The sequence below is a fragment of the Mustela putorius genome, unplaced genomic scaffold (assembly GCF_011764305.1).
Source record: "Mustela putorius furo isolate JIRA1106 unplaced genomic scaffold, ASM1176430v1.1 tig00003869_pilon_pilon_pilon, whole genome shotgun sequence".
In the NCBI taxonomy this organism is placed as follows: domain Eukaryota; kingdom Metazoa; phylum Chordata; class Mammalia; order Carnivora; family Mustelidae; genus Mustela; species Mustela putorius.
The window spans coordinates 4,334,918-4,831,491 of record NW_025422021.1 but is presented as its reverse complement, the minus strand read 5'-3'; the positions used below and the strand labels follow the sequence as shown (position 1 = coordinate 4,831,491).

Genomic DNA, 496,574 nt, shown 5'->3' with positions numbered 1-496,574 from the left:
TGCAGACCCTTTCACAGTTCACCCCTTGTCTTAGTTCTGGCTGCTATAACATAATCCCATGGACTGGGTGGCTTAAATAACAGAAACTTCTTTCTCACAATGCTGAAGGCTAGAAGTCCCAGATCAAAGTCTGACAGGGGGGGTTTCTGTTGAGAGCTCTCTTCCTGGCTTACAGACGGTCTCCTTTCACTGTGATCTCACATGACAGACAGAGTTCTGGTCTCCCTCACCTTACAAGGACACCAATCCTATTATATTAGGGTCCTACCCTTAGTACCTCCTTCTTCCAAGTACAGTCATACAGGGGATTGGGACTTCAACATATGAATTTTGAAGGCCACGATTCTGTCCCTCAAAATCTACCTCTTCAAAACAAACAACTAGCCAGCACTAGTGGTGCTTCAAGAAACTTCATGTGAAGGTTGTAAAGAAAGGAGAAACTAGCAAAAGTCTGAAGAAGTAAGCTGGAGACTAATCAAGAGACCCTGTGTAGTGTGTGTGTGCCAAGGCTTTCCAGAATGCAAGGGAGCCCCTGAGAGGGAGAGACACGAACAGACTTGGGTTCCCAAGAGCTCCCTCTGCCTGCAGCCTGCGAGAGTATTGGAAGGAGCATCCTGGAGGGAAGGCTACGTGAGTTAGAAGGCTCTGGTCCTGGGCAAATAAAAGGCTGGAAGCCTGAAAAGTTGTGTAGAGATGAGAAATGTTCAGGGTATAAAATGAAAGAAATCGGTGCCCAATTTGATTTGAGGGAAAGAGGAAAGAAAATGAAGGCATCTAGATATCTCCCAAGTTTCTGACTTGGGTGAATGAACTATTCAGATTTTCAAGGAAGTAGAAACAGTTCCAAGACTCCCCTGGCAAGGTCTACTGAACTCGCCAATAGTAATCAGTTCCTCTCCTGTCTTTGACTCCCTTAACTCTTCTACCATTTTTCTCCTGGTAAAAATGCAGTTGGTGGCAAGGTAGAGCACGTGCAGAGTGAAGAGAAAGGGATTCTGTGAGTTTGAGCGATGGACCTGTTGCTTTTGGCCACCCAGTAGTTGGCCAACTTCTTCCTAGCAGAGAACCCTTATTTCCCTTTGGGTATAAGCCCTTCCCTGTGCTCTGGGATGTCTTGGTGGGTCTCTTCATTAGGGTTCCTCTCACAAGTGAGCTCCTTGCCAATCAAATGAGGTTTTGTTTGGGTCACTTGATCCAAGGATAACCAGTCACAGTCACCAGATATGGTGAACAGCTTGAAGGTGGCCCAAAAATGTTCTGGGGGCACTGAGGTGGCTCAGTGGGTTAAGCATCTGACTCTTGATTTCAGTTCAAGTCATGGTCTCAGGGTCATGAGATGGAGACCCGTTTTGGGCTCTGTGCTCAGCGGGGAGTCTGCTTGAGATTCTCTCTCCCTCTCTCTTTGCCTCTCCCCCCTCTGGAATAAATCAATAAATTTAAAAAGTATTCTGAAGAAATTACTATGTTCTTATGGGTTGTTACCTTGATCCCAAGACCTTCCCTTTTTCCTGCCCTTTCTAAGACTAAACTAATCACCTTCTTCTGTTTTGTGAGCTACCCTGTATCCTTTCAGCAAGTTCCTTTTTTAAAACTTAAACATACTTTGTTTCTGTTGCTTACAACTAAGGAACCCTAGCTGAAGCCCAGAGGGTAGCAGGAAAGGCCCTATACAACTTTCTCTGTTCACTCTACCTGTGTTGCTAAAGGAGACCTGAGACCACTCCTGCTGCCCCATTATGACCATCTCAGGCTCTGTGCAGGCCCCTCTGCCCATCTGTGGTAGGGAGTTTGGAATGTACACTGCATTCTAAGCCATTTCCTCTCCACTGCGGTCTTAACTGACAGCCCTTATGGGAATTGCTTCAGCTGTCCTGTCCAGCTGTCAAACCGTAAGGAGGAGGGAGTCATAAACCAGGGGACAGTGGAAGACCATCCACAGACCTCTCCCAGTGAGAACATGGAAAGGACATCAGAGGCTCTGACCACTAAAGAGAAAGTAAAATGGAGAGCCATAAAGAGAGGGGCCGACAGATGGAGGTGGCCCCAGGTGAGCTTTGCCAAAGCGACATTAGCTTTCTCCACGTTTTTTTTTAAAGTTACTGTTTTGCAGGTTCTGCTGCCAGAACTTTCTGAAATGCGAGGCCTGGGTGCCAGGGCAAGCTGGAAAGCCAGACAGTGTGGGCTGTGTGTGCCAGAAGATCGCAAACACAGGCACTAATAGCAGCTTGCCTGATATCTCAGTGCCTTTTTTTCCTGCCAAATTGATGTGGCCATCAAGGTAATCTTCCAGGCTTCGTGGCCCAGGTGGTGTACCCAGAAAGGCAGACCCAGCCGGGATCCCTGAGATTGGCCTGGGGCAATGGTTTGGGGGCTCTAATGAGTGGCCTTCCTTGTCACATTCAGGCAGGTCTGAACCACCTGGGAACTCAGCTCTCAGTGTCTCTAGCAGCCAGGAGTGATTGCAGAACATCTGTTGGTAGTGGGATCGGGACTCACTTCTGTCTCTGTAAGCCTTTGAGCTTCCTTTAACAAAAAGCCCTCCTACTTCCCTCCCCATCCACAGCCCGCCAGATGTTTGTGTTCTGTTTCTGCAAAGAAATATTAAAGGCAGCAATAACAATAGCATTCGAATTGCCCAGAACAGGCACCTGCTACCTATCCCATATGCATACCTGGTCTAAAAATCAGGCAACTGACAGCCGTAAATGTCAATCGATTTTATCATAAATTGACCAAGTACTGTGTTCCAAACATTATCCTAGGTGCCATCAGGAAGGCCCTTGAGGAACTTTGTTGCCTTTCTAGAAGGGCCAAAGACGAGATTATAGATAACTGACCTCAAGGTCTAAAACTCAGCTCGGGTTCAGCTCAGAACACAGAAGTCGTGGTGCGGAAGGGCCAATTCTAAATTCTCTGCACTTGGTAGTGAGATGTCCAGTTAATGCTGTTAGAGTATTGCCTGTGCCACTCTTTGGCACTTATTACACACCTCCTCGCATGGTCAGTTCCCCTTGTAAGTGTGTGGGTATCTCGCTGTTTACAAGGGAGGGCAAGGAGAGACTCACCTTTGATCTCATATCTTAAAAAGTGCACCATGGTTAATAGACTGGCTGGCTCGGGCAACTTCAAAGTTCAAGGCATGGCTGGTCAGTTGTCACATCATCTAACATGTGGGCTTATCCATCCCCTGTGGTTTTAGCCAGTACTGCTTAAGCATGTCTGCACAAGACAAAAACCATATGAAACCCCAACTAGTCTTGTGTTTTATACAGAGAGGAACCAAACATATCCCCAGTTGGAGTACGAACAGTGTATCTTCTCTTTACTTGATACACTTAGGTTGTAAGAGGGATTTTTAGCAGTGGTGAGAGATTTGGTTAACCAAGGTTAGTGGTCCTATCATAAAGATGAAGACCAAGCTGTGAAAATGGACGTTAGCATGGCAGTCTACCCCTCAGAACCACTAGGCTTTGTGTAGCTTAATTCTTACAACTGCTCTATGAAGGAGGTGATGTCCTCCTCCCTCTACTGTTTGTGAAGCTGAGACTCAAAGAAATCAAGGAGGCTCATCAGCTGTAGGTCTACTGAGTGAAGGAATCAGGATCCAAATGCCTGTGCGTCTCTTTCCTTCAGGGAGAAAAGTCGAGCTGTTCTACACTCCCAATACCACAGATCTCATTGCGGGGGGGGGGGTGGTGGTGGTGGTGAGAGCCTTCCAGATAAATACGAGTTCTCCTCTCCCATCAGGACTTTGAGTTGGTGAAGATCTTTGTTCCTGTGTGGCATGGGGTAGTAGAGAATGGGCATATTGGAATGGGTGGTGCAAAAGGTTAGGGTTAGGGTTGGGGTTAGGGTTAGGGTTAGGTTAACCCTAGGTTAGGTTAACCCCAACCTTAACCCTAACCCTAACCTACCCCTAAGGTCTGTCCCTGCTGGGAACAAATCTGTGAACCTAGCTGCTTGGCCAGCAGGATGTCAAGATAGGGACTGTGTAGGGAGCCAGGGAGGAGTCGGGAGCTCGCCTTTGAGAAGGGCAATGTTAAGGAGACCATGAAGTCAGCCTTGGTTGGGCTTCCCACTCTGAGGTCCCAGAGGCCAGTTAAGAGACCAGCTGGGTGCACGGTTAGCTCTTCCTTCGGCCCCTTCCCCACCCTACTGTGGAGCTCAGCGCAAGGACTGAAGCAGAGCTCCAGCTCAGAAATGTGGTCAGACTCCATTCCTCCACACTAACTGCCTAGGAATGAAAGTGATCTTTGTTCCAGTAGCCCAAAAGTTGTTTGCTGAAGTGATTAATAGGAATCTGATGTAAGGGCTTTAGAATATCTGTAGTTGATATGCACAGGACTGAATAAATAGCATATGAATCTTTTTCCTTAATTAAAGTCACCTGGCCTGAACACTGTTCGAAAAAAATGTTTCAGGTCTCAGTGAGAGTGTACGTATAGAATTATCCTATAACTCAGCCTCGTTTCAATTAAATTAGTGAGATTTTTAGAGGTCTGTGCTTAGGTTGTCAATGAAAAAACAAACCTGCTTCTTCTCTTCCCAGGCCATTGGTTTGGGATTTCTGGATGACGTAGTCGCGTGGAGGTCAGTGCCCACATGCTCCTACTTGACTGACAGGGCTCAAAAACCATAACGTGGGACTAACTGGGAAATAAGAGCAAAGTCTGTGTATATTTTAGCTTTATGATCATTTCAGGACCATATCAAAGCATACAGTGTATGTCATTCATTTATTTATTCATTCAAAAGTCATTTATTATTTCATTTAAAACCACTTAATAATAAATAGTTTCTATTAGAAATGTATGTATTGTGTTGGTATACCACAGTACAAAAGTGCATTCATAATATGAACTCCTTACTGTTTTTTTTTTAAAAGGATATACATTTTCTAAATAAGTTTATACTGATGTGGAAACATTTCTGGAAGGATACTTCAGAAATTGTCAACAGTATCCCTCTGGCGAGGGAGTGGGATGGGACAGGTAGCTGTTCAGAAAGGAGACATTTATGTTTTATACATTTTACATTTTATATCCTCTCATATATTTACATTTTATACTTTCCTGTCCTCTCTGAGTTTAGTTAAATATCCTTTCATCTCTAGTGCCTGATACCACTTGTCTCAGTAAAATTGTCACTGGTTTATATGATGAAATTTACAATGATATGGAGCAATTTTTTTTTTTCTAAGAGAGAGAAAGAGAGGGGCAGGGAAGGGCAAAGGGAGAGAGAGAAAGAGAATCTCAAGCAAATTGCACACTCATCATGGAGCTCTACATGGGGCTCAACCCTACAACCCCGAGATCATGAGGGGAGATGAAGTCAACAGTCAGACGCTTCATCGACTGAGCCACCCAGATGCCCAGAAATGGAGCAATTTTTAGTTGCGTTCTACAAATATCACTATGAATTCTGGATCCCATATTAGAGGAACATATTTGCACATCAATATATTAGCTGGACCAGGCAGGTCAGATATGCTTATGATATGTGAACAAAACAAAATAATGCAGGGGGCACCTGGGTGGCTGTGTTGATTAAGCAACTGCCTTTGGCTCAGATCATGGTCCTGGAATCCCAGGATCGAGTCTCAGAATCAAGTCCTGCATCAGGCTCCCCTCTCAGCAGAGAGTCTGCTTCTCTCTCTGAGCCTCTCCCCTCTCATGCTCTCCCTCTCTCATTCTTTCTCTCTCTAAAGTAAATAAATAAACCCTTTAAAAAACAAAAACAAAGCAGGGACATGACACATGAGAGTAGCTTGGTTTCCCTTATCAGTGACAAAGAGCCTTTAAAAACTCTACATCCTAGACTACTAGTGGTGCTGGAAACTTTTTTTCTTTTCTGGATAGTCTTTGCTAGCTGTCTTCCTAGCTAGACAGATGTGGGGTCCTGAGCTTTTTCATTCTCTCCATTCTTTACTCGTCCTGAAACAATGAAGACCCATAGGACAGGTGGGGGCATGCAGGGTTGCTCAAGTTCAGTGCAGTGGGCACTTCCCTTAGTTTTGTTTAAGAATTTGTATCAGGCTTGGAGAGCCTGGGTGCCCTTGGTTTCAGCTCCAGTCATGATCTGAGGGTCCCGGGATTGAGCCCCATGCTCAGTGGGGAGTCTGCTTATCCCTCTCCTTCTGCTCCTCCCCCTCACTTGTGAGCTCTCTTGCTCTCATTATTAAATAAATAAATAAATAATTTAAGGAAGGGTTGCATCAGGCTTTATCCTTGAGAATCTCGGCACAGAAGAAGCCGATCATTTTCAGAAGAGGACCTACAACGTCGGTCTTCTTCCCGTGGTCTTCACCATGCCTCATGCCCAGAGGCTCTTTCCCTTCTCCCCAAAGTAAAATGTGTGTCCAGCCAAGACAAGTATGGGGTTGGATAGGAGTTCAGCAACTGTAAGACACCTGCAAAAGCACAAGGACACACTCCTCGAGAGCTGTCATTATTTGCTGGGCCCTATGGAAACAGGCAGAGGTGGTGTGGGCTCAAGAGCAGGACATTTGAATCCAAACTCTACCAGTTATGAGACCTTGGGTAGCTTATTTACTTACGTTCTCTGAGTCTTAGTTTCTTCGTCTGCAAAATGGGAATTAAAATACCTGCCTTGCAAGGTTATTGTGATGATTTGCAGTAATTAATCCAGTATGATATGATGTATCAGTCATCCATCAAACAGTACCTGTTTATTATGCATTAAACAGTGCGCTAGGCACCAAGAGAGATTTCAAATATTAATAAAACATGGCCCTTGCCCTGCAGGGATTCACGTCTAGAAGGGGAGATGAAAAATTTAACAAATACATTAAATCGGGGTGATAAATGCAATAATAAAATACATACCAAGCTCACTTGTGTTACAAAAATAAGAGAGAAATTCAGAATTTAGAAACAGGTGATTTACTGTAACAAGTAATGTTTTGATAAGAAAGATGATTTCTTTACCGAGAATTGCTGATTATTTATTTATTTATTTATTTATGTGACAACTCAGATGCTTCATATGAGCAGAAATTAAGAGAGAGTCCCCGTCCCTTTTCTCATTCCCATTGCTTCTGCCTTGGTTCAAGTTAGCATTTCCCATAGGTGTAACCTGCAGTCTCCTAACTGACCTTTTTACCTCTAGATTTTCCCAGCACCAATCCAATTTTTGTTAATTGCTTGGTGACACTGATAACAATCTCTCATACCCATGTTTTGTCCATTTACAAACTCTTTTCATAAACGTTGTCTCAAGTGATCTTCACTACAACCAAATGAAGTGTGGGGAGGACAGAAGTGATTATCCTTATTTTAAAGGAAAATGAGGGCCTTAGAGGTCAAGTGACTTGTTCCAGGTCATTCAGACTTAGACTCATCCCCTTCTGGGTGAAAATCTAGTACCTTCCTCTCCATGTCTGTTTGACCAAGGCAGTGGGCTGTTAAACCATTTTATGGCTTCTTGTTCCTTAGCATAGTTGACAACTTTGTTAGTTGTTAGAGCTCAGGAGAAGCATCTGTTTGATCAGAGACTTTTGATGCTCTCAGCCACTCTTGCCAAATGCAAGATTAATTAGAGAGTGTAACTAAAGTCCTCTCCTGTTCCAGAGGCCTCTTGGGTCAAGCCCTGTGGTTGCATGGGGGGATTTTCCGAGCCAGAGGGAGGTTCTGGGTGAAGCACCTGGCTCACGGGATTTTTCCTTGCTCACGCTCTGAGAAGGCAGCCTGTGAGGGGCAAGTCTGGGGTCCAGAATACAAGTGTCTGCCAGGAACAGCTCTGGTCCAGGAGGGCTGCTGAGCGGTGTCCCGATTCCTTCTTGTCCTGGTGTTAGACTAATTGTCTTCTGAGTAGCACTTGCTTCTGCTTCATTAATCTCATTTATTGCCTCATATGTTCATTCATGCATTTATCCATTCATTGAACATATATGTAGCCTACCATATAGGCATTGGCGATGCAAGTAAGAATAAGATGTGGTCCTTGCTGCTTCTTTCTTTCTGTCTTCAGACCTGAACTGGACGTATTAGTCCTGTACCTGCTTCACCGATCCCCACCCTTGTCCTCCAAGGAAATACCATCCTCACACCCTTCCTGCCAAGGTGGCCAAATGTGGTACCATCAGCTTCACTGATCCAAGAGGCAAGTTATCATTTAAAAATCCCAGGGAAGGAGTCTAGTTAGTCCCAGTTGGATTCTCTGTCCACGTTTAAGAAATAAGTATACGAGTTAATATGATTAGGCCAAACTGGGCACATGTTCCCACGCTTGTGGCCAGTGGAGCCGAACTCTTTCCAGAAGACAGGAGAAGAGCGCTGAGGAGGTAAATATTTGAAAGATAAAAACAGCGGACCCCTATGACTTTCCATGGCATGGGGTTAGCTGACATTGCTGCATATCCCCCGCCGTGTGGTCCCCCCGCCCCACCCCGCCGTCCTGAGGGAGCAGAGTCCTTCAGTCAGCCTTGAAACACTTCGCCTTGAAACCATTCTCCTGGTCTGGTATGTGACCCAGTTATTTCATACCCGTACATCTCCTGAGCTTTGTCTTCGCTTAGGGCAGCTTTGGACCTCCTCCTCAGAACCAGTTACCCCCATAAGGAATCTGACATTAATCCATGCAGGTGGGATTAATACATGCAAAGGAATCGGAAGGCACAGCAAGATGGTGGGTTTCTAACAGGGATGTTTCTAATTAATCATCCTCATGTCTCAGATGGGGAGAGGGCAAAGAGCCACTGAGGGCACGTCAGCGCAGGCTTGCTACATGGCTTCCAGTTAACGGCTGGTGCTGTTTTGTGAGAAGCCTGCACCTGGGATTCCACCTCCTTGTCAGTGAGTGTGCAGCTGGGTGGAGCGTTTCTGGGTGTGCAAGTTCACGGGGTCATAACTGAGAACCTCTGTGGCCCTCTGCCACTCATGCAGGCTGCTGTCCAGGGAGTGGGTCTCTGTGAGAGTTTGCGTTTGGGCCTCACGGTTTTGCTGGAGCACACATTTGTGTCTACACGGTTTTGCTGGAGCACACATTTGTGTCTACGCGAGCCAAAAACTGACCGCATTCAGTCCGATCCAGGCAGATGTGGAAGCAGGTGTGGAGAAATCTGCCTTATGAGCCAGAGTTCTCCCTTGTCATCGAGCTGCGTGAGGGCCAGGGATGATGGTGGGCTGAGGAGAGTCAGCCGGCTCAGAGCTGTTAGCTAACTGAGTGAAGCTGAAGCAAACGGCTAGGGACCCTTTAGCTCTTTTCATCTGATCTTGAGAGAAATTCCTTTACCAAGCTCCTGGCTGAGTAGAAGTGAGGTCAACACTCCAGATCAGGGAGTGTTAAATGGAACTGGCCCCATTTAAACGGGATGTTTCTTCTTTCCAGGCTACATTCTCTTTTCAGGACTACATCTGCCCCCCCCCCCCCCCCCCCGCCCCAACTGCTAGGTACCACCAGGTGGGCCTAGATGTCTTTCGTTATAGAGAGAACCATATTGCTGACATGTTTGTCAGGAAGTGCTGAGCTTTTAACCCCATACTGACAAATGATTGTAGCTTTTCCCATTTTGCAACTCCACGGCTGTGTACAAGTACTTTACTTGAACTCCACTTCTTCAGAGTACCTTAGCTCTAAGTTCTAGATAGCCAGCTCTTGCCAGATTCTATCCACGTCATTTATAAAATACTCCAAGTCAGTCATCAGACATGGACCTTTGCTCAGCCTTTGTTATAATCAGACATCCGGTTCTCTTTAGCTACTCAAGTTTGACCAAGATCTTGTCTTTTCATTCCCTATACCTTTCCTTTTTCATTTGCATTAATTTCTAGACTTTTAGCTTCAAATATCTGTTTGATAATTGGCCTATGATTGTAATATTGTTCAAAATATTTTCTGCTTATCTGTGGGACAGAATTATACATCCTCACCCTATTGATGTGAGACCTGGTCATATGACTTTCTTTGGCGAATGAAGTATTACCAGAGTGACACATGCTGCTTCTGAGCAGAAGGTCACAAAGGCTTGTGTGCAGCTTCACCATGTTGTCTTTCCCTTTTCAGGGGGAAACTGAAAACCAGTGTTGCTATCACTGGATAGATCCCTGGAGATTATTATTTTTAAATATCCCATCCAATATTTTATACAGGGGGATAAGCTCTCAAGACCTAATCTAGTCCTGGTTCCTATTTTTCTCCCCCTGCACCCCACAGCATCCCAAAAGCTCCTAATCTAGACGCCATCCTGAAATGATAAGCTAATTGTGGGAAGGGGAAGGAGGGAGGCAAGAAGCGGAGGTGTTAGTAAAGATGTGGCTCCAGAGGCCCGAGCCAGAAGTGAGAGCAGCTGATTACATTACAGTATGTGAGGGTTGGGGGGAGGGGGTCCCAAGTGCTGCGTCAGGCAGCCCTCTTGCGCCAGCCCAGCAGTAAAATCTGGTTAAAGGGGGAGCAGAGAACTTTGACAGTGCCTGGAGATTTCCCCAAGGCAGATGTTTTTGCTTCTTGGCATCTATTCCTGGAGGGGAAAACAAAGAGATGGACTTGCTGTCATTTGGAATGACTCGGTCCCTGTGGTGAAATTGGCCAGCCAAGACTGGTAATATATTGAGGTGGCTTCCTAGTTTGGTTTGCTTCCTGGAAGTTGAAAGCCTCATTTCTCTGAGCATGTTTCTCTCTTATTACTGTGCTTTCCAGTGCCCCAGTCTTCGGCTTTATCCAGCACAGAACACTTTGGGTATAGGCCCCAAAGAGGACTCCTAAGAGCGTGTATAAGGACTTCAGGTCCTGAAAAGGATACGTTTCTCTTCCCATCACCTCTATTCCCACATATTCATATGACATGAATTTGAAATGCCCTATTCATAGATAGACTACACGCTGTTTCAAGCCATCCCAACAATGGGTAAAATGCATTTAAGCTGTCTCTCTCAGTGCAGAAGACAGAGCCTTGCTAAGCCACACTGCAATTAGCTTTGTATGTTTCTTGTCACAACCACAGTCTGCCCACAGTGAGACCAAGATGAAATGCCATTCCTGCTGACTTTGTGACTCTGTGTGAGTATGTGTGTTTAGGCACTTATTTAAAATACAACCACAGGCCAATGTGCCTTTATCGAAGCACATGGAGATCATTACTGCACACTTGCATTTTGGGTTGGAAGGAAGTACAGCAGTTAACCACCTGAAATCTCAACAGTAAAAGAACACCATAAAGTTCTACAACTGTGGAACAAAAGATTACAAAATGTAGGTTCCGTTAAAAAATTAGGAAGTAGTTTACGTTACAATCTTGAGCACTTTTGTCACAGTAATTAGTAGAGCTTATTACATGCGACTAGAATATTCCATTTCTACAAAGAAATGGGGCAAAGAATTAGAAAAATTTCAGTTGTTGTATTTTTGATCCCAACCCCATGTATTCAGACAAAGCAAACAGAATTTCTCACAAGCTCTCAGTATGTAAAAACAATGCACTTGTATTACTAATATTTTAGATTTGTGTTGTTAGTCTTTTGCCAACAGCAAAGGTGACCACCATTAAGCATTCTTTCCGAACAGTTTTCCTCTTGATTAGGTGCTCTACCAGACTCATTTTCTTGGAGAAAATCCCATTCAGGTCCTGGAAAGGTTTAAAACACCTTAAACTTTCATTCTCAATTCAGTTCTCTGGGAAGTAGGTTGAGATCCCGAAGTCCTGAATGAAGCCACGTGCTTTGGGAGACGGCTTGGGTTGGCTTAAATTAAAGCTTGCTCTCTGGAGGGCCATAGACACCGCAAACAAAGCTTTCTCTGCTGTGTTCCGCTACTGTATTCAATGCACTGAGTAACTCTTAATGTTCCTAGGGTTTCCTAAATGGCCTAGAAATAAAGCTAACAGAAGAGGGCAATATATTTCAGTTAACTAACTTTAACAGTATACCCAAAGTTATTTCTTTTCAAACAGCTCATGAAAGGCCTTGGTCAGAATTGGTGGCATTAGAAATACTTGAACATTAATCCATCTGCTGTCCTTTAGGTCTCCAGACTGTAAGCACATTAAGAATGAAACACCACCCTGGATGCTGTAATCTTTATAGGTCTGTATTTCTTTTCCAAAAAGTAAAAAGAACAAAGTCACCACTCTCAGAACAACTGGAGGAAAACTCAGTAAAAACTCAACACTTTTTCAATGAGAAATACTTGATGTCATATATTTTGTTTAATAAAGACTGAGTTGGTTGTACACTAAGCCAATTTAAGAATGTGATCTGTAACTCACCGTCTTAATTACATGGAGAAAAAGGGAATGGGTTCATTAATGTTGTGAAAAGGAACAGTGACCTACCTGCCAAGTGGCAAGGTGGAAATAATTAATCTGGTCAATTAAAAAGAAACAGATAATTTAAAATGCAAAGCCTTCCAGGTGGTGCACTGAATTCTGCTATCTGGAATTGCAGATTCTTACTGTCAGTCTTGGTTTTCTCAGTACACATTCCTTGTACTTTTCTTTGTCTTTCCTCCATGGCTCAAATCTAATAGAAAAATCGTTCTGTGCTATAAATCATGATGTGCTTCTTTATGTCTTATGTCCTAAAATATTTATTTATTCTAACATGTACTCTAGAAATGCTCCAGGGGATTAACAAGTCCCTAGAACCATCTCCAGGATTCCATTTTCCCTTTGTTGAGGGTCTGTTATGTCTTACTTTCCCTCTGAAATCGTTTGGCCTTTTTCTGGGGTTTTAATAATGTTTTGAAAGTGCTAGAGCCTGAGCCACACTGTCTGGGTTATCTAATCCCATTTATGATCCTATAACCTTGAAGCTTGCCATGGCCTGGCTGTCAGCACCAGGTTCTAAATACATAGGGTAGTGCGTTTGCTCCATGGAACCGGAAATTAGTCCAACAGTTACTTTTCTACAAACGTTCATAATTCCTCTTGACATTTACAAGCAAGTAGTAGTTCTTATACGTAGAGTCATCTCAACACACCTCAGCCTGCAGCGAGTGGCTACCTGCAGCAAAGCGCAGGGGCAGGTGCAGAGAGGCAGGCACTCTGCTCCCTGGCGTCCCCAGGTCACCCGGTGTGCCCCCGCCTCGCCCCGTGGCTGCGGGAGACGGCGGCGGCGGCGGCGGCGGCGGGGCGGGGGGGGGGGCGCGAGTGTGTGGGGGAGACCCTCTTCTTAGCTTAATCCCTTTCAGCTGGTCCAAGCTCAGTCCCCGGACAAATATTAATATCATATTCATTTGAACCAAGGCAAAGCTTTATAAAAGCATCAAACAGTTCAAGGGAAGGCTGTTTTTACGGGGAGAGTCTGCCTGTAAATTTCTGGTTGCTAAGGAGGAAAAAAAAAATCTCATCTAAAAAACCCAAATGCTGCCGCGGTGAAGTGCGACTTGAAAGTCTCTATTTCCTAGGTGTTAGACTTGGCAAGTTGGAAATAGCGAGGGAGGCGAAAAGAGCTTTTCCTTGATGTGCTCAAACAAAGCAGTACACATTGTCAGCTCCGCAGGAGGCGCGCGGCGGCCATATGTGCGTCGCCCGGCGAAATGGAATAAACAGCTGCTGCCAGGAATCCAATTCCTGGCAAGGAAGCAAACCCAAGTCCTCCTGTTTCCAAAATAAAAATCACCAGAGGGATTCCCCTTCCTGCAGTTCCAGCCAGTAGTTTTATAAAAGCATAAAACATCGCTGTATTGTGGTTTATAATAATCCCTTACATTTGTAGAGCATTTTACAGTTTACAAAGCGCTTTACATACATTATCTCATTTGAGCCTCATAATAGCCCTGGAGAGTACAAAGCACAGATATCCTGAGTCACTTTTCACAGATGGCAAAAGGAAGGCTCAGAGTGCGATGAGGTGGTGAACTGGGTGCCACAGCCCAGGTCTCCTCCTGCCTAGTCCAGGCTGGCCCAGCAGAGACCTGGGGTTCTGCCAAGGCGTGGTGGTGTCTCAGGGATCCAGCGAAGGGACCCTATCTTGTGCTGCTGAACTGAAAATGCAACTTCACTTTGCTTTATTTCTTTGGTACAACCATCCATTCACTCTGCCAAAGGACTTCTCTCCCACTTTATGAAGCAGCAAGGGAGGCAAGTAGGTTGCAAGGGAACAAAGAGAAGAGAAAAGCACCCCTGCACACTGAATGTGAATTTGGTATGCCCTTGATGGCAGCCAAAAGCCACCACTTCATTTTAAGCATATACTGCAGAGATTAGCCAAGGTCATTCTGAGCATCAGAACTGAAGGGAGGAAAAATACATGGATATTGTTCAATTGTTCTCAGACACTGCCACCTCCGTACAATCCTTTGCAGAAAAACAGGCTTTTCTCCTGGAACTGCCCGTCTTCTGCTCACTGTGAAAGCAGATTTACTAAAGGATCTACAGGACTTTTTATATAGGAATCTCTCGAAACTTAGATGGTGGGGTGCTGGTGCAAGATAATCCTGTCCTATAGGATAGAGGACATGGTGGGTGCATGGCAGATGGACTGTTATGGGCTACTTTCCTTCCAAAATAGAGAACTGCTTTCCGGTAGAGACTCGGAGACTTTGTTTCCTGGTCAGGTCTCACTGGGCCTACTACCATCCCTTGGAATTGTGTGTTCGTTGGTTCTAGCTGCAGAATTTGGCTTTAAAACATTGCTGCTGAAACTAAAATGCCAGGCTTTTGGCTTGCCAAGTGTGTGAGCTTGAGCAAGTTTACTTAAGCTTTCTGCCACACCAGAGCTATGCCTTCCCTGAAAATGTGGGACTTCTAATAAAACCTGCTTCACAGGGTTATTGTAAGAATTGAATGATTGTTATTATAGAGTGCTTAGAGCAGAGCCTGGTGTGAGGTGGATGTTCTCTCAGATTCTGTTAAATCTAGGAAGGCTGTACTTTGGACAGCAGCAGACCAGTTCCAACTGACCCCTTCCTGCTCCCTGAAGAGGTCCCCGTTACAGAGAGTGGTTGGTGACATCCCTCCTTCCTGGGTCGACTTTGACCCAGACGTACCTTCCCAACATCCCTCATGGAGATGCATAAACCAAGAGGCACTTTGCCTTGTTGATCGTTCATCAGGAAAGCAATCAGGATTTGCAACAACACAACACATTTTGGCTGACAGTATTTACATTGCTGGTGTCAAAGCAAAAATTGCATGGACCAAAATTAAACATCCAAGGAGGACTTCATTCAAGGCTGCTGCACTAGGGAAGAGAGCCCAGAACTCAGTCTGAACTCAACTGCACTGCAACAAAGTGTGGTAGACTTTTCAAGCACTGGGGTTGAGAGAATGATCATAGCCCTTCTGTGTTTGCTAACTGACTTGACCTAAGGAAAAATAAGGTTTTGTATCTTTACAAGTATTCATTTTACAGCTTAGAACAAGGTACCACCAGAAGTCAGGCTTTTACTCTCCAGGAACTGGGAAATGGGGAGGGGGCTGCTATCTCCTTTGATGATTACATTTCCAAAGGCTTGTCAAGCTGAGGGAAATAGTAAGGCCCTCTTTGTCATCAGTGTTTTAGAAATTGGATGGTGATTTGATGCCAAATGCCCCTCCCACAGAATTCCTTTTGAAGGTGAACAGAAACAGTACAGCTTCCCTATTAGGCCTTGATAGTGGGGCAGTTTCTTTTGGTTTCCCGGGTATCCAGTCTCTTCTCCTTCAGAAGGCACTGATGGAAGATGTGTTTCCTCCTCTCTCCCACTTTCTCCCTCATCCCCCTTCTCCTGGAGGCAGTAAACTCCCCTTTTTTTGTGCACAAGGGTGTTTTGTTTCCTTTCTGCTCTGCCCTCAGTTGGGGTGGGGGTGGGGTGGGGAAGATTGCTGGGATGTTAAAGGAGCTATCTTACCCCCAGGGCCATCCCCATCCTCCTCAGGCCTTCTGTATGTGGTGAGGTGGGAAGGTTGCCAGTTCTTGACATAGATTTTTGGAATCCAGAGTTATCGTTAAATCCTTGTATTTTAGCCACTTGAAGGAACAACTTTAGGCCTGAAAGCAGACTCTGACCTGCAGAAGACCGAGATCATGTTAAGGGTCAATAGAAGTCTGAGCAAGATTCAGTAGCACACTGGGCTTCTTTGTTGTTCGCCACATCCAGGACAGTTTCAGGACAACTTGGACGCTCAGAGGAGCGGGAGTTTACACTAATCTTTTCCCCAGGCAAAAAGGACTCAACTGCTTTTCTTGTTGGTTCTAAGAAGGTAGTGTATTCGTAGAGCACCCACATATAAAGAGTACTGAGCCTCTGGACATTTGGGAGAAGAGACAAAAGGCACTCTGGATGGTATCTGACAAGATGCAGGCTCTGACTTGGAGTGTTTGAGAGTGAGAAGATGAATCCTCGTGGAAAAGGCCCACAGGCTGCAAATGGAACATTTAGGAAGATACAGGCTCTCAAAGTGCAGGAGGCCATGATTAAGCATGTCAGAAATGTTGCAGCAAGGGAAGAAAAGTATGTAGTAATATGAACAACCTCATAAAAATGCCCAGCCAAAAACAGCTATGCCAGTTTTGAGGCCCAAGTGCAAAATGAAAATGCAGGTAGGTCCTTTGTTCATAAATTATTGAGAATTTTAAAAAACAGTGACAGCAGAGGATTAAACCTAGCATGGGGACCCTTCTGTGTGCAGAGCCTTGTGTGACCATACAACCACCCCTGAATTTGGCCCCGTGTCTCCATGAGCATGAATCCAAATGTGATTGCTTTAATCGGGTGAATCATCAGAACTTTCCTGCATTCATTTTACATAGCAATCAGAGAAAGAACTTGGCTTTCTCCACAGAGCAGTGACGCCAAAGGGGGAAACATGTGGGGTGGACCTCCCTAGGGTCCAGTCTGAACAAGGGTGTCTTCAGTCTGTGGTGGAGACTAGTTTTCCTGTTCCTCTTCCTTTCTTTCAGAGAAAGGAGTGCGGGTGGGGGGGGGGGTCCCTATTTCAGGTTATCTCCCAGGATCTGTGCCTGGTCTGGAGCTGCCTTGGTTCTATGAAAAGTTTCCCCTTACACATGATTTCTTTCCCACCTCCCTTCTTCCTAGCAAACACATAGCTCTTTAAAAGATTCTGGGGAAAAAAAAAAAAAATTCTTTTTTTTGGGCAAGTTCTGTGGGCTTTTATTAGATCTACACTGTAATTCCAAACTGTGATTACATGATGTCTGGCTTTCCCTGAACTCAAATTTAATATCCTGAAAAATGGGAAGCTTTATTGCAGGAGTGGGGGACCTGGGAGTGAGGGCTTGAGGGCCTGCTGATTGCTTTCATTCCACCTTCTAAAATCTCTAGCTGGCTGTACCTGATATTTGTTAACCTCGACTTTGCCTTTTAGATGGACTTTTTCATCCTCTTGAATTAGGTTTATTACCCGATGGTGGTAAATAAATATTTTTAAAAGACAAATCATTCATAGTTCTACAGCCTTGATACTCCAGCTTGTTTTCACTTTTCTACATCCTCTTATTGTCTGGATTATATTTTTGATTGTTGTGTTCACAGTGGAGTTTTAACTTTTTGTTCTGCAGTTGCGTTTTAATTCCTTTTATACTCATAAAGGTAAACCACATTTATAAACTTAATGAAGATGAATGAACAATAAAGCAAACAAGAAGCCTTAGAATTGCCTGCAAATGGAAACCAAAGCAATAATCATTTAAAAGCAGAGAGCCTAATAAAATAGAGCTGAAGTGATCCTGGCTGTTGTTCCCTGGTTCTGTGCCTTTATTTTACAGAAAAGGAAACTGAGACCCAAAGGTTAAATGAGCTGCCACACAGCTCCTGGGGCAGTCGGGACTAAGCAGGCTGCAAATGACTGCTTTGCTTTGTTGTTTTTTTTTTTTTTTTATATACCCTGAATAGTTCTGTTTCCACACTGGTATCTTTCTATGGGAAATAAGTGCTTTGAGTGTGTCTGTCCTTCATTTGTGATATGAGGGAGTTGGAACAGATGCTCTTAAAAATTCTTCCAACTCAGAACTTTGAATTCAACTCAAAATGAACAGAACTGGACCCCTGCCTAGTCAGCCTGGAACTACTACTACAAACATATGAAAAATGTGGTAACAATTAGAACATTCACTGTTTTAGCTAGATGTGTTGTATAGCAGCTCACCAGATCTGTATGAAAACTCAAGACTGGATCTGAGATTGAAGTGTGCCAGCACATCCCAGACTTCTCCACAAGCCGGCGGTCTCCTTTTAAAATTACTAATTCAGAGAAAAGCCACAAGGTCTTAGGCAAACAAATGGAGGGGCGATCCTCTTTGAGTGGAGTAACCTCCCTTCTGCCTTTCAAAGCACTGTTAACGCAGAGCGAGGCCCCCTCTACTGGTGGGATTCATCCCCCACCAAAAAGTTGGAACTTGCTAGGTTTGTGGGAAATGGGGGAAAAAAGTCATAGGATCAGAACAGATTAGAATTGGAAGGAAATGTAAATACCTAAATGTCAGCTTTTAGAGATCTAGAACGTTTAAACTTTTTTGGTCAAAAATTTGTTAGCCAACATTCTTTTTTTTTTTTCTTTAAATATTTTATTTATTTATTTGATAGAGATCTCAAGTAGCCAGAGAGGCAGACAGAGAGAAGGGGGAAAAGCAGGCTTCCACGCTGAGCAGAGAGCCCGATTCGGGGCTCGATTCCAGGATGTTGGGATCATGACCTGAGCCGAAGGCAGAGGCTTTAACCCACTGAGCCACCCAGGCGCCCCTTGTTAGGCAACATTCAACTGAGGAAATTTTCACAGTAGCTGGCGAAAATCTCTCTATTTAAGAGTGAAGTTAGCGTTCGGAAAATAGAAGCCCTTCACAAATACTTACTGAATCAATTATAGGTAAAAATCCCATCTTTGCTCGGTGAAGAGTAGAGTTCTTCCACACTCTCCCATGGAGTTCTGTGCTCCATTTGTCTAAACTAAGATTTCTTAAACTCTTCAGATACCACTGATGTGCTTCTTGCTACACCTAAGTACTTACTGTGTCTTATTATTTCATATTTTTCTTTCAGTCAAGCCCCCCTCCCCTTTTTTTTATTTTAGCCTCATCTCATGCACTAGAATTCATGAATTTTCAGGTTTGATGTGTTTTGTGTGTGTGTGTGTGTGTGTGTGTGTGTGTATACAAACAAAATAAATATATGCTATTAAAAAATGTTCTCTGTGCTAACTAAATTCTTCTTATTTAATTATCACATGTGTTTATCATGCTTTAAGAAATACGGAGGTAAATATACTTCATGTTTAAGTCATGTAGATATAGTAGTCAGAATTTCATCTTTCCATCAAAGGCAAGTTTTTCATTGTCTTTCTCCGCCTGTCCTCTCCCTCATGCCTTACCTTCTGTCATGAATCTTCCTTCATTCCCCTTTCCATTCTCTCAAAGTCCTTTGGTTCAATACTCATACTTCCTTTTCCCCATGAGGTGAGGAAAACTTTCCCTCTCTATCGCCCATTGGAGACCGTGCTTCATTTGATACTGAACTCCAGAAAAACCATATTGAAACAAACTGGTAATTGACAGAAGGAATAAAAGGGCCTTTGTATTCATGTCTTTTTCTAGGAATTGGGACTTGAGGAATATTGAAAAGTGATGTTGTTTCTATTTCATCCTTAGAGTCAGCCTTCTCTGAGGAAATGGCACATAAACACAGAAAGCCCAATCCATAAAAACACATTTAATAAATTATTCCTTGAGGAATATAATGGGGAGTCTGTTTTTGTCCAGGCACAGTGAAAGCTGGAATACCCATAGGGGAGGATGGGGTTGAGAAAAAGGCTGATCTTCATGAAATCTTTTCCCTTATTAAACATTCCTGTGTTATTAATTCAAGCTTTGTTTCTTTAGCAATAAAGGCGACCATTATGCATTTGTTGCTGGTTGAACACACTCAGTCCTCAGCTGGTTTTAGCTTGGTACAATTGTGAAGCCCAGTTATTCACAGTAGATTATTTGTGTTGAAGCCTATCCTTGGAAGATCTCAGTTTTGAAAACTCTTGTCATTATAATTTATTTTCTTTGCTTTAACTTAGTATATCATTTCTGTTCACTTTAATGAAAAGTAAATAAATAACCTTTTGACACAAAATTTATACTTTTTAAAACTTTAGGCCTAAAGAGTTCAGAAAGAGTTGCTTTGAATGCCAGCCATTTTATAAGAAGTTCACTACAGAAAATTATATAGAACACTCTTCTTCCAAAGGAAAGAATTTCAGTGACCGAATTTTCATTTTGGTTACATTTGCAAAGTAGTTTCAGAATCATATGGAAAATTTATACAAAATAGCTTATGAGAATCCACGTAAATGAAAACTAAAGTTACAGCAATGTAATTCTATATACCTTCTTATTCTGGGAAAATTTAGGCATTATTCAATCCTAATAACAATTGATCCTGAAAACATTAATTCAAGACTCCAGAACCCACAGGGAGGAATGGGTGCTCTGCATTTACTGTGGCTCCCCAAAAAGGTCCTTTCTGATGGCAAACAGATGGAAACCCCATAGAGAGGCAGATTTCTGCTGTAGCTATCACAGGGCTGCACCATGCCTTTGAAATGACATCAGCCAGAAAACCAGTGACTAGAGTTTCAGGTTTCATTGAAGGATTTTGCTTTGCTTTATGTAGGTCCAAAGATGGCCGGAGAAGGCAATAAATTCTGTCTGAGAACCTCTCCTGGTAGATGTTTAAAGAGATTATATGAGTAAATCAACTGTCCCAATCCCCCCATGTTATAAGGACCATCCGGTTTGAATTTGAATTTTCTTCATCTTTCTTCTAGAGAACTGATGTAAGCCAACAACTCAGAATAAGTTGGGCCTGGTACGAGGAATGCTGTGCTGTGGGGATTATCAAAAACTAAAGTATTTATTTTTTATGAAGCTTTTCCTATAACCAGGTTTATGACTGGAAAGGACCAAGGCTGGAAAACGTGGATTAGCATTTCTCACTGGTAAAAAGATTAGGTTACCTCACTTTAACACTTAGGTTTACTATATGTGATTAAATGCTGCCATTGTTTTCATTTTCATTTTTATTCTATTATTATTGAGCTTTCACTGAATCAACCTTATAAGAATGTGGAGGAAATTCTAAAATATGAGTCATGGTATGCACTGGTGTTTATCTTGTAGTTCTGCCAAAAAACAGAGAGCAAGCCTTGGACTTAGGGCAGCTTTTCTGAGTAGAGCAATTTGAATCTGCATTTACTTCTACCTAAGTGAATGCTCTCCCAAGAATAGCATTATCAATCTCATGAGTAGCTGCTACAATTTTCAAAAGACTGCATGAACATTTAATACAAATGAAGGCAAGTTTTTAGGCAATGTCTTTACAAAGGTCCACTAACTTTGTCCTGTTCTCATTTAATTACTGCGTATATTTACCATGCTTTTAGAAATACTGAGGTAAATATACTTCATGTTTAAGTCATGTAATTATAGTAGTCAGAATTTCATCTTTCCATCAAAGGCAAGTTTTTTATTGTCTTTCTTCGCCTGTCCTCTCCCTCATGCCTTACCATCTGTCATGAATCTTCCCATGGTATCCAAGGATTGATGCTGGGTCTCAAGGAAGACTGGGTGACTATAGAGTTGGCACCATGCATAAAAATCCATCACCTCCTGGATAACACTCAAAATTGTGTGACCTAAGTATGGTGAATGTAGGTGGGGTGCTTTTAGGTACAAGTAACAAAAAAATCTGGCTCAGGCAAGTTTAAACAATAAGATAATTTATTTTATCCATTCTATAGGAGACTCAGAGGTAGGTCAGGTTCTAAGGAAGGTAATATAGTGGCTCAAAGATATAATCAATGACTCCAGTTCTCTACCCCCCTCCCTCCGCCCACTTCAAACTTAGGTTAGTTTCTGTTATGGTTATAGGATGGTGGCTGTGGATTCAGATCAACGACGCCCAGAGGAGGAGAATACTTTTTTTTATCTTTTTTTTTTTTTTTTTTTTAAAGAAATGCTTTCTCAACAGCCCTTCAAGAGACTTCTCATGCTTTAGTAGGGATTGGACCACATCTTTATCCTGAAATTAATCATGGAAAAGGAGGATTATAAAAATAGATTTAGACCAGTGATTTTCAATCTTGGCATTTTGAAAGTTGAGAAAAATACTGATACTGGGGTCCCACCTCCTGAGTTCCTGGGATGCAGCCTGGAGAATGAAGAGTTCTAAAATTTCCCCAGGTGATTCTGCGGCAAAGCATTTGAGAACCATAAATTTAGACCAAATATCTGGAGGGTGGGGACGGAGTAGAGGTAGAAAATGGATATTGGATTATAAATTGCTATAGGGGCGCCTGGGTGGCTCAGTGCATTAAGCCTCTGCCTTCGGCTCAGGGTCCTGGAATCGAGTCCCACATCGGGCTCTCTGCTCAGCGGGGAGCCTCCTTCCTCCTCTCTCTCTGCCTGCCTCTCTGCCTACTCATGATCTCTCTCTGTCAAATAAATAAATGGAATCTTTAAAAATAAATAAATAAACAAATGAATTGCCATAGCCACTAAATATTATTGTATTTTCAATGTAAATTCTAAAAGATGTATGTGCATATATAAATGCACACATGGGATTAGAGTCAGATTTGGAGGAATCTACGTTTATAAGGAGACCAGATGAATGTGGTCCATATTAGGAAGACAAATTTGGATGCATCCAAAGCCAATCAAAACCATTTATGAGCATGGTTATGATAATAGCTATATAGAGTGACTTTTGACTTTAGCAAATTGTAATAAATTAAGAAGTGATAACAGTAAGTGATACTTCTGAGTCTTTGAAGAAAAAAAGCATGAAATACTCTTAAATTCTGAAAACCATCTTTTAAATTTCCACTGTCAAATAGCTTCTAGATAACTTCAGTATTTTCCACATTCCTTCTAGGAAAGCCAAAGATTTCTTAAGAATTCTTGAATGCATGATACTAAGTTAAAAAAAAAAATTCAGGGTGCTTGGGTGATGCAGTAAGTTAGGCTTCTGACTCTTGGTTTCAGCTCAGGTCTTGATCTCAGTGTCATGAGATCAAGCCCCAGTCAGGTTCCAGGCTAAGGGTGGAATCTGTTGAAGTTTCACTCTCCCTCTCCTTCTGCCCCATTCCTGCCTCATGAGCTCATTCAAGTAATAAATAAATCTTAAAAAAAAAAAAAGATTTCACTATAACGTGGATGGATCTAGAGAGTATAATGCTAAGTGAAATAAATCAGAGAAAGATAAATATTATATAATTTCACTCATATGTGGAAGTTAAGAAACAAAACAAATGAACAAAGAAAAAAAAAAAGAAATGAAAAGAAACAAACCCAGACTCTTAAATACAGAGAACAAATGGATGGTTCCAGAGGGAAGGAGGATGGGGGATGGGTGAATAGATGAAGGGGGAGTAAGTGTCCATTTGCTGTGATGAGCATTGAGTAATGTATGGAATTGTCGAACCACCATATCATACACCTGAAACTAATGTAACACTCTATTACTTACATTGGAATAAAAGAAAAGTAAAAACAAAAAAGGTTTCACTAGTCTAAAAGCTATATACAAATACCTCAGACTGAATGCCTTAAAAAAATTCAGATGCCCTTTTCCCAATTATCTGTTTTTTACCATTTTTTTGGGCTGGATGTCCAGGCCATTTTATTCTCATATAGACTGTGCCCTGCCCCAGGTCACCCCCATGGTGGCCAGCACACAGCATTCACGTGCCCACTGTTACCGTTGTTCATAGAGAACAGTGGTTCTCCACCTTGGCTACACATTAGAACCATCTGGGGGGGACTTTGTTTAAAGACTGATTCCTCCCTGCTACTGCCATCCGCATGAGTTGAAGCCAAATCTTCAGAGGTTAAGGCCTACGCATCTGAATTTTGGAAAGTTTACTGGCTGGTTTTAATATAGAGTGAGGACGGAGGGATATTAGTTCAAAGGGGGAAAAGGAGGTAGAAAACAGGGACATAATCTGTTCTCTTGTTCTTAGCTTGTTTTAATTTTTCCTCCCCCAAACCCAAGCTAATCCGAGTAAGCAATCTTGTGAGAAAGTGTAAGTAAGCCCTTAAGGTCTTGGTTCAAATGGGACTTTCGAGCAAAGGTAAAGCTTTATGGAGCCTCAGAAGTCTCTGGTAACACTCTGTAAATACCTGTGGAAGCAGCTGGCCCTCTACTGTGCTTTCTGAATAAGTGCCTCATATGTAGTAGCCCTTTGCACTTGAGGTGCAGAGAAGCCTCTGACAGCTGTTTTTACTGTGGTGGGTGGCTAGAGACTGCAATGGAGAGAAGAAAATCACTAACTTGAAGAAGGATCATAAAGTGATTTTTTTTTTTTACGACCCGATAAGCAGCAGGTGGGTCAATAATCTTTGTGCCCAACCCAGATTGTGCCACAGCTAAATTTGTGCCTGCTACAAACAACACACGGTGCCCGCTCGAGTCCCCTCTGGCATACTTGGAAACTAGAATATAATTTAGGCCGGCGTGGGAATGTGTTTGCTGAGTGTACTTTAGGAAAAGCTTATTATACCACCAATGAAACAATCAGCAGCAACAGAAGTAGTGTACAAAAAAAAAAAAAAAAAGTCATAGCTCTGGAAAAAGAAATACTTAGTGTTGATAGTGTGTCAGAATAATTTGGAAACCAAACCAAACCAAACCAAACCCTAAAATGGTGGTAGAGTAGAAAGACCACTGGATCGGAGTCAGTAGCCCTAGATTCCGATCCTGGCTTTGCCACTGTTTGATTCTGTGATTTGGGCAAATCATAGTATTCTCTATGAGCCTCCATCTTAGGATTTAAGAGATGTGCTAGTCCAAGCCCTGGGCTCCCTGTTGTGGATGCATTCCACATTTTTATCATAAACTCAATCTGTAATTTAAAAAATCTATTAAGTCAGATCTACAAATGTCACAGAAGAATCCATTTATGATTCTCCATTTTAGATTCCTCATGATTATTTCTAGAATAATTTTACAGTTTTGCCAACCACTTCATTATCGATCTTCCATCCCCTGTCAGAAAACTGGTCTCCTTAGTTTCTGAAAAGGACTAGTAACTACTTGCAACATCCTGGTCTAATCATGCATAGCTCACCTTTGTTCTTTGGCACATTGCCAAAAAACTTTAAATGTAATGAGTCAGTGTTAGAATAAAAGACCAGTACACAAAAATCCTGTATTAACTATAGAAAAAGTTTTACCTTTCTAGTAGACACACGAAATGTGGGTATGTGACATTGCCTTTGTAATAGGATATTTTTTAGAAAACTGTTATGATTCAATTCCTGAAGCTAGCTTTTGCTTTACAGTGTTAGGGTGCGATCATCTCTTGCTCTAAATACAGTATTTCCTGGCTCACGAATGGACTAAGCCTTTTATTACCCAGACTGTATATTCTTCTTTTCATATCCAAAGTGCATAAACTCCAGGGCATGGCTTTGTCAAATTTGGAGTAACTCAGACCAAGATGTTGAGTTTTCACAGAATAGCCTCTGACCTTATGCAGCAGAGACAGAAACACTAACCAGCCAGTAGGACCGTGGTGGATCTTGATAAGCTCTTCAAGACTCTGTGGACACTTTGTGGACTAGCTTTTACAGCCGTTGCCATGAGTACTGGTAAAACCTTTAGTAATATGTCTTTTATCTCAAGCATTTGCCTCTGTACTAAAATAACTGGAAACATAATAAATGCTTTTTCATGCACCTTATTAAGGTCTTGTTTGCACAATAGTTTCAGCCATTTGTTATTTTGAACTGAGAGATCCAGTCCTTGATAATGATGTGTTTAATTTCACAAATGCGCAAATTTCACTTTCAAATAAGGACTTGGACTCAGTTTACATGTCCACCTGATAATATTTATAATCAAGTTATCAACAGATCCTTTTTAAACTAGCAAACGCTTATCTTTCACTCTAGAAATGTATACAGAACTCTCTATTTTCTGAACATTTTTTCCTGTGAGGGCAATTCCTTTTCTAATATAGACACATTATAATGTTGTAGACAGGATTTCAATATGTGATAGGTCAAACTTGGCCCAAATCCAAGGGCACTGATTTTATTAAACAATCAAAAGAACCCTGGTTTCTTGTGGACTCAAGTGTAAAGCAATCACCTTGTAAAGACTCACTCTCCCATCTCCCCAAGAGAACTATTAAAACAAGACCACACTATACCTATGACTAATGAATTAATTACCTCTGGCTAATGCCTGGCTCTATTTTTCAATATAAAATGATTATGGCTACAGAAAAGTAAGGTTTCTCTAGAGCTAAAAGTATATTTAATTCCTAGTATCACAGAACATTAAAAAATACTGTACTCTTTAAAATTTCATTCACTGTTTTTCTATTGAGGTCAAAGAGAAAAAGATAAAGATTATATACAAATATATAAATATACAAATAAAGCTCACTGCATTCTGCAAATTATATAGATGCAGTGCTTTGGGTTAAGTCCTCTTAAAATCTTCTCTGGCTTTACCAATTTGAGAGTCACTTTTTATTGGTAAGTGTTATCTCAATTTGCAACAATGCATGGTTAAATGGTTTCTACAATCACTGTGATAATCACAGTGCTACTTACCTGACACTTATTGCTAAAAGGTTGGTATGCATCTTTTATACCTGCTTGTGGTTTCAACTGCCAGCTGTCAGAGAAATGTCCCTATAATTGACAAAATGGAGAACATAAAAGATAAAAAGAGAAAGAAAAGGAGGGCAGTAAGGCAGATAGATTTTTCATTTCTTATCTTGTGATACATTCTGTAGCAGTAAACACTTCTATCTCTTAAATAGACCCTTTGAAGGCAGAAAAAGAAAACGCTCGAGAAAGCTTTATAAACTGGAGATTGTCTTTCTGCTCATTGTGGCTTTGTCCTTTTGGAAAGCCTGCATGACCTCTCCTCCTTGTATTAAATAAAACAAGGGTGCAAGAACTGATGATTCGATTTGGTGAGTTAGTTACGGGAGTAGTTCTGGCATCTGTTACTTCCACTCTGTTATCCATTACTTCTGTTCTGTTAATGGCAGCAGACATTTGATTAACTACTGAGACTTGGACACAAAGGGGATCCAAGGTGGGTCGTGAAGTAAATCACATAGCTACATCTCTGCTTCATCTTCACCTCACCTGTTCCTCTGTTTCCAGACTTCTGGCAGATTGGCAGCTGGAGGCCTTCACCTTGGATAGGAGGAGCTCTAATTATTTTAAGAATAATTGACTTAAAAATGCATATTATAATATCCTGTTAATAGAAATCCTGGAGTATATGTCATTTACGTATCACTTGTGGTATAACATTTTTTTGGAAGAATTAAAAGCAAATCTTCCCCGCCAAATAGATAAATGAGTGGATAAAACTAAAAGGGTGAGTGAAATAATTTTTAAATATTTACAAAATTCTTAATTTATGCACAACCCAGAACTGAGAACAAGGACTGGCCTTTTATACCTTCATAGAGTCATAAGAAAAAGCTCCAAGTAGAAAAAGGCAAAAATCTATTTCTTAGTAGTAATCAGTCACAAAAAGTGACAACAGACTTCTACCGTAAGGCCAAATACCAGGAAATATTCATTTGAAATGTAATTATATATATTGTTTCCTGACTGACTTGTTTAAATAGACAGGTCACAAAGGCAGTCAGCTTTCTTCTGTATGGTTGTGTGGAATCAGACGTTACATCTAGAAGTAATTGTAAAAAGCATCTAGTAGTTCAAATGATGTGGCACCTCAAGGGGTAAATGAATTTCTGAAGGTAAAAACTTGACTGTGGGCGGTCTGGAGCTCATCTTAGTCTTTTCATTGTCAGTCCAGTGCTTAACTTTTCCCTATGCTGAACACATTAGAAAGCTTTTACATTTGATTATTTGTCACTGTTCACAAGGAGGCACAATCAATCCTGGAAAATAAAAAAATGGAAAACTAGGGGAAGTATTGTATAAATTTAAGATCAACCAGTCAATCAAATTATGGAAGGAACATTAAACCACAGACCAAACCTCATAAACCTGAAAAGAATCCAAAAAAGAATTCTCATTCATTTAGTACTTTTAATCTACAAGAGCTTAGGCCCAGGTCCAAACTTAATTCAGTTGAGACCCAAAGTACACAGGACTAAAAAAAAATGGAGTGGAGGTATGTAGTTAAGGTCAGAATTGGTCTTATTGGACCACAAAGTGTATCCCAGGATGGCACAACAGAAGGGTCTTGATTGCTGATGGAAGAAATGTCCAGCCATGGTCTAGCAATCATTTACATAGCGGTCACCAGAAGAATGCAAACAAACCCATTCTAACAGTTCTTGGACTCAAGTCTCATCCTTTTCTACAGCCTAAAATTAGGATATAAACTGTGGAGTTAATTTGGTTACGCAAAAACATCGCTCTAGCAATTGTTGCTTGATGGCAAACCTGGTGACTTCTGGCACAGAGAATACCAAAGTGAGCTATACTGAGGGATCCTTACTCGATTAAATAGAAAGATTCCTCAAGCAGAATATTTGTTGTTATAATTTAAGTGTACAAAGCTCGATATGTAACATGTGAAGACGTTGCCAAAGATAAATACAGGTAGAGGACCAAATAAAAATAACAGGGCCATTTTAAAAATAAATGCCATTATCAGTCATTACTACATATTCCATCCTCGCCGCCCAGCAGCTGCACGGCCTCGGTGTAGCCGGAGTCGCGGATGAGGCGGTACACGAGACCGCGGTGAACTCCCCATCGGGGATGTGCGCGCCGCTGAGCCCAGCCATCACCGCCGCCGCGGTGGTGCGTGCTGGTTACCACGGCAACGAGCCCGCCGGAAGCCGAACACAGCAAATATTTCTGTACGTTGGTAGTTAATTCCAGTAGAAGGAACTGGCTGGGATAGGAAAGGAGTCACGCTACTAAGTACACTAGTGTTTCCTGTATTTCCTAATCAAATGGGAAGTATTCTCCAATATACGGCATATAAACTCAAAGATTCCTTCAGATTTTCTTCCAAATATGGGACCATCACTATCAACTACATAAATGGTACAGACTAAAAGAGACATAGATACCGTATTTTAGTATTCCTAATCAGCCAAACTGTCTGACAGCATTTCAACATCCAAAGATGTCATGCTATCGAGGAATTATTCAGAGCATAATGCATCTAGATACCTGTGTAGCTAGTTTGTTCCTCTTCGAAGGGGGAAATACTGCATTATTAGCAGGAGCAGGATCCCTATCATTCATGGAGCGGTGAATGGTCCAACCAACGAAATTGCTGTTATTATAGGTTGAAAACTTTCTAAATCAGAACTTCCATATGGTTCAAACTAATACTTTTTTTTTTTCTAAGCCAGGTAGAATGGGGAATTTACATTTAGAAGGAGAGAATAGGTAAGCGGTGGGGGAAACAAATAATGAAGCTCTAGCAGCTTATACAAAACTAAATGCCTGAACAGAATAAATAGGGTCACAGTGAGAAGCTTAAAATACTATTGATAGGGTTTTGTATATGAAACAGGCATTATTTATCTACTAGTTTCAGAATTCACTGACATATCACTCCATCTGTAGTGTGAGTAGGAGAATATGTTGGGGTCATGGAAATAGTGTAGAATTTTTTTTTTTTTTTCAAGAGGCTACAACATGGAAACAAACTCCAGCATGAATGTGTCCTAAATTTAAGTACAGTTCTAAACCTACCTACTGTTAATCATTGTTAAAAGATCAAATCCATAAATAGAAGGATCATGTTTACCTTCACATATTCAAATGGAGCAAAAGAAAACCATGGAAATTTGTCAACAGTTTATTGTATCCACACCATAGCATCCTAATTTTGTTATGGCACAAAATTTCCCATGAATCCTGCAAACTAAAAACAGCAACAATATCTAGAACACAAGGAATTTTTGCTCAAGCATTACAACCATACTGCAACACTCAGCACAAACGCTATAATCTTTCCAAAATGTCTGCATTACAAATTAATATAATTATAAGGGTAAATTGTTGTAGAACATGAAATTTTTGCAATCAATAATTATTAGTCATTCCCATATAGTTGATAATGCCTGCTCTCTGCAAGATGTAATCTTATGATGGAGGGTTTCTTCAGGATAAAGCAAAGAATGAAATACAAATGAGAACATGGGCATTAAGAATATTGACACAACTTCCTCTTTCACTTTTGAACTTTTTCATTAATCCTTCTAGGGTACAAGTTCTTTTATTATATATCTTTTTGTGAGGTTTCTCAAGAGTTACATCTAAACTATTTCAATTATAAACTGTACAAGGCTCAATATGTAACAAATGTAAAGATGTCAAAGTATGGATACAAACAAAATAGAGGACCAAATGTAAGTAAAAGAGCCATTTTGATAAATGACATTATCAGACATTACTACATATTCCACCCTATAATCTCATAAATCAAAGCTTTTAACTGTCTGGATTCATATGTGACTGTATTCTTTCCACTATGCATTCTTTCTTCTTCCAGGGGTTGTTCAATAACGGCAGGTATGTTCCTGCCATAAAGTTCACAGTGTTCCAGAAACTGGACACATTCTTGAATAACACTGTCACGAAGCACAATCATGTGTTTTGACATGTTTTCTAACAAGGAGAGGAAGCATCTTTTAGCATAATACCAGGTATCAGTTCCCAGTTTCTTATGATAAGGTTCCAGGCTTTTGATAACCCGAGAAATACCAAAGTCGTAATTTCCTTTGGCACAGTAGAGCGTCCCTATCACCAAATTCACAATGCAGAGGTGGTAGATTTTCTTATCTGGGTCATCATAGGACAGCTGCTCTTCCTCCTTCTCGATCTTCCTCATCAACTCCTCGGCTTCTTCATTCTGACTTGTCATAATGTATGAAACACACAGGTTAGCCAGCACAATAGCACTGACATTCAGGATGTTGTCATAGTGCTTCTTGACGATGGGTTCATAGAAACCGATAGCTTCTTTGTATTTGTTTTCCTGCATGAACAGGACATGAGCCACGTTCAGCTTCCACACATCATGGTCATTACAGAATTCCACAGACTTGCGGAAGATCTTTTCCACCATTGCATAATTCTCAAGGTTCCAGTAGATCTTTGCCTGGGCCATCAACACGGGAATGTACTTCTCCAGAGTGTCATCGTACTCATTCACTGCCTTTTTGACAGCTTCATCATCTCTATTGTGTCTTGCTTCCTGTACTTGTTTGGTGAGTCTCCGGAGCTGTTCAGTCAGCATCCCTGCCAGCCCGTCCAGCTTAATGAAAGCCTCTTCTGGGGCTGTCTGGCAAGTGATCATGGCGTCCAGGAAGTCATAGAGATAGGGTGTGAGCAGCCTGTAGGTCAAATGGGCATTCTCCGCCAGGACATCAGCTGCCAGGTCAAAATACTCGTACTTACAGTAGAGCAGCAGCAGGTTGCCAAAGGTCTCCGGGGGGAAGGGGTTCTGCTGGAGCAAAAACTGCAGCTTTTCAAACCCCTCGGTAGGCCTGGCATCCATGTTCATGAGCGCCTGGTTGTGCAGGGTCACGGGGTCTAACTCTTCTTCTGCCCTAGGTGGCATGTCCGTGAGGGTTTCCTGGGCCACCTCGAAGTTTCGTAGTTGGTACTCGATGGCGGCCTTGAGGTTGAAGGCTTCCACCAGGGCAGTCTGGTGAAGGACTAACGTGTTGCCAACACTTCGCACGTCGATGCCCTCCGTGGTCATGCCCACACCTAACTCTGGGTGCTGGCGGATACCGTGTTCAATAATGTCGGCAATGTGCTTCAGAGCCGAGGCGTAGTGCCGGCTGCTGTAATAGGCCAAAGCCAGGTTGTAGGAGAGGTCAGGCCGGTAGCCCGAAGCCTGCAGGGCCGCGAGGAACTTGGCGCACGCGGCTTCGTACTGTCCCTCCTTGTAGAGCAAACAACCCAGGTTGACCTGGCCGTCCAGTTCGTTCTCGCCCCCACTGTCGTCGCCCCCTTCCCCACTCAGCAGCTGCTCCACCAGGCTCTTGGCCCCGGGCAGGTCGCCCTCGCTGTACTTGATGGCAGCCTGCAGGCGGAGGACCCGGCCGTGGTAGGCGGGGTTGTCCAGCAGGAGGAAGGCCACCCGCGTGGCCTCTGGGTAGAGACAGGCCTTGTACAGGGCCTGGGCCTGGTACAGGCGGTACTGCTCCAGCTCGGGGTGCAGCTGGCCCAGCTGCTCATAGCACTCGGCGGCCAGCGCGAACTCCTGCAGGCGGTAGTAGCAGTAGCCCAGCAGCGACAGGCCGGCGCGGCTCCTCGGGCTCCGCTGGAGCTCGCCGCCCAGCAGCTGCACGGCCTCGGCGTAGCGGGAGTCGCGGATGAGGCGGTACACGACCGCGGTGAACTCCCCATCGGGGATGTGCGCGCCGCTGAGCCCGGCCATAACCGCCGCCGCGGTGGTGCGTGCTGGTTTCCACGGCAACGAGCCCGCCGGAAACGGAAGGCTGCTTGTTGAGATTACTTTGTAACGGAATAAAAAGTAATAAATGAAGTAAGTTTTTCCATTATTAAACCTGTCCTCGAAGACTTGTTCAGTTTTCACAAAACTGAACAAAAGCGGCCGGGTGGCTCAAGAGAGGAAAACTTCACTTCCCGGCATGCACCACTCTAATCGTGACGTAGCCGGAACGTGGCCGCACTGCATGCTGGGTGCGTAGTCTCGCGGGACCAACTCACAGGAAGGGGAGACGAGGTTTCTGTACTCTTCCCCGTAGAGTTTAGAAAATCGCTGTCTGCGGGTTCTATGCCTTGGCTGTCTGCCACTAAGGGAGGAAGGGTTATGGTCTGAAATCCTTTGCTTTTTAAGCCATTTTTAGTGTGCAGTGCATTCGAACGGTATCGGTTCGAGTTCTGTATGTAGATTAGCGGGCGGACTGTCTCCTTGGAATTGCCCTGTAATTAGAGTAGGTTCTTTCTTATGAATGCCTCGAGAGCATGCTTTCAAAAGTCTTTATCTTTGTTGTTTTCACAGTAGGAAATGGTTTTGTGTTTGGTATTTTTAGATTCAAGTGTCTCCAATCCCCTTATTTTTGAGAAACAATTATTACAGAGCAGATGGCTGCGTTTAAACGTGGCTGCATCTCCTGCCCTAGTCCTTTGGCTTTCATTACAAAAAGAAACCATTCCTCCTTGATCTACCTAAATCACCACTGGTCTTCTATCATTTGCGTTGGTCTGTCTAGTCCCTAAGATAAACGGTGTCGAAATAAAAGCGTGCGTTTGCTGTTTGATTAAAGACTTAAGTGCAAGTCCTTTATCTTCCTCCTTTATAGTTTTGCTGCCCAAGCACCTTATCTGTATGTAAATTTGAGACCCGACATCAACCATCTTGTATTATTAGGCCGCTTATGTACATTTTTTCTGACCTTAATAACCACTCCATATTCTGTGTATTACAGATAAAGAATCTGTGTACTGGAAAGATTTAAGTTATTTGCTTAAGACCACACAGGTAGGGCGCCTGGGTGGCTCAGTGGGTTAAAGCCTCTGCTTTCCACTCAGGTCATGATCCCAGGGTCCTGGGATTGAGCCCCACATCGGGCTCTCTGCTCAGCGGGGAGCCTGCTTCCTCCTCTCTCTGCCTGTTTCTCTGCCTACTTGTGATCTCTCTCTGTCAAATAAATAAATAAAATCTTGGGGAAAAAAAAAAAAAAGACCACACAGGTAGGTAGTTAGCAGCTGTACCATGATATCCAACATCTAGTTTCAGTAGGGAATAGTAACTGATAAATAACTCATTCTGTATATCCCATACAGATGAGTTTGTATGAACCCAGTGTTTGTGGCCAGTTTGTAGAATGGAAGATTAGTGTTATTTTCCTCTATTCAGCCAACTTGGTGTGGGCAGTAGAAATTTGAACTTCCAGATCTGAATGGCAGCTGTGAGCAGATGTTAGGACTTAATTAGTGGGTGGGGTGGTATAGCTTCTAGTCACCTGGTCTATCTAGGAGGAGACTTCCCCCCGTGTGTGATTGTTCATATGAGAAAACAGCTGAATTTTGTACTTACTCAGTCTTTTTTCTTGCTGAGAAATTGACAGAGCTGTGAAGTTCTGATGGATCAGAAAAGGAACTTACCACTGCATGAATACCAAGAGAGGAACAAACCACACATTTCAAAGGATTGAGTGGGGTTTCTTGCACACCTAAAATAACCCAAGAAAACAGGCAGGGAGAACTATTAGAACTCTACTCAGAGACTTCTTTCAACCTAACCTCTGGGTTGCACCCTTTTAGGGCCTTCAACTCAGCAGGTATGTGAGTTGGTAGAAGCTGATTAGTGCTGCCTGATAATTGAGGTGTAGAAGGATCTTCACCTTTATAGCTGCCTGACTACATTTGTCTCTTGGAAACTCAGGCTCAATATTTTAAAATCCTTTTGTGTGAACTGTTACTTTGGGTGAGTTACTATTAAATCAAGGTAGGACAACAGAACATAGAAATGGGAAACTATCTTTTTATCTTCAGTCTGTCAGTCTTTCTTTCAGAATTGTATTTGTATTATGTAAAGCATTCATCTTCGAATGGCTTCTTGGAAATGGATGAAAAATAGAAGGACTATCTGCTGTCTCTCAAATTTCCCTGATCCCTTCAGGCATCAGTTGGGGTCCCCTCTTTGTGTTGGTACCTGTCTGTGGGTGAGGCAGCTGATGAGGGCAGGAGGGCTCCTGTAACAAACACAGGAGCCCGCGTTCGGGCTGCTCTGTGTCTTTCCGGTTATTTCATGTGCTGCTGCTCCCAAGGCCTGGCTTGAAAAAAGCACAGGACATTCGGTTTAGACAGATGGAGGGCAGGGTCATTTTCAAAATGAAATGAGTGCACAAATCACACTGTGAAATTGGCACGACCATCACTGCTGCTGTGATAGACTGACTTTTATTTAGTCTCTGATAGGCAGTTGGGGAATAGATTAGGTTTTTTGGTGGGGGGAGAGTGAAAGAAGGCCCATTAATTAATGATAGAAATTCTGGAAAGCAATAAATGGGATGGAATATTATAAAATGCCATAAAGGCTCATTTTGTTTCCAACAGAATCTTGAAAACTAGAGCATGTATCAAAAATTAAATGTATCGTACCATTCCTAACGATAAGAAAGCATTTGGTGGTTGCAGTAAAATGATTTAGTGCTTTACTGAAAGAAACTAGGCGTTGAGAAAATGGTGTTGGACTTGATGGCTTTTGCTGCATAAGGGAGGATGCATGTTCACCACGTAGAAAATTTCCATTCAGGCAAAATGTGAAGGAGCTAAAAACATGATGTTTAGTTCTTCATATGCTTATGTTTCTGCCTGCAAAACTGAGATGATCAAATCCTGTTCTATATATATGTGTAATCTAGTCAGCATTGTGAAACAGTTGGAAGGTGTGATTTTGTATTTATCTTGCAGTGATCCTTTCCCATAGGTAAAGTGGTCATTTCTGAATATCACAACTACCACAGCTGTGGGCAGACATCTTCCTTGACAATGGAAGACCTTCTGCAAAACCATTTGCCAGTTGTTCTTTCTTTATCCCTCTCATTGCAGGCCATTTTCTTCATGGTGTCCAGTTTTAGGAGCTGTTACCTTGCTTCCTCTCATCAATAAGCAGGGAAAAAGAAGAAATCAGTGCCAAATTGGCAACATAATTGACTTTTAGGAGCATCCGTTTAATCTTTTAACACTATTGGAAAGGTCGTATACCAGATCAACACATGGGGACATTTATGCTCAGATACTAAGCCATTGAACCTCATTATGAACTCTCTTTTTGCTGGTAGTTTCAGCTTTCTTAATATTTTAATTAGATTTCCTTCTTAGATATACCTTGGGTGTTTTGTTTTGTTTTTAATCAAGTAGCTTACATTTGGGTGCTTACAGTGTTATTATGTAAATTACGTTATGGGGGAATACAATTGCATTCTGGTTTATAAATAGAATTAGTAGAGAAGGCACAACTGTGGATCCTGACCTTTAAAGAAAGCAGTCAACCATCCAGAGAAAGAGCTACTCTAAGCCTCGTGTTTATGCAGTACCTTCTGTACCAGGACCAGGTCCTGCTTTGCCTGACTCCCTCATGAATCCTCACAGCATCCTATGAATTAGGTGACTCTTCTCATTGGCCCCATGGAAAATCATGGGCAAAGTGCAAAAAGGAGCCTGTGGTGGCTGCAGCCCGCTCGCAGGACCTGGCGATTGCTTCAGTGTGCCGGGAGGAGCCACACTGCCCCTCTTCCCTCGCTCTCCGGGCGCCTCCTCTCCAGTCATTTGAATTGGCTTTGGATCATTTGCTGCAGTTTGTTCTAATAGAACAGGCACAATGGTGTAAGAATTTTAAAGTTTAAGCACCGGAGCCGTTGTGTAATTGTATGGCGTCAGTGTGGCTGGCAGCCCCGCGTTGATGTGATCCCCTTGTGTAATTGCCCATGCAAATTCGAGCAATCTGTAACGAACACAGGAGCCCGCGTTCGGGCTGCAGATTTTTCTCCCTCCAGAAAATCGTCAATAATTTGAAGAACCTTTTGTCATCTTTAAAATGCTCCATGAACAGGACAGTCTCAGTATCCCTCTCATATGGGCAAACATCACAGATCCAGACAAGGTCAATGCGTTGAATTGACAGTCAGAGTTTAAATTGTCGCTGTTCGGATGCATGCTTGCCTCTTTCAGCCTTTAAATCACCCTTCTTGAGAGAGAAAGATTATTCCAGAGGCTTCATTAAACTTTAAGGATTTTATTAAAAACAGATATATTTAGGTCTCTTAAAGCAGACTGTCTCAAACTCATGAACTGGTTGCTTGGGAAATGGCCATGCCAGTCTGCAAGGTCGTGTTCTTACAGTGCAACATCAGCCCGGCAAATGTGCACAAAGGGAGTGACTCCAGACAACTCAGCTGAAGACGTATTTCCCTTCTTTTGTGTAGAATAATAATAATAAGGAAGCAAATCTGGAGGGGATCCTTTTTAGATTATTGTATATCAAAATAAAATGGCAAAAATAGTTTTTTCCCATGGAAATGAGACTTAACAAAACCTAGTCTCTTATTTCCATAGAACGCTGTTTCTTTAATCTCTCTCCCCACCCTTTTTCTCTCTCTCTCCTTTCTTAATTCTTCTAAAGATGATTTGACCTAAATCTAAAGAAAACAAATGGAGATTCTAACACACATGTCCACACACACGACGTGAACACAAAGATAGATGATAGCTTCAAACAGCACATTTTTGGATACAGTGAATACTTCATTTACTTAATAAACATATTTCTGTACCAGTGTATACCTTGGGCAACATTGGTATAGATACGCCCCGCAGATAAACAGCTGATCTTTAGCCCTATTGAGAGATGTGCCAAATATGCAAGAGCGTTCAGAATTAAATTAGAGAAGATGTAACCCCAGATTTTTAGCTGAGGAAAAGAGAGTACACAAACGGTGTGAGCAGGACCCTAGGCAGTGCTGAGCCGTGTGCGGCTCATCAGAGTCCCCGGACACGCTTCATTTTGTTTCCGCCATCTCTGTCTGGGATTCTGACTGCTCACTTAGGCAATTCAGGCCTTCTTGTAGCCAGGCTCCACCTTTACATTTCCTGCCGCTTTTGAGTTTGGGGAGTTCTTGACAGCAAGCGGCAGAACAACTGTTTCAGAGACTGTTAACGTTGAAGCAGGTAATGAAACCTCCGTGCGCCAGCATGGCCCAAGTTTTTAGGGGCCAAATTAGGTTTTGTTCTGTTTAATGAATCTTCTTTGAGATTTTTTTTCTTTTTCCAGCCCAGACATTTTTGTTTAGATTTAAATCTTCCCCAGTATGTTTAGATTTCTGTCCTGCTCGAAGGAGGTTGTTTCACACTATTTCTGGGGCCAAGACTATATTTTATCTTTCTGCAATTCATTAGGAGTCCGCAGGAGAAATGGATTTTAAAATAATTGTACCGCAAAGTAAATTGAGCAGACTCTGTTTAATGACCTAAGGTAAGTGGATAAAGTATGATAAATCTCGATACATGATAAAAGCAACTGAATTCCTGTAGCGTTAATATTAGATAGTACTATGATGCTAACAAAATTTTAAAGATTATTTCTAACCCAACCCAGTGTGTATACAAATATAAAATACCTGGAACTGTAGAGACCTCTCAGATCTTAGAAATAAGAAACACAGGCAATTTTAATTTCATCCGACTCATTTAATAAATTGACTTCTAAATTAAAGTGACTGCCATTTATAGGACATCTAGATATGAGATAATCTAAAATTGTCCTCTACGATGTAAAAGGGTATATTTTTAAAGAAATTGTACCGATATCCATATCATTCAGGATCACTGCAGGCAGGCTCTGATGTATCTGTGGGAAGGGTATTTTATATCTATCCCATGGATGTAACTTTTTATTTTGTCTTTAGAAGATGACCTCTCTAGGTTTGTTCCTATTTTATTTGAGACGAGTAAGTAAGACCATTATGTGGAAAACATTTTAAAAGATACAGCTTGGTCTTCTGGTATAGAAATGAATTGAGTAAGAGCCAGTGCTTTTATTTTGCAGGTGGGAAACCCAGGACCTGAAGAGTCCCAAGAGAACAGGTCCAGTTGGTGACCAAGGGGATGGGGGTCCCTATCAGCTCAGCTTTGCCTGGTGCCCTTTTGAGTTTGCACACTGTTCCCCCTGGCTACTATCACAAGCTACATGATAGGCTGAGCATGTATTATGTACACTTTGACTAATAAGAAAATAAATAGCATGTCTAAAAAAATACATCAGGCAGAGAAAGTAGGATGAAGTCATCACAACCATTAATGGCCAAGAGGCTAAAGGAAGTGAACATCATCTGGTCAGTTGACGGTTTTATAAGAAGGCTCACATTTCAAATGCCTTCTTCCAGTAGGAAATAAACACTGATAATACAGTCTGAGAGAATTTCTGTGTTTTGCAGAAAAGCAGAGTATATAGATAACCACACATACCTCACAGTCTTGGAAAATTATGCATTATTTAGAAAAGGGATTAAAAATATCTCCAACTTGCAAGTGTTCAACCTCTCACCCCGGGGGGTTGCACAGGGAGGGTGCTGCTGTCCTTTTCCACTGCTTCATGGTCTCTGAGGAACAGACCGATGGCATTAGTCAGCAGTTCCCGAATTTTGACCCACAATAGGAAAGATACCTCGAGACAGGAAAAATAGATGGAGGCAATTACAAACAGCTACTTGATTGATGGTTGACATTGTCAGGGCTCCAGTGTATGGCAGATTGCGATGGTGTTGAACTCCCCTTGCTACCAGTGGCTGTTGCTATTGGCAACCGTGCAGTGAAGCCAATAAAAAGGCAAGAAAATGAGAGGAAAGCTCAACCTTCGTGGAAGCCGTAGGGTTTGTGCTATAAATTATGTTCCCCTTAGCAATATGTAGCATCAACGTTTGGGTCGGCCACAGTACCCCCAGCCGCCTGCAGTCTCCGTCGGACCCTGGGTCTAGTTTTATCATAAAGCACATGCTTTAAAATTTTGTTCTAGATAGACTGGCATCCGTCTGTCGGGGCTCTTTATTTATTTATTGCTGGGGATGATAACAGATGTGGGTTTGTCTCTGCCTCACGTGGACTGATTTTCAATTCCCGTTTGTGATATAAACACGATGTGGCAATAGCTGAAAACACCTGGAGTGCTTCTGAGCTGCAGCCTGCAGCTGCCTGGACCAGGGTCTGTCCCCAACTCCGCCCCCCGCTTTGTTCCTCACCTGAAGGAGGCGAGACAGCATGGCAGAAGCTATTTTCCTTTATAGCAGAGTGATTCAGAAAACTGGCTTAATAAAATCCATAAATCTGAACAACGTCCTCTTACCTGCTCTGCAGAGGCAATTTCCCCTGCACTCATTTTCTCCCCCGGTTCCCCCAGCCTTCCCTGCAGAGGCAGCTGTGAAGGCGAGCTAGGAACCTTATTGTTTAGGCTCCCACTCCCTCCTTCTGTCTTTGGCCAAACCCCCCTCCAGTGTCTCTCTTTTCTAAGCAATTGATGGCAGGATTCTGCATCCTCATTTGGGTGGGGGGTGGTTCGAAGCGCCATTTTTCTTTGTTTGGATTGACGTTTACTTTGCCTTTGGCGGTCCTCTTACCAGCTGCCTCGGCATCTTTTCTTGTTTGGGTGTCTTTTGTTTCTCATCCTCATCTTTGTTGCCCCCCCCCTTTGCCTGCTTTATAATTTTCTGTTACTTTAATTCTTGCCATAAAGAATCTTACGTTGGGGCCCCTGGGTGGCTCAGTGGGTTAAGCCTCTGCCTTTGGCTCAGGTCGTGATCTTGGGGTCCTGGAATTGAGCCCCGCATCCAGCTCTCTGCTTGGCAGGGAGCCTGCTTCCCCCTCTCTCTGCCTGCCTCTCTGCTTACTTGTGATCTCTCTCTGTCAAATAAATAAATAAAATCTTAAAAAAAAAAAAAAAAGAATCCTGTCTTCCCCATTGATACATGCTCTTCTCTCCCATTTTGATACCTTCATTTACCCATTCTTTAAACATTGCCGGAATATCTGTTGTGTTCTCTGGGGGAAACCATGCTCTTTGAGGAACACAGCCCCTTTTTCTTTAATTCTTGAGGAGTCAAGTTAGTAACTGATATTGACTAGCAACAACAAGAACAAAAATGGTGAACTTAGGATTTTCCAGAGCTGGAACGGACTTCAAGGTACATCTAGGCCAGGGATCTTCCAACTCCTCAGAGCTCCTTTATGGACCACATCATGTGTAATCAAAAATAAGAGAATTTACAGGGGTTCTGGATCCCCCCAACCTGGCTTCAAACAGAGAATTTCAGCTATTAAATGTTTTATATCTTGGGCATTCCTTGTAAGATTTATTTGCACAAAGAGTTCTGAGGTTAAAATATGTCTGAGAATCCTTTCCTAATGTAATCTCATTTGACAAATGAAACAGGCTGGGAGAAGTTAGGTGACTTGTCAACAGTCACCCAATCAATCCTGCCAAAGCCAGGGTAGGAAGTCTAGCTTCTAGTCCAGTGTTCTTTGGATGAATCAAACTCCGCCCCCTGCTTTGTTCCTCATCTGAAGGAGGCATGGCAGAAGCTATTTTCAATGTCTATAGCAGAAGCTATTACCTCAATGTCTCGGGTAAAATGGGGAGCAAAGGAGTTTTGTAGTCATTGCATTGATTTAATATTGTTTATTTTAATTATAAACTTAGTTTCCTAGACAATATGTATTTGTCTTCAGGCCAGACTGTTATCTCTTCACTTTTCAAGCATTATTTCTTACATTTAAGGAAAAATAAAAAATCGGGGACCACTGCATTTGGCTTTAGGTTGGTTTTGGTGGGAACCTTACATGGTATACAAAAATTTATCCCTAAGAGAACTCAGGGTAGTCACTGATCATTCTCCGTGTTTCTATGTCCATAAAATGTCTCTGCTATTGGGAATAGTTCCCAAGTACTCATGTGTTTCTTGTGGTAAATCCAGCTACGGACTTCCTTTCATCCCTCCTTTAATTAAAGTCTATTACCCCTTTCCTTCTGGGAGAAGGCTTGGTCTACAACGAAGGTTTAATTTTAAAAAACTGAAAAAGGTGACCGCAATCCCAATGCAGTGTTATGAATGTTGTATAAACACCAGTGACACAAACACATCTGTTGTCTCCCTACTATGGGCCTTTTTAAGGGGAAAACTAGAAATGATTGTTTTTTTTTAAAGAATACTATAGTTTATCTCTTAAGGAGGCAATTATAGAGTTTATCTCTTAGGCAATTCTAAAGGCTCTGATCCAACATTAAGAAGCTTTAGGATAAAAATAAGATACCGCTACAGAATACAAAGTGGGATTCTGGGGACAAAAGAGGGCTCAGGAGGGGATGCAAAGGCAGGCCTTGCTTAGCCTGTAACCAATGAAGGGTGAGCTAGGAAGTGAAGCAGCGCTAAGGGTGTCCGCACTGCTCCGGGCTCCCTGGGTTGGGAAGGACCACGGCTGGCTGTGCTCAGGTCCTGGCTCCTCTGCCCAGCGGCCCTGTCTCAGGCTCAGCCCCTGGATGCTCGCAGGGAAAGCTGAGGCCCCTGGGCGGCTCTCCCTCCCCACCTGCTGCTCCATTCCTCCTATTGTGCTAACAGCACTTCAAGGTAAAAGCCCAGGCATGCTTCCCCACGCAAACTGAGACTCTGTCCACAGGAGCTAAAAGCAACAAAGGGATGCTGTGGACTGGACAAAGCCGGCCCGTCAGGACACAGTCATTTTGCCATGGCAGCGAAGCTGGATGGTTAGTTTCTGTCTTCCTCTGCGGCCAGCATGAGGCTGGAGGAGGAGGGAGAGGCAGCAGACGCCAGCAGCCTTTTCTGGTGCAGCTCTTCCCACTTTCTTCTGTTCGCGGCCACGGAATCCAGCATCGGCTTCAGTTTCACATTGACCTTCACCAACGCCTGAAATAAAACAAAAAACAGGTAGAGGAGAAGAACCCGAGTCACTGACATGATTTTCCAGCTTTCATTGTTGAGGACAATGGAAACTGGCTGTAAGAAATGAGAGGTGATAATTATTTTGGTAAACAAGAGCTATTTACAAGAAGCAAATATGCATGTGACACCATTGTGTCACATTAATAGAACCCAGACAAGGCAAGGCACAAAATATCCAGCTCACACATTACTAATATGTCTATTGTTGTCTGCCACGGAGACCTCCAGATCTCAATAGACCACGAACTTCAGTTTTGACCAAGATATACCTTCCATTTGCTTCACCACGGATGGTTCTGGGTGGACTCACCTGAATAAGAAAGGCCAGGTAACATCCTGAAAGAAGAAAAGGTGCTCATTTTTCACGCTGAGGATCTGGGAGCTGCGCTAAATGTACAGATGTTGATGCGCACATGGAGATGGATGCGCACATGGAGATGGATGCGCAAGAAGGGAGACAGGAATGGGGAGGTGAGGGCCGGGTGCCGCAGAGGGGAGGAGGGACAAGGACACAGGCTGAGGCTGGAGGCCAACCCAGGATTCAGGATCCTACTTGCAGGAGACTATCCTAAATATATTCTCCTTTACTCAATTTTGTTATTAAAGAAAAAAAAAACAAAACAACAAGGGTCCCCTACTCCCTAATGGTCTAACCTTCCAACTTTACAAAACATGGATGGCCTCTGTCATGGAACAAAGCAATGAATAAAACAAGGATCGAGGAGGAGCTGTGGGGGTGTTAGCCCATGGCAAGGGAGTGTTCCTGTCCAATGCTTTGGGTCTTCATGTTGAGGCCACAGATGATCCCCTCGCTCCATGGAGACACCTTGCAGGTGTGTCCCCTCTGTCCCAGGGGAAACAAAGCCACTGCAATGTCAGCAAATCTCCAGAACAGCCTTCTTCAAGCAGGATGTGTGGTTAGGGGGTGGTCACAGTAAAGCCTCCCAAAGGAGGAAAGACTAGCCCTTCGTGTAGGGGGTGTCCCTCCCTACCACGACTGCAAATCAACAATTAGATCTGATCTATCTCCTCAGATAGCCCTTACTCCAGGATAGGAGTTAAATGCAACTGGATGTTAGTTAAGTGACTGTTGAAAAGCCCAGAAGTAACCAGGGATCCTACTGAGCCGTGAGCCCTCCAACCTGGCTAAAATGGGGTCCCTTCACACGGATGTCTCTCTCTCTCTCTCTTTTTTTTTCCCACATGGATGTCTCTTAAACGGAGCATATTCTCTCTCTTGAAAGCAGTCTTTATCACACCAGCCACCATTCAATTCTAAATTAGATTTATAAGCTATTCCATATGAAAATAAAACATAGCGACGTAATAACTCAGGTAGTGATCAAAATCCCCTTTATTTTTGTGAGAAAAATGCAGGTTATTGCTTTCTGCTCGATGCACAGTGTTTTATTTGGACAATAGCGTGGGGGTAACAACGAATGCCATGGTTTTATTTAGTATAGTTTGGCACTGGCTCCTCTTCACTCTGATCAAGCCTTTTAATTAAACTGACTAGTATAATTCCTATGGAAATTAGTGTTTATGTTATTTTCCTGCTACAAAAGCATTTCTCTAGAACTTATTTTTTTTTAATCCCAGGAGCACAAATTGGAATTTTTTTCTGCCTGAAATGTAATTAAAAACTCATTTGATTACTATATTTCTGGCTCTGTTTTACTTATTAAATTCCTGTAATCAGTTTTCTTTTATGAAGCTGCTGGGAAATGATCTCAAAAACAACACATTTTTCTCTTCCTTGGCAGGTTCCCGAGCATTTACTAAATTACATTCATAGCACCTGCCCATGATTCGAATTACTCCACCAATTTATTCCTTAAACCATTTAAGTTTATTTGGCTTAGCCCCAAATGGAGATTTCTTTCCTTTATCTAGCTCTTTGTTCTCTCTCTTGCTACCTTTGCGGTGAATAAAAAAAAAAAAATTTCCAGGGTTGGGGGGAGCAGAACATATTTCTCGGAAGTCCTTCTCTTTCAGTCTCTTCAATTAAACACGGAATTGTCATAGTAGAATATCGTTTTCCCCTGGCAGGTGCTGGTCTAGGCTAAGGTAGCAAAAGTCCCATCCTGTGCCATCAGTAAGGGTATTGCTCCTACTTTTCAGAAAGACTTGGATAGTCCTAAAATCTTCTCTTCAGTGAGTGATGCCTGATGAGTTCTGTGCAAGTGCTACTTGTTTGCAAGTCCTGTCTGACTTGTCCTTCACTTCACAAGAGAGAGGGGACAATTAACACCTGTCTAGTCGCTCTCCATATAGATGCAAAGGGACTCTAAAGGTTAGATACTTGGCGCGATCCGCCCAGGGATGCTGAATCTCCTCCGTGACTCTCAGTGTTTACATATGCCGAGAGACGGTGAACTCACTACCTTCCAGGGGGTTCTGATTTTAGCCTATTCCTTAGACTGAACTGAAATTTGTATCCTTGTAACTTCTACCTAATGGCCATTTGAGCTGGAATCTGCTTGAGCACCATAGGACTGATGACTCATGTGCTACTCCAAGTGTAAGTCGGGGTTGAGACTGACCTAAAACCCCAACTTTGGATGTTCTGCTTACTGTCCCTTGGGGCAACTGTCTGGCTCATGCAGGGGTTCCCAAGCTTATGCCAGCTCCCCCTGGCCCACCGCAGATAGCACCTTGGATCCTTGCCCACTACGGGCCATAGTCCTGGGCATCCAGTCATTCCAGTGGCTGAGGGACGCACTTGTTTCCTGATTCCATTCACTCTGTTGTTGAGTCCCCTTGTGACCAGTCAGGTACAGTTTATTATATTTTATTTATGCTTTGAATAAGTAATACATTCCCACAGTCCAATGTATATAAAAGGTAAAAAAGGTACAATGTAAAATCTCCCTTCATCTCTGCCTCAGACACTTAGTTTCTTTCCCTAAAGGCAATCAAAGTTATCAATTTCTTGGGTATCCTGCAAGAAATCTTTTCTGCATATGTAAGCACATATAGAAAATATATACACATAAAGAATATGTGTATGACATGTATATGCATACATACAATACATTATATGTGTGTGTGTGTTCAATTAAGTTGATTTCCCTTACCATTTTGGAGGTTTCTCTCAGAGATGGAGGGAAATCAAAACTTTGTGGAACAACATTACTATGATGCTTGAGTGAGCCCAAATGTACTGTGTAGAAATTAGCACTTGGACTGTACAGAAAGGAGAGAGACCGAATTCTAATTTTCTATTGCTACAACGCTGAGAGTTTCTTCTGCAGAGCTTAATCTGCTGTGAATCCCATCTATTCTCATTTTCCTCTGAAAAAACATAATTTTCACTTCTAGAAGTTTGATTTGTTTTTTTTTTTATATCTTCCATCACTCTGCTTATCATGCTTGATCTTTTCTCCACCCCTCTGCACATATAAAACATAATAAATGTCTTAATGTCCTTCACTATCGATTCCATGATCTGTATCATTTCTGAGTCTGTATTGATTGATTTTTTTTTCTCATTATTATGGGCCAAGTTTTCTTGCTTCTTTGCATGCCTGGTAATTCTTGACTGGATATCAGCCATTGTGAATTTTATGCTGTTGTGTACTGGATTTTTATTTAATCTATTTTATTATTTTTGCATTTCTTTAAACATTTTTCGGTTTTGTTCTGGAATGTGGTTAGGTGACTTGGAAATAATTTGGTCCTTTTGAGGCTTGCTTTTAAGCTTTGCTAGGTTGGTCCAGAGCAGCCTTTAGGCTGGGTTAATCTGGGGCCACTACTGAGACAATAGCCTTCTGAGAACTGTACCTGGTACCTCATACATTTCCAGGGTTTTCTCTTACATTCTGGCTGATGGGAGCATCGACTGCTCCCCAGCCTGTGCGAGCTCTGAGCCTTGTTCTACTTGTTCCATTTGCTGTTTCTTTCTCCCCCTCAGCCTTAGCACCCTCCCCACACGCACGTGATGAAGAGCACTCAAGACAGCTCTGCAGATCTCTGGAGCTCTCTGCCTCTCCCTCTCTCTCTCTCTGATAGATTCTCTGGTCCTCTTCCCTGGGAACTCCAACCTCCTTGGCCTCCCCAGATTATGGGCTCTGCCTCCCCAGCTCAGTAAGAGGGCAGGGCTCTGCCTCAGTTTCCCTCCCTGTGCTGCAGCCTGGAAGCTGTCTCCAGCAGTGAGCGAAGACAATGGCAGGCCTCATTTCATTCGTTCCCCTCTCTCAGGAATCACAGTATTGTACTGCATGCTGCCTGTGTCCACTGTCTGTAAACTGTTGTTTCATGTTTTTCCTCTGTCACTCTCTCATGGCCAGCAGAGAAAGTCCCTTACCCGTGGTTTTGAACAGCTCTGTTTTGGGGGCTATCCTGTGAGCTCCTACGGAGAGTGGAAATAGGGCCTGTCATCTTCGTGTCAGTAGCTCCTACTGCAGCGGCCCTGGGGAACAAGAGCCCTTCCTCTCCTCTGCCCCCAGAGCAGTGGCAGGAAGAAGGGGTGAGGCTAAGACAGCTGCCGGTGGCTGAGAGTGGGGTCAGGATGCTCTGACCTGCTGCAGAATGCTGCTGTAAAAACAATCCCAGAATGACCCTCCTGGGAAATGAATATAGTATTCTCTCCTATTACCATTATTCCTGAGACCATGTTTTTTAAAATCAGCTCACCAAGCTGCTAGGATTCAGATTCTGGCCCTGCTTTCTCTCTGCCATCATTGTCCACATCGGCTGTCATCTGACCTGGTGTGTGCTTATTAGCTGACCGCAGTCACTTCTTAGAACTCAACTGCTCCATAGATGGGGCAGACGTGGGACAAAGGGATAAACAAAGAGAAAGCCACATTCTTAGAAAGACTCATTACTCCTCTACTCTGTTGTTGGAAGGGGGCGTAAAGGTGCACAAGCAAATTAAAACCACATTCATCTTTGAACTTGGAAATGTCCAACTCTGTCATTAATATCTTTTCAAAACTATGAGGGAGTTGGGGCGCCTGGGTGGCTAAGTTGTTAAGTGTCTGCCTTCAGCTCAGGTCATGATCCCAGGGTCCTGGGATTGAGCTCTGCATCTGGCCCCCTGCTCAGCAGAAAGCCTGCTTCTCCCTCACCCACTCCCCCTGCTTGTGTTCCCTCTCTCGCTGTGTGCCTCTCTGTCAAATAAATAAAATCTTGAAAAAACAGAACAAACAAACAAACAAACAGCAAACAACACTTTGAGGGAGTTATCTGAGCTGGCTATTCATTTATTTTTTTAAAAGGCCAAAGAGACAAGATGGTTTTCACTTCCTATGGTTGAATTATATAATTCCAGAGTGCTGGCAATAAGATTTAGTATTTTCTGTCTTCCCTCATTCCCACCTTACCCAAGAGAAATAATCAGAAACTAAGAGGTACAATACATGGTGGAAAAGAATGTATTTAAAGTATTTCTTGGGGTGCCTGAGTGGCTCAGGGTTAAGTGTCTGCCTCTCAATCAGGTCTTGATCCCAGGACCCGGGGATCGAGTCCCGTGTCAGGCTCCTTGTTCAGCGGGGAGTCTGCTTCTCCCTCTCCCTCTGCCCCTCCCCCTGCTTGTGTTCTCTTGCTCTCTCTTTCAAACAAATAGATTTTAAAAAAATAAAGTATTTTTAATATCAATTTTTTGATAAAATATAAAATTAGACTTGAAGCCCATCTCAACTGTTTGAGGCAATATCCCTGTTATGAAGATATGATCACTTTACTACCAGGATTAATTACTTTCTGAATGAAAAATGTCAAAAAGACCATTTGAGGGGTTGGTACCTTGAAATGGAAAATCACTGATGATGTGACCAGCTGGTGGTCATCTCTGCGCAGACCTTCACTGGGAGGGGCAGGAGTGCATGCAAGCGGTGGCAGGCCCTGAGATTCTTTTGGGTTCACATGACTGGCCAGAGCATCTCTGAGGAACAAAGGCGGCTTCTCCTGAGGGTATGCGCCTTCAGAAAGAAGGGGCCAATTGGGGAAGGAAATCCAAACTTTTACATTGTTGAACTGCTACGTTTCTTGGTTCCCAGAGATTCAAGCTAACATAGTCCTGAATTTTCCATGCCACACGGCAGCAGTGCAGTTGGCTAAGGAGCATATTTGGCTCGCCAGCCTTCCACTTTTCTGCGAAGTCCAGAGATAGTGAACTGCTTGTCCAGAACTGAGCTCATCACCGTCCTCCAAACTCCAAACCTCCTCTTCAGTTTACTCTCTTGGGGAACTGAACATTATCACCTCTATCCAACCGTTGAGCCCAGAAATCTATGAGCCATCCGTGACATCTCCCTCTGCCCCCTGCCCCCCAACAATCAAACTTATCACCAGGTCCTGTTAATCCTGCTTCCAAGGTGTCTTTGCATGTCAGTCCCTTGCCATGTCTCCAACCCTGGTTTAGATGACCATCAGATGCTCAACTGCTCTAACCTGTTCCTCTCATACCAAGATGCCTGCCTTCCCCTCCCCCCATCCAATTAGCCATCCACATTGTAGCCACAGATTCCAGCCTGCACTTCTCTACCCTGAGCCTTTCAGTGGCTCCCATTTGATATAAATGTGCTGGAAGACTCCACCGGAAAAGGAGAATCGTGGTATTAAAAGAGAATGGAATTCAGAAACAAAACAGATAGGGAATAAAACCCAAAGGAAAACTTGAGTTATAGTACAAAAGCAGAATTTTGAAATGCCCAAATAATCCCATCAAGTTTTCTAGAAAACCTGAAATCCACATCTTTCTATGCATCTTTCTAGAATTTTCCTAAGTAAAAAGAAAGAAAGAAAGAGAAAAGCCGAACTCCACATGGTGTGTTTGGCAGGGGAGTTGCTGAAGTGTTAGTTACTACATGTGAGAACAGATGGAGCTGGCTGTGGGGTCCAGATGGGAGGCAGCAAACAGATTCCTCCTCAACCTCACTCCTTCTCTCCCCAGTTCAACGGCCTTTGAAACTCAAGGTTGTGTAAAAATTAATTTGCATTAAATTGCTTAAGATAATGTATTAACTATCATAGGGGGCTTCCAGCAGTTTTTAAAACTTGCTTCGAAAAACAAATAATCAAACCCTAATGGTGAACACAGAAGCAAGCCAAGACTTCTGTGAATAAATGTTTTTAAACATTCACATTAAAGATACCAGTTTTTAAATAAATCTTTAGTGTGTAATTTGCTCAAGTCAGAAAGTTAATAATAATCGTTTATATATGTTACACATATAACTAGGCCAGGGACTGTGTACTCTTGGGTTCTCCCCAGGCTAGACTGCAGTGGAGATCAAAGGGCTCTAGCCTTATGACTTCTGCCCCATTTGGGGACAGAGTCATTTACTCTGCCAGGACTCTGGTATTTCTAACAGAGATTGCTAGTTGCCTTCCCAATCAATATGCATTAGGAATGGTCAGCGAGCTATAAGCAGAATTCATGAGGAAGAGTTTCTGAGAAAACTCTTAAATGGGGGTTTATTCAGCTGGAAGTTATATCCTTTTGCTCTTGGTCCTATCTCCTTATTGGTGCTGGATTATTAACATGATGGCTGGAGCTTTAGTGGCTACTTTGTGACTATGAGGCAACTTTGAGTATGGGAGCCATGTGCTAAGGAAAGATAAACAGGGACTGGGTCTCTGATGGCTATGAAACTACCATATCATAGCAGTCTAGAATGGACTTCTACGGACTATTTTGAAGCAGAGAGAAAAAGAAATCTATTTTGTTTAAGCTATTGTGATTTCAGAAAAAGAAATCTATTTTGTTTAAGCTATTGTGATTTCAGCTGTGTGCAATTCCTAATTGAGAGAACTGATGTCATGTTATAGGTCTCTGTTTTCTGTCGAACTATGCAGATGTCAAAGAATTCTAGTTGATCCCTTGCACTAGGGAATTATGAGTTAACTTTTTATGATAGTGGGTTATAAATGAACTGTAAGAGACAGCAGAGGCTCTACACTGTCCCTTTACTGTTCCTCTGATAATAGAATCCATTCCATGTGTTTTGAGTAGGCACAGTAACTCAGGCCTGACCAACAAGAGTGCCCCAGTGATTGGTGTAGGAATGGGGCTGTGGCTCAAGGTAAGGCATTCAGAGCTCTCTCTAGGTTTTACCTGGAACTGCCAGAAATGAGGTTTTTCTTTTCATCTTTCTTTTGGTGTGGTAATACCTATAACAAACATGTGACCTTAGAGCGGCCAGCACATGTGAGGAAAGCCTGATTGAGAATGATGCCAAAAGATATGTAGGAGGTGAGAAAAGGGGACATATGTTATGGTATCCTTTGAACCCCCTGGCTCTAACTCTGCCACCCAGCCAGCTGTGCCTCTCAGCTCACCAGTTTCCTGAGCCAATCAATTCCCATTTCAGCTCAGACTAATTTGAGTGAGTTTCTGAGCTCCAAATAATCTTTTGCTGTCACTATTTTCCTCTTGTCACTCCCAGAATTACTCAAGATTGAACCCCTACCACTGGACTTTGAACTGGTGGCTGACCTAAGGAAGTCTCAGCTTCCTCAGCACACAAAGTTGCTGCTGACACTCACTGGGCTGTGCTCTTTACCAAGTTAGTGAGGGTCAGAGATCAGGTAGCAGTTCTTTCCCTTCTCCTTGAATCCCAGGAGCCTGCCAGTTTCTTTAAAAGGCTGCTCATTCTTCGCCTGCCACGTTATGGGGACTCAGAAAATGCTAACAGTGTATGCCAACTCCCTCTGGTGGCCAAGTGAGCAGCCCTGTGGAATTTCAGCTTCCCAAGGGAATCGGGACTCATCATTTTCCCTGTGGGCCAGGTGAGCTCTGACAAAAAGGACAAACTGCAACTGGCTGTTATTTTCTCCTTAGTGGGAGTTCGTTATTACTCCCTGTTTGCCGTATTGGGTGAGAAGCTCTCTCCATTTGAGAAAATTAGTTTTCTATACATGTGATATCTACTCTCTAGATCTGTTACTCGGAAGCTGGAACAGCTTGGCTGGGTCCAAATTTTGCAAATGCTAAAAGACATTGTCAGATCTTTCTGAAAAGTTTTAGTGACATTTGAGATCTTAAAATCTAAATAATGTGAAGCAGTTACCCGAACAGCAGTAAAGATGATAAAGCCACAGAGGTAATGCTTATTAAGAGGGCACGGTGAGCTCATTAGATTCCAATGTGAGAGTGATTCAGATCTATAATGAGAATCCTAAGGGCATAGTCTGGTCCAGCTATAACACTGATGTTTGTAGCATCGATGTCTAATATCCTGAAAGCTAATTACAGTACTAGTAATAATTTAGATCCTTTCCTTTCCAAGGTGTGAAGCAGGTGCTCCAGAGCTCGATAGCGGATCTTCTCTCTCTCTTTTCTTTCCACTTGCAGTCCCTTCCTGACCTCTCAGGTTACGTGTTTTGCTTACTTTATTTATACGCTCGAGGGATTCCTCTGTGGAAAATGATATTTACAAATGACATTAACGTTCTGAGTTAATGAGGCAGGAATTTTAGTCTCTCCTAGGATTAACAGCATTGTTATTTCCATCATATAGGGCAAGAGTCCTAAACTCAAATGTCTCCAGGGACAAGGCCAGTAGAGTTAATGCATGAAATAGGCTGCACGAGACAGCTGGGAGTCGTGGGGCCTCCGGGAAACTGGACAGTTCCCAGTGTTAAAAACTGCGTTCAACTGAATGAAACATGTCTGGAGGCTGAGTCAGTGTCAGTTCTGTGGGCTGCCATGTGCCTGCCGTGACAGACGGGAAAACCTATCTTGCCAAAATGAACTCATTGCTGAGGACTGAATGTGTCCCATGTTCCAGGCTCCATTTGAGGATCTCTCCGTATGTGAGCTGATTAAACCCCACAACAGTGTGGGGAGACTGGTAGTATTGACCCCATTTTGACAGATGAGGATCCTTAGATTGGGGGAAATTAAGTCAAAGGCACCAGTGTGAACATGGTTAAAAACAGAGTAGCTGCAAAGTCAGTCATGGCCTGCCTGAGTACAGAGCCCGTGGTGTCTTCCCATGAAGGGTTCTCACTGGGATGCTGGGAATGACAGGTGTCTGTCTCACTGAACTGCAGTGTCAGGAGAGAGGGGCGACTCTTTTGTTCTGGGGCCTGGGACACTGTTTCAGGACAAACCCACGGGATGGAGACAGCCTCCCTGAGTAATGAAGAAACACCATCTCCCAAACATTAGGCGTAGACAGTGACTCTTTTATCTGTGACTCATCTACTCTCTCCTGCCCCAGGAAATAAAACAAGGGTTTTAAGTAGTAAATAACAGGCAGGCCCAAAGACAGCTTGTGTAAATGGGAGCAAGGAGAACCGTCTCTTCTGTTATAATGAGCCCCTCTAGGATACTGTCCTAGGTTATCCTGTTGGTTGGGTTTTTAGAGCGTATTGGTAGCTAATCAATCATGTTCACGGTGTAGGCAACATCTGACTTGGAAGGAACGGCTGCTGACCCAGAAGCCACAGCCTTTGATGAATGGGGCTTTGTAGCAGGGGTGGTTGGAGCATGTAACTAAAGCTCAGCCACACCGCTCCGTGCACCAGGATGTTTTCCGGTAAAACTCCACCATCTGAGATTTTATAGAAATACATAGACTTGGTTATTTTGGCCAAGTTCAATGTGCAAGAAGGACAATTTAAACATTTTCAGTTTGTTGAGATACATTTTGTGTGGATTTCTATACATTTTGTGTGGATTTCTCAAGTACCTTGAGTCCTAGGCTTCCCCGAACAGAACAGATAGAGTGCCTACAGATACGGAGCTGCAATTCCATGCCTTTGGCGAGAATGGTGTTCTGAGGAAGGTGCTATGGGGCTTTCAATACAGAATTCTAGAATACTCCATGAGCATTTTGATCGTCAATTTTTTTTAGCTTATATTTGAGCATTTCAAAGAAGTCCAAGTACTAATTATTGGTACTGATGAACTTTATAGTGGGCACCATGCAGATGACTAGGAAACAGTTCTTGTGAGGCTTTACAGGTGTCCCCATGCTCAGTACCACACAGGCTGAGGAAAGACTGCTCAAGGCCCATGCACCCCAATGTCCCACATCTACAGAATCCCAGAGCCAGAGCATCCATGAGAAATGCAAGATCCTTGGGACAAAAATCTTTTAGTCCTTTGGTGGTCTCTCTCTGTATGGAAGGAGAACATTCTTTTTCTTCATTTTATAAGATAATGAAGAAAGTGAGAGTTTGGAGAGAGAGACTAGGGAGAGAAGAAAAGGAATATTTTGCACACCACTGGGTCTTCATTAGCTGACCTTCTCTTTGTCCAAAGAAAGAGGCCAAGCTGGTCATTTTAAGATCTGGTCCAGGGCATGTTATCGTGGCTCTTCTTTAATTACATTGCTAACTTTCCCAAAAGCTATGATACAGAAGTTTGTGTGTGGGGGGACAGTAGGACCACAACACTGGGTATTTATTTTATTACATTACTGAAGTACAGTTTAAGGATGGGAACTTCAGAATGTTATGAATAGAAACTTCCTAATGGGCAACGATTTTCTATCTTTCAACTTTGGAATCATTTAAAAGTAAATAAGTGGGGCACCTGGGTGGCTCAGTGGGTTAAGCCTCTGCCTTCCGCTGGGGTCATGGTCTCAGGGTCCTGGGATCTCACCCTGCATCGGGCTTTCTGTTTAGCAGGGAGCCTGCTTCCCTGTCTCTCTCCTGCCTCTGCCTACTTGTGATCTCTCTGTGTCAAATAAATAAGAAAGAAATAAATCTTTTAAAAAAGTAAGTAAGTAGCCCAATAAAATGACAAACTATAACTAAATTCTAAAACTACATGGAAAGATAAACAAGCATTCTTAGAAAAAAAGGGTGAAACTAGGGTTATCATTCAAACATATTATAAAAGACATTAATTAAGATAGTATGACAAGGTGGACAGATTGATAGAACAGAAGAGAAAGACAAAAAATAGAGTTAAATGTAAAGAAAGTTAGCATATGATGGAAGTGAGTTTTTAAATCCTAAGGAAAAACACCAGTCAAAAGCTGATGGGAAAACTGAGGAGCCATCTGAAAACCTAGTTGGATTCTGACCTCATATGTCACATCCAACAAAATAAAGTACAGCCAGATGAATCAGAGGTACAAATGTAAAGAAAAAAAAAACATAAAATACTAAAAGATGTTCTGACAAAAACTCGTCATTATCTTTTTGCAATGGGAGAATCATTCTATGTATGATATGGAATCCAAAAGCCACAAAAGAAAACAGTCCTGAATTTGACTACCTAAAATCGATATATTTCTCTACAGCATAAACAAAGGAGAAAGGTAAATGACAACCTGGGGAAAATATCTGCCACTTTTGCTCAGAGAAAGGTCTATTTCCTTAATATATAGTGAGCTCCTACAAATCAAAAAGAAAAGACCACCAGCCGAATAGAAAAAAATGGCAAAAATATGAAGAGTTTACAGAAAAAATACTAGTTGCTCCTGACAAGTCTATCCTAAAAATATGATTAGACTCATTTACGATATGGAAAATGCAAATGAAAACCAAGAGATAGGCTTTACACTATCTTATCAGCACAATTCAAGAAGTTTGATAATGTAGTTTGTTAGTAAGGATGTGGAAAGAGGAGTCCCTCACATATTCCTGGTGAGAATATAAATTGGTTCATACCCCACAGAAGGAGAGTTGGCAATACCTATCAAGACGTCAAATGCTTGTGTGCCAAATGGCTAGTAAATTCCTCTTCTGAGTATTTATCTTTCAAATAAAGTGTGAAGAGTATGCATTTACAAGGATACTTATTGGGCAATGTTTACAGTAGCAAACTATGAGAAATGACATCGGTGTTCTTAAGTAATCAATTAATTATCGGTTAAATATTTTATTCTTTATCTTTAAAATCTAATACCCTGTGGCCATCAAAAAGATGGCAGCAGCTGTTGTCTGGGCAGCAAACAGGAAAATCTCAAAAATATATTAAGGGTGAAAAAGCATGGTCTGGGCAGGATATATTAGGTGCCTGGGTGGCTCAGTTGGTTAAGTGTCTGCCTTTAGTCATAATCCCTGGGTCCTAGAATCAAGCCCCACATTGGGCTCACCACTCAGCGGGAAGCCTGCTTCTCCCTCTCTCTCTGCTGTTCCCCTTCCTTGTGTTCTCTCTCTCTCTCACTCAAATAAATAAATAAATAAATACTCTTAAAAAAAATAAAAACAAACAGTGTATAAGCAGTGTGTGTAAAAACAATGGAAAAACCCACTGTATTTATGCTTTCTAAAGATCTCCTTTAGATGCATACACGAGAAGGTCTTTAAAGGTGGTGGCCCCCAAGGGAGGTGACTGGGGGACTGGAGTGTGAGGAAGGGTCACTTTTCTCTAATACATTCATGCCTTTTGAATTCTGTTCACTGGATGTGTATAAAGTATTTAACAGTAAAATATTTTATTAAAAATTTATCATGAACTGATAAAGGAACTAACAATCTTCAGTCATGTGTGAGACTTATTAAATAACACATCGTCTACCTGATGGTTAATAGTGAAAGAAGGCTTACAGATACAAGGATAAAGAAAAGAAATGCTTAGCTCATGAAGATCAAAAGAATTTACTATTTCACCGCCATAACTCAAAAATTATTTCAGGATGTTCAAGTACACGGCGATACTGTTATGTATATGTTATGCGACGATATCATAACCCCCTCCCCCAGGCCATTCTCCCCCCACATCACAAATAAGGGCCCACTACCTCATTGATCCTAAACGTTTCCTCTGAGAAGCGATCAATGTCCCCTGCCTGGCCATTAAATAGATTTTGAAAAACTCTTCAATCCGTATCAGTCTCATATCCTTATTTAGTTCCTCAAATTTGCCCTCAGCTGGGAATTGGGCAGGCAACTGTGATTCTGTTGTGTTCACCACTCATTTGAAGGGTCCCATCCATCATCATTTCTAGGCCTTTTCTGATGCAATGTAGCTTGTTCTTTGTCTTTCTTAAAAACTGAATGGCTATTAAATTATCCATTTATCTTCCTTCAGATTTTCTGTTCAGTTTCTCAGGCCCTCTCAGGGCTGTCTTTTCTACCTTGTTTGCTGACTTTTCATTCCATTTCCCCTGTTCTCCGAGGCATCTCGGTTCACCATGCTGTCCTTCAAAACAAACTCCCTGGTTCAGTCAGCTTTCTGCTTGCTGGAAATCTGCCTCACTACGCGTGTAGACTTCCTTTTCAAAATCTGTCCCTTCAGGATAGCTTTGAACACTCTGAGATAACACGTTTCAGACTTTCCCCATAGATAGCAGGGTGTTTGGGGACAAACCATCACTGAAGGTCGAAAGTCTTGGGCTGTAAACCAGCTCTGCCACTATTAAGTCGGGTCACAAGTGACCTTTCAAGTTTCCGCTTTCCCAACCTACGGATTATTTGCAAGCTCCCTTCTAGTCAAGAATCTTCATATCACAACAGCATGTCGTCTTCGTGTACAGTGACCCATTGAGGATGTGAAGTTTGTGGCACATTAAGGCCTACACACACACTCTCTTTCTCTCTCTCTCTCGGGGGCAGCAGGAGTCCAGATTTGGAAGCAGAAAGAATCTAAGCTCACTTAATAGCTGTGTCTTCTTGGGCAAGATACAGAAACTCTCCAACCTCAGCTTTCACATATGGAAAAGGGGGATGATAGTAGTATTTGGCTTGCTACCCCTAAGTGGATTGAATCTGATAATGCATGGAAGGTCAGACTGGTGCGTAGCATGTAGTACATGCTCAGGAATGTTATTAGAGACTCATAACATCTTAGTAAGCTAGGCAGTTTGGCTGTTATTCCAATTTACAACACCGGCCACTTAGAGGTCATATTAATGATAGTAACAATAATAATGACTCACATGTACGGAGGGCATTAACCTATCATGTTTATTCTTCCCAAAGTATTTCCACTCGCCTCCTCTCCCTCGGTTCAGACTCTTGGAAAGGTTGGTATTAACTGTCATCAATTCCCTTTGTTCCAAGAAGAGAGTCCCTTTGTAAGACCAAAGACCTTTAAAATGTAGCAGAGTGGAGATACTTTCCGTCCAACCTAGAGGCCTGTGGTGATCACCATACAAAATCCAAGGAGGGGCGCCTGGGTGGTTCAGTTGGTTAAGCATCTGCCTTTGGCTCAGGTCCTGATCCCAGGGTCCTGGGATCGAGCTCCCGTTAGGCTCCCTGCTCAAGGAGGAGTCTGCACCTGTCTCTCTCTCTGCCCCTCCCTCTGCTTATGCTCTGTGAAATAAATAACATCTTTAAAAGAAAGATGTTGGAGGATAGCAAGCTTTAGATTTTATAAGTGTGGAGATTTTATAAGTGAAAGAGGATACTTATAAAAACACTCAGCTGCTACTGGCCTGTCATAGGTCTCATTTCTGTTTCCCTCTGCCCCTTCCTCTGTGGGTATTTGTTGTCCTCTTTCTCCTTTCCTACTTAGTTTTTGGCCTTTCAGACCATCTGTAGCACTAAGATTATGGAGGACATAGGAAAGCGAGGACTTGGAGAATTACTCTTCCTTTTCCGTTATTTTATGGTTCTGTAGTTTATTCTTCCCTTTGCTTGTAGGAGGCAACGGCTGGTAGGCTGAAACTCCCCCTAATCAACCGGGGTGATTGTGAACAGCTAGTATAACCTCCCTACTTTCTCAGCCGTGAAATAAAGACAGAAATGCTAACGCCCGCCACAGGGCAACTTGGGAATGGTGGCTTATTTCAGGGCACGCAGAAAGCACACGCCGCAGAGGGGACACAGGGGCTTCCCAGCAGCGCGGCGACAACCCACTCTTTTCCCGTCTCTGCTCCCGTCCTTGCTGGCTGTGTTGCCAAGGCCGTCCTGTGGGGTCTCCCCGCAGCTGAGGAACAGCCTGCATGAGGGCGGAGGGCGGTGGCACCGCTAGTGCCGCGCATTGCTGCTGAGCCACAGATGCGATGAATGCAAATCAGTGTAATGTGCTAATGAAGGAAAATGCAGAGGGGCCCTGAGGCTCTGTCTCTACCTCCAGGGAGCAAAACCGAGCTTTTACCTGGAGCCTGTCGTCGGAGTGGATTCCTCAAGGAAGAGTAGGGTTTGCTGGGGGAGAAGAGGGAGAGGTAGTGCGGGCAGCGAGAGCTGTGTGAGCAAAGGCATGGTGTGCGTGTGTGCACACGCATGTGTCACACCAGTGGACTGGCAGTTTGGGAAATGGCTGGTGGCCAGTTACTTCAAGAGCAGAGGGGATGGAGGAAGGAGGGAGAGAAAGTGAGCAGAGGAAGGTCAGACGTGCCAGCTTTGACTTTTCCCTTCAAGCACGGGGAGGGAGGTTGGGTCTGAAGGACCCACGATCAAATTTGCTTTAGGAGGATAACTCCCCAGTTGATTTGCGGATGGGACTGAGGGCATGAAGCTGGAGAGGGCCTGCTGAGGGTGCCAGGGTCTGAGTGGGGAAAGAGGACCCAGAGGAAGAAGAAAAGTCATGATGTGGCAATGAGAAAATAATCACCAGCACCTGGTCTTGTTTTATAACGTATTTCTGGTCTTACCGATGATACCAGGTTTTTTGAAGTTGTCTTTTTTTGTGTTTACTGTATACTCTGAATTCCTTCTTCCCTTCGCGTCTTTTGATTTGCTTCCACTCCTTCATACTGGAGGCTCTCCCGAAACAGCCAGTGGTCCTTCTCTGTTTGCATAATTCAAGGACAAGGCACGAAAAGACAGGCTGTGTGACTGGTGGGACAAGAAGGGCAGAAGCTGTGGGGGGCTGTGTGCGCGCTGACCCCTGAGCTTCATTCAAAGGGTGACCTTTGGGGAGCTGACTCCCACTGAAAGCGTCCCAAGTGCAAGTATGTGCAGATCCTTTCTCTGAGGCCACCGTTTCTCTCAAGAAGAATCCCACTCTTCTGCTCCTGGGCTTTCTGGCTGTTGGCATCCTGGGTGAGGGGTAGGAGGGCAACTGGGGGCCTAGGCAGTCATTCCACAGACTTCTAATTTCAGTCATGAATTCTCTGGATGAGTGCTCTGTGGGAAGAGCTTTCTGGTCTCCTGGCTGGCAGCGGGGACAGAGGTGGTTTACCTTGGCTATGTGTGTACTGAGGTTCCACTCACCCGCTTCTAACCTTTCTGTTTATTTCCAGGCTTATGCCATCACCTCATTGTTGTGGATCAAATTGTGCCCACCCCTCCCCTAAAGATATGCTGAAGTCCTCACCGCTGCTACCTGGGGATGTGACCTTATTTGGAAACTGGGTCGTCGCAGATGTAATCAGGTTAAGATGAAGTCATATTGGATTGGACAAGCCCTAAATCCAATGGCTGGTGTCCTTATAGGAAAGGCCATATGACGATACAGGACACAGACATGGGAGAAGAATGTCACATGAAGAGAGAGGCAGGAATTGGAGTGATACATCCAGAAGCCAAGTAATACCAAGGATTTCTGGTAACCACCAAAAGCTAAGAGAAAGGCATGGAACACTTTCTCTCTCAGAACCTCCAGAAGGAACCAACCCTGCCACGCCTCGATTTGGGGCTTCCAACCTCAAGATCTGTGAGAGAATAGATTTCTGTTGTTGTAAGCCACCCAGTTTGTTGTACTTCTTAGCCCTGGAAAATTAATACACCCCCTCTTGGTGTACTGGGCCCCTACGAGTCTTAAGCCTCTCAGGAGCGCCTTCTGAATGACAGATCAGCTCACTTGCATCTGCAGACCTTCTGGGATGTTATTTCCATGCCAACTTTTAGTATTGGAGGAGATCTTATGTCCTCTCACATTCTGTTGTCCTTGAGAGTTTTTTTTTTTTTAAAGAAATACAACTTCATTATTTTGAATCACGCTTAATAGTTTTAAATAAGTCAATAAAGTACTGAACAAAGGTGTTCATTTCAGAATTACCCCTTTTAGCAAAAAGAAAAAAGAAAGTAGGTAATGACTGAATAAATTATGACAAGTCAACTGACTGGAATACCAGGCAGCTGTTTCAAAGGATAACATGAAAATTGGCTTAGGAACATGGGTACGTGTTAGAACGTTATGTTAAATGACCAAAACAGAATACACTAGTGTCTCTGGGTAAATTCATGTTTCCATGTGGACAATAGCATAAAGGAAGAAGAGAATGTGAGGTCCTCCTGATAGCCTGCTCTTAATGATTCAAGTATTCTGGAAAGTGATATGTTTTCTCCACCATGTTCCTTATTTCCTTGTTAGCAGAGTCCTTAACATCCTTACTTATACTAACAGTCTGTTCAAGGGAATCTAGGGTTTTTTTTTTTATATCATGTTCCTCAAAAATTTTTCACCTTCTTTTCAATACCCAAGAAAGTTTAAACCTTTTAAAAAATTCCTTTATTATTATATTAATGGAATTCTCAGAAGGATGAGGAGATAACTAGTGAGGCCAGTCTTCCCTCTTCTATTGGCAATGTCAACCTGCTTTGCAAGGGAAAGTCTTAGGTCAAGAACAGCTTAACATAACATGTTCCTTGAGAGAATTTTCTATAGTAACCAGCTAAATAGAATCCATGAAACCATTTGGTCTTCGAGGAATTCCTCTCCCTGGAATCCCTGCTCTGGTCCCTGTATCCTCCCCTCTGAAGGATTCAGAGTTTCATTCTGCAAATGGGAAGTTCACAAAGATAGAGTGCTACTGGCCAGAACTGAATCAGCTTTTACTTCCTCAGGGCAGTATAGTGAGAAGCAGCAGAAGAAGACAGAAAGGACTTGGATTCGAATTTCCGGCTCTATTCTGTATTAACTGCTTCACTAGAATTAAGTCCATTAACTTCTGTAGCTTTCACTTTTCTCATATGTTAAACTTAGACCATTAGACATTATAAGATCCAGGATGAAGTATTTTCTTCTTCACAGTTAGGGTCAAATTAAACTGTATCTCTAAAAGTACCTTGTAAACGTAGTCAGTGTTCAACAAATATTTGCTTTCTGAAAAAAATGTGCATTAGTATACCCCATGTCTGTCAGGACTCTACTACTGAATATCTTCTTTTCCAAGCGTTCAGTCTGGTAGAAGTCTTCAACTTCGTTTTAGACCCTGGCTAACAAGTCAACCGTTGGGCTGCCTTATTGTTTGGTCTGTGAGGTGGAAAGCCTTGCTCTCTCTGGCCACATGGCCATCTAGCCTCTGCTTGCTAGATGAGCCAATGTGCCTTGAGTGATTTATTTCATATTTTTATGGCTGCAGCTCAGATAATTAAATATAAGAGCTGTGATGGCCGGTCATCCAGATAGTGCCTCCTTGAATTCTCTTAGGAAACATTTCGAGTAGTACAGAAGATTCTGTTTGGCAATAGCATAATAAGAATGCTTTATGTTTATCTCATGCCTCACTTCCCACGAGCTCAAGCCATGCTGACCTTCCAAATGCACATTAAATTGCAGAAATTTCGGAGAGGCACTTACAGTGCAAAAAACAATCTTTAAAAGAGGCCTTGATTCATTCCTGGTGGAAAAATGCAATTTTCTTCTCTCTCTCTCTCTCTCTCCTGCCTTCCCACTCTCCCCTCTCTCTTTTCCTCTTTTCCTGAAGAGACTCAAAGAAGAGAGAACCATGAAAAAGAGGTAAATCAGCTTTTAAAATATGTTTTCTAGAGGTGCTGGGAAGCAATGTAAGACAAAATTCCAGGCTTTGTATGGACTTGAGGTAAATCATTTTTAACTTCTTGATTCTCAAGCAGAAACCCTTTCAAATGAGTTATTTATGCTGATCAGCCAGATAAGGAGAAGTAGATCTTATCTTAAATTCTACCTTCAGAAGCCTTATGAGGTTATATATTATCTTTTTTTTTAGACTAGATTACAGCATTTTAATATGGATTCATCATGGCAGTTTTGAACTCACAAGATGCACATGAATAGGAATAGATTAAGTGCTACTGTATAAAGAACAGTGTTTTTTAGATTTGCATGAAATGAAACAAATCAGGTCCATTTTATTTACAAGAAAATGTACACGGAACTGGTTGCTTTATCAAGCCAAACTCATTTTTGGAGGCGGAAAATTCTCTCTAAAATCAAACATCCTGGCACATCAGATATTCAGGAAGAACTCTGAGATGTAGCCAAGGGTGTGAGATGCCATCACCTGTCACATACCATGCTTGATGCAGGCAGCGACGTGAACTTGAATGCTGTTCTGTTAGTAAGCCCTGTCCAGCACTTCCCTCTTCGCAGCACATGATTATCTGACACTTGTAGTAGTGGTAACTGTTAAGAAATGTGGAATCTGAAAAGCCTTCTAAGTCAAAGAAAGATTACATTTTAATTGTAACAAACTTAGCATGTTTTATGGTATTATGATTTGATTATAATTTGAATATAATTCAATATATGTTGAAATCACATGTGTATAATGCATGACATAAATTCTTGAGATCCATATATATATCCATATCTATATGCTAGCTCTCTCAATGTGAATATTAAAATAACTACAAGACTATATTTTCTGCCAATGCTGGATAAAAGAAAATCTCATGTATTTCCTAGCTGAAAAAATCAAAACCCGGAAAAATTCACGGCTATAAACTGGCCTTTTTATATGAGAATTAAGGGCCAATTCAACCATGATGAGAACTAAACCACTTTCTAAAAAGATATCATAGGCCATATACTTCGGATTATGGGCAGGAATAGAACAGTGCGCACTCTGACGAAAGGTTTTATATATTTATAGATGATAATTTAACATGGTGTTATAAACCCTACTCTGCACATTCCGCTGCTTATACTTAATTCTGCACCCATCATGCATTCCTCTGTTTCTTCATTCATTTGTTCCACAAACGTTCATGGAGCAGTGCTGGGCCCTGTGCTGGGTACTGGGAACATGATGGTCCCCAGAAACCAGTCTACTGGGGAAGGCAGCCAGACATTCACAGTATGGAGCGTTCCAAGTAGAAAGGAGAGGGAGGGAAGCACAGCAAAGGCCAGGGAAGAAGAGGGCTGGGAGTCCTGTGCTTTGGGACAAAGGGCGTCTGGCTGAGGAAGTGGGTGAGCCACCACCAGATGAGGCCAAGAGGCCGGGGGCCTCAGGAAGGTGCCCCAAAACACCAAAGCAAGAAATCCAGGAGGGATCTTACAGATGGTAACCTCAACCGAGGTTTTTAAGCAGAGGGAGCCGTGATCCAGTTTTTTCAAAGAAAGCTTACTGCCCAAAGTTTGGAGGACAGGCCATCGTGGAAGGGCCTAGAAACTGCCTAAGACGGACACTTCCAAAGGTTCACATTTCTCTGCCATTTGTATTTGACGGATAGGACCTGGAAAATTGTGAAGCAAACGGGTTTTACTCTCAGCACTCAGATTTAGGTATAAAATATGTGACAAGGACAATATTTTGAAAATCTTAAACCCATGTGTTTTTGTTCTGCTTGATTCGTCATGCCCGTGGCCTCCCACCCATTAACGCAGTAGGCGCCCCTCCTGCAGGCACATGGCAGTTCCTGTCAGAAACGGCAAACTGTCAGCGTTTGGCATTGAGAGACTATAATCCTGAATGCCAGCTTTGTGTGGTGCGAGGGGGGAGGGTCTATATCCCAGAATTCTCCTTGACCTATGAAGAACCAAATCTGGCTATGTCAGATCACCCAGTCTGACCACAAAGTTCTAGTGCAGACAGCACAGGGGAGATCATATAAGGGTAGCTCCCATCAGACAAGAAAAAAAGAAGTTAAAAAACTTTCCATGCTGGGGAGGGGGAGCAGTAGGGGGAAAGCAGCAATGCAGGGAGAGGAGGAGGAGCGGGAAAGAGAGAAGAGAAAGAGGGAATGGAGAGAGACAGAAAGGGGGGCGGTGGTGAGAAAGAGAAAATGAGAAGTGAGTGTCTTGGCTCTCTGTACCTTGGGGGACAAAGCCTGGTGGGGGGGCAGTCAAGGGAGGGCTTGTTTCTTGACTCTCAGAGCCTAATTCAGGAAAATGACAGGATTTTCCTAGAACAAGCAGGCACTGCCCTCAGACAACTTATTAGAAAGGACAGAGGAAGTTGTGTGGACCGCGGAGTGAGGAGAAAGTAGCTGGGAGCTCGTGGGTGGTCCACAGGAGCTGAGCACTTGAAGAGCGAAGCAGCTGACTAGATCTGACTAGATCTGACTAGAGGAAGCTGGTGGGAGCTTACCGGGAGACGCTAGCAGCCACAGCCAGTGGCCGGGGCCTGCACCAAGTGCAGGTCACACGCTCGGTCACGTGGAGGCCAGCAAGGCATCATGCGAAGCCCTGACTGGCCACTTCTCAGAGCCCCGTTAGACCTAAAAAGCAGCATGTGTGCTTGGGTCCCTCTCCCGGATGCTCATGGAGGGCTCACAAGGAGAGGGGAGCCCTCCTGGCTCCAGATGGCAGCAGGGAAGAAGAAATAGCTTTGGTTTGGAATTATTCACATTTTGGTTTTAACCAGAAAAAATTGTGATATTTTAGTTGTCAAGTTTAAGTACCAGTCCCTGACTGCCTCCCCTCCCCAAATTACCAGGAAAAGTGGAGCCAAATGGATAAATTATAGAGAATGTAGGAAGTTATTTCTCTCTCTCTCTCATTCTTTTGAGTTAGACACAATGTCATTCCTTGTAAAGACTAGCAAGAAATTAGCTCCAACTATCTCTTCCTCTCATCCACAAGAATACTAAATATTGTAGAGAAAATATTTATAGAAAACTGTTTTGGGTGGTGTCCTCTTTTTTTTTTTTAAAGTGTCTGATGAAATAATTCCTCCCTGTATCCACATTCTATTCCTTATAGGTTTTTCTTTTTAAAAGGTAGATTTTTTTTTTTTTAAGATTTTATTTATTTATTTGACAGAGATCACAAGTAGCCAGAGAGGCAGGCGGGGAGGGGGGTGGGGAGCAGGCTCCCTGCTGAGCAGAGAGCTGATGCCAGTCTCTATTCCAGGACCCTGGGATCATGACCTGAGCCGAAGGCAGAGGCTTTAACCCACTGAGCCACCCAGGCGCCCCTCCCTATAGGTTTTTAGGAGGAAGAGTGACTAGTTATATTAGTCACTATAGAATATAATTAGTTATATTCTAACTGGTCACTCCGTAGCTCATTACTTATTCTTTTTTAAAAAATTAGAAGGCATGAGCCATCTGGGGAATTTTAAATTGTTTTTAAAGAACTTTTTAAAAAGTCCAGAAAAATCATCCTAGCACTTTATAGCCTCTTTTCCAATTTATCAATTCTAATTCCCATTCTTTACAATTTTAGTTATATTTTAAAGATTCTTTCCTTCCTTCTTTCAGAGAGCTTATTAATAATTATATCAGGTGAATGTATTTTTCAAAACAGCAATTACAACTGGAGGCAGAAAAAAGTCAAAAGCTACTGTAATCAGAACATTAGAAGCTCTGCCTGTTGCAGGAACCCCATGGCATTTTTATAAAGAGGCAATACTCTCGCAGAATCTTCCTTCCTCTGATGGAGACAGGGAATTATTCTGGCTAGATCCTGTCCGGGTCAAGCCCTTCGGCATTGTCTGTGAAAAAAAGCCAAATCAAGAACCTGTTTGGGATGCGCTGAAAATACGATTACGTTCATAATAAAAATTAAATCCCTCAACCCTTAACAACAGAAGATTTATAACACCTCTGTGCATCATTGAGATTCTAGGTACACTGAGGTTTGATTAAGTCGCGAATGAAAACAAAGGGCAGAGAGGTTGCTTGCTGTTGCAAAGAGAAGCTCAGTGTGATGTTGCCACATCAGGTTTTCTGTTTACCCCTAAGGCTGGTGCAGCAATGACTTCAAAGTTTGATGGTGTCTTTTTTTTTCTTTTTCTTCTTTCTTCCTTTCTATTTTTTCTCCCTCCAAAGATGTTGAGCAGCAGGCTAATGGATCCCCAGCAGGATGCAAAGACAGCAGAAAGCACGGGAATCAGATGTCAATGTGTTCCTTCAAGATACCCTGCTAGGACAGAGCTAACTAACCAGGCTTTAGTCTGCTCTTGGGGCACACGCTCTGATGCTTCCCTGCCCACTCTCGACTTCCTATATGCTTCCTGATTAAAATGCTGTCACAGATAAATCATGACTTCTGCCTGTGAGGACCATTTTCCATTTTCTTTAAAGAAAAGTTTGGAGCCATAAGATTAAAAAGATGAGCAAGTTCTGGAGAATTATATACTCACATGTAAATATATGTGTACAAGTGTGTCGTATCTCCCAACTCCATAACTAGTCACAGATCTGGGTGTGTTCTCTGCATGCTTCTTCCCTATGCACTGCTTTGTTGATATACTTTTTTATATATTTTCTCTCAGTCACTTCCAGTCAATCACTAGATTACTTAGGTCACTTCCTAATGAATAGATTTTAGGAGAACTGGAGGAGTTAGCCTGGTTTTCCTTCACCATAGGAACCAATTGGCTGGAAACTGAAGCTGTCTCAGAGATGAGTTTTAATTTTAAATGCAGCGGGTGTCCAAAATGTAGTTTGTGGGAGTTCCCACCTAGGCACACAAATGAGTAGCCCTTCAGGCGCCTGGGAATAGTGATAATCTACCCCCAGCTCAGAGGGACATAACTCAGCAAACTGAAATGAACGAGGAAACTGCTTGATCTATTTTCATAACTGACAAACACAACCTTTTCAAAACCACGAAGTGAAACCAATTTACTCAGTGAAAGCCAATGAAGTTCAAAAAGCAACTTATGGAATTGGAAAAGATATTTGCAAATGTCTTATCAGATAAATGGCTAGTGCCCCCAAATCTATAAAGAACTTATCAAACTCAACACCCAAGAAACTAAAGACATGAACAGATATTTCTCCAAAGAAGACATACACATGGGCAACAGACACAAGAAAAGATGCTCAACATCACTTGGCATCAGGGAAATACAAATCAAAACCACAATGCGATACCACCTCACACCAATCAGAATGGCTGAAATTAACCAGTCAGGAAATGACAGGTGTTGGCGAGGATGCCGAGAAAGGGGAACCTTCCTGCACTGTTGGTGGGAATGCAAGCTTGTGTAGCTGCTCTGGAAAACAGCATGGAGGTTCTTCAAGACGTTGAAAATAGAGCTACCATATGACCCAGCAATTATACTACTAGGTATTTACCCCATAGATAGAGATGTAGTAACCTTCGGACACACTGCACCCCAATATCCATGGCAGCAAAGTCCACAATAGCCAAACTATCAAAAGAACCAAAATGTCCATCAACATTGACAGATGAATGGATAGAGAAGATATGGTACACAAACACACACACACATCCACACATACATACACTGGAATATTACTAAGCCATCAGAAAGAATGAAATCTTGCCATTTGCAACAATGTGGATGGGAACTAGAGGGCATTAGCTAAGGGAAGAAAGTCAGCCAGAGAAAGGCAAACACCAAATGATCTTACTCATATGTGGAATTTAAGAAACAAAACAGGAAGGGAAGGAAAAATAAAATAAGATGAAAACAGAGAGGGAGGCAACCACAGAGACCCTTAACTCCAGGAAACAGATGGAGTTGTTGCTGGAGGGGACGGGGAACTGGGAGACGGGCATCCTTGTTGTAATGAGTACTGGGTAGTGCATGCAACTGATAAATCATTAAATTCTACCTCTGCAACTAATAATACACTATATGTTAATTCCATTGAATTTAAATAAAAAATTAAAAGAAAAAAAACTGTCCTAAAACCATATTTGTACCTACTGCTTAGTTGCCTCTCCACCCACTTCCAAATTTGGTCCGTATTTTGCCATTCAGTCCCCCGCCCCGCCCGTGCTTCGGCTAGCTTCCACCCTCCCTAGAGGGCATCTCCACACTGCTCCCCCGCAGCACAGGCATTCGTTCCAGCTCTCTCCACAAATATCTGTTTGCCTAGGATGCCACATGAGGCTTCTTGCCACCCAGACTGCTCCACCTTGAGGTCAGGGCCCTGGCCATGAAAAGGAAAGTTCTTTGTCTCCTATGTACTATTCTGTATTCTTTTGTCCTGTGCCCAGCCTGACCTAGCAAGGCCACCCTGGATTCCTGTGCTCTACGATTCAGATCAGGTCATTTCAGATCAGTCTCTTTTGGGGATGCCTACCACCTGCATACTTTCCCATGCGTTTTCTATCCTCTCAGGCTCTTCATTATTACATATTCATGGTCAAGACCTCAAATTGGCCTGTCAGCAACAAGAGTTCCTGCAGACATTTGCCTCAACGACTAATGTCACATCAATGACGTTCCTTGCTTGGTGAATTGTCTCGTCAAGGTTTTGTATCTTTGTACTGATGGTGATTCCTGCCCACTGACACACTCCATTTCATTTCAGGAGCTCTTGACAGTTAATGTCAGCTTACCCACTTAAATAACATACAACGTCTCAACCCCCCAACTGCATGAAATGGGGCAAAATAGGGACTGTAGGAGAGGGTACTTAACACTGCTTGACAAAGTTTCAGCTTGAGGGCCTTTCTTGAAATATTGGTTTCAAAGACTTATTCACAGAAGTTATAATTTACAAATAAAATGTTTTTATTTTTTTACTTACTAATTTATTTATTACTATTTCTTAAATATTTTTAAATTTATTTTAGAGAGTGAGCGAGGGGAAGAGAGGGAACAGAGGAAGAGGGAGAAAGAGATCTTAAGCAGAATCCCCACTGAGCACAGAGCCCAATGTGGGACTTAATCTCACAACCCTGACATCATGATCTGAGCCAAAATCAAGAGCCGGATGCTCAACTGACTGAGCCACCCAGGTGCCCCTCTCTGTTATTTTTAAAAATAAGTGATGATAATACATTAAAAAATGAACATGATTTTCATGCTTTGTTAACTAAGAAGATATCGCAGCAGAAATGAACATGAACTTTTACAAACTTTTCCAAAGAGCTCCTCCACATTCCTCTTCACAATGCCAAGATTCTCTCATCTAGTTTAATAAGAAAAGATTGTGGAAGAAATATCCAGCAGAGGTGGAATGGGTGGTCGAAAGGCTACTACATCAAAACCAAGGCCACAGATGGGTGAGACACAACTTTAGCTTGGTGGGAGTGTCACTTAAAGTGTCTGTAACTTAAGTTTCTGTGGATAAAAATAGCAGACGTATCTAACCTCACAGAAAAGTAGTAAAGTGAAACAGGTGAGGAAAATCAGGAATGAAAGATAATCTGATGTGGTAATGTTACTCCCTAAGTTCTGGGAAGTGCTGTTTCCAGTTTAAATTCAAGCAGCTTCCTTTTTAACCTAAAGATTTCAAAGTATTTGAGAGGAAGTATAAAATAAGCCCAAATGATTGTGAATCAGTACCCAAACAATGAAATTAGCATGGAAAAGCACATGAGAATGCTTTCCAGAATTTACTATAACTAATCACATAGGAAGGATGTGTGGACTTTGGGTCCATTCCAAAGTAGCTTTGCAAACTAATACTCAAAATTCATCAGTCATGCAATTACAAGTCTTCATCCTCCTAAACGTTACCCACAGAAAAATGAATTTATTCATGGTAAGAATTCATCCCATTTATTGCATAACTGTGCACAGGAAATGGAATAAATTACAAATAGTTCTACAAGGATAGTCAAGGTGAATTTGGCAAAGCAAGATATATCTAACCCAACAGCTGTGGGCTTTATACCTAGGGCCCCAGCATCACAGAGATCCAGGAGGAGTAAGGATGGGAGGAGTGGACAGGAAGAAAAGAGAATTAAAATTAAAGAGAATTAAAATACAGTAAACATCATTCCATTTTTTCGCCCAGTTGTTCCTTATTAAACAGAAGAACATTATGTGCCATTTAAAACTAAAATAATCGATTTCATTTATTTTTTTAAATTAAAAAAATATTTTATTTATTTGACAGAGAGAGAGGTCACAAGCAGGCAGAGAGGCAGGCAGAGAGAGAGATGGGGAAGCAGACTCCCCGCTGCGTAGAGAACCGGATGTGGGATTCGATCCTAGGACCCTGGGATCATGACCTGATCAGATCATGACCTGAGCTGAAGGCAGAGGCTTAACCCACTGAGCCACCTAGGCGCCCCTAAAATAATCTATTTTAGATTATATTAAAACCTTGTCTCATTTTTATGCTATCATGTATTTAATGGCTAACATAAAACAAAGAAATGAATTTATTTTTGGTGTTTATAGTCACTAAAAAGTTACATTTCCATCTTCAAGACAGTATTCTAGATTTTTTTTTTCTTTTTTAGCGTAATGTGACAGGGCTCAGCAGCTCCTAAAAGTACTAAAAACGAAGTAGCAGATAAGCCTGAAACTTAATGGTTGTGAGGTCCTTAAAAAACAATACTGTGTTTTTAATGGAGTTGCACAGGGTGAGAAACTCCAGCGGTTTTACATTCCCTGCGTGTGCTTCTCAGTCTGAAGTTGGAAAAGCAGCTCAGTCTGATTGAGCCGGGTAGGGGGTAAAGAACTCGCCAGGTTTTACACATGAAAGCAAACGCTTAGTAGTAGAATTAAAAGCCAATGTACACTGAACTGTTGGTGTTAACCGAAGCCAACCCTGATCTGTACTCAAAATGTGAAGCGTGCACATTCAAAGCCGGTGACACTCGTCTCCTTGCCAGGAGCAGGGGCCTGAGACCCAGACAGCAGAGCAGGAAGGCACAGCGCACCTTGTTCAGAATGTAGTGCTCAGCCTTTGTCACACGCAACTCAGGGAGGCAGACTTTGAAGATAGAAGGTTCTCTGAAAACTCTGTGGCCCAGACCATGGGGCCAGGCCAGAAAACCACGTTTCATGGTTTCCTGGAGCTCTTGTGTCTCATGTGATATTCACAGAAGTAAGAGAAAAAATTGTAAAAAAAAAAAAAAAAAAAAAAAAAAGAAAAAGAAAAAGGAAAAGGAAAAGACTTCCATAGTCAGATGTTAGAGAAATGTGGAATGAATCAAGGTTAAATGTGTTTCTTTCCTAAAGGACACTCTGAGCCTTCAGGTTCCCTAGTTGTGGGGCCTGAGGGCTCTCTTTGAAGAGATATGTATTAGGCTGTGGCTCTGGGTCCTTGTGTTCCCTGGAACAGAGCTTGGGAAATACTGAGATAAAACATGAGGGCCTCAAGGCCCATGGACACTATGTCCTAGAAGGAGAACCCAGGCTTCTGGCCTCCTGGCACCAGCTTTTCCTAGGAGACAGTTAAAACCTGAGAAGAGACAGACCACAGCCAGATTTCTTAGCAATGCCCATATCCTGGAGGTTCTCGGAAGGCTCAACCTTTGTGGAGTACATATGCCCTTCTCTCCCGGCTCAGTTGGGACACATGGGCCCTCCCAGATCCTGATTACCTGATACAAAGGCATACAGATGCTATCAATCCACTCCAACTGCAGTCGGGGCAGTTCATCTTTCCGGTTCCGATCAAAAATCGCCTAGAATGGGGGAAGAGAAGCTTGCTTTATTACATTGGAGTAGTTTACAGGTGCTTTGTCAAACACTTTGCCACAATGATCTAATTTTTACCAACTGAACACTTCACAAATCACAATCAGTCTTTACATGTACTTTTTTTTTCCTTTATCTATGATGAGAAAAAAAGTATTTTCACCTCTTTTTATGAGATTTGTAAGCGAATTTATTTGAACTTTATAGCACACAACTCCTTGGGGCCAAAATCTGCCTTCAGATATAGGTAATGGCCACTAAATCAAGTATTCAGGTCACTGGGAATTGGGTACAAGTCAAGGGGAAAGGCATAGGTTTTATTGCCACAAAAGTAATGCAGGCTTTATTTTTATAGTGAAAGAAGGTGGGATGGATTAGAAAAGATCCTTAAAGCAGCTTGATTTTAAATAGAAACTATTTGTGTTAATATTTCAGGGTGGGGTTTTGGTTGGACAACTCTATGTGTTTCTCAACAAGGTTCTGTCATTAATAAAATCCTGAGCGTTTATCTATCATGGGATGGAGGATGTGGTAGTTATCCATTCTCACCTCCTTCCCAGCCTTTAAACTTCATGATATGATAATGTTTGGAAAATTTAAGTATATTTTTCAAGAAAAAGAAGTAACATATGTCTGTTGGGCAGACATGAAAAGGGAACCGATCAACTGGAATTGGGGCTCACGTGGGTTTTTGAACAAACAACTGCTAGTTCTACTCCATCAAGCATGTCCCTCTGTCTGCTCTCCACGAGTAAGGCCAGTCTCTAAGAAGCGACATTTCCCTGCATTACTATCTTTTTTAAAAGATTTTTTATTAACATATAATGTATTATTTGCCCCAGGGGTACAGGTCTGTGAATCGTCAGGTTTACACAGTTCACATCACTCACCATAGCACATACCCTCCCCAATGTCCATAACCCAATGCATTACTGTCTTAAAGTAGGTTAGGTCGTTCCTCTATAGAGATAACATGTGGCATCTACATCATTTTTGGCGTTTACATAGGTCACGAGGGCAGATCCAAGGCATTCCCTTGGTCTGGAGATGTTGAAAAAGCCAGCATCCTTCAGACTTATGAATGAGGGTGGGAGTGGGTAGAACAGAAATCACAAGCTGCCGAGGCTCACAGGAAGACAAAAGGGCGATGCCGAGGAAAATATCTCTGAATCGGGGAGGAGGTCACTGACTCCCACAGGCTCTGCTCGTCCTTGTCTTGCAATGTGAAATGTGAAATACCAGGAAAGGGGACCAGGATTTGGAGAAGACTGACGTGTGCCAGGGGAAGGAAGGAATGGATCTTGTGAGTTGCAGTAGTCTTTGTCTGAAATGTTCCTTTAAAAATACTATTCTGTTACTTAATCTTGAGCTCTCAGAGTTGTCTGAGCTTTTCTTATTTACTTAAAATACTATTTCTGGTGCACAGAACTATTTTGGGGGAGGTTCAGTTCACAATTGGTTGTACAACCATTACTACAGTCAATTTTAGAACATTTTTAATCACTCCAGCAAGAAATCCCATATCAATTAGCAGTCACTCCTCATTGTCCCCCAAATTCCTAGCCTTAGGTGACCATGAGTCTATTTTTTGTTTATATTTTCTGCACACTCATATAAATGGAATCGAATGATCCGTGGTCTTCTGTGACTGGCTTTCGCAGAGCATTTTGTGCTCAAGTTTCCTTCTTGCAGCACTCAGCAGCTCTACATCCCTCTTTCTGGCCAAATGATATGCCACTGTATAGTTATACCCCATTTTATTTATCCGATCCTCAGCTGATATGCGGTTGGGTCGTCTGTACTTTTGTGGCTCCGGTGAGTAAGACTGCTGGGAACATTCATGTACAAGTTTCCACGTAGATGTACGCTTCCATTTCTCCCGGGGATAGACCTAGAGGCAGAACTGCTGGGCCACATGCCCAGTCTAACGTTTCATGTTTCCTGGAATTGCCACACTGTTTTCCAAAGCAGCAGTACCATTTTACATGCCCACCAGAAGTGTACAAAGTTCTAATTTCTCCACATCGTCCTCAGTGCTGGGTGTTGTCTGTCTTTTGAATTAAAGCTGGTCCCCACGTGCCTGGGTGACTCAGTGGGTTAAGCCTCTGCCTTTGGCTCAGATCATGATCTCAGGGTCCTGGGATCGAGTCCTCCCTCGGGTTCTCTGCTCAGCAGGGAGCCTGCTTCCCCCTCTCTCTCTGCCTCTCTGCCTACTTGTGATCTCTCTCTCTCTCTCTCTGTCTAATACATAAATAAATCTTAAAAAAACGAACAAAAAAACCCTAAAAACCTGGTCCCAGTTAAGTGGTATCTACTGCAGTTTTGGTTTGCATTTCCCTGATGATGACTGATGTTGAGCATCTTTTCATGTGCTCATGGCCCATCTGTATATATTTTTGAAGAAATATGTATTCAGATCCTTTGCCCTTTTTAAACATTGGGTGGTCTTTCTAGGAGTTGTTCGTAATTCTCTATATATTCTAGATGTCAGGTCCGTATCAGATATGATTTGCAAATAATTTCTCCCATCCTGTAGGCTGTCTTTTCATTTTCTTGAGAGTGTGCTTTCAGATGCAGTGTTACATTTTAATGAAGTCCAATTATCTATTTTATTTTTCTTGTGCTTTTGGTGTCAGACCTAACACATCACTGTCAGATCCAATCCAGAAGATTTACACTCTGTCTCCTTCTGAGTTTTCTGTAGTTTTAGCTCTTACGTTTAGGTCTATGATTCACTTTGAGGTGATTCTGGGGTTCAGTGAGAGGCGTCTGACTTGACTCATCTGCAGTGGATATCCTACTGTCCCTGCACTATTTGAAAAGGCTATTCCTCCCCTCCCCCCACATTGAATTGTCTTAGCATCCTTTTGGAGATCATACTGTAAGAGTTGATTTCCAGACCAGTCACTTTTCAATAAATGTTTTTGAGTGGAGGAAGAATGAGATAACATATTGTCCTGTGCTTTCCTTTTACAGCATTTTGCATCTTGTAGTTGATTATGAGTGATTATTAATTTACTTTTAAAGATTTTATTTATTTATTTATGCATTTGACAGAGAGAGCATGTGGGAGAGAGCAAGCACAAGTCAGGGAGGGGAAGGCAGAAGGAGAGAGAGAAGCAGGCTCCCCGCTGAGCAGGGAGCAGATGTAGGGCTTGATCCAGGACCCTGGGATCATGACCTAAGTCGAATGCAGACGCATAACCACCTGACCCCCCCAGGTGCCCCGAGTGATTATTTACTCAATATCTCTATTTCCCATCCGTTGATAAGCTTTGGGGAAGAGCGGAAGATGGAGCCTTGCTCATGGCTGGATACACAGTGCCCAGCTTCAAGCTGGTTACCTGGAGGTGCTCAAGCATGTTTTATTAATGGACTCACTGCTTCCACTATTAACCCTTTGGTTACTTTAATGACCTTTAGGACCGTGACACCTAATGGGGTCTCCCAGACAATTTTCTTCCTAAATATCAAATACTAACAGACACAGCTGGTGTCACCTCTGGGTGCATGCATTTCCAAACATCTCTGGAAAAGGGCTAATGAGAAATAGCCCTGCCATAGCAGCCCAGAGACTGTCAACACAATGTTAAGTAGGCTTTTGTGAGGAGAGAGTAGCATTTAGTGCTATGCTTCCACTGCAAAATTCATTTACGTCTTCGGAGAAAGCCTTACCTGAGCCTCCAGACAAAGGCTCCTTAGTGCTGCGTCACTGCGCCTGCCAGCTCACCAATGCTGGCAACTGACTCAGCTTTTTTTTCATTTAATTAAATGACCTGTGGTATTGCTGCATTATAAACCCTTCAGAGGATGCCTGTGAAACAGTTCTTTTTAAGTGGAGGAAAGATTTAATTTGAAAGATAGGTATGTAGCTGAGAGAAATAGGGGTTGTATGAGGTTTTACACATTAATGATGTATCCCAATCTAGTGTCTTTATTTTTATAACCAAATCTGGTGATACCACCAAAAAAGAGGAAAGGGAGGTTTTGGAAACAGTATCAATAGATGTCGCTTTGGAAACTAAAATACTGGGTGAGGGTTCTAACCAATGTAGTCTTCCGACCTTTCATAAGTAAGCAACCGATTGGGAGTAGTCAACATTTGTAAGGCTCTGAGGTTTGACTTTAAGCAGGTGACATTGTTTAACTAGAAGCTAGTTCTGGTGCCTTTCCTTGAAAACTTGAAGATCTTATAAATAACTCGAAATGTTCAAAAGTCAGTTGGCTTGAAACCTCAGAAACAGACACTCTTGACAAGGGACACGTTCCTTGAGCTGCACTCAATCTACTGAGTTGGGCTGGCTTTCCAACACTTTGCGTCATTCCTTGAGTTGTTGGGTGATATGTTTTTAACTAACCCTTCATTATGAATAAAGAGGCCACCCCCTCATTGTGGGTGGTGATGGAAGCATTTAGGTCTTTTGTCTTATTTGAGTAAAAACACCATCATCCTGAGCCTACAAGTAAGCTTTTTCAAATAATAATCGAATGGATGATTCCATTGAAAATGGCATTTTAGTCAACAGACCTGAGAGGTCCCCAAGTGAAACTTTTCATTTTGCAAACAAAGAAAAGAAAGAGACTTGAAATGATTTGGGTTTGGGATTTTGGAATGTCTGAAATTGGAAAATAAAATCCAGAACATCCGTTATCACTATGGCTGTCCAGTCTTGCTGCCCGAGGCTGGACAGCTTGCCTTTGACTTTTGTCTATATTCTTAATCCGAAGTGGCTACTGACCGCATATGAAATGCCAGGACTGGGCTTTGAGCTCCTCAAATGTCACTCTGTGCCTCCTCCTTCATGCCTACTTGGCCCACTGTGGGAGCTCAGGAAAAACTTAAGTAGCTCACCACTCTTAATCAGAAACCTGGGAATAAGAGTGTTTAGAACTCAGTTTAATTAAAGTTTTAAACTTTCAGGAGTGTTTCCTTAAATCCAATTTCAGTCCTTCCCACTTTCAAGTTGTGATTTGGAGTTACTTTTGAAAATGTTGTTCCAAAGGGTAAATGTGTCATGTTAGAAGGATGAACTTACTGAAGGAGTGAGTTTGAGCTCTGCTCTCTCCCGATCTCCTTGTTCAAAGAACTCACTGGTTACAAGTTCAGCCACCTGAAACACATAAATATTTAATTTATGGTTATGTGTGATATAACATAAAACTCAGAAGTAATTTCTGCCCTCTGTGTATGATGATGATCTTCAACTCAGAAAATCATTTAAAAAGCTTTTAAAGAAATACATTAACATTTTCTGGTTCAAGGTATTACAGACTTTAATCAATGAAACTGATTTCCTTCTAATCAGAAGAACTTGTACAAGGCATTTTGAGATGCATGCTAGTAGACGATCTCGGAGGGTACAGATTGTATATTCAGGATGAGGCACTGGGTTGCCACCTTCAAAGGAGGAAATGTTCCGACTGCAGAAAAATGAAACAAATAATGCCTAATAATATTTTTTGTTTTTATAATATGATATACTTGTAATAATAATTTAGCCAACTTTTTGTTGTTTCTACATAGATTCTTCACTTTGTTGCATATATTTATCTTAGCTTAGTTTCATTTGCCACCCCCAGACTCTTTACTGCCTTACTACTGATAATTGCATGCACTCTGGAGAAAGATAACCCCAGGACCACCTCTGCTTCTTACTGGAGCAATCAGCCAAGGGCAGGACTAATGCCAGAGTGACTGTTCAACCCAGGTTTTTCTGCAGTGTGTCATGATGCAGTTTGAAAAATGTTGTTCTGGTCTTCAGACTGTCTTAATCTAGGTACATAAGTGTTCATTGATGGTAGGTTCCAGTTGGTACAAACACAATGGAATTGGTGGTTCTACCCTGAATGGGTAGATTTTTCCAAAGTAAGGACTTCTATTTTTCCACTTTTCACCAGTTAGCCTGGTTGATCTGACGTTGCTCATTGATCACTGTTAAGCTAAAGAGAAGCTTCTCCAAGCCCCGTGCTTCCAATGATCATTTATGGAAAGCATAATGATACGTCAGGTAAGTGTTCAACAAGTATTTTCAACAACACTATAGAGTGCATCTTGGAAATCTCTGAGATGAACTAGCTGGATTTAGAAAATTTGAAAGAGCAGGGGAAAAAAAAAAATCCTAGAAAACTCGATGGCAAGAAGATTTGGATCCCCAGACTAGTTTTTCCTCTATTCCAGGCTCTTACAAAGATGATGTTTTAAGGTCTGGAAAAGACTAAAATGGGTTTTAGTTCAGTCAAGTGGATAGGATCAAGATAATTTACCTAACTGTATATCTCAAGAGATTCTGCCAACCATAAATCATAACCATTGAGAAAGCATAAAAACAGGGGTTCCCTGGGTGGCTCAGTCATTAAGTGTGCCTTTGCCTTTGGCTGAGGTCATGATCCCAGGGTCCCAGGATCGAGCCCTGCATGGGGCTCCCTGCTCACTGGGAAGCCTGCTTCTTCCTCTCCCATTCCCCCTGCTTGTGTTCCCTCTCTCTCTGTCAAATAAATAAATAAAATCTTTAAAAAAACAAAACAAACCATAAAAACATCTCTTTCCGTCTCTGTCTCTCTGTATCTCTCTCTCACACACTCCCCACAAACCCCTGCCCTGAGATTAGCAAGTATGTAGCTCATTTATAAAGAAATAGAAAATCTAGTCAGTTCAGATTTTAAACATTTCTAATAAGGAATATGGGTACCTTCTGAAAATTCAATAGCATAAAACTAGTAGAGCTGGCTCAGTTTTTCTAGGGCCCTATTCCCTTCTCTGTCTCTAGTCTCTGCCACTACCTTTCCCATTAGCACTCTAGACCTCTCGCTCTGTCTCCGGCCTTCCTGAAAGAAGAAATAGTCCCCTAAGGGCCTGGCCTCATTTATTCAGCTCCCAGAACACTACCTCAGATTGCTCTGAGGTGGGTCTTTTGCACTAAAGAATACAAATGTATGTGCACATCAGATCACCCCAAGGTAGGAGTCCTGCATAGGTCCATAGCCTCTGGAAAGCAAAGAAATTAAAACAAAATCCTGTCCTCGATCTTTCTAAAGTGGTCCTGGCTATCTTCCCTGTGCTTTTTAACGGCTCAACTTGTACCACTGTTTCATTTGTACTTAAAAACCCAATCAGGAACATTAAGTAGCTCCTGATTGAATTTTTTATTAAAGAAGGAAATTGAGATGCTAATCAGACCTTGGGGGATCACTGGGGAAACCCACATGTGTGTGAGGAAGGAGGGTTGGAATAGACACCAGTTTAAAAAAAAGAAAACAAAACACTTTGCAAGGAAATGTTAAAAAAATCAACATCTTGGAAATTAGAAATATATCTATATTTTTAAAAGAAGTTTCCATTGTTTTTGTTCAAATATTTCGTAAAATCATAGAAGTGAGTATGTTTTTGAAAACACTTTAACCTACTCGATTTGGAGACAAACACAAATGAGATCTCTAGTTTAGAGTTGTAACAAGATTTCTGATGGAGATGTCTGGAAAAACATGGTTTTGTGTTTTATTTCCCTGAACTCTTGGGTCTCTGCTCTTATCAGCAGAACTTCGCATCCTAAAAATAAAATATTATTTACGTCAGTGACCAAGAAGACCACCTTCAAGTAGCCAAGGAAGGCTTGGTATTATACCAAGGGAGGCTTGGTATTTTAGACCAAGCCTCCCAGGTTGGTCTAAAATACCAATGCAGAAACTCTTTTTCCTTCTAAGGACTTTCTCCTGCCTTTTTCCTGCTCCCAAGTGGGCTACTGCTCCTTTAGTTGCTGACATGCATTTCGCTGGGGTTTCTGAGAGGCCTGGCATACCGTACCTCATTCCACTCTGCTGCTTCGTTCCTTCCCGGTCCCCTAAACTTCCTCCCACTCTGCACTCCTCCGCTTCCCTCCATCCCAGTCACAGTGGCCACCCCCGCTATTACACTTTTCCCCAGTACCTGGAAGATACCTACTTCTTCTCTGTTCCCCAACTTTTACTGTAGGGGAGCCATCGCACACCGGGGCAGCGGAAAGTGGGCAACGATGTAGAAATAAGCTACGCAGCCGTGCAAATTCTTCCCACTTAGTCTGCTTTACATAACTTCAGATGTGTCACAGTAAGATAAAAGCCGAGGCTCGGCTGGAGGAGAACTGTTTCTTGGAGGAGACCTTTGTAGGAAAACCTCCCCATCTAAACTGGACTGTGACAGGAGCAAAGAAATGAGCTTTTCTTGGAGTTAAGCAACTGAGATTTGAGACCATACATGTCACTGCAGCATAGCCTACCCTAGTTTTGACTAACACAGCAATCAGCATGGAAATGAGGTGCTGCTGTTAAAACAAAAAGACAGTAAGAAGGAAGAAAAAGAAGAAGACCCTATGTGGCATCAGCGTGGGGTTCAGGTGTCGGACAGTGAAGAAGCATTGTCGGAGGCTGTGAGGGTGATGGCACACGTTCCACAGCGGCAACAGATTTTGTACAATTCTCACTGAAGTAAAGCAAATAATGTATCTAATGAATTCACAGCCTTAGGGAAAGAGAATGGGGAACGAATGTTAGTAGCATGTGATGATTGCTCTTGACTATGTTTTGCTAAGTATTATAAGAAGTGGGCTCAGAAAAGGATGGGCAGGTTTATCTTCAGGAATGAAAAGAAGAGAGAGAGTCACAAATTCAGAGTCTTCATCTTCAGGGATGAAAGATAAAGCTGCTTTTTAATCCCAAACTGTAAAAATAAAAATTAAGGTATGTTTTCAACGACAAAGGCTGATCAAGACTCAGCCTTGTGGGTAGAGCATGTGACTCTTGATCTTGGGATTCTGAGTTCAAGCCTCATGCTGGGTGTAGGGATGACTTAAAAATAAAATCTTAAAGCAAGCAAGCAAACAAACAACTCAGCCTTGAAACAAAAATCAAAGGTACGGTCAGTACAGTCATACTTAAGAACTCTGAATGAATCAGGTGGTGCAGAGGATATCCCTTCAGTTGTACAAACTGGCCCAAAGAAGTGATTTTACTACATGATTCTCTTACTGGCACTTGTTAGGCCCTGACTGCTAGGAATTGGGTCATGGAGGAGAAAGAAAGAAGTACATACGTTATTTTTCTTTGTTCTTGCAAACAAGGAAGCAAAGAGAGCAGATCTAAGAAGTCTGTCTAGAATAGAACTGTGGATGTGGTTATTGGCAAATGGAAATGACTAGAAACAAAGACAAGAAACTGACTAAATGGTCAAGAGAGTTTGATGCCATAACCCCCATAAGAGAGTGACTTCTTAAAACCTAAAACAGGCCTTGGGTCCTCAACTTTCTTTGGGTGGGAAACAGGTTGGAAAACTGCCTGACCTTTGGAGATAGCCAAGGAGGTCAACGGAAAAGGATAGTTTCCTGGGATAGATCTAGAGGTCATGAATTATGATGGTTGGGGAGCATCTCGCAGAGAACCAGAGCCTACTGCAGAATGGACAGCCTCACAATGACTGCCCAGTGGGATTTTGGAATTACTATGGCCCCCTAACTGTCAAATGTTGGCCATCTCTTTCCTTTCTGAATGGGAGTATTCTAATGAGTATTTCATTGTTTGGGTGTATGTCAGATGCTGTGTTTGGGGTGTGTGTAGGACTTTAAATCCAGACCTGATATAGAGACTGGGATGATCTCCCAGAGATCCTGGCCTTTAAGCTTGATACCATGACTAGTGGGACATTTGGGTCATTTCCCTTGGGAAAGGCTGAGTATATTTTGCCTGCAGGAAGAGAGAGAATCACACTTTTGGTGATTAAAAGGGCAAACTGTGGTAGTCACATATTCATTAACTATTTCTGGCTTTCTACATTCTGGGCATAGAAAAGGATCATACTTCCTGGTTGAGTAGGGGCTTCTGACAAGTTTTGATGAATTTCTTGCCAGTGCATGGCAGTCTAGGGCCTCTGTTGGACTGATCCAGACGGTAACTGCTCTTTCCGCCCCAGTCCAAAATGAGGAATAGGACCAGCTGACCCTGGAAGCACACGTTCATGAGTAGTGCGTTGTTTTAAGCCACTGAGGCTGAGGGATAACAGCTTATTTTGCTGACACACTGGCATCATTTAAAAATGCTGATTGACATATCTGGTGTGAGACAGTGTAAGGCTCTGTCAAGAATGACGGCTTTGGAGCCTAATCTGCTAGGATTTGAATACCTAGCCATACTGCTCACTAGCTATGTCACCTCCAGCTATCCTTTCTAGGCTTCACTTTTCCTATTTGTGAAATAGGGGTATTAACTGTATTAGTTTTTCTGAGTTGCCAGGAATGAGCACAAACTTGGTGGCTTGAAACAACAAGAACTGGGATGCCTGGGTGGTTCAGTTGATTAAGTGTCTGCTTTGGGCTCAGGCCATGATGCCAGGTTCCTGGGATTGAGCTCCATGTTGGGCTCCCTGCTCAGGGGGCAGTCTGCTTCTCCCTCTCACTCTCCTGCTCCCCCTGCTTGTGCTTTCTCTGTCTCTCTGTCAAATAATAGATAAAATATCTTTTTTTTTTTTTTAAGATTATTTATTTATTTATTTGACAGGCAGAGATTACAAGTAGGCAGAGAGGCAGGCAGAGAGAGAGGAGGAAGCAGGCTCCCTGCTGAGCAGAGAGCCTGATGCGGGGTTCGGTCCCAGCACCCTGGGATCATGACCTGAGCCGAAGGCAGAGGCTTTAACCCACTGAGCCACCTAGGCGCCCCATAATAGATAAAATCTTAAAAAAAAAAAAAACCAGCAAAACAAAACAGGAATCTATTCTCTCCTAGTTCTGGAGATCAGTAGCTCAACATCAGTTCACTAGACAGAAATCAAGGTGTTGCCAGGGCCATCTTTGCTTGGGAACCTCTAGGGGAAAATCTGTTCTCTGTCCTTGCCATGTTCTTGTGGCTGTCACATTTCCTTTACCTGTGGCCACATCGCTCCTCTCTCTGCCTTGTCTTCACATCCCCTTCTCCTCTTCTGAATGTGTAATCTCCCTGCATCCGGGCCCAGCTGGATAATCCAGGATAATGACAATGATAACGATTGTCATTGAAGTCTTTAACTTCAGCACATCTGCAAAGACCCCTTTTCCTTCTAAGGCAATGTTTACAGGTTCTAGAAATGAGAATCTGCTATCTTTGGGTTGTTATTCAGCCTACTGGAGTAACTGTACCTAAATCAAAGGCGGGGAGGAGGGGTTTTGAAATTAGATAATTGGGTATTAGACATTCAGTCAATAAATATTAGTTATTTCTTGTTATACGAAATCTATTTTATTTTCCTTAAAATGTTGAGACTTAAGATACCAAGTCACTATTTTAGACGCCACACAGTAGGTGCCTCATAAAATTAAAAGATATTAATCTCTAAATACGATCAGGAACCAAGGATCTTAAACTGTGTGGTTACTGGCTTGAAAACTATTCTTGATCTAAACTGAAACGTTTGGCAGTGAAACCACATAGGTAGTAAAGGTATGATTTTTTTTGGTACAAATTAAATGTGGATTATTCACTTTGGCCAACGTGATATGATCTCTAAATAGTCTTTAAAAAGAAAAATAAAATTTCCTTTTGACCTCCTTGGTTTCTTTTTTCTCTCTCTTTTCTTAAGATGAGAAAAAGGCAGACCTTGTGCTAAAACATGATTACCTATTTTAAAATGCTACTTTTGAAACTCTTGCCTTAGGGCATGGTCAATGCATTATCTGGATTTAGAATGTTAAAAAAATCTTAGAGAATCAGGCACATTAACACTCAGTGGAAGCACGTTAGAGAACGACCGTGCAATAAAGTATGTCTGGCCCGAGCCTCCTGCTATTTTTTACACCATGTTAATACTGATGCAAATTGACTAGGGCTTCAGTGCCCAGGAGTTGGGGCTCTGGGAATATTGCCCCCACCACCACCCCCAGTCCCTCCTTTGCCAGGCCCTGCCATTAATCACCACTTGCCTGTCTTGAGATCTCCCACGGTTTGGTCACGGCTCCAAGGTCACAGGCTGTCATTAACATTGATCTGAAAAACAGAACCAAACAAAACAGCCTGAATAATCTTTTGTTGCATTCCTAAACAAACCCGTCCTAGATACATAAATAAATAAAACGGGACCAATCCAACGCTTGCACACGTCTTTCCCTCAACAAGGGGAGCACTGTTTACAGTCCCCATGTTTAGCATCTCCATCATGCGGCCACTGCTTAGGACAAAGCTCACACACAGCCTAGGCTTCCCTTTTGTTATGTCTGTGGCGGCGGATCAAGGGAGGAAAAGCACTGCTTGCTCTATACCTGAGCTAAGCAAGCGCTACTTTAAAAAATCCTTAATGGACAACACGTCTTATTTTTAACTAGTGGCAAGGGAATCAGCATATAATACCAGATACATAGCTGACAAATCTTCACCAACTTATGGCTGATTGATGGGAATGGACGGAAACCTATATATAGCAAAGAGGTAAGGCACCCGCCACCATAGGAGCCCGTTCATTTCCACCTGCTCTGCGAGCTGAGATTTACTGGGAGAGCCACACTGTTTCACTCCAGTTTATTACCTGGCTGCAACCATGTTTTATAAGCCTTATGAAAAAGAAACATATTCCGCTGCAGCTTTCATTCATTCGAGCAGCTAAGAAAGCACGGGAAGATCTGAACCAGACCTTTGAGGGGCAGAATTCTACTGGCTTTAACTAGAATTCACCCTGAACCACGGATATAGAAACACAGTGAACAATTTAAATTGTGGGTAGCTCTGGTGCTTATCATCTGATGTGGTGGGGAGGTGGGAAAAACAAGGCGCACCCTTTGTCCGAAACTTGCTTTCTTTGTACTGAAGCCAGCAGTACATGATGAAAAGCGATGAAGGATTGGAGGCAAGAGACCACATCTCGGTCGGCTCCTTTTGGAAGAAAGGGGTGTGTTGTTAGAGGTCAGGGGACTGTCCTGATGCCGGGTGTTAACATTTCATAACCCGCCAGACTCGAATGCCTTGGAAACATGTCTGCCTCCCAGATGGCAGAGCGCGATGGTAGTGGGGTTTGTGTAACTTCCCCCAGGAAACCACTCCAGGGAACCTGGCAGAGTGGCAGGTAACAATGGGTCATTCAAAGCACCACCAGACACACTGGCCTCAGCAGCCCCCTCCAGGAGTTGGGCAGCATCTAACCCCAAGCCCCCCTGTGCTAAGCACTGCGAGGAGCAATGCAGAGGTGCACTCTTCAGATTTGAGCTCCCGTGACAAGCACTCTGCTTGTGCCATACTAAGCACCGACCCACTAACTACTAACTAAATGAATCTTTGGAACCCTCAGAGGAAGGGACCATTATTCCCATTTTCCAGAGAGGTAAATGGAAGCACGGAGAGATTAAGTAACTTTCCCAAAGTGAGTAAGGATTCAGGATTCTGTGTTTAAGACAAAGCTTAAGACAGACCCCATCTTGCTACATTCAGGTGCTTCTCCTTTTAGGTTCTGCTGGTATCAGAGGGAGACAAGACTGTAGGTAATGCACTGAACTTTGCAGTTTCTCTCCCAGACAGGAGAGAATCTCTATGAGGTTGCCTACTGATACCATTAACTTGGACAAGACTTAGCTTCCATCTGCTTGATAATTCAAGGCTTACTTCTCAAATTCATATCACCATTAATCAGCCAATCAACAAGTGTATTGAGCATCTGTCTAGGTGCTTAGGTAGTGATCATTCTAATAAGGACCATTAATACAGCAAGCACTACAGAGTAAGTTACGGAGTCTCTAGATGAGGTAGGGATACTATTACTTTACAAAGTAAATAGTGTTTTGCATTCCTTGATCAGACAGGTTAGAAAGTTTGCCAGAGGTTACATAGTGAGGGTGTATCAAAGCTGGAGTCGGAATCCACAGGGTCTGACTGAAGGGTCTCTCTTTCCCTACAGTGGAGCAGGAAGTCCATTCTGAGAATGAAGACAGAAAAAGGCTGTGGGGAAGGATGGGGTGGGGGAGTTTGAAACCTTTATCCAACTGGCACAGGGGAGTCTGTTAAGGTTGGGGGCTCAGAGACAACCTAGTTAGACCTTACTGGCAGAACTTTAGGTGGTGGGTGGGGTAAGAGTTTGTAGAAACCAAGAAGGGAAGCAGGGAGACCAATTGGACAGTATCAGTTGATAAGGGTCTAAAACAAGGAAGCGCAGGAGAATGCAAAGGCAAGGAGAAGGCTGAGAGATTCCAAAGGAAGAACCAAAGAGGGTGAATGAGTAGTTACTTTCTTATTATTTCAGAAGTTATTCTTTTAGATCAAGCCTCTAGAAAAATTGTAAGGTCTTTTCTAGAGTCAGAGAGGAGGGAGGAAGAAGTTACTCTTGAGGTCCCCATAATTCTAGTCCAGTCTGTGGTGTGGGGGTGGGGTGGGTGTAGGCTGGAATGAATGGTCAGGAGCATGGAGGGCACAGCCAGCTCTGTGGTGGGGGTGGGGAGTTGGCATGGTAGAGGGGATGGGGGTTGGTGGGGGTGGGGGGGGAGGGCTTGCACCTGGAGTTTCTGATGCTTTTATCGCACTTCTCCTTCATATGCCATGTCATTTCAACAACAATCTCGTGTTAGCCGTTATTTTCTTGATTGGTTCTCCAGTTTTAAAACAATGAGCAATGAAAATGAATCCACATGTAAAAAACAGATTCATAGTAAAACAGTTCACGCATGAACTGAATTTGGCGCTCACCAAACAAAAAAGCGCACTTTGCGCTTTGCTCTCTGTGTCATGGTTTTTAATTTCTTTAAAACACATATAATGGTCCTAACGGGCAACACCAAGTGACAGAAGTGAAGTAAGTCAAGCTGTGCTTCTTCGTCCTCGCCGCTACCGTTCCATGATTGTTTCTTCCGGACACACTGTCTGAAAGCAGGAATGTGACGCTCCGTAGGGCCCAAGACCCCAACTAGCCGCGGAGCCCGCGCCCAAGGCTCGGAAGCCTGAGGAACTTAGCCGGGAGTGTGCTCGGCGCCCACGCGTGTCAGCGGCTGACGGGCCCCCGCGCACTCTTGCAGTGAACCTACAGGGGTCACACGCGTCCAACTAAAGGATAAGTAATCCTGTGCTCATCTGAAGCTTTATATCAATTATGTCGATACTCAACAGAAATCGCAGCAATTGTTTAGGACTTCTACCAACGCAAGATTTTTCTCGGGCGGGGGGAGGGGGAACATAACTCATCGTTGACATTGTTTAGACTGCAGGCACGTGGTGATGATCAAAAGCAGGCACACTCTTTGTTGGTTTTATTGCTATTTTCAAGTTCTCTAAGAGGGTGGTCCCTGGAGCCCGCCCCCCCCCGCCCCTCCGTGCACTGTGGTCAGAGTCTAACCATGAAATGGGGGAGGGAAGTCAAAGGGGGGGGGGCGCAGTAGAGAGCTCCTGGAGCACCTCTCTTTTACACAGTCTCCTTCAAAATTAGATTTTTCTTCCATGTGGGGTTCCCTGTCAAAAGAACATTTGAAAAACTATGCAGAAAACACCTGGGTGGAGATGTGGAATGAGTGCTGGCATTTTAAGAGTTGTGCTTAGAAGAGAGGCCAGGCTGGAGAGAGGGGGCAGGAGTCCGTGAGAAAAGGTGGTAGTTAAAGCCAGCAGGAGGCTGAAGATCAAGAGAGGAATCTTGAAAATAGGTCCTGGGAGGTCCTTACATCTGGGGGGGTTGCGGAGTGGAGAGGGGAAGGGCTGAAGAAGGCTGAAGAGGAGAAGCAAGCATCAAAAGAGAGTAGAAAATCTGGAAGCGCAAGGCTCAGCAGACTCCAAGGCCCCGGAGAGCTTCAAAACAGAAAAGCCAAAGCAATTAGGGGCTGTGATGAGATCGGGAAGAGTACAAGGGCCCTAGCATTTGATCCTTGGGAGGTGAGAAAAGGTGGTAGTTAAAGCCAGCAGGAGGCTGAAGATCAAGAGAGGAATCTTGAAAATAGGTCCTGGGCAGAAGTCCCATTTCCTAGACTGAACGGCTAGCTACTCTGTGGTCAATCCGTACTTCCTATCTGTGCAATAGGAAAAGCTGATGAGGTATGGACATGGAAGAACTTCCAAGGCATATGGTTGAGCGAACAAGCCAGTTCTGATTGATATATTAATGCATAACTTATGTTAAAACAGACAAGTCCATACTCAACAGCATTTTTCCTTAGACTATATACATATATAAATGCTTTGGAAGTGTTTGGGAACGATAGAAGTTGATAACAGAGTGTATATCTGTGTGTAGGTATGGGAATGGGGAGTGAAGTTCCAGGGAGGTCTGGGGGCTCCTCTGTCATGTTTTCATTTATTATAGAAAAATATATTCCTATAATTACTTGTGAAACTAAAAATTATTTGAAAAGAAACACTGCCTTGCAAGAAGTTAGGAGGCATGTGAGTCAAGTGTGGGACTGAAGGTTAAGAAGGGGAATATGACTGGACCTTGAGAAGAGGGCAGATTTTAGCGATGATTATTTTTTGCCTGAGGAGATAGGAGCATATTTTTATGCCTGGAATGGCCACGAGGGGGAAAAAACCAGATTTTAAAAATGCCAAAGGAACATAATCGGTAGGGTAAGTTCAGGGGTGGGGGAGGTGGAGAAACAGAGTTAGGACACCTGGGAAGGGCTAGTTTTGAAGCGAGGAAGGGTCCCCTCCCACCCTGGACAGGAAGAAGAAAAAGGCCCGAGAAGATCCCCGAGAGAAATACTGCCGCAGGAGGGGAGACACAGAGGGCCTCTGGTGAGAAGTCCTCAGGAAAGAGTAAAGAGAGGTCAGGGGCAGAGGAAAGGGCAGAGGGAGGGCAGGCAGCCCTGGGTTTGGAAGCTGGAGGTGGTGGTGGGGGTTGCGGGGTACAGGATTTGGGGAGGCTTGCATAGAAGCTATGGGCCGGTCATGACAGGGATCCTGCTCTGGGTGATTCTAGAAGTCACCTGGCTGTGGAACAGACACAGTGCGCGTCTGTCCAGGCCTCACAGGCTTTCCCAGGAATACTCAGCAGCTTTGGAACGGGACTAAGACAGCAGAAGGTCTGGGGGTGAGTGAGGTAGGGGGTGGGTGAGAGAAAGAGGAATAGAGCCTAGCCAGTGGCATGGCTCCAGTCAGGGTGTTCAGATGTGCCACGTAAGTGCAGTGGTCTGTCTTCTCTAAACAACTAGGAAGAAGTCCGGTGAAAAGTCTAGAACAGACTCCTTATTTCTGCCACCCAAATCGCTGCAATTGGTTTTCTATCTACAATGCCTGTTGTCTCTAAAAAAACTTCCCAAAGTTAATTCTCTACTTTATTTTGGCTAACACTGTTTTCTAAAGTTCAAAAATCCACTCTCTCCTCAACATACACCCCACCCCCACCCTCGCTCCCCCAGGAAAAAGAGGAAGTCACAACTTGCTGAAACTGAACCAATTTGAACACCCTTTCCTAATTCTGAAGGCAAATTTATGGAGAGGGAGCAAAAATATTAATGGATTAGAAGACGAAAAGACGAGCCATCTATCTTTTCTCTAATTATTCAACTACTCTCTGAATGTTTTGTATGTAAGCCAAGATTTGTTACTTTAAGAAAATCACACGTGTGCCCTTAGCCCTGTCGGAAATGCATGGCTAAATCTTCAAATAATGAAGAAACACATAAACAAGAGCTGCTTCTTACCGAAATATATCACGATGGTTTTTGATGTTCCAATCATAGTCTCCTTTACTGACAAGTTCAAAGAATTCAGTCCTCCTCCTGCACAAAATCAAATGAAGGAAGAAAGAAAAAAAAATCTGGAATGAAATTTCTCAGTCTGCGGGGCAACATAAACACATTTATGGGAAAATATAAGGTCACCTGGACCAAGTAACTTAATATTTGAAATCATGAGGCTAAAGCACTATCAAAATAAATCACTTTTTAAAAAATGTTGAGGCTTCAAGAAAAAGCCACAATCATTTCTGAATGTATTTACAGCAGAGGAGATTATCAAGCCATAAAACAGAAAACAATGTGTTCCCGCATTTAGGATTACTGGTTGTGAAGCACTTGTGATGGGCACTGCAAGTCAGAGGCGGGAGGCAAGGACAAATAAAAAGCTGGAACGATTTTGGAATGTTCTTTTATCGTTCAACAGATAACTGAGCTGCATGAGGATTTGAGATAAGATAAACTCCCCGGTAGTAAATTCAGGGCAAATACTTTTTCTGGGTTAGAAAATAAGGATTTCAGGGGCACCTGGGTGGCTCAGTGGGTTCAAGCCTCTGCCTTCGGCTCAGGTCATGGTCCCAGGGTCTTGGGATCGAGCCCCGCATCGGGCTCTCTGCTCAGCAGGGAGCCTGCTTCCCTTCCTCTCTCTCTGCCTGCCTCTCTGCCTACTTGTGATCTCTGCCTGTCAAATAAATAAATAAAATCTTAAAAAAAAAAAAAAAAAAGAAAAGAAAGAAGGATTTCAGCATTTCAGTGCTTAACCACATGGTCTGTGGAGTCAGAAATAACCCTTTGAAGAGTGGCTCAGTCACAGCACTCAAAGGTGCTGTGCAACTTTTGGAAGTTACTTAAACCCTCTGAGCCTCCGTTGCCAAATCTCTAACATGGGGATCATATTTGCTAACTCACGCAGTTATAGCGGTTATTGTGAGAATTAAATACAAAGCACTTGGTGTAGTGTCTGTGCCTAGAGATATCAGGTACCCCAGGTGGCGACGATATGCCCACGGTGTCCTGGGCAGCACAGAGGAAGGCACTGAGCTTAGCTTTGAGGGTCCTGGAACATCATGGAAGTCTTTCTGAAAGAGCTTTGCCCATCATCATTATCCTTGTCATCATATGCACCTGATGTCATTTCAGTCCTCTGAGTTATTCTAAGTAATCAGGAGAAGGCAAACTCCATGAGGGCAAGGGCCTGGCCCCTTTTTCTTCACTCTTGGATCCCCTGAGTCTACAACAGTGCCTGATGTGTAGGAATAGCTCAATAAATATTTGTCACAGTGATCAATGAATGAGAATGATTACCTCAGAAACCTATTTTTTTTGCTTTCTTTTATTTTTATTTTTAATAAACATATAATGTATTTTTATCCCCAGGGGTACAGGTCTGTGAATCGCCAGGTTTATGCACTTCACAGCACTCACCATAGCACATACCCTCCCCAATGTCCATAACCCCACCCCCCAACCTATTCATTTTTAACAATAACTCTCCAGCCACTGGTTTCACCTCAATTCTCATGGTACTGGAGTATTCACAGTTGCCATTGGAGAGATCGTAATAAGAAAACAACATAAAATCTATCGGAACAAAGCTCCCTTAGATTCTGGAAAACTAGATTCCCACGAGACCAAGAGGACAACAAAACAAGTTGTGGGAAGTTTAAGAACATCATTCCCATCTGATGTCTGAGCACCCCCCCACCCACCTTCCACTGATATTGTTATATCTGCTGAGAGTATTTTCAATATATGAGATGTAATATCCCTGATGTAAAATGGACCATATTACCTTGGTGGTTAACTCAATCCAGAAAAGAATGTTTTAAAAAATGCAAATCTGTGATAGGGCAACTGAACAGAACCTTAAATATAGACTTCCCAACTATGGAAACTTTAATAGCTAGAGTTGCTGGTGTCAAAGTCTTAAATCAACGGGACCCAAAATTGGCCATAGGCTTCCCACTGCGTTAAAACAAAACTAGATTCCACTGCATTGGGACAAAAGGGATTACCCACTGTCCCTATGGGATGGTGAATTGAGAAGGGGTGGGAAGAATCTGTAGGGCACAGAAAAATGTAACATACTAATTTAATTTTTCCTCCAGTGACAAAATTGTCTATTTCTTGATATTTATTCTGATGTCCAAAGGTTTGACTATGAGTTCCGAAGGCAACAGGACTTTCTGAACACCATAGCTTTGTCAAGTTTAGTCACTGGTGAAACCATGTATATCATACACGTGGCAACATGCTTGTTCACACAAATAGCCAAATAGATATTTTAAAGTTTGAACCAAAGTGCATTTTAAATTTTTTTAAGTTCCTGAAAATTAACCATGTTGAAAGATCAGGAGATGGGCTTAATCATTTTCATAAGGCTGCAAAAAGGATTTGGAAGTAATGATATGCAAAGGTCACACCACAAATTTTTTATGCATGCTTAATATGTTTTAAAAGGTATACACATTATATATCAGACATAGAGAACGCATCTGCCGCTTCATCATCCAGCCTAGAGATAAAGCTTTACCTACCCTTTCGAGGTCCTGAGCAGCTCTGCTCTCTTGCTTCTGCCTCCCTCCCTCCCACCACCAGATGTCCATTTCCTAAGTTTTGTAGAAATCATCTTCGTACAGAGCCTTCTAATTTTATAGGAAATTTATGCAAACTATTGCTCTGCATATTTTGAGACTTTATAAATGCTGTCCTTGTAGTGTATGTATATGTTAACAACTTGGTTTTCTTGCTCAGCATTTGTAAGATTCACCCACAGTGTTATGTATAGTTCTATGTGGTTATTCCGTGTATTACTATACACTGTTTATTTACTCACTTTCCTGACGAAGGTTTAGATTATTTCCAGTTGTTTTGCTATTATGTATTACATAGAATGCTGCTATGAACATCTTGGTGTATGTCTCCTTTTGAATTTGTGTGCATTTTCTCTCTCTGCCTGTCTCCATGCATGCGCACGTGCGCACACACACACAGGCATATGCCTACGTACTGTTGCTGGGTCATAGAGTGGCTTGTTTTCTATGTTTGTGTTTTCATTATAATTATAGACTGTTAGAGGCATATGGTACCTTTGAGAAACATCTACTGTTTCTCTCATTTCGAAGGTGAGGAAACTCAAGGTGAAGGTAGGTGAGGTGATTTTTCCAGGTCCCATGGCAGTTATGGGCTTATCTAGGGAGATTCTAAGCACCCAGCCTCCCGGTTCTGGCCTCTGACATCATCTTTGTAAACCGTGAGTGGGTGGATCCTCGGGCCAGAGAGCCCAGCGTGTTGAGAGGATATGGACAGCAGTGGCCCACAGCCCTCATGAGATGTAATGGCTTTGCAGGCACATGCTCCACGGGCGTGTCAGATGCCAAGTCCCGCGGTGGGCACCAGACAGGTGTTTCCGGCGTCAAGAAAGGGATGCTCACACAAAAGCAGCAAATGGCCCGGGCCAAGCTGGTCGTTCACGGCTCCAGGGGGCGTAATTCTGAGCTCCTCCTTAGTGATGATCATTACAAAGCAACAGTGGGATAGCCACTGTGATGATGAGAAATGCATTCGCCGGCACAGCTGCTCCTTTTAGCATCTATATGTGTATGTGTATGTAGATTATATTGACTCAACAGCACGAGCATAGGTGAAACTGTTAGACATGGGGCACTTTTAAAAACACAGGACTCCTAAAAGGAACATCTACAAAACTACGAAGTTACCTAATACTCCCTAGATCGAAGCTCTTCCGTCATGAGGAACTGTATCATTAACTTCCCAAGCAGATCGCTGGGAACCTTGGTTTTCAAGGACAATGGCAAATATCTCGGCTAGTGAAAAGCAACTTACTGGAAAATCTCATTTATAATCAGATATGTTTTTATTAGGCTTTTATCCCGCTCTCCTGACATATGCTCCATTTAGAAAAATAGCAGTCTTTAAAAAAGCATCATTTGAACAGAACTGCTAAAATTACCCTCAAAAATAATTCTAAAGATTGGTTACCGGTCACCCGTCACCACACTAAAAATCTTTCCGGTTTGTAATCTATCTTGCACAGATACCTTTTATTTGTAAAGTGAGAAATCACCATTTCTGTGTTTATTTTAATCAAACCATTTGGGGGGGGTAAATTTATATATCTATACATGCATATATGTGCACATATTCTTTATCTTTCTGTTCATCTCGCTGCTCCGAATCTACTAAAAGTCCATGAACGTTAGGAAGGATTTACTGCCAAATTGACAAATTGTCATTGTGATCGTCTGCAATGTCAGCCCCAGAATTATCAGGTAGCAGTGAAAGGAGTGTGTGTGTGCTGTGTGTGGGGGGGGGTTGGGGGGAGAGGGGGAAGAGATCTGTTCTTTTGGTATTCTTACAGCTTATTCACGAGGCAAATGACAGGTTTGCAGTTGATTGCTAAATGTAGACTCTGGAGAGATTTATGGAATTTGGGCACCAAAGCACTGAGAGGAATAGAAAATTAATATGCAGATGTTAACTCTAGTAATTATGACTAAAGGAAAAAGTTATATATTCAATTTTGAAAGTGAATTGTCTCCCATCTTTAGACTAGCACTGATAAGAACGTGAATGAAGTTACTTGTCGGAAGCTGGATTTTTGCTGATATGAATAAAATGGTGAAATGCAGGAAATGGAAAGGTTAGAATGCCTGAATGTTGAGAATGGCCAAAGATTAGACAACACAGGGCCTAAGAGTCCTTCAGTCCAAGCACAATCACCAGACCAAGAGATGGTACAAGGAACTGCTAGATGGCACATGCCCGCGTGGCTCCTGCATTTACTTTGGCCATAGCGCTCCTCACACTCTGGTAATTGCTAGTTTTCTCTCATCCCCATGTGTGTAGAGCCCCTGAGGTAAGAGATATGTCTTATCTGCCTGTGCATCCCTAGAAACTAACAAAGTGCCTAGAGAAGTGTATAAAGAAGGCACCAATAAATGCTAGTGGATGAATTTCTCATGTTTTATTCAGTTGCCATATCACGTGGGTGGGGACATGGGGATGAATACATGTGAAAGTGCTTTGAAATACACCAAAATGGGGCAAAAGATTTCTTCCGTCCACCTGCCGTGAGGCCTGTTCTAACTGTAGAATAATTTCAGCAGGTTAATTCATTAGGGTCTATTAAAATATAGGAATGGGTTAAGCCTTGTAAGTCATCATACCTTACTCTGCATTGATTATCTTTCTTCTTTCCAATATGGTGGCTAAGTTGAGTGCCAGTAGCAGCGGAAGTTGAAAACAGTAAGAAGAGCGGGCTCTTAATAAACATTTGTTGAGTGATGAATGAGTGAATAGTCTTGCCTGAATAGCAACAGAAGCATTTGTTGAGTTCCTGTTGTATTTAAAAAAATAAATTGTTCTAGATAGTAATCTAATTTTTAAAGGATGGTCAAACTATAACTCCTTTAATAATCTAAGATAATTTAGCACATTTTTCTGTCATTATCAGATGTTTTTGAAAAATGCTACTTCTTGCCTCTCCTTGGAAAGACAAAGACAAAGATACCATTATACTGGGCATTTTCCATAATTGCTGATGAATGTTTGTAGAGCACAAAGGGAAATGGAAAATTTCAGTTTGAAGATCCATTTGATTAATTTAGAGAGCCAGTTGGAAAAGCATTGAGCATCCAAATGGATTTGTAAAATCTGAAGTGTTGGATAATTCTCAGTTTCTTATAGTGGTCTGAGGCAATGAGGCATGGAGATGTGAGCACGGACAATGCAATAACTTTGGGTAAATTACGCTAAGTCCATGGATGTATCCTGATCTGTTAAGATGGGGATAATAATATCTACCTTGGAGGCTGGTACGAGAATTCAATATCAAAAAGCTAATATTTTGAGAACTCATTACATCAGGCTGTGTGTCAGGTTTTGGGCCTCCAAGAGAGAGATGTCTGCACTCACAGGGCCACCATGATGGTGGTGATACAGGAAGCTGATGTAACGCCAGGAAGGCGCTAGGCGCAGGGAAGGCGCCTGCTGGATGCTGGGTGAGAGATAGAGTGGCATGTGATCACAGCCTTTGGGCATGGATGCTAAATGGCTATTGTCGACTGTATAAAAGCTAAAGAATTGCCAACTTCTGTTGCCCCAGCTTAGCTCAAGTGTAGACGAAGAGCCTCTGATTGCCCTCTCAGCCCCACCAGACAGGCTCCTGAGCAGTTCTAACCTGGGGCCTCCACCTCCCCGCCCTCCTGATGGAGGTTATTTGAATTGCGACCTGCTGGCTGCCTACCTAGTGTGCTTGCAACTGGCCTCAGGTGTGGGCAGACTCAAGTGACTCCTGCCCCTAATGCCTGAGTGTTCCCAGGCTTGGCTTCAGTTCCAATAGTTGTAGAACTGCAGAGAGAATGCCACCGTCATTAAGAACAGTTTGGGATCCAACTTCCTGGTTCAGATCTCACTCTTATCAATTAACATTGTGAGCAGTTTACTGGGTAATCTCGAACATCAGTTTCCATCATGTGTATTATGAGGTCAAAATAGTGTCTGTGCTCACAAGGACTGCTCTAAATATTAAATGGGATAATGTGTATATGAAGCTCCTAAATCAGCACTCAGGAAATACTAGTTGTTGTTTTTATTAATAATCATCTCTGTTGACTTCATGCAGACAAAAGAATAGGGTATTTGTGACTTCCCTTTGAAGTTTTAACGCTTATAATTTTGGACCTCTTCTTCTGCCTACCCACACTCCAACAAGCAGCATCCTTTACAGGGTAATTTCTATTAAGTTTTCTGACTGAGTGATTTTTTTTCCTTATAAGGTACTTTCAGTGGTCAAAGCTATCAAATTCAAATGATTTAAATTTACATTATTTAGATTTTTGAAATCTTAATTATTTAAACTATCAAATAATCTTTCTAATAGGTAATCTCCTTTGGCCACCACAAAGACCTTAGGGGATGGTTACCGGTATTATGCCTGTCTCCATGCTGCTGACAAGAACCCAAGGCAAAGAGAGATTAAGTGAGTGACTCCCTCAAAGTCACATGGCTGGTTACCGATAGGGTACATCTAAGTCCTGCTTGAGATGCTGAAATTACTATTTAATTATCAAAGCCTTATTCACTGCAGGGACTCAGAAACAGGCACAGAAATCAATTTCAGAAGATCACTGAGCAGAAACTGGAAAATGTTTTCAGTGAGTTGGAAAATCAGACTAAAGAATTGGGTTGTGAAGCCTAGAAATTCACACCAAGGTTTTTTTTAATCGTTTGTTTTATTTTTGTTTTTTAAACCTGTGAATTCGGCTTTCATCTATCACTTGTGGTATAGAATCCCCAAAATGCCCAAAGCCATTAGAAATTAAATTTACACGTTTCTGTGGTTGTTTTTTTAAAGGGGTTCCATATTTATAGGAATCTTATTTTCCTCTTTTGGCACGTGGCAGTAGAACTCTCCTGTGGAATGAATCATAAACACTCCAAAAGATGCAAAAGAGCTTCCTCCTGCCTGCACCGGTCCTCTCTACAGTGCTTTCCCTTTCCTAGGGGAGGAAGGCAGTGAGCTTCCTTTTTGGTTGACCTCAAGAGTATCAGGACTTTTTTTTTTTTTTTTTAAGTAGGCTCCATGCCTAGAGTGGAGCCCAATGTGGGGCTTCAACTCACAACCCTGAGATCAAGACCTGACCTGGGATCATGAGTTGGAGGCTTAATGGACTAAGCCACCAGAGCGCCCCTTGACTTTCAATTTGAGTAGCCAGGGCAGAAGAACCAGAGATAATTCAGACCCTTAGAGAGTAGTTGTGTCAGGCCACCCACACCCTCCTGGTCCACCTTTCTTCAGATATTGCTGCACGGAGCTCCTGTCCAAGCTACGTGGTGCCTCACTTAATTCCTGCTGGTGGGGGGCTGGGGGGTGGGGAAGCTGCTCTGACTTTCTGTGTGGGATGGGGACTGCTGGAGGAGTCTCCAGCCCTTGGATGTGTATGTCCCGGAAGTCCCAAGTCCTGGGAGTTCACACCCATGGAACAACCTTGGCTAGTGGAGAATGGAGGTGAGTGGGTAATTTTGAGGTGCAGCATCTGAGGCTTTTCAGGCAATCCCTGCAGGGTCAAGCACAGTTGACCACAGTGATGACCAGCTAGGAGATGTGTCCTTATAATAGCTTTCCTACCTCCTGTTTCTGATGTCACTTCCAAAGATATGCTAAATGCACGCAAGCCCTTGTCTCCAGTTCTGCTTTGGGAGAGGGGAAACCCATGCTGGTTTTCAAAGTAAACTGATTGATATACATCTGGGAAGGTCAGTGTCCCATATAACGTATCCCCAACTCAAATGACAACAATTTCTTTTTTTTTTTTTTTTTTTTTTTTTTTTTTTTTTTTTTTTAAAGATTTTATTTATTTATTTTGACAGAGAGAGATCACAAGTAGACAGAGAGGCAGGCAGAGAGAGAGGAGGAAGCAGGCTCCCTGCTGAGCAGAGAGCCCGATGCGGGGCTCGATCCCAGGACCCTGAGATCATGACCCGAGCCGAAGGCAGCGGCTTAACCCACTGAGCCACCCAGGCGCCCCGACAACAATTTCTTGATTCTTCCATGAGAGAAGGAACACCATGATTGCAGAAAAAGCCCTGAGAAAGCAGGTGTGGATTTCAGGTTAGCTACTAATTAGTTATAAGACCCAAGCCACACCATTTAACCTTTTGGAGCTCAGTACCTGATCTACAAAATAAAAGAGATGAATTGGATTACATCACATGTAACATCCCTTCCATTTCCACAATTGTATATTTGTGAATAAAAGCATCTGGGTGACAGTTTGCAGTGGCTGCGGATCCCCTCATTAACCCTAGGGATTGTTTTGGCTAAAAATATGGCAACACTTTAATGCAACTTTCGACAAGCAAGTGAATCAGCCTCCTGAAGGTCTAGATTAGGGAAAGAGCAGCTATTTGGTACCTCAAAAGACAATAACGCTGACAAAAAGAGAACAAGCTGGCTTCTTTGGGAGTCAGCAAACAGCAGGGTCTGCAGCATTAAGATAAGAACAGAGTAATGAGAAAAGGAGTTGCAACCAACTTCCTTGGCTGAGTCCCAGCGGTCACTCAGTGATTCGACACATCCCTAACAGGCCTTGATAAATGGACTCCAACTGGGGAGATTTTTTTTTTCCTCCTTAGAAGTTACTTGGAAACTTGGCTTGGGAAAATGCTTCGACTTTGAGCAAAAATAACACAAAATCCTGCAAGTGTCAGAGATAGGAAGTAAAAACGTTGAAGGGATATAGGCCTCCATGAATCCCAAATCAAGGAACATCATTCCAGAAAACAATGGAAGATTGGGACAGCTAAGTTAATCGTGAGGGTCACAAAATACACGAAATAAATGGGCTATAAAGCAACGAGATTGCAGGTGCTGCTAGGCATTTACAAGACATAAAAGACAGATGACATAGGTATTATTATCTCCATTTTACAATGAAGAAAAGAGGCTCAGAGAGGTGACTAATTTGTCTGATGACACACAGCCAAGTGATGGCAGAGCTGGAAGTTTTGTTTAATTATGTATATTTCTTTTTGCTAAATCTGACATCCCTGTGTATATGATCTATGAACTCTTAGCTTCTGGGTGACTGGGCTATGGGTTTTCAATCCAGAGATTTGTTCCATTTCAATTCATTCCCTCTTCTGAGCTCTGTATCTCCTTCCCACATTGTATTTTCCTCAGTCCAGAGTCTGTTCTTTCATTTCTCCAGGGAGTAAATCTCTAGCTATCTCCAGGGGTAGAGAAAGGGAAGATACTGGCTACTTTGGGGGAAGTCCTTGTGGGTTCTGAGCATTGTATAAACTGGCTTGCTATCAATTTCCTTGTTTTACTTAAGCTTTGAGAGTCACATCCCCTTTCCATGGCACGTTTTCTCTCTGGGCTCCAAAAAGGTCTTACAGAGCAAATCATCTTGCTTCTCAGAGCTGTTTTCCACTAGGTTCTGCTTTTTCACTTCTACTCTTTTAGGTCAGTTACCATTTGTTGGTCAGCCTTCCATTTTCCACTAATGTATTGACATCTCTTCTCAGTTGTGGTATGTTCTCTTTCTTTCTCCTTGCAGATTTATGCCTTTATTTTTTTTTTTTTAATTTATTTGGTGTCCTTTCAGTGGAGTTTCAGGAGAGAGAAGATATAAACACCTGGGCTCCATCTACCAGATTTAACTAGAATGCCAGAATGCAATTTAAATCCAGACCAGCATACCTTTAAAGCCTTTCTCCTGCCACAATACCATATACTAAGTCATTCAGCAGAATCCAACAATAAATACTTATGATTGTGTACTCTAATATCCAACCTTCCTTTATTTAATAATAGGGCTCCTACCTTTTTTACCAGGGCATACGGCTACCCAGAATGGTAGCTTCCTTTCCCAAACTTCCTTCAACCTAGGTATAGCTGAATGACTAAATTCTGACCAAGAAATGTGAGTGGAAGAGTTATGCAGAGCTTCCAGAAAACTTCCTTAAAAGATAGCTTGCATCACCTTTTGGCCCCTTTCCCCGTCTCTTCTTTCTGCAGGTGCAATGTAGACATGATGGGTGGAGCTTGAGCAGCTCTTTTGGACTAAGGTGGAAACCACGTGCTGAAGGCAGCAGCTCAGAAACATAAAAGGAGCACTGGGGCCCCCGTGACTTAGTGTACTACTCTACCAACACCAGATTGCAGATCTTCAGATTTCTTTTATGTGACAGAGACGTAAGCCACTGCTATTTTGGGGTTTCTTTCCCTTACAATTGAATCTAATTCAAACTGACACAATCCCAAAGTGCAGTAAGATTTTAAAGAGCGTGAAACAGGGCTTTCTAAAAAAGGTGATGGAGGAGATCAGCCTTCAAGGAATGTTTGGGGGGGGTGGGGGGGAGTGGTGCGGGAGAGGATCTCATGCAGAAACAGTGTGATTAGGGCACAGGGGCACCTCTGAGATGTTTTCAAAGGGCATTATGTAGACCAGTCTGGTCGGAGTAGACAAATGAGGTAGGAGAGAAGTGAAAGATAAGGAGGAGAAAAGGTTGGGGCCGATTGTGGAAGGCCTTGAAACTTGAAAAAAAGTTTCGAGGTTGCTTTAAAAGCAATGAAGGCACTGAAAGTTTTTGAGAAGGAAGTTGGAGATACAGGATTAGAATGTGAGGGAGGCTTAGACTGAAGAATTCCAGAGCCTTCTATGTACCTATACAGGGTTATGTGGAGATGAGGCTGAGGAACAAATCTGAGTAGAGAGAGAAGAACATGGGTTCAATAACTTATTTGTGGGAACAAGGTGAAAAGATACCTACAAAGAACCCAGAAAAGGAGGACGAAAAGGAGCTGGATGTTGGGGAAGAAAAGAGGGTAGAAATCGACAGTAAGAAGCCCGTAAACCTTCAGAGGTCTCAATGAAGCTAGACAATATCAGAAATGAGTAATAGACATTGGATTTGAAGACAAGGACGTCTCTGGTGACCTCTGACCGAACAATTCCGGTTGAATGTGAAGGGGCACATGGTCTACTGAGTGTAAATAGGTGTTAGGAAAATAAAGGTACTAACGTGTTCCATTCATCTTAAAAGGTAGTCAGTAAAAGAAAGGCAAATCGAAAAGCAATTAAAGATCTCCATGGGGAGGGGGCACCTGGGTGGCTCAGTGGGTTAAAACCTCTGCCTTCAGCTCAGGTCATGATCTCAGAGTCCTAGGATCGAGCCCTGCATTGGGCTCTCTGCTCAGTGGGGGAGCCTGCTTCCTCCTCTCTCTCTCTCTGCCTGCCTCTCTGCCTACTTGTGATCTCTGTCAAATAAATAAATAAAAATCTTTAAAAAAAAAAAAAAAAAGATCTCCATGGGATCCAGTGAAAGAATTCGTTAAGGAAGGGAAATGGGTCTTTAAGAGGAAACTGCATATTAGTGGAGGAAGAGACTTCCAGGCTGTCAAAAGAGGTGGTACAGGACGGAGCAGGTCTCAGAGGAAATAAGAGCGATGAAATTTCCACCTCAGATGGAGGCTTGAACTTTGGAAAAAATGGGGACCTCTCTTCTGAGAAAGAGAACTAGAGGAGAGGCAAGAAAGAAAGTCTTGGATTTCAAGTCAGCCTTTCAGCAACAAATGTTTCATGAGCCTCACCAGAGCCATTATGGATCTGACCAGAAATAATGGTCCAAAACAGCAATCTTAAGACAGTCTCTAAAATGAAAATGAAAATGGCCACCACTTAGCTTCAGAGTCAAAAAATCTCCCACAAAGCTCATAAAATAGAAGAAAGCTGTAAATTTCACAATGGTAGCTCTGATTTTCTTGTCTTACAGATTCCACCTTAATGAAGTTCATTTAGATGAGAGGAAAACAACAACAAAAATTTAGCTCATTTACACATTTATACCAGTGTTGGAGTAACAGGCAACCTCCAACATGGACCTGAAAATTAATTACAGGGTGAAATTTTAGATATCCATTTGTCAAATAGATCAAATGCCAATACCTACTCAAAGTACAGCGTGAGGTCCGTTGCTAATATTGACTGCTTCAAAAGCTGCATAAGGTCACTATATTCCTTGGAGGACAAATTAGCAAAGATGTTGTGACCCTGTAATGAGAAAGTAAAAGGTCACGAAAGACAACATTAGATCTGAAGATGTTGATTACATATGTTTCCTATATTAAAAAAAAATTATGGGCACATGATAAAGCCATTTAAAACAATTTAATGACATTTTGTGCAAATACAAACAGATTCTCGGGAAGACAGAGCAAAGTCAGAAAGTACAATCTTTTTTGAGGGCCACGAGGGGGCACTTTATTATCCTTTATTAGACTTTATTAGTCCTAAATAGGAAACTCTGAAAATGTTTAAACTTACTGTGGTCAGGTTTGTCCCAACTACTCCATCTGACTGCCACTTCCTGTAGAATTTACTGAGTGTAAAAGTTGACAAAATATTTGGGAATCTTTCTGACCCTAAAATGAACACTAGTTTCACTTATAAAGACTTAAGTTGGCATTTTAGGAGCACCTGCTATGGCAACAAATGACTTCAAGGACGAAGAATAAAAACCCTTAGACCAGCGGTTCTCAGCTGAGGGTGATTTCGGCAATGGGGACTTCTGGCAATGGTTAGAGACACTTGATTGTCACACTGGTTGGGTGTGTTGTTGGTGGGTAAAAGCCCGGGATGCTGCTTAGTGTCTCACAATGCACAGGAGAGCCCCCACAGAAAAGATTTACCTAGTCCAGCATGGCAACACGGCTGAGTCTGAGAAACCCTGCATGAAATTGTGACGATACATCCCAATGTAGTGTGTGGTAGTTTGAGCTCAGTACGTCATCCCTGAGGGGCTAGAATGTATATGGTAGGTTCTTGGCATAGTTCTTGGGACTGGTAAGAGGACTCTGATCTAGGAAAACTTGCACCTGTATCTCCACACCTTTGCAAAGCACATTTCTTTTCATCAAAATGTATTTGAGCTGCATGAAGACAGTTCTGCCATGTTTTTATAAAGTGAAAAAAAATCCTTGCGTAGAGTGACCGACAATTCACTTACTTTGCTTTGAAAGTCAGGGAATTTTTCATTGATCAGGTTTTCCTAGCATAAATTAAGAACTCATAAACAGGAGGCCTGGGAACTGGAGGAGCTTTAAACCCGGTGTTTGAGAGCCACAAGATGCTGAAGAAGGAAGGGGCAGAATGACTGCCTGAGAATAAACTGTTCTCTACCAGGAGGTAAATTAATTCTTTTAGGGAACCAGAATATCAATTAGCAAATTAGTTTTTACCAGGCACCAGATGATAATCACCTTCCCTGAGTTAATTTATCTTATTGGGTGAACTCTCCGCTCCTCAAAGACTAGAGTATATTGGTTCCACTTGGGACCAGGTCCAATATTAATAATAATTTTTTTTTTTTTTAAAGATTTTATTTATTTATTCGACAGAGAGACATCACGAGTAGGGAGAGAGGCAGGCAGAGAGAGAGAGGAGGAAGCAGGCTCCCTGCCGAGCAGAGAGCCCGATGTGGGGCTCGATCCCAGGACTCTGGGATCATGACCTGAGCTGAAGGCAGAGGCTTTAACCCTCTGAGCCACCCAGGCGCCCCGTAATAATAATTTTCAAATGAACTCTTCCAGACCCTTAATTCAGCCATTAGGAAGAAGACAAATAACTAAACGTAGGCCATGTCATAATTCTGCCCAGGATTTCTTGCCTGAGCTTTGCCCCATGGATCAATCATGGGGTGGTGTGCTGGGGGCCTGGGAGAAAATGGGTGGAAACTATGGAAAAATCGTCAACCAGGATCCAGACCTGTGCATCTAGCATTTCCTGGTGAGAGAGATATAACCTTTAAGAGCAAGTTACAGTAAAAAATATGTGGCGCTCAGGAGAGACTTGGTCTAAATTCAAGGATCTTGATCATTTTGTGAGAGAGCAAGCTTTACCAATTTTAAAGCACATGTCGTAAAGGACAAATTTACAGCTAATAGTGATAAAGCTAGCCAGATAAGCTTTAATAAAAAAAATAGCTAATTTATAATCAGAGTATTGTTTGTATGTAAATTGACCTTCTACGGTGCCTCGAGGGTTAGTTTCTGAAAGAGATTTGTCTCCCTGAAATACTGCTTCTACTCCCTGTTTAGGGGGGAGTGGTATTGATGAAAAGTAAGCCCAAATGTGGAAGGAGAAAGGTCTGGAGCAACTTTCCGCCAGCCTCTGCCTCGTTTGAAAAGCAGGGTCATAATGATATCTACATGTTTGCCTTTCTGAGGAGCAGGACAGAAGGGGAAGTAGGGGAAGCGCCAGGCCATGACCCCCACACACACCCTGTCGCTCAGGGGCGCGGTTCCGTTATTATTGTTCTTCATAGGGAACCCTGGAGTGAGGGCCAGCCAATGTGTTTTGTTTGTCTGAAGGCAAATTCTCAGTTAGTGGGGTTTGTTTTTCCCAGGAAACAAACAAATGACCTTCTGAGAGACCCCAACACCCTGTTTATAGTGCCTGTTGCTACGAAGTGGGGGCAGTTTTTGGGGTCAGAAGCACAGAATAGACAGTCTGCACCCAAGCTCCTCCTTACCCTCCTGCCAGCCATCTTCCACAGCGCTCAGCTAAAACACGGCTTACTTAGGAAAATTCCAGAGCTGCAGATGCTGGGATGCTGGTTTCTGTCAAAGTTGCTGAGAGCCTAACCTTTGATGTTTCATTCCCAACTGAAAATACATCTCCCCCAGCGGGTTTGCCCTTCCCCAGCCGCACTGGGTTCCGGAGTGCTGACTCTCCTTTATGGGGTCGAAGAAGGCTTTCGTGATATTGCAAAAGACATGCTTTCTCAAGATAGGCTGGAGGAAAAAACCCCTCCATATTTAATGATGCTATTCCAGCGAAGCAGGGCCTTAATGATGATAATAATAATAATTAATGGCACAGCTAGAGAACTGACAAATAATGGGGAACAGATGATCCCTTCTTGGCCTAAAAAAAAAAAGTCTGTACGCCTGCAGAAAATTAAACAGATCCTTTCCTGGCAATTTAAAACTCAGATGCCTCAGCCAGAGTCAGTTAGTGGTTTTTCTTTTTCTCCGTGGAGAGCTAAAAGTACAAAAATCCAACTATTTCCAACTCCTGCATTGCCACATGAAACAAAGTAAGGCATATGGCCTTGGCCCAGGGTCTCAAGTTTAGCTGCAATTCTCACTTTCAGACTGCTCCCACCAGCAATTTTGGGTTCTTTTATCTTTTATAGCCTTCTCAATTGTGCTAATAAAGTGTAATTTTCTCACCCTGTTTCTACTTCTACCGTCTTTTCAAATGGCTTTGGATTTTGCAAAACGGTAACGTTGGGCCACTCACTACTGGGATCGAGTCACTCTGTTAGTGGGCTTCTGTCCTCCTTCAGCAAGGCAAGCCTGTGCCCTGGTGACGAGCTAGATAAGCAGTCCCCTCTGCTGAGTGAGTCTGAGAAGTCTTCTTACTGGTACTGAGACCCAAATGAATCCACTCAGGAAGAATTTGAATAAGGTTCTTGGTCAGGCATCTGAAAGAATTTTTTAAAGCCACCAAGAAAAACAATCATTTGGCCTAGAAAAGCGTGCTCCTCTTCTCCATATCTACCTGTGATGCTACAAAGAAAAGAAGAGGTAGCAAACATCATTTTATTGGTTTACTGTCAAGGGGGGAAGCAGAATATTGGGTGTGTACCTCACTCTGAAGGATCATCACAGCGTGGTTAAAATGGTGGTGCTCCAAGGTAGCGGAAGTTCCATAGAGTTGGGCCAGGGCAGAGCCGCTCCTGAAAGAGGTCAGAAGGGTGAGTGATCCGGGCCCTCCATCTGCCATTGATTTTCCCACACCAGTACTTTGGATCAAACTGCTTTTCCTGCTTTGGCTCAGGAACATGAGCATCTACATTCTCAGGAAAACTGTGTAGTTCACTTATCCATGAAGGAAATATTTTGAAAAACTTCTGTGTGCTAGGCTAGAGCCTGTGGATGATACAGCAATAAATGAGACTGAGTCCATGTTGGGGAGACATTTACAGACTAGTAAGGAACAGGACATGTGGTCATAAGGGAAGGTAATGCCCATGACACAACAACATAGAAAGTGTTCCAGGTCCAAGCCTAGTGCTGTGGATGATTCTAGCTCAGGGGATACGGTTCACGAACTAAACCTTATGTAACCTCTGAGGGCTCAGAACAACTAACTCTCTTATACTAAATGCATTTAACTCTCCATGGAAAAAACCCTTGGGAATATTGGGCAGAGGCCATTTAACCAATACATATATGGCTGACAAGCTTCTACTACTGTTTCCCAGCCCACAGTCCCATTATATCTCAGGGTAGAACTCTGGAAAGTTCCCTGGTTTTGGAGTCAGACCCTGGATCTTGGTAATAGCTCTGGACAACTACTTGGGTGCTTTAAGATTCAGTTTCTTTGTCTCTAAAATTATGATAATGCTATCTACCTCCTGTTATTTATGAAAATAAAATAAAATATTTGAAAGTGCCTATCATAATGCATGACATGGAGTAGACTGCAGTCTAGTAAATCCTGTAAATCAGTTAAAACACATATTTATTTCCATTTTAAGAAAGAAAATATTAATTGATAGTTGAAAAAACTATTTTGAATTATCTATAAATCTTGCTTATGTAGAACAATTTAATTCTCAACAGTATCAGTTAACCAAAGTGTTCATTGGAAATGTCCAAGAGTGTTCATTTCCGGCTCTTGTGGATTAGGGATTAGAGCATTTTATGAGCTAAGAGAGATCCAGAGAATCCTATAGTTTAAAGGGCAGTCCCAGGTCTCTAATGACACATCCGGGTCCTTGTATTCTTTCCTGCGCATTCTAGAGAGTTTGGACATTAAAAGGGTGATTTGGCTTTTACTTGGAAATGCCAGAGATTGATAGCTCACAGTGTGCCCTGCTAATGAGAGGAGGAAGAACTGCATTTTTGGTCAATGTGAAGGATTTGGGTCATAAACTGTCTTCCATCTCCACTGTGAAGCGGCCCAAGGTCCTAGCCAGATCAGGAGCCCAGGGACCTTGCAAAGACTCAAAGCTGACCACATGTTGGGGGAAACACAGGGTTCCACAGGGATTATTATGAATACAGTTGGTAAGGAGGGAATTAGGTTTTAATCAAGTGTGTGTTATTTCTTTTAATCTTACCTTAATCTGTATCATTAAATAAGTGAAAATTTGTTGGGCTAATCTTAATCGTCAGTGATTAATTAATATTTAGTTTTAGTTAGTATTTTCTATCACAGGTCATTTTTATGAAAATACATTTTTCAAAGTGTTCACTGTATGCCTTTGTTTTGGTTTTTGAAGTTCTAGGAGGTCCTATGTGCATGTCACATCCAGTTACCTGGCATGGAACAGGTACTTAAAAAAATTAGCTGCTTGGCTAATAAGCTTACACTGGTGTGGCTAGAGATTTAGTTTGAACTGGAAAGTTGACAGTAAAAAGTGTGTTAGCATATTTTGTAATAATGTTATTAATAATAATAACTATCATGAGTACCTACCTATCATACATTAGGCAACATAATAACGACTTACTATGTCATTTCATCTAGTCCTGACGACCACCATGAAATAAGAGTAATTTTTCTCATTTTACAAAGGAGGAAACCTAGGCTCAGAGAAGTTATACAACTTTTCCAAAGCCACACAGCTGGCAGGTACCAGTTCTGGCCTGGAATCCAAGCTTGTAAATTTCTTCTCATTGCATCATGAGAAAGATAACTTTCTCATTTCTGCTACTGAGTCTCCATTTTTGCCAAGGTGGTTGTTATCAATGAAAGAAGATTTCAAAATTTAATGGAGAATTCTACTTGTATAACTGCTAACCACAAGCTCAGATTCTTGTGATTTGTTTCTATTTGCCAGCCATGCCCAGATGCCCCTCACTTAGTAATGTGAATCCTGATAACAGTCATTGATACAGGCTAAGGTCACGATGCAACATATTCTCTCTTCCTTTATCATGTTGGTTTAGCAGACCTCACAAAAGTTAAACCAGCTAGAGGATCACAGATTACTTTATATTTTCTTTTTTCAGGATGACTGGGATGTTTCCTCCCCCTCCACCAGGGGACACCTTATTACAAATGCTCCAGTGTCTCCTCTCCCTCTTCTCCAGATCCACAGGGCTTCTGAGTGCCAAGCTCAATCAGATGTCCTCTTGGGCATTTGCGGAAATGCAGCCATGCGACTGTCCCCAGTCTGAGCATCTCCGGCAGCAGCCTCCCTCTTTGTTCCCCTTGTAATTGCATCTTACATTCTCTGGACTCCCACACAATACTGAGTTCATCACAAAAATATGTAGATTTTGCAGCTGAAGCAGACTAAGGCTACAAAAAGTGGAGGAAGACATTGTGGTTCATTCATTCATCTATCATTCATTCACCCATCAAGTATTGATGACTCTCACAATGCCAGGCTGTAGGCGTGCGGAGTACAGAGATAGATAAGACTTGGCTCTTGCCCACAGGAAGCTCACAGTCCCTCTAGTTGCGCAGGAGAATGTCTCTGATTAGACCTGCTCTAATACTGCTCATCTTTCTGCAAGCAAGGTGCCGTCTTAGCGTTCATGAAGTAGAGCATGAGACCAAACCCACTTTGTTTCCTAGAGTAAAATCATAAAAGCAAGAATACTTCCATTTTCATGTAGACCCTTGGTTTACACTACCAGATTTGGTCTTTGTCAGTTTTTCTAAGACTGCAAAACCTCATGGTGCTTTTTCTCTCAGGCCAAGTCTCACTGAGGGTGTTGCCTTACCTGCCACTAGGCGATGAAACTCCTAGGCCATAGGAGTGAAGCCCATACACATTAAATTTGATGTAAGTGGCCAAAAATAAAATGCATCTGTTAGGATATATATACCTTATCAAAAAGTAGTCTGCAGAATATTCTTTGAAATATGAAATGGCATATGGGCAGAAATGAAAAAGGTCCTGTGGTCAAATATATTTGGAAAATGCTGAGTTTAAAAAGTTAAGTTCTCGGGGCACCTGGGTGGCTCAGTGGGTTAAGCCGCTGCCTTCAGCTCAGGTCATGATCTCAGGGTCCTGGGATCGAGTCCCACATCGGGCTCTCTGCTCAGCAGGGGGCCTGCTTCCCTTCCTCTCTCTGTGATCTCTTCCCTTCCTCTCTCCTACTGTGATCTCTCTCTGTCAAATAAATAAATAAAATCTTAAAAAAAAAAAAAAAGTTAAGTTCTCTCTTTTTCTTAATTGTAGGATTTCCCAGTGTCAGTATGTGAAAGTACACTGATCTGGCAGGGGGGAACATCATATGCGGTATTAACCAATTTTACTTTGTCATAAAACCATTTTTTAAAAGAGGCCATGTCTTTCATGTAATACATTTAGTGTCAAGGTATACTTCCAGTTTTTCACGTAAAATATGAAAAGATACCCACATTATTTGCATATGGAAAAAAATGAACCTTAACTCCAGCCCTCATTTTAATTGTCTATGGTAAGTATATCCATCGTATAAGAGCTCTGGGGCACGCACAATGTAATTACGAAAATATTACATATCCAAATTATGGAGCTCTATATATCTCCAAATTGTGGATACCCATAATGTATATCCAAATCCCAGAAGCACAGGAATATTTATACATGTGATTATTCATGAAGCTCTTTATTGATTAGGTCATCCCGACGTACTGAAGTTTCTCATTTCTGGGTAGGTGACACACCAAGGAGAGACTTATTAAAAAGAAAAGTTGAAGTGAAAATTCTTTCCCTACAGGCATTCAGCACTTTGCCCAGGGAGCAAAAAAATAGACGTGCAAAAACATGTGTAAGTTTGCTAGACGTGCATATTCTTTGAAAGAGAGATGTGATGGAAGTGTGTGTCCATGGCTTATGGGAAAGTTTTAAAAGGAAAACTATGAAAGGTAATTAGGAAATTGAGAATTGCTGGGAGGTGGTGAGGAATGGGATTAGGCTGTCATGGCAGATTAATGTGCCCCAGGATTTCACTTCTGGGACCTGGCCGAAAGCGACAAGATGGGTTTTCATTCCCAATAAATGAGTATAAGAGATTATGCTAGAAATGAATAGAAGAAGTCTCCTAGGAGAATATACTACAAAGCTGCTCGGTACTGATATTTAATCATCGGGGGCAGCTGTAATGGAGAGGGGGATGAGTGGGAAAGACGGTCCCTGGAGAAAACAGGAGAGAGGTGTTCGCAGAGCACTTGCCAAGCATGGTGGGATGGCCGCCCTCTCTGCCTATTGATCATTCACTGCCTGTGCTCCAATACTTAAGAATTAAGAATAAAATATGAAAATGCAAAGGTTCACTCATCAGAAAGGCTAAGAGAATAAATCATACTGTGCTATAACTAAAGTCACAACTTTTTATTGTAGAGGCATTTTGCATTTTATATAGTAATTTGTCCCTTGCTAAATGTCTCCTGTTTATAGCCTTATATATGAATAAAAGGTACTGTATGCTTTGCCACATAATAACTGGTGCATTCAAATCCCATTTCCAAATCACTTGAAAGGTTGGAATTATACTGTAACTACTTTAAGGGAAGGGACTGTTGGTTATACTTCTTTATGTCTCCCACAATGCCTAGCACAGAGCCTTCCACACAAAAAAAGCACTCAATTATTGTGGAATAACAAAGGAAATAAGGATTAGATTTCTTCTTAGGGCTTTTCTAAACAAGGACATGCTTACTGAATAAGTCTTATTCCAATCAATGAAAAGGTAATCCCTTCCCCATGATGTAAAATGTCTCTTTCAGTATTCACTGTTGAAGGAAATTTTAACTGAGGTTGGGTTCAAGAGTGACTCGCTTTGGTAGAAGCAGGGCTAATGGACATCCTGTGAGTTGGTAAATCGTGTACAAGAATAATTGTCTCGAGGAAACACGTCAGAATATCTTGGAATGGGTAGATTTGATCATGTGGTATGAGGATGCAAAAAAAAAAATTGAGTTCATCAACTTAATAAGTTGAATATCATCAACTTGATACCTATTTCATATACCGAAAGTTGTTTAATCTCACATCAGTCACTTGAGATTGGGGAACTTAGTTTCCATCTTTGTAAAATTAAGGTGTTGAAAAAATATGACTACTAAGGTCTCATTCAGGTCTTTCTTTTTATGGCTCTGCGTCTTGATTTGCTGGATATCAAAATATATTTTAGTTTTCCAGAACTCACATATATGGCAAAGCAGTCAATAAACTGGAAGCTCAAAGGCCCCAAATAAGTATTACAAAGTCATGTAAGAAAGTATTATGCAGTGGTTAAAGAATGGCTTTTGGAATCAGGTAGCCCAGGTCTGAATACTATTCTGCCACATTCTGGGTGTATGAATCTGGTGAAGCTAATTACTTTCCTGAGGCTCAGGCCCTCCCTGTTAAATGGAGACAAAAATATCTACCCTACAAGTATTTTGGTGAGCACTGGAGGTAGGAAAAAACACACTGTAGTTCTTCTCTTGGTCTCAGGTACTGTTAGTTGCAAAGAACAGAAACCAGTTGGAGCCACTTCACTAAAGAGAAGGTTGATTAAGGGAGAAAAGGAACTCTGATGGAGCCCAGTTATCACCAAGTGTGGCTGGGTCTCCTGGAAAGGGAGGAGAGCTGTGGGAAGGAGGGATCAAGTCTGCTTTTTCTCTGTCTTTCTCTAGGGTTGTACAATCTCTCTTTTCTATTTCTCTCCAAATGCCTACTTTTCTTCTCTTCTCTCTGCAGATTCCCTTTCTTGTTTCTCTTCTCTCTTGGTGTGGTCATCACAGATTTCCCAGAATAGTAGCCTACAGCTGCCAAGCCTCTGTAGATCTGCAGCTTAGAACTCAACAGCTAACTGAGTCAAGATCATGGTAATCCCTGGCAGATAAAATATGATTAGCTGGGTTTTAATTTGCTGTGTATTCTTGGTCCAAAGAGCTGAGAGGTCAACTAATGAGAAGGGCTGCCACTCCCAGTGATACTCAGGCTTTCTCTGGGAAAGGACATTGGTATCTGAGCACAGGTATTGTGCACTTGACTGTTAAAAAGAACCCACAAGGTGCTCAGTCTTGTTTAATGGGCATAATTCTAATACCTTTATCTCTTCTTTATGCATAAGTGGCAGAACGGTAGGCGGCTAGAGAGAGGGTGCTAAAGGAAGATATGCTGACAATGACGCCATTGACCCAAGAGAGAGAGGCATCCTAAAAAATAATGAAATGCAGACACAGGAATTCAAACATAAGGAGTTGTCAGACCCTGTAATGAGAGTATACTCAGTTTACGCTTCAGTAGGCCCCAGGGACACTATTGTCTTTAGTGCAACATCAAACCTATGTGTATAAAAACTATGTTTTATAATAATCTATAAAAGATTATACTTGTTTAAGAAATCAGGAAACTTTATTGAGCTATGTTAAAATAGTTAAATTAGTTAAAATAAATCTCGTCCATTTATATATTCATCATTCATTTATTCACTCATCAAACATTCCTTGTGTGTTTCTTATGCTCCTGGTACTTGTTATTCATCACAGGTACTCAAGAAGAAGGAAAACACAGCGGTAAATCAGCAATTTAAATGTAGTGAGATGCACACTTTTGAAAAAGCAGAGAACATTATGTGGGCACAGAAAATTGACAAGGGGATGGCACCTCAGGGATAAAACCCAGAGGGTGATGCTTTCAGAGGAGTTTTGGGGAAAGGAGAAGGGCATTACAGGCAAGGGAAGCAGCATATTGGGGAGCAGAGAGGTGACTAAGCAGAACCCCTTCGAGCACTCCAACAGTCCCTGTGTCTGGAACACTGATGAGCTGATGGGAGTAGGGGGGAGAGGGCTGTTGGGCCGGGAAAATGGGCAGGAGCCCAATTGAAAAGGACCTTCAGGGGCTAACCCAAGCAAATGAATATTACCCTGAAAGTCACTGGAAGCCAGTGAATGTCTTTTAAGCAGGAGAGTGATCTAGTCAGTTTTGTGAATTACAAAGATTTTTCTAGAGTGCCAGGGAGGAGGAAGATTGGAGGAGGGAAGTTGGGCTGCTTGTTGTAGCAAACCGGGATGGACAGGAAGAAGCAACGGTTACAATAAGGATGCAAAGATGTGGACCTTGAGGGGTGCTAAGGAGAAGATTGTGGTGCCTTGTGGATTTCTGGTGCTGCCATTCACTGGGATAGAGGAAAAGGGAGAGGGAAAGACTGATTCTGAGGGAAGTGGGGGACTCCAATAGGAAGAACGCTCTCAGAAGGAGGGAGTGGTAAAATGTTCCTGAGGGCAAGAAGGGCCAAGAAAGAAGGACAGAAAGAGTGTCCCTCAGCTTTGGGAAAAGTGGCCATGGGTGGCCTCCCCGGGTAAGGTGGCACTAGAAGTCATGTGGAAGACAGGGGTTGAGGAAGTGAAGACAATGAACAGGCAACTCTCCAAGAAGCCTGACTGGAAAGAAAGGAAGAGAAAGAGAACGGACGCCAGAAGGAGAAATGGGGATTGAGGTGTCTTCTTCAAGATGGGGGAGAATCATTCACATTAACAGGATGCTGAGCACTAGTAGGAAGGGGAAGCAGACACAAGGCAGAGAAAAGAAGATTGATTGAGTGGGGTCCCGCAGGAGAGAGCAAGGAAGGCACCCAAAGCTGAGGTCGAGGGATTAGCCTCAGAGAGGAGGCAGCACAGCCCTTTGGCCGAGATAGGAGAGAAGGATGAAAGGATGGGGCCAGACAGATAAGTTTCTACATGGCAGGGGAGGAAATTGAGGGAGTGCTCAATTGATGGCCTCAATTTCCTCGGTGAAGGAGGAGGCAAGGTGACCTGCTGAGTGGTGCGGGGGTGGTGGTAGACAGGAGGTGGTTTAGGAAGAGAGAACAGTTTGGTACATATAACTGCTAAGGGCAGTGGGGGATGGAGCTGGTTCAGGATGCAGAAAGATTGGGGGAACACAGAGCCGCCACCTGGGTTGGGACAATATATATTTGGTATGTCTCAGACTCTCACAACTGTGACATTTTCTCCTAAAGCATTTAAAAGTCTAGGTAGAGGAGCAAGAAGTAGAATTGTTTTGTTGAACTGGGGCTGAGTTTTTGCAAAGTAGATGTCACAGAAGGTTAAGAGGGTCAAGAAATCGTAACCTGCTGAGAAGAGAGGGTCAAAGCCATGGGCTATGATAGCATCCAGGATGCATAGAGAAGTGTGTAAGATAAAAATTCATTTGCTCGATCAGGAGTAAAGGCAAGGTGCCAGGACCGCCAGGCCTCAGACAAAGAGCCTGTTGTGCTGTTGACCTCCAATGGCCTACTCACGTTCATACTGTGGCGGTAGACCTGTTTGGGGGCTTTGAAATGAGTCATCTCTCAGTTAACTTACTTCTTTGTTGAAGACTTCCTTAACTTCTCCAGCCCCAAACTTTTTGCTCCAGAGTTGGAACTCACATATCATTTTGTTTGCAAACAGAGAATAAAAAGAATATCGAAACTAGACCCTCAATGTAAGTTGGGAGAGTGGGGTTTTGGTTTTATTTCCAGCACCCATACATTCTATAGCCTTGGCCACAGCGTGAGCTACCAAGCAACAGTTGTGTTGACCGGTCCACACTGCTTAGGGACAGATCAATCTGTCCGTGCTCATTAAGTGTTCGCACATCCCCAGTCCTGATGAAATCCTTTGTTTGTTTCTCACCTTTCTGTGGGGGGGAGGGATGAGAGCCGCAGAGACCCTCTTCCTCACGTCGCTTTACTTCACTGCAGTTTATATAACACCCACCATTGAAGAAACTGCAAGAGATTCTATTGGGTGAAGAAAGATATTTTGCTTCATAAAATTTCCTAAGACCACTTTTATTTTAATAGTCTCAAAACCTGATTTTGAGAGTAGCAAGTCCAAGATGCTTATAATGCCATGAAGGCAAATACTCTGGGAGGGGAAAAAAAAAAAGGCCCTTTAAAATCTGAGCTTTGTTATCTGACTGAGGTCAACAGAGACAGACCAAATCAACAAGCATGACATGAAGGGCAAATTTGCAATTAAAAGAAGAATAGGGAATTATAAAGATAGATGAGCCCCGTGACATGCACACCCAAGCCTGCGTGGCCTTGGCCTCCGATGCCAGAAATTAATGCTTGACTCTTTAGCACTCGTCACCTTTGGCTCTGAACAGAAAGGCAAATGCATTAAAATAACAACAATTAGAACACTTACTTAGCTTGGAAGGCATTGTTGGTTCCCCTGTGGTCGAGGTCATGACACAGGCATCCCACAATCACCGCTAAAATTTCCACCTCAGTCAGAATCTCTTGAAACCCTGCGGTCTGGGAAGAAGGGAAAATGGCACCAGTCACTCCTTGGGGCACGGAGGATGGATAAGGTTCGTCCCCCGAGCAGCAATCAGCTCTGTTTTCATACTCACATCATTTAAGGAAATGATTAACTGCCACCCCCTTCGATGACAGTCAGTTGGGTGGTCAGTTGCACAGACTAAGGTCCCCACTAGCTAGTGATGAATTAGCTAGATGTCGTAGTGGCCCACCCTGGCACACCAGGACACAGTTCAGACTATTTGTTCCCTTTTTAGAGAAGAGCCTGTGCTATCCAGATACAGTGACGTTTTGGCAGTGGCCCAGAGCAAAATGTGTTTTGTGATTCTACATGGCAATGATGAGCATCTAGCACGAGGAGAAAAGAGGGCTATGAATCGAGAAGTGAAAGCTACACCCACCAGTGGCCACTCCCAAGGCAGGCAACAGAAAACACCTTTTATGTACATATTAAAAGAAGGAACTTAGAGCTACTCGAATTGCTACATAATATTCTACAACTTACCTTGTGACTAATTTAACTCATAATAGGTTGGAGGACAGATTAAATTTAAATGAGGCAGGCAGGGTACGTCTTGAAAACCAGGATTTGGCAGAGGATTAGGCAACACAGATTGAGGATCGGGTGGAGTGTTATTGCATGGGATCTTTTTTTTCTAAGCCTCTGGTAACATGCTTGCAGAATGCGTAGGCTGGGTGTGAGGTCTTTGGGGAGGAGTGTGAAATTATTAGGGAACCAACGCTTGTTGATTCCTGCCGTCCTTCGTCCTTCGGTTAGTTTAGAAGAGGAAGTGAGCCTCTGGAAACACAAGTCCACGCATTTTCTTGACCCAAAGCCTTTATGTTTCCCCCTTTTTACTTAGTTAAGTCTTCCATTTCATTACTTATTAAAATCTTTATCAGAGGGCAGGAGGAGGGGAAAGTAGGGTTCACATTGCTTCCTTTTCCATGTATGTTTTATCCCCAAACCTTGGGCCCCTAGATAGTATCTGTAAGACACTTCTTTAGAGTAATGAAAACTTTGTTTTTTAATTAATTATATTTTTATTGCAGAAATAACTGAACAGTAAGTTTCTGTGTTGACAATTTTATTTTTAAAAAATTAAGCTGGGTCCCCTGCTACATTTAGAAATAGACATAATTTCCCTAGCATAGCAAATGGGAATGTTTATAAATTGTTGGGGGCAGGGGTTAAATAGCCCCTATCAAAGCTGTGTGCACCCCTTTGTTTTAAAATTTGGAGTTGGCCGTTCATTTTAAGTTAATTTTATTTTACTTGAAGTATTACCTGAATAGTTAAAAAAACAAAAATCAAATCATGGTAAGATGATTCCCAAAGGCACCTAATCTTTCCTTTATCGAATTTGGTAGTTATTTCCTACCGTATTTCTAGATAGTATGTCCATATTAATGGCACTTGGTTATTCATCAAGTATGTATATAGTCCTTCCTCCCTGCCGACATTGTCCTAAGAGCTCTCCAGCTGTTTCACTGACTGAATTCTCACCACAGCCCTGTGAGGTAGGAACCACTGTTATCCCCAGGTATAGATGAGGAAATTGAGGCACAGAGAAGCTAAGTAATGTTCCCAGGGACTCACAGCTAGTATGTGGCAGAGGTGGGCAAATTCCCAGCATCCAGCTGCCAGTTTCCCCTTGAACACTGATGTCTTGGTCTTGTGGTGGGTGAGACTTCTCTTCCCTTCCTCTTTTCCCTCTCACACTCACAATGCAATCCAGAGTCACATTCCATAAATATTCATGACTGAGCTAACATGTATCCAAGGATTGTTTCCTTTCTGATGTAAATGTTTTTATTTCCTGGAGTTAAGATTTCCTCGGAACATCGAAGTCTTCTTACATTCTACACAGCTCTCCAAAGGGTCACGGTGTTTCTTCAATGCCTTCCTGTCCTGGGGACTCCCGGCGGTAGCCTGGTCCTTCCCTTTGTTCTGGATTCTCGGTGGGCTGCCAGTTTTCCTCTCCTGAGGTTGACCCCCGCAGTCCTGCATCCCAACCTCTCTCCTTCCTCAGTTCCTCCCTCATTTTGCAGGAGCAAATCTGCCAGTGGCTGCATGAGAAAGGGTGTTAACTTTTCAACACTGAGGAGTGCGCTAACTTTGGAAGCTTTGCATGATTGAAGATGACTTTCTCTATTCAGTTGTTAGCTTTCCCACAATTCTAGCTTGCAACATTTCCACTTAGAATTTTGAAGGACAGCTCTATTGTTTTCTACTTCCGAAGCTGTGTTTGAGAAGTATGTCCAATTCATATTCCTAAAAATCAGACGTTATTTGATTTTCACTTAGAATCCTCTCTATAGGGGCACCTGGGTGGCTCTGTGGGTTAAAGCCTCTGCCTTTGGCTCAGGTCATGATCCCAGGGTCCTGGGATCGAGCCCCGCATTGGGCTCTCTGCTCAGCAGGGAGCCTGCTTCCCGCCACCACCCCCCACCCCGCCTGCCTCTCTGCCTACTTGTGATCTCTGTCTGTCAAATAAATAAATAAAATCTTCTAAAAAAATTTTTTTAAAAAAAGAATCCTCTCTCTATCCCTGGGTTTTGGCAATTTCACAAAGATATGCTTTGGTTTAGAACTTCTTTCTCCGTCGTTTTGCTTGGTGAGGCTTTTCAACCTGGAGACTCTTTTTCTTTAGCACAATGTTTTTGTAATCTTATTTTTTTTTAAATTTCCTTTCCCCTCTTTTTGGGGTCCTATTTGAACAGAACTCCAGTTGGGCTGGATGTTGGGCTCCAGGGATGTTGGGCTCCCTGTATTGATCTCTTTACACTCTTGTCTCTTGTTTTCTGTTGCTCATATTGACTTTCCCCTCTTACTTTCCAGGAGTCATCATTTATAAGCATTTTATCTGTTGTTCCTTTCCTCATAGCATGCTATTCTTCTCTCACGGATGTGTTATCACCTCATCTTTTGGAAGATAATCATTATAATTCCTCTGAAATTCTCTTCTGCTCCTTAATTGCCTGTTTCCTCTGAACTCCTTTTCTCTGCGTTTGCTGGTTTCCCCCAAATGCCTGATATCCTTGAGTGTCTACTCATATAAGAGTAAAGCATTATAATGTTTACCTCACACCAGCACATGCGGGTGGTGCCCAGATTTCTGGGCCTTACCACCAGGTGAGCAGATGGCCAGCTGTTCTTCTGTTGGAAATCCCCAAATGTCAGTATCTAAACTCATTTTCTCTGAACTTGCCGATCTCTTGCTTGGAAATGGTGTAAACATGGGTGTTGGCATTTTGAGAAAAGAGAACTGTATTTTCTCATCCTTGAGAATGTAGACTTTTGCTTAATTCTCTCATTTTCAGGGTGTACCTTGCCTCAACTTTTCTTTTGGTGGTGTCCCCAAGTCTGGAGCCTAGTTTCTCCAGCAAATATTCTGGTTTCCTGCGCAAGTGAGGGTAAGAGTAGCCCTCTGACTACATGGAGAAGGGGTAGAGACTTGGGGGCTCAGAGTTTTTGGCACCCCTCCACTCCACTCCACTCAATTAAAAAAAAATTTATTTGATGCCTCCAGTTCCTGAGCCTTGATAGGTTCTGGAGAGATGTTTCTCATGTGAACTACTACTTCCTTTAGTGCCTCACCTTGAAGGCACCTGGGTAGATCTTCCTTTTCTTTGCTGAGCTATGAACCATCCTCTCTCCATTTTCTGTCTTCATATATTATGGTTCCAAAGGCAGATGCTTAACCCACTGAGCCACCCAGCTGTCCCCATATATTATGGTTCCATAACATATAGAATATGTATCCATTTCTTGTTCTCCTTGTTTTTGGGGGGTGATTTTGAAAGAAGGAATATAAATGTCTTTATATGTCATCTCTGTCATCTTGGAAACTGAATGTCAGCTTTGTTGGGTTTGGATCTGCTCATTATAAGTAAGTCCTCAAAGCCTATAATATATGACATAATTATCCAGAATACTGTGGAAATCAGTGCTGTAAAAAACAATAGAATTGCACTAAAATTTACAGAGGTTCTGCCTGTGAAAATGTTATTGATTAGAATGAGCTGATGAATTAGAATAGTAAGAATAGGGATAATGTTAAAGTAAGGTAATTAGATTCAAAATTTAATTAGAAGATGAAACTGAATGCCTCTAATAGGCTCAAGATCAGAATCCTGAGTCATTTTTAAGCCATCAGTTTTCATCCATTATATAATATGATGGAATATATTTTACTATAATGTTCTATGCCACCAATTTCCAACCCCTCCCCCGCCTCCCTTGCCCCTTCTTGGGAAACCACATGTAGGTCTTAAACTATTTGGATCACGGATAATTTTGAGACTTTGATAAAAATCATGGCTCCTCTTCCCAGAAATTATTCTATAAGTTTATGGTGTTCAGAGACCATGGACCCCACCTCTAGATCCTCAGAATAAAGAGTCCCTGAAGTCCAGCACACTCGCAGTCACACGGAACATATTTACCTCTCTCAACCGTGATACCTGAATTACTGAAGCAGCACCTATCTCTTGACTGTGATTTAAAGCTGCCTGGTAAATGGTTTCTGAGAATCATCAGGCTTGAAAAGTGTCCACCTGCCAGTAAGTGTCCATTTGCCCCTCCCCCCCACATCCATCTTCCTTCGCGCCCTCTCCATTCAGACCTACACTGACCCAAGTTGAAGAGAAAACGTCAACTGCCCACTGACGATAATCTACTTTCAAAAGAAAACACAGTGGTAGTGGAAAGTACATTTTAATGTATCTGACCCATGCCCGACTCTATTTTCTTCTTTTATTTTCAAATACAACTATATCTTTTCTGTTCCTGACCCAATAGTTACAGATTTTACTGACTTTTATATTAATCTATTTTCTCACCTGTATTCCCTCACAGTCCATATAAAAAATGTAAAGCAGCGAATACACTATATTTAAGCGAAGGAACAGTCAAGTCATATAGACCCACTTCTCACACCACCCTTTTAAGAAAAGCCTGTGACTACCCTCTGAGCCGGCTTCTGGCCATCGTCCTTCCTTGGGCTAAAACATAAGCTGGGATAATCCTACTCCCAGCCACCAAAGCACATAATCACCGGCATCCAAAGAACCCAGACAACAAGACTGATTCACAGGGTATCCTAGTCTACCCAGTAATTTCCTCTCACCTGGTCAACCAGGATATACTATCATTTCCAATGCTAGGATATACTATCTAGGATATACAGCTAGGATATACTATCATTTCCAAGCTGACCCCAATAGTGAGTGGAGGAAATCATGGGCAGAGAAAGAGGACTGCAGCTTTGCCACTCTGTAGAATCCAAAGAGGTCTAAAAAACAAGAGCCATGATATCAACACAATCTAGATGGTGCTATGGAGGATTCACTCACTTAACAAATGTTATTAAGTGCTTATTGTATATCAAGCCACTGGTGTTGGGGATAATGATTTCATATATGAGAAAAGGCTTGGGACAACGCTGAGAGTAGTTAACAATTCTTCAGTGCTGAGTGAACACCAGGCACTGTTCTACATACTTCGAATCCAGTAACTCACTGAATCCTTATAAGAATACTCCAAGAGAGATGCTATTATCTCTCATTTTACTGATGAGGATACTGAGGCTCCGAAATGCACTGTTAGAGTATAACAGAGGTGGATCGGAGCTCAGGCAACCTGTCTCCCGAGGGTGTTCTCATCCACTCCGATATTCAGCCCTCTAACGAGAGGGCGTGGGTGTGGTTAGGAGGCTTTTAAGCACTCTCGTGATGATACAGTGTTAGATGACATGGCTTTAAAGGATCGACTGAGACTGCTTTATTCCACAGATGCTGTTATTCTCGAGTGCTGATAGCCAGATACCACAGAGCCACTGGACATCTCACCCCTAACCATGAGCTCTGACGCATCAAGAGGGAACTGATCATAAATAGTGGCGTACAAATGAGGTTTGGAGAGAAAAGAAAGATACAATGGTTTATATGTAACATCCTAACTTTACTCAATACATGCATAAAAAAAGGACTGTCGGGACAACAAAATGTTACCAGTAATTTTCAAGTCACAGTTGACTTGAAAATTTTCCTGTGTGTCCAAAATTTCCATTAAAAAATATTTATGCATTAGAATAATATATATATAATTAAATATATAATGAAATAATATATAATATGTTATATATAACATATATAAAAATATACATAATATATGTGCGTGTGTGTATGTAAATTCTTTATTGTTTTAGGAATAAGCCCATGTTTCATCAAACTCTCCTACCCTGGAATAAAATAGTGACAACCTCGCAAGTATCATTCACTCATCTATTCATCGAGCAAATATTAACTAAGCATTTTCTCCATGGTAGGCATTAGGGAAGCACTAACACCCTGAAAAGTGTCCGTTCATTCATCGATTCATTGAGCAAATACTTATGAAGCAGTGTACTGCTCCAGGCACAAGAAAGAAAGCTTGGAGGAAGACAGGCATGACCCTGGCCAGCCCAAGCAGAGCTGTGAAGGTCCCTTTTCTAGAGAGAAACCATCACAGCACTGGCTGAGCTTTTTTGGAGAGAGTACTGTAGGAAGAGGTCAGCCACCCCTGCTCTGTTTCTGGAAAAGGTAGATTATGGACCACAAGCCCCGTCGTCGTGTGTTCAACTCCAGCCTGGCAAGCTGAGAGAGTGATGCCAGACATTTCTGCCTTCACATCAGTTTTTGCACGTCTGTGTCGGATGTACTGAATGATGAGGGATTTCCTGAGTTCTTCCTGTTAATTTCAAGATCTAGCAGGTGGCAGACTAAGAGGAAGGGAATCCAGTGATATAGTAGGAATTCCTAATGGTCATAGAAATTCCAAACTGAAAGTTCTTGGCTCCGAATATTCCTCCACGATGCTGACAGCTGGGCACTAAAGAGAGCCCCCAGTGGACTGACTCTAGTTTAGGGGGAACGTGATTAGTTTTTGTAGACTTTCTTCTCCCTTTCATCTTTCTCTCTTTTCTGGGTAAGAAGAGCTCAGACCATTCCAAGGCGTTTAAAAGACCATGGTTTCTCAAGGAAGTGCCCTCTAGAAGAGTCCCTAATCTCCGTCATGTCTCAGCGGACCTATAGATGACTCCAACTTCAAAGTGATGTGAGCTAGGGGCGCAAATGCAGCACTTGGACAAGAAGCATTTGATTTCTGGTTTTCTTAATGTCCAGTGTGCAGAGTGTTTCAGGGTCACTTTCTGGGGCCTTTGTTTGATATGTTATTAAAATCAAATTTACTTTAGCCAAAGAGCACTCTTTGAGGGTTTCATCGCAAATATCATCTATCTGTGTCTATCTGTGAAACTTAGATCTGCAAGCAAGAACCAAAGGTTCTATGAGAAGGGTGTCTCCAGTCACCCTCCCAACTGAGCACACAGGCTACTGTGGGTGGGTCCCAGCAGGGAGGGCTGTTAAGGCACTTGTTTGGCCTCCAAAGGAGCGTACAGCAAGCCCAGCATGTTTCTCTTTGGGACTCTGTTTTGTTGGCTTCAGGATGGAATGGGTATTTCTCAACATACAAATCCAAGCAGCAGGCTGACAGGCATTGACGTAATCAACTGCTCCCAAGCAATGCGTTTAGGCAGAGGACTTTCTCAAGCTTTCAGATGGAAGCAGATTTCAATGCCTTACCAAGAGTGCTTATGAATAAATTTACACTACTCGATGCCATAGCCTATCTTTTTAAAACAGGATCCTACCTCTGCCAACCAGGGCTGATGGGGGATGAAAACACAATGGGGAGGAGAACAGGAATTCACAGCCACAATCCCCTACTGGGGAAAAAAAAAACCCTACTGCACAAACCAGAGCATCTGGATTTAATGGTCGCACCCCTTTGGCATTTACAGTAATCTTCATCTGCCAGGGCTTGGCTGTGCTAAGCTGGAAAAGAGGCACTTTAGCCCTATTTTTGTGGCCCAGAGTCGAGAACCTTTTCAGCCATTAGGGGACCACCATCCAACACTATGTGTACATGTCCCCTTCACCAAAGCATGTAATGTAACACAAACCAATTGTAGTTTGTCTAATTACCCAATGGACCAGGGGTAGTTTTCATCAAACTTGCCTCTCTTTCTCCTCAAGATAAATGCAGCCGAATACTGATTTAAATCTATAGTGACCCTTCCCTTATCAAGCTGAGAGTTGGGAAAATCTTACAGTCTACATCAAAATACTTTCTGTTCTAACCAGAAGCCTCTAACGGCACTTGTCATCAAATGGTAAAACCTACATCACATTTTGGATACACCAGGGCTCTCACCCTCATGTAATGTTCAACTGTTTGCCCATGTAAGTCTGAGATAGGCGAGGGAGCAAAACTCAGTGGTCTGTCTGGTATAATTGCATATGTTGAATGAATGTTTGATGTATGAAAAAAATAGAGTTGATTTTAATAAATTTTATGGAGTGATTTTTTAATGGCTTCCACGACTTAATTTTTAACCTACCTATTACCATAATTCACTTTGGAAAGTTAAAATTGTACAAAAAATAGAATACTGTAATGAACCCCCATGTCTTTATTATCCAACTTCAACAGGCTCCGTGGTTTTCTGGTCCCGTTTCATCTGTGTATTCACATGCATGGGTTGTTTTGTTGGCTCGTGTGCTAGGGTCTTTCAAAGCAAACCTCCAACATCTGTCAACACCCTTTATTTCATTCTCAAGATGTCCAGATGCAGTCAAATAAAAACTGGCCGAATAGCTCCTCTCTCACATTTTGATAAAATGTGTAAAAAGATATACAAATGGTATAAGGGAAATTTCGGGGTGGCTCTCTTAATAAGACTTGGGAAAAAAAACAAAGTTTCTACTTCAATTCAGATAATACAAGGACTACATATCTGTGCGCACGCAGCACCCAGTGTATTTCAAAAAGAAACAAGAAAAAGCATGTTGGATTCTTAAAGACTGAGCTTTCAACACTAAAAATATACATGCTTTGTGATTCTTCGAGGGCAAAGATTTTTTGTTCTTGTTTAGATAGGTGGTTTATACGTTAAGATAAATTACTTGCGCACGAATATAATACCGTATGTGGTTTGTGAGCAGAGAGAATGAGGCAGATCACTCCGTGAGCATTAATTGTGCAGAGACAGACCTCTCCAAGTATGAGAAGCCAGGTTGATGAATTTCAAGATTCTGAGGGCTCTTCGAAGCTTACCCAAATTTTTATTAGCCATCATTAAGCCAAAATTAAACACCGGACTCACGAAGAATTAAAACTTTTTAAAGCTCCCAGTCTGACACCTTGAAGTGCCAGTTTCCAGCCCCACAGAAGTGCCATCACTAAGTTATAAACCGGGGAGAATGGAGGCTGTGATGAATGACCACGGCTTTGCTGCCGGGTCTCCCTGACCTGGAGGACTCGGCTGGTGTCATAAAACACAAAGCGACAGATTAAGCAGTTTACCAACACCGTAAAAATCTCAAGAATAAATTCTCTTTAATCAAAAATCCTATATTGTAACGAGGCAGCCAGAGCCCTGAAACCACATTCATTTCCTCCCAAGCCTGTGTCCATGAACGGGAGCTTATACGCTCTCTGAAATGCCGGACATGATTATGTTCATACACTTTTACAATTTACATGTCCTAAGAAAAATACCCAGCTCTGGCTGATGGTGCGGGAGAATTTATTTTCACTAGGAAGGGAATGACCCATAACTCATGAATGGCAGCGCTTAAAGTGAGTTATGGAGGTTACTCTCCTGTGTGAGGAAATGGATTGGATTCTCCTTCTGCCCAATTGTATGTTTGGTTATTAGCGCACCGGGTTCTTAATTATGTGAGGCTTTGCCTTTTTTTCTTTTATAAAATAAATGTGGATAAAGGGAATGTCAACTAAAAGCATGGAGTGCCTAATTGGGGCTCTCAGAGGTGGCCAGAGAGAAGAAAAATAGAAACCTTCTTAAATGATGAAAAGGCAGCACTCTGAAATGTAATTTAAGCACAGTATTCAAACTGATTAGTGCTCGGGGCTGATACTCTGCAAATACACTGAAAACCACTGCTTTCCTAAACTGAAAATTTGCCATCTTTGAAGTTACACTGGAAGTCAAGACATACCTACATGAAGATTAAAGAACTGTTTTTTCTAACATGCAGATTTTACTGCATTCTTACGATGGTGCTGCATTTATTTTCAAGTAAATATAGTAGTTGCTACTTATATGAAAAGGAAATACAATGTGAAAATGGTGTTTGATGATTATCAACATGATCATTGTTTGTTACTTTAATAGGCAGTTACAGAACAGAACATGTAGATCTCCTGGACTTCTCAATATGACAATCTACAAAAAAAAAAAAAATTAGATTTCTGTTAAGATTAGGATTCTTGTTACTTAGTGAAAATATTTTATTTAAAAATTTAATAGGTTCTAGAAACATTTAATTGGCTCTGTCCTTCTTGGGAGGCCGGGGAGGGAGTGGGGGAGGGTTCCAATTGTGTCTCTCAGATCTCCTTCCAGAATAAATTTTCTATCTCCAAAATCAAGGACTTCTCTGAAAACTGCAGACAGCAGACAGCGCCTTATCCTCAAGCTGGAGAACAGGATGGATTTTCTTCTCCCTAAATGTCCCTTCTGCTCTCTAGTTTGAATTATCAATAAAATGATTTGGCTTATCTCTGAAAATAACCTTGTTGACAACACAAATATGGACTTAAACACGCTACCTCCACATTTAAGATTTAAGAAGCCCCCAGTAAATGTCAGGGGGTGTCAATGTGTTTGCTGCGATACTTGGTTATTATTAGTGTTTAACTGCGATCCCCCACCAGCGCCATGCCGCCAGCACTGCCATAAATTTTAATGCGATCATGTGCTCTTTCCTTTTCATATCCCGTGAATTCTGCAGGATCATAATATTCCAAATGAACCCGAGCTGAACCTCAGTGCGATAGAAAGAAAAAACAAGATTTCTAGCAGTGATCGTTGTTCATCGTTTTATAGTTTTTTTAAAAAACTGGACACAAGGCAACATGAATAATATTACCCTCAACTAAATGCACTCATTCAAATTAATCTCTTTTGAGCCCGACAGGATGCGGGGCAGGGCCCAAAGTGCTAATGAGTACATTTATGGGATAGTAAAGAACACTGACTCTTAAGGAAACCTTTTCCCCCACCCTTGGAGAATCTGTCGGAACTCATACATCATTTATAAAACCGAAAAATGTGTCCGCAACCTTGGCACCGCCGCATACCTTTTATTTCACAGAATGCAAACAAAAGCACAGTTGTTTTCTCTATCTGGTCTGCATTGTGAATAGAAGAGATGTGTTTCTCATTGTTCATTATGTGTGTGCTTAATGGAATATTTATTCTACAAGCTTCCATAGATAAAGAGAATTTGTGTGATTTTTTTTTTTTTTTGATCTGCAGGCTTTTTTATTCCTTGTTTCAGCCCCAAATAGTAACTGCCAGTACGTGCTGCATTTAGCCAAGGAATTAAAAATATTTGGTGAATTCTAGCTACCTAAATATCTCTAGAAGCAAAGGATAATGTTGGAGCTTTCATTTCAAAATTAGGAATTTCAGGCCAGAGGCGTGGAATAAATTAGTCATTAGCAGGGTTCCCAGTGAACTAAATTTCCACCGTTTTATATCAAATTGCTTATTCTTCAAAGTAGTTCATTCTTCTTCCCTTGTAAAGGAACGAAACTGATTTGTTACCTAGACATGAGGTTAAATACTTTTGTAAAACATAATTCTGAGTCAATAAGTTTATCTTCCACGTTCAAAATGATTTTAGGGTTAAAGGTTTGGAAGCTGGTGTGTAGATTTATATTTGCTTGTTTGGTTGTACATGGTGTCATAATTTGCTCAGCAATGACACACAACTATGCATCTTCCCACTCTCGGAGACAGATGGGTTTAGATAAATACACATACGCACAGATACAAGGTCACATGGAGAAAGTTGTGTTATTCCTGGTAACAGCTCTGTGGGCAAGGCAGTCATAATACAGTCTGACCTGATAGGAGGGGCTTTTTTGGGACACACTGGCTTTGTTGGTGCCTCTTTCAAGAAAAGAATGTGGGAGTGTGTGCCGCATGATCTCCTCTCCTAGAAAAAAAGAAGTACTTTCAGGGAAGGTTGGGAAGATTTTTTTTTTCCTCCTTGCCTGGCAACTGGCTGGGAAACTTTGCCTTGGAGCGCCATCTAGAGGAAAATTCAGCATATGTGCACTTTCTTGGCTGTGTGACTCAGGCAGAACAAATCCAGAGGTTGGTTGGTGTATGGTTTTTTGTTGTTGTTGTTGTTGTTGTTGTTGTTGTTTTTTAAATATTAAGAGAAATTTTGTTCCTAACTCAATACATGGCAATAGAATATGAGATAACTGGAATGGAAATATAATCACTAATGATAACAGAACAGTGAAAGCCCCTACTAGTCTTCAGGAGGGTCTGAAATGTTAATGCCCATTCACGGAAGTGAGGTTATCATTTTGCCATAAGCTGAGGTCTTATTCCAGAAACTAGAACTGATGAGTCAATTAAATTCATTTTTTCTTCACTGACCAAGTAATCTTTTCTCACATCTGTAATTATTTTCTTAGTTAAAAAATTCTCTTTAACCAGGCTGCCCATGGTCACGTCGAAGAGACTGCTTGTGGTAGGGACGTTTTTAACTTATTGTAACCCTTAGTCGAGTTCAGCAAAATTTAATGGGCAGGAAATAATATCTTTTCCAGATGTGGCTTCTCAATTCAATGGGAGGGAGAAAAAAAAAAAATAACATTCACCAGTGTATTCTTTTTAAAGCCAGGATGGGAACTTTAGTAGAGAATTCTCCCATTTTTTAGCTAGCATTAATACAAAAACAAAACCCGAGCCTTCTCACAGAGGGCTACTCTTCAAGGCTGCTGAGTATACTTGCAAAAATAACTATTCCCTTGAAGGATTCTGGCAGTATGAATACCCCTGTTGTCATAACAGAGTTTGAGAGTTCTGCTTTCTTCCAGTTCCTGAAAAGGATCAACATCATCTGTATTTTGGAAACATATGCTGAAGAAAACTGGGTATGTGTTTCCTTTTACTCCTAAGTGTCCTCCCTGACCCCGCTGCTCTTGCTAACTTCCCCCACCCCAACTATTTGAAGGCTGGCTTGTCGTCGAAGTTTGTCTTTCACATCTCTAACTTATAACAGCAAAGCCATTCCTTTTTCCCTTCGTCAAACAAGGCTCCTGCTGACTTATTTTTGGCAATTCACCATAAATCCATAGGTCCTCCAAAATAACAGGGTAACAATTTCTTCATTGAATGTCTTCTGTGAGCCAGATGCATAAACTCTGCACACAGGAAATGATTCCTTGTCTACTGAGATCTGATATGGGCAAGCAAGATGAAAGCGGTTTTATTTTGTTTTGTTTTTAAGCAACATTGGCACTTGAGCAATTAAGGCTAATAGTTCAAAGCATCTTCCTCCCTCATTTGCCTGGCCAACTGCTTTCATGGGGTATGTTCCAGAAGGACAGGGTCAGTCCAGTTTTTCCAGGTCAGTCTGCTTGCTCCTTTAGCAGTTGAAGATCCAAAACGGAAGTCCTCCAGTGTAAAAGTGAAGACCTTTTTGTCCCACCTTCTCATGCTAAATGCACACTGGAGTTCAAGTTAATCTAACACACATCTGTTGAAAACCTACCAAGTATATGAGGGCATGGAAAGTGCTGGCAAGACCCAGGAAATAACTGTTGGACAAGCAAATGAATGTTGTTGAGAGAATAAGAAATGATCTCTTGGGCCTCAAGCTGCTGACTCTATAGCAAAATAAGTGATCTGTGACTTAAGACACACAGCAGAAAGAAAGACGTGTTGTACCAGACACAGTGCAGAGATAGAAGTAATTACTGATGCTTAGGGATATAGGGGAAGACTCTGTGGAAAAACTGGCATAGATCAGTGCCTTCAAGGATGAGTAAAATTTTCATAGGAAGAAAATGGGACAGAGCATTTCATAAGGAAGGAGCAGAACAGTATTTGTTCATTTGACCAAAGAAAAATGTGTATCATTTGGAGTTCCCCATTCTGGGCTTAAATTTTAGTGTGGGTACAAAGATGTAAGGTACTTAGGTTTATGTTACAATAATCTAAAACTTGTGTTTTCTTCTATTTTGTATGGTAAATATGTTGATACATGCAAATATAGGTACATATATGTGTTTATATACATATGTGTATGTGTATAAAACATGTGTATAAAACCAAGAGGCCAGAGAAGTCAACATATTTAAGCTAGAAAACATTTTATTTGATTACAGTTTAACAGTGGAAGTGGAAGTAAGGCCAAAATATGCCTTATTCCTTGGTTTCAATCTTTGCCACAAACATTTGCTTTTAGTTTAAATTCCAAGGCTTACCTCTGGCTAGTGGCTCTAACCATCTCCAAAAAACCAGATTGCCACTTTCCTTGGGTGACAGCCCGTAGAACAGAAATTTTAGGCCTGATGTGCCCCAAAGCCCTAACAGCCCTAACAGCTTTTGCTCCCACTACTTCTTTCCCTTGGCCTTCCTGAGCATCTCACAGATTATCATTCTTTCAGGATTTCCACGTTCTGATGGGTAACGGTCACATGGCCCGACTATGGCTTTTCACCAGCTGACAGTTTTATCCAAGGATCCCTTTGTTCTGTTAGTCAGTCCCCTATCCACTGCAGAAAGATTACTTTGAAAATCCAAGCACTTCTTTGGTAAAAGGAACCAGTGTCCAAGATGAAGCATAGAAAAGAGGCTCACGCAATCACGTCAAGACTACATCTGTTTCAGGCTGTCAGTGATTTTACTCCTTTAAAGCCCAGAAAGTGTTGTGAAATATATATTCCCATAACCAGGGCAGTAAGTTTCAGTGTAAAACAAATCATGTGGCAATTTGTCAGAGAAACGGAAATGCAGAGGAGAAGGCCTACAGGTCCATACACATGACAGATGCCCTTCCACCGCCACCGAGCACACTTACGGTCAGCATCGCAAACATCAGCTGGCACACGTTGAAGGCGTGTCTCCAGTTGTGGTAGAGAACCATTCGATAATTTTTCCTCACAGTCAATAACCACCTGCACAGCGTCTGAAATGGGAAGGGAAAGGTGGAATCAGGCGCTTGGATGTGTCCCCAGCAGATTGTTATCAAAACAGTGCATTACATCTGAGTGATCTTCACCACCCAAGAGTCCTTCCACAAACCTCCCAGGTTTCTCACAGTAATCCCAGGAGGGGTGCAGGCTGAGTGATGTCATCCTCTAGTCGCATTTGGGAAACATGGCTACCGTGTTGACCCAGACGGATCACCCTGTCAGAACATCTTACCTCATAGTCAATTTTAAATTTCTGTACCATCCCCAGCTCCATGAACATCCGGAGAGCGGCTGTGATCATGGCGTCAACATCAAGAGAGAAGTCATCAAAATGGATGTCATTGATGGCAAGTTCTGACACCAGAGGGACGTTGGCTGCCTACAGAACAGAGGTCATAAGTCAAGCCAAGTTCACCAGCTTTTCCAAACCCCTCATCTTGCTCTCCTTTCCTGCTTATCAGACATGCCACATAAATCAGACCTGACCTGCACTTACACTCCAAGACAGCTAAACTCTGAGCTGGAAATGTCTTTTGTTTCCCAACTGCAAATGCCCCAAGCAAATGAAGGCGGGGGCGGGGGAGGGGGTGGCGGGAGGAAGCTAATCTGAAGAAAAAATATACACAGTGGATCTCATCTGCAGAATTTAGAATACAAAACTGTCTCGTTTACTGAAAACTGCAGTCATACAATATATTCTGATGCATATTACATAGCACTAAACACAAGAAACATCTGGGCAGCCAGCAGCTGTGAATTTTAATTGCTGCTATTCAGAGGAGGACATGGGAATACACCTCTTTGCCGGTTTCTTGTATTCTTATATCCTTGTTTTTTTGTATCCTTATTTCCTTGTTTCTTGTATCCTTATATCCTATAGCTCGGCACACACACTTTGTTGCACATGTGTTCTGTATATTCAGAAGGATGGAAAGGATCAGACACAGCAGCTCTGGCAAAAATGTTTTCTTATTAGAATAGAGATGTTTGGAGGATCAGCACCAGCATATGTTTCACCGAAAGAGGAAATGTACAATACCGTCTCGTTTCATTCTATAGAAACATCAAAACATAATTGCAATACTGGTCATACATATTCAGGTTTTTCAAAACACTCCTGTTAGGCAGCTGTCCATCAGTCCCTCCCTCCCACTCCCCAAGTTTAAAAGGAAGAAAAAAAACTTGGGGGAACCATTTTCATGCTGATTTCCTTGGGTTCACCATATCCTTTGGGCCACTCTTGATAAGGGAATAATTTCTACTTTTCAGGTTATCAGGGACATTCTGGGTTCATATTTCTAGTCTATTCACTGGGTGTAAACTACTCTCAAGGAGTTATCTTCACCCTGAGACTATTTTGGCTGAGCAATGAAATCCAGCGCAGGTCACTCCAAGCATTCTAGAAACCATATAGTCAATCTTCCTTCCCAACTCCATGTTCCTCAGTAAGAGTTTACATCTCTAGGTTAAAATCCGAACACTGTTTAATCCCCACAACACAGAAGAACACAATGAAGAAATATATAAATACAGCAGTATGAAATATATGCACACAGTTTTACGATAGGTATCTGGAACTTCTTCTCCTTGTGTAGCTGAAACTCTGTACCCAATGGACAACTCCCCATTCTCCTCTCCGCTCTCCACTCCAGCCCTTGGCAACCACCATTCTCCTGTTTCTATGAGTTTGGTTACTTTAGATACCTCATGTCAGTGGAATCATGTAGCATTTGCCTTTCTGTGATTGGCTTATTTCACCTAGCATAATGTCTTTAAGGTTCATGCACACTGTACTGTATGACAATATTGTCTTCTTTTTTAAAGCTGAATAATATCCCATTGCACGTGTATGCAGCTGACCCTTGAACAACATGGGTTTGGGCTGCGTGGGTCCATTTATATGTGGCTTTTTTTTTTCAATAAATATGGCACAGTACTATAAATGTATTTTCTCTTTCATCACATGATTTTCTTAATGTTTAATGTTCTCTAGTTTACTTTACTGTAAGAATCAGTACCTTATACTTACAATATACAAAATATGTGTTAATTGACTGTTTATGTTATTGGTAAGGCTTCTGATCAATATAAGGCTACTAGCGGTTATGTTTTCAGTGAGTCAAAATTCTACACTGATTTTTGACGCCCCTAATCCTCATGCTGTTCAAGGGTCAACTGTAATATTTTCTTTATCCATTCATCTGCTGATGGTTTAGTTTCTGTCTTAATCAGCTTATCTGTCAAGCCATCACTTTTATATACTACAGGGTTGAGAGTGTTAGAGGTTTTCCTTAGCTGTATGGTCATGTTGGATTTTTAGCTTCTGTTTACAAGCTAGGCTCTATAGCTCCCGTTAAAGCTTCTCTAGCCTTCTCTGGAGGGGGGAATCTAACTGACCTGTTTCCTTGGGAAAGCCACCAAGCCTGGGTATCTTTAGGGCTTTGCTCTTTACTCAGATTTCCCAGAGAAGAATCTTGGGGGTAGAGCCTGACTGGGAAGGGGGTGGGGGTGGAGCCTCAGGATGGGTTTCTCGCTTTTCATTCAGCCGTCTGTCCGCAGCCTGTGGGCTTACCTCGGAGCTCTGTGCTGGTGTCTCTCTAACGCAAAGAGCAGCTCTTGAACACTCTTAAGCTACACACGACCCCCGTTATTTAGGAAGTGGAGCCGTGAAACAATGGATCTGGAGATGTCACTGTTTCTTAGATTCCATGGTTCTACCTTCATCTTCACTGACAATTCTGGAGCTCTCTGGGAGGGGTTCTGTGGTATAAATGTGTTTGCCTCTCAGCGTTTCCCATTGCTGGCTTATTTTGGCTTTCTTGGGTTTGCTAAATTACTTAATATTTATCCGTCTCTTTTCTAAATTTTGTTATTGTTAAGTCCTCTCCCAATTTCTTTGTTTTTGAGAACTTATTTCTTAAAAAAAAAAAAAAAATTCTTCATGGTTTTTTAGTGGGGCCTGTGGAAGGCACAAAAGAAAATGAGTCTGTTCCCTCTACCATGGTTATCCAAAAATCGCTGATTATCCAAAAATCCAAAATAAACATAATTTATTAAATGATGCCTTAAATGATCAGCTTGGAGAATTCAGAGGTAAGCTGGCCTTTGATATTTAGTCTCTCTGTTTCTACGTGCATGGGCCTGGTAGCAACCGTGCGCTCCCCTTTCTCTTATTCTGTTCCCTGTGTGTTCACCTGTGTCCATCCTGATCTTGCCTTTTAGACTGTAACAATCTCAGAGGCGAATGTGATGTTTCTTACTCTCTACTTCCACCACACGTTTCAAGGGCTTTCTCCGTACTGAGAATATCTGTGCTCGTGGTAATTTGTTCAAGTTCAAACCCAGATCCAGCTGGAATACCACTTCCTAGGAAGGTAGGAGCCCTGTCCCGAAATACACAAGTGTTTCTGCTCTCAGGTGAGGAGTCTGGTCCTGAGCCGGCAGAGGAAGTCCAAGCCCCTCCCAACTGGTTGCCGAGTTGCTTACATGGCATTGAAGGCCATGCTGCTCTCCAGGTGGCCCCTGTCTTGCGGATTATTAATAGTGTAGTCTCTGATGTCATTATAAATCCTCTACCCTTCAAAGGCACTAAATTCACTTAATTATCTTAAAAATTAAAGAATATAGGCATTTTTTCATTATGAAATGTTAATGGAAAGGAAATAAGAACATTAGGTTGAAAAATGTAGGGTGACCTCTGGTTCACCAAGACCCATACTTATTGACCTTGTCTTTTTTCCCCTAACAGGTTGATTGATCCACAGTTAAATCATACCAGTCTATAGATCACCCCAAGCCCTGTCGTAAACCCTTGCTGGCACTTGTAGATGCAGAGAAAGTCTCCAGCCTTTCAGAAATGGCCAGTTTCAGCTATTTTGAGAAGTAGAAATAGTTTTCATCCACATTCCTGGGTGTAAGAGCAGTTTCTGGAGGAAATTATGAAGAATTAAGAGTAGTGTGTGTCCTGACGAGGTATGCAAAGAGATCTTGTCTGCAAAAGATTTGAAGAGTTTCCTGTTGCCAAATTTCCTTGTTATAGAAACACAAGCTCCACATATCTTCTGATAAGCAGAGAATGGGACCACATCTTCCAAACCTATAATTACTCTAGACATAGGATATTAACAAAACAAATCAAAGTCAATTTCTCTAAGTGTCAGTCTTCAACTTTTAAATATTTATAAGGTACCATATCCCTAAATCAAAGAGGAGTGCTACAATCCAAAATAACTACTGAATTAATAGCCAGGAAATAACATTTGGATAAAAGAACCATTTACTTTACTGCAGCAATAAATGAAAACATAGAATTATGAGTCCTGGAGCTAATTTGAATAATGTTCAAGAAGTGGGACTCTAGCTGGCTGGGAGTACCTGATATCCTTTGACCATTCCTCTTCTTTGTTTGGGTCTTAATAGTTAAGTGGTTATCAAAGGGAGTCATAAAACTGCCTCCTCTAAAACTGAGAAGGTAGCTTTACAAAGAGGCCATAAAATGTTAAAATACAATCCTGGATCCCCTGACACATGAATATTACATTTTGTGATGTTCAGAAAATGGGCAGAAACAACAAAGTGGGTGGGGTTCCGGGGCAAGCATTTCAAAGGCAAAATGACTTTTGCCAATCCAGCCCACTCACTCACGGATCCCTTTGGACAAGAGCAGAAGTTGGGGGCTTTACGATCCTGTCTTCAGGAAGGATCCTCCAGACTGGGCTGGAGGAATGTGGAAGCGACTGCAAAGTTCTTTATTTCACTGCACATTTATAGCTCTTACCAAACGCCAGGCACTGTTCTAGCATCTTATGCATACTAACTCATTTGCTTCTCACAAGGACCGGAAGAGGTAGGGAATATTTTTAATCCCATGTTACAGATGAGGCAACTGGCCTAGATGATAGGCAGCCTGTTTAGATTTGCACAGCGGGGACTGGCAGAGGCAGATTTGAACCTGGGGCATCTGGTTCTAGAGACTGGTTCCTAATCACTACGCTGCCTCTAAAAATGGGCTGATGCCAAGCCAAGTGGTTCCCCGATCCCTGTTTCATTCTAACTAACTTGGGTGCACCAGGGGTGGTGGTTGGGACTTAGATCCAGATAATTATTGATCCATTTTTCTTGGTGAGCAGCCTGGAACCATTGGAGAGGACAATATTTTGGTCTTTTATGGGTTCGTCTGGGAAGACTCTAAGTTCACAACTGCCTTTAGAATAGACCCAGTCGTTAGCATTGTTTGGATTAGAGGGAACAAGGAATCAGCTCAATACTCCCAAGTCCATCCTGAAAAAAATTACCTCTCCTCTGAGGGAGCGGAAGTTGACTTCCAGCAAATGGCATTAGCTTCCGACGGGAAAGCGGAGCGCACGTGGGGCTGGTAACTACCCTTGGCCAGGCAACAGTAAGGGAAGCAGCAGACAGCGGAGGTGCTATGTGGAGAACACGAAGCTGAGGGATCCTCTGTCAGAAACCTGGGAAGTTTCTCTAGACCTTTGGGACACAGTTGAGAAGTGCCTAAAACATATGCGTGCACTGAGACTTTACAGGGACGCACAGCACTAGAAGGAGCTAGTAGTTTAGGTGGTATGCAGTTACATTTCCAGGGGCGAAGGGTGACATTTAACAAATTTCCTCTTGCTCAGGAAAAGAGGAAATGATTTCTTATTAGTTGCAGTATAATGTTGCTTTCCTAAATCAACTTTCACACAGGAAAGTTGGGCTGTTTGGGAGCCCATGCCATGTGAAACGTGTGGGGAAAGATACAGAACTCAAAGGAGAGAGCACATCCGAGTTCCAGCCTCGAGCTGCTCAGCGGACGGAGGAGGTGCTGACCACCCAGCCCGTGTGTAGACGACACCCATCATGCTCGTCTACAAAACACCACCAGAAGCCACAAAGAGCTGGGGGGCCAGCTGGTGGCCTGTGTGGCAGTCCTGTGAAGATCTGAGTCGTGTTCCTGGGGCCAGACAAACAATAATGAGATGATCACACACTGCAGCTCACAGGCTCAATTGATAGGTGGAAAAAGTAACATTCAGAACATAAGAGAGAATATAAATGTCTCAGAATTCTCAAGAAATATTTAATTATAAGGCCTTATCCTATCTCAGGTTAAAATATAACCACAGTATATTTTAACATGTTTTTATGTTAAAACATGGACTTTACACCTTTAACTCAGTCTCCACTGTTTTTATCATGTAACTCCCTCTTTGAAAACCTCTAAGTGTTCAATGTGGCCTGTGCCGAATGAAATAAAACTCCTTAGCTTGCCCATCCATGTTACCATCTTCCAGTCGTCTGTGGAAGCATCAGGCTGGGCATTTCATTATCCTTATTCTCTCTCTCCCTCTGTTTCAGACGATTCTACCTCCCGCCTCCCACCCCGCCCCCATGTGGGTTTACTTCTTCTTTACCTTGTTCCAGTTGAAATTCAAACGTTATCCTCTTTACAAGTTCATTTCCATTCATGTATTCCTATCTCATCCTACAGTGATGTCCTTCTCTGCAGTTACAGAAATAACTGTAATATTTACAGTCACTTTATACTCTAGGGTTTTCACGTGTGCGCGTTAGAGCAGGCAGTAGGACCCTGATCAGATATGCCCATTGGTTTGAACGTGATTATTTGTGATTGGGGGAGGAGGGTCCCGTAGCTTTCTTCTGACTCCTTCTGGTTTAACATGTGTTCTGTAGCCAACGAACTCACCAGGTGTCCCTCCTGTACATGCTGAGGGCTCTTCCTCCCGGAATCTTGGTATACATGAATACTTAAGCTTCACCTAAACAGTGGCAACCCTTCCCATTACACAGCTAACCAAGTCCAAGGGCATTTTATGTATTTGTCTTTTTTAAGTGTGTAAAAGCAAGGAAGATTTGTAGTCAATAATCACTATAACAAAAAAGAGAGGAAAGTTTAAAGAAATATGAACTCTTAGGGACAGTATGTTCCTTTTCTTACTAACCTTTAGTTATTCTCAGTTACTGCTTAATTCACTTTGGTTTTTTTTGGGCTTGAGTATACCTATTACTTTGAATCTCTTAATAGGAGACTGGAACATTTATTATCTCTTGACATGCGATTTTCAGAAATTTCACCGGAAGTTAAAAATCTTCTGGCCTTTCTTTTATTTCTGTTTGAGCTGTTCCAGCTAAACAATCTCAGCTTGATCTGTTTCCTATTGATCTCAGGAACCACCTTTGTTATCTTTCACGCACTAACATAAGCCTCAGGAGGCACGATTCCCACAGAGTTTTCTTATCATGGTGAGTACAAAAGGTAAAAGAAACATCAGAGTGAGTGTTCCCTTTGGGAACAGAGAAACTTTCTTCTATGTGATGTCTTTTTAACACTGCCTCTTTCATATTTCTAATGCGCCCTCCTTATTTATGTTTATCAGCAAAACAGTCTCCACAGCAGCACTGAAAATTTCAATACTGCCTTTCAACAGAAACGGGTCCTTTTTAAAGAGATTTTATTTTTTCTAGCATATAACATTTAAGATAAAATAAAAAGTAATTCGATATAGTTTTTTTAAAGGTATCAAGCATTACTTCTTAAACACATGCAGATATCCCAGGTCAGTTGATGCAGTATTTGTTTATACGCTTCCGTGTTTTCTGTAGTTTCTTTATGAAAGAAGATTGTTTAAGAGTACAAGATTAATCTGTCTTGCGTTGAGTACATTACAGTGGTCTTAAAGGCAGTGGGTAAGGTGAAAGAGAATCAGCACTAAGAGATGATGATGTGTTGAATCTTTAATTTAAAATCAAGCCAATGTCCCTGAGTGAGGTGAGTGCTGTGAAGTAATTTTTCTTTTTCTTTCTTTTTTTTTTTAAAGTAATTTTTCTTTTAAAAAATGTTTCTGTTAAAGAAGTTTATTGCTTTCTTATTAAAGTTTAGTCAGTACGGTATATACAAGTGTTGTTTTGTTGTTGCTGGTGGTAGTGGTACACACATAACCTGGTTTGGTCCAAAAACTTTTTAATGTGGATTTCAAAAATCCATGCAATAACAAAGAGTAAGAGGAAATAAAAATAGCCCAGAAAGAGAAATCAAAGAGAAACTATGGAAAGGAATATAAATCATGATCATAAGTGAAGTTACTAGACAGAATGCATGCCTTGCGTCAAGACATTTGTAAGGACAGCCAGAAATTTGTCTGTAAGCTTCCTAGTAACCACTATGAAGAGAATCTGGTGTGTTAGATAATTTTCAGAGTTTGTAAGATTTTTTTTAAAAAGACAGGGCTAAGGAAACCCACAGAGACACAGCTGTGCTATCTCTGAGTTTACAGAGATATGTCTCTTGTTTTTAGGGAAAATTTTCCCAAGCCACTACTTCTTGAAGTATGGCTTCCAGACCAGCTCTGTCACTACCTAAGAACTTGTTAGAAATGCAAATTCTGAACTGGAAAACTCTATTTATGTTTAATGAGCCCTTTGATTCTGATGCTTGTTAATGTTTGACAGCCATTGTTGTGAAGACGATCCCTTCAAGCAGCACAGCGGTGAATTCCTCAGAGTTGGGGGTGGCTCTGGGTGATGTACGAATTTGGGGGATGGAAGGTAGAGTCTAAGGGGTTCCCCAGTGAAATGAGAATGAGACTTTGATATGCAATTCTTTGGACTATTTCTATGTTTGAAAATTTTCATAATGAAATCTGGGGGAAAATTATTCACTGCCAACAAGTGATAAAACATCAACCCAACACAATCCTCCAAGGAAAAGCTTTGGCTCCATAGGGATTTGTGCGGTGGTGTTTTTAAAAAGCGTGGTTTAAATTCTAATACTTGTTTCTTCTTGAAGCTATTTATTACACTTACCTTGCAGCTGCCTCGAACGCTCTTCACAACAGATGGGGGCTCCAAACCTACCCCCGACCCTACTGGCTAAGGGGCCCTGAGGCAAGCCTGGGACTGAGTGTGTTCCTTGACAACACAATAATAAAACTAGGTTGTGCGGTTGCTGAGAGGAGTTAATGAAGTAACGCCCACTCAGGGCCAGGGTCCAGCATGGTGCCTGAAAATTGGAAACAGTAACTGATAGTGATCGTATAATCCTCGTTTTTGGTGGCACGTCATTGTATACCTGTTAGTAGTTTTAATACTGATAGCCTCAAAGAAGGAGGGAGTGGACATAAGGAATTCCAGCGATTAGACCTTGAGGGACCAACTCTACCTACTCCCTTTGCTTACTGTTGCTGATTTATTACCAAGGATATTTTAAAGGATAAAAATGAAGAACCAGACAAAGATATATATAGTGTAAGGTCTGGAAAGGTCTGTCCCATGGATTTGGGGGGCACTACTGTCCTGGCATGTGAATGTGCTTACCAAATCAAGCTCCCCAATCCCCAAACTTTTGGGATTTTTATGGAGGCTTTATCACATTATTAATGATTCTTTTTTTTTTTTATTGTATTTTTAAGTGCACTCAATATAAGGCTCAAACTTATAACCCTGAGATCAAGAGTTGCATACTCCACTGACTGAGCCAGCCAGGGGCCCCTTCATAGTTAATAATTTTTTTTTTTGATTAACATATAACGTATTATTTGTTTCAGAGGTACAGGTCTGTGAGTCATCGGCCTTACACAATTCACGGCACTCCTCATAGCACATACCCTCCCCAGTGTCCTAACCCAGCCACCCCATCCTCCTACCCCTCACCGCCGCCAGCAACCCTCAGTTTGTTGAACACACTTGTACTGGGTACCTAACCCGACAACAGGTGCTAGTGGTGCCGTGCTACCAATATATTTCTGGAATCAGTGTGGTCCCGGTGCTGGCGGTCTGTCAGGGAGCTCAGTGGAGCCAACGGGTAGTGACAATACAGTGCCAGAAGTGCTGTGACGAGGGTCGGGGGGCACGGGTGGAAATAGCGCTAGTTCAGTGTCCCCGCCTTCATTCTTTTTTTTTTTTTTTTTTAAAGATTTTGTTTATTTATTTGACAGACAGAGATCACAGTTAGGCAGAGAGGCAGGCAGAGAGAGAAGGGGGAAGCAGGCTTCCGGCTGAGCAGAGAGCCTCATGTGGGGCTCGATGTGGGGCTCAATATAGGGCTCCATCCCAGGACCCTGGGATCATGACCTGAGCTGAAGGCAGAGGATTTAACCCACTGAGCCACCCAGGTGCCCCTCCCTGCCTTCATTCTAAATCATCATTAAATTCAGCTTTATAAAGCATATTGAGAATAATTTAAAATGTTAAAAATAGTTACTATGATGAAAAGTTTTCTCAAGGTCATAAAGTTTGTATTGAAACCTATGGAAAGAGGCAGTCTCCATTCCCGGGATGCTCATTGTCTATGCAGGGAGAAAGAAGAGGAAACAGAGTGATCGGTGAAAAACTGGAAGCAGGAAGTCCAGAGGCAACAAGGGGAGGGAGCTTATAGGTGGTCAAGGAACACAGTGGAGGAGGGTTGCTGATGTGGGTGGGCATTGAAGGATGAACACAGGCTCCTCAGGAGCCTCAGTCCTCAGGAAACACTGACGGTTGCAGGCAGAGAACAGCATGGACAGAGGGGAGTTCCCAGCTCACCTGCAGAGAGCACAAAACCAGGAGGCACAGACCTCCAGGGCCTCAGGTTGATGACAACGGCTCGATTCAGGACTTGCTCTAATCGGCCCTAAGAGCCCGTGAGGCAGCAGCTCGGCCAGGCTCCCATCTGCGGTCCTGGAGCACAGCCCGAGAGCATGCCTTGACTGTAATTCCAGGCCTGAATTCCACTCACTGTCCTTGCCAGCCTGCTCTTTGTCGCTGGGCAGTCACCAGTCTCTGGCCTCTGTGGTCAGAGCTCTGAAAAGCCGACCTTCAAAGTTCTGGTCACAGTGTTTGTTGGGGCAGGTGATAGACTGGGGACAAGGACATTGTTTTTCCCTTTCTTCGCTGCACTCAGCAGCAAACCCTTTCCTTCCCCTTCTGGGAAAATATGAAGATCAAGCAGCCCTCTGAGTCCTCCAGGAAAAGGAACTTGTTTTCAGATGAGTGGGGCTCTGAGTCCGTGGGCCATCTATTCTGAAAGAACTAAAGGAGCCCCTGGGGGAGAAGAGAGAATGTTGCCGTCTTGCCAGGGTGATGGGGTGGGGTAGGAAAGGAAAAAGAGGGTCTCTGGGAGCACAGCAGCTAATCCTGCGGCATCTGCCAAGGAAGCAGGTTGCATGCACCTAGACAAGGACTGCCCTGGAAGCATTGTTTGAGCTCCTGGGAACCACATGTAGTGGAATCAAGATTCACGCACGGATTGGCTTCCTTTGCTGAGTGGCTACCTCCCCCCGTTTGCACTCAGGGACTCACCGGCTACTTGTCCCATGGAGACTGATAAAGACTTAGCTCATCAGTATCAACCCCTCATCTGCGGACCACTCAATGGGAGCGACACTTGTCTGGGCAACAACCACTCTGCTCAGTCTCCAAACACATAGTGTTGAAGGCCACCAGTAAAGTCAAGAAAGAGGGGTAGGATCCTAGGTACCTTGAGGAGTGCTTGTGGGGGCACTCTGCACACCTGAACTTGGGTGGGAAGCTGGGTGATGGCATCCTTGCATTATCAGTAATGTGCTATGTAACTATCTGTTAAATGTCTGCTCCAGGAAGGTAGGGAATGTGTCTGTCTTATTTACTCTTGTGTCCTAAGTGTCCAGTAGAGTTTCACAGGGCTGTGCCTCACACCTGGAAGAAACTCCCTGAACATTTATTGAGTGAAGGAATGAAGACTTGATAATCAAGGTGAAAGTTATTTTACTAGTACTCCCTAAGCCATGCCACCACATCATCGCATGGATTTGAACTTGAGGGAACTACTGCCAACTACCTCTGTGAATTCACCACGTGTAGACACCCACATGTGCAGAAGTCCAAGATCAGGTGAAATAAGGGAATCATACAGCCTTCTAATTTTGAGTGATGTGTATACATCACCAGGGCTACTTGTAGTTGGAGACACACAGAGGGACCTCTGAGCCTGTGGCCCTGGTCTTCAGGTTCTAATCTGAGCTCATCAGCTGAGTGACTCTGAGTGCCAAGAGAGCCGGTTTCAACTCTTCAAGAGGGAGATAAGTCCTTGCAGTGGATGCACGAGCACGATAAGGTGATCCTGTGAGGTTATCTTGAGCTTCTTCCCATGTCTTAGCTGTGGGAATATTTGCAGTATTGGGGGGATATTTGCAGTCAGCCAAGGTTGGGTTGATCGCATTAGACTTTAAAGTTGAGGGATGTGAGATATGAATGCCCTAAAGCAAGTGCTGCCTGTCCAGCCCAACAAACTGCTGCCTTTCCTCTCAGCCCTGCAGGGCCGCCATGCCCTCTATATCCTGCTTCTCTGACTCACTTGGTTGGACCTTAATAGCTTCCTGCTTACCTCAGCCTGAATTTGCTGCACTGTGAGTGCTGCTTGAGTCCTCGCTGGCCCTCTCTGCTGCAGTATTACCCAGGAGAAGGAAGGCATAGCCACACATGCTTCTTCCACACTCTATGGTGCCTAGAAGCTTAGAGGACACATGACAGGGACTCTGTAATTGTGTGACAGGTGAGGATAAACTCTATACTCACTGGCAGTTTATTCAAGTCCCTAAGTCCACCTGATGAATTACTCAAAGAGAAATAGGAAATTAAAGAATATTACAAAAGAGACTTATAGAAGATAACCTAGATCATCCTCTAGAAAATGACACAGATTCTATATCAAATAATATAGATCCAAACAACATTGTTCCCATTTAAAAGAAAAGGACATGGCAAATGTTAGCTTCTTATAGCTTAAATACCATCTACTCCAATGAGTAGCAACTCTATATGAGTTTTAGAACAATCTAGGCATCTTAGAAAATAAAACAGTGCACCCAATGCTGTTAACTTCTGCTGTTAGCCTTGTCACGCTGTAATTTTTTTTTCAAAGGTTTGGAATTAGTGAGCAGGCTTAGATGTTAATTTCATGAACAGAAACTTGCAAGACTGTCGGAAATTCCCGACTCTTGGTAAGAATAATGTAAAGAAAAAAACTGCAACTTTATGTACAAATACGATCTCAACATGGGTTGAACAGATAATTGCCTACATGCCAGGATGGGGGTGGGGGGAGAGCAACATTTCCAGGTGAGCTCTCTCTCCTGACTGCCTGAAAGAGCACCGCCAAGTGGCGCTATTTCAAAAAGTGAGGCTGTCTGGGACATCAGCCCCTGGTGATGGGCCAGAGTTTAGAAAGCAGTGATAGGGACCAGGCGGGTTAGTCCTGCACTTTATTAACAAACCGCTAAAGATGAAGGAACATCATACTCTCTCGTTTCTGTACTTTGAAATTACAGGCTTATCAAAGAATTTCCACTAATAAGAATGCACAAGAACAAGGAAACACTAATGCTGAACCATAATGACTAAGCATAGAGGACACCAAGGGGCATGGAGCCTGGAGACTGGTGAATGGTAGAGAAGGATAATTTTGGGAGATCAAAGAGGATTGGAAGCTCAACTTTCTTTCCTTACAGTTTTACAGTAGATGTCTATCTGCCCCTGCCTTGTGTATGCTGGATCCCATGTGTATGATGGGTCCCAATGCACTGTTGCAAAGTCCCACACCCCACCATGAGAACAGAATCACTGACGGGCAGAACTTGAACGATGGGATTAAAATTAGAAGCTAATGGCAAGAGGGAGCCCTGCTGGGGGTGAAGAGGATGATGTGAGTCAGTGACCAGGACAGGGCTTTGTTCACATTTTCCACTCCTGATCCCATGCTCTCTCTCCCCTTGTTTTGTACTCTGAATTCCATACTCTTCTTGGCCTGCTAGTTGGGTTAGGAGTACAATCTGTTGCCATGGACATATGTGGTTGACCACGCAATCATCACTTTCCAGTGAGCTGATCAGAGTACATGTTTCAATATTCATGTATTCAGTAGAAACTATTTCCCGTTCTGTGCATCAAAAAGTATAGGGTGCCTGGGTGGCTCAGTCGGTTAAGTGTCTGCCTTCAGCTCGGTCGTGGTCCTGGGGTCCTGGGATTGAGCCCTGCATTGTCGGGCCCTGCTTGTGCTCTCTCTCTCTCAAAAAATAAAATCTTCTTAAAAAAAGTATAGTAACGCCTTGTTGTCACTTCTGACACTAAGCATCTCTCTGCTCTTGTCTCACCATGTAGTTGGGGAACTTCTTGGAGAGAAATCGACTCAACTTTACACATGCTTTTCATGGTTCTTCTATGCAGCAAGATAAACAAGAATTTATATCCTTTTAGTTATAGATCCAGTAAATATTTGTATTGGTTTGTGCCATAAAAGCCCATAGAGCATTCTAAAAGAAGTTTCTAAAAGAAGTTTGGGGTGAGTAAAGCAATCACCTGCAGTAAAGAAGCAATCTGTCCCATGAGGAAAGTGGGGTGCTTTGCTGATTCCTCAGCCACAATTCTTGAATTGTGTCTTGAGTCATACTTGGCTTTATTCCCAGATGGACAGAGGTGCTCCTGAAAACGTCCACACATACCTCCATGCATATAATGTCATGCGCACGCATGTTCGTACGTGCATACATGCTTTATTTATTTTATTTTATATTTTTATCCCCAGGGGACACGCTTTATTTTTAATTTGCTTTTTGACTTCTATCAAATAGTTTATTAGTCTTTTGTGTCCTGCCTTTCTGTCAGACCGTCGTCCCCACACTGATGATGAACATTTTCATTTTGCCCAATTGGGCTGTTGGTGGTGTGTGTTGCTATCTGACTCAAGCTAAATGTGCTGGGTAGGACAAAAATATTTTGGAAGTGGAATTATATTTCCAAATATAATTCCACTTCCAAAATATTTTTGGAAACCCACACATAAGGATCAGTGAAAATATTCATAAATTTAACAACATTGATCATTTTCATTTAAGCAGTTGAGAACTCAACCATGTTTGAACAGGTGGGAGATTTTTATTAGTTCCTAGTAGAATACGCATTAGGAGTATGTTTTTGTTTTTGTCTTTTATCACCATGATACACTTCTTGAGATGTACCATGTACCAAGCATCATGCAAAGGGTTTTATAGCATCTCATTGAATCCTCTAACAACCTGATGGGTAGTGTTCTATTATTAGGCCCAAATTAGCCCCATCTACCATTAATGAGGAAACTGAAGTTAAGAATGTAAGTAACTTCCCCAAGGTCACGTAACTAGAAAACTGCTGGATTTCTGCCCCCTGCCCTCTCTGTGTGATCATTACCCTACGCCGTCTTTGCAGTCATCTGAGCACTGTCTTCGCTTACATTCACAGAGATGCTGCCTTTGCTTTATTCATGCCAGATGTTCTCATCCACGCAGTATGTACGCATGTATTTATCTTTGTAAGTCTGTCTCTTATCATTTATAAGTTGCATAAGGAAAAGATTAAGATTCTCAAGTGCCAGCGATTATTACAGCCCAGTACTGCTTTCATGGATAGCACTGAGTAAATGGGGGCTGGCCGTCTGCTCAGTGCATACTGTCTGGGGCCAACTGTTATTTATGTCTTTGAATCTGAGTATCACCACTTAACTAGAGCTCTGGCCTTGGACCTCTACTTCCTCTTCTGAAAAGGGAGCGTAAAAATAACTCTCCTAGTCACTAAACAGGCTAAGTGAGCACCGTGCCAGGCTCTCGGTGGGCCCTCAGTAGATGGCAGTGTGTCAGTCGGCTAAGGGCGCCACAGCAAGTACCACAGACTGGGGGACTTAAACAATAGCACTGTACCTCCTCACGGGACCAGAGGCCGAAAGTCCAAGACTGAGGTGTTGGCAAGTTGGTTTCTCCTGGGCCTCTTTCCTTGGTTTCCACCTGGCCTTTCCTCAGTGTGTGGGCTTCCCTTATGCCACTTCCTTTTCTTTAAGGACCAGTCATTTTGGATGGGGGCCACTCTTAGGATCTCACTTAGCCTGAATCATTTCTTTAAAGGCTCTGTCTCTAAATGCAGTCACATTCTAATGTACAGGATTGGGTTTCTTTTTCTTTCTTTTTTTTAAAAAGGAGTTTATTTATTTATTTATTTGAGAGAGAGAAAGAGTGAGAGCAAGAGAGAAGAGAGAGAGCACAAGCAGAATGAGGGGCAGAGGGAGAAGGAGACTCCCCACTGTGGGGAGTCCAACATAGGGCTCAATCCCAGGACTGTGGGATCATGACCTGAGCCCAAGGCAGATGCTTAGCCAACTGAGGCACCCAGGCACCCAGGCACCGAGGCAGCCAGCTGCCCCTTACCACAGGAGAATTACCAGGCAGCTCAATATCAGTTGCTCATCCCTCCTCGGCTGCTTCTGGAATTTGTGGATAACATGTCTTTGAATTCATGTCCTGCTTCCATATAAACAATAGTAATTGAATGGTGTAAAGAGTTGTTTGATAAAGCTGTCTATAATGGCTTTTCTTTCATTCTGCTTGGAACAAGGAGAGTGATAGAAGAATCAAGGCTTGATTATAGACACCAGAAGTAGAAATTAAGTTTTAAATAATGGGACTTTGCTGCTTTCCTGATTCTTTGGTAAACTCTCCCAGTCTCTGATCCCTGGGATCGTTGATTGTTAGCTCCACACAAGAGTTAAGTGTGCAGATGCTGCTCTCTTGGTTTTGGCTGTGCAGAGAAGGAGATCAGAAGAGGACACATGTGGAGGGCATGGGCTGATGAGGTGAGGGGCATGGAAATGAAGGAGGAGGGAGCGAAACTGGGCCATCAGGTGCTCACTGTATGCTCTGAACTGGACAAGCATGGGATAAGAGGGTTCAGGGGAGAAATGTCTCCAAAATCAACCTCACCTAATTTAGGATGGCCAAGAAGGAATAGTTCTCTCAGATCCTTTGAAGAGAAATAAAAAGAAAGGAACTAGCATTCTCTGAGTGGGTACCACCACAGCTATTTTCTCTTTGAATATTCACAACCCTGCGAAGCTCAGAGAAGTTGACCAACTTGCTGGTAGGAAGCCACAGTAAGTTAATAAGGCATGAGAGCTCTGAAAGGAAAAAGGAATAGGGAGGGGGTGGAGTAAGGGTTCGGAGAGCTTTAACCAGCTGGGAATCAGGAAGAGGTTGCTGAAGAGTCCCGATGCGTGAAATTCAAGTTGGAAGTGAGAGAACATGTGAGCAGGAGACTAAACCTATGGCAGTCTTAGCTGGCTGAGATGGCTTCAACTTTTTAGGTATCTGGATCGTTCAAAAAGAAAAATGAGCTTGCTGCCACCCTGGGGTTTCCCTCCTCTCCCTCCTCCTCTGCCCCTGCACCAGCACTGAAACCAGTCAAGAAGGGCTGGATACCTCAACATTTCTGAGACCAAAGTGGGGCTCCAGCTCAGGAAACACAGGAAGGAAGGAACCTTAAAAGACTAGACATGGAAGAAGGGCAGAGATCCTGGAGGGGGAAAAGAAAGAATATGTGGGAGAGCACGGAGAGAAAGGCAGGAGGAGAAATGTGTTCTGGTGACCTGGTAGGACTTTTCTGAGGTCTGCCGGTGATCCTCTGTGCTGGGGGAGACAGCTGATGAGCGGGACGACTCTCAATGTTCCATGCTTTTCTTGACTATGTAACATTAGATGGATTAGCACAAAACTAAAAAGTATGTTCAAACCTTCTTTGAATTCCTCTTGGCACATTCACACTGTGGGAGGCAGGAGGAGAAAGAAGATTCCCCACTTCCCGAATCATGGAGGACCTGCCAGGAGACGGACCAGGAGGTGCAGCAGACCACTGATCCAGATTATGTTATTCAATCAGTGTTTCTCAGGGGATTTTCCTGATTGGGCCTCTTCATTGGATAACTTCTGAAAGGGACGCCCAGAGACTATGATGAATGTTATTATTGTTTTTGATGATTTACTTCTCTCCATATGAGAAGATTCTCCATGCCTTTGTACTACCACATGACCCTGTGCCTCCTGTGGATGGCAATATTTCCCTGCCCATTGACCTCAGGCATGGTCATGACTTGCTCTGGCCCATGGGATGTGAGTGGGGGTGATTGGACACCACTCTCCCCCAAATACACACGTACACACAGGGGGCAAATTTATAGGGCCCCTCATGTGGTTTCCAGTTCTCTAGCTCAAGCCCTGGAATGAAGATGTGTGGAAGGAGCCAGCCAGAGCTGACAGACAGCTGACAAACAGTGAGAACTAGAACAAACCTCTGCTGTGGTTCTTTCCTCAAGGCAACCTAATGAGAGTTGCTATAATGACCCTATCCTTTGTACACTCTCCTTATTTTATATTGCCCTGGCTTTTTTAGGTCCAGTGTCCATAGCAAAGAATAACTGTTTCCATTCATGGATACTTTTCCTTTTTATCCCAAACAATAGCAGACTTTGTATGTGACCGAAAAATCATGATATAAGAAGAGGGAGGGAAAAAAAAGTAGAGGGAGAAGAACTACCATATTGGGAAAGAAAAAGAGACTGAGTGTGTCCCAGGTCTTTGGGAGACTTGGCACTGTTGGGTATTAAAGCACATTGGCCAGAATGCTCACCAGAGCATATACAGCCCCTATCAACACTAGAGTGGCTCCTAGCACCCCTAGGCAGAAAACACCAGCTTCCACCTTAAGTCAGTGGTTTTGGTACTTGGTTCCATTCTAGATGCAAATGGAGATTTCCAGACCCTAACTTGAAATTCTGCTTTAGTAAGTCTAGGATGCAGGCCCTGGAGTCTTTATTCTCTAAGTATTCCCCAAGTGATGCTGGTGAGACCCCATGTTGGGACATCACCACCAGTCCCCCGCCCCCCAACTGACAGTCTTATATGGCTGTAAGGGTGCCAGAGGAATCCAGACTGTGCCCAGGTTCTGGTTAGAAGGCTGGCATTGGATGTTGGCTTCTCCAGGCTGGGTGAGAGTCTGTGCCCAACACAGGAGAGCTCTGAAAATCTGAGTAACACTCATCCTCCAGTGGTCCTTCTAGGATGGGGGGCAGCAATGGCACCAGTGAGTGTACCTGTTCTCCTTGGCCCCTCTTCACCTTCTCCCCTGAAAACTTCTCAGGTGAACTGAGTCCTCCTTTACCAGTGAAAGGCAGGAATGACTTCATTCCTTGTAGCTGGTCAAGCAAAGCCAAGGAAACCAAGGTTTCCTCTACTGAAGTCTGTGTAGGTGTTGACAACATGCCCTGTTGGCTCACTGTTTACTTGAGGAAGGTGCTCTGAGATGTCTCATGCTCAGTGGACACTGCCACTGAAGCCTCCAAGGAACCAGACCTGACCTCCAGGAAGAAAGGTAAATAAAAACGTATAGGAAGGCAACCAGCCACCAGAGCGAAATAGAGTTGCTAAAAGACACAGAAGACAATTTGCACATCACCATCATCACCATCACATCTAAGGATAACTGCAGGAAAGTGGGACCAAAAAATGTGACTTAAAACAAAAATCAGGGGCGCCTGGGTGGCTCAGTGGGTTAAGCCTCTGCCTTTGGCTCAGGTCATGATCTCAAGGTCCTGGGATCGAGTCCCGCATTGGGCTCTCTGCTCAGCAAGGAGCCTGCTTCCTCCTCTCTCTCTGCCTGCCTCTCTGCCTATTTGTGATTTCTTTCTGTCAAATATATAAATAAAATATTTTAAAAAAATCAGTAGATAAATGAAGAAGATAGGTCTCATTTAGATCCGAAGTAGTGAGTTGGAAGGTCAAGTGAAAGAAATGTACTGAAGCACAAAGAAAAACAGAAACATTTGGAGATCTAGAAATCTGGAAAGAAAAGACAAAATACCTGGAGGATAGATCCAGGAGGAAATGAGCAAACACCAAGAATTCCAGGAGGGGAAAAAGCAACTTACCGAGGAGAGGAAATAGTTAAACAACCAAAATAGGCCATCTCCCTAATAGTCTTTCTCCTTGATGAAAGACTGAAGTCTACAGAAACAATGAAAAATGCCCCACACCCAGACATATTCTGATAAAATTCGTGAAATCTAAGGTAGAAGGAAAAAAAAATCTACAAGCTGCTAAACATGAACAATGAGATCTTAAACAAGAAAAGGAATCAGATTGGTATTTTGTTTTTCAAAGCAACCTTGAAGCAAAAGACAACTTCTATGCCCATGTGAGACAAAGTACTACACTTTGCCTATGCCTTGCGAAGACTGGCTTCGCCTGTTGGTGTGAAGAAAAGCTATTTGTGTCTAGGTAAAGATTCAGCGCTTGTAACCAAATGAGCGAGCCTGAACAGAGATTCTGAGAGAGTGGAAGATGACAAGGACAGGAAAAATTGGTGAGCGAGGAAACTTACAATATAGAGAGCTAAATCTAAATGGAAATAGTGAGAGATGGACTGGAATTATTACTACCTGTGTCACGTAAGGGCTGCTGAAAGAAGAGAGACAGTTAGTGACTGCCAGGGGGAACCTCACAACCATCTAGAAGAAAAAGCATTACACCTTGATGGCAAGATCGAGGTCTGGGGGATAGCATGAGATATGTAAGCACAGGAAAGGAGCAGAGAAAGGAAGGGAAACATTTCCTGATCACAGCTGGTTAGAGGGGGGAGTAGGAACGTTCTAAAGGTCTGCTGAGGTGAAGGCGAAAGAAGCAGTGGGGAACTGGTTGACCTGTTGCCTCCATTTAACAATAGGGTGTCCTGGGAATAGAATTCTCACCAGTGGGGCAAGGAGAGGACATTGAGAAGCTGGAGAAGCACCAAAGACTTTGTCAGGGTCGTGCTTCACTACTCCTGAAAGGGTACCTGATGTTCCCTCCGCTGTGTTCTGTTTTGAAAACGTGTCTCTCATTTATAAACTTGCCCCGCTCTGGGAACTAACCTGCTGTTGAACTTCTTGAGTGTCCACTTTGCAATCATTCACTTTGGGCACCGAACTCCAGGAAGCCTGGCCTCCAGCTCTCCCTGCACCAAAGTCTCCATACTTCCCTGCCAGATGGGCCAAGGGCAGCACCCTGAGTTTGCTAAGGAGAGTCTAGGCCAAACAGTGAGAGCACCTGTTGGTGTCAGAGCCAGGATCAAGATCTCATGATTCGTGATCCAGGGCTCTGTGGACCAAACCCTACCGCCCCCACCAAGTCCTCTTCCAGTTTGAGGCCAAATTTACCAACTTTCTGGGTGCTCTGCTCAACCTCTCCCTTAAATCAGACTCTAATTAGTCACATTCTGTAGCTTTGCTTTGAGTATGTGGTATTTCAGATGACCCATTTTAACATAATGATCATATTTATACTTCTATACCAAGAAAATTCTAGCACATGGGAGCACTTTAATAAATCTAATAAGTAATAGAATGTATTCAAGAGACAATAGTCTTAACGTAACTACCACTGAAAGGAAACAGTTTTCCTTTATGATAATGATTTGATTAAACAGAAGTTTTAGATTGAGTCCATTTTATGGACCACTACAAGAAGAGGAGCATGTTAGCCCATCTAAAAGAGTAGACGGAATTGTAAATTTATAGTCTAAAAATGAATCGTCATATTTCTCATCATTCCACTTACTTTTATAAAGACGCACCAGGTGAATAAGACCCTTTCTCTGTCTTACCTAATCATGTTTTATTAAATACTGAGATCACCCAGTGCCCTCTTCCTCATAGCAACAGTAGTTGGGTAATTCCTGGAAAAGTCGTGAACTACCAGGAGAAGGAAAAAAGCTTCCTGCTCTTGCCTAGTGTTGGTGGATATAAACTATGGGCATGAGACAGCAGTTATTTTTTTTAGTTCTTTTAAAGGTCAAAAAGGATAAATGATAACAATAACATTTCACCCACTGACTCCAGGTTTTTACTAGTAAATCCTGATATTGATTTTAAAAGCTGCAAATCCTTTATTCAAATATTTCTGATCAGACCATAAATCCTCTAAATTCAAATCTTTTTTTGAACGAAAGATCTATGAAGAGAGATAATGGATTTCATGGGCTGTCAGAGCACAAAATGTTACATTTCAAGTTTGTCATCGAATGTGATATAAAACACCCGAAGGTACATTATTTATATTGGTAAAGTTATTCTTGGGCATTGGAAACTATTTTCTGGAGAATAAAAACAAAATATCAAAATAGCTTTTTGCCAGAACTAGGAATGTTCTGCTTTTGAATAAGGTGGTAAAAATAATGTGGATAAATGCCGAAAGCTATTTTCTTTGAGTCAAAGGCAGAGTATGCCAGTGCCAGGATGGGCCAGAGTGGACTACTTTCCCATATATCCTTCCAGTATATTTTAGCAACCGTCTAACATTATTTTTGCTGGATAAATAGGAGTTCATCTTTTAACAGCTCTTTGTTTTGTCTTGTTGGTTGGTTTTTGCTGTGGTTCTTTTCTATATTTCCTTCCCAGAGTCACCAAACATTAGATTCATAGTTCAGATGAATTCGGTATGTCAGAATTATACCTCTCTTTCTGGATAGTGATTATGGGATTAAGAAGCTGGTTAGCCTAGTTATTTTCTGGGGCTGCAGACAATGGTCCTTACCCCAGCCATCTTTCTTACCAATAAATGTGTCATGAAGGGGCTCATTAAAGGAATGTGGCCAGGTAAAGCAAATCCAATGATTATAGCTCCCTAAAGAACTAGGAGTTGATGTGCCACAGAGATGGGGCTGGAAAGTCATCTTCCCATAATAAAGACATCAAAGAATGCTCACTAGACAAAATAAAAGCTGGTGTATGTTTATGTAACTCTATAAACAGAAATATATACCTGTCTACTAATCTGCTGTTGTAAGCCCATGCACCGTTTTGTAAATAAGGGCTGCGGTTACCTGATGCCAAATTGTCTTTTAAAAGTTGAAAAAAGCTGCAAAAATATTTATAGAGACTGAAGACTCAATATTCTGAAATAGTTCATGTGTAAAGTTATAAACATGTATCATTTTCTCCTCTGTATTGTCATTTCCCTTAACTAAGGGAACAATGTATAGCATACCTTGTTTTTAGAAGGTTTTAGTTATTTATTTGATAGAGATCACAAATAGGCAGAGAGGCAGGCAGGGGGGGGGGGAGCAGGCTCCTTGCTGAGCAGAGAGCCGATGCAGGGCTCCATCCCAGGATCCTGGGATCATGACCTGAACTGAAGGCAGAGGCTTTAACCCGCTGAGCCACCCAGCCACCCTGTATACCATACATTTAAGGGAAGGGCTTACTGCAAAGAGAATTATAGGCCATAGTTTCTTTCTCTTCCTTCCTTTCTTTCTTTTTCCTCCTTCCTTCCTTTCTTCCTTCCTTCCTCCCTCCCTCACTTTCTTCTTTTCCGTTTCCTTCTCCTTCCTCTTCCTCTTCTTTTTTTTTTTTTAATCGACAGTAGTTTCAATCCTAGCTTCAGTGCTGACTTGAGCAAGTTATTTTATGTGTTTGAGCTGAAGGTCCCCATTAGGTCAAGAAGGCCCAAATCACTAATCCCACAGTTGTACTGATGATTAAATCAAGACGACACATATATAGTGCCTGACACATAGTAGGTGCTCAGCAAATGACGGCTAGAATAATAGTAATAATAATAATTGTCATTACTGTTATTTTCATTACAGCTCATTTGGATAAACTCTAAGGTTCTTGGCCATTTGGCATGGAGTATGGTCATTTTACTGTGACTTAAATTTTACTGTGACATAAATTGCTGATTGTTATGTATTCCCAAGTACAAATGGAAAAATGGTGAGCTGGTTGGGAAAAGGAATAGGTCAGATAATTTTGAGAACGTCCTGAGCAGAAGGGAAGATGCAGGCCCAGGGAGCTCCCTTCTCTGATCCTGAAAACTGGAGTTTAGGTTTCATTTACAACAGTACATAATCTCAGCCGCACATAAGAAACCTTGCCACCTCTGCCCAGTAAAATACAAATCACTGACTACCCACTTTTATTTTAGGCAGTTAGACAGTTAGTACATCGTTAATTCCTGCACATTCTCAAGCTCAATATCATTGTCAGTTCCGTTTTATTTCCACCTCCTTTCCGAGATCCCCTGTTGGAGGTAAAGACCTGCTCCCTGGACGTCTCTGGATATTTTTCTAAGACAGTATGAATCTTCAGGAGCTCCCCTTCTTTGAGGCAATTTACAACTCAAAACAGCAACACATTTTCTTTTCAGGGTAGAAATACTGACAATAAAAACGGAACAGCTTTGAAATATATGTTACCGTAATTAAAGTGACTTGATCTTTGGAAATTTCTGAGACAAGTCTTTATTGCGTCTATTATTTAATGATGAGCATGAGCATTAAAGGCTCAGGCTCAGAATACTATCAATGCCAGCATCTGGATGTCCTCGGCATTTCTGATCACAGAATATGGCTGCTAACGGATGCCTCTGCTTGTTTTCTTTTTAGGACTCCCTGTGCCTTTCCTTTGAAGACCTGCGGATCCAGACCAGCATGTGCTCAGACAGGCATGTCTGTTACAGAAGCCATGAGCAGGTGCACTTTGAAAACGGTGCGGTCAAAAGTGGCTGTGCAAAGTTGTTATATTCCACCGTACCAGGCACAATGCCCACCAGGGCACAAGGTCTCAGAAATGGGGTAGTAAAATCACCTTTTTAGCTTCATTTAATTGAGTATTTATCAGAACACTTTGGGCGGGTGGGTGGCACATCACATTATTAATATTCTGTGGACGGTGTTCTAATGGGATACGAGTCTGGAAAACATTAGCTAGAGTTGTACTTTTCATTCCTAGCTCCATAAAAGACTCACCTGGGAGCTTTAAGAAATATGTATGCCAATGCCAGTCCTCTGCCTACTTCTTTTTACTTGATCTGGGGGTGATACCCAGGTAATGGTATTGTTTTTAAAGGCTCTCTTCCCTGGGTAAGTTTAATGTCAGTCAGGGCTAAGAATCTCTGGCAGAGGCCTGACTCTATGCCCCTAGTGCTCCCCTCTCCAGTGCACAGAACAGAGCTCTAATGGGTCAGAGAAAGACGTTTTCTCTGGGGTCAGATCTGGATCATTAATTGATCTTGAAGTTTTAGCTAACATGTTGATTTGCTGGTTTCACTGGCCCACTCCCTACCATACTCTTTGGTAGTTGCCATGTTCAATGGGAAGGAACAGGCTGTCGTTTTATCCAGAACCTTCCCTGAAAACCTGTATCTGCTGTATCACGACTTCAGGTAAGTGAGGAATTGATCTTCCTCGTGAAAAACGGTGAGGACCTCTATTGTAGGCAAGCCTTCCAAAACTTTCTTTATGACTTATGGTAGCTTGTCTTCCACTTGAGCTAGTGGGTGAGAAAAATCCCTGAAATGTCCATCATTAGTGTAGCTCACCTGGGAAATGAAAGTCAGGGAAATAGCCTGGCATCTGGAGCCTTGGAAAGCCTTGTCTCATGTAAATTTCTAGCTCAAATTTTCACCTTGTCTCTGAGCTTTCTGAAGTCTTACTGGAATGGAAAATGTATGTTGCTTCTCCCTTAAGTAAGGAACCCACATTTGCTGATGAAAAAGTCCAGGGAGAAAAACTGGGTAATTTAATTCAGTCGTTTTATAATTTGTTAAACAAATGTGATTCTTGGGGCACCTGGGTGGCTCAGTGGGTTAAGCCTTTGCCTTCGGCTTGGGTCATGATCCCAGGGTCCTGAGATCGAGCCCCACATCGGCTCTCTGCTCAGCGGGGGGCCTGCTTCCCACCCCACCGCCTCTCTCTGTCAAATAAATAAATGAAATCTTTAAAAAAAAAAAAAAACCAAATGTGACTCTTCAACCTTTTCATTTAAAGGTATAGGAGAAAGAGAAAAGACATTTTATATTTATCAGAGCATTGGCAATGTGCTAGGATGAATACAATTCTTTCTATGTTGTCATCACATTTCATCTGTACACTACCCCTCAGGGTGTTTCCTATTGTCCTACTTTTCAGACTGCGGAAAGGGAGATTCAAAGGGCCCAGCTCCTTTTCGGTCACTGCCCACAGTTCAGCTGGAAATGGGAGGCAGAGCTGGGCCTTGAACCCGGGTCTTGTGATGACGATGGTGGCAAACCCAGGCCCAGACTGACATTTTCCACCTCCTTAGAGCCCAACACAAATAACAGGCTGAGATTCCAGTCTGAGCTTGATGACCTGTTTTGCACTCAGAAAGTTGCAGGTTTTTCATTATTTTGACTTGACTTGACTTGACTCTTGTGTTTTTTGTTTTTTGGGGTTTTTTTTGCGTGTCAACCCCAAAATGGCATCTTAATGTCAGAAGCCTTTTCTCCTCGATGTTCTAGTCTGTGCTTTGGAGCAGGGAAAGTGGTAATGCTGTGTGGGAAAGCAACGTGTTCTGCCCCAGGGGTTCATATTTCAGTACTTAAAAACACATAGGTGTGCCGAACGACTTGCATAATGGTAAGAACATGAACTTGGGATTAGACCCAGGTTCAACTCTTATTCTTGTGACTTATTCACTCTGTGACCTTAAGAGAGTCACATTCCCTCTTAGCCTTCAGTCTTTTATCTATAAATGAGGTAATAAGAAAAATCTATCTCCTAGACTTTTGAGAGGATGAGATTATAAGTCAGGTCTCCTGCGTTTAGTTTTCATGAGATGCGTAAATCTAAACATTTCAAAGAAGATCGAAATGTTTCACAACTTTCCGAGGCTCATCATTTGTGAAACTCAGGTGGATTCACACGTTTTGTGTCATTTATGGACTCATCAATTTCGTCATCCATTTATGGCTTTAGTCACTCCAGAAATATTTCTTGAGCACCTCTCATCTATCAGGCGTTGTGTTAGGCACCAAAGATAAAGCAGTTTTCATGTAGCTTAGCGTCCAGCTAAGACCAGTTTTCCTGCATGCTTTTTTATATCCATTAAGAGATACACAGGAACGATATTCACATACTAACTTATTAATATGAGTCTACAGAACTGACATGCGTGTAATAGCATTAGATCTACAGTTAATACGTTGCCCGCTGTTAGTTATAATTACTAGTAATTATGGTTAATTTCCAATCTAACTCTCTGAAAAAGCAGACAGCCCCTTCCCTTCATGTTGCTGCTTTAAGCCAGCAAGAGCAGCAGCTCACGTGAATCTGCAGGGACGAGCTGACACTCGCTGAATGAGCTCTTCTAGTAACCTCTCTGCCCTGCATGAGACCAGTGACAAGACACGTATGTGTTCCCGGCCTCGAATCCTTGCGTTTAACGGCCTTTAACTATTGAGCGTGTATGCCCTTCTATCATACAGCTTAAAGTGAGGAGGCTGGATGGATTCTCAGCAACGACTGGGTGTCGTCAGTTTAAGTATTTTTTTTCCTTGCCTGGTTTACAGAGCAGTCCCCAATGGCTTCGATTTTACATATGCTCCCAATCGGTATTAATTTTCTGTTCTGAAGTAACAATAAGAGAGTAAAATGAGAAAGAGGAAACCTTGCTTTTCTTTATAGATAGATTTCATGGGAACAGCTAAAGGAGAAGGCAGAGGACATGGTGAGATAGCCCATTATTTAAGGCCCAGGCCACATGGACTTGCTCTATGGCTCTCTTCTGGGTTTTCTCGGGGAGGGGGGCAGAGGTCAGCCTGAAGAGTTAGGCAGAACTTTTTAAGGGCAAGATAATTCACAAGATTAGATATTGATAAACTAACTTATGGGATTGATTTGCCTTTAGAATACCCACTATAGATGGCATCCTACCTCTAGTAGAGGAAGGCTTAATTGTTTCCACACTAAAAAGCTCTAATTTATTTCTCACTTGGGCTCCAAATTCAGCAGCACTCTCTTTGATCAGGCAAATAAGATTGGGAGCCTAGACCTATCTCTTCTACCTCTTACGATACTGCAGATGAAAACTACCTGCTCTCGTACACCGGCTGTTCTTTAACATCTGATTTTTTTTTTCCCCTTAAATCTGGGGGGATAAAAGCATCACACTTTACGCAACACTTGGAAAACATCACGTTGGCTGCTGAGAAGCTCCAGTGTTCAAAGATCTGCCCCACCCCCGTGACCCCCTGCCCCCTCGCCCCTCTTCCAGTGCCTCATCTTGATCTTCACAGCTGAAGTCCATCCGGACTGTCCTCCTTTCTAGCTGGCAGTGAGCGAGCCAATGATATACCTTTTCCTGTTGCTGGGTGACTACGGATATTTTGAAAATATGCCCCATAAATGCAGCAGCTTAAAAGCTTGCCATTGGCCGGTTGGGGGTCCTGTGCAATGCTGACGCGTTAGGTTGGCGGAAGAATGACAGGTGGCAATAGCTATGCAAATATATTACTGGCCCTATGTTCCACTGGAGAGGAAAACTATTTCAAGGCTGAGTGACAACTATAACATAGCCTGTTAGAAGAAAAATAAATCTCCCCGAGTCTACATTTAGGCATCTGAAGAACAGTTACGGGAACACTGCAGAAATCAAAGGGGGAGGGGGGACAACTCAAGGTTGTCTTACCCTCAAGTATGCTGCTTTTCACGGTTGGATTAGCAGTTCTACCTGTCCTAGAAATATATGTGCATTTCTACATACTTTTTGTAGTTACGTGTTGATACATTTTAAACTCCAAACTTGTCTAAACAGGGAAATAATTTTAAACGATGTCGAGGAAGCCTTTTAAATTTTTCCTTTGTCTCCTGATCCTTAGTGTCCTCTCCTTCACCTTCCTCCCCTGACCTTCAAGTCCGAAAATCCAGCAGCCGCAGGATGTGGTCGGTGTCATGTCAGCACAGTACTGACTGCATTTTATCTGACTCTGTCCACTTAAAATATTTGCATCCTGGTGGGAGGATAAGCAAAGTCTTGTCTAAATGGCTTTGGGCTTCTCTTTGCAGCCAGAGAGAGCTGTTTGGGTACAAGTAACTGCTCTTGCTAACACCGGGTTAACTGTTCATACACAAATCTGCCAAAGAACCTCTGGGAAAGAATGTCCTTCTACTAATTGAATTCTAATGAGGCTAAGAAGTAGATTAGGAATTGAGTTTTTCCTGTGAGTTTCAAACATCAGATCCTCGGGATCTTTGGGATGTTTGGCTTATTTGATCTGCTCGATTCTCCGGAAAGTCCTATTTAGTTCATGAAGAAATGACTACCCAAGAAGAGGGCTGTGGGTTATTGGTTGATCCAGTTTTAATGAGCTTTCCTGGTTCTGCATCGGTGCCCCCAGGACTCAAGAGCAATGGAAAGATGCTGCTGTGAGGTGATCAGATGAGACAATTGTTAACGAGGAGACCCTGGGCCAATTTAATTGGCATATCCCTGGAAGTTATATTTATCTGCTTCATAAAATTTGGGTGAGTTTGAGAGCCAAATCAAGGCGACCCTCAGTGGAATTAGTGGTGAAAATAGAAATGCTTTCAGGGTATAATAAAACATTCTTCTCAATAATGCGACCTAGACAAAGTCTCTTAGGAAACCACTATGGCTGACAGGTCAATGGTGGGTGTCGCCAGTATCTACAATTATGAATTATGAAGGGGGAGACTGTGAGCATCTCATCTGTGCTCCAGGAAATGTGTGCTTTCCATAAGACAAGCCACGGTAGGTTGGATGGGGATCAAAAGTCGCATCTTAAAGTTACGTGCCTGTACACCTCACCTGTGAAGGCTGCTATTTTACTATCTGCCTAGTATCCCTTCCCCACCCCTCCCTTCTTCCCACCTTTCTTCCTTCTCTCCCTCCCTTCCACCCTTCCTTCCTTTCTTTTTAAAAGATTTATTTGTTTATTTATTTATTTATGGGAGAGAGAGAGAGAAAGACAGAGAGAGAGAGAGAGAGAAGCAGACTGCACTGAGCCTGAAGCCTGACATGGGGCTCAATCCCACAACCCTGAGATCACGACCTGAGCTGGAATCAAGAGTTGGAAGCTTAACCAATGAGCCACCCCGGCGACACTCCCTCTCCTTTCAAAGAAACCATGTCACACTCCAACCATGTTTTTCCATCTTGGAGCTGACATAGTCTTCTGTGACAATGTCCTGTCACTGTTGGTTGGCTCAGGGCTGGGCACTTGACCCAAACTGGACCAACTGGAAAATCTTCTTGAGATCCTTTGAATTGCAGCTTGGAAAGAGTTCTTTCTGGAGAGGGTGGCTGAAAGATGAAAAACTTGACACAGGCTATGTTTACCCCTTTGTAAGGAAAGCCAGGCTGCAGGGAGCATATCCAGGGCCTAAGAGCTGCCTTGATAGGGCTTTGCAATTTTGTTCAAGGGGCCTCTTGGGGGCTTGCTGCCTCCAGCTCTGGGAGTGGCTGGGTGGGTCTGCTCGCAGCAGTGGGCTTTGCCCAAGCACATTCTGGGGGGTGGGGGGGCATGCTGTCCTTTTGGTATACAGTGCTCTCCTGTTTGTGACACTTCTTGGGAGGGACTTCGAGCTTACATATGTCATACAGAGGAAGGAGACTTTGACTTCTGGGACCTTGCAACCTCTCCATCCTGCCTTCTCATAAGTGAATCACTATGCAGTGGAACAAAGAGCTCATGTGGAAACAGACACATGATCACAGCCCAGTGCAGACAGGGAAAACAGAATACTTGGACCTTTGGTTCTTAAGGAACTTATCAAAATAAACAGCCTTGGCTCTCACACATAACTCCTCAGAGAACCAGAGGAAAGTTGTTTTCAAAGAGATCACTGATGGTTTGAAAGATATTTTAGGCAGAAGAATAAGTTTCTCCTTGGTTTTAAAGGGAGGGTGAGTAAAAAAAAAAAAAAAAAAAAAAAAAAAAAAAAAGTAAAATAAAGGAAAATGGATAGTGTCATAAAAAAAATAAAGGGAGAATGAGTCCTAAGATTTTTTCATATTAGAGCAATGTAGTCACTGAAAACCTCTCTCCCTCTTTTTCTTTTCTTAATTCTCATGCTTTCCTGCTGGTCGTGAGGGGAAGAGTACTGTGTTCTTCTTTAAAATCCAGCTTCAGGGCTTCATGGAGTTGTTTGACAAATTTAAGCCCAGTGGTGAGGATGGCCACCTGTTCTTGCAAAAACCATCACAAAGCTTGGTTTTTCACAGAACTCCCTTCTGTCTCTGGAAAGCCCAAGATGAATTGCAATACATGCTGGAAGAAATGAACCTGGAATACTGAGGAATGGGATCATTCAGCACAAGAGCTGTTTGGGATCTACCCTTCAAGGGGAAAAATCACTCTTAGATCCCACAACCGGTCCGAAGTTCTATTCCTGGGGCCGAAGTCTGGAAAGCACACCTTCATCAGCGGTAGGCCCGGACTGCCTTCCGACTGCATCACCTTACAAACAAATGAACAGACACGCCCTTCGCAGAGTCTGTTGAAATCTGAACTTGTCTATCTATCAAGAACTAAGCCTTAGATTTCAGAAGGGCTCGTCATCAGACCGTAAGGACAGGGCCAAACCAGGACCAGAAGAACCTAAAACAAAAAGTGTTCCATGTCTATTTCGAAAGGGAATAGGACAAATTCAGCATGCCCATCTAGATCTCGATTTCTTACTTTGCAGTACAGGTAAGGCGCTGAAAAGAGAACTGGCACAAGGTAAAATGTTCCTTAAATGTTTATGATTGACCATCATGCTGTGTGAACTGAACGCATACTGGGTAGGAGAGTCCCAAAAAGGACCTCCGTGGCAAGAAAGGAGGCCTCCGAATGGGCGGCGTGCGGTCTCCCTCAGCAGCCTGACCCATGAGTGGGATAAAGCCACTGATGCCTCCTTTAAGGGCTTCTGTTAACATCCAGTGAAATAAGGGCGGTGGAAAAAGCCCGTTGAACCAGAAGGAATGCTACAGCGGTAACAACACAACTCCTAGCAAGCAGCAACATTGAGAAGTAGGTAACGACTAGCATCCGGTTATCCTACAGTAAGCCCAGAAAAATGTGTTTTAAAGTCCATCCACCTGTGGATGCTTAACAGCAGGATGGCATTTAAACCTTTTATCCCTGAGCAGGTTGAGAAAAGCCTGCCCTTTTGAAGTTCTCACCAGCACTTCTTACACTTTCCCCTTTCATGGGTGTGGGGGTTTGATGAGAGAACCTGAGGAAACAACTGGAAGCCTGTTCTGGGGCGGCTTCTCGGGCCAACAGGGAGGCAGGATGCACAGTCCCCCCCTGGGGGTATGGGATAAAACCTATTTTGAGCTTGGATCCCTTGGATCCCGAAAATCACAGATTTTTGATTTTTATTAAAATTCTTACTTGTTCACACCTTAATTCCTTTTAGTCTCAACCACATGTGTGAGGCCCTAGCTGGAAACGTCGGTCTGTCCTCCAAGACAGTCTTAGAATAGTCTCCGTGGCTGTTCTTGTTCATAAAGCTGAGTTTAACTTCTGTTTTGCGTATATTAGTGTTAATATCCAAAGATAGAAAAATCCTGCACAGATACTGTGTCCTTGACTAGGGATGTTCTGGTGCCTGGTTAAAGTGTTGTCTTTGCAGACCCCATGAATGGCTTCCAGGGAAAGAAAACGCACCCCAAAGAGAGTTCCTATTTCCACCAACATGCATCCCCAGCATTCCTAGAGAGGGGAAGAGTGCTGAATGGCTCCACCAGCTCTGGTAATGAAAGGAGTGCATTGGAAGGGACAGAGCACAGCCACACCGAAGGCTGGGTTCAAGGCCGGCTCTGTGCCTACCGCACGATATGCAACCATACAAATAATTAATGGAACACCTGGCCTCTGGATAACCACCACACCCCCTCCCCATCGACTCCCAGCACCTCCACTGGGCCTCCTTTGTACCCATTTGCTCATTGGAATATAGCCGGCAAGAGGGCTTTACCCAGGCTTTGTTGGTAAGGCTGAACCAGAGGGCTGATCTCCCCAGTCCTTCCACCTCGGGCTTTAGCAGATAAATAAGCTGCTGTGTCACTAACATATTCCAGGTCACGTGCACACACAAACATTATTATATCTTCCAATTACCTTTCAGTGACCGTCTTTCAGGTTTTAACCATTTTCCTAGAAACGTGGCTCAGCAAATCCTTACGTGGAGCAAGGATGGCACCCAGTGGCCAAAGCGTTCCATCTCAGATCTTGTTTTCTCACAGATTGCCCATCACCTTTCTCTTTGGAGACAACGAATTGCCATTTTTTTCTAACGCCACAGTTGAAACACTAAATCATTCGACTATCCCTTAAGCTGAAGTGTGTACACACATACGCACATCCGTACACACACACACACACACACACACAAACACACACCCCACACATATTCACACTTACAAAATCGAGGCTATAGACAGAGCTTCATTCGGAATGATAATGTTCAAGAGTCCTTAACAATTTAACTTAGAGTCTTATGTTAAAGTTGTCTTATTTCAGATATGCAAATTACTGTCCGTGATGTCCCGAATACCGTGTATCAGTGTAAGAAACATACAAATGTAAACCCAGTCTCCCATTCTTCACTTCATATCTTCCTCCAAAGAGTCTCCAGTTCATGAGTTCTCATGCCTTAAACATAAGACTTTATCTCCTGACAAGTGCTTCAGCCTTAAACTGATGTTCGCAATCTCATACCCTTGTTATCTTTCTTACAAGGTACTTGGCAGGCCTGGAGAACACAGGATAATAAAGTGGGACTGTTCTCTTTCCTTTGAGCTTTCCAGATGTCGGGAGATTTCTATACAGCTAGATAGCCAATCAGACCATAAGGAAGACAAGCAAGATGCCAGAATAATGAATCATATACCCCCTTGCTCAAAATGATGCAATATCTTCATAATGTTTGCTGTTTCCAATTTCCTTAGGTTTCTAAGCAGTATGAAACAACAGGGCTGGGAGTCACATGGACCATACAACCCCAATACAAGATGAAGCTTGTAATAAAATAGTATTATATATCGACTGACTAAAGAGCATTATGAAAAGCCTCTTCTTAAATGTCTATGTTAAGTTCAACCCCAAATTGTTTTTTTCCCCAGACATCATCACCATTCACACTTATCTGGCCCACAAACTGTCAAAATGCCACAGAGTTTCCAAGAATAACAGGGAAATCAAAAGAAATGACTTCAGGATAAAATTCCATGATATTGCTTACATTTTCCTATTCAGCACTTGAAGGGAAGCATTGTCTTCAAAGTCAGAACAAAATACTGGAGAGGGAAAATCAAAGTCAAGCATGTGGCTTTTCCTTGCTGGTTCTTTGGTTCTTGATCAGCTTGTATGTATAGGTTAATGACCCTGCCCTCACTAAGAGGTGTGAGGTTCAAGTAAGATAATGAGAAGGAAAATGTTTTTATACACTGCTAAGTCATATTATACATTATTTGAGGCATTATTATTCTTTAAACATTTATAGGTAGCCCTAGTATATACTTTCTAAACTGATGAGGTTAAGATTCTTGTCCTACCTAAAAAAATCACTGATCTTTCTCACAAGTATTACTGTATACTGTTACCCTTCAAATATAAAAGAGCCATGGTGGGATTTGGAAATCATTTATAATATGTAATTACATCAAGCTGAGCCAAGTCTTCCAGCAAATACCCAAATTTTTAAATAAAGCTTAAATTTAAAGATGTTTTGTCAACTTTATGTTGCTATGTGTTTTATTTTCCCCTTCCCTCCTGGAGATACATTTTATAGGCTCATAACATTATAGCATTTTATAGCTGAAAATGGCTTTGTTGCACAGACGAGGAAACCTGAGGTCTAGCAATTGTAAATGAACCCAGAGATCTGGCGCCTGCTTTGTCATGTTCATTTTCTCTCCTATGTCCGTAGCCTTACAAAGACTGCTTCAAAAGGGACCGTTTGGCAAGAGAGGTATTCTCTCCTAACTTAGTATTTCATGTCCGGCCTTGAGATCAATAGAATCATGATTTATGCACTTTTAAAAATGATTTTGGGTGGGTCCCTTGCCAACTGTGAGAAACGACACAGAACTACTCAAAGCAGCACATAATTTCAAAAATAGGTAGAAGGGACAGAACTCAGGATCATACAAATAAAAAGAATTTAGAAAGGCATCCTGAGATTAAAGAAAAGAATAGTTTCAACAGATTTAGTCTTCCGGATGGTGGTAGCAGGCTACATGAGTGAAGAATTTTATTTAATACACGCATGACTCATTTTGCTTTAAAAAAGCACTTTGCTTTCCTGTGCTTGGCAGATACTTTGGTTTTTAAAGGTTGCAGGTTTATGGCAGCCCTGTGTTGAGTGAGTGTATCAGTGGCATTCCTCCAAAAGCATTTGCTCACTTCATGTCTTTGTGTCACAGTCTCATAACTGTCAAAGTACTATAAACTTTGACATTATTATTATATTTTATATATATTCTTATATATCTGTGATCAGTGATTATGACTTGCTCAAGGCTCAAATGGTGGTTAGCCTTTTTTTTTTTGGCAACAAAATATTTATTAATTAAGATATATACTTTGTGTCTATATTGTGCAGATATTGTCATTACTGAACACTCCAAAGAGAGTATCCTAACTGAAAAAATTGAATCTCTTTATTTTCATATAGTTCAGTCTTTTTAGGAAACTAGCAACCTAGAACTTAAAACAAGGTGCTGAGATACAATTTGCAGACACTCTTATTGTCATAGATGTTTGTTTCCAAATTCTACTCACATGTAACCACCTCTGCCAATAAAACCGCAAATTGTTCAATGAATTTCGTAGAAATTTTCCAGCTCCCAGGGGCAAGACATGACTTACGGAAATACAAGGGTTATGAAAGTGAGTAAGACCAGGATTTGCTCTGAAAATGTTCCTGGTTTAATCAGGTGAATGGACAGGTGCACAAAGATTTATATCACAAGGTAGAAACTGATAAGTATAATGAAAAAATGGCAAACAAGCAGATTACTTTTGCCTGAATTACAGTGAGAATGACTACACGGAGAGCACGACTGAGCAGGAGCTGATGGACCGTCAGGACTCTAACTACGCTGAGATGGAAACAGGAATGGGAACAGAGATCAGAGAATGGACAGAAAATATCAAATAGAGCTCATGTGAAGAGTGGGTCAATGGGAACATGGGAGATAGGATGGAGAAGTGAACTGGAGCTGAGAGTTCAAAGCACTTTTTAGAAGTATTATTATAATGAATGTAGTTATTTATTTTAGATGTTTTGAGTATAGCTGACACACAAGGTCACATCGGTTTAAGGTGTTCAACACAGTGACTCAACTTCTCTACGCGTTACGCTATGCTCCCGTCTGTCACCATATGCTACTACAGTATCATTGACTACATTCCCTCTGCTGTACCTTTTATTCCTGTGACTCGTTCATTCTGTAACTGGAAGCCTGTATCTCCCACTGGTCTTCCACCCATTTTAATGTCCAAATGAAGGATTTGAAATGATGGAATCTAGAGGCTTATAGAAGATGTTGAGCTTTATAAGATGGAAACCAGCACCAGCAGAATACTGTTAATCTGGCCACTATGCACGGGATGAATTTGGGAGCAGATCTTATGGTGGTCTAAGAGCTGACTTAAAGAATAAAAAAAGAGTGAGAGATAAAGGGAGGCAGGGAGACCAGCTAGGAGAGCTTCATACCAAATGTCTGCACGAGAAAGAAGAATGAGGATCTGAGCTAGTGATGACTGGGAGTGTGCAGATGAGGGTTAAGTGTGGGATGGGTGGGGGAGCGTGGGAGACATGTTTAGTCCAAATGGAGGGAAGAGCCCATGGGAGTGAGGAAGTGTGAGGACTCAAAGGTGAATGGACAGTTATATTCAACGTGGGCCTCTGGAGAGGATAGGGAGGGAAGGGGTTTGTGGCTCCTATGTACTGAAGGAGATGCAGAGAGAAAACCAACCATCATGATTGCTAAGTCAAATCACCATCACTGAGGGGAGGGCGTATCAGTTCTTTATTTCCCAGTACCATGCCTGTTGTCATAGATTGCGTTAACTAGAGGCAAACCAGAAAGAAGGAGAGTGATACAGTCCCAGATGCCCAATGTTCTGGAAAGTTCTGACCACCTTGGCCTCTATAGCTCCCTTCATCATTCAGAAGTCAGCACTCTAACTGGGCCATACAACTGTCCTCCACTCCTGTCTTCCTTGGACCTTTAGGACCTATCACTGTTCTGAAACCAAAAGTGAACTGCCCTTTATTTTGTTCCCATAGGGTAGACTCCCTGGGCCTTCATGTGTGCCACTCCAGGTGTACAGTGGACCAGCTGTATTAGTGTGTGGAAGCAAGAAGACGGGAGAACCCTTCCAGGCACATGCTTCCTTCCAGGGAAAGTCAACATTCCTCATGACCTTTCAGAGATGGTGTCCCTGTTTTGTTTCCAAACGGAAAGAGGAATCAAATGATGACTGTTGAAGTTGATTAGAGAGGAGGTCGGGGTCGCCATGGGATGGAGCTTGGCCAGGTGAGTTTTTTTTTTTAAAGATTTTATTTATTTATTTGACAGAGATCACAAGTAGGCAGAGAGGCAGGCAGCGAGAGAGGGAGAAGCAGGCTTCCTGCTGAGCAGAAAGCCTGATGCGGGGCTCAATCTCAGGACCCTGAGATCATGACCTGAGCCGAAGGCAGAGGCTTTAATCCACTGAGCCACCCAGGTGCCTGGCCAGGTGAGTTTTTAAAGAGCCCTCAACTCATAGCCGCATAGTGCAGCAGTAGGCAAGCCTGGGCTGACAGCCCAGGCTCCTCTCACACCGTTGCCTCCTCTGTGTTGTTGACACTCAACAGTGACAGAGTGTAATTTTTTTTTTCTTAAAAGATTTTCCTTATTTATTTGACAGAGAGAGGTCACAAGTAGGCAGAGAGGCAGGGGGTGGAGGGGAAGCAGGCTCCCGCTGAGCAAAGAGCCTGATTCGGGGCTCAATCCCAGGACCCTGAGATCATGACCTGAGCCAAAAGCAGAGGCTTAACCCACTGAGCCACCCAGGCACCCACAGTGTAACTATCTTTTATCTGACCTAGCATTCCTCGAAGAGACAGTTCATAAAGAGAAGCCCATATGAACATGCGGACATTTGGACACAAAGCACCCCAAGGATTTATGGACATGTCATAAGCAATGCAGGCTGCCCAGCTCAGCCTCCTGCCCCAGGAGCAGGACAGGCCCTTTTGGATGCAGATTCCCAGAGGTTCTCCCTGCAGCCAGTTTCCTGCGGAAGGTTCAAGAACTCCCTGATGATAAAAAGAAAAAAATCTCGGAAATTAAACTTGGTATAGATACTATTTAAGGTAACAACAACGCCCTCAAGTCAAGAGGTGGGGACAAGAGAGGAGACTGGCTAGGTTAGGTGTAAGATGATTCCTCGACTGCTGTGAGGGTAGCTTTATTTATTTATTTATTTTTAAGTTTTTAAAATTTATTTTCAGTGTAACAGTATTCATTGTTTTTGCACCACACCCAGTGCTCCATGCAGTCCGTGCCCTGTCCAATACCCACCACCTGGTTCCCCCAACCTTCCACCCCGTCCCTTCAAACCCCTCAGATTGTTTTTCAGAGTCCACAGTCTCTCATGGTTCACCTCCCCTTCCAATTTCCCTCAACTCCCTTCTCTGCTCCATCTCCCCTTGTCCTCCATGCTATTTGTTACGCTCCACAAATAGGATGAATATCCAACTTTTGTAGCAACATGGACGGGATTGGAAGAGATTATGCTGAGTGAAATAAGTCAAGCAGAGAGAGTCAATTATCATATGGTTTCACTTATTTGTGGAGCGAGGACAGCTTTTAAACAACGTTACAAGTAAGCAGAGGTGAACCGGAAAGTGGTTGGTTGTTGGGATTTCCAAAGGCGGCATTTCAGGAAGACTGGGAGGGCGGAGGCTGGAGTAACAAGATGAAGGTCTTCTTCCCTAGTAGGCATCCTGAGGTCGTGGATGGTGTCTCTGTGGAAGCACCCAGCCTACCAAGAAGGAGCCCTTAGATGCTTCCTACTGACTGCGGTGGGGGAACATGAGCTCCCCAAGCCTCTACCACATGGAGCTCTGCTTGGGCTCCTGAGGCATCCTGACCCCTCCTGACCCCTCCCCTCCTTGGCAGCTGCCTCTTTACTTGGGTTAGGGTAAGTGCCACGATGTTATCCTCTGTCTACATGAGGTTTTCCTCTGCAAGAGGCCAGTGCAAGGACTGGACTATTTCCACAGCTCTGGAAATAGAGCTGGTGGGGAAGTAGGCAGCACATGTTCTGCCTCTGTGCAATTAGACAAAGGTGCATCCATTGGGAGTTCAGTCGAGAAGAGGCAACCCATTCCTTGACTAGCCGAGTGAGGGTGAGCCCCAACACCTTCCTCCTTGTGCAGGGACCCTTGTGTAGGACCTATGACAGACACATCTACCCGCACAACTGTCAGGACTTATGATAACCTTTGACTATTTCACGGATCAAAGGTGTCTCTTCAAACTTAATTACTTAAAAAAAAAAAAAGCCTAGCACACCCCATCCCATTGTCCAGTCTGTCCCCTACCTACTGTCTTACAGAGAAGGTTGTAAGAGGCTATTTCTGATGTGGCCATTCTTCTTTTGGTACATAAAGGCCACAGGGGGTACCTCTTCTTGGGCACTTTATTTTATTTACTTTACTAGGATGTTAATTTGTGGTCAAGGCATTAACATTGATAACTTGAAATACGCAAGAGGTAGTCCAAGCCCAAACACCCAACATGAGTTATCGGTGTTTAATTACTGAGGCAGTTAAATGGTGCCGTAAACGAGTTCATCTCTGATTGCAGCCATAACCCATGCAGTTTGGAATTGAAAGAAGGGATGATAAAAGGTGGCAATATAACACGGGAACATCCATGAGTTGATTTTAATTGGTAAACTGGCGTATATAGTGGTAACTGTTTGGTCTGTCCACCGCATTGGAATCTTAGGAAAGTGCATAAAATTACAGGAGCATATAATTGCTGTGCTAAACTCATTTTCTTATGTTATCACAGCTGGCATCTTTAGGTTATTAAAAGCCTTTAAACCAGTCATCTTCAAAGAGATCTAATTGTCAATATGGTCTTTATACATTATTCCCGTTAGCACAGAGCACAAGAGATAAAAACAGGCACTAAAATCTGCACAAATTTTCTGGTCACACCTTTCTTATTTCAAGTTCAAGGAAGATCAGTAAATGTTAATGAGGATAAAAACCATTCTTTCATTTCCTCATTCGATGCACAGGGCAACCAGCCCATAAAGGACAAATTATTAACATTATAACCTCAACCAGACTTTGAAAAATTTAATTCATTAGTTCCAGGAATTTCTGTGATCTTTTTGTGTTTAGATGACTCTCCAAAAAAGACTGTTTCCCAATGTGTAAATAATATATCAGAACCACAAAAATCATCTTAGGTTCTGACATTCCTAGATGAGCAACTACATGTTGTTTCATCTACTTATTCTGGCTAGATAATCCAGGAAAAGTTCTAGAGTGTTTTTCACACTTTGACCACCCTTCATCTACCTACCACCACTCACCCATGAAGAGACTTTTCCCAACAGGAGAAACGTAGCTAATAGAACAAAACAAAACAGAAATGAAAACATCTTTTCCCTCTACCCTGGCACTCTACAATAGGAAAAGAAATCCACAAACACAGACAGGTATGGAATAGGAAGACAAGATATGAAAAAAGGTAAGGTGATATTAGCCTTGCATTAATGATTATTAAAGATTGGCTATAGGTTTATCATCTGTGAAATCTATGTTCCTTGAAACTATCTCACTGAGGAGTACAAATGGTAGTGAACTGAAAGTAATTAATGGTATGTATTATACTCTTCAATATTATGGGATTTCCATCTCTCCTACTTATTTCTGAGAGTTCTCAGGGTATGTATACCTTACTTATCCTTAAAATGTGACCACTTAGCTTGCCTTGACTCCTTCAGCTTCTGCTGGTCATTTTGATAGAAGGTACTTTCCCTCTAGTCTATATGAGGCTTCCTTTCTCTTAGGCTGCCATTTTCTGTTGCGTTCTATCCGCACTCTGGAACCCTCATGCTCTCGGGGTCACTCATTGCCCTGAAACTGTACTGAGGTCCATACCTTTCCATTCACATTTTTAGCTGAGAAGATGTATCTATAGGAGGCTGGGGTAAGGGACAAATCCAAGAGACAAACCGCACGCTGATCTTGAAATCATTTAGACACTGAGGCCTGTGGCCTCGATTTCCACTAACAAGTGTTCTTAACCAGGAGGCCTCCCAGTCTCTCGTGTAAACAAACCCTTTTCAGTGGTGTTCTCAACATATCTGAATCCCAGCTGTGGCACGGTTTGGGCTGCTACCGGAGTCTGGCTTATGTAAGTGTGTATTTGACCTCCAGGTCCTTGTCAGCACCAGAGGATGGTATTTCCTTCCAAATCCTGACTTCATCTCTGAATCACTGATCAATACCTTGGCCCAGCTGCACATAACCGAATACATTGACTCAGCCATCCTGAAATGATGAAGTTTTATGGATAACTCTGATTCCAGATTTCAAATCTCTCTCTGTTTTCTTTACTATCTCTGTTAAAAAATTATTCTAAGTAGCAGAGGTTACAATATATTCGAATGCAAGCTTGGTTTATCTGTACATTTGGGTCAAAACAAAACATTTATTTACTGCTATTTAGCTACAATGTTAGGAAACTGCCACTACACACACTCCAGTGTGAAATTTCAGTAAATACTTTCAGTGTCTATGTGCAGGATTATTTTAAGCTGACTACATTTTAATGTTATTGCTGCAGTTATAAGACATCAGCCACCAATTATGGTAATGCTTTGTTTACTTTGTATATCAGGAAAAAGAAAGCCATTAGGTTGAAATTATCTACTAAATCTCAATTACATTGTAATAAGATACTTACCAATATCTTTCAGGATAAAATCTGGAATAAATCAGTTAAGTTAACATTCTTGATAATTTTAAGATGAAATAACCCTTTGATCTCAAATTTAAATACTTGCTATTTTTAGTATGTTTGCCAGCTAACAATAGAAAAGCATGGCAAACTCCAAGACAGCAGTGTTTTCCTTACTCTATGGAATTAAGAATTAAAGCCAAACAAAGGGCGGTATGTTTAGAGGGTACACAGCTATCGATTTTGACCTGCTGTGCCTCTGTACGTGTCCCATCAAATAGCTCCCACAGTTGTATCTGTCCCACTGTAAGACTTACTGTCTTTCTCCCTGCTGGTCCTTTCCTTATTTTAGCAATGATGATAATAAAATAACAGTAAACATATAAAACAGTAAGAACAGTAAAATATTGGTGGCAAGTTATTTCCCTAAATTGGATTTCTAGGTAACTAAACTTTATTAAAGTACAAAAGCTGTACCTACTTTTCATGGACATATTTATAAAATAGATAGAAGATACAAAAAATAATCATAGGTAACCATGGTTTTAACATATTCTTAATGAATAATTGTTTTGAATTACAGAACACTGATGCTTTATGGATTCTTTCCTTCCTTCCTTCCTTCCTTCCTTCCTTCCTCATCCAACACATATTTACTAAGTATCACCATGTTCCCAGAACCATAGGGATAGAGCAGTGAACACAACATACAGGAAGGGATACCTGGACGACATTCACATTCTAGCTGATACGCAGGATGTTTATCTCCCTAACAACAGGCCCTGACTGCCACAGTTTGGGGTGTTCTATCTCCTCCTTCTGCTGTCAGCTGTCACCTCTTGCTGGCAACATGTCCACCCTGGTCTGGGTCACTCTTTTCCTGCAGCTCTTTTCCTAAGCCTCCCATTGAGCCAAGGACACCATATATCCCTGGCTGGAGCCCGTGCAGCTGGCTTGCACCCATGGTCAGTGTGCTGCTCCCTGCCCTTCTGAGCAGTCCCCTCATCCCCACTCTGAGTTTGGAGTCTTCCCTTATCCCCTTTCTTTATTTGTGTGCCCCAACTCTAAAGATCTGATGCAGGGATCAGGCCCAAAGGTCTCTGGACCATTGTTCCTGGGAAGATGAATGCATCTGTATGTAAATGAAACTCTTAGAAGAGTAGCCACCAAGGGTTATTACATACAAATACCAATACAAAACACTATCTTTCTTACTGTTGTGTTTGCTAAGCTGATCATTCTGAACCTCCTTAAACACTTAAAAAGGCAGAGACCAAAGCCTTCAAAGGGGAGGAAACTCAGGTCTCCCACACTCTCACATTTTGACCACGACTGGATAGAAATGCAGGGCAAGGAACAAGAATTCTGGTGCTGCCTTTACGAGAATGGTGGTGACTGAGATGAAAAAGAATATCTAGGGTGGCTGGCTGACTCAGCTGGAATATGTGACTTGATCTCATGGCTGTGAGTTCGAGCCCCCTGTTGGTGGTAGAGATTACTTACAAATACAATCTTAAAAAAACAAAGGTAAAGAATATGTAAGACTCATTCACAGACTTACAGTATGTTGGAGTTGAAAGAAGCTTCCACTGAACAGCAATGAACACAGTGGTTAGGAATTGCAGTTTCAGGGACAGATTGCCTGGCTCTACCCCTTACAATCATTTGGCCTTGGCCTGTCTACTTACTATCTCCACGCCTCAACTGACTCATCTGTATGACTATGTACTTCACAGGGTTAGGAAACTCCAAGGAATTATATAGGTAAAATGCTCTGTATTGTGGTCCATAGTAGGCAGCTGGCAAATGTTAGCTAGTATTATCCTAATCTCTTCACTTATTCTTACAGATGAAACTATACAGATTTTAAGTGAACAGAAAGTTGGAGGAAAAACGAATGTTAAAGCCAGGTATCCCGATTCTCATAATATTACACAGATTTTTTTCTAATATCACACTTACTTAACAAGTGGAAAGAAATAAATACTGAGTCATTTAAATGATCATGAAGGGGCTACTCAGTTATATATGTAAGTCCCTTTTCCCCTCTAAGACTGAAATATTCAAAACACACCTTTGCCCAGTTCTTTTCCCTAATACCTAGTGGGCAGGAACGATTCTACAGAGGCAAGTGACAACTGGTCAGAATGCTGTGTGGAACTTAACATGACATACTAGCACGGCACACTTTGCTTTCTTACCTTAAACTTGTCAACTTCGGCTTTTGAACATGTTGCATGGTATGACAGCACCTAATTAAGAAGAAAAGGGAAAGCAAACTGTTTAATACCTAGACATGACTATTCTCTGAAATTCTCCTGGCTTATAAATAAACACAGTTCATTATATCACCTTGACAATAGTGGATTTTTTAATTGAAGTGCAATTGACATACCATATCCTATTAGTTTCAGGTATACACCATTGTGATCTGATAGTCTCACACATTACAAAATGATGCCCATGATAAATCTAGTTACCATCTGTCACCATGAAGTTAGTATAATGTTATTGACTGTATTTCTCCCATCCAAGTACTAACCAGGCCCGACCCTGCTTAGCTTCCAAGATCAGACGAGATCGGGCGCGTTCAGGGTGGTATGGCCGTAGACTTGACTGTATTTCTTATGCTGCACATTATATCCCAGGATTTAGTTTCCTAACTGGAAGTTTGGATCTCTTCATCCTCTTTACCTATTTCATCTGCACCTCCCCCTGCTCAACTCTTCCCCTTTAGGGTGGCCAGAAGTTTGTTTCTTGTTTCTATGAGTCTGTTTCTGTTTTGTTTCTTTTCTTTTCTTTTTTTTTTTTTTAACATTTTATTTATTTATTTGAGAAAGAGAAAGAGTTGGGGACAGGGCAGAGGGAGAAGCAGACTCCCCACTGAGCAGGGAGCCAGATACAGGGCTCGATCCGGGGGACTCCAGGGTCATGACCTGCACAGAAGGCAGACACTTCACAGGCTGAGCCCCCAGGCGCCCCTGTTTCATTTGTTCTTTTGTTTTGTTTTTAGGTTCCACGTATCAGATGTTTGATTCGCAAAGATCTTCTTCCATTCAGTAGGCGGCCTTTTTGTTTTGTCCACGGTTTCCTTTACTGTGCAGAAGCTTTCTAGCTTGATGAAGTCCCATTTGTTTATTTTAGCTTTTTTTGCCCTTAACTGAGGAGGCTGGTCCAAAAAAATATTGCTAAGGCTGGTGTCAAAAAGTTTCTCTGCCTATGTTTTCTTCTAGGAGTTTTATGTCTTCAGGTCTTACATTCAAATCTTTAATCCAATTTGAATTTATTTTTGTAAATGGTGTAAAACAATGGTCCAGTTTCACTCCTTTGTGTGTAGCTGTACAGTTTTCCCAACACCATTTACTGAAGAGACTGTCTTCAACAGTGGATTTTAATGTACACAAAATTTCCAATAACCGTGACACAGATTGTTACTTGTGCAATTGCAAAGGAATCTACTATAATGCTGAATTGAACTGTAGTCCCCATTAAAGGCGAAGTATTTTAAGTCAGGATGTTTTTATAGGTAGTTATTTTGTCAAAGGGACATGATGTGACTCAAGACCACAGTTCCAAAAGGACATGAATACTTGCTCTGTGGAATACTCTGGAACATAAATAAATAAAAATGTTGTGGGTGGTGTGTGGACGTGCGCTCGTGTGTGGGGTGTGTGTGTGTGTGTGTGTGTGTGTGAACTGTGGCAGACACTACAGACGGCTGACTCAACTTCCATTTCCGGTCTAGTCTCACTAGCTTGCTTTTATCACATAGGAAAGATTATATTGATATGCCCAAGCATCTGTGATGTTTTTTGTAAGAGGATTATATTTCTCTGTCCTCCTGACAGCCTTAATATATAACTAAATTTAGCCAACGCCTTGTGGGGAAAAGTGACAGATACTGTTTTTGAGCAGTCTGTAAGAGCCATCACATGGTTCTGCCATCTCCTGGGCCCTTCCACGGTGGGAAGTGTGTGGCCCCCCAGAAGGGCTGCTCCTTTAGCCAGGGTCCCAAAATGAAGAGCATAGCCACAGCCAAACCACAGCTGATGATGCCTTAGGTCAGCAGGACCTCAAACTCTGTGGTAATAAGCTCATTGTAACTTATGATTCAGAGGCTTGAATTCACGGCTCCCTGCAGCTAGGGCAGTCATGAGGAGTGAGAATGTGAAATACAAGTGGGAATGGTGGGGCTGGCTGCCTCTTTCCTTTTTCTTCTCTGAAAAACAGCTGCAAGTTTTGGGGTACAGCAAAATCTGGCATCTGGCAAGTGACCACTAGGAGTGTGAGTGATGCTTTGTAATGGACAGTAGAGCAGAATGGGACAGAGAAATGAGTCTGGCCCTGGACTGCCCTGCCTCAGACTTTTTGTTATGTAAGACAAATATACACACATTTGCTTAAGTCAGTGTTAGTATGTTACAAGGCATACACACACACACACACACACACACACACACACACACACACACACATGCACTTTATACACGCTGTATGTTTCATGCTACCAATCCCATTCCTTTTTTTTAAAAGATTTTATTTGTTTATTGAGAGAGAAAGAGGGATCATGTGCAGGGCGGAGGGGTAGAGGGAGAAGCAGACTCCCCACTGAGCTGGGAGGCCAATGTGGGGCTTGATCCCAGGTATCTCCTGCTTAACACCAGTAATCTATTCTTGAAAATCAGGTTCCACCTGAAAACACCCACAGGGAGCCTGTTTTCCATTATTTTTCATTGAAAAAAATTATAATACATGATAAAAGCTACCGGGGCTTCCTAAAACTTAATGAAAACACAGTAAAATGAATCTGTATGTATGAAACAAAAAATGTTAGGTTATAAATTGCATCAATTATTTATCTTCTGATAATAACCAAAACGTCTTAATCAAACATTGCTCTCTATTCAGTAGAATTTTCTCTCCCATTGTCAGCACTTTGATCACTCGCCTATTTTCCCATAGTTTTCTCAACAACTTCTCATCTTTGGGAGGCGACACACTGTCAGATACTATGAAGCAAAAACAAGAGCTAAATATTAGCAGCCTGTGGTGACAAATCGGGAGGAGTCGTCTTTCTTAGCAGCAGGGACAACCGAGATGCACAGCCTCATTGTTAAATTCTGTGTGATTCCCAACATGTCTGTCTACACATGATTTGGATGTTAGACCAAGTCTATCTGCAATGTAAATCAAAATTTTTCCTACACCTCATTTTATTTAAAAAAATTACAGAGTTTTCAGGAAGTATATTTTTTCCCAATATAAACAAAGGCACAAAAATGTATTGAGGGGGCACCTGGGTGGCTCAGTCCTTAAGCATCTGCCTTCGGCTCAGGTCATGATCCCAGGGTCCTGGGATTGAGGCCCACATGGGCTCCCTGCTTGGTGGGGAGCCTGCTTCACCCTCTCCAGCTCCCCCTGATTGTGCTCTTCCTCTCCTTCTGTCAAATAAATAAAGTCTGTTAAAAAATGTTGTATTGAGAAAGAAATATGTTCTATGAGGTTTGGTTATTAAAAGCCAAGATATTTTCTAATGGGGAAACTTCTGTGATGTGGTCCTGTACCTCAATCAGTTATTAGGAAGGTTATATGGGATAATCCGTGTCAAATGGTTGGCACACAAATAATCAATTTACAGCTCTTGTATTAATATTTAATTACATTTTTGTCATATAAGTATTTGGTAGAGTATTGTGTCATCCTAAGTATTATTTTCATTGGATCATAAGTACTTATAGATATTTTCAATGCAAAAATAACTGAATGGATTTTTTCCTTTTAGTTCTGTTTTATTCTCGTAGCTTTTTTTTTTTAAGATTTTATTTATTTACTTGACAGACAGAGATCACAAGTAGGCAGAGAGGCAGAGAGAGAGGAGGAAGCAGGCTCCCTGCTGAGCAGAGAGCCAGATGTGGGGCTCTATCCCAGGACCCTGGGATCATGACCTGAGCCGAAAGCAGAGGCTTTAACCCACTAAGCCACCCAGGCGCCCCTATTCTGATAACTTTAATTTGGATGTCATTTTATTAACATTTCTTACAACTTATAAGTCTCTCTTTGCAGATTAATTTTCAAAATTTATCTTTACTTTAACAAAGAAAATTCCACAAAAATTCAAGCTGAAATTCAAAATCTCTACCACCAGATGGTGCTTAGCCAGGCTTGTAGTATTCAGGGCACACCACCCACTCACCTTGTTTAAATCAAATTTGCCCACAACCTTTATTATTAAAAAAAAAAAAAAAAAAAAGGAGCCATCAACTCCACTTAATTGAAACTGTTTGAATCAGTGAAGCAGACAATTATTGCAGAGAAAGACTTTTGTCCACTTCACACCACTTTACCACAGTTGGCGTAATTAGTGAGCTTGTTCATCACCTGCTTCCCCCCCTATACTGGAAGCACTCGGAAGGATCAGGTCTGGTTTGGGTCCCCCATGGATAGCCTGTCCCTAGGAGTGTGCCTGATACTTAGTTGGTACTCAATAGATATTTGGTGAATCAAGGGGTAAAAAATAAAATGATCTTAAAAGAAGCTCTCCATTTCCCACAATGCTTCACTGCTTATATTACGAGTGGCCTTAATGCCTATCTTTCCATTAGTGAAATCATAATACGCCTTAGAGCATAAACTGAGCCATGTAGGTCGGGTTGCCAGATTTAGCAAATAAAAATACAGGATTACCCAGTTAAATTTGAATTTCAGATCAACAATCAATATTTGCAAAATGGGGACATACTGTTACTAAAAATACTGTTATTGATCTGAAATTCAAATTTAACTAGGCGTCTTGTGTTTTTACCTAGAAACCCTACTTCTACTCTTTCCAAATTAAAAAGTCTAGAAACAGGGCGCCTGGGTGGCTCAGTGGGTTAAGCCGCTGCCTTCGGCTCAGGTCATGATCTCAGGTCCTCGGATCGAGTCCCTCATCAGGCTCTCTGCTCGTCAGGGAGCCTGCTTCCTCCTCTCTCTCTCTCTGCCTACTTGTGATCTCTGTCTGTCCAATAAATAAATAAAATCTTTAAAAAAAAAAAAGGCTAGAAACAAATATGGAAAACTCAAAGCCACATCCCAGAATATTCATGTTCTTCCCCCAACCTCACCCCACAATATCTCCCAGTGACTTTTTTCCCCCAGTATTTTATTTGGCAAACCTATCAAATGCCTTGAGTCTGGAATATTTTTAGCAATGTCAAATAACCCCATTAATCTAAGATCTTGTGACAAATCTATGGATGGATGCCATTGAAGAAAATAAAACAAAAGTAATTCCTGATTACTTTTAGCATAGCAAATATTCAAAATATTCAAAAGAGAATCATACATATATATATGTGTATATATATATATATATATGTATATATATATGCACACATATATGACACCATATGGCACAACTAAGGACTAAAGACTAAAAGATCAAGCAAATTTCTATTGTTGAGAATTAAACTTAAAGAATAAAATATATATTTTTAGGTAGATAGATAGATAAATAGACATGGCCTGGAGGTTTTTCTTTTTAAAAAAAAAATGATTATTCAAGTATAATTGACATGTTATATTAGTTTCAGGTGTGCAACATATTGATTCAACAATTCTACACATTACTCAATGCTCATGACAATAAGTATAGTTACCATACAATGTTATTATAATATTACTGACTATATTCCTTATACTATACTTTTCATTTCTGTGACTTTTAATTTTATAACTGGAAGTTTGTACCTCTTAAGCCCTTCACCTATTTTGTCCATCCTCTTACTCCCTTCCTACTGGTAACCACCGGTTTGTTCTCAATACTTAAGAGAGTGTTTGGTTTTTTGCTCATTTGTTTTGTTTTGCCTTTTTTTATATTCCACATGTAATTGAAATCACATGGAATTTGTCTTTCTCTGTCTGACTTCTTCACTTAGCACAGTAGTGTTGAGGTCCATCCATGTTGTTGCAAATGAAGAATTATATATATATTTTTAAGATTATTTATTTATTTGAGAGAGAGAGAGAGTGTGTGTGTGAGAGCACATGCAGGGGCCTGGGGACAAAGGGGTGGGAAAGAGAATCTAAACAGACTTGCACTAAGCTCCTAGCTGGAGGTGGGGCTGGATCACACGACCCTGAGATCACAACCTGAGCGAAAATCAAGAGTTGACCACTTAACCGACTGGGCCACACAGACACCCCAAGAATTATGTTTTTTTTTTTAAACTACTATTGTCAGACCCTCTTGGATAAGTGAGCACTTCTTCCATGAGTCCAGACTCTATTAATTTTATAAGAATTCCATCAGCTGTGTATTTCATGTCAAGATCTAGGTATTGGTTTTTGAGTGGTAATATCTTTGGTCTAGTAAAAATGCTTTACTATGAATGCATTGTAGTAGTTTTAAGAAAGAAGCCTTCGCAAATCTTAATTATATAAATATTTTCTCTGTGATGAACATTGTTAGGTTATGAGTTTAGCCATAACATACTCACTTGTCAATTTTTTTGACAGCTAAATAAATTTGTATAAAGCTTATGTACAAAACTGATCCACAGAACACTTGACAAATATTAAACTTTCACAAGAAAATTTCTATCCCAGATGGTTTTATCTTGTATGTTTGTATTAAATTAGAAAATTTCTCAAGTAAACACTAGTGACTCTAACTAATGAGTAGTTAGAGCAGGTGAACTCTAACTTGAGAAATTTTAATAGCTCCAAAAATAAGTTATTATTTGCAAACCCTACCAACTACAATTAGCTTTTGGATTGAACTTGCTCTTATGAAAACAAAGAAACAAAAAATGCAGGAAAAGCAAGATAAAGCAATCATCAGACCCATGAACAAAAGTGTAAAGGACTCATGTTTTTTTGTGGAGCTTTTACAGTGGGAAAACACAATTAACTACATTTCAAAAGAAAAACAATGAACCAAGCTAAGAAACACGACCAAGCCTTGCCCTCTGTCAAACGCGGTTCAAGACCAGAGCCAGTGCTCGCCTTGAATTCCCAGGAAGTGCCCTTGAGTAGCTGACAGCAAATCTCTCACATCAATAGTTTTAAATGTTAATTTATTGTAGATCTGGGCAGTCATTTGCTCCTAAAATGAGAAATGGACCATTACAGATATTGGCTGAGAGGAGTACAACTATAAAGAACTATTTAACAGCAAGGAGGAACACAGCCCTTGCTGAAGCCCCAGACTGGCTGTCTCGGGCAGAAAGGCAGGGCATAAATATTTACTGAAGTTTTATGGCTCTGGTGGCAAAAGTGGCACGTGGTGGCATTTAGAAACTAAACATATCTGAGTTAAGTTAAGCCAATCCAAAGTAAAGTCCCAAATAATTTATGTTGATGAGCTCCATAGAAATAAAGAAGATTTGCTATCAGCCATAGGCTTCCAGCCAAGGATGATGACGACCCATACGGAAAAGAACTTCCATTTTACTTGGAATGACCTAATGGAAGTGCCTTCTCAGTGAGGAACCAGACTCGAGGATTTCTTAACAAAAGGATGACAAGCTTCGCAGATACTTCCACGGAATGAAGGCGTAGAAACGGAGATCATGTTTCTACTACTTAAGTAGAAACTGAGAAACTGCTTGCTTTCTAATGGAATGGAATGTTCACAAAGGGACTTCAGAAACCTGCGTCTGCTATGTGATATGTTACCATGACCTTCAGACTGTATCTGCCATTAATATATATATATTACTTATTTTGTATTTTATTTTATTTATTTTTTTAAGGAGGCTCCATGTCCAGCGTGGAGCCCAACATGAGACTTGAACTCACAATGGGGAGATCAGGAACCAAGTGAAAGCCAAGAGTCAGATGCGTAACCAACTGAACCATCCAGATGCCCCTAAAAATATATATATATTTTTAAAGATTTATTTATTTATTTATTTATTTGAGAGAGAGGATGAGCAGAGGGAGAGAGAGACAAGGGGACTCCATGCTGAGTGGGGAGCCCTACCTGGGTCTCCATCCCAGGACCCTGAGATCATGACCTGAGCGGAAATCCAGTCAGAAGCTCAACCAATTGAGCCATGTAGGCGACCCTGTTATAAACAAATATTTTAAAAAATCCAAAGCAGATTTGACCTTTTTGAATTTAAAGTAGAATGAAGATACCTGCTGAATCTGGGGTAGTAAATAACCAATTGTCAGCTGGACTTTAAGATCTGCTGCTTTTTTAACTACTACATGCAAGAAAGAAGGACCACATCTGTAGTTCCTATCAACACATATTTTGGTGGGGCCTACTATGTGCAAGCCATTGTAACAGACATTTGGGGCTTCCCTTTCCCCTCCTGCCAAATAAATTTTACTTGGGGTCTCAATTTTATTTGACTGCTGGGAGTCGTATGAACGACTGTGCTGGAAATGGTTGTTGAGACTTACAGAGGAGCCCAGCACTGTGCACTGTGATTGATTACTGATGTCTTCAGTAGGTGCTGGGCAGGAAGAGTGGTGGCATTTGTGCTACATATGTGCAATCCGAATATAAGAAATGAGCCTCTGGATCAAACTCATCCAGTCCAAGGTGCTCTCTCTCTTTTTAAAATTAACATACAGTGTATTTTTTTTTCTCCAAGGCTCTCTTGATAAAAGAGCTGCAAAGATAAATTTTGAGAAAATCACAGATGTCTAAATTTAAATGATTAGGTTTATACCTAAAACGTGGATGTAATTTTGGTTTTCAATTTCATTTTGTATTAGGTATCATTTGTACTGATAATAAGCCTATTAGCTCTGTAGCCACTGCTGGCCCCCTGGAATATAAGAAACAGTGACTTTCTCATATAAGAGCCTAAAAGCTCTCCACTTGACCAGTAGGACAAATTAGAATAAAGTATAAGAAACTGTGGTTGCAAGAAAGTATCAAGTTCTTACTGGGTTCATCTTAGTGGGGGCTTAAAAGAGTCATCTTAGTTTTGATGTAACAAGCCTCTTGTTATGAAGAGAAGAAGAAACAGAAAGAATATAAAAGCGCCCACCATATTGTGTTCAGTGAGATGTGAATAGAAGTTTTTCAAAGAGCTTGGTTTTCTGAAATCTACCTTGACAATGATGTCCCCATATTAAACGTTTAGACTTTTAAGTCAGTGTGAGAACTGCTCATCTTCGCTGGATTCTCTATTAGTGAATCTTCTTGACAGAATAGATGTGCCATTTTTGCATTTGTTTTATTCAAAGGTGTGGATTCAACATCTCCATTGGTTTGAGAGATCCCTCAACTTGGGATGAGTTGTGTCTTCATCATTTATTCACCCAAAGCAAAGGTTTAACCTGATTATTCAATGTCATTACTAAATTAAAATGATAATATTGGTAACAACTCTCCAAATTTCAACCTAATCTTGAAAAGCAAGACTCTAAAATACTTTCATAATTATAAATACTACCAATTAGCTAGGATATAATGACAACATTGACATTCATTTGGTAGTTACTCAAACTATCTTTTACCCTTTGCCTGTAAGTTGATAAATATTGGTACAGGTACATAGGATACAGGGGATAACATATTTCGTATTGCAGAAATCCTGAAACTCATCAGGTACTCTGTAACTACATGCAAATTATTATCCACAGAGATGAAGAAGGCCACACATCCCTTGCTATTTTTCTCATGAGAAGTACAGTCTATGTCCTCTCCTCTTGACTCCAGGTAGGGTTTGTGACTATTCACTAATGACATAATATATAATAGTGATGCTGTGCTAGTTGTACTGGGTCTTGTGACTGGAAGCTTCTATTGCCTAGCCCATGAAATATTCTCTCTTGTAGCCCTGAACCACTGTGTATAATGTCTGTTTACCCCATGAGATGTTCTGCCACATGAAGAAGCCTGAGGAATGAAAGGCCAAGTGCAAGGAGAAAGAAGCCAAGGAGCTCTATGAAGCCACACATGTAAGTGAGTGAAGAAGCCATCCTGAAATACATCTTCCTGCCCCAATCACCCACCTGATACCATGTGGATCTGAGATGAACCATCTATTCCAGCCCTTTTGGAATTCTTGATCCATACGATCATAAGCAAAATGTTGAGTGTTTTAAGCCACTCAGGTTTAGGATAGTGGATAAGGAGCATTAAATAAGCAAAACAACATCAGTCTTCAACTGGAACTTGCCACTCCATGTCATCCATAATTTATGTAATGTATTCCAACTGTCAATTAAAGCTTGTCTTTCAAAACTTAGGTAAGATTGACTCGAACCCCTAAAACCATGCAATACTATGGAAATTCAAAGCCTTTTTCAAAGTATCTGCAAATTCTTGGCAGGTTCATATTCTTACTTGACCTTCAAGTTCCCATGTATTTTTATGCTGTACCCGTTGTACATAGATGTGAAATTCAACTCCTTTTTAAATTTTCATAAAAACATCCACTCACATCAACCATTCATGAGTTCAGTAGATCAAGAAAGTGTTCTTTTTGTTCTTTCCTCCTTCCTTCTCTCTCTCTCTTTCTCCCTCTTCCTTTCCTCCTCCTCTCCTCTCTATTTCTCTCTCTCCCCTCTTTCTTCTTTTTGTGAAAAACAAATGATGGGGTTACATCATTTCAAATAAAATGCCAGCTTCACCATTCTCAAAATGCCTCTTGATTCCTTCCACCAATGTGGAATTTCATTGACCCTTAATCTCAGAAGTTGCAGCCTCTCCTCATTTTCCTGGCTACTCTCCAATGTATTCTTCCCTTTTACCTTTTCTCCCTTCTCCCCCCGTTTCAAATGTAAAATAACAAAATTCTCTCTCCTTCTCACACAGAATGTCTTCCACACCCTTTGGTTGTTGGAGGCAGTTAAAACCTATTCCATCATATCTTTACTACCCCCAAGAGGGCTTGCCAAGGATTTTCCCATAAAATGCTGGTACCTACAATTAGATAATATTTCACCCATATTGTTATACATCAGAAGTTCTCATACACACCTTAAGTTATTCACTAGCTCAGTGGTTCTCAAACTTTGGTGTGCATCAGAGCACAGATGTCTGGGCCCTGACTTTAGAGTTCCCAAGTCAGCAGGTCTGGAGGGGAGCCAGAGTGTTTGTATTTTCAGCAAGTTCCCAGGTGATGCTGATGCTGCTGATCTGGGAACCACAGCTTGAGAACCGCTGGTCTAAATCTCACCCATGGATTCCAGGTTAAAAATGCCTAGAAATCAGAGTGGACCTTACTGGCTGGATGTTGGAGTGAGTAGAGAGGAAAGAAATAAAGCTTATCCGAGTCTTCTCCCAAATCCCAGTGTGATCTGAACAGCTTCTTTATTTGAAATGTTTCCTTAGCTCTATTTTACTAATTCTACTTCCTGTAACTAGATTTCTTTTCATTTCTTAATTATGTTGAAAATGGAAATATAAAATAAGTGAAATTAGTTTCATTTTGGCTTATGAAAGCAATTGGGTCACAATCCTGTTTAAAATCATGTCATCACATAAGTCAACTCTACAACATTTTTGAGCACAGAAATCAGAATTCATCCCTGAATTGTCACTGGCTTATAGTATGACCACATTCTTTCCTTATTTAAAGGGGTCAATAGTAGTTCTTGATTTTGCTTGTGTGGATTAATTGATTTATGGATTATTTACAGCAATTCTAAAGGCAGGCCATTTCCTTTCATTTAGTGAAGTGTTGTTTTCTTAATTTGCCACCACAGTACAGTGACAGTGGGAAGCAATATAGCTTGGCAGTTGAGCAGAGGGGTTTTTGGAGTCAGACTGACTGAGCTCATAATCCTGGCTTCACAAGCCCAGTAACTTTAGCCTAATGGCTCACCCCATGTGAGGCTCAGTTCTCTCTTCAGTAAAAGGGAGGAGATATCCACATTTTCCATTCAATTTTCACTGGCCAGTGCAAGGCCCATGTCTCCATTTGACTTCAAGGGAGTGCAAAAGTGTAACCATACCATAGGCTCAAAGGGACAGAATCAGAAATATTTGCTCGTGGGCCTAATGAATATCACAACAGACTAGGCAATCATACAGCAAGTTGTGTTAGAACTGTGTTTGAAATCGGAGCAGATGTGTCCAATGTATGAATTGTAGTATAGGAATTTTGTGGTGTTATTCGACTTTCACTTATTTCCTGATTCTCTTCTGAGTTCCAAAGAGCTGTGTTTGGTAGGCAGGATCTCCAAATAAGTGGGATTACAGTATATGCTCATTAAATATTCTTTATATTTAGCATTATAGTACATGTAGTATATGCTCATTAAACATCGTTGATTTGACTAAACATCTTCTGATACCTATAGAAGAGAATTATTTATAAGTGAAGGATTATGATTGGCTTTTTTCTGTTACATAACATTAAGGAATTGCTTAGTTATTAATGTCAATCATTTCAATGTCCTTAGGGTGAAAGAAACACACTATTTCTTTCAAAAAAGTTGTATGTGGTAATAATTCTCCCAAGTAATAAAAGTTTTAGTAAGTCCCTCATTAAAGATCTCAGCTATTAACACTTAAATGAAAAAGATTTCTTTTGGATTAATTCTTAGTGTGATTCAATATGATCCCATACAAACACCTAAAGGAATATAATTTATAACTCCTTCAAAATAAGTGTTTCTTTCCTACAGTTGCATTATTCCCCACATTTTGTTTTAATGTGAGGCTGTTTTTCTTAATCATGTATGTTATTATATGTATTAATGTTTCATAAATGCTTTTCTAATGAATTCCTTGCTTACTTGTTTTTCTTGTTTGTTAATTCAAACAGAGGAGAACATAACATTTTTCTGGACTAACTGAGCAACTTGGAATGGTTATTACTGTGTCTAAAATGACTATAATATGTGCCAATGGCTTTTCAAATCTATAATTTACATATCTGGAACTATTAGTAGTCTGATTTCACTTATTGGCATACTTCTAAGCAGCCCATTATTGAGTATTTATATATTTATTTTCTATACCTCTTCCCTCATGGATTTTGCATAACCAACAAGGCTACTGTGGTTGCTGATTTGGGAGAAAGAAATATTGCTTATTTGCAGTGGTTATGCAGGAAGCACGAAGAACTTTATGTTTGATGCAGCTTGGTTTTGCTGGGAGCCCCTTTTGGAGTGAAAGGACTAAGGAGGGACCGGGCCTACTCTGAGCCACTGTCACCCACAGGGATGGCTGGTTGCCATGAAGGAAGGGAAGTCCAAAAGTAAGACTAAAAAGGGCAATTTTTAATCTGTCCGACCTAAAGTTGGTGGTCATAGAAATCAGATGGTATTTGAGAAAGTCAGGAAACAGCATTATCTCAGGTGGGTATCAAGATCATGAGCCATTCATCCAACCAAGGAGTATCTACTGAGGACTTAATTTGTTCCAAGCACTGTGCACATGGTCCCTGTCTTAATGGAGCTTCTGTTTCAGCAATAGAGAGTGTACTAAGCAGGCAAACATATGCACTGAAATAATTGCTACAGAGTCAATAAGCAAAATGCTGAATGAGAATGGGGGTGGGCCAAGTGTGGGGCGTGGAAGGAAAGTTGGTTAGAGATGGTCTTGCTGAGATGGTATTTAAGGTAAGACCTGGAAAATAAAAAGGACTAGCCAGACCAAAGGGTGGAGGGAAGATATTTTGGGCAGAAGGTGAAGTTGCTTCTAAGGATAATATGAGTGAGGCAGGGGTGGCCTGAGATGAAGTAGAGGTGCTGAGCAGAGTCCAGGCCATCCAGGGCCTTCTGGGCTAATAAAAGATTTTATTATAGTCAATGGGAAGACACTGAGGTTTTTTAGGTAAGAGACCCACATGATCTTGTTAGCTTTCCCATCACTGTGATCAAGGAAGCCCCTTCTCAATTAAACCTGATCCCAGAGGTGACCACCCCTCCAACTTTTGAGGCAGTTATTCCCTTGTTATTGATGTAGTTTTTCCTGTTCTTGAACTTATATAGAGCGATCCCCATTATGTGTAGAATTTGACCCTGGTTGCTGTGTAGAGGATGTATTGGAGGTGGACAGGAGTGGCTATGGATGAGAGAATGGTGGCTGGGCTAGGGCAGTGGAATTAGATGCTGAGATCTATGGAGACAATGCACAGAGATCTAGAAAGAAGAGCCCTGCTCAGGGAGAAGAGGACCAGAACCACGAAGTACTCAGCCTTTGTCAGTATTGTTGGAGACTCTGGCAGTCCAAGTACCTGGCCTGGGTCCCATGCTTTGAAGGGCTCCATTCTGGCCCTCTTGGAGGATTCAACAGTATGTAAGTGGACAATAAGAGAGGTCTAAGGCCAGCCACAAAGCCTTGCCAGTTAGGAAACACTGAAGTCCAAGGGAAAGGGGACCTCATCCTGAAAGCTTAGAGAAAATATATCTTTGATAGCATCTCATGCAAGGGCCATTGCCTTTCAAAAATCTTATGCTTAGTGTCTTCAATAAGTTTCAAGAAGCTAGAGCAGAAAACCATATAGGTAAAATAGGTCTGGATGAAATTAAAAAAAAAACAAGGACTGAGATAACAAATGTCTACTGTCATTTCTTCCCAACATATCTGCAATAGCACATATTTCTTTATTAAAGTATCTTGCTTTGTTTTCTTTATGACACATCATCATGAATTTATCTTGTTAGTTTATTTGTTTACTTACTTACTGATTGTCTTTTCCCAAAGACTACAAGGTGCATGAGAATAGGAATATTACTTGTTTGCTCACTGCTGAATCCTCAATACCTAGAACACTATCCACTGCAAAGTAACTCAACAAATACCAGTGATTGAATACACAGTCAACAACATGCAAATGGGATTGGTTAGAATATGAGAAAATTTTGAGGGAATCCAAATTATGATAGCAGAATTTATATCCTGATTGGAGTTAGTAAAGATTTAAAAAATATATATTTATTTATTTGACAGAGAGAGAGAGATCACAAGTAGGCAGAGGCAGGCAGCGAGAGAGGGGGAACCAGGCTCCCCACTGAGCAGAGAGGCAATGTGGGGCTCGATCCCAGGACCCCGGGATCATGACCTGAGCCGAAGGCAGAGGCCTTAACCCACTGAGCCACCCAGGTGCCCCGAAGATTTTTTTTTTTAATGCAAGCGTTCAGGATTGACAAATCATTGGAAAAGAATAGAGAGGTCAGAAGTGGACTGACACTTGTATAGTCATTTGTTTTTCAACACAGGTGCCAAAGTAGTCCAATGGAGAAAAAAAGGACTTTTTAATAAATGGGACATACAATAAAATGAACCTTAACCGGTACCATGTACGAAAATTACTGAGATTGATCATAGAGCCAAATGTAAAAGCTAAGACCATAAAGCTTTTAGATGAAAGCACAGGGGAATGTATTCTTGATTTGTGGGCAGGTAATGGATTCTTATATCACAGAAAGCAATAACCTTAAAACTGGAAGAAAAGACAAATTAAGCTTCATCAAAACTAAAAACATCTGCTCATCAAAACACACCATGGAGAAAGTGAATAAGCAAGATTTGAAGAAAAACATTTACAACATATATATCGGACCAAGGATCAGTATCAGGATATATACAGAACTCCTACCATCCAGTAATACAAAGGCAAACAATCCAATTTAAAGTGGGCGGAAATTTGGGAGCTCACAAAAGACATATAAGTGGTAAATAAACACATGAGAAAAATGTAAAATGTTTTTAGTTGTATATTTTGTATATTTATATAGCTGTATATTGTATATTTAAAATTAAAACCACAATAAAATATCACTACATATTTACCAAAGGGCTAGAATTATAAACAATGATAGCACCAAATACCGATGAGATTGTGAAACAACTAAAACTTTCATAGTTACACACCAGAAGAAAAACATACCTGACATCTTCTTATAAAACTAATATATAGGGTGCCTGGGTGACTCAGCTGGTTAAGGTCTGACTCTTGCTTTAGGCACAAGTCATGATCTCATGGGTTGTGAGATCGAGCCCTGTGTTGGGCACCATGCTCAGTGCAGCAGTCTGCTTGAGGATTCTCTCCCTCTACCCTTCCCCTTCACTCACACTCTCTTCCTTTCTGTCTATCTCTCTAAGATAAATAAATAATTCTTAAAAAAAAAAACTCAATATACACTGACCTTTTGATAGAGTAATTCAAGTACTAGGGATTAGATCAAGAGATATAAAAGCATATGTTTATAAAAATACTTTTTTACAAAAATGTTCATGCAGTTTTATTCATAGAGCCCCAAATTGGAAATAGCCTGTGTATCCATCAATGGGAGAATGGATAAACACATTGTGGTATGATTCCACAATGAAATACTAATCATCGGTTGAAAGGAATAAACTTACATATATTCTCAATATGGGTGACTCTCAAATGCATTGTGCTGGTTGAAAGAAGCATTAAATAAAAGATTTCATATTGTATAATTTAATTTATGTGAAATTCTAGAATGGGTAAAACTAATCTATGGTAGAAAAACAGAACAGTAGTTATCTCTGGGGTGGTGGTGGGTGTCTCTGGGAAGAGGCATGGGGCAACACTTTTTGCACTTGTGATATATAAGATATATTTTTTAGTGAAAAATAACAAAATTGCTCTTTTAAAACTAGTAAGTTTTGAGGTGGTTTGATGGATACAATTAGGGTTCCAAAACAAAATCTATGTCTAAATAAAGATTATAAATATAGTTATATTAGTACTGAAAAATATGAGTAGTACTTTTGAAAAAATAACTGTGTAAATGTAACAATTTGTTTATGATCATGTAATTAAAATCCTACAAAATCCTATAATACATAAACAAAACCAGGCAACTGCAGGTAAATGCACACAATTCATTTGCCTACATAGTGTGAGAAGATAAAAGATACTGGTTCATTTTTGCCTTTATTAATTACAGAAATATTGATTTAAGAACACTTTTGTAAAAGACACATAATAAAAAATCTTCTAAAAAATCAAAAAAAATATGATCCACATAGTAAAAGTTAGAAAAAGCAAAATATAAGAAAGTAAAAACTCAGGAAGAAAAAGATAACTTACATAAAGCCAAAGCTTTCATCAAAAACAAAGATTCTCAAATTGAATTTAAACATTAAATTCAGATGTATGTAGTTTATAAGAAATATGCCTAAAACAAAATAACCTAGAAGTAATAAAAACAAAATGTTATAATCAGTGAAAAATGAAGATACGTTATACTTAAGGGAACAACGTGAATGATGGCAGATCTTTCATTGGTAGCAGTGAAAACCAGAAGACTGTGATATCTTAACATGGTAGAAAGAAAAAAAATGTAAACTCAAATAATAAGATGGTTAGCTCTAAGCACTGGTTACCACTGATTTTGATTTCTTCTCATAAAAATACTCTACATCTTTTATCACTCTAATTTGCAGGCAATGGGGAGCCACTGATGGTTTTAGAGACAGATATGACAAGTTACTGCACTTTAGGAGAATAAATCTTGAGTGTACCATGTGTGAGCAGAAAAGACACTAGAGCCAGGATTATTAGCTTGAGTAAGTAGAACTAATACAGGGAACAAGAAATAAAGATCTGAACCATGAAAGTGGAGATACTGCAGGAACAAAACTGACTGAGACTGGCAGATGTCTGGATGTGAAAAACCAAGGAGAGAAGTTAAAGATAAACCATTGTAAATGAAAACATTAAATCAGTATACTGTTAATAAAAAATATCTGTTCGACTTTATAAAAAAATATTTATTTATTTATTTGACAGAGAGAGATGCAGTGAGAGAGGGAATACAAGCAGGGGAAGTAGGGGAGGAAGTAGGGGAGAAAGCCTGATGAGGGGGCTCGATCCCAGGATTTTGGGATAGTGACCTGAGCTGAAGGCAAACGCTTAATGACTGAGCCACACAGGTGCCCCTAAGTGTTTGTTTTTTTTTAATGGAGATTATAATTGCTAGATATGCTAAGTCTGGACTTTTGGAGGTGCATACAAGAGCCAAGAGTTAGCTGGAACAAAAAAATCTGAAGCTTCAAAGGGAGAGAGAGTGTGAACTATGAGTTGGTTGTGATCTCCCCTCTGTCATTTGTGTTTTTTCTTTTTGGGTCCTTTCTCTTTTCTTTTTGATAAGTCTAGCTAAGGGTTTATCAATTTTATTACTTCTTTTGAAGAACTAGCCCTTAGTTTTGTTAATCTGCTATACTGGTTTCTTTTTGGTTTCTATTATCATTTATTTCTGCTCTAAACTTTATTAAGTCCTTTCTGCTGGCTTTAAGCTTTATTTGCTCTTCCTTTTCTAGCTACTTTAGGTGTAAGGTTAGGTTGTGTATTTGAGGCTTTTCTTGCTTCTTGCAGTAGGCCTGTAGTGCAACATATTTCCCTCCTAGGGTCACTTTGCTTCATATCAAAGGTTTTGGGCTGTCTTACTTTCATTTTCATTTGCTGCCATGTATTATTTTTTAATTCTTCTTTAATTTCCTAGCTAACCAATTCATTCATTAGTAGGATCTTCATTAACCTTCATGCATTTGAGGTCTTTCCAAATTTTTTTCTTGTGGTTGAGTTCAAGTTTCAAAGTTCTGTGGTCTGAAAATATGCATGGTACCATCTTGATCTTTTGGTACTTGTTGAGGGATGATTTATGACCCAGTAGGTGATCTATTCTGAAAAATGAATTCCATGTGTACTTGAGAAGGATGTGTGTTCTGCTGCTTTAGGATGAAATGTTTTGAATATATGTTAAGTTCTTCAGGTCCAGTGTGTCATTCACAGCCTTATTGAAAAAATTGAAAAAATTCCTTATTTTCCCGCTTTAATGATCTGTCCATTGCTCTAAGTGGGGTGTTAAAGTCTCCTACTATTATTGTATTATCATCAATGAGTTTCCTTATGTTTGTTATTAATTGACATATATTTGGGTGCTCCCAAACTGGGGGAATAAAAAATTACAATTGTTAGATCTTTCTGACAGTTAGACCCCTTAATTATGATATAATGCCCTTCTTCATCTCTTGTTGCAGTCTTTATTTTAAAGTCTAGCTAAAAGTATGGCTACTCGGGGCACCTGGGTGGCTCAGTGGGTTAAAGCCTCTGCCTTCAGCTCAGGTCATGATCCCAGGGTCCTGGGATCCAGCCCCGCATCAGGATCTCTGCTCAGCGGGGAGCCTGCTTCCCCCTCTCGTTGCCTGCCTCTCTGCCTACTTGTGATCTCTGTCAAATAAATAAATAAAATCTTAAAAAAAAAGTATGGCTACTCTAGCTTTCTTTTGATATCCATTAGTATGGCAGATGGTTCTGTATCCCCTCATTTTCAATCTGCAGGTGTTTTTATGTCTAAAACGAGTCTCTTGTAGGCAGCATAGAGATGGACCTTGTTTTTTACCCATTCTGGTACCTTATGTCTTTTGATTGGTGCATGTAGTCCACATACATTCAGACTGATTACTGAGACATATGAATTTAGTGCCACTGTGTTAGCTGTAGAGGTGTTTCCAGTGATGTTTTCTGGTCTTTTGTTGCTTTTGGTCTTTTTTTCTCCAAAGAGTCCCCCTTAAAATTTCTTGCAGGGTTGGGTTGGTGGTCATGAACTCCTATAGTTCTTGTTTGTCTGGAAAATTCTTTGTCTCTCTTTCTATTTTAAATGACAGCCTTGTAGGATAAAGAATTCTTAGCTCCATATTTTTCCCATTCAGCACGTTGAATATTTCCTGCCACTTTCTTTTGGCCCATCAAGTCTCTGTGAATAGGTCTATTGTAAACCTGATCTGTCTTCTCTTGTACGTTAAGGACCTTTTTTCCCTTGCTACTTTCAAGATTCTTTCCTTGTCTGTGTATTTTGTTAATTTGACTATGATATGCCTTGGTGATGGCCACCTTTTGTTGAATTTAATGGAAGTTCTCTGTGCTCCTTGGATTTTGATGTCTGTGTCCTTCCCCTGATTAGGGAATATTTCAGCTATAATTTGTTCAAATAAACCTTCTGCTCCTTTATCTCTCTCTTCCTCCTCTGGGATGCCTCTGATATGAATGTTACAGTTTACCAAGTCGCTGAGTACTCTAAGTTTACCTTATGGTCCATTACCCTTATTTCCCTCTTCTTTTTGGCTTCCTAATTTTCCATAATTTTATCTCTAGTATCACTTATTTGCTCCTCTGCTCCATTCATCCTCATTTTTATGGCCCCCATTTGTGTGTGCAGCTTGGTTATAGCATTTTAAATTTTGGCCTGACTAGATTTTAATTCTTTTATCTCTATAGTAAGGAATGCTCTAGTGTCTTCTATGCTTTTTTTCAAGCCTAGTTAGTATCATTATAATTGTTGTTTTAATTCTAGTTCAGACATCTTACTTATGCTTGTATTGATTAAATCCCTGGTCATGAGTTCTACCTCATGTTCTTTCTTTTGGGGTGAATTCCTTCATCTTATCATTTTGTTTAGAAAAGAAAAGAGTAGGAAAAAAACCCCAGCAAAACAAACAAATAAACAAAGACAAAGCAAAAAAACAAAGAAAAAGTGAGGAAAAAAACAAAAAACCCTAAGAAAAACAGAAACACAAAACAAGAAAATCAAACCAAACCAAACAAAACACAAAACTAGATCCTGGCTGGGTTTTGGTCTGCTTGTTAAAAGAATCTAGATCCCAAAATAAAACATAAAATAAAATAAAATAAATAAAATAAAATGGAAGTAGACCAAAAATTTTAAAAATATGAAAATATATTTATATAAATTTAAAAAACAAATTAAAAATTTAAAGGGAGTTGGAAAATATAAGAAAATAAATAAAAAAAATAAAAATAAAAGAAATAAAGAATAAGAGTAAAAAGGAAGCTCAATCCTACTTTCCCTAGAGCTGAAGATGTTCAGTACTCTATGATCAATAAACTTGATGTGAGCTAGCTGTGCTGGTTTTCTGGGGGAGGGGTCTGCTGTGCTGATCCTCAGGCAGACTTGGTTTAGTGGAAATGAGTGTCCAGGGCACGGGGTGCAGGGGGCATTACGAGACTTGGTGTACAAGGGCTCTGACCTCAACTAGGTGGTGTTGTTTTGCTCCCTGAAGGCTTTTAACACTGATGGGCAGAATGAAATTGCTGTACCCTGCTCTATAGCCTTGGACCTGAAAGTTCAAGCCCAGCCTCTTCAGTGAGCCCTCAACAGAAATGTAATCAATCCCCCTATTTGTTTCCCTGGTTTCTGTATGAACCCTGCACTCAAAGTAGCAAATGAAGAGTAGAAGCTCATGCTATCTGTTTAATTGGTTTTTCCTGTACCTTATACCCAAAGAAGTTGAAGAAAGTTGGCATGATTATTCTCTTAGGGCCTTTTAGAAAGCCACCACAATTATTTGATCATAATTTATACACCAGTTCAATTAAGAGCCAGGAATTTTCACAAAGAACAGCTTCCAAAATGTTGTTTTAAAAGTAACTTAAGAGGTAGTAGTAGCTACAATGGGGAAATAATGACCATATAACCCTTTCAGGGAAGTAGTTCATTTAGGTTTCCTTTTTATCCTTTCTTAAGAAGAAGTGTTTATACAATGCAACATGTTTTCAGTAAAGAAGATTTTACAAATGGGAACAATTTCACTTTTGCCAAGTGTTGCATTTGGACTTGTAATCGGTAACCTGTAGCCAATGAACCTACAAATAAACAAAGTTCTTCCAAGGGTAGACATTTATCATTCAGACAATCACTGGATCATGGTTGGACAGTAACCTAGTCTGTAAAGTCATTTTGGTAGATAACAGAATGTTTAAATGGAACTCTTTCTGACTTTATAGTTGAGAACAACAGACACTACATTCTAAAGGGAGGTTCTAGGCCATTCTAAAGAGATGACTCCAAACTACTTCTGCTACCTTCAAGCTAAGGTACTCATTCCCCATCTCTGCATTGTATGAGACAAGGGAAACAATTCAGGAGAGGAGCCAATATTGAAAATCTTTTGGTTAGGGTTTTTTGAGGGTTTCTTAAAAAAACCATGTGTAGAACCCAATATGTATACTCCCAGAGAGTGTCACTGATTCGTGCCTAAAAATTCTAGGGGCACCTGGGTGGCTCAGTCAGTTAAGCAGCTGCCTTTTACTCGGGTCATGATCCCAGGGTCCTGGAATTGAGCCCCTCATCGGGCTCCTTGCTTAGCCGGGAACCTTCTGCTTTTGTATGCCACTCCCTCACTTGTGTTCTCTCTCTCTCTCTGTCAAATAAATAAAATATTTAAAAAAAAGAAAGAAAAAAATAAAAATTCTAAAGGTTAAGGGGCAGAAGGAGAGGGCTACTTTGTGCAATCTAACAGTCAAAGATATGTGATTTCCATAGGCCAAATGGACCAATGAGACATAACTAGGCTTAAAAGGACTCTGACCATTGAAGCAATGAACCGATGAACAAAATATGGTACAGACTGACAGTGGAATTTTATTCAGCCTTAAAAAATAAGGAAATTCTGACACAAGCTACAACATTAATGAAACTTAAAGACATTATGCTAAGTGAAATACGTCAGTCATAAAAAGGCAACACTGTATGAATCTGCTTATATGAGGTATCTAGAGGAGTCAAGTTCATAGACATAAAGTAGAAGAGTGGTTGCCAAGGGCTGGAGAGGGGAATGAGAAGTTAGTATTTCATGGCCACAGAGTGTTAGTTTGTGAAGAGTAAACAGTTCTGGAGATGGATGTCGATTGGTGATGATTACACAACATTGTTAATGCACTAAATGCCCGTGAACTGTGTACTTAAAAAGGGTAAACTTTTTTTATGTTGTGTTTATTTGACCACAATAAATAAAAGAGAAAAACAAACATAGATCCTAGGAAAGAGGACTTTCTGAAGGAGTGAGATGATCCCCATGGAGGAAAGATCTGTATGGGCCACTGGAAACCAGGGCCTGAGAAAGGATTATGACCCGTCAGTCAGGAAAGGTAAACCCACATCAGGGACTGTCAACAGGAGATTCCTAGCCCCCAGAACTCTCCAAAGAATTCATGAAAGGCACTCACAATAAAAAGAGAATGTTGGTGCTTGACACAGAGGGCCTTGACACCAGGTTAGGACAGCACCGGTCATGTAAGAGTTTGCTCTTTATCCTATTTCCATTTTGTTCCCTGCACCTGTCTTGGGAAGGAGGTAAAGTGAAGAAGAATAAAGAAGCTCACTGTGACCCTCTCCTGACCATAGTTTCTGATCCCAGGGAAGGGGAGGCACTCAGATGCTATTTAACATCTGAGTGTATTAGAAAGCCTAGAGGAGAGCCAGAGAGTTCATCCAGGAGTAGGGAAGATTGGTTCAAGAGGGTAGGTCTAAAGAAAGAAGGATGAAAAAAAGAATGGAGTGACATTCTGTTAGCATCTTGTGAGTCTAGTTGTGTGAATTACCCCATTAGAGAAATTTTTCTCCTTGGAGCTTAGGAGATTTTGCATGGCAGAATTATCTCCAGGAAGCCAGGTTGGCCCCTTAATCATCATCTAAGGAAATAGCCCAGGGAAGATGGTATCTTGGAGGAGATCTCCCCCAAAATAAATAAATAGAAATAATTGACACTCGTGGCCTATAAAGGAGAAGGGGAATATGGAGGTATGCTGTATGAGTCAGTGGCCAGCAAGACCGCTGCTGGTGACCATCAACTCTTCTAATATAGCCCAAGCTGTTTCCATTTGAAATGTTGACATGGCAGACCAAAATAATTATCTGTGGCTGCGTGCATTCATTTATTCAATATACTTTTGTTGAGTGTCACTCTCTATAAAACACCAAAAGGAATAAAGAATAGCTAGGACATAATCACGTACGTTAATGCAAACACGTTCTAGCAGAGGAAAACATACAGACTCCCAATTAACTATAATCTAGGACAAAGACAGGAATAAGTAAGCATGGGATTTAAAAGATTTATAGGAAAGATTAGCCTTAAATTCAGCTTTGAATGACATAACAACTTTGAGGGGAGACAGCATAGTTGGAACAGAGAGTAACTGAGGTGGAAATGATATTAAAGATCAGACAGCAGAGAAGCAGGTGGCTGATTTGGAGACTACGAGGTAGTTGAGTTTTTTTGTAAGTAGCATAGAATACTCTGAAAAGAGAAATGAGAGCCAGCGGTAGCAAGATAGCTTGGTATGAACTTTCAAAGGGCCCCAAAGACCAGGAAGTTTGTACTCTGATAGGTAATGGAGGAGTAATTTAGGATCTCTGAGTGAGTGAATGATGCAATCTGAAATATGGTTTAGGAAGAATAGATAGATGGCTATTACAATCGCTCAGTCAAGAGGTAATGAAGCCCTTAAGTGGAATGGCTGCTGTGGCAATTTGAAAGGAAGAAATGGATGGCAGAGGACTTGGGGAGCTAGAATCAATGGGGCTTGGCTCCTGATCGCACATGCCTTTTCCACACCCTCTGTCTGACCCTCATCCCTTCCTTCCTCTGATCATAGGAGGGTAAAAGGTGTCCCTTAATACACTGACTTCTATTTCCTGGAAAATTTCTCATCAGTATCAGGTGAGTCTTTATTTGAATTTTCTATGAAAGACACCCCAAAGGACAATTCTTGGTGTTCAAAATGAAGAATATTCTAATTTACTTTCATACTGTATTTTCTTTGTCCACTGGACTTTCAGGTGAAGTTTCCCCCTTTATCATAGGATTCTTACACTCAGAAAATGTGAACATCCATTAGTACACTTTCTGTGAAGCTCTTGGCACTCCGGTAGAATGGAACCCAGGATAATAAAACTAGAGTTATTAAAAATGATGGTAAATTCCTCTCTTTGTTCCATTATTCAGCTTTAAGAGAATTTCTGCTCTCTAAGAGTCTTAGATTATTAGTTTTACATATTTAGGAAAAAGAACTTTAAGAATCTAATTATATAACTAAATTATGAGAAATTAAGAAAAGCAGTCATCAAAGTAATAGTGTTTTATACTTCAATTGTTAAACAAAATACAGACAATGTATTAATCACTTCAGTTTTTAAAGGCCAGAAAAGAAGAAAGTATGTGGTATGTTCATACTGCGATTTTTTTGTCATTTGTGGATTAGGTTAAAACGAGCTGAAGGGACGCCTGCGTGGCTCATTCGGTTAAGTGTCTGCCTTCGGCTCAGGTCATGATCCCAGGGTCCTGGGATTGAGTGGAAGCAGGGAGCCTGCTTTTCTTTCTGGCTGCCGCTCCCCCTGCTTGTGCGCTTGTCTCTCTCTCTCTCTCTCTGACAAATAAATAAATAAAATCTCTAAAAAAAAAAAAAAAAAAAAAAAAGGAGCTGAAGTTGCCAGTATGTGGCAAAAGGGAAGGGACCCCTAGCCTGGCAGGTCTTTAGTAGAGACTTTACTCTTGGTGATGTACAGCTTTCGAAGACCTGCATGGCTATTTTTGACATGGGAAAATTTGTATTTACACCTCCTGGACTTCTCTGTAGAAACCTACAGGGTGACAGGAGCCACAGAAAATGGGCCTGCATTAAGTAAGCCCTGGGGCCCAGGGGGAGCGTGGGGTGCAGGGGTGAGGCTTGGGGCGCAGGGGTAACACTGCCGGGATGCTCAGTGGCGAAACATGGAGCGTGCCAAGTATCTAGGAAATTAGGGATCTATTCGTAGTTGAAACTTCAAGCAGGAAATGATCCTTCTCATTAAAAGGAGCAAAAAATTGTATCTCTTCCCCAGCCCCTCAATCAGCACAGTTTTACACAACTCTTGGTCTGAGCATTCAGGACTTGCTGCAGATTAGAGGGCAGCACGTGCTCTGGTTAATAGGACAGGTAGCTTTTATAAAGTGCTTACTGTAACTAAACACTCCCTCAGCGCTTTCCCTGCATTGCTTTATTTAACTGTTAAAACACCCTTCTTATCATACCCATTTAACATATGAAAAAAATAAGATTGAGAAATTTAGTTGTCCAAGATCCAGAGCACCTGAATCAGGATTCAGTCCTAACTAGATTGATGAGACCAATGTCAAAGACAGGGCTCTAAATCATCTCCCTGCATTGCCTGGCACTTAAAGCCAGCAGCCTCCTTCTGCAGTGGGGGAGGGCGCCTGGGGGGCTCAGCTGCTTAGGTGTCTGCCTTTGGCTAAGGTCATGATGTCGGGGTCTTGGGATGGAGCCCAGCATTTGGGCTCCCTGCTCAGTGGGGAGTCTGCTTGTACCTTTCCCTTTGACCCTTCCCCCACTCTTATGCTCTCTCTCTCAAATAAATAAATAAAATCTTCAAAAAATAAAAATAAAAAATGCCTGGTAGAAAGGATTCTTAAAAGACAAAAGAATGGGGGCACCTGGGTGGCTCAGAGGGTTAAGCCTCTGCCTTCAGCTCAGGTCATGATCTCAGAGTCCTGGGATCGAGCCCTGCATCAGGCTCTCTGCTTAGTGGAGAGCCTGCTTCTCCCCGTCTCTCTCTCTGCCTGCCTCTTTGCCTACTTGTGATCTCTGTCAAATAAAGAAATAAAATCTTCAAAAAAAATTTAATAAAAGGGGCACCTGGGTCGCTCAGTGGGTTAAAGCCTCTGCCTTCGGCTCAGGTCATGATCCCAGGGTCCTGGGATCGAGCCCTGCATTGGGCTCTCTGCTCAGCAGGGAGTCTGCTTCCTCCTCTCTCTCTGCCTGCTTCTCTATCTACTTTTGATCTCTGTCAAATAAATAAATAAAATCTTTAAAAAAATTAAAAGAAAAACAAAACAAAACAAAAAAAACAACAAGAGAATGTTGTGTTGGCTCTCAAGAGTCTCCTGAACATGCAGGAAGAAATGTGTTCTCATTACCTCTCTAGGCCATGAAATATGCATGCCCACTTTCTGGGGAGGGAAAGGCTTCTAGGGGGGTTATTGTCACTGGGAGCTGTGGGATGGATGACTTCTCTTCACTCTTGTTGTCAAATGAAAAAAAACACACACACTGCACAAAGACTATATATATATATATATATATATATATATATATATAGTATATGTATATATGAATTGGAAAGCTACATTTAGACAAAGATCTTGTGCAAGATCAAGCAGAAAAAAAACTGAAGAGAATAAGTAAAAAAAAGAGACAACACAAGTAGAAGAAGAACCTGCCCAGATCCAAGTAGGAAGTCTTTCCTTAGCTACACTAGAGAAAGAGGAGAGTGTCATCCCAGGTCCTTGGGAAGGAGGGATGGAGATGATAGAAGAATGGCAATGCGGGTGGTTCTGTCCCCTCTGGCTTGTGCGTCCTCTCTGTCTCTTGCTTATTATTGTTGCTGCTGTTATCATTAGTGTCATCATTATTATTTTACCTTAAAATATTTGCTGGATTATTTACATTCCTATAAAGTAACAAACTCTTTTCTGGAAGAGGCTGGTTATAAATAAAGGTTTTTAATAGAAATATTTACATAAAATTTTATTATTCACGTGCATCTATAGTATTTATAAGTACATAAATTTAAAATATATATATTCATTCAAAAGTTAAGGTATTTTATAGTATATGTAGATCTCATTTCGGAGTTTGGGTTTAGTAGCTCTCAATAAATCTTTTGTCTTCATAAAGCCCTGAGATAAGACATTCTTCTAGATATTCCTGCATATGGATTCCTGGGTGAGGGAGTGGGATGAGGGAACTCCCCAAAACACACTGATCATCACAGATCAGAGTTTGGTATCTAGTGAGGTAGGGGTTGAGTGGGGCGGGGAGGGATGAAACCACGATGGTGGCACCAGAGTTATAACTGGGCAAGCACACAGAACATATAACTGCACATACGAGCCACTTCTGAAAGGGTGAGACTGCCATGAGGCCCAGACTTGGGCTGGAAATTTAGGAGTGTCAGTAATAATTTTTGTGTGTAAGGATAGAAGGTATCTGAGTTGCACAAACAAGAAGGTATTCACTATGAACCCAAATGAGCAGTTCCTAGGTGAGGAGACTGTGGTTGTATTAGCACCTTGTAGGTAAAGGGAGATGTGGCTCCCTGAGGGCAGGTGGGGACTAGGCCTTGGGAGAGTGTTGCCTCTCATTGGTGAATGGCAGCTCTTGCTTCAACCCACGCCCTTCTCAATGGCATGAAGATCCACCAGGGGGCAGTGAGGAGCTCGAATGTGGGTGTGTAGGAGCTGCACTGTGTGTGAAGTATAACATGACAGGATCAAATAGGTTTGTGTGGGACTAGTGTACAGTGTGTCCTTTTCAAAGTTGCAGAAACAAAGGAACTGAAGCTGGATGAGGCAACTCTGTAGAGTTCAAAATTTGAAGATGGTGAAGGAGTCGTGACAACATTTGTTGTTCAAAATTCCTGCCCTCTTTTCTTTCTTAAAATCTATGGTGATTTCTCAGTAATGAACATACTACTGCAAGCAATAATGTGGTGATTTTTGGTATTACTATAATTTTATTTATGGAATGTTAAAATCTCATGTATCACCTCATTTAATTCTCACAACTGAGGTAGGTGACAGAGGTAGGATGTGAAAATTCTTTTGCACATAGAACTTAATGCTTTATTATTGATTCATAGGTTGCATATTTACAGTTTACTTGTTTATTAATTCATCCTGAAGATATTATTTTTATTCCTTGTTGTAAAGATATTATATATAAATAAAGCAGAACTCAGTGGGAAAACCAGAAAAAAAAATTCCCTTCACTGAGCAGGAGAATCCCTTTCACCCATTCTTTCCTTCCTCTCTCCCTCCATCTGTCCAAAAACCATTTAATAAATGCTTTCTCTGTGCTAAGTGCTCTGGTAGGCACTGCGGATAAGATTATAAAAAAATAAATTCTCCGTGCTTCCAGAGTTCAGAGTTCAATTAAGGGTAGAAAAGTTTTTGGTAAAGAACTAATTTTATGTCTTTAAACCTTAAATCAAATTGCTGCAAGTACCACAGTGTTGCCTACTTATCTTCTCCCTTGGTTTTATCTTTCTACCAATATCTTGCTTGGTACACAGAATATTTTGAAGATTGCCCATGTATTATATTGTGCTGTTCTAGATGATGTCGTGTATTATGTGATATTTTATCTGTCCTACTTAATAAGTATTTCACAGAATCTTTGATGATAGCTACAGACCAAAAGTTGGGGAAAACAATAAATCTTGCATCAAAACCAGCTGGGATTTTGCAAATCAATCAATGTGATACACCACGTTAATAAAAGAAAGTACAAGAACCATATGGTCCTCTCAATAGATGCAGAAAAAGCATTTGACAAAGTATAGCATCCTTTCTCGATTAAAACTCTTCACAGTGTAGGGATAGAGGGAACATACCTCAATAACAAAAAAAGTCATATATGAAAAGACCACGATGAATATCATTCTCAAAGGGAAAAAATTGAGAGCTTTTCCCCTAGGTTAGGAACACAGCCAGGATGTCTACTATCACCACTGCTATTCAACATAGTACTATAAGTCCTAGCCTCAGCAATCAGACAATAAAAAGAAGTAAAAGGCATCTTCAATGACAAAGAAGAAGTCAAACTCTCGCTCTTTGCAGATGACATGCTACTCTATGTGGAACACCCAAAAGACTACACTCCAAAATTGTTAGAACTCCTAGAGGAATTCAACAAAGCGGCAGGATATAAAATCAATGCACAGGAATCAGTTGCCCTTCTATACATTAACAGCGAGACAGAAGAATAAGTAATTAAGGAGTAGATCCCATTTATAATTGCACCAAAACCAATAACCTAACCAAAGAGGCAATGTGTCTGTGCTCGGAAAACTATAGAACACTCATAAAAGAAGTTGAGGGAGACACAAACAAATGGAAAAACATTCCATTCTTGTGGATTAGAAGAACAAATATTGTTAAAGTGTCTATGCTACCCAAAGCAATCTATACATTCAATTCAATCCCTACCAAAATACCATCAACTTTTTTCAGAGCTGGAACAAATAATCCTAAAATTTGTATGGAACCAGAAAAGACTCTGAATAGCCAAAGAAACATTGAAAAAGAAAACCAAAGCTGGTGGCATCACAATGTCAGACTTCAAGCTCTATTACAAAGCTGTCATCATCACGACATTATGGTACTGGCACAAAAACAGACACATAGATCAATGGAACAGAATAGAGAGCCCAGAAATAGACCCTCAACTCTATGGTCAACTAATCTTCGACAAAGCAGGAAAGAATGTCCAATGGAAAAAAGATAGTTTCTTCAATAATAGACTCAAGATGGATGAAAGACCTAAATGTAAGACAGGAATCCATCAAAATTTTAGAGGAGAACACAGGCAGCAACCTCTGTTACCTTGGCTATAGGAAATTCTTGCTAGACTCGTCTCCAAAGGAAAGGGAAACAAAGGCAAAAATGAACTACTGGGACTTCCTCAAGATAAAAAGCTTTTGCACACCAAAGGAAGTAGTCAAAAAACCAAAAGACAATTTACAGAATGGGAGAAAATATTTGCAAAGGGCTTACCAGATAAAGGACTCATCTCCAAAATCTGTAAAGAACTTATCAAACTCAACACCCAAAGAACAAATAATCCAGTCAAGTATTGGGAAGGAGACATGAAGAAACAAACAAACAAAAATAATAATAAAGCTACTCTATGACCCAGCAATTGCACTATGAGGTATTTACCCAAAGGATACAAATGTAGTGATCTGAGGGGGCACCTGCACCCCAGTGTTTATAGCAGCAGTGTCTACCCTACCCAAACTGTGGAAAGAGCTGAGATGTCCTTCGACAGATGAATGGATAAAGAAGATGTGTGTGTGTGTGTGTGTGCGCACAAACAATGGAATACCTCTCAGCCATCAACAAAAATGAAATCTTGCCATTTGCAACGACGTGGTTGGAACCAGAGGCTAAGCAAAATAAATCAATCAGAGAAAGACAATGATCATATAATATCACTTACATGTGGGATTTAAGAAACAAAACAGGATTATAGGGGAAGAGAGGAAAAAATAAAACAGGACAAAATCAGAGAGGGAGACAAACCATAGGAGTCTTAACCATGGTTTACTGGTTAACCCAGGGGAGGGAGGTGGGGGGATGGGGTAACTGGGTGATGGACATTAAGGAAGGCACATGATGTAATGAGCACTGAGTATTATATAAGACTGATGAGTCACTGACCTCTACCTCTGAAAGTAACAATGGGTTATATGTTAATTAATAGAATTTAAATAAAATAAGAAAAATGGTATAGATTTAGATTGCTGCTAAAAAAATAATGGTTTTGGAGCAGAATACTTTTAAATCTTTACGTTTCTGTTCTAATGCTGTAAGTAGAGTTCAACATCTTAGTACTTTAAGAGAATATTGTACCATTTGAGAAAAAGCAGCAAGCTGGGACTCAGAGGAGAACTCTTGTTTTCAGACTTAGTCTGAGGGGAGAGGCAGTTTACGTCTGGGGAATAGGTCAGAGTTCTCAGTGGGAGGTGTACATGTTTGTGGCGGGGGAGTTGGAGAATGACAGAAGCTTCCCTCACTTGGGTCACATATCTTCACAGTGAAGTTTTCTTCTATGGTAAGAAAAGTTGTGAATTTCCAGACTACCTTTACATATTCAAAGTAAGTTCATAATGCATTTAATTTTAAATAAATCCTAACAAATTATTTTTGCATCATCACTTTTAATAAAACTAACACATAAAATCTATATCTAACTGTGCAACATATGGATGGCCTTTAAGGAATCTGTGAATTCCCCAAGACTGTATGCAAAATTGTGTGCATATGTGTCCTTGTCCTAGAGAGGGTTAGTGGCTTTCATCAAATTCAAACACATGACTCTAAAATAACTAAAGCCCAATGAATAGGTAATTAAAAATTGAGAAATTAATCCCATAATAAGGACGTTTTCTCTCTCATAAAATGAGAGCTTTTAAAGCATATAATTTGGACATAAATACTGACTTACATCAAGAGCCACGGACTGCTTGGCCCAAGACTTCTTCACTTGATTGTACATAATTGTGTTGTTGATGCCCAGGCCACAGAAGATGACAAAAGCCTAGGAAAGAGAAAGCCTACTAATTAAAAATTACAATAATTCATTGGTATAATCTAATATGAAAGCAGGCAGTCATCAGAAATGGGTCTGAAAATATAACTTTATTGTACACAGAGGTAGGCCTTGGGGAAATATACACATTAAAATTCTTAATTACTATTGTCATGTAACAGTTTTATAGCTCACATTGCACATGAGAAAAAATTATTAATATAATGTCCTGGTGAAGAAATGACTTTATAAATTTAAAACATACTTATAGTCTTATCAAATGTGTTCTTAATTTATTTAGGTTGTGGACTGGTTTTGAGTAATTTCATTCCATTAAACTAAAGCACCCTCTTTCAGTGGCTAGGCTATAAAATATTTTGGTGAAGAAACCAAGTGGGCGTACCCATTAGGTAAATGTTAAAAGGAAGGAAGATAGATCTAGAACCAGTTTGTAAAGAAGCTGTGAGGTATTCTCTCCTAGAGGAAAAATAAGCATGAGGTTTCCATGTTGGCTACTTTGTTGGTGCAACGTGTACAAGGATGCCTGTTTGAGGCCAACCTTTCCAGCTAGAGGGCAGACTGGAATAAAAGGAGGCTTGAAAACCCAAGAAAGGAGATGACTGAGCATGCAGTGGAGCTGGCTGGCGGTCTCGCCACTATACACACACTCTTGGCAGATTTTGACAAGCTGCCACCAGGAGACTAGTGGTGACTCAGCTCTAGCCTTTGGTGCACAAATTTATTTTCTTACCTCAAAAAGTCGTTGATCTGCATCATCAAAAGCTTTCCCGTCGAGTCTATTTAACACTTGAGCCACTCCTGTGGGAAGAGTTTGGTTTACGCGGTCATTTTTAGCACTGGCCACTGTGTTACTATAATCTAATAAAGCCCAGCTGACTTAATACCTCCCTTAGGTAACTTCAGACACTGAGTTTAATCTCTGGTCTCCCCAGTGCCTGCTGTCGCGTGGGACAGATCTGAGGTACATCGATGCAGTCTATCTTCAAGGTTGTGATATCTAAGCTGAGTCACAGTGAAGCCTGAAGTTCTACCAGCATCAGTCTGATTCCTTAAAAATGGTTTTCAAGAGGACTGTGCACAGTGACTTGGATATATCTGACATATATACACATGCATATATACATATATGCAATTAGCTGTATCACTGATTGTTAATAACTGTGTGTATACACATGTGTGTGTATACAAAGGTATCTGTAATTTTTTATGTTTTCAATCCTGTGGAACACAGCGCTTGAGTGAGGCAGGATGGCATTGTGATTAAGAACACGGGCTCTGAAAGACAGTTATCATGTGATCTCACTGATCTGAGGAATTTGAGAAACAAGACAGAGGATCATAGGGGAAGGGAGGGGAAAATGACACAAGATGAAACCAGAGAGGGAGATAAGCCACAAGAGACTCTTAATCGCAGGAAACAAACTGACGCCTGCTGCAGTGGATGGGCATGGGAGGGATGGAGAAGCTGGGGGACGGACATAGGGGAGGGTGTGTGCTATGGCGAGCGCTGGGAATTGGTAAGACTGATGAATCACAGACCTGTACCCCCGAAACAAAAAATACATTATATTTTAGTTAAGAAAAAAAAAAAAAAAAAAAGAACATGGGCTCTGGTGTCACACTGTCTCATTTCACATCTCAACTCCACCATCAGCTGTTACCTAACATATTTGAGCCCTGAAAGTCCTCATCTTCAAAATGGGGATGAAAATGTTGACTATCTCAGAGGCTATGAAGATGAAATGAGATAATGTTTGAATGTTTTAAAGCATGTTGCTCACATGGAGTGAACATTCAAGAAATGTGGGGGATGGTGGCGCAGTTAACCTTCAAAAGAACAAAAAGGTTAGTTCTGCTGCCTAATACCGATGGGGTACATACAGTTCTAGCAAACTTAACTCCTATGTACTTTCTCTGTCTCAAGTTCATTTCCAGTACTGTACCAGATGTTTTGGGGCAAGACTCTCAAAACATACAGTTCTAATGAGAAAAACTGAACAATCTTGAAAATCATTCTCCCATGTCCCCATTTGGTACAAACCAAACACAGTTATAATTCTAAAGAATGCTTGAATTTTTTTAAAACACCTAAATTCCCACTAGGTAAGTAAGTCATCATATGCTAGAAGACATTAAATAATGATGTGTGTATGACGTATATAATGAAACAGAAGTCTTTGGCATGTAAAAGGCAAACTGCAGTCTTGATTTTTTTTTAGAATTTTTTTTTCTTTTTAAAGATTTTATTTATTTATTTGACAGACAGAGATCATAAGTAGGCAGAGAGGGAGGCAGAGAGAGAGAAAAGGAAGCAGGCTCCCTGCTGAGCAGAGAGCCCTATGTGGGGCTCAATCCCAGGACCCTGAGACCATGACCTGAGCCGAAGGCAGAGGCTTAACCCACTGAGCCACCCAGGCGTCCCTGCAGTCTTGATTTTGAAAGAATAATAGATGTTTACTGTTAGGAATGAAAGCTAGGACTGTATTTGAGATTGCCATTGGACATCAACAGCACAGAAACAGTGTTTCTTATGTCCTTCCTCTTCTCTTTAAACTTAAATATATTTAAAAGTATACATGATGCAACTCAATACTTCGTACTAGGGGTTCAAATTCCCAAATCTTTGAACATTCTTTATGTTCATTGATGTAGAAAAATTTTTCTGCAAAAAGCGAACTGATGAAAAAAAATTCTGTTATAATCCAAGCCTTGACAATATTTCCAGAATACTAAATCCTTTGATAAGTAGCAGGGTCTTACAGTTTAATAGGCAATGTTGGGGGGAAACAAAGAAAGGCCAATGCACTAATTACCTTACATCTCTTAGAAAAAATCATGCTTTAATTATGTTTCAATAATTTTAACTAACACCTCCACTCTTTATAACTTCTCTACCTTACCCACTGACTTCTTTCTTAGATTTAATACTTTCCTGATAGAGGTTCTGAGGGGAGGGAAAGGAGCAAAGGAGGGAGAAAAACTTGGAAACTGTTGGCCCACAGTTCTGTTATTCTGGGTCAAGTATAACCTATTTCAGAATCATCCAGACAGAAAGATGCTGCACAGTCTATATGCTGCACAGTCTAATAATGCATGTTCTTTTCCTTTGCATATACTCCACCTATAAAAGCACAGACTTAAGCACACAGATGTAGTGGGAAAATCTGTAGAGGAGTTGGGACAGCCTGACTTGTAACCCTGATCCTGCAACTAACATTCTGTGACTTTATTCTGGTCTTTGTGGGATTCCCCCACCCCACCTCGATTTCCACAAAGTAAGATAAGAGAGTTCTATCAGTTGATTTCTGAGATCCTCTCCAACTTCAAAATTATTGGTTTAAAGAATAAATTTTTGTTCATTGTTCTGGCTCATGTGGATTCATCAGGAGTCTACACCTATGATGTGATGTGAGGGAATGAAAATTAGGTTGATGAGTCCTGGACATAAAAGAGGGGATCAGCTATCACTTCTTGGCCTTTTTGCTAAGATCAAGTGCAAAAGGGGGGAACAGGCTAAAGAAAAAGATGTGGTGTATTTTAAAGTAAATTTGTCTTTCTTTATAAAAGAAGTTTGTACTATGTGGCACAGTTGGTTAAGCATCTGACTCTTGGTTTTTGGCTCAGGTCATCATGTCAGGACCGTGACATTGAGCCTTGCATCAACACCACGTTCAGAATGGAGTCTGCTTAAGTTTCTCTCTCCCTCTCCCACTGCCCCTCACCTGCACCCTCCCTTAAAATTAAAAATAAAAAAAAAAAAGAAGTTAAAAAGAAGTTTGAACTATTTAGGTAATGTCTTACCAATTATTTGGTGGTTGCTATTCCAAATAGGGACGCAGAGAACAGATCTTATATGAAATCCTGATATCTGGTCAGCCTAGGATATAAGAAAGTAGTTAATTAAAATTAAACATTATTCACCCATTTCTGACTTAACAGCTTACCACTCTTCATAACAGACATTTTAAAATAACTTTAAAAAAGACACGTTAAATCTATTTTTTAGTGCAGATACTCACCTGCCTCTCTTAATTTAAAACATCACAATAAACATCAAGCCCCAACCAAATATGAATAAACCAAAAGTCCCTACAGAACACTACCTCCTCCAATCCCTGCAGCCACAGAGATCTGAATGTAAAACTCTTGATCATGATCATACCACCAGACAAAAATTCTAGAAACTGTTTCTGCCCTGAGTATTTAAGACATTTTATTTAAACTAGTGGTCAAGTCTCTTTGATTGGGCACATCTGTTAGTGAAAATGTTTTGAGCCTATAATGTTACCATATGCATATATACTTTTAATAACTTCTCTCTCTCTCTCTTATTTATTTATTTGTTTAGTCTTGAGAGAGAGAGAGAGACTCTTAAGCAGGCTTCATGCCCAGGGGGGGCTCAATCTCACAACACTGAGATCATGACCTGAGCTAAAATCAAGAGTCAGGCGCTTAAGCAACTGAGCCACCTAGATGCCCCAGTACTCTATATTTTTAACATCACTAATTTATTATATATATTATAAAGTCATACACAAAAAATTAAAGTTGCCATATGAGAAATGTAGAGGTTCAGAGATCTTCTTTCTATACTCTAGACTGTCAGATGACATACTTAAAATATGAAGATGTAATTACCAGGACCAAAAACCATTCATTCAGTAATAAGTTCCACTTAATATTAAAACCAATGGTCCATATCTAACTGTTAGATAAGAAGACTGATATGGTTTTGGTGAATTCATATGACCTTGATATCTAGTGAGAAAGGTCAACATGTCATCCCAATACTATAAGAAAAAAAACAAGATATCAAGGTTTTATATGGTTATTGGGATAAAAAAGGTACTTTTAAATGTTCATTGTAGGGGCGCCTGGGTGGCTCAGTGGGTTAAAGCCTCTGCCTTCGGCTCAGGTCATGATCCCAGGGTCCTGGGATCGAGCCCCGCATCGGGCTCTCTGCTCAGCAGGGAGCCTGCTTCCTCCTCTCTCTCTGCCTGCCTCTCTCCCTACTTGTGATCTCTGTCAAATAAATAAATAAAATCTTAAAAAAAAATAAATGTTCATTGTAGAAGTTAAGAGCTACATATTTTAAATATTTGAAATTGGAAGTTCATTTACACTCCTAAATGTTTAGGTGATTATTTTTATTTTGTTATTTTTATTTTATTAAGATTATTTTTAGATTGTTTTGGTTTTCCTCTGAGAAATTAATTTTCCAGATATCTTCTATTCTTGATACCAGTATGTTTGTTTCTTTTTTAAAAGTACTTGTTTGGTTTTGTTCAAGAAATCTTTCCCTACTCCTAGCTCATGAAGATATTTTCCAATTCTTTTCCTAAAATCTTTATTGTTTTAGCTTTCACATTTAGATTTGCAATCAAACCAAAAGTGATTTTTGAGAATAGTGTGAGCTAAGAGTCAAGCCTCTTCTAACAACTATTTATTTGTCACCTCCTATGCACCACACACATGGCTGGGTTTTGAGGATACAAAAATGAATTTAAACAATTATGTGAGGAGCTCACGGTGTGGTAAAAATAGAAACAGTTAAGCTAAAATAAGGGTCCAAGTAAAGCAATTTCAAAATACTATAGAAAAGCCAGCAACTCTGTTTAGAGAAATCAAGAATAGCTTTAGATCCTTACAAGTGTGTCGTCAAGGACAATGATGGCGCTGGATGTTCACTTCCTGTCAGGCACTGGGTTCAACACCTTCACAGGTATTACCTCATATACTTGTTAAAACAATCCTGAAGGTAGGTACTGTTTACTTCCTCCCTCTCAGGTAAGACCCAGAGAGATTAACTGCCTTGAAAGTGAAGAGACTGGTTCAGAGAAAGTCAGATAATAACAAACACATCCATCAGAGTTATCGTCCAAAAGAGACAAAGTGGTTTTCTTTCTCTCCCTCAGGCTAGAGTCTGACTTACAGCAATGCTAGGGAGCAGGAAGGAGGAGGTCCATTGTACAGAGGTCTGGGTGGTATCAGCTGCAGACTTGGGCTAGCCAGAGCAGCGCTAGGATGTTTGGGTCTGCTTTGTTCCGCTGAGTGTCATACACAGCGGTTGGTAGTCCCGAGCCAGCACAGAGAAGGAGGGACAGTTGCCTCTGCCAAATCTGGGCCAGCTGAAGTCCCACTCTAACCTTTCCTGAGAGATCTGAAGCAGCTGAGGAACGAGGTTCCTCAGACGAGAACATGTGGTGAGTAAAAGAAACAAGGACAGAGACAGCTCGAGAGGCTGGTGGTGAGAAAAACAAACCTCAGGCTGTTGATCAGTGAAATAAGAGAGAGTTTTGTTTACCAAAAATCATTATTGTAGTGCTCCCCAAAGAATTTCTTATTCTGAGGAGGCTCTCCCATCCCTGCCGAGGATAACATGGAAATTTTTCTGGTTTGCCTAAGAGCGGCTGGAGTTCCCTGATGTGGGGAACACAGTCTGAGCAAAACGATTCCGAGTTCAAGTTACAATTGAGATGGTGGTGGGAGAGAGGGGGTTGCTGAGGCACGTCTCCGAGTCATCAGCCTCTGGTTTGGAGGGAGTGAGTAAAATCACCAAAGAAGAGCTTGTGCAAGGAAAAGGCGAAAAGGATGAAAATTGAACTGGAGGGGACCTGGTATTTTGGGCGGAATGAAGATGACCGGGTCAGTGCCTGGGATGGAAGAGAGCTCCAAAGCTCATGCTCGTAAACTTAAGGCTTTATAGCATTTCTAATGTGTGAATACACTGCTACGACCTTTGCGGAAACAGATTTATTGATGTGTATCCAGACTCTAAAAAGTATAAATATCCTTCAACCCATCAATCCTTGTGTCTAGAAATTTATTCTATGGTAGCTATTATAGCTACACACAAACGTTACATAGAAAGGTGTAAATCATAGCATTACTAATGATGATGCTAGGGACTTGGTTAAGGAAAGCACAGCACATCTACACAATGGAATATTATCCATCGAATGTAAATAGAAGAATATTTGTTAAACATGGACATTTTTAATACATCAAGTGATAATAGTGTGGGTATCTATAGGTGTACAAAGAGTTATCATGTATGTTGGAAAATCCTGGAAATATAACCATAGTAATTACCTTTGAATTGTTGGCCTATGGGAATTTCTGTTTCTTTACTTTCTAAGTAGACTTTTCTTTTTAGAACAGTTTCAAGTTCACAACAAAATGAGTGCAAGTACAGAGAGTTCCCATCTCTTGCCCCACACCGGCACCTTAGCCTTCCCCACTAGCAACATCAGTGTGCTACATTTGTTACAACTGATGAACTCACCCTGATACATCATTTTTCCTACAAAGTCCCCAGTTCACATTATGGTTGGCTCTTGAAGCTGTACTTTTCATGGGTTTTAACAACTGCCTAATGGCCTGTATCCCCCATTACAGTATCACACAGAGGAGTTTCACTGCCCCTCAGAACTTCTCTGTTCCACCTGTTCATTCCTCCATCCCTGCTCAGTTCTGACCACCACTTTTCCTCCCCAGTTTCATGTTCAGTGTGTACATCATGATGATCTGATGCATGTATATATTGTGAAAGAATTCTGCCTAGGGGAGTTTTTAAACTACTATTTCTGCTTTCTAAATTTTGGATAATGAATTACTTGTAGACAAGGGGGAAAGTTATTTTCTAAATAGAACTGACGTGGAACAATAGCGTCAAATTTTGCAGCATAGTCAACTAGGATAAGCCCCCCGAAATGGGTCACTGAAGCACCAAAAATGGGATGAATGAAGACAAAGACAGGCAAGGCAAGAAGGGATGGGACGAGAGACAGAATTCAAGTGGTTAATTCTAGAGGAGAGGAAGGCCACACTCAGAGAGTGGAGTTGGACAGATCCAACACTGGAGGCTTGACACAAGAGGACAGGAGGAGCAAAAAGAGAATGCTGAGAATGTCTTTAAATCATTCCCACTGCAGCTGAGGGAAGGAAAGGAAGCCGACGCTAATCGGCGATGAGAAAAAGGAAGAAAGCGTGGTAATGATCAGCAGGCTTGATGAGCCCAGCACGACGGGAGATGGGGAGAAAGCACAGCAGAATATGATGAGGATGAATTTTTTTATTTTAAGATCATTAAGGCAACCCCCTCTCCCCACCAACTTGTCTATCGGTGGCAATGCTGTTGTTTCTGAAAAATGGTTAGTCGATATGACCATACGAAACAGCAAGGGCTGAGAGCATGTATCGTCCTCTGCAGGGGCTAAAGGAGAAGAGATGAAGCCCATCAAAGGAAGCACCAGACGTCTGAAGAATGAACCCCAAACAGGAGCGAAGAAGGATAACAAAGTAGGCAGGAAAGAATCATCTCTGTTTATCAGATAACCCAGGTGTTCAGATCATATCAGTCCATGGAGCTCATAAATATCTATTGGCCTCTTCACCCCAACCAAGTCACCAAACCTCTCTATGTCTCAGTTTTGTTATTGACATTTATCTCGTGCACACCAGAATGTCAACACTGGCTGTCTCCAGATTTTGGCATTATAGCCAATTCTCATCTTTTTTCCTTTGTGCTTTTTCTTATTTTCCAAGTTGTTTTGTAGGAATATGTGTGAAAGGGTTTCAAAATTTGCAAGGTGTTTTGCAAGTGTAAATATTACATTTATGTTGTAAATGTTAATTAACATTAACATTAACATTGCAAATATTAATACTGAGAGGAAAACCTGCCTCCCAATATCGGCCCCACTGTTCCACAGGGTTCCCAAACATTCTCAGTTCAAAACTCACATCGTTAGAGTCCCAGATGTTAGACCATGTGAGACTAAGCAGCCTTTCTAGAAGGCTATGTTCAAACATATTGTCTGGGAGTGCCTACTTCTTTCCAATTAAAGATGTGTATACCTAAACATTTTCTCTAGTGTCCTCATTGGGTCATTCCAGTACATGCATCTACTTGGAGCCATCAAAATACACTTGTGATGTTTTCCAGCCTCTCAGAGGCAGTCAGTGGAAAAGTTAAGTGAGTTGGTGGTACTATAACACTATTCTTTATTTTTCAATGTGTTTCCTTTCCCTACAAAGGTAGGTGCAATTTTAGTAATACGTCTGTCTGTCTGTATGTATTTATTTATAAATAAAATATTTCATTTTTTTGAGAGAGAGAGAGTGAGTAAGAGAAAGAGACAGAGTGCATGAGCAGGAGAATGGGCAGGGGCAAAGGGAGAAGGAGAAGCAGACTCCTGATGAGTGCAGAGCCCGTGGAGGGGCTCTAACCCAGGATGCCAGGGTTATGCCTCCAGCCAAAGACAGATGGTTAACTGAATGAGCCACCCAGGCACCCCAGCAATAATTTAAAGCAATACTTTATCTCCCAAATGTCAGTCTACCAAAGAAATTCTGACACTAGGACAAGCTGAGTGTGGAGATGTTCTGACGTCAGTCCCTTGGTTTTTTCTGAAACAGTAGAGAGGCAGTTTCTTTTTGCCTACCTTACCTACACATAGGATCAGTCCTAATGGCTTCTAGAACATACCTACAAATGATTCCTTAAATTTCTGACAAAGTACTCCTGAAAAATCACTGACCATTGGGCTTAGAACTGAGGCATTCACCACCTACGCAGCAAAGTCTGTTCCACTCTGACGACCCTTATTTGCTTCACAGCACACAGCTACCCCATTCTATACCTTAGTCAAGTCTTAGTAACCCTCCTAACCTTCCTCACCTTCCTGGTCATCTGGAATTGTTCCATCCACTGCCCAGTCTTCAAACCCTTCTACCCGGGAGGTATCTCAAACTGGCTTACACTAAGTATCAGCGACTAAGAGGTTGCTGGTAAGCAAATGGTTTTCAGCAGATCCACGGAGCTCTATCACGTAATGGTTTCAATTTTGCGCATTTCCTTTGTGACAGCAGCAGAGCTGATAGACCAGAAGGCATTATAGGAAACAGACAATGAACTGTCCTGTTGGGCTAGCACTCAGCATCCCAGACTACGGGAGTGCTTGGCTATGAGGCTCTGACAGGTGAAATGGGCTTTAATGTGCTAAGTCAAAGGATCTTGGAGCCTGGAGCCCCATTATCCTTAAGTGCTACATGACAAGGGCAAGAAATATTGAGTTGTCTTCAACAGGCCTTAGTAATTAAAAAAAAAAAAAAAAAAAAACCAGAGGAAGAATTTCATATGGAAAAACTGGGACTGAAGCCCGATTTAGGGTCATGACACCTTAGATTTAACAGTGTAACTTTGGGCATCAGCCACCCATGGCAGAGGAGATCTGGGTGCTGATAGGTTTCCCACGGCTCCTAAATTTCTAACAAATACATACATCACCAAACCATCCGTGCATAAGACCTGCCCTACTTTTTTAGTTACTTTCTGCCATTTCCCCCCAACTCCCCCTACTTGCCGAACCTTTCTTATTTAAATGTTGGGTCCAATTGTTCATTCCTGCTCCAGACAGAGGACAAACTAACTCCATACATAATTACTCTGAAAATTCTCTCCATGACCATACAAATGGGGGGAAATCCTAAATTAAGCAATAGAATATTACAGCTTATAATGACTAAATAATGCCTTGTTGTGCATTAGTGTCTTTGTTTTAAGGTATTCTTTTGAATCTAGTACAAAAAGAAAGGGAGAAAGCATCACAGATAACGCACTAGAGCGCAACTACTTATTGGGAGTTGAATTCATAAGCACAATGCCAGCTAAAAGCAAGACCAGAATAACTGTTTCAGGGTGACTGTATTTGTAAATAGAATATGCACTCCAAGAAGTCACCTGATACTGCAGCAGCTCATCTGTAAAGGCTTTTTATTCACATGCTGTTGGGACAGTCTCAGGCAAAGAAGGACCCTAGGATAAAATCCAGGCAGCACTCTACGCTGGCTAGGGCAATAGAGAATAACCATCTGAATTCCCCAAAGATATGGCAAGGAAAGTTAATTTACTTAGAAATCTTGCATTATTTCACTTCTGGCTCTGAGTAATAATTTATGGTTTTTAGAGGGCTCATAATAGCCTGGCAGAATATAATTTCACATAAGACATAAAGGGTCTAAAATTTTAAAATAGCTTTATAATTTTACTGAATTACAAAAATAATACAAATACTTGTGAAATTTTTAAGTAAAAATAAAATCCAAATCTCTAATCTTGTCATCTCTCTAGACATGGCAACTATGAACAACTTAGTGTAAGTTATTCTTGATCTTTTCCTACAGATATATAATATGCTCATGCATCAATCTATGATATATTTAACAATATATATATTCATAAATAACATAAATAAAATATTAAACAACACTGAACAAAAATGACTATTAAGTACTAAACATTGTTCCACTTATTGGGGAGATATCAGTGAGCAAAACAGACAAAATCCTCACCTTCACTGAGCTTACATTTTAGTGAGAGAAGACAGATGGCAAAAATAAAAAAATAAATACAGAAATAGATTACATATTAGAAAGTGTTAGGAATTATAGAGAAAAAAATAGGGCAGGGTAAAGGGGATTTAATAGCAAGGTTGTTAGGCCTTACTACTAGGTAACATTTGAAAGATGACTTTAAAAGAAATGAGGATTTGATCAGAATCCTAGAGGAGAACATAGGCAGTAACCTCTTCGACATCAGCCACAGCAACTTCTTTCAAGATATGTCCCCAAAGGCAAAGGAAACAAAAGCGAAAATTAACTTTTGGGATTTCATCAAGATCAAAAGCTTCTGCACAGCAAAGGAAACAATCAACAAAACAAAGAGACAACCCACGGAATGGGAGAAGATATTTGCAAATGACAGTACTGACAAAAGGTTGATATCCAGGACCTCTAAAGAACTCCTCAAACTCAACACACACAAAACAGATAATCATTTCAAAAAATGGGCAGAAGACATGAACAGACACTTCTCCAATGAAGACATACAAATGGCTATCAGACACATGAAAAATGTTCATCATCACGAGCCATCAGGGAGATTCAAATTAAAACCACATTGAAATGCCACCCTACACCAGTTAGAATGGCCAAAATTAACGAGACAGGAAACAACGTGTGTTGGAGAGGATATGGAGAAAGGGAAATCCTCTTCCACTGTTGGTGGGAATGCAAGTTGGTGCAGCCACTTTGGAGGACAGTGTGGAGATTCCTTAAGAAATTAAAAATAAAGCTTCCCTATGACCCTGCAATTGCACTACTGGGTATTTACCCCAAAGATACAGAGGTAGTGAAAAGAAGGGCCATCTCTACCCCAATGTTTATAGCAGCAATGGCCATGGTCACTAAACTGTGGAAAGAACCAAAATGCCCTTCAACTGACGAATGGATAAGGAAGATGTGGTCCATATACACTATAGAGTATTATGCCTCCATCAGAAAGGATGAATAGCCAACTTTTTTTTTTTTTTTAATACCCAACTTTTGTAGCAACATGGACAGGGCTAGAAGAGATTATGCTGAGTGAAATAAGTCAAGCAGAGAGAGTCAATTACCATATTGTCTCACTTATTTGTGGAGCATAACAAATAACATGGAGAACATGGGGAGATGGAGAGGAGAAGGGAGTTGAGGGAAATTGGAAGGAGAGATGAACCATGAGAGACTATGGACTCTGAAAAACAATCTGAGAGTTTTGAAGGGGTGGGAGGGTGGGAGGTTGGGGGAACCAGATGGTGGGTATTGGGGAGGGCACGGATTGTATGGAGCATTGGGTGTGGTGCATAAAAAATGAATTCTGTTATGCTGAAAAGAAATAAAAAGGAAAAAAAAAGAAGTGAGGATTTGAACTATGGAGATATTAGGGAAAAAGTATTTCGGATGAAGGAATAGCCAGTGCAAAGGCCTTGAGGTAGGTGTGTGAGCAGTATGTTCTAGGAATAACAAAATGACCAGTGTGGCTGGAGAAGTAGGAGTCAGGGCTGAGGTCAGTTAATGAGGTGCCAGATTGTGTAGGGCATTGTAAACCTCTGAAAGGATTGTGAGTTTGGCTTTTCCTATAGTGATGACATAAGGAGACTTTGAAGAGTTTGTGAGCAGAGTTGTGATATGATGACCTAAAATATAAAAGCATCTGGCTATTATATCGAGAACAGAGTATAGAAGGGCAGAGAGGAAGAAGCTATGGCCATGAAATAGCCCAGAGATGGGGGTAGCTTGGACTGGAGTCCAAGCTTGGTAGGAGTTGTGTGGTGAGAAGTAGTCAGATTCTGGATAAATTTCACAGGTAGAGCCACCTGGACTTCCTGATGAATTAGACATGCAACATGAGAGAATTATGCCTATAAAATTTTGTCATGAGCATCAGGAATGATTGAGTTGCCTTAAAAGATATAGAGAAACAGAGAGAGGAGTAGGCTTGGGAGAAGAAAAGTTGTGAGCTCTGTTTTAGACATGTTAGATTTGAGGGGTCTATCAGAAAAATATGCTTGTGGACATTCTTCCATAGTAGGACATATGGAAGGTCTTATGGGATAGAGATACTTTGTGTGGATGCAAGTGTAGTCATTATAAGTGTGGTAGGCAGAATTCTCAAGATGGCCTCTAAGATTCCCACTTCCCACACTCCATTTGGTACAAGTCTGGTAGAATCCTCTCCCTTTGAGTGTGGGCAGGACTCATAAATATGACAGGATCATCAATTCCTTGATTAGGTTATGTTATGTGGCAGAGGTATGGGATAGCCACTCTTGTGATTATGTAATTCACTCCTGACATCCTGTAAGCCTTTGTCGCAGCCGACTGCATCACATTCTCCTGATGGCTTTGAGCAAGTGAGCTGCCATGTTGTCATAGGGCTGAGTGGCTAGTCACTAAGGGCAATCTCTAAGAGCTGAGAGAGACCTTTTAGCAGCAGTCATTAAGAAAAGGGAAACCTCAGTCTACAACTGCAAGGAACTCAATTCTGCCATCACCTGAACAAGCTTTGAAAGGTATCAAAATCCACATGAGAATGTCACCTAGCCAACACCTTGATTTTAGCCTTTTGTGACCCTGGAGTGGAGAACCCAGCTATGCAGTACCCAGTTTTCTGATCCACAGAAACTGTGAGATAAGAAATGGATGTTTGTCTTATGCTGCTGAATTTGTGATGTGTCATTATGTAGCAATAGGAAATTGATACACACGGTGTTCTGTCAGTATCTTCAGGAGCCAAGCACAGGCACCCTCTTCCCAAGGAGCAAATGATGGGTAAGACTATAAAACCCACCTACATGGTAACCTGTGAACATGAGTGCTTCTTGAGCCACAATAAATAAATATAATCAGGTATATCTTTTCTCTCTTCCATCCTTTTCATGGAAGATGTAACAGAGTCTTATAACAGAATGAACATACCGTGATATTCATAAGGTCACAGAATTTAGAGCTCAGAAATTTAGTTCTGCTCTGTGAGTATCTTATATAACCATTCTCTCATGATTTTCTACCCCTAACCCAAGGAGTTTGGCCTTAAAACCATGCAGGCCATCAAGCCCAGCAGGTGCCGCTCCTCAGAGTCAACTCAAACAGGCAGATAGAAGGCAAGTAATCACTGCGGCTTGCCCTCCAAGTTGCTCTCCTCCCCACAAGGAGGGAACTCCATTAAACATTTAATACAGTCACAAAGAGAATACCCAGCAGGTAGACAACTATGATTACTTGCCCTATAGCCTTCACAGCAAGCTCTTGGCAGCACCTGGGATGGGCTTTATATCACACGAAACACTTCCCTTTGTAGTTTCTATTAAAAGGAAGACCAACAGTTTCAAAACTGAGGTTTCAAAGTAAGGATCATTCTCTTGCTGCATATCTTTGGGCAGAGCTTGTGAGGACTTCCCAGAAGTGATTATAAGGTAGGAAAGACACCAAAATTGGAAATCTAGTTTCCACTTTAGCTGTACAGCTATTTACAGCTGTAAAGCTTGTCTTATTCTCTCTTATTAACAGAAATTCTCTCTTATTAACAGAAAATAGCCACTGGTGTCATGAATCTCCCAATTGACAAGCTTCCTGTGTTCATCTAAACTGGGGAAGAAACTACCAAATGCACAAGAGAAGATATATTGGGGTTGGCGCCTAACTGGCGATCTGAAGACTCCACAAGATGGTTTGCTGGGCAAGTCATTCATTGGTGGTTGCAGGATGATTTCATTCATGGAGAAGGGAACATCTCCCTGTGCAATACCAATGATCAGGACATTCTGTTTGGGTTCAATAGGAACAAAAATTAAACTCCTATTGTGTTAAGCCACGGAGATTCTGGAGTTTATCTATTGCCTTAACTGATACTGTGACTTGAATGTGGGGAACGGGGTTGCATTTGAAATATACCAGAGTAATCGATTTTTCAGCTATACATTTTAAAGACTGGTGGGTTGTTTGGACTTGGACAGTGTGGCTGGCTGACTCCAGAAATTTGATCATCCTTAATGTGCCTTGGTAATCTGGTCCCTGGATGTCTGGCCATTCTTGTGGAGAGCCAAGTCTGCATTTTGCTGGCTCCTTGAGGAGAGGATATGGTGACCATCTCTCTACGGTAGCCCAAGGCCACGGGACATGCATCCAGCCTCAACACCTCTGTAACTAACATCTGTTACTATTCCTCCTCTGAGAAGACAAGGAGAGAACTGGCTGACTTGAAGACCTACAGGTTATCAGATTAGTGCTACCATCTCTTCTTTACTGTCAACAAACAATCACCCTTAATTCCCCTCTTTGGCTAGCAACTTTCCTCTTCCTTCCCTACTGTGTCTAGGGATGAAGAGAGTTGAAGCTGGTTTGTCTATAATCAAGGTCTGCTGGTCTGCTGCTCTGTGAAAGGTCCCTCATTTTAGAGAAAAAGACCTGCTTTTGCCAATCTGCTCTCACCCCAAAAGAAGAAAGTAGTTCTTTTTTTTTTTTTAAAGATTTATTTATTTATTTATTTGTTTGACAGACAGAGATCACAAGTAGGCAGAGAAGCAGGCAGAGAGAGAGGAGGAAGCAGGCTCCCCGCCAAGCAGAGAGCTCGATGTGGGGCTTGATCTCAGGACCCTGGGATCATGACCTGAGCTGAAGGCAGAGGCTTTAACACACTGAGCCACCCAGGTGCCCCAGAAAGTAGTCCTTAATCAGGCAAATATCTTCATTGATATTTATATAGAACTGCATCATTTATAAACTGTATATAATTTAACATGTTATAATGTATATGCAAGTAATATGCCTACAGGCAGGATAAAGAGGTGGGTCTGCTGGCCAACATTCATGTGCCTTTGCGGATAGAAGGAAGATGGGAATGGTGATTCCATTGCCCAGCAACTCCTTTGCAGCTGGTTCTTATAGGAGACCAATCAGGGAATTAAATTAGGAATCAGAAAGTCCAGTCTGTTCTATGCCCTATCTCAAGGAAGCTGTGTGGTCTTAGGCAAGTCAGTCTGTTTCCTCGTCTGTAAAGAAATCTCTAATATTCCTATTAACTTAAAGTTGACACATCTATAATATTAAATCCCAGCATAAGACCAATCCATTTTGGGGGGTTCTATCCCAGGACACTACATTGTCTGATGAATTAGGGTCCTTTTTCATGTTCAGTAAGGAGAATTCAAGTTGCCAGAATTAGCCATTGAGCTATTGAGAAATTTAGGATAGATACCAACATTCAGGAAAATGTATTTCTGGCAAATTTAAGTTCATTATATAGATTTATGTTGAGGAAATCTGTAGGAAAAATAGGAAATGCTTTGAAGGGATTACCTATGATACCATTCTGCAGATTATCATTCTTGTTAACCAGCTTCAAACTATTCAGGGAAGTCAGTGAGTGTAGAGAACCAAAAGGCAAGCACTTTTTCCAGTGGAGAGAACTCTGGGAGATACTCCATTAATCCTGGATTAAAAAGTTATTTCCCTATATTCTACCAGTAATAAATAACTACTCAATTATGATTACCAATAAAAATTATGGCTCCATAGCTGACCAAGAAGAGAGAACTCAAACCTTTGCAGGAAGACAACACAGTTCTAAAGGTTACCCTCTACTTCTAGGATGATTCCAGAATTATTTTTAGTGCAAGAACAAAGTAATTGCATTTTGTCATGACATTTTTTTTTTATCTTGAGGAAAACACTTAAAACATTAATAAAAAATATTATCTGAAATGGTTGTTTTTATCTTATGATCTACACCGTCTTACATCAGGCTTCATGGGGAGAAGGTTGGAGCCTCTTAGCCTCTTGGCATCGTGGCTTAGGCTGGAGTCTCATTCATTATTAACATAAACAGTTGATACCTGTCCCTGAGGCAAAATATACTTGATAAGGGAGGAAGCCTAAGCAGATAAATAATTTTGTTTTTTCTGGTGTAATATAACACACACACACACACACACACACACACACAACAACAACACACACACACACATTCGTAGGACATGTCTACTAGATGCTTGCAGGAATACTCTCACCTCCATCTACATGGATTAATTCCTTACCAATTTTTTCCCTTACCATGAGAAGGGAAACATAAATAATTTGATATTTTAAATTTATATATTTATATATAAAGTTATATAAAAATTTAATTTTAAATTCCAATACAATGCAAAGAGACCACGTAAAAATCAAATATGATGTGTCTTCAGATTTGCATTTGAAATTCAGGATTAGGTATGTGGCAGATTGAAAGGTGAAAGACCAAGAAATAATGTTGGTATAAATACATGCTTTATTTTATCAGAGGGAAGAAAGTGATTTCATTAAATAGTCACTGAAGACAGTTTACTGTCTTCAGGCATCATTGCCTCTAACTACTGGATAAAAACACAACATTTTGGGGTCCAATCCCACCGAAGTAACTGTTGCATTTCTGCTCAAGAGTCCACACTGTTCTTTTAATAGATCAGTGGAGCATGCTGCTTTATTGGAATGGACTATAAGTTCAGAGAAAAATGTAAAATGGCTGTATCACTCTCTAATCAGGAAGAGATGTGACAAGAGTCTGAAGACACAAGGAGATGGCATATCCAACATCTCTGAATTTTATGAGTGAGAAATATTCTTGAGATATGAATTGTGCTTGCTACATGTGCTGTTTTTTGTTAAAAAAAAAAAAAAAAAGAACAATGACTGGACAAGAATTTTTCCTTTCCTGATGAAGGCGAAGATGTTGCTAGCCTATGACCCAGGCTGTCAGACTCCAAGGTATAGACAGACACTGGTCCTTAACAGTTATGTATGTGACCGCCAAACATGGAACCCAAATGTCCATCAACAGCATAGTGGATAAAAAAAAAAGCAAGGCTTCTTCATACAGTGGGATACTTGGCACAGGGAAAATAAATGAATGAGTTGCAAACTCACATGACTCAGGAACATATGTCAAATGAAAAGGCAAGCCATAGAAGAATACATAGAGTATAATTTAATGTATATAAAGTTCAGAGACATGCAAGGTATAATGATCTATTTGGCACAGATTCAGATATATGCAATGAAACTATACAGAAAAACAAAGGAATGTTAAGTTTAAAGTAGGATAGGTTTACCTCTGCAGGCAAAGTTAAGGGGAGGGATTAGGAAAGATCAGTATAAGGATTCACAAGTAATAGTCATGTTCTTGTCTTAAACTGGATATGGGTGCTCACTGCCTTGTGTTTTGTTATATCTTTACATATGGCTTAATAACCAACTTTTTAAAATGGCCTAATTTGTTGATTCTTTCTTTTCCCCAGAATTTGACTTCAAGGTACAAAGCTAAGAGCAGAATAACAGTAATCCATACCAAACTTAGTGCTAAAATTTGGGAAAGAACTCAACTGTGACCCCTTGACATCTAATCTAATATGAAGACTTGGTAACAAGGAATTGGCAACAAATGATTTTTCTGCATAGCAAGACTTTCAGATTTGTTTAGCTATTACTGATGTCAGTAATAGGACACCGAGACCATTCCTTCATAAAGCTGTGTTTAGATATCTGTTCTTCAGGATTCTTTCTCTAAAAGCAAGAAGAAAGAAACACAGCAAAACACAAAACTTTGTCATATCAGTCCTAACCCAATCATATTAGTAAAGTAAACAAATACTGACCTCTATAAAGCATTTCTGCCAATCACAGAACAAAGGTGTTGGTATTTTCCCACAAAGGAGGACAACTAAAGAAGCTTTCAACTGGGTACTTTCCCAAGGAAGGTAAGTTAAAACTTAGAAATAATGCATCAGAACTGAAGAGAGATAGAGGGGTGGTCAAGTTTGGGACAGCCAAGGGAGCACGCTGCAGAGACACCCAACCCAGACTGAGAGTTTGTGGAAGGATTTGCAAGGTAGGAGCAGCTGAGCTCCGTGCTCAAGAATTAATAGAAACTGCTAGGGGACATAGCCTGAGGGAAGAAAGCTCCAGGCAGCTACTGAGAGGTGGTGAGTTTTGGGGACTTAAAAATTTCCCAGCAGAGATCTGCAAAGATGACATGGCTGAAGTTTGAAGTTAAGTTTAGACTGCAGCCTCCTACCACATCATGCCCACCCAGACATAGGATAGCACAGGGCATTCTTAACGTGGCTTCCAAGGTCCTGGAACAATCTGGCTTCTGCTTCCACTTACAGCCTTATCTACCTGGTGCTTTTGACAGCATTAACTCACCTTAGCTCTCCAGACCCTCAGCCCCCATGCTCTCTCAGCCTTGCCTGGAACACATCTCCTCATCTTCCTTGCAAAAAAACTCCTGTTACTCATTAAATCTTAGCTTGGCAATCTAGAATTGAAGACATGTAATTTATTGAAAACACACACACACACACACACACACAGGTATTTTATAAATTCATGTAAATTTATCTCTATGATATTGTAGATATTTAGAATTTAAACATCTGCAAGTCAGAATCTATATTGCTTTAATATATTCTGCATATAGCACAATGTGCCTACAAAATTAACATTAAACAATAACACAAACCAATTTACCATTTCTCAGGAGCAATTTTAAAAGACATGGTAGTTGTTCTAGCATCTATTGGGAAATAACTATGTTATATATACATTTTTATTGATAACTATTTCATAGTTTAATATAAATTACGCTTAATATAAAATGTTCATGAGTTAAGATATAGGTACTCGTATATGGGTACATTTACTACAAAATGTACCCAATTATAAAACAGCATCAAACTAATACAGAACAGATAGCCATTTTGCCATGGATCAGAGTAGAGAGGAAGTTTTTCTGGTACTCTACAGTAGGCAATGCTAAAAATCTGATCACAGGGGAAAGATGCAGGAAGAAAAAAATTGCCTGTAAACTCAGGACTTGCTGTGGTTCTATATGATGTCCCTCTTTTGCTTCAACCCCAAACCATTACCAGGGTGACAAGTGAACCTTAAAACCGCACCCACAGAATTCCTCTTACCTCAGCATCAAAGCGAGGATCCTGGTAGGCATCGCTGATGTTCACGGGAAGGCCTGTGGAAGCTACGAGCTCAGCAACACTGTTATTTACGAGCCAGTCGGAATATGATGATTTCTCCACGCTTTCTTTGAAACTATCAAAACCAAAGCAGGCAGTCAGAAAATAAAGAAGGGTTAAGTTTGCTTGAAAGCAAATCTCATAAAACTACACTCATAGTGGGATCATTTCTCCCCTTTAAGAAGGGATAAGTGACTTGAGTCACAAAAAAGTGAGGTAATTATCTGTAGCTCCTTCAAAAAGACTTACCCGATGTAATGTAAAATAATCAGACCCATGGGAAGAAATGATAGATTCTCTAGGATCCAGAGAACAACTCTAGGTTGTATTTAGGCCAAAGCAAACAGACATAAAGTAAGTAATGAAGTAATGACCGAAATTGACAAGAGGATGCTAACGCCATGGGATAATACATTCCACGGACCTCCCCAGCCCACACCCCTAAACTGAGCAGACTGGATGTTTGACAAAGGGAAATATTAAGCCCCAGAATGAGGAAAAATCAGGAAATAAATTAGGAGTTTACAAATTTTTTTTAATTAGCATACAAGTTTACAAAATTTTAAAGGCAGCAAAAGAGCAGATCTTGACCATGTGCAATCTAGTAATTACGTAACTAGTTTTGTAGTATGTCTCAGAGTTTAACAAAAACATATATCTTACTTACAAAATCTTACTGAAAAACCCTTTTTAATTTTACTGACCCCTAACCTTAACATTTAAATTATATTCACATTTGATTTGAACAGGAATTTTATGCACAATGGTTTTGTGAGCTTTCCCTTGTATCACGTTTGCTATAATCATCGAATTTACAGAAAGGGCATGAGAATTAGTTAAGACTCCCTATTCCCTCCCTCCCTTCCACCAATTCTACCCCAAGTACAACTGAGCACTGCCAGGAGCTACAGAAATGCAAAACTGAGTACTGTTCTTGTGGAGGATGTGAGGTTTGTGGTGTGGCAGGCGATAACTGAAATTACATAAATGAATACAAGTCTACTTGGGCGATGTTTTCCAAACCCCAGGACACATGAGTGAGTGTACCACAGCCAGAAGAGTGAGAACTCTATTGACTTTTTAATCTAAACTGCTGTATACATAAGGAAGACACTAAACACTGTCACTAGTCATTGTTACCCTGTAACCACGTGCTGCGGTGTGGAATTTGTGCCGTCTGGAGGATCTGGGGGCACAGAGAGGACCCCGGATGCACGAAGAGGTGGGAAGCAGAGGCATTCTTTAGCGCCATCCATAGACGTCATCCGGAATGATTTGTCTGTGTCTGGTGAGTGTAACATTTACTTGTGATGCTATTCATCCCTTCTTGCCTAATAAACACCACTAACACATCTACTTATTCGCTCTGGATCTCTGGCTCAGAAGCGGAAGTTTTGCTAAAAAGTGGAGTCACGTATTTCTTAGATGGTGCCTAAATCAAAGAAGTAAGAAGACAGAGGACTTCAAAGATAAGATGGCACCTTTCTTTTCTACGACAAACAAAGGGACATCAACAAAGTCCATGGTTTATTTTCTCTGCTACGTTGTATCTGTGAGGAGGGACATTTTGTGGTGTGCTGCCATGGAAGCAAAATAGAGGAGGAAACATGATAATGCACCTGATAGGAGAATCCAGCTTGATGAAGCCATTTCTAAATTCATAAATAGTATGACTGAGCGCTGCTCCTTTCTTGCAGTGATGAATCAGTTTGTCAACTCGCTCTGTGCCGTCTGTGTACTTTATTCTATTCTGCAATTCTTAGAAAGTGTTGCATGATAAAACAGCGTGGAAAATGCTGAACTAGCGAGTGCTGGGTGGGGAAGAGGGAAGAATCCAAGAGAAGAAACGGTTGGGGCAGGGAGAGGTGAAGGGCCAAGGGTGAACACCCTAAGGAAAGAAACCAGTTTCATCAAAAAGCCTGAAAACATAGGAGCTGGGTCTTTCAAGTGGGCACGTGTTCAGCAAGGGGAGACTGGGGCTGGTGAGGAGGAGAGCGCCAGGGGAGGAGGAAATAGCAGGAATAGACACACAAAGGGGAAAGAGCACAGGGAGGGCACCTGGGTGGCTCAGTGGGTTAAGCCGCTGCCTTCAGCTCAGGTCATGATCTTAGGGTCCTGGGATCGAGTCCCGCATCGGGCTCTCTGCTCAGTAGGGAGCCTGCTTCCTCCTCTCTCTCTGCCTACTTGTGATCTCTCTCTGTCAAATAAATAAATAAAATCTTAAAAAAAAAAAAAAAAGAGCACAGGGAGTGTTCTTGGAACACTGTGCAATCCTCTTTGGTGGGAGCACAGGGTCCAAGTGGTGGCAACTTTCACCAAAGGGCTGGCTGAAACGTTAGTCACAGGGGATGGGGAGCTGTTGGGAGTGTACAGAGCAGGGAAATGACATGATTGGAGCTGTTACTTCAGGAAGCTCAATCCAGGGACAGGGAGCAAGAAAAACTGGCTAAGAGAGATGAAGGGGAGACTAGCCAAGTCGTGCAGGTGGGAGGTGAGGATGCCGGTCCCTCAGGAGGTCCTGCATTAGACTCTGCGGGGCTGGGTGGGTAGCTGGTGTGGCTTCCGTTTTGTTCCTGCGTGCCCATGGCACTATTAGAAATGAGTTGTTTTGAGAAGCAGAAGATGAGGAAAGATAACAGACATTTTGTAAACCTGGAACACATTATTCATCGTTGAAAACCCAGGAACAAAACCCATATCAAGACTTTAGGACTGAAAATACTGTAGAGCTGGGATGATCTTCAGGGAGAATACAATGGATGAGATCATCCAGGGAGCGAATACATAGGGAAATCTATATCTGAGGGAAGAAAGATGAAGAAAAGCAGTAATAAAGGGGGAGGAGATAGAGAAGAAAGAAAAAAGGGAAAGCAAATTTATCCTCACCCAAGGCAGACCAAGGGTCTGTCTTGATGCTTTACCTAACTTGTTTCGTTTTCACGTAAATCCTATGATTTATGTGGGTACAATTTTCTACATGTTATAGATCAGAAAACCGAGGCTCAGAGATGCTAAATAATTTTGCCAAGTGGAGATAGAACTTTCAGCTAAGTGTGACTGCAGAGCCCCATATTATTCTGCTTATCCTGTAGCCTCTCAGGGGAGGAAACCAATGAGTAGAAGCAGAGCAAGAACAGTAGTCTCACCTAAAGAAAAGAAGGGAGTGACAGTCCTCACCACAGAGAGTTTCAGGGAGACACCGCAGATCATAAACACTGCAGCCGAAGACTGCTCACAGTCAAAGGAAGAGGGAGGAAAAGACATTGATCTTGATCATCCAGTCGTAGGTCCTTACTTACAAAATTCTCAAGAAGATGATGATAAAAACACTTAAGGAGCAGGGGCTCCTGGAAGAGTCATTCTAAATATAATCATGCTTAGAATGGGTTGAGTTCGGGCTGCATATGTATTGCAATCAGTCTAAAATAGTAGGACAAAGTAAGACAGTTAACTCTATACAAGGCACTACACGTAAGCACAGTTGAGGTGGTTTCTAGAAAGTATAAACTATGCTCTCTCCCCTCACGGTGGTTGCCACCTTGATGGGGAGGTGAGAAATACATATACTGACACTTACACAATGAACACTTGAAGGGCCCAGTTCAAATTTCAAGTGAAAAATGTGTCACGTGGCTGTGTTGCCTAGTTACCAAGTTCAACTCTACCAGATCAGGAATGCTAAAGAAGTGCAGGGAGGAAGCAGCCACCTGTGGCCGTTCTCATAGGGGTACAGCTGCAGAGGGAGGGGAGATTTTAGGGACCCTAAGAGCAGCTGCAACAGTGCAAGCAGGTGTTCTGAAAACTACCTCTCCATTACTTCAGTTTCATGGTGCAGGGTACATAAACCAAGGCCCAGCATGACAGAATATTCAGAGAGACAGTCAGGAATGAGTATTCATATCACATTCCGGCTTTTGCACTAATTCACCTTACAAATCTTATAATTTTACAGTAATGCAGAATTATGATGTTGAGTTAGAGCTCTCTAAGACCTTTTTTAAAAAAAAAAAAAAAGATTTTATTTATTTGACAAACAGAGAGGGAGCACGAGCAGGGGGAGAGGGAGAGGGAGAAGCAGACTCCCCACTGAGCAGGAAGCCTGATATGAGGTTTGATTGTAGGACCCTGGGATCATGACATGAGCTGAAGATAGATGCTTAACTGACTGATCTACACAGGTGCCCTGTTTTCCCATTTCATTTATTTATTTATTTATTTGGCACGGGGGAGATAGAGAGAATGAGTGAAAGAGAGAGCATGAGAGGGAGAAGGGTCAGAGGCAGAAGCAGGCTCCCTGCTGAGCAGGGAGCCCAATGTTGGGCTTGATCCTGGGATCATGACCTGCACTTAAAGACTTAACAGACTGAGACACCTAGGTGCCCCCCAAAACCTTGCTTTTTTTCTAAAGAATAATTTTGCCTTTTGAAAAAGACCATGAATTTTATAGTCAAATATAACGGATTCAAATACCTATTTTGCCACTTCCTCACAACGTGATCTCAGACAAGTTGGTTATACTTCATCTGTAAAGTAAGTATAATACTAGTACTTATTGTGCAGATTAAGCTAAGAATTTATACAAGTGCTTAACATATTTTCTAGCCTACAGTAAACAGTTTTAAAAAGCATCTACTCTAAAGTCAATTCTGACTTGTGACAGTAGCCTTTTACATTTTCGCAGTGAAGTATTGTGAATTCAACCACAAAGGAAAGGGCCCAAATTATTTCTGTTTCTTGAGGGACACATCTGGCTTAAAGGATCAATTCTTTCCTTTTTTTAATTTTTTTTCATTTATTTATTTTCAGCAAAACAGTATCATTATATTTTCACCACACCCAGTGCTCCATGCAATCCGTGCCCTCCCTCTCTAATACCCACCACCTGGTACCCCGACCTCCCACCCGCCCACCACTTCAATCCCCTCAGATTGTTTTTCAGAGTCCATAGTCTCTCATGATTCAACTCCCCTTCCAATTTACCCCAACCCCCTTCTCTCTAACTCCCCATGTCCTCCATGCTTTTTGTTATGCTCCACAAATAAGTGAAACCATATGATAATGGACTCTCTCTGCTTGACTTATTTCACTCAGCATAATCAGTTCTTTCCTTAAGCTCCTATAAGTCAACTCCTTCTAATTGGTGAGAGCTCTTTTATTCTGTGTGGCTTCCTCTTTTTTGATTGCTGTTGGAGCAGAACATATTAAGATCATAGACACAGCCATGTGGGTTATGCAGGTCCTGCTCTGCATGGGGGTGCCTTGTAAAAGGAACAAATAGGGGCTGAAATCTAGTCTAGTTGTGCATGTTGACTTAGAGCTGCATCCTTCTAGAGGGAGTACTTTTTCTATTCTCACAGAGACACTGTATGCACTGGCAATGGCCCTGTTCCAATCTCTCTGACAAATGGACATCTAATATCAAATTGAATGTCTTTAGTGACAGGGAACTCATTACCTGTCAAAATATTCCATTCCATTTTGTGGCCGCTCCGCTTACTTCCTAATAATCACCTTTTGCTCCCAATCCCATGGGATCTCATTAGCTGACAGCACTTGATATAGTTGGCTATAATTAACATGTTCCCCATAGTCTTCCACCTAAGATCATTTTTTTCTAACAAGCTCTAATTTCTCCAGCGACTCCTCCTCTGGCATGCCTTCCTTATTCTCACTATCCCAGTCCTCCATGTAGTCTCACTGATTAATAGTCCTCTTGGTCATGAAAGCAGTCCAGAATAGTCTTCTCCATGGGGTCTGAGCAGGATGGAGGTGGGATGACCATCACCTTTGCTCTAGATCTTGTTCCTACCAGAAGGGTTAGGGTTGATAGTTTCTAACAGGTCTTGTTTTTTTTAATAGGTTGTTGGAAGTTTAAACTAATACCCAAAATTGAATACTCAAAAATCAACTTTCTAGAGCCCCCCACATCTGACCAGAGATATCAAATCCAGCACTGAGATCTTCAGTTTGGGCCAGAACCAAGATAAGGAGAGTTACCGCTGTTTGGAAACACTTCAATATTGATTACTCTGTAGTTTGTGGGTGCAAATGAAATCATGTCAGTTCAGCGGCTCTTAGCTGCCATGTGCGTAACTGCAAAACCACAGACACCTCCAAGTCCTCTCCCCACCCATAGTTTCTAGGGAAACTTGTTCTTTCACTCAAGGCCCCTTGTCAAAGCCATGGAAACCAATGGGAGACCAGACACTTGAGGGTGCTTAAGTTACATGGGTCAAAGGAAGAATCCTCTCCCCCACACTCTGCATTGTATTTTGACCCCTAGGTTGGGGTCCCTAGGTCATATTGTTTATGTCTATGCTGTCACAAGTTTCCTCATTAAATAGCCCCTTTGGCTTCTCCCATACCCTTCTCTGTTATACTCAGGGAATAAGGGTGGGCTGGCCCTTCTTTCAGCAAAAAGAAAAAGACACTTACTGATCATCTCATGCAAGTGGATGTCTGGTGTGAGTGTTTCTGGGTTTGTGTTTACTTTCCCAAGACACTTACTGTACACCAGTGCACCACACAGAGAGAAAAATGGCTTATAATTCTATACAACATCCAGTATTTATTGAAAATCAAAAGTTTTGAGATACTATTAAAATACATCTAAAGATTGTATGTTTTAATATCTATGTTTAATAGTCTCTTATATTCAAATCATAAAACCATTTTGACCTTTAAGGGGGGGGGTGTTAAAATAAATTCTGGCTTAAAGAAAAAAAAAATCAGCAGACCAAAAAAAAAAAAAAAAAAATCCTTGAAATAAGAGTCTGATGTTATAGCAAATGGAACTGATTCCATTTACTCTATCACCAAGAACCCTAAGATACCTGGGAATAAACCTTACCAAATAGGTAAAAGATCTATACTCGAGGAACTACAGAAGACTCCTGAAAGAAATTGAAGAAGACAAAAAGATAGGAGACCATTCCATGCTCAGGGATCAGAAGAATAAATGTTGTTAAAATGTCTACACTGCCTAGCGCAATCTATACTTTCACTGCCATTCCTATCAAAATTCCACTGGCATTTTTCAAAGAGTTAGAACAAACAACCCTAAAATTTGCATGAAACCAGAAGAGACTCTAAATTGCTAAGGAAATGGTGAAAAAGGAAAACAAAACTGGGGTCATCACATTGCCTGATTTTAAGCTTTACTACAAAGCTCTGATCACCAAGACAGCATGGTACTGGCACAAAAACAGACACATAGACCAGTGGAACAGATTAGAGACCCCAGATATGGACCTGCAACTACATGGTCAAATAATCTTTGACAAAGCAGGAAAAAATATACATTGGAAAAAAGACAGTCTCTTCAATAAATGGTCCTGGGAAAATCAGACAGCTATGTGTAGAAGAATGAAACTCAACCATTCTTTTACACCATACACAAAGATAAAATCAAAATGGATAAAAGACCTCAATGGGAGGCAGGAATCCATCAGAATCCTAGAGGAGAATATAAGCAGTAACCTCTTCGACATCAGCCACAGCAACTTCTTTTAAGATGTGTCTCCAAAGGCAGAGGAAACAAAAGCGAAAATGAACTTTTGGGACCTCATCAAGATCAAAAGCTTCTGCACGCAAAGGAAACAGTCAACAAAACAAAGAGGCAACCCACGGAATGGGAGAAGATATTCACAAATGATGGTACAGACAAAGGGCTGATATCCAAGATCTATAAAGAACTCCTCAAACTCAACACACACAAAACAGATAATCACATCAAAAAAATGGGCAGAAGGCATGAACAGACACTTCTCCAATGAAGATATACAAATGGCTATCAGACACATGAAAAAATGTTCATCATTAGCTATCAGGGAGATTCAAATCAAAACCATACTGAGATACCACCTTATACCAGTTAGAATGGCCAAAATTAACAAGACAGTAAACAACATGTGTTGGAGAGGATGTGGAGAAAGGAGAACCCTTTGCATTCCCACACTATTGGTGGGAATGCAAGTTGGTGTAGTAACTTGGAGATTCCTTAAGAAATTAAAAATAAAGCTTCCCTATGACCCTGCAATTGCACTATTGGGTATTTACCACAAAGATACAGATGTAGTAAGAAGAAGGGCCATCTGTACCCCAATGTGCATAGCAGTAATGGCTACAGTTGCCAAACTGAAAAGAACCAAGATGCCCTTCAACAAACGAATGGATAAAGAAGATAAGGTCTATATATACTATGGAGTATTATGCCTCCATCAGAAAGGATGAATACCCAACATTTGTATCAACATGGATGGGACTGGAAGAGATTATGCTAAGTGAAATAAGTCAAGCAGCGAAAGCCAATTATCATATGGTTTCGCGTACTTGTGGAGCATAAGAATAACATGGAGGACATGAAGAGATGGAGAGAAGGGAGCTGGGGGAAATTCAAGGAGGAGATGAACCATGAGAGACTATGGATACAGAGAAACAAACAAACTGAGGATTTTGGAGGGGAGGAAGGTGGGAAGTTGGGTGAGCCTGGTGGTGGGTATTATGGAGGGCATGTATTGCATGGACACTGGGTGTGGTGCATAAACAATGAATTCTGGAACACTGAAAAGAAATAAAAAAAAAAAAGAAATAGAGGGGGAAAAAGGAAATAAGAGTCTGAGAAAAGGAAAATAAATACAGTTGTCCCTTCACTTCAGTGACTCTTCCTTAAAAAGTAAAAATTAACCACTTAGCTTATTTTAACTCTAAAAAGTAGACTCCTCTAAAATCAAGATTTGTGTAAAATAACATGAAAATTGTAAAGAAATCTTTTACTTGTATTCACTAGAACCAGGTACCTAGGAAGATGCAGGTTTTTAAGTGAGTTTCCCTCAAAGGGCTACAGTTTAGTCTTCTTTCTCAGTGCTATCTTGAGTCCCAAATACGAGACCCACACTGACTTCAAAGAGAGCTTCATGAACTCAAATATATTGACAGTGGAAGGTAAAACAGAATTGCCCTATTACAGATAACACATAGTTCCTGAAATGCGGCTGCCCCTGAAGTGAGGGCCAGTGAGGTAAGATATAAACCTGAGGATAACAAGTTGCAAAGTAGTGGAGGAAGGAAATCAATACAAGTGAAACAAAAGAAGACAAAATAAAACACCCTGGGACAAGTAATTTCACCATCTTCAATTGTCTGAAAAACATATCTTAGCTAAAGATTCAAACAGAGAAAGCTATATGAAAATACACTAAAGTCTAAAGTCTTTTTAAAGGATTACTTCTCAAAATGAGTCTCTAAATTAGAAGGGAAACTACTGGAATAAAATAATGTTACAACACACACAAAACAGGCAAACATATAAAAAAAAAATGGGCAGAAGGGACGCCTGGGTGGCTCAGTTGGTTAAGCAGCTGCCTTTGGCTCAGGTCATGATCCCAGCGTCCTGGGATCGAGTCCCACATCGGGCTCCTTGCTCAGCAGGGAGCCTGCTTCTGCCTCTACCTGCCATTCTGTCTGCCTGTGCTCACTCTCTCCCCCTCTCTCCCTGAAGAATAAATAAAATCTTTAAAAAAAAAATGGGCAGAAGATATGAACAGACACTTCTCTAATCAAGACATACAAATGGCTATCAGACACATGAAAAAATGTTCATCATCATTAGCCCTCAGGGAGATTCAAATTAAAAACACATTGAGATATCACCTTACACCAGTTAGAATGGCCAAAATTAACAAGACAGGAAACAATATGTGTTGGAGGGGATGTGGAGAAAGGGGAACCCTCTTCCACTGTTGGTGGGAATGCAAGTTGGTGCAGCCTCTTTGGAGAACAGTGTGGAGATTCCTCAAGAAATTAAAATTAGAACTTCCCTATGACCCTGCAATTGCACTCCTGGGTATTTACCCCAAAGATACAGATGTCGTGAAAAGAAGGGCCATCTGTACCCCAATGTTTATAGCAGCAATGGCCACGGTCACCAAACTATGGAAAGAACCAAGATGCCTTTCAACGGACGAATGGATAAGGAAGATGTGGTCCATATACACTATGGAGTATTATGCCTCCATCAGAAAGGATGAATACCCAACTTTTGTAGCAACATGGACAAGACTGGAAGAGATTATGCTGAGTGAAATAAGTCAAGCAGAGAGAGTCAATTATCATATGGTTTCATTTATTTGTGGAGCATAACAAATAGCATGGAGGACATGGGGAGTTAGAGAGGAGAAGGGAGTGGGGGTAAATTGGAAGGGGAGGTGAATCATGAGAGACTATGGACTCTGAAAACAATCTGAGGGTTTTGAAGTGGTGGTGGGGTGGGAGGTTGGGGTACCAGGTGGTGGGTATTACAGAGGGCAAGGAGTGCATGGAGCACTGGGTATGGTGAAAAAATAATGAATACTGTTTTTCTGAAAATAAATAAATTGAAAAAATTAAAAAAATAATGTTAATTATTAGACTGTGTCTATATTGACATTTTTGTTCTCAACCCTTGAGTTTAGTCTTCACTAGAGACTCCCAAGAATTTGCTCTTTCAAGAATGACCATGTTGGGTGCCTGGTGGCTCAGTCGTTAAGTGTCTGCCTTTGGCTCATGTCATGATCCCAGGGTCCTGAAATCAAGCCCCACAAAGGGCCCCCCAATTGGCAGGAAGTCTGCTTCTCCCTCTCCCACTCCCCCTGCTTGTGTTCCCTCTCTTGCTGTATCCTTCTCTGTCAAGTAAATAAAATCTTTTAAAAAAAGAAGAAGAAACAAGAATGACCATGTGTTGGTCATTCAAGAATGATCATGTTCCCTACTAAGTGCTGGATGGTGATGGGGCAAATCTTGCAAAAACACGACAATAAAGGTCTTTTCTCTTTTTTGCTTAAAGAAGTTGGCAATGGGAACCCATCTGTATATGGATGGACAACCCACTTATCATGGTCCCTACATATATAGAAAGAGGTGTAGGAAGAAACTAAAGGGGCCACAAGAACTTTGGGGAGCTCACAAACTGTGACAGTGGTTTATGGTAAATACCCTAATGGAAAAATGTACAGGCATTATAGGAACAGAGAAAAGAAGGGTCAGTTTTGTTTGGGCTGGGAATGGTATTTGGAAAATTACTTCCCAAAAGGAAGTTGGTCTAAGCTGGTGTTTACAGAAGTAAAATTTCCTAAAAACAATCCAGACAAAAACACAGCATGAGTAAAGCTTTAGAAGTGTGAGGTTTTCTGTATTGACATGATAAATATTAGAGCTAAAACTTAGGATACATGGTGGAAGTGATCAATAGGGCTATTATGTGGTCCCATGGACATACTTTGTATCCACAACCAAATATATACTGATGATTTCCACATCTACAGCAGCAGCCCATTGATTTCCGAGTTCCTGACATTTATATCCAAGCACTTTCTGGACAATTCTTCCTTGTCATTTCCAGGCACCTCAAATTTAACGTTTTTAAGACTACATTAATATATTCTCCTTGATGTGCTATAACAATTATTAATGAAAACCATGACCATTAACTAACAATTTATCATTAGGTCAGGAGCAGAAGTGTCAACTTAGACACATCTATTTTCTCATTGTCAAGAAATGATTGTCAAGTCCCTTTGCTATCTTGAGTATTATCCAGTGGGCACAGGATTCAGAAAGGCAAAGAAACAGGACAGGGACTCCAAGAACTCTTTAGGACAGATATTTCTTTTTTCTGTTTTGCAAACAAAAACTTGTTTTTTTATATTAATTTTTTTATTTTCAGCATAACAGTATTCATTATTTTTTCACCACACCCAGTGCTCCATGCAATCCGTGCCCTCTATAATACCCACCACCTGGTACCCCAACCTCCCACCCCACCACCACTTCAAAACCCTCAGATTGTTTTCAGAGTCCATAGTCTCTCATGATTCACCTCCCCTTCCAATTTACCCCCACTCCCTTCTCCTCTCTAACTCCCCATGTCCTCCATGCTATTTGTTATGCTCCACAAATAAATGAAACCATATGATAATTGACTCTCTCTGCTTGACTTATTTCACTCAGCATAATCTCTTCCAGTCTTGTCCATGTTGCTACAAAAGTTGGGTATTCATCCTTTCTGATGGAGGCATAATACTCCATAGTGTATATGGACCACATCTTCCTTATCCATTCGTCCGTTGAAAGGCATCTTGGTTCTTTCCATAGTTTGGTGACCGTGGCCATTGCTGCTATAAACATTGGGGTACAGATGGCCCTTCTTTTCACGACATCTGTATCTTTGGGGTAAATACCCAGGAGTGCAATTGCAGGGTCATAGGGAAGTTCTAATTTTAATTTCTTGAGGAATCTCCACACTGTTCTCCAAAGAGGCTGCACCAACTTGCATTCCCACCAACAGTGGAAGAGGGTTCCCCTTTCTCCACATCCCCTCCAACACATATTGTTTCCTGTCTTGTTAATTTTGGCCATTCTAACTGGTGTAAGGTGATATCTCAATGTGGTTTTGATCTATAGGTTGTGCCTGATACTATTTGCCATTTTGTTTCATTGATTAGAGGTCATTCCGAGCTTTGGTTCACAGAGAGATACTCTATTCCTTATTTTTTCTCTTTGGGTAAACCTTTCTATCCCTGGGTCCTTCCTGAAGCCTCATGCTGTGCAACATTATTTGAAGTTGTCTTTCAATTAGGAGATTAGGGAACTAAGTCAGTACCAGTGGGACTCAAAGCTAGCACCCCAGCAAGAGAGTCTTAAATACCCAGAATTGAGACATGAATAATTCCCTACTGGTTTCAGTATATCTTTGAAGTTTACCAAACAAATCTTTCAGTCATAAAAAGTAATGGAAGAGAGTGTAATTAGCAAGCAGAGCTAGCCTGTCAATTGTCGCAGTGTGGTAAGTGAGGAAGATGCTCTAAGTTGCAGCTGTTCCAAAACCTTACCATGACCTGATGGACTTATCTTTAAGGTCTTGCCTGAGGATACTTCATCACACTCTGATTTCTCCTGTTTTAAGCATTCTGTGTTATTAGAAATTAAGACATGGTGGCCAAAGAACACATTTTCTGTCCTTCATTTCCTCAAGCTGTACCATTACAGTGATGAGATTTATCACTCACAGGAGTTGGTATCACTTTGGGGAAGAGTCTTGTGACTCTCGGATGGGTGTCAGATGGCATCACTGCGAGTGGTTGATGTCTACAATTTAGCATCATATAGAGACAACTGCTTGGTTTCACAGCCAAGCAAATCTGGAAGGGTTTTTCATATCTTGGCCCAACATTTCCTAGTTGTGAGACTACAGATAAAATTTTAATAACTCTTAGTTTCCATAATGAAAAATAGGGGGAATAAAATGCATTTTATAGGGATGATTTGAGGATACAATAATATAATATTGATGAATGCATGGCACATAAAAAGCTTTCATAAATTTCAATTCCTTATATCACAAAGATTTTTCTTTTATTAAAAATACTAAGGTGAGACATGCTCTGTTCAACAGCTTCTTTCCTGGGACAGGAGAGATGTTAACTGTTTTTGACTGTGGCATCATTTTCGTGTTTGGAGACTTACTGAAGAGAAAATGTGCTAGCTGGCAAAATTGTTGATAATAGAGCACATGGTTAAAAATCCTATCCTACTAGATGTTCCAAGTAGCCCAACCACATCTCTCTTTGGGGGTGCTCTGGCCAACTGCATCCATCTGTTCTTCTATCTTTGAGGGCATACCTTCCTAACAAGCTCTGGGCATATGTCTACAACAGAGCAAGAAAGGAGAAGTGGACTCAATGTGTTAAAATAGTAACTCAAGTCTGTTAAATAAGAGACCTACAAAAGTAAGAGTCAAATGTAAAAACCAATCATTAAAGTCTTCAAGTTGCCATAACTCTGTTCACTGCATAGCATCAATCTAAGAAACAGTTGACCTATGTGGGATACTTTATTATGCTTGATCTCAGTACTTATTCATGTGCCTTATTGTTCATGGAACATTTTTATAGCTTTCTTCTCCTCTGTGACAGTTTTTCTAGAGTGACAAGCCCATTGGTCCAAAATAAACCAGGGTAATGAGAGAGTTTGTCTTTCGTTTCAGCCTTTATGTTAAAAGGCAGGAAAAAGAAAAAACAGGAATTACATATGGTTAAGAGGTAAAGGTTAGTCATTCAAGAAATACATGTCCTTGACTTTCTTAAGATTTTGGAAGACATACAACTGCATCTTAAAAATGTTTCTTCTCTTTCATTTATGTTTATTTCTTCTGATTAGCATCATGCAAATGGTACATGAACATATATATCACTAGTATCATGGAGGGTATTTATAAAATAGAGTTATTTGGGGGGGGAAGCATACAAGTCCAGAAGTATCAAAGTGACAAGTTTCCTTGAGAGGTATGTTTAGATTAGATATAAAATGTTTCAGTGGAAGCACTCCAGTCTCATAACACTCTGTATATTTTTAGGGAAAGGAATCAGAACTATATAGTTGACTCGTCACAATAGAGTTTCCTGGTTAAGAACTAGGCTTTATACCAAGAGGGAGCCTCAGAGTTCAGTTTCTGGTAGCAGTCTTGTCTTCTACTGAGTTAACTCAGATCTGCTGAAAAACCTCCTTGCTAAACAATAGAAAGGGGATAAAAATGAACCTCCTGGGCCATCTGCATCTCTCTTCTTCAATTAGCAACATTAAATATTGGCATCATGAGGTTTAGCAGCCCTGAACTTTCTAGACAATAGTCAAGAAGAATGTCTGTCCTAAAGCTCTTGTTTTAAAGGAAGTGACATAGCAACACAAATCTTGCTTCTGGTCCAAGATGATTGGGGGTGGTGGTGACGGTGCTGTTTTAATTTTTAACATTTTAAAGGTTTTCTCATTTTCTTGAACTCAGAATAGGTATCATCGTTTTATTCATATAAATACCTATCACAGGCTTCCTAGCACATTTTCTAGCACAGAAGAAAGAAGATCCATAAAGAAGAAGGTAGAAAAAAGAATATATTCATCATATACTATGGAGATGTTTTGTCTTACACCAGTGTGTGAGTTTGTCTACCATTTCCTATCACTCTAGGTAACAGAGATTAAAAGGAAGGTGAAAAGAAGAGGACAGTATTCCAAATTGGCAGAAGAAGGGCAATTGAAAATTTGTTCCTCCATAAAGGTAGTAAGAACACTAGCAATAATTGTCAAAATCAACTTTTTGAGAACTCTGAAAATTAAGAAAAGGCTTGCAAAAAAATCTGAAGAGTGTTTATTATAGAAAAACAGTTGAAGCTCTGTAAAGACAGCAAGTTTTGGGGGCGTTTTAATGGACTTTATTCCCATCCCCCTCCTCTACTCTAGGGTAGCTGTGAAGACCAAGAGCTACATAATCATGCAAGCTGTGAAAACCAGCATCCTAGCAGCCACTGGCAGAGGGAGGACAGATTTGGAGCTCCCTAAAATTCCTTTCCCAAGAGAACTGTCATTATTTGACGTGTTTGGCAGCTCCATCAGAAACCTCCACTCAGAGTTTGACTTTATTCTACTTGACTTGGGGCTTGCTTACTGAGAACAGCCTTCACCTCAGGGGCATTTGTGGGGAAAAAAACAGCAGCAATTGTTTAACACTGCATCTGCTGTAGTTACCTACAGATAAGAGTTGCAGCTAACAAGACATAGACTAGAAAACTTGAAAGAAGCAGCATGGAAATGAGATAATCCTAGGGGGATTTGAAAAGCTCTGACATATTCCTGGAAATCTAGAAGGTCATATTCATTTGCAGAGTTGCATGTATGCCCAGGAAAGACCAAGAAGGCCCTAATCCCTTACCTCTGGCTGACCTTGAAGCTCTGTGTAAACAGAAAGCAAAAGCTATGTAAACTTCCCCTCAGAGAACTGAAGGAATCACCCACATGCAAACAGATCCCTTCAGCTAGGCTGGAAGGTTTATTGGCTCAAGCCTTTTAAGAAAACCTGTGTCCAGGCATTAGCTGATTAGAAGCTAACCAAACAGAGAATTCAGGAGCCACACACAACAAAGAATCCTTCAGGAAAGTCACTAAACAACCAAGGACAGCAGTAACAATAACAGCAACAAATAGAAGCAACAACAAACCCTAGATGGAGTGAGTGCGAAGTGGATATGATCTCCAGAGTTTCTACACTACCTTATTTAAAATTTTCAGTTGTCAACAACAACAAAAAATAACTGAGATATACAAAGCAAAAAAGCAATCAACATAAACTGTTCCTGAGTAAGTCCAGATGTTGGACTTACTAGAAAAAGACTTTAATTGAGCTATTATAAATATATTCAAAATACCGAAAGGAACCAAATCTAAAGAACTAAAGGAAAATAAGACAACAATGTCTCAACAAATACAGAATATTAACAAAGAGTTGGAAATTATAAAAAAGAACAAAAGAAGTTCTAGAATGAAAAAATGCAGTAACTGAAATGAAAATTTCACTAAGAGCGTTCAACCGAAGGACTGTGAAGCCAGAAGGAAGTATCACCAAAGCTGAAGATGGATTAATCAAGAATATCTGATTTGGGAAGCAGGGTAGAATCTCAGAGACATGTGAGACACCGTCAAGCATATGAACATTATGGGAATCTCCGAAAAGCAGGAGACAGGAAAAGGGGCAGAGAGAATATTTGAAAAAATAATGGCTAAATACTTCCCATGTTTGGTTAAAAGAAATATTAATGTATACATTCAAAAAGCTCAACAAATTCTCATTTGAGGATAAACTCAAAGGGACCCACACCCATACACAACCTGACTAAACTGCTGAAAACCAGTACAAAGAAAGAATCTTTTGAAAGCAGCAAAAGAGATATGATTCATCACATGCAAGTGATTCTCAGTAAGTTTAAGAGGTCCATGATCAGAAACCATGGAGTCCAGAAGGCCCTTGAATGACATATTCAAAGGGCTCAGAGAAGACTATCAACCTTATCAACAGATTGTATAACACATTTCATTCACTTGTGCTAACTAGTACAAAACTTACACAAACAAAACACTGCCCAAGATGCCAAATTGGAAGCATAACATATATTTGAGTGAAAACTTTCTTGAAAGCTTGGATTGTATGTTTCATATTACCACCATATTTAAAAATAACGAGTATGGGCATTGACTGAGGCCACACACACTACATGTATAAATCAAACAAGGCTTATGAGTCTAAAGCCATGTTTTTCCAACAGTGGATCATAGCAAAATAGTGAATCATGAAATCAATTTTGTGACTTAGGACAGAAGATTGTTTGTTTTTAAAAAATAGAATACATCAAAATATATATATAGTGTAAAGGTAAGTATGGTTTCATAAAACTTGTTTTTGAAAGTATGTGTACATTTTTGTGTATATTTATGTACATTAACTAGATTTGGATAGAAAACATATCTTTTGTTATAGGTTGTAATTTAAAAAGGTTGAAAGCCACCATTTAAAGGACACCCAAAGAAATTGGCACAGTTAGGACTCACAGTGAAGACACTTAGCAACTTTCTTCAAAGTAGGAGCAGAATTTCTGATTCCTAAGATCCTCATCAGGGTTAGGTAGCAATGTGCAAGAGAAGGTGGGTTACATCACACTTTCTGGAAGCGTAAGCCCAGAATCATATTCATAATCTGGGAAGGTGCTAGAGATCATCTCACCTGGGCCAGGTGCATCTCAGAGTTATAAAATGTACAATATGATTGCAGGGTACAATCACAATAAAGTGAATAAACAAAATCCTCAGTCATCATATTTAGTCTTTTCAGGCTATGATGGTCTATTCCAAGTTGATTCCTGAATACAACTCTGCTGCTGGACAAGAACAAAGAACCTCTCTGGGAGTCTTATTCACAGACTCATGAGTCAATCTTGGAGCTCCTCCTGTATTGTCTCATTATAGTCATGTCTCATAAAAGTCAGTTCCCCTTTATTAACTGGCCAGATTTGGGCCATGGGGCCTGTAAGCCTAAAGGAAAGAGTTAAAGAAAAGTAAGGAAAGTAAGCAAACCACAGCTGGAAGGAATAACTTGTTTGGAAAACTAGATTCCACATAGAATTGTAAGGAAAGGAAAAAAAATCAATAAGGCATTGAAACATAAGTTTCAGTATTCTGACCTAAAAAATGTAATGCAGAAAACTAATGTTGAGAAGAATCACAGGACTGTCCAACCTAAAAACTGAAAGAAACCCTAACGGTCCCGTAAGGTGCTTTTTACCTTCAGGGGTAGGTGTAAATGAGCTGAGGGGTATAAAGGCCACAGGAAAGAGAATGTGTGGAAGTGTCATATTATTTGATGGAATCTACAATACCATCAATTATAAGATGCATTATTACTTTTGAACCAGTAAAAAAAGACAAAAAATGCTATGAGGCATTTTGTTAACACTTATACTATTTTAATCTTATGTTAAAAAATCTTTTAGATTTGCTATAAATTTTATGATATGCCATTCTTGATGGAAATTTTAAACTCTACAAGTTGACTATATATAAAAGGAAAAATTATAAGTAAAATAAATTGACTAAGACATTTCTAAAATTTCCTCAAATTCAGTGTCACTCTTCTAAATCACTTTTCAAAATGCAGTCATCGATGATTACCGATAACATCCTCTTAGCTGTCAGGATATTGAGGATGCCCCATTTCTTAGAAGAGGGCTCCACTTTCATCTCTAGGACTCTCTTCCAGATAACCAGTCCCCTCCCGCAAGCTTTGATGCTGGCATTCTATTAAACTTAGTAGGAAGCATCACTGGAAAGTTTTTAGGCAAAACCAGTCTCATATTCTTCCCTCGAGGGATCTTTAGTTGGTTTGTTGCCAGAAATTTTAAGGGGTTCCTGTTGTCAGTCATGCCACCAGCGAATGTTTAACTGTGCAGCCCCATGTCTAAAACTGAGTCAAGACCTAAGGAAGCTCCAAGGTTAGGTAGGCCGGGCTCCTGGTCATCTGTTCTACATGGCTGGCTACGCACCACTCATTCACCAGTTCAGCCGCCATTTATTTATCTGTGCTTCTGTGTTCATATCACTGAGTTCAAATTCATTCTCATACGAGACTGGGTTCAAACTCATGCACTAAGAGTGCCTTAAGTTTCCTATTTGTGCACAACACACTACTACAAAATTAGCAGCTTGGCACAATACCCTTTTATTATCTCACAATTCTGGAGATCAGAAGTTTGTCATGGCTTCGCTGAATTTGTTGCTCAAGATCTCACGAGAGCAAGATCAAGGTGTTGAGAAAACTGCAACTCCACTGGGGGTTCTGGGGAAGAATCAAAGCTTGTTGTTGTTGGAAGAATTCAACTCCTTGTAATTGCAGTGCTGAGGTCATGGTTTCCTTGACATGTGGCCCTCTCTATATTTAAGCCAGCAATACGTGTCAAATCCTGCTTGTGTGGTTTTTTTGTTTGTTTTGTTTTTAAAAGATTTTTATTTATTTATTTGACAGAGATCACAAGTAGGCAGAGAGGCAGGCAGAAAGAGAGAGGGGGAAGCAGGCTCCCTGCTTGAGCAGAGAGCCTGATGCGGTACTCAATCCCAGGACCCTGAAATCATGACCTGAGCTGAAGGCAGAGGCTTTAACCCGCTGAGCCACCCAGGAGCCCCCTGCTTGTGTTTTAAATCTCTGACTTCCCTTACTGGCTGCGTCTCTCTGGCTTCTTTTCTTGTCCTCAACTGGAAGAAAGCTCTTAAGTTTCTAAGGGCTTGTGATTAGATTGGGCCACCCGGACAATACAGAATAATTCCCCTATTTTAACATCAATTGACTAATTGCGTGTGCAAGTGTCTTTGGACATGAAATGTAACACATTCATGGATATGACATCTGAAGGTGAGGGTCCCTGGAGCAAAAATTCTGTTTCCCACATTTAGTTTGATTAGTTTAAAATTAAATATGGTGGCAAGTTTTAACCATTTGACATTATACACGGTGTTATGTTGAAATGCTACATTTTGTAATCTATGCTCCTGAAGGTGGTCATTTTAGTAACTTTGGCACTGACAAGCATGGCAAAGGATACTGGGATTTTCTTAGCATTTCTTATATGACTAAGTTCAGAGTTTCCTTATTTCTTTAATCACTTGTCCTAGAAATTCAACAGCCTCCGACACATTGGAAGGTTTTGACAAATTGATAATCCACACTTTAATAGCAGTCTCGATCATGCATGAAGATGGTTACACTAGCCTCTTACTGTTTTGAAATTTCTTTCATTTCTTGTGAGTGCTTTGGCAATTTCTCTTGTCTTCAGTTGCATGACTTGACATTGGTAAGTGATCCTTTATTATGTATTTCAGTAACAAAGCATAGTCTAGCTTAATCTCCTTGTGAGTTTCTTCCTCGGTTGTTGCTTTGCAAGAACATCTAGACCATGGCCATTCATCTAGATGGCCATTTTTGCTTTGCAAGAACATCTAGACCATTGTTTCCCAACAATAGACATTTTCATCACTAATAACAAATTTACACTACATTTCTTGTTTCCATGTTTTTCTATGAAACAATAACTATTCATTTCAATGCCAGATCATAGTATAATCTTATTAGAGACATATTAAACAGCATCTAAACCCAATTAAAGCTTCAGCCTTAATAGAGTAAAGCATTAAATGGCCAAGAGAATTTCTTCCAGGCAGAAGCCTGCAGGAAAACTGGGAGTGCTGCTGGTAGCACTTCTTTCAGAACAAAAATTCAACACTTAGTAACCTGCAAATGTATGCAAATTACTTAACCTCTCTGAGTATTAGTTTCCTCATTTGTAAAATGAGGACAATAAAGTCTAATGCATTGGGTATTTGTGAAATTAACTTAAACAACATAAATGTGACATATGAATCTTTCAATGACAGTTAATTCTCTTTTCCTAATTAGATTTTAAAAATCCCTATAATGCTCAATAGTTGATTTCCAGACCCATTGCTTCCTGGAACTTTGTTGGGAAGAGACATTCAGTAGACATTATCTATTTCATCTTCCTCATTTAATGAGTGTATTAGTCTCCCCGGGCTGCCATGATAGATTTCTACAAACTTGGTGGTTTTCAACAGAAATTTATTCTCCCACAATTCCGGAAGCCAGAACACCCAAATCAAGGTATTGCCAGGGCCATCTTTCCTCTAAAGACTCTAGGGGAGATTCTTTCCTTGCTTTTTCCAGCTTCTGATGGCTCTAACTGTTCCTGGACTTGTATGTATCATTCCAATCTCAGTTTCTGTCTTCATATGGTTTCTCCCCTATGTCCCTATATGTCCTCACCAGTCATTGGATTTATGGCCCACCCTATATCCAGCATGATTCCACTACAAGACCCTTAACTAATATTGCATCTGCTAAGACCCTCTTTCCAAATAAGGTCCTATTTTTTAAAATATTTTATTTATTTATGAGAAAGAGAGAGAGAATGAGCAGGGGCAGGAGCGGTGGGGGAGGAAGATGTTGGGGAGAACATCTCAAGCAGGCTCTGCACTCAGTGGCCAGATCTCACAACCCTGAAATCATGATCTGAGCTGAAACCAAGAGTCAGACACTCAACCGACTGAGCTATCCAGGTGCCCTGAAATAAGGCCCCGTTCTAAGGTTCCAGATGGACACAAATTTTGAGGGGACAGTATTCAACCCACTGGACCAAGGAAACAGTTTTTATTGAAATAATTGAAAAGAGAACAAATTTTTAACCTTACATATCTCTGAGTACTCAAGGATCTCTTGGGTTTTGTTTTTTTGTTTGTTTGTTTTTTTAAATCTTTATATTCTCAGAAGTGGCCTGTAACAGTATAACTTCTAGGTTTTGCAAGGTAGGAATGACTGCTCAGAAAAGCCTTTGGATGAAACACCAGAGTTCCAGTAGCCACTGAAGACAGCAAACAAAAGACAAAGTGAGGGCAATATTTTAATACTGAGCACAGCAGACAGTTCTGACAAATCCATTACTCATCCTATCCCTGGGAATTTCTCACTGGTCATGTTTTTCCCTTAAGTTCAAGCCTCTTCCCATGTTTCTTAGCCCCCTTGATTCTTGAAGACCTGGTTTAGCTCTTCTTACTCCACTTTTTCCCCCCTTAATTATCTTCTCCTTAGACTCCTTTGAAACTCAAACCCCTGTATTAGTTTCCTATTGCTGTTATAACATTTCCACAAACTTAAGTGGCTTTAAATAGCACAAAGCTATTGTCTTACAATTTTGTTCCATCTTCTAGGGTAGAATCCATCTCCTTGCCCTTTCTAACTATTCAGCTTGACCACATGCCTTGTCTCATGGCCCCATTCCTCCATCTTCAAAGCCAGCAAGGGCAGGTCAAGTCTTTCTCAAACCGCATCACTCTGATCTCTGCTTCTCTTGTCACATCTCCTCCATTTATAAGGACCCTTAGGATTTTTGTTGTTGTTGTTTCTTCTTTTTTTCTTTTTATTTTTTATTGTGGTATGTTAGTCATCATAAAATACATCATTAGGATTACACTGAACCATTCAGATAACCCAGGATAATTCTCCCCATCTCAAGATTCTCATGCAGATCTGCAAAGTCCATCTTGCCAGCTAATATTCACAGGTCTTACGGAATAGGAGCTGGATATCTTTGGGGAGCCATTATTCTGAACTATTTGTCCTCATCTTTTCAAACAGAACATTTTAGTTCTCCACTCTCCGGGCTGACCTGCATGCCAAAAGGCTCCTTAAACCAAACATCTTGCCCTTTAGCTGCTCTGAGATTTCTAGCTTTATTTTTCTCCTCTTCTTCTAGTCACAACAAATGAAAAAGATAGCAAAAAGATTAAGCTAAAAAAAAATGGATCACTAAAATAAATTTTATCCCCACTACCTCCCTTTATTCTCAGAAGGCCAAAGTGGTTACAGAGCTCAGGTTTTAAATAACCATGTCTCCCCTATATTCCATTAAATGAGAAAAATTCCCCTTTAATCAGTTGTTACCTTCTAGATATTATAGATATTTGGCTTTTAAAAAAATACCTTAAGTAGCACAGCTGAGAAAGTACACTTTCCAAAGCAACATCCAAACCTATACCTACAAGATGGATCAACAGAATTTGGCCAAATATATTTCAAACTAAATAAAAATTTCTGTTAAGATGTTCATAAAAGTTTTTTTTTTTTCATTTCTAAGGTACTCATGATCATTCAAACTACCTATTCTCACTGAGGACAGAAAAGAGGTTTTTAAACTTTGAAGAAGAGATCCAAGAAAGTTTATTCAAGTTGATTCACTAAATATTCTGAAATTAGGCTTCATAGGAAAGGTTCTAATAGTGAGATCTGATGAGGTTGAGAATCAAATGAATCAGATAAAATCTTAATTTTTTTTAAAAAAATTCATCATTGAGAAAACAAGATGACTGTAAATAATGCGTCAACAGTACTATGTTCTAAAAAAGTGAGGTACTTATCACTTTCTGATACGTTCTGATTCTGGAAAAAACTGGAAAGTATGTCCCATTCTGGGAAATACCACTTTAAGAAGGATTCCAGCAAGCTAGAGCACATCCAGGGGAGAGTGAAAAGATTGGCAAAGAGTCTGGAAACCATGAAGTATAAAAATCATCTATGAATAGCAGTTGCTGACTTGGAAGAAGTAAGCACAGCAGATCCATGGCAATCTTCCACTACTGAGCCACTGCCACCGGGCGAGGCAGGAGATTCAAACCCTTGGTGCTTTAGTTTGCCATCCTCTAGCTCTTCTCCCACTCTACTGCCCAGATGAGTTTTCAAGACACAAATCTCGGTATGTCCCTGACTGTGATTATTCCCTTTACGAATAAGCATGTAGCCCGTCCCTAGGCCAGTTAAGAGGGCTTGAGCATTTCAGGACCTGATAAGACCCCTGCCCCAGTCCATTGACATTCTGGGCAGCTGGATGTCTTTACAGGGAGTTATTACTTTTGTGACAACAGCTTACAGCCCAAGTTAAAGATCCTGAAACATGCACTGTTAGCGTTCTCACCTCTGTCCCTCTGTTTACAATGTTTCCTCTTCTTGGAAGGTAGCTGTATCACTAACTTTCCATTATCCTACAGGAACTAAGTGAAGTTTCATCACATCCAAAAGCTTTCCCCGAACATGGCCTTCCATTGTTATCCACATGAGTTGGGTGCCCCTCCTCTCTACTAGAAAACCACCTGGCACAAACCTTTTACAAGAAGTATTGACTTGCTTTATATAGTCACTGATTTACTTGATAGCAGGATAAGAGCCTAAACTGAGCTACATCTGTACACGAGAAGGCATTTAGTTGCAGAAGGCAACGTGCAATGAGGGAAAGGGACTGTGAGGGGGAGGCTTTGAGCATCTAAACTTGGTGGGCAACAAGAGAGTAAGGTGGGGAAACCAAGAGAGCAACTTAATGGGTTGTTCTCTGGGTTCTGGTTTCTAAGCCTTGTCCCATGGATTAAGCCCAAGTTATAGAGAAAGAAGGGCTACAGACAAAAGCTTTGGGCACTGAAAGATTTGGAAAAAATGGGGTACATGCAAAGCTGTTTAGGGGCCCAACAACAAACTATAACACATGGTAGGGAAGGTGAGCCCTCTTCCCACTTACGCACTCATGACGCAGCCTTGCTCAGATTTGGAAAGGCCACTGGTAACTCGGAGACAAGTGTAGTGGATTCTGGAGTGGGTGAGGGAGCCCATGCCCAGCAGATGCTGCTCTGTCAGGTCCAGAGGGAGAGGATTTAGGAGTGGACACTTAGGAAAATGACGAGTCAATAATAAAATTATTTTGTTTCTATTTGTTTAAAGTTTAGGGACTCCCAGAACTAGTGTAAGAGTGGCTTTTGCAAGGTGCGTCCACTACAAGGCAGAAATGACCAGCAGCTAAGTATAAATTATCACTGTTAATGTGACTCTACTTATAGCCACGGTCTGGAGGCCTGGTGAAATCTAGTTATGGTTATATTATATTCTTAACCAACTCTGACTGCTGTTCATTGGCCTTGAGATCCTTGAAGGCAGAGACTGCTGGTTTTTTAAAAAAAAACCTCTGTAGCCCCATTACCTATCTAGTTCCCAGCTAGATATTCTACATATGGCAATTGAATGAAGGAATAAAACTAATGAAAGAACAACTATGTCTAATGGACAGATTCAGGACAAATAGGTGGAAGTTTTAGAAACGTAAAATGCTCTTCTAACAATTAGAGAACCCCATCAGTAGAAAAAGCCCTTGATGGCACAGTGAGAATTTTATCACTGGAAGAGTTGTCAAGAATGCCCCAGAAAGGGTACATCCTTCATGGACAGAAATGCATCAGATCATTTCTAACTCTAAAACTGCTTGGTATTAATTAAACAAAGACAAAGATAAGCGCAGCCATGACAAAGGAGTTAGCCCCAGAGGGCAATATGCAAAAATGATGAGTTAGCAACAAAACCTTTTTTTTTTTTTTTAAAGATTTTATTTATTTGACAGACAGAGATCACAAGAAGGCAAAGAGGCAGGCAGAGAGAGGGGGAAGAAGGCTCCCTGCTGAGCAGAGAGCCCAATTTGGGCCGATGACAGAGGCTTTAAACCACTGAGCCACCCAGGTACACCTGTTTGTTTAAAAAAAAAAAAAAAAAATCTTCAAGGACTGTCTATAAATATCAGCAAGCTTTAAGCCAGAATTCATCTGAATTAAAACTATACCCTGAAACATTGTTGCATAAAACCATAGACATTATCCTCAGAAGCTATCTTATTATAACTCCGAACGATGTCCAGAAGACTACGTGTCTAATGGACATTATCTACAATGAAGATGTTAAGTGATGAAAGGTTAAAGGAAAGATTTACAATGTGTTGAGAGCAGGCTGTGATTTGTAGACTCATAGCCTGTTTCAATGACTCTTCCTCAGCCTCTGCTGAGGTAAATGCTGCAGCCACTTGTCTTTATTTCTTTAACATCCAATAAATGACCGAAGGATCCCCATATCTACAAGAGGAAAATTACTAGACAACGCAGGAAAGGTCTTCTAAGATAAATGAACATTCTAAATTAATTTAAAGGCCACAAATAGAATAATGGAGTGTACTCCTTCATAATGTCAAAGTTCAAAGGCACTTTTTAAATATCTCTTTAAAGAAAATCTGACCTTTTTTTTCTTTCCTTCTTTCTTTCTTTATTATCAGAAAGTTTGCCAAGGACACTCAGGGTTTTGGGTCATTCTGTTTTGACATGGATGTTCTTTCATCATTAAAAATAATTGAAAGATCAGAAATATTTAACTTTGCAGTGACCAAGAGGACACATTCCAGTAGTATAAAAAAGAACAATATTGAAGTATTAGTATTTCAAAGGTTGTGTTTTAATAACTCCATAAACCTTTCCCCCCCTCATGTATGATGGAGAGCTTACATGAGGCCATGACTGGCTCAAGGAATAAGTAGGAATACCCATTTTTCTTCTAATGTATTTCACGTTATTTTACATGAAGACTTTAGGAAAACTGCTTCATACACCACTAGTAACTCTCTATGTCTAAATTATTTTTTTTAGGTATAGATTGGCTGACATTAAATACAGATGAGGACATAAATATATTTGCAGGAAAACAGGAACCTCTTATGAAAGGACTCTTCCCCCCATTTAAGGTATAGCTTACAGACAGTAAAGTTTACCCTTTTTAGTGTACAGTTCTTCAAATTTTGATAAATGCAGCCATACAACCACAACCACAGCAAGATAGAGAACAATTCCATCACACCCCAAAATTCCCCTGTGCCCCTTTGTGGTAAACCCCTCTCTCCATCTCCAGCTCCTACAAACTACTAATCTGCTTTCTGTATCTATAATTTTGCCTTTTCAAAAGTGCCTTATAAATGGAATTATATGGTTTGTAGCAAAAGCCTCTTTTAAATTTCATGCACTGGATAAAAATTAAAGTAACTAAATGATGTGTCGATTTTAATGTACTGATTTCTATTTCCTGAACTTTAGGCAATGATGGATATATAAAATCAAATTACCCTTGAATATTACATCTTGAATCAGGTAGTGCCCAGGGAACCTTTTGAATATATAGATCTAGTGGGGGTTTGGGGGATAGGGAAGGAAAAAATGAAATAAGATAGGATTGGGAAGGAGACAAACCATAAGAGAGTCTTAATCTCATAAAACAAACTGAGGGTTGCGGCGATAGGGGGGTGGTTGAGTAGGGAGAGGGTGGTTGGATTATGGACATTGGGAAGGGAGTGCTATAAAGTGTGTAAACCTGGCAATTCACTGACCTGTACCCCTGGGGCTAATAATACATTATATGTTAATGAATATATAAATCTTTAGGACTTCAATTTCGACATATGGAATCAAAATCTCTCAGTGAGGGTTCTGGGAATTGTCTTCATCAAGTTCTGCAAGCTTGATTCTGATTGATCAGCCAGATTTAGGAAAATTAACCCAACAGACATTCACTGTATGAGATTAACTACCAGGTTGTAAGTTATATGTGGGAATAGGATCAAAGTTCAGAGGCTGGAAGAGTTTTATTTGGTGACCTTGTCCTTGGATGTGGCTACCACTTACTGCCTGCAGGACCTTTAACAAGTCACTTAAACTCGCTGAACCTTGGTTTTCTCCTCTGTCATGCTGGGGTAATGATGCTGACTTCATAGGATTATTTGGGGGATTAAAGGTCTATAAAGCCTTTAGATAGAACCTGGCACATTTGGCACTCAGTGATTGGAAGCTGCTTATCTTACTGGCCTTGGTATCAGTATTAACATCATTATCATCATCACGCCAGCAGAAACATTTTACTTGTATTTCTCCATATTTCTGCATTTTGGTCAGTCTCACTATTTCTTACCCCTTCCTCTAGAAGGGACCAAAGTAAACAGAATCCACTTTGGTAGCATGTCAACTGGTATTCAGGGCAGTACAAATGCACTGATTGTCCCCAACCCTCACCTTTACCTCAAAGATGTCAATGGGACCAAAAAAAAAAAAAAAGAAAAGAAAGAGGGACACTTTCCCTCTTTCCCAAGGGTACATTATTGACCAAATATAAGCAAACAAAAGGGAGGAAGAGAAGCAAAGGGACAGAATAAATCAGAAAATCAGGCTGTCTGTGTAGTTAGGGTATCTCTAAAAATTGACCTCATTCATTTGCAGTTTTATTCTGCAATGTAGATACATGTAATTTTAAGCTGTAGTTTCTTGAAAATTTTTACTATTGAGGTATAGTTGACATAGAAAGGCAGCAGTTTTTATTTAAGCTGTGAAATACAGAAGAGTGATGATATTTGTCTTCACTTGCTGATCTAAAGAAAGAACTCCTATCCTCAAAGAATTACACAATGCTGCCAACCCCAAGGACTGAAGACAAGGAACAAAAGACAAACCTGAAACTCACAAGCCCTACCTGTTCTCAGCATCAGCACTGCACTTTGGGGACATCAATTCAAAGGATTTGGTGAACTTCACCACCTGCCACACAGAAAGACATAAATTCAAGTCAATTAAAGCCTTCTTGCAGTTTAACATAATGCAACAAACATTTTTTCAGGCTTATAATGATAATTACAAAAATTGGAGATTAAAGAGCAATTTTAAGTGGAGAAGTCTCAAGGGACAAAAAAAGAAAATTCTAGCCTACATTTTGGATTTTACATCTAACATGGCACACATTGCCAAAGTTTTAATACCTTTTACTAAGTATGCATATATGTTTTTCAAGTTTTTATTTCAATCCCAGTTAGTTAACATACAGTGTAGTATTAAGTTTCAGGTATAGAATATAGTGATTCAACATGTCTATACAACACCCGGTGCTCATCACAACAAGTGTCCTCCTTAATCCTGATCACCCACTTCACCCATCCCCCCCACCCACCTCCCCGCTAGTAACCATTAGCTTGTTCTCTACAGCTAGGAGTCTATTTCTTGGTTTTCCTCTCTTTCCCCCTCTTCATAAAGAAACAAAACAAATGAACATTGGCAGAAAATTAAATGTGTTGTATTTTTACAGTGAGGTGTTTACTATCTTCTGGTAGTCCTGCGAAGGGACATCTCATTTGAAAACATTTTTAACTTTGTATTGCCCCTTTAACAATCCAATCAATACACATGGAGAAGAAGGTCGAGACAAAACCTGGAACAGTACGCCCTCCACAAACCCAAGGGCCCTGAAGTTACTTTCCCTTATTTAACGTTGTTCTTAGGTAAAGGTTTTATTGCCACCAACCCCTGCTTTCTGCTCCAAGGGTAAAGAAGAGAAAGCCATCTTCTTCATCCCTAGCGGGGACACTTCCTCTCTCACCTGTCTTGTAAAACCAGCATATTCAGTGCAAGAACCTGATCAAGATTTATTACACTGAAAGAGAATTTTGGATACAGGAAATGTAAAGGTAGTTTTTATTATTAACTACTATTGAGTTCTTACTATAAAACGGGCTCTACATCAGAAGCTTCTTTGACTATTTAAGTTCCTTAGTACAACCATATAAAGCAAGGATTTTTATCTTCAGTGGATAGATGAGGAAACTAACCCATAACGTTTAAGAAAGTTGATCAATTTCACACAACTAAATGGGGCACCTGGGATTAAAGCGAGGTTTAATGATTCTGCATGATTCTAAAGTGTCAGCTCTTTTAACAACACTAAAAATTTTGAGTGGGAAGAGTACCATTTCTGACCCTCTTTTGACAAGCTATACCAATTGATTAAAAAAAAAAAAAAAATGAGGCCCTTACACTGAAAGGAGTCATCTGAATGTCACTGGATGCTTCCAAGGTTGACATTTAAATTTGCCTTAGCTGGATACAGTCATGCTTCAAAGGCCTTTTAAATTAACCACTTATGAGGAATTGATGGGCACCTGAGAAAATGATTTGGAAACTGGAAATAGATTAAATATTAAAACAGCTTTATCAGTGAGGTAATGAACCTAAACTAAGAAAATGCAACATTAAGAAAAAGAGAAAAGAAAAGAAAAGCTCAGCACAAAGAAAATTGTGTGTGACTAGTTGAATTCAGAGCAGTGACAATAGACCAACTACAAGGAAATGCTCTTGACAATTAGAGCACAAATTTCATTTCATATTCCACCACGAACAGAGTCTCTACAAAATTATTCATTGTGTTCAATTTGACAACAATATCTCTTATCCTACATTCATCACTACAATATGACCCTGCCCCCCTCCTACCAACTGGTAGGGTCTATGTTCTCTTCTCTTAAATTTAAGTGGGTTATTGACTGACCACTTTGACCAACAGAGTGTATAGAATGGATGTGATGTGCCTTCTGGGACCATGATAAAAGGTAATGTGCCTTCGGTGTTGTCTGATGGAATATTTGTGCCTGGAGTCCTGAGATACCATGTAAGAGGTCCAGCTACCCTAAGGCCATTCTGCTGAAGAGGAGCCACACCACATAGAAGATGTCACATATATTTGTTCTGGTCAGAAGCTCCAGGTTCTGAGTCCTTCCAGTCTAGGAATCAGACATAGGGATGAACAAAGCTTCAGATGATTCCAGTTCTCAGTCTTTAAGACACACACACAACTGTGTGTGGCCTCAGATATCCTGAGAAGAGGCAATCCATCCTTGTGTTGCCTTCTCTAAATTCCTGATCCATAGGATCTGTGAACATAACATTGATTTAAGCCTCTAAATTTTGGCTTTATTTGTTACACAGCAAAAATAACCAGAACATCTATCTTAATGAGGACTTCAACAGAAACCAATCACTTAGAAATCTTTATCCACTTGTAATATTCTTGGGTCTCACAAGGCTAGGAAGCCACAAAGAAACTATCTGCTATCACCAAATAATAAATCCCTCAAACTATATCCCAAATAAGTTTTAAACTTAAAACAAAAATAAGGTACAAAATAGTAGTATTTCATTTATGTTTGCATTATAGAAAATTGTCGCGTATCTTAAAAGGAGGGAGTTAGTCCTTTATCTCTGCTTTGATCGCTCATGATTTGTGATTTCTTTCCACTATTTTGTTAGATGACAGGAATTTTTTTCCCTATTTCACCATGTTTAAGCTGTTGCTATGGACTACATGTTAGTGTCTTCCAAAATTCATATGTTGAAACCCTAATCTTCAATGTGATAGTATTTGGAGATGGAATCTTTGGGAGGTGATTAAATCACGAGGGTGAAGCCTCATAAGGGATTAGCACTTTTACAAGAAGAGGCAGAGAGAGCCTGTTTCTCCCTTTCTCTGCTATGTGAGGATACAACAAGAAGATGGCCTCTACAAACCAGGAAAATGCCTTCACCAGACAACAGATCTGCCAGTACCTTGATCTTGAACTTCCCAGTTTCCAGCACTGTGAGAAATACTGTGTGTGTTCTTTAAGCCATCCATTCTATAATAATTTGTTATAGCAGCCTGAACTGACTAAGATAACTATATTCTCCCTTTTTGCTGCAAATGTGTGTGAGGCATTTTACATACATTACGACCAACCTTTTATGTAGATATCAATGCTTCCAATATCCTGGCAAGGGAGATAATATTATCCCCATTTTATTGAAAGGAAATTAAGGCTCAGAGAAGTTAAGTGGTTTCCTGGAAACCGTACAACCAATACACTGCAGGACTGGGATTTGAACCATGTCAGTCTGATTCTACAGCCCCCAGTTTCCCCACTACTCACTGCTTTTACAAACATGAACAAAACTGTGACACCAAATTATTTAGACATGACTCCTTCAAAGTCAGAATAGTTAGATAAACTCGGTCTTTATTTATCAATTCAATATTTTTCAAGTACCCATTAATGACTGAATTTGAATAAACACAGACTTCAAGTAAAATACGTGGCTTAATATAAGACTTATCAAATTACCAGGAAACTATTAATTGTTTCTGCATTTGGAAATAAAAAGGGAGATACCTTTTTTTTTTTTTTAGATTTTATTTATTTGAGAGAGAGAGAGAGGGAGATCATGAGCAGGAGGGAAGGGTAGAGGGAGAATCAGACTCCCCACTGAGCAGGGAGTCAGATGCGGGGCTCAATCCCAGGACCCTGGGATCACAACCCAAGCCAAAGGCAGACACTCAACCAACCGACTGAGCCATCTGGAGGACCCACATTTTTTTTTTTTAAAGAGAGAGAGAGAAACCATGCAAGTAAGGGAGGGCAGAGGAAGAGGGAGAGAAAGAATCTTAAGAAGGGTATGCACTCAAAGCATAGAGCTGGATGTAGGGCTATACCTCACGACCCTGAGGTCACAGCCCGAGCCCAAATCAAAAGTCAGATGCTTAACCAACTAGCCACCCAGACACCCCTCAAAAAGGAGATACCTCTAACTTGCCTGACCTGAGAGATGAGATTAAACTTCCCAACATTAGTGAGGAGTACTTCGCTTGGCTTCCTTCTTACTATTGATTAGAATAGTTTACAAATCTAAAAGGATAGATAATAATTCCTGAAAACTGATAGCAGTACAAATTGGGTTGTAAATGAGAGAGTAAGCCAAGCCCCCCTTGTGGGATCATTAGGGACCACTCTGACAAACTCCAGAAATGATACTTGGAAAGGCTTGTGAAATTAAAGAATTCATCACAGATCACAGAGAGGGGAGCACAGTATGTTCAGAGGATCATATAAAGTCACCCAAAGCCCAAAGTTTGGTCACTGTAGGCAGGGAAAGAGTAGAGCAAGGACTACAGGTAAGTTCCTTTATTGAGGCCAGGGATAAGGTAGCTTGTGGCACTTGGGAAGCCTGCTCTTTGGGTGATCTGAATGTAACTGGGTCAACATGGAGAGGAGGGAAGGGACAAAACGTGAAAATCACTGTGAGGCTTACTGCTTAAACACACATGTTGGGGATGGGTATACAGAAATGGGCAATAACTGCATAAAAGTTCAAAACAAGCAGGGTGAGTGCAGGCACTCAGTAAGTCATTGAGGTCACAAAGAACAGTTTGACAATATACAAATGAAATTTATCCAAGCAGAAATGCAAATGAATTTTTACCCAAGTAGAAATACAAATGATTTCTGTGCAGTAGTAAAGGTAAGCTCACAGTTACAATTTTATGTTCCTGGATGATAGTAACCATTTTAGAAATCTAACCTACCAATCTTACCCTAGTGTTCTTTCAGTACCTATTTTATTTTATTTATTTTATTTTTAAAGATTTTATTTATTTATTTGAAAGAGAGAGATCACAAGTAGGCAGAGAGACAGGCAGAGTGAGAGGGAGAAGCAGGCTTCTTGCTGAGCAGGGAGCCCGATGTGGGGCTCAATCCCAGAACCCTGAGACCATGACCTGAGCCAAAGGCAGAGGCTTCAACCTACTGAGCCACCCAGGCACCCCCTTAGTACCTATTTTAAAACTGACTTTACCACCTCACTTGGTTTCCCTCTTTAATGAGTTAAATAAAGATTTGGTACCTGCTTGCTTTAGATTTATGCAAGGGTTTTTATTGAAAACTGTTCTTCAACACAACAGGTAGATACTGAGTGTCTGTATGTATCAAGGAGCACAGAGCTCTGAGGCTACATGTGGGAGAGTAAATGGGCAAAAACCTCTGTATGCATGAAGTCTACTGTAGGGTAGGGAGCTTAATTTGCCCTGGCTTCTCAAGACGAGTGCTTTCTTAAATAGTAAGTGAGCTTCTGCTTTCCACATCTTAGGAAAACCTAAGAAATGTCCAGAGATTCAAAGAGAATAAAGATTCAAAAAAAAATGTTTAAAAAATTTTTTAAAAACATGCTAAAGGATAATGCTGATAAGAAAAGGAATAGAGGGGCACCTGGGTGGCTCAGTGGGTTAAAGCCTCTGCCTTTGGCTTGGTTCATGATCCCAGGGTTCTGGGATCGAGTCCCACATTGGGCTTTTTGCTCGGCGGGGAACCTACTTCCCTCTCTCTCTCTGCCTGTCTCTCTGCCTACTTGTGATCTCCGTCTGTCAAATAAATAAATAAATAAATAAATAAAAAGAAAAGGAATAGAAAATCCTGGAATTTTAAAGCTATAAAACCTAATAGATCTAGAATGATAAAGAGGATGGATAAGATAAACAAATAACTTCTTGATGAAATGTCAGTGTTTGAACCCCTGGTATGCAAAGCAGGACCCTTTAAAACTACCAAAAGGAAAAAAACACTTTTTTAAAAAATTGTAGTACTTTTTATTTTAATATAGACCATATGCTATAAAGAAAAACAGTGTCAAATATTTTATCTTATTTTAATGGTTTTATTTTCTAAATTTATGTTTAATGAGTAAAGGGAAAGTCAAGGTTTATCCTTCGACTTTAGCACTCTATATCATTGAGAGTACCAGTTGTGTCCCCCAATAAACCAGTCCATGGTGTCCTGGTCAGACACTGGATTCATGAACCATAGTGTTAACCTTGTGTGTAATAAAGAATTAATTTTATGCAAAGAAATGTCTGGCCTTTGTCCTTGGCTCCTAGGAGGTAAACTTTAAGCCCCTGGAATGTCCAGGGCTTATCCAAAGGCCTTGATAAAAGTGCCTTTGTTTACCTGGGCACCTTGGGCCAGCCAGATAGAACAATGTAATTTGAGCCACACAACAATGTGGTTGCAGGGCGTTGTGCCAGCACAGGTGCAACATTGGGTCATGTGGTATCTATCACTTGACCTCTAGAAGGAATGGAGACTGAGGTCAGCTATTGTAAGTGGCCAACTGAATTTTGGTAATTAAGCCTCAATAAAGACTTCTGAATGCAGGTCTTGGATGACCTTTCCTGGCTGGCAATCCTTCATCATGTACATTGTCACATACCATTGTTGGGAGAAGTTAATGCTGTCCGTGACTCCATGGAGAGAGGACAAGTGGAAGCTCCACATTTGGACCCTCCTGGACTTTGCCCATGCATTTCTCCTTTGGCTGATTTTAATCTTTATCTTTTCCCATAAAAAACCATATCCATGAGTATAACAGCTTTCAGTGAGTCCTGTGAGCCCTTCTAAGCAAACTTTGTAGACTGAGGGTGGTCTGGGGAACCCTTGAACTTATAATTGGTATCAGAAGTGAGGGTGGTATTATAGGTTATATTCCCTTTCTTTGTACCTCATGTGATAGTTCATAGGTTCTTGTGTCCTTAGAAGAAAAATGAGAATAATGTTGACTGATCTTTGGCTAATATTGATTATCTAAGGCAATATTAATGTATATTGGATAGCAAAGAAAGATATTAAAAATTGTAAATAAGGTCTCTAACCTTTAAATAATATACTTTTTAGAGATTTTATTTTTCATTTGAGAGAGATACAGAGACAGAGATAGAGAGAGAGAGAACACAAGCAGGGGGAGAAACAGAGGGAGAGGGAGAAGAAAACTCCCTACTGGGGCTCAATCCCAGGATCTAGAGATCATGATCTGAACTGAAGACCAACACTTAACAATTTGAGCCACACAGGCACCCCTAAATAATATTTTAAATGGGAAAAAAAAACTTTAAACTTGAAGGTCAGGAAGATTTTCTTGATCAGCTGATGTGATTCCTTTTATTAAACAAACAGAATTATAAAATGTACTAAATTTTTTCTTTTATCTTAGCTGTTAGGAAGCTCAGAGCAAAGTTTTAGTTTCAAAGTTTTCTCTTTTTGCAGCATAGTTTGGTTCTGAGATTATTGATTTCATTTGGTTTTGCTTATAACATTTACTTTTTCTTTCTCCCATTTAATCTGAAATTTTGCCTTTCATTTTGTCACATGTCTGGCAACTAATAAGTGCTCAGAAAGTATTTGCTCACTATTTTTGCTGAAGGTTATCCTAAATTCTTTTGAGAATTAATTGGGTAAAAGTATAAACCAAGAGGAGACAAAGTACCTACATACTTGAAAAATGTATAAAAACACTTTTACACATGAAGTAACATAAATTCGCTTGTGTACGACTAATTACAGTTGAACATTAAGTTGTATGAAAGAGGATTTTTCAGAGGCATGGGAAAGGAATCAGGAGTGGTGAGTAAGAGAAATACATTTAAGGGCCTCCAGATGATAGCAAACAATGTAAGAATAAAAGAGAAGCAGGCTTGAGTCCCATCTAGAGAGTGGTCAAATATAAGCAGCGCATGGAAACAGTGAGGATAAACCCACTGATGACTGTAGGCCAGATAAGATCAATCAAGTTAGTCTGGTCCCAGGTGATCTGACCATGAAGGGCTTCAAGACCATTTTAGAATGGATTTATCACAGAAATCATAGTCTAGACATCTAGTCAGGAGCCCAGGGCTGCTGGTGGAATCCTCTTACAGATTTTCTGAATGTAGGACAACATGATTAGACTCATGGCCAATGAACCTGCCAAATCATCAGAATATTGGACCTTTAAAGGAACATAGCCATGGGACTTGGTCCATGTTGATGAACAGCAGAAAAGTAATACATTTCTGGAGCTGCAGACTGATCTGATTGCCTCTCATTCTTCTAGAGCAGGGGTATGCAAAAGAGTCTATGAGCCAAAGCTACTCCACCACCTGCTTTTATAAATATAGTTTCCTTTTAACAGAACCCAGTCATTAATTAAATATTACCTGTGGCTGCTTTTTGCTCTAACAGTGGAACTGGGTAGCTCCAACAGAGACCATATGGGCCACAAAGACTGAAGTATTTACTAGCTGGCCCTTCACAGAAGAGTTTGATGACATCTGGTCTAAAGCCATCTCTGGAGCAAGTCAACTGGTTATTTTTTGCTAAGTTTAATGACAGATGATAGATTAATATATTAATGTAATTTATCTATAAATTACAGATTATTTATAGATATCATAAATTATATTCCTATATAATTTATCTATAACTCAGAAAGGGGATTTCTGGAGATAGAATCTTCACATCTGAAACAAGAGTGCAATGATGGAAATTTTAGGCATCACAGTAAGTGATGGGGGATACACTTGAGGACAAGCACATGTCCCAGTTATCATGGACTGTCCCACTTTAATTAAGCCCGTTGTCCTGAAACAATAATTAAGAGTGCCTCTTTTCACTCTCAAAAAGTATCTTCATTTGAAATGCAAAATCCTAGGCAGCCATGCCCTAATTTATATATTTTTAAAATATTTATTAAAATTATAATGCATTCAAGTATAAAATTATTTATGGTCAGACACCTGGGTTTAAAAATGAAACAGCAAAAACAGCTAAAATATTTCAGTGCAATTTAATGGGATATATAGTGTCACTGTGGAGATTATGACCAATAAAAAACAGACAAGAGCATAAAAGAAGAGAATAAAATTTATGTTTTATTCTTGACTTGGACAAATTGTATAGTCCTCAGTCTCATTAATTTTTTAAAATTTATGCTCTAAATCCAAGTCTGATTTGATAATAGATGTACTACGTGAGCCTGGATTAAATAAATAAATAGCCGATTCACATACACTAAGTAAAAAGAGAATCTTATAAGAGATATATCAGAAGTGATTTATAGGTCAATGAAACTGAATAAGTGGTTCTGAGCTCCCCTGGCTGTTATTCAGCCCTGAGTATTGCACCCTGGGGAAGGCATTACACATGCCACAGTGAAGTAAACAAAATATCCCCCAGCATCTCTGCCTGTTCTTTGGAAAAGCTCCATGGACAGAAGTCTTTGATTTGGATATTTATCAAGCACTTGTTGGTTTGGTTTCTCTCTGTCTTTTGAAATTCAAAAACAACTTAAGAAACAAAAAACTGCTCAAATAGATATTCCTGCCACAAAAAAGAAAATAGGAATAATCTAGTAATCACCATTTTTCCATTAGTTTTCTTAATCCATATTTTTCCACAAGAGGACAATTCTATAGGGTAGAAGAGGACAATTCTATAGGGTAGTACTCATCACTGCCATTCTTCTTGATATATTTCTCATTTATGTTGATGAGTAGTTTACTCTCACCATCTACTCACTCAATCAACATTTATCAAATACTTAGTGTACAGGCACCATTGTGGGCTCTGGAAATACCAAAGAGGCATAAATCAGGTCCTGTCTTTGAGGGACTCACAAAATAGTGCAGGAGTGGGGGGAGCAGTTCACAAAAGTATAATTTCACCACAATATACATTCAACATTCCAAGCACACAGAAGAGGGTGTTGAAGAAGTCTTTGTGTGAACTGTGTCTTCCAGGGTGGGCAGGCATGCTCTAGGCTGAGTAGTGGCTGAAAGTTTTCCGGGTTGAGGGACCAAATAGGTCAGTTTGAGCTGAAAGCAGAAAGAACCCTAAAAAGGGTTTAACTGAACCTAATTCAATAAAGGGACTAGTTACAGAAGTGTGGACAGTATTAAAAGAAACCAGTAAGAAATGGTGAAGTCCCAGGAACTAGCAACCCTGGAAAGGTTGCAGTCTAAAGGAGCATGTCTAAAGGTCACAGAGAACAAGGGGGAGAAAGAAGGAAGGATGGCAGAAGGGAGAGAATAATGCCTTTGGTGTCCTTGAGGCACTAGAACTATGGAGGGGTTTTAGAAGAATCTGGCCACCTGTAACAACTGGCAGAGAAAGATCAAGAGGAATAACTATCCCCAATTTCTCTCTCCTCTAGACCTTAAATCTTCTGCTGGGGGTGCCTGGGTGGTGCAGTAGGTTAAGCATCTGATTCTGGGTTTCTGCTCAGGTTGTGATCTTGAGATCACTGTATCAAGCCCTGCATCAGGCTCTATGCTCAGTGTGAAGTCTGCGTGAGAGTCTCTCTCTCTCTCCCTCTGCCCTTTCTGCTCATACTCTCTCTCTCTGTCGAAAATAAGTAAATAAATAAATTTAAAACCAAAAACCAAACCAAACAAACAAAAACTTTCTGCTGATCCCTCCTGTTTTTCAAACTTAATTGGAACCCAGCGGGCAAGAAAGCCCTTCAAGTGCACTGACTTAAGGAGAGAAAGATGAAGAATAGACAGGAGAGGTGGGGTTTGAAGAAAATAGTACAGAGTTGACAATGTTGAACTTTGAGTCATGCTCCCCCCAAGAGCAGTAATAATAAAGAAATCCCTCCTACCATTTTGTTCCAAAATTGGCTAACCTCAAAGGACTACCTGCCCTAGCATATACCAAAATAAGACCTGTCTTCATCCTTCCTTCCTTTTTTTGAGATGTTCCTCAGAAATGAATGTTCTTATTGCAATAGCCTAGATGAAATTATCTCCCTAATTGTTTGGTGCATTTTTGTCTTCCACAAGAACAACATGTACAAAGATACAGAGGCAAATGCATGCATAAGCTGACCATAGGGAGGTGACAGAGGAGGAAGAAAAGGAAAGGGTGAGGCTAAGGACCAGAAAGGACAGTCAAAAGTTAAGTTGGGAAAAAAAAAAGTTAAGTTGGGAATAGAGGTGATGAACTTTGTATGTTGGACAATTTGAACTTTATGGTATAGGCAATAGACAGTTACCAAACATTCTGAATCATTGGAGAGGGAGATGCATGTTTTAGAAAGAGAACTAAAACAGAGTATTAAGAATTGATGGAAAGGAAGGAAGACTGCCCCAATTGCAAGTGAAAAAATGAGTCGAGGAAAATGTGGAGCTAAGAGAGTAGTAAAGACAGAGTAAAGGCAGTGGTAGAAGAGGTGGAGGAAGGGGCTAGAAATGAGGTCTCAACATAAACGCAACAGAACTTACAAATGATTGAATGTAAATGGTAAGAAATACTTAGAAGGTACTGTTTTTAGCTTGAGTTACTTACTACATGATGATTCTATTAGCTGAAATAAGGAATCTCAGAAATAGTAAACATTTGGGGCAGTATGTGGTGGATATGGACAGTGGGGACTGAAGTTCAGAAGTTGTATATATACATATAGTTAACACATAAGTGATTAGTGATGTCAGTTAATATATTGATATAAAATTATTACAGTGAATTAATATAACAGATATATAATATGATATAGTAATGATTAATGATGTGAGTTTATATGTATATATATGTGTGTGTATACACACACACACACATATATATATTTAAATGATTATTTGGATGATCATCAGAGTTTTTTTTAGATAGTTGCCTCTTAGCACTCAAGAAAAAGTACTTGGAACAAAAATCAAAAAGAATTTACATTGATTTCCTTAGAGGGGGAAGGCAAGCTATAGAAAGGTGGGAAAATGGAAAGAAAATGAAATAGAAAGGAAACCTAAAGCGATTTTTGCCACTCAGGATGGAGGGGATTGAATTATAGGCTGTTCCAGAACAATCAGAATCAGATAACCATCACCTTTATCTCTTCCTCTCAAGTGTGGGATTCAGGAAGATCATCTAGTTCAATGGCTTAATTGTATGTGTATTTACACAAGAACTAAGAAGTTAAGGAACATATTAAAAAGTAAGTGTAGCTCATGCTTCCTGGTTTGGGCAGTGAGCTCCAGAAACTAGCTTTCTGGTTATAAGCTGGGTGATGAAGTCCTTGCTGGAGTTCTGCACCACGCAGTAGCTGCGAGCCATTGGGATGATTCATGAGAGGAGAACACAAGTAAACACTAGGGCTGAGACAGTGCTTTAGGACTTTGCCATGAAAATGTCTGCATTCTTGCTCTCCTTGTTGAAGCATACAAAAAGAAAAAAAAAAGAGAGAGATAAAAGTAAACACATGAGCTAGAACGGGGTACGAATTGTTTAGACAGGTTCATGAAATGGCATAACATTATGCAGGGAATATCAGTTCAGAGCACTAAATATCTCCTAATGTCAACAGTAGCTAGCTATGGAGTGATCTTTCTATTTCTTCAGTCTAGTGGAAGATACCATCGACAAAGTCACTTAAAATTGATTGACTTAAACATTTAAGGGAAGCAAAAGAAGGTAAAATATGAATTTTGGCCAGAGAGAAAGGCATTTCTTGTTTCTATTTTTGGCATCCACTGAGTGAACTGATCAATTAATACCTGCCTGCTCAGTTTGAAGACCAGGAAAGCAGTTTCTAAACACTGAGGTAAGAGCTTGATGAGTCAAAGCTTTGATAACAAGATTTCAATTTCTTTTCTTCCTCTTTCCCTCAAACGAACAAAGGCCAGAAAATATTATACATCTGAAATAACCAGCTTTTTAAATATTCAAACTACAAGGCAATAATTGAAAACTTCTGTTTCCAAGAATGATTTAATGAAAGAGACAAAAGCATAAGTTATTTTTAGAGGAAGGAAACTTCCAGCAGATTTTTTTTTCCTGAAATGATGCTTCCCCCACCCATGATTGTAAAAAGTAACATATGGAACATGAGCAGACATGATGCCATAAGTTAATGCTTGGACACATCTGTTCTTTCTCAAAAACAGAGCACAGATTGATAAAATATGGCAAGTGAAAACCAAAAAGACATCTAGAGGTTAAAAAGCAGAAAAAAGAGAGGGGGAAGATGGCAGAGAAGACCAAAAAGAAAAGGTCTATATAGGGCCATGCCCAAAGACGTAGATCTATTATGCTCTAAGACCAGAAACGGGCAGGTGGCAATGATTGGAATTTCAGCTTCTACTAGGGTTTGGGGACTAGAAATGTTATCTGGAAACAGGTGACCTAGCTTCACCCTCAAAATCTGAACCATGCTGCTCCTGGCTTAGGGTAATATTACCAGACAGCAGGAGACCCACGTCAAGACCTGGTTCTTGACTAGGGACCAAGGAACTGCCCAAATTGTTAGGGAGGAAAGAGTACAAGAAAGAGCCAAAGAAAACAATGGCACCAACAAACAAAACATCCTCCCAACAAAATGAGCTCCAATCCAAAACTCAAAAATGGGTGAACAAATAATGTTAATACAACTAAATCAACGACCTACAGAACTGGGCAAGAAGATACTGATAAATCCCCGTTATACTGAACATTTGAACACACCTGTATCAGAGACCGAGAGGTGAAGAATGGAAAAATATTAAGTATATGAATGATGTGAGCAGCATCTCATTCTTGACCAGTGGGTACCACGGGAAAGTCAGCTGGGAAAAAACTCTTTTGGAAAAGACTTTCTCCCTTGAGAAAAAGAGAAATATGTGAACAGTTTTCCTTTCTTCCTTTCCTGGGACACAGTTACTTGATGGTACACTGCCTGGAGATGTGCCAGCCTCCTGGACAACGAGGCTCAAAGGCAGCCGAACACTGAGACATGGATGGGAAAGTGAACTGAGCTGGGCTTTTGGTTACATCATCAGGCTACTGCACCACCCTGAATCACTGCCTGCAGACTGCGTCTTACATAAGCTGAGGCTCCAACAGCTGCCTCCTCCCACCCTTGCTTAGTGAGAGCTACAGCCTGCCTGGACCATTGGACCATGAACACCCCCACCCCTCCCCATTCCTTTCTGGGGCTTTAAAGTCAGCGGGTGTGGGGGAGAATCCAGCAAGTCACTCAACTCTCTGAGCCTCATTTCCTCCTCTATAAAATGAGAATGAGGGACGCCTGGGTGGCTCAGTTGGTTAAGCAGCTGCCTTCTGCTCAGGTCATGATCCCAGCATCCGCAAGGAGCCTGCTTCTCCTTCTGCCTGCTATTCTGTCTGCCTGTGCTTGCTCACTCTCTCTCCCTCTCTCTGATAAATAAATAAAATCTTTAAAAAAAATAAAATAAAATGAGAATGATAATAATACCTATTTCATAAGGATGAGGGGGAATTAAATGAATTCCAGTCCTTCACGCAACATCTGGAAGCATTCCATAAATGCAGACTATTGCATGGGGCGGGGGTGAGTGCTGTTCTCCTAGGCTTCCACGGAGCGTTACAGTCACAGTATAATGGCAAAGCTACCGTTTGTTTAAACCACACCTGCTGAAGTAGAAATAAAGCCAAGCTCTGCTAAAATATGGGCAAATACTCCTAAACGTTTCAAACATACATAGATTTTTAAAAACCTGATATTGTAAGTTTTATGATACTTGTTATTACATCTCCAAAATTTACCCTAAGGTTCTTATTCTTGGAGGGAAACAAACCTAAAGGCAAAGACAATAACCTTTTATAAGTAAAGTACAGTAAAATACCATCCTCTGAGGCATTAACAGCACTTAAATAGCTAGACATTCCTGGTCTTTGAAGACACTTCACGGTAAAGATATTATATTGCTGCTAAGGGTTTAGTCATTTAACTTTCAAGAAGTTAGATTGATGATGATCATTATTTCCAATACTGTTGTGTATTTACCCAACAGATTTCCCCCCAAAGAGCCGAAGGGTTTAACAGAAAGCTGAAGCTAAGTTGCTGCAGATTGGAGGCCTTGAACTAGCTCGATGCCTGCCCTCGGTGTAACAAGTGCCCCAGTGGTGAAGAGGCCAGGAGCTGCCTCCACCTGGTGCGTGCTCTGTGCAAGCATCCCAGCTCCAGAGCAACATAAAGAACTTGGAGACTACTCTTCAAGCTTTTGCTGCAGAGCACAGCCCAACTGAGGCCTGTCACTCCCCTCAGCACAAGTACAATCAATCTGAGCCCAAAAGCAAAGGGCACAGCTTCCCCAGGATTTGTTGGCTTCCTCCTCATAAGAGGGCTGTGGAACCCTGCCTGGACTGCAGTCCATGCCCGAAGGTGCCAAGGGCCTTCCTCATGCTGGGCGAACAGGATGGGAGCCTGGCACTTGAGCTAACGTCTATTCAGCTGGGAGACACCGGGCAAACCAGCTAAGCCCTCGGTTCTCTGCTCTGTAAATACTCAGGGCTGGGAGCCATCTCCAATGTTCCATTAATGTAAGAGCCTATGTTTCTAAGGTGACAGCAAAATAAGATGGAAAATACACATAAAAGAAAATAACTTTAATTTTATGAAAAGTGACCTCATGGTTAGAAGAGTCATGAAGAGAGTGGTTCAGGCAAAGATTTCACAAGCTAAATTACAAACAAACAAAACCTTAGTCCATTAACACAGTCTTCAGCTCTCTGTGACAGATAAGATGACTTACTGGTGATTCAATGTCTTCTAGGAGCAAAACAGAACAGCGTTCACATTTCAACAGAGTTTGGGCCCGATGCATTATTTTCTTGACAATTTTCTCCAAGTCAGTCTGTTCTTCAAAGAGGTCATTAACAACCTCCAGCAAAGCCTAGGAAGGACGAAATGAATGTATTTAGGTGGGTAAAGACCGAATAAAAAAATTTTTTTTTCTCTCAAAATTCCATTTAGTGTCTGTTGCAATCTAAATATGTGTGGCTACTTTTTAGAGCATTGATGATTGTTTCGACATATTCCATAATTTTGTTTATAACACAGTTTTGAACTGCAAAACACAACTTGAGAATACTGCCAATCCATATAATGCCTGTAAATTCCACATATAGCTGTAGGATTATCTCCCAAGTCGCTAATGACCACATGATCCCGTTTTAGTCCGCTAGAGCTCTAGGCTTCTCTCCCCACCCCTGCCCCACACGAGTTTTTCTCCAACAGGACTAGGTATAAACCCAACATTTTAAAAAATCTATTTGTTTGTTTATTTTCATCACAACAAATGCCCTCCTTAATCCTCATCACCTATTCACCCTTCCCCCCAACCAGTTCTCTGTAGTTAAGAGTCTGTTTTTTTATAAACCCAACATTTTATAAATTATGAATACCCGATTCTCTCCAAAGCACATTTATTTCAGAAAATTACAAAGCAGCTCTACTTCACCCTCAGGAAGAAATGGGTTCATGGTCAAACTTGAGACTTATTTTCCCTAATACACATCTCTCACAGAACCCTGGAAGAATTATAGGAATGAATGCTAATTAAGCTTCAGAGCCTTCAAAAAATGTATATAAAATCTCCATTAATCCCTCTACATAAGAAGTATTGCTTCAATGCACCTGTCCAGGAAAACATAAATACTAAAATATATCTCAGGAAAGAAAATACCACTAAAATTTCTGTTAAAACAACACAATAAAAACACACAAAGGGAAAAAAAAAAACCTTAGAATTCTAACTTGAAAACCACATACTCACTTAAAAACCAAATTGTATAACCTCTCATTTTATCCAGCTTATTTAGCTTACAATTTTTGCATCGAAATAATATTTATTTGGAATTTTTAATTACATGGCTCTTCCCAGAGATTTCAGAATAGCAGGCTATGTACAGGTAGTAGATATTACGCTCCTACAAGAAAGCAATCAGAACATTACACAGCCAGTGAATTGGCCAGAGGGTGCTTTGTTCAACAGAACCTAATAAAAGGTATCCTCTCAGGTCTGACCTCTCACAAAAGGATTTTGTGTGTTTTCGAATTCACATCTGTTCTGGTAGATGGTGTTGAGGATCATCTCAGGGTTGTGACCAATTTTCAAGTTTAGTAATGAATTTGATTTGTCCTGAAACCATTGGAAACGTGCAAATTTCTTCTTTGGGTCTATTCTGGTAGAAAAGCATTTGAATGAGTTAAGGGATCCATGAAATGAGTCTAGTTCACTGAGCATCAAAAAGAGGCTCAAATGTCCTTGGCAGCATTTTCTCTAAAGAGACCTTGTGAGTACGGCTAAGGGCCCTGGGTGGTTCTATGATCCTGAAGCAGAGATACACCAGGAGGTGAAAAAAGTTTTGAGTATATCCTGACTGTTTAGCATTTGGACAGCAAATTGCTCTAAGAAGTCAACAATGTGCAATAATTTCATATTTAAATATAACATTAAAAATGAGGCAATTGTCTGAATAATTACCAACACCATTCCCTGTTATTAAGGGGGGAAACATTATTTCCTTAATCATCCAGGCTATTTCTTCAGATAGATCCTATTAACTGAACAATTATTTAACTTTTCAATTTGTTGTGACTGTGTGGATAGGGCCTCTGGGACCCATATGCAAGAACATTTATCTCGGAGGAAAAGCTAATTGGGCCTTGAGTCTTGCACTGACAAATCACATCATAGTAATTTTACTGTTTCTAATTAAAAATTGCTGCTTTACTAACAAGTGATAAAAGTTTCATAAATATCAATACAGACTCGCTCCACAATGGGAGAAAAAGGGAAGAAAATCTTGAATGATAGGAACGTCAACAATCAGAGGCTCTTCACACAACTGAACACTCCCTATTTCTTGATTTCCCTTGTGTTTGGCCCCCTCCTTCGTCCAGTGCCATCTTTTGTTCCCGGGCTCAATTTTGGACCTCTTCCCTTCTCTTATCCACATATTCTCCCCCAGATTGATGCACTCAGTGCCCTACTTTTAAACATCACCTATATATTGATCTTTCCCTTATATGAGTCTTGAGTCCTAACATCTCACCAAAACTCTAGAGTCCTGTACCTGACCATTTATTTGCCAGTTGTACAAGCCAAAAGTAATTTTCTTTCATTTCCCACATCAATAAACTTTGTCTATTTCATCACTAATTTGGGGGGGGGGATCTCTCTTTTCTCACTGATCTAGTCCCAGCCACATTGTTTCTTTATTTTTTAGTTCTATTGAGATATAATTGACGATAAGTTCTGGATGTTTAAGGTATAAAATATGATGATTTGATACATCACAAGTTGTGAAATGATTAGTATAATAAGGTCAGTTAACACATCCATTACTTTACATAATTGCAATTTGCAAATATCTTCTCCCATTTCATAGGTTGGTTCTTCATTTTGTTGATGGTTTCTTTTGCTGTGCAGAAGACTTTTAGTTTGATGTCATCCCACTAGTTTATTCTTGTCCTTTTGTATCAGATCCAAAAAATCACTGAAGTTTTTCCCCTATGTTTTGTTCAGAAGTTTTAGTTTCATGTCTTACAATAATATCTTTAATCCATACCAACTTTTATTTTTGTGAGTGGTGTAAGATAGGGGTCTGATTCCAGTTTTTTTCATGTGAATATCCAGTTTTCCCAACATCATTCTCCATTAAGTATTCTTCACTCCCTTGTCAAATATATGCTGACTGTATAAGCATGGGTTTATTTCTGGGCTCTCAATTCTATTCCATTGGTCTATGTATCTGTTTTTAGTGCCAGTGCCATGCTGTTTTGATTATAAGAGCTTTGTATTATGGTTTAAAATCAGGAGGTATGAGGCCTCTAGTTTTGCCCTTCTTTTTCAGGACTACTTTGGCTTTTTGAGTTCTTCCTCTCTGCTCCCTAGATACATGGACCAAGGTTTTGCCTGCCTCATGCCTTTCTTCTTGACATTTCCACTATCTGGACTGCTCTTCCCTAATCTTTGTGTGGTTTTGCACCTTCATTTCATTCAGGTCTCTGCTCAAACAACAAGTTACAGAGAACTTCTTGACCATGTTCTGAAATAAACATCCTCCCAAACAATCTCTATCTCTTTATCACTACCTGATACTATATTATTTTTTATTTGTTTGTTTCTCTATTATCTACTATACCTATCCATACCTACCTGTATCTATTGTATTATGAGTCTAATATAATTTAGTATCTATTTGACAGTTTAGGATTTTTTGAGTCTTCCTTTCTTTCTCTCTTTCTCTTTCTCCCTTCCTTCCTTCCTTCCTTCCTTTCTATTTACAGGGATAGCTGGTGAAAGTCCCTCTTTGTGTGTGTTTCTTTATAATCCTATAAAAGTATTTGCATTATTGTCCAGTTATCTAGTGATGCTCTTCCTTATCTAGTGATGCTCTAGTGATGCTTTCAATTCAAAAGCAAAATTAATGAGGTGGGGTGAAATCACTTGTAACGTACCTTGCTTCTTAAAGAAACTAAATTGTAAAAATATCACTAAAGTGTGTTATTGTTTCAAGACTATAAGAGTATATCTACTACCTTACAGTACAGCTGTAAAATTAATTTCGTTTTTAAAAGAAGCTGGTACTATTTGCCCCAAACAACAGAGAATTTGTATCCACTTCCATTTGCACTTATTGCTTCAAAGGTATCTTCAACCATAAACTTGAAGGATTAAACAAATAGAAAGGACTCCTAGACTATTCAAAACTCATCTGCTGGTTTTAAAACATATGAAGGTTCACAGATCCTTGAAAGTGAGAGAGCTTTGAGGGTTGTCAACAGTGTTTCTTTCTACTCACCCTGCTTCTTTCATATTCTTTCCTCGAGGCAGCAAAGAGCTGAGCATTGGATATGGCAATTCCACAAAATGGAAGATACATCTGCATAACCTGGGGGCAAAGAGAGTGTTAAGAACATTAAAACATTACTGCCCCAAATTCCATATTGCCTGCATTGGCTTGGTCATAATACATTCTCTTCAGCACAGAAATTGAGTGTGGAATTGTCAGTACTAGTATCTTAACTTCAGAAGGGATATTTTTCATCATTAACTATAAGACAGTTTCAATCAAGCTTTAACTAGGGAGAGTCAATGAGCATATACAGTGAAGCAAGACAACAAAAATCACTAAAAACTATGATATAGGAACTATACCTAAATCATCTGTGTATCCCTTCCTTGATCAGTGAAAAAGGAATAAATGAATGAACTCATATATCTAGAATCTAAAGCAAGTGTCCACACTCACATTTGGAGGCCAGCAGGCTATGAGTCAATTTCTTAGTGCATGTGTATCTGTAGCAGTGTTCTCAGCATGACCCTAGCACTCTGTCAGCTACGAATTTCAGTATATTGTTTCAGTAAGAACTTAGGGGCCACTGGGTCTAATAAGTTTGTGCAAAAGAGCTCAAATTGTGCCCACTATTCTGTTGACATAACTAGATGTGAATGCAAATGTGAGGGATGGTCCTACAGAAGGCTGTTTGAGGAAAGTTTGGAGAGCCTTTCAGACAGCACACTTCTCCTATGGGAAGAAACGGCTTGGTGGGGAGGGTTCAATCCTAACAAAGACTTTCTTATCATTTCATCAACACCTATTTTCAGTACTGCCTGACACTCTCACTCAAATTAATCTCCAGCATTGCTGATTCCAAAGAGAGAGAGAACGCCCCAAGTAAAACCAAAGGAATAGATTGCCCTAAACTCTTCACAACATGGAACATTGTGATGAGCAATATTGCTTTGGGATTTCTAGAAGCAGAAGGAAAAGGGCACGTTTTCTTCCAACATCCTTCTCCCTCTGTCTCCTTTTCTGTCTCTATCTGTCTCTCTGTCACACACACACCCCCAACACTGCAATGTCCTGTGAAGAGGTACAGAGCAGTGACAAAACAGAGCCACTCCTGCATGCCCAGAAGAGGGAAGTGCAGTGTTCACCGTGGGGGCCGTGGGGGTGAGGGACAAGAACAGCAAGAGCAGTGGGAGACACCCCGGGGACACACAAAACACAATTAGGTAGAGCCTGAGGTGATTTTGCAGAGGGCTTGAGAAAGACAAAAGATGAAGGACAATCCCCATTCCCTATCATTTCTTTCCTATTAAAATCTTGCTTTGGCTACCTGGGCATACTCAACTCTGACCTTGGGTCCCAGCAAGTATTGCACAATGCTGTACAAGTTAATGCGGTGACAGCAGTCTTAAAGAAAGAGACACAATGGGACTGGGATTAAGTAGTGGTACAAACTTAATGAGTTAATTTTTTTTTTTTTTTAGGTTTTATAAACATATATTTTTATCCCCAGGGGTACAGGTCTGTGAATCACCAGGTTTACACACTTCACAGCACTCACCAAAGCACATACAGATGTGGTATATATACACAATGGAGTTAATTTTTTTACACATCCTTCCAGGATAAATTCCTTCACCAAATTTGACTTGAACTTCTATTTAATGAGGATCTACTAGGTGCCAGACACTCTCACTTCATTTCTTCAACTTTTCACAGAGAGACTTTAAATACATTTTAGAGGTCAGGGAATCCAGTAACTTGCTCAAACTCTTACAGGAACTCAGGTCATCTTATTCTACAACTGATGACCATTCCCTACAACATGCTGCCTCCCAGAAAGAGATACTATTTCTGTCACCCCCTTATTCCCCTTCCTTACCACTCTCCCTCATGCCTTAGAAAGTTTGTTGATAAGCCAGATAAAGCTGTTGACATAAAGCTGCCGGATATTCTGCCAGAATTTCCCTGTCGTTAGCCAGAACAGGACCACTTCCAACATCACCTACACACACAGAAAGCGCTTTCCTGTTGTTTCCTGTTTTTCCTCTGCTGTGGAGGTGGTGACATGATGGAGGTGGGGGGTAGGGGAAGATACAGGTTATTTTACCTCCTCTTTTTCCTTTCCATTCCTTTGTCCTTCCCTTCTCTTCCCTTCCCTTTCCTCTTCTCTTCCTTCTCTCTTCCCTCCTTCGTGTGTTTATTTGCCTTCAGAGGCCATATTTAAGGTGGTTTATAGGTTATGCAAGTAGGTAGAAGAGAATGACCAAATGAATAAATATGTGAAATGTTTTCTAACGTATCTAGGCTTGTTTCAATTCATTTGTAATAACAACATTTATGAACTCCAAGCATTGTGTATAATTTAAAAGAATGTGAATTTTAAATTAGATGACCATTGTCCTTTATATGGCTGTTCTGTGTGAAAGCCAACAAGTCACTTAACCTTTCTGAACCTATTTCCTTATCTAAAAAATGCCTGGTTTCACTGGCTTATCTTTTCTTTTTAGTTCTAATATTTCGTGATTCTAGTAAGTAGAAACACCCATAAGCTGTAATATTCTGCTTGCTAGAGAAAACAAAGAATTCAATAAACATGCTCACATTTTATTCAAAAAATAATCATTTGTAGTAGTAATTGATGTTGACACAGTCTTTGGATATGATGTTAAGTATTTTATATGCACTCTATGCTCTGATCCTTAAAATCACATATGCCATACCATTTATTCTATTTTTCAGATAGGAAAACTGAGGCTTTAGAAAATTAGCCACATTTGTTGGGAGACATCTCTCCATCGGGTCTGTCACATTTCTGCACAGCTTACAACCAAAATCATTGCTCTATCTTTCAAAGGTGTTTGTATAATGAACAGCCTTAGAAAACAGTGTCTTTTCCAGAGTGAAGAGCAAACTTGTTTACTACAAAGTGTAATTAAGATAGTCTCTCTCTCTGGGGCAGAGGTCAAGCAGACTTACTGTCCATTATGAAAGATCTGTGTTCCCTACATTTGAGGTTCCTCTCCTAAACCCTTGACCTGTGTCATCAAGATGACGCTGTTACTGAACATTTCATTCCAAGTCAGAAGCAATTGTTCACATATCATTAAGACTATTTCATTTTTGGGATGCCTGGGTGATTCAGTTGGTTAGACGTCTGCCTTTGGCTCAGGTCATGATCCAAAGGTTCTGGGATCAAGTCCTGCATCAGGCTTCTTGTTCAGCAGGGAACCTGCTTCTCCCTTTGCCTCTGCTTTACCCCTTCCTTGTGCGCTCTCTCTCTCTCTCTCTCTCTCTGATAAATAAAATCTTAAAAAATTTTTAAAAAGATTATTTCATTTTTCATTTGTCCTGTAGGTATATTGATATGAACTCCCTGATATAGTTACTTAGTAACTTAATTACTTAGTATTTGTAATTATAAGGTTAAGAGTCCCCAGAACAATTACTGAGATCCATGTTAAATTTCTTTTTTCCCTTTTACTGAGTTCATTGCTATTTATCTTATTGTCTTATTTCATTGATTTCCCCCTCCACCACATTGCGTTTCCTTTATTTTAGTGATTAAAACTAGAAAGTCTATGTGTATGCTTAATAAAATCTAAATTTAACACCGTTAGCCTCCTTCCAAGTAAGATAAAGACATTGGACTACTTTAACTTTCTTGTTATATCTGTTACATTTTTTACTCATCTCTTGTTCATTATTGCAAACTGGACACATTATTATTAATTCATGCTTATTTATATTTACTCACATGTTTACCAATTTTTTCTTCTTCATTCCTTCTAGCACCTCTTTCTTTCCTTCTGGAATAATTTTTCTCTGTTTGAATCCTTTAGGATATCCTTTAGCACTGCTGGCAAATGTGTTATTTTTGCTTTGTATGAAATTGTTCTTATTCTATGATCAATCTTAAAAGGTAATTTAGTTTGGTATACAATTCTAGGTTGACAGCTATTTATCTCAGTACTTAGAAGATATTATTCCAATAATAATAGAATTCACATACAGCTGATGCTGCCAAAATAGTCAGCTGTCAATCTAATTCTTCGTAGGTTATCCATCTTTGTCTCTAATTTCTCTTAGGTCCTCTTTCTGTCTTTGGTGGTCAGTCTGTACTTTTGCAGCCTCAGTCTAAGGCTTCACCAAATCATATAGAACTCCAAATATATTGGTCAAAGATTACTGAGGATGGAGACAATATTACACATTTACGGCACATTGCAGACTGAGAGGGGATTGATTTACAAAGGGAATGACTTCCCAGTGTCATTAATTGGTACAACAATTCAACACTCTGAGGCCAGAGTTGGTTCCACTATGGACACCTATACGACAATATGGTCCCAAGAGTTTCTAAATAAATGTTCTGGAGAATCAGGCAAATGCATTTTGAAAGGAGGAAGTGAGAAGTTGCAGAAGCAGTAGCAGTACGGAAATACAAGATAATGAAAAGTTAAACATTTATATCTTTATTTCAGGCCCAGTGTAACAAATGTCTTTTTTTTTTTAACTGTTTTTTTTCTATTTTTTAAAAAAGATTTTATTTATTTATTTTAGAGAGAGAGAGATCACAAGTAGACAGAGAGGCAGACAGAGAGAGAGGGGGAAGCAGGCTCCCTGCTGAGCAGAGAGCCTGATGTGGGGCTCGATCCCAGGACCCTGGTACCATGACCTGAGCCGAAGACAGAGGCTTTAACCCACTGAGCCACCCAGGCGTCCCAACAGATGTCTTTTTTAAACAAAGAGAGATACTGCTCTGTTCTTCTCCTTTTGAAGTCCCCCTCCTCCAAGATAAAATACTAATTTGGCCTTAATCATCTAGTTTCTGAAAGCAAAAGGTCTAAGAAAACCTTAATGACTAAGAACCTAATGAGTCCGTACACGCTTGTGCAGTACTTTTCAGCTTAAAAGCACTTTATGAACATCGCCTAATTAATCTTTACAACATCCCTCGCGGAAAGGAAGTTAAACTGAAAATCATTAAACAGTGCAGAAAAGTCCCTTCATCCCTGGAAATTCAGGAAAAGTGTCACTAATAATCACAAGATGGGAGCACTGGGTCCCTCGATCAATGTTCTAAAGAAAGACAGTAGGTATTGAGCCTTTTCAAACTCACAGATCACTGAGAAAGGTTATTAAAGCCTCCTGGGCTGGGCTGGTCCAATTATGTATTATTAAAGGACACTGGAGGTCTACCCTGGAGATTCTGTGAGGGGACTTGGGCCATCCCCTTTATGGACTCCACTCCTGAAAGTAAATCGCTTGAAGAGCCACATCACTATCAGCTCAAGTAATGGGTGAGAGAAGGTCTTCTCACCATCATGTAACATCAATCTCTGTGCAGACCCTGTGATTTGCATTTGCAGGTCCTTTCTGTCCTCTGGCAGGAACTATAAGGCAAAACTTCCCTGAGCCGGGTGGGCCCCACTGATTTGAAATTGGGGGTGTTGTAACTCAAACACTAAATAAAGTCTGCAAGTAATTTGGAAAGTAAGGTATCAAATTATGGAGGCAGTCACATTTTCACATAATGAAATACTCCCTCCCACATATTTTAGAATAGAATATTTAAAATGGTAAAAAACTAGGAATGCCTGGGTGGCTCAGTCAGTTAAGCATCTACCTTGGGCTCAGGTCATGATTGCAGGGTGCTGGGATGGAGTCTCATGTCACGCTCCCTGCTCAGCAAGGAGCCTGCTTCTCCCTCTGCCTGCTGCTCCCCCTGTTTGTGCTCGCTCCCTCTCTCTGACAAATAAATTTTTAAAATCTTAAATAAATAAATAAATAAATAAATAAATGCGATAGTAAAAAAAAAGTCTGAAGTTTTCTAGACTCTCCAGAGAAAATTCCTACTTCCACGGGTATAGTTTGGTTCACTGTAATTTTCTTTCTATGCAAATTCAGTAAAGATATTAGGTCAGAGTTTTATTTCAAGAATCAGAGCCATAAATGAATCTTGTCACCTCATACCAAAGTATATGCTCTTGGCTAAAGCACGCCTTTCTCTTGTCAGTGATGAGACATCTTTGAAGAAAATGGCCTCCCCAAAATATACAGAGACATAAGGTCCCAACTTTGAAAGAACATTGCCATGGATTAGATTGATTCAAAACATAATGTTGGAAATTGTTTCTTTAAGAACTAACACCCTAAGGACGCCTGGGTGGCTCCGTCAGTTAAGAGCCTGCCTTCAGCTCTGGTCATGATCCTGGAGTTCTGGGATGGAGCCCCACATCAGGCTCTCTGCTCAACAGGGAGCCTACTTCTCCCTCTACCTTTCCCCCTATTAGTGCTCGTGCTCTCTCTCTCTCTCTCAAAAATAAATAAATTTATTTTAAAATTAAAAAAAAATTTTAAACCTTAAAAATTAAAAAAAATTAACACTCAAAAGAGAATAGAGGGGAGCCCATTTCATTCATAAAAGATGAGAAAGAGGGCGCCTGGGTGACTCAGTGGGTTAAGCCACTGCCTTCGGCTCAGGTCATGATCCCAGGGTCCTGGGATCGAGTCCCGCATCGGGCTCTCTGCTCAGCAGGGAGCCTGCTTCCTTCTCTCTCTCTGCCTACTTGTAATCTCTCTCTGTCAAATAAATAAATAAAATCTTTAAAAAAAAAAAAAAAAAAGATGAGAAAGAACAAGGCAATAAATAAATGAGACAGAAAAACTTACTCTTCTGCTTTTCTTTCTGTTTTCTTTCTGAGGAGATAGGCAGTAGGAGTAGGTGCTTCTGCTTTTGCCCCTGGTTATCAAAGCTGGGAGCCCCAAGGGAACTGGTATGAGCTCCCTTCCACTATCTTCACCTCTCTTTCTGAGGCTAGTATTGGCTAAAAGATCCCTCAGCGGCAAACTTATCCAAGGGTGGACAGGCTGGGGCCGATGCCTGGAAGGCAGCAACACCAGGGCCTACTGGACTTCTTGCAGGCTCTGGTCTGCTGAGCACTTGAATCTTGCATATTACCTGCATTCATATTACCATTCCGGAAGGGGGATACTTCCAAAAAATAACCCTCTCATATCCCGAGTCACTTCTAAATTCCCACCCTCTTATTCACTGTATTGAAGGGAAAACCCTGAAAGAACCCATTTCAGGAAACTTGTCCTTTCCAAGATAATTTGAATTATCTTTTTTGGATCATAAGATTTCAACAGGAAAAAAAAAAAGCACTCATATTTCTAGCACTCAAGGGTAACCACTATAAATCATTTGGAGACCGCCATTCAAATTTTCCTCTCTCTCCCCATATAAATTCAAATAGGCTAATCCTAAATGTCATATTTTATCTACTTTTTTCACTTTTATAATCAGCTATCATTTATTATGACCAATGCAAAATATCCTATTGTATAGATCAGAAAAAGAAAATTTGTACGGAAAGAAGGTGGATTACTGGTTCCTTGGGCTAGAGGTGGTAATGAGATTAACTGTAAATGAGATAAGGGAACTTACTGGGGGTCGGTTCTAAAACTGATTTATGCTGATTGTTGCACCACTCATAAAGTTACTAAAAGTCATTGAATTGTTCTTTGAAATGGGTGCATTTGTGGCCGGCAAAATATAAAGCAATATAGCTGTTAAAAATTATCATTCAAAAATCCCACTCACTGTATGGATTAATATTTTTCACTTAGTCAATCATCTACTGTTGGATATTTCGGTCACTTCTAACTTTAACAATCTCAGGGTTATATATCCTTGCAATTAAATCTTTGCGCATCTCATAATTATTTTCTTAGGATAAAGCCCTAATATTTGAACTTATTTATTTAACTTAACACACACTTACATAGCACTTTCTCTGTACCAAGAAATATTCCCAATGCTTTATTAGTATTAATTTGTTATTATGCATGCACATTTTTAATAACTCCTCATGTTACACAAATTTTTACTTTCTGTTAAAAAAATGCAACGGTATAGAAGTGTATACAATAAAATAACTACAGATACCTCTTCATTTCCTATCCTGCTAATTACTCCTCTCCCAAAGAACAACCTTAAGAGGCATTTACAGTATTCTTCTGGACATTTTTTAATTAACTGCCTACATACAATACCTAGTTTTGGGTATGTTTTTAAAAACAAGTGGGATCACATTATTGGTTATATTTTGCACCTTCTTTATTGCTTGGCATTATATCTTGGAAAACATTACATATCCATTCAAAGAAATCTACTTAGTTCTTTTTAATCTTTGCGGAATATTCTAGGAGGTGAATGTACCCATTAATTGATATTCATATTGTTTCCAATTTTTCTGTATTATAAATAACGCTGTTGTGAACTTTCTTATGAATTCATCTTTGTGCACTTGGACAATACTTCTGCTGGACAGATTCCTAGAAGTGAAATTTTGGTTGAAGAAAATGTGCATTAAAAAATATTAATATCTACTGCCAACTTGTCCTCCAAAATTTCTCTACTGGTTTATACTTCCACTAACAGTCATCAGAGAATTCATTTACGTCTCCTCTTAGAACATTGGGTATTATTATTCTTTTACAATTTTGTCTGACAGATTAAATTAGCACTCATTATTGCATTAACTTACATTTATTTGATTACTAGTGATATTATAATAACTTCATAAATCCATATTTGTTGCTTATAATTTTCTTAATTTGTTGGTTATCTCTGTTTTTTAATATGGCCTATTTTTGCTTATCTTTTACTGGACATTATATTTTTTTACTGCTTAGTGAGCACTCTTTTTATTCTAAGCATAATAACCATCTTCCATTTTTGCAGATCATGAATCTTACTTGATAATTAGCAGTTTTCATCTATTTGATACAGTCCAATAGCCCTACAATATATGATTGCTTTGTCTAAAATAAATAGATATTATGACTCAGTAAACTTAGGCCTACTCCCTCTCACAGTATAAAGAAATTTTACAGCTATATCTGCCTATATAATCCTGTCAAGGTTATTTTTATAAGCAGGTTGACCTACATATCTTATCCTGCCTATTTGCTCCATTCATTTTTGTAACTCAGTGTTACTGTAGGAAGTCAGTTTGAGCTACCATTTGATCCAGCCATTCTTGAGTTTTAGCTATTAAGGTCATTGTAATTTCTCCAATTACTGAGCATAGGTATAAATGCAAGAAGCTATGCTGCATAGTAATTTAATCTTGGTATCAACACCTTGTTGCTAAAAAAACTTTATTATATCATAATCATTGTGTGAACAGAAAAATTCCTCTTAGGCTATTTTCTAATGAGAAACACATTAGTTTTTCTTTAAATTTAGAACAGTTTCACACTATTGCCTCCTATTATAGTAGCAGAATCCTTCCTTTCACCATCTCATTTATCTAGTTCTTTCTTTTTTGTAATTGCTGGTTCTTAAAGTAGTGGACATTTCATATAAATAGGCTCACACAATATGTGGCCTTTTATGTCTGTCTGTCTGCTTTCACTTAGCATACTGTTTTCAAGGTTCATTCATATTATTGCATGTATCAATACTCCATTCCTTTTTTGTCTTTTTTTCTTAAATTAATAGACTATTTTTTCCATATTATTATAGATTTTTACTGTCATTTAAACATATTGCTCAATATTTCTTTTTTTTTATAAACATATATTTTTATCCCCAGGGGTACAGGTCTGTGAATCACCAGGTTTACACACTTCACAGCACTCACCAAAGCACATACCCTCCCCAATGTCCATAATCCCACCCCCTTCTCCCAAACCCCCTCCCCCCAGCAACCTTCAGTTTGTTTTGTGAGATTAAGAGTCACTTATGGTTTGTAATAGACTATTTTTTAGAGCAGTTGAAGGGTCACCAAAAAGTTGAGTGGAAAGTACAGAGATTTCCCATAAACTTTCTTCCTTCCTCCAGCACACACAGTTTCCCTCAGAATTAACCTCTTACTTTAGTTTGATACGTTTGCTACAATTAGTGAACCAATATTGGTATATTATTATTGATCAAAGTTTAAACTCTACATTAGAGTTCACTCTTTCTGTTTCATATTCTATGGGTTTTGACAAATGTATAATGACATATATTTACCATTATAGTGTAACAGAGAATTATTTCACTGACCTAAAAATTCTGTGTTCTGCCTATTCATCCCTTCCTCTGTCTCCCCAAACCTTTGGTATTGGTAGTCAGTGATCTTTTAATTGATTCCATAATTTTGTCTTTTCAGGAATGTCATATAGTCAGAATTATATAGTATGCAGTCTTTTCAGGTTGGCTTCTTCTGCTTAGCAATATCGACTTAAGGTGACTTCACGTCTTTTCATGGCTTGATAGCTTTTTATTTCTTTTTATCACTGAAAAATATTTCATTATATGGATGTACCACAGTTTGTTGACCCATTCACCTTCTGAAGGACATCTTGGTTTCTTCCAAGCTTTGGGACTGATGAATAAAGCTGCTATAAACATTCATGTGTAGGTTTTTATGTGGACATGTTTTCAGCTCATCCAGCTTAATACCCAGGAGTATGATTGTTGGATTGTATGGAAAAAAAATTTTAGTTTTGTAAGAAATTGACAAACTGTCTGCCAAAGTGGCTGTACGATTTTGCATTTCCACCAGCAATGAATAGAAGTTCCGGGTGCTTCACATCCTTCTCTGCAAATGCTGTTATCAGTGTCTTGTATTTTAAATATTCTTTTTTTTTTTTTTTTTTTTTTTTTTTTTTTTTTTTGAGAGAGAGAGAGAGTGCAAGTGAGCAGTGGGGAGGGGTAGAGGAAGAGAGGAAGAGAATTTTTAGTAGGATCCATGCCCAGCACAGAACCCAACATAGTGCTAGATCTCACAACCATGAATGAGATCAAGACTGGAGCTGAAATCAAGAGTTGGACGCTTAGAGTTGAGCCACCCAGGAACCCTGAATTTTAAACATTTTAATAGATATTTCATTATATCTCACTGTTGTTTAAATTTGCAGTTTCCTGATGACATAGGATGTTGAGCATCTTTTCATATGTTTATTTGCCCTATCTTCTTTAGTAAGATATCTGTTCAGCTCTTTTGTCATTTTTAAACCAAGTTGTTGCTTGGTTTGTTTTGGGAGTTCTTTATATGTTTTGGATACCTGTACTTTTTATGCTTTGCAGAGTTTCTCCCAGTCTGTGGTTTCATTACATGCTATTTTTGTTTAAAGCTTAACTAGATTTTTTACTTATTTGTTTCTCTTCTGATTCAGAGAGCTTTAGGATTAATCAAAAGATTTTAATACATTTCCTTATCTACTTCCAACCTTATTCTCAATATCAGTGTACCCAGGACAGTATCCTTTTGTCCAACCCCAAGGAAAAGGCCATGTTTTGTCTATGGAGGTAAGGTCTTTTCCCAGGGCTCTCATTTCTGTCATTTCCGTGGGATTTGGGGACCCTTTCTCTCTACCATCATTGTTTCTATCTTTTAATCTCCTGTGTCTGGATCATCCCTTCTCTCTCAAAGGTAAATGTCTTTCCTTTCATTTGGTATTGCTGTTTCCATCTGCTTACCTTCAAGTCCTCACTGCTATCATCTGGCTTACAATCTTCAGTCTATAAAAATGGCTCACTGGAAGCTTGTTTATGATCTCCCAATCACCAGATCACAAAACCCTCAACTAATCTATGTCCTTGTTCTCTTTAAAGCCTGTGCCACTTAATCATCAGCTAGATATTAAAATTTTGGCTTCCATACACTATACACTGTTATTTCTTTTTGGCGTTTTTGACACCCGTATTCAAGTTATATTCCCAGATTCAGTCTTTGGTCTTCTAACCTCCTCTTTCCCCACTCTCCCTTTAAGGAATTATTTATTCTCGTAATATAAGAATCCTACAGGGGCACCTGGGTTTCTTAGTTGGTTGAGTGTCCGACTTTTGTCTCAGTTCCGGTAGTGATCTTAGGGTGGTGAGATGGAGCCCTACATTGGGCTCCATGCTCAGTGGGGAGTTTGTTTGAGCTTCTCTCTCCCTTTCCCTCTACTCCTCTCCTTTCTTTCTCTCTCTCAAATAAATAAATACTTTTTAAAAATCCTACAAAATAAAGCAGGTTGGCCATCCAAGAGCTAACCTTTGAGAAAGAGTCAGCTAGAAAAGACAGCAAATTTGGTAGGGTCAGATAGTTAAGCAGCCAAGAAACTTCCTTCTTTTGCTTACTTGCTTCTCCTGCCTCACTCCTAAATGTTGCTCCATCTCTAATTCCCTTTGGTTCTGAATTCAATCTCCCATGTCCCTAGCCACACTTCCTCTCAGCCACCCTCTGCGATATTTCAGATTTAGGTTTCAGAGTTTCTCATCCACCTAATCCACCAAGTTGAGCTCTAGGAACATTTGCTTCCTCTATCTCATGCTCTAATTTTGGCATTTCTGGTCCTAAATTGAAACTGACCCTGAATTCAACAATATTAACTAGGCAAGTGCAAAAGTCTCTTCTTTTTTATCTGTGTCTATAATAGTAACCTCAGAGATGATTCTCAAAGATGGCTCTCTGGTGCTAACCTTTTCTCTGTGCTCTAGCTCCACATCACCAGTTGCCTATAGGATATTTCAACTTAGAGGTCCATATATTACCTCAAACTAAGCATTCCAAACCCAAGTTGACCATTTCAATCCCCTTCTCCTCCTGAAGAAAGAGAGCTTCAAAAATCCTCTACAGGTGCCAAATGAACATTTAATGTTCTGTTTACTCAGTTCCAAACTCTCAAAGCCAACTTTGATTGTTGTCTGTACATTGGCATAAGCACATGATAGCAATTCAGTAGATTTTGAGGTCTCCATCCCATACCCTCGCCATCCCTCACTATCTCTAGATTACTGTAATGATAGTCAAGACATTCTTATCCCCAAAATGTGCCAAGAACTCATTAATCTTTGCTTTCCTATTCAGAAAAGTCATAAATTTAAACATAGCAACTGTCCCAATGTGCCCTGTTGTGACAATTAAAGAATGGAAGAATAAATATTATAAATGCCTTATACATATTGAAAACTGCTTTCTCAAACTACTATTGTGTGAGGCTGTTTCCACCAGATACAGTATTTTCAAAAAAATCTCATTAGAAACTCATCAGAAAGTATCTTGAATATTTAAGACTATGGCTTAGTATTTTATAGATGCTTATGGAAGATATGTAATAATTTCAGGAAAAATAGTGAGGAAATATAAAATTGCTATTCAGAAGAACACATGAGACCCAGAGGGGATTCTTCTACTTATAGATCTTTTTTTCATTTTCCAAAAATAATTTATCATCAAAATGCAATGCCAATGACATGGATAATAAACCACACTATTTTTTAATTTCCAGCAATATTCTCCAGTGGAGAAGAAACAGGGAAGGCTATGAAAAATACACTGAGAGCATTAATATTTAATTAATGTAATAGGACCGACCCTAAAATGAATATTATAAGTGTAAAAGCCTTGATCAAATCCGTAAGTTGTGCCTACACAAGTAAAACACTGAATTGGTACCTACTAAATTTAAGATATTTTTAATAGACAACCTCAAAGACAGAGCTTAAAGTTTAGCCTAAAAACACACAGAACTTTGTGAAGGGCTAATCATTTATAGGCATACCTCATTTTATTGTGCTTCACTTCACTGCACTTTGCAGATACTGTATTTTTTACAAATTGAAGATTTGTGGCAACCTGACATCCCACAAGTCTATCAGTACCATTGTTCCAAAAGCATTTGCTCACTTCATGTCTCTGTGTAAAATTTGGTAATTTTCTCAAAACTTCAACCATTTTCATCATTATTATATTTTTTATGTGATCATGATCAGTGATCTTTCTTGTTATTATTGTAATTACTGTAGGGTGCCACAAACCATGTCTGTATAAGACACAATGTTAATCAGTAAATGTGTGTCTGACTGCTCCACCAATCAAGCATTCCCCACTCTGTCTCCCTCTCCTTGGACCTCCCTATTTCCTGAGATACAACAATATTGATATTGTGCCAATTAATAACCCTTCAGTGGTCTCTAAGTATTCAAGTGAAAGGATGAGTTGCATATATCTCACTTTAAATAAAAAATTAGAAATTATAAAGCTCAGTAAGAGAAGGCATATTGAAAGTGAGATAGGTCAAAAGGTAGGTCTCCTGCATCAAGCATTTAGCTAGTTGTAAATACAAAGGAAAGTTCTTGAAGGAAATTAAAAGTGCTATTCCAGTGAACCTATGAATGATAAAAAAGCAAAACAGCCTTATTGCTGATATGGAGAAAGTTTTAGTGGTCAGGCTGGGAGATCCAACTGTCCACACGATCCCCTTAAGCCAAAGCCTAATTCGGAATGAAGCTATCACTCTTGGAGGCCATGAAGGCTGACAGAGGTGAGGAAACTGCAGAGGAAGAGTTGGAAGCTAGCAGAGTTGGTTCATGAGGTTTAAGGAAAGCAGCCATCTTCACAACATAAAAGTGCAAGGGGAAAGAAAGAGCAGGTGCTGATGTAGAAGCTGCTGCAAGTTCTCCAGAAGATCTAGCTAAGATCATTAATGAAGGCGGCTACACTTAAACAGCAGATTTTCAATGTAGATGAAAACAGCCTTCTATTGGAAGAAGATGCCATCTAGGACTTCCATAGCCAGAGAAGAGAAGTCAAAGTCTGGCTTCAAAGCTTCAAAGGACAGGCTGACTCTCTTGCTAGGGGCTAATGCAGCTGGTGATTTTAAGTTGAGGTTAATGCTCACTGACCATTCCAAAAATCCTAAGGCCCTTAAGAATTATGCATAATCTACCCCGCCTGTGCTCTATCAGTGGAGTAACAAAGCCTGGATGACAGCACATCTGTTTACAACATGGTTTACTAAATATTTTAAGCCCACTATTGGGACATGCTGCTCAGAAAAAAAATTCTTTTGAAAATATTACTGCTCATTAACAGTGCACCTGGTCATACAAATGCTTTTGTGGAGAGGGACAATGGAATTAATGTTGTTTTCATATTTGCTAACACAACATCCATTCTGAAGCCCATGAATCAAGGAGTCATTTCAAATTTCAAGTCATGTTATTTAAGAAATATATGGCATAAGGCCAGAAGCTGTCTTAAGTAGTTATTCCTTTGATGGATCTGGGCAAAGTAAATTAAGAACACTCTGGAAAGAATTTATCATTCTAGATGTTGTTAAGAACATCTGTGATTCATAGGAAGAGTTCAAAATATCAACATTAAGAGGAGTTTGAAAGAAGTTGATTCCAGCCCTCATGAATGACTTTGGGGTTCAAGACTTCAGTGGAGGAAGTAGCTGCCAAAAATGTAATGGAAATAGCAACAGAACTAGAATTAGAAGTGGAGCCTGAGTATGTGACTGAATTGCTACAATCTCATGATAAAATTTGTATGGATGATGAGTTCCTTTTTTTTTTTTAAGATAGATTTATTTATTTATTTATTTATTTGATAGAGAGCGAGCGAGCACAGGCACTCAAGTTGGGGGATTGAAAGAGAGAGAATCCTCAAGCAGACTCCCCACTGAGTGTGGAACCTGACTCGGAGCTCTTGATCCAATGACACTGAGATCATGACCTGAGTAGAAATGAAGAGTTGGCTGCCCAACCAACTGAGCCACACAGGCACTTGGAGAAATTGCTTCCTATGGATGAGCCAAAAGAATGGTTTGTTGAGATGGAATCTATTCCTGGTGAAGATGCTGTGAAGATTGTTGGAATGACAACAAAGGATTTAGATAGAATATACATAAACTTAGCTGATAATGGAACATCGATTGGAGTATTGCCTCCAATTTTGAAAGAAACTCTACTGTGGGTAAAATGCTATCAAATAGCATCACATGCTACAGAGAAATCATTTGTGAAATGAGGCAACTGATGCAGCAAACTTCACTGCTGTCTTATTTTTTAAAATTGCCAGCCACCCCAACCTTCAGCACCCTGATTAGTTAGCGCCATCAACATGGAGGCAAGACTCTCCACTAGCAAAAAGATTAGGATTTTCTATAAGCTCAGATGATGTTTACCATTTTTTTAAGAATTAAAGTATTTATTAATTAAGGTATGCACATTGTTTTTTTAGATATATTGAATATTTAATAGTCTATGATCAGGTATAAACACAACTCTTATATGCACCGAGAAACCAAAACATTCATTTGGTTTGCTTTATTGCAATATTCACCTTACTGAAGTAGTCTAGAACTGAACCCACAGTATCTCTGAAGTTTACTTGTATTACCAGTGTTGGGTAGCAATCCAAAGAGGTGAGGGAAAGCTTTCGGTGGGGTTCATCTGTAATTCAGCAAGGTTTCTCATTACTTATCTTGGAACACTCTAGCTAACAGTCTAGGAAGCTATCTTCAGAGCCAAACTGCTTTATTTTTCCAATCCATTTTTCATTCTTCATCCAGATTTAGTCTGTCGGCAATATGGTCTCATCAATTGCTTTAGGTGTTGTTCCTTTTCATAGTTCAAATATTTATTTTAAGGGCTAAATTACATATACAGTAAGCAGAAAGAATAAAAATACAAGCCCAAATAAAGCAGAAGGCAGGAATTAATAAAAATAAAGGCTGAAAATAATAAATAAGAAAACAACCAGTAAAACTCATAAATTATTCCAGAAACTGTGCTTATAGAGAAAATCAGTAAGGCAAATAAATCACTAGGTAGTTTAATCAGGGGGAAACCCCACAAATACACTAAAACAGAATTGATAAAAAATATAATCACAGCTACAAAAAAATTAAAAAAAAATAGTTATAACAGACTTCTTTGCACAACCCTAAGCTTATATATTTGAAAATCTGATGGTGCATTTTAAGGAAAATATAAATTAACAAAATTGAATCAATAAGAATGAGTCAATCTGAATAAACAAATCACCATAGAAATAAATAATAAGGAGAGTTATAATAGTATCGGTCTCAGAAAAGGTGCAAAACTTTCAAAAAACAAGGTAATTACTATGCTATTCAAACTATACTAAAGTCCAGAGAAAGGTGGAAAACCCTCAAATACTTTTTGAAGGCACAGTAATTATGATAGCACTTCCTAACAAAAATAGCACAAAAATTAAACCCATAAAACAAGTCCCCTATGAAACTAAGTGAGAAAGGTCCTAAATAAAAATATTAGAACATCAAGTATATATATATATTATATATATATAATATATATATATCCCATATATATATATGAGAAAATTGAATTTACCCAAAGATAAAAAAATGGACATGACCGAATTTCTATTCACTGAACTAATGTTTCAATATTGCAAAATCCATTATTACAAACTTTCATATTAACTTGTAAAGGAAAAGATATGATCACCTTAATATTCTGGAAAGTCATTAGATAAAATCTACTACCTATTGCCTAGGAAATTTTTAATAAGCTAAAATGCTATTAAATGAAGGGACTCAATATTAAAAAGAGATCAATTTTTCCCTCTAAATTACTCTATAAATTTTATTCTAGTGGAAATTAAAATGATACATTTGGAATTTGAAAAAAAATATAATTCTAAGTTCAAATGAAATGAGAAATATACAACACTAACCAACACTGAAAGGAATAAGAGAAATAAGTAAGTAAAGCTATGATGGCTAAGATAGAATAGCACCAGGGACATAATAATTCCACAACATAATGGAACAGAGATCCAGAACCAGAATGTGTAACAAATGTGGCATTTCAGATCAATGGGAAAAGATGGTTTAATCAACAAATCACATTGGGAAAAATATTTCACTCTTTGGGGAAAAAAAAAAAACCTTAAAATTAGAAGAACTTTTTAAAAAAATTCCAGAGAGATTAATGATAAGCTAAATAATATAACTACAGAAGTCATGGAGGAAATATAAATACTTATCTACATAGACCTTAATTGTGAAAGTCTTTTCCAATCCTACCACCAAATGTTAAAATTGTATGAGAGATTTTGGCTATATTTAAAAGTGAAAACATTTGTGTCTCAAGATATAAATTAATACTAAAAGGCAAAATGAACTGGGAAAAATGATCTGCAAAGTTTACGATAATTGTAAATACCCTAAATAGGAAAAGAATATTCTCAAAGCAATCAGAAAAAAAAAAAAACCTCATAAAAACTATCCCCAAACCCCCACAAATAACTAAAAAATATATAAAAAATGTTTAATATACTAATTGTCAAGTAAACTAAGATAACAATTAATTGTCACATTTTTCCTATTAGATTGACAAATATCACAATTAAAACTAATATCCAAGACTAATAATAATGTGGGAAAGAGACATCTCTTTAAGGAGCATTGGTGTCACATTTCTGAAGAACAGTTTTGCCAAATGTATCAAGGGCTTTGTCTTTGTCTTTACAAGGCCCTTTGCCTTTACAATTCCATTCCTAGAAATTTATTTTAAGAAAATAACCTGACAGGTTTACTCAAATGTGCTTGTGTCTTACCAGGGGCAAATTCACATTTTATAAGTCCTGAAATGTATACTTTGGGAAGGGAGCTCTTTAAGAAAAAAATACAAGGGGTGCTTGGGTGCTTCAGTGGGTTAAGCATGGGACTCTTGATCTCAGCTCAGGCCTTGATCTTAGGGTCCTGAGCTCAGGGCCCACTTTAGGCCCCAAGCTGGGTGTGCAGCCTATATGCATGCATACATATATACATACATACATAGAAAAAAATACAAAATTGTGAAAACAAAATTAGGGATGCCTGGGTGTCTTGGTCAGTTAAAACATCTGTCTTCAGCTCTGGTCATGATCCCAGGGCCCTGGAATCAAGCCCTGGTCAGGCTTACTGATCAGTGCGGAGTCTGTTTTTCCCTTTCCCTCTGCCCCTCCCTCCACTCATGCTTGTGCTCTCTCAAAATAAATGAATAAAATCTTTATTTAAAAAGTAAAGGAAATTAGTTATAAAATGAATATTTATTTAGAATGAGGAAAAAAATCATGATATATTACAAATTTTTAAAACTTGACAAATACCACAAACATTACAGCATCTCCCAAAACAGCATATTTATATTAATTTTCCTAAATTTTTGAAAGTATGCTTTTTGATTGCTTCTGCATATGATAACAATTTTTAATATTACTTTTCTATAGACACATAGAAAAACAGTTGTCTTCTTTAGCATGAGCAATCGATATTTGTTCTGTATTATTGATGGTTAAAATGCATAATACAATTAACTTCAACCAGAGATTTATTTCTTATTTGCAATGTTAGTACAGATTTGTGTCCTACAAATGCAGAAATTCTGATCAATTCTATGTTGCATAACTCTCACATAACAGTAAGCAAGCAAGCAAGCAAGAAAGCCAGGCAGCCAGCCTGGTGTGTTTATTATTGTAAATGCTCCATTAATGAATATGCTTTTGACAGGAGAGAACTTGGCTTTACCTGGACATCTCTAAAAGCCAAATTTTCCATACACTAGCTTTTGTCCCCATATACTTCAAGCTGTATTTCTCCTCCACTGTGCATACTTCTAAGGCTATGTACTATAGAAAACATTCATATTCCTGTGTGTCCTCTAGCCCTGAACCTTTGTGCCAAGATGCTGGGTGAGCAGGGATAGTGAGTAAAAGAGTATTCAGAAAAGCCATTCTTGCAACATAAGCCTTGCAACAACTTAACTCTATACAAAAGGCAATGAAAATCATATAAATGTATCTTACTAAACTCAAACTAAATGCATCCTCAACCTGACTTCTTCCCCATGTCCCCAAAATGTGGCCCCCTCCAGGAACACTTGATAAATGGGGAAGCATGACAGATAGGATGTTGGAATGGAAAAAGAAAGTTGTCTCAAGTGAGTACCATTGAAATATTTTATAGTTGCTAATCTTAAAAGACTTTGTTCATTCCCATTTTTTTCCGCCATCTGACCATTACTTGTTAGAGTTCCTCAAGGCTTGATCCCAGGACTTCCTATCCTACTCACTTCTTTCTAGGAAATCTTATCTGCAAAGCTAAGTTAAATTACTATCTACTTGCTTATGACCTCCAAATTTGTATTCCTAATCCAGAGTTTAAGTTCTAAATCCAACTGCTTACTCACTATTTTCACTTAGATATCTCAAAAGCATGTTAAATGCCTTATCCAAGATAGAAGTAACAATTGACCACCCTCAACAACATTCTCTTTTGAGAAGAATGTAGTATCCTAGCAAAGCACCTCCTCTCAAACAAGGGTTAAATACAAAAGCCTAAGCCCCATACTAAACACATCACCAAGTCTTGATTTTACCAGTTATCTCTCAACATTGTCTGTTTGCCTTCATCATCCCCTCACTTCCCACTGCCTCACCTTCACCCCAATCCAAGCTACACGCCAGGCTCTTCCATGTTTTCCTACTTCCTAGAGGACCTGGCAATTAAAGCCCTTCAGAATTGGGCCCCTGCATATTTTTCAAGACTCATCTTCCAACACTCTTCTCTTTCTACATTCCTTGTATGCTAGCCACAGGAGGTTACTCATTCTTGTGCATAAAAAGTTTTATACTTGTCTTTTCCCATCATTATTCCCTCATTCTAGAATTTTCTTGTCCACTCTGTTCATCTTTTAAACTCTATTTATTTTAGAAGGCTGAGTTCAAAGATCATCTTGATGACATCTTCCCGGACCTTTCCTTTTGCCCTCCTATTTTCTGCCACACTTTCCACTCCACCAAATAAATACCCAGCACCCTATCATGCTTTTATAGCTCTTTGTACATAGCACTAGTACAGCAGTTTTATATTATAGTTCATTTGTACCAGTATCTATAACCTTGGATAGATTATGAACTGCTCAAGGGCAGAGACAATGGCTTACTCATCTTTTTCCCTTTTGCCACTTGACACAGGGCCTAGGTACTAGGTAGGACCTCAATATATGTTTCCACAGCATACCTTCAATACTTTCTGTTACAAGTGAAAAAGATTCCAACTGATCTGTCATAAGCAGAGATAAGAAATATATTTGTTCATGTAATAAAAATTACAGGGGTAGAACTAGCTCCGGCAGGTGCTGCATTAAACCTCAAATGAGGTCGTAAAATGCTGTCCCTATTCACTTCTTATCTCCACTCTCCTTTATGTGGGCTTTATTCTCAAGCAGCATAGTAGCTCTAGACCATCATTTAAGATGAAACTTAGCAGTATAGGGGGAGTTTCTTTTCCCTGATAGCGTGCACAAAAATGCTAGACTAGCCCTCATTTACCTAACTGGATTACATGATCATTGCTGAGCCAATCCTTGAGGCCAAAGAAAACCAAACACCTAATAGGCACAATCTGAGCCATATACCCATCTCTGAGCTTGGGGTAGAAACAAAGACCAGGAATAGGATAGCTCTCTAGAGGAAAATCAAAGCTCCTATTACCAAGATGCTGTGAGCTCAAAATAACAAATGTACACAAGTAGTTTAAGATTGGGAAAATTATCATTAACTTTCCTTTCAGACAAAATTCTCAGTGTTACCTCACTTATTTGAAATTTCATAAAATTTGAAATCTATCCCTAAAAAAGAGTCTTCAGTTCTTAAGAGCATCCTGTTGGTGTTTCTGAACATCTTGCATAACACCTAGCACATGGCACCTGGCACATGTGTGCTAGGACATATATGTTAAATAAATAAAAGAATGATTTGAAAAAAAAAACCACAGCCTGTCAAATAATATCTAAAAAAGCATATAGAATATGTCATACATAAATGCACACATTGACCAGGACAAGAAACACAGAGAGCTGCTTTACCCTAAAGTAATTTATTATTTAACAAGTGACCGAGGCGCCTGGGAGTCTCAGTTGGTTAAGCCTTGGCCTTCGGCTCAGGTCATGATCTCACAGTCCTGGGATCGAGCCCAGCATCAGACTCTCTCTTTGGCAGGGAGTCCACTTCTCCCTCTCTCTCTCTGCCTGCCTCTCTGCCTACTTGTGATCTCTCTCTCTCTGTGTCAAATAAATAATTTTTTTTTTTTTTAAAAAGTGACCAAGTGAAACAGAACTTGTATTTGCTTAAAGAAAAACTGTGCATACCCCACCATCTTCTCTTTCTTTTCCTTTCCTTTAAAAGAAAAGTTCAGAATATGGGCCATCGGTTTAAATTCTTGTCCTCACTTACTAAAATCAACTGTTAAATGATCATGTATGAACCCAAATTGGAGTTTGGATTTATATCTATATGTTAAAACATCCTTGACCAAATCAGACCCTGGTTCAAGCTGACATTGCAGAAATGCTGACTACCAAGTAGAGTTCTGCCTGAACTAAAAGCAATGTTACTACTTGTTTTGATCTTAAAGGGCAGAACTTTCCCTTACAAATATATCTAGCAGACCTACTCTAGGTATTGATTTCATGACTGCTCTAATGACCACGAAACTTAGATGTGGCTGTCAACTCAAGGAATTTATAAGATCCAATGTCAAATCCATAGATAGAGAGTAAACTCCATGATGACAGAGTCATTATTTTATTCATTTCCCTGTTCCTGTGAAACAGGACACAAGGTCTTTCACAAAACTTTCTCAAGGGGTGTCTGGGTGGCTCAGGAGGTTAAGCCTCTACCTTCAGCTCAGGTTATGATCTCAGGGTCCTGGGATTGAGCCCTGCATCAGGCTCTCTGCTCAGCAGGGAGCCTGCTTCCCCCTCTCTCTCTGCCTGCTGTCTTCCTACTTGTGATCTCTCTCTGTCAAATAAATAAATCTTTAAAAAAATTTTTTCTCAAGAAATACTTCATGAATTGATGTAAGCACACATACACATATATTTTTATGGTTTAATGTGTTTCCTCATGTTTCATCTGCTGTCAACCTTCCTTTTAGGGACATTTCATTACCAAGAAAGGATAGAATGCCAGTCTTCTCATGACACCCAACAAGCAGGAAGCTTAAGGAGACAAAGGTGTGTTGGAGGGGATGAAGAACCAACTTTTGGATCACATCAACTTTTCTTGCTTTGAGAAAGAACAGGGGAGAGCAAAAATCCTCTCCAAATCTCTATCAATATACAAAGTTAATGAAGATAATAGGAACCAAAAGAAACAAATAATTTTTATCACTGGAAGCATTATTTGTGTGAATTATATGTTAAACAGCACTAATTTCATTTTTGTTTACACAGTGTACACAGCCTTAATAAATAGCTTCAAGCTAACTTCAGAAGTGTCTTTTTCATTTTCTAGGGTGGAAAAAGAATGCTCGATTTATCACCTGTATTGCTACTAAATATTTTTTAAAAGTTAAAAGGAACTCAAACATTCTTTTCTTCTTGGTTTCATGATAGTTTAGGGAAAAATTTGTAGCAAAATATTAACTTCATATTTTCTTGTTAGAAACCATCTTATAGTCTAAGAAGCAGACTGTATGTCTAAGAGAATCAATTTAAGGTTTCAATAAAGGCAACATTTGACTCATTAATATATGATTTAATATTTCCTCTGTGTTTGCATTATAATTCAGTGGATACAACCCCAATAATCAGGTAGGAACGTAAGGTGCTGAGCGTGAACAACTTCAGACAGTAAAATATAGAACCTATGAAATAGGAGACAGGGCAACTTTTAGCTTTTGAGATTTGAACAATTTGAAGAAAAGTACTGGCATTCAGAAATATTCCAAAGGGGAGTTGAAAATTTCAAAGTATTCCATATCTACCCATTGATTTTTTTTTTGAAGTCCATGATGTACCGGGGATAACATCTTGTTCATTATTTACCAGTTCTCCTTTAGAGCTTTTTCCTCTACCAGTCTACCTGCCTTCACACATTTTTGGACCTTTCTTCTCAGAACTCCTGCCCACTATGAGGAAATAATGGACTGGAACTTTCTGATAATTTTTTTATTCCAAGTCTGCAAGTCCTAATCAGCTTTTACCTGCACCACCAGAAAAATCTCTTCACGGATTTAAGTCTCTCCACTGTTTCCCCTTCTCTCTACCACCGTTTATTCTCCAGATCTGATCATGAACTCTCCTGTTTCAGTGACCTCAGTGGCTCCCTAGTACTCCCAGGTCAGAGTACTCCTGGCCATTAGGCTGGACCCAACATCCACATATCATATTCTCACCTCCTCCTGGCCCCTTATACAACTGACCCTGATCTACACCTATGAAATACAAAGCCAAGCAGTATCTCTCTTCCTGCTAACAATCTTTCAAAAGGCATGATAGTTAATGGAACTGGTCAAGCCATCCTTTGCATCTGATACATTTTCTCTTTCTCATTTATATGCATAATAGAAAATTTTGCCTTAATGTAGAAACTGTCACTTCTGATATTTAAGTCAAATTAGCAAATATTTCTTAAATATCCAATCTTCAGTATTGATTGTGTTCAGTGAAAATGTGAAGAGGATGAAAATGTGCCTCTTAACTGTTGAAATTGTAGACTAGAACAAAATCCTCCAGGATACCAAACTGTTGGCTCACACTGGCAAAGGTAAAACAGCTCTATAGGTGGCTAGTAAGTAATAAAAACATAGAGGGGTGCCTGGCTGATTCAGTAGGTAGAGCATGCAACTTTTGAACTCCGGGTTGTAAGTTCAAGTCCTATGTTGGGTGTAGAGGTTACTTAAAAATAAAATCTTAAAAAAAATCATTAATACTTACTTGTTTAGACAGATGAGTTCTAGAAAAACACATTTTCCATATTCTAATAAGTCTTTGCTGATAACATATCATATTATTGGTAAATTGGGACAAGAAAATAACTATTTCAATATTTCAACCTTCGCATTAGTCTTTCCACCTTTGAAAGAGAAATACTAATAGTAACTAATTTCCTAAAGTAAAGGAATAACTTAAAGCTCTGAAGTTATAATTTAAAGTGCTACAATGCCAGGTTCATCATATATTATTATGGTGGATTTTAAAAGAATGTACGAACTGTTACCATATGACCCAGCAATAACACTCCTAGGTATCTGCTCAAATTAAATGAAAATATGTCCTCACAAAAACCTGCATATGGATGTTTATGGTAGCCTTATTCATAACTGCCAAAACTTGGAAGCAACCAAGAAGTCCTTCAAAAAGTGAATGGATATGCAAACTGTGGTATATCCAGACATTCAAATATTCAAGTATTTATTCCGTGATAAAAAGAAATGAAAAAATCAGACCCTGAGAAGACATGGAGAAAATTTATATGCACATGACTAAGTGAAAGAAGTCTTTCAACTACACGGCATTCTAGAAAAGATAAGACTATGGAAATAGTAAAAAGATCAATGGTTGCCAGGAGTCTGGGGGAAGGAGAGATGAAAAGGTGGACCACAGGGGTTTTTAGGGCAGTAAAACTATTCTGTTGAATGCTACAAGGGTAGAAACATGCCACTGTACATTTGTTAAAACCCATAGAATGGATGACACCAAAAGTGAACCATGCTGTAAACTATAGACTCTAGGTGAAATGGCATGCCAATATATGTTTATCAGTTATAACCAATGTACTCTTCTGGTGATGGATGTTGACAATGGGGATAATGCATGTGTGGGGACAGGGGTATGTGGGAACTCCTTGTACTTTCCACTCAGTTTTGCTGTGAAATGAAAACTGCTCTAAAAACTAAACCTGATTGATTTTTTTTGTAAGAACATAAGACACTAATTCAACTTAATAAAAAAAAAGAAAAGAAAAAAGTAAAAGAACATAAGTTAGAGGAAATACCATTTAGCAAATCTCATCTAATGAATACTTACAAAGCTACCTGACAATCACTTGACAGAATGTCAAGATTTTATTTTCTGTGATTCTAAGAATAAATTGTAGAAAATGATAATATAGGTTCAATATCTTGAGTTCCTGCACAAGTTCTGATCCCAACTGAAACTGAAGAATTAACTTTGTTCCAAGTAACAGAATAATCTAAAAAAAAAAAAAAAAAAAGCAGTGGGTCGGGGGTAGGGGCAGCTGGGTGAGTCAGTCACTTGAGCGTCTAACTCTTCATTTCAGCTTTGGTCACAATCTCCGAGTTGTGAGATTGAGTCCTGCATCATCAGGCTTCACACTCAGAGTGGAGCCTGCTTAAGATTCTCAATCTCCCTCTCCCTTTGCCACTTTCCCCAACTCCTCTCAAAAAAAGCAAATAACAGAATCATCTAGAAATAACCTTGAAGTTATGTTTTCAATTTTTATGTTTCTCAAAATAAAGGCATTTGAGAACTTCGAACACCTAAGCTGTGTTCCTTTAGGTCAAGGTGGAGGGAAGAATAGAAAAAAAAAAAATGCCTACAGCAAATGAATCTTTTTATCTTCAGGATATTTGTTGGCATTTTCAAGGAAATCTGACCCACCTGTCTTCTCTGTCTCTCTCCAAGAGCAGTGAGTCCCAGCCCACAAGTCTCAGCTAGTCTCTGCTTTCCTGCTCACCCTCCATGAGGCATCCACATTCTCTGTGATTTGGAGACCATATTTGGAGAGACCATTCTTTAGTTCTCTGAGACTCTTGAGCATAACGTTCAGGAACACTGATTAGAGGTCAGTAAGATCAAAAATAAAATGGATACTTTGTAACTGCCATTAACCTTGAGAAATGAAGACTGCTATACTTTTAAATAACCTTATGTTAGAACTGAATTTCAAAGATGGCATGAGTATTTTAAATCCTGCTAGGATGAACTTGAAGCTTCATCTATACAAGGACAAGACTTGCTTCAGTTCATAATTCCCATGAGCAGCTTCTGCGGTTTGCCTTCTCTTTAACATATGTATGCTTGAAGCTCTTGGGTTTCTTTTACATTTAATTTCAATTAAATTACTTCAGGAGTTTGTATGTGGGTGGATGTGGGGGTGTGGGGAGAGAGAGTTAATTTTGTAGTTGAATAAATTCCGTTTAGAATTTTATAAAGCTTCCCCCCATTTCACATCAAACTTTTAGCACAGAAACCACAGTATACAGCGTTGCTTTTCCTCCAACCTGTTTTTCTGTGGGAATCTAAAGACAGCAATAAAATTTGTAAGTAGGTAATTGCTATTTGAACAATAATCTCACTTTTGTACAAGTTATTTACTTAATAAACCAAAGTTCTAGGATAAATATGAGTATAATCAACAAAATACACTCTCTGACAAGAAATAGGAATGAATCACCTTTTTCAAGTTTGATAGAATAAGAGTGGGTTGTTCACTTTGTCAGTCTATGTATGTGGTTTGGCAGTTAATACTTTAGATTTCTCTTTGCTCAATTTGAGGCTTATTCTTTGAGGCTTAAATTGATCAATTAATTATGTGCAATTCAATAGCTATCTCACAAAATTATTATATATTTGTGCCACTAGTCATAAAATGACTAGCGTTTCTGAAGCTAATTTTTCTGATAAATGTATTAGAGGCAAATGTGCTGTTTGAACAAGTTCCTCAGTGCATGCAGTAGACAACTCATATATGCTTATAGAGTGAAAGGTTTGCATCCAAGAAGGCAAGCTTGTACTAGCAGCAGCACAATGCCTACCTTGCAGGTAAACAACAGCCATATTCGATACCTGGATAAGTAGTCAATAAACTAGAGCCAAATCAGGAAAGACAACATAGTTCTGGCATGAGTCCCAGTCTCCATCCTAGGGAAGCCCAGGTCGAAGGCAGAAGTGACAATCGGTTAAAAGTAGAATACTGAATAACTACCATGTTCTGGGGCCCAACTCTTCCTTTACCTGGAAATGAGATGCAGAGAAAAGTAGAAAGGGTAGGAAATCTCATTCCACAAGTATTCACAGGGTAGCTTTTCCATGCACATTGACTAATTCAAGGTCCAGAATCTGGGAAGTCTGAGTAAATCACAAATGTTGGTCCCTCTGTTACTTGCCCTAAATGTGAAGGAGGATCAATGAACCAACTGGGACCTTGTAAGGATCCACAGAGGTTTGGATTCTTAACTGGTCTGTGAAACTAGACTGAAAATGTTCCAGAACTTGCACATCAAAGAGACTCCTGCACTGTGGCTTCATAGCCAGCTTACTTCCCCTTGGGACTCATAATCAGCCATGGGCTAATCCACTGATTCCCATGCTCTTCACCAAGAACAGCTTTTGTTTTTATTTCCTGTCATCTTTTTCTCTCTCTTTTTAAAAAAGATTTTATTTATTTATTTATCAGAATGAGAGAGAGAAAGAAAGAGTGCACAATCAGGAGGAGTGGCAGGCTGAGGGAAATGCAAGACCCGATCCCAGGATCCTGGGATCATGACCTGAGCTGAAGGCAGATGCTTCAGTGACTGAGCCACCAAGGCATCCCAAATCATCTTTTTCTGAATTTGGCATTATTAATAATGATTTGTTTCTCACTGTTTAATTCATCAGATACATATTGGAAGTGTGAATCAGGTCTTCTGCTAAGAATATTGATAAAACTTCCACCAAAAGACATTTAAAAACCTTGTTTTATTTAACCTGGTTAATTTAATCTGGTTAATTGAGCATGTTGTCTCTGTTAGTCTATTTGCATTACTTAAATTATTCATGGATCCCACCTCTTACCAACCAATTCCCACTGCCCCAACTCTTACTACTACCACTTACTTCTTATACAGCTGGGGGCAGGAGTCCCTGTGTTGGGAATCATTGGGCTAGAATAGCTACAAATTTGTTTAGGTCCAGAAAAATTACAATAGCTCAGCTATGGTGAACACTACTATGAGACATCATTTTACTGTGTTGATCTAGGTATGGTATTTTCAAGGGAGTGTTTTTGCTTTTGGTGCAAGGACTGATCACCTCAACCTGGCATCTAAGCCCATGGCAAGTTCCAGTTTGCATGTGTTCACAGACATGACATAACAAATCAATAGCCTATACCCAAGAGACCTCAGGAACCAGCTGTTTCTCCACTCCTTCCACACTCAAAGTTGAGCCCCTGCCTCATCCCTTCCAGCTTGAGTCAAGTCCTTGACCTAGGGGAAGGGGCAACCAGAGGCAGATGTGTGCATGTGCATGGTGTGGGGGATACTGTTGCTCAGAAGCCTGTTGATGGAATGAGCTTCAGATGTAAAGTCAGATGATCTGGGTTTGAGTTCTGGTTCTGACCATAACACCTCACATAAATGTGACATTTAGTAAGACAATTGACATTGGCTTGGGGAATAATAAGGATCTCATTCCCATCTCCCTAATCTCAAGCAGATGTCAGAAAGACCAAAACACCTAATTAGCTATCAATCTGCTCCATTTTGTATCTTGGAATATAAAATCACTTGTCAACACATGCTGTATTACCTTTATATAATTTCCCTTTATTTTTTCCGTAGCACTCTTTGGGCAATTCTGTTTCTTCTGTGATATCTATGTACATATCTTAACCTGTCATTGTAAGGAACCACAGCAAAAGATGGGTGGGATGTCATTTGAGGAGTGTGAAGTATTAACAGAAAAAAAAATGCAAGTGGACATTTTCCTAGGCAGACTGAAGTTTGAAAAATATTAGTGAGTCTTGAGCCATAATAAAGAATATCCTTTTACTGTTTTTTTTTTCCCCTCCTTGCGCTCCCAGAACACACTGCTCATGTTTTCTATGCCTGGTCTATTTTGAGCTTGGTTGTATTTTGGCATTTGTGTGACAATGTCAGAGCCACAGCTTGTCATTTCACATTCTGCTAGTGGCACTTGGATCTATTTTTCATTCTGTTTCTAGAAAAAACTGTCACTCTACTTCCATGGTTTGAAACCATGGACAGAAAGCCACCTCCATGCCTTTCGTGTGATTTCAACAGAGCTTTTGGTAACTCCTTCATCACTGAGCTACTGCTCACAGATCTCCCCTACTATGAAAACATGTTGAGAAGGACTCGTTCCCGAAGTTGATCTGTCTCAAATGCTCTCCCATGGGTAGGTGAATATCAGAAAAGTGCCCTGGACTGAAAATTTACTAATTTATTCCCAGGGTTTTAAAAAATTAAGGAAAACCATTTTTTTCTTTTTTTAATTTTAAATTCAATTAGCTAACATATAGTACATATTAGCTTCAGATAGAGAGTGCAATAATTCATTAGTTTTCCATAACACCGAGTGTTCACCACATCACATGCCCTCCTTAATCCCATCACCCCATAACCCCCATCTCCTCACCAACCTCCCATCCAGCAAACCTCAGTTTGTTTCCAATAGTTAAGAGTCTCTCATGGTTTCTCTCCCTCTCTGATCACTTTCCATTTAGTTTTCCTTCCCTTCCCCTCTGATCCTCTGCCTTGTTTCTTATATTCCATGTATGAGTGAAACTATATGATAATTTTCTTTCTCTGGCTGACTTATTTTGGTCAGCATAATACCCTCCAGTTCCATCCATGTTGATGTATTTGGTAAGTATTCATTCTTTCTAATGGCTGAGTAGTATTTCATTGTGTGTGTGTATGTGTGTATATATATATATATATATATATATATATATATATATTTATAAAATGTGGCAAAGAAAATGTGGCATATATATGCACCACATTTTCTTTATCCATTTATCTGTCAATGGACATCTGGTCTCTTTCCACAGTTTGACTATTGTGGACTTTGCTGCTATGAACATTAGGGTGCATGTGCCCCTTTGGATCAATGTAATGATCTGAAGGAATACCTTTATTAAATTGTTTTGTATTTTGAATACCTCTCTGATATTCCTAGGAGTTGTAATTTTCTGAGAATTTGGACTGACTGCTACAGGGACTGTTAGAAATAATTGCCATGTCCCAAAAATATTTGTGAAGTGTCTCTTTACACATTTCTACAGAGGAAAGAAAGCTGTGAATGCCTTGACAGTACTCTAATTGGAGTGAATATACCTCACATTTGGCTTGGGAGATCTGGCTTATGCTTCTTGACCCACTTCCTCTGATTTGCAGAAGTGGCCTGATTTGTATGAAAAGTTATATAGCCACTCTATCTTCTAGGCACTTGTTTATATAAGTTTATATAAGTCACCCCAAGGAAGACATAAAAGACAAATAATTGATTAAACACAGAATTTAATAATAAAGTAAAAGCTTCACTGACAAGAAGGTGTGACTCTTTATAAAATTTACCTACAAAAATGATCTAAAGTTTCTTTACATCTTTTCTTTCTAAAAAGTTGCAATGGAGCAAGCAAAAAAACACCTAAACTTTGCCTTGAGTTCCAAGATGAAGAGAAGATCCTGTATAGCCCAGACAGGAAGCAGATTTGCCTCTCATCCAATAGAAGGGGTATGTCCAGGAAATATAGTGAGAAGTACAGATTTTTTTTTTTTCCTGAAAAGCATGCCAACCACCCAAATGACTTTAACACTTTAGGACTTTAGCACAATCACTAGGACGTTAGTATAATCACTAGGGAAATGAAAAAGAGGAAAGTACATTTATGAAGACAGGCAACAATTACTAACTGTTAGCATTCACAACCTTTTTCTTTAGCCTGCAACCATGGGGGGAGATAGAAGAGAAGGAGTGACTAGAAGAGGTTGGGAAAACTTAGAGTGGAAAGGAAGAAAAATCACTACTATAATGAAAGGAAGGGAAGAGGAAGTTTGGAGGGGAGGAGTGAAGAGTAACAGGAGCTGAGTTTGGAGCTGTTTAAAGTGTGGGAGAGAGCGTTTCGGGAAGATGGCGCTGAAAATGCCTGTGAAAGCAGGAACAGAAATCCAAGTTAAAAGTGCCCTTTAAACAAAGGGAAGACATCATTGCACATAGGAATTCCAAAGCAAGGAAGCCAAGTGGGTTAATTCATATTCAGTCTCCTCCAGGACTTCCATCCTGGAAGTGTTCTGCCATCCCTGTCAATTTCAGTGTCACGTCAACCAGCAGGGTCAGCCTACTTCCCTCATGTTTCAGTAAAAGAAGCTCTGTTTCTTCTCCTGTGAAATCTTTTTAATCAGTGAGGAAAACTCTTTACAGAAGATTCCCAGCTGACTCTCACATCTCACTGCCAGAATGGCATGTTGTACTCACGCTTAAACCATTCCCTGGCAAGGAAAATAGGACCACCGTATGGCTTAGATCAACCACAATTCACCCTCCAGCGCACAGGTTGGGCTCCCCTTCCCTGAAACTCATGGTAGTGAGGCATGGGGCGGGGGGCGGGGGGAGGGGATTCTTGTTAGAAAGGAGGAAGAGAAATAAACAGGGTTTGGTATGTGTTATGGGCTGAATTGTGTCCCCCCCAAAATTTATATGCTGAAGTCCTAACACCCAGTATCTCAGAAAGTAATCATAGTTGGTCTTTAAAGTAGCAATTAACATAAAATGAGGTCATATGGGTGGGCTCTAATCCAATGATGGGTGTTCTTAGAAAAAGAAGAGATGAGGACACAGATGAGTAGAAAGAGAAGACAATTTGGAGATGTAGGAAGAAGATGGCCGTTTACACATCAAGGAAAGATAAATTAAGAAGAAACAATCCTGTCAACATCTTGATCTCAGACTTCTAGCCTCCAGAACTGTGAGAAAATTTGTTTCTTTTAAGGCATTCAGGCTGTGGTACTTTTAATGGCAGCCTGAGTCTAAGACAGTATGCAACCAGGAATATCTGCAACAAGGGAAGAAATAGAGATGAGAAAGAATTTTTAAAATGTTTTGCTAATCTAGATATTGTTTATCAACAACTGCTAACATCACAAAGGATAGAGAACCAGAAATTATGTACCTCCTGATGTAGGTGTATAACACTATAACCAATAAGGCAATCTTGCCAAGAAAGAAGAGAGAGAGAAAAAGAGAGGGAGGAAAGAAGGAAGGAAGGAAGGAAGATAGATTTAAACTGAATTTAAACAAAACACTAGACCACCAATTCATAAAAATAGAGAGGATAGAGAAACATGTTGCTATAGAAATGCAATCAATAAAATCCATATTGTGGGGAACTTTGTAGGACAAACATCCCCAGTTTGAGGAACTTTCCAGAACATAGGATTTTTCAGTGTTAACACAAGGAAAATTATGGGTAAACTAGCACAAATTGGTTACTCTAGCCATCATTTCAGCAAACAAATTGAAAGGGGAAAAAGAGGGGCACCTGGGTGGCTCAGTGGGTTAAGCTGCTGCCTTCGGCTCAGGTCATGATCTCAGGGTCCTGGGATCGAGTCCCACATCAGGCTCTCCACTCAGTGGGGAGCCTGCTTCCCTCTCTCTCTCTCTCTCTGCCTACTTGTGATCTTTCTCTGTCAAATAAATAAATAAAATCTTAAAAAAAAAAAAGAAAAAAAAAAGAAATGAAAGGGGAAAAAGAAATAGAGAGGGAATCTATACTTTAAAAATACTTAAAGACATATCAGCCAAATATGTGGACCTTGTTCTGAACAGATTAATGAACTGGTGAACAATTTTATGAGGCAAATGAATATTGTTAATTTTTTAGTATGATAATAGTATTACATTTTTGTTTTGTATTTATTTTTTATTTTATTTTTAAATTCAAGTATAAATAACATACAGAGTTATAATTTCAGGTGTACCATATAATGATTCAACAATTCAAACATTGTAAGTGCATTCTTAACCCTCTTCACCTATTTCAGTCATCCTCCCACCCACCTCTCCTCTGGAAATTACCAGTTTGTTCTCTATAGTTAAGAGTCTGTTGTTTTTCTAATGATATACTATATGTTGGCTAACTGAAAATAATAATAATAATAATAATAGTCTGTTATTTTTGTTTGTCTCCTTTTTCTTTGTTTTGTTCCACTTCTTAAAATTGAAATATAAGTGAAATCCTATGATATTTATCTTTCTCAAACTGACTTATTTCCCTTAGCATTATACTCCCTAGCTCTATCCATGCTGTTGCAAATGGCAAGATTTCATTCCTTTTTATGACTGAGTAATAGTCCATTCTATATATATATATATATATATCACATCTTTAACCATCAATCTATCGATGGACACTTGGACTGATTTCCATATCTTGGCTTTTGTAAATAATGCTGCAATAAACAAAGGGATGTTTATGTCTTTCCAAATTAGTGTTTTTATTTTCTTTGGGTAAATATGTAGTAATGGAATTACTGGTTCACATGAAAATTCCATTTTTAATTTTTTGAGGAACCTCCATACTGTTTTCCACAGTAGGTGCATCAGTTTGCATTCCCACCAACAGTGCAGAGGGACTCCTTTTTCTCCACATCCTTACCAACACTTGTTTCCTGTGTTTTTGATTTCAGCCATTCTGAAAGGTGTAAGGTAATATCTTGTTGTGGTTTAAATTTGCATTTCTCTGATGATGAGTAATGGTGAACACCTCTTCATGTGTCTGCTGGCCATCTGTATGTCTTCTTTGGAAAAATGCCTATTCATGTCTTCTGCCCATTTTTAATTGGATTATTTGGGGTTCTTTGGTGGAGTTGTGTAAATTCTTTATAGATTTTAGATATTAACCTTTTATTGGATATAGCATTTGCAAATATCTTCTCCATAAAAGACTGCAAATAGCCAAAGCTATCTTCAAAATGAACAAAACTAGAGGTATCACAATCTAAGATTTCAAGATATACAAGAGCTATAGTAGTAAGAACAGTATGATACTGCCAAAAGAATAGTTCCATAGGACATGATAGAAAGCCAAGAAATAAACATATGCTTATATGGTCAATTAATTTGCAACAGAGGAGGTAAGAATATATAATGGGGAAAAGTCTCTTCAACAAATTGTGTTGGGAAAATTGGACAGCTATATGCCAAAGAATGAAATTGGACCATTTTCTTATACCATATACAAAAATAAACTCAAAATGGATTAAAGACCTAAATGTGAGACCTGAAATCATAAAATTCCTAGAAGAAAACATAGGCTGTAATCTCTTTAATATCAGTTGTAGACACATTTTTCTAGGTATGTCTCCTTTGGCAAGGGAAACAAAAGGAAAATTAAACTATTGGGACTACACTCAAGTAAAAAGTTTTGGCACAGTGAAGAAAAACATCAACAAAACAAAAAGACAACCTACTGAATGGAAGAAGATATTTGCAAATGATATTGTTATGTTTTCTAAAAGAAGGAATCCCTCTCTCTTAGAGAGCTACGAGTGAAATATTTATAGATAAAATTGAATGGTGTTTGAAGTGTATTTCAGAATAGGATGGGAGGAGAAGATAAGTGGTGGGAGGAATGATGTAAAAGATACAATGAATCAGGATCGGCCAAGAGTAGTGATGACACTTGAGATGAAATTATTACACTATTCTGTCTAATCTGTACAAATTTTAAGTTTTCCATTATAAAAACAAGGTTGCTTTTTAAGGAAGAGTTTTTTCTATATATTAAGAATATAATCTCCAATTTAGTGTTTTCTTCCAAGATGGAAAAATACCTGAATTAACTGAAATCACCTATTTGTTGTTGGGCTATGTTTCCTCAAAAGTATCAGGCCAAAAGGCAACTCTGATATTACTATAACTGTATTTGAAAACAAGTACATGAAATGATAATTAGGACAGAATGGGGTCCTGGGAATTTATGCCATTTTATTTATTCTAGAAAAGCTTATTAAAGGAGGTGAGATTTCAGCAGCTGCTTGAATGAAGGATGAAGGTCCTATTTATAATCGTTTGCCTTATTAGGCTGCTGTGCTCTTAGCTAATGCCATTATCAATTTCATTCTGGTGCTTTAAAAATTATTTTTTAAATGTAAGCAATTCTCTTTGCAAATAATAATCATCAAGAAATTACCCTAAAAAAAAAAAGAAATTACCCTAAATTGTCTTCTGGGTAATAATAATAAGGGTTCTGCCAGATAAGTTAGGAATCACTGAATTAAAGAGAATGCTAGAGACACATGAAAAAGTGTCCAACATCACTAGACATCTGGAAAATACAAACAAAACCTCAAAGAGATACCAACTCACACCAGTCAGAATGCCTAAAATTAACAAGTCAAGAAATGACAGATGTTCGCGAGGATATAGAGAAAGGGGAACCCTCTTACATTCTTGGTGGGAATGCGAGCAAGCTGGTGCAGCCACTTTGGAAAATAGTATGGTGGTTCCTCAAATAGTTGAAAATAGAGCTACCCTATGACCCAGAAATTGCATTACTGCGTATTTACCCTAAAGATACAAATGTAGTGATCTCAAGGGGCACCATGTTTATAGCAACAATGTCCATAATAGTCAAACTATGGAAAGAGGCCAGATGTTCACTGACAGATGAATGGATAAAGATGTTGCATATATATGTGTGTGTGTGTGTGTGTGTGTGTGTGTACACACACACGAATACTATGCAGCCATCAAAAATGAAATCTTGCCATTTGCAATGATGTGGATGGAACTAGAGGGTATTATATTAAGCAAAATAAGTCAATCAGAGAAAGACAATTATCATATGATCTCACTGATATGGGGAATTTGAGAAACAAGACAGAGGATCATAGGGGAAGGGAGGGGAAAATGAAACAAGATGAAACCAGAGAGGGAGACAAACCATCAGAGACTCTTAATCTCAGGAAACAAACAGAGGGTTGCTGGAAAGGAGGGGGGTGGGAGTGATGGGGTGGCTGGGTGATGGACACTGGGGTGGGTATGTGCTATGGTGAGCACTATGAATTGTGTAAGACTGGTGAATCACAGACCTGTAACCCAGAAACAAATAATACATTATATGTTAATAAAACAAACAAACAAACAACAACAAAATACAACCAGAATGCTGGACAGACCTTCTGATACCTTTTGCTGTGAATCTCTAACAAGAGCACATGGTTGAGCCTTTATCTTGCAGATTCTAAAGCACATGATGCTTCATGGCATGCCCTTAAACTTTCCACCTAGTAAGGAGCAAAGCTGAGACTCTACCACATCCAAAACTATACTTTCTTCTAATCCTCCTACCAAAGGATCCCCACCTCCCAGCATAGTTAAATGTCTAAGTCCCTCAAACACTTTTCTTGATGCATGTGTTTTATAGCAGCATAGCAATTCTTCCTGGAAAACTTCAGGTATAGATATCCAGATTTTTTTTCCAGAGCACAGAGTTCTCTGAGTCATATTATGACCGCCTCAACTAACCATTATAATTTTAAAAGTATCCTACATAAAATTTACTGTCTTCACCATTTTTAACTGTATAGGTCAGCACTGTCCAATATATTCACTTTGTTGTAGAACAGAGCTCTGGAATCTTTCCATCTTGCAAAAATTAAATTAACACCACCATTAAACAACTCTTTTCTCCCTCCCCCACCAGCTGCTTGCAACCATCATTCATTCTATTTTCTGTTTCTATGAAATGTGACTACTCCAGGTACCTCATATAAATGGAATCATACAGTGTTTGTCTTTTTGTTGGACTATTTCACTCAGTATAATGTCTTCAAGGTTCATCTATGTTGTAGCATGTGTTAGGATTTCCTTCCTTTAGAAGGCTGTATAATATTCCATTGTCTGTACATACTGCATTTTGTTTTTCCATTTATTTGTTGGTAGTTGCTTAGGTTGCTTCCAAATTCTTGGCTACTGTGATAATGCTGCTATGAACATGTGTACAAATATCTCTTCAAAACTCTGCATTCCATTCTTTTGAATAAATATCCAGAGGTGGAAATGCTGGACCATATAGTAGTCCTATTTTAAAATTTTTGAGGAACCACCATAATATTCTTTATAGTGGTAGTACCCTTTTACAATCTTACCAATAGTGCACAAGGATTCCAGTTTCTGCATATCCTCACTAATAACTTGTTAGTTTCTGGGGGATTTTTGTTTCTTTTTGATGGTAGCCACCCTAGTGGGTTATAGCTCACAGTGGTTTTGACTTAAATTTCTCTAATGATTAGTGATGTTGAGCATCTTTTCATAAATTTATTGGCCATTTGTATATCATCTTCAGAGAAATGTCTATTCAAGTCCTTACCCCTTTATTGAATCAGGTTATTTTGTTGTTGAGTTGCATGAGTTATTTATATATTCTGGATATTAATCATTATCAATATTATCCAATATTTTATCCAATATTTTCTATCATTCTGTAGGTTGCCTTTTCACTCTGTTGGTTGTGTCCTTTGATGCATATAAGTTTTTAAAGTATGATGAAGCCCCATTTGTCTATTTTTGCTTTTTAAAAAATATTTTATTTATTTGAGAGAGAGAGAGAGACAACAAGAGAAGGAATACAAGCAGGGGAATTGGGAGAGGGAGAAGCAGGCTTCCTGCTGAGCAAGGAGCCCCATGGGGGGCTCAATCCCAGGACCCTGAGATCATGACTGAGCTGAAGGCAGATGCTTAATGACTGAGCGACCCAGGAGCCCCCTATTTTTGCTTTTGTTGCCTGTGCTTTTAGTGTCATATCTGGGGTATCATTGTCAAATCTAGCATCATGACTTTTCCCTTTACATTTTCTTCTAAAGTGTTTTATATCTTGGGATCTTATGTTTAGATCCTTAACCCATTTTGAATTAATTTTGGAATACAGTGTAAGGCAAGGGCCTAAATTCATTTTTTTGCATGTGAATATCCAATTTCCCAGCACCATTTGTTGAGAGAGCCATTTTTAAATGATATCCTCTATACACTTAGAAGCTAAATATTGTTGTTGTTTGATATGCTGTTTGTTTGTTCCCTACATGCATTTAGGGTATGTGTCAGATATTCTCAAGGAAATGTTCAGAAGATGGGACTTTCTTTGTCATTTCTGAGGTTATTTGCATGAGTTAGCTTAGACTTTAAAGGAAAGAAGGTGGTATAAAAAATAAAAGCAGGTTTCTAGTACACAAAGGATTAAAGTAAGTATCTGAGCCCCATCTCCCTCTCACATCCTCTAGACAGAGACAGAGAAAAAGTGCTTTACCTGAGGGCAGGAGAAACTTTAGATTACAGCATATAGAAAATATGCCCCCCCAAATCCTGTCACAAGTGTGTAACTGAAACAGCCTTCCTCATTGATCCATATGAAAGATAGACTCAACAATTCTATACGTTACTCTGTGTTCATCAAAGAAGTGTACTCTTAATCCGCATCATCTATTTCACCCTCCCTCCACCTAACTTCCCTCAGGTAACCATCAGTTTGTCCTTTCAGAGTTCAGAGTCTGTTTTACTGTTTCTCTTTTTTTTTCTTTGCTCGTTTGTTTTGTATTTTAAAATTCCATGTATGAATGAAATCATATGGTATTTGCCTTTCTCTACCTGACTTATTTCTCTTACCATTATATTCTCTAGCTCCATTCATGTCCTTGCAAGATTTCATTTTTTATGGGTGAGTAATATTTCCCTCTGTGTGTGTGTGTGCATGTGTGTGTGTGTGTACACGCCACATCTTCCTTCTCCATTCATCAGTCAGTGGAACTTGAGCTGTTTCCATAATTTGACTATTGTAAATAATGCTGCATCCCTTGAAAATCTTGAGAGGAGTGACACAGGGACAGAAAACACCTGTTGATTCATCCCTCAGCAACTCCCTTTAGCAACTGTCCTTTAGTTTCTTCTACTTAGAAGCCCAGAACTCCCCTTATTAGGTCCTTTCTGAGGCCTGATTCTTCAGTGATCCCCCCTCTTCTTTTTAACCTGTCAGAAATTCATATTCTTCTAGCAGTTTGATCTCTGTCTCATCTTCTCTTTTGGCTTCTTATCCCAAATCAGTTTTTGTTACTTGTAACTGAGTAGATGATATTGATAGCTGACATTTTTCCTCCATGGAGCCCTCTCTGACTCTCCCAGAGATATTTATAACTTCTCTGTGGTCTCACCCTGCCCTACATATTGTGTTTACAATGCTATATTATAATCATTAATTTTCTATTTTCCCTCTTATATGTGATCATTGGAAGGTGTTCACTGTTATTCCTGGAATGCCTCACACAGAACCTGGAACATTTTAGGCACTCATACACTTGGGCTGAATTAGAGCAACTAGCAAACTTTCACAACTCAGAGAATCACCTGTCTTCTCCAAAAGAGAAAAATATATTTTGAATTTTATTGCCAGATGTCCTAAATTATGTTAGTTTGACTTAAATTAAGAGGAACATCTCTCAAAATGACTTAAGTTGAATGGGCAGATCATTCATGAGCTCAGACATGGGACTTCTTTTTGCAAGCTAGAGAAAGAAGGAAATATCAAAGGTGTGATTGCCACAAAACTGTAGCCTCAACCAGGGGGAAAATAATTCCAAGGCCAAAGCACATCAAGAAGAGCAACTTTATCACAAAACCTCCTCTTGAGAGTCCTCCAATTAAGCAACCTTCTATAAAGATTGAAGCATTAATATAACCTGTGTGCATTTTCAATTTCTTTTTGTTAAAGATTTATTTACTTATTTGAGAGAGAGAGAGGCAGGAAGGGCAGAAGGAGAAAGAGAAAGAGTTTTAAGTAGATTCTGCACTGAGCATGGGGTCCCACATGGGGCTCAATCTCAGAACTCCGAGATCATAACCTGAACCAAAGCCAAGACTCAGACACTTACCCGACACACCACCGAGGTGCCCCATATTTTCCATTTCAAACTGAAAATCACTTGTTTAAAAATTTACTAGGAGACAACTGAGAAATCTCTTAGCTAAAAAGTGGTTAGAAAAGTTAGTATCATACATACAAGTTATAATACATCCTTCTGAATATTTATAAAGAACACTGAAGCTAGAGAACACTGAATACTAGGAAAACAATCAGTTCTAATTTTTTTCATTAATGTTGAGTACAAACTGCTACTTCAAAAATATCTTCGTCAGACTTGAATTATTCTATGATTCCATTCCTTATTTCCCATCCCGCAAATGATGTTAAAGCTAATTTATCATTCTCAGGCATGCATTCTCATGATCTGGAAGGACACAGTGATTAAATGAAACTTTGGTGAATCTATTCCACAGAGGTAAACATGAGCTGAACACAAATCCCACTAATTCTCATAGAAATACCCAAAAGTGAGAAGATGAGTGCTTATATTGTCAAAAATCTCCTTCAACTCAGGTTATTTTTCAAGGGACTGGCTGCAAAATCTAATAATGCTAGAAATGTTTGAAGTACAACACAGAAAAATGTGAATATATAAAATTCTGCATTCATTTCTACATGTGTCTTAAGAGAATCCTTTATAAATGGGAATTTTATCATAGGATTTTACTTCTTTTGCTTAATGAAAGGCATTCCCAGTGACTGCAAATTATATTCAGTCTATATACTCTTTCCTGTTCTCTTTGGAATCCCAAATCTTGCAGATTTTTGTTTTTAGGCTTTCAGAGTGTCAGAGACTGTTGATTTTATACGTATAACATTAGCCAAGTACTCCTAAATGGGGTGGGGGGAACCAAGTTACATATAATTAAATTATTTATTTTACGGCTAGAGAGAGAGGCAAAATGGCAGAAAAGTACAGGACCTCATTTCACCTGTTCCCTTGAATTTAGCCAGATACCTATCAAATCATTCTGAACACCTATGAATTCAACCTGAAATGTAAGAAAATAATGGATGGAATTCTACAAGTAGAAAAGCAACCACGTTTTGCAAGGTAGAAGATGTGGAGAAGTGAATCTGAAGGGATATATTGGAAGATAAACAGTGGGGGTAAGTAGCCTCCATAAGCCAGCTACTGGAAATTGATACAGCCCTGGACTGCAAAAACGCAACTTTTAGAAGTCTGCTCCAGTGAGGGACATCCCTACCTGAAAAGTGCTCAGGTGGCAAAGTGGGGCAGAATTCTAGGTGAGACAGTGTGGTCTCAGGATCCCTGGTGTCACAGAAAGAACAGGAATGCCTGAGCTGGCAGAGTTCCCAAGCAGTGGAGTGGGAAAACCAGCTACGATTAGTAGTGCCTGGGAAAGAGTTCTCAGCTCAGTTTGCCATAAATCGTGAACCTCAGCATGACGGGTGACCCCTCCTGAACAGGGGCCCTACAAAGGGCAGAAACACATTGACCTTCCCCCTCCTCTACTCACCACAGAGGATCTTCCCAGGTGAACATCACAAGTGTCTGCAGAGTTTGGTGCACACAGAAGCAAATTCTGCTTTTCTCTGAGGGTTTACTGAAGAAAGGGGCCATGACCTTTCAGCTCTAGGGCTAGAGATCAGGGTGCCGCCATTCTTATTTTCATCCTCTAAGACAGCTTGGAAAGCCTTCAGGAAACAGAAAACACATAGGGCAACCCAAAAGCAGCTTACACTGGAGCCCAGCTCTCTGGCAAGAAGCAGTGTGACTTGGCCAGGCAAAGACACCTGAGAATCAGTGCAGCAGGCCCCTCCCTCAGAAGACCTGTTGGTGGATACCAAGTTTATGGAGAATACAGAATGGCAAAACCCCAGCACTAGAGGAAAATAATATATAGAATTCGAGGTTTTTTTCTCATGATTCTTTTATCTTTTATCTTTCAGTTTAAAATTTTCTGTTCTTTCTTTTTTTACTTTTTTTTTCCAAGTAATTTCTTATTTTATCAACTCTTTGTTTTTAAGTCTTTTTTTGACTTTCATTTTTACATTTACATTTTATTGATATGTTCTTCATTTTTGGCTTCCTTTCACTGTATTCAACTTTATATATATGTATATATATACATATATATATCTCAAGCAAAAACTTTATATATATATATATATTTATAAAGTTTTATGTATATATAATGTTTTTGCTTGCTTTATAACTTTGGGATTTAGTATCTTCTAACAAATAGACCAAAATACACCTAAGACCAAGTGGATTACCCTGTTTTGTCCACTGGAAGATTATATTCTCTCCTTTTCTCCGTTTTTCTTCTTTTTCTTCTTCTTTTTTTTGGTTTCTGACATCTTTGGATTTGTCTAGTGTGTATTTTGCTTGGGTCATGGTTGATATTTTTTATTTTGCTCTCTTGTTCATCCATTCTTCTCTTGAGAAAATTATGAGAAGGAGAAATTTATGACAAAAGACAGAACCAAAGGTAATACTCTGTGCCATCTAATCCATATGGATATAAGTAAAATGTCAAAATTGAAATTCAGGATAATGACTATAAAGTTACTAGCTGGGCTTAAAAAAACATAAAAGACACTAGAGAATCTCTTAATGCAGTAATAAAATCTAATCAGGCCAATATTAAAAATTAAAAATGCTTTAAATGAGATGTAGTCTAAATGGATGCTCTAACAGCTACAGTAAATGAGGCAGAAGAGAGAGTCAGTGACATAGAAGACAAATGATGGAAAGGAAGAAAAATGAGGAAAAGAGAGAAAAACAACTAACAGACCACGATGGGAGGCTCTGAAAAATCAACAACACCATAGAGAGAAACAATATTAGAATTATTGTGGTCCCAAAGAAGGAAAAAGAGAAAAATGGACAGAAGGTATATTTGAGCAAATATAGCTGAGAACATTCCTAAACTGGTGAAGGAAACAGGCATTCAAGTCCAGGAGGTAGAGAGAACTCCCCTCAAAATCAATAAAAATAGGGGTGCCTGGGTAGCTCAGTTGGTTAAGCAGTTGCCTTTGGTTCAGGTCATATTCCCAGGGTCCTGGGATCAAACCCCATGTCAAGATGCCTGTGTCAGGGGCACCTGCGTGGCTCAGTGGGTTAAGCCTCTGCCTTCAGCTTGGGTCATGATCTCAGGGTCCTGGGATCAAGCCCCATGTCAGGCTCTCTGCTCAGCAGGGAGCCTGCTCCCCCCCACCCCCGCCTTCCTCTCTGCCTACTTGTGATCTCGCTCTGTCAAATAAATAAAATCTTAAAAAAAAAAAATGCCTGTGTCAGCAGAAAGTCTGCTTCTCCCTCTGTCTGCTGCTCTGCCTACTCATGCTCTCTATCTCTCATCAAATAAATAAATAAAATCTTTTTTTAAAATAAAAAAAAAGATCAAGGCCCTGAAATATAATAATGAAGCTTGCAAATTTTAGAAATAAAGAGAAAATCCTGAAAGCAGCTCAAGACAAAACTCCTTAACCTACAGGGGTAGGAATATTAGACTGGTAGCAGACCTATCCACAGAGACCTGGCAGGCCAGAATGTGCTGCCAGGATATATTCAGGGTACTAAATGAGAAAAATATGCAGCCGAGAAAACTTTATCCTGTAAGGCTGCCATTCAGAATGGAAGGAAAGATAAAGAGCTTCCAGGACAAACAGAAACAAAAAGAATTTGTGATCACTAAACCAGCCCTGCAAGAAATATTAAAAGGGATTCTGTAAGCAAAGAGAGAGCCCAAGAGTAACATCAACCAGAAATAAACAGAGACAATCTACAGAAACAGGGACTTTACAGGTAATACAATAGCACTAAATTAGTATCTTTCAATAGTTACTCTCAATGTAAGTGGGCTAAATGTTCCAATGAAAGATACAAGGTATCAGATTGATAAAAAGGCAAGACCCATTTATATGCTGTCTATAAGAGACTCATTTTAGACCTAAGGACACCTCCAGATTGAAAGTGAGGGGGTGGAGAACCATTTATCATGCTAATGGACCTGACAAAAGAAAGCTGGGATAGCAATCCTCATATCAGACAAATTATTTTAAACCAAAGACTGTAGTAAGGGATGAAGAGGGACACTATATTCAACAAGAACATCTAACAATTGTAAATATTTAAGCTCCTAACTTGGAAGTAGCCAATTATGTAAACCAATTAATAACAAAATTAAAGAAACATATTGATAATAATACTAGTAATAGTAGGGGACTTCAACATCCCACTCACAGCAATGGACAGATAAGCAGATCAACAAGGGCTTTTTTTTTTTTTTTTTAAATCATGTTATGTTAGTCACCATACAGCACATCATTAGTTTTTGATGGCCTGTATTGCATGGAGCACTGGGTATTACACACAAACAATGAATCATGGAACACTACATCAAAACAAGGGCTTTGAATGACACACTGGACCAGATGGACTTCACAGATACATACAGGTAATTCCATCTTAAAGCAACAGAATACACGTTCTTCTAAAGTGCACATGGAACATTTTCCAGAATACATTACAACAGGTAATGTGATTAGGTCTCAACTAGTGATTCGGATTGAAATTGGGTTATACCATGCATAATTTCAGACCACAATTCTTTGAAACTTGAACTCAATTACAAGAGGAAATTTGGAAGGAACTCAAGCACTTGGAGGTTAAAGAGCATTCTACTAAAGAATGAATGGGGCAACCATGAAATTAAGGAAGAATTTTAAAAATTCTTGGAAATAAAATAAAATGAAAACACAACTGTTCAAACCCTGTGGGATACAGCAAAGATGGTGCTAAGAGAGAAGTACATAGAAATGCAAGTTTTCTCAAAAAATGAGAAAATTCTCAAACACACAAGCTAAACTTACACCTAAAGGATCTGGAGAAAGAACAAGAAATAAAGCCTAAATCCAGCAAGAGAAGAGAAATAATAAAGATCAGAGCAGAAATCAATGTAATAGAAACCAAAAAACAGTAGATAGGTTAACTAAATTAGGAGCTGCTTCTTTGAAAGAATTAATAAGATAGATAAACCCTTAGCCAGACTTATCAAAAAGAAAAGAGAAAGGACCCAAATTAATAAAATCATGAATAAAAGAGGAGAGATCACGACCAACATCAAGGAAATAAAAACAATTTTAAGAAGATATTATGAGCGACTATATGCCAACAAATTGGGCATTCAGGAAGAAAGGGATGCATTCCTGGGAAATTATAAACTACCAAAATTGAAACAGAAAGAAATAGAAAACCTGAACAGACCCATAACCAGCAAGGAAATTGAAGCAGTAATCAAAAATCTCCCAACAGGAGGAGTCAAGATGGTGGAGAAGTAGCAGGCTGAGGTAGCAGGAGATCAGCTAGATAGCTAGATAGCTTATCTAAGATTGCAAACACCTACAAATCCAACGGGAGATTGAAGAGAAGAAGAACAGCAATTCTGGAAACAGAAAATCAACCACTTTCTGAAAGGCAGGATGGCAGAGAAGTGAATCCAAAGCGACGGGAAGATAGACTGCGGCGGGGAGGGGCCGGCTCCCAGCAAGCAGCGGAGCAACGGAGCCAAAATCAGGGCTTTTAAAAGTCTGTTCCACTGAGGGACATTGCTCCAGAGGCTAAACCGGGGTGAAGCCCATGTGGGGTCAGCGTGGCCTCAGGTCCCACAGGGTCACAGAAGGATCGGGGGTGTTTGAGTGTCACAGAGCTTGCAGGTACTAGAATGGGGAAGCTGAATATAGAGACAGAGCCACGGAGTGAGCTCTTAGCTCAGGATTACCTTGAACCGGTGGCAGGCTGGATGAGCTAGGAGCGCGGCTGGAGGCCAAGGAGACGGGAGTGATTGGGCGCTATTCTCTGAGGGTGCACTGAGGAGTGGGGCCACCAGCTTTGGGCTCTTCCAAGATGGAGACTGGGAGGCCGCCATTTTCATTCCCGTCCTCCAGAACTCTATGGAAAGCGTTCAGGTAACAGAAGCTCCTGAAAGTGAACCCGAGCTGATTACTCAGCCCAGCCCCTGGTAAGGGCGGTGCAATTCCGCCTGGGGCAAAGACACTTGAGAATCACTACAACAGGCCCCTCCCCCAGAAGATCAACAAGAAATCCAGCCAGGATCAAGTTCACCTACCAAGGAGTGCAGGCTCAAAATGAAGGGGAACAGTGGAATTCCAGAGGAGGAGAAAGCAAAGCACAGCACTCACAGCTTTCTCCCCCTGATTCTTTAGTCTTACAGTTAATTTAATTTTTTTTCTTTTTTACTTTTTTTTCTTCTGCTGCTAATTTTTTTTAACTTTTACCCTTTTCTTTTTTAACGTTTTTTAACTAGTTTATCTAATATATATATATATATATTTTCTTTTTTATATTTTTCTTTATTCATTTTCTTTTTTTAATTGTTTCTTTTTTTTTCCTGAAACTCTTTTTATCCCCCTTCTCCCCCCCGCATTTGGGATCTATTCTGATTTGGTTAAAGTGTATTTTCCTGGGGTCTTTGCCACCCTTTTAGTATGTTACTTGCTCCTTCATATACTCTTATCTGGACAAAATGAGAAGGTGGAAAATTTCACCACAAAAATAAGAACAAGAGTTATTAGGGACCTAATCAATACAGATATTGGTAATATGTCAGATCTAAAGTTCAGAATGACGATTCTCAAGGTTCTAGCCAGGATTGAAAAAGGCATGGAAGATATTAGATAAACCCTCTCGGGAAATATAAAAGCCCTTTCTGGAGAAATACAAGAACTAAATTCTAACCAAATTGAAATCAAAAAAGCTATTAATGAGGTGCAATAAAAAATGGAGGCTCTCACTTCTAGGATAAATGAGGCAGAAGAAAGAATTAGCTATATAGAAGACCAAATGACAGAGAATAAAAAAGCTGAGCAAAAGAGGGACAAACGGCTACTGGACCATGAGGGGAGAATTCAAGAGATAAGTGACACCAGAGACAACGCAACATTAGAATAATTGGGATTCCAGAAGAAGAAAGAGAGAGGGGGAGCAGAAGGTATATTGGAGAGAATTATTGGAGAGAATTTCCCTAATATGGCAAAGGGAACAAGCATCAAAATCCAGGAGGTGCAGAGAACCCCCCTCAAAGTCAACAAGAATAGGTCCACACCTCGTCACCTAATAGTAAAATTTACAAGTCTTAGTGACAAAGAGAAAATCCTGAAAGCAGCCCAGGAAAAGAAGTCTGTAATATACAAGGGTAAAAACATTAGATTGGCAACAATGGTAAAAAATATTATATTGGCAGCAGACTTATCCACAGAGACCTAGCAGGCCAGAAAGACCTGGCATGCTATTTACAGAGCACTAAACAAGAAAAACATGCAGCCAAGAATACTATATCCAGCCAGGCTATCACTGAAAATAGAAGGAGAGATTAAAAGCTTCCAGGACAAACAAAAACTGAAAGAATTTGCAAACACCAAACCAGCTCTACAGGATATACTGAAAGGCGTCCTCTAAGCAAAGAGGGAGCCTACAAGTAGTAGATCAGAAAGGAACAGAGACAATATATAGTAACAGTCACTTTACAGGCAATACAATGGCACTAAATTCATATCTCTCAATAGTTTCCCTGAATGTTAATGGGCTAAATGCCCCAATCAAAAGACACAGGGTATCAGAATGGATAAAAAAACAAAACCCATCTATATGTTGCCTACAAGAAACTAATTTTAGACCCTAAGACACCTCCAGATTTAAAGTGAGGGGGTGGAAAACAATGTACCATGCTAATGGACATCAGAAGAAAGCTGGGGTGGCAATCCTTATATCAGATCAATTAGATTTTAAGCCAAAGACTATAATAAGAGATGAAGAAGGACACTATATCATACTCAAAGGGTGTGTCCAACAAAAAGATCTAACAATTTTAAATATCTATGCCCCCAATGTGGGAGCAGCCAACTATATAAACCAATTAATAACAAAATCAAAGAAACACATCAACAATAATACAATAATAGTAGGGGACTTTACACTCCCCTCACTGAAATGGACAGATCATCCAAGCAAAAGATCAACAATGAAACAAAGGCCTTAAATGACACACTGGACCAGATGGACATCACAGATATATTCAGAACATTCCATCCCAAAGCAACAGAATACACATTCTTCTCTAGTGTACATGGAACATTCTCCAGAATAGATCACATCCTTGGTCCTAAATCAGGTCTCAACTGGTATCAAAATATTGGGATCATTCCCTGCATATTTTCATACCACAATGCTCTGAAGCTAGAACTCAATCATAAGAAGAAATTTGGAAAGAACACAAATACATGGAGACTAAACAGCATCCTTCTAAAAAATGAATGGGTCAACCAGGAAATTAAAGAAGAATTGAAAAAATTCATGGAAACAAATGATAATGAAAACACAACAGTTCAAAATCTGTGGGACACAGCAAAGGCAGTCCTGAGAGGAAAATATATAGCGGTACAAGCCTTTCTCAAGAAACAAGAAAGGTCTCAAGTACACAACCTAACCCTACACTTAAAGGAACTGGAGAAAGAACAGCAAAGAAAACCTAAACCCAGCAGGAGAAGAGAAATCATAAAGATCAGAGCAGAAATCAATGAAATAGAAATCATAAAAACAATACAACAAATCAACGAAACTAGGAGCTGGTTCTTTGAAAGAATTAATAAGATTGATAAACCCCTGGCCAGACTTATCAAATAGAAAAGACAAAGGACCCAAATAAATAAAATCATGAATGAAAGAGGAGAGATCACAACTAACACCAAAGAAATACAGACAATTATAAGAAAATACTATGAGCAACTCTACGCCAACAAATTTGACAATCTGGAAGAAATGGATGCATTCCTAGAGACATATAAACTACCGCAACTAAACCAGGAAGAAATAGAAAACCTGAACAGACCCATAACCAGTAAGGAGATTGAAACAGTCATCAAAAATCTCCAAACAAACAAAAGCCCAGCACCAGACGGCTTCCCAGGGGAATTCTACCAAACCTTTAAAGAAGAATTAATTCCTATTCTCCTGAAACTGTTCCAAAAAAATAGAAATGGAAGGAAAACTTCCAAACTCATTTTATGAGGCCAGCATCACCTTGATCCCAAAACCAGACAAGGATCCCATCAAAAAAGAGAACTACAGACCAATATCCTTGATGAACACAGATGCGAAAATTCTCACCAAAATACTGGCCAATAGGATCCAACAGTACATTAAAAGGATTATTCACCATGATCAAGTGGGATTTATTCCAGGGCTGCAAGTTTGGTCCAACATCCGCAAATCAATCAATGTGATACAACACATTAATAAAAGAAAGAACAAGAACCAAATGATACTCTCAATAGATGCTGAAAAAGCATTTGACAAAGTGCATCATCCCTTCCTGATCAAAACTCTTCAAAGTGTAGGGATACAGGGCACATACCTCAATATTATCAAAGCCATCTATGAAAAACCCACCGCAAATATCATTCTCAATGGAGAAAAACTTAAAGCCTTTCTGCTAACGTGAGGAACACGGCAGGGATGTCCATTATCACCACTCTATTCAACATAGTACTAGAAGTCCTAGCCTAAGCAATCAGACAACAAAAGGAAATTAAAGGCATCCAAATTGGCAAAGAAGTCAAACTATCACTCTTCGCAGATGATATGATACTATATGTGGAAAACCCAAAAGACTCCACTCCAAAACTGCTAGAACTTATACAAGAATTCAGTAGTATCGGATATAAAATCAATGCACAGAAATCAGTTGCATTTCTCTACACCAACAACAAGACAGAAGAAAGAAATTAAGGAGTCAATCCTATTTACAATTGCAACCAAAACTATAAGATACCTAGGAATAAACCTAATCTAAGAGGCTAAGAATCTATACTCAGAGAACTATAAAGTACTCATGAAAGAAATTGAGGAAGACACAAAGAAATGGAAAAATGTTCCATGCTCATGGATTGGAAGAATAAATATTGTGAAAATGTCTATTCTACCTAAAGCAATCTACACATTTAATGCAATCCCTATCAAAATCCCATCCATTTTTTCAAAGAAATAGAAGAAACAATTCTAAAATTTATATGGAACCCATAAAGACCTTGAATAGCCAAAGGAATATTGAAAAAGAAAGCCAAAGTTGGTGGCATCACAATTCAGGACTTCAAGCTCTATTACAAAGCTGTCATCATCAATACAGCATGGTACTGGCACAAAAACAGACACATAGATTAATGGAACAGAATAGAGAACTCAGAAATAGACCCTCAACTCCATGGTCAACTAATCTTTGACAAAGCAGTAAAGAATATCCAATGGAAAAAGCACAGTCTCTTCAATAACTGGTGTTGGGAAAATTGGGCAGCCACATGCAGAAAAGTGAAATTGGACCATTTCCTTACACTACACATGAAAACAGACTCAAAATGGATGAAGGACCTCAATGTGAGAAAGGAATCCATCAAAATCCTTGAAGAGAACACAGGCAGCAACCTCTTTGACCTCAGCCGCAGCAACATCTTCCTAGGAACATCACCAAAGGCAAGGGAAGCAAGTGCAAAAATGAACTATTGGGATTTCATCAAGATCAAAAGGTTTTGCACAGCAAAGGAAACAGTTAACAAAACCAAAAGACAACTGACAGAATGGGAGAAGATATTTGCAAACGACATATCAGATAAAGGGCTGGTGTCCAAAATCTATATAGAACTTAGCAAACTCAACACCCAAAGAACAAATAATCCAATCAAGAAATGGGCAGAAGACATGAACAGACATTTCTGCAAAGAAGACATCCAGATGGCCAACAGACACATGAAAAAGTGCTCCATATCACTCGACATCAGGGAAAAACAAATCAAAACCACAATGAGATATCACCTCACACCAGTCAGAATGGCTAAAATTAATAAGTCAGGAAATGACAGATGCTGGCGACGATGCAGAGAAAGGGAAACCCTCCTACACTGTTGGTGGGAATGCAAGCTGGTGCAACCACTCTGGAAAACAGCATGGAGTTTCTCAAAATGTTGAAAATAGAACTGCCCTATGACCCAGCAATTGCACTACTGGTTATTTACCCTAAAGATACAAATGTAGTGATCCAAAGGGGCACATGCACCCGAATGTCTATAGCAGTAATGTCTAAAACAGCCAAACTATGGAAAGAACCTAGATGTCCATCAACAGATGAATGGATAAAGAAGATGTGGTATATACACACAACGGAATACTATGCAGCCATCAAAGGAAATGAAATCTTGCCATTTGCGACGACGTGGATGGAACTAGAAGGTATCATGCTTAGTGAAATAAGTCAATCGGAGAAAGACAACTATCATATGATCTCCCTAATATGAGGAAGTGGAGATGCAACATGGGGGTTTAAGGGGATAGGAGAAGAATAAATGAAACAAGATGGGATTGGGAGGGAGACAAACCATCAGTGACTCTTAATTTCACAAAACAAACTGAGGGTTGCTGGGAGGATGGGGGTTGAGAGAAGGGGGTGGGGTTATGGACATTGGGGAGGGTATGTGCTATGGTGAGTGCTGTGAAGTGCGAAAACCTGGTGATTCACAGACCTGTACCCTTGGGGATAAAAATATATTATATGTTTATAAAAATTTAAAAATAATCTCCCAACAAACAAGAGTCCAGGGCCAGATGGCTCCCCAGGGAAATTCTACCAAACATTTAAAGTAAAACTAATACCTATTTTTCTGAATATGTTTCAAAAATAGAAATTGAAGGAGAACTTTCAAATTCCTTCTATGAGGCCAGCATTACTTTGATCCCAAATTGAAGCCCCTATCAAGGGTAGGAGAATTACAGACTAATATCCCTGGTAAACATGGATGCAAAAATTCTCACCAAGATATTAAACAATAGGATCGAACAGTACATTAAAAGGATCATTCACCATGACCAAGTGGGATTTATTCCCAGAGTGAAAGGATGGTTCACCACTCCCAAATCAATCAACACAACCTGTCACAATAATAGAAGAAAGGACAAAAACCATGATCCTCTCAATTGATGCAGAAAAAGCATCTGACAAAGTACAGCATTCTTTCTTGATTAAAACTCTTCACAGTATAGGGATAAAGTAAACATACCTCAATATCATAAAAGACACATATGAAAAGCCCACAGTGAATATCATTCTCAATGGGGAAAAACAGAGAGCTTTCCCCTAAGGTTAGGAACACAACAGGGATGCCTACTTTCACCTCTGTTGTTCAACATAGGACTAGAATACTGAGCCTCAGCAACCAGACAACAAAAGGAATTCAAAGGCATTCAAGTTCAAACTGTCAAACTGTCACTTGTCACAGAAGTCAAACTGTCACTTGTCACAGATGACATGATACTTTGGGAAAACCTAAAAGACACCACCCCAAAATTGCTAAAACTCATATAGGAATTCAGCAACATGGCAGGATATAAAATCAATACACAGAAATCAGTTGCCTCTCTATACATTAACAGTGTGACTGAAGAAAGAGAAATTAAGGAATTGACCCCATTTACAATTGCACCCAAAACCATAAGATACCTAGGAATAAACCTAACTAAAGAGGTAAAGGATCTGTACTTTAAAAACTAATGAAAGAAATTGAGGAAGAACACAAAGAAATGGAAAAGCATTTCAAGCGCATGGATTGGAAGAACAAATATTGTTAATAAGTCTATGCTACCCAGCAAAGGACACAGTTAACAAAATAAGGAGGCAACCCACGGAATGGGAGAAGATATTTGCAAATGACAGTACAGACAAAATGTTGATATCCAGGTTCTATAAAGAACTCCTCAAACTCAACACACACAAAACAGATAATCATATCAAAAAATGGGCAGAAGATATGAACAGACACTTCTCCAATGAAAACATACAAATGGCTATCAGACACGTGAAAAAATGTTCATCATCACTAGCCATCAGGGAGATTCAAATTAAAACTACATTGAGATATCACCTTACACCAGTTAGAATGGCCAAAATTAACAAGACAGGAAACAGCATGTGTTGGAGAGGATGTGGAGAAAGGGGAACCCTCTTACACTGTTGGAATGCAAGTTGGTGCAGCCTCTTTGGAGAACAGTGTGGAGATTCCTGAAGAAATTAAAAATAAAACTTCCCTATGACCCTGCAATTGCACTATTAGGTATTTACCCCAAAGATACAGAGGTAGTGAAAAGAAGGGCCATCTGTACCCCTATGTTTACGGTCAACAAACTGTGGAAAGAACCAAGATGCCCTTCAACAGATGAATGGATAAGGAAGATGTGGTCCATATACACTATGGAATATTATGCCTCCATCAAAAGGATGAATACCCAACTTTTGTAGCAACATGGACGGGATTGGAAGAGATTATGCTGAGTGAAATAAGTCAAGCAGAGGGAGTCAATTATCATACGGTTTCACTCATTTGTGGAGCATAACAAATAACATGGAGGACATGGGGAGATGGAGAGGAGAAGGGAGTTGAAGGAGATTGGAAGGGGAGGTGAACCATGAGAGACTATGGACTCTGAAAAACAATCTGAGGGTTTTGAAGGGGCGGGGGGTGGGAGGTTGGGGGAACCAGGTGGTGGGTATTAGGGAGGTTGGGGGAACCAGGTGGTGGGTATTAGGGAGTTTGGGGGAACCAGTTGGTGGGTATTCATGTATTGCATGGAGCACTGGGTGTGGTGCAAAAACAATGAATACTGTTACACTGAAAAGAAATAAAAAATAAAAATTTAAAAAATGTTTATAATAAACATTTATCCAGCAGGAAATTTTTAAAAAAGAGTCTATGCTACCCAAAGCAATCTACATATTCAGTGCAATCTCTATCAAAATACCATTAACTTTTTTCACAGTGCTAGAAGAAATAATCCTAAAATTTGTATGGAGTTAGAAAAGACCTTGAATAGCCAAAGGAATGTTGAAAAAAAAACAAAACAAAGCTCGTGGCATCACAATGCCAGACTTGAAGCTCTATTACGAAGTTGTAATCAAGACAATATGGTATTGGCACAAAAACGACACATAGATTGATAAAACAGAATAGATAAGCCAGAAATGGACCTTCAACTCCATGGTCAACTAATCTTTGACAAAGCAGTAAAGAATATCCAATGGAAAAAGCACAGTCTCTTCAATAACTGGTGCTGGGAAAATTGGGCAGCCACATGCAGAAAAGTGAAATTGGACTATTTTCTTACACCACACGCAAAGAAAAATTCAAAATGGATGAAAGACCTAAATGTGAGACAGAGACCCATCAAAATCCTAGAGCGGAACACAGGCAGCAACCTTTCTGACCTCAGCAACTTCTTGTTAGACACATCTCCAAAGGAAAGGGAAACAAAAGCAAAAATGAACTATTGGGACTTCATCAAGATAAAAAGCTTCTGCAGAGTAAAGGAAATAGTCAACAAAATGAAAAGGCAACCTACGGAATGGGAAAAGATATTTGCAAATGACATATCAGATAAAGGGCTGGTATCCAAAATCTATAAAGAACTTATCAAACCCAGCACCCAAAGCATAAAGAATCCAGTCAAGAAATGGGCAGAAGACATGAGCAGACATTTCTCCAAAGAAGACATCAAATGGCCAACAGACACATGATAAAAGGCTCCACATCACTCAGCATCAGGGAAATACAAATCAAAACCATAATGAGATATCACCTCACACCAGTCAGAATGGCAAAAATGAACAAGTCAGGAAACAGCAAATGTTGGTGAAGATGCAGAGAAAGGAGAACCCTCTTACACTGCTGATGGGAACACAAGCTGTTACAGCCATCCTGGAAAACAGTATGGAGGCTCCTCAAGAAGTTAAAAACAGAGTTACCCTATGACCCAGCAATTGCACTACTAGGGATTTATCCCAAAGATAGAAATGTAGTGACCCCAAGGAGCTCCTGCACCCCAATGTTTATAGCACCAAATGTCCACAATAGCCAAACTATGGAAGAGCCCAGATGTCCATCTGCAGATGAAGAAATAAATGGATAAAGAAGATGTGAGATATATATAGATAGACATAGATATAGATATAGATATAGATATAGATATAGATATAGATATATAGATACATAACTATTACCCTTCCATCAGAAAGGATGAAATCTTTCCATTTACACTGACATGGATGGAACTGGAGGGTATTATGCTGAGAGAAATAAGTCAATCAGAGAAAGACAATTATCATATAATTTCACTCATCTGTGGAATATAAGAAACATGGCAAAGGATCATAGGTCAAGGGAGGGAAAACTGAATGGGAAGAAATCAGAGAGGGAGACAAACCATGAGAGACTCTTAACTATAAGAAACAAACTGAGGGTTGTTAGAGGGGAGGTTGGGGGTGGGTAATTGGGTAATGGGCATTAAGAAGGGCACATGATGTTAGGAGCACTGGGTGTTATATGCAACTGGTGAATTAATGAACACTACATCTGAAATTAATGATGTACTATATGTTAACTAATTGAATCTAAATAAAAAATTATTCACTTACAGTATAATTACTCATTTCTATAATTTTCTTATAGTTTATCAAGTGTCCTTCATAAAGGAGCCTGAAAGAGAGGTCCTTTTCAGATCTTTTGTATTTGAAAAGTCATTCATAATATAAAAACTCAGGAAACCTTTCTGAGTTGGACTGATTATTAGAAAAACAGATAAAAAGTCAAAGATTCAATAGTTCTTGAAATCAGTTCCCAGATCTGACCAACTTCTTTACACATCAGCTTCAGTTTGACATGATGAAGAAAGATAGCATAGCAGGGCACATATATAATGAGATTCCAATAGAAAAAGAGACGTTATTGTTTAGAGGAAATGGAATCAGTGTCCCTTAGATAGAAAAGACACACAGTTCTCTGAGAAAGGCATTCTGGAATTCATCAAACACATTGCTCTGTGAAAATGGTATTTAACCTGGCCACACTTTAAAACTACCCCAAAAGAATTAGAACATAACAAAATGAAATAAACAAAAACAAAACCCAGCAAGCCTGGTCTTCACCAGAGGTTCTGAGATTCTGATAACAATTAGTCTAGTGTGGGTTGAATCTAATATGCAGCCAGGGCTAAGGAGCACTGACCTAGGGACTCAAAATAATAAAAAAGATAGAATTAAGATACAAAATTGGTATTAGGAAAAAGTTTATCTTCTTTACCTTAAAGTATGCAGGACCTATGGGAGCTGAACAGGCAATTTTCTCCTAACCTAAACACCTCAGGACCAGTGGAGTAGAATTCAATTTTGGGGAAAAAGGAAGATGCTTCCAAAAATTCCTCATCTGTGTGATCAGTTCTCTGGTCAGTTTGATTATTTTTATTAAAGCAATAGGAAAGACTTATCAGATTTTTCTCCTAGATTTTTCCCAGGATAATAATTCTGTAATTATAATAATTATCCTACTCCATCTTTCAGAGCTGTTTTTGCAGCCTGAAATGGTTGACTCTTTTTTTTTTTCCATTTCATGAGACTATAATGAAAGTTGACTAAGCATATGCACACATAATTTTTATGTGGAATTTCAGTGGGTTCACAAATAACCACCTACAACTAACTCTTCATAAGGGTCCACAGACCCCAGCTTCAGAACTCCTGCTTTATGGACTTCTCTATGAGTTCTTAATGGGAGTTGGAGAGAAGAAAAGGAGGAAAGGCAGTAAATGGAGCAATCTGGCCCTGGAAACCTCCAAAGTATACTAAGACAAAGCTTGTCAATTCATGCACATAAGAATGGCCCATGGATCTGTTAAACTCCAGGTTCTGAGTCAGTAGTCCATGGTGGGCCTGAGAATCTGCATTTCTAACAAACTGCTCTTTCATCAATCAGATCTGAAGGAGCAAGGTACTTGGAAAAGTATCTCACCAACCTTAAAACCATAAATGTACAAGTATTTCCTCCTTTCTTGAAAACCCGATATTGTATGTAACATATGCTATTTCCCCCAACAAAAAAGGATAAAGGAGAGGGTAAACTTAATTCTTTTATTTTCAAGTCTTTGATCTCCAGTTGTTAGAACTGTTAAATTCAATAGTGTTTCTTTTCCTTGAGCCAAATATTATTGATTAAATGGAAGTAATTTTTAAATCCTAAAAACAACAGCAAAACAAAACAAAACAAAACAACAACAACAACAAAAACCCTCCCCTGGGTGATGTTGCTCAGGAAGAAATGAAATTCCATTATGTAGTACAATGTGGTCTTTAAACCAGTTTTGTCTGGAAAAGAATTATACCTCAAACCAGGTATGAATCCAAAACCAGCTTTTTGAACCAGAAAAGAATACAAAGCCCACTGAGCTACATGATCCTTCAGGTTATTATTAGCAATAAGATTTAGAAGCTCAGTGACAGTCACTCAGAAAGATGACCAGAGGCCTGGGTGCTCAGAGCCCACCTTAGGGTTTTAGCTCCAACAATTCTCTCTTTTGGAGAATATTCTTTTTTTCTGATTATGAGAGTAATAAAAATAATAAAAGTAATACACGTTATCATTTTAAAACTTAGGAAATCTCAAAAGATATAAAGAAAATAAAAATATTTTTAATTTAAAAACCACTTACTGAGGACCTATGTATAGTTGTTTTCCCTTCCTGTTTTTTTCAATGCATTTTAATGGATAGAACCCTACAGCACATAGAGTATTGCAGCCTGCTTTTTTCCCAGCAATACATGCAAGGGCTTGGTGAACAGGCTATGGTTAACTGGAAGGAGGAATGGAAGTGAGAAGCACAGGTGCCTCCCCAAATCACCACAAGCCCTCTGTGAAACTACTATCATCCTATCTCTACTTTAAAGTTTTGTGCAACCTTACCTAATTGTTGAATAAAGGTATTTTGTTTTGGATGTGGAGAGAAAAGTCAGACTAACAAATCCATATCTACAAAGGGAAGTAAGACAAGGTTGAGAGGGATAAATTATTTCCCTGTAGTTTTAAAGAGGCAATCACGAAATACCATTCTTGTACACATTGGGAATAATTAATCTCCCTCCTCTGATTTCTGCCTCATGAAAGAAGTGGAAAGAACAGCTATCAAAGGAGAAATGCTAAAACCTCTGGTGAATTTCAACAGAATAAAGCCATTAGGAAAGAATATAATTCTCTAAACTGAGCAACTCTCAGAGCTGGGTTCAGGAGAACAAAGAGCTATATTTTTCCAATTTCCATATAATTTCATTCTACAGTTAAATAGAGATTGATGCAATAGTAGGAGGAAACAGAATCTCAAAGAAAGAGCTAAAGATTTCTCTCCCTAAATTCATTAAAAAAAGGAAGAAAAAAATACAGAATTCATAAACTGGCTAACTAACAAAATTTATGGAGTCTCTATTATGTTCCACTGTACTAATTACTGGCAATGAGTGGTTCCCACAAAGATAAAGTTGCTGTTCTTATGTAGCTTACATTACAGAGGAAAAGTAGGTAGAGACGAACAAACAAACCATAAAACAAAGAAGTGAATGAGATAATTTTTGTTTTATGAGAAGAGTGACTTGAAAGTGGTGGAACAAATTTAAGAAGGATCTCCCCCCCATGAAAGGAGCATCTGAGTGACAAGAAGCTGATCAGAGGACTGAGGGTTTTCAAGAAGAGGGATGAGCATGTATAACATCCCCAAGTCTGGAGTGAGGTTGGCATGTGCCAGGAACAGAAAAATCCCTGTCGCTGCAAAGTACAGGACATGGAGGGCAGAAGTAGAAGTGTCTCAAAGGAAGACTGGACCCAGATTGTGTAGGACCTTATAAGCCAGGGCTGAGAATGTGGGTAGAGTGAGAAGGCGGGGGTACACTTTAGCTAGAGGAGTGCCATGATCTGATACACATTTTAAAAAGATCTCCCTGGGGGGTGCCTAAGTGGCTCAGCTGGTTAAGTGTCTGCCTTCAGCTCAGGTCATGATCCCAGGGTCCTGGGGTCCTGGAATTGAGTCCCACATCAAGCCCCACATAGTGCTCCCTGCTCAACAGGGAAGGGAGCCTGCTTCTCCCTCTCCCTGCTGCTCCCCCTGCTTGTGTGCGCTCGCTCTCTTTCTCGCTGTCAAAATAAATAAATAAATAAATAAATAAATAAAAATCTTATAAATAAATAAATAAAAGATCTCTCTGGCTACTGTATGGAGAATAGATTGTTATGCCGCATTTGCAGAATCAGGAGGACCCAGTAAGAGACTATCTCAATACTCTGGGCAAAAAACGTTAATGGCTTGGAGTATGACCAGGATGTTAACCGTAAAGATGGAGAGACTAGATATATTTTGAGCCAAAAGGACTTGCCTATGGATTGACTGGATTTAAACAGTGAGAAAAAGGATTAACAGTTGAAGAACAAGGTAGCTGGTAGGGTCATTTACTGAAATAGGGAACAGTTGGGGGAAAATAGGTTGCAATGAGGATACAAAATTTTTGTTTGGTCCATATTAAATTTGATATATCAGTTAGATGTCTAAAAGTCAAATAAAGTAGATAGTTGAATTTAGGTAGGTAGAAGTAGAGATACAAGTTTATCAAGCATTAGCAAGAAGGTTAGATATATATTATACATATTTTATTGTTCTAAATTTTACTCTAATTGTAATGCCTTTAAATTTTTAGGTATTAGGAATACTGGTTGATGTTTATGAGTAGAGTAAATTATTATAACTTATTTTTAATAGAGTAATTAAATAAAAACTCTCTTCTTTTTCAAAGTAGACAATTCTTGACCCCAGCCATAATCAGTGATGGCCTTGCTTATCTATATATCACAAAAGGTTTAGTAATTATCCCACACCCCCTGACAGGGGTTATGAGCAATTACTGTCATTACTGCTTTGATCTCTGGACCACTGGAGAAGTACCCCATGGCTTACAGTTTTCATTATCTTTTTCATCTTTATTTTAGAGTTTCAAAGTAGAGAGAGATATAAAAAAATAAATTAAAGCAGATTGGCTGTAGCTGAAGTAGAGATCAGAAACCAGAGTTCTCCTTATCATCCACCACAGAAAACTGAAAACAATTTGAAAAATAGTTCTACTTTGATACCACTGCATTACCAAGAAGCTAAAGGTACCCTTTTGGAACTCATTTGAAATAAAAAAAAATTCAATTAAATAGAAAAATTATTTTTCATTATTTACAAATTCTTTTCCCAAGTTGAATTTCATTACAAAGCATTAGGCATTTCATGTTTATTTTTTTAAAGCCAAATTTTTATTTAAACACACTACAAAATAAACTCAAGAGAATTTGCACATTGTTAAATGAACTCCAAGGCTGCCCCAAAGTAAAATCACTTGAGAGAATTAAAAGCAATTATAAAAAGAACTTGAGACTTGCCGTAGTTATGTATGATTGTCTCAAACAGAAAAGCTACCAAGAGTGAAAGAAAAAAAGGAGACACATAATGACAAATCCAGTAACGTGTTATTGGGACTCTTATAGGAGCCTCATCGCAACAAGGAGAAGACAGATCAGCCCTAAGCAAAACTATTGAGATAAAGCTATTTGGGCTGGCCAGCATTCCATATGTTGGTCCACTCTAGTCCTGCCCTATGTTCCCTCCCCTTTAAATGGATCCATATCCTAATGTTGCCTTCTGACTAAAGGGTTTTTCAAGCTACTAATTGCTAATTGCTATAGAACCATAACCAGTGGGAAAGGACAGAAAATCCTTCAGTAATGACGATGCTGAGACTATCTTGCTGGGAGATACTTATGTGATCCAGAAGGCTTTTTAGAGCCCTCCCGATCATCCCTCCTGGATGCTGGCACCATGTGGAATAAAATGTTTACTCCTGAATATAAATAGCAAATAGAGTCCACATTTCTCAGTATAACATTCAACACCCCATACCATCTTCCTTCAAGCCTACATTTTCTATCTCACATCCTAGGCTCCTCTACACAGAAACTCCACTCTATACTTTCCCTGCCTCTCTCTATAATGTGAATGCTGGCTTCCACATTCCTTAAGTGCTGTGAGTTCTGGCCTTATTCTCCCTCCTCTCTATCCAGTCTTAAGTATTTCCTTCTCCGGGGAGCCTGCCCTCCCCTCCAACCTTGCCTCCCTCCAGCACCAAGACTGGTAATTGCTGGTAAGACTCCTTGTTACAAAATCACTGTTGACATTTCTTTCATTTGTTTCCCAAATTGCAGTATTCATGTATCCTTGACTATTATTCCATTTCCACATACTACCTGTTTTGCTTTCATCTGTAATATTTTCTCAAAATGAACTGCTGTACTTTTACTTAATACATTTAATTTTATAGGAAATTATAGATTATGACCATAGTGGAAAGCCATTAACACTTTACATAAATAGAAGGTAATTGTAAATATGTATACAATAAAAATATAACCATTAATGTGAAAAGTGTCCATGTCTCCTACCTAAAATTATCCCATACAACACGATTTGGGAGAGACTACTTTATGTTGTTGTCTCATATTGAAATTTGTCTTATATCATGTAACTCTTTATGTGTTAATATCTATTTCGCCTAATAAATTGTGAGTTCCTAAAGGAGATCATATATTATACTTTACATTCCTCAGTATTTTTATTTAGCCCAGTGCCTGGCACATGGTAGGCATTAAATATTTGTTCAGTGAAGAAATGACCACAAATATATCAATACCACATAGTCATAGCTTGTAGATATACAATCAGTAAAAGGAAGATACTTAATCTTTCAGTTAAACTTAATGAGACCATTTAATTATACACAGAATTTATATATATACTATACTCTCTTGGATATAAAATACATTGTAAATAAAGAAAAACCCTACATTGCTGATAGTAGTAACTTATGCTAACCACAGGAGACTCTGGATTTTAAAATTTTAAAGTGATAGCTCTAGACTTTATGAGAGCAATAAACAGGAATAGATCCAATGGTTAATGGATGTGCCTTGATCTAGACAAACCTAATAGATTAAAATCCAAGCATTCATCAAAGATCAATTAGGGTCAAATAGCTTACAGTGCAAAATAAATTTACAATAGAAGCTATTAAACAGCAAATCCTTACTACATTTTAAATATGGTTTGATTTCTATTTTAGCAACATATTTATTAGATAAACTAAGGTGTGTTTTATCATCACAATAAACAAAAACAGATGCAAGGGAGAGAAAAACCTGGAAAAAGGCAATCCCAGGAATGTTCAGATCTGAACTGGAGATTTAGTTAATACAGTATCCATTTTTTTTTTTTTTAAGTTTTGGACTGTTAATTCCCAAGGCCCATGGTTTTACTTTGAAAAAGAAAAAAGCTGTTTACAAGAATTTTAAAAACTAAATAGAAAAACTATTTGGGGTGGTGGGAATTATTCCAGCTCCCTATACCTTGATCCAGGAAAAATAAACAGAACTTAACAATAAGCTTTCTATATCTATGTCTTTTAATTATCTCAAACACAGAAAAATAAAGTAAAATCTACTGCTTTGAAATTATCAAATAATCTTCTGCTAAATTTGTAAGGATTCCTGCTCAATTTTATCAGTTGTTCTGTGGCCACGCCACTATTTCTGCCATTTCAGGATGAGCACTGTATGGAGGGGAACCACCAACAAGAAATGTGCATGAGTGTGTGCGGGTGTAACCTTGAATTCCAGATGCCCACAAATACGTATTACTATTCAATGATCTACCTCCTCCTACGTGGAGAATCACAAAATGTCAGAGTAGGAAATAGATCTTTAAAATCCTCTAGTAAAACTCCTTCAAATACGAAAATTGGCCCCAAAGAAAGGGAGTTATTTTCCCAACTTTGAAAAATGAGCACAAGTTGAATGAAATTAAGTGGCACATTGAACCAGAGTCCAGCTACTTAAAGTGTCCATCTCCCCTTGTCCACCTACAAGGTGTCCAGAGAAATATCCAATGCATTTTCGCCCTGCTCTCTGCTCTTCTCTCAAAATCTTTCAGAAATATAATATCTAAAATAGCTCTTAGCAAAAGAACTGGTGGGACTTCATCAAGATAAAAAGCTTCTGCAGATACATCAAGAAGCCTAGAAGTTCCGGGGAGCCTGGGTGGCTCAGTGGGTTAAGCCTCTGCCTTCAGCTTGGGTTGTGATCTCAGGGTCCTGGAATCGGGCCCCACATTGGGCTCTCTGCTCGGTGGGGAACCTGCTTCCCCCTCTCTCTCTGCCTGTCTCTCTGCCTATTTGTGTTTTCTCCCTCTGTCAAATAAATAAATAAAATCTTAAAAAAATAAAACTTCTGCAGAACAAAGGAAATAGTCAACAAAATGAAAAGGCAACGTATGGAATGGGAGAAGACATAACTATGGGATGGGAGAAGACATTGCAAATGACATATCAGATAAAGGGCTAGTATCCAAAATCTATAAAGAACTTATCAAACCCAGCACCCAAAGCATAAAGAATCCAGTCAAGAAATGGGCAGAAGACATGAGCAGACATTTCTCCAAAGAAGACATCAAATGGCCTGATAAAAGGCTCCACATCACTCAGCATCAGGGAAATACAAATCAAAACCATAATGAGATATCACCTCACACCAGTCAGAATGGCAAAAATGAACAAGTCAGGAAACAACAAATGTTGGTGAGGATGCAGAGAAAGGGGAACCCTCTTACACTGCTGATGGGAACACAAGCCGTTACAGCCATCCTGGAAAACAGTATGGAGGCTCCTCAAGAAGTTAAAAATAGAGCAACCCTGGGGCCCCTGGGTGGCTCAATGGGTTAAGCCTCTGCCTTCAGCTTAGGTCATGATCTCAAGGTCCTGGGATCGAGCCCCACATTGGGCTCTCTGCTCAGTGGGGAGCCTGCTTCTCCCTCTCTCTCTGTCTGCCTCTCTGCCTACTTGTGATCTGTCAAATAAATAAATAAAAATCCTTAAAATAAAAAAAAATAGAGCTATTCTATGACCTAGCAATTACACTACTGGGGATTTATCCCAAAGATAGAAATGTAGTGATCCCAAGGGTCTCCTGCACCCCAATGTTTATATCACCAATGTCCACAATAGCCAAACTACGGAAAGAGCCCAGATGTCCATCTGCAGATGAATAGATGAATAGATAAAGAAGATGTGAGATACACATATCTCTATAGATATAGATATATAACTATTATCCCACCATCAGAAAGGATGAAATCTTTCCATTTACATTGATGTGGATGGAACTGGAGGGTATTATGCTGAGTGAAATAAGTCAATCAGAGAAAGACAATTATCATATGATTTCACTTATATGTGGAATACAAGAAACTGGGCAAAGGATCATAGGTCAAGGGAGGGAAAACTGAATGGGAAGAAATCAGAGAGAGAGACAAACTGTGAGAGACTCTTAACTACAGGAAGCAAACTGAGGGTTGCTGGAAGGGAGGTTGGTGGGGGGATGGGGTAACTGAAAGAAGCTCAGTGACTGGATAATGGGCATTAAAGTGATATGTGATATGATGAGCCCTGGTCATTATATGCAACTGATGAATAACTGAACACTACGTTTGATATTAATGATGAAATAGATATTGGCTAGTTGAATTTCAATTTAAAAAAGAAAGTGAAATGGTAAAAAAAATAAAAGAAAATACAATAGCTCTTACCTTAAAGCACAAGCACAGGGTAACTTTCAGGAGAGTATTTAGTCAGTCACAAATAACAGCTTAGGGATAGGATAGGGCATGGTGGCTGATTGGGAACTGGAGCCATTCTGTAACCTAAGCTTCAGACGTTTCCAGTGGCCTCCCTCATCCAGCCCTATGCCTTCAGACTGGGATAGGAGCTGGGGAAATACCTGTCTCATTGGATTATTGTAAGTTAGAAGCACCTAGTACAGGGTCTGACAAATAGCAAGTGTTCAATAAACTTCAGCCTTAACAACCTGACCTGACCTACCCTCTCCCCAGGTTTCACATACCCTCCCAGCTCCACCTCTGTATGCCTGTCAAAATAGACCAGTCACTTCCCCTAGGAACTATATATATTAGTGCTTTGGTTTTGTGCTAAGCAGTATACTTGTATTGTATTAGCTTATTTCCACAACAATCACAGATGTAGGTACTATTATTATTGTCTTACTACAAGTAAATTCCATGAAGGTCAAGACTTTGCCTGTTGCATTCACTGTTATTTCCCAGATTCCTAGAACATGAGTTTGCACATAGAACTTGCTCAATGAACATTTGTTAAATGAATGAATATCTATTTTATGGATGAGGAAATTGAGGCTGAAAGAGAGGAGGCCATGTGCCCAAGGTCACACAATTACTAAATGGTGAAACCAAGATTCAAACCACAGTCTGACTGATACAAACACCCATGGTCCTTAACCACTCTCCCATCCTCTCAAATGGGAGAGTGATGATTGAGTCAGACAAGGTGATAGTTTTGAATCATCCCACATAGACCTGTTATCACAGACTAAAAAGACAGAGAGACCATATTTATTCTATCCCATAACTGTAAGAGATTATTTTGTCTCCTAAAAAAATCAAGGTTTATCAATGTATACATTTACTTTTATGCCAACACTAATGAAATTTCCCTGTGGTTCCCAAAATAATAAAATAATTCACTCAGGCATGCCTACTTAAGAAGATAAATATTTCTCACATTCGATAGATTTTCTTTGATTGACTCCAGCTTAATCTGTATCACAGAACTATCCTAAGGAAGAAGTTGTTTTTTCTATACAAACTAAAAAAGATTTAGAATTTTGGTGCTCTCCTAATCAATGCTGACTGGTTGAGAAGGTCAAAATAATTACTATATACAAAGTTAAATAAACTGAAGCTTCAGGATATAGCTGTTCCAAAAAAATTATTCAGGTAAAAATACTTTATTTGTCCACAATCAAGTAAATTCCTACAGGATAAAATAACTTTTTGGCTATTAAAAAGACTCTAGTGTTTTCATCATAGCCATAATTTTATTGTTAATTATGATCCAGATTTAAACACCCAGTGTTTCATGTACTTTGTATTGGGAACCTTTGCTACCAGAAAGTAGGGAGCAGATATGTAACCTGTAATATATGATACAAAAACTTGAGAGTCCTCTATGTGTAAAAGCTCATGTAGAGAAAAGTTATAAGCAAGTTCATTACTACAAACATTCAATCATATCTAAGTGACTTAAAAAGTGGTTTGCAACTATTTATGTCAGCACCAATCTTGTAAATAGCTATCCTCCCCCTAGTGAATAACAATTTATGCTAGAGGGTAGTAAAGAATGCTGATTTGATTTCTTTAACTGGTTATTTTACTACTTTGTGTCTCCTGGGGAAGATATGGATATTAAAAATACATATAACCAGGCAGACTAGTAATTATTTAGCTCTTGTTTCAGAGTAAATATTTCTTGAGTACCTACTATATTTCTGGCACTCTGCTAATTGCTGGAAACAAGAAGATGAAAAAGATTTGATCTCTGCTTTCATGTTCATGTTCAGGAGAGAAGCTAATCATATTTCAATCCAACAAACATTATTAAGTAGCATTATAGTGAACTTTCAATAAATGTTAGTGACTTTAACTGAACTCTAAACTGAAGGAATTGAAAAAAGCAAAGATCAGAAAATGGGAAGATGAATTTTGGGTCCTGTAATTGGCAAGAATTCCAATGTGACTTAATGTGAACAATGTTTGGGTAATGTTTCTAGAAATGAGACTCAAGAAGTAGTAGAAATGATTTCAACTGAAATGATTCAAATGCTATCTTAAGGGTTTTCATTTTATGCTAGAAGCAATAGAGTGTTTTCAGGGACTTTAAGTGAGTGACATGGTCATATTAGGACTGTAGAAATCTAACTCCAGGAAGAGTACTTCAGAGAGATAGCAAGAATCAACCCTATGGAGTTATAAACTATCACTTTTAAATGTTATAGATCCCAGAGTCTTTTGTAAGTAAAACTGATAGAATTTGACAACCAATTGGATATTGGACATGAGTACCTACTATAACCAATTAAAGGGAGGAGCAGAATCAAGGATGATGGCAAGGTCTCTAGGCTGGTTGCTAAAAGAATGGTGATTTCATTAAATAACTCCAACAACTCAAGAGGAAGACTAAAGTAGGGGTACCAGTGCAGGAAGGTAGTGGGTTTGGTTTGGGATGTGTAGCATTTGAGAAGCCAGCAGAAGATCCAAGTAGAAATGACCTGTGCATCTTTGGAGCTTCAGAAATGAAGAAGCTTAGTGACCTTCATTCAACATGATGGTGAGAATGTACTAATGAGACTCTGGAGGGATAGAGTGAAGAACAGAAAAGGGAGTAGAGGATAGCACCTATGGAGATGCCAGCACTTCAAGACTGGTAAAGGAGATAAGCCAAAGCAGGTATAACAAGGAACACTGAGGCAGGTGGTGAATCAGAATGAACCATACAGCATGGAGTGATGACAGCCAGGAGAAGAGTACAAGGATGCAGGGATGGTAGGCACTGTCAGTGGCTTCAGAGAGAATAAAAAGATGACTAAGACCTGGTACTTAGGGGATCAGTATTTACTGAAGCAAATGTTTTTACTGCGGTTTGATCAAATGGTCATCTAGGGAATATCCAGTCATGCACGAGTAATAGAGCTGTCAAGAGGTATAAAAGTCACTGGATTCTAGAAAACTGGTCAGCTGAGCAGCAAGAAAACCCTGCTGCGTGGTAGGTGTCGCATGCTCCAACAAACATCGCTGTACCGACAGACCGTCCACTAACGAGGCCCCAGGCAACTCACCAAACAGCCCACTATTCACGCTGAGTACTGAGCTGGCCCCCCACCACAGTACAAGGATAGCAACCCTCTGCAGTAGATATCTTTTCACTTCTTCTTTTCAAATTGTGGTTTTTTTTCTTTTCTCTAATACAATGTTTATACAGTGTGTGTGTGGGGGGGGGGCGGAATCAGAAGTTTTACATATTTGTAGATTGGAACTCATACAGCTTCAGTGACTTGCCCAGGGCCCCAGCACTAGAAATGGCAGTATTGGTGAGGCCAGGAAAGCTCCCAAGTCAGCAATTATTCTACCTCCGCTGATCCCTTCTGTTTTAGGAGGGTTTTCCCCAAACCTTGGATTTCCATCCTGCTATCGTGCCTGACTAAACTAAATTAAAATCAAACTACATTAAACTAAATGATTAAAACATAGATGTGTCCTGAGTTGAGGAATGTCAGGTAGGGACACTCTTTACTGACTGGACATCAACTGTCTATAAAAAGAGGAGAAGAGGGAAGAGTAGGGGAAGTACAGGGGGAAAGAAACCAAGATTTTATAATAAGTTTCATTATTTAAGGTCACAAGGATATTTTCCTTTTTGCCTATTAATAAAATGGCAGGAAAAGGACAGTGATATCAGTCACTCACCTGATTCCAAGCTGGTAGGTAAGAGTTGGACAATTCGAAGAGAAAATTCTAGAAAATAAGAACCTCTAAGAAATTCCGGGGGAAAAAGTAGTTATAAAAGAGGCAATGTGACTATTGAGTGGTGACTTCCCATTGTGGGCTGCTAGAACTAGAACCATCTAGGTGCCAATGAGATTCTCATAAGACAGCAAGTAACATATGTCACTTTGTTGCATGTTTTCCTAATTTAGCTGAAAGCAATATTAGCAGTAGGATGTAAAAACTAAATCCACCAAAACCAGGTATCCTTCAGAGCTAAAAGGAGAGATTTAGGAATCCCAAGGTAAAAGTGGTAGGCAATGCCACTGAAATTAAAAAGAGAATTTTTTTTAAAAAGTCTGTAGACCAGGACTAGAAGATGATTATGTAAAGAATCTTGACACTGAAGTTTATGTAGAAAAAGAAGAGCCAAAGAAGGGATGGTCTGAAAGGGCTGATATCCAAGATCTATAAAGGACTTCTCAAATTTAACACCCAAAAAACAGGTAATCAAGTAAAAAAAAAATGGGCAGAAGACATGAACAGACACTTCTCCAATGAAGACATATAAATGGCTAACAGACACATAAAAAAATATTCATCATCACTAGCCATCAGGGAAATTCAAATCAAAACCACACTGAGATACCACCTTACACCAGTTAGAATGGCAAAAATTAAGAAGGCAAGAAACAACAAATGTTGGAGAGGATGTGGAGCAAGGAGAACCCTCTTACACTGTTGGTGGGAATGGAAGTTGGTGCAGCCTCTTGGGAAAACAGCATGGAGAGTCCTTAAGAAATTAAAAATAGAGCTACCTTATGACCCTGCAATTGCACTTCTGGGTATTTACCCCAAAGATACAGATGTAGTGAAAAGAAGAGCCATCTGTACCCCAATGTTCATAGCAGCAATGTCCATAATTGCCAAACTGTGGAAAGAGCTGAGATGCCCTTCAACAGATGAATGGATAAAGAAGATGTGGTCCATATATACAATGAAATATTACTCAGCCATAAGAAAGGATGAATACCCAATTTTTGCATCAGCATGGATGGGACCAGAGGAGATTATGCTGAGTGAAATAAGTCAAGCAGAGAAAGTAAATTATCATATGGTTTCACTTACTTGTGAACATAAGGAATAGCATGGAGGACATTAGGAGAAGGAAGGAAAACGTGAAGAGGGGAAACCGGAGTGGGAGACAAACCATGAGAGATTGCAGACTCTGAGAAACAGGTTTTAGAGGGGAAGAGGGTGGGGATGGGTGAGCCTCGTGATGAGTATTAAGGAGGGCATGTATTGCATGGAGCACTGGGTGTTATATGTAAACAATGAATCTTGGAACACTACATCAAAAATTAATGATGCCCTGTATGGTGACTAACATAACATAATTTTAAAAAAAAGAAGAAAAAGAAGGGTGGTCTGAGACATGGGAAGAAAATAGGAGAGAGGGAGACCAGAAAGATTCAAAACTATCAGTAATTGTTCTCAGGTTAAGGACTGTTGATTCAATATATGCCTTGGGATTTGGCAGGAAGGGAATATTCAACCTCAGTGAAAACTTTCAGTGAAGTGGTGGGGAGAAAGCCAAACTAAGTAAGAGTCAACAATAAGTGGAAATGAATGGAGTGGCCACACCAGAATAGAACCATCTTTTAAGATGTTTGTTCCTGACAGGAAGGCAGAGAGAGAGAGAGAGCGAAGAAAAAAGAAAAGCTCAATCTAACCATTTTATAATTGGGAGAAGTGAGCATTGGGGGAGGAGTCTGAGAAGGGAGAGCTGAAAAAACGAAGCTTTGGAAAAGGTGGGTGGGCAAAGGGTCCAGTGTAGATGGGGAGGGGCTGGCCCTGGACAGAAGTAGGGGTGTCCCTGGGATAGAGGTAAGAATTGACTAGCATCATAGCAGGTCATGTTAGAGGTTGGAGCTGCTGCCAGATACTTTCTCTGTGACTGAGGAGCCAGTTTTCACTGAATGGGACTAATGTAGAGGTTAGGGAGGGTCTCACGGAGAGAAGAAAAGCTTTGGATCACTACTGTGGTCAGAGAGAGGGTGTGCAATGCATGTATTGAAATAAATCAGATGATAGATGGGAAAAGCTTCAACTAAGGTAGTGATAGGATAGAGCTAGAGAGAAGAAGGCACTTTAGGAGGACAGGTGTGAGGCAGAGTAGACAGGTTCTGCTGGCCCTATCAGATGTCTGTGCTGTGACTCAGGACACTCAAGGAGGGCTCAAAGGCAATGTTTCTCAAACTTCGAGTCTCGATGCACTAGTTGGGCTGTGAAATCAATTAAGCCTTGAAAAGAACATTTTTGTAAATGAAATAAAATAGGCCAAAAAATATCAGAGTGCACTGACCATAGTAAGGGTAAGTACGTTTCATGACATTTCAATTATAAATGTAAATGTGTGCCGGGTGGCTAATAATGGGTCAGTAAAGGGTGTCCCTACCTGACATTCCTCAACTCAGAACAGATCTATGTTTTAATCACTTAGTTTAGTGTAGTTTGATTTTAATTTAGTTTAGTCAGGCACGATAGCAGGATGGAAATCCAAGGTTTGGGGAAAACCCTCCTAAAACAGAAGGGATCGGCGGGGCAGAATAATTGCTGACTTCGGAGCTTTCCTGGCCTCACCAATACTGCCATTTCCTAGTTCTGGGGCCCTGGGCAAGTCACTGAAGCTGTATGAGTTCCAATCTACAAATATGTAAAACTTCTGATTCCACCCCCCCACACACACACACTGTATAAACATTGTATTAGAGAAAAGAAAAAAAAAACCACAATTTGAAAAGAAGAAGTGAAAAGGTAACTACTGTAGAGGGTTGCTATCCTTGTACTGTGGTGGGGGGCCAGCTCAGTACTCAGCGTGAATAGTGGGCTGTTTGGTGAGTTGCCTGGGGCCTCGTTAGTGGATGGTCTGTCGGTACAGCGATGTTTGTTGGAGCATGCGACAGCTACCACGCAGTAGGGTTTTCTTGCTGCTCAGCTGACCAGTTTTCTAGAATCCAGTGACTTTTATACCTCTTGATAGCTCTATTACTCATGCATGACTGGATATTCCCTAGATAACCATTTGATCAAACCGCAGTAAAAACATTTGCTTCAGTAAATACTGATCCCCAAAGTACCAGGTCTTCTTAGTCATCTTTTTATTCTCTCTGAAGCCCCTGACAGTGCCTACCATCCCCAAACTCTTACCCTGACTCTTGTGACTATGGGTTAGAGTCAAAAACTTAAAAACCTACTGCTGAATGTGGAAGACTGAGCAGAAGTTGACACCCAAAGTCAACAATAAGAATATCCGAGAAGGAGAAATTTTAGAGGTTAAAGTCAAATATAACCTGAATTTTCTAATTCTCTTTGAATTATTGAGCTCATAGAAATCTAATATGATGACTTTAGCTTTGATATCATATGACTAATGTATAATCAGCTATCTGTTTTGCTTAACTATTGGTCTAACTAGAATTCCTTTTTTAACTGTACCAATCCATGACACTGTTATAAATTAAATTTATTTCTTGGTTTTAGGGATCATTGAGTGGAATTAAACCATACCAGAAATAGTTATTAACCCAAAGGGCACTCATTCTGAGATTTCAAAAAACAATTCTGCTCTCAGAATGACAGGATTAGTTTTACTGATGACATTTTGGATTTTAAGTGTTAGCCCAGTTTTGAGTATCTCTGATATACACAGTTCAATGTAGGTTTATTTAGTCTTTGACAAAGACATTAGTTGGATTTTTTTTTAAAGAAATTCTTTTGAAGCAGAAAATTGACTCAATGTAGATTTTTCACTCTGTTACACATATTAAAGTACATTGATTTGGGTGATGGAAAGAGGCGGAAAGAAATGGAGAGGTGTGGGAGAAGAGGCCTATAAGGTTATAAATTTCAAATTACAAAGAGACAAGAGAATATTACCCACCCTTTATTGTTAGAGAAATGGAGTTTTACTCATGCCCTTGAAAGCTGAGGGTGGGTTGCCAGTGAATGCCAAGAGAAATTCTCCTCCAAATGGAGATGAATGGTTCTAGAGGAGACATGAGAGAAGTATGAAGGTAGCTGTAGCCCTAAACAATCCAGTAAGGAAAACACACACACACACACACACACACACATACACACACACCCCACAAACAGACCTGGCTTCAAATCCCAGCTCACTCACTTACTATGATCTTAGGCAAATCATTTAACCTCTCAGAAAGTTAGTATCCTCATCAGTTAGTATCTTGGGAAGTTAATAATAGACTTCGAAAGGTTATTCTTAGGTGTAAATGCGACAATTCCTGCCAGTACTCAGAGGGCAATGTAGTAAGTACTAGTTCAATGTCATGATCGCATTAGTTTCATGGGACTGTTTTTTGTTTTTTTTTCCTAAGGGCAGAGGTAGATGGGGAGACATGGGGGCCCCAGAGGGCCCCAGGTCGCAGTGAGGGAGCTTGGGACCCTGGGGGGGCATGGTGACTCCTTGCTGGAGAAAAGGCACCTAGATAGGGAAGCTGGGTCTGGGGGCCTCCCAGGGGGCCAGGCATGAGGTGAGGTAGGCTGAAAGAAGTCGGAAGCAGGGTGGTGAGCAAAACCCAATCCTGGTTCCCAAACGACCCCCCCACCCTGGCCCCAGGGAGAATGAAGGAACCCTGGAGCTGAGCCCTGCCCCCCAGCCCTCTGCCTGAGCAAGGTGGCTTTATCCCCATCCCACCCTGCCCCCCAACCCAAGCCCAGGTCCAATCTCTTTCCCACCCTTCCCACTGTCCCTCTCTAGGCCCTCTTCTACAGAGACAGTGGATGGCAGAGGGGCATCAGGCCATCTTGGTGTGTGATTTAGGACAACATAAATGTATGATCTCACAGTTCTAGAGGCTAGAAGTCTTAAATTGAGGTGTTGGAAGGGCTATATCCCTGCGAAATCTCTAGAGGAAGGATCCTTCCTCTTCTAGTTTCTGGGAGCCCCAGACATTGTTTGGCTTATGTCAGCATTGCCCCTGATTTCACACAGCATTTTCCCTGTGTCACTTCTCATAGTCTATCCTCTGGGCACGTCTGTTTCTGTGTCCCAATTTCTTGTATTTATAAGGGCACCGGTCCTATTGGATTAGGGCTTCCCCTAATGACCTTATTTTAAATTGATTACCTCTGTAAAGACCCAATCTCCAAATAAGGTCACATCCTTATGGTACTGGAGGTTAGGACTCCAACTTATCATTTTGAGGAGTAGACAATCAACCCACAACAATTATTTACTAAGCTATTTTGCTAGAGATATTTTACAAGAGATATCTTGTAAAGGAAAATTGCCACAGACTATGCAGCCAGATCTGCAAAAGTATATCCTGCAGAAAAAGAGCATGTACCTCTATTCTGAACCATTTGTTATTCCTGTAACAATCTCAGTTATGCTCATCACAACTGGAAGAGAATTGCTCTTCAGTGGAATTTAAATGAGTATAAATTACACACTTACTAATCAAATTGAATTCTTTCCAACCAATTTCTTTTGTTTTCTCCTTAAATGTTTTTAATGAGTAATATGGACTTTTTGTTGTGCAGCTTTCTCTGCCATAACCCTCATTCTAAGCCCATTCTCATCAAGAAAACATAATACCCAAATACTATATATTCACCTCTACTTCATATGCTTTACAAAATGACATATTTTTATTCAAAGCTGCAACATGCTATGAAGGTTTGATCTCCTAAAACTTAGTCATGGGTGCACCTATTATAGCCTTCATATTAAGTTACATAAGAAATAAAATGGGAATATTTGAGGATAAAATGAAGGCCAGTAGAAGACATAGTACGTTTATTTACTTGTTTATTTTAGGACTTATTTATTTGAGAGAGAGAGCACATACAAGCAGGGGGAGAGGCAGAGGGAGAGAGAGAGAGAGAATCCCCACCCCACTGCTTGCTGAGCAAGGAGCCCAACAACACAGGGCTTAATCTCAAGACCCTGAGAGCATGACCTGAGCTGAAATCAAGAGTCGGACGCTTAACAAACTGAGCCACCCAGGTGCCCCAACACCTTTATTTTTTATGTCAGGCTGTACTGATCCACATTCATTCAAATGTGTCAGTGACTTCCTTTAAAAGAACATGTAGCAGAGAAAAAATATTCATATACTAATGTGAAGAGAATAAGCAAATAGAGACAAGAAATTAGTTAACTATCTTACAATTTTTTTTGTAATTTTATTTTTTTTTCAGTGTTCCAAGATTCATTGTTTATGCACCACACCCAGTGCTCCATGCAATATGCGCCCTCCATAATACCCACTACCAGGCTCACACAACCCCCCACTCCCCTCCCCTCCAACACCTTCAGCTTGTTTCTCAGAGTCCACAGTCTCTCATGGTTGTCTCCCCTTCTGATTTCCCCCCAACTCACTTCTCCTCTCCATCTCCCAATGTCCTCCATGTTATTCCTTATGCTCCACAAGTAAGGAAACCATATGATAATTGGCTCTCTCTGCTTGACTTATTTCACTCAGCATAATCTCCTCCAGTCCTGTCCATGTTGATACAAAAGTTGGGTATTCATCCTTTCTGATGGAGGCATAATATTCCATTGTATATATGGACCATATATTTTTTTAAGAGTTTATTTATTTATTTGAGACAGAGTGAGAGAGAGAAAGAGGAGAGAGAGAGTATGAGAGTGGAAAGGGTCAGAAGCAGACTCCCCACAGAGCAGGCAGCCCAATGCGGGACTCTATCATAGGGCTCCAGGATAATGACCTGAGCTGAAGGCAGTTGTTTAACCAACTGAGCCACCCAGGCACTCAACCATTTTATAACAAGATGAAATTTCAGGAACCAAATGTTTTTTTCCCTCTAAAAAGTACTAGCCAAAAGTAACTTCTTGGTAGTGCCCCCCCCCAAAAAAGAAGAAAGAATCCAAGTGTAAACCTCCCTCTATTTGTACCATGCAAGTGATCATGAAAATGAAATTATCAATCAAACCTTCGTAGAGCAAATCACATTTTCCCTTTGATTCCAGCAAATAATTCAGAGATGATTTGTTTTAATTTTTAATTTGTCTTCAGCAGTAGTCAATGCTCATTATAACTATGGTTTGTGTTTACCTCAGTTTTCTCAAGTAGTTAGATGAAAACAATACTATGTTCATTAAGGATACATCTGGCCTCAAATGAGGGCCTGCAGTCCTTGTTCATGGGTACAGTAATGGATCAAGGCCACAAGATGGCACTATAAGCAATGGGCTATTGGCGCTTATTTTCATCAGCATCTACTCTAAAAACTTACAATCTAAGTGTCTCTAAAGTAAACCGAAAACCTCTGAGACTGCAACACAGAATGAGGATGAGGAAATATTACATAAATGGAAGGAAAGTAGTTATAATGATTACATAGAAAACACACTCCTGGTCTTCCACTACACCTAAGAAGCCACTTTAAAGACTCCTACTATTTACTGTAATGAACTAGTTACTTGAAAAATGAAACAAATTCATGAAGGTTTTATTATTTGATGGGCTAAAGAAAATTTTTCACAGGTTCTAAGTTCCCTAGTCTTTCTTGTTTTTAAATACATGGCCCCAGTGAATTTATAGTTGAAGTGCAAGACAGACCAAAAACTAAGAACTGCTGGTTCACTGGATATAACCATAAAATAAACAAGTTTAGTCATCAAGTCTGTGTAATCTGATTGTTTCAGTCAACTAAGCAAGGCAACTGACAGTGACAGCTGAGAAAAGTGACCTTCCAGATAAAATATTCTGAAGCCAATTAGGGACTCTTAATCAGAAGGGCATAATAAAGCCAACTCCCAAAGTAGCATCAATTAGTGAAACAAATTAGCAACATATCTTCTCTTTAATACACTGGTACTCATATTTCCTTCTTAGAAATTCTTTTATTTAGCAGCTGTTCAGTTGTTGCAGGGCTAAGAGAAAAAAAAAAAGCAGTTTTTATACAAATTTGAAATGTGCCAATCACTAGAAATGATCTACTCTAATTTGAGAGTGCCTTAAGACTATGTTGATTTTAGACTGGGGCTGAATGGAAGAGTAAAAATGATGCAGAGCAAAAATGCAAGAAATTGCTTGTTAATCTAAAAAGATTATAAGAGTAGGGCAAATGAAAATATATAAAAAATATATATTAAAAAAATGTAAAAATCTGGAATCATTAATTTTCTTGTGAACTCAATAGCATATTGCTGCAGGTATGTAAGAATGGCATAGGCACAGTTTTTAAAATTTGGATATAATTAAATTATAACATTGTATTAGTTATAGCTATATAACATAATGGTTCCATATTTGTATATATTACATGTACACTTTTTATAAAAGATGTTATTTATCTATTTGACAGAGAATGAGAGAAAAAGCAGGGGAAAGAGCAGAAGGGGGCAGGAAAAGCAGGCTCCCCACTGAGCAGGCAGCCTGATGTGGTGCTCTAGCCAGAGACCCTGAGATCATGACCTAAGCCAAAGACAGACGCTTAACCAACTAAGCTACCAGGCTCTCCATTACATGGACACTTTTAATTGGGTCAAAGCAAGCCCAGAGAGAAAGCAAATCAAGGCTATGCCTGTGCTTCCTTCGAGCATTTTCAAATTATGGAGTTTTATTCTTAATGCTTTTATTGCTGGTTCTACATTAATGGGCACCCACTTACATGTTTCAGTCCCCAATTAAATCAAAAGTTCCTTGGCCTTAGTAATCTATCTAATTCTTATGTCCCCAAAGTCATAAAAATAATAATATAATAAAGCTTACCATTTATTACATTCTTATGAGACTCTAGGCATTGTGATAAGTAGATATCCTTTCACATAAACCTTGCCAAAAAATCCCATAAGATTAGTACTCATGCTTTCCCTGTTAAAAAAGAGGAAACAAAGATAATTTGCCAAGTTTACACAACTACTGAGTCAAAGAGCCAAGCTTTGAATTCAAGAATACTTTACGCCAAAGCCCTGGCTTGCCTTGTAGAGCAGAGTTAGAGGCGTGATACTTGGCAGTGTGTTCCCTGAGGTCAACCCGACTCCAGAGTTGCCCGGCTTTTTGGTCTTGGCACATTACATAGGCATTCTGAGTCCCAATTTAGTCGTTATTAACCACCTTGCAGTTCATACAGTAGAAATTCAAAAACTCTTACTAAGAGCCTTCCAACTGCCCTCGGGTACCTCTAAACTGCACAAATAGCCCCTTTTGTGAAATACTCTCCAGTTGCTCAAATAAACTAGTAAGTGTACTGGCATTTGATAAGCTCAAATTAAATGCATATTTGATTTTCAAGAGCTCTCCTCCATGGCTTCTGATATGGGACACTGTGTTGTGCCTATTAGCCATTCAGACTATGGTAGTTCAAGTAGTGCTTTCTTTCTTCAAAAATCTACATGTCAAGCAGGATTGGCAGCTAAAATGAATAGTGTAGATGAAAAGTAAGCCTTTTCGGGAAAATAATTCGCTAAGACTATTGAATTTTAACATTACTAAGCCTTATTAATGGATTGCCACAGTTTGTTCCCAAACCAGTTTACGCTGCATGGCTAAGAAGAGAGAAAGGAATGGGAGTGTATTACTTTGGTGGTAGGAGCTTGACTCCCCAGCTCCATGAATGTCTCAACGTGGAAGATGCTGCAGACATATCCAGGCCATGATGCAAGTTTGGGGCCCGGGAACCTATACTTCTGCATCTACCTGCTCCCACTAGCTGGGTTTGCTTACCACAGGCCAGTTGTATTTGTTCCCAAACCTGTCTGGGTCAGTTGCACTTATTATTAAGTTCAAATATGCTTTTTATAACATAAGCCAAAAAAACAAGAAAAAATAATTATTTTTTTTTCTAGGAAAATTAAGGGAAAAGCCATAGAGTTTGATAAAATTTTGTCATCAATAAGAGCTCTCAAGTTACTTGTGGGTAAAATAGCTGTATAAAAAATCAGAGAAAAATCATAAAAGCCTATAAGAATTCTCGATTTCTTTAGGTTTCTTTACAAGTTCCTCTTATCTCTAGCTCCATTTTAAATCAAACCAAGTGATCATATCTATGATTTAAATAAGGAAAACAAAGTGTTCCTCTAGTTAGTGGGTCCACAAAGGAAACACATACCCAACAAGATGAGATTACCAAATGAATATTCATTAATATTTTAAATTAAAACAAAATGTTTAAGAGGCAAAGTATTATTTCAGTCAATTTGGGGCTTAACTAACCAATTACCAGTCCTGATCATATCAGATAAGAAGTCTTCTTATCTATGATTGTGATCCTATTTTTTATCTTATCTAGTACAGTCATATCTTTTAGATTATACAGAATACATAATAACTTTAAATTAACATGGTTTTACTGAAAGAACTCTAGTTTATAACCGATCTAAATCTTGGAAATTAACATCTTAACTCTGAAAGCTGAATGATACTTAGCGTCCAATTTTTTCAACAAACATTCCTAAAGCTACATCCTTCTGAGTGTTTACAAACAAAAGCAGATCTATCCATTGATATCTGCATACACTGTAAAATCTCAAGGATTCCATGAAGACCTCTGTCTGCTAGGCTTACAGATGTCTTCAGTGCTATAGAGCATACTGTTTTCTTTATTGCTTTTTGATGGCAGATTTTCCTACAGTGAGTACCAAGGACACAGAAGCCATGGGGAAGAAGAGGGAAAAGGACAACGAACAAGGGCCTCAAAAAGCGTCAAATATATACTCCAAGTTTCATCCTCTTCCCTAATGTTTGATAAAATCAAGTATTTTCCCAAATATTCCACATCACAGAACTTACAGAATCAGTACTCTGAGGAATACCGAGTAATGAACTGTTCAAACCAAATTTTCCCTATCTCCAAGTACAGTGATACAGAGCAAACTGGGTAATCGCATAAAGCAGAGATGTTATATACAAAGGTGTCTAACACAGTGAACCGCTCTGTAAATGTTAGTTTCACGTCCCTGCAGGAGCTACTGTTCTCATCAGAAATAAGCAGATGTTTTATTTGACTGGTAGATGAACAGAAAATGGAGGGGGAAAGAAAGAAGATAGACTGTTGTCTCTAGAATTATTTTGTTTGGAAATAAATATTCTATGTGTCACTATTGCATTAAAAAGATAAGGTCTACTTTCTTCTTATAGAAATTTAGAAGAACTTTCTCTGTTGTGTTTTAATTTTTATCATTTATTATATGTTTTCATTTTTTCCTTATACTTTTGTGTTATTGCAAAAAGAATCAGACAATACTTTCACTAGCTTTTCAATGGCTCTAGAACATTCCCTCAGAGTAGTTAATGCTTTTTCCTCCATTGTCGCAGTCCATCCATTGAAAGCTGAGCAGCTGTGCAAAACTAGTCACTAGTGAGAGTTTAAGTACAAACATAATTTCTAGTGAGTTAAACATGAGAAGTCACTGGGTGCCACCACTGCCACACACCAGATCTTGCGAGGAGAAGTTTTCTTATCTCTTTATTTAAGTTCTGTGAGAATCTTTACTCTAAAGCTCTAACTAATTAAAGCAATCAGGTCTGGAGACATAAATAAAACATTGATTTTGAGCCTTCTATGATTATCCCAGGAATTTGAGAATGTCACCTCTACCCAAATTGGGCCTTCAGGAGTCGCCTCTCAATGCCTCCATGGATCTGCTTGACTCCGAGGCTGGCACAAATAAAAAACTCTTGGATCTACCCAGTGAAACTTCTCAGAAAAAGGAGTTTGCTACTAAATAAAGGAGTGTAAGCTCTTATCATCCACCTTGTAATTCAGTGGTTTCCTTAAAGTTAATTTTCTGAGATGCCATACAAAAAATTTATTAATTCCATTATTGCTTTTAAACCCTGTAGATTGAAAGCAAGTCCATCTCTCTCTGGATTTCTAGACCAATGAGCTGGGCCAGCTTCCCAGGCATTCAACCCCTGGAGTCACAGAGTACTCCATGCTTAGAAGAGTCCTGAGCTTGGTTTAACACTCCCTACTGTCACAGGCTTAAAATTCTTAATACTTCTTATTTCTTTTAATTTTTAAAGATTTTATTTATTTATTTGACAGAAAGAGAGAGACAGCAAGAGAGGAAACAAGCAGGATGAGTGGGAGAGGGAGAAGTAGGCTTCCCGCTGAGCAGGGAGCCCAATGCAGGACTCAATCCCAGGACCCTGTGATCATGACCTGAGACGAAGAAAGATGCTTAATGACTGAGCCACCCAGGTGCTCCTAAAAATTCTTAATACTTTTTAAACTAGGGGTCTAGCATTTTCATTCTGCACTGGGCCCTACAATTGCTATTGTTGGTCCTGCCACAGAGTCTGAACTGTCTAGGCCTATTCTCATGTGGGAGCCCATGCTCTCTTAATGTCTATGGCTCTTGGAGTAAGACAAGAATTAGTGCTGGAAGTCAAAAGGGTAAGTCAAGCGAGGTTCACAGAGAGCAGCCGTGGAGAAAGCTATTCTTACAACAAATGAGCGGGCTCGAGATATATTGAAGTTAGAGTCTCTGATACCTTCTTGAGGTCTTCAGTAGCCCTGTTATTTTTCCCTTGCTCAAAACTAACCAAAGTCTTCCAGATACACCCAGGATAGTGTGTTCTCTGTACATAAAAACACACCACTTATGCTTATAAAATTTCAGGATGGGGAAATAGGCTTTCCTGCCGAACTTTGGTGAGCTCAGAGTCTGATTCAGTTGTTTTCTGAAACATGCTATTAAATGGCCTTTAGTATCCATCAGTCTAACGCAATCAATAGCTTTAGCACTTCTATTACATCAGAAAATACAGAAGAAGAACAATTGAAGCAATTCACTTTGCTTCAAGAAAGATACGCTGCAGCTCACTAGAGATGTGGAATGCTGTTTCCTATGCAGTTATCAACCCTGGATGTGGTTATGAGAAAAAACTATTAGCCATAGCACAGAATGAGTGAAGTGCAGAGGAATACTCCACCCAAAGCGAAATCTCCCTATCACACCCCAAGGTAAGCTATACATAAGAAAGGAAATGAAAGCTCATTTCCTTTGTAAAACAGGATTTGGTTTTTTCCTGTGTGTTCCTTCATGCACAAATCAGGGATTTCTGCCATTTACACGGTAGGGAAATGGATCCACTAACTGACCTACTACAGCCCAAATCCTAATAATGGTAGTACTGATACATTAACAATATTCTTCATTATGTTGACAAATTTCCCTACCTCAAGATAGCAGCTTTCCTGGTTGGCAGATCACACAATGTTTTATCTCCTTGAATAATGTTATTTGTCTTGTGCATTCTCAGTAAGTCACTGCCCCTGGTCTGAAATTCCTTCAACCTGAGACCTGGGAGCATCTGTCTCAGTACTAGGAGTCACTAGGATATTCCAGCCCCATCCCATGCCAGAAAGATGGTGGATCGATGACACATTCTGGTCAAGACTGAATGTAGTCAGAAACTACTGCCACATCCAAGCAGCATTCAGCCCTTATATTCCCCAAAATCTACAAGGAAAAAAGAGCCGTAAAGAACGTCCAGCTCATTGCCTCATCTGGCAATGAGCCTTCTATTCATATCCTAATATTTCCCATCAGTTGTCTCAAATCCTTTATGGAACTAGATGGAGAAGAAGAGAGGGAAGAGAGAGAGAAAATGTCAACTGTGTGACATTTTGTTCTAACCTTAAAAGTACACTACTACTGTTTCAGCTTTGAAAATGTGTGTTTATATATTATATTTATAAGCAAAACAGACATTATTTCTCTGGTAAACTTCATCCCATCACCAATCTCCATTGGTGAAGAAGTGGGTAACTTAATGCAGTACAAACTACTTATGGTTAGTAACCATGCACTCACCTCAGAAAAACATGAATTATTCCAATCAAATAACAGTTAATGAGAATTCACTTGTGTCTTGACTTTTCTGCATCTCAGATGTTGCAATTCCACCTTTAAAGTCACAATGGTGACACTTTTCCCTTTGAAATCATGTGGTTACAATCAACAACAAAACTTAATGGTTTTTACTGTAGAAATTTAGAACAGTGATTTTCAGAGTTATAAGTTTCTGACAAGATAGTTTGAAAAATATTTAGAACATAACACAGCTTTGTATTTGGAAATGAAAATACATGTATTGTTTCCATAAAACAAACTGTAGAAAGGGTCATTCAGTAATATCTTCTTGGTCAATCAAGACAGGACTCTTGTAGATTCTTATGAGGGAATGAGTTTTCAAGTGCTGCGAAACATCTACTTAAACGAAAAGCATTGTCTTCTTCCTGTAAGTTTCCTGAGTTTCCTTTCCAATTGAGTAGGTATTAGATATGTAGGAGAAGGACATCTGGGCCATAATAAAATCTCTTATTGTCAGCTTCAGACTGTGCAAGAGACCCTAATTAAATTTCTAACTCTTCTGTAAATAGCACATTACACTTAGAGTAAAACTTATTTTTAATAATGCTTTTGGGGACTATCTGATAACCCTGTGGAGACTTCCCAGTTATAATAGACTAAACAATATATTACTGCTTTTTCCCTAAATTTAAAATAATATGCCTAAATAATCTTCATAAAAATAGTAGAGTTAGAACTAACTAACAGTCAGTAGAGTGCTTGACTCCTGATCTCAGGGTTGTGAGTTTGAGCACCACACTGGGTGTAGAGATTACTTAAAAATAAAATCTTCAAAAAAATAATATGAAAAAGCTATAGATCGATCTTATTTATCAAGTGGGAACCAAACCCAGCAATATATCAAAACAATACACCACCAAACAAGATTCATTTCAGAAATAAAAGCAATACAGACCCAAAGTTTACAAGCTTCCAAACAGCATATAAATTAATAAAGTGGAAAGTAAAAATTGCCCAGAATTGGGATGGGGGCTAAAGGGAGAACAAGATTACAGGGTGTCTTAACAACTTTAATTCTGACAAAATGCCTGCATCAAAACCACGTGAAACACAATGTTTCATGCAGTGAGATGATAAAGAGAAGCTACTAAAATATTCCTACCACTCACTCTATTTATCTTTCCAATAAACCTGTGCCTCCTACTTACTCAAAACACATTTTCACCAGTATTTTCTATTTCTTAGAGTTGTTAAGAGTACACTCCATATAGTTTTACTCCAGAGTTTTATTTTCTCTCTCTCTTTTTTTAAAAGATTGTATTTATTTATTTGAGAGAGAATGAGTGAGAAAGAGCATGAGAGAGGAGAAGGTCAGAGGGAGAAGCAGACTCCCCAAGGAGCTGGGAGCCCGATGCGGGACTTGATCCGGGAAGTTCGGGATTATGACCTGAGCCAAAGGCAGTCACTCAAGCAACTGAGCCACCCAGGCACCTGAGTTTTATTTTCTCTTAAATATATTGTGTTAACTATCAAAAATCAATGATCACAGTAGATAGTTAAATAGTTGTAACCCCTTTTAAGGTTCTTAAGCCAAGTACACTACTGATTTGCATATCAATTTTTTGAAGATTCCTCAATTTGACATAATATAACATTGCTCTATCCAAATATCAGCTTGAGAGTGTCAAAACTATGCCAGTCTAGAATCTCACCGAGTATTTTGACATGATTCCAGCATGACTGAGATTGTCAAAGAACATGACAATATGTACTTTACTTCAATACTGTCTGAAGAACAGAAATTCTTTTTTTTTTAAGTCTCCTTTTTTTTTTTTTCATTCTCAGCTCTTACAGCTGAAATATATAGATGATTTTCCACAAATTCTTTTCACTGTGGAAGCAGAAACACTGTTGACTCCTACATCTGTGAGAAGACAGACAAAGAGCACTTGGGAGGCATTACATGACTGACGTACTAATTGCTTCTGGGGACATTCTTTTATCAGGATTTTCCTACCCATAAAATGAGGTTCCCCATGTGGTGCTGCTCATCAGAGTACCAGAGGTGAATGGGGCCATCACTGTGGTCTGACCCTGTGTCCATTGGCAGCCGAACATGAGCATGGCACAGAGTAAAGCCCAGGATTGACTGGAGTTTGAAGATACAGATCCAACTCTTAGCTCTGTTATTTTCTAACTGTGTAACCTGGGGCAAATAATTTTAAGTCTCTGAACTTCTCTCTCTCTCTTTTTAGTTGTAAAGTGAAAGTTTGAAGAAAATAATTTCCCAAATGTCTTTGTTTTCTATGATTTTCACACATTCAGAGCAAAGGTTTCTTAATTTTCCATGAGGATTTATCAGGTAAGAGATAAAATTCTTATGTTGCCTTTATCACTTTAACAACTCATTGTTCATCATACATGAAGAACTGTGATTTCATTGTTATGATGTTCAATTTCCCACTGATTAGTTAGCTGTACACTGTGTTATAGTAAATGGTATAATTTCTACAATTAACCCAAAGGGTACTCTTTACTCTGAGCTCTCCTCCTCCTTTAGTGGGAATAGTCAATGCACTGTTTACAAAAAATGACAAGCCAGGCTGGAGAGGAAAGCACACTGATGTCCCAATTCCACTATTAATTTCTTGCTAGATGAGACAGACTGCAGTTATCTCATCTGTAATAAAAAAAATTTAACAACTGTCTTACCTATCTCATAAGAATATTGAATCATCAGATTAAAGCCTCTGCAAATGTAAATTCTGCTGTTATTATAATGATTGATGCTGCCAATAACTTCTAAGATGGTAAATGGAATGAACTGGCATATATTCTGCCATCTTCCAGCTGACTGTCTTGCCAAATATAGTACCAGACCACAGGTCTATCTGTTGGACAAGCTCCCTGCCTTTAGTGCCTATAACAAGTTCAGTACAAACATTTTACATCATTGAACCATGAAGAGCAGAGAGTATTTTTCCAAAGTATTTTTCTGAGAATAATTGTGAAGGATCATCTTCCAGGTGAATGGCTGTGACCTTGTACTTCCAACAGAAATAGAACTATGTTTTCTATACTGGTCCTAGTGAAGATGTAATTTCAAGGAGAATGACTTACTGCTCTGTGCATGGCAGGGGGAACAATAACCCTTGCTTAACCCAGTGATCTGTGCATAATCTTTCCCCCTGGCAACAATTTGAAGACAAGAAATGAAGAAACAGTTTGGTTTCCAGTTTTCTTCTACTTAAGAAATCCATGCTGCAAACCAGAGGTTTGCCATAATTTTTACAGTTTTGCTTTCATCTGGATGGGTCTTCCAAGCTAAAGAAATGGAAACTCCCATGACAACAACCACAAGTATCAGAACTAAATCTTAAAACGGTGGATATTCTGGATCTAGAATAAAATGAATTTATAGTCAGTCTTAAAGAGACAGTAATTCCTATCACCTTATCTCAGAAGTTAAAAGAATAGTAACAGCAAACTCCCATGGTCTCATGACTATCCAAATCATGAATGTATCATGTCAAATTGCTAACTTGAGGCTTTAAAATAAATCTAGAGCCAAACACAAAAAGGAGCAATGGACACTTAAAGACTCATCCGAGGACTGTGACTCTCTGTCTTCATGATGGGGGGAATAATTCACAGCTTATTCTAAAGGCTCATTTTGGGTTTAGAAATAGAAAGTTGGACAAAATACCTAGAACAAATTTCAGTTACACTCAACCACAAGCACTACTGAGAAATCATGACAAACAAAATTGATGTCAGTATTAAAGGATTTGCAAGATTAATTAGAAACACATTGGTTTTTCGTGTTTTGTTTTGTTTTGTTTTGTTTTGTTTTTAAGAGACAGAAAGAAAACAGATATGGATAGGTTTGGGAAATGAAGTAAACCAAATAGTCAAGCACTAAAGATGGAGTGACGACTTCCCAGATGCCATGGTGGACATAGATACCCAGTGCTACAAACTAGGTGGCAGCTTTAAAGAAAAGGTATTGATTTTCCAGTCACTTATATACTATAGAAAGTGACCCTTCCAAAACACTGAACACACTTTTCAGACAGACAAGCATGTTCCAGCCTTCTGATACTGTCAATTAATTCTGAGGAATCATTTTAAATTCTCTCGAGTGAGAGAGTTTTGTTACTGCATTTAGTTTCATTTAAACCCCTTTCAAAGAACTGTGTCTAATAGACTTTCAGAGCATCTCTGGGCAGCTCTAACTTACATAACCTCATTTTTCAAAAGTGCTCATTACTTTCTCCCCCTCTTAACATGCTCTCACTCCAGCTCAGAGCCTCCCTGGGGGAACTTTGCTGCCTGCTTTGGTAATATAGTAGTGCCTACCTTTGAGACTTTTTCTCATTTCTAAATGGAGTGTGCAGAATATGAAAGTGGGGGGAGACAATGCTCCTATTGTTGCTGATTGGCAATGGAATCAGAATCTGCCAGTGCAAATAACCTACAATCATATCTAGCCAGGATATTATCCAGGGCACATGTGGGAGAAATAAAAGGAAATAATGGAAAATGACAAAACGAAATGGCTTCATTTCTACCTCTGATACAGAAAAGAAAAGAAAAGAAAAAAATAAATATCCAAGTATATTTTTTTAAAAATACATTATTAAAATAAAAATTATAAAGTATGCTACCAAGTCATCTTATATTCTATTTGAGTTCTCCAAGAACATAATGTAGCTTCATTTAAACCGCAGACTCCATAATTCTGCTAAACAACTACAACAAAAAAAAACAACAGCCCTCTAAGTTAGAGATAATTCAGTGGAACACCTCACTTCTCTACTTAGTGAAATTGAACACTATTTGCAAATTGTGACTTGCAAAAAGCAAAAGAAAGCTACAGTCAGACTTATCCTCACCTCCTTTTCATCCTCAAAGAGAAAAAAATACATTAAAAACCATAAATGTAAAATGTTTTATTTGTCAGTGAAACACGAAAATGGAATAAAAGGAAAATATTAAATCACCTACTTAATAGTTATACATATATGAAGCTGTCATTATTTTTTAATAATTCCTAACTCTTTAGCCTGTTAGTGTTTTTATTTTTCTTATAGACATAAAACTCAAACTTGGTTACAGATATTTATAAAAGGCCAAAATGTCTCCAGCAATGTAATTTAGAAATTATATTTTACTCAGTCATACACTCTCCCTGAAATTTATTAAATATGCAGAATCTCACATTTTATTTAACCAACCATGCATGTACATCAGGAGTATTCATAAGTCTCCAAAGTGAAGATGAAATAATAGGAAAATAACAAACATCTGCCAAGCATTCCAACATGCCGTAAGAAGATGGGCAGGCAGAGACAACGCCCAAATCTGTCATTTACAAACCAAGTGATCCGGGACACATTATTAAAATCTCTCACATTTAGTTTTCCCATCCATAAAATGAAGATGATAATAATTACACACAGGGTTTTTGGAGATTAAATGAGATAATGTATGCAGAACACTTACCACAGAGTAAACAATAAATGGTTTTCTTTATTCTTGTTTTCTTTCTAAGGAAAAAAAAAATGGAGAGATACTCCATGCTCTTTTATGTTTAAAATTTACTTTTCCTTTAGCAAAAATAATGTGAAATTATGTGTGCCCATGGAGCGGGGCAGGTCTACTATGCCACTGAGGAACAGGCAGTTGTCCTATCAAGAATTCACCCTCCAGGCATAATCAAAAAACCATACTCCAAATGTGGCTCTTACAAGTGCTCCAGAGAGTTTTGCCTGCCATTAATAGCATGGTGCTTTGCCAATGTTAAAAATGGACTTTCACTGTTGAAATTAATAGCTTATTAATCAGTACAATGGATAGTAGATATGGATGGTAATTACTGAAATTAGTGGTATGCAGGATATGCACATTGGTAATAATATTCTAGAGACATCCCCCCAACCCTTGTATTAATAAGGTATAAAAATCTAGCAAATTCCAAATGTGTATCCATAAGGAAGAAGCCTGAGGCTATCCAATCCTGCCATTCGGTAAAAGGATTCTGGTTGTCTGATGTCCACCACAAGAGCAATGAGATTCTGCTTCTGAGAGTCTGTTTCTGAGATTCTGAGATATTCAGGTGTTTTGACCACCTAACATTAAGAGAGCTTGGACTTCATAAAGCTTATTGAACAGTGTCTGAACTATTTGACCTGACTTGCCAATAAATTTTTGTTTGAATAAATGTCTTTATAAGCACCAGAATTTGGTCTGAGATCACCTCTCATTAAAATCAAGTAGGGGGGCACCTGGGTGGCTCAGCTGGTTAAGCAACTGCCTTCAGCTCAGGTCATGATCCTGGAGTCCCAGGATCAAGTCCTGCATCAGGATCCCTGCTCGGCAGGAAATCTGCTTCTCCCTCTGACCTCTCCCCTCTCATTCACTCTCTCTCTCAAATAAATAAATAAAATCTTTAAAAAAAAAAAAAAAAACAAGTAGGAAAGTTATAGGATAGGGAGTAGTCAAACTCCTACTTACTGCAAACTTTTTGGCAATTATTGTGATGTACCCAGGTGCTATTATGAACAACCTAACAATTACGTGTGGCCCAACTGGCTTAGGTCAGTTTGCTTCAGGCTAGTCTTTTTTACTTTTTCTCCTTTTTTAAGATTTATGTATTTATTTTAGAGAGAGAGAGAGAGAGAATGTGTGTGTGTGAGTGGGGGTAGGGGCAGAGGGAAAGAATCTCTAAGCAGACTCTCCTCTGAGTGCAGAGCCCCAAGCAGAGCTTGATTTCACAACCCATGAGATCATGACCTGAGCCAAAACCAGGAGTTGGACATTTAACCAACTGAGCCATCCAAGTGCCTTAATCTTTTCTCGAATCAAAAAAATATATTAACTTAGATCAATGGTTAATTCATTCCTTATGGAATGCATACACACACAGGATAAATCAAAGGAGTGGAAATAAAGTGAAATTAGAAATCAAAATAACACAACTTTTAAAAATTTTAGTATTGAAGCTGGTAAAGTTTCAGTGAGTTGATATATGGCAATTGGCATCAAAAAGTAACACCATTTTCTGGAGAGGAAAATAGGTCAAATTTATCATGAACCATAAAAGTAAATGCTCCACCTATAACCACATGAAAGGATGTTGACATCATTAGCTATCAGGATAAGGCAAATGAAAATAACTGTGAAATATCCCTCTGTACCCACTAGAATGACTATAATCAAAAAGACTGATAATAACAAGTATTGACAAGGATAGGGAGAAATTAGAACACTCCAACATTGCTGGTGGAAATGGAAAATAGTGCAGCCATTTTGGAAAACAATCTGGTGGCTCCCCAAAAGTTTAAACATTAGAGCTACCATATGACCCAGCAATTCTGCTCCTAGCTACATATTCAAGAAGAATGAAAATTGGTGGCGGGAGGGATATTGGGGAGAGTATATGCTATGGGGAGTGCTAAGAATTGTGTAAGACTGATGATTCACAGATCTGTACCCCTGAAGCAAATAATACATTATTTGTTAATTTTAAAAAATGTAAATCTGTATGTGAATGTTCAGAGCAGCATTATTCATAATAGTCAAGAAGCAGAAGCAACCCAAATGTCCATCAACTGAAGAGGAATGGGTAAATAAAATGTGGTGTATCCATATAATGGAATAATATTCAGCCAACAAAAGAAATGAAGAAGCACTGATGCATGCCGCAACATGGGGGAATCTTGGAAACATTATGCTAAGTGAAAGAAGCCTGTCACTGAAGACCATGTATTGTATTATTCCATTTTTACAAATTGCCCAAATAGGCAAATCCATAAAGAAAGGAAGTACATTGGTGGTTGCCTAAAACTGAGAGGGCTGGGGGCAAATGAGAATGACTGCTAATGGGTGTGGGGTTTCTTTTGGGGATGAGAATTTTCTCAGATTGAGTGCAGTTATAGTTACATGTCTCTATAAGTAATCCTAAAAAACACTGAACTGTATACTTTAAATAAAAGCATTGTATGACATGCAATTATACCACAACATGGCCATTGTAAAAATTAGTAATGTTCAATCTCTTTGACCCAGTAACCCTAAGCATCAGTTTGAACCATAGAAAGTTACCAGTATTTTTGACCTACAAAATAGCAACTTAATATAGCTATCCTAAGATGGAATCCAAGGTTTATTTATAAAGAAATTCATTCATTATAAGTTTATTAGGACATGATTTTTAAAGATTTATTTATTTTAGAGAGAGAGAAAGCCCACATGAGCAGGCACAGAAGTAGAGGGAAAGGGAGAGAGGGAATCCTCAAGCAGACTCCCCGTTGAGTGTGGAGCCCACAAGGGGCTTGATCCTAAGACCCTAAGATCATGACCTGAGCTGAAATCAAGAGCAGGCCACTCAACCAACTGAGCCACCCAGGAGCCCAGAACATGATTTTGGAAAAAATCTAAATGCTGAGGGGGAAAAAAAAATATTAAATGAACTATTATATAATTACATAGTAGAACATAATGCAAACACATAAATTAGCTCCTTGAAGAAGTGTTCAAAGCATGACAAAATACCAGTTATGCCACATGATACAAATTTGGAAATATATCTTCATTCATAGGCAAAAAAAGTTAAATATAAGGAAATACACCAAGAATATTAACAGAATTATTTCTGAAAGTGAGGATTATGGGTGATTTTAGTTTTCCCTTTATTTTTGTACTTTGCAAATTTTCTATAATAAACTTGCATTACTCTTATAATTTGAAAATAATCTTTCACAAAAGGAAAGGAAAAATAAAACAAGAAAAACTAAGATGGCTAATTCAAAGATAGCCAAATGTACTTGGAATTCTACTAAATTTCACTTTTAATCAAAAAAGAATTTGACTTAAGTTTTCAAAATTCCTATTCAAGTATTTCAGCCTCTAAGGTGAAAAGAAGAAACCCTATTTTTTTTTCAGACAATAACACTAAACTAGTTATTCAAAGACTAGTCAATCTGTCTTAATTTGAAAGCTTTGCTAACCAAGAATCCACAACACCCTGTTCTAATTCTTTAGAAATAATTCTTCCGCTGTCAAGTGCTTATTTATTTCTGATCTGCAATTGCATATCATCCTCCCTTGTCCAAGCTATGTATAAATCAGAAATAGAGTTTATATGACAGTTTTTTGTCATTTTGCACTTTTAGAAGTGACTTGACTAATAGGAGTACTTCATGTCCCGCCAGCTAGTAAAAGCCATAGATGTATCATTGGTCCCTGAAAATCAGAATGTACTGAACTTCTCTCAGCTCCTGACCTTTCCTTCCCAGATGCCCCAGAGTCCTGTCCATCCAGTCTACATCTCCACAGCCTGGCAGTGTCAGGTTTAAGGTTATCAAGTCTCTTAACACCCCCAGTTCAGTTGATGGTAGTTTGACACCATAATGCTAGTGTGATACTCCTGAGAAGATATAGCCCAGAGACCCTTGAGGTAAACTCAATAAAAAGACAACACTTTCTTATACTTCAAGTTTAGCGCCTAAGACACACACTTTATGTGAACACCTGGAGTTCAGAGAAAAACAGAAAGAGATTCAATTGAAGAGTCCATCACAATTTATCATAGTTATTTGAGAAGGAGCTCTGGATCAAATCCTGCTCCCTAGTAAAAGATGCTATTTTATGGTAAACCCTTTTGATATTACCTAGCCTTAATAAAAGCACACTCATACAAGTAGAAACTACAGAAAAAAATTATTGAATTACCTAATTTATAAGAACTGTACATCTAGTCACTACTTAAAGTTATGTTATATACTTACATAGTTACTTCATTTATTGTCTGTTTTTACCACAAGAATTAAACTCGGAGAGTAGGAATTTTTGCCTTTCTTATTCATGAGTTTAACTCCAGTCCTGGGGACCGTGCCTCAAACATAGTGTCTGTTGAGTAGAAGCTCAGTCAGTAGTGAGTGAATGGTTCCTCCACCCAATGGAACACTATTCAGCTGCTAAAAATGATGTTCAGATCGATGATCACTCAAAAATCCTCTCCATTCTGCATTGGAACAGTTACTACCATGTAAATTATTTAGTTCATTTATTTTATGTTTCTGCTCTTTCATGTTCTTGCTAAATGCAAACTACCCTCCAAGGTTTTGCAAAGTACATGGAAAGACATAGAAAGAAAGATGCTGCAACTAAGCACTTATCATTTCCTTGGTAACTCTTAGAAATATAAAAAAGAGAAACTAAGAAAGCAGGAAATTACATATGCCAACATTACCAGCCATCTGATGACATCAGAATTTCTGCAAGGGGCCTGCAAACTTACATGCATACCAAGTGTTACTTGCATCTGAAATATAAAATGTACCCGGTAGAAACTGCCCTTCATTTTGTCAATTGTTGTATTACTGATTTTTTTTAAACTGCCTGATTATTTGGTCACTATATATTTTCCAAATTGTTAGTCAAAATCCAGCTGCAATCATTAGGGACATGTGAAAAAATGTTACACTATAAAATACTAGAACAACTCTTAAGAACAAACAATAATCACTTTTGAAATAGTGTCTTCTTACATCTGAGATGTCAGACTTGGACTTAAACCTTTGAAAAGGATAAAGATGAAGAGATTTTTGTGCAGTTAGATATGAATATAAGTCAAGCACAAGACCAAATCTGGAACAGAGTGACCATTTTTTGGTGAATGTGAACCCCTAAGATGGTCCCAACAGGTAGACCTGCTTTCTTAACCTGAAGTTAGACTGCCTAAGGAAGAGGCAGAGAATAGAGCTAAAAGTCCACAACGATAACCTGAGTTCTGACAGGGCCTGTATTGGTAATGGTTTTCCTGTAGATCTTGTTTGTTTCTGAACCTCTCAGTAAGATATAATCAAGGGAATACATAGAATATGAACAAATGAGTCTCTAAAGCTCTTGTAGTCTCACAGTGATCATATGGGACCTGAGTAATAGCTCTTAAAAGGCAAATAGTGCAGTGACTAGCCAATTTAAATGCAGATAAAGTATTGTGATCAAAGAGTTAGGAGATTTCATCCAGAATTTTCTAGGACTGAATTTTATTGATCAAGTATAACTTGAAATCAAGAGCCTTCTGCGAGGACTTCTAAAACTTTTTTGCTAAACACTGATGATGATGATGATGATGATGATGATTAGAGGGGGGAGAGAGAGAGATCATGGAGGGAGGGGCAAATGGAGAGGAAGAGAGAGAATCTCAAGCAGATTCCCCACAGAGCACAAGCCTGACATGGGGCTCAGTTTCACAACCCTGAGATCATGACCTGAGCCAAAAACCAAGAGTCAGATGCTTAACCAGCTGAGCCACACAGGGATCCCTAAACACTGATTTTTAATAATAATTTCATTGCCACCTGATCCTAACTTAATTGGAATATAGGTAGAAAGGGGGTAAAATGAGATAAGAACAAAAAAGCCACTTCTTATAATTAGTTAATTCACAGCTCATTTAGAATTTGAGGATCCAAAAGACAATAAATAGAGCATTAATAGAAAGCACATGAACTTACCTGGTGGAATTGCAATACTATTAGCCATGTGCACAAGATATTTTTCAAAATAATAACTATTTGAGAAGTACTTGTTGAAAAGTACCTTTGTATAGAAACTAACTCTTCAAAAGATGACAGAAAAAAACCTGTCTGTCTTGCTTCCATTAAGCTGATTTTATTAAACTGACTAGTTGGGGATTGGCTATTATGGCAGAACTAAAGCTTGCAGCCATACCTAAAGACTTAAAAAAAAAAAAAATCAATCCTATGCCAGTCAAATTCCATGCAAGTCACACATCTGTGAGCTGCATTCGGTCTTCGGGGACCCCCAGTTTGTCACTCCTATCAGCAAGACATATTCAATTTCCCTCTTCCTCACCAAAATGAATTGTAATACCTTTTGCACATTTGACATCTCACCAGGATCCTAAACATTAGCTTTGCACAATCAGGAACAGCTTAAAAGTGTAAAGCCAAGAGCTTATCAAATCCTTCCCAGTTCTCGGTTGGAAGTCTCAGGCCTGCTGTAAATAACAGAACTCCAGCTTCTGCAAGTCTCATTAGCATCATCCGTCCACCATCCTCAACACCAACTGGCAGGGCAGCATCTTCCATAACGAATTCCTGGAATGTGGCCAGTCCCGGGAAGCCAAGCTTGGCTGGCTGCATCCCATCTTGGCAGGGTGTCTGATCATGCTGGCATGAAGGAGAGCAGCAGGGTAGCTGAACATTCTGAATTAGAAGCTGGGAAGTGGTGACCACACACTAAAGAAACCCTGTAGAGATTAGCTAAAGAACTTCAAGCTACAACTGCTGATATGGCAGCTGTTGGAAAGTGATTGCAATAGACAGTCTTTATGCAACACTGCAATAAGAAATGGTTCCTTTGGGGACCAGGTATGGGTAACCTGGGAAAGGCAGGTGAGAGCCCATGTTCACTTCCATAGGCCAGGTTTCATCTGGTCTGCCCTCACACCTTGATAGATCATCAGTGTTTGCTCTCATCCAGGTCTCATTTTATTCTGCAAAATAATGCCTCTCTTCACTCACCCAAGAATACCAAAGTGATAAACTAATTGGATGCAAGCAGCATAATCATACCACCTAAATCAGCTAGCTTACACATATCACTGAAGAACAGGGACATTTGCTAGAAACTCACGAAGTAAACCAGGGAATTCCAATCATCTCCTTTGTATGATCTGCCTTTGTGTGCACTTCCAATGTAATTTACAGAACTAGTAATTTCTCAGTATGTAATTTAAATTACTAATATGTGTCGATGGTAGACTATTATTTCACTCAAAACTCTAACCAGTGCTGATAAAATTCCTGCTATTGTGCTAGAATTTTAAAGAGTATGATGATTTTAAAGTCACTAAAAGTGAAATTTTTAGGTAGGGTCTGGATGACTCTCTGTCAAGTGAAGATTCCTTCATTGGATGAAGGCAGGGTTGGTGGGAATTATCTTAATGACCTTTCCAGACTTTTCCATCAACTTTATGTGATACAGCACAGCCACTGAAATATAGGCATTGAATTTTCAAGAAGCACAGTATGATCTTATACACAATTGCTTTAGATACATAAACAACCCAGAAATGAATATACTACATTTAATTTTCGGTTTATCCTGGGTAAATAATTTACTGATTCTCATATTGTAAAATGTTTGGAATTATACCAAACACAACACAGCTGATACTCTCCAGAAGCTGACATTTTAAGATATCAGGATCTACAAATCATATTACGCTAAATGTGCGATAAATTTCCCACTATCCATACAAATGGTGGCAAAATCACAAAAAAGGTTCAAATTATTTTAGTCTTACTTTGAAATAGATGACAACATTTCATGAAGTTCTTTAATGGTAAGTGCTACCTTTAGCACTTTACATCTCTATCTATTTTATCCCTCACCACAATGCTATTATGGGGGTCCCGAGGCTAAGAAAGATTGAGCAACTTGCTCAAGGTCACTCAGCTAATTAGCAGCAGGGCAAAGACTTGAATCTGCTTTGGAAACTGTCTGATTTGGAGTCCCCTACCTAGCACTGAGTTTGGGACTTACAGTTCTCTTCCTTGTTCCCTTACTTACAGGCCATACTGAAAGTTATGTTGCTTAAGTTAATACTGGGGAGTATGGGAGGAGGTTGTCTGAAGCTGGCTGGCAGACTGAGGAAAACTAATTTGAGTTTTAAAATGGGGACTGAACAAAGTTGGCAGGGCTCTGCAAAAAAAGAGGTATAAGCAAGCTACTACTATTGTAAATAGGTTTAGTATTCCCAAAAGCTATCTGTATCTTGGAATGAGAGCTATAAAACTTTTCTTGCCCTTTGACTCAGTAATTTCAGTCTTTGGAATATACCCCAAGGAAATAACACAAAAGAAAAAGGTAATTTGTTCAAGATGTTCATTCAGGGGCTATTTTGAATTAGTGAAAAACTGGAAATAACCCTAATTTCCAGTAATAGGACAGTGACTAAGCAAACAAGGTTATGTAGAAAAAGAAAAAAAAAACTTCATAATCTCTAATAATGGCAAATGTAGACTACATTCACATGTGGACATATATGTAAGAAATAACTCTAAAAAGTAGAATTCAAATTAGCATACGCATAGTCTTATGCTGAGACTTTTCTTTTTTCCTTGTGCCAAGTAAAATACTCTGTGCATTAACAATCACACGAGAGAAATGTAAATTTATAAAGACGCATATGCCTCATTTCATTGTTGTAACTCCAGTAGTGGAACTGGTATATAAGCTATCCTTAATAAAAATGTATAGACATAGACCACTTATATAGAGCTAGTTTTTGAACTGAGACCAGACTGTATCTGGCATGTATTGATGTACTATCAGTGAGAGCTAATTTTTAAGAGGACTTACTATGTGCTAGGCGTTCTTCCAAGTTCTCTCCCTGTATTCTTTCATATAATCCCCCCTATAGCTCATGAGATAAGTATTACTACTATCATCTCTCTTCCAAGAGGAGGAAATTGGAGCACAGAACAGCTAAGCAACTTGCCCAAGTTCACCAAGGCTATGGCAGAGATGGATTTTCAACCAGGCTAGACTGTTGCTATGACCTCTTTGCAGCCATTATGCCACAACATCTTCTCTTATTTGAAAGAAGTTTCTAGATCTTGTCCTTTCCTAGTAATCATTTCTAGATTTTGTTTTCTGCTTTTCTTCTTCACCACTTCTGTTTTGTCTATAATATATAGAATCCTTGCAGGAAAGAACAATAACCAGATATAGAAGTTGAGGTAAAATACTCTCCATCTAGTGTCACCTGCATGAACATAATCAACTTGCCTGAACTGGTAAGACTTCATCCAAGAAGTAAGACTAGAGTAGGGTTTTTAAATCAGGTGAGGGAATTGTAGAGGCTGAAAAATAAAATGCTATTGTGGGCACATGGGATAATTGCAAATGAGAAAAAATATAACACATGGAGGAAATGTGATACTCAAACAATGTTGAATCTAAGAAATAAGTTGCCTGAGGATAAGTGACAAATATAGAAGAACATTTAAATCTCTTGGGAAAATGGTAATTTAAAAATAAAAATTTATGGTTTATATTTACCTAGTATCTTATATTTTATAAAATATTTGTAGTTTATGATCATATTTAATTCTCGTGCTGTAAATGGTGAATAGTATAGTTGATGGGGAAAAAACAGAGAATCACAAGATTGAGTGTCTCACCCAAACCAGGCCCATTTATCCACAGTGGGGCCGGACCTCCGTCCCAGCCCTCATTCTCAGTAGAGCTGTTTAAGTCAAAGCCAGGTGCAGAAAATCATTCAGAGCCCATGAAGCCCTAGGCCATAAGTAAACAACCACTAAGAGAAGTCCAGAAAACAAATCTAACATAAGCACAATCAGAGATGAGAATTAAATATATAACAGGATCCTTTCAAATGAAGGAGGCAGAGTAAAGACAGAACTACCATCCATCAACTAAACTATTTGGGAAATGTGGGCAGGTGGTTATGTGTTTGGAAAAACATAAAACTTGAATCCTATTATCTGAATCCTTATAAAAGGCACATTATTATAAGACTCTCACATTTGGTACAAAATAACATTTTTGCTTTATCAGTACATTCCATGGAAGCATTTGCAGAGTGAATGAGGCAGCCTCCATTGTATACATCCCTAAACACCCTCACCTTCACCTGACTCTGTCTTATGGAAGCCTAGGCTTTCTTGAAAGATCAGAGCAAATGCTGCCTGTTCCTAGAAGCCTCTTCAAGTTCTTCAGGTGATAAACTTTCCCTTTCCCAGGCATTCATAGCATGTTCTGGGTCATCTTATTGATGATCTTGCCTTCTGCCTTGTTCAGCGCCAGGATAACATAACACATTTGGGATTTATCTTTGTGCTTCCTACAGCCCCAACACAAGTGTCTTCACACTGTAGTTTTTCACTGAATTGGTGAGACATTGTCTGAGGTCCTATCAAGCTCTCCCCCATAGACTCATGAGATGCTTACTACTACAGTTATTATTATTATCATCTCTCTTCCAAGAGGAGGAAATTGGAGCACAGAACAGCTAAGCAACTTGCTCAAGGTCACACAGGCTATGGCAAAGAAGGAATTTGTTGTTGCTGTGCCTATATGCAGCCACTATGCCACACATCTTCTCTTACTTGAAAGAAGTCTTTCTTTCAAGACATAAACTGCAAAGGTTTATAAACCTTTTCCGGGATTTGGGATACTCAAGTTTAACTACAGGTATGACCTCAGTAAAGGACTCTCTTCACTTAAAAATCTTGTCTCCTTATAATCATATTTTACTCTAACCTTTTGTACCAGAACATTTGCATTCATTTAATGCATTAGTAATTAGCACTAGCAAATAGCAAGCTTACATCCAGAAGGTTACATTATAAAGTGTCTTTTTTAATCAAATAGGTATATGGCAGTCATCAAACAAACTAATTTGAGATTTGCTTTTACACAAATTTCATAAATATCCTACCAGATTTTATGCAATATGAAGGTAAGAGCTTCAAAGCAGAAAGAACCCCAGCTTTTTGAAGAGTCTCTCTTTTAATACGAGCTGGTGAATAAACTGTGGTGAAAGAACTTAAAATTTCAGAAAAAAATACATCACTTCTACTAAAGTCAACTGTTCTTTGGGGATAAAAAAATAATGTTTTTTTAATTAGTAATTTAGAATAATGATTAAATAACATTCATTTTATTGAGATTTTTATAAAGAACTGAGAAAACAATTCTTCATAGTAGTTATGAAAACACAAGAGCAAGTGTTGAGTTTCTGAAACACAATCATCTTCCTAATTCCCTATCTTCCCTTGGGCCATGTGTGGTGGTGGTGTGATCCTCAATTAAAAAGCTTGCTTATAAGGAAGATAAAGACCTAGGAAAGAATACTACTGAGGCTTGCAATGAAAAGTAAACTAAGAAAAAGATGAAGTAATTATTTTCAATTTTACCACATTCTATGAAATATCCAAAATTTCTATTACATTTTGTGTAACATGAGAAAAGCTCTTTGATCCATGAATAGGTTAATCTAACAACGATTCACACAAGTTTTGTCCTTTTCAGGGAAAAGAGCAATCAGTGATCAAGGAGCATACAAGTCACAAAAGGCATGAAAACTTACTTTTTCATCATCTTCAGTAAATGGAGCACCTTCAGGAATCTTGTTTATTGCTTGGGCCACACCAATAATCTCACCATCACTGCTTCGGATAGGCATGCACAATAGTGACTTTGTCTTGTATCCAGTTAGCTTGTCAATTTCATCATTGAATCTTCGATCCTAAAAATAAGACAGAGAGTGCATTAAATGCATGTGTGTTGTTGTCAGGCAGAAGGAGAGAGAAGTGTATTTCTGTGTATGATGTTTTATCACCAGGAATTTTACCCAAAGAATTCTTAATAATAATACCAGATTTGATTTCATGTTGAAGTCACCAAAGGAACATAAATGAAAATAAATCACTACCATAGTTGTTAAACATGGTCAATGATGAAAAAAACTTTAAACCCTCAAAGTTAGAGAAGAGGCAAGTGTTTGTTTTTTGGATTTTTTTTTTTTTTTTTTTTTGAGAGAGAGGGTACACACACTTGAGAGCAGGGGAGAGGCAGAGGGAGAGAGAGAGAAAATCTTAAGTAGGCTCCATGCACATCATGGGGACCATCACAGAGCACAACACGGGTCTCAATCTCAGGACTCTGAGATTATGACCTGAGACAAAATCAAGAGTTGGTTGTTTACCCAACTGGGCCACCCAGGTGCCTCCCAGCGGCAAGTGTTTTTAGTGGAACTCCACTCTATGCTATTTACTCAAATCTGTTATTTCACATAGACAACTGATTATGAAGTATCATAAAAGAAAAAGACCATAAATTCATATTAAGTACTATGAAAAAAATATGCAGAAAAGCACCGCTTTACTTCTGGTCAAAATGTCCTATGAGAAAAGAACCTATGAGCTCACAATGATACTATTAAAAAAACAAAAACAAAAACAAAAAAACAGTGTCATAAGAGGGAGGAGAGAGAAGTCTTCTTTATAGAATGTCAGCTTTAAAAATGTAGAAGGAATGGTAAATTATATATTATTTATTTCACAACTACCAATATAATAATATACACAGGCAAGGATCACCAATGGATGCTAATACCACTGTGTAGAATGTGGTTATATGGTGGTTATGTGGAAATATTGTTAAAAAGAATATTCACAAAGTCTCAGGGTACCACTCCAATGACTCCCTCTTAAATTCAAAGAGAAAATGATGTCTTTATAGTAAAGACACAGGGTAGACACAACGTTAAACAAGTAATCAAACTTAACATTACCACTCATGAGCCAAAATAATATCATACGCCTCCTGATGGAATGCAATGTGATGAGGACATCATCAAAAACATGGAGTGTTCTTGTCAAATGTGTAACATGTATCTGACCATTCAGGAAAAGAAAACTAAGAAAAATGCAGATTATTGGTCATTCTATCAGAAGCCTGACTTGAACTCTTCAAAAATATCAGTATTGGGGATGCCTGAGTGGCTCAGATGGTTAAGTATCTGCTTTCGGCTCAGGTCACGATCTCCAGTCTCTGGGGATCCAGTCCCACACTGGGCTCCCAGCTCAGCGGGGAATCTGCTTCTCCCTCTCCCTCTGCCTCTCCCCCTGCTTGTGCTCTCTCTGCCTCTCTCTCTCTCAAACGAATAAATAAAATCTTTTCAAAAACATCAATATCGTGAAAGACAATACTTTTAATATAAAAATAAAATAGGGCCATGGGAGCTGTGCTGGTTTAGAGAAGACTTAAGAGACCTGAAATCTAAATAAAATGTGTGATCCTTCACTGAAAATTATTGTGGAATTTCTGGGTGTGGAGGGGTGACAAATAGAGAAAGTTGTAGTATTGTTCTATCAACATAAACTTTCATAGGTGTGATAGTGGTATTGTAATTAAGTAGGAGAATGTTCTTTTTTTAGAATATACATGTTACAGTATTTTGGTGTGAAATGTCATAATACTTTCATATGGTAAGAAAGAGAAAGAAAGGAGGGAGGAAGAAAGGAAAGAGAGAGAGAAAGAGAAAAGAAACTGGCTCTTGAAAAAGGTAACAGAGGCTCTTTGCCCAGCAGGGACCCTGCTTCTCCCTCTCCCTCTGTCTACTTCCTTGCCAACTTGTGCTCTCTCTCACTCTGATTCAAGTAAATAAATCAAATCTTAAAAAAAGAAAAGAAAAGCTAACAGGGACTAAAAATGCTCCAAGGAAGATGATTAACTAGATTCTGGCTCACTGCTTCAAGCGAGGGACTGAGTGGAGTGAAGCTTCTCCCAAGGACTTCAATATTCTTTCTGACAAGATACTTAAAAAGCAATGAAGGCCCATTGTCTACTACCATCTAGAGCTATGAATTTCATCTAAGAGTCAAGGGAGGCTGACTGTGGACAGGTGACGCCTCAAAACCAAACACTGTTGGCCTTCTGATGAGTTATCTCTCTATTTATCATCTTTGTTATCTTCAGTACCACAAGGACAGGAGCCCTTAACTCCATACTAAGACCTGGTTTTGGTCTGGGGACTCATCCAAGCTATCCTAACCTTAGTTAGGGGAGGGAAGAGCCCTGAAGGAGAGAGGGAAATAAAAACCCAGATTAACCAAATCTCCTGCTCAAAATGAGCCTGCAACCAAATTTTCAGAAAAGCACTAATTTGTATTAATTTTTTAAAAATTCACCGAGGAACAATTATGCACCAAGCTGTGAGCTAGGAGATACAGCAGGAAGCAAGAGAGGCATCATCCCTGCCTTCACAGAACCTGCAATCTAGTAGTTGAGGCAGATGACATATAAATGTATAATCATGTGCTGTAGTAAGTGATACTAGGAAAAGAGAAGGGTGTTATGAGAGAGACTTAACAGGAGGTACCTATGTCTATGGTCTATCTGAAAACAGGATAAGTAAGCTATAGCTTGCATCATGAGTAGGGATTAGCCAAAAAAAAGTTGAGAAGAAGTTTCCAGGAAGTTAGAACAATACCCATGAAGGTCCCGAAGAAGGAAAAAACTTAGTAAGTTCCCCCAACTCCAATGTCAGTGTGGCAAAAGCACAGGGAGTCAAAGGGAGAAAGGAGGGAGGCAGGGGCCAGATGGCGGCAAGCCTTACAGGTTTGGAAAGGAGTTATAACATTAACCCTAAGTACAGTGGAACATCATTGAAGATCTTGAAGCAGAAGATGATATGACTCATTATCCAGCAATTAGCATTCCCTGAAATCACTTATTAGTTTACTTGTTCTCCCTCTGTTAGTATGTAAGATCTAAAACAGCAGAGATTTTATTTCGTTTCCGGCTTCCTACTGGCATATCATAGGTACTCCACAGTAGTTTTTTTTTTAGTCATAGGAATTTTTTTTAAGTTTGTACTGCAATTATGCAAAATATAGAAAAGTTGGAAAGGACCTAAGGCTCCACATTTCATTCCTTAGTGTATATTTAGAATACTTTTGCACATGTACAGAAAAGAAATACATAAATGTTGACTGCAACATCAATTATGAAAAGAAAAAGAAGTGAAAAACCATTTATTTCAATTTTGGTCAATAGAAAAATAAATTATGATCTCTTGTTCTGATATCATACTATGCAACAATTTTAATGAGTAAACTAAAGCTACTTATATTAACATGAACAAATATCAAAAACATGTTAAGTAAAATAAACAACCTATAATCTGATACCATCTATATAATACCACTAATATTTAAAAACAATCCTAAACACAAGTATGGGTTCAAATATGTACCAAAAGTATAAAACATACATGAGAATAATAAACTCTAAATTTATTTAAGTGGTTACCTCTGGGAAGGAAGGGGAAATAGTGTCAGAGAGGGGTACAGAGGAGGTTTCAACTCTACCAACAATTTTCTTTCTTTAGAAAAAAAGAACAATTGTGAAGCAAATATAATACAATGTGAAGATTTTATAAACCTAGAGGGCCTATTTCCTTCTAAATGCTTCAATATTTTATAATAAAAAGTTTAAAACCATGTTTAAAAAATTAAGAACTTTGTGGAAGATAATACAGGCTTGGAATATGAGAAACCAATTAGGAAACTTCAATGGTCCAGGCAAGGCAAGAGGATGGTCTGAATTAAGAGAAAGGCAATGAAGGTAAGACAGATAGGTTGGAAGTTGCATCTACAGAACTTCCTGATGGGTTAGTTGAGGTTGGGAGGGCTAGAAAAAGAAGAGTATATCTCTCATTTTAATTTGAGAAACTATGTGACTCATGTAAGAAATGAAATTTAAGAAATTTAAGAATTTAAGAAATGAAACAGATTAACAGGGGGAAAAAAGAGAGAGGCAAACCGTAAGACAGACCCTTAACTATAGAGAACAACCTAAGGGTTGTTGGAGGGATGGGTGGTGGGTGGGCTAAATGAGTGATGGGTAATAATGAAGGCACTTGTGATGAACACTGGGTATTATATGCAAGTGACGAATCACTAAATTCTACTCCTGAGACTAATATTCAGGAGTAGAATACTCCTACACACTATATACTATAGGTCAACTAACTACAATTTAAATTAAAAAATTTAAACAAAAAAAAATTGAGAAACTATGGATTAAAGTGCCATTTACTGGAATGGAGGAGATGCAGATTAAGGTGAAAGTCTACATAAAGAAACACAAGAAGGTTGATGAATCAGTTTATTAAGTGAGGTGATGTGCATCTTGTGACCTCAATCACAAGCTGTGTGTGAAAATTACCTGAGAAGATTTTCAAAAGACCAGAGCCTGGGCTCCATCCTAAACTGAATCAATGAAATTAGGCATTGCCATTTTTTAAATGTTTATAGGTGATTCTCATATGAGAACAACTGTCCTCAATCATAAGGAGATTAGTTACTAGTGAGATCAATAAAATTCACTGAAAGGGAGTGGCCTAAGATAGGAAGAACTGAGGAGAGCACACATATTCTAGTGGTTGCATATCAGATGGGATGGATTGTGTTAGTCTGGACTTAAAAACCCACTCTGGAGTAGACATGGCCCATCTGTTCTTACCTTTATGATAATATGCGTCTCTGGAGAAGGGCCCCATCCACCTAAGTCCAACTCTGCATAGACTAGCCACAAAGACTGTGGGGGTATTCATTGTCAAACTATCCAAAGCCCCATGAGAACAATAGACATGGAGATGCTTCAGCATGACTGGGGGCACAAAAATATTAATAACCCTCCAATCTCCTCTCCAATTCTCTGTATCCATCTGATAAACTTCTAACACAAGGAGAAAAAATAATTATGTTGACATACGTGGTGTTAATCTTCCAATTTAAAAGCTGTGCTGAAAGATTTATCTCATTAGGTTTTAGTGTTTAAAAAAATGTAATTCATCTTAAAATATGCTTTGTCCAAGTCTTCATTACACTATTTCTGGGATGAGTCTCACAAATTAACTCAAAAACTTGATAGAAGCCATCTAATGGGAGGTGAGAAGAGCTGATATAATTGTACACTTTCTTAATGTTTATTAATCTCTAGACTAATTTCCTAATTTTAAGAAAATTAAGAAAGTTGAGCATAAAACTGAGGTATAAATTAATTATAGGAAAAGAAGAAAACTAGGTAAATAATTAGTTAAAGAAACATATTTCTCTGATGTGATATAGGGAAGGAAAGTTTAAAAACAGAAGACAGCAAAAAAAGATAGATTTCTCTTGCCAACCAATGACCACAAATGAGTATAGTAATAAGGGAAACATAGGACATTTTGGAAGATGTAGCTGGAGGCCACATTTAGTGTAAGGTCAGAAAAAATCCTCCAAAGAAAGTGAAATGTTTAAGCTGACACAAAGAATCAGTGTCTCAGAAAGACAAAATAGTACCCAAAATGCAAAGCAGTAGAAAACTGTTAAGTTTGAGGAATTGGAAGAAGTTGAAGATAGCTCTCAAATGAAGAGTCTGATATGGGACAGGAAAAGCTGGCTGGAGACTCATGAAGGGGTACCTAGTGACCTGGTTTAGAATTGTTAATTTATCACAGGAAGAGGAGGGCCCTGGAGGGTTTTAAGAAAGTGGATGGGAATGATAAAACTGATTCTTCACTTTAGAAATACCACTCTGGCTTACATGTGAAGAATGGATTGGAAGCAACAGATCTAGGTGAGAGACAGACCATCTCTGGACTGTGATGGTGGTTAATGATGGTGGGGGTGATGGGAATGGACTGAGTTGAAAGATATTCAGGTGGCAGAATCAGTAGGACTTGCTGATTAATTTGATGAAAGTTTGCAAAGGTGTAAAAAATGACTCCAAATGTTAGGTACAGGTAGCTGGGAAAGTGGCAGAGTAACTCACTGAGTGAGAAACACAGGAAAGGACAGATTCAGAGGTGGGAATAGGAGTTCCCTTGTATACATTTTGAGGTTTAGTTGAGAATAGGTCATCCATACGGTGGTATTTCCCCCAAAGTAGTTTGAGAGATAAATAATATATATATATATATATATTTTCTTTTTAAATTTCAGGAAAAGTACTTAGAATGGAAAGTAGAGATAGTTTAGGTAAGAGATCAATAACTTTTTTTTTTAAGATTTTATTTATTTGTCAGAAAGAGAGAGGAAGAGAGAGTGAGCACAGGCATAGAGAATGGCAGGCAGAGGCAGAGGGAGAAGCAGGCTCCCCGCCGAGCAAGGAGCCCAATGTGGGACTCAATCCCAGGACACTGGGACCATGGCCTGAGCCGAAGGCAGCTGCTTAACCAACTGAGCCACCCAGGCATCCCGAGATCAATAACTTTTAACCTGAGGTCTTCAGGTGTTCATCCCACTCAATAGCAAAGAAGGCCAAGTAAGGAGGAAACAGGACCAATAAGGTAGAAACACTGGCCTATTTATTGCTGAAAATAGCAACTTGAATAGGAAACTAACAGATGCCTCTAGGTCTATAATGAAATATCACATGGAGAATAATGTCCAATTTTTACTCATCTCCCTTAGGACAAAAGAACAAGAAATGATCTATGACAGATAAGGTTTCTAATAAGTTAAAGTAGGGGCTTCTTTAATAAGGTTGTTAAAATCTGGAATGAGTTTCTCATGATTGTGGTAGACTCTTCTTGCTTTAAGTATTTTTATGTCATAATATTTTTCCTATCTCAAATATTTTAAGTATAACTATTCTTATAAAAAGTAGTGTAGAGATTTTCTCAGCCTTTTGTGCAGACCTATTTTTGCATATGATGCTATGACTTTTAATATTTAAAAGAAAAGTAATAAGGCCAAGAACAATTTTTACTTTTTGGCAATGGAACTGAACTCTGCCCGCTATATAGAGAACAGTAGTTTGGTACACTTCTTCCTCAGGATCTGCAGCCTATTCTACAAATTCCTCAGTCAAATGTGATGCTACATAGCACACCCAGAAAATTGGTCTTACCTATAAGATCCACTGAGGGTTTAGAAAGAATGAACTTCTGTAGTCTGAGTTTTCAGGTCCTTAAGAAAAGAGCTATGTTCGCTGCACTCAAGAATCCCAGCCAGCTCCAAAGAGACACAATTTAGAGACACAAAGGAGCATCAAAGCAAAAGGGAGTCCATCCCTTCTTTTCATCTTCTCTGAGAAACCACTCAAGGCTCCCCAAGGCAGGAGCCAGAGCTAAGAATTTTATCCAGGTCTCAGATTCATGACAAGCATGGATCACATAAGATCTCTTTCATCCTCTCTGTATTTAAAGCTTAACTCCCCAACACTTTATAGTAAAATTTTCCAGTGCTCATGATTAAGCCAAGAACTGGTCTTGAGCACCATTTAACCCATAAGGATGATTGTTTTAACAATTTCAACCCTAATTTGGGTTCTTCATAACCAAAATGATCAGACTTTTCAAATCTGAGAATGTCGACATGATGGTAATCTTGTTTTTAGAACATACATATGAGGAAACATGTAAATGCAAAAAGGCCCTATTAATTCTGTGCTGTGTTTAATGAATTTGTATCTGAGTCATTGTTTCCATAAATTATAGAGAAAAGGTGATACAAGATATTTGTGTATAGATGGTATTTCTTCTTTCTTCAGACACTTATACATTCATAGGAATAGAACAGTGGTTGGCAATCCTTGGGAACATTGGACTCATGTGAGGAGCTTTAGTGGACATTTAGCTTTAGGATAGTGGTCCTAGCCCCACCCCGACCAGTTAAATCATATAGGTGGGACGAGGGGCTGGATAGGAGATCTGACTTGGTTAAGAACCACTGAATTAGAGGTCCCTTATTAATAAGTCCAAGGCCTCCAGGGCTCTGAGGGGAATAGATTATAAACCTCTGCTTTAGAGCTTTCAAGACAAGTGTATGCGTTCACTTTGTTCTGTTTCGTTATGTTTTCCATCCACTTTCCCCCAAGGCTGAACCTACCAGGCCTGCACACCTTCTCCAGCACCCTACTATTTCACCCCTGCAAAGAAAGGTTTGGATAGGGCGCCTGGGTGGCTCAGTGGGTTAAGCCGCTGCCTTTGGCTCAGGTCATGATCTCAGGGTCCTGGGATCGAGTCCCGCATCGGGCTCTCTGCTCAGCAGGGAGCCTGCTTCCCTATCTCTCTCTCTCTCTCTCTGGCTGCCTCTCCATCTACTTGTGATTTCTCTCTGTCAAATTAATAAATAAAAGCTTTAAAAAAAAAAAAAGAAAGGTTTGGATAACAAGTTCAGTCCCATGTTTTATCTACATCTTTTTAAACTGCCAGATGGAATTGCGTAGAGAAGCTAATGGAAATATGAACTGTAAAAGGAATAAACCTTGAAACTCAAACTGATAGACTGCCAAACTGTCTGAGGCTTAAACAGAAATTGCTTTTATTGGTATATCAATTAGTAACACTCATTTGATCCTCATTAATAAAAGTATCTCCTTTACATTTATGATTTATCATAAACATGACTTATTCTCCAGAAAATTCTTAAAAGGCTAAGCTCTTGAAAATTTTGATCTGTCTTTAAAGATTACAAAAGTACTATCCTGCTTTTCTCCATACCAAGGATAACTAATTGTTCTGAATTGAGGTAAGGCTTGAGATTTTAATGCATAAAAACAAAGACATAATAACTAGATAGTTAATTCTTTGGGCCTCCTAAGTCAATGCTTGCTGAGAAAAGTACAAAATTTTCATTGCTATTCTTAATATGTATTCAGAAAATGTCATTCCCCTCCAGTAAGTAAAAATCTTGTCTCTCTGAATTCTTTCATAAAAATTCTTTAGATTTGAATAGTACAAAATATTACCCAAAATACATATGTTTTAGAGGCTTCTTTTTTTTAATGGACCTTAAGTGATATGGTGGGTGGTGGAGCAGTTTGCAAATACATAGAGGTCAGCCCTCTTTGGTAAATGTGTAATGAGCATAGTTTCATTTAAATCTTCCAAACTGAATTAGCAGTTAACCTATGCCATAAAAGAATTTAATATGAAGTTTCAAAACCACTGTTATTGTCACTTGAACTCGTTATTCAGTGTCATTGTCATTACCTAGTTGCTTGCATGGTTATCCATTTTAGTTATGTTGCTAAAGTCAACTTGGTTTGCTGGTGTTCTTTCTTCATTCTTCCCTTCTTAGTTGGCGCTTTTCTTTGGCCCTTACTATAGTCATCATGGCTATTTTTGTTTATCTTTCTTATGACAAATACAAATATATCTCAAGGCAAAAGACACAAGACAATGGAAAAACTACAACACAGTTGAAACCAAAACTGCAGTTGAGGTGGTACAAAAGAAAGTGATGAATTATTAAACTTCTTTAATAGAGAGCACAGATCCTTATTACAAATATACTTTAAGTCTACAGATATATTGTATGTAGAATTAAAATACAACTCCATGGCCTATAAGTTTTACTGTGTGTAACTAAAATGTCTGAGAAAAGGCCAGTACCTGAAGAGAAAGCTATGCAAAGAGTCAGCCAGAGGCACCTTCCTTCCTATTACAGAGCAGACATCCAAGAACTGCAGTGAATCATGGAGGTGAGGCTATAAGGTAGAACCAGGAAGGTCAAGAAGTCTGCAAATATGAAGAAGGTTTGATCAGCATGGAGTTGTGGTTCAGGCACCAAACAGTCAGGAACCAGGAATACAGGGAAAGCCAAGGACAAGACAGTAATGCATGAAAAACCAGATCTGGGTTGGGAGTATGAATAGAACAGTGATACACTAGAAACTTGATCTCACCATTTATTAAAACCTAACAAAGGGGAGTACTTGGGTGGCATCTGTTAAACTTCTGTATTTGGCTCAGGTCATAATCTCGGGGTCCTGGAATCCAGCCCTGTTCAGTGGGGAGACTACTTCTTCCTCTCCCTCTGCCTCTTACCCTACTTGTGCTCACTTGCTCGCTCTCTCTCTCTCTCTCTCTCTCTCTTCAAATAAATAAATAAATAAATAAAACTAACAAAGACCACCTCCAGCAGAAACCTCCTTGTACTTTTCAGGGCACCTGGGTGGCTCAGTGGGTTAAAGCCTCTGCTTTCGGCTCAGGTCATGATCCCAGGGTCATTGGATTGAGCCCCACATCGGGCTTTCTGCGCAGCGGGGAGCCCGCTTCCTCCTTTCTCTCTCTGCCTGCTTCTCTGCCTACTTGTGATCTCCCTCTGTCAAATAAATAAATAAAATCTTAAAAAAAAAAAATACAAAGAAACCTCCTTGTACTTTTCAAACTGTGGGCCATTGAGATAACCTGAAAAGTGGTCTCAAAATATAGCTAATTCCTTAGCAACTGTATCAGTCAGGGCCTGGCCTTTCCCACCCAGGCGCCCTAGTGCTCTCTAGGCTTTTAGCAAGATATAGCACCAGTCTAAATAGCCCTGCTATTTTTTAAGCTATCATTGTCCTGGCTATGAAATTTTTTACCATAAAAATTCAATCTAATTGAACTGCTACACAGACTGTCAAAAGAATTTGATATTTTCTGAAAATCACAGAGAACAAAGGACAAAAGGATTGCCAAGATACTATAGTTGGGCAACTTTCTGATATAGATGGATCTTTCAACTCTAAGAATCTGACCTTATCCACATTTAATTGCTAAACATCACAACATCATATGTGGCACAGTGTATATAATGCTAGAAGACATCCTGATTTAACAAAATGATAAATATTAGAAACTAAAAATTAGCAGTTTGACACTGGTTCACAAAACAAAATTCTCAACAAACTATTAAACCAGTAGATGATAAGTTTGAAAGAAAGTGATTAAGAACAAATCTTGCAGCCACAAGAGTGTTCAACCACTCAAAGTTCACATTAGAAAAGATCAGGCTCTTTCACTGGGAAGAAGTCTTGGAAGTCGCATGTCACTACTTCCCTAGAGCTGGTTGGTTCCATATTCACTGCATTCCCTCTATAAGTCACCATGCCCCTGAAGTCCTCTTTTCCTGTCCTATACCAGGCTCTCCATTTCCCTGGCGCTCATCCTAGCTTGGCTGCAAGTAAACAGCAGTGCTGAGAGTTCTTGGACACGCCCCAGAAGTTATATGGTCATGTGCATCACAAAACAGTGGGGCATAATCTCTAGTCCTCTAATATGAGATGAAGAGCCATGTATCAAACTGAAGGTGCTGATATGTGGTTAGGTCTATCAGAGGTTTGTTTCCACCAACACAAATCATTCATAAATAATCTGGACAGACACAGGAGTGGACTCAACACTTTTTCCAGCATAAAGCATCAAGATGCTTTCTAAGAAATTCTTATAAGTAGGAGCCGTCTAGACAGATATCCTGGAGAACCGAATCACACTGATTTTTGGCAGGTTTGTCTAAATTATTCCACCTTGGATAGGATGAATTAGCCCCTCCTGAAATGGGTCTCCCTGCCTGCCGCCTTGTTCCAGATATTTCCTTGACTGGCTGGCAGAACACCGTAATGGCCTTTTTACAAAATAGATCAAGTCCTTGGCAGAGCCAACCATCACAGTTTTCCAGTCTGGGTTTGGCGCATTAGAAAGATTAGACAAGGTCAGGAACCATTCTATAACAGTTCCATAAATCTCAATTCACTTTAATAAAATGAGCAATTTAACCACCTACCATTCTTCCCTGGTTTAGGGTATGCATAGGATGGAACAACAGAAGCAAAATCCACAAAAACCCTGGGCTACCAAATCTATAAGACTCTTTCATGCTCCCATGGACGAAGTAGTAACAGGTTTCTAATATCAATGGGAAGTTCAACTTTAAAACTTAGTAGTGTCTCAATCCCTCTGTTTACTTAAAAAGAAAGAACACCTTATGAGCATGTTTCCCCCACCATAGCCTACCCACCAACATGCACATATACAAGAACATTTGATACATCTGGCTACACCCTTCACCCAAACACAGGACACTTCATACTATTGGTCATGTGGACATCAAACAGTTAGGAAAACTGACTACGAGCTGGATCAGCAAGCTGGCCAATTTGAAATCATATGTCAAACAACTGTATCATACAGAATATATCATTTAACTACAATGCACTTTAGTTAGAAAAATAAAATAAAGAAAAAATACATTTGAAAATTTAATATACATTGCTGAACAGCTTATCATTCAGAAAAACCAAAATGGAATCATAAACTTTTTAGAAAATATTTAGAAAAATAACAGGGTGCTGTTATAAGTATTATGTATCAAAACAAGGACAGTTTTGTATAACAGAGTTATAAAGATTCTTTTTTTTTTAATTTTATTTATTTATTTGACAGAGAGAGAGAGAGAGACATAACAAGTAGGCATAGAGGCAGGCAGAGAGAGAGGGGGAAGCAGACTCTCCACCAAGCAGAGAGCCCGATGCAGGGCCTGACCCCAGGACCCCGAGATCATGACCTGAGCCGGAGGCAGAGGTCCAACCCACAGAGCCACCCAGGCGCCCTGAGTTATAAAGATTCTTAAAGTTTTAGTCTTAAATGCTTACATTAGAAAAGAAAGAAAAGTTCAACTTAGTGAAGTGAATATCCAGCCACAAGGAATTAGAAAAAAAGAATAGCAAACAAAACTCAAAAAGATGAGAGAAGATGATAAAAATAAGAGCTGAAGTCAATGAAAAAGAAAATGAACATATAATGAAGAGGGTCAATAAAGGTCTAAAAAGTAATAAAATATACCAATCTAGAGAATATAATCAAAAGGAAAAAACAAGAAAGATATTAAAACTTTTTTAAAGATTTTATTAATTTATTTGACAGAGAAAGAGAAAGAAAGCACAAGCAGTGGGAGCAGCAGGCAGAGGGAGAGGGAGAATCAGTCTCCCCGCTGAGAAAGGAGTCTGATGCAGGGCTCGATCCCTGACCTTAGCTGGAATCACGACCCGAGCAGAAGGCAGATGCTTAACCAACCTAGCCCCCCAGATGCCCCAGAAAGGCATTAAAATTTTTAAATAAAATGGGGTAAAACTATAGTTGCTATAGAGATTAAACAGATAAAATGTTTTGAACAACTCTGGGTCTATAAATTTGACAACTTAGAAAAAATAAACAGATCCATACATGTTAACAAAACCAACTCTTTAAAGCTTTTAAGAAATTGAATCAGTAGTTTAAAATAGTCCCATTAGGTGTGTGTGCAGGCATGTGTGCACACGCACACACACACAAACACATACATACACAGGATCCAGATGAATTCCCAGGAAATTCTACCATAAATTCTACTATACCAAAAAAGCATTAGGAAATTCTAATCTTACACAAACTATTCCATACAATGGAAAAAGAGTTATTTGTAATATAACACATTTCAGAACCAGACAGGGATATTATAAGAAAAGAAAAATATAGGCCAATCTCACTTATGAGTGAATACAGATGCAAAAACTCTGAAAGTAAGCATTTTTATAAAACAAATAAGACAATGTATAAACAGGATAACTTATTAAGAACAAATTGGTTTTTACTAGGAATTCTGGATTAGTTTATAATGAGAAGCTCAATTAAAGTAATTCAGTATATTAACAACTTAAGGTAAAAAAAAAAAATCAAATCTAAATGGAAGCCAAAAAAAAAAGGGGGGGTAACCTTCTATATTCATTTGTGATTTAAAAGAAGAGAAACAACCTTCTTAGCAAACTGGGAATGGAAGTCACTTTCTTAACCCAATTAAGGGCGTTTCAGAAGACCCAGAGAAACTTCATACCTAACAAAGAGAATTTGAAAGTATCCTCTATAAGCTGAAGTTCAAGATAAGGATGTCTGTTTTCATCAATCCTATTCTACATTGTACTAGAAGTCCTTACACAGTAAAGCAAGAGAAAAAAATAAAAGGTAAAGGATTGAAAAGAAACAAAAATGTTCATCATTTGTACATGCTATGATTGCTTATGCAGAAAATCTCAAAGAAAAAAAAAAAACCTTAACACAGGAATTACCTAATACATGTTTGTTGAAGAAATAAGCAATAAAATAGTTGTGCAGATAAAGTGAAATAACCTGTGTCAACTATTTGGCATATAGTAGAAACTTAATAAATATTACTTTTCTTTCCCTTAAAATTCACATTTTAGTTATTTATGTCATGTTGCCAAAAATAATTTTAAGTAGGAATTTAATTTAGTAAGAGAGATGTTGAATCAAAATCAATATACAAAAGTGAATTACATTTCTAGATATCCACAACAATTAGCTAAAAAGTAAATTTTTAAAACACACAATTTAAAATAGTAAAAGACATTTTTTAATATCTATAATAAAGTAAAAAATGTTAAGCCTTCTATAGAGAAAGCTTAAAAATTTCACTGAAAGACATTAAAGAATAGTGACTAGGAATATCTGTCATATTATCAGTTAAGAAGACTAAATATCATAAAGTATGTTATAATTCTCTCCAAATTGATCTTTAAGTTCAGCACAATTCTAACAGAAACTCAACAAGCTGATTACAGAATTTACAGGAAAGAAAGGAAGGACAATAAAAGCCAAGATACTTCTGAAGAGCAAGGTGTGGGGAGGGGTTGGGAGATTCTCTACCAGATATTAAGACTTACTATAACCAATGGAAATCAAGACAGTATGATATTAGTGCAGGAACAGACTAATAGTCCAAAGGAAGAATAAAGGGCCTAGTAATAAATCCATGACAATATGGAAAAAGAATTTATGACAAAGCAGACATTACGGGTCATGAGAAAAGGTGATCTAATCAATATAACACAAGGTCAATTGTTTAACCAAACAGAAAAAAATTTGAAGTTGTATTCCTTTCCTATACACCAACACAAAAATGAATTGCAATTAAATACTTGATATAAAATACCAAGTTATAAAATTTGCCAAGGACAATATCAAATATTTTCTCTAAAACCTTGTTTCTTAAATAAGAAGCAAATAATGTAAAATTTAATGAGATTAATAAATCACAGTAAAACTCAGACTTTAAACTCACCATTAAGAATGAAAAGCAAGAGTACAGGCAAGATGTCAGAGGAGTAGGGGACCTAAATTTTGTCTGTTCCCAGGAATTCAGCTAGGTAGTTATCAAACCATTCTGAACACCTACAAACTCAACAGGAGATTGAAGAAAAGAATAGCAGCAATTTTATGAACAGAAAAATGACCATTTTCTAAAAGGTAGGATGTGCAGAGAAGTGAATCTGAGGCAGTATCTGGGGAGATAGGCTGTGAGGGGAGGGAGCCTCCATCAGCCACTTACCATCAAGTGAGAGAGCAGTGGAGAATGAAATCAGAACTTTTAGAAGTCTGCTCTGTGAAGGGACATCACACCAGCAGGGGGTGGAATCTTCACTGGGACAGTGTGGTCTCAAGACCCTCAGGGTTACAGAAAGAGGGGGTTGCTGAGTGTGGCAGAGCTCCCAGGTATCAGAGCAGGGAGGCAGGCTCCAAAGATGCAGCTGAGGAGTAGGTTCTCAGCTCAGGGTTGCCATAAACTGTGATCCAAGGCACATTTGGACCACTGCTTCTTGAGCAGGGACCCCACAAGTAGCATATCCTGGAAGAACCCCCTTCCTTCACCGGGAGGAGCAGCGTGGGAGTACGCTAAAGGAATAGACTGGGTTTGGAGACTCCAGCACCATGTGCCAGAGATAGGAATGCTCAGTCACAGGCCAGGTGGGCTCAGTGCAGCCTGAGACCAGAGAGATAGGAGTGATTGACTGCTTTGCTCTGAGGGCACACTGAAGAGGGGGACCCCGAGGTCTCTGCTCCTCCAACTCCTCCAGGGCTGGAGATTGGGAGGCCGCCATTTTCACTCCCATCCTCCAAAGCCATATGGAAAGCGTTGAGGGAACAAAAGCTACGGAGAGCAAACCTGAGTAGATTACTTAGCCTGGCCTCTGGCAAGGGTGGTGCAATTCTGCATCGAGCAAAGACACCTGAGACTCACTGCAACAGGCCCTTCTCCCTGAAGATCAGCAAGAACACCCAGTCAAGACCAAGTTTACCCATCAATGAGAACTGCAAATCTCCAGTGCCAGGGGAATATAGCAGATAAAATTCATGACTTTTTTCCCTATGATTTTTTAATCTTTTGAAGTTACGTTTTTAAAATTATTTTTTCTTTTTTCTTTTTTTGAATTTTTCTTCTTTCTTATTTTCTTTTTTTTTTAAAGATTTTATTTATTTATTTGACAGACAGAGATCACAAGCAGGCAGAGAGGCAGGCAGAGAGAGAGGAAGGCAAGCAGGCTTTCTGCTGAGCAGAGAGCCCAATGCGGGGCTTGATCCCAGGACATTGGGATCATAACCTGAGATGAAGGCAGAGGCTTTAACCCACTGAGCCACCCAGGCGCCCCCTTTCTTATTTTCACCAACATCTTTTCAGTTCCTTTTTAAAAATCCTTTCTAATTTTCATTTTTACAGTTATATTCTATCCCTTCATTGTATTTAACCTTATTTTTTGTATATATATATTTTTTTCTTTCTTTAAAATTTTGGGGTACAGTTTCTTCTAACAGACCAAAATATAAATTTGTCATATGACTTTGTTCTAGTCTCCTGCCTGATCACATTCTTTCCTTTTATTTAAAAAATTTTTTTCTTTCTTTTTTCTACCAACTTCTCATCAATTCCTTTTTTAAAATATTTTTAAATTTTCTTCTTTATAGTCATATTCCATCCCTTCATTGTATTTCCCCTTATTTGTGTGTGTGTGTGTGTGTGTGTGTGTGTGTGTGTGTTTCTTCAAAATTTTAGGAGGCAGTTTCTTCTAACAGACAAAACTACACCCAAAATCTAGTGTGGCTCTGTTCTATTCACCAGCTTGATCATATTCATTCATTCATTCATTCATTCAATCTTTCTTTCTTTCTTTTTCCTTTCTTTTCACCATGATCTCAGGTATCTTCTGATTTGTTTAGTGTTGCTGGTGTCATTTTTACCTTTCACCATTTTGTTCTCTCATTCATCTATTCTTCTCAAGACAAAATGGCAAAATGGAAAAACTCACCTCAAAAAGAAAAAAAAAAAAAGGAACAAGAGGCAGTACCAACTGCCAGGGACCTAATCAATATGGACATTAGTAAGATGTCAGAACTAGAATTCAGAATGACAACTATAAAGATACTAGCTGGGCTTGAGAAAAGCATAGAAGATACTAGAGAATCCCTTTCTGGAGAAATTAAAGAACTAATATCTAACCAAGTTGAAATAAAAAAGGCTATTAATGAGGTGCAATAAAAAATGGAGACTCTAACTGCTAGGATAAATGAGACAGAAGAGAGAATTAGTGATATAGAAGACCAAATCATGGAGAATAAAGAAGCTGAGAAAAAGAGAGGAAAACAACTACTGGATCACAAGGGGAGAATTCAATAGATAAGTGATACCATAAGACAAAACAATATTAGAATAATTGGGATCCCAGAAGAAGAAGAAAGAGAGAGGGGGGCAGAAGGTATATTGGGGCAAATTATAGAGGAGAACTTTCCTAATTTGGGGAAGGAAACAGGCATCAAAATCCAGGAGGCACAGAGAACCCCCTTCAAAATCAGTGAAAATAGGTCAACACCTCATTATCTAAGAGTAAAACTTACAAGTCTCAGAGACAAAGAAAATCCTGAAAGTGCTCAGGACAAGAGGTCTGTAACCTACAATGGTATAAATATTAGACTGGCAGAAGACCTAGCCACAGAGACCTAGCAGGCCAGAAAGGACTGGCATGATATATTCAGAGCACTAAATGAGAAAAATACACAGCTAAGAATACTGTATCCAGCTAGGCTGTCACTGAAAATAGACATAAAAAGCTTCCAGGACAAACAACAACAAAAGAATTTGCAAACACCAAACCAGCCCTACAGGAAATATTGAAAGAGGTCCTCTAAGAAAAGAGAGAGCCTAAAAGTAACATAGACCAGAAAGGAACAGTGACAATATACAGTAACAGTCATCTTACAGTAAGACAATGGAATGAAATTCTTATCCTTCAACAGTTACCCTGAATGTAAATGGACTAAATGCCCCAATCAAAAGACATAGGGTATCATAATGGATAAAAACACTAGACCCATCGATATGCTGTCTATAAGTAACTCATTTTAGACTTTAATAGTAATAACCAAAATAAATAAATAGAATCTTTAAAAAAAAAGAATGAAAAGCAAACAATAAAATAGGGAAAGTTATTTACAATATATATAACCATTAAGGAGGTTGGTCTCCAAAGGGTTCACTGTGAAGCATGTGTGTGCCCCACTGCCCACTATAATCAGTCTCTTCTTTTCCTGGCTAAGAGACAAATGAAGGCCCTGGCTGGCTATGTCAGTGGGCTCAATGCCAGAGTTTGTGTGCTGGTGGCACTGGTGGTATTGACCCAAGACATATTTACCTTGAAGAGAAGGATACAAAGGAAGATCCAGACCATTAAGATGAATACTGAATAGTTAAGAAATAACTAACTTAAAGTCTGCTATCTTTGTGAAAAGGATACCAAAAGTCTAGAAACATCCAGTTCTCATGAAGAACCCTACAAGGGTAGAAAAAAAATTGTCTGTGACCATGGTCTTGTCAAAGGAGGAGCTGCCATGCTTCTGGTAATAATCGCCTTTGATATCACACTAGGGAAATACAAAGGGAAAAGATGCCCAACACATTATAGTATCATCAATAACTGTAAACTACTTATGGATAAATGTTAAAAAAAGATATTCAACTAAAAGAAAAGTATTATGCTATTAAAGTTGCTCTTGTTCTTACCAGAGACTAGAACTATCCTTATATGGTAGATTAGAACACTAAGACAAATAATCTGCCAGTTGAACAAGGTTTATCAGAAGCTAAACTTGAAGAAATTATGGAAGAATCTGATGTCATGTTCTAGGAAGGAAATAAGAATTTATTTGATGAGCTCCAACAACACAATATCACTGTGTTCATATTTTCTGTATGAAATATGTGATGTGCTACAAGAGTATCATCATCCAAATATCAAAGAAGTGTCCAACCTCACAGATTTTGATGAAAATAAGGCTTTCAAAGGACAAGGAGGGGAATTAATACACATATTTAATAAAAACAGAATATTTCAATCCACCAAAAGACAACAGCAACTTAATGTTTTGGGGAGACTCCCAAGTAGACTTACGAGTGAGGGAGCTAATATTGAATACATTCATAAACTGGCTATCTAAATGATGGAATGGATAAACTTTTAGGAAAGTACCTGGGCTCTTTCAATATCATTTTTGTACAATTTCATACTCATTCAAGATAGCCAACATTATCCTAAAGAAGATTCTATAAACACATATATTTCAGGAACACCCCTCTCTCACAGAAGCAACTGATACAAAAACTTCTCATCTGTTCATCTTGCTGAGAGGCAGCTATTTATAATGTATTTTTGCTCTTGAAGTTTTTCCTTTATGTTAGTTCCACATTTTCAAATACATTGAATCCATCAGTGGTAAACCCCTTTTTCTCTACCTCTTCCAACACACTTCCCACCATATTTTTAAATTGGTTAAAAACAAAACAAAACAAAAAAATTAAAGCCAAAATGAGAAAATAGCTTCCTGTTTTCTAAAGTTGATTTCGGAGTTTAATATTGTCAAGAAATATACAGGAGTCTTTTTAAACTGGGAAAGCTGATATAATTTTGAAAAGAAGCTTTGTGAAATAGTCAAATGTATGCTTGATGGTATCACCATTTCAAAAAAAAAAAAAAAAAGAGTGGGGGGTGCTGAGAAGGACCTCTTTAATGATCAGGAAAATACAAATTAAAACCGCAATGAGATGCAACTTTCAACACAGCAGATTGGCAGAAATGAAGAAGTCTGATAATATCAAGTGTTAAGAATGTGGAGCAACTTAAACCAAACATATGGCTAGAGGGAGTGTAACTGGTGTGACCCTACTTGGGAAAACAGTTTGTCATCAATAGTAAATTTGATACGTGCATTAATTATGACCCAGCAATTCTACTCGTACATGTATACTCCAAAGAAACTCTCACACAAGTATATTAGTTTCCTATTGCTACTATAACAAATTACCACAAATTCAGTGGCTTAAAACAACACAAATTTATTCTCTTACAGTTCAGGAGGTCAGAAGTCCTAAAATCAAGGTCAGCAGGGCTGTGTTCCCTCTGGAGGCTCTAGGGGAGCCTAGAAAAGCATTTCCTTGCCTTTTCTAGCTTTTGTAGGCTGTCTACATTCCTTGGTTCATGGCTGTCAAGAAGGACAATAGTAACTTTGTCATAAGAGCCATATTTGTTATCTGCTAGAAACTTTAGATGGTAATAAAAATAACTTTGCCACATTAAGAAATTTTTCCTGGGGTACCTGGCTGGCTCAGTCAGCAGAGTATCTGACTCCTGATCACAGGGTCATGAGTTCAAACCCCATATTGGATGTAGACGTTACTTAAAGAATAAATTAACTGACCTCTAAAAAGCATCTCTATTCCTATTTAAAGAAAAGGAGTTTTCCCTTTCTTTTTAAAATATTTTTTATTAAAAAAAAATTTTTAAATAAACATATAATGTATTTCTATGCCCGGGGTACAGGTCTGTGAATCGCCAGGTTTACACATTTTACAGCACTCATCATAGCACAAACCCTCCCCAATGTCCATATCCCCACCATCCTCTCCCATCCTCCCTCCCCCCAGCAACCCTCAGTCTGTTTTTTGAGATTGAGTCCTTTATGGTTTGTCTCCCTCCCAATCCCACCTTCTTTCATTTTTTCTTTTCCTACTCCCCAACCACCCCCCTACATTGCATCTCCACTTCTTCATATCAGGGAGATCATATGATAGTTGTCTTTCTCCAATTGACTTATTTCATTAACCATAATACCCTCTAGTTCCATCCATGTCGTCGCAAATGGCAAGATTTCATTTCTTTTGATGGCTGCATAGTATTCCATTGTGTATATATACCACATCTTCTTGATCCATTCAAGCCTTGATGGACATCTAGGCTCTTTACATAGTTTGGCTAGTGTGGACATTGCTGCTATAAACATTTGGGTGCATGTGCCCCTTCAGAGTACCATGTTTGTATCTTTAGGATATATACCCAGTAGTGCAATCGCTGGGTCATAGGGTAGCTCTATTTTCAGTTTTTTGAGGAAACTCCACACAGTTTTCCAGAGTGGTTGCAACAGCTTGCATTCCCACCAACAGTGTAGGAGAGGTCCCCTCTTTTCGCATCCTCTCCAGGATCTGTCATTCCTTGACTTGTTAATTTTAGCCATTCTGACTGGTGTGAGGTGATACCTCATTGTGGTTTTGATTTGTATTTCCCTGATGCTGAGTGATGTGGAGCACTTTTTGATGTGTCTGTTGGCCATATGGATGTCTTCTTTGCAGAAATGTCTGTTCATGTCTTCTGCCCATTTCTTGATTGGATTATTTGTTCTTTGGGTGTTGAGTTTGCTAAGCTCTTTATAGATTTTGGATACTAGCCCTTTATCTGATATGTCGTTTGCAAATATCTTCTCCCATTCTGTCAGTTGTCTTTTGGTTTTGTTAACTGTTTCCTTTGCTGTGCAAAAGCTTTTGATCTTGATGAAATCCCAATCGTTCGTTTTTGTCCTTGCTTCCCTTGCCTTTGGCAATGTTCCTAGGAAGAAGTTGCTGCGGTTGAGGTCAAAGAGGTTGCTGCCTGTGTTCTCCTCAAGGATTTTTATGGATTCCTTTCTCACATTGAGGTCCTTCATCCATTTTGAGTCTGTTTCCATGTATTGTATAAGGAAATAGTCCAATTTCATTTTTCTGCATGTGGCTGTCCAATTTTCCAAGAACGATTTGTTGAAGAGACTGCTTTTTCCCATTGGACATTCCTTCCTGCTTTGTCAAAAATTAGTTGACCATAGAGTTGAGGGTCTATTTCTGGGCTCTCTATTCTGTTCCACTGATCTATGTGTCTGTTTTTGTGCCAGTACCATGCTGTCTTGATGATGACAGCTTTGTAATAGAGCTTGAAGTCTGGAATTGTGATGCCACCAACTTTGGCTTTCTTTTTCAATATTCCTTTGGCTATTCAAGGTCTTTATGGGTTCCATATAAATTTTAGAATTGTTTCTTCTATTTCTTTGAAAAAAATGGATGGGATTTTGATAGGGATTGCATTAAATGTGTAGATTGCTTTAGGTAGCATAGACATTTTCACAATATTTATTCTTCCAATCCAGGAGCATGGAACATTTTTCCATTTCTTTGTGTCTTCCTCAATGTCTTTCATGAGTACTTTATAGTTTTCTGAGTATAGATTCTTTGCCTCTTTGGTTAGGTTTATTCCTAGGTATCTTATGGTTTTGGGTGCAATTGTAAATGGGACTGACTCCTTAATTTCTCTTTCTTCTGTCTTGTCGTTAGTGTAAAGAAACACAACTGATTTCTGTGCAGTTCTAGCAGTTTTGGAGTGGAGTATTTTGGGTTTTCCACATATAGTATCATATCATCTGAGAAGAGTGATAGTGTGACTTCTTCTTTGCCGATTTGGTTGCCTTTAATTTCTTTTTGTTGTCTGATTGCTGAGGCTAGGATTCCTAGTACTATATTGAACAGCAGTGGTGATAACAGACATCCTTGCCATGTTCCTGACCTTAGCGGGAAAGCTTTCAGTTTTTCTCCATTGAGAATGATATTTGCGGTGGGTTTTCATAGATGGCTTTGATAGTATTGAGGTATGTGCCCTCTATCCCTACACTTTGAAGAGTTTTAATCAGGAAGGGATGCTTCACTTTGTCAAATGCTTTTTCAGCATCTATTGAGCGTATTATATGGTTCTTATTCTTTCTTTATTAATGTATTGTATCACATTGATTGATTTGCAGATGATGAACCAAAGTTGCAGCCCTGGAATAAATCCCACTTTGTCATGGTGAATAATCCTTTTAATGTACTGTTGGATCCTATTGGCCAGTATTTTGGTGAGAATTTTCGCATCTGTGTTCATCAACGATATTGGTCTGTAGTTCTCTTTTTTGATGGGATCCTTGTCTGGTTTTGGGATCAAGGTGATGCTGGCCTCATAAAATGAGTTTGGAAGTTTTCCTTCCATTTCTATTTTTGGAATAGTTTCAGGAGAATAGGAACTAATTCTTTAAATGTTTGGTAGAATTCCCCTGGGAAGCCATCTGGCCCTGGACTTTTCTTTGTTTGAAGATATTTGATGACTGTTTCAATCTCCTTACTGGTTATGGGTCTGTTCAGGTTTTCTATTTCTTCCTGGTTCAGTTGCGGTAGTTTATATGTCTCTAGAAATGTATCCATTTCTTCCAGATTGTCGAATTTGTTGGTGTAGAGTTGCTCATAGTATGTTCTTATAATTGTTTGTATTTCTTTGGGTTGGTTGTGATCTCTCCTCTTTCTTCATGATTTTATTTATTTGGGTCCTTTGTCTTTTCTATTTGATAAGTCTGGCCAGGGGTTTATCAATCTTATTAATTCTTTCAAAGAACCAGCTCCTAGCTTCATTGATTTGTTCTATTATCTTTTTAGCTTCTGTTTCATTGATTTCTGCTCTGATCTTTATGATTTCTCTTCTCCTGCTGGGTTTAGGCTTTCTTTCTCCAGCTCCTTTAAGTGTAGGGTTAGGTTGTATACTTGAGACATTTCTTGTTTCTTGAGAAAGGCTTGTACCGCTATATATTTTCCTCTCAAGACTGCCTTTGCTGTGTCCCACAGATTTTGAACCATTGTGTTTTCATTATCATTTGTTTCCATGAATTTTTCAATTCTTCTTTAATTTCCTGGTTGACCCATTCGTTTTTTAGAAGGATGTTGTTTAGTCTCCAGGTATTTGGGGTTCTTTCCAAATTTCCTCTTGTGATTGATTTCTAGCTTCAGAGCATTGTGGTCTGAAAATATGCAGGGAATGATCCCAACCTTTTGATACTGGTTGAGACCAGATTTATGACCCAGGAGGTGATCTATTCTGGAGAATGTTCCATGTGCACTAGAGAAGAATGTGTATTCTGTTGCTTTGGGATGGAATGTTCTGAATATATCTGTGATGTCCATCTGGTCCAGTGTGTCATTTAAGGCCTTTATTTCCTTGTTGATCTTTTGCTTGGATGATCTGTCCATTTCAGTGAGGGGAGTATTAAAGTCCCCTACTATTATTGTATTATTCTTGAGTTTCTTTGATTTTGTTATTAATTGGTTTATATAGTTGGCTGCTCCCATGTTAGGGGCATAGATATTTAAAATTGTTAGGTTAGGTCTTCTTGTTGGACAGATCCTTTGAGTATGATATAGTGTCCTTCCTCAGCTCTTATTAGAGTCTTTGGCTTAAAATCTAATTGATCTGATATAAGGATTGCCACCCCAGCTTTCTTCTGATGTCCATTAGCATGGTACATTGTTTTCTGCCCCCTCACTTTAAATCTGGAGGTGTCTTTGGGTCTAAAATGAGTTTCTTGTAGGTAGCATATTGATGGGTTTTGTTTTTTTATCCATTCTGATACCCTGGGTCTTTTGATGGGCATTTAGCCCATTAACACTCAGGATAACTATTGAGATAAATGAATTTAATGGCATTGTATTGCCTGTAAGGTGACTGTTACTGTATATTGTCTCTGTTTCTTTATGATTTACTACTTTTAGGGTCTCTCTTTGCTTAAAGGACGCCTTTCAATATTTCCTGTAGAGCTGGTTTGGTGTTTGCAAATTCTTTCAGTTTTTGTTTGTCCTGGAAGCTTTTTACCTCTCCTTCTATTTTCAATGATAGCCTAGCTGGATATAGTATTCTTGGCTGCATGTTTTTCTCGTTTAGTGCTCTGAATATATCATGCCAGTTCTTTCTGGCCTGCCAGGTCTCTGTGGATAGGTCCGCTGCCAATCTAATGTTTTTACCCTTGTATGTTACAGACTTCTTATCCCGGGCTGCTTTCAGGATTTTCTTTGTCACTAAGACTTGTAAATTTTACTATCAGGTGACGAGATGTGGACCTATTTTTATTGATTTTGAGGGGTGTTCTTAGCATCTCCTGGATTTTGATGTTTGTTCCCTTTGCCATATTAGTGAAATTCTCTACAATAATTCTCTCCAATATACCTTCTGCTCCCCTCTCTCTTTCTTCTTCTTCTGGAATCCCAATTATTCTAATGTTGTGTCGTCTTATGTATCACTTATCTCTCGAATTCTCTCCTCGTGGTCCAGTATTTGTTTGTCTCTCTTTTGCTCAGCTTCTTTATTCTCTGTCATTTGGTCTTCTATGTCACTAATTCTTTCTTCTGCCTCATTTATCCTAGCAGTAAGAGCTTCCACTTTTGATTTCATCTCATTAATAGCTTTTTTTTTAATTTCAACTTGGTTAGATTTTAGTTCTTTTATTTCTCCAGAAAGGGCTTTTATCTCTCTGGAGAGGGTTTCTCTAATAGCTTCTTTGCCTTTTTCGAGCCTGGCTAGAACCTTGAGAATTGTCATTCTGAACTCTAGATCTGTCATACTAGCAATGTCTGTATTGATTAGGTCCCCAGCCTTTGGTACTACCTCTTGTTCTTTTTTCTGTGGTGAGTTTTTCCACCTTGTCATTTTGTCCAGATAAGATTTGCTTTATCCTCCTCTGGAATTCCGCTGTTTTCCTTAGCTGGGTTTCTTGTTGATCTTCTGGGGGAGAGGCCTGTTGTAGTGATTCTCAAGTGTCTTTGCCCCAGGGGGAATTGCACTGCCCTTACCAGGGGCTGGGCTAAGTAATCTGCTTGGGTTTGCTTTCAGGAGCTTTTGTTCCCTGAGCACTTTCCGTAGAGTTGCGGAGGACTGGAATGAAGATGGCGGCCTCCCAGTCTTCTGCCTGGAGGAGCCGAGAGCCCAGGATCCCGCTCCTCAGTGCGCCCTCAGAGAAAAGCGCCCAATTGCCGCCATCTCCCTGGCCTCTGGTCGCACTTCTAGGAAAGCGCTCAATCAGTCACACTTGGAGAAAAGCGTCCGGGCACTTCCATCTCTGTGGCCTTCAGCCGCGCTCGGAGCTCACCGAGCCTTCAACCAGTTCAAGGTAACCCTGAGCTGAGAGCTCACTCCTCAGCTTTGTCACTGTAGCTGGCTTCCCTGCTCTAATACCTGCAAGCTCTGCGACACTCAAGACACCTCCGGTCCATCTGTGACCCCCCCAGGGCGTGGAGTTATGCTGACCCCGCATGGGCTTCCCCCCGGTTGAGCCTCTGGAGCATTGTCCCTCCGTGGAGCAGACTTTTAAAAGTCCTGATTTTGTGCTCCGTTGCTCCACCACTTGCCGGGAGCTGGCCTCTCCTCGCCGTGGTCTATCTTCCTGTCACTTTGGATTCAGTTCTTCGCAGGTCCTACCTTTCAGAAAGTGATCGATTTTCTGTTTGTAGAATTGTTGCTCTTCTTCTCTTCGATTTCCCATTGGATTTGTAGGTGTTCGCAATGGTTAGATAAACTATCTAGCTGATCTCCTGTTTCCTGATGTCGTCTCAGCCTGCTACTTCTCTGCCATCTTGACTCCTCCCTCCCTTTCTTTTCAAAAAACTTTAAAGAAACTGTATAAATATTCCTATTCCTTTTTCCTGTTTCTGTAGGGGTCTAAGTGATGAGTATGCTGTCTTGTGTGAGCAAAGGGAACAATTAAGTGTGGTCATTTTCTTACATGAAAATAAGAAAAGGGATATAATACAGCTCAACTGACTTCACATATCACATAGTGTTTCTACAGTAATTCTAAAAATACATATAATTAATGAAATCCATATGAGTTATATATTGTATCTATTTATATTATAAAACATCTAACAAACTTTCACTATATATACAATTTGATTTATTTTTCTTTTTTGATTTTTCATTATTATATTCAATTAGCTAACATATAGTACATCACCAGTTTTTGATGTAGTGTTCAATGATTCATTAGTTGCGTATATATGCAATTTTAAAGGGTAGGTGGTTAAACAAAATCAATAAACTTGTGTGTGAATATTGGAAGATATTAAAGTATAGGTAATCAGGTTTATATCCCTTCCATTCAATCTGAAATGGACCTTAGTACGCAATTTTTAATATTCAGAATGGTAAAATTGATTTTCAAATCCTGAAAGTACATAAGATTTTCGGCCATGAAATCTCCAAAATTATTATTATGTTACACAGAAGTTTTTAAAAAACAACAACAGTTAGGGGAAGGAAGTCTGTAACCAAAACATAGCTTCTTACTACTAAAGTGCTTCATATCAACCTCGTACTAAATCACTGTTGCAAGCAACAAGAAATAGAAGATTGAATAATTCACGAATGTTGAACCACAGAGGTTCCAAGTAGGCATAACACCCATATCCCCCTTGACTGAAGTATTTTAACCAGGAATGAGGTACCCTTTTGACCCCACTTTTCATTAATGAAGATGTACCTGGTGGGCTTAATTACAACTCAGTTTTGACAGCAGGGGTTAACAAAGGATTTATGTTTCCTCTATTCTGTGGTTCAGAGTACTAAAGAAATATATGCAAAACACCAATGACAGAAGATTCTAATACCTCTAATGGCTCTGTTCTTGTCAACTGGGAAGAACACCTTGGGAATTGCACAGTAGGTAATTTACATGTATGATAATGAAAGTAATGAGCAGTAAAACAATGACCCAAGGTTGTGGGCAGTTAAGTGACTCAGCCTGGATATTAACACAGGACTGCTTGATTTTTCACATCCACACAACACACAGTGTACTCATTTTATATGTCACATCATCTGAATCTTAATTATAAAAACTTGAAGCAACTTTAGTCCAGATCCATAAAGATTAGTAAAGACTTAAGGTTGAAATAAAAATTTTCCCTCTTATATTTCACCTTGTGCTTCTAAATTTGATCTCATGGAGGTCCCCCCACCCACACACACACCAGATGGAAGTTTTAAGGCCCTTAGTAATTCATCAGGACTGACTCCAATTGTGACATGCAGAGTAACAAAAACCTGCGTAATTTCCTTGACCTGTCATCTTAGACCATCCACCCACAGGACATCTGACACCATCTTTTCAGATTGGCCTCTTCCCTGAAACAGGATCATGGCTACTTGTAAATTTCCTAGCCACAAATTCTTTCAGCTCAACTGAAATAAAAACAGATGAGAAATAATCACAATAATCCATATTTTTGCAAATAACTTATTTAGAGGTGTGCTTGCCTTAGCAGTGATCTGAGATAAAACAAACCTCTTAAAGTCATCACAAGAAGGAATTACACAGCTAAAACACTCTTCTGTGGTCCAGCAAAAATCAATGCATCTTGGCCAAGTTTCTTAATAAATTTCCAAGGAAAGGTTAAGTACTTTTGATAGGTCATGATAGGGAGCCAAAACTCTATTCCCGTCTCCTCTAACAGGCAATTGAGGGCTCAGGACACTGGATCTGGATCAGTGTGTGGTACAGCAACTGCCTGGGCTCGGTGTAAGGATGTGCTGTGGTCAAAAGGTGAAAGACGATGTCAAACATAGGTAGCATTTGAAAAGGCCAAGCAGCACCTGGGTGGTTCAGTGGGTTAAAGCCTCTGCCTTCAGCTGCGGTCATGATCTCAGGGTCCTGGGACTGAGCCCCACATCGGACTCTTTCTGTCAGCTGGGAGCCTGCCCCTGCCATGCCTGTCTCTCTGTCTACTTGTGATCTCTCTGTCAAATAAATAAATAAAATCTTACAAAAAAAAAAAAAAAGAAAGAAAGAAAGAAAGAAAAGAAAAGAAGGCTGAATCAGAAAACAGAGAGGAACATGTAAAAAAAGTCAATCGGGAAAAAAAAGTGAATTAGAGGAGCCAACCAGAGAGAAACAATCAAGGTACACTGTTTCAAAGGAAAAGACTGGAAAGTTCGGAGCGTTTGGTGGGAGGCAAAGCCCGAAACAATTTCCTGGGATGAAAGTATACTGGCCTCCTTGGCTGTGGATAGTGAGGAACACATTTAAGATGCTGAAGGGGAAGATTTTATGGATTTTTTTTCCTTTCCTTTTACAGGATAAAGATGAATTATAAGCCTTTAAACAGATTCTAAACAGTACTCTCATAAAGCCCATTTCTGGTTATGGTTCATACAATGCAGCTTTACACTAGTACAATCATACTTGGCTGATATTAGGTATTCAGTACACATTTGTGAAGTGGAATTTAAGAAATGGCTTTTGTTTTTAAGATTTTATTTATTTATTTGACAGAGAGAGACACAGCGAGAGAGGGAACACAACCAGGGAGAGTAGGTGAGAGAGAAGCAGGCTTCCCACTGAGCAGGGAGCCCGATGCGGGGCTCCATGTGGGCTCAATCCCAGGACCCAGAGATCATGACCTGAGCCAAAGGCAGCCGCTTAACAACTGAGCCACCCAGGCGCCCCAAGAAATGGCTTTTTGATGAGAACCAATGCTATTTTCCTCACGGACAGTATCTGTCATGGGCAGATGATTCACACTGATGCCTTATAAATAGCATGAATTCTTTAGGAAATTTCTCCACTGAGCACTCCTTTTATACTAAATTCAAGTTACTAGCCAAAGCCTGCAGTGTTAAGTGTATGTATGGTTGGTTGGTTGGATGGATGGATGGATGGATGGATAGGATGGATAGATGTGTGTATGGATGTGTGTGTGTGTGTGTGTGTGTGTGTGTGTGTGTATGCACATAAAGACAGGTCAGGAGTCTACTGACATTAAAACTTGCCTTGAAGAGAGAGCAACTATACAATCTGGTTTTGCAGCAACAGAGAGTCCATGACTTTGTCTTTCAGTCTTGGTCTTCTGAGCCAGTAGACAGCATCAGATAGACAATTCTTACCAATTACTTTAGCATTGCATGATAAGTTAGCCTTTAAAAGAGATACTAAAAGAGGTTTGTGATCTGTTTAAATTATAAAGGAACGAACATAATTATGAAACTGATCCTTCCGATAATAAAAATGAATGCTCTCATTTATCAAGAGACTACCAAGTGCCTGGTATTTGTTACAGGTGTTTGACATACATATGATTCACAGCAGTCTCTCAAAGTGAATATTATTGGCCTCGGTATGCACATGAGGAACCTGAGGTTAAAAGAAGGTAAGTAAATTTACCTATGTGAGTAACTTACCAATAACTGAGTTAGAATGCTGACTTGGAGATGCTAGGATCTAAAGCTTAGGCTCTTTTCATAAGACTATGCTACTTTCAAGAGTTAGCTGTTTGTGCTCAGGGCCACTGCCTATGTTGCTGTGAAATGCAATTCCAAAACCAGGAGATCCATCAGTGGTAATAAACAGTAGTTCATGTTCAACTTAATGTACCAAAACAGAGTCAGAAGTTAACACTGCCATTCTTCTTGTTTGCCAAATTCAACAGGGTGGTCATTCTTTTTCTAGTCTATGATTAAATACTTCAGCAAAGATTGACTTCTACAGAAGGAAAGCACAGAAGAAATCAAGTATGTTTTCCAAAAGCTTAAAGCTCATGCATGCTTCATGAAGAGTAGGCACATAGTGAATTGTAAATATCTTTTCACGGATACAGCCCATTTCACAGAAATGATTAAATGACCCAAGAAAGTGAAGGTAGAATCCTGATTTTACTTTGTTTTCCAAAAGCTGAAAGTTGAAATGTAAGCATAATATATGATTTCCCAATACATTCCCTTGGGTTAAACCTGTCATGATCACGGTCATAAAGGAAGTTCGTGGGAAAGGCAAAAAAATGCTGGATATGATCCTTAAAGTCCTGACTTTCCTGTCCCAGTTCTACTACTATGTAGCTCCAAAATTCTGGGCCATTTAACCTCTCTAAGCCTCAATTTCTTCACCTTCTAAATGAGAATAATGATTCCTACCTTTCACAGAAGTGAGGATGGACTGAAATAATATAGACTAAAGCATTGTATAAATCATAAAATGCTACACAAATATGCCACCACATTCAGAATGCAGAAGAGGATTCAGACTAGAAGCATCAGGATCTCTCCATTTGCCAAACCCTTTCCCCATAAGGCTTGCTTAACTTCCTCTCCTGTGTTCTGGGAGATTTCCCTAGATGTTATTTCTGGGATGTTATCCCTTACCCCACTTATTATATTTGATTGCTTCAGTGGGTGTCTGTCCCCAGCAATCAAACCAGTCCATGACTAAAGCAACAAATGCCCCCAAAGAACTTGCCCTCCAGCCAAACAACAAAAAGCTGTTGGTCCAATAAATCACTGTGGTTGCTATAACTTCGATGCCTGACTTATAGTTCACCTACAGCTTCCACAAAATTTCATAATAAAGAGATATGTGCAATTTATTCCAGGATAATTTGCTTGTTTATATACTCCAGAGCTCCAGGTCATTTCTCAGAGACATGTACATTTCTTACTTTAAAACAGACATACACACACACCATTATAAGATCTGCAAAAAACAACTCTATCTCTGCCTTGCATATTATCAATATGTCTAAAATAGCATGGGAAATTTGTTGACAATTTCCTCTAGTTAATTCCTAGTTAATTCCTAATTCCTAAAGATTTTCTTCACAGGTTTTGGTACCGACCAGTTGTGAAGAAAAATGAAAAGTTTTTCTTTTTAAAGAAACTATCCGTGTTGCACGCTCAGAACTCAGCTTCTGGAGGGACCAACTATATAAGCCACATCAAAGTTGTCTCACAACTTCAATAAAGGGCATCGTGAAAAGATGTTGCTGAGTAGCCTGTTACACAATGTTTATATAGCACAACAGGGACATCAGATCATATGTATACAAATTGTGGCTGCAAATAATCCAGACTTAAACCCTGGATCTCCAACTTATTAGCTATGTGATCTGAGGGAAATTACTTAACCTTTGTATACCTCAGTTTCTTCAGCTGTATGATGGATTATTGACCTACCTTATAAAATTGCTGTGCATAATAAAGGAATTAATATATATCAAATGCTTAAGGCAATGCCTGGCACACACTAAGCTCCTTATAAACATTAGCTATTACTACTATTATTATTTTGCCAGCTCAGGTGTTAAGGGGTTACACTGCATGCACTGATGCTTCCTGAGGCATCTTGTCCTAAGCTCTCCAAATATGATGCAATTGCTGGGATCACCACATGTAAATAATCAATATCGTCTGATGTCTGTGGGTGTGAATTGCTGACATTTCATATTCTGTCAAGGAGCCTTCTTCTTTCATGGACAGTACTGGTAAAAATTTGAACATGTGATAAGAACATGAGCATAATCCCTAATACGTCCCATAATAGTAAAAGTGTAGACTGAATCAGACCATGTAGATTTGCATCCTGCCTCCACCACTTACTAGCTGTATAAACTTGGGCAAGTTACTAACCCTCTCAAAGTCCAGTTTCTTCATATGTAAAATGTGGAAAGTAATAGTATCTATCTCATAGATCTTTATCTATGATATGATCTAATCTATGAAGATTAAATGAGATAATTATATCTTAGCACAGTGCCTAGTACATATATTCAATAAATGTTAGCTATTGCTATTATTTTTTCTTTAGTTTGGTTAGTCCAGGTGATACAAATTATTTGCCTTTGTATTAGCCAAAAAACAAATTATAGTAGCAACTGATACTTTAAGGCTTATAAAAAGAAAGATGAAATTTACTGGCAGAAGTCTTTTCTTGTGCCATTATAATGTCCAATTTAGTTCACTTTAAGATGCATTTTTCAGAAGATTTTATTACAAACCTTACAACATAAAATAATTCTGGAGTAGTTAAGTACTTTATAGAAATATGTTGAGAGAGTGATTGACCTCTGTAATAGAATCACCTAGGCTTCCTTTCTACTAAGGCCTTTGTTTATTTATATAATTTTTAAAGATTTCATTTACTTATTTGAGAGACATCATGAATGGGGAAAGGACCGAGGGGGAGGCAGACTCCCCACTGAGCAGGGAGCCAGATGCGGGGCTGATTCCAGGACCCCGGGATCATGACCTGAGCCAAAGGCAGATGCTTAACCGACTGAGCTACCCAGGCACCCATGTTTGTTTGTATAACTTAAGAATTCAGATCAGAACTTCAGGATGAGAAAATCATAGAGTTAAGACAGAGGATATCTAGCCCATTAAAGTCAGGCAGACATGACTTAAATATGGTTTGCCTTTGGAAAAGCTGAACTAGCCAGTTTATCTTTGGTTCCCTTACTTTTCTCAATCCATGAACTTTTCCTGGTCCCATTCTTGCTTTTACCAAGTGGTTGATTTATTCCATTTAGTGTTAAGGGTTAAGTGTTAACTTGTTCAATGATGGGCCCTCAAAGTTGGAAATGTTTAAAGTTGGAAAAGCCAGAAATATTGAGGGAAATTAAGCTCTAATAGCAGAATTATATAGGTTGTAAAGTTGTTAATTTGGGACAGAGAACATTACCTGATATCTTTTGCACACTATTGCTATGTCTAAGGTCTCTCTTGTTTGTGTAGACTAATTTATGCTCTTAGACTGGGATAATTCTGCTGAAACTCTTTTTGACTTAGAGATAAAGAGGTTCAGATCCTACGACAAAACAGTTGGCTATATCCTCTACTGGAGTTGATGAAAAAACCCAAAAGCAAACCTGAACCCAAATCATTTCTTTCTTAGAGATATCACCCAATGGCATTACCAAGGAATGGCTTATTCCCAACTTTCCCAAAGATATATAAAGACAAGGTGTTGCTACTGAAATAGAGCTCTATTACAAATCTCTTAGTCTTCACCTCCGGCCAGATGGCAGCCCTGAGCCACCCAGGGCTCATTCCGGAGCAGCAACCAGTGACTATTGAGTGACTCGGGCATGTGGCTCATTCAACACTAAGCATGTCTTGCTAGAAAGATACTAATCGTTCAACTTGGGCAGAGGTGTTTTGTAAGGTTTTTCCTCTTCCTTTCCATTATTAACATGAAATTTTAGAACTGGAAATCTTAGAAATCATTTCCCTAGCCTCTCATGTTACATATGAAGATTCTGAAATCCACAGAGAGCAGTTTATCTGTCCAGGCTCCCATGGATGATGAGTGCAGAGCAGCCCAGATCTGTGTCGCCCTCCTATTCACAAGCCTTCCATCGTTTGTTGTCTTCAAAGTGGCCCCATCTTCCTATCTGACCCCATCCTCCTAGGCACTGCTATCCAAGACAGACTCCTTGTTGCTTCATAAAAATCGTATGTGGGAACTGATTACAAGCAAAATTGGAGGTACATTTAAGGCAGATTCAATAACATAGTTGAAATATAATGGTGACTTGCACTGGAACTATGGCAGCAAAGATGGAGAGAAGTGGATGACTTGGTATCTCTGTTAGAGTAAATCAAAAGAACTTTCTGATGGATTTAATATGGTGGTTGGAGAAAAGTACGGAATCAGAGAAGATGCCTAAGTTTCTGGCTTGGATAACTGGAGATAAGGAAGATAAAGAAGGAGAAGGAGAGTGTTGGGGCATTCAGTGTTCTCTCAAGGTTTCAGATAAAATAATCTGTTTGAGAGGTGGCATGGCTTCTGTGAGAGGAGGATCAACTGGATTCCATGAGAAAGGATTTTCCTTAACCTTCCAGCCTTTGGGCCCACCCCTTGCTCCTCCTTATGAAGCCATGGTAACTTACCTGATTAGTATGCAAGGCCCAGCCCCTTGCTCCCCTTAATCTTCTAGAGTCAGGCTACCCACAGAAAGCATTCCTCTACTCTGTTCCTTAATGCTGTATGTTTCAAAGAAATAGGCCCTGATGTGGAGAAGATTGTAAGCATCTTGTATCGTCTGTATCTGGGAGAGTAGGTCTATTTAATTTTGGAGATGAATATTGTAAGCTTTTAAATATAAGGCCATACCCCAGAATCTGCTCGACAAATTATGAATGTGATTTTTTTTTAAAGATTTTATTTATTTATTTGACAGAGAGAAATTACAAGTACACTGAGAGGCAGGCAGAGAGAGAGAGAGAAGGAAGCAGGCTCCCTGCCGAGCAGAGAGCCCGATGTGGGACTTGATCCCAGGACCCTGAGATCATGACCTGAGCCGAAGGCAGCGGCTTAACCCACTGAGCCACCCAGGCGCCCCATGAATGTGATTTTTAAAAAAGATTTTATTTATTTATTTGACAGACAGAGAGATCACAAGTAGGCAGAGAGGCAGGCAGAGAGAGGGGGGAAGCAGGCTCCCCGCTGAGCAGAGAGCCCGATGCAGGGCTCCATCCCAGGACTCTGGGATCATGACCTGAGCCAAAGGCAGAGGCTTTAACCCACTGAGCCACCCAGGCGCCCCATAAATGTGATATTTTAGTGTCCCATTTCCTCTTCTGTCTTCTCACTCATCTCAGCCAATTCAGGGCAGGAAAGAGAAATGTTACGTATTGGGTCTTCTCAGAGTCCAAGAATGGGAGAGACAGATAGAGGAACACACTCATCTTAACTCTGACTCTTATGGCCCCGAAGCCTTAGAAAAGGGCCACCAGGCTTGCTTTAGGAAGCCTCTGGCCTATTCTTTAGCTTTGTATCTTTACAGAGAACTTCAGAATTAAAAATGCATTCATAATAAATGGATTCATTTATCAAGGAAGGAAAAAAATTATCTTTGATAAAGCTGGATGATTAAAAAAACACACGTCCACACGTCAGTCGGGGATTACCTTATGTTAGAAATAATGAAGCAAGATGCAGGTGTTAAGATCCAATGTGGTTTTCAGTCAAGAGAAAATATCAGCTCTCGGAAACAGGGCCACACAAACTTATAAAGTTTGGTTAACTTTCCTTTGATGGATTGTCAAGGAAAGGCAACAGCAAGTCCTGTGGCTGAATTTTACAAATGACTAAGCAAGTTTCGGAGCGTTAATACATTGGGGGAAAAGCAATATAATAACAGAGGTGATTAAATCCCACATGCTTCCTGGTGGATTCAGGAGGATGGAAAAGATTTCTTTTCTGCGTACAAAAGGGAAAAAATAACGCCACAGGAGACATTCACTCAGAGGAACTTTAGGTTAACAGAGACAGGACCTCAAACAAGCAATCAGCCCGAGAATTCCTGGCATAGTGACTTCGGTCTTGCCATTGCTAAAAGTTCCTGGTAGATGCTAATCTAAGAGGTATAACAAAGAAATAATATTTATCATTGTACTCATTTTAGTAAAAGGCTGGATGTTATATACCAATTGTTTAAATACTATTTCCCTGTCACTTGTTCTACTTCGAATGGACTCGAGGGGCAAGGTCTTTCTCATATTGCAAGGCACTGACTCTCAGGAAATAAATTACAACCAAGGGCCACGTGGGATAACAGTTTGAAATGTAATTAAAATTGTGTGTTTAAAAAAAAAATACTTCATGTATCTGATTTTAAAGTTAAAAAGAAAGAAAGATACAATTACAGGCCACATAGAAGTAAAAAGGAAACTCAGTTGTTTTCTGAGGGAATCTATGAGATTTAAAAATTTGCTTGGGAAATTAAAAACTGGGAACAAATACTTATTCTCATGTTACAGCCATTTTATGTTAAGGTCAGCAATGTCAGGGAGGGCCAGAAACAGACATGGAAAAGAGAAGACAGAATAAGGCAAAGGGGGACAGGCAGGAGGAAGGACGGGAGGTGGGGTGGGGAGAACGGAAAAGGCAAAAGGAAGAGAGAGGGTAGTTGGGAAGAACAGGGCGAAGCAATTACTCAACGGGAAGACAGGTGTGACATGCCAGAAAAGAAGAAATGGAAAGCACATGATCAAGAAATGGAGACAGGATAGGTGAGAGTTTGAAGCAAGGCAACAGTGAAGGGAACTCGGATATACGTTAGGTAAATGTGTTTGTTGATGTTGTTGTCCCAGCGAGCTCTGGAGCATAAGCGATTGTGATTGTGATTGCTGTCTTTAGAAATGTCATTTAACTGTTCAGCACAACCGGTCACGGGTGACTCCAGAAGAGTTGCATACTTCTCAGTGGACCATTACCATTTCCTAGAGTAATGATAGATAACCCAAATAAAAATATCCAGAGTCTAAAAAAAGAATCTGACAATCTCAGAGGATGCTCCCTGGAAACAAGTACAGAGCAGAGAAACGAGAACACTTGTGGTCCTTTGGCGGGAGACAGAAGTGGTGGTAGTGACGCATTCACTTTCATTAAAGGCTTGGTGCTGGGCTGTCTACATTATTTTGGTTTAAATTACCACCCCTAAAGTAGAGAGCTCCCAGTCTGACCTTTTACACTCTCCCTAGTGAATCAATCTGCCTGGCCTAAAAGACATCATCACTGCCATCTAAATAACCATATGAAAAGAAAAATCCATGTCCTTTGCTAATCACTGTTTTCCCAAGGCCCCAGGCCTGTTAGGTTAGTGTAGCTGATACCTTTCTTCCCTTGCTTTCATCCTCCCAGCTTTGCCAATTCCTCTTCTCTACCAGTGAGGGATGAATTGCTCGGTTCCCTGTGCCTTCACTTCTGTAAGTAATTCACAGCCTGGACTGTCAAAGCCTTGTACCTGACCCCTTCACCTGGGAACCCAACCCAGCCTTATGTATGAGAAAATGAAAGGACCCTTGTCCTAGGAAGTGGCCTAGCTCCACCTTATCAGCTAGACCCCTGGTCTTAATATGACCTTATAACTTAGTCCTAGTACCTAAGCCACTTGCCCTACTCACTGACTTCTTGTACTCTCCTCTTCCTCACTTATTCACATAACAAATGTTTACTGAGTACCTAGCTACTACATGCTAGGTACTACGCCACATGCAGGGAGTGCTGTAAAGCTGAGAAGGTCATAGCATTTGCCCTCAAAGAGCTCACAGTTTAATGGAGAGAAAGAGGTGAGCCAAAATTAAAATTATCAAAAATGGAATAAATAGCAAGAGTCGTTTGGGTGAAGTGTTACAGAAGTAGATAGAAAAGTAATAAACTTCCATGGAGAGTTTGCCATCCTCGTTATTCTTATAGATAAAAACATAGTGTGGGCACCAGCCCAGAATGGCTTTATGGGTATGCATCCAGTGGGGGCACACTGAGCCCCATGCTAAAAAGGGTCCCCTATTCACACACTTGAAGATTAAGGTGAATTTGTGTTTTGTCCATGAAGTCTGATGAAGCATACCCCAGGGCTGCAAACAATCTGGCTTTCTGATGGGTTTTCAGCCTCGGGCTCCTTGCCCCAGCCCCATGACCTCTACCTCTTTCTACCCAGGATTGCAACAGGGTCAGGTTGATGAGGGTTGGAATGGGAGGGTGCTCACATTCTGCTATTGCGCTCCATTCCCAGTGAGGTTGTGGGCATGGGTATGAGGAGAATCAGGAACCTACGGTATGTCAGGGTGGAGCAAAGCTCTGGCTGCTTCCACTGTTAACACCATAGTGTGCTCAGTAAGCAGCTCTGCGGTGGCCTCCCACCCACCCCTGATCCACGTATGAAGCCTCTTCTGGCACCGAGGCTGCAGTCCTTTGGGGTGGACCATCGGTTCCGGGCAAGGGTGGCCGGCCTCAAGAACCCCGTTTTGACTTTTCACTGGGTCCCATGGATTACGTAGCCAGGTCTAGCTCCATCCCTGGTAGCCTTTAGACCTTTGAGATTAGAGACCACAATCTCCTCAGCAAATTTCCCACCCACAGAGTCCTATCCTCCAATCCATTCTCAACAATGGAAACTGAAACAGCAAGAATCCTCTCTCCATGTGTTTCAGGTCCCTTTTCCAAAGCTGGTTTTCCCTTTCAAATCTTGTTCTGAGAAATTAGTCACACACATGATCTGCAGCCTGCGACAACCAGCAGAACCCTCTGGAGAGGATGGTTCCCCACTGGAAGATCCTACACTTCAAGCTATAGATGATGATTAGATGGCTCTTGGTCTTTGATCCACTTTGGGGCAGGGCTAAGCTATAGTTGCCAGCCTCCCTGCAGTTGGGTATGGCTACATGCCCGGGTTCTGGAGCCTAGAAAGACAACAAAATGGGAGCAGGAAATAATGTGTGCCAATTCCAACCTGACCCACAAATCCTCCCCCATCACTTGTCCATTTCTGTCTCCCCTCATCTGCTGATCACACACTGAAGCCCCATGCCACAGTGTGGAGGCAAGAAAGAATGCCCTCTTGGAGGACAGCTACCCATCAATCAGCAAGAGTTGCTGAATTTCCCAAGAGAGAAATAAGTTACCGTTGTGTTACCACTGAGCTCATGAGGTGTATCTGTTAAAGTAACTACAGTTACTTTATTAATAAATACAAATGTGTGGAAATTTTTGAAAAACATATAAAAGAAAACACAAAAGAGAAAAAGAAGCCCACCTCTATTAATGTTCTCGTGAATCATCTTCTGGCCTTTCCCTATGCATTATTCCAAGTACTTTTTACTAAGTCCTCACAATGTAACAAACAGCATGTTAAGCACCTTTCATATATAATGCCACTTAATCCTGACAATAACCTTTTAACATAGGTATCATTATCCCCATTTTAGGGCTGCAGATACTAACAATTACAGAAGTAAAATACGATACAGCTCTCAAGGGGGTGGGAGTGGGAATCAAATCCAGTCTGTCTGATTCTAAATCCAACCCCCTCCTTCATGTTTTTGCTGTTGTTATTGTTGTTAAGAAAACCGGGATGCTATTGTTTTATAGATGTGTTTTATTCACTTAATATTTTGTGGGCAACTTTCTCTGATTAAATGCTCCATTTTACGATATACTATAATCTATTTATCCAAACATTTAGTTGGGTGTTTGGATTGATAAGCTTACACAATTATAAATAACACTATCATGAATATTCATATACACAAGTCTTTGCACATACCGATAAAAATTTCCTTAGAATGATCTGGAATTGCTAAATCAGAAGTTGGAGCTATTTTTAAGGCAGTACATGTATATTACCCAACTGTCTTATATCAGTGATTTCTAAATGGGGGGAAGAGGATTTTGCCCCCAGGGGACATTTGACAGTGTCTAGAGACATTATTGTCACAACGGAGCAAGCATCTGGTGGGATTCCAAAACGTCCAAAATGTCAAGAGTTCCAATGTTGAGACACACTAAGCTTCATAATGGTTTCATCAGGGCATGTCACTCTGAAGACAAAACAAAGGCTATAGCATGATTCTATATTACTTACTATACTGATTCTACTTACTATATGCCAGATACTGTAGTAAGTGCTGAGTTAGCATTCAAGGAGGAGGGTCGGATCAACAGTTAAGAGTAAAGAAAGGAGGTGGTTTGAAAGTAAACTGTACCTTCATTCACTAGAGAGAAAACACCTCTATTTCATTTTATACCCTCATATCTTTCCATATCTTCTTCATCAAATGATTTCCATATACTTTTGCATTAAATTATACAGTCTCACAAAGTTGCCACAAGAAACAATTAATTTTGCCACATCACAACCTACATAAGTGCTTGATCCTTCCAAATTATCTCTAAGAATAAAATCGGTTGTTTCTTCAACAGAAACTCAAGGTCTTAGGTATAAAACATCCCTACGATGACAGTGGCTCCTCTTTCCCTGCCTGACCTTTTTGCTCTTTAATTTAACCTGGCAGATCATCTCCATTTGGTTAATTCAAAGGTGGAAAAATGTTTTCCTGCCCTTTCTATTTTAAATTAGCACACACTCCCTGAGTGCCAGTTCCTTTCTAGCTATCAATGGGACTCACAGCACGCAAGGAAAACATAAAGGGACCAAATCAGAAGCTGCTTCTCTGTTTCCTCATTTAAGACATGGATGGCAAAGAGAGAGGGGAAAGATCCTTGGATCCCAGCTGTGCTATCAGCCCCCTCTCCAGAGGTTCTGTACTCCTCAGCCTGCTTGGTCAATGCTTGGCAAATTCCTTGCCACCGGCTCCTCTCTTCTTTGCTTCTCTGCATAGTAGTCTCTGGGCTATAATAAAAACGGGATGCTATGGCTGTCCTGGGCTTTCAAAGCCAGGCTCAAAGAAGAGGAAGTAAGGAAAGAATCTGACCCCGCTCTCACATACCTGAAGAGAGAAAAAGGAACCAGCCTTAACAGATGCATAAAGCATAGACCCTATCAGTTAGTGCTTCTCTAGAAGCAAAAAGAAGAAGCTAAGGGGGGGAATGCGGATGCTCCATAAAGGTAGCTGTTAGGAATGGGATTATAGCCTCACCTTTCCGGAGAAATTTATGCAGAAAAACCTAGACTGGTTTCCTTAGCAACCCTGAGATAATCTTTCCCACAACGTCCCCAGCCTACAGTTCTTAATTCCATTATAGATGTTATTAAAACTTTAAATATGTAATCATGCACTTTAAGTTGCCAAATACCCATAAAAACTGTTAGGTTATTAAACTGTATACAGCCATTTAAATGAAAAAGGAATAACAACTAACTTCTTTAAATTGAAAAAGGTGAAGTTGAAGACATTCTGACAATCTGATAAATATAGGTAGCCTAAGTACAAGGATAATGCACAGCATAAAATTAACAACATATCTAAACAGAAAAACAAAATAAAGAAAGCCCATCTTTGAATAGTCAACACATTTAAAATAAAATTGTGTCATAGATTTCGCCTAGCCTAAAAAATTTTTAGAGCTTGGGGTGCCTGGGTGGCTTAGCAGGTTAAAGCCTCTGCCTTCGGCTCAGGTCATGATCCCAGGGTCCTGGGATCGAGCCCCACATTGAGCCCCACATCGGGCTCTCTGCTCAGCAAGGAGCCTGCCTCCTCCTCTCTCTCTGCCTCTCTGCCTACTTGTGATCTCTGTCAGTCAAATAAATTTTTAAAAAAAAATTTTAGAGCTTGATTATAAGCACCATGATTTATTATTCATTTATCCTTTAATGTCAGCTGCTACAATTTATTTTGTTTACAAGTACTAGATCCACTGAGCCACCCAGGCGCCCCTACAAATACTAGATCCAAACACTGTCATTTAAAAAAATCTTTAGGATTTCAAGAATAAAACTATAAATGGTCAATCTGGAGACTTTATGGGGGAATTTCTAGCACAGAAACCCAATGTATACTTTTGGGATTACATGTTACACTAGAAAAATAGGCATATTCATTAGTTGCAAAAATAATTAACATAACTATGCTTGTCATATGCACGATATGTATTATGGCCAGTAAATCCTGACAGTCCAAAATTCAGTTAAAGCATTTGGTTACTTTGCCTTTTGAAGGAATCATCACCTATGTATAAGGCATCATGTCTGGATGGTACTATATTGAAATGTGCCTGAGATTTGTTTCAATCCAGTATTGTAAGACACACAGACATGGAAACCATTGTTTTGAAGGAGAAAGGTTATACTTACAAATCCTCAAACACAGGAGGCATGGCACACCATGCAGGGCCCCATGGGGAAGGACCAGAATCAGTCAAGAGGCAGAAATGGAGAGGGAAGAACATGGCCCAGAGACTTTATTGGGATTCTCTTGGGAAGAAACTGCAGAAGAAAGATAGGGTCCTTCGGTCAATTAGGTTTTGGGTAGTGTGAAGAATTTCAGCAGGCTCTGGACTCTGGGGGTGGTCCCTAGTTGTCTGGGACCCGGCCCTGGGGTGACATAAGCAGGGGGATTCAGGCTTGGTGTGTGCGAGTTTGATAAAGGAGATTGTTGGGAATGTGGCCTCTTCAGGCTGGTTGGTTTGTATAGCACAGGTGCACCTGCAGAGGTAGGTAGGGTAGGAGTTAGGTACCCCTCAGAGGGGCAGTCTTTGCAGGATCGGTGACTCCAAAACCAGAACACCAAAAATATGGAAAATAAGAAAATATGGTCAATACAGTTACTACCACATTTTAAATCAAATTTCTCCTTTCATGCACAAGGACCTTTCTGGGGCCAGGTCATGTGAAAAAAGCTGCTGGACTGTGCATTTAAAAATATGAATAAAGGGACACCTGGGTGGCTCAATGGGTTAAGACTCTGCCTTTGGCTCAGGTCATCTCAGGATCCTGGGATCAAGCCCCGCATCGGGCTCTCTGCTTAGCAGGGAACCTGCTCCCCCACACCTGCCCCCCACCTGCCTACTTGTGATCTCTCTCTCTGTCAAATAAATAAATAAAATCTTTTTTAAAAGTTTAAAAAATGCATAAAGCCTTACATTTCTTACTTTACCCTTTTGAATATTCTTTCTTGTTATCTCATTAGAACCTAGTATTGGTTTTAATAAGTAGATCCTTACAAAATCCTATGGAATAGACATGTCCGGACATATTATTCCTTTATTATAGCTGAAAACACTAAGGCAGAACTGGGAACAGAACTCAAGATTATCTCTAAATCTAGAGCATGTTCTATTACATGCAGATGGTTTTTACAGTTTAACAAGATGATTAGTAATTGATGAATTCATTTCTCAGACAAATGGGCTTAATCAGGTTGTTTAGGGAAAAAATTCCATTAACTGGTCCAAAGTCATCTCTTCCCTGTTAGAGATGGTTGGTCCAGATTGCCTCCTATGGAGTTTCTTCTGGGAAATAGCATATTGGGAATAAACAAAACTACTTGGACAGAACAAGACAGCCAAATACCAGTATGGCATTTCTGAATTCATTTTCAACAGATTTCAATCACTATTTTCTATATGCTGATGAAATTCAATGTTCAAATCAAAGATGGGTATTCTCACCTGACTTGGTCTCTGTACACACTCACATTCCCAGTGAGTAAAATAAGAAATAACCTGATGACTCTGGATAGTCCCCATTTGGCTCTCCAGAGGCTCCTGGAGAGGCTCTGTTCTGTGCCAGAAGGCTGACTGCTATGAATCACTGTGCCAGGGAGGACTCCCTTTGCCCTCTTGGTTTCAACCAACCCTGGGTTCAACCACTGAGTGACACCGACAGGAGATGAGGGTGTGAGGAGGGTAACATTTCCTGGCTCCCTCTCCTCCAGGTCATGCTCGACAATGGCTGAGCTCCTCTCCCTCGGGCCACAACTCTGGCTGGGGGCCCCTCTCCCACAGCTGGAACTCTCCCTCAGCATTCTGGTAGTTGCCCCCTCTGCTTCAGATGTAGGGGTGGTGGTTCATATCTATATACCAAGGGTAGTTGTATTGTTTTACCATTAGCTACTTTGTTATTTCAGCTGGGAGGAGGGATGGAGAGGTGGTGTAGCAACCAGCCCAGTTTATTGATGCTCACTATAAGGAATAGTAGGGAAAGAGATAGCTCTCACTTGGACATGCCCCCATGGGCATCTAATAACTATATCTGGGAATGAGCAGTTTGTAAATATAACCATCTCAGAAGTTGAATTTTTTGAGACTTTTTCAGAGTATGGGAAACATAAGAAATGTAATCAATAAACTTGGACGTGCAATGTTGCTAGAAAATAAATAATTACAAGGTTAATCAATATAATCTCTCATGTCTGAAAGACTTTCAGAGAAAAATTCTAACATCTATTAGACCTTATCCTGGAAGGAGTGTTTTACCTTCAAGAAGTTGTATTGAATGAATGAGGTAATCATGAGAAAACTAGAAAATTCAGTTAGCCAGAATGGCCATGCTCCATCTTACACTTTGGCCAAGAAGAAGTTGGCAGCAGGCTCTTGCTAGTTTAGTATTTGGTTAGTGGCAGTCTATTTTCGCCATGGTCTCCGCATGGAATGAAGTAAAATTTAAAAATAGATAAACAAATAAAAATGAAGGGGCTGGGGAGACAGGGGTCCAGCAACTAATAAGAAGATCTGATTAATGCAGACAAGCAATTCAGGTAATTAGCCAGTTATCTGGGCTTCATAAGCCCTATTTAAAAAAAAAAAAAATCGACAAGGGATGCCTGGGTGGCTCAGTCATTAAGCGTCTGCCTTCGGCTCAAGTCATGATCCCAGGGATCGAGCCCCACATCGGGCTCCCTGCTCAGTGGAAAGCCTGCTTCTCCCTCTCCCACTCCTCCTGCTTGTGTTCCTTCTCTCCCTCACTCTCTCTTTCTTTGTCAAATAAATAAATAAGTAAAATCTTTAAGAAAAAAAATATACAAAATCAGGTCTAAAGAGCAAAAGATGTGCTCAGGGGATGAATTTCCTGGTTTAGCTCTCTATATGGCTTATGCAGTCTGAACTTTGTGCTTAGAGGTGGTTGAATTTACCACATAAAGGGTATCCTTGTAACTACCCTGTTGAAAAAAATTGCATTAATCCATCTATGACCTATTGCAGAATATGAAGTGAAGAAGTCACAATCTCGATCTTGTGGAATTCATGGTCAAAAGGTCACGTCGTATCCAAAAAGCAATAGTACTATGAAAATAGAAATACATTAAAGCATTATGGAAGATCAAAGAGAGAGAAATCTTGTCTAGTTTGGGTGAGATGGGGCAGGGGTTAGCAAGAGCTTCATGAAGTAGGACTTTGAGGGGTGAGAGGATTTAAACTGGCAGAGAAAAGGAGAAGGCAAAGGGGCAGTTGTGAGTGTGCGTGTAATAGTTAGTGGTCAGTGGCGGCCACACCAGGGACGGTGGGCCTGAAGGCTCTGCGGTCCAAAGATCTCCTTTCGGATCCCATCTCTCTCACCACTCACCACCTGAGTGACTTTGAGCAAATCACTCAACCCTTTCAAGCCTCAGTTTCTCCTTCTGTAAGAGGAGGGAGGTAATAGCTACCTCTGGGAATTGTCAAGAGGCTTAAACAGAGCATGCTTGCTAATGAACTAATGCCTGTCTCATAATTAGTGCTCCATAAATAGAGTTATTATTAATCCACAGTGGAGTTTCAGTTTGCCTTCTAACATTATGCTTAAATTCTTAAAAAATTGACACCCTTAAAAAGCTCTCAAAGATTCCTCATTTTTTTCATTTAGATAAAAAAGATTTCTTGTACTAAATTTGCAGTAGCCTAAAGCTATATGTTATGATGGGAAAGAGAATTTATGATTAATGTATAAAACCACTGTTTAGTCAGTGAAATCAACCAATTAGTAAGAAACCATTGGAGTTATAGAAAATGCACATTTTTTTAATACCAGGAGGACTTCTTTACTATTTTAATCCCCAAAATAAATAAAAATAAATTTAGCCTGAATGCCTATAAATGGCCAGGAACCAACGTTTCTCCTAAAATATTAGAAACCCAACCCACTCTTTTATGACTAAACAGCTTCTTTTATGATTCAAATTCCACTTTCCAAAAGAACGTGGTTATATTGCAAAACACCACCCTTAAAATAAGTAACGAAAGTGGCAAGTAGTGGATGTCAAGGATCTGGTTGACTTTCCTGTAAAACAACTCAAAGCTATTTCAGAGGAAAGCTTCATACGACTTTTCAACACTATATTAAACATGAAACATTAACTTCCAAATTAAGCCAGGCTTGCAAATAAACAGGTGACCCAAACCTCAGGAACCAAAATAAACTGGTCAGATTCGTAAACATTTAGCTTATGGGTTGGGAAAAAATTAAGTTAACCTTAAATTACCTCCCCAGGATTCTGTAGGAACTGTACTTCTCTGTAATCTATCCTCATGTACAGAGCAGCAAAAGCAATTTGTCACTGTGTTTATCATGATCATGTGTCTGTCAGGAGAGGGGCTGAAACAGCAAATGCTTCCTGCTTCGAGCACAAAATCAATTCTGGTTCTGGCCTAGTGAACATGTATGTGGGCTTAGGGGAGTTTTGAAAATGCTATGTGCAAGGCTGAAGTAAGAATTCAGGTAACTCCTTTTAAGTGTTGGGGTGGGATCCACGTCTGCCTTTTAAGCAAATCTCAGCAACTCAATCACGGGACCAAAGACCCAAGTCTGCCAGCAGTGGCTCATCAGGGAATGAAGCACACTCCTCACTAAAATTTCTAGGTAAATGAAATCAATCCCTTCTGAAGCCAAACACATTGAAATGTAGTTATTTTAGTGGAGCATATTCTAAAATGAAATTCATGGACAGTGACTTATAAAATATCATTATTCATATTCTTATTTAATACACAGAATAAATATGGCAGTATAGTAGATAGCATTCTTAAATACAACTTGGGGATCATTTTTGTTTGTTTTCCGTCACTTCTCGTCAAGGATAAGCAATCAGCTCTCCACCCTGCTTGTATTAGGAGAAGGCAAAGCAAGATTTGAATGAGAAATTATGGAGAAAGTGTAGTCCTGGCAGAAAGGAAGAAAAGCACAGAAATAGAAAAGCACAATCCAGGCATTGAAAATGGCACATAATTTAATTAGAATGGAGCTGAGGCTATGTGAGAGGAAGCAGTAGACACTAGGCTGAAATAAAATTGAACCTCTCCACCTAACACTCCAAATGACTCAGACTCAGGGCCAGCTTCATGGACACGTGACTGGTACAGTTGCCAAGGGGCCCCCTGCTTGAGGTTTAATGCTGTACTATATGAAACCCTTAACAATTTTATCTTTGAATTTGCTCTAAGTGAAGCCCAATCGCGCAGTGGCATATGACCCTAAATCTTGAAGCCTTGGCTCACACTCTGTCTTTGCCCGTTTGCCTGCCCAGGACTGGTTCTTGGTCATTTACCCATGCTCTGTTGTGTCCCGGGTCTCCCTTGGCCTCCCACCTCATCACCCTCCCCTTGTGACCAGGGGCTACAACCATGTCGCCCTGGTTGAGTAAGAGGTCAATACCCTACATCTGCGATTGCCCTCTGCTTCTGGTTGGGATCTGGGTGGGAGTGTGGGGAGGGTCAGGTGCATGTCCCATATCAGCACAGAGAGGAGCAAGGTTGTGGTCACCCACACCCAGAGCTGGCAGCATTATGACCAGTTAGGGAACTCAATGAGGGCCTCTTACCTATCCCTCAGAGTTTCTCATGAGGGAGCTATCTGTCTGCTGTGGATCGAGACAGCATACACTTGGGAAGAGAAGATTAACTTCACCCCCAGCCAGGCTCCTGCTTTACCATTTTGTACTACACTCCACATATTATGTAGCTGGCTCTACTTAGAATCCTTAATCACCCAGTTTCTTTTCCTGTTACTGATAACTGTGTCACCCTTCTCCATATCACCCGGGTATTACCAACTTCCCTTCCTCTCAGCCCAACCCCCACTTGCAGAACATCTTCCTTCCGTCCCCTGCTGCCCATTCCCACTGTTCCTGCTTTAGTTCAGTTGTTCATCGTGGCTCCACTAGACCATCATAATAGACTGTTAATTATTGCCATAGCTTTGAGCCTCCCCCCATTCAATCCATTGGCCACTGCCATTAGGTGACCCAAAACACCATCCTGGTCCTGCTAAAATGTTAAGGGCTCCCTGTTAATGTTGGTCACTGACTGTTAGTAAAATTCATATTCTTTAGTCAGCATTCAAGGTTCTTTCCACTTTTGCCCTCATATTACTTTTGCATGTTCATTGTATAGCATGGGCAATACTCTGGCCAAATGAAACCACTCACTGTACTCTATATGCATTTTGTACTTGCTTATTACTGTCTCTCTGCTGAAGCCATTTTGCTGCACCAGGATCACGACCCCCAGGGCCACAACCATCTCCAATGGTGAAATCTAACCCTTTTTTCAGCTTGAATGGCTCCTCCTCCATGAAGTCTTCCATCATGAGGCCAGTCATAATGGGACTCCATTCTCCTCTGTGACTAATCATTTAGTTTGCAACATTTATTAAGTACAGCACTTGGAATTCACTTATTTGTGTATAGTATATGCCTCTCAGGTATAAATGTTTGGAGGGCAAATATCATGTCCTCTCACCTTTCTAGACCCACAGACCCCCTACCCAGGCCTTAGTCCCCCTACTAGGCCTTAGGTATAATGCATGCTTGGTGTATGTTTGCTGCAACTAATGAATAAATGAATCTGTAGTGTAAACAGACGAGATTTTCTGAAAGCCTGGCACACCTGCAACCCTTCTGCGTCATGCCCTTTCCTCCTCCCAGTTCACCTAACAAAACATCTTGGCTGCTTTTCAGACCCAAAGCCCATCAAACACCTGTATTGTCATTATCAACACTAACAAAAATATCATCTCACACTTTTTATTAATGTTTAAAGTGCTATATTCTGAATGCTCGGAATAATCTCAAAGAGAACACCTGTTAACTTGAGTGCTCTTATTTTCAACCTCTTGAGGGCAATTTTTTCATTACTATATTAAAGTGGGCTGTTAAATAACTTATAAATGTTGGAGGAAAAAAGGTAAATTGCAGTCACTATGATCCATACAGGATAGCTAAAATGAATTTCTATCCACTTGCAATTTTTTTTCTTCTAATTTCAAGTCAGTTTTTTTTTTTTTTAGATGAATTGAGGAAAGTAATGAAATAACCTGAGGAGGGTTTTTTGCTGTCAAAACTTGTATTCAACTTTAGCATTTCATTAGTCTACTCTTGACTCCAGAATGTCATGCTTATTATCATAATTCCAAAAGTATCTTTAATGCTTTTCCCTCACCCATATTCTGAACCCACGAAAATCATGAGTCTAATTTTCAAATGATCAAATTTTGAAACTCTGCATGTAAAAATTTCACCTCTGGAAGAAGAAAAAGAATGCTAGTTGAATCTGAGCAAGAAACACCTTAAAAACATAATAACAAAAACAGTTAATAAAGGATCAGAGAGCATGGTTATATTTTTACAAAGAAACTTCAGAATGTTTATATATGATCAGAATTATACCAACACTGTGATAAAAGAACATGCATTTGAAAGGTTGTCAGTTTCCATTAAGAGAAATCTGTAAGAGTCAGAAATGGAAAGGACGGGGGGGAAACGCTAGAATTTAGAAAGGATGCAGCAATAATACAACTCCATAAAAGTTTTATATTGTATGAGTTTCTAAAAGAAACAAAGCATAAAACATTTGATAGGATAGGACAGTGTCAAGTGTTATCAATCACATTTAGAGGAATCTGAAGTAGAGGGTATAAGAGTAGATATTTCTAACTTCCTTGAATGTAAAGATGGTTCTAAAATCTTAATTTAAGGATGGAACATGGCTCAGGGCAAGAGTAGGTTGGTCAAAATTGCTGAGTCCACATCTCAGTCCCAGATCAGGAGAAAAACAATTAAAAATGAGATAAAGAAAAAGAATTCTAGCAGACTAGTATCATCATCATCATAAATTGTTACCATTTCCTGAGCAATTGCAATGTGGCAGGTACTGTTTTAGGGGCTATAATGCAATACTCATTTTACTTTCCAAACAATTACCTTATCTTTGCCATATAGATGTTATTATTCCCATACTGCAGATGAGGAAACTGAGAGAGACTTAGAGAGTAAGAAATTCTGAGGGTTTTGAAGGGGCGGGAGGTGGGAGGTTGGGGGAACCAGGTGGTGGGTATTGGAGAAGGCACGGATTGCATGGAGCACTGGGTGTGGTGCAAAAATAATGAATACTGTTACGCTGAAAAACAAAATTTAAATTTAAATTTAAAAAAAAAAAAAAGAAATTCTCCCAGGTGACACTCATGGTGACTACATATTATGCTGTACCATAACAAAGGGGAAAAAAGTAATTTTAAAAGAAGAGTAGCATAAAAAATAAAGAAAAACACACCAGGTTAAAAAATCTAGAAATATATAATAGAAGCCAGTGTTGAAAAAAAAGAGAAACTTCCTGACCAGGTCAAAATGAAGACAAAGCATGACACAGACAGATCTCAAATTCTCAGCCAATATCACACCCTCCCCCTGCCTGCCTTTTGCCAATCCTCCCTAAAACCTGGCCTTTTCCATAGCCATCACTGCCACCCTGGGGACTCTCCCTTCCCACTGTCAGCTTCCAAATATCAAAGGCAACTTTGCTTTACATTCTGTCCGGAGTACAAGCAGGGCCCAGAAGAAATATTAGCTGCTACAAATCCGATTGTCTGTAACTCTGGTAACACCTCTAGCCACAATCCGAGGCAGCAGGAGGACAAGCCAACTGCTGAGGAAGCTGGGATTTCTGTTCCGGAAGAAAAGATGATTATGGGGACAATATTAAATATAAGCTGGGAGTTGAAGGAGGAGAGCAAGAAATAAAGACTATAGAAATGGGAGAGTATCAGCTGGGGAAGAATGAGAAAAGTAAAGGCAATGAAGAGAAAGACTGCAGTTCTGGGCTCTTACAAGTGCCATCCAACTAGGAAGGGATTTTTTTTTCCCCAAACATACAATAAGAATGTGGAATTAATGGGAAGGAAAATACTTTTTGATTGTTCAACTTTTTATAGAATCTTCAACACAGCAACTGTTAAATGTTTTCATTTCTTCTTATGGTTTTCAAGATCATAGAGAAAAAAACACTTGTGAAAGTTCACTTATTGGTTGCTTGATCTAAATCTATCAGCCTTCAAGAGGGTATAATGAATAAGGCACCTAATCAATAACATCAATGAAGATGGTATTTTGACAGGCATCCCCGACTATGAAAGTGAAACTATGAAAATATGAAACTCGGTTTTAGTCCAAACTATTCCATTTTCTATGTAAAATGGTCAACTTTCAGATGAAATAGAGAAAATTTTGCCCTCATTGTCCTTCCCACCACTCTTCGCTATTCTGAACAACAGCTACCAAACTCTAGAGAAACAGGTAGCTCTGTTAGACCCTGAAAGAAGTGCTCAGCAAATGACCATAAAACTTTCATAACCAAGGATAAGAACTTGTAGTTCTCAGGAACCCTGAAGAAATCTCATAGACACCACACCCAGTTTCATTATATTCAGTGAAGAGGCACTACAGAAATTAGAACCGATGGGCTTTTGGATCTGGCATCTAATATCAAGTTCAAATTGCCGTGAAAATGAAAGGCTTAGCAATACCAGAAAACAGCATGTTGAGGTTCCTTTTTCACTTGAAACTAGCATGTTTACCCTGCTGATTGCCTTTGGAATTGTTTTAAAAAATTATCAATACTTATTTGTTTCACAAACTAAAAGCCTACTTGCTCAGTCCTGCCAAAGCTGCCTACAGAAAATGCTATATTCAAACCTCAGGATAAATAATCCCTCTATTTGTCCAATCTTTCTAAACTCAGTAACAGAAACAATTAAAAAGGCCCATTCTTCCTCTGATTTTCCTCCTCTCTTCCACTTCCCTGCCTTGAAATGTATGCAACTTTAAGGTAAGGGATGTGAAATAGTTTGGTACTTTGTTTCCTGTCCAACTTCAAAAGAGAATGAAACTTATTACAGTCCCAAAAGACATCAGAGACACCAACATCCCATTTTCTTCAGACTAACACTAGTATTCTGGAGCAGACATTTTTCTCAAGCACCTCACAACTACAGTCTTAAACCATACACTGATATGCTTAAAGATAAGGAATCTTGACAGAGTTACATGTGAAATTATTGACTGCAAAATTATCCTTGTGACCTATGAACTGTTCACAACCCACTGTGTGTTAGGAAAAGACCATTATATCAAAGATGGTGTAGTAACATTCTAACTGGTCCAAACTCAGAAGGAATTTAAGTAGCAAGATTAGTTTTGTAAAGAATCTAAATTAATGTGTTCCTGGACGCCGAAGGGTAACAGAAGGCTTAGCTTCCAAGCCAGTGGGGCTCTGGAAGGGGGACAATGCAAAGTCCTACCTGGTAGGCATCAGGAATGTTGACCGTTTCTCCATGCTCCCCGACATAGCCAATGATGCCTTTGCCCCAGGGGACCTGCACCTCGTTTGAGTTCTCTGTGCTGCTGCAGGGCAGTAGTGGGGTTCCTGCATGCACATCAAAGAATTTGGAGACCAAGCTCTTCTTGCCAGCAGCTGCCCCTTCCACCAGGAAGAGCGAGCAGCGGTCAGCGTCCACCATGAGGCAGACAAAGATGAGGATCTTGTAGCTCAGGCTGGTAAGGTCAAGGTCATTGGAGATATCCTTGACCAGTTCCAGGAAGAACTGACGCTCATTATGCTTTTTGAGGTGGCACTTGTAGTCCATGGCTGTAGGGGGGTACTGAGGCAGATTCACCCTCGATTCCAGGAGGGCACTGAGAATGTGGGCCGTGGTGGGGGGCAGGGAGCTGGCCTTCCGAAGCAGTGCCCTCCGCCGCACACTGCTCAGGGGCTCCTGGGCCCGGGCGGTCACCTGTTCATCGTAGGTCCTATTCACGTTGATGGCCTTGGAGCGAGCAAAACTCTTCCTTAGCTCTTTCTGAGAAGCTCTCCGCTGCAGGCTCCCATCGCCCCGGCTGCCACTGGCCCAGCTGGGACTCAGGGGAACCCCACCACAATCCCCGCCGCCCGGAGCGAGCTGGCTGTTGGCAGAGCTATTTGGTCCAGTGCCACCACCAACACGGCCGCTGCCTGCGCCACCACTGTGAGCCACACTGCTGGTGCCGGCCACTGTGGGCCTTGTGCCTACAGCCCCCTGACTCTCCCGGTGCCTCTGCAGCCACTTCTCCACCATCTCCTGCTTCCCCTTCCGCATCAAGTAATCTTCGAACAACTCTGGGTGTCTGTCCAGGAAAGTTTCCACCTCCCCAAAGTCCAGGTGGGAGGCTGTCATGGTCCCAGACACAGCTTTCACTGCCACTCTACACTTGGACCGAATGTTTGCCTACCCTAGCCCTCTAGCTCGTCCTGCACATGTCTATCCCCACCAGTATCCACAGCTCGGTGCGAGATTCTGCGGAGCAGCTGGGAGATGCCCCTTGCTTCGGGCTCAGAGAGTGGCTGGCAGGAACCCCACCCCCTCGTCCCGCTACTCCTCCGCACAGGTGCCCCCACTGAGCTGCTGCCGCGGCCACAGTTCCCGTCTGGAAAATCGGAGCTCTAGCTGTCCTCGCTCCGGCTGCCGCCGCCACCGCTGCTGCCGCTGTAACCGGATGAGTGGACCACTGTGAAAGGGAGGTAGGGCAGGACACGCCCCTGAGTGAGGCACGGAGCCCGGAGGGAGGAAAGGGGTGGGAGGAGGGAGATCGGGCGCCGCACCAGCCAAAGTCCACCGCCCAGGATGCCAGGCGGTTCCTGGAAGAGTCTTTGGACCGCCGGAATCGGCGCCTGGGAACGCGGCCGACTCCTGATTGGAACACGATTAAAGGGGGAAACGCAACCTTGTTCCTTCCACCTCCTTCCTTCCTTACCCCCCAGCCCTCCCAATTCCCCGCCCCTTAATCCTTCGGCCCCAGGGGAGCCCAGTGGGAGCCCAAGTACGAGGAAGTGTTGGTGTTTTGCAGGCATCACACCCAGAAGCTGACTCCAAGGAAATGAGGATGCTCAGGGAAAGGGGGGATTTTTTTTCTGGGATCTGGTTCCTAGGATTCCTGGGACTGCCGCTAATACTGCCCAGCTCCTGTGGGCAGTCAGCAAATATTAATGGAACTGGATTTCCCTGAAATAAGCAAATGAAGTTACCCCTCTAGCTTATGACTTTAACCAAATTCATGGACCTGGGAGAGTGGGTAAAAATGGTACATGGATGGAGGATGTAAAACACAGTTCTTTGGATTAGGGCTACCTTGCCTGGCAGGGGCATATAGCAAGGTGGACTTCAGGGCCTCAGGGGGCTTCCTTCCAAGCCAGTCCTGCATGTCATGAGTAGTTTCTCTTCTTTTCATGAATGACTGACCATATCTTTCTTCTTTCCCCATTCAATCTGACAAGGCTACCAATGCTCCCCCTTCCTACCAACACCCTCGATCTTGTGGGTAAGGATTTCTCCTCTCTGAGAAGCTTTTCTTTCTCCAGACCTAGGGATGCTCCAGATCTGGCTTGTCTCAGCTAGTTAGACTGAGAATAACATCAAGTTTCCATTGGGCCTTTTCCAAACCTAGTGGTTAAATGTAGGTGATTTTCCAGGAAAGAACAGCAGGCTGATAACACTTTCTTAATGCTCAGGGGTCTCCTCTTTGGTGAGAAACAAAAGCAGACTGGGAACTATCCAGTTCCCTGGGACAGCAGGACAATCCAGACATATCCTTACAGAATGCCAGCTATGAGGGTAATTGAGAAGAGCTAGAGAGGAAGCAAGCAGTGACTTTACAGTGCTGCCCTGTGGCAGACACACACAGAGGACTTACACTTACTGTGTAAGTCCTCTTACAGTAATCTTACAGATTACTGCCCAGAAGATGTCCTCAGAGCTAAGCATACAAGGTGTGTCAAGCATTTGCTATGTATTGATCCCTTTATTTATTTTCTTAAAAGTAGGTTCCATATCCAACATGGGGCTTGAAATCAGCATGCTCTATCTACTAGCACTGATCAGTTTATGGTTTGTTTTTTTAAAATATTTTTTTTAATTTATTTGATAGAGAGAGTACACATGTGCATGGCGGGGGGTGAGGGTAGAGAAGGGGCAAAGGGAGAGGGAGAGAATCTCAAGCAGACTTGGTGCTAAGCCAGATGCAGGGTTGGATCTTATGATTCCTGAGATCATGACCCAAGATGAAATCAAGAGTTAGACGCTTAACCAACTGAGCCACCCAGGCACCCCAGCATTCATAACTTTAAATTAAGAGTTTTGTTTACGGGCACCTGGGTGGCTCAGTGGATTGAGCCTCTGCCTTCAACTCAGGTCATGATCTCAGGGTCCTAGGATTGAGGCATGCATCAGGCTCTCTGCTCAGTGAGGAGCCCACTTCCCCCTCTCTCTCTCTGCCTGCCTCTCTGCCTACTTGTGATCTCTCTGCCTTTGTCAAATAAATAAATAAAATCTTAAAAAAAAAAAAAAAAGGTTTGGTTTATCCTAGCAACAGACTAATGAGGTGGGGCGTCTTCTCCTACTTTAAAGATGGAGAAACTCTGAGAAGTTGAGTATCGTACCCAAGGTACACAGTCACTGGGTGCCAGAGCTGGGGTGCAGATCCATTTAGTTTGGCTCCAGAGTGGGGCACACTCTCAGCCACATCACCGTACTGTCTTCCACCTTTATCAGCTGAATCCTATTGGTGCCAGGATTTAGGCTCATAATAGAGATGCAGGGACCAGAGCAGAATGTTCTTTAAACACTCCTCTAACAGCACCAGGAGTTGCACACAGGAGGAGGAAACACTCTTATTCAAAAATTCCAAATTTCCCAGCTTAGTTAGCATGACTAAGAACATGGCCTTGGTGGAGCACCTGGATGGCTCAGTGGGTTAAGCAGCTCCCTTTGGCTTAGTTCATGATCCCTGGGTTCTGGGATCAAGTCCTGCATCAGGCTCCCTGCTCAGTGGAAAGCCTGCTTCTCCCTCTCCCTCTGCCTGCCACTCTGCCTGCTTATGCTCTATCTCTCTGTCAAATAAATAAATAAAACCTTTAAAAAAAAAAAAAAAGAATATGGCCTTTGCACTGAAAATGCAACTATGAACAAAACAAAGACTCTGCCCTCATGGAGCTTACATTATGGTGGGGAGACAGCCAATACACAAATAAAAAAAATAAATATACAGAATAAGAGAACATTGGTGATAAGTGCTAGGAAGAGAAACAAAACTTGGCAAAGAATTAGATAAAGGAATAAGGCAGTGGAAAGATCTTTCTGAGGAGGGGACATCTGAACAGAGATCTGATGGAAATGAGGGATGAGTTATGTTTATATCTGGGAAAAAGAGCATAACAGGTAGAGGAAGCAAGTGCCAAAGTTGAGGGATGCAATGTATTTGGAGTATTTAATAAATAGGAGGAAGACCACCTAGGAGACACTGACTCAAGCACAAAATATTGGTAGTTTGGAGATATAGGTTGCTAAGGAAATAGTGGTGATCAAGAATTAAATTTTCAAAGACAATTAGCACAATGGCTTTGCATAGAAAGTACTCAATAAATGTTAGCTGTTGTATTACTTTTATATTATCATTGTTATCATCCTAAAGTGATAGTGTACGGAAGCCTCACTGCACATGATCACATCTCTGGTAACTTGAGTGGAACATCAGTAAAGATGGTCAAAGTGGTATGCTGGAACTGGCTTTCAAGGGCTCACAGAGCTCATGTTAGCCTCTCTTTCCAATTTCATGTTCTGTGACATTATGCAGCTTGCAGTCATCCATGATGGGAGTATTTACATGATAGATATCAAAAATGCTACAAATCAGGATTTTTTTTCCACGTTGCTTGTTGTTAAACATTTACCAACATTCAGTGAATACAATTCAATTGTTCATCAACTTATGAATGGATAAATAAAATGTGGTATATCCATAAAGTGGAACATTATTTGGCCATAAACAAAGGAAGGATACATGCACTGTATAGGCTCCAACTTAGAGGAACCTTGAAAACTTTAAGCAAAGTGAAAGAAGTCACTCAAAAAGGACCACATTTTGTATGATTTCTTTTATATGATATGTCCACAATAGATAAATCCAAAGAGACAGAACGTAGACTACTGGTTCCCAGGATATGAGGGGAGAGGAGAAAGAGGAAGCAGATGAGCGCTAATAGGTACAGAGTTTCTTTTTGAGATAATGAAAATAATGTTCTAAAATTAATTGTGGTACTGGTTATACAGTTCTGTGGCTATACTAAAATCCATTGAATTGTACACTTTAAACAGATGAATTGCAAGGTATGTGAATTATATCTCAATAAAGCTGTTATAAAACAACAATAAAAAACCATTTACCAGGAAAAGACTGGTCATAATACAGCAGCAATGTTGTACATGGAGGTAAGAAAAGCACTGAGCATCTTCAAAGAAGGGAGAGAACAGCGCTGGTCTGCTTGGAAACAAGTTTCATAATTAGCCATTTCTTTAACCCCATCTTCCATGTATTTGTTATAAAAGCAGTTGTTAGCATTTATCGTGTTCCAGGCTCTTAGAAGAAAAAGAGACTAAGACAAAACCCCTGCCTTTGATTGAGTATCTTTCAGTCTACAGCACCAAGAGCAGTGGGAGTAGAGAATACTGGGAAGGATGGAAAAATGAATTGAACATTTGTGGCTTGGTCTTGAATTGACTCCAACCTTTTCCCTGGCTTGGTTTATGGGCTTACTGAAGGAGTCAATGGTTGAGGAAGAAAGTAAGAAGGTGACAGGGAATACTCATAAAATAGTCCAGAGGGCTGCGATTGAGGGCTATCGATGGAGGGCTATATTATACACATATAATAAGATGTATGTTGATGTGGCCTCAATTGCCATCTCCTCTTCATTTTCAATTTGTAGAATGGTATGTGTATTAGTCGTGATGCCAAGAGAAAACAGAGCAAACTCAAAATAATTTCAAGAGGGTTAATTTATAAGGAGACTGATTACAAAGGTGGAATATAGGTAAACCACTGGGATAGGGAAGACACTTGGGACTTAAGGCAAGAGAGAAATCACCAGCCCCACAGATCTGATGAAAGGCAGAAGGGTAGGGTGACCAAGACTCAAAAGGACAGAGGCTTATATAGTAACAACTGCATTCAGAGGAATAGTGACAGCCTATCAAAAGATATCAACAGCTCAAAGGAGAAATATCAGAAATAAATACCTTGAACTCATTCTCCCTCCCTCCTATCATGACTAGACCCAATTAGAAGCTAGAATGTTCGAACAAGCTGGAGCTTGTTCATAGAATCCATTTGGGTCATCCTTCCCAGGTAGAGAGTAGCAGGGACAAAAAAGGATCTGTATAAACTATGGAGGGACAAATGGAAAATATTTGGCCCAATATGGAATCTTGAAGATGTCCCCTTATGAAATAATGGATGCTATAGCTCCAAACAATTTTCTGCAATTCTGCCCTCTTCTCTGCATAATTCTGCTAATTCCACCAAAATTGTCTATAATAGATTCCATAACATTTGTAGTCAACAGAACCTTACTGTAGGACACTAACCCTGAAAAGTTATGCTATTGTGATGATAAATCAATCAGCTCAAGGAAGAACTCTACAGACTGCCAATCTATCTACCCCATCTCCTCTCCAAGACAGAACTATTGCCCTTAAGTAGACTCTCATGGGAAAATGGGGAAGATAAAAGGGCCTTCCCACTTACAGTTTTCAAGAATAAGGTCTTCCTTTTTGATGCAAGTATTCATTACTTTATCACTGCCATTGTCAATTAGCATTTATTGATTGATCACTCTTCTTGTCAAAGCACTGGTTCACATGCAAGATAATTTCTGTTATTCCAAAGGAGGCCCATTACATTTTAGCACGAGATGAAGCTTTAGAGATTATCTAATAATCTACTTTCACGTTGCACTTTCACTTGGCACATGCAGAAACTGAGATCTAGAGCAGACATTTAACTCCTCCAATGTCATCTGCTAAGCACAACCTCTGATCTGCTCACGGTTCCATCCCACCCTTACCAACAATACAAACTTGAAATCAGTATCTTGAAGCCCAGTGAATTTCTGTCTCCTAAGCTTGTCTCCTAATTATTCCATCTCCTAAAACGGACTTTTACTATGTGAACAATAGGCATCATCAAATAGGTTGATGCAATTTTCAAAATGAACCATTTACTTCAAAAACATTTAAATGGACATATTATTATTTTAGGAAATAGAGGTCCATGGGATCAAATTTTTTAAAAAGGGTTATTCCAATTCCAAAAAGATTAAAGTTCTCAAAACTGTAAGTTCCACACAGAGATATTTATATTTATCCTTACAGGAATTTAATATTGGAATTTGTTCATGGTGTATGCCAAATCCAAAACCTGAGGAGTTGAGTTATTTGGGGTTTTCTAAGAAACAGAACCAATAAAACCAAAAAGTATTATATCCATATACATACATACAAACATACATTTATTATAAGGGACTGGCTCACATGATTATGGAGGCTATGATATGCTGCCAGCAAATGGCAAATCCAGGAAAGCCAGTGGTATAATTCAGTCCAAGTCCATAGGTCTAAGGCAAAAGAATAATATAAATCCCAGTCCCAGGGCAGGAGAAGATGAGAGGAGGTGTTCCAACTCAAGTGATAAGGCAGGAAAAAAGGATGACTTCCCTTTTGTTCTATGTAGGCCTTCAATGGAATGAATGGGTGGTATCTAATCACAATGGAGAGGGTAATCTCCTAGTCCTCAAATTCAAATGTTAATCTCATCTAGAAATAACCTCACAGGCACCCAAAACAATGGGTACCCTGCTGCCTACTCAAATTGACACATAAAATTAACAATTACAAGTACCTTACCTGGTTTTAAATTTTGTAAGCACTTTCTTCCCCCATTCTATTTGTGCAGAATCTTAACATGTGCCTATATTTAAGTCATTATTCCCTATTCTAGTCAGTACTAATCTTAATTAATCTTAATCTTAATCCAGTACACTTTTTTTAACCCACAGTAACTCACAATAGAATGATAAATTTATAAAGTAACTGTATAGGTGAATAAATGCCACACAGGGTAAATTAGTTTAGATTAGCATAAAGGTGAAAGTTACTTTCTCCTTCATATAAAATGTGCTGCTGCCACACCACTCTTCTATACAAAGGCTTATCAAGCTTGCATCATACTTGTTAATGTCCCATTGGCCAAAGCCAGTCATATAGCCAAATGCAGAGTCAGGTAGAGGAATGACAAGAATATGAATACTCAGGTATGGTTTATTGGGAGCCACTGATTTAACAGTTAACCACGCAAGCTCCCTCCTAAATCCCCAACCCACGTTTCCAACAGCTACAAAGAATTTGCTCCTATAAACCTCACAGACACCTCAAATTTATGATTCCCAAGATCACTCTCATTCTTCCCCATCTTAAACAGTGAACCTGAGGACTACCTTACCTCAGAAATTTGTTTTTGAATCCAGCTTCTCTTCTCCAAACCCACTTGACTTAATTCAAGTCTTCATCATTTGTCCATTCTCTAACAAACAGTGTCATCCTCCACATAACCAGTATAATAATAGCACAACCTTGCCTATAAACTGTTGTTTATAGGATTAAGTCCTTGTCAAAGATGTACAGTGGGTTGAATGGGAACCCTCCAAAAATGATATCCTCCCAGGATCTGTGAATGTGATCTTATTTGGTAAGAGGGTCTTTGCAGGTGTTAATTGAGGATCTCAAGGTGGTTCTAAATCCCATGACACGTTTCCTTCTAAGATAGACAGGAGAAGACTGAGACACATAGAGAAGAAGGCAATGTGAAGACAGAAGTAGAAGTTCAAGTAATGAATCTACAAGCCAAGGAACACCAAGGATTGCTGGCAACCCACCACAAGCTAGGAAAGAAGCATGAAATGACTTCTCCCTCAGAGCATCCAGAAAAAGTCAACTTTCCCAACACCTTGAATTTGGAGTTCTGACCTCTGGAACTATCCAAGAATGAGTTTCTGCTGCCTTAAGCCACCAAGTTTGTGATAATTTGTTACAACAGCCCTGAGAAGCTAATGGAAGATCCTTTATCACTGCATCTCTATTTTCCATCTCTCTTTTTTTCCTTATCTTCTGCTACTCCCTACTGTATATTCTCCATGCATACAGATCCCTTCTCCCTTCTGGGATTTCTCATGAAATGCTCTTCTCCCCCTCCTGCCTCTCAAACTTCTATTTTTCCATTAAGACCTATTTGAAATGTCTATCCTCTATGAACTTTTATCTGCTTTCATATTATGAAACTGTTCTGTCTTCCAGTGTGATCTATCCTCCTGGTTCCACATATTTTGGTCAGGTATCTACTATAAATCATTTAATATTTGTTCAACCCAACATGGTATATTTAATTCTCTGTTTAAAAAAATTTTTTTAGGGGCACCTGGGTGGTTCAGTGGGTTAAGCCACTGCCTTCGGCTCAGGTCATGATCTCTGGGTTCTGGGATCGAGTCCCGCATCGGGCTCTCTGCTCAGCGGGGGCCTGTGCTTCCCTTCCTCTCTCTCTGCCTGCCTCTCTGCCTACCTGTGATCTCTGTCTATCAAATAAATAAATAAAATCTTTAAAAAAAAAAAAATTTTTTTACATTAAAGCACATTTCCTTGCTCTTTTATCTTTTTCTTTCAATTTAGAAATTGAAACAACTCTGATCAATAAGCCTTCCTGCATTCATAATTATATTAAAGAATAATAAGTACATAGCAGGCAAATTTTTTTAAATTTCAAAGATACCCAGGTGAACATCATGACCAATGAAGGTAGAAAAATAAGCTTCATATGATAAACCAGACAAGTATTGTATGATATTACTCATATGTGGAATCTAAAAAAGTCAAACATGTAAAAAAAAAAAAAAAGGAGAGAGAGAATATGTGTAAAACAGCAGTTACCAGGGGAAGCAAGATAGGGGATAAGATTGATGGTGTTTAAGGGTATAAACTTGTAACAAATACTAAAATAGCCACAGAGATATGCAAAATTTATTAAACTTAGACTGTAATATTGTGTTACAAGTAAGTAACAATAAATATCACTACAACCACAACCATATTATGGTATGTTATGATATCAAAGTAACATGATGTATCCCTTTAATTTACACAATGTTGATGTCAAATTTACCCAATAAAAGAGAAAAAAAAGAGAAAAATACACTACAATATTATGCCATAAGTTTTTTAGATATATTTTTTAAATATTTTATTTATTTATTTGACAGACAGAGATCACAAGTAGGCAGGGAAGCAGGCAGAGAGAGAGGAGGAAGCAGGCTCCCCGCTGAGCAGAGAGCCCATTGCGGGGCTCGATCCCAGGACCCTGGGATCATGACCTGAGCCGAAGGCAGCGGCTTAACCCACTGAGCCACCCAGGTGCCCCAAGTTTTTTAGATATTGTTTTCTTCTTAAAAATATTTTATCTCAGAAGAAAAATTAGCAATAATTAAAGTATCTTGCTGAAGAACACTTTGTTGATAAAATAAGTTGATTGGCTTTTAACTATTTCAAACTATTTTCTCTAATTTAGAAACTCAAATGTAGTTGAATATGGACAGATTGAATATTTTTAAAATACCTTGAATCTTTATAAGGTAATTTTCCTACAAATACCTTAAACTATCAAAGGCTGAGTTAGATATTGAGGATACAAAATAATGTAAGGACATCCCTTTCCTCAAAGAGAGTTTACAGTCTAGCTAGGGAGACAGAATATTTATACTAAAGTACAAATGACAACATAAGATACCACTGATTGAGTATAACAAACAACAAAATTTATTTAAGAAATCACAAATACTCTTAAATGTTATACGATACTGTTTATATTCAATAATAATCCACAATTAGTATTAATATTCAAAGTGTAAATCTATTAATAATCAGAACAAAAGGCGTAAAAAATTGGGGGAAAATTCCACAATGAATAATTCGGTTTTTAATTAAAGAACTAATATAAAAGGAGGGTCCAAGCTAAATTCAGCAATACCTTAAAAGGATCGTACACCATCCATGATCAAGTGGATTTATCCCAGGGATGCAACCAATATCCACAAACTAGTCAATATGATAGATCACATTAACAAAATACATAATAAAAATCATACAATCATCTCAATAGATACAAGGAAAAAGCACTTAACAAAATTCAACATTCATTAATGACAAAAACTCTCAACGAAGTAGGGATAGAGGGAATGCTCCTCAACATAACAAAGGCCATCTGTGACAAGTCCAGAGCTAACATCATTCTCAGTGGTGAAAACCTAAAAGCTTTTCCTCTAAGATTAGGAGTAAGACAAGGATGCCCACTCTCACCACTTTGATTCAACATGGTATTTTGGAAGTCCTAACTAGAACAATTAGGCAAGAAAAAGAAATAAAATGCATCCAAATTGGAAAGGAAGAGGAAAAACTCTCACTATTTGCAGATACAATAATATTATATAGAATACCCTAAATACTCCGTCAAAAAACTGTTAGAACTAATACATTTAATAAGGTTACAGGATACAAAGTCAATACACAAAAACCTGCTGTATTTAAACACACTGGTATAATGAATTATTAGAAAGGGAAACTAAGAAAACAATTGCATTTCAATTGTATCAAAAGGAATAAAATAACTAGGAATAAATCTAACCAAGATGGTGAAAGACTTTCAATTATTCAATTATTGAAAATTACAAGGGGTACCTGGGTAGCTCAGTGGGTTAAGACTCTGCCTTTGGCTCAGGTCATGATCTCAGGGTCCTGGGATCGAGCTCCACATCGAGCTCCACGTCGGGCTCTCTTCTCAGCAAACTCTATCAAAATTCCAATGGCATTTCCACAGAAATAGGACTAATAAATAATCCTAAAATTTGTATGGAATCACAAAAGACCCCAAATAGCCAAAACAATCTTGAGAAAGAAAAACAAAGCTGGAGGCATCATGTTCCCTGATTTCAAACTATATTGCAAAGCTACCATAATTTAAAAAGTATGGTATTGGCATAAAATAAGTCAAGCAGAGAGAGTCAATTATCACATGGTTTCACTTGATTGTGGAGCATAAGGAATAACATGGAGGACACTGGGAGATGAAGAGCAGAAGTGAGTTGGGGAAAATCAGAGGGAGAGACAAACCATGAGAGGCTGTGGACTGTAAGAAACAAACTGAGGGTTTTGGAAGGGAGGGGTGTGGGGGGTTGGGTGAGCCTGGCGGTGGGTATTAAGGAGGGCACGGATTGCAAGGAGCACTGGGTGAGGTACATAAACAATGAATTTTAGAACACACACACACAAAAATCAAATTAAATTAAATTAAAAATAAAACACCAGACATATAGATTAATAGAACAAAATAGAGAGCTGAGAAATAAACCCATGTGTATATGGTCAATTAATTTGCGAAAAATGAACCAAGAATATACTGTAGGGAAGGACAGTCTCTTTGATAAATGACATTGGGAAAACAGGAAAGCCACATATAAAAGAATGAAACTTGGCAACTGTCTCACACCATTCACAAAAATTACCTAAAAATGGATTAAAGATTTGAATGTAAAACCTGAAACCATAAAACTCTTAGAAGAGGGGGGCGGAGTCAAGATGGTGGAGAAGTAGCAGGCTGAGACTACTTCAGCTAGCCAGAGATCAGCTAGATAGCTTATCTAAAGATTGCAAACACCTGAAAATCCATCGGCAGATCGAAGAGAAGAAGAACAGCAATTCTGGAAACAGAAAAACAACCACTTTCTGAAAGGTAGGACCGGCGGAGAAGTGAATCCAAAGCGACCGGAAGATAGACCCCGGGGGGAGGGGCCGGCTCCCGGCAAGCGGCGGAGCAACCGCGCACAAAATCAGGACTTTTAAAAGTCTGTTCTGCTGAGGGACATCGCTCCAGAGGCTAAACCGGGGCGAAGCCCATGCGGGGTCAGCGTGGCCTCAGGTCCCGCAGGGTCACAGAAGGATCAGGGGTGTCTGAGTGTCGCAGAGCTTGCGGGTATTGGAATGGGAAAGCTGGCTACAGAGACAGAGCCGACAGTAAGCTCACAGCTCAGTGTTACCTTGAACCGGTCGCAGGATCGGTGAGCTCGGAGCGCGGCCGGAGGTCAGGCAGACGGGAGTAACTGGGCGCGGTTCTCTGAGGGCACACTGAGGAGTGGGGCCCTGGGCTCTCGGCTCCTCCAGGCTGGAGACCAGGAGGCTGCCATTTGTATTCCCGAACTCCAGAACTCTACGGAAAGCGCTCAGGGAACAAAAGCTCCTGAAAGCAAACCCGAGCAGATTACTCACCCCAGCCCCTGTTAAGGGTGGTGCAATTCCGCCTGGGGCAAAGACACTTGAGAATCACTACAACAGGCCCCTCCCCCAGAAGATCAACAAGAAATCCAGCCGAGACCAAGTTCACCTACCAAGGAGTGCGGTTTCAATACCAAGGAGAGCAGCAGAATTCCAGAGGAGGAGAAAGCAAAGCACGGAACTCATGGCTTTTTTCCCTGTGATTTTTTTTAGTCTTGCAGTTAATTTGAGTTTTTTCTTTTTCATTTTTTGGTTTTTTTTCCTCGCCTTCTGGTAAAAATTTTTTTTAACTTTTACCTTTTTCTTTTTTAACATTTTTTAACTAGTTTATCCGATATATATATTTTCTTTTTAATATTTTTCTTATTTGTTTTCTTTTTTATTATTCTTTTCTTTTCTTTTTTCTTTTTTTTTCTTTCTTCCTTTTTGAACCTCTTTTTATCCCCTTTCTCCCCCCTCACGATTTGGGATCTCTTCTAATTTGGTTAAAGCATATTTTCCTGGGGTTGTTGCCACCCTTTTAGTATTTTACTTGCTCCTTCATATACTCTTATCTGGACAAAATGACAAGACGTAAAAATTCACCACAAAAAAAAGAACAAGAGGCAGTACCGAAGGCTAGGGACCTAATCAATACAGACATTGGTAATATGTCAGATCTAGAGTTCAGAATGACAATTCTCAAGGTTCTAGCCAGGCTCGAAAAAGGCAAGGAAGATATTAGAGAAACTCTCTCGGGAGATATAAAAGCCCTTTCTGGAGAAATAAAAGAACTAAAATCTAACCAAGTTGAAATAAAAAATGGTATTAATGAGGTGCAATCAAAAATGGAGGCTCTCACTGCTAGGATAAATGAGGCAGAAGAAAGAATTAGTGATATAGAAGACCAAATGACAGAGAATAAAAAAGCTGAGCAAAAGAGGGACAAACAGCTACTGGACCACGAGGTGAGAATTTGAGAGATAAGTGACACCATAAGATGAAACAACATTAGAATAATTGGGATTCCAGAAGAAGAAGAAAGAGAGAGGGGAGCAGAAGGTATACTGGAGAGAATTATTGGGGAGAATTTCCCCAATATGGCAAAGGGAACGAGCATCAAAATTCAGGAGGTTCAGAGAATGCCCCTCAAAATCAATAAGAATAGGCCCACACCCCGTCACCTAATAGTAAAATTTACAAGTCTCAGTGACAAAGAGAAAATCCTGAAAGCAGCCAGGGAAAAGAAGTCTGTAACATACAAGGGTAAAAATATTAGGTTGGCAGCTGACTTATCCACAGAGACCTGGCAGGCCAGAAAGAGCTGGCATGATATTTTCAGAGCACTAAACGAGAAAAACATGCAGCCAAGAATACTATATCCAGCTAGGCTATCATTGAAAATAGAAGGAGAGATTAAAAGCTTCCAGGACAAACAAAAACTGAAAGAATTTGCAAACACCAAACCAGCTCTACAGGAAATATTGAAAGGGGTCCTCTAAGCAAAGAGAGAGCCTACAAGTGGTAGATCAGAAAGGAACAGAGACCATATACAGTCACCTTACAGGCAATACAATGGCCCTAAATTCATATCTCTCAATAGTTACCCTGAATGTGAATGGGCTAAATGCCCCTGTCAAAAGACACAGGGTATCAGAATGGATAAAAAAACAAAACCCATCTATATGTTGCCTACAAGAAACTCATTTTTAAGCCCGAAGACACCTCCAGATTTAAAGTAAGGGGGTGGAAAAGAATTTACCATGCTAATGGACATCAGAAGAAAGCAGGAGTGGCAATGCTTATATCAGATCAATTAGATTTTAAGCCAAAGACTATAATAAGAGATGAGGAAGGACACTATATCATACTCAAAGGGTCTGTCCAACAAGAAGATTTAACAATTTTAAATATCTATGCCCCCAACGTGGGAGCAGCCAACTATATAAACCAATTAATAACAAAATCAAAGAAACACATCAACAATAATACAATAATAGTAGGGGACTTTAACACTCCCCTCACTGAAATGGACAGGTCATCCAAGCAAAAGATCAGCAAGGAAATAAAGGCCTTAAACGACACACTGGACCAGATGGACATCACAGATATATTCAGAACATTTCATCCCAAAGCAACAGAATACACATTCTTCTCTAGTGCACATGGAACATTCTCCAGAATAGATCACATCCTCCGTCCTAAAATCAGGACTCAACCAGTATCAAAAGATTGGGATCATTCCCTGCATATTTTCAGACCACAATGCTCTAAAGCTAGAACTCAACCACAAAAGGAAGTTTGGAAAGAACCCAAATACATGGAGACTAAACAGCAATCTTCTAAAGAATGAATGGGTCAAACGGGAAATTAAAGAAGAATTGAAAAAAATCATGGAAACAAATGATAATGAAAATACAACGGTTCAAAATCTGTGGGACACAACAAAGGCAGTCCTGAGAGGAAAATATATAGTGGTACAAGCCTTTCTCAAGAAACAAGAAAGGTCTCATGTACACAACCTAACCCTACACCTAAAGGAGCTGGAGAAAGAACAAGAAAGAAACCCTAAGCCAAGCAGGAGAAGAGAAATCATAAAGATCAGAGCAGAAATCAATGAAATAGAAACCAAAAAGACAATAGAGCAAATCAACGAAACTAGGGGCTGGTTCTTTGAAAGAATTGATAAAATTGATAAACCCCTGGCCCGACTAATCAAAAAGAAAAGAGAAAGGACCCAAATAAAATCATGAATGAAAGAGGAGAGATCACAACTAACACCAAAGAAATACAAACTATTATAAGAACATACTATGAGCAACTCTACGCCAACAAATTTGACAATCTGGAAGAAATGGATGCATTCCTAGAAACATATAAACTACCACAACTGAACCAGGAAGAAGTAGAAAGCCTGAACAGACCCATAACCAGTAAGGAGATTGAAACAGTCATTAAAAATCTCCAAACACAGGGCGCCTGGGTGGCTCAGTGGGTTGAGCTGCTGCCTTCGGCTCAGGTCATGATCTCAGGATCCTGGGATTGAGTCCCGCATCGGGCTCTCTGCTCGGCAGGGAGCCTGCTTCCTCCTCTCTCTCTCTCTCTGCCTGCCTCTCTGCCTACTTGTGATCTCTCTCTGTCAAATAAATAAATAAAATCTTTAAAAAAAAAAAAATCTCCAAACAAACAAAAGCCCAGGGCCAGACGACTTCCCGGGGGAATTCTACGAAACATTTGAAACTGTTCCAAAAAATAGAAATGGAAGGAAAACTTCCAAACTCATTTTATGAGGCCAGCATCACCTTGATCCCAAAACCAGACAAGGATCCCATCAAAAAAGAGAGCTATAGACCAATATCCTTGATGAGCACAGATGCAAAAATTCTCACCAAAATACTAGCCAATAGGATTCAACAGTACATTAAAAGGATTATTCACCACGACCAAGTGGGATTTATTCCAGGGCTGCAAGGTTGGTTCAACATCCGCAAATCAGTCAATGTGATACAACACATCAATAAAAGAAAGAACAAGAACCATATGATACTCTCAATAGATGCTGAAAAAGCATTTGACAAAGTGAAGCATCCCTTCCTGATCAAAACTCTTCAAAGTGTAGGGATAGAGGGTACATACCTCAATATCATCAAAGCCATCTATGAAAAACCCACCCCAAATATCATTCTCAATGGAGAAAAACTGAAAGCTTTTCCGCTAAGGTCAGGAACACGGCAGGGATGTCCATTATCACCACTATATTCAACATAGTACTAGAGGTCCTAGCTTCAGCAATCAGACAACAAAAGGAAATTAAAGGCATCCAAATCGGCAAAGAAGAAGTCAAATTATCACTCTTCGCAGATGATATGATACTATATGTGGAAAACCCAAAAGACTGCACTCCAAAACTGCTAGAACTTATACAGGAATTCAGTAAAGTGTCAGGATATAAAATCAATGCACAGAAATCAGTTGCATTATCTACACCAACAGCCAGACAGAAGAAAGAGAAATTAAGGAGTCAATCCCATTTACAATTGCACCCAAAACCATAAGATACCTAGGAATAAACCTAACCAAAGAGGCACAGAATCTATACTCAGAAAACTATAAAGTACTCATGAAAGAAATTGAGGAAGACACAAAGAAATGGAAAAATGTTCCATGCTCCTGGATTGGAAGAATAAATATTGTGAAAATGTCTATGCTACCTAAAGCAATCTACACTTTTAATGCAATTCCTATCAAAGTACCATCCATCTTTTTCAAAGAAATGGAACAAATAATTCTAAAATTTATATGGAACCAGAAAAGACCTCGAATAGCCAAAGGGATATTGAAAAAGAAAGCCAACGTTGGTGGCATCACAATTCTGGACTTCAAGCTCTATTACAAAGCTGTCATCATCAAGACAGCATGGTACTGGCACAAAAACAGACACATAGATCAATGGAACAGAATAGAGAGCCCAGAAATAGACCCTCAACTCTACGGTCAACTAATCTTTGACAAAGCAGGAAAGAATGTCCAATGGAAAAAAGACAGCCTCTTCAATAAATGGTGCTGGGAAAATTGGACAGCCACATGCAGAAAAATGAAATTGGACCATTTCCTTACACCACACACAAAAATAGACTCAAAATGGATCAAGGACCTCAATGTGTGAAAGGAATCCATCAAAATCCTTGAGGAGAACACAGGCAGCAACCTCTTCGACCTCTGCCGCAGCAACATCTTCCTAGGAACAACGTCAAAGGCAAGGGAAGCAAGGGCAAAAATGAACTATTGGTATTTCATCAAGATCAAAAGCTTTTGCACAGCAAAGGAAACAGTTAACAAAATCAAAAGACAACTGACAGAATGGGAGAAGATATTTGCAAATGACATATCAGATAAAGGACTAGTGTCCAGAATCTATAAAGAACTTAGCAAACTCAACACCCAAAGAACAAATAATCCAATCAAGAAATGGGCAGAGGACATGAACAGACATTTCTGCAAAGAAGACATCCAGATGGCCAACAGACACATGAAAAAGTGCTCCATATCACTTGACATCAGGGAAATACAAATCAAAACCACAATGAGATATCACCTCACACCAGTCAGAATGGCTAAAATAAACAAGTCATGAAATGACAGATGCTGGCGAGGATGTGGAGAAAGGGGAACCCTCCTACACTGTTGGTGGGAATGCAAACTGGTGCAGCCACTCTGGAAAACAGCATGGAGGTTCCTCAAAATGTTGAAAATAGAACTGCCCTATGACCCAGCAATTGCACTATTGGGTATTTACCCTAAAGATACAAACGTAGTGATCCAAAGGGGCACGTGCACCCAAATGTTTATAGCAGCAATGTCCACAATAGCCAAACTATGGAAAAAACCTAGATATCCATCAACAGATGAATGGATCAAGAAGATGTGGTATATATACACAATGGAATACTATGCAGCCATCAAAAGAAATGAAATCTTGCCATTTGTGACAACATGGATGGAACTAGAGCGTATCATGCTTAGTGAAATAAGTCAAGCAGAGAAAGACAACTATCATATGATCTCCCTGATATGAGGAAGTGGTGATGCAATATGGGGGCTTAAGTGGGTAGGAGAAGAATCAATGAAACAAGATGTGATTGGGAGGGAGACAAACCATAAGTGACTCTTAATCTCACAAAACAAACTGAGGGTTGCTGGGGGGAGGGGGTTTGGGAGAAGAGGGTGGGATTATGGACATTGGGGAGGGTATGTGCTTTGGTGAGTGCTGTGAAGTGTGTAAACCTGGTGATTCACAGACCTGTACCCCTGGGGATAAAAATATATGTTTATAAAAAATAAAAAATTAAAAAAAAAAACAAAACTCCTAGAAGAAAACATAGATGGTAAGCTCCCTGACATAGGTCTTGGTGATAGTTTTTTCTTATCTGATACGAAAAGCAAAAGCAAGAAAAGTGAAAATAAACTAGTGCGACTATATCAGACTAAAGAGCTTCTGCAGAGCAAAGGAAATCATCGAGAAAATGAAAAAGCATCTTACTGAGTGGGAGACAATATCTGCAAATCATATAACTAATAAGGGGCTAATAATCAAAATTTATATAGAATTCATATCACCAAACAGCAAAACAAAACAAAACAACCCCACAAAAAATCCAATATTTATAAATGGGCAGAAGATATTTTTCTGAAGAGATACAGATGGCCAACAGGTACATGAAAAGGTGTTCAACTTCATTAATTATCAGGGAAATGCAAACCAACACCACAATTAGATATCATCTCACACCTGTTAGAATGGTGGCTAACAACAAGAAATAGCAAATGTTGGGGGAAGGAGGGTTGGGAGAAGGGGGTAGGGTTATGGACATTGGGGAGGGTATGTGCTTTGGTGAGTGCTGTGAAGTGTGTAAACCTGGCGATTCACAGACCTGTACCCCTGGGGATAAAAATATATGATATGTTTATAAAAAATTAAAAATTAAAAAAATAAAATTAAAAAAAATAAAATAAAACATTATAGAAAAAAAAAAGAAATAACAAATGTTGGCAGGGATGTGAAGAAAAGAGAACTCTTATACGCTGTTGGTGGGAATGTAAATTAGTGCAGCCACTATGAAAACAGTAAGGAGATTCCTTAAAAAAATTAAAAACAGAACCACCATGGAGTACCTGTGTGACTCAGTCAGTTAAATGTCTGACTTTGGCTCAAGTCATGATCTCAGGGTCTTAGAATCAAGCCTCCTGTTCTTCTCCATGCTCAGTGGGGAGCCTTCTCGCCTCTCCCCTACTCTTAGCCCCTCCCCACCACTTGTGCTCTCTCTCACCCACACACCCATTCTCCCTCTCTCTCAAATAAATAAAATCTTAATAAATAAATAGAACTACCATATGATCCACTAACTCCACTTCTGGTATTTACTCAAAGAAAATAAAAACACTAATTTGAAAAGATGCATCTCTGTATTCACAAGTATTATTTTCAATAGCCAAGATATAGAAACAACCAAAGTGTCTGTTGATTAATGAATGGATAAAGAAAACGTGGTATATACATACAATGGAATATTATTCAGCCATAGAAAAGAATGAAATCTTGTCATCAGCAACAACATGGATGGACATTGAGGGCATTATGCTAAGTGATAGAAGTCAAACAGAGAGATACTGTTATGATCTCACTTATATGTGAAATCTTAAAAACAATAAACAAAAACACCAAGCTCATAGATACAGTGAACAAGTTGGTGTTTGCCAGAGGTGAGAGGAATGCGTGAATAGGATCAAAAGGTACAAACTTCTAGTTTTTTTTAATATATATTTAATATTTATATATATATGGCCACTTAATATTTTGGTCACCGGAATGTAAGCACACATAACATACGCCACAGCTGAGCAGAAGCTTTATGAAAAAGCATCAGGAGCTACTTTCAGGTTTTTGATCTTTCCCTCTTCCATAAGAATGGGAATGTCCCATATAGGTATTTCCCCTTTAATCTGAGTCCCAGAATGAGAAGACACTTTGAACAGAGCCAAAGCTGGCCACGGGCTACATGCCCCATAAATGAGCAATAAAAGTTTTGGTGTTGTAAGTCTGTAAGATTTTCTTATTACAGCAGAGTTGACTAATACAGAAACACTACCTAGATGTAGGGTGCGGCTCTATAATCCTGTCTTTAGCATCAGATAATGGGTGGCATGGAAACTGTTATGTAGAGCTAGAAAAATAGTGATCCTTATTATGTAGAGATCAGGTATTTGGTGAATGAAATTGCCACCTGCAATTACTTGAACGACAGGTAATAAACTTAATAAATTTATGGCTTTGGGTGAAGAGAAACAAATGGTTGTACAAATAAAATACACTTGAAAATGAGAGATCTAGTCTAATCTCCCTAATTTTATAAATAGTGCCCTTTTCTGCATCCCTTCCTGTGCCTTCTTAGTGCCTGTCATCAGCTCTTGTGCCCTCATGCAACACCCCACCCCCATGGTGGTGCCCCACTCCCACCTGCCTCTACTACCATAATATACTGTGCTTAAATGAGTCTCCACTTTGTGGAGAATGAGGAATTCAGGCTAAAGAATTGCATGAAATTGTGATTTTGAACTCACAAGTTGATGATAATCATTGAGTGAAAAATATAGAGAAGAAAATTTGATTCTTAATTCTTCCCCATGTTAATATTTTAGAAGAATGTGATGATGAGTGAGAATAAGCAAATACTCTCAAAATCATGCTGTATTATACACAACTTCCTGTGGGACACAAGGGTTCAATTTTAAAAATTACTCTTCTTGAAAACTAAATAGTATGTTGTTTTCCACAAGAACCACTGACTAGAGGTTTTCATCTGGAAAGCACTTCACTCACTAGTATAAAAATTTAAGGGGCACCTGGGTGGCTCAGTGGGTTAAGCATCTGCCTTCAGCTAAGGTCATGATCTCAGGGTCCTGGGATCGAGTGCTGCCTGGGATCATGCCCTACATCAGGCTCTCTGCTCAGCAGGGAGCCTGCTTCTGGCCCCTCCTCTACTTGCCTCTCTGCCTACTTGTGATCTCTGTCTGTCAAATAAATAAATAAATAAGATCTTTTAAAAAGTTTAAGAACACATCAACTGACAATGTTCCCTGCTTTCTGAAGAGTTCCCTCTGTTCCTTTTGAAACACACAAGTAATTGCCAAGTTAACTGATCTCACATTTTTACTTTAATTAAATGACACAACACTTAATTCCTCCAGATCCCTATCACGATATATTTTAGAATTGCCTATGATAAAAGCGGTAAGTCTTATATAATCATCCCACTGTCTGTAATACTTTTCAAATATATTTTTATTGATATGCAATCAGCATACCAATTCCTTTCTACCAAAGTTTCCCGGTTCCTGTTAATGTTCCTATAAAACAAAGATACTACTTCTTCCAGATTTCATAAACATAACAATCTGTTCTCTGATTAATGTGAACCATTTTTCTATTGAATATTTAATTCAAGTTTAGGAGACAACAGACTTCAGTAATCTGACAACCTTAGATGGTTATAAAGTTCACTATTTTTTCCTTTGCTCTGTTAAAGTACCCCAAATTTAGGTTGGAGAGTACCTAGAGAGTAATCCCTTGGAGACTGCTGTTATTGTAAGGAGGTGTGTTACAAAGACACAGTCCCTGTTTCAGTTAGGGTTCGACCAGGGATGCAGAACCACTGTGAGAGATGTGAATAAGGGAGTTACCAAAGGAGACCTTACACAATCTGGGGAGAAGCTGAGAAACACAGGTCCAGAAGCAAGCACCTAAAGGATCAAAGTCGCTAAGACCACAAAGGAGTTCTACTAAAGCCTATGGAATGCTGTTGGCTGTGCATTTGGTGATGGGTCTAAAGTTACCGCAGGGCAGACAGGAAGGAAGGAGAGCTGGGAGCAAAGTAGGCAGAGTAAGGACAAACCTGTGAGAACAAACTGGTACCATTTTGTCTGTTTCTCATTCCAAACCTTTATTATGTGGTTGGCCCAAGAGTCAAACTAAGAGAGATCCGGTTAAGTTGGAGAAGCTGAGGGCCCAGCTGCTGCCCCACCACATGAAGGATCCTATCAACAGATTAGTGACAAGTCTGAGTTGCACCCGGGGTCCCGCACTGACCTTACAAATGTTAAGGCCTTTGCCTAACTCCACTGCTCTCTAAACCTCAGGCAGATTTCTCATGTGACGAGTCCTAACCAGGAACCAGATGGAGAAGAGAAGTCTGGCAAACACAGTTGACACAAGGTAAATTACACAGTGCCCAGAAGTCCCTTCATGTAAATTAACCCTAAGATGGATTTAAGCCTCTCAGAGATCACATATATTCATTCAATAATAAAGCCTATCATAGTACAGAATCTTAATTACTGCGTTTATTTGCAAAATGTTCTCCAAACTTCTTTTTAACTACCAGCAAAGAGGTATTTATTTTGCTGTTACTAAGTTAAACATAAATGTAAAGCAACATTCAACATCTTATCAGTTTGATTTTTAAATGGAAGAAATCTACTTAATGCTTCTCTATTTCCACCCAACTGCCCTCTACCATCCCTGCTCTCCTCACACTATCTTCTTTCTGCTTCTCTTGTGTCAAAAAGTATTTAAACTCCAAATCTAAAGCCTTCCTTCTTGCTCCTCCCTGCAATGTGGCCTTTTGTCAAAGTCACCAAGTCCATCTGTCAGAGTTGTGTAAATCTGAACTATAATTACAAAGATGAATTAAGTTCAACTTCTTTTTTACAGAGTTCTCTGTCCAGTGTAAATTAAAATATGAGCTATGTCACCAAATTCTATATCCTTGTCAACACAACTCAGCTGATACTGGTAATATCCCTACTACACTCTTGGAGTCCCTACAGATGTCTCTGCTTTCATCAAAGAATTTCTCCTAGGAGAGTAGCAAGCTCAGCTTCATCTCAATTTGGTCCCCAGGGACACGCTCTTCTATTCAGTAGTGGCACTGAGCTTCCACTTGCCAGAAGCATTAAAATTGAGTCAAAGTACTTCGTTGACATAATAGAATCTTCTGGAAATCACAGCTTTTTCAACCATGTACCCCTCACTTTGGGATTTTTGGTCCGGGTTACTTCCCAGTAGTAATGTTTGCTAATAAGTTAAGTGACATATTATCCCCATGACATGGTTTAAAGTCACCAGGAATTGGGGCAGAAGATCCAAATGTTGGTTCTAGCACAAGTCTCAGTGAGAAGGTAAAATCTACATTATCAGGGCATATTGTGAATTGCCAGTTAAATAATAGACATCATATTCTCACCCATAATGACCTCTGACTAGTCCATTACCCACCTCCTTGGTAAGGAAATACCTTCTCTTCCTTGCACTGGGCCATACATTTGGGTAATGGAGTGCTTGTAGGACTGTGGAGTCATTTCAGGGGCCACCTCACACCACACAGAGCCACTATTCCCTTTCCCACAGGCCCTGCAATGGACCTGCTTTGCCATGTCTCATAGTTCTCTGAGGTGGGAGGTCTTTCCACATCAATGGTAAAGGCTTTTTTTTTTCTTCTCCCCCTTTTACAGGGTACATGGTATCCCTCCATGTAGTCCAACCTTATATTACCCAGGATTAGAAAGGCACCATAAAAAGATTAATGCAAAAATATTATATTTTATGTGACATAAATTCTTATTAACATAGAACATGCTTTTTTCCTTCTCTCTAGGTTTTATTTCATGTCACTCATGGTCAACTATTTGCTTTTCATTCCAATCATATTCCTAAGGTAAGATCAATTATTTGACATCACTTTCCTGACCTTTTTTTAAAAGTTACTTGTAATAAAGTTAATACTACAAATATAATAAAGTTATAATAAAAGACAAACACATAAATATAGTTTAATGAAAACTAAAGCTAATGTCTGCTATATTTACATATAGATTACAAAGAAATAAATACATAGAAATTATTTCCATCATAAATAGCAGTTGCTAGGTTTAGAAAATATTTTGTGCATGTAGGGATTACTGAAGCACTAAAGATTTCAGTTTTCTTCCCTCTCTTCCTCAATGCTGACCTTATTCACATCCCTAGTGAGCAGACAAAAGTCAATTCAGACTCAGAAAGGCATTGATCAGTAGATTACACAAAATAAAAAATCTCAACTTTTATTTTTAAATGTTAAATTTACTACAGGCTGATCAAGAAAATTAAAATGACTTCTTTAAACATGCAATATTTAAAATTGGAAAATTTTGGCTTATAACTAATACTTTTTTAAGTTGCAAAAGCATTTCATGAAGATGTTGCCTGTTTCAAATACTGAATAAGATCTTCTCTCTCACTCTTCTTTTTAAGACCAGCAAAGACCATTTTAGTTCCAGGGATATATTTCTTTGGGTTCTCCAAATATTCCATCAGAGTTTCCTCTCCCCAGATAACACCTATAAAGGTGAAAATAAGTTTTAAGTTTGTGTAGTTATATTTGTAAGGCTTACTTTCTAATGTGACCTATCTATGTGAACAAAAGATTACTCTTGGATTCAAAAGGAAGACTCTCATTATTGGAAATACTTACAATTTTTGACCTATAAGAGAATTCCAAAATTAGTCTTTGGTGCTCTACTCTTCCAGTTCCCTATATAAATCTAATATCCACATGCTGTTCAGCATGACACAAAGTACACCAATAAACTGCCAACCTAGACATGTTGGACCTAAACAGTACCCCATCCTCCTACAATCACAGAGTTCCTTCTAGAAGAGATCTTGGAAATTAATCCAACCCCTCATTTTTCAGATGAGTAAATGATCCAAACAGAGGAGAATAATTTGCCCTAAGAGAAAAGATGACTTAAAGTCAAGAATCTGTGACTAACTCGTATTTTCATGTTTTTTCTTCCAATAATTGCATGTTGCCTCTGTCCAAATCTCTGTCAAAAAGCTATGATTTCAGGAAACCAGTTTTACAATGAGGGAAAGGTTGTCTCTTCCTTTTTTCCTTTCTAAAACCAGTCAAAAAGAATATGGACTGGGTGTGGTGAAAAAATAATGATACTGTTATGCTGAAAATAAATAAATGAAAAAATTAATAATTAAAATGAATGAATTATTTTTTAATCTGGAACCAAGATTTTATCTAGTTTATTTAAGAAATGAACAAGTTTGGAATGAGTTACAATTGAGCTGGATGTTTGTAAGTAACAGTGAAAAATAAACTATTACAGATTTTGCAAGTCAATTTAAAAAAAAAAAAAGAATATGGACAAAGAGAAACAAATGCTAACTCTACCTTTGATCAAATATTGAGAGAGCACCTATTACTTCAAACTTCATATAATCATAAAACTACCAAAAACATAAAACCTGGACCACAGTAAGAGGACACCTGTCACTAATGATCTCAAAAGAAGAAGAGTTCTCCAAAGTAGGTGATAAATTGCAAGGAGCAAATCATAGTCCTCTGGCCCCAAAAGAGTATAGTGTATATGAGCTGACTGTGAAAGTCTCCCTAAATTCAATTTGACAGTATGGAGGGTCAGGGGAGCCAGGATTAAAGAATAAACACAGACATGTCCCTTTAAAAGAAGCATTCTACCTTTTGATTTTCATTTGCATGGAGTATCTTTTTCCACCCTCCACTTTCAGGCTGTGTATGCCCTTGCATCTGAAGTGAGTCTCCTGTAGGCAACATATAAATAGGTCTTGATTTTTTTTATTCATTCAGTCACCCTATTGTGGGTGCCTTTTAGACCGCTAGGCCATCCTGATGGCTGTGGGTGCCTTTTAAATGGAGCATTTAGTCCATTTATATTTAAAGTAATTACTGATAGGTAATTACTTATGGCCATTTTGTTAACTGTTTTCTGATCGTTTTTTGTAAGTCTCTTCTATTCCTTCCTTCTCTTGCTCTCATCCCTAGTATTAAGATGGCTTTCTTTAGTGTTGCACTCAGATTCCTTTCTCTTTATTATTTTGTATAGCTATTATAGGTTTTTGATTTGTGGTTACCTTTAAATTCATACATAACAGCTTATATGCATAGCAATCTATATAAAGTTGATGGTTCCTTAAGGTTAAACACTCTAAAAGCACTAAACTTTTACTCCCCACTCCATGTTTTATGTATACAATGTCATATTTTATCTTTTTATTTTGTGTATCCCTTGGTTAGATGTAGATGCAACTGATTTTACTACTTTTGAACTTTAACCTCCATACCAGACTTAAAATTGATTAACCTACTGCATTAACTGTAAGGCAAAGGAAACAAAAGCGAAAATGAACTTTTGGGACCATATCAAGATGAAAGCTTCTGCACAGCAAAGGAAACAGCCAACAAAACAAAGAGGCAACCCACAGAATGGGAGAAGATATCTGCAAATGACACTACAGACAAGGGGCTGATATCCAAGATCTATAAAGAGCTCCTCAAACTCAACACACGCAAAACAGATAATCATGTCAAAAAATGGGCAGAAGACATAAACAGACACTTGTCCAAAGAAGACATACAAATGGCTAACAAACACATGAAAAAATGTTCATCATCATTAGCCATCAAGAAGATTCAAATCAAAACCATATTGAGATACCACCTTACACCAGTTAGAACAGCCAAAATTAACAAGACAGTAAACAACAAGTGCTGGGGAGGATGTGGAGAAAGGGGAACCCTCTTACACTATTGGTGGGGATGTAAGTTGGGGCAGCCACTGTGGAAAACAGTATGGAGATTCCTTAAGAAATTAAAAATAGAGCTTCCCTATGACCCTGCAATGGCACTACTGGGTATTTACCCCAAAGATACAGATGTAGTGAAAAGAAGGGCCATCTGTACACCAATGTTCATAGCAGAAATGACCACAGTCACCAAACTGTGGAAAGAACCAAGATGCCCTTCAACGGACGAATGAATAAAGAAGATATGGTCCATAGATACAATGGAGTATTATGTCTCCATCAGAAAGGCAAACACCCAAATTTGTATCAACGTGGATGGGACTGGAAGAGATTATGCTGAGTGAAATAAGCCAAGCAGAGGGAGTCAATTATCATATAGTTTCACTTACTTGTGGAACATAAGTAATAAGATGGAGAACATTGGGAGAAGGAATGAGAAGTGAGTTGGGGGAAATCGGAGGGGGAGACAAACCATAAGAGACTGTGGACTCCGAGAAACAAAGTGAGGGTTTTGGAGGAGAGGGGAGTCAGGGGGTGGGGGTGGGTGAGCCTGGTGGTGGGTATTATGGAGGGCATGTATTGCATGGAGCACTGGGTGTGGTGCATAAACAATGAATTTTGGAACACTGAAAAAAATAAAATTAAATAAAATAACTCTTTCCTTTTAACTGTGAAATTTTTTCCTTTCATAATTTTCTTACTTTTAGTTATGGCCTTTTCTTTCCAGTTAAAGAATTTCCTTTGATTTTTTTTATAAAGCTGGTTTTTGTTTGGGAAATTCTATCTCTCCTTCTAAATGATAACTTTTCTGGGCAGAACATTCTTGGTTGTAGGTTTTTTCCTTTCAGCACATTGAATACATTGAATACAGTTCTGGTCTGCAAAATTTCTCCTAAGAAAACAGCTAATAACCTTATAGTGTTTCCCATATACATAACTTTTCTTTTTTTCTTGCTGCTTTAAAAAAAATCTCTTTATCAGTACTTTTTGCCTTTCAATTATTAAGTGTATGGGTGTGGACCTTCTTGGGTTCATCTTGTTAGGGTCTTATGTGCTTCCTGGATCTGAATGTTTCCTTCCCCAGATTTGGGAGGTTTTCAGCTATTATCTCTTCAAATAAGTTTTCTGCCCCCTTTCTCTCTCCTCTTTCTGGAATCCCTACAAAGCAAATGTTATTAGGTTTGATGATGTCACAGAGATCCCTTTACCTATTCTCATTTTTTGTTTTTCTTTCATCTTTTTGCTGTTCAGCTTCATGGCTTTCCATTATTCTGTCTTCCAGATAACTGTTAGTTCCTCTGCCTCCTCTAATATGCTCTTGATTTCCTTTAGTGTATTTATTTCAATTATTAAATTCTTCACTTCTGATTGATTCTTTTATATTTTATATCTTTGTTGAAGTTGAGGCTTGTAAAGCTAAGCCCCATTTATTTTCAAATCCAGGTGTTGTGGGGATTTGTCTTCCAGTTTGAGTCTCTTGTGCCAGGGTTGCCTGGTATAGATTCTGATCCTCTTGCTTCTCTGTGCTTGTGATGTTCCTCCTATTGTGTGATGGGGGGTTTGGTTCTCAATCATGTTTTCACCCCTTCTTTCACAACCTTTTTGATGTGGCCCTCTTTCTATGATTAGTCATGGGAGGTCTGTTCTGCCAGTCTTCTGTCATTTTCAGAGTTAGTCACATAGTATATTATCTCAGTGTGTCCACATGGATGAGGTGAGCTCAGGATCCTCCCATCTTCCTAAGACTTCCTGAGTTTGGCCTTTTAAAATTCCACATATAAATGATATTATACAGTATTTTTTTTCTCAGTATTATTTCACTCAGCATAATACCTTCAAGGTTCATCCAAGTTTTGCAAATGGCTGGATTTCCTTCTTTCTCATTGCTGAATATCCCTTTTTATATATTTATCACATCTTTCTCCATTCATCTATTGACAAACACTTAGCTAGTTTCCATAACTTGGCTATTAAAAATAGTGCATCAGTGAACTTGGGATACATATATCTCTCCCAGATTCTATTTTTATTTCCTCTGAATACATACCCAGAGATGACATTACTGGATCATAGGATAGCTATTTTTAATTTTTAATAAATCTCCACACTGTTTTCCATAGTGGCTGCCCCAATTTACATTTTCACCACCAGTTCACAAGTGTTTCCTTTTCTCCACATCTTTGCCAACACTTGTTATTTCTTGTCTTTCTGATGAAAGCAATTCTAACAGGCATGAGGTGATATCTCACTGTGGTTTTGATTTGCATTTCTCTGACAATTAGTGATGCTGAACACCTCTTCATGTACCTGTGGTCAAATTATATGTTCTCTTTGGGAAAATATTCAGTTCCATTGCCGACTTTTTAATTGGTTCATCTTTTCTCTATTGCATTGTATCCATTCTTTATATATTTTGAACATCAACCCTTTATCAGATACATAATTCACAAATATTCTCTTCCATTCTATAGGCTGCTTTCTCATTTGTTGACTATTTATTTTGCTGTGGAGTAGCTTTTTAGTTTGATGTAGTCCCACTTAATGACTGTTCTTGTTGCTTGTGCTTTTGATGTTAATATCCAGAAGATCTTTACAAAGAGTAATGTCAAGGAGCTTTTTCCCTATGTTTTCTCCTAGAAGTTTCACAGTTTCAAGTCTTGTATTTAATATACTTAAGTTTCTAATCCATTTCAAGTTAATTTTTATGAGTGGTGTAATATAGGGATTCAATTAGATTCTGCTACTTATTATGTCACCAGTAGAAAAAATAGTAATATTATATCCCCCAAATCAGTCACCAATAGTATTTAAACAATCTTAGAGAAGTTTTATTACTAATTCTTAGATATGGCTAAAGATAAGCCTTCTATTCAGCTTTTAATCTTTGAGAACAATCTACAATAAAAGATATATTTGTAATCCTTTTTTTTTAAAGATTTTATTTATTTGAGAGAGAAAGTGATCACAAGCAGGGGAGAAGAAGTAGAAGGAGAATCAGACAGCCCACTGAGCAGGGAGTCTGATGTGGGACTCCATCACAGGACTCTTGGATCATGACCTGAGCTGAAGGCAGATGCTTAACTGACTGAGCCACCCAGCTGTCCTGTAATCAGTTTGTTGGTTTTTTTTTTTTTTAAGATTTTATTTATTTATTTGACAGAGAGATAAAGATCACAAGTAGGCAGAGAGGCAGGCAGAGCGGGTGGGGGGGGGGGGGCAGGCTCCCCGATGAGCAGAGAGCCTGATGCGGGGCTTGATCCCAGGACCCTGAGATCATTACCTGAGCCGAAGGCAGAGGCTTAACCCACTGAGCCACCCAGGCGCCCCTGTAATCAGTTTTAATATTATTTCTAGTCAGTGCTAACAAGCAATAAAACCCTCAAAATACTTAGAGAAATAAATATTACTTTATAACCAGTCTATAAACAATAAAAGTTGACTGCTCTTGTAATATGATAACAAAATAATAAAATAACACTATAGAAAAATATTACTTTAAAAACTAAAAAATCATACAAATTGAAATAATAAATCCAAGTTTCAGGCTGATTTATTCAATATTCTGTCAACTAGAAATCTTATTGCAATAAATGCAAGTGAAATCTGACCCAAATGCCTGAATTTGAACAGACTCCATAGTCCCCACAATTCTGTCCTCACTTTAGACACCAGCTACTAGTCTGGAGTCCCAGGCCATCCCAAATTCTAATCAACTGGTTATAAATTCAAAGGTTCCCCAGACCCCCTGGTTGATAATTTGCTAGAAAAATACAGAACTAAGAAAAACACTATACTTAGTTACATTTTTAATATAAATGATACAGTTTAGGACAGGGAGATAAAGAGATCCATATGATGAAGTCTGGGAAAGTCCCAAACACGGAGCTTCTGGGTCCTGTCCCCAGGGAATCCAGACTCATTACTCTTCTAGTCATTGATGTGCTCACCAACCAGGAAGCTCAAATAGAGCTTCCAATTAAAGTGTCCAAAGTTTTTATTTGGGTTTCCTTACAGAAGATGCCTATTGAATCATTAGCCATGTGATAAACTGAATCCCCAGCTCCTATTCCCTAACCCTGGAGGTTGGACTGATAACTAGCCCAAAGCTCCAACTCTCTAATCACACAGATGGTCTTTCAAGCTTGGCCACTCCCATCCTTAAACTATCTAGGAGCTTACCATAAGCCATCTCATTAGCATAAACTCAGGTTGTGGTCCAAGGGCCCAAACTTAAATAAAAGAGACACTCCTATCACTTGGGAAATTCTAAGGTTTTAGAGATTCCCTTCTAGGAACGTAGGACAAAGACCAGACAAATTCTTTATTATAGAATACCTATTAACCACATTTTTAAAAAAGATTTTATTTATTTATTTGACAGAGAGAGAGAGATCACAAGAAGGCAGAGAGGCAGGCAGAGAGGAGGAAGCATGCTCCCTGCTGAGCAGAGAGCCCGATGTGGGCTCAATCCCAGGACCCCGAGATCATGACCTGAACCGAAGGCAGAGACTTGATCCACTGAGCTACCCAGGCACCCCTATTAATCACATTTTTGCACATACTAAACACAATGATACTGTGTTAATAATAATTACATTGATATTTAAAGATTCTGAAGAACCCTTGACCAAAAATTAGATTTTATTCTATTTTATTTTAAGTATTTTACCAATTATATATGTATTTTTATATGTATATAAGATCCTTTATTATGGATGTTCCCTGAATAAGGATACATTGTAGTCTTAACCTCTAGCACCTCAGAATGTGGCTTTATTTAGAAAGAGGATCATTGCAGATGTGATTAGTTAAGTTGAAATGAAGTCATACTGTAGTAAGATGGGCTCCCAATTTAATATGATTGGTATCTTTATAAGACAGCCATGTGAAGACAGAGACACACATGATCATGAAAGGCCAGAAAATGGAGTTATGCAGCTGAGGGCCCAAAACACCAAGATGATTGGCAAACTACCAGAAACTAGTTAGAAACAAAGAAGGATTGCCCTACAGGTTTCAGAGAGAGCATGGTCCTGCCAACACCTTGATTTTGCACTTCTAGCCTCTAGAACTGTGAAACAATAAATTTTTGTTGTTTTAAGCCACTTGATTTATAATATTTTGTTACAGGAGCCCTAAGAAATTAATTTAGTCCTCAAATTCTTACCATATATTACCCCCCCGCCACTCCATCCTTGTTTGCTTTGAAACCCAAGAAAAGTCTAGGGACCAACAACTTCCCCAGCTCTCCATCCTAATAAACTGTATTGCTCTCAACATTTCAGAAAGATGAAAAACATTTTCTTTTCACATAAAGAGCTGTGGAAAATCCTACATGTGCTAATTTTGTTTTAACTAAACCATTTGATATAAATAGGTCCCTTTCCCCAATATTCTAGATAACAAAAATTTCACTATACCTCACCTATATGTAGAATAAGACCCGATAATTAGCTTTTTCAACTATAATATAAATGCCTGGCATTAAGTGTTTTTTTGTTTGTTTGTTTGTTTGTTTGTTTGCCAAGGCATCTACTTCAAACACATCCAGTCTGAATAAACACACTGCCAGTTACATGAGTAAATAGAGCCAAGTTTCCCCACCATGAACTTCCCCCCCTCTTTTTTTAAGAAGGCTCTTATAGACCTAGATAACTACATTTGAGGACTGCCTGTTTTTCCCTTCACATGCTTCAATTCCCACTCTTGTGTTTTAAATTCACCATTGAAGAATGTACCTGTGAAACCCTACCTTTTACTCCAATAAAAGCAAAACACCAGGCCTCCTCACTAGCTCCTTCTCACTCTCTCTCTCTTTTCCTTTCAACCTCACTATGTGGTCCCAGGCATGTCATGTAACCTCCAGGACTTGTGAGTAATAAGTTTTTCTTTTCAAAGTTCCCTGATGGTTGATAGTAGGGTGTGTCTTTCAATCATAATGAGAACCACAAGGTCTGATCCAACCACAACATTGACTTTGGTTGGGGAAGTATCTGTAAGGGTTTACTATAAGTAATATAGGCCCAGGTGAGTGTCCCCAGGCATTTCTAGTCAATAACATCACTATAGATAGACTGAGACAAACCCAAAACACCATCTTGCTAGAAATATTAACACAGGTTAGAATAAGTAAAATCCCTCCTTTGACAAAATACAAGCTATTACATTTCCACCAAAATAATAATAATAATTATGCACAAAATGTCAACTCCCTTCATTAAACCCTTCTCCTCCAATATAGTCCACAAAGCTCAATTAAATAAATACTAAACAGCACTATAAAACCCATTAAGAAATTTTAAAATACCAAATTCAAATCAGGTATGAAGAGAACTTACAGCAGCAATAATCTATATTTTAAACTTCTCCAAACACTAACACTGGACAAAGATACCACAAGAAATTACAAACCAATATCTCTTATCACTATAAATGCAAAATTCCTCAACAAAATACTAGCAAACTAAATCCAATTCACATTAAAGAATTACATACTCTGACCAAATGGGATTTAGCCTAGGAATGCAAGGATGGTTCAACATAAGAAAAACAATCAACATAATACATTAATAGAGCAATAGGAAAAAGAATACATGATTATTTCAAAAGATGCAGGAAAAAATTTGACAAATTCAAATACCCTTTTGTGATATAAACACTCAATAAACTAAGAATAAAAGATAAGTTGCTTAACAAGGAAACAGGGATTTTTTGGAAACCCCCAGCTAATACCATACCCCAGGTGAAAAGCTGAAAACTTTCCCCTAAGATCAGAAGCAAGACAGAGAGGCTCATTTTCACCAGTTCTACTCAGAATTCCACTAGAAGTCTTAGCCAGAGCAATTGGGAAAATCAAAAGTAATAAAAGCCATCCAAACTGGGAAGAAAGACATAAACTACCTCTATCACAGATTATATGATTCTACATATAGAAAATCCTGAAGGATCCACAAAAAATCTACCATAACTAATAAATTAATTCAGCAAAGCTTCAGGGAATAAGATCAACATACAAAAATCTGTTGTGTTCTGTATAGAAGCAATGAACTATTCGAAAAAGAAATTTAAAAAACAGTTCTATTTATAAAAGAAATTTAAAAGAAGAAAATACTTTGGCAAAATTTAACCAAGGAAGTAAAAGACTTGTACATTGAAAATTATAAAACATTTCTGAAAGAAATGAAAGGAGACTTAAATAAATGGACAAGCATCCCATATTCATAGATTAGAACGTTAACGTTGCTAAAATGGCAATACTCCTTAAAAAAAATCCACAGATTCAATGCAATCTCTATCAAAATTCCAAAGGCTCTTTTGCAGAAATGGGAAAGGTTAGCCTCGAATTCATAGAACTGCAAAGGGCCCTGAATAGCCAAAACAATACTGAAAAAGAAAAAACATAGCTAGAGGGCTCACACTTTCTAATTTTAAAACTTACCACAAAACTACAGTAATAAAAACTGTGGTGTTGTTATAAGGCTAGCTATATAGACAAAAAGAATAGAATTGAATGTCCAGAAGCAAACCCTAACATATATGGCCAATTGAATTTCAACAAGGGTATCAAGACCATTCAACTAGGAAAGAATGTCTTTTCAAGAAATGGGGTGTGGTAATTGGATAACCGCATGCACTTGATCTTAACCAAAAGTCTGAGAAGTGATGGATAGCCACATGCAAAAGAATTAAGTAGGTCTATTCCCTCACTCTCTATAGAAAATTAAGTACAAATGCATCAAAAACCTAAATCTAAAAACCAAAACTATAAAACTATTTGAAGAAAACATAAGGGCAAATCTTTATGATCTCAGATTTGGTGATGGATTCTTAGATTTGATGCCTCTCTCCAAAAATCAATAAAAATATAGATAAATTGACTTTATACAAATTAAAAACTGTGAATCAAAGGACATTATCAAACAAATGAAGACAAACTACAAAAGAAGAGAAAATATTTGAAAATCACATATTTGATGAGAGATTAACGTCCAGAATACATAAAGAACTCTTAAACTCAACAATAAAAAAGACAAACAAGTCAAATAAAAAAATAGGCAGAGGATACAAATACACATTTTTCCAAATCTACAAATGGCCAACAATTTGTTGAACAAAAAAATTTCAACTGAGTGAATTTAAGGACCAAATTGACTTTATTCAATGATTCATGAATCAGGCAGCATATAGAAAGGAATTCCAACAGGCTACAGAAAGAGAAAGGTTTTTAAAGATAGAACAAGGAAGTCATAAACAACAAGAAAGATTTATTTCAGACAAATTCACCTCCTTTTGGGGGACAAAAAGATCTTACTAGGTGGATTCCAGCACCAACCAGGAAATTCCAGACTAATCAGTTAAGATTACATTCCTGGGAAGAACTGAAACTACATTTAAGTTAGGTATCAAGCCCTGGTTTAATGTTGTGGGCCTAGTACAGGTGACTCTATTTGGGCCCTGCAGTTTTCTTTTTAACAAAGCATACTAAAATATGTTTAACAGCATCGTTCATTAATGAAATACAAAGATGGCAATTTTAAAAAGAAAAAGAAAATAACAAACCATGGGAGAGGATACAGAGAAATAGGAATCTTGCATCACTGATGATAATGTAAAATGGTATAGCTACTGTGGAAAACAACTGGCTTTCCTCAAGAAGTTAAACATAGATTTAACAAATGACCCCCAACATATATATATAGATATACATATCTATACATATCGAAAAGAACTGAAAACAAGGACTCAAGCAAATGCTTATTCACAAATATTCATAGCAACGTTATTCACAATAGATGAAAGGTGGAAATAATCCAAATGTTTACCAACTGATAAATGTGTAAACAAATTGTGATATATACATTCAATTGAATATGATTAGCCATAAAAAGGAATGAAGTACTGATAGAAGATACAACTTCAATGAACCTTGAAAACATGCTAATTGAAAGAAGCCAAACACAAAAGGTCATATTTTATGATTCCTTTTTATGAAATATGCAGAATAGGCAAATCCATAAAGAAAAGAAGCAGATCAGAGTTTGCAAGAGGTTAAGGGTAGAAGGAAATGGGAAATGTTTATTAGATGTGCACAGGGGTTCTTTTCAAGCAACGAAAAAATTTTTAAACTACAGACAGGTGTTGATTTATACTGTAACTACACAAAATGTACTTCTTTGTACACTTCAAAATGGCTAATGTGTGAATTTCACTTCAATAAAAAGAATAAAAAGGAACAAAAATAAAATAAAATAAAAACTTTTCCAAATAGTAGGATTGGAATGATCCAAAATTTGGGCCAGTTAGAAATGCTAGGCCTCCAAGAACAGTTCAAAATAGAGTTGCAATCTATTTGGAGTTGCACCCTATTTTTTGAAGTAGATGCTATGCAAGTATGGATGGATAGATGGATGTGTATATCCAGGAATAATAAAATTCTCTGCAAAGATATTATAGTTTTTCCCAGCCATTTTCAATTTCACACCCAAAATGCCTTCTCATTTTAACTACCTACTTTCCTCCATCAAAAAAGTCATTGAATATAATTTTTCAAACTATATAATATCCCTCCACTCTGCTAAGAATCACTATTACAAATAGAAAACTACCATTATGCCATTAAAATGTTATTTGATCTTCTTAATTTAGCTCATGCTTTTTCTACAGAAATGTGCTGCATAAAATAGAAATTCCTCATATAAATAAAAACTTACACCACAGAGAATTGCTAATTCCTCTGATCAAAAAAAGACCAGTTATCTAAATATAGATCTTATAATATAAATCAATATTTCAGTAATATCAACATAAAGATTTCATTTTTTATGCTATAAGCTAGGAAATTACTGTAATATCAAATCAGGTGCTTTTCTTTCTTTGCTACAAAGTTTCCGGTTCTCTCCCACAACTGCCCAGGTTTTACCTTTGTTTTTGTTAGCATCTGAATAAGAAAATCCTGGTGCTTGTCCTGTTTTTCGTCCAAAAAGACCCCAGAGATTTGGACCAACCTTGTGTTTTCCACCTTTTTCCACTGTGTGGCACTGAGCACATTTTTGAATAAAGATCTTCTTGCCTGCTTCAGCATCTCCCATTTTGTTCTGTAACAAAACATTAAACCACAGTCCAAAAAAAAATCTCAGATTTGCAAAGCTGGAAAAAAAAAATGCCAACACTTTGAAATGAATACTAATGATATTAAACAAAAACGTAGTTAAAGTATGCATCCTTTTAAAGCCTGAGTGCTCAAAAACACAAGCAGATTATAGCATCCAATTTTATAAAGACTTAATCATCTCATTTATCAGATTTAATTTAAATTTTGATTTATAGATACTTCAGAAACTTATGGTATAAGCCTAATTTTACTTCAGCCTTCAAACAACTATAGTAATTCATCTAGGTCAATTATATTCCACTTTTTTCTTCCCACTTACAGAAAGCACATGTGCAAAAAATAATGCAAGGTTTCGAAGTCTAATTTGGTATCCCCTTGTTTAATAATAAGAATAGAACAAAATGCAAAAGGCACTTAAATTTGATGTTTTTGTAAGTTCTCATATGCCTGCAATAATAGCCTATAAAATTAAATATCAAACAAAAGAATGAGGCCACAGCAGGTTATATGTAACACGTAATTTCTCATTTACTTTATGCTCTCATCTATAAACACATCTAGCAGATTAGATTAAACAGTATCTCAAAGCAATTGAATACCATTATTGAGTTCAGTCAGCAGTAATACGTGTTTAACACTAATGTAGTGGAAAATACAGTGCTAAGCAGGGAAGATTTTATGATACAGTGATATATAAAATAAAATCTGTACAAAGATATTTTAGCTAATATACCAAAAATTTTGTTGCATAACTAAGTGTCTCCTTCATCTAAAATTATGTAAAAACTAAAATAATTTCAACGTTTTTAAAAAATGTAGTTTGAGGGCACCTGGGTGGCTCAGTTGGTTAGGCAACTGCCTTAGGCTCAGGTCACGGTCCTGGAGTCCCAGGACTCCATGGGGAGTGTGCTTCTCCCTCTGACCTTCTCGCCTCTCATGCTCTCTCTCACTGTCTCTCTCTCAAATAAATAAATAAAATCTTTAAAAAAAAATGTAGTTTGAAATGCCAACAAATATAGTACTTAAGTTTTGTTTACCTGCTCTTTTTTTTTTTAAGATTTTATTTCTTTATTTGTAAGAGAGAGAGACAAACAGACCGTGTGCAAGAGCAGGGGGAGTGACAGGCAGAGGCAGAAGGAGAAGCAAGCTCCCTACCAAGCAAGGAGTGCAATGCGGGACTCAATCCCAGCACCCCTGGATCATGACCCGAGCCAAAAGAAGGCAGACACTTAACTGACTGAGCTGCCCAGGCATCCCCTGCTCTTTTTATTTGAAAAATTAGATCATGGGCAGTAGGTGTTGGGATGGATTTCAATATGAGATTGTATTACTATTAGGGAAATCATGAAAATAACCTAATTCCCTGACAGTACAGTTTGAAGCACATTTTTGCCTTTATAACTCTACTGAGAAATAAAAAATGTTTGGTTTATTCTGGTAATATTGAAAAATACAATGTGTCTTAACTGAAGTTAGCTATTACTCAGAGAGGTCAGTACTTCCTATACAGTAACCTGCAATATTAGTATCTCTCTAATTTCTTCTCTTTTTTAAAAGATTTTATTTATTTTTTTAATTGAGAGATCGAGCACCCAAGTATGAGCCATGGGAAAAGGGATAGAGAAAGGGAGAAGCAGACTCCCCACTGAGCAGGGAGCCCAAAGCAGGGCTCAATCCCAGGCCCATGGGATCATGACCTGAGCTGAAGGCAGACACACCTAACTGACTGAGCTACTAAGGGGCTCTGGTATCTCCCTAATTTCTTTGAATTTATGTGAAAACCCAAAATAGTGTCAATAATCCACTTAAAGGGAAGACAGAAATTTTCTCTGGGCAGACTAACAACTAAGCTATTAATCAATGTTTCAGGTCTGATAAAAAGCAGAGTAAAAAAACTCATTTATCCAGAAGATGCTTACTTTTAAATTCCAAACTTCACTCAAAACACTGCATTCAATTTCTATTTAAAAGAATTCTGTCAGTTCACGTATAGATACAGAATTCACTGAACCTTTGAACAGGGGCCATTAAGAAACTTTAGTCACAAATACAAATTTTTGGACTTTAGCAAAATGCATTCACAATAATCATAAATTCCATACTATACAAATAGAAAATGTCATCTAAGTACTGCTAAAGAATCATTTCCAATTTTTATATAAAGCAAAAAAATCAGATTGATTCTAATACCTATTAAATGTTACAGATAATTCAAGAAACCAGACATTTGTTTAAAAGAAAAAAATCCTCTTTCCTCAAATAGATTTCACATACAATTCTCTTAGAAATTAGACAATTTCTGGACAATTAGAAAATGTCCATTGTCATTGTTCAAACTACCAATATTTACCATGTGAAGACACTGACTGCTGCCATCTTTAATCACAGTTATTAAGTACATATGACCATCTGCAAAGTGCACTAAAACCAGTAAATTCAGCAGTGATAGCAAGGGAGGGGGGCAGGAAGACTAGGAAGGATAGCAAGCGAGTCAATTTTATCCTATAATCATGTGGCACTCTAATAATATTTCGTTATTAAGAAGAAATATAAACCTCTTCAACCTTAGCCACAACAACTTCTAGCTAGACATGTCTCCAAAGGGAAGTGAAACAAAGGCAAAAGGAACTATTGGGACTTCAACAAGATAAAAAGCTTTTGCAAAGTCAACAAAACCAAAAGACAACCTATAGAATGGGAGAAGATATTTGCAAATGACATATCAGATAAAGGGCTAGTATCCCAAATCTATAAAGAACTTATCAAACTCAACACCCAAAGAACAAATAATCCAATCAAGAAATGGTCAGAAGACATGAACAGACCTTTCTCCAAAGAAGACATATGAACAGACATATGGAAAAATGTTCAACATCACTTGGCATCAGGGAAATATAAATCAAAACCACAATGATATACCACCTCACACCAGTCAGAATGGGTAAAATTAATAAGTCAGGAAGCAACAAATGTTGGTGAGGTTATAGACAAAGGGGAACCCTCTTACACTGCTGGTGGGAATGCAAGCTGGTACAGCCACTCTGGAAAACAGTATGGAGATTCCTAATAAAGTTAAAAATAGAGCTACCCTACAATCCAGAAAGTACACTACAGAGTATTTACCCCAAAGATACAAATGATCTGAAGGGGCACATGCACCCCAATGTTTATAGCAGCAATGTCCACAATAGCCAAACTATGAGAAAAGTCCAGATGTCCATCAATAGATAAATGGATAAAGAAAATGTGAGATATATAGAGATATATAATGGAATGCTACTCAGCCATCAAAAAATAAAATATTGCCATTTGCAATGACATGGATGGAACCAGAGACTATTATGCTGAGTGAAATAAGTCAGAGGAAGACAATTATCATATGATCTCACTGATATGTGGAATTTAAGAAACAAAACAGAGGATCATAGGGGAAGAGAGGAAAAAAATAAGATGAAACCAGAGAGGGTTACAAACCATAAGGGACTCTTAATCATAGGAAACAAATGAGGGTTGCTGGAGGAGGGCATTAGAGGGATGGGGTAACTGGGTGATGGACATTAGGGAGGGCATGTGATGCAATGAGCACTGGGTAGTATGTAAGACTGATGAATCACAGGCCTGTACCTCTAGAAAAAAAAAATTAATAGAAGAAAAAAAAGATGAGAATAGTACATAATAAAGGTATTGTTTCATGAAAAAAGAAGAAATGTAATGTTGTACACCTAAAATTTGTATAATGTTACATGCTAGTTTTATCCCAATAAATAAAAATTTTCTTAAAAAAGATTTTTGCTGGGGCACCTGGGTGGCTCAGTGGGTTAAAGCCTCTGCCTTCAGCTCAGGTCATGATCCCAGGGTCCTGGGATTGAGCCCCACATCGGGCTCTCTGCTCCGTAGGGAGCCTGCTTCCTCCTCTTCTCTCTCTCTGCCTGCCTCTCTGCCTACTTGTGATCTCTGTCTGTCAAATAAATAAACAAATAAATAAATATTTTAAAAAAAAAGATTTTTGCCTATTTCTCACTGAACTAGGCAAAGATATGACACCTGGTATGAGAATGATCACTCTTCCAAGAATGGAGTAATTCTAATGATAAACAGGATAAGAGTAGCGAACACTTACGCATGCTTCTGTGGGCCAGACATAGTTAAGCACTTTATATATTAGTAATGCATTTATTCCTCAGACCAGCCATGTGAGATAGATACCGTTAATATCTCTGTCTTTACAGCTGAGGGAAATGAGGCACACAAGTTAAGCGGCTTAAAGTCACAAGCTGATGAGAAGTGGAGAGAGATGGTGAAAAGTAAGAGGAAGAACAATTTTCAATCTCTTAATTTTAACAATTCCCTTTTAGGAACAAACTAAGTAACCTTGGGTTGAACAGAATGTTTGACACACTGCACATGCTTAAAGAGAAGTAAGTAAAATGCTCTTCAGTGTTGGGATGTACCACTGCCACCTCCAATTTTGCCCGTAAAAAAGAGGGATGTGGTAAGAACAATCAAGGCACCAATAAAGCTTTCAAGATTTACAAAACCCACATAACTGGAAGCAATAAAAATGGGAGGAAGAACTCACTGGAATAACTGGAGGATGAATACTACACAGACTAAAAGATAAAGTGGGATTCTGCTGTTGCAGCGGAAGAAGTACGGGAAGTGGAATGCATCAGAACGATGTGACCGTGGTAAATGTCTATGAACCCCCTCCATCTCCCCACCACCCAAACACAGATGTCCACGGCCTTTCCCTCTTCGAATCTGCTGTGCCTGAATCCCTAAACTAGAGTAAGAATCCAGCTTTCCAAACTGCCAGTCTCGCAGTCCACCACTCCCACTTGGAGGCTGATTTCTGCCCACCGTGGGCAGAAGGCTCTGCCCCGAAATCAGTTCCACACAGAAATCATAAAAGCCGCAGGCAGGCCCCTCACCAGAAATAGTTTTATGCCGCACTTAGGGACACGTAGACCCCCAACAGGCTAGGGCTAAAAGGAGCCTGTTAGATACTCCTTTCTGAGTAAAGCCCAGCCCAAACAGTTCTGGCCCATAATCAATGCTTAGATCACTACTTCCCAGCCAATCCCATACCTACCAGAGGGTCAGCAGCTCCGCCCACCACCTCCCCAGAGAACCCTTAAGAAGTCACTCGGGCCTCTGCCAGGCCAGAGACTGAGCTGCAAGTTTGGTGTTGGCGATCCCAGAGCAATGCCTCAAACACCTGCACTGGAAGCCCAGCCCAGCATGTGCTTCCGGTGGACGCCAGCCAATAGCAGGCCAGGCTCCATCCGCACCGCTGATTGGCTCCCAGATCCCGCAAGTTGGCAATTCTCGCAGGAGTTTGAAGACGGACTTGCTGGGCAGTTGCAGGCTGAATGGAAACGTGACTAAGTGACTTTGAACACAGCAGTCCCAGGAGCATCTTTTATTTGTTTAGCTTTTGCCTAACCAAAGAGCTAAATTATCTATGCATATTGACCGCGTGTCCCATTTCTTGCTTGAAGCAGGAACTCAACGTTTTATGAATGGTCCATTAGCATGTGATTTTAGGAATCATGTCATGTCAACAAAATAATAAAATAAATAGGATGGGTAAGGCACTGTGCCAAGCAACTTGGACAAACACTGAACTGCAGCTCCAATTTTCTGAGTTACAATTCAGTTGGGACAAGATTTAAATACATTGGGGCACCTGGGTGGCTCAGTGGGTTAGGCCTCTGCATTCAGCTCAGGTCATGATCCCAGGGTCCTGAGATTCAGCCCCCAATCAGGCTCTCTGCTCAGCAGGGAGCCTGCTTCCTCCGTCTCTCTGCCTGCCTCTCTGCCTATTTGTGATCTCTCTCTGTCAAATAAATAAGTAAAATCTTTAAAAAAAAAAAAAAAAAAAAAGGTTAAATCATTATGGGGTGCCTGGGTGGCTCAGGTCATGATGCCAAGGTCCTGGGATGGAGCTCTGCATCGGCTCCCTGCTCAGTGGGAAGTCTGCTTCTCCCTCTCATACTCCCCCTGCTTGTTTCTTCTCTCATTGTGTCTCTCTCTGTCAAATAAATACATAAATTTTTTTTAAAAAGTTAAATGATTATAAATGAGCTACATTAGAAAAAAATACAATAATATAAGAACTGACAGCAAGGTTGCAAGCTGCTTGCTAATTGCCAAAAAAAAAAAAAAAAAAAAAAAAAAAAAAAAAAAAAAAAAAAAGCCCAATGAAGTATGACTAGAAACAAAAAGAATTAGAACCTTAGGAGTAAGAAGGGAGATGTGGAGGGAAGGACTGAAAAAGCTACAAGAAGATGAGAGTTTTAAAGACAGGTCAAACTTATATTTGTATTTAGGAAACCATGAGAAAGGAAATTTGTTTAGCTGAGGTTACATAATTACTTCAGTGAGACATATGTGGTAAGGAGACAGAGAAATAGGAATATTAAAAAAAAATTAATTGCTCAACAAAGTACTTGTAATAGTGACAATTTTGTGTGTTAGGTAAGTGGGAAGTTTACCACAATTAATTTCTCCAGAGGTCTGTCCCATATACTTTTATGATTGAAATTATTGAATTGTTCTGCATGGGCACTGTCTACTAGACAAAAGTAACTTTGAGTACTTGAAGTGTAGCTAATACAACTGAGAAATTTTTGTTTTTATTATTTTTATTATTTTATAGTTAATTTTAATTAATTTTTATTTTAATTTAAATAGCCACAATTACGAGATGATTGAATGAAGCTATTCTAAGAGATACCTATGAATCTGTTCTATGATTAACATATTTAAAAGACATACGTCGGGACGCCTGGGTGGCTCAGTGGGTTAAAGCCTCTGCCTTCAGCTCAGGTCATGATCCCAGGGTCCTGGGATAGAGCCCCACGTCCCGTGCTCTCTGCTCAGCAGGTAGCCTGTTTCCTCCTCTCTCTCTACCTACCTCTCTGCCTACCTGTGATCTCTCTCTGTCAAATAAATAAATAAATAGAATCTTAAAAAAATGAAAATAAAAGACATATGTCATCAAGTTGAATGAAAAGGGGGGGTGCCTGGGTGGCTCAGTTGGTTAACAGCTGCCTTTGGCTCAGGCCATGATCCCAAAGTCTTGGAACAGAGCTCCAAGTTGGGATCCCTGTTCAGCGGGGAGCCTATTTGTCCCTCTACCTCTGCTACTCCTCCTGCTTGTGCTCTCTCTCTCTCTCAAATAAATAAATAAAATCTTAAAAAATAAAGTTGAATGAAAAGGACCAGGTTTTGGGGGGGGGAGCAAGAATCAGATGTTAAATATTATTCTCAAACTCAAACAAAAACATGTAAACTCAAGAAAAGGAAGGAGACTACCATTTCTCTAGTGCCTACACATGCCAGTGTAGGTGCATTGAATACATTCACAGCAGCTCGTAGCCTTACAGCTGGGAAAAATGGACATTCTGGACCTTATTCATACAGAACAATCTGAAAATTACTAATTGATTACTGGTAAATATCAGTGGTAAAGCCTATTTAAAAATTTCAAATAAGGCAAAACATTTTTACTGAAATATAATGTATGAAGACTAATATTGATAGCCAGTAAATGTCATTGTAATTATATCATAGTTAAAGAAATTTTGGAAAACAATGACAAAAATTTATTATTTTCTCTTTGCATTTCAAAAATAAGTTACAATATCATCTCTCCTTTAAAAAAAGAAATTTATAAGAATTTTGGAAGAAAAGCATCAAGGGAAAACTGGATTTTATGTGAAATCAACAAAAGTGCTTATCATTTAAACAATTGTGCATTATAGACTACATGTTGTAAAGCCTTGAAAAAATTTAATCTGCAAATGCACAGCACATCTTTGCTCTAATATAACACCGATTAAAAATCATTGTTTCAAACCTCAGAATTTTCAGCTGTTTTAGCTACATGTAATTCGTGTTCAAATATGATTTCATATGATTTGATACATGGCAAAACTGTCATTATTGAGTGATTAAAAGTGTTCTACAACTGATTGTGGTGATAGTTGCACAATGCTGTGAACATATTAAAAGTCATTTAACTGAACATAAATAGATGAATTGTATCAAATATGAATTGTATCTCAAGGAAGCTGTTTAAAATAACTAGACAGAAATCATAAAGTCATTAGAGAAAGCAAATTTCTTATTTTCCTTGCATATGTGGTATTTCACATGACTGAGTTATAAAGAAATTTTGCTTTCCCAGCATTTCCCAATATTTCTGGTTTTGTCCTGGTTTTCTTTCATGCAATATTTTCTCTCTTCTTTAAGAAAAGAAATTAACTGCTCTAAACATCAGCCTCAAATTTTCAGGATATCAATCAGTAATTTTGTTTGACAAAGATTAAAATTTGCCCAGTCTCTACAGTGAAAGAAAATTATACATTTTCCACTAGATGGCACTGGTGTGCAAATAGTGTTGCTAGAAGCTTCAGATTCTCACAGCAATAAAATTATTAACACTGGAGGAGTCAAGATGGCGGAGAAGTAGCAGGCTGAGACTGCTTCAGCTAGCCGGAGATCAGCTAGATAGCTTATCTAAAGATTGCAAACACCTGAAAATCCATCGGCAGATCGAAGAGAAGAAGAACAGCAATTCTGGAAACAGAAAATCAACCACTTTCTGAAAGGTAGGACCGGCGGAGAAGTGAATCCAAAGCGACGGGAAGATAGACCCCGGGGGGAGGGGCCGGCTCCCGGCAAGCGGCGGAGCAACCGCGCACAAAATCAGGACTTTTAAAAGTCTGTTCCGCTGAGGGACATCGCTCCAGAGGCTAAACCGGGGCGAAGCCCACGCGGGGTCAGCGTGGCCTCAGGTCCCGCAGGGTCACAGAAGGATCCGGGGTGTCTGAGTGTCGCAGAGCTTGCGGGTATTGGAGCGGGAAGGCCGGCTACAGAGACAGAGCCGACAGTGAGCTCGCAGCTCCGTGTTACCTTGAACCGGTCGCAGGCTCGGTGAGCTCGGAGCGCGGCCGGAGGTCAGGCCGACGGGAGTGACTGGGCGCGGTTCTCTGAGGGCGCACTGAGGAGTGGGGCCCTGGGCTCTCGGCTCCTCCGGGCCGGAGACCAGGAGGCCGCCATTTGTATTCCCGTCCTCTGGAACTCTACGGAAAGCGCTCAGGGAACAAAAGCTCCTGAAAGCAAACCCGAGCGGATTACTCACCCCGGCCCCGGGTAAGGGCGGTGTAATTCCGCCTGGGGCAAAGACACTTGAGAATCACTACAACAGGCCCCTCCCCCAGAAGATCAACAAGAAATCCAGCCGAGACCAAGTTCACCTACCAAGGAGTGCTGTTTCAATACCAAGGAGAGCAGCAGAATTCCAGAGGAGGAGAAAGCCAAGCACGGAACTCATGGCTTTTTTCCTGTGATTTTTTTTAGTCTTGCAGTTAATTTAATTTTTTCTTTTTCATTTTTTTTTTTTCTCGCCTTCGGGTAAAATTTTTTTTTTTTAACTGTTACCTTTTTCTTTTTTAACGATTTTTTACTAGTTTATCTAATATATATATATATATATATATATTTTTTTTTTTTTTACATTTTTCTTAGGTGTTTTCTTTTTTTTAAATTCTTTTCTTTTCTTTTCTTTTTTTTTTTTCTTTTTTCTCTCTTCCTTTTTGAACCTCTTTTTATCCCCTTTCTCCCCACTCACGATTTTGGATCTCTTCTAATTTGGTTAAAGCATATTTTCCTGGGGTTGTTGCCACCCTTTTAGTATTTTACTTGCCCCTTCATTTACTCTTATCTGGACAAAATGACAAGACGTAAAAATTCAACACAAAAAAAAGAACAAGAGGCAGTACCGAAGGCTAGGGACCTAATCAATACAGACATCGGTAATATGTCAGATCTAGAGTTCAGAATGACAATTCTCAAGGTTCTAGCCGGGCTCGAAAAAGGCATGGAAGATATTAGAGAAACCCTCTCGAAAGATATAAAAGCCCTTTCTGGAGAAATAAAAGAACTAAAATCTAACCAAGGTGAAATCAAAAAAGCTATTAATGAGGTGCAATCAAAAATGGAGGCTCTCACTGCTAGGATAAATGAGGCAGAAGAAAGAATTAGTGATATAGAAGACCAAATGACAGAGAATAAAGAAGCTGATCAAAAAGAGGGACAAACAGCTACTGGACCACGAGGGGAGAATTCGAGAGATAAGTGACACCATAAGACGAAACAACATTAGAATAATTGGGATTCCAGAAGAAGAAGAAAGTGAGAGGGGAGCAGAAGGTATACTGGAGAGAATTATTGGGGAGAATTTCCCCAATATGGCAAAGGGAACGAGCATCAAAATTCAGGAGGTTCAGAGAATGCCCCTCAAAATCAATAAGAATAGGCCCACACCCCCCGTCACCTAATAGTAAAATTTACAAGTCTCAATGACAAAGAGAAAATCCTGAAAGCAGCCCGGGAAAAGAAGTCTGTAACATACAATGGTAAAAATATTAGATTGGCAGCTGACTTATCCACAGAGACCTGGCAGGCCAGAAAGAGCTGGCATGATATTTTCAGAGCACTAAACGAGAAAAACATGCAGCCACGAATACTATATCCAGCTAGGCTATCATTGAAAATAGAAGGAGAGATTAAAAGCTTCCAGGACAAACAACAACTGAAAGAATTTGCAAATACCAAACCAGCTCTACAGGAAATCTTGAAAGGGGTCCTCTAAGCAAAGAGAGAGCCTACAAGTGGTAGATCAGAAAGGAACAGAGACCATATACAGTAGCAGTCACCTTACAGGCAATACAATGGCACTAAATTCATATCTCTCAATAGTTACCCTGAATGTGAATGGGCTAAATGCCCCTGTCAAAAGACACAGGGTATCAGAATGGATAAAAAAACAAAACCCATCTATATGTTGCCTCCAAGAAACACATTTTAAGCCCGAAGACACCTCCAGATTTAAAGTGAGGGGGTGGAAAAGAATTTACCATGCTAATGGACATCAGAAGAAAGCAGGAGTGGCAATCCTTATATCAGATCAATTAGATTTTAAGCCAAAGACTATAATAAGAGATGAGGAAGGACACTATATCATACTCAAAGGGTCTGTCCAACAAGAAGATTTAACAATTTTAAATATCTATGCCCCCAACGTGGGAGCAGCCAACTATATAAACCAATTAATAACAAAATCAAAGAAACACATCAACAATAATACAATGATAGTAGGGGACTTTAACACTCCCCTCACTGAAATGGACAGGTCATCCAAGCAAAAGATCAGCAAGGATATAAAGGCCTTAAATGACACACTGGACCAGATGGACATCACAGATATATTCAGAATATTTCATCCCAAAGCAACAGAATACACATTCTTCTCTAGTGCACATGGAACATTCTCCAGAATAGATCACATCCTCGGTCCTAAATCAGGACTCAACCGGTATCAAAAGATTGGGATCATTCCCTGCATATTTTCAGACCACAATGCTCTAAAGCTAGAACTCAACCACAAAAGGAAGTTTGGAAAGAACCCAAATACATGGAGACTAAACAGTATCCTTCTAAAGAATGAATGGGTCAACCGGGAAATTAAAGAAGAATTGAAAAAAATCATGGAAACAAATGATAATGAAAACACAACGGTTCAAAATCTCTGGGACACAACAAAGGCAGTCCTGAGAGGAAAATATATAGCGGTACAAGCCTTTCTCAAGAAACAAGAAAGGTCTCAGGTACACAACCTAACCCTACACCTAAAGGAGCTGGAGAAAGAACAAGAAAGAAACCCTAAGCCCAGCAGGAGAAGAGAAATCATAAAGATCAGAGCAGAAATCAATGAAATAGAAACCAAAAAAACAATAGAACAAATCAACGAAACTAGGAGCTGGTTCTTTGAAAGAATTAATAAAATTGATAAACCCCTGGCCCGACTTATCAAAAAGAAAAGAGAAAGGACCCAAATAAATAAAAATCATGAATGAAAGAGGAGAGATCACAAACTAACACCAAAGAAATACAAACTATTATAAGAACATACTATGAGCAACTCTACGGCAATAAATTTGACAATCTGGAAGAAATGGATGCATTCCTAGAAACATATAAACTACCACAACTGAACCAGGAAGAAATAGAAAGCCTGAACAGACCCATAACCAGTCAGGAGATTGAAACAGTCATTAAAAATCTCCAAACAAACAAAAGCCCAGGGCCAGACGGCTTCCCGGGGGAATTCTACCAAACATTTAAAGAAGAACTAATTCCTATTCTCCTGAAACTGTTCCAAAAAATAGAAATGGAAGGAAAACTTCCAAACTCATTTTATGAGGCCAGCATCACCTTGATCCCAAAACCAGACAAGGATCCCACCAAAAAAGAGAGCTATAGACCGATATCCTTGATGAACACAGATGCGAAAATACTCAACAAAATACTAGCCAATAGGATTCAACAGTACATTAAAAAGATTATTCACCACGACCAAGTGGGATTTATTCCAGGGCTGCAAGGTTGGTTCAACATCCGCAAATCAGTCAATGTGATACAACACATCAATAAAAGTAAGAACAAGAACCATATGATACTCTCAATAGATGCTGAAAAAGCATTTGACAAAGTACAACATCCCTTCCTGATCAAAACTCTTCAAAGTGTAGGGATAGAGGGCACATACCTCAATATCATCAAAGCCATCTATGAAAAACCCACCGCAAATATCATTCTCAATGGAGAAAAACTGAAAGCTTTTCCGCTAAGGTCAGGAACACGGCAGGGATGTCCATTATCACCACTGCTATTCAACATCGTACTAGAGGTCCTAGCCTCAGCAATCAGACAACAAAAGGAAATTAAAGGCATCCAAATCGGCAAAGAAGAAGTCAAATTATCACTCTTCGCAGATGATATGATACTATATGTGGAAAACCCAAAAGACTGCACTCCAAAACTGCTAGAACTTATACAGGAATTCAGTAAAGTGTCAGGATATAAAATCAATGCACAGAAATCAGTTGCATTTCTCTACACCAACAGCAAGACAGAAGAAAGAGATATTAAGGAGTCAATCCCATTTACAATTGCATCCAAAACCATAAGATACCTAGGAATAAACCTAACCAAAGAGACACAGAATCTATACTCAGAAAACTATAAAGTACTCATGAAAGAAATTGAGGAAGACACAAAGAAATGGAAAAATGTTCCATGCTCCTGGATTGGAAGAATAAATATTGTGAAAATGTCTATGCTACCTAAAGCAATCTACACATTTAATGCAATTCCTATCAAAGTACCATCCATCTTTTTCAAAGAAATGGAACAAATAATTCTAAAATTTATATGGAACCAGAAAAGACCTCGAATAGCCAAAGGGATATTGAAAAAGAAAGCCAACGTTGGTGGCATCACAATTCCGGACTTCAGGCTCTATTACAAAGCTGTCATCATCAAGACAGCATGGTACTGGCACAAAAAACAGACACATAGATCAATGGAACAGAATAGAGAGCCCAGAAATAGACCCTCAACTCTATGGTCAACTAATCTTCGACAAAGCAGGAAAGAATGTCCAATGGAAAAAAGACAGCCTTTTCAATAAATGGTGCTGGGAAAATTGGACAGCCACATGCAGAAAAATGAAATTGGACCATTTCCTTACACCACACACAAAAATAGACTCAAAATGGATGAAGGACCTCAATGTACGAAAGGAATCCATCAAAATCCTTGAGGAGAACACGGGCAGCAACCTCTTCGACCTCTGCCGCAGCAACATCTTCCTAGGAACAACGCAAAAGGCAAGGGAAGCAAGGGCAAAAATGAACTATTGGGATTTCATCAAGATCAAAAGCTTTTGCACAGCAAAGGAAACAGTTAACAAAATCAAAAGACAACTGACAGAATGGGAGAAGATATTTGCAAACGACATATCAGATAAAGGACTAGTGTCCAGAATCTATAAAGAACTTAGCAAACTCAACACCCAAAGAACAAATAATCCAATCAAGAAATGGGCAGAAGACATGAACAGACATTTCTGCAAAGAAGACATCCAGATGGCCAACAGACACATGAAAAAGTGCTCCATATCACTCGGCATCAGGGAAATACAAATCAAAACCACAATGAGATATCACCTCACACCAGTCAGAATGGCTAAAATCAACAAGTCAGGAAATGACAGATGCTGGCGAGGATGTGGAGAAAGGGGAACCCTCCTACACTGTTGGTGGGAATGCAAGCTGGTGCAGCCACTCTGGAAAACAGCATGGAGGTTCCTCAAAATGTTGAAAATAGAACTGCCCTATGACCCAGCAATTGCACTATTGGGTATTTACCCTAAAGATACAAATGTAGTGATCCAAAGGGACACATGCACCCGAATGTTTATAGCAGCAATGTCCACAATAGCCAAACTATGGAAAGAACCTAGATGTCCATCAACAGATGAATGGATCAAGAAGATGTGGTATATATACACAATGGAATACTATGCAGCCATCAAAAGAAATGAAATCTTGCCATTTGCAACAACATGGATGGAACTAGAGCGTATCATGCTTAGCGAAATAAGTCAAGCAGAGAAAGACAACTATCATATGATCTCCCTGATATGAGGAAGTGGTGATGCAACATGGAGGCTTAAGTGGGTAGAAGAAGAATAAATGAAACAAGATGGGATTGGGAGGGAGACAAACCATAAGTGACTCTTAATCTCACAAAACAAACTGAGGGTTGCCGGGGGGAGGGGGTTTGGGAGAAGGGGGTGGGATTATGGACATTGGGGAGGGTATGTGATTTGGTGAGTGCTGTGAAGTGTGTAAACCTGGTGATTCACAGACCTGTACCCCTGGGGATAAAAATATATGTTTATAAAAAATAAAAAAAAAAAATCTTTAAAAGACAAAAAAAAAAAAAAAAAAAAAAAATCGAGGAAGAAAATTGCAAAAAAAAAAAAAAAAAAAAAAAAAAAAAAAAATTATTAACACTGCCACATTGTTTTTATTCACTTTGATTGGTTTGAGTAACATAAAGAAAAGTGAAAAATTAAAACAAGATACTTCTCTAACTTGCTAAGATCCAGGGTAAACAGAGTCCTTACTTTACAGATACAGGATGTAATGCGAGGAAAAATTATCACAATCTTTTGTGCTAAAGCCAGAGTAAGAACCCACAGTCCCTGACCATACAAGTATACAATATAAAAAGTGTGAGAGTGGATTACCCTGGTCAAAAGGAACAAGAAAATTCATCTCCATTTCCTCCATTGCCTCGATTTCCTCATCTCAATTTTCTCAACAAATGAGGCTCAAATTGGATGATCTCAAATAAGACCATAGGGTTTTTAACTTTATCCTATAGTGGTCTTCTACTCAGCTTATAACGAAGATGGCATTGTAGACATATTAGCTCATCTGATCCTTAAGCTATGAGTTCCATATATATTATTTCATAAAATCCTAAATATATAAGCCCAATCTATTAATTTCATAAGAGAAAGAGAAGGATCATTTTGTTTAATACCATATCACTTGAGTAAAGCACAGTGCCCAACACACAGTAGACAGTCAGAAACATTCAGTCCTTAAATAAATGGATGAATTAACTGAGCTTAATAACTACCCCATTTAGTAGGCAATATTATTTCTCCTTGCAGCTGAGGAAACTGAAGTTGGAAATATGAAGTAAGTTATCTAAACCACACAGTTCAGTGGCAAAACCATTTAACACAATCCGACATTATTTTGCACTATATATTTACATGTAATTTTTCCACAATAGAAGAAAGCTCTATGAGGACAGGGAACATGTTTTTCCTTTTCCTTATGGTGTATGTAGCTCCTTAGACAGAGCTGGCACACAATTGGCACACAATAAATAATACTTATATGTTTAAGCTCAAAGCAACCCTAATTTTTGCAACCTGGACTTGAGCATTCAATGAGTTCTGCTCCTAGACCACATTCAGTTTCATTCTTTTCATTTTATTCCAACTCCACTACAAAATCCAGATCTTGTTTCTGGATTTTTGCTAGGTTTCCCACTGACCTGTCTTCAAGTCCCTTTAACAAGAAGCCTTAGAAATCAGTAAGCATTCTCCTTTGCTTCTCCTTGAGATTTCTCCTAGTCCCTATAGCTGAGCAGTCCACCCTTTCAGCCCTCAAATCCCCAGGGGTGCTTGTGGGAGTTGAGCACATCAGCAGACGGACCTGGTTCTGGTTTTGGCTCTGTTATTTGTATCCCTACTGTCTTTGGCTAGTCCAAAGGCCTCGATTTCCTTATCTCAATTTTCTCAACAAATGAGGCTCGAATTGGATGATCTCAAATAAGACTATAGGGTTTTTTACTATCCTATAGTGGTCTTCTACTCAGCTCATAGCGAAGATGGCAAGTTTTGGGGGGAGAATGCTTGGGCTCTATGGGTGGGAATAAATCCAGCGCTGGGAAAGCCTGTGCACCCGAAAGGGCTGTTCTGGCCACAGGCAATGCGGATGGCACTCCAGACATGTGAGCCTCGTTTCTGCGAGATTGGGCTCCCGGACCAGGTCGGCATCCCCACCACCCCGCATCGCTAGGGGGCGCTGCAGGCCGCTCCCCGGAAGCTGGTACCAGACGCTGGTCCGGCGCCCGACTCTTGCGTCTTCCGGAAGCGGAGCGCCGGACCCGCAACGGCTGGCTGTGCGGGAGCGGCGGTGGCGGGCCCGGTGGCAGCGAGGAGACCTTAAGGGGACCCGGATCTGGCTCCCGCCCCGGGGCGGAGCGCCATGGACGAAGCAGGCAGCTGTGCGAGCGGCGGAGGCTTCCGCCCGGGCGTGGACAGCCTGGACGAGCCGCCCAACAGCCGCATCTTCCTGGTGATCAGCAAGTACACGCCGGAGTCGGTGCTGAGGGAGCGCTTCTCGCCCTTCGGCGAGATCCAGGACATCTGGGTGGTGCGGGACAAGCACACTAAGGAGTCCAAGGGCATCGCCTTCGTCAAGTTTGCCCGCAGCTCGCAGGCCTGCAGGGCCATGGAGGAAATGCACGGCCAGTGCCTCAGCCCCAACGACACCAAGCCCATCAAGGTGCTGGTGCCCGGGTTGGGGTCCTCGCGCGAGTGGGTAGGGGTGGGGCCTCCCGCGCCTGAGGCTGTGTCAGCGTGGGGTCGAAGTAATACATCCGCTCCCTGGGGCGGCCTGGGCAGCACCTGGTCTTCCGGGGGCGGGAGGATGGCGTTCGCGACAGGGGTGCGGGGTTTGGGCGGTGCGGGCAGAGCGACCGCCCGGACTTGGGCATCAGAGCTGCAATGACTGGACCTGCCCCCTCTGTGCTGTCACTACTCCGGAGCCCTGGACTCCACCGCCCACTCCTGAAGCTCCAGTCTTAGAACCCCGTTTCCATAAAACACGGGCGTCTTTGTTTTCGTTTTGGTTTTTAATTTTTTTTTTTTTTTTTTTTTTTTGCTTTTCTTCAGGATACTACTGAGCTTAACCACTTGATAAAAGTGTGTTAAACTGTGGCCTCTCTGGTGTTGGGCGTTTGCCCAGTACCAGACGAAAGGGTACATGTAAATAGTGTTTGAAGGTGACTCTAACTGCTGCTGTTGCCCGTTTGTCACGCTTTTGTGTTTTTTAAGATCTTAACTAAGCCCTCTTTGTGAAAGTAGTAATACCTTCCGTTTTGTTATTGCCACTTTTCTTTGAAAGCAACCAAAGTAACCTGCCTTAAGCAGGGCCAAGTCATCGTGATGGCAGTATGGTTGTATTGTTACTAAATGCTTCTTTGTCTACTCTTAGTTCACCCTGGAGGCATTTATATTGTTTCAGCACTTAAACTTGTGTAAAATTAAGATGACCGGCAAGTGGCAGGAAGGATGATTTTTGAGAGTTACTTGACTTAATCTATGCTTTTAGCGCAGTGCTTGGCAAAAGATAGGCCCTCGGTATATCCTTATGGTCAGTAGTAGCCACAGTGGCATTCCTTACTAGCTGTGAACCCAGTTCCGGACCCGATCCTGAGGCTCTGCCAGTTACTTCAACAGTATCCTCACCTGTTGGAGACTTCTGCAAAATTCCCTTCTTCCTTGACGTTTTTTTTCCTTTTCTTCCTCCCATTTACTACAGAAAACTGGTAAGAATATTATTCATATTGACTTACACAAGTGAAAGACTGAGAGATACATCAGTCTCCGGAGGTCTTGCCTATCCCTCTATCCACAAAAAGAGAAGGAGCCTAGGAGTATATCAGCATTACAGTAGACCATAGACATTCCCTTTATTTCCACTTCCCCAACTCTCTGAAATGGAATAGAACAGGTCATTAATAAAATTTATTGTAAGTCCACAGCATATGGTAGATCAGGGGTTGACAAACTTTTTACGTAAGAGGACAGATAGTAAATATTTTAGGCGTTGTGAGCCACATACAGTCTCTGTGACCTATTTGTTGTTGTTGTTGTTTTTCCTAAAGATTTTATTTATTTGTTTGACAGAGATCACAAGTAGGCAGAGTGAGGGGGAAGCAGGCTCCCCGCTGAGGCTTTAATCCACTGAGCCATTCAGGTGCCCCAACCTATTTGTTGTTTTTAACAGCCCTTTAAAAATGTAAAAACAGGGACGTCTGGGTGGCTCAGTCGTTGGGCCTCTGCCTTTGCCTCAGTTCATGATCACAGGGTCCTGGATCAATTGAGCCCACATCACATTGGGCTCCCTGCTCAGCAGGAGACCTGCTACTCCTTCTCCCACTCCCCCTGCTTGTGTTCCTTCTCTTGCTGTCTCTCTCTTAGTCAAATAAGTAAATGAAATATTTTAAAAATAAATAAATTAAATGTAAAAACAATTTTTAGATCATGGGCTGTAGAGAAACAGGAGGCTATGGTTTGCTGACTCCTGTCCTAGATTGATAATTTTATCCCCTTCTAATTAAATTAGCCAGAGAGGGTTTTTTACTTTGAGTATAACCACAGAGGTCTGTGGACAACCCAAAAAATGCCCCAAATCTTAAACCTATGTAATTCCCTTTTCTTGATTAAATTCCTGCAAGAGAAGTGAAAGTCCCAGCACTGAAATGCACCCTCCCTTTTAGCCACAGAAAAGTTATTCCCCCAAATAACTAAAGTTTAAGTTGTTTTTTCACATTTTGGTCCACTCAGTTTTAGCCAGAAGTTTGTTGCAGTGCAGGACCAAGCTAGGCAGTCTAAGTTCATTTTCAGTGGGTTCAGCTTGGGTCTGTCTTCCACTGGATTGTAGTTTTTTACTTGTGTTTGTTTTTATTTCTTCTGTACTTCCAGTTAATTTAATTCAGCTTCAACTTCTCTCGTGTAGTTTGCTTTTGCAAAGTTCCAAAGGATCTGTAAGACACATAGAAAATTATAGCCTTAGGCCTACAGCCAGAAGACTGGTTAAGTAAGAATTATTCTGCGACCAACAACATTATCTTCAGCTCTGCAAGAATGCCTCTTATTTAGAGCTTGTACTGTGAACATAAAGTCTCGGGAGAAATCTTATATATGTGTTCTTCTCAGACACTGCCTGCCTTATTGGAAATTTGAAACACTCCAGTCTTCTAAAATTTAGAAGTTTGTGATCTGATGACACCTCTGGTCTCAAATCTTACTTGAGACTCTTTCTTTTCCCTGTTTCTTCTTATTTTCATAAAGGTTTCCTATTTCATTTTTCTACTAATCATTCACTAGTGATATATCCCCAAGACTGACTTTCTAGTGGGTCATTTTTGTATTGCTTAGTACTGTATTACTAATACCTCATACACTGCTTGGCATATAGCATAAGTTTATTGAGGGAGTAACAGTAGACTCATTTAGAAATATGTCTCCAGCTGTATCTTGTAAAAAAGGTCCTACACCTCTACGACAGCTGTTTTCTAAGCAAATATACAATCTTCTGTTTCAGTACTTTTGAAATCTCATGACTTTTATAAGTCTCAGTCCTCTGGGTTGCTGCCGCCTTTGGAATTCCATTTCAATGGTATACAGCCTTCACTCCCACTTTAAAGTAGAAGAAGAAAAAAGAAACCTTAAGGGCTTTGTGTGGTGATTTATGTTAATTTTATTACATGTCTTCAAGTTATCAAAAACAAAACTAGTCATTAAAATTCTTATCCTTATAGCTCTATAAATCACAATCCTAGTTAGAGATTTTAACATTCCTTTAGGATAATATAAAACTGTAACAATTTTATAAAGTAGTAAGTAATAATCTCATATCATAATCCAAGTAATAATAATAATCTGAGTTACCTAATGTCACAGATGATGTTTCAGTAAAAGTAAATTGCTAATAGTAGAAAATGGAGCCTTAGGTAGTCCGGTGCATTTTCTTGCTCACATAAATCACTTGATCACTGAGATTATCCAGAATATGAATATGCTACTTTTTTAAAGGTTCATATTAAAAAGAAGACAATTAAAAATAAATACATTGTAGACTTAAACCCAACTATATCAATGATTACATTAAATATAAGTAGACTAAACATGCCAATTAAAGGCAGAGATTATCAGGGTTTGTTAAAAAAAAGAAAAACCAAACTAAGTACTGTTTAACAGAGACATGTAAAGTATAAAGATACAAAGTGGTTGAAAGTGAAAGGATAGAAAAAGCTTTTGTAATGTCATACAAAATGGTGTTCAACACAAGAAGTATTAACAGAGATAGGGCAATTTCATGGGAATAAAAATGACAGTCAGAAGTACATAATGATCCCACATGTTTATGAAGCCAATAATATAGTTTCAAAATACAAGAAGCATTATTGTATAGAACTAAGAGGAGAAAGAAAAATTCACAATCAGTTTTTTATACTCCTCTCTTAGTATCTGATGGAACACCTAGACAAAATTAGTAAAGATGTGATACTTACACTTTAATCACTGTAGTTGGCATTTATTGGACCCTATACTCAGCTATTGCAGAGTACACATTCTTTTTCAGTGCACTGACTTGCTCTTGGTAAACCAAAGTGCAAAAGTAAAATACATTTGGAAAAAACAATGCAGACATTGGTATTATCTCATAAAAAAAAAAAAAAAAAAAGAAAAGAAAAGAAAAAAAACCCCATTGCAGTAAAGATTACTTTAAAAAAACTTTCGACAAAATCCTATTACATTGTGTTTATCCTAACGTGAATCTCATAATAATAATGAAGTAAGTGTACGTAAGAAATAGGAAAACAGTTAACCATTATTTTTGGGATTTTGTTTCTTAGGTTTTCATTGCTCAGTCCAGGTCATCTGGAAGTCATCGCGATGTTGAAGATGAAGAACTCACAAGAATATTCGTTATGATACCAAAGTCCTACACAGAAGAAGATCTCCGGGAAAAATTTAAGGTACTTATGTTTTCTAATCAACTAGCATCTGTGGTAACTTAGAATCCTAAACTGGTTGTATGGTTACTAAATCTTAAGTGTTGTTTGTGTTATGTCGTTAGATTGATGCTAGAGAATTAAATAACTGTTTTTAAGTCATCTATTTCCATCTAGTTTTAAAATATTAAAGTTAGAATAAACTAAATAAATATATAACTGTTTTAAGTCCTCTATTTCCATCTACTTTTAAAATATTAAACCTAGAATAAACTAAATAAATAAGTAAATAAGTGGAAAATATGAATGATGGTGTTTTCTCCCCCTTTAAGGAAAACACGGATTCAGGAAAATAAAGCCTGGAGTTTTAAAGTAGGTCACATATCCAATAGGTGGTGGACAAAGATTTAAACCCAGGCTGTCTGAATCTGGAAGCTGCTCTTGGTCTTTACACTTTCAAAGTACCCTCTCACCACTCTGTTGCTCTCACATTGAGGGAAGTCAAGTAAGCCTGAGTGTGTGAACCATATTATCTAGTATTTATTCTAAGCCTATGGCATGTTGATGTACTTATTCACAGAAAGGCTCATCCTTTATGGAATATTAGTCCTAAAATTAAGCCTTAGGAGGAGTTTTATTTATTTATTTTATTTATTTTTAAAGATTTTATTTATTCATTTGAGAGAGAGAGGGAGAAAGGACACAAGCAGGGGGAGAGGCAGCGGGAGATGGAAAAGCAGATCCCCGCTGAGCTGGGAATGCAGCATGGGGCTCAATCCCAAGGCCTGAGCCGCAGACTTTTAACCATCTGAGCCATCCAGGTGCCCCTGAAGGAGTTCTATTTAAAGGGGAAAAAAGGGGTACCTGGGTGGCCCAGAGGGTTAAGCCTCTGCCTTCGGCTCAGGTCATGGTCTCAGGGTCCTGGGATCAAGCCCCGCATCGGGTTCTCTGCTTGGTAGGGAGCCTGCTTCCCCCTCTCTCTCTGTCTGCCTCTCTGCCTGCTTGTGATCTCTCTCTCTGTGTCAAATAAATAAATAAAATCTTAAAAAATAATAACAAAAAAAAATAAAGGGGGAAAAAAAACTACAGCTCTAAACCATATAGCAAGATTATATTCAGTGAAATTTAAAGATAATTTTAAATTTCTTTTTAGCCATTGACTTTTATATACATGATATACTTCTACAAAAATTATTAAAAATCAATTCTTAAATTATTTTGAGTTTTAATTTTTTATCCGTTTTCTACTAAGTTTCCCAATACTAAATCAGGTAGGCAACAAGCAAGGAAGAAAAGAAACAAATAGTAAAAAGTAATTTCCGAACTTTCTCTGTCCTACCCCAAGAGTTGAAAAAGTAACAGCTACCAAACGTATATATTCCAAACTTCCTCCAATAGTAAGAACTTTTTACCTTTTTCTGAGTGAACAAATACGACATTTTTATCCAAAGGTATAATAATTAAGTTGTTAATTGATTACATGAGAATTTTATGAAATAAATAATAAACACTAAGGGGGCGCCTGGGTGGCTCAGTTGGTTAAGCATCTGACTCTTGACTTTGGCTCAAGTCATGATCTCCAGTTTGTGAGATGGAGCCCTGGCATCAGGCTCTGTGTCAGGCTCCTCACTCAGCTCGGAGTCTGCTGTAGATTTTCTCTCGCCCTCTCTCTGCCCCTCCCCCTGCTCGCACACATGCAGTCTCTCTCTAAACAATAAATAAATAAAATCTTTTAAAAAATAAATAATAAACACTAAGAATATATATCCCATATATCTCCATAGAATTGACTTTCTGAGCACGCTAGTGTTTTAGTGATATACTTTGAGAAGCTCTTCTTTAAAGGAATACACAGTTACATCCTGTGAGAAGGCAAACAGCTATAGCTAATGTTTAGTGTATCCCAGACACTTCAGGTCTATTAGTTCCTTTAACTCTTAGCTGAAGGCAGACACCTAACAACTGAGCCACCCTGGTGCCCTTCATTTAACTCTTAAAATTACCCTTTGAAGTAGGTACAACTTTTAGCCCCATTTAGCAGGTAAAGAGACACAGAGAGGATAACTAAACACTACCAGGTGCCCCTGCTCAGTTAATAAGGCACTGAGCAGGGGCACCTGGGTGGCTCAGTGGGTTAAAGCTTCTGCCTTCAGCTCAGGTCATGATCCCAGGATCCTGGGATGGAGCCCTGCTCCCCGGCAGGGAGCCTGCTTCCCCCTCCCTCTCTGCCTGCCTTTCTGCCTATTTGTGATCTCTGTCAAATTAATAAATAAAATATTTTTAATAAAAAAAGGAACTGAGCAAAAATTTGGATATAGAAGGTTTAATTTCAGCTTATAATCACCACTGACCAAGACTTTGAAGCTTTCAAAACCATTTACACATTCTTACTCGCCCTCCATGACATAGGCAAATTATTTGATTCTCAAAGACCTAGTTTCTTTGTCTGTGAAATAAATAGTATAATATATATAATATATATTAGTGTATACATAAATATTAGGTATGTGTATATCTATACACACATACATATTATACATATATCCCTGAGGGATTATTGTAGCAATAAGGTAATGTATGTAAAGCAAATGTTCAGCAAATGAAAATGAAAATCATTATTTTGGTTATGTTATTATTCGCTTATATTGTTAGTATGGCTCTTTTTCTAATGCCTCTTTAGTTTGTAACATTTTGATTCTATTATTAAAAATGGCTGTAAATTCTAATTCTGATTTCTAGTTTTGCAAATAAGGGGCACAAATAAACTTTAAGTTCTGAAATAATCTGTTCAATTATTGATTTTGACTCCTCTACGATCATTTCTTTTAACTCTTACAGGTTTATGGAGATATCGAGTATTGCAGCATTATTAAGAATAAAGTAACTGGAGAAAGTAAAGGTTTGGGCTATGTTCGATACTTAAAACCATCACAGGCTGCCCAAGCAATAGAAAACTGTGATCGAAGTAAGGATGTGTTCATTTAACATGTTAAAGACTTTTTAAAAACTTTTAATTATTCTAAATAACTGAATTTAACATGTGGTTTTACTAATAAGCACACTTGCTAATTTAATCCTAGCAATGCGAATTTAAATATATGTATATACCTAGGATGAAAATTATTTTGGGATTGTGATTAAGTTTTGATTGAGACACTATCTTGAAGAGAAATATGAGCAACTGCATTAACTTAGCAAGTGAAAATACTGTTGGCACATTTTGGTTATTATTCCTATAGTAATTTAAAATTTAAAAAATTGACTTACCCTTTCCAGCTTTAAAAAAATTTTTTTTCTTTATTTAAAAAAACCTCAAGTTTTCTGGTATATTTGTTCATATTTAAACTACACCTTAAATAGAATTAAGTATATGCTAGTAAACATAAAGGTTAAGGATGGGACTTAGTATAAATTTTGCCTACATAGGTAACTAAATATATATTAGGTTAATTTTGAGGTAGACTGACATTAATTGGATTTTGTGCTGTTACTGCTGTATATAATGAAGAATAAGAATTTTAAAGCAGCCAAGGAAAATATCCTTTTTGTCACACTCCTAGTTATAGTGACCTTTAGAAATGAGGATTAGTTAAATTAGTAGGTTTTAGGATATTATAAAGATCTATATGTACTAGAAAGAATTAATCCTGATCAGTAGAATTCTTAAATAACCCTGAGGTACATATCAAAATTTCCTCTCAGATCCTTCTGTATTTCTCAACCAGCCAGCATTAATTGAGTACCTGTGGTATACTCAGCAATATGTTAAGTAAAAAGATACAAAGGGAATAAATTTATAGCTTTTAAGGAACTTAATTATTTTGGGTAGCCAAGCTCTAATAGGCAAAAAATAAAGAATTATAGAAGACTTTTTTAAAAAGCTCTTTGAAAGCAGGGAGTGTTTTATTTGTTTCTCTCATTCCTAGTACCTAGTACAGTTATAGACCCTCTGTAAAGATTTATTGAGATCTCTATCAAAGAAACTGCTGTTTATAATAGACTCAATAGAAATTAGCCAAATGAGAAAATGTTCAAAAATATGTGGTATAGTCCAGCAGTGGTGAGAAACAAGTGCATTGAGGACATGAGAACACTTCTAGAGGTAAGATTGACATCTGGTATAGAGTACAGGACAGAAGGTGAGAGCAGTGTTAACAAAGGCACAGAGCTGGGGGTAAACATGTCTTTGCTTAATACTGTGAAGGCAAAAGTCTGAATAAGGCCTAATTAATCCTATTGAGAAATTAGGAGACAAAGTTAATTAACACCATTGACACCATACATGGGAGGTTATGAAGAGTTCAACCTCAGGATTCCGTTGTAGACTGCTTTAAAAGGAGAAAAATAACTGTTTCAGGACAGTTGCTCTAACCACAGTATCAGGGATGGATTTTCAGAGAAAGAATTCAGAGTGACTTGGTTTTATCCTTTTTGGAGCCACTGAATAATATGATGAAAGCTCTGAACCCTCTTTGAAATATGCCCATGTGCACATATACGTAAGTGTATTGTTTAAAGTTTCAGAGAGTTCATGGAATCTTCCCACTTATTTGAATTTCATCTTCAAACCCCTACTTAAAACCTTTGATCCAGAGGCAAAGAGACCAGTTAATGAGTTGCTGGAATTAATTGAAGGGAATCTGACTTAGAAACAAAGGCAGGGAAGCTAGAGTAAAAGACATCTTGTAAGTGTATTTCAAAGGAAGAATCTTGCTGACAGGTTGAATGTGAAGAGCCCTACAGGATTTTGATATTGAGCCAGGGGAACAAACCAGGATGTTATTTGTAATAGGGAGGAGACTGGAAAGGATAGGGTAGAACTACTGATCTTCAGTGTCTGCCTTGACCATAACTTGAGATTCTTGCTCTTTTTATTTATTTTTTACCATCTTCCAAAAAGAAGTAGGTGTGGTACAGATGGCCTTTGCATAGATTTTGTTTTGTACAATTATAGTTCTAAAGCTAAGTCAAGCACTAGCAATAAAGTATATTTGCAGGTGTGCTAAATTTGCTGTGAACTTTGAAAGTCATAGATTCTCTTTTTCAGGTTTTAGGGCAATCTTGGCTGAACCTAAAAATAAAGCATCTGAGTCCTCGGAACAAGACTATTACAGTAACATGAGGCAGGAGACATTGGGACATGAACCTAGAGTAAATATGTTTCCATTTGGTGAGTAAGCTATCCTTTCTTTTAATAGTGTATGTAATATATACAGTCAGATTTGGATTTTATAAAATATTCTTTTATAAGTAGTCTGTAAATCTCACTTAGTGAATAAAAATTAATGTGGGGTTTTTTTGGTAAGTTTGTCATGACTCCTCATGGTCTTAATATTTAACACTTGCATATTTAACGCTATGTGTAACATAGAAAACCAATTGGAAATTGTACATTATATAAGCATTTTGTATATAATATATAATACAATATATAAGCATTGTTTATAGAATTCTAATTTCCAATTATAGTTTTCTGTGGTCAGTTAGGTATTATCTAAATATTAAACTACATCACTGCCAGTTTTTTCAGGAAACTTCTGCCTCTGTAAGGGCCAAAAAGTATGAAAGACCTATACTGATATCCCCTCAGTATGAGTCCTGAGATTTTATCCCTAAGGTACTGCTGCTTTAAAATTAGGGCTAGAGAAAGGAAAGGAATGACAAATATAGAAGTTAACAAAAGGGAGAAGTGAGTGATAAAAGTAAGTCCTATACATATTATTTAACATAATCTTTGTTTTAGGCAAAATACTTGCCATATTTTGCAGGTTTGCATATTAAACGTATTCCTCTGAAGTTATACTACACATTTCTGCTTATATTTCTGTGTCATAAGCACAGTGGGAAGAGTTGTCTGTTTTCACACCATTGATCCCTTCTGATAGTGCTAATGGCCAAGAGCGTGCTACAAAATATAGTGCCTTGGTCAAATGCATTGGACTTGGTCACAGCTCATCTTACTTACTTGAACCTAAAATGTTAAGTGAACTCTTGAATGTATAGAAATTAAAAGATATACTTTTCTTTTTATATTGTTGGAGAACAACAATCTGAGTTTTCAGGTTTTGACAAGAATGACAACAGAGGCCAAGAAGCTATTTCTAAACGCTTGTCAGTTGTATCAAGAGTTCCTTTCACTGAAGAGCAGCTTTTCAGTATTTTTGATATAGTACCAGGATTGGAATACTGTGAAGTTCAACGAGATCCTTATTCTAATTACGGTAAAATAATGTCTATTATTTTTTAATATACTGTGTTTGGTTAAAATATCTTTTCTCTAGTGACACTTTTTATGTCAAATACTCTTTCTATGACAATTTTTTGTTTTCTTTTTCTCCGTTTTAAACTTTTAATTACAGTGATACCTTAACAAATAAACCCCTGAGAATATATCTCCTTTATACGATGTCACATATTTTTAAAAAATATTTTAACTCCCACAAAATGGAGCATTCTGTTTCCAGTTGTATAACCAACTGGACCTCAGAATGGGGTCCCTATACTCCTGATTAATGTTAGGCAAAGTTCCGAAACCCTTCAAAGTTTCCTCCTCATCCCTAAGTGTCTCTCTCTCTCTTTTTTTTTTTTTTCCAAACTTTATACCCAAAATGAAACTCCTTCCCTTCATTTCAAGCATCTAATTGCCCTACTTCTTTCTCTACTTCTTCCCAGTCTTAATTGAAGCAAGGCTCTGGGGTGCCTGGGTGGCTCAGTCATTAGTTAAGCATCTGCCTTTGGCTCAGGTCTTGAACTCTGGTATCAAGCTCCATGTCAGGCTTCCTGCTTAGTAGGGAGTCTGCTTCTCCCTCTCTCTCCCCCAGCATGTTCCCTCTCTCTCTCTCTCAAATAAATAAGTAAAATCTTTTTTAAAAAAATTTGAAGCAAGGCTCTAATATTAGCCATTTGAACTTACTAACTAGTTAATTAACTAAACCTAATATCTAGTGTTGGCTTAACCATCTTCATAATTTTTTAAGTTTTTTTTTTTTTTAAGGCTTCTTAAAAATGGAGTTATCGTGGCATAATGCAAAATGGTTGGCATTCCATTTCACATCAGACTCAGATGCAAATCCTAGCACTGGCATGCAGCTCTGAGAACTTGGCAAACTGCTTATCCCTTCTGAATCTCTCTCTCTTCATCTATAAAAGGGGATTATTAATACCTTCTATGTCAGGGTTAGATAAGAATTAGGAATGCTGTATGTAAAAATACCTAATGCAAGTCCTGGCACATCATGGGCACTCAGGAAATCTCAGGAGCTTATTGGTTTGCTTTAGAGAATTGGAGACGAGGGGTAGTATGGAGAGGTCATACTTGGCATCTGTTCTAGTTCTATGGATAGACTCGATTGAGCCCTTATAGGGTGTGATGGATTTAAGGGGAAGTAGGAAAGTGAGTCAAGTCATCTGGGCTGGTAGGCCTGGAATGGTGCCACTCTTCACCCAGATACATGCACTTAATTCACTATTACTCTACCCAGCCCTAGTCTTTTAGTGTAACTGCCCATCTGAGCCTACTTTGGACCATCTCCAACCCTAACCCAGCCTTAGACTATCATTCTGTGTTCTGATTCTAAGGCACACAGTTTGTGGTTTTGGGCACATTCGTTGTTATGTATAATTCTGTTTGTTTTGTATTTCTTTCCCTTTTATCTGATATGTTGAAATGTGTTCCTTTACCTTCTGTAACTTTTCTCTGGTTGAATGTGTCTGATAAAAAGTATGTGTTATTGGGACACCTTTTTATTAATAGAGGTATCATCATAGAGTTCTGTCTGAATTAGTTTTATATGTTCCTTTGCTTTCTGAATTTTAATTTCATTAAAATGTTAGGGTGTGGGGTGCCTGGGTGGATCAGTAGGTTAAAGCCTCTGCATTTGGCTCAGCTCATGATCTCAGGGTCCTGGGATCGAGCCCCGCGTCGGGCTCTCTGCTCAGCAGGGAGCCTGCTTCCTCCCTCTCTCTCTGCCTGCCTCTCTGCCTACTTCTGATCTCTGTCTGTCAAATAAATAAATAAAATCTTTAAAAAAAAAAAAGTTGGGGTACTTCGGTTTAGAGAGGAACATGAAATTATAGCAGTGTCTTCCCCCAAGTGTTTCCCCCAAGTGATATATATATATGGGTTATATAGTCTATATATATTATACTATATTATATTATATTATATTATATTACGTTATATTATATGTGAAGGTTATATATTATGAAAACCTTTTGGTTCTGTTATAAGCTCTTGGGCTATCCATATATGGACTCTGGTATAAAATTATCCCCCCACTTCAGCATCACCCTCCTGAATTGAAATCTTTCTCCTTAGCTGAAAGCTCTCCAAAGAAATGTGAAATATGTGACTTCTAATCTGAGAGCCTCTGTTCCCTACCTTTTGGTTTTTTATCAATATCACTTTTCCTTTCTCTAGCACTGCAGCGAGCTTGTTGACTATATGTTCTTATCAGACTGTATATTCTCCTCATTTCATTTCCTACTCAGTATGATAGGGAAAATCTTAAAATTTCAAAGCAGATTTCAAAGAATAAAAATTTAAGAAGAACTGGTTTTAGGTATATCTATCATATAAGAAACACCCATATCTTAAAATTAAATTCATTGGGCAGAACTTGCTCCAATAATTAACATTTTCCTTAAAATATGTTTATATTTTTGCCAAAGTCTGGTTTAGACTTTGTAGGAACATAGTTGTTATACGTATGTATAAGAAAACTTTGTTTTCTGCTCCCTTTGACTCTGTGTTTACTAGTTGTATGATACCAGGCTATTTCTATATTGCTTCATTTTGTGGCAAGACAGGCTTTAGGTACCCTCTTTTTTTCTTTTTAACTCCTGATATTCTCTACTTTGTTTTAGGTCATGGAGTGGTTCAGTATTTCAATGTAGCATCAGCTATTTATGCAAAATACAAGTTACATGGGTTTCAATACCCTCCTGGGAATCGGATAGGTGTTTCCTTCATTGATGATGGGAGTAATGCAACAGAGTAAGTACCATCTCAGGGGGTCTAAAGCAGGGTTCTGGGTATACATGATAGGACTTGAAGAATAAGAATGGAAATAGTTAACCTCTTGAGTGAGGAAGTCACACAAAACGGGTAAGAAACTGAATGTTTCTGGTTTTCTGTAAATCATCAGTTCTATTCTTTAGTCTTCTTAGAAAAATGGCAACGCAGATGGTAGCAGCACAGCTTGCATCAATGGTGTGGAATAACCCAAGTCAGCAGCAATTTCTGGTAAGTACATGAGAACTTAACCTCTCTGATACATCAGTAGGTTATAAAATAAATGTGGCCTTTGTTTATTACCTATGTAAGAAACTGTTCAGAGCTACAGTACAAGATCATATAGAAGTAATGATATAGATCTCTTTAGCTCTTGGCTTAAAATCCTTACAGTGCAGTTTTTCTTTTTCTTATTTTGTACCTAACTCTTCAACAGCAATTTGGAGGAAATTCTGGATCACAGTTGCCTCAAATCCAGACAGATGTTGTACTTCCATCATGCAAAAAGAAAGCCCCTCCTGAAACTCCTGTGAAAGAAAGACTTTTTATCGTGTTTAATCCTCATCCTTTACCTTTAGATGTATTAGAGGATATATTCTGGTAAGATTTCAATTCTACAAATTTACGTTTTATAATATAATTTATTTAAACCAGTCATTTAAGCCCTCTCACAAACTTGAAACTTTCTATACCCAATACTTAACAGATAGAAAGGATTTGTTCTGCAGTTAAAAAAATTCCTATTTATATCACCTTTTAAGATATATGATCATTTCTCTCTCTTCTTTATTATTTATATATCTTAAGTCTCCACACAGAATTTCCTATTATTTTGTTTTGAAGATATAAATAACATAGTATTGTTTTTTAAAAGTTGCATGCATAAAATGGACAAATCATTTGTTTCTTTATAGAAAATACATATCTGCGTAGACCTGCCCTGTAGAATTCTTTTTACATAACTTTTCCTTTGTGATTGTAATTCAATTGAACAGAGTTGAATTATAGAAATAATTTTCTATCAGAAATAGAAACAAAATATAAAACAGCATTTCTATTTTGTTAGCACTCTGTTGGATCCTTAAGGATTGTATTGAGTAAACAATTATTTGATTGTAAGTAAGAGTACATAATAAATATAGAAAAAGGAAGGCTCTTGTTTATTTTTGTGTTTTTAATAGAACTCCTTTAATCTTATTTCTTTTTGGTCTTTTTTTTATTTGCCTTATAACAATGTTAGCAAATTTTGAAAAATAGGAAGCTCATTGAAGAGTCACACAAAATACCAGTAGTTCAAATATTTTGTCTTTTATTTAACTGATTCATGTAGTCTATTTCCTAAACATTTCCTTTATGCCAGGCAGTTGTCATACTAAGTGCAAGAGACATTGTGTAAACCAAACATATGATGTAAATAAGACATAGTAGTTCTTGTCCTCTGAGAGCTTATCTCCTGTAGGAGACAGACAAATGAGTAAGTAGGATACTACAACCTAGTGAGGTTGGTGTTATGAAAAGGAATATCCAGGCTATGAAATACATAAGGGAAGTATCTACTTCTAAAGCTCTAAGAAGCAATGTATAATTAAAACAGATAAAAACAACTTAGAGAAAAAAGGATGTTGTAGGGGTGGTTATTCCTGCAAGAGAGAATGTGAAAGGAGATGGTTAGAATATGGGATTTGAAAGGGAGGTTGAAGGGAGAGAAGACAAGGCCCATCTCAGGAAAAGCCCACAGGCTATGTTGGGGAGTTTGTCCTTACCTTGGATGGAATCCTTCGGATGGAAATGATCATATCTGTGTTTTGGAAAGATCACTAGGAAGGTAAATAATAGATTAGATAGGGACAAGCCCAGAGGGCAGGGAAACAAGTGAGGAATTTAGAGCATTCCAAGGAAAAGATAATGACTGGCTGAATGAGGAAAGAGACCTGAGTGAGAATGAAAAGAACTTGACTAATAGAGCATGTGCTTGAGAAGGAAGATTGACTTGATGGGATGTGGGAGAAGAGTGGAACTGATCAGGTTGTATTTTTATCAATTTCATTTGATTTTGTTTTTTTTACTTCGTTTCAGTCGTTTTGGTAACCTAATCGAAGTTTACCTTGTGTCAGGAAAAAACGTGGGGTATGCCAAATATGCAGATAGAATAAGTGCCAATGATGCCATTACTACTTTACATGGAAAGATCCTAAATGGAGTCAGACTTAAAGTTATGCTGGCGGATTCCCCAAGAGAAGAATCTAACAAACGACAAAGAACTTACTGATTTTTGAGGTAAGCCCTTTTTAGTCTGAATTTGAATAGCACATTGGCCAGATATTATAACAGGAAGAATATGTATGGAGTTTCTTTTCAGGGATTTGGAAGTTGTCAGTTAGAAGCATTGTGACTTAAAGGTTGGCTAATAAAACCACAGGTTGGGTTAATTTCATAATATGTTTTTTAAACTTGAACTTTATAAACTTAAATGTTTTTGATGTTTACTGAGAGAATTTTTTGCCCTTCTATGAAATAAAATCAGCTTTTAATGTAGAAAATTAAACAGTGGGTTTTTTTGTTTGTGAATATCTTAAATATTAAGAATTTGACTTTTTACCATATGTTTAGCTATCCTCAAAATTGAAATAGCTCTAAAGATTTTTAACTTGAAGGATTAATGTCTTGAGTTAAAACTTAATATAATTTATAATAACCTTTATAAAGAGTGTTTTGACAACTCACTAGTGAAAGGGCTAAAAAGCAGTATCAAATAATGTATCTTTTTGGACCTTTTGAACCTAAATGCTTTTCTCTGGACTTGAATGTGTGAGTTTGTGAATTAAAACCACATATTCAGAAAGTATTATTATATGTATATATGTATTAAAAAAGGAACCCTGACAGTTTACCAAAAACTCTTGTCTATTATAATAATACATACAGCCATATGAATTCCTTTTTCTTTTAGTTTTCAGAAATCAAACTTACATTTCTTTTTCTGTGATAGTCAACACATACCTCCATTGCCGAGGGAAACATTCTTTAAAGTAGAAATGTTCAACTCTTTCACTTTTTTTATTCTGGCAGTGAATTCTAGGTTTCAGGGGCAGCTGAGAGTTTTTCCCTCACATCCAGCTTCCCAAGCCCACTGCTGATCAGCAAGCCCTTAAGATTGTCTTGCAAGTTACTGACTTGAAAGCCATTTTCTTTTACCTTCGTTTTCTTTAT

General features: G+C 39.7%; 3 protein-coding genes and 1 pseudogene across 8 annotated transcripts; 2 read left to right on the top strand and 2 right to left on the bottom strand.

The window, feature by feature from the left end:
* Positions 1 to 29,690: 29,690 nt before the first annotated feature.
* On the bottom strand, positions 29,691 to 32,515 carry TTC30A (tetratricopeptide repeat domain 30A). The gene has a single exon (XM_004768995.3). The coding sequence runs from the start codon at positions 32,299 to 32,301 to the stop codon at positions 30,304 to 30,306; it is 1,998 nt and encodes a 665-aa protein (XP_004769052.2). The 5' UTR covers positions 32,302 to 32,515; the 3' UTR covers positions 29,691 to 30,303.
* An 8,538-nt stretch (positions 32,516 to 41,053) lies between these two features.
* Positions 41,054 to 468,331, bottom strand: PDE11A (phosphodiesterase 11A). Of its 4 annotated transcripts, none has more exons than XM_045066809.1 (20): positions 462,911 to 463,072; positions 373,220 to 373,378; positions 273,672 to 273,761; positions 269,615 to 269,755; positions 254,171 to 254,235; positions 225,835 to 225,967; positions 209,303 to 209,378; positions 206,232 to 206,299; positions 205,397 to 205,489; positions 173,855 to 173,905; positions 130,299 to 130,445; positions 129,952 to 130,059; positions 114,881 to 114,990; positions 105,392 to 105,482; positions 101,691 to 101,791; positions 89,178 to 89,255; positions 83,505 to 83,568; positions 76,626 to 76,700; positions 71,493 to 71,576; positions 41,054 to 42,304 (listed from the first exon to the last, which is right to left on the bottom strand). In XM_045066809.1, exons 1-20 carry the CDS (start codon positions 463,070 to 463,072, stop codon positions 42,146 to 42,148), a joined length of 2,055 nt encoding a protein of 684 aa, XP_044922744.1. In that variant the 3' UTR covers positions 41,054 to 42,145. The 4 variants fall into 4 exon arrangements, with proteins under 4 accessions (XP_044922744.1, XP_004769050.1, XP_044922743.1 ...); XM_004768993.3 differs by lacking the exon at positions 462,911 to 463,072 and adding an exon at positions 425,910 to 427,136; XM_045066808.1 differs by lacking the exons at positions 41,054 to 42,304; positions 71,493 to 71,576; positions 76,626 to 76,700; ... (14 more) ...; positions 273,672 to 273,761; positions 373,220 to 373,378 and adding exons at positions 450,026 to 450,752; positions 467,682 to 467,735; positions 468,195 to 468,331 and having other exon boundaries at positions 462,911 to 463,085.
* LOC106007458 lies at positions 384,503 to 392,822 on the top strand (annotated as a pseudogene).
* An 11,343-nt stretch (positions 468,332 to 479,674) lies between the features above and the next one.
* Positions 479,675 to 495,641, top strand: RBM45 (RNA binding motif protein 45). Of its 3 annotated transcripts, none has more exons than XM_004768992.3 (9): positions 479,675 to 480,111; positions 484,253 to 484,375; positions 487,190 to 487,316; positions 489,399 to 489,521; positions 490,393 to 490,572; positions 493,217 to 493,346; positions 493,511 to 493,595; positions 493,801 to 493,964; positions 495,441 to 495,641. In XM_004768992.3, exons 1-9 carry the CDS (start codon positions 479,812 to 479,814, stop codon positions 495,631 to 495,633), a joined length of 1,425 nt encoding a protein of 474 aa, XP_004769049.1. In that variant the 5' UTR covers positions 479,675 to 479,811; the 3' UTR covers positions 495,634 to 495,641. The 3 variants fall into 3 exon arrangements, with proteins under 3 accessions (XP_004769049.1, XP_004769048.1, XP_004769047.1); XM_004768991.3 differs by having other exon boundaries at positions 490,390 to 490,572; XM_004768990.3 differs by having other exon boundaries at positions 490,387 to 490,572.
* The last annotated feature ends 933 nt before the right edge of the window (positions 495,642 to 496,574 follow it).

What these genes read in the sequence shown, in the direction of transcription:
- TTC30A (XM_004768995.3), bottom strand. Translation starts at nt 32,301, where the DNA reads ATGGCCGGGCTCAGCGGCGCGCACATCCCCGATGGGGAGTTCACCGCG.
- PDE11A (XM_004768993.3), bottom strand. Translation starts at nt 426,821, where the DNA reads ATGACAGCCTCCCACCTGGACTTTGGGGAGGTGGAAACTTTCCTGGAC. An exon ending in ACATTCCTGATGCCTACCAG is followed by an intron (nt 373,379 to 425,909) that starts GTAGGACTTTGC and finishes TCTTATTTTTAG; the next exon opens with GATCGAAGATTCAATGATGA. An exon ending in AACAATGCCTTCCAAGCTAA is followed by an intron (nt 105,483 to 114,880) that starts GTAAGTGTTCTA and finishes GACCTCTTTCAG; the next exon opens with GAGCGGCTCTGCCCTGGCCC.
- RBM45 (XM_004768990.3), top strand. Translation starts at nt 479,812, where the DNA reads ATGGACGAAGCAGGCAGCTGTGCGAGCGGCGGAGGCTTCCGCCCGGGC. An exon ending in AGTAAATATGTTTCCATTTG is followed by an intron (nt 489,522 to 490,386) that starts GTGAGTAAGCTA and finishes CTTTTTATATTG; the next exon opens with TTGGAGAACAACAATCTGAG. An exon ending in GATGGGAGTAATGCAACAGA is followed by an intron (nt 493,347 to 493,510) that starts GTAAGTACCATC and finishes TCTATTCTTTAG; the next exon opens with TCTTCTTAGAAAAATGGCAA.